Raw genomic sequence first — 576,716 nt, forward strand, 5'->3', positions numbered from 1 at the left:
TGAATGTAATCAAAGTAGAGAGAGAGAGAGTAATATGGAAATCATCTGCCCCACAGGTAGGGAGGGTTTGGGATGGGGGTATACTGGGGTTGTTGGGGGTGGAGAATGGGCACTGGTGAAGGTACGGGTGTTTCATTGTATGACTGAGACTTAGACCCGAAAGATTTTAACTGCTCCCACGGTGATTCAATAAATAAAATTATAAAAAAATGAGGTGGATTTAGTGCACAATTTAATCAGCTAATCAGTGGCTGAATAAATAGCTGTACTCCTACATTAAAAAATAAATAAAATAAAAACTATCACTAAAGAACTGCAAATCAAGCCACCAAAAGAGAGAAAGATGTATGGATAGTATGTGTATCTGTCACATACATTTGAAGAAAATCGACTTGGCAATTCAGTCAAACAAAATTGAAATATTTATAGAAGAGTCATAATATGTTTATCACTATCACTATCACCACGTTGTTCTTCAAGTTGCTCGAGCAGGCCCAGTAACATCTCCATTTGTCCCTGTCATGTACAAGTGTAGCCCGATGACATATTGTGGGCTCCTTCAGGGTCAGGGGAATTAGGACCATTCATTGTTAATGTTTTTCACATATCGAGTTGCCACAGGTAGCTTGTCAGGCTCTGCCATGCAGGCGGGATACTCTTGGTAGCTTGCCGAGCTCTCTGAGATGGATGGAGGCTTTTGGGGCAGCCTCTAATCATCTTTACAGATGTTTCTTGTCAGGCATATGGGTGGGTATGATACTCTCAGTAGCTTGCCGGGTTCTCTAAGAGTGAGAACTAGAGAATAAGAGGTCGCGCGGCTGCAAATGCTTCTGGGAGCTTGGTTTTATAGTCTCTGGATGGCCGTTAATGGGTTACATGGAAGTTGGTGGGTGTAACTGTCTAGCTACTGGAAGGTGGGGGAGCTGGGTGGAGGAGGCCCAGTCCCAAACCGAGCAGGCTTGGATATCTCAGCCCTGGGTCCTGCATACCTGGGTTCCTCTGCCGGTTCCTCGTCCAAACGTGTGGAGAGTGGTCTCAGCATGACTTTGACTATTTCCCGGAGGTCTTCATCTATGGAGCTCTGCTTGGGGTAGAGAGGGAAACTCAACCCACCCTCCTCCAAGGGGCCCCAGTGATGACAGCCAGGCGTGAGGGCAGGAGACTCTACATAATATATATAAATATATAAAGTTATATATATATAATTATATCACTGTCACTGTCCTCCCATTGTTCATCGATTTTCTTGAGCAGGCCCAGAAACGTCTCCAGTGTGAGACTTTGTTGTTACTGTGTTTGGCATATCAAATACATCATGGGTAGCTTGCTAGGCTTTGCCGTGTGGGCGAGATACTCTCAGTAGCTTGCCGGGCTCTCCAAGAGGGGTGGAGGAATCGAACTCGGGTCGGCTATGTTGGCTGCATGCAAGGCAATGCTAATATGACCAATTTCAAGCTGGGACATTGGTGGTGGGAAATGTACACTGGTGAAGGGACTGGTGTTGGAACATTATCTGACTGAAACCCAATCATGAACAACCTTGTAACTGCATCTCACTGTGATTCAATAAAAAAAAATTTTAATAAACCAAAAAAAAAACATTTTCAGAACCACTTTATTAAGTTGCTGCTTGGATGCCAGTTGCAAAGATCCTCTGATCCCTACCCATCACAGAGACAGCAGAGTGAGGAAACAGAACTGTCCGTCTGTCCTTTTCCCATTTTTGATCTCCAGTAGTACCCCCAGGATTTACCAAACTAGTTGGTTAATGGAGAAATGTCTGTAATGCCCAGATCCATCATCACAAATGGAACAAGATACATGCCAAGTGATTTATTTTTATTTATAAAGATAATAAATGGCACAAATCCAAAACTAAAGTGATAGGAAAGGCAGGATAGACCCCAAAATATTAGATGCTAGCAGAGACACATACACCACCACCCTTCTGACCCAAGCTTGCTTGCCCCCACCACTCAAGCATGAGTAGAACCTTTCATGAGACAGAGACCAGAGTCATCATCACTACTTGTGACCATACTTTTCAAATCAAGGCCAGAGTAGAGGCTGTGGGTTAGAAGGAAGTCATCTACTTCAGTTCCATTTAAAAATAATTGGGAACACATCTTGAGTCATTCCCTCTCTCACATCTCCTTCAGCAATTAGCCTGACCAAGGACTCATATGTCTAGTACCTTTGGGAACACACATTAACAGGTTCATCTCCTTAGGAAGAAAGCAGAGGAACTCTAATTATAGCATTTGCAAAAATCCATGCATGGAATAATGAGTTCCAAAAGGAGCATAGACAAAACCAACAAATATTCTTCATAAAGGCATCAAATATATAATCTTATGTACTTTTGTTTGGGTCATTATCTAGGACAACCTGAACAAAGCACAGAAACAGAAGTCTGCATATATATGGAGTTCTGCTCTACTCCAAACAACTTGTTTGTTGTGTTGTATTTCTGCATCTGTTTCAGTCCTTACTGAAACAGATGACAATGAGATTCATAGTGGTCACAATCATGGATCACAGTATGAGTCATAATTCTTGCTAAGCTTCACTGCTAGAAGTGCTTAAATGCAGATGGAAATGATTTTTAATATATCTATAATAAATTATATTAGTATATTAATATCTGTAATAGTAGATATTAAATTAAAACTCCTTTACAGGTAACCAATAATGATTATGGCCAAGGTGGTATTTTGTTTTGCTTCTGTTTTATAGTGAAGAAAAATCTTTTTATTGAAGCTTAGAAAGATATGAAGGGAAGAAAAAAGTAAGTACATGTTCAAGAGAAAAAATGAGATTTCCAGAATGGATAAAACAAGGAGAGAGCGACAAGCAAGTGAGGTATGTGTTCAAGGGGAATAAAGGGCTTGAAAAGCCAGTCTGTCAAAAGTTATTTTATGATGGAGAGTAATACTTCCATGTTACTTTTTTAAATGTTAAATTAGATAGATTCTAACATGACAAAAATGTTGATAATCAATGTTATTAAGCAGTTTAGATGTCGGTTACAAATTTGATGGGATTTTCTTACATAACATAATTTATGCATGGCTGGAGTGATAACACAGCAGGAAGGGATGTTGCCTTGCATGCGGCAGACCTGGGGTTAGATTCTTCCATCCCTATTGGAGAGCCTGGCAAGCTACCAAGAGTATCCCGCCCGCACAGCAGAGCCTGGCAAGCTCCCCGTGGCGTATTCGATATGCCAAAAACAGTAACAATGAGCCTCACAATGGAGACGTTACTGGTGGCCACTTGAGCAAATTGATGATCAACAGGAGGAAAGTGCTACAGTGAGTGCTTCCTTCACAGCATTCAACATAAGCCATAATAAATTTAGAGTGGTTAATTTCTTTGTACATAGAGAACATCCGAAATAGAGTACAAAAAGTGCAAAGGGTACATCAGGTAGTGTGCTTGCTTTGCATGCAGCCAATCCCAGATTGATCCCAGATTGATCCCTGGCATCCCATATGGTCTCCCAAGCCCACCAGGAGTGATTCCATAATGCAGAGTCAAGAGTAACCCTTGAGAACTGCCAGTTGTGCCCCCCCCAAAAAAACCACACACACACAAAAAACAAAAACATCTGAAACAACAGAGAATATAAGAATAAAATCATTGCAACTTTATAATTTAATGTAAAAACTTATCACTTAATCACTTAATCCCCGTTATTCATCGATTTATTCGAGCAGGTGCCAGTAACGTCTCCATTCATCCCGGTTGCGTGCTAGCATAGCCCAATGGTATCTGTTCGTTTTAGGAACATGCAGAGCCTCAAACTGATCATTTAGGGTCTTGACGAAGAAGTCTGACCATCTTGTAGGTGGGCGTCCACGTGATCTTTTGATGTCCCATGGAATCCAATCAGTAATGGCTCTAGTCCAGCGGTTGTCTGTAAACCTCATTACATGTCCAGCCCATCTAATTTTTGATGTCTTGGCAAATGAGTCAGAGTCCCTGATTCTTGAGCATTGACGAAGATCAGAACTCCGGATTCTATCTCTCATTTGAGTGAATTGTGATATTCCAAGCATAGTTCTTTCGATTCCTCTTTGAGATACCCGAATAGCGTTCTCATCCCATTTTCGTAGGGTCCAGGTCTCTGAGGCATATGTTAATGCAGGAAGAACAATGCAATCAAAGAGATGTGTTCGTAGCTGGAGGTTCTTTGTCCTTTTAGTTATTTCTTCAATGCTCTTGAAGGCATTCCAAGCCACTCTCTTCCTCCTGCGCAACTCAGGTGCCAGGTCATTCATCATGTTGATTTCTCGACCTAGGTATATACAACTGTTGCATTCGGAGATGGTGGTTCCCTTGAGAGTGAATGGAGCGTCAGGAACAAGGCTGTTTCTCATAAACATTGTCTTCGTAAGATTAAGCTGTAGTCCGACCTTTCCACATTCATGGTCAAAGTCGTTCAGCATTTCTGCCGCTTGGCTGATGTTTGGTGTTATTAGAATGATGTCATCAGCAAAGCGGAGGTGGTGTAGTTGCCGACCATCTATCTTTACTCCCATGCTTTCCCATTCCAGTAGTCGCATGATGTTCTCGAGGGTGGCACTGAAGAGTTTTGGTGAAATGGTATCACCCTGCCGAACCCCTCTCTTGATATGGATGATTACTTCTTTGTAGAATGGTGAGATCTTGGTAGTGAATCCGCAATAGAGCTCATGAAGGATCCTGATGTATTGAGTTTGTATGCCCTGATTGGCTAGGGCTTCCATGACCACTTCTGTCTCAAAAGAATCAAAGGCCCTCTTTAAATCAATGAACATTAGAGAGAGCGGCATCTTGAACTCCCGAGAAACCTCAATGAGCTTAGTAATCGTGTGGATATGGTCGATGGTACTGAATCCTTTTCGGAATCCAGCTTGTTCACATGGTTGTCCTTCATCTAGTGTTCTGCTAATCCTATTCAGGATGACTCAAGTGAATAGTTTGTAGATGACAGACAATAGGCAGATTGGGCGATAGTTGCCAATGTCGTGGATGTCTCCTTTCTTGTATAGTAGTACAGTCCTGCTGGTTTTCCATTGGGATGGAACCTTGCATTCAGACAGGTAGCGTGTGAAGAGCCGAGCCAATGTATTGATGAGAACTGATGGTAAGTTCTTCAGGTGTTCAGGTCTGATCTTGTCTGGGCCAGGTGCTCTTTGTTTCTTTACCGACGAGATGGCATGTTGGATTTCGGAAGAGAGAACATTGGGAACGACATATCCATCATGTGGTATGTGGTATGTGGGCAAGTGGACATGGCTATTAAAGAGATCTGAGTAGAAGTCATGAATAATCTTCTCCATTGCCCTTCTAGAAAATGTGATAGATCCATCATGATGTCGGAGGGCAGTCATCTTGGTTTTGTAGTTGGTGAAGGACAGGCGGGCATTACGAATGCTTTTCCCAGCTTCTGCCTCATCTATCAGTACTGCTGCTCTCCTGTTTTTGAGGTCATCCTTGATGGTTTCTCTGCACTGTTTTGCCAGTTCGGATGTTCGCTTGTGGTTGCCTGAGGCACGTGCCAAGCCACGTTGGCGAATAAGTTCAAGAGTGTTCGAAGAAAGGCGGTTTTTTGTGGTTATCTCTCTCTTGGCATTCCTTGCACAATCATGGAGGTGCTGAATCATTTGATCGTATTCCTCATCAATGTTGTCAATGACGGCATCTTCCCATGTTGCCGCAACAGAGCCAAAGAGCTCCCAGTTGGTGGTTGTTCTGGGAGTCCTCCTCTTAAACATTGCATTCTTTTCTCCTCGTTCTGTGAAGTAGAATTTTGCACGAAGAAGACGGTGGTCTGATCCACCGTAATGTAAAAACTAGCTTTCACAATAAAAATAACAAAGATGCTATGAAAAAAAATATGATGCATACCAGAAAGGAAAGGGGGAGTGGACTGACTGAGGTGTTCATTCTGATAGTGTGATAACATGAGAATTCTAGTGGAGATATCATAAGACGGAGGTGAGGAACTATACATAATGGGGTAAAGCTATATACCCCAAATTTTAGAGCACTATCGCCGTCACTATCACCCTGTTCATTGATTTGCTCGAGCAGGCCCAGTAACAATGTGAGACTTGTTACTGTATTTGGCATACCGAATACATCACAGGTAGCTTGCCAGGCTTTGCCGTGTGGGCGAGATACTCTCGGTAGCTTGCTGGACTCTCTCTCTTGCTGGCGGAAGAATCGAACTTAGGTCAGCCATGTTGGCTACGTGCAAGGCAAATGCCCTACTCGCTGTGCTATCGCTCCAGCCCTTTAGAGCACTATAAACAGTAAACCAATAAAATTTGCTTCATGATAGTTACAAAAAGTTAAAATGTTTATTATTTCCTTTATTTTTATAAACTTCTAGCTCTATTTTTGCACAGTGGGTAAGGCGTTTGCCTTGCACGTGGCTGACATGGCCAACCCAGGTTCGATTCCTCCACTCCTCTCAGAGAACCCGGCAAGCTACCAAGAGTATCTCGCCTGCACAGCAAAGCCTGGCAAACTACCCATAATGTATTCAATACATCAAAAAAGAGTAACAACACATCTCACAGTTTGTTGTGAGACATTACTGGTGCCCGCTTGAGCAAATCAATGAACAACAGGACGACAGTGCTGTTTTTATCTTACCAGATAAAAAGGAAAATTGAGTTGCACACAAATCAAGCTGCAGAATTGAGCTCTTAGCTAATCTAGTTTGGGACCTTGGATGCAACTTAAGATCATAGTGATTCAAACAAATAACAATGATATGTTATTTGCATGTCACACATACTGAATTTCAATTTTTGAGATAAATTCTTTTCTAAAACTTACATAATTTTAAACTTGTGGATGTCCTGATCCTTGATCTTTCATCCTATCAATAAGCTATGTGGTTCCAGTCTTGGATTTATTAAAAAATAATCTTAATAATAAGGTATTATTATTTAATAAGCAAACTTTTCATTTCAATTAATGGAAAAAACTTGCGGGGTTTAATTTGAAGAATATCTCAACACTTTAGGAAATTAGGCTAATTAATTTTGCTAAAACGATATTTCAAATCTTTTATCCTCTTAACCAACAGATATAATTAATCTTTGTAACCAATTTGTAGATTATTTTATATGAAGGGATAGGGATGTTAAGGCCAGAATGGCAATGTAAGACTCCTTGCTGTGCTCCGAACAACTAAGAATTAACATTAATCATGTCTATGTCTCAATGTAAGCCAAAGGTACCATTACACCTTAGAGATCAACGAAAACAATGAAAAGGACACACAAAAAGTTTTACAGTTTTTTGACTAGAAGGTAGGTGGGGACTGTGGTCCTGGGTAGGAAAAACTGATGGTGGCACCATCCTGGCCAGATTGACCAGCAGAAGAGAAACCAACAGTTGTAGTAGTACATTCCCTTCACTACGGCAAAGCCAATAGAGAGATGTAGAAAACTGCATATAACACTTGACCCCAGGAAGCAGTAAAAGCAGCCACACTATCTTCCAGCTCTCCAAAACCTCAGAAAGAACTCTGAGAACAATGTCTTCTAGACCTGGGATACAAAGAGAAGAAAAAGGGACAGCACTACTATCAAAACCTGCCTCTGTAAACAGTCCATTCTCAGTGAGGCTGGACTCCTACTATGCATTCCCTCCACCCCCCCCCCATCCCTGACTCATTCTGTTCACATAGTAATTGCAAAAACAGAAAACATCCAATATAAGGGAGCAAGCACAACTCAACAAGACCAAGTATAGTGCCACCTGCTGGAAATATAAGAATAGTTCAACTCTAACATGTAGGAATGAAAGAATGATACAAGGGAAAACAAAACTGAAAGCAGCAAAACAGGCAGATCAAAATATGCCATATATGACAGCCTGAGAAGGAAAAGGTGTTAGGACACGGATCGTGATCTCCCTTTAATGACAAAGAGACTCCAGAGACTGCAAACAGCAAGCAAGGTTTATTGTAGGACTGGCTAGCCAGGGTCAAGCCTCCTACACAGACAGGCAGGTCAGATAGGTGAGACAAGACCCCGAACTTCTTCAAAGGGGATCTTATATAGGCCTTCACTGGCCTTTACAGCAAATCCCGCACATTTAATAGCCAATAGATTAGTAACAACATGTACTTTCTTAACCAATCCATTTAAAAGTACATCACTCCTTAGCCTATAGATTCAAAGATCAGCATTTGCGTACATAGGCATTGTGGCTAGTGGGCATCTGGTAACTGGTACATTTGGTTATCACCTGGCTCCCTTTGATTCAGTGGAAGCTGATAAGGGAAAAGTTCCTAACAGAGGTAACAGATCAGGAAGGGCCAACAAATGGTTTCCAAATTTACATCCCAGCAGGGAAGAGTCAACAAATGGTTTCAGAATTTACATCCCAATAAGGAAGGGCTTCACAGCTAAGGCTCTACTAGGGAGGGGGCAGGAAAGGGAAAGTTACTAACTAGTAGAGTTTTAACTCTGGAATCTCCCTCAGGGTCCCTAGGGACCTTACAAAGGAACATGAGATCACAAGGTGAGAATAACTCTCCAGAATTAGACCTCAAAATCTTGAAGGACCCTGCATCCTTATCAGAGTCAGAATTTTCTATAATAAACTCAGAGATAAAAGAAAACTCAGAAAGGCAGGTCAAAGTGATATAAAAGGACTTAAAGCTAATCAATTCACTCAGAAATAAGGTCCACAGCAGAAGATAAAAAACTGAAACTTAAATAACAGTGCAGACACCCAGGCTGTGAATAGCTTAATATGCCAGATAAAAAGCACTAGATGTAGGGGCTGAAGCAACAGGACAATGCTCTTGTCTTGCACACAGCCAACCAGAGTTTGATCACCAGAAACCAATGCCGTCTGTGAGCACTTCCAGGAGTGATCCCTGAGTAAAGAGTCATAAATAAGCCCAGCATACTACCAGAAAACAATAAAAAAATATATGAAAAGCACTAGAGAAAACTGTGGAAGTAGTATAGACTGGAAAGAGGACAAAATCAATGAGCTCAAAGATAGCAAAGGAAGATTGAGTCTACTGGAAGAAGAAATTTTTTTCTCAAGTGGTAGAGTACATGGAGGGCATGTGTAAGATGCTGAGTTCAGGAATTGTACAGCATGATCCCCAAAGTGTAACCCTGATAGTCCCCAAGTACCACTTGGCCTACCTGGGCACTGAATTGTGTGGCCTGTAGTGCTAGGCTGAGTATCACTGTAAGTGGCCCTGCATTCCCCCACCCTGCATCCCCACACTGTCAGGCATAGTCCCTATGAAAGAAAGAATTATTAGTATCACAGAAAGAGGAAGAGGAGGAAGCAAAGTGTATTCAAAATCATAATAAGAAAATTTCTAAACTTGAAGGAAATGAATTTACAAGCCCATGAACTTAATATTACATTTTACCATTTAACTAGAAAGAACTACATGGACACATGTAACACTGAAATTATCAAGAATCCAAGTTAGGGACATGGGAAGGTGTGTCATAGGGCGGAAGCACTTGCTTTGCAATCAGTGCCCAAGGTTCAATCCCTAGTACTACAGGCTGCCCCAGGCACCACTGAGAGTGATTGCCCAAGGATAAAGCTGGCAGTGGGCAAAAAAAAGAGAATAAAGATAAACAATTCAAGTCAAGGAAAGAACATTGAAGGAAACAAGAGAAAAATAGTTAATATAAATCAGACTTTACCATGTAAGTCCAATTATCCCTGAGAGAAAGAGATGACATATTCAAAATACTGAAAGACAAAATCTGTCACTTAAGATTACTATATTCTGCAAAACTCTGTTTTATGTTTTATACATAAAGGAAAATAAATAAAGACTTCCAAAGATAAAGCAAATTATATTTATCAACACAAGAAATGTTGGAATGAGCTCTTCTAAATAAGAAACGCACACACAATTGCACAATAACCAAAAGACAAGTAGAACCAGAATGCTAAAGACATAGAGGCTGTATTAGCTTAGCATATGTTTATCACCCTTAATATAAACGGACTCAACTCAGCAGTCAGATACAGAGGATACTGATGGACTAAAATATGCAATAAGCTTCTAAGAAACTCATTTAATCTATATATACAGACATACTTACAGAAATGGAAACATCCAAACAAATGAAAAACATAAAAAGGTAAAAACCACTTCTATCAGGAAAAAATGGCTTCTAGATGATAAAAAAAACACAAAAACAAAATGGACATTAGGTAATAAAGGGATTAATATAATATGGCTACATGCACTGTAGCACTGTAGCATTGTCCTCCCATTGTTCACCGATTTGCTCGAGCAGGCACCAGTAATGTCTCCACTGTGAGACTTGTTGTTATTATTTTTGGCATATAAAATATGTTACATGTAGCTTGCCAGGCTTTGCCGTGCAGGCAGAACACTCTCAGTAGCTTGTTGAACCCCTCTCCAAGAGGGGTGGAGGAATTGAACCTGGGACAGTCATGAGCAAGTCAAACGCCCTACCCGCTATGCTATCAATCCAGCCCAAGGAACCTGTAGTTGAATTTTATCCTCTGCAAGTTTTAAGCCCCAAGATTCTGGTTCTTGAATCACATCTTTAAAGATTGTTTGCAAATCATTCTGTGGTGGAGCAATAATATATCATCCAAACTGAAGCACACCGCGTGGAAACAAAGCTGAACCACTCCGGGCATTCTCTCCTGATACAAACAGGTACCCACCCGGCGCCCGGTGCCAGGGACACTTGTGGAGCCGTGGCTGCTAAAGTGGCCACTAGTTATTCTCCCACTACATATCCCATAGGAACCATAAGTTACCCTCTTAGATGGAGAATTCTCTAGATTAGTTCAACCACTAGAAGCACATTAGCCAATAATTCATTAAACCCAACTCAATTCATTCTGCATCTCGAGCAGAAGAGTAACAGTGAATGTGAAGGTCTAAACCACACTGGTCACAAAGGTAAAGCAATGCAAAAGCCCACCAAACTTTCTTATTGAAGAGGCTAGCCCAGAAGACACCAACAGTACTGTAGTGTTAGACAACCTCTCTGACAAGGAATTTAGAAGGGAGCTATTGAGGATGCTTAGGGAGCTAAAAGAAACATGGAAAGCAATGCCAATAAAAGAAAAGAGGATTTAAAGACAGAAATTAGGAAAATGCAAACGGAAATGTCAGACCTGAAAAACCTGGTAGGCGAATTGAAAAACTCAGTGGAAGGCCTCAGCAGCAGAGTAACAGCTGCTGGGAACAGAATCAGTGAGCTCAAAGATGAAGTCCAGAGATTCTCCAGAAAAGAGGAGGAAATGGAAAAGAGACTCACAATTCGGGAACAGATGGCAAGAGAAGATCGTGACGAAGCCAAGAGGGGTAACATAAGAATTATTGGAGTCCCAGAGGGACAGGAAGAAAACCCTGATGAAGAAGAAACTGTCAAAAACATCATTACTACAAAGTTTCCAGAGCTGACGAAAACATGTGACCACATTCATGAGGCCCGATGGGTACCAGCTAGAAGAAATCCGAATGAAAATAACCCAAGACACATCATGATCAAAAGAACCAAAACCTTAGAGACAAAATTCTGAAAGCAGCAAGATCAAAGAAAGAAATTTTCTACAAAGGAGCATCCTTAAGATTCACAGCTGATTTGTCTGATGAAACCCTCATGGCCCAAAAACAGTGGAGGGACATAGTGAAAAAACTCAGTGAAATAAATGCCTCATCAAAAATACTTTACCCAGCGAGACTCTCATTAATAACAGAGGGAAAAACACAGTTTTAGAGACTTGTGAAGCTTACGAAACAGCTCAGGAACTTCATAGACTCAAAACCATGGTTATAAGAACAACAAAATGGACTAGTTTAAGACAAGACAGGCCACTCAAATACACAAAATTTCAACAGAAAAAATGGGACACAACCCCATAACAATAACCTCTCTCAATGTCAATGGACTAAATGCATCAATTAGAAGACATAGAGTGGCAGGATGGATTAGAAAATTGAACCCAACATTCTGCTGTCTGCAAGAAACACATCTCAATAGTCAAAGCAAACACAGGCTCAGAGTCAAAGACTGGAAAACAATCCTACAGGCAAACAGCTCCCATAAAAAAGCTGGAGTAGCCATCTAGTACCAGACAACATCGATTTCAGAGTGAAGAAGGTCATAATGACATTGAAGGCCATTTCTTATTGATCAAAGGATCTGTACAACAGGAAGAACTTACAACACTAAATGTATAAACACCTAATGAGGGAGCAGCAAAGTACTTAAAACAACTACTCATAGACTTGGAGAATACATCAATAGCAACACAAAACTAGCAGGAGACATCAACACCGCTTTATCACCTCTTGATAGATCAACCAGACTCAAACCTAGCAAGAACACCCTTCATCTGTGGGAAGCAATGGAAGAAAGGGACTTAGTAGATATAGACAGGACACTTCAGCCTCAAAAAGCTGAATACACATTTTTCTCAAGCGTGCATGGAACATTCTCCAAGATAGACCACATGCTGAGCCACAAAACATAGCTCCATAAAATTAAGAAGATAGAGATTGTATCAACAATCTTCTCAGACCACAATGCGATGAAATTAAAAGTAAATCACACACACAAACAGAAAACTAAATCAAACACCAGGAAATTAAACAGTGCGCTATTGAACAACAAGTGGCATAGAAAGGAAATCAAATAGAAAATCAAAAGATTCCTAGAAACGAATGAAAATGAGGACAAAAGTTACCAAAACTTATGGGACATAGCAAAAGCTGTGTTAACAGGAAAGTTTATAATTCTACAAGCATTCCTCAGGAAGGAGAAGCGAGCCTACATAAATAACCTAACCTCACAGCTTAAGAGCTTCAAGAAGGATCAACAAAAGAAGCACAACACAAACAGGAGGAAGGAAATAATAAAAGTCAGAGCAGAGATTAACAAGATGGAAACCCAAAAAACAATTCGAAAGATCAATGAAACCAAGAGCTGGTTCTTCGAGAAAATTAACAAGAACGATAAGCCTCTAGCAAAACTCACAAACAAAGGTAGAGAGAAAACCCTAATAAACCGAAACAGAAATGAAAAGGGAGTCATTACAACAGAATCTACAGAAAGTCGAAGGATCCTGAGGGAGTAATTTGAGAAACTTTATGCCACAGAACATGAAAACCTCGAGGAAATGGATAAATTCCTAGATTCCTACAGATTCCTAAGGCTGAACCAAGAAGACCTGGAAAACCTGAACAGACCTATCACCATCAAGGAAATTGAAATGGTAATAAAATCTCCGCAAGCACAAAAGACCCGGCTCAGATGGACTTACTAGTGAATTCTTCCAAACCTTTAAAGAGGACTTACTCCCAATCCTCTTTAAGCTTTGCCGTGAACGTGAAATATCAAAAACACTTCCAAAGAGTTTCTACAAAGGAAATATCACCCTGATACCAAAAGGAGACAGAGATACCACAAAGAAAGATAATTCCAGGCCGATATCCCTGATGAACACAGATGCAAAGATCCTCAACAAATTATTATCAAATAGAATCCAACAACTCATCAAAAAGATCATACACCATGACCAAGTAGGATTCATCCCAGGGATGCAAGGATGGTAACATGATCCATCATATCAACAAAAGAAAAGATAAATATCATATGATCATATCAATAGATGCAGAGAAAGCATTGGACAATATCTTGCACGCATTTATAATAAAAAAGCATTGCCAAAATGTGTATAGAGGGGACTTTCCTCAATATACTGAAAGCCATCTACCACAAGCCTACAGCAAGCATCACCCTCAATGGGGAAAAAATGAGAGCCTTCCCTCTAAGATCAGGGATGAGAGAAGGATGCCCATTCTCTCCACTACTATTCAATATAGTACTGGAAGTACTTGCAATAGCGGTTAGGCAAGAAAAAGATAATAAGGGCATTCAGGTAGGAAAGGAAGAAATCAAGCTCTCACTATTGGCAGAAAATATAATACTATACTTAGAGAACCCTATAACCTCCACCAAGAAACTCCTAGAAGCAATAGACTTGTATAGTAAAGTTTCAGGCTATAAAATCAATACCCAAAAGTTCATGACTTTCCTATATGGAAACAGTGAGAGAGAAGAAATTGACATGAAAATAACAATCCTGTTCACAATTCTTCCCTATAAAATCAAGTACCTAGGAATCAACTTAACTAAGGAAGTAAAGGACCTTTACAAAGAAAACTACAAAATGCTACCTCAGGAAATAAAAGAGGACAGGAGGAAATAGAAAGATATCCCCTCTCATGGGCTGGGAGAATTAACATTGTCTAAATGGCAATACTTCCCAAAGCATTGTACAAATTCAATGTGATCCCTATAAGGATACCCATGACATTCTTCCAAAAATGGAGCAAACACTCCTGAAATTCATACGGAACAATAAGCCCCAACGAATAGCTAAAGCAATTCTTGGGAAAAGGAAAATGGGAGGAATCAACTTCCCTAACTTCAAACTCTACTGCAAATCAGTAATAATTAAAACAGCATGGTACTGGAACAAAAGATGAGCTGCAGACCAATGGAACAGGGTTGAATATACTGACATCTCCCCTCAATCATATGATCATCTAATCTTTGATAAAGGAGCAAGAAATGTGAGTTGGAGTAAGGAAAGCCTCTTTTACAAATTGTGCTGGCAAAGTTCTTCAGCTACATGCAAAAAATGGGCTCAGATCTCTGCTTAACACCATGTACAAAAGTAAGTTCAAAATGGATTAAAGACCTCAACATCAGACCGGTAACTATAAGGTACATTGAAGACAAAGTTGGCAAAACCCTCCATGACATTGAAACTAATGATATCTTGACATTGAAACTAATGGTATCTTCAAAGATGTCACGCCACTGGCAGAGCAAGTGAAAACAGAGATAGATAAATGGGACTATCTTAAACTAAGAAGCTTCTGCACCTCAAAAGAAACAAAGACCAAAATACAAAGACAGTCTACAGAATATTAAAGGATATTCGCCAAATACACATCTGACAAGTGGTTTATATCAAGGATATATAAAGTACTGTTTGAACTCCACAAGAAGAAAACATTCAACCCCATAAAAATGTGGCAACAAAATGAACAGAAACTTTCTCAAAGAAGAAATCCTAATGGCAAAAAGGCACATGAGAATATGCTCTATGTCATTAATCATCAGGGAGATGCAGATGAAAACCACAATTAGATACCATCACACACCTCAGAAACTGGCCCACATCCAAAAGAACAAAAGCAACCGGGGCTGGCATGGATGTGGCGGGAAAGGGACCCTCCTTCACTGCTCGTTGGAATGCCGAATGGTTCAGCCCTTTTGGAATATAGTATGGATGATTCTCCAAAAATTAAAAATTGACCTTTCATTTGACCCAGCATTACCATTCCTGGGAATATATCCCAGAGAGGCAAAAATGTATAGTCAAAGTTACATCTGCACTTGTTTGTTCATTGCAACTCTCTTTACAATAGCCAGAATCTGGAAAAACCTCAGTGCCCACGAACAGATGACTGGTTAAAGAAACTTTGGTACATCTACAGAATGGAGTACTATGTAAGCTGTTAGAAAAGATGAAGTCATGAAATATACATACAAGTGGTACTACATGGAAAGTATCTTGCTAATTGAAATGAGTCAGAAAGAGAGGGACAGACATAAAAAGATTGCATTCATCTGGGGAATATAAATTAACAAAATAGGAGATTAATACCCAAGAGTAGCCGAGATCAGTACAAGGAGGATTACTCCATGACTTAGAGGCCAGCCGCATATGCTAGGGTAAAAGGCAGCTCAGATAGAGAAGGGAGCACCAAATAAGTGTGTTTGGAGGATCCTCCCAGGATGGGAGATTCATGTTGAAAGTAGATTATAGACCAAACATGATTGCCACTCAATGCCTCTTTTTCACACCACAACACACAAAAGGAGATAGAGAACAAAAGGGAATGCCCTGCCACAGAGGCATGCTGGAATGGGGGAGATGGGGGTGGGAGGGATACCGGGATCCATGGTGATGGAAAATGGGCACTGATGGAGGGATGGGTATTTGATTATTTTATAATCGAAACCCAAGCACAAAAATTTGTAAGTCTACAACTGTACCTTATGGTGTTTCACTAATAAAAATTTAAAAAAATATCATCCTTGTAGTGGATTATCTTAACATTAGCATATCTTTGCCTCATTAAATCTAAAAGTTGACTAACAAATTATTGACACATGATTGGACTACTCATCATTCCTGGGGTAAGACTTCCCATTCATATCTTTTAGTGCACAATTCATTATGTAGGGAAGGTACAGTGAAAGCAAATTTTTGCCTCTATGCCTTAAGAGGATAGTATAAAAGTTCTTTTAAGTCCATGATAATGACATTCCCCTCTTTGTTTATGAGGAATAAATTTGGCAACACAGGCTGTAAAGGTTTCATAGGCTCCATGCATTCATTAACTTTTCTTAAATTCGTCAGTATTCTCCATTTTCCTGTCTTTTTCTTTTTCTTTCTTTTATTCTGTCTTTTTCTTGATAACAAACACCGTGAACTCCAAGGGCTGGAACTGGGGACAGTGTGTCCTAAATCCAATTGTTCTCTAACTAATTTCTGTAAAGCTTCAAGTTTTTATTTCAAGGGCCACTGCTCAACCCAGACAGGTTCAAGCTGTTTCCACAATACTGAGAAAGCTCTATAGCTTTCAGCTTCACAAGCACAGGCCCCAACTAAAAATGGAATTCCTGTTCATCCTTTTTAACCTCAGTCATCTTCATCCTCAACTTCTTTTGCATATCCCAGCCCCATAATGTGACTGCAATAGGGGCCATGTAAGGTTGGATGGTCACAGGGTCTCCATCTGGGGCAGTACATTTCAGAGCCCTTGCACTCTGCTGTACTTTAGTGATGACACTCAAACCTGAAAAGGTCGCCTCTACAGACCCCTTTCTCCAATTTACAGGCCAATGATGAGAAACTTAACAGTCACATCTGCTCCTGAGTCCAGCACGCTCTTTAATTTTGTCCTGTACTGAAAAGTTGCAATCATGGTAGGTTTTTTTCTGTAATCACTTGTTGCCCAAATTCCTGGGCATTGGTACTCCCAAGTCACCTCCTCTCTTTTTGTTAGTGCTTACCCTGAATACAGGGGAGAAAGCGCAACTGAGAAGTCTGTTACCCTTGAGAAATCTTCATTTCGGTTTGAACAGTGACTACAAGCATGATCTGTAAATGGCCCTCACTGTAACACGAAAGCCTCGGCACATCATGCAGCAACTTACCCAGAACAGCCCCACAGTGCCTCTTGGAAGTAGGCCATAAACATTGGTTGGAATTTTATGTATATTGTGAAGCATTAAAAACAAATCCTGCACTGCCAGAGGATCAGCAGCTGCACTCCCCTCAGCTGCCCACACCAGGTCAGTATAGGACAATTTTTGACCTAAATTTCCTAATTTCTTAATTAAGATCACCAAGGGCGAGGGAGGACATCCCAATGTTTTTGTTGGATCAGTGTTTAATTTCCCATATTGTTGGTGGGGCCCCGGGTCGGGCCCCTATCCCTATTTCCCGACTTTTCCAGGGGATTCCCAAATTTGTCCCATTTTGAATGGCACTCATTAGTCCAATGTCTTCCTTTCCCACACCTCCCATGAGCCAGGCGCTCTTTCCTGTCTCTCCCCCTGAACTTCGTACAGTCATGTCTGAAGCAGCCAATAGCCCCACAACAATAGCACCTCTTTTGAGTGGCCCGTTTTAAATCAACTGCCAGTACCTGAGCCTTGTGTAGAAGCCCCCACTTCCCTACACACTCAGATAAAATCATCCAGGGAATCCTTGCCTTTTAACTTAGAAACTCGAATAGTCTCTTGGCATGTCGCATTCATATTTTCTACTGCCAATGTTGACATGAGCACTTCCCTAAGACTCTCATCAGCCACAGCTTCCTCTAGGAAGTCCAGGAGCCTAGCAAGAAAGTCAGCATAAGGCTCATTAGCCTCTTGAAGAACTTCAGTGAAGGGCATAGGCCTAGGCCGTTTTGCCAGTCTCTAAATATTGCCACACCTTCAGACAAATCATCGTAACTGCCTCCAAGGTTTCATCCAATAAACAAATCTGTTCAGGCGCATTGGCCTAATTGCCAGTACCTGTAACCCTGTTCACAGTGGTCTGAATTGCTGAGGGGATTCTCTTTCTAGCAAAATCTTCAGCCTGCTCTTTCCACCAGAATTTAAATTGTATATATTGTGGGTTTTCTAAAACCACCTTTGGATGGTCTGCCAATCTGCCGGGAGCAGAGTATTGGCCTCAGCAAAATTTTCTGAAAGGGCCAGTACATAATTGAAAGTGAAACCATAGGTGGCCACAGCCATGCTTAAGCACCGAGAGAAATTTAAAACTGATGGCTTCATACTCTCCCTCAAATGTAGCAGTTTTAGCATCAAAGCCACAGATAGCTGAGAATGGCATAAACTGACAGGCTGTCCCGCAGGGCTCCCTCTCCTTGAGGGAGGCTCCACCTCGCACATCATGAAGTGTAACTCCGGGATAATTATAAATGGGCAGGAAGCAAAGTTTGCCCCTTTATTTTGGTAAGAGGGGGTAGACAGAGTTGCAGGAGGGTCAGGATCGTTCATAACAGGTATCACCACCTTCTTAGAAGAGTGAAGCACTGTGCGCTGTAAATGTTTGATGACTCTATCTAATTTTCTATGTGTTAAATCCATATCCTCCCAAGTTTTCTGTAATTCCTTAGAATGGAGTCATCAGCGACTGACTCATCAAAACTGTCCTCATCTGACTGAGCTCCCTCTGCATCATTCTTATAGAAAATCAGGGGTGGGAGGGGCACTGCTGAGCCAGCAGGCACTAGAGCCCGGGACCCAAACTGAGCAGAAGGTCCCTCTACACTACCCCCCCCCCTTGACTGCAGGAGCAGATGGCTCTGTTGCAGAAGCGGGAGAATTGGAAGAGAGAAGAATAGAATGACCCTCTTCCTACTCAGCTTCGGACGGAAAAAGCACCAGGGTGGTGGTAACTGTGCCGTACACACCCCACTCATCTTCAGGGATCAAGTACCCTTTCTGATGCGCATGACCCAACTCTTTTCCTACCTTTTTCCATAACGTTAGATCAAACTGATCTCTGCTCCTGGGCTCAAACCAGTAACAATTCTTGTGGATCCTCTTCAGGAGGTGCCACATGACCGGCTCCTTCAATGGCAGACCAGCTGCCCGTGTCAGAGAATTTAGGACATGAATATATGTGTCCTCCTGCGATTCAGAATTGCCCATAGTGGTTAGATGACAGCTCTGGCTTTCGGGAAAATATGCAGGCCCGGTGCAACATTAGCTTTCCCAGTTCCCCTACCCTTCGGTTGCCAGATGCTGCTTTAATGATCGATCAGCCGGTCTGGGGCGCTGAGGCCAGTCAATCGAGAGAAGCGCAAACACACGAGGAACACAGCTCCCTAGACGAGGAGCTAAGGGCAGCTTTTGCAGTCTCTGTGCTTTCCAGCAAGGCCCGGGCACTGATGTTGATTTTGGTCCAAGGTCTCCAGCTTGGACTATGTAGCTGTTAATATATACTAACTCAACATACCACAAAAATATATAAAGTATTAACAAATCTAAGAAGTGGCATTGACAGCAAGAATAGTGGGGTTCTTTAATATCCCACTCATAACAATAGACAGATCTTTCAGACATAAAAACGAGCCAACATTATTTAAATGACAATTTAGGAAAAGTGAATTGATTAGATATCTGCAGAGATTTTCATACAATACAGTAGAACACGCACATATTTTTAAGATGTCTACAAAACATTCTCAAGGGTAAGCTTAGATTGGGACACAAAATCTCTATCAAGCACTTTCTCAAGACACAATGGTATGAAACTAGAAATTTACTAAAAGGGGGGAAATAAATTTATAAAATACAAGCGTGCTGACCTACTATTAACAATGAAAATTAATTTTAAACTAAAAAGAATATCTATGTCAATAAAAATGAAGATATGTTCTACTTGAACCTATGGTATAAAGAAAAGTTAGTATCAAGGAGGAAACTTAGAGCAACTCAGGCCTGCCTTAGGGAAATAAATAAAAATATCAGCTCACAAGTAAAGGAATTTCCACCTAAAAAAAAGGTCAACAAAGAGAAGGAAATAATAGAGATCAAAAGCACAATCAAGAAGAACAAAAGTAGAGACTGTATAGTAGAGTGTTAAGGCAATGATCTTCAGCCACCAGTCCACACGTCGGTGCTTGTACCCAAATACAGAAAGGTTTTAATGCCATGGGTCTACCACCATGATTCCAACTGCCAGTCTAAGACATTCAGCACAGGTGCCAGCCTGCAAGTAAAGAAAGGTTAAAAATATTGGGCCAGTATGCATGCCTTGCATATGGATGGCCCAGGTTCAATACTCTGTACCACAAATTCTTCTGAACATTGCTGGATACAATCTTGGAGACCCCCAAATGCCACTGGGGTGGCCAGGGTCATCACCAGTGCTGCACTGATCCACCATCACAGTTGAGCATCCTAAGGAAAGACCCTCCAGGTCTCCTGGGCACTGCTTGGAGAGGACCTTTTAACATCCCCCCCCAAAGAAACCACCCCCAAAGCTGGGGTTTTTCATAAGGAATAATCCACAAAATAATGACAGATACAAACCTTAAATAGAATTGACAACAAATATTACAAAAATATAAAGGAGCATAAGAGTATTGTGAGCATTTATATGGTAGCAAATCAGATAGCCTAGAGGAAATTCTTAGCAACATAAAACATTAAAAATCTAAAAATTAGGAATAGAACACTTGAGCAGACACATCAGGAGTAATATGTTTAAAAGAGTAATCAAAAGTCTCCCATCAGAGAAAACTCAGGGCCAAGAGCTTAAATACAGAATTCTACCTAACATAAAAACACTTTTCTTCTTCCCAAAGCAAATAGCAGACGATTTCACTCATCTGTAGTATAGAAACTAAACACGCAAATGTACTGAACATAGTACTGAACATTGGCGAACCCTTAATCTTGGATTACAAAATGCAGACTATCAAGTTCTTGAGGGACCTAGAGGTGACAGAGAGACAGTGATGGAAGGTCTTCATTATTTGGTGGTGGTGAGATGTGGTAGCATTAATACTATTGTAACTGTTATCTAAACCAGTATTCTACAAATGTTCTGTGTACTGGTGCCAGCCTGCTAGTGTGAAAAAAAATTGAAAATAACTCATCAATTACCAGAGTTAAAAGACTGGTCCATGGATAAGAATGCAGGACTGGTACAGATAAGCACAGTATAAAAGTTTGAAGTGGGTCTAGAAGGATATTACATTGTGTAGGGTACCTGTTTTGTACATGGTTGACCTGGGTTCAATCCCCAGCAACCTCTATGGTCCCCCAAGCCCTGTCAGGAGCGACCCTGAGTACAGAGCCAGGAGTAAACCCTGAACACCACTGGGTATGCCCAGCAAACACACACACACACATGCACATACACACATAATCAATTTAAAAGATTGAAGAATGCTGACCTAAACAATAAGAAAATAAATTAGAAATGAAATAGCCCCAAATACCTACAAATACTTATGCTTCTCAAATTCTTTCCTAAAATTACAAAGGCAAATTCTAAACAAATTCTTCTAAACAAATAGTATACTGCATCCAAAATCAGATAAGCAAGTCACAAAGATATGATGATGACCTAAACTATAAGAAAATAAATTAGAAATGAAATAGCCCCAAATACCTAGAAATATTTATGCTTCTCAAATTCTTTCCTAAAATTACAAAGGCAAATTCTTCTAAACAAATTCTAAGAAACCATTAGTATACTGCATTCAAAATCAGATAAGCAAGTCACAAAGATATGAAAAATGCAAACCACTATCTGTAATGAATATAAAATGCAAAAATATGAAATACTAGCAATATAATTCAGCAATAAATAAATCATAATCATGATCAAATATTTACACCGAGGATTAAAAGTCAATACATACAAATCAGCTGTGACATAAAAATCAACAATGGTAAAAGCAAAAATATGTCAAGAGATGAAGAAAAAATATTTGACAATAATCAACATTGTTTTATGCTTCTATACTGTAATAAAATGAATAGAAAGGAAAGTACCTGACTATAAAACATAACCATCGATGCCTCTTTTGTTGCATGTTTTGAGGAACAGTTCTTTTCCAGTGTCGAAAACAGCGTGATATGATTGATGCCTTCTCAGTCAGACAAATGATGGCGTACTTGATCTTTCGCTCTTGTACCATCAGATCCTCAATGGATGCATCTGATGCCAGGATATGGCATTGAAAGTACAGACAGTCATTTTTGTCTTTCTTCGTTTTGGCACCTTAGTTCAGCCAAGAACTGTTCCTCGGAACATGTGACAAAAGAGGCGTCGGTGGTGTCGGTGTCCTTGTCAACATGAACTTGGCCATGAGCATTGATTAATTCGAATGTTTAACAACCTGAATCAGACGATTACACTTGAGTAGATGTGGCTCACTGCCAGCAGTTTTGATCTTTGTTGTCTATGCACCAACATCCAATTATGATGAAGGAGAAATTGAGAAGTTCTACATGGAGCAGGAGAAGTTCTATAAAGAAGACCACACTTTCTACAAGAGCATCCTCGGTGATTTTAATGCTGAGATAGGACCGAGAAAATCAGCCGAAGAACTCCACATCGGGACCCATGGCCTACAAAGGAATGAACAGGTGAGAGACTGTCTGAATTCATCATGTCGATCAAAACCAACCATGGTAACTCACAGTTCCAGAAGGCCGAATCTAAACGTTGGACCTGGGAATCTCCCAGTGGATGGTTCCACAACAAAATTGACCACATCATATTCAATCGACGGTTTTGCCTGACCATGTCACTGTTGTCCCCAAATTCCAAATGGTATCGGACCACCATCTCCGTCGTGCAAAATTCTACATCACAGAGCAGGGAGAAAAGGCTGAAAAGTTTAAGAAGAGAACTCCCAGAACGAAGACCAACTGGGAGTCCTTTGACACTATTGCGGTGACATGGGAAGATACCGTCATTGACAACATTGACGAGGAATACTATTGACTGGTTCAGCACCTCCATGATTGTGCGAGGAACACCAATAGAGAGATAGCCACAAAAAAACACCTGCCTTCGAAAACTCTTGAGCTTATTTGCCAACAAGGCTTGTTGAATGCATCAGGCAACCACAAGCAAATGTCTGAACTCGCAAAACAGTGCAGAGAAGTGATAAAGAAGACCTCAAAGAGAGAAGAGCAGCAGTGCTGGTAGATGCATCAGAAGCTGTCCACCTGTCCTTCACCAACTACAAGACCAAGATGCCGGCCCTCCAATATTCTGATGGATCTATCACATCTTCAGGAAGGGCAATGGAGATTATCTATGACTTCTATTTGGATCTCTTTGATAACCATGTCCACCTGCCCACATACCAAATTCCACAGGATGGAATTGTTGTTCCCAATGTTCTCCTTTCTGAAATCCGACATGCCATTTCTTTGGTAAAGAAATGAAGAGCACCTGGCCCAGACAAGGTCAGACCTGAACACCTGAAGAAGCTGCCATCAGAACTCATCAATACACTGGCTCGGTTCTTTACACGCTACCTGTCTGAATACAGGTTCCGTCCCAGTGGAAAACCAGCAGGACTGTACTACTGTACAAGAAGGGAGATACAGCCAAAGAGAAGGGCCACATGGAGGGCAGGGATCCACAGCTCCCGAAGGAAAAAAAAACAGGTTCCAAAAAGAGCCGAGATCATCGGGAAGTCCCAGATGGGGTAGGTGCCGCATCCCGCCTCCCCCAGATGGAACCCCGGTGACCAGAAGCCTCTACAAGCACAGCTCGAGTATGCGGGAACTAGGACTTTTCCTCCAAACAGCGCGGCCGCATACGCATCTCTCTGTTATAAAAAGTGTTCCATGGGAAGTAAACCACCCAACGTTTCTCCCTGAAAATCAGAGTTAAGTTTGGAGCACGGCCACAGCCCCAGAAACACAAGGACTTAATGCATAACCCAGCAGCTTGGAGCAGAAAAGTGAACGGACTATGCGTTAATTCAGGCTATCATGTCTGTCCGGAGGGGAAAGGGTGTTGCCCCAGTCGCCCTCTCCTCTCTGGAAAGAAAGATGGTGGCTGCATGGGAGCCTCGTGGACAGCAGGTATGAGCCAGGGGTGTGGGGGCGACTAAAACCTCATGGGAAGGGGGGCGTTTCGGTCCGCCCTTCACGCCCTACCAAGGCCACCAGTTGCCCCCCACGAGCCGCTCTCCAGCACGGCCACGACTCCAGAGCACAGAAACCAATTTCTTAACTATCTGAATTTCAGTAGAAATACTTCCAGGGTCAATAAGTAAAATAGCAGAAATCCAAAACCAACATTTAATTCTTGAACCCAGCTGAAGAAAGCAAATCACTTCACAATGCTTTTTCAGCATGTCTGATTTGGGGGGGGGTAAACTCTAAATAATAGTGGTGAATCTCTTATTGAAACAATGAATCTAATCAAAGCAGATAGAGTGTTAACTAGAATTCATCTGCCCCACAGGGACTGGGAGGGGTGGGGGGTGGGGTTTTATTGGGGTTCTTCATGGTAAAAAATAAGTATTGGTAAAGGGAAATGTGTTTGATATTTGCATGACTGAGACCCAAACCTGAAAGCTTTGTAACCTTTCCCACAGTGATTCAATAAATAAATAAATAAATAAATAAATAATTTTTTTAAAAAAGAAGGGACACATCCATGACATTTGCAACTATCACCCAATCTGCCTATTGTCTTTCATCTACAAGCTGTTCACTCTAGTGAGGATTGGTAGAACACTAGATAAAGGACAACTGTGCAAGCAATGATTCCTCAAAGGATTCAGCACGATCGACCATATCCACATGATAACCAAGCTCATTGAGGTTTCTCGGGAATTCAAGATGTTGCTTTGTCTAACGTTCATTGATATAAAGAAGGCCTTTGATTATGTTGAGACGGAAGTGGTCATCAAAGCTCTACCAACCAGGGCATTGAAACTCAATACATCAGGATCCTCTGTGAGCTGTATTAGGGATTCACTACGAGGATCTCACCATTCTACAAAGAAGTGATCATCCATGTCAAGAGAGGGGTTCGGGCCCACATTCCCAGTGGGGGACAGCTGCCGCAGCTCCGTGGAACAGTCCATCACCTAACTGACCCCCCTCCAGGTGTGTAGGGGGTGCCCAAGCCGGGAGCCACTCCTCCCTCCCAGCCACGCACCTTTTCCCACAGAACCCCACATTCCAGGCGGGGGACAGCTGCCGCAGCTCTGTGATACTGTCCATCGCCCCTCTTCCTTTCCAGGATCCTGGGTGGGAGTGACCCTGGGATGGGCCTGGGTATGGCCACTACGAAGGGGGCGCAGCCTCCCAGAAGTGGGCGTGCCTTCTCCTAGGCAGGCCACCGCTAACACGGCCACAGTTATATTTCCCAATCCCAGTACTCAGGACTTTCATCCCACAACTTGTCCCCTAATCCCGACCAAAAATTTCTGACCGCCTCTACTATAATACAACAACATCCCACTCGTCTACTCCATTTCTAACAAAAGACCTGTATGAAATGAGCTGTACAAGCTCAATACTAAAAACTGCCTCCTCCAAAGTTTCACTCAATGTCGGTTATAAAACAAAGAATAACACCTGCTTGAGAAGAAGGTCGGACTCTATAAAAGGAGAAGGGTGGCTACCATCTACCAGCCTTATCGAAAATCCTTTCCCACGATAAGAGGGAACAGTACCTATGATTTCAGGGTTCTACCTCTAGGCAACCAAAACAACATGAAGAAACAGCGCAAATCTCCAATACAAGGAGAATACGAAGAAAAGAATCCCGAATCCTCAAGGGAGGTTGTCCACAATTATGCTCTCTTCGATAAAGAATTCCAGGATCAAATGCAGAGGGTGTTAAAGAACCTACTCAAAGAATCAATGGAAGAGATACCCAGAAAACTAAAAGAAGAAATGAAAGAAACAATAGAACAGATAGTCAAGAAAATACAGGAAGAAATGGGAGCAGAAATTTAAAAGCTACAAAAAGAAGTGTCACAAATAAAGGATTCAGTAGATGAAATTAAAAAGACAGTAAGTGCCCGTAGCAATAGGATAAGTGCAGCTGAAGAGAGGATAAGCGAGCTTGAAGATCAGCATCAGAAATCCCAATCCCATAGGGAACAACAAGCAATAGGAAACGACCTCAAAATGGCTCTAAGAAGAATCAGAGACCTAGGGAAGGACGCCAAGAGGAACAATATTAGAATCATTGGAGTACCAGAAGGACAGGGAGACAACCCCAATGAAAAAGATACAGTCAAAGAAATCATTGCTGAAAAGTTCCTAGAGTTAAGGAAGGCAGACATCCAGATCCAAGGAGCCAGAAGGGTACCAGCTAAAAGAGACCCCAGAAAAAACACCCCAAGGCATATCATAGTCAGAACCATGGATGCTGTGGACAGAGACACAATGTTACAAGCAGCAAGGTAAAAGAAGGAAATTACATACAAAGGAGCACCCCTTAGACTCCAGCAGACCTATTAGAGGAAACCCTCCAAGCCAGAAGGCAATGGTGGGATATAGTGAAAAAACTCAATGAAATGAACGCCTCACCAAGAATACTCTATCCAGGTAAACTCTCACTCAGATTCCATGGAACGATACACCACTTTATAGATAAACAAAAGCTCAGGAACTTCATAGACTCTAAACCAAATCTAAAAGAAGGACTAAAGGGGCTCCTGTAAGATAAGAAGGAAAACACGTATAAACACAACCAGCTCCTACAGAAAGGTGGCACAAAACCCCATGACAATAATCTCCCTTAATGTCAATGGTCTAAATGCACCTATCAAAAAACACAGAGTGGCAAAATGGATCCAGAAACTGAAACCTACATTTTGCTGTCTACAAGAAACTCATCAACTCATCTGAACAATCAGAGCAAACACAGACTCAAAGTTAAAGGATGGAAAACAGTCCTGCAAGCAAACAGCTCCCTCAAAAAAGCGGGGGTGGCCAAACTACTATCCGACAACATTAATTTCAGGCTGAAAAAGATTAGAAGGGAAAGCGAAGGCCATTTTCTCTTCATCAAGGGATACGTACAACAGGAAGAAATCACACACTTAAATGTATATGCACGTAATGAAGAAACAGCTAGATACTTAAAACAACTGCTAACAGATTTTAAGAAGGACATTGCTAGCAACACAATAGTACTTGAAGAATTCAACATCGCCTTATCACCTCTGGATAGATGAACAAGAATAAAACTAAGCAAGGAAACATTGGCTTTGAATGAAGAAATAGAAGAGAAAGGACTTATAGACCTATACAGGGTTTTACACCCCCAAAAGAAAGAATATACATTCTTCTCCAGTGCGCACGGAACATTTTCCAAAATAGACCATGTGCTAGGCCACAAAACATACCTCAATAGAATCAGGAAGATAGAAATAGTATCAACAATCTTTTCAGACCACGAAACACTGAGGATAGAAGTGAATCACACACAGACACGGAGAACCAAATCAAACACCTGGAAACTAAACAACTCCCTGCTGAACAAAGAGTGGGTCAGGAAGGAAGTCAAGGACAAAATCAAAAGGTATCTGGAAACAAATGAGAATGGAGACACGAGCTACCAGAATTTATGGGATGCAGCTAAAGCCATATTAAGGGGAAAAATTATAGCTCTGCAAGCATAACTCAAGGTGGTAGAAAGGATGCACATAAACAACTTGACTTCACTGCTCACCTTCCTAGAAAAGGATCAACAGAAGGAGACCAAAGTTCGCAGAAGGAAAGAGATCATAAAACTTAGAGCAGAAATCAACGACATGGAAACCAAAGAAACAATCCGAAAGATCAATGAAACTAAGAGTTGGTTCTTCGAGAAAATAAAGAAGATAGATAAACCACTAGCAACACTCACAAAGAAACACAGAGAGAGAACCCTAATACACCGAATAAGAAATGAGAATGGGGATATCACAATAGAAACCAAAGAAATTCAAAAGATCATCAGAGGCTACTTTGAAAATCTGTATGCCACGAAACAAGAGAATCTAGAAGAAATGTATAAATTCCTACATTCCTATCATCTCCCAAAGCTGAGTCAAGAAGAAATGGAATACCTGAATAGACCTATTCACATCAAGGAAATTGAAACTGTAATCAAAAGTCATCGCAAAAACAAAAGCCCAGGTCCAGATGGATTCACTAGTGAATTTTTCCAAACATTTAAAGAGGACCTACTACCAGTGCTTCTCAAGCATTTCCAGGAAATTGAAAAAGCAGAAACTCTCCCAAACAATTTCTATGAAGCCCATATCTCTCTAATACCAAAAGGAAACAAAGATACCACAAAAAACGAAAACTATAGGCCGATATTCCTGATCAACACAGATGTGAAGATTCTCAACAAAATACTAGCAAATAGAATTCAACAACTCATCAAAAAGATCATACACCATGACCAACTGGGATTCATCCCGGGGATGCAAGTATGGTTTAACATTTGGAAATCAATCAACATAATCCATCATATCAACAAAAGAAAAGATAAAAATCTTTTGATCATATCAATAGATGTAGAGAAAGCATTTGACAAGATCCAGCACCCGTTAATGATGAAAACCTTCGCCAAAATGGGGATAGAGGGGACTTTCCTCGATACAGTTAAAGCCATCTACCACAAGCCTACAGCAAGCAACATCCTCAATGGGAAAAAACTGAGAGCCTTCCCCCTAAGATCAGTGAAGAGACAAGGATGCCCACTCTCTCCACTACTGTCCAACATAGTGCTGGAAATACTAGCAATAGCGATTAGGCAAGAAAAATAGATTAAGGGCATCCAAATAGGAAAGGAAGAAATCAAGTTCTCACTATTCACAGATGATATGATACTATACTTAGAGAACCCTAAAATCACTACCAAGAAACTCTTAGAAATGATAGACTTGTAAAGTTGTAGGCTATAAAATCAATACCCAAAAGTCCATGGCTTTCCTATACGCAAATAGTGAGAGAAAAGAAAATGATATGAAGAAAACAATCCCATTCACAATTATACATCAGAAAATCAACTACCTAGGAATTAGTTTAACTAAGGAAGTAAAGGACCTGTACAAAGAAAACTACAAAACGCTCCTTCTTGAAATAAAAGAGGACGCGAGGAAATGGAAAAATATGTCCTGTTCATGGATCGGGAGAATTAATATTGTCAAAATGGCAATACTTCCCAAAGACTGTACAAATTCAATGAGATCCCTATTAAGATACACATGACATTCTTCAAAGAAATGGAGCAAACACTGCTGAAATTTATATGGAAAATAAACCCCCTCGAACAGCTAAAGCAGTTCTTGGGAAAAAGAAAATGGGAGGAATTAACCTCCCGAACCTCAAACTCTACTACAAAGCAGTAATAAACAAAACAGCATGGTACTGTAACAAAGGCAGAACTGCAGACCTATGGAACAGGGTTGAATATACTGACATTTCCCCTCAAACATGTGATCATCTAATCTTTGATAAAGGGGCAAGAAATGCAAAGTGGAGTAAGGAAAGCCTTTTTTAACAAATGGTGCTAGAAAAACTGGACGACTACATGCAAAAAACTGGGCTTAGATCTCTGCCTAACACCATGTACAAAAGTAAGATCAAAATGGATTAAAGACCTCAACATCAGACCGGAATCCATAAGGTACATTGAAGTCAAAGTTGGCAAAACACTCCATGACATTGAAGCTAATGGTATCTTCAAATATGTCATGCCACTGGCCAAGCAAGTGAAAACAGAGATAGACAAATGGGACTATCTTAAACTAAGAAGCTTCTGCATCTCAAAAGAAACAGTGACCAAAATAAAAAGACAATCTACAGAATGGGAAAGGATATTTTCCAAATACACATCTGACAAGGGGTTGATATCAAGGATATACAAAGTACTGGTAGAACTCCACAAGAGGAAATCATCCAACCCCATCAAAAAGTGGGGCAACAAAATGAACAGTCTTTCTCAAAGAAGAAATCCGAATGGCAAAAAGGCAGGAGAAAATGCTCTACATCATTAATCATCAGGGAGATGCAGATCAAAACAACAATGAGATATCATTTCACACCACAGAGACTGGCTCACATTCAAAAGAACAAAAGCAACCTGTGTTGGCACGGAATTGGCGAGAAAGGAACCCTCCTTCACTGCTGGTGGGAATGCCGACTGGTTAAACCCTTTTGGAAAACAGTATGGTCAACTCTCAAAAAATTAGAAATTGAGCTCCCATTTGACCCAGCAATACTACTCCTGGGAATATACCCCGGAGAGGCTAAAAAGTATAGTCGAAGTGACATCTGCACTTGTTTGTTCATTGTAGCACTGTTTACAATAGCTAGAATCTGGAAAAAACCTGAGTGCCCGAGAAGAGATAACTGGTTAAAGAAACTTTGGTACATCTACACAATGGAGTACTATGTAGCAGTTATAAAAAATGAAGTCATGAAATTTACATACAAGTGGTAGTACATGGAAAATATTATGCTAAGCGAAATGAGTCAGAGAGGGACAGACATAGAAAGATTGCATTCATCTGGGTAACATAAAGTAACAAAATAAGAGACTAACACCCAAGAACAGTTGTGATAAATACCAGGCTGTTCACTCCATGGCTTAGAGGCCATCTGCACACTCTAGGGGTAAAAGCAGCTCAGATAGAGAAGGGAACACCAAATAAAGGGTGCTGGGAAGATCTCCCCAGGATGGGAGAGGCCTGCTGAAAGTAATCCATGGACCGAACATGTTTGCCACCCAATGTCCCTTCTGCAGACCACAGCACCAATGTACCTTATGGATTCCGGTCTGATGACTAAGGAGAGATAGAACAAAAGGGAGTGCCCTGCCATAGAGTCAGGGTGGTATGGGGGATCGAGGGTAGGAGGGATACTGGGATTCGTGGGGGTGGAGAATGGGCACTGGAGTTGGGATGGGTACTCGATCATTGTATAACTGAAACCCAAGCACAACTACTTGTAAGCCTACAACTGTACCTCATGGTGTTTCACTAATAAAAAAATAAATAAATAAATAAAGGTTATAGCAATAAAAAAAGAGAGTGCAGTTCGGCAGGGTGATACCATTTCACCAAAGCTCTTCAGTGCCACCCTAGAGAATGTCATGTGACGACTGGAAGGGTAAGGAATGGGAGTGAAGTTAGACAGTCGGCAACTACACCACCTCCACTTTGCTGATGACTCTGTTTTAATAAAAGCAAACATTAGCCAAGCTGTGCAAATGCTGGCCGATTTCAACTGTGAGTGTGGAAAAGTCAGACTACAGCTCAATCTCACGAAGACAATGTTTATGAGAAACAGTCTCATTTCTGTTGTTTCATTCACACTCAATGGAACTAACATCTCCGAATGCAACCGTTATGTCTACCTAGGTTGAGAACTCAACATGACGAATGACCTGGCACCTGAGTTGTATAGGTAGAAGAGAGCTGCTTGGAATGTATTCAAGAGCATCGAAGAAATAGCATCAAATAAGATGAAGAATCTATGGCACTGTGCACATCTCTTCGATTCCACTGTTCTTCCTGCATTAACATATGCCTCAGAGACCTGGTCCCTATGAAAACAGGATGAGAATGATATTCGGGTCTCCCCCAAAGAGGAATTGAAAGAGCTAAGCTTGGAGTATCTCTTCACTCAAATGAGAGAAAGAATCCAAAGTTCCGACCTCCGTTGACAGTCAAGAATCAGGGATGCTGTCTCATTTGCCAAGGCATCAAAAATCAGATGAGTTGGACACATAATGAGATTTGGACATGACCACTGGACTAGAGCCATTAGTGGCTGGATTCCACGGGACGTTAAAAGACCACGTGGCTGCCCACGTGGTCAGACTTCTTCCTCGAGACCCTGAAGGATTGGTTTGAGGCTCTTCCTGTTCCTAAAGTGAGCAGATGCTATTGGGCTATGCTAGCATGCAACAGGGATGAATGGAGTCATTACTAGCACCTGCTCAAGCAAATCGATGAGTAACAGGATGCCAAGTGATCAAGTGATAAAAGCGTACATGTAGTACAGATCCAGCGTAAGTATGTCCAATGGTGAAAAATCTTCTATTTTAAGATCAGGAAGAAATAAAGATATCTGCTATTACCACTACTATTCCGCTTTATATTGAAAGTGATAGCAAAAACAATTAGACAAAACGAATATAAAACTATTTATTGATTCCTAATTTGAATAAAACAAAATCAAATTAGAAATGAAGTATTTAAACTAATGTTTTTAGAAATGATACAAAAATGTGTCCAGGTACAAAATTAATGTAGAAAAAATCTGTTGCATATTTCTATGTAATAAAAAAAATTGAAATTAGAACAGCAGCCCCAATTGTTCTGGATTGGAGATGTGTGCTGAAAGCGGACAAATGACCAAACAAGATAACCTCTCAGGATCTTTATTGCAAATGAAAATGGCCAAAAGGAGAGGGGGGGGAGGAGAGAGAGAGAGAGAGAGAGAGAGAGAGAGAGAGAGAGTGTTTTGTTTTCCTGAAATTAAAAATCTAATAAAGACTTGCTTCTATTAATTTGAGAAAAATAAAGAACTCATAAATCTCAGTAATTAAATAGTACTTATAGTACTCTTGCCAGGCTCTCCGAGAGGGGCAGAGGAATAGAACCTTGGTCTGCTGTGTGCAAGGCAAACGCCCTACCCACTGTGCTATCGCTCCAGTCCGGAGCGATAGCACACCGGGCAGGGCGTTTGCCTTACAAGTGACCAACATGGCCAACCCGAGTTCGATTCCTCCACCCCTCTCGGAGAGCCCGGCAAGCTACCGAGAGTATCTCGCCTGCACGGCAGAGCCTGGCAAGCTACACGAGACATATTCAATATGCCAAACACAGTAACAACAAGTCTCATGATGGAGACGTTACTGGGCCCGCTCGAGCAAATCGATAAACAATGGGAGGACTGTGACTGACTGATAGTACTCTTAAATAGCCAGAGGGTTTCCAAAAAAGACGTGCAGATGACTATCAGGCTTTTTTAAAAAGTTTTTTTTTATTGAATCACTTATATAGACTCTTACAAAGCTGTTCATGATTAGGTTTCAGTCATACAGTGTTCTAACACCCATCCCTCCACTAGTGTACATTTCCCAGTACCAGTGTCCCTAGTTTCCTTCCCATCACCCCCCAATACCCCAGCCTGTACTATGGCAGGCGCTTTCTCTCTCTCTCGTTCCCTCTCATCCCCTTTCTCTCTTTCTCCCTCTCTCTGTCCCTCCATCTCTCTCTTTCTGTTAGGTTTGCAATATAGATACTGAAAGGTTATCTGGTATATCCCTTTAACTACATTTAACACTCAGTTCTTGTCTTGTCCGCTAATAAAAGTTTTAGAAAATATGTTGATCATGTTTTATTAGGGATGTGTCAGTCAATGCGACAGGGAGAGAGGGAGTGAGAGGGAGAGGGAGAGGGAGAGGGAGAGGGAGAGGGAGAGGGAGAGGGAGAGGGAGAGGGAGAGGGAGAAGGAGAGAGGGAAACAGAGAAAGCTACTACAGAAAGTCAAGAAACAGCAATTGTTGGAGATTATGTGAAGAGAAGGAAATTCTTTATTTTGTCCTTTTTTAGTCACAGCCAGTGGTATTCAAGGCCTGGTTCTGGTTCTGTGTTCAGGAAAAACTCCTGGTAAGGCTCAGGGGACCATATGCAAGGCTCAGATAGAAGTCAAGTTGGGCATATGCAAGGCAAGCACCTTACCTGCTGTACTATCTCTCTGGCTATAGGAAAGGAAATTCTTATACAATATTGATAAATAGGTGTAGACATTATGGTAATCAGTTTAGAGAATACTTTAAAAATTAAAGCCAGAAATTCTGTATGACCCAATTAACCCACCTTTAGAGTATGTGCTTCTTCCCCCAAAATATATAGTAACTCAAATATACACATGCCCATGTACTCTGCAGCATTGTATAGTAGGCAATAACCAGAAGCAACCTATGTATCCACAAATAGATATATTGTATGTGTCCTAGTCAGCTATTTTTTAAATCAAGTGCTGGGCTCTAGTACATGTCCTTGCATGCAGCTGACCCAGGTTCCATCCAGGCAATAGATATGATCCTTTGAACTCTGCTAAGAGTGATTCTCAGAGCAGATCCAGGAGTACGCCCTGAGCACAGCCAGGTGTGTGCCCCACCCCACCCATTCAACCCAATCAAATTCTACTATTTGCAACAACATGGGTGAACTAGAGAGTATCCTATTTTATGAAACAAGGGGCAGAAAGATAAACATATAATCCCATTCCTATCTGATACACGGAAAAAAAACAGATAAACTAAAACAAAAATGAATTTTAGGTATATAAAAACAGTTACTAGAGATAATTAGTAACTGTTTAGAACTGCAGACAATTAGACAACAGTTACTAGTTACCAAAAAGTGTCTTCTTGGCCAAGATGCTCTCTGAACACCTGGCCAAAGGGAACACCCCATAAGTCTTAGGAGTGTGTCATAAGTGAACTGCAAGCACCCTGCAGGCACCAAAGCCATCCCTTCCCCCACAGGCATGGTGGGCATTGCCCATGGCCACACTTATTTTTCCCTTTCCCAGCACTCTGAACTCACATCTCATCCTCCATTACCTAATTCTGAAGAGGACAGCCTGTTTATCCCAAACACATTAGGCCAATAGTCCACTAGCCTATTCCAATCAAAATACACCCCAAACGCACCAAAATAATGGTGAACACAAGAATCTGAACAAGCCTAATGTAAAAGAACACATCCCCTGAAACTGTACTAGTGGCCTCACATAAGGCACAGAGGAACACCAAAGATTTAGTATTTTTTACAGTGGTCCTTAGTTTTACTGCCTCCTTCTAAATAAGCACTTTACTAACAAGTTGCCAGGGAATTCATATCTCCTACTTTTTTATTAGTGAAACACCATGAGATGCAGTTGTAGACTTACAAACTTTCGTGCTTGGGTTTCAGTTATACAATGATCGAGTACTCATACCCCCACCAGTGCCCATTCTCCACCACCAATGATCCTAGTAGCCATCCCACCCCACACTCCATCCCCTCATGCCGCCCTACCTCTATGGCAGGAGATTCCCTTTTGCTCACTCGTTCCTTCAGGGTGTTGTATTTTGTAATAGAGGTATTTAAATGCCATCGTGTTCAGTCCATAGTTTACTTCAGCAGGCACCCCGTACCCTGAGCAAGTTCTTCAAACATCCTTTACTTGATGTTCCCTTCTCTACCTCAGCTGCCTTTTCCCCTAGCATGTTCTGCCAGCTTCCAAGCCATAGAGCAGACCTCCTGGTACTTATCTCAACTATTATTGGGTGTTCAACTCCCATTCTGTTACTTTATATTCCCCAGATAAGTGCAGTCTTCTATGTCTTTCTCTTTCTGGCTCATTTCACTAGCATGATACTTTCCATGTAGCACCACTTGTATGTAAATTTTATAACTTCATCTTTTTAACAGCTTCATAGTATCCCATTGTGTACGAGTATCAAAGTTTCTTTAACCAGTTATCTGTTCTCAGACACTCAGGTTTTTCCAAATTTTGGTTATTGTGAATAGTGCAGCAATGAACATACAAGAGCAATGTCATGTTGACTATGCTTTTTGCCTCTCCGGGATATATTCCCAGGAGTGGTATTGCTGGGTCAAATGCGAGCTCATTTTGTAATTTTTTGAGAATCATCCATACTGTTTTCTAAAAGGGCTGAACCAGTCGGGCATTTCCACCAGAAGTGAAGAAGGGTCCCTTTCTTGCCACATCTGCACGAACACCAGTAACTTTTGTTCTTTTGGATGTGGGCCAGTCTCTGTGGTGTGAGATGTTATCTCATTGTTGTTTTGATCTATATCTTCCTGATGATTAGTGATGTACAGCCTTTTTGCCATTCGGATTTCTCCTTTGAGAGACTTTCTGTTCATTTACTCACCCCATTTTTTATGAGGTTGGATATTTTCTTCTTGTTGGGTTATACTAGTGCATTGTATGTCCTTGATATCAACCCCCTGTTGGATGGGTACCCTGCTCGTGGATCGGAGAATTAATATTGCTTTCTCATTCTGTAGACTTTCTTTGTATTTTGGTCACAATTTCCTTTGAGGTCTAGAAGCTCCTTAGTTTAATATAGTTCCATTTGTCTATCTCCGTTTTCACTTTCTTAGTCAGTGGCGTGTCATCTTTGAAGTAACTGTTAGCATCAATTTGTGGAGGGTTTTGCCAACTTTGTCTTCAATGTACCTTATGGATTCCGGTCTGATGTTGATGTCTATAATCCAGTTTGATCTTACTTTTGTACCTGGTGTTAGGTAGAGATCTGAGCCCACGTTTTGCATGTCGCAAGCACAATTTGTTAAAGAGGCTTTCCTTGCTCCAGTTCACATTTCTTGTTCCCTTATCAAACATTAGATGATCATATGTTTCGGGGGAGATATCAGCATATTCAACCCTATTCCATTGGTCTTTGGCTCTTCCTTTGTTCCAGTACCATGCTGTTTTAATTATTACTGCTTTGTACTAGAGTTTGAGGTTGGGGCGGTTGATTCCTCCCATTTTCTTGTTCCCAAGAATTGCTTTAGCTATTCGTGTGGGCCTATTGTTCCATATGAATTTCAGTAGTGTTTGCTCCATTTCTTTGAAGAATGTCAAGGATCACATTGAATTTGTACAATGCTTTGGGAAGTATTGCCATTTTGACAATGTTAATTCTCCGATCCATGAGCAGGGTATATCTTTCCATTTTCTCCTGTCCTCTTTTATTTTCTGAATTAGCATTTTGTAGTTTTCTTTGTACAGGTCTTTTACTTCCTTAGTTAATCTGATTCCCAGGTACTTGATTTTCTGGTGGACAATTGTGAATGGGATTGATTTTTTCATGTCACCTTCTTCTATTTGCAATAGGAAACCCATGGAATATTGGGTATTGATTTTATAGAATGCAACTTTACAAGGCTATTGTTTCAGTTTCTTGGTAGAGGTTTTAGGGTTCGCTAAGTATATATCATATATCTGTGAATAGTGAGAGCTTGATTTCTTCCTTTCCAACCTGAATGTCCTTAACAACTTTTTCTTGCTAACCGCTATTGCAATTACTTCCAGTACTATACTGAACAGCATTGGAGAGATTGGGCATAGTTGTCTTGTCCCTGATCTTAGGGGGAAGACTCTCAGTTTTTCCCCATTGAGGATGATGCTTGCTGTAGGCTTGTGATAGATGGCTTTAACTGTATTGAGGAAAGTCCCCTCTATCCCCATTTTGGCAAGGGTTTTCATCATAATCGGGTACTGGATCTTGTCAAATGCTTTCTCTGCATCTACCGATATGATCATATGGTTTTTATCATTTTTGTTGTTGATATGATGTATTATTTTGATTGATTTCCAAATGTTAAACCATCCTTGCATCCCCTGAATGAATCCCACTTGGTCATGGTGTATGATCTTTTTGATGAGTTGTTGAATTTTATTTGCTAGTATTTTGTTGAGAATCTTTGCATCTGTGTTGATCAGGAATATCGGCCTGTAGTTTTATTTTCTTATGGTATCTTTGTTTCCTTTTGATATTAGATAGATATGGGCTTCATAGAAATTGTTTGGGAGAGGTTCTGTTTCTTCAATTTCCTGGAAAAGCTTGAGAAGAACTGGCAGTAGCTCCTCTTTAAATGTTTGGAAAAATTCGCTAGTGAATCCATCTGGACCTGGGCTTTTTTGGGGGGAAGACTTTTGATTACAGTATCAATTTCCTTGATATTAATAGAACTATTCAGATTTTCTAGATCTTTTTCTTTCAGCCCCGGGAGATTAAAGGAATCGAGGAATTTATCCATTTCTTCAGGTCCTCTTGTTTCGTGGCATACAGACTTTCACAGTAGTCGCTAATGATCTTTTGAATTTCTTTTGTTTCTGTTATAATATCCCCCTTCTCATTTCTGATTTGGTTTATTAGGGTTCTCTCTCTTTCTTTGTGAGTGTTGCTAGTGGTTTATCTATCTTATGTATTTTCTCCAAGAACCAGCTCTTGGTTTCATTGATCTTTCGGATTGTTTTTGTGAGTTTCCATCTCGTTCATTACTGATCTAAGTTTTATTGTCTCTTTCCTTCTGCCTGGTTTGGGCTCCTTTTGTTGATCCTTTTCTAAGATCTTGAGCTGTGGATTCAAGTTGTTTATTTGGGCCCTTTCTTCGTTCCTAAAAATGCTTGCAGAGCTATAAATTTTCCGTTTAACATGGCTTTAGCTGCATCCCATAGGTTCTGGTAGCTTGTGCCTTCATTCTCATTTGTTTCCAGGTAACTTTTGATTTCTTCCTTGATTTCTTTCCAGACCCAGTCATTATTCAACTTTGAGTTGTTTAATTTCCAGGTATTTGATTTGGTTTTCTGCATTTGTACATGGTTAACTTCTATCTTCAGTTCATCGTGGTCTGATAAGATAGTTGATACTATGTTTATCTTCTGATTCTGTTGAGGTATGCTTTGTGGCCCAACGCATGGTCTGTACTGGAAAATGTTCCATGTGCACTGCAAAAGGCCCTCCCGTTGATCGTCGATTTGCTCGAGCGGGCCCAGTAACGTCTCCATTGGAGAATTTGTTGTTACTGTGTCTGGCATATCGAATACTCTCGGTAGCTTGCCGGGCTCTCCGAGAGGGGCGGAGGAATCGAACTCGGGTCGGCCATGTTGGCCGCTTGTAAGGCGAACGCCCTACCCGCTGTGCTATCGCTCCAGCCTTTTGCACTGCAAAAGAATTTGTAATTTTTGGGGTGGTGTATGAAGTCCTTTATAGTTATATTAGTCCTCTGTACTCTGTTTCTTTCTTCGGAGCCATTATTTCCTTGCTGAGTTTTAATTTTCTTGAACTATCTAGGGGTGATAAGGCAGTGATGAAGTCTCCAACTACTATTGTGTTGCTTGTCATGTCCTTCCTTAAGGTCTGCTAGCAGTTTTTGTAGGTATTTAGCTGGTCCCTCATTGAGTTCATATATATTTAGGAGTGTGATTTCTTCCTGCTGTACATATCCCTTGATTAATAAAAAATAGCCTTCATTGTTCCTTGTAATCTTTTCAACCTGAAATCTATGTTGTCTGATACTAGTAAGGCCATTCCAGTTTTTTGAGGGGGTTGTTTGCTTGCTGGGTTGTTTTCCATCCTTTGACTTTGAGTCTGTGTTTGTTCTGATTTTTCAGATGCGTTTCTTGTAGGCAGCAGAATGTTGGGTTCTGTCTCTGTATCCATTTTGCCACTCTTTGTCTCTTAATTGGTGAATTTAGATCATTGTCATTGAGAGAGATTATTGTTACGGGGTTTTGTGTCATCTTTCTGTAAGGGTTTGTTGTGTTTGTAGGGGGTTTTCTTGTTTTACCGTAGCCCCTTTAGCCCTTCTTTTAGGTTTGGTTTTGTGTCTTCATGTTCCTGACCTGTTTATCCAGAAAATAGTGTATACCGTTTCTTCGAGATTGAGTGAGAGTTTAGCCGGATAAAGTATTCTTGGTGAAGCGTTCATTTCAGTGATCTTTTTCACTATATCCCACCATTGCTCCCCTTTCCTTGCTGAAGTGTTTTCTTTGTATTTTTACCCTTGATTTTAAGCGGGTGAGGGTCCAGACAGAGGGTACTGCAGCTAACATGAGTTTCTGATTTCATCCCTACCACTAACTTCATGATTCTGAACCTAGATCCAAGTGTTACCTCTGAGCACTGGTCGTTGTATATGTGTGCTTTCAGTGCAAAACCAAGCTAGAGTAAAATGTATTTTTTTCTTTTAATTTTATTAAAAGTTTTTCCCCCTGTACTTCAGTATTTCAGTTTATGTCTCATGTTTCTGTGTGAGTGCTAGTGCAGATTTTGTAGATCCCACTTTCTCTACATTCCCATTGTTTTGAATTTACTCACTTTTGAGCATTGATGCTATGAATAGCATATACAGCTCTTTGCCCACTGTTTGATTCTGCCCAATGTGGAGATCTTGAGACTTGTAGTGAAATGATTTGAGGTATAGTATTTGTTTATATTTCCTTAAGCAGCATTGGCATATTTTATTTGCTTTTGCCTTGCATGCAGCTGGTGGACTGACCCACATTTGATTCCTCAGGCACTCTCGGAGAGCTGGGCAAGCTATCGAGAGTATTCCACCCGCACGGCAAAGCCTGGCAAGCTACATGTGATGTATTCAATATGCAAAACACAGTAACAACAAGTCTCATAATGGATATGTTACTGGGCCTGCTCCAGCAAATCGATGAACAATGGGAGGACAGTGCTACAGTGCAGTGCTATTTTATTATATTTATATTTATTTTTAAAGTTTTTAGATATATTTATGTTTTATTTATTCATTTGTTGCTTTCAAACTCCCTATATGTGGCTAAACCTTTTGGAAAATAAGGAACACAAGGAATCACATCATATTTCTTTAAAATTTTTAGTTTATATAATAACCAATGTTATCAGCCTACTCATACGCCAAAGCTTCTGTTTATCACCATAGCATTAACCTTGCTGAGGGCTAATTTACAAATGTTATATTCTGCATGAGATTCTATTTGCACACCTTTTTTTGATACAAAATTTTAACAGAACAGATTCATGGTTGCCAGGGGCTAAAGAGGAAACAGATACAAGAAGAAACTGGTGTGACTATGAAAGGGCAATTCAAGAAATCTGTATGAGGGAAAATGTGTATTCTTGACTGCATTAAAGTCAGCATCCTAATTTAAGCTCTATGCTGTTTTACATGATTATACTATTGTCTGACAGGATTCTATCATTGGAAGAAACGGAGTGAAATGTGTATCGTCTTTATTTTTACAAATGCATCACTGTCACTGTCATCCTGTTGTTCATCAATTGCCTCGAGCAGGCCCCAGTAACATCTCCTTCATCCTTGCCCTGAGAATTTAAAAAGTGCCACATTCGAGGCTCTTTCGTGTTCAGGAGAATGAGACACATCATTGTTACTGGTTTTTGGCATATTGAATATGCCATGGGGAGTTTGTCAGACTCTACCATGTGGGCAGGATGCTTTTGGTAGCCTGCCCGGTTCTCCAGAGTAAGAACTAGATAATAAGACTCTCCTGCCTCCGCACCTGGTTGTCCTCACCAGGGCCCCTTGGAGGAGGGTGGGTTGAGTTTCCCTCTCCACCCCAAGCAGAGCCACACTAGCTGAAGACCTCTGGTTCCAGCCACAGCCATGCTTAAGACCACTCTCCACATGTTTCAACAAGCCTCACGCATGAAGGAAACGGCCGAGGAATCCAGGTGTGCGGGACCTGGGGCATAGATCTCCAAACCTGCTCGGATTGGGACTGGGGACTCCTCCACCCAGATCCACCATCTTCCAGTATGTAGGCATTACACCCATGAACTGGCCCCGGTGCCGTGAAATACCATCAACAGCCAAGACCCAGAGACTATAAAACCCTGCTCCCGGAGGAGAACAGCGCAGAGTCTCCTGCTTCCGCACCTGGCTGTCCTCACCAGAGCCCTTGGAGGAGGGTGGGTGGAGTTTCCCTCCCCAACCCAAGCAGAGCCCCAGCAGCTGAAGACCTCCGGCTCCAGCCACAGCCATCCTTAAGACCACTCTCCACACATTTGGATGAGCCTCACGCATGAAGGAACCGGCCGAGAAACCCAGGTGTGTGGGACCTGGGGCATAGATCTCCAAGCCTGCTCGGATTGGGACTGGGGCCTCCTCCACCCAGATCCTTTATCTTCCAGTATATAGGCGTTACACCCACCAACTGCCCCTGATGCTGTATAATCCCATCAACGGCCAAGACCCAGAGACTATAAAACCCTGCTCCCAGTTTTATGATTCCACAAACATCTCAAACTGTAATTTAAAAGCAAAATGAAACACAGAAAGTCTTGAGCAAAAAAAATTTAGAGCTTGAGCTGAAAGGTGATTTAAAGTGGAAGATGGCAGATGATATTGGACCGGGTAGAGCCATTTGCAATGAGTGATGAAGAAATGAAGCCAATATGTCAGGTAAGTAAAGGCAACTGAAATTTTAAAAAGCCATCTGAAATGAGAGCTCCTTTGATTGTCTTGAAGATGGCCCACATCCTTGGAAGGCACAGTGGCTGCTTTATCTTTGAGGTCTGCGATTCAGGTCTCCCCTGTCCCTCTAATTATCTTCAGTTTAAAACAATGCAAATGGAATCTATTTCCTGCTGCCTAACCATTCTTAGGGCATCCATGTTCACTTTATTACCTCGTTTAAAGAACAAAATGATTTTAAAGAAACTATATAATTCATCACAGCTTAATTTTCTTTTGGTTTTCCTTGGGCATTATTTAAAGCTAACAGAACCCAGTGTAGCAAATTTATGGAGATATTTTGCTATTACAAGTATTGATTACAATTGTAAACACGCACGTGTTTTGATTTAGTAACTTACATGTAGGTATGTAATGAGATGGATATGTCTCATTTCACTGGGTAAATCTCACAAATTGTTCTAGTTGTTGAATAAGCTGTTCTTAGTGAATTTTTCTCCTTAAGTTAGATTGCTTTCAATTATTAAAAAAAAAAAAAAAGCAAAATGTGGGGCCGGAGCGATAGTACAGCAGGTAGGGTGTTTGCCTTGCAAACGGCCGACCGAGGTTCAATTCCCGGCATCCCATATGGTCCCCCAAGCACCGCCAGGAGTAACTCCTGAGTGTAGAGCCAGGAGTACCCCTGAGCATCGCTGGATGTGACCCAAAAAACCGCAAAAAAAGCAAAATATTTTTTTTTAAATATGGTTGCTTGGAGACCCTCTTTTACTTCAAGCTGTAATCCATAAATATTAATTAATTTATATTACAAAGCTGTGTGGACCATAGAGAAAACATGATTCTTAAAAGTCTTATGTTTATGATCATTCTTATGCTTTCAGTGGGGATTCATAATTCAATGCAAAAGAGGTGCTCTTATGCTTTCATTTTTATAAAGCAGAACAATGATCCTATTTAAAAAAATAATCCCCCTACTTCTGGTAGCCCTGGCAGTTATGTCCACACCCCAAAGCTGCTACGCAATTAAAAAAGTTACTCCTGCTCTACGTTTCCATTAAAAATATTGAACTTCCTGAACAAACCCGATGACCTCTTAATACCTGTATTGAAAACCATAATGTAGAAAAGGAGAGAGAGAAAGAGGAAAAGTACCTGCCATGGAAGCAGACCTGGAAGCAGACCTGGAGGGGGACGGGGGGCAGAGTGTTGAGGGATGGTGGGAGGGAAATCAGGGACATTGTTGCTGAGAAGTGTGCACTGGTGGAGGAACAGATATTGGATATTGTATGACTGAAACCCAATCATGAACAGTTTTGTCATAGTTTATCTCATAGTGATTCAATAAAAAATCAAAAAAACAAATACTCAAAGAAGAATTTATATGAGTTTTGTTCAGAAAATCAGTTATTACTTCATCTCATAAAATTCAGATTTAAGCTCCCGGAACCGCACGGCCGCATTCGCAGCCACGCGACATCTTATTATCTCATTTCTACTTTGGACAAACTGGCAGGCTACCGAATGTAGCCTGCCCACACAGCAGAGTCTGGCAAACTCCCCATGGCGTACCCAATATGCCAAATACCAGTAACAATGATGGGTCTCATTCTCCTAAAGAGCCTTGAATATAATCTCAGGGCTAAGATGAAAGAGACGTTACTGGGGCCTGCTCGAGGCAATCGACGAATAACAGGATGATTTTGTGATTTGTGATTTTGTGGTCTCAACTTCAGGGAACATTAAATATAGTGAGACACACTAGAGTACATTTATCCATTTATTTATCTATTCAACATAGTTATGATGCATTGTACCAAATCAGTAAAAAATATAATCTTTCACAGACAATAAAATAACCCTTATTTTTAGTGAGTTTGAGAATTGCATGTTATGTCCTGATTATAAAAGATTAGTATCTGGGATGGGTAAAGGAAATAAACTGTCGGGGTCCTGGCCAGTCGTCTCCGGCACTCTGGAGTACAATCCCCCATGGTCGCCGGACTTTCTCCCTACAGGAGAGGGAGTGGCAAGGGGAGAAGCCTCTGCCCTGGCCCTCCGCACACTACAGACTACTGCGCCACCGAGAGAGAACCACGTGGAGGAGGCAAAGCTGGTGATCAAGCAACAATCCGTTTATTAGCTCTCACACAGGGGTTTTTATACATCCATTTCAGGGGGCAATCCACATGTATCACATTTACCTTGTCAAGCTCAATATAGATGTTAGTTAATGGTTTACATCTCCTCCTTTCAGGGCCAGGTGTATTAGCTCAGGCAGATGGTAACTATTACATCCCTCATTCTCAACCAGAGTGCCTACGTGTGTGGAGTGCTGGAGCAAGCTCCTGGGCCCCTGTAAAGAGGGCAGGCTCTTTCTTTCAGGGGCAGGGGTTTTGATCAAAGTCTCAGGCTGGCTACTGAGACCCCAACAATAAACAAATTTGTGCATTCAGATAAAACTAAGATGTCTGTACATGTGATTTGGTGTATAAACTAATTAATATGAAATTGAACATGGTTCCTCAGCAAACACATCTCAGACTGTTGTGTAACAAAGGTAAGCTGGAACCAGTAGCAAAGTTTCAGAAACTAGTTCTTTGATAAAGGAAATGTCAAAGCCAACATGCCACAAAATATTTCAGAAATTAGAGTTGTACTTTAACACTAAAAAGTGGTTTTGAATACAAAGTAAAATGTACTATACCCACATGAGCTATGAATATAAGGATGGAGCTTTGCTATTTCTCTGACAGGAAGATTTATAGACCCTAGTAAATTTACCTTCAGGAAGTTTGGCATATTTTTAACTCAGCAAATTACAAAAACACCATCCTTGGCATTTTCAGTGAATGGAACAACTGTCAACTTGCTTCTGCTGAAGTTAAAATAGATTTACAATAGAATAGACAGTTTAATAAATTGAGCAATGCTGTTCGGTTGTTTCATACAAAGCAACTTTCTTGTTAATGTGTTTTGTTAAGAAAACATAAATAACTATCAATATTATAATCCAGGTCCCAAGAGACAGTACAAGAGTTAAGGGAGTTGCCGTGCATGCTGCTTACCCTGGTTCAAACCCTGGCATCTCATGGGGTCCTTGACTACTGCCAGGAATGAACCCTGAACACAGAGCTAGGAGTAATCTCTGAGCACAGCTGTGGATGGTCCAAAAATAAAAAAATATGTAATCCTAATTGTTGCTTTGGCATTTCTATTACATGCCAGTTACCATACATGGCACCCTAGAAAGGTAGTCACATTTAACTGTCAATCATTGGAAGAATCATTACTACCCCATGTCACAGAAGATCTGAAACTCAGAATGATGGGCATAGCAGAAGGTCACAAATCACAGTCATGCTGCTAGCAACATGAATCAAATACTCAGGCATCCTTAGAGTAATAGAGGAGAGACATGGGGGTTGCTTTTGGAAACTGGCCCTGAGAGTGCAAACAGGCAGAACATTTATTTTTATTTAATGAGTTTACTGATTGTTTTCTTACTTAACAAGTATAATCGATTGCTTTGATAAAATGATTGCATCCCTTGTTCTGATAGAATGCATCACCTTTGAGTCATGAACACATGTACTGAGTAAATACCATAAGTTTATGTATCTAATATTGTATTTATAAATTATGAGATCATATAATTATATTAACTAAATTATAGAAATATTTTCTCTTCTGGAAAATATAAAGATATATAGAGAATATGTAACATGTTCAATAATGTAAGTCTCAATGATCTGCAATTTCTGCTACATGAGTTTCTATAAATTTTTTTCATTTTTCAAATTAAGAAAATTTGGTTGTATATTAAATAAGCTAAATATAAATCTCTAAGGTAGAATTTAGAAATTTATATTTTGAAATACCACCACGAATATAAGGTAAAGAATCGATGTCTCAATTACTACTAAAACTATTCTTGAAAATAACTCAGCATATCCTCTTTTAGGCATAGTATAAACACAAAATTAAACATTTGCCATAAGACTACTGGATTAATAACAATGCACATTGCAATCGCCTAAAACCACAAGTTGGTCAAAGGCCTAGGCCTACAAGATTGAATAAATTGTTCACAAAATGAAATGCTATCAAACAATTGATGATGACATGTGACAGTGAGGATGAATCTCACAAGTAAAATGTTGAATAAAAGTAAGAAGACACAAAATAGTACATAGTATAGAAACTTTTAATTCCAGTAGTAAAAATTTAAAAACTGATAAAATTAATTTTGGATACTAGAAGTCTGGGTACTGTTACCTTTGGGAACTGCAGGTTAAGACTTAAATGGCCAGGGAACGGGGGCGGGGGGGAGGTGGTTGGCGGGGTAAGACCAAGAGACTAGGAAGACTCCCTGCATGTTGATGCTTCTTGGTCCTTGATCTACATGATAGCCACATGGGCTTGTTTGATCTAAGAAACTAATCAAACTGGACACTTACAACCTATTTTCCTATAATATACAGCATTGCAATGAACACTGAAATAAATGCAAGATGTCAATGATCAGTAGCAGACCTTAATTTTGAAATTTAGTAACAGCACTTAGTTTAAAATTTAACAATCAAGTAAAATTTAGAACTTAAAAACAGAGTAGAAGAATTGTGCTGCAGGAGAGAAAATTAGAGGTTGCGATTCGGACACCAGCACTGGTATATTGGATTAATCTCAAATATATCTCTAGCTTTCTTTGAGGGGCATCTATCCTCGAATCTTATTTCACTTGTCTTGTAGACTTGTTGCCAGGATTGTTCAACATAATATTTGGCACAGGATTCAGCAAGCAGTCCTGGCTCTCCTTTCCTTGGCCCTAAATGCATGATATAAATACAATTAACATATAAATGCAGCTGCTGTGTTTAGGGACCACTACTGACTCTGTGCTCAGAGATCATTCCTGGCAGTGCTCAGGACATATATGGTACTTGGAATTCATACTGGGCACAGCTGCATGCAGAGTAAGTCCCTTACCTACTGTATTACCTTTCTGGCCCTTTAAAATATATTCTTAAATGTGGTAAGTTATGTAATCAATGTCTAGCTGATTATAAATGTGAGCAGAGTGTTTATAACAGTACAGAATTGGGTCATTTCAAAGGATGTTTAGTAACTGCCAATTTTTCAGTATTTTCCAAGATTGGAAAACAAATATGCAACGACTAAGCTACAAGATACACATTCTCTAGAAATCATATACCTGAGGTATATAAATGCAGTATCTGGAGGAAAAATAACTCACTTTTGGAAGGAAACCCGTTTTCCCTGTGCAGTTTCCCTTTGCCAAATGTTCCATCTCTTCCATCTCTGACCAAATACACATTTTATCCGCAGACCCTGTCTCAGTCTTCCCTGAATTTCCCAGGACCATAAATCTCTGACCTGGAGCCAGGCTGACAAGGAGACTAAGGTCAAGGAGAGATTAGACTAATTAGACAATCCTGTAACATCCCAGCATCTTCTGTCAAATGGTAAGAAATGCAAGAGCCTTTAAGAAGGCCTACACAACACTTCCTTTTAACGTAATCCTATATTAAGTTCCTCCTTACCTGGAGAGTTCCTTTTCCTTTCTCTTCCACTATCAAATAAACTCTTCTAATTTTTAGCTCTGAATCTTAGCATATTTATTACTCAATATTTTCATTTGTGAAAATACTGAAGAACCTGTGAACTGTGGATGAACACAGAGACCAGCCATCACCACTCCAACATCTCTGTGTAACTTTTCTTAGCAGTCTAAAGCTGTGATCCCTACTTTTAGCAAAAGGAGTGTCCTCTTACAAGGAAGTTATGCTCAAATTCTAGCAGCCCAATTTAAGTGCAGAAGAAAAAAGCAGATCTGCATATTAAAGGATGCTGAGCTGCAGAGCAGATCTTTATCAGATGTGGTGAGGGCTGGTTCATTGCTAGTTACAGCACATCTGAAACATTTATCATGCACAGAGCTTTGACCTCTCTGCCCAGTTCTCAGCTGGGCTCCACAGCAGATAGGATTGGGAGAAGGTTGAAATGAGCTGAGACTGAAAACAAAGAAACAAGTTAAAACTAGAGAACATAACTCAAACACCTTATAATTCAACAACAACCTTTAACTCTGTTTGAATCAGGATTTAAAGGTAATGGAACAATTCTACTAGTGTCTTGTATATCCTGGATCACTTGATCACTTGACATCCCTTTACACATCAATTTGCTCAAGTGGGCGCCAGTAATGTCTCCATTCATCCCTGTCACATGCTAGTGTAGCCCAATGGGATCTGCTCGTTCTAGGAACATGAAGAGGCTCAAACCAATCATTCAGGGTCTTGACGAAGGAGTCTGAACATCTCATAGGTGGGTGGCCATGTAGTCTTTTGACGTCCCGTAGAATCCAGTCAGTAATGGCTCAAGGCCAGCGGTCATCTCCAAATCTCATTATGTGTCCAACCCATCTGATTTTTTAAGCCTTGGCAAAAGAGACTGTGTCCCTGATTCTTGACCATAGATGGAGGTCGAAACTCCAGATTCTTTCTCTCACTTGAGTGAAGCATGATATTCCAAGCATAGCTCTTTCGATTCCTCTTTGGGAGACTCAAATAGCATTCTCATCCTGTTTTCATAGGGCCCAGGTCTCTGAGGCGTATGCTAATGCAGGAAGAACAGTGGGATCGAATAAATGTGTCCAGAGTCAGAGGTTCTTCATCCTCTTAGCTATTTCTTCGACACTCTTGAAGGTGTTCCAAGCCCTATCTTCCTCCTGCACCAACTCAGGTGCCAGGTCATTCGTCATGTTGAGTTCTCGATATAGCTGGACATAACTGTTGCATTCAGAGATGTCCATTCTGTTGAGAACGAACGGAAAGTCAGGAATGAGACCTTTTCTCATAAACATTGTCTTCATGAGATTTAGTTGGAGTCTGAACTTTCCACACCCAAGGTCGAAGTCGGACAGCATTTGTGCCGCTTGGCTGATGTTTGGTGTTATTAGAACAATGTCATCAGCGAAGCAGAGGTGGTGTAGTTGCTGACCGTCTATCTTCACTCCCATTCCTTCCCATTCCAGTCGTCACATGACTTTCTCAAGGGTGGCACTGAATAGTTTCGGTGAAATGGCATCACTCTGCCGAACCCCTCTCTTGACGTTAATAATCACCTCCCTGTAGAATGATGAGATCTTGGTAGTGAATCCGCTATACAGCTCATGTAGGATCCCAATGTATTGAGTTTGAACACCCTGATTGGCTAGGGCTTCAATGACTGTTTCAGTCTCAACAGAATCAAAGGCCTTTTTTAAATGAAAGAAGATTAGACATAGCGGCGTCTTGAACTCCCGAGAAACCTCAATGAGCTTGGTTATCGTGTGGATATGGTCGATCATGCTGAATCCTTTGAGGAATCCTTGCTCGCACGGTTGTCCTTCATCTAGTGTTCTGCCAATCCTCACTCAAGTGAACAGCTTCTAGATGACAGACAATAGGCAGATTGGGCGATAGTTGCAAAGTCTTGGATGTTTCCCTTCTTGTACAGTAGTATAGTCCTGCTGGTTTTCCACTGGGACAGAACCTTGCATTCAGACAGGTAGCATGTGAATAGCCAAGCCAGTATAATTATGAGTACTGGCGGCAGGTTCTTCAGGTGTTCAGGTCTGACCTTGTCTGGGCCAGGTGCTGTTCGTTTCTTTACCGAAGAAATGTCATGTCTGATTTCAGAAGGGAGAATATTGGGAACGACATATCCATCCTGCGGAATTTGGTATGTGTGCAGGTGGACGTGGTTATCGAAGAGTTCTGAGTAGAAGTCATGCATAATCTTCTCGATTGCCATACTGGAAGACGTGATAGATCCATCAGGATGTTGGAGGGCAGTCATCTTGTTGTTGAGAAAGGATAGGCAGATGTTGAGAATGTTTTTCCCAGCTTCTGCTGCATCTACCACATTGCTGCCCTTCTCTCTTTGAGATCTTCCTTTATCGCTTCTCTGCACTCCACTACCTCCATTACCCAGTTGCCGCCACACTCCAGGACGCTTTCAGGACTCTCGGGCCGAAACTCATGCACAAGTGAAGCCCCACAAAACCAGGGAAGCTGAACTCTGAGACCTTGGCATCCAGGCTCAATGGACCCAGGAACAGAAATCCTCTGCCTCCTCCCACCAACCACAGCTGACCAAGGGATTAAAACAAGGATCCCCACCCTCCCCTGCACTGTCTGCTTCCACCAACTGCCGGCGACCCAGGGATTACACACAGAAGATGCATCCTACGGGTACCAGATAAATACCTCACCAGAAGACCTCCATTACTTCCATGACCCAGCCACCACCATGCTTCAAGATGCTTTCAGGACTGCACGGCCTCAAAACAGCTGCGTGAGACATAAGACACTTAATACCCATCTTCCAGGATTGTCGCACCATATTTGATAGTGTTCAAATATGGTTTGAACCATGGGGACTCCTGCAAGGGAAATAAGAGGCCATCCTAAAAGGCTCTATCCCTCTTGGAGAGCCTTGCAAGCTACCGAGAGTACCGTGCCTGCACAGCAGAAACTGGCAAGATATCCGTGGCGTATTCGATATGCCAAAACCAGTAAATATAATTGGTCTCATATCCTGGATATTAATCCCTTAACAGATGGGTATTGGGTAAATATTCTTTCCCACTCTGTGGGTTCTTTCTGTATTTTGGTCACTGTTTCTTTTGAAGTGCAGAAGCATCTTAGTTTGGTGTAGTCCCATTTGTTTATGTTTGCTTCCACTTTCATGGTCAGTGCTGATTCATCCTTAAAGATGCTTTAGCTTCAATGTCATGGAGCGTTCTGCCTACATTTTCCTCTATGTACCTTATAGATTCATGTCTGATATTGAGGTCGTTAATCCACTTTGATCTGACTTTTGTGCCTGGCATTAGAGAATGGTCAGAGTTTTTTTTTTAATTCTTATTAGTGAAACACCATGAGGTACACATGTAGACTTACAAATTTTTGGCCTGGGTTTCAAATATACAATGATGAAATACCCATCCCTCCAAAAGTGCCCATTTTCCACCGCCACAGATCCCAGTATCCCTCCTGCCCCATCCCACCCTGATTCTGTAGCAGGGCATTCCCTTTTGTTCTCTCTCTACTTTTGGGTGTTGTGGTTTGCAAAAGAGGCATTGAGTGGCAATCATGTTCGGTCAATAGTCTACTTTCACCATGCTTCTCCCATCCTGGGAGGATCCATCCAATACCCTTTATTTGGTGCTCCCTTCTCTATCTGAGCTGCCTTTTACTCTAACATGTGTGGCTGGCCTGCAAGCCATGGAGCAAACCTCCTGGTACTAATCTCAGCCACTCTTGGGTGTTAGTCTCCTGTTTTGTTGCTTTTGTTCCCCAGATGAATGCAAACTTTCTATGTCTATCCCTCTCTTTCTGACTCATTTTGCTTAAGATGATACTTTCCATGTAGTACACTTGTATGTAAATTTCATGACTTCATCTTTTCTAACAGTTACATAGTACTCCATTGTGTATATGTACCAAAGTTTCTTTAACCAGTTATCTGTTCTCGGGCACTTAGATTTTTCCAGATTCTGGCTATTTTAAAGAGTGCTGCAATGAACAAACAAGTGCAGATGTCACTTGGACTATACTTTTTGCCTCTCTGGGATATATTTACAGTATAGCTGGGTCAAACAGGAGCTCAATTTCTAATTTTTTTTTCCAAAAGGGCTGAACCAATCGGCATTCCCATTAGCAGTGAAGGAGAGTCCCTATCTCGCCACATCCACACCAACACCAGTTGCTTTTGTTCGTTTGGATGTGGGCCAGTCTCTGTGGGGTGAGATGATATCTCATTGTTGTTTTGATCTGCATCTCCCTGATGATTAATGATGGAGAGCATTTTCTCATGTGCTTTTTGGCCATTCGGATTTCTTCTTTGAGAAAGTTTCTGTTCATTTCTTTGCCCCATTTTTTGATGGGGTGGATGTTTTCTTCTTGTGGAGTTCAACCAGTACTTTGTATATCCTTGATATCAACCCCTTGTTAGATGTTTGTTCGGTGAATATCCTTTCCCATTCTGTAGACTGTCTTTGTATTTTGGTCACTGTTTCTTTTGAGGTGCAGAAGCTTCTTAGTTTAAGATAGTCCCATTTGTCTATCTCTGTTTTCACTAGCTTGGCCAGTGGCATGACATCTTTGAAGATACCATTAGGTTCAGTATCATGGAGGGTTTTGCCAAATTTGTCTTCAATGTACCTTATGGATTCCGATCTGATGTTAAGGTCTTTACTCCATTTTGATCTTACTTTTGTACATGGCGTTAGGCAGAGATCTGAGCCCATGTTTTTGCATGTAACTGTCCAGTTTTGCCAGCACAATTTGTTAAAGAGGCTTTCCTTGCTCCACTTCACTTTTCTTGCCCCCTTATCAAAGATTAGATGATCATATGCTTGGGGGGAGATGTCAGTATATTCAATCCTGTTTCATTGGTCTACAGCTCTGCCTTTGTTCTAGTACCATGCTGTTTTAATTATTACTGCTTTGTAGAATAGTTTGAAGTGAAGGAGGTTGATTCCTCCCATTTTCTTTTTCCCAAGAATTCTTTAGCTATTTGTGGGGGCTTATTGTTCCATGTAAATTTCAGGAGTGATTGCTCCATTTCTTTGAAGAATGTCATGGGTATCATAATAGGGATCACATTGAATTTGTACAGTGCTTTGGGAATTATTGCCATTTTGACAATGTTAATTCTCCTGATCCATGAACAGGGGATATTTTTCCATTTCTTCGTGTCCTCTTTTATTTCCTCAAGTAGCATTTTGTAGTTTTCTTTGTACAGTTCTTTTACTTCCTTAGTTAAGTTGATTCCTAGTACTTGATTATCTGGGGCACAGTTGTGAATGGGATTTTTTTTCTTCATATCACTTTCTTCTCTTTCACTATTTGCCTATAGGAAAGCCATGTACTTTTGGGTATTCATTTTATAACCTGCCACTTTACTATACAAGTCTATTGTTTCTAGGAGTTTCTTGGTAGAGGTTTTAGGGTTCTCTAAGTATAGTATCATATCATCTGCAAATAGTGAGAGCTTGATTTGTTTCTTTTGTAACAGAATGCCCTTAATATCTTTTACTTGCCTAATCGCTATTGCAAGTACTTCCAGTTAGAGTTCATCTTTTTTTTTGGCAGGTAGCTACCCAGTTTTCTCAGGTCCACTTGAAGAGGCTTTTCTTGTTCCACTTCACATTTCTTGCTCCTTTGTCAAAGATTAATATTCATATATTTGGGGATATGTGACAGAATATTCAGCTCTGTTCCATTGGTCTGCAGGTCTGTTTGTAGCCCAGTTCCATGCTGTCTTAAGTACTTACTATTGCTTTGCAGTACAGTTTCAAATTGGGGAAGGTGATGCCACCCATTTTCTTTTTCCAAGGATTGCTTTAGCTCTTCGTGGGGTTTATTATTCCATATGAATTTCAGGAGTGTTTTGTCTATCGGTCAGGATGGGAGATGTGTGCAGAAAGTAGATAAATGACCAAACATTATAACCTCTCAGTGTCTGTATAGCAAACTATAATGCCCAAAATTCGAGATATATTATGGGGAATATTGTCTACCATGAAGGCAGGGGGAAGTTTGTAAAGAAGGGTATACCAGGGATATTGGTGGTGGAAAATGTGCACTGGTGGATTGATGGGTGTTTTATTATTGTGTGATTGCAACCCAAACATGACAGCTTGTAACTATCTCACAGTGATTCAATAAAATTTCACAAACAAATCACAAATCATCCTGTTATTCGTCGATTGCCTCGAGCAGGCCCCAGTAATGTCTCCTTCATCCTAGCCCTGAGATTATATTCAAGGCTCTTTAGGAGAATGAGACCCATCATTGTTACTGGTATTTGGCATATTGGGTACGCCACGGGGAGTTTGCCAGACTCTGCCATGTGGGCAGGCTACATTCTGTAGCCTGCCAGTTTGTCCAAAGTAGGAATGAGATAATAAGATGTCATAATAAGATGTCAGAGCCCTGGTCGGGGCAGGGAGGAAAGCTCAACCCGCTCCCCTCCAAGGGGCCCCAGCGAGGACAGCCAGGTGCGGGGGCAGGAGACTGCACTGTTCTCTTCTGGGAGCTGTTTTTTATAGTCTCTGAGTCTTGGCCGTTGATGGGATTACACGGCGCCAGGGGGCCAGTTGGTGGGTGTGACCCCCGCCTACTGGAATTTGGAGAATCTGGGTGGAGGATGCTCAGCCCCAATCCGAGTAGGCTTGGAGATCTCGGCCCCAAACCCACGTGACTTTGTCCCTCTGCCAGTACCTTCATGTGTGCGGAGAGTGGTCTCAGCATGGTGGTGGCTGGTCCTGGAGGTCTTTCGCTGCTGGAGCCCTGGTTGGGGCAGGGAGAAAAGCTCAACTCGCTCCCCTCCAAGGGGTCCTGGCGAGGACAGCCAGGCACGGGGACAGGAGACTGCACTGTTCTCTTCCGGGAGCTGGTTTTTATAGTTTTTATATTTTATTTTAATAAAATTTAAAAAATAATTAAAGGTGATGGAACAGAAGTGCATTTAAAAAAAAAATCTAACCAAGTGATAGACTTAATGTGTTGCTAGTGACTCATTTCTTGGTTTCACTCATGATTTCCCAGGCAAAATAATGCCCCTTTCACTGTATTTTCAGAGGAATGTGTGCATTCAGGAATACTTACTGTTTACTTCTGATCCCAGCAAAATGTGTACCTGGAGATGAAAGCAAAATTAAAGGAAAAATAGAATGTAAGAGGTCTGGTTGCATCAAGTTAATTTATATTTCCGCATATTCTTTTATATTCTAGGTCACAATGATCAAATGAAAATGGCTCTAGCTATCACGGACCATGACCACTTCACACAATAGGTCTTGAAAACACTGAGGAGTTACACAGCCATAAAAATTGAGTATATATATGACACATTTCTCATGTCTCACAAAGAACAGCTAAGACAACAGTAAAAATACTGGAACTTTGTTCTTAATCTTTAAATCTTAAAAATTCAATTTTCCACTTACAAAAGTGAGATCAAAACTGTGGCTACAAAATAGAAGTTCTGCTTATATACCAAACTTTCATGTGCTATCATGTGGGGGGTTCAGAAATTGCAAATGGTAGTTTATGGGGTGAACATAATTAAAAAATCTGTCATTGGAGATTGATGTGGTAGAGAATTTGTTCTGAAGCAGCAGTCAGCAAATCTCCAGCTAAGCGGGTCCTAACAGGTTTTAACGAAGTAGTGACATTCAAACCAATGTGACTGCCATTCACACAATAGTGAAGAACAGTAACATTTGTGCCCATAGAACTCAGAAGTTTTATTTTTACTGGTATTTAAGTAAATCAAAATACTTTATTTTTTAAAAATTTGAATCAGTGAAACACCATGAGGTACAGTTGTAGACTTACACATTTTTGTGCTTGGGTTTCAGTAATACAATGATCGAGTACCCATCCGAGTACCAATGCCCAATCTGCACCACCAATGATCCCAGCATCCCTCCCACCCACCCCATCCACCCCATACAACCCTGCCTCTGTGGCAGGACATTCCCATTTTGTTCTCTATCTCCTTTTGTGTGCTATGATTTTCAAAAGAGGCATAGAGTGGCAATCATGTTCGGAATATCGTATACTCTCAGCATGTATCTCTCATCCTGGAATGATCCTCAAAACACCCTTTATTTGGTGCTCCCTTCTCTATCTGAACTGCCTTTTTCCCTAGCATGTCAGACTGGCCTCTAAGCCATGGAGTAATCCTACTGGTACTTATCTAGGCTATTCTTGGTGGTTAGTCTCTTATTTTGTTACTTTATGTTCCCCAGATGAATGCAATGTTTCCATGTCTATCCCTCTCTTTCTGACTCATTTCACTTGGCATGATACTATCCATGCAGTACGACTTGTATGTAAATTTCAAGACTTTATGTTTTCTAACACCTGCATAATACTCCATTGTGCAGATGTGCAAAAGTTTTTTTAACCAGACATCTGTTCTCGGGCACTCAGGTTTTGTCCAGATTCTGGCTATTGTAAACAGTACTGCAATGAACAAACAAGAGCAGATGTCACTTCAACTATACTTTTTTGCCTCTCTGGGATATATTCCCAGAAGTGGTATTGCTAGGTAAAATGAGAGCTCAATTTCTAATTTCTGGAGATTCGTCCATACTGTTTTCCATAAGGGCTGAATCAATTGGCATTCCCACCAGCAATGAAGAAGGGTGCCGTTCTCGCCACATCCGTGCCAACACCAGTTGCTTTTGTTCTTTTGGCTGCAGGCCAGTCTATGTGGTGTGAGATGACATCTCATTGTTGTTTTGATCTTCATCTGCCAGATGATTAATGATGTAGAGCATTTTCTCATGTGCTTTTTTGCCATTCAATTTCTTCTTTGAGGAAGTTTCTGTTCATTCTGTTGCCCCATTTTTTTGATGGGGTGGATGTTTTCTTCTTGGGAAGTTCAACCAGTACTTTGTATATTCTTGATATCAACCACTTGTCAGATGAGTATTGGCGAATATCCTTTCCCATTCTATAGACTGTCTTTGTATTTTGGTCACTGTTTCTTTTGATGTGCAGAAGCTTGTTAGTTTAAAATAGTCCCATTTGTCTATCTCTGTTTTCACTTGCTTGACCAGTGGCGTGACATCTTTGAAGATGCCGTTAGCTTCAATATCGTGGAGAGTTTTGCCAAGCTTGTCTTCAATGTACCTTATGGATTCCGATCCGATGTTTAGTTCTTTAATCCATTTTGAGCTAACTTTTGTACATGGTGTCAGGCAGAGATCTGAGCCCATTTTTTGCATGTAGCTGTCCAGCTTTGCCAGCACAAATTGTTAGAGAAGCTTTTCTTGCTCCCCTTCACATTTCTCGCTCCCTCATCAAAGATTAGACTATCATATGTTTGGGGGGAGATGTCAGTATTTACAACCCTGTTCCATTGGTCTGCAACTCTGCATTTGTTCCAGTACCTTGCTGTTTTAATTATTACTGCTTTGTAGTAGAGTTTGAAGTTAGGGAGTTCGATTCCTCCCATTTTCTTTTTCCCAAGAATTATTTTGGTATTCATGGGGACTTTTTGTTCCATATGAATTTCAGGAGTGTTTGCTCCATTTCCTTTAAGAATGTCATGGGTATCGTTATAGGGCTCGCGATGAATTTGTACAATGCTTTGGGGTGTATTGCCATTTTGACAATGATAATTCTCCAATTCATGAGTGGGGGATATCTTTCCATTTTCTCCTCTCCTCTTTTATTTCCTGAATTAGCATTTTGTAGTTTTCTTTGTACAGGTCTTTTAATTCCTTAGTTAAGCTGATTCCCAGGTACTTGATTTTCTGGGGCACAATTGTGAACGGAATTGTTTTTTTTCATGTCACCTTCTTCTCTATTTTCAAATAGGAAACCCATGGAATTTGGAGTATTGGTTTTATAGCCTACAACTTTACTATTCAAAGCTATTGTTTCTATGAGTTTCTTCGTAGAGGTTATATGGTTCTCTAAGTATAGTATCATATCATCTGCAAATAGTGAGAGCTTGATTTCTTCCTGATTTCTTCCTTTCCCACCTGAATGCCCTTAGTACCGTTTTCTTGCTAACCGCTATTGCAAGTACTTCCAGTACTATATTGAACAGCATTGGAGAGAGTGGGCATCCTTGTCTCATCCCTGATCTTAGCAGGAAGGTGCTCAGTTTTTCCCCATTCAGTATGATGGTGGACTGGTGCGATAGCACAGTGGTAGGGCATTTGCCTTGCACACAGCCAACATGGCCGACCGGAGTTTGATTCCTCCGTCCCTCTTGGAGAGTCTGGCAAGCTACCAAGAGTATCTCGCCTGCACGGCAGAGCCTGGCAAGCTACCCGTGATGTATTCAATATGCCAAAGACAGTAACAGCAAAGTCTCCAATGGAGACGTTACTGGGCCCGCTCGAGCAAATCGATGAAAAACGGGAGGACAGTGACAGTGACAGAGTATTATGGTTGCTGTAGGCTTGTGGAAGATGGCTTTAACTATATTGAGTAAAGTCCCCTCTATCCCCATTTTGGTGAAGGTTTTCATCATAAACGGGTGCTGGATCTTGTCAAATGCTTTCTCTACATCTACTGATCACTTGATCAATTGATCCCCCGTTATGCATTGATTTACTCGAGCTGGTGCCAGTAACATCTCCATTCATCCCTGTTGCGTGCTAGTGTAGCCCAATGGCATCTGTTCGTTCTAGGAACATGCAGAGCCTCAAACCAATCATTCAGGGTCTTGACGAAGAAGTCTGACCATCTTGTAGGTGGGCGTCCACGCAATCTTTTGATGTCCCATGGAATCCAGTCAGTAATGGCTCTAGTCCAGTGGTTGTCTGTAAACCTCATTACGTGTCCAGCCCGTCTGATTTTTAATGCCTTGGCAAATGAGACAGCGTCCCTGATTCTTGAGCATTGACGGAGATCAGAACTCCGGATTCTATCTCTCATTTTGAGTGAAGTGGGATATTCCAAGCATAGCTCTTTCAATTCCTCTTTGAGAGACCCGAATAGCATTCTCATCCTGTTTTCGTAGGGCCCAGGTCTCTGAGGCATATGTTAATGCAGGAAGAACAGTGGAATTGAAGAGAAGTGCTCGTAGCTGGAGGTTCTTTGTCCTCTTAGTTATTTCTTCAACGCTCTTGAAGGCAATCCAAGCCGCTCTCTTCCTCCTGCGTAACTCAGGTGCCAGGTCATTCATCATGTTGATTTCTCGACCTAGGTATATATAACTGTTGCATTCGGAGAAGGTGGTTCCGTTGAGAGCGAATGGAGCATCAGGAATGAGGCTGTTTCTCATAAACACTGTCTTCGTAAGATTCAGCTGTAGTCCGACCTTTCCACACTCACGGTCAAAGTCCGCCAGCATTTGAGCTGCTTGGCTGATGTTTGGTGTTATTAGAACGATGTCATCAGCAAAGCGGAGGTGGTGTAGTTGCCGACCATCTATCTTCACTCCCATTTCTTCCCATTCCAGTCGTCGCATGATGTTCTCGAGGGTGGCACTGAAGAGTTTTGGTGAAATGGAATCACCCTGCCAAACCCCTCTCTTGACATGAATTATTACTTCTTTGTAGAATGGTGAGATCCTGGTAGTGAATCCGTAATAGAGCTCATGGAGGTTTTTGATGTATTGAGTCTGTACGACCTGATTGGCTAGGGCTTTTATGACCGCTTCCGTCTCAACAGAATCTTTAAATCTTTAAAATTGATTTAAATCTTTAAATCAATGAACGTTAGACAGAGTGGCATCTTGAACTCCTAAGAAACCTCAATGAGCTTAGTAATCGTGTGGATATGGTCTATGGTACTGAATCCTTTTCGGAACCTGGCTTGTTCACATGATTGTCCTTCATCCAATGTTCTGCTAATCCTATTCAGGATGACTCGAGTGAACAGTTTGTAGATGACAGACAATAGGCAGATCGGGCGATAGTTGCCAATGTCATGGATGTCTCCCTTCTTGTATAGTAGTACAGTCCTGATGGTTTTCCATTGGGATGGAACTTTGCATTCAGACAGGTAGCGTGTGAATAGCCGAGCCAATGTATTGATGAGTACTGATGGTAAGTTCTTCAGGTGTTCAGGTCTGATCTTGTCTGGGCCAGGTGCTCTTTGTTTCTTTACTGACGAGATGGCTTGTTGAATTTCAGAAGGGATTACTTCATCTACTGATTAATTAATTAATTAATCACTGCATCTACTGATATGATATTATTTTTATCTTTTCTTTTGTTGATATGATGGATGGATGTTGATTGATTTCAGAATGTTAACCCATTCTTTCATCCCTGAGATGAATCCCACTTGGTCATGGTGTATGATCTTTTTGATGAGTTGTGGAATTCTATTTGCTAGTATTTTTATTGAGAATCTTCGAATCCATGTTCATCAGGGATATTGGTCTGTAGTTTTCTTGTGCTGTCTTTGTTTCCTTTCGGTATGCGAGAGATATGGGCTTCATACAAACCATTTGAGAGAGTTTGTGTCTTCAATTTCCTGGAAAAGTTTGAGAAGAACTGGCAATAGTTCCTCTTTAAATGTTTGGAAAAATTTAGTAGTAAATCCATCTGGATCTGGGATTTAGTTTTGGGGGAGATTTTGATTACAGTTTCAATTTCCTTGATGTTAATATGTCTATTCAGGTACTCTAGATATTCTTGATTCAGCCTTAGGAGATTATACAAATCCAGGAATTTATCGATTTCTTCCAGTTTCTCTTGTTCCGTGGCATACAAACTTTGAAAGTAGTCTCTGATGATCTTTTGAATTTTTCTGGTTTCTGTTGTGATATCCCCCTTCTCATTTATGATTTGGTTTATTAGGATTCTCTTTCTTTGTGAGTCTTACTAGTGGTTAATCTATCTTATTTATTTTCTTCAAAAACCAGCTCTTGGTTTCATTGATCTTTTGGATTGTTTGTTGGGTTTCCAGTTTGTTGATATCTGCTCTAAGTTTTATGATCTCTTTTATTCTGCCTGTTGTTTGTTCCTTTTTAAATCCTTTTTTAATATATTGTGTTGTTAAGTCAAGTTGTTTATGTGGGCCCTTTCTTCTTCCCTCATAAATGCTTTCAGAGCTATAAATTTTCCCTTTAACACGGCTTTATCTGCATCCCATAAACTCTGGTAGCTCATGTCTTCATTCTCGTTTGTTTCCAGGTATCGTTTGATTTCGTCCATGAATTCCTTTCTTAACCCTCGTGGTTCAACAATGAGTTGTTTAATTTCCAGGTGTTTGATTTGGTTCTCCGTGTCTGTGTGTGATTCACTTCTATCCTCAGTGCATCGTGGTCTGAAAAGATGGTTGATACTATTTCTATCTTCCTGATTCTGTAGAGGTATGTTTTGTGACCTAGGACATGGTCTATTTTAGAAAATGTTCCATGCACACTGGAGAAGAATGTGTATTCTTTCTTTTGGGTGTGTAGAGCCCTGTATAGGTCTATAATTCCTCTCTCTTCTATTTCTTCCATCAAAGCCAATGTTTCCTTGATGAGTTTTGTTCCTGTTGATCTATCCAGAGGTGATAAGGCAATGTTTAAGTCTCTGGCTACTATTGTGTTACTAGCAATGTCCTCCTTCAAATCTGTTAGCAGTTGTTTTAAATATTTAGCAGTTCCCTCATTAGGTGCATATACATTTAAGCGTGTGATTTCTTTCTGTTCTATGTATCCCTTGATGAATAGAAAATGGCCTTTGCTGCACCTTCTAATATTTTTCAACCTGAAATTTATGTTGTTGGATACTAGTATGGCCACCTCAGCTTTTTTGAGGAAGCTGTTTCCTTGCAGGACTGTTTTTCATCCTTTAACTTTGAGTCTGTGTTCACTCTGACTGTTGAGATGAGTTTCTTGTAGGCAGCAGAATATTGGGTTCTGTCACTGAATCCATTTTGCCACTCTGTGTCTCTTAATTGGTGAATTTAGACCCTTGCCATTGAGAGAGATTATTGTTTTGGGGTTTTATGTCATCTTTCTGTAAGGGTCTGTTGTGCTTGTAGGGTTTGTCTTGTCTTATAATAGCCCCTTTAGTCCTTATTTTAGGTTTGGTTTTGAGTCTATGAAGTTCCTGAGCTGTTGTTTATCTAGAAAATAGTATACTGTTCCTTTGAGTTTGAATTAGAGTTTAGCCGGATAGAGTATTCTTGGTGAAGCGTTCATTTCGGTGAGTTTTTTCACTATATCCCACCATTGCCTTCGGTCTTGCAGGGTTTCCTCTGATTGGCCTGCTGTGAATATAGGGGGTACTCCTTTGTATGTGATTTCCTTCATTGACCTTGCTGCTTGCAGTATTGTGTCTTTATCCGTGGCATCCATCATTCTATCTATGATATGTCTTGGAGTGTTTTTGTTAGGGTCTCTTTTAGCTGGCACCCTGGGGCTCTTTGAATCTGAATGGCCACATTGTCCAGCTCTGGGAATTTTTCAGCAATGATTTGTTTGACCAAGACTTTTTCATTGGGATTGTTTCCGTGATCTTCTGACACTCCAGTGATTCTAGTCTTGTTCCTCTTGGAATCATCTCCTAGGACTCTGGTTCATTCTATAACTATTTTGAGGCTTCTTGCCATTCTTGTTGTCTGTTGGCTTGGTACAGCTGATCTTTCAGTTCACTGATTCTGTCTTCAGCTCTGGCCATTCTACTTTTGAGGGCACAGACTGAGTTTTTTATTTCATTTAGAGAATCTTTTATTCGTGACATTTCTGTGCATAGCTTTCCAATTTCTGCTCTCATTTCTTCCTGGATTTTCTTGATTGTCTGATCCATTGTTTCTTTCATGTTCTTCAATTTACTGGATATCTGTTTAAGTGTTTTATTGAGTTCTTTGAACATCTTCATAACTTCATATCTGAATTCTTTCTCAGAGAGTTCTCTTAGGTGAGTAGCACCTACTGGGCATTCTAGACTCTTTTCATCATCCTCCCCACATAGTGGGGTTTTGCGTTGTTTCTTCTTGTTGGTGTGGAGGCATGGAGGCTGAGATGTTACTTGAGATTGCTTGGTATGAGCGGCTGCCAGCCCAAAATCAGGCCATGCCCACTTATAAAGCAGCCACACGCACTTCTGAAGAGGCCACACCCCCTACGGGTACCTGGTGTGTGTGTGGCGGGGGGTGCAATCTGGGGGAGGAAGAGAACAGGCACAGCATTGGGGATGAACAGGAAGATGCTCAGGGATGGTGGTGTCTCAGGGTCCTAGAAGATGCCTGGTGAGCGTACGCAGAGAAAGCCAAGTTCTGGGTTAGAATACTGATGGATTAACTGACCTGGGGGAGGAAGAGGACCAGCTAAGCATTGAGGACAAACAGGAAGAGTCTTAGGGATACTGGGCATCTCAGAGTCCTAGAGGACTCCTAGGGTGCGTCCTTGAAGAAATCCAAGTCCTGGGTTCAAATACTGATGGATTAACTGACCTGAGGGAGGATGAGAACCAGCACAGTGTTGGGGACAAACAGGAAGAGGCTCAGGGTTGGGAAATCAAAATACTTTAGTATTGGACAAAATCATGTCACAATTTTACAATTCTACCACCTAAGCATGAAAGAAGGCAAGATTAAAATTTTGACTAATCTTATTGACATAAGTTTCAAGGCCTATTTCCTATATAAAAACTTAATATTGCATAAGAGTTAGAATCGCTGCCTTAACTCAGATGAACAGGGACATCAGGAGGTACAGCAGGAGATGCTCATAGGGAAAGAAAATCACAAAATGTAAACCACATTTACAAAAATAGATACTGTCAAGAAGCAGTGAGAGACAACAGAGACTGAATTGAGAAAAATCACAATCACGATCACGATTATCCTGTTGTTCGTCGATTGCCTCGAGCAGGCACCAGTAACATCTCCTTCTTCCTAGCCCTGAGATTTTAAAAGAACCATATTCAATGCTCTTTCAGGGCTAGGAGAATGAGACCTGTCATTGTTACTGGTATTTGGCATATTGAGTATGACACGGGAAGTTTGCCAGACTCTGCCGTGTGGACAGGATACTTTCGGTAGCCTGCTGGGTTCTCCAAAGTAAAAAACAAGATAATAAGATGTTGCAAAGCCGCAAATGTGGCCGAGCGCTTCCGGGAGCTGAGTTTTATAGTCTCTGGATCTTGGCCATTGATAGGACCAGCCGGTGCTGGCAGCAGCTGGTGGCTGTAACGCTCACACACAGGAAGATGGGGGATCTGGGTGAAGAAGGCTCAGTCCCGATCCGAACAGGCCTGGAGATCTCAGCCCCTGGACCCGCATGCCTGGGTTCCTCCGCCGGCTCCTCCATGCACGAGGCCCATCCGGACTTGTGGAGAGTGATCTCAGCATGGCTGCGGCTGGTTCTGGAGGTCTTTGGCTGCCGGGGCTCTGCTTGGGGTGGGGAGGGAAACTCAACCCTCCCCCCTTCAAGGGCCCCGGTGAGGACAGCCAGGCGTGGGGGCAGGAGACTTTTTTATTGAGAAAAATAAAACACAATTAAGCAGTACAGATAACATATCTAAAAAGGAGTATTATAGGTTGCTAACACTGATGTAAATATCGTTTATAATTTCTATTATCCATACCACACACGATGCACAAAAGCTAGTGAATTAAAGTCCAACCCACATAATATATTAAGGAAAATATGGGTGTCAAGGTTGTCTTCAAAGATTTTACTCTGTTGGTTGAGAAAACAAAAACACATACATGGGACTACATTAAGAAGTTTCTTCATTGTGAAAGAAACTTTGAAATATCAAGACATACTACTCAATATGAAAAATATTTCACAGTACAACGTCAGACATAAGATTCATATCCAAGATATAAAACTCTCACAAAATTCAACAAGAACAATATCTAATACCAATAATCTCACCACACAAAAAAGCAAGAAGAGATAAACAGACACTTCTGTGAAGAGAACATTATCAGGTAAATGTAAATAAAAATGACTAATTAATCCTCTAATACCAGTGGGAATTACATGAGTTTTTTTTGGGAGGGTGGGAAACAGTAATACCCAGCAGTACTTGGGGTTTACTCATCACTCTGTACTCAGGAATCACTCCCGGTAATGTGGGCTGTCCTTTCTTTAAATGCATTGCTTCAACCCCCTACAAAAAATTTTGAGTGACTCAATCTCCACATGGTACCATTTGTGGTGCCTGTTGTACTACTTTCTTGCACCTGGAAGCTGCATATACTGTATGCTGCATATACAAAAATAATCAGTATTGGTGGATATGTGGTTTGTTAAATGAACCAACTTTCACTGTTGTTGGGAATGTAGTTTGGTTCACCTATGTGAAAAAAAGTATGTCAACTTCTGAAAAAAAGAAAAATAGAACTTCCACATGCACATTTGCTCGAGCCCTGGTTTAGTTTATTCCTGCAGTTCAGATTTTCTTGAGTCAAGTTTTCAAACTAGGGTATCAGTTTTCAGCCTGCCCCCTTCTGGGAAAGGTGTGAGCCTTCACAGGGCCTTCTCTGCTCCACCCATGGCAGGCCATGCTACTTAGCTTTCAAGTTGGCCTCTGCTTCTTGAGTCACAGAGTAGAATCTTCCAGAAACAGTGATTGGGTTCTGCAGTGAATATTTTCAGGGAAGTTCCAGGCAAAAATTCTGGATATGATTCTGTTTTGGATGCAGTGCTTGTTATGGCATCCCCAAAGTGCTTTCAAATTGCTCCCTATTCTACCCTTAGACCTGTGTCATCTGTTCCTGGAATCTGCTTTCCTCCCAGCTGCTTTTCCTCCAGGCTAATCATGAATCTGATTTCCCTTTTACAGCAGATAACTTCATTTTTTGAGCTAGAAAATATTTATGTTGCAGTTTTGATTTTACATAACCACAACTTGTAAAACAGGAGTTAACTCTGTGATCACCATTTATGACTTGACATGAAAGCTCTGGTTGGACCCTGGATGATTTCATGTACAGCCCTGAATCAGATAAGAAAATTCTGGATAAGAAAATGGCATACTAGATTCACAAGTCTGGGTCCTGCCCAGCTCTTTTGGGAGAGATCAGAGCAAGGTGATTGATTGACTGCTTCATTGCGATTATATGGCATAAACTTCTTTCCCAAATCAATACTTGCGAGACAAATAAAATGAGAACTGTGCATTTGTAGAAGGTAGTGCTTGGATTTTTTTTTTGAGTCTTTATTCAGTTAAATTAGTCCTGCTGTGTGAGTCATGCTTAGGTGCTTCAAGAGTCATTGCATTTATTTCAGGTCATGAGGAGAATGTTCAGTACAGTCTTGGAAGGAAAATAGTTCTGCAGTCAGTCAATGTCTTAAAAGTACATATTTCCTGAGCTATCTAATTAACTACCAGGCATGACCAAGATTTGGGAGAAATTCATGTTATCCCTTAGATTCTCATTATAGGACAAGAAAACTTCTTATAAAGATGGTGCCAAACTGTTTGAGGTAAAATATTTTTGCTGTCACAATGAATTATCCTCATAAAATTTTGCAGATGCCTGTTGGTTAAATCTCCAAGGAAGATATTTGGATAGCATCCCAAATTTTGTTCTGGCACCAACTATGGGCACAGCCACCCTGTAAGTTGTCTGTGGTATACATTGAAGGAATATTCCAGGCAAATCGTCATTTTATAAAAGGACATCTAATGAAACAGACTGGAACACATGATTATGTGGGTTCTGTCAGTCTGGTCAGAACCAAGTCTGACAACCATGTCCTAACCCAACTCTGGTTCCTAGAATGCTGTGTGGGTAGTGAGGAATGGGAGACTGATATTCAGTGTATTTTCCTAGGGAGAAAATACATTATGGCAATGTTAGCTAGCTAGCACTTTGAGAAAGCAGATCAAGGGAGAAAATATGTCTGAAAAAAGAAACTGATGAGAACTCAGTGCTCAGAGGATTGGATTTTTAACCTCCAGATTCCTTTCACTGAAAGTTGTATCTTTTTGTATTAAGACCTACTGTTTCTCTTGGTCTTGATCCAGATTGATCTCTCTTTCTTTCATATTGAATGACGGCATGGGGGAAAAGTGAATTTTGGTTAAGATGAGATGAGTAGACCATACCCCAGGCTCTGATACATTTCAGTGGGTTTAATAGCTGTAGATAGGTCAGTGTGAATATGAAATGTAGACTTCCACAGTAGTATTTTAGTACATACAAAAAAATTACGTCTTTTGTTTTCATGTGGCTGCTTAAAAAATGAAATTATTTCTTGTTCTGTCCATTTGATACTGATAATTCAGTCATTTAACCCCTCATCTCAGAGTTTCTATAAATGTCTCAGATGGAGCCTCAGAAACTACTGAAATGGATGAGAACATTTCTCCATTTAATTTCTCCAAGGCCACACTATGAAAGTAGGTAAAATTACTTTCTGCTTAATTTTCCATGCCCAACTCTATTGCTCAGGATAAGATCCCACATTATGTGCCAATATCCCCAATTAAGATTTCTGCAATTTGGAATAAAAAATGACTACATATTAGTAAAAATTAATCTTGTGATTTCCTATCTGCTTTTAATATAGGAAACCCACTGTCTCATTCTGAAGTTTATTATAATGCCCTTATATCTTCAAATTCACAAAGGACTTCAGCATCTTACACTAAAATGGCCAGTCTTGCTTCAAATTTCATTTGGAGACAATGGAAGTTTATTAGTTCAGTGCTTTATTAGTCATTGCTTCTTGCTGTCTTGTAGTGTTTTACAGACTTCTGCCCAATAAAGTAAAGGAGCTACTGTCATGAAAGTACCCTCGCCCTGTAGAGTTCTGTGGTAATACTTAGTTATTCATTCAGATTTCATAGCCCTGTAGTGGTCACTATCTCTGAATTCATTCCCATTTTAGGTGACTTAATTATGGGATCTTCATGCTATCACTACAGACATGTGACTGTCTAACCCCCTGTATTTGCTCTGGCCTGAAAATGTTTGTTTTTGTTTGGTTTTGTTACCTTGCTTTGCTGTACAGCCCACATATATCTATCTACATATAAGGGAGATTATTCCCTTATATGTAGGGATATATATGTTCCTCTGATTTTATTCATCTTTGTTCCTCTGACTTAATCTTGCTTAGCAGCAACTCCTTTCATGCTATTGTAAAAGGCAAGAATTCACTTGTATCACTTATTGTTCATCAATTTGCTTGAGTGGGTTCCAGTAACGTCTTCATCCCTGTTGCATGATAGTATAGCCCAATGGTGTACTGGGGACTCTTTAAGGGTCAGGGGAATGAGACCCGTTATTGTTACTATTTTTGGCATATTGAACATGTCATGGGTAGCTTTCCAGGCTCTGCTGTGCCGGCGGGAAAGTCTCAGTAGCTTGCCGGGCTCTCCGTGAGGGAGAAACTACATCTTTCTCTTCCAGAAGCTTTGTTTTATAGTTTCTGGATCTTGGCTGTTGATAGGATTACATGGCACAGGGAGTGGGGGACAGTTTGTGGGTGTGACTGCCAAGCTACAGAAATGGGGGATCTGGGTGGAGGAGACCCAGTCCTGATTCGAGCAGGCTTGGAGATCTCAGGCACGGGTCCCGCATAGCTAGGTTCCTCTGCCGGTTCCTTCATGCATGAGGCTCCTCTGAGCATGTGGAGAGTGGCCTTGAGCATGGCTGTGGCTGGGTTCTGGAGGTTTTCGGCTGCTGCGGTTCTGCTTGGAGTGGGGAGGGAAGTTTCCCTCAAGGGGCCCCAGTGAAAACAGCCTGGCACGGGAGCAGGAGATTCTTAATTGCTAAGTAATATTCTATTGGGTAAATGTACTGCATCTTTATTGACTCCACTGTTATTGGGTACTTAGATTTACATATATCAGATGTTGTAAATAGCATGAACATAGGTATATATGCAACTCCTCAAATTTAGAAAGATGAAAGATGTGGGTAGCTAGAATATATGGTAAATCTATTAATATTTTGGGATATCCAAACTGGTGTCTATAGAGACTAAACCAATTTACATTCCCACCCACAGTGTATGATGAGGCCTTTCTTTCCTAATCTCCCTCCTCCAACACTTGTTATTACTAGACTTTTTCATTAAAACCATTCTCAGAGCTATGATTGCTCATTGTTCTGAATGAATTTTTTTTCTCTGTGTAGGAACTTAAGAAGTTTTTGCTTCATCCCACAGATTTTGGTGTTTTTTTTTTTTAATTTTTGTCAATCTCACGATTTGGGGCAGGGAAAGGTTCTAAACATCTCTTGCTGATCCTGGTGCCCCAACCAGTAACTCCTGGTCAACCAGGCTGGCAATTCAGTGCAAGGGCCTGAGGATGCAGTTCTATGCAGAGCTATGGGATTACCTGAGTCAACCCAAGTGTACTCAGGGGTCTCCAAGGCTGTACCCAGTGAAGCTTGGGGGGACCATGTGATGCATGAGATCAAACCCGGGTCTAGCATATGCCGGGCAAGTTCTATCTCTTGTCTCCCTCAAGATATTTTAAAAGATCTCTCATTATTTTCTTCCTTAAGAAGCTGTTCAGGAGAATTATTTTCAAAGAATTTATAATTTTTCCACATTTACCTATTTTTATTGTTTGTTAGTTTTATATCATTGGGTCAGAGAAGAAACATGGCATCGTTACAATCTTCTTGCATTTGCTAAGACGTGTGTGGCCTCACAATGATCTTAGAAATAACTTCATTTGTGGTTGAGAAAAATATGTATTATGTTGTTGGATAGAATGCTCAGTATATATCTTTAATCTGTGAGGTATCCACAATTTTCTCATTTTATTTTGTTGATAGTAAGGTATTAAATCCACCAACTATCATGATGTTACTTTTTATTCTCTTAGCTCTTATTTTTCATTAGATGATCTGATGTTGGATACATAATTGGTTTTCTTCGTCTCCTTCCCCTCCCCTTCCCCCTTTCTCCTTCTCCCTCCGCCTCCCTCCTCCTTTCACTGTGAGTTACAAAGATATTTATTCCAACACCAATCCCTTCACCAGTGCCCACTGCCCTCCACGAATGTCATTCTCTATAATAATTATCTATTTTCATTGTGTTTATGTTTTCCTGCCTATTTCTTTTTTTTACCATTTTGCTTAAATCTAGTATAAATTAAGCCACCCCTGCTTATTTTTTTTCAAAATTCCATTTGCCTAAAATGTCTTTCCTTTCTCTTTGTGTTGTAGGGCCAAATTGGTTCTCTTGGGTAGTATATTCTATTGGGCGATATATTTTCTTGTTAAAGTTTAAGTGCACTTACCTATTTTGTATGTTTAGATTGGAACATATAACTCATTTTTGTTATATGGTTACATTAATTATTCCTAGGGGAGGATGTATTGCCGCTTTATTTGATGGTTTTCACTGTTTTGTATATCTGTAGCTTATTGGTTCATTCTTTGATATCTTTTTTTGTGTGTTTTCACATTTTGGTATCAGAATGCTTTGACAACTTTATTACACTCTTTCATATTTAATGAATACAAGATTTCCCTTGTGACTATAACACTTAAAATCTTAAAATTATAACACTTTCTGAAAACTCTGTTAACAATTTAACTTAAATAAAATTTATAAACTTCACATTTATACTACTCACCCCTCACATTTTAGATTATTGACATCGCAGTTTATATGTTTTTATACTGTGAACTAATAACTGTTACAGTCATGGTTGCTTTTATTGTGTTTGATTTTTTCATTGTTAAACTATAGCACAGCAGGTAGGGCGTTCGCCTTACAAGCGGCCAACATGGCCGACCCGAGTTCGATTCCTCCGCCCCTCTCGGAGAGCCCGGCAAGCTACCGAGAGTATTCGATATGCCAGACACAGTAACAACAAAGTCTCCAATGGAGACGTTACTGGGCCCGCTCGAGCGAGCAAACTAATTTTAAATGAACTATGCATCATCACACTGTCAAATAATGTAAATATGACTAAATATTTGTTATCAGTGAATTTTATGCTACCTTATACTTATGTTTTAATTAGCATCCTTTTACTTCAGCTTGGAGAACTCCTGTTAGTATTTTTGTAAGGAATGTTTAGTGGCAATGAACTCTATTAGCTTTTGACTAAGGAATATCTTATTTCTTATATCTAGAAGAGAGAGTTACAAGGGATACATTTTTTTGTTTTATTTCTTGCTCCCTATCCTTCTCCAACATGTTGACTATATCATTCCAGTATTTCGTGGCTGCAAAATTTGCTAGAAAGATCTAAGGTACAGGCCCTCCCGTTGTTCATCGATTTGCTCGAGCGAGCCCAGTAACGTCTCCATCAGAGACTTTGTTGTTACTGTGTTTGGCATATCGAATACAGTACGGGGAGCTTGCCAGGCTCTGCCCTGCGGGCGAGATACTCTCAGTAGCTTGCCGGGCTCTCCGAGAGGGGCAGAGGAATTGAACTCCGGTCGGCCATGTTGGCTGCATGCAAGGCAAACGCTCTATCCGCTGTGCTATCACTCAAGCCCAAAATAATTAGATAAACGATCTAATCTTATGAATCTTCTCTTATAGGTAACTTTTTTCTCTATTTTCAATGTTCCTTTCTATTTGAATTTTAATAATTTTGTCTCAGTATACTCCTATTCAGGGTCAATCTATTTTGAAGTCCTTTGGGTCTTCTGGATTTAGATGATAATTTTCTTTCTGGAATTGGATGCTACATCCTTTGTCACTTGAAATACTTTCTGCTCTTTCCAGAAAATTTCGTTATGTATATACTCTTTTATTTTATTTTAAAATATTATAGGGGGCACATCCAGCAACACTCTGGAGATCAGGACAACTCCCAGCTATGTGTGGCTCAGTTGCACAGCTCAGGATAGCAGATGCTCAGGCCCAGTTCTACTTATGTCACATGGATTACATCTGGTGTTCTGGGAGCCATACAGCATCAGGGGATGAATTCAGAGCCTCACAAATGGCTGGTCATGTGCCCTAACACTTTTAGGCACATTCTCAGACTCTGATTTATTTTATTTTTGTTTTGGGCCACATCTTGATATGTTCAAGGACTTACTCCTGGACGGCAGCACTCAGGGAGCACTCCTGATGGGGCTCAGAGGACCATGGTGCTGGGGATTGAACCCAGGTTGGTCATATACAAGGCAAGCACCCTACTCACTGTACTGTCTCTCTGGATCGGATCATTTTTAGTTTACTTTTTTGCCCCCAAAATACTATACATTTTCTCGTTTTTTTAACTTCCCTCTCATTTAGCTGGATAATTTCAAATTATCTTCTATGTTATTTTTTATGGTTAAGTTTGTTTTTGGCACTCTCTGTTGTATTCAGATTAGTCATTGCAATGTTCTTTATGTGCATTAAAAGATGTTCTTAAATGTCTCAGACTGTCTATAAGTTACTTGTATTTTTAATTTTTTGTTTGCCTTGGGGCCACCCCAGGTGGTGCTCAGTCATAACTCCTGGTTCTGCACTCAGAATCATTCCTGGCCATGCTTGGGGGATCACATGGGGTAGGGGAATTGAATCTATGTCAGTTGCATGCAAGGCAAGTCCTTATTTGCTGTACTGTCTCACCAGCCCTGTATTTTTAATTTCTCTAATGCAATTATAAGTATGTCATATTGCCTTTAATTCTCTTCATAACTCAAAATGACATATTTTTGAAATATTCTTTATTTCTATATTTTGTACTTCAGGCAATATGGCTACAATAGAGTTAACTTCTACAGTGTTGGTGTATAATGTTTCTGCATATTTACCATAACCAAAGTTTCAAAGCTCTTCCATCACTGTCCTTATGTTAACTGCTAAACCACCTCTATTTTTAGCCCACTGCTAGACAATCTGTTTTGTGAACAAAAACCAAGGGTATTTTATCATTTTGTCATCAATTACATTGTTTTGTTTATATAATACAGATAATGAGATCAATATTATTCTTATTCCACTTTACTTGATGTCCTCCATTCTACATAACTTGCAGCAAACCCTGAGATTTCATCTTTTATTAGAGCTGTGTAGTATTCCTCTGTGTATGTGTACACTACAACTTTATTTGTGTGGGGGGTGCGGGTTGTTTTTTGTGTGTTTTGGCCACACCCAGTTATATTCAGAGCCTACTCCTATCTCTCTGCTCAGCAATCACACCTGGTGATGCACAGGGACCAGTTGGAGCTGGGGATGAACTCCAGGTTGGCTGCATGCAAGGCAAATGCCATTCCTGCAATATTGTTTATCCAGTCCCCATCTTTCTTTGGACATTTAGGTTGTCTTTATTGTCATAGTATTCCCATGATAATAGCTGTATATAATGTCATTTTTAATTCATGATTTTGTGTTAGATACTCCAAAATGGAATTTAATGTGCAAGTAAGGTAAGGTAAGGTAAAGGCCCTCCCGTTGATCATCGATTTGCTCGAGCGGGCCCAGTAACGTCTCCATTGGAGACTTTGTTGTTACTGTGTCTGGCATATCGAATACGTCATGGGGAGCTTGCCAGGCTCTGCCGTGCGGGCGAGATACTCTCGGTAGCTTGCCGGGCTCTCCGAGGGGGCGGAGGAATCGAACTTGGGTCAGCCATGTTGGCTGCGTGCAAGGCAAATGCCCTACCGCTGTGCTATCGCTCCAGCCCTGCAATGAACAAACAAGTGCAGATGTCACTTCGACTATACATTTTTGCCTCTCTGGGATGCAGCACTCTTTACAATAGCAAGAATCTGGAAAAATCTGAGTGCCCGAGAACAGATGACTGGTAAAAGAAACTTTGGTACATCTGCAAAATGGAGTACTATGTAGCTGTTAGAAAAGAGGAAGTCATGAAATTTACATACAAGTCGTACTACATGGAAAGTATCATGTTAAGCGAAATGAGTCAGAAAGAGAGGGATAGACATAGAAAGATTGCATTCATCTGGGGAACATAAAGTAACAAAATAGGTGACTAACACTCAAGAATAGCCAAGATATGTACCAGGAGGTTTACTCCATTGCTTGCAGGCCAGCCACACATGCTAGAGTAAAAGGCAGCTCAGATAGAGAAGGAAGCACCAAATAAAGGGTATTGGGAGGATCCTCACAGGATGGGAGAAGCATGCTGAAAGTGGACTATAGACCGAACATGATTGCCACTCAATGCCTCTTTTGCAAATCACAGCACCCAAAAGGAGAGAGATAACAGAAGGGAATGCCCTGCCACAGAGGCAGGGGGGGTGGGGGGGATAGGGGGTGGGAGGGATACTGGGATCCATGGTGGTGGAAAATGGGCACTGGTGGAGGGATGGGTACTTAATCATTTTATAATTAAAACCCAAGCACAAAAATTTGTAAGTCTACATGTGTACCTCTTGGTTTGTCACTAATAAAAAAAAAAGATTGGTCAAGCTTTGGGTCAGACCACAAATCACTCCCTATATTGCCATAAGCTTGGCATTATAGCTACCACAGGCAGCCAATAAGCAAAAATACCCTGGTAGATGCCTCACCCTTGTCTTGTTACCGTTGCTGCTGGGAAATCCTGACTCAGCTCCCAATTGCTGCCCAAGCCTGTAGGACCTGGACACCACAGCAACATCAGTCACCAGAAACTGCAGACTCTGGGACACACTGGTTTGTTAAGTTTTAAATATAAAACTGATGTAGTGAGACTGTGACTATAAATGCCCAGCAGTGACTGAGAGTTACACAAACTCAGAGCCAAAGTCTCTGGCTGCAAAGAACTGGCATGAACCCCAAAGCGCCTCTCTGGCCTACCAAAAATACACCCCTCGCACCACACTAGGCACAAGGAAGTGGAAAAATCATGCATTAATGGATGAAAACAAAAGAGAAGAGAGTTGCAGAAAAATAGTTTGGAAAGTAAGGTACTTGTCTGCTAGTGAAAGATCTGAGTTTGATCCAGTAAGGTACTTGTCTGCTAGTGACAGATCTGGGTACATATGGTACCCCCAATCCTGCCAGCAGTTATTACTGTTGACAGGAATAAGAGTAAGCCCTAAGCACAGCCAGGTGTGGCCCAAACCACACCCCCCACACTCTGCCCCTTACAACCACACACACCAAAAGAACTTATGTCCAGACTAGTCCTCTAGTTGAAAGTGTGAGTTCTTTTAAATCTCCAAAGACATACATCATATATTCCTTAAGCTCTCCTGGAAGGGTGAAGAGAAACTGTTTACAAGAATTCCTAAAACCAATATCACATTAATGTCATAAGCAGACAGAGACATTTAAATAGAAAATTCCAGGCCATTATCCCTGATGAACACTGATGGAAAGATCCACAACAAAATCTTAGTGAAAAGGGTCTCATATCATCATCAGAGGGATTTAGCCAAGTATCACTGGGAGTGGCCACTTGGTCTCCTACATACTGTGTGTGTGTGGGTGACCACCCTCTCCCACCAAAATTAATCCCATATGATTGTATTAATAAATGCAGAGAAGCTTATTCAGTAATATTCATACACTAAGTATGACTTTAAAAACTCAAAATATGGATAGAAGTAATTAGCCTCAATATAATAAAGCTGCATATCATAAAGCTACAAATAATATCTACTTACGGGGGAAAAGTCTGTATATTAAGCTGATACATAAAAAGGTTGTCTGTTCTCATCACTATTATTAAATACAATATTGAAATTCGTATACTAAGCAAAAAAGAGACTGACTCAAATGACAAAAGATGGCAAATGACCATTATTTGTAGGTGACAAATAGAGAAAACCCTGAAGAAGCCACCCAAAGAATCTCCCAGAAACAATGAACCTGTACAATGAGATGACAGGCTATAAAAAATCAATGTACAATTGAAGACAAGGTTAGCAAAATCCTCCACAATATTGAGGCTAACGGTATCTTCAAAGAAAACACTCCACTGACCAACCAAGTGGAAACAGAGATAAACAAATGGGACTATCTTAAATTAAGAAGCTTCTGCTCCTCAAAAGAAACTTGACCAAAATACAAAGACAGCGTACAGAATGGGAAAGGATATTCACCCAATACACATCTGACAAGGTGTTGATATCATGGATATACAAAGTACTGGTTGAACTCCACAAGAAGAAAATATCCAACCCCATCAGAAAATGGGGTGACAAAATGAACAGAAATTTTGTCAAAAAATCCGAATGGATAAAAGACACATGAGAAAATGCTCTCCATCACTAATCATCAGGGAGATGCAGATCAAAACAATAATGAGATATCATCTCACACCACAGAGACTGACCCACATCCAAAGGAACAAAAGCAACTGGTGTTGGCGTGGATGTGGCGAGAAAGAGACCCTCCTTCACTGCTGATGGGAATGCCTACAGGTTCAGCTCTTTTGGAAAACAATATGGACGGTTCTCAAAAAATAAGAAATTGAGTGCTCGCTTCGGCAGCACATATACTATAATTGGAATGATACAGAGAGGATTAGCATGGCCCCTGCACAAGGATGACATGCAAATTCATGAAGCGTTCCATATTTTTAAAATAAAAATTTTAAAAAATTTTTTAAAAAATTAGAAATTCAGCTCCCATTTGACCCAGCAATACCACTTCTGGGAATATATCCCAGAGAGGCAAAAAAAGTATAGTCGAAGTGACATCTGCTCTTGTTTGTTCATTGCAGCACTCTTTACAATAGCCAGAATCTGGACAAAAACTGAGTGCCCGAGAACAGATGACTGGTTAAAGAAACTTTTGCACATCTGCACAATGGAGTACTATGCAGCTGTTAGAAAAGATGAAGTCATGAAATTTAAATACATGTGGTACTACATGGAAAGTATCATGCTAAGCGAAATGAGTCAGAAAGAGAGGGATAGACATAGAAATATTGCATTCATCTGGGGAACATAAAGTAACAAAATAGCAGACTAACACCGAAGGATAGCAGAGATAAGTACCAGTAGGTTCACTCCATGACTTGGAGGCCAGGCGCACATGCTAGAGGAAAAGGCAGCTCATATAAAGAAGGGAGCACAAAATAATGGGTGTTGGGAGGATCCTTCCAGGAAAAGACATGCATGCTGAAAGTGGACTATGCACCGATTATGATTGCCAATAAATGCCTCTTTTGCAAACCACATCACCCAAAGGGAAAGAGAGAACAAAAGGGAATGCCCTGCCACAGGGGTGGGGTGGGATGGAGGGTTGGGGAGGTGGGAGGGTTTCTGGGAGCATTGGAGGTGGGGAATGGGCACTGGTGGAGGGATGGGTACTCAATCATTGTATAACTGAAACCCAAAGCACAAAAATCTTTATTTCTACAACTTTACCTCATGGTGTTTCACTAATAAAAATTTCAAAAAAAATCAATGTACAGAAATATGCTGCAATTATATATAAAATATAAAAGAGAAATAAATTCAAACAATTCCAGCTATGTGTCAAAATGATAAAGTTCCTAAGAATCAACTTAAATGAGTTGAAAGTCTATTAAAACCTATGAATCATTAAGACAAACAGAAATTTAAAGAAAATGAAATAACATTTCATGGTTTAGGAGAAAAGTTAAAATGACCATCCAACCCAAAGTGCTATATAGATTCAATATAATCCTTATCAAAATTGCAACGGCATTCGAGAACAGAGAATACTGCTAAAATATGTATGAAATAAAAGCTCCTAAAATAGAAAAAATAATCCTGAGAAAAAAAAAATGAGGTCCTTTACTTTCCCTTAAACAGTTTTCCTCAACTCTTTGGCTCTTATGGACCTCTCCAAGATATTCCAAAGGACCACAGATGAATAGGTAAGGAAATTGTGGTGTAATATCATACAATCGGATATTGATCATTTGATCACTTGACATCCTGTTACTAATCGATTTGTTCGAGCAGGCACTAGTAACGTCTCCATTTGGCCCTGTTGCATGCTAGTGTAGCCAATGGCATCTGATCATTCTAGGAATATGAACAGCCTCAAACCGATCATTCAGGGTCTTGACAAAGAAGTCTGATCATCTCATAGGTGGTCAGCCACGCATTCTTTTGATATTCCGTGGAATCCAGTCAATAACGGCTCTAATTCAGCAGTCATCTCCAAATCTCATGACGTGTCCAGCCCATGTGATTTTTGATACCTTTGCAAATGAGAAAGTGTCCCTGATACTTGTCCATCAATGGAGGTCGGAACTCCAGATTCTTTCTCTCATTTCAGTGAAGTGTGATATTCCAATCATAGCTCTTTTGATTCCTCTTTGGGAGACCTGAATAGCATTCTCATCCTGTTTTCATAGGGTCCAGGCCTCTGAGGCATATGTAAATGCAGGAAGAACAGTGGATTCGAAGAGATGTGCCCAGAGGCTGAGGTTCTTTATCCTCTTAGCTATTTCTTCGACACTCTTGAAGGCTTTCCAAGCCTCTCTTCCTCCTGCACAGCTCGGGTGCCAGGTCATTTGTCATATTGACTTCTCAACCTAGGTACACATAGCTGTTGCATTCAGAGACGGTCGTTCCATTGAGAGTTAATGGAATGTCAGGAATGAGACTGTTTCTCATAAACATTGTCTTCATGAGATTCAGCTGTAGTCCGACCTTTCCACACTCACGGTCGAAGTCGGCCAGCATTTGTGCCGCTTGGCTGATGTTTGGTGTTATTAGAACAATGTCATCAGCAAAGCGGAGGTGGTATAGTTGCTGACTGTATATCTTCACTCCTATTACAGTCTTCACATGACGTTTTTTAGGGTGACACTGAAGAGTTTCAGTGAAATGATATCACCCTGCCAAACCCCACTCTTGACGTCAATGATCACCTCCCTGTGAATCCTGGTACTGAATCTGCAATAAAGCTCATGGAAGATCCTGATTTACTGACTTTGAACGCCCTGTTTGGCTAGGGCTTTGATGACTGTTACAGTCTCTACAGAATCAAAGGCCTTCTTTAAATCAATGAACGTTAGACAGAGTGGCATCTTGAACTCCCAAGAAAACTCAGTGAACTTTGCTATCGTGTGGATATTGTTGTTTGTGCTGAATCCTTTTCAGACACAGGCTTGCTTGCATGATTGACTTTCATCTAGTGTTCTTCCAGTCCTGTTCAGGATGACTAGAGTTAACAGCTTGTAGATGACAGACAATAGGCAGATATGGCGATAGTTGCCAATGTCGTGAATGTCTCTCTTCTTGTACAGTAGTATAGTCCTGCTGGTTTTCCATTAGGATGGAAACTTGCATTCAGACAGGTTGCGTGTGAAGAGCCGAGCCAGTGTATTGATGAGTACTGGTGGCAGTTTCTTCAGGTGTTCAGATCTGACCTTGTCAGGGTCGGGTGCTGTTCGCTTCTTTACCAATGAAATGGCGTGTTGGATTTCAGAAGGGAGAACATTGGGAACGACATATCCATCCTACAGAATTTGGTATGTGGGCCGGTGGACATGGTTATTGAAGAGATCCAAGTAGAAGTCATGAATAATCTTCTGCATTGCCCTTCTGGAAGATGTAACAGATTCATGAGGATGTCGGAGGGCTGTCATCTTGGTCTTGTAGTTAGCGAAGGACAGGCAGGCATTGCGAATGCTTTTCCCAGATTCTGCCACATCTGCCAGCACTGCTGCTCTTCTCTCTTTGATGTCTTCCTTTATCACTTCTCTGCACTGCTTTGCGAGCTCGGACATTCGCTTGTGGTTGCCTGAGGCTTGCACCAAGCCATGTTCGTGAATGAGCTCTAGAGTTTTCTAAGACAGGCATCTTTTTGTGGCTATCTCTCTCTCGGCATTCTTTGCTCAATCATGGAGGTTCTTAAAGTCTATCATATTCCTCGTCAATGTTGTCAATGATAGTGTCAAAGAGCTCCCAGTTGGTGCTCATTCTGGGAGTTCTTTTCTTAAACTTTGCCGCCCCTTCTCTGCTCTGTGAAGCAGAATTTTGCATGAAGGAGATGGTGGTCTGATCCCGTTTGGAATATTGGGACAACAGCGACATTGGTCAGGCAAGACTGTCGATTGAATATGATGTGGTCAATTTCATTGTAGTCCTTTGGGAGACTCCCATGTCCAACGTTTAGATGCAGTCTTCTGGATTTGTGAGTTACCATGGATGGTCTTGGTCGACATGATGAACACAGACAGTCTCTCATCCTGTTTGTTCCATTCTAGGCCATGAGTCCCGATGTGGCATTCTTTGGGTGACCTGCTCGGTCCTAACATGGCATTAAATTCACTGACAATGATCTTGTAGAAGGTCTGTTCTTCTTTATAGAACTTCTCCAGCTCCATGTAGAACTTCTCAATTTCTCCTTCATCATAATTGGATGTTGGTGCGCATACAACAAAGACAGAAACTGCTGGCAGTGAGACACAACTATTCAAGTGTAATTGTCTGATTCAGGTTGTTAGGCTTTTGAATGAATCAATGTTTATTGCCAAGTTTGTGTTGACAAGGACACTGACACCACCGACACCTCTTTTGTTGCATGTTCTGAGGAACAGTTCTTCTCCAGTATCAAAAAAGGCATGATGTAATTGATGCTTTCTCACTTGGTCAGACCAATGATGTCATACTTGACCTTTCATGCTTGCACCATCAGGTCCTCGATGGATGTATCTGATGCCAGTGTACATGCATTCAAAGTACAGACAGTCATTTTTGTCCTTCGTTTTGGCAGCCTAGTTTGGCCCTGAGATTTTTTCCGCCTCTCCTTCCTCATCCTTCTTAACACTGCCATATTGGTGGCTCTTTCAGGGTCAGGGGAATGAGACCCATTGTATTTACTGGTTTTGGCATATCGAATATGCCATGTATAGCTTGCCAGGCTTTGCCGTGTGGGCAGGATACTCTCGTTAGCTTGCCAGGCTCTCTGAGAGGGACAGAGGCTTTTAGGGCGGCCTCTAATCACCCTTGCAGGTGTTCCCATGGTTCAAACCATATTTGAGCCCCATCAAATATGGTGTGGTAATCATGTATTAAGTGTTTTCAGCCACATGGTCTGGAAGTATCCTGGTGCATGGCAGCAGCTGGCTAGTGGTGGTAGTGTAGGTAATGGAGGTCTGCCAGGATGTTGGGAGCAGGCAGAGGATCTCTGTTACTGGGTCCGTTGAACCTGGAGTCCAAGGTCACAGATTTCCACTTCCCTGGTTCTGTGGGGCTTCACTCATGTGTGAGTCTTGGTTGATGGAAGCCATTGAAAGACAGGTTAAGGGTAAGGAAACCCAAGAGCTTTCATCCAAAAAATTGGCTTTAGAAAATGCTAACGAGGGTTGCCAGGCAATCTGCGCCCCCTTAAGGAGAAGGAGGACATAATGGGGTACTTGAAGGCATGTCAGAATGTTGGTTCTATCAAACATCATGCACGTATTAATGCTGTTGAGGCCTATGCCACACAGAGGCAAATTCAGGCCAAATGTTCTAATTGTGGGAAATCAGGCCACCTCCGTAAGGACTGCAGGGCACCTCCCAAATGTGCTACTACTGTGAGACCACCACCGGGACCTTGTCCACAATGCCATAATGGAAACCATTGGGCCAGAGATTGCCCCTTCAATCTTGGTGTAGCTGGTGACCCCATTTCAGGAAACGTACAGTGGGGCCAGACCCAGGCCCCGCAAAATCAGGGGACATTCCCACCTACAGAGCTATGCTTGGAATATCACGTTTCACTCAAATGAGAGAAAGAATCCGGAGTTCCGACCTCCGTCGACGATCAAGAATCAGGGTCGTTGTCTCATTTGCCAAGGTGTCAAAAATCAGATGGGCTGGTTACATAATGAGATTTAAAGATAACCGCTGGACTAGAGTTGTTACCGACTGGATTCCATGGGATGTCAAAAGACTGCGTGGCCACTCACCTACCAGATGCTCAGACTTCTTAATCAAGATCATGAACGATCGGTTTGAGGCTCTTCGTGTTCCTAGGGTGAACAGACGCCACTGGGCTACACTAGCACGCTACAGGGACAAATGGAGACATTACTGGCGCCCGCTTGAGCAAATCGTTGATTAACTGGAAGTCATGTGATCAAGTGATCAGTTAAATTATTCACATCCAAGTCTCCAAAAAACTAAGGTTGCCAAATCTTGTGTCTTTAATCATAATACAGTATTAGTAAAATTAAAAGTAATCAGTATTAGTATAATTCTCAGCTTCTTTCTTGAAACCCTTCTTGGGTGTGAAAAACCTAATTGGCTTCAATGCTATCAAACTCCATTGGTTGTTTTACCACTTCCAATGGAGATGTTTTGTCACCATTTCATCACATTCAGGCTCCTAAAATTTAACTGAAAATGCCAAATGTTTGCCCCAGCCACTCTGTTCTCTATTGTTATTCTTTGATTTTTTTAAGTACCTTGATGTTGTACAATACTGGCCATCAAAGATTCACACTTAAATTTCCCTTATCTGTCAGTGGTAATAATGACTTTACATATGTGATAACTCAATATAGACTCTTTTATAACCCAATGTATCAAGTAAACCAGTATCAGGTAAACCAGATATAATCAATCACAAGAATTCTTAAAAGTATAAAATATTTCCAACTACAAAGAGCTAAAGACATGAATCAAGATGACTCAGTGTATAGTTTATGACTTTGAATATGGTAGAATCCAGATGACAAGTAATGCTGATGTCCTCTGGAAGTTGGAAGAAAATTAGATATAAACTCTAAAAGACCCTCCAACAGGAATGCAGTCTGATGATTTAAGCTTTTCCAGAAGTGATTCCAAACTTCTACCATACAATAATTTACAAATCATCTTAGCACCCAACTCTCTCTAGCTGTGTTCCCACATAATACTTCTGCTGTAAATTGTCCCCCTCCAGTCATCTCACCTGTATATGTTATCATCATAGAAGATATTCCCAGAACATGCCAGGAAAAAAAATAAAACCTGTCCCCTAAATTGAGCCAAGTCACAATATCTCCCTGGACAACTTTCTTCATATAACTTAAATGATATGTAAAAATATTTTCTTTGGTGCCAGAGAGCTAGTACAGAAGTTTGTTTGCCATGTATGCTTCTAAACTGGGTTCAATCCCCAGAACTTCATATGGCTGTCAGAACCTTGCCATGAGTGACCCCAAGAACAGAATCAGGAGCACTGATAGAGCACTCTGAGTACTGCCAGGTATGTTCCATAAAACAAATATCTTCCTTCTCTCCAAACTTCACATTAGTTACAATGTAACAATTTCAGATGTACACTATGATTTCATGGAGAATTGAAAACTCCATGATAATCTGACATCCACCAACATATCTACTTACCACTTGCCTGCATATAAACCTATACACTGTCCTCTTTTTTAAAATGGAGGAATTCCTCTACTAGTGTAGGGATTAAAGGGTAAAAAAGAAGATTAAATCAGGGACCTAAGTCCAACACTTGTCATCTGTGTCTAGTACACCATTAATTTATCCCTTATTCTAATAGGTCATTCCCATCTTTAAAATAACCATTACCTCATTAACTTTAAATTCCACTACATTACTGTTTTCCAATGACAAATACTTAAAACATTTGTCTATATTTACATTCTTTCTATCCTCAATTTTTATTGAACCTAATAAGATAAGCATATTCTTAACCTTTTCATTTTGACAGAGTTGACACTTGTCTTTCAGTTTTATTAAATTTAAATTGTGAGGAACGTTTTACCAATTTGAAGATGTTCTTTCCTTAACAGTGTTTCTCTCCATCATTTCTAAAATAAATGATTTTTACTTCTTTCTCATTAGAAACTCCTTATTGGTCCACTTGACAATCTAGAATCATATGCCTGACCTTGATATACTAGAATAAATCCATAGTTCAGAACTCTGTCTCTTACTCTATCTTCACTCATTTTCTAGATTACTTTACCAAGTATCACACTTTAAATGGTGGTCACTTATGTACCATTTGAGCACCAATTTTATTTCTTCTCTAAACTCGATATTTATAATTGTTACTGACCAATATTTAGGTTAGTGAACCAAGTTGTCCATCTCTAGCACCTAGAACAGTGCTTTACACAACACCCAATAATATCTGAACAAAATATCACTGAGAAAAATGGAAAGATATATATGACTGTCATTAGCTAGTTTCAGGTAGATTTCTCTTTTAAGTCAATAGTATACAGAAGGCAATTCAAAGACAATATTTTTGGCATGAGTTGGTCAGGATGTCTGTCTTATTTCAAATGTGAGAACTGAAGCATCCAAAGGAAGTGATGGATTACACATTATTCAAGAAATCTTCTGATTTTTTGCCCTCTTTTTAGGCATTAGTAATATTTCAATAGCAAACAGGTACGTATTCTTAAAGAACAAAAGTTTTAAAAATTCAGTGCTCCCAATTCAAGACAAAATCATATGATTATCTATTGCCAGTTGATGATTAAAGTTGCCACTATTTTTTTTAAAAGTTAAGAAATCTGAAAAGGACAGAGAACATTAAAATCAAATCTGTGTTCTCTTTGATGAGGGAGAAAAATTGGGGGTAAGAGTTCTATGTACTGCAATGTAGGAATATCATCTAGTTGGTGGTAGAGTTGTGTCATAACATTATACCCTTCAAACAATTATTTACACTCCTATACTTATGTTGCCTTGACATATTAAAATACATTTTTAAAAAGTAACTGATTTCCTCAAATATCTAAAGTACTTAACAGTTTTTCATACTACTGCCACAATAAAATTACAAAGTTTATTCACAGTAACATTAATCTTTCTTTTAAATAAATGTCTGTGAGAAGTCAGATGTAAAGTCAAAATATACCAAATGTTCCATTAAGTTAAAGGTCAAACCAAGCATGAGGAAACTTTCAGAAATTATAGGAGTGAATATACGGATTTGAGTGATTACACAAGAGTATTGGTTTATGAAAATCACAGTGTACATTTGAAATGGTTACATTTTAACTAATGTAAACTGCAACTCAATCTAATGAAAGTGTATCCCAAGATTGTGGAGGGGGTAGCAGGAAAAAATATACATCAATTTTCTCACTACTGATTCTCTCATTTTATAATATGCTAATTTGTACCTCAGTAGTCTAAAGGATACAGTGTGTTCTAGATTCAACTGCTCGAGAAACTCCCCCTCCTCAAATTTAACAACATCCATGAGGCACTGACAGTTCAGAAACCAAGTTTTTCCTGGAAAAAATATCACTTAATCACTTAATCACTTAATCCCCGTTATTCATCGATTTATTCGAGCGGGTGCCAGTAACGTCTCCATTTATCCCGGTTGCGTGCTAGTGTAGCCCAATGGTATCTGTTCGTTTTAGGAACATGTAGAGCCTCAAACCGATCATTTAGGGTCTTGACGAAGAAGTCTGACCATCTTATAGGTGGGCGTCCACGCGATCTTTTGATGTCTCGTGGAATCCAATCAGTAATGGCTCTAGTCCAGCGGTTGTCTGTAAACCTCATTACGTGTCCAGCCCATCTCATTTTTGGTGTCTTGGCAAATGAGACAGCGTCCCTGATTCTTGAGCGTTGACGAAGATCAGAACTCCGGATTCTATCTTTCATTTGAGTGAATCGTGATATTCCAAGCATAGTTCTTTTGATTCCTCTTTGAGAGACCCGAATAGCATTCTCATCCTGTTTTCGTAGGGTCCAGGTCTCTGAGGCATATGTTAATGCAGGAAGAATAGTGGAATCAAAGAGATGTGCTCGTAGCTGGAGGTTCTTTGTCCTTTTAGTTATTTCTTCAATGCTCTTGAAGGCATTCCAAGCCGCTCTCTTCCTCCTGCGCAACTCAGGTGCCAGGTCATTCATCATGTTGATTTCTCGACCTAGGTATATATAACTGTTGCATTCGGAGATGGTGGTTCCGTTGAGAGCGAATGGAGCGTCAGGAACAAGGCTGTTTCTCATAAACATTGTCTTCGTAAGATTCAGCTGTAGTCCGACCTTTCCACACTCACGGTCAAAGTCCGCCAGCATTTGTGCCGCTTGGCTGATGTTTGGTGTTATTAGAACGATGTCATCAGCAAAGCGGAGGTGGTGTAGTTGCCGACCATCTATCTTCACTCCCATGTTTTCCCATTCTAGTCGTCGCATGATGTTCTTGAGGGTGGCACTGAAGAGTTTTGGTGAAATGGTATCACCCTGCCGAACCCCTCTCTTGATATGGATGATTACTTCTTTGTAGAATGGTGAGATCTTGGTAGTGAATCCGCAATAGAGCTCACGAAGGATCCTGATGTATTGAGTTTGTACGCCCTGATTGGCTAGGGCTTCCATGACTGCTTCCGTCTCGACAGAATCAAAGGCCTTCTTTAAATCAATGAATGTTAGACAAATATATATATATATTAGACAAATATATATATAGACAAATATAAAGACTATAATAGCCATTCAGAAAATAAAAACATAAACGTCTAATTTTGAGGAATAATTTGCTGGTGAACCAAGATAAACTAGCTCCAAAATGCCCCTATGGGAAGTCCAATTAAGTAATGGAACAATTCTGACAAAAAATAATACATTCCATTTTGAAGTTGTTGAATTTAATTTCCTCTGGCAGGGATTAGACAGCAAAGCCAGCTGTCTAAAAATTGGTCACCAAATTTATGCCATAAAAGCAGTCATTATATATAGATATAAAGGCAACACAACACGGTGGTGTTGGTGTCCTTGTCAACACAAACTTGGCCATGAGCATTGATTCATCCAAATGCCTAACAACCCAAATTGGACGAATACACTTGAATAGATGTGGCTCACTGCTGTGGAAGTTTCTATCTTTGTTGTTTATGCAACAACATAGAATTATGATGAAGGAGAAATTGAGAAGTTCTACATGGAGCTGGAGAAGTTCTATAAAAAAGAACACACCTTCTACAAGATCATTGTCAGTGATTTGTAATGCCAAGATCGGACTGAGAAGATCAGCCGAAGAACTCCACATAGGGACCCAGGGTCTAGAATGGAATGAACAGGGTGAGAGACTGAGTTCATCATGTCGACCAAGACCATCCATGGTAACTCACAGTTCCAGAAGGCCGAATCTAAACATTGGACATGGGAGTCTCCTGGTGGACGGTTCTACAATGAAATTGACCACATCATATTCAATCAACAGTCTTGACTGACCAACGTCGCTGTTGTCCCAATATTCCAAACGGGATCAGACCACCATCTCCTTCATGCAAAATTCTGCTTCACAGAGCAGAGAAAGGGCAGCAAAGTTTAAGAAGAGAACTCCCAGAACAACCACCAACTGGGAGATCTTTGGCACCATTGCAGCAACATGGGAAGATATCACCATTGACAAAACTGACGAGAAATATGATTGACTGGTTCAGCACCTCCATGATTGTGCAATGAACACCAATAGAAAGACGCAAAAATGCCTGTCTTCGAAAACTGTTGAGCTTATTCGCCAATGTGACTTGGCACAAACCTCAGGAAGCCACAAGTGAACGTCCGAGCTCACAAAGCAGTGCAGAGAAGCAATAAAGGAAGACCTCAAAGAGAGAAGAGCAGCAGTGCTGGAAGATGCGGCAGAGCTGGGAAAAGCATTCGCAATGCCCACCTGTCCTTCACCAACTACAAAACCAAGATGACTGCCCTCCGATGTCCTGATGGATCTATCACATCTTCCAGAAGGATAATGGAGAATAATATCCATGACTTCTACTCTGACCTGTTTCATAGCCACATCCACCTGCCCACATACAAAATTCAGCAGGATGGATATGTCATTCCCAATTTTCTCACTTCCAAAATCTGACACGCCATTTCATGGGTAAAGAAGCGAACAGAACCGGGCCCAGACAAGGTCAGACCCGAACACCTGAAGAACCTGCCAGCAGTACTCATCAATATGCTGGCTTGGCTCTTCACATGCTACCTGTCTGAATGCAAGGTTCTGTCCCAATGGAAAACCAGAGGGACTATACAACAGTACAAGAAGGGAGACATCCACAACATTGGCAACTATCGCCCGATCTGCCTGTTGTCTGTAATCTACAAGATGTTCACTCAAGTCATCCTGAATAGTATTGGCAGAATACTCAATGAAGGACAACCATGCGAGCAAGCCAGTTTCCGAAAATCATTCAGTGCAATCGATCATATCCATACAATAACCAAGCTCATTGAGGGTTTCTCGGAAGTTCAAGATGCCGCTCTGTCTAACGTTCATTGATTTAAAGAAGGCCTTTGATTCTGTTGAGACTGAAGCAGTCATCAAAGCTCTAGCCAAACTCACAATACATCAGCGTTCTCCTTGAGCTGTATTACGGATCCACTACCAGTATCTCACCATTCTACAAAGAAGTGGTCATCCATGTCAAGAGAGGGGTTTGGCAAGGTGATACCATTTCACTGAAACTCTTCAGTGACACCCTTGGGAACATCATGAGATGACTGAAATGGAAAGGAATGGGAGTCAAGATAGACGGTCAGCAACTACACCACCTCTGCATTGCTGATGACATCCTTCTAAAATCAACCAGCATTTGCCAAGCAGCACATATGCTGGCTGACTTCGACCATGAGTGTAGAAAAGTCAAATAACAGCTAAATCTCATGAAGACAATGTTTATGAGAAACGGTCTCATTCCTGACATTCCATTTACTCTCAATGGGACAAACATCTATGAATGCAACAGTTATGTGTACCTAGGTTTAGAAGTCAACGTGATGAATGACCTGGCACGTGAGTTATGCAGGAGGAAGAGAGCAGCTTGGAATGCCTTCAAAAGCGTCAAAGAAATAGCTAAGAGGATGAAGAACCTCTGGCTCCGGGCACATTACTTCCATCCCACTGTTCTTCCTGCATTACCATATGCCTCAGAGACCTGGGCCCTACAAAAACAGATTTAGAATGCTATTTGGGTCTCCCAAATAGGAATCAAAAGAGCTATGCTTGGAATATCATGCTTCCCTCAAACAAGAGAAAGAATCCAGAGTTCTGACCTCCATTGATGGTCAAGAATCAGGACCACTGTCTAGTTTGCTAAGGCATCAAAAATCAGATGGGCTGGACATGTCATGAGATTTGTAGACAACCACTGGACTAGAGCCGTTAACGACTTGATTCCACGGGACGTCAAAAGATTGTGTGACCACCCACCTACGAGATGGTAAGACTTCTTTGTCAAGACCCTGAATGATAGGCTTGAGGCTTCTCATGTTCCTAAAATGAGCAGACGCCATTGGGTTACACTAGCACATGACAGGGATGAATGGAGATGTTACATGGCCCTACTCGAGCAAATCTATGAGTAAAGGGCTGTCAAGTGATCAAGGATATAGTAACACTGGTTTTTCTGTTCTCTGTACGATGTGTAATTGTCCAGAGATGACATGAAGACCTTAAAACAAGTTAAAAAATATATCTTGGGTTCAGCTCTCCAGGAAGCCAGCTCTGATGCAGCCTGATGTGTAGGAAACTGGGGTGCTCTAGATCATTCCCTGTAATAGGGGAGCCAAGGACTAAGCAGAAGTTGAACAGTGACATAGAATATAAACCTCAATATATCAAAAAAGTAGCCTTAGAACCAAGTTGACTTTGAAGAATTTTTTAATTGTGTTCACAACAGACTCAGATATTTCAGTTGTCCTAGGAAAGAGGCATTACTATGGGAATGAGGCCTCAGTGACTGACAGGGCCATCTTTGAACCACTTCACCACATGCTAGCAGCAGAGCAAATGAGTACATCCAACCCAATCAGAGAACTGAACAACTTGCCATTGTGCCTGCTACTGCAGCCTCCCAACTTAAAAGGTATGTCTGGCCTTGCAAGAAAAAAAATGCCAACTCCAGTTTTCAAGCTATTAACAGACAAGCTGTGTTTAAATATCTGGAGACAAAGGCCTATATTTTGCCCATACTTTTTGTCTATGGCACGTATTTGTTAAACCGTGCATAATATTGGCTATTAAGACAATTATTTAAAGATATAAGCAAGTAACAACAAATTCATTGACTAGTTATGGCATGGCTATATATTCTTCATGAAGTACAAGCTTAGAATGTCAGATTATCTCCAAGGAAAGCTCTAACACAATCCATAACACAATCTGATGTATCTTTTAGAAATACTTCAAATAACTTTCAGACTGGAGTGTTGTTTTTTGAAATCACATTTCCTTTTACCCCTACCCTTTAATAAAATTAAATTACTACCTCATTGGTTAAAAAAAGTCAAAAATGTTAGAAGTCCTGCATTTCTTCCTGATACTGTGTTGTTAATACTGACCTTTTATTCCTTCAAAATACATCTACTGAGGATGTCACAGTAATAAATACCATAGTTGGGGCATAGAGATAGTACTTATGTCTTATATATTAACTAGCCTGTTTAGAATCTCTGATATAGCATCTAATCCCCTGAGATCTGCCAGGGGTCACTCCTAAGTCCAGAGCTATGAATAGCCCCTGGGCACAGTCAGGCATGGCTTCCCTGCACACACAATAAAATACCATGCTTGGTTTTACAAAAATGGAGATTAACAAGAAACTCACCATCTAATAGACAGGTCTGTTAATGGATTATAAAAACAATACATTCATTCATTCAACAAACAGATCTAAACACCAACTACATTCCAGACCACAAACAAGGTAAATAGTCTATGCCCTTATGGAGCTTAGCACCAATATAAAGGGTTCAAATAAAAGACTAGTAAATACTATGGTCCTTGGTTACATGAAGAAAGGAGATTCATGGATAGCTTAGTTACCTGGAAGTTGGATATTAGTAACTAATCCACAAAATGCTGAAATTTTTCTAGATATGTACAAACAACTTTAATTAATCCCATAAAGTAACTATCATTATGGGTTTCCCAGTTTGTGGGTGAAGAACTTAAAGCACAGAGAGATTGAGCTATAACATTAAGGTCACACAAGAGAGTGGGCTTCACCAAGAACATACTTTGGAACCAAGCTTTGAAAACAGCAAAGGAATTACCAGATGGACACAAGAGATGGTGAGAGCATTCCAGACACAGTGAATTCTAAGTATAGCAAATCCTAAGTAAAAAATCTTTACAATCTTCAAAAACCTGTAAGTTCATGGAATAGTGATGAGAGTCCAGGTTTGAAGAGTGGTGGTGGTAGGGGCAAGGCAAAGATGGGGTTCAAGTGCCACACAAGGACATAATGAAGGAGTGTAGACATTAACAGTCTGTCAGGAGTGACATGAACCCCAACATTTCTTCATAGTGCTGTGCAAATAATAGCACAAGCAAAAGTGATTTAACATTCACCACCCCATTAGCTTCCAAGCTGGGTGTGAGATGTTTATACAAATCATCTAATTTTAGCATCATTACAACCTAATGAGGGAAATCCTACTATTATCCTATTTATATGTGAGAACACTAAGACTTAGAGTGGAGAAGCTTGTTTGTTCAGATTTCTACTTTTAGAATTATAAAACAAGGATTTAAAACAATGCAGCTACAGCCTCTAAGCTTATACCCCCAGCTGCCAGTTGGAGGTGTGTGGTGATCACCATGCTGCTCTTTGGGGCAGGGGTGCAGTAGAGGATGAGAATGGCAAAAATGGGCAGTGAAAGAGACTCTCTTGCACCAGCCTCAAAAATGCACAATGCACCTCTGATAAAAACCAGCTAAGACCTGTGGGCTGGAGAAGAGAGCTTAGAAACCCTCATGCAACAGGGCGCTGAGGGCCAAGGAAAAGTCTGGCAGTAGCATGAAGCAGAGTCAGAGACAGCCACCAGTTAACTCAACAGAAGGTGAGTCCAAGGGGATTGGTGGAGAAAGTGGACTGGGAGGTGAGCAGGGAAATGGGAGAAAGAGGTGCTAAGGCGTCCATCTCCGAGGCTACAGAAAGAAGTGTGAGAAGCTGGAAACCTAGCAGGAAGCTAGATAGTTAGGTGGGCTACTGAGGAAAATAGCTTTGAAGGTCCATATTTGACCAATAATAATGTTGTCTGAGAGCAGTTAAATATGCCTCTGGAGAATGCAAAGAAAAATGGATGGAAACACAGAAAAATGAGAGAGAGAGGAGAGTGGAAGAAGGATAGAGGAGAAGGGGAGAGAGAGGGAATATGTGTGCAGCACCATAGACCCACCTATTCACATACACATAGATATAGATCTGGCTAGTCCTTCTGGAGATTTGTTCAAGGCAGCCAAGCTGCAAGGGTTACCTTCAAAAAAATCCAATTATGTTCTCCCACATGGAAGGTTTTGAGTTAGGTTCAGCTGGCCTATGTCTGCTAAAGAACAACAGCGTTGAATGGTATACTTAACAGACAGGATACCAACACTTTATCAGACTGATTGCCAAAGAGCTGCGTGGCCACGCCAGCCTGGGCTGTAATTGCACAGTAGGCAGCCAGGCTCTGGGCTGAAGTGCCTCCTGCTCACAGGGTCACAGTTTTTTTTTTCACTTTTTTTTGTGTTGTCCCTTCAGCCTACATTCTAAAACTCAAATCACAGTGGGACTTACCTGCCTTAGTAATCTGTACAAATGATGATTTCTCCAGTTTCTCTTTTTTAAAAACCAAGGAAAACTTTCCAATGTTAACCAGAAAAAAAAGGAGGACGAAAGGGGAGGGGGACCCAAACGACTGTTTTATTCACTCTGCCTGGTTGTTGCTACCCTGCAGTTTATGATAGAGAGAGGGAAGACTGATGAGGGAGCAGGCAGCCAGTCCATCTCCCTGGAAACCACAAGTTCCTCCCTTGGTGAAGGCACAGGCAGCTCTTCCTACTTCACTGATTTGTTTCTTTTGTTCGACTTTGGACTTTGAGAGGGGCTTGTGAATGGTTTCTCAATGTGCATCCCTCTCCCCGAGGCAGGATGCACATGCAGCGGGAGTCGCCCAGCTGAGTGGGCACGGAGAAAACCAAACAGGACCCTGCAGCGCTGGAACTGGCTTGACACTTGCATGCAGTGTTTGGAGTCCGCAAAAACAGAAATCAAATTATGATCCTTTTCTGCCCTGGAAAGCTTTGGAGAAGGAACTCTCCATCCACTTCATTACTTTGAGACATGCACCAAGTTCCCAAAGAACAAAGTGAATCTAACGTGTGGATGCTGAAGACGCATATAAGTTCTCATGTCTGCTGTGCTGTGGTAATTCACTGCTATACAATTTTCTTGCTGCCTGAAATCATACTTGGCCAAGGTGTAACCATTTCCATGAGAAATTCTAGTGAGGAAAGCTGGCTGCTAATCTTTTAAAACTCATTTTCTTTTATTAACTGAATGACATAAGCTGAAATTCCTGGCAGCTGCTGTGGCAATCCAGCCTAAGACTGTCTGAGAACTATAACCCAGAGTACATTTAATTACTATAGGATTAACATTGAATGCATTTTTAATTGACTTTCTAAATTGAGAATGCCATTCAGCTCTACTGTTTTAGAGAGCATGTGAGTTTCTTGCTGCTGTGGCTAAACTAGTATGACCAGCTGAGCTGACAGAATGAGCTAACAGAGTACCCAGTAGTTACAAAACTTTTATTTCTAGCAGGGCTGGAGCGATAGCACAGTGGTAGGGCATTCGCCTTACAAGCGGCCAACATGGTCGAACCGAGTTTGATTCCTCCGCCCCTCTCAGAGAGCCCGGCAAGCTACCAAGAGTATTCGATATGCCAAACACAGTAACAACAAAGTCTCCAATGGAGACGTTACTGGGCCCGCTCGAGTAAATCGACGATCAACGGGAGGGCCTTTACCTTTTACCTACCTTAGCCTGGATCACATTTTTCTCACTGAATGCTCAAGATTCTGCAACCTCTATGTTAAAAAATTCACTTTGCTTTTCTGACTTGACTTCAGAGAGGGAGAAAAGAAAAAGAGAAAGAAAAAAAACCCTGACTACTAAAATCGCCAAGAAAGGAAATAGAGATGTTGCCCTTCTCTAGCTCCTACTGTCACAATGGGAGAAACACGGCCCCCTAAAGGACCCATGCAGGATACCAGCATCAGTGTGGCAGCTGCGGAGACAAAGATGGACGGTGAGCAGAGCATGCAACTTACAAGTTCAACATTTCCTCTCCCTGCAAGTTCCAGCCTAGCCATGGATATTCTCTGCAAAGAAAATGCTTCTTTGAGCTCATCTATGAACTCCTTAATGCAATTAAATGATGACCCAAGGCTCTACAATAATGACTTTAACTCGGGTGAAGTGAACACTTTGGATGCATTAAACTGGACAGTGGACTCAGAAAACTGCACCAACCTTTCCTGTGAGGGCTGTCACTCACCACCCTGCTTCTCCTTATTTCATCTTCAGGAAAAAACATTGGTCTGCTCTGTTGGCAGCTGTAGTGATCATTCTAACCATTGCTGGAAACATACTCGTCATCATGGCAGTGTCTCTAGAGAAAAAGCTGCAGAATGCCACCAACTATTTTCTGATGTCACTTGCTATAGCTGATATGCTGCTGGGTTTCCTTGTCATGACCCTGTCCATTCTAACCATCCTCGATGGTGAGTGGTGTTCATTCCCCAGCTGTGCCCACAAGGAACGGGGAATATGTGCGTGTCCTTAGCAATTGACCACAGAGGGGTTGTAAGGATGACCCCAAGAGAGGGAGGTTGGGGGCAGACACCTTCACCGGGAGCGGTGAGCTGCGATGACCTCCCTCTAGGGGTGCAAGTGCGCCCCCTGATGGTGGCCGCTCCTTGTACAGAGAGTTTAGCCAGGAGAGTTTAGCCAAAAGAGTTTAGCCAGCTTCCCTGAGGTGGGTCCCAGATGGGCTGAACCAGGAAGGTCCAACACCCTACCCCCACCCCTGTCCAAACCCCTTATGTACGTCACAGAAACTAGGACTCCAGTCAACCCCATCCTCCCTGCAGGTAAAATTTAATGAACCAACATCCTTTCCGACCAGGTTGAACATTATTTCCCCCCCACACACAACCCCCATTACACACACCCTCCCTCCACCCCCTCAGGCCCTATTAAAGAAAAAGTCTCTAATTTAAACTTAAGCTCTTTGCAAATAACCGAAGTGAAAGATGATAAATTATGTGTGCCTCGGGACCCTTTTCTGCCCAGAACATCCTTGCTGGCACGTTAAGAATACCTTTTGGCCTACAGATAGTTTATCTTTGTGGGTGTAAAATATTAGGAGGAAAGGTGTGATTTATCATTTTGCTGACTTGCACAAAGTTCTACTGTTGTTGCCTGTTACTGTGGCCAAGACTAAATTGTTTCTAGGACTGTTTGATGTTTTTCTCACTCTAAAACCAGACAGGACACTTGGTTGGTGGTTGGTAGGTTTTAAGTTCCCAGACAACAGGTAAACTCCTGTAGTGCTCTTAATATGACAGGCAACAAACATTTGGGAGCCAACAAACACTGATGCTGGGGGTGTCCACCACTGCCAGTCCAGGCATCAGTGTCCAGAGCAAAACTTCCCAGCAATATTAAGTGGGCAGTCAACAGGTAAGCACCTTGCCTAAACGAGATTTCCAAAGTATGGGTCAGGGACCATTACTACTTGGAAAGTAGTTGGAAATAGCAATTTCACCACCCTACTGCAGACTGACAGAAGCTCCAGAGGTTGTGGGTGACCAGCAGCTCCCTGCTATAAAGTAACCAGACCTGATGCTGAGGTTTGGGATTACCACCCTGGAGTAGTTCTCTGGGCAATAATGTTCATTTCTTCATCATTTCACCATTGTTTTCATTCCCTACTCCTCACCAGCATGTTCCCCTCCCCCCAGATCCCAGATCTAAGCTGATACCAAATAACACTGTTTCTTGTGTTTATAAAAATTGCATTTCATTCTTGATTTTGAATCCTTGATTCATTCATACTAATAGCATGTAGGGAGATTCCTAAATGCCATCTCAATGGGAGACAAAGCAGATAGAATAATGACTAACATATGGGCCTAACCTCAAGGACACACAGACTGAAAGACAAGCAAAGGATGAATAATGGGAGAAAAATAACTGAATGGTGAGTGGTACTTGCAGAGAACCCAACAAACATTCTAACTCTGACCTAAGTCATTTTTTCGGGGTGGGGGGAGCACCAAAAAACAGACAAGGAGAAAAGAAGCCATTTACCAGAATACACTGACATAATATTCAGCCAAAGAAATTTTCACACCCTTGTGTTCACTTGCTCCTGTGATCTTATTCTTAACTACCATACCTACTAGTTCTTCTCTGAAATGTTAAACATATCTTGTGTGATGCTGCCTATGCTTTCCCTCAGGTTGGAGACAGATGTCACCTAAGCCCTTCCATGCCTTGAAAGGCTGGGCAGAGTCCAGATACCGACAACCATAAGGCTGCTTACTCATGTCAGTTGTCTGCACCCTAGGTTACCGCTGGCCCCTGCCCAGCAAGCTGTCTGCTGTCTGGATCTACCTGGACGTGGTCTTCTCCACGGCCTCCATCATGCACCTCTGTGCCATTTCCCTAGATCGCTATGTGGTCATCCATAATCCCATCCACCTCAGTTGATTCAACTCCAGAACTAAGGCTTTCCTCAAAATTATTGCTGTGTGGACCATCTCAGTGGGTAAGTGGGGACTCTCTCTCAGGGTCTCATTGTAAATGAGCAGTCATATCTTCCAAGGGGACTTGTTCTCAATGAAACCAGACAGCTCAATCTACTGATTTGTTAGGAGACAAATTATAATGAAAGTGTCTTATTTGCTGTAGGAAAGAAAAATCTGTCTGTGCCACTGGTCCACAACAAATTTTTCTTGTTTGAATGTATATACCAATAGTGCCAACATTACGAATAACTGCCAAAGCCAGCATTACAAATGTTTGCCCAGTCTCATGCTGTCAAATTCACTACTCTAAGTCCCAAGTTTCTCAAGGAAGTAGACATTTATCATAACAGGAATTAAGGTCAATATAAAGTTACAGATTTACCTGCACGCCCATAGTAGATAATAAAGAGCTTCTGGCATAGAAAAAGTCTACCAGCTGCTCTGCTGGAGAGATAATACAGGGATTAAGGTGCATGCCTTACATGCGGTGAACCCATTCAGTCCCCAGCACCAAAATTTAATCCTCCAACCACCACCAAGAGGGACTCTTGAGCACAGAGCCAGGTGTGACTCAAGCACTGCCAGGTGTTACCCCAAAACAAAACACAGGCAAAGATAATCTACTGGGTGCCATTAGTAAGAGAAGGTGAGAACGCAGGGAGGTGGCAAGGATTCTTATTGGAAAAAGCATTTCAAGTACATCCAGTGTCTGTCACACTTCCCATTAGGACAATTCACCAGGTCATTTCAACATAACTCAGGTTGATTATATACTTATTTTTTCAATATTGACATCCCTATCAATGAGTAAAGGTCCAGGAAAGAGACACTAAAGGAACAACTCCAGGCAGCTCAGTCAGTTGTCTGCCCCCTCAGCAGTGTTTTTAAAATAAATCTCAGTGACTACTTGGTTCCAAAGTTGTTTTTCAAGTAGAAATATTTTCTCTACTTATAGTCATATGGGTGCCACTATCTACTAACACACTATGATATTTAATGATTACTTGAAATCAAAGGCAATTCTCTCCACAGCTTTGCAATGAAACTGAGGGAAACAGAAAATAAATTATTCTTGGTTTTTCTCACTGCTTACTTCAGTGACTTTTGACATTGCAACATCAATACATTAGAACCGGTGTGCACAGCTAATTGCACATGATCTGTTAATCACCACTCCAGTAGACCAGTGTGGCTTTCAGCCACTTTATGCCTGTGTAGCAATTAAAAGCTACTGGTGAATGCATCGTCCATAAAATACGTAGCTTCAATTTATGAGTAAACAGGTTCAAAAACTGAGCTGATTGGTGCAAGGTCCACAGTTGCATAGCACAGCAAAGACTTGTCATGATTATGATAGGAACACTAAACAACAACAACCACTTTTCTAGGATTTTCAAATTTTGGAACATTTGGCTATTTTTTCACTGAAAACTTAACGTTCCAGTTTGAGATACAAAATATCCTAGTGTTTTTATTTGATTAGTTAGGAAAAAAGAGGACTGAAATGTTCTATGGCTTGCTGGCCATAGAACATTTCCATCTAGTAGTAGAATTGCTTCTCTAAATTTCTAGCACCGATCCCTGCTCACACTGCTGCATTTACTATCTCCCTTGAGAATTAGAGCTTGGTTCAAAAGAAAAAAAATATATATATATATATGTGTGTGTGTGTGTGTGTGTGTGTGTGTGTGTATGTATATGTGTGTATATATGTATACGTATGTGTGGTCCAGCAATTAAAAGCTACTGGTGAATGCATCATCCACAAATAGGTAGGTCTAATTTATGAGTAAACCTGCCACATATATGTGAATGTATGTATACACACAGGAGAAGTACCGAGACCTCACGCCAAACCACAACCCATGGACTAGGCACGGACGGGATTCGAACCCACGATCTTCAGTTTATGAGACCAACGCCTTACCACTTGGCCACCGCGCCTGACTAAAGCTAGTACTTTGCATTTCCCTGTTTCACCTGCAGAGGGCAGAAGGATCCGTTTGAATAAAGGAAAACATTTGTGAAGTCATTTAAGTGAGGCCTTTTTGTTTGTTTGTTTGTTTGTTTTGTTTTGGGCCACACTTGACTGTGCTCGGAGCTTACCCCCAGCTCTGTGCTCAGGAATCCCTTTTGGAAGGGCTCAGGGGGCTCTTAGGGGTTGAGGAGCAAACCCTGTGTGGCTTTGTGCAAGACAAACCCTGTACTGTCGATCCAGCCCCAAGGATATTCTTTTTGCCTTTTTTCATCTTTTCTGTTATTTTTTGTTTGTGTGTGTTTGTTTTGGGTCATGCCCCATGATGCTCAGGGATTGTTACTCATGGCTTTGCACTGAAGAATTGCGGGGGGCACAGCCAAACCGCTCTCCGGCCCGTGGAGGTGGCCCTAGGATCCGTAGGTGCAAGGAGGGACCAACTGAATGAACACAAGACACAAGAGACAGAATGCAGTTTAGAAACAGAGAGAAAAAGGGACATACTTTATTGGGGGCAATCAGGGTGTATATCCATTAGTAAAGGTAAAGGTAAAGGTAAAGGCCCTCCCGTTGTTCATCGATTTGCTCGAGTGGGCCCAGTAACGTCTCCATTGGAGACTTTGTTGTTACTGTGTTTGGCATATCGAATACATCACAGGGAGCTTGCCAGGCTCTGCCGTGCAGGCGAGATACTCTTGGTAGCTTGCCGGGCTTTCCAAGAGGGGCGGAGGAATCAAACTCGGGTCGGCCATGTTGGCTGCGTGCAAGGCAAACGTCCTACCACTGTGCTATCGCTCCAGCCAGCCCATTAGTAAGGCAGCTATATATCCATTAGTAAGAACAGCACGGAGTCTTCTGCCCCCGCGCCTGGCTGTCCTCACTGGGGCCCCTTGGAGGGGAGCGGGTTGAGTTTTCCTCCTCACCCCGACCAGTGCTCTGGCAGCCAAAGACCTCCAGAACCAGCCACCACCATGCTGATACCACTCTCCACACACGTGAAGGTACTGGCAAAGGAACAAAGGCATGCGGGTCCCGGGGCTGGGATCTCTAAGCCTACTCGGATTGGGGCTGAGCATCCTCCACCCAGATCCTCCAGATTCCAGTAGGCAGGGGTCACACCCACCAACTGGCCCCCTGGTGCCGTGTAATCCCATCAATGGTCAAGATTCAGAGACTATAAAACCCACCTCCCGAAAGCGGGCAGCTGCATTTGCGGCCGCGCAACATCTTATTGTCTCATTCCTACTTTGGACAAACTGGCAGGCCTCCGAATGTAACCTGCCCACACGGCAGAGTCTGGCAAACTCCCCGTGGTGTACCCAATATGCCAAATACCAGTAACAATGATGGGTCTCACTCTCCTAAAGAGCCTTGAATATGGCACTTTCTTAAAAATCTTAGGGCTAGGATGAAAGAGACATTACTGGGGCCTGCTCGAGGCAATCAACGAATAACAGGATGCTCGTGGTCGTGATGTATACACACATATATGTGTATACACGTATGCACTTATGGTTTCTGAGCTATGCAATATTGGGCCATCCTACTAGAAACAAGAGAACAAAGATCAAGTGATTCTCTAGCTCAGCTATACACAAAAATCCATGGGTACATTCTGATTCAGGTGGTCTGTGGTAGGGCCAAATGAATCTAAGTTACAATCAGTAGTGAGGAACACCAAGAATGTCAACATTGAAGATGCAATTAGAAGAGGAACAAGAAGGTGCAGATGAGGAAAAACTACTGTCAAATTCTCTAGTTTTACCCAAGTATACCATCCCATTTGTGAGAAAGATGCTGGGAGGTCACCCATTTTTTATTCTCATAGCTATTATTTAATTCCCCTATCTCAGTCAAGATTAACAGCACTAGTTGTCAGGGTTGTTTCTAGTCAGTGATTACAGCCCAATATTGTCTTAAGTAACCTGATAGAAAACAGTCTAAGGAGAAGCATATAGCACAGGATGGCATAGCCCATAAACAGGAGTTATCTGGGGTCAGTGACTCAAAACCTCATGCCCTTTTACTGCCCAGGAAGTATCATAGCTTCTCTCTAGAAGGACGGGAGGTTGGACAGTTTCTCAGGGAAAGAATGTAATTTAAGCAAAGTATATATTTTGTTTTATTTTGTGGCCACACCTGGTGTTCAGGACTTGCACCTGACTCTGCACTCAGGGATCACTCCTGGCAGGCTCAGGGAAATATCTGAAGTGCGTAGAATCAAACCCAGGTCAGCCGCATGCAAGGCAAATGCTCTACAAACTGTACCATTGTTCTAACCCCAGACAACTATTTATTGTGTAGCTACTACAGGCTTGGCGGGATGCAGGAAGATGAGTAAGCATTTAGAGATTGCTCACAATGACAGGAGGAAGGGTAAGGAAACACTGGAAAAGCAAAGATAACATACACACTATACCACAAGTCTGTAGTCAAAGAAGGGACAGTTGAGGGGGAAGATTAAATTCTAATAGGACCTTCAAAGACTTAGAAATGAAAACTCTAGGGGAAATTTCAGGAGGATACATAGTCTGTATTTTGTTTGATACTTTATATTTAGATCCTCATGGCTGAAGTTTATTTTTGAATGTGCTCTAACCTGCGTTCTGCTACCAATGTTTATAAGGTCTTATGAGCTTCTAGCTCTATGACCAATTTCCCCTTTCAATTTATGGATACATTTTGTTTTCTTGATAGATTTCCAAAAATTTAAGTGCCCTTGAAGTATGATTAAAATTAAATTGTCAGTCCCAAACTAATGGGTAGGGTGTTAGCCTTACACATGTTAGACCTCAGTTTGATCCCTGGTACCTTATATGATTCTCTGAGCCCCACCAGAAGTGATCCCTGAGTACAGAGTCAGAAGTAAGTCCTGAGCCCCAGGGGGTGGTAGGGGCAGTGATGCCTACCCTACCCCCAAGCAAAAATAAAGCAAAAAATTAGATTTGCATGATTTTGATAAATTACAAAGGTTTTTCTAACTTTCTCAAATTAGAAATTTTATCATGACCTCCCCTTACCAAGCTTCCCAGCTACAGTACTGCAGAGGGTGTGACGTCTGCGACTGGGAGGGTTGGGGCAGGGGGATCATTTATGATGCTGAGGTCAGTCATATGAAAGGCAAGTGCCTTAAGCCTGTACTATCTCCCTAGCCTGTGTCCCATTTAATTGCCCACTAAAAGCCTACCCCTGCTGGTTCCCTTCTAAGAACACCACCCATTCATGCCTCAAAGAACCATCCAGCTTTAACCTTGATCCTTTTTACTGTCCTCAGAGTCAGAAACCCTTCTTGATTGTCAATATGTCCAAAAGATTATTTTTAATTAATTCATTCAATTTATGAATACATTTTCTTTTTTTTCCCAGAGTACTGAACTTTTTTTAAATTTATTTATTGAATCACCGTGGGAAAGGTTACAAAGCTTTCAGGTTTAGGTCTCAGTCATGCAAATATCAAACACATTTCCCTTTACCAAAACTTATTTTATACCATGAAGAACCCTAATAAAACCCCACCCCCCACCCCTCCCAGTCCCTGTGAGGCAGATGAATTCTAGTTAACACTCTATCTGCTTTGATTAGATTCATTGTTTCAATAAAAGATTCACCACTATTATTTAGAGTTTACCCCCCCCCCCCCCAAATCAGACATGCTGAAAAAGCATTGTGAAGTGATTTGCTTTCTACAGCTGCGTTCAAGAATTATATGTTGGTTTTGGATTTCTGCTATTTTACTTATTGACCCTGGAAGTATTTCTACTGAAAGTCAGATAGTTAAGAAATTGGTTTCTGTGCTCTGGAGACGTGGCCATGCTGGAGAGCCGCTAGTGGGGGGCAACTGGTGGCCTCGGTAGGGCGTGAAGGGCGGACCGAAATGACCCCCTTCCCATGAGGTTTTAGTTGCCCCCAGTCCCCCGGCTCATACCTGCTGTCCACAAGGCTCCCATGCGGCCGCCATCTTTCTTTCCAGAGGGAGGAGGGCGGAAGGGACCAACACCCTTTCCCCTCCGGGCAGACATGATGGCCTGGATTAACGCATAGTCCATTCACTTTTCTGCTCCAAGCTGCTGGGTTCTGCATTAAGTCCTTGTGCTTCTGGGGCCCTGGCCATGCTGGAGAGCCGCTCGCGGGGGGCAACTGGTGACCTCGGTAGGACATGAAGGACAGACCGGAACGCCCCCCTTCCCATGAGGTTTTAGTCGCCCCCACACCCCCGGCTCATACCTGCTGTCCACAAGGCTCCCATGCAGCCGCCATCCTTCTTTCCAGAGAAGAGAGGGCGAATGGGGCAACACCCTTTCCCCTTCGGCAGACTTGATGGCCTGGATTAACGCATAGTCCGTTCACTTTTCTGCTCCAAGTTGCCGGGTTCTGCATTAAGTCCTTGTGCTTCTGGGGCCGTGGCCATGCTGGAGAACCGCTCGTGGGGGGCAACTGGTGACCTCGGTAGGGCGTGAAGGACGGACCGGAACACCCCCCTTCCCATGAGGTTTTAGTCGCCCCCACTCCCCCGGCTCATGCCTGCTGTCCACAAGGCTCCCATGTGGCCGCCATCTTTTTTTCCAGAGAGGAGAGGGCGAATGGGGCAACACCCTTTCCCTCCAGACAGTCATGATGGCCTGGATTAACGCATAGCCCGTTCACTTTTCTGCTCCAAGCTGCTGGGTTCTGCATTAAGTCCTTGTGCTTCTGGGGCTGTGGCCGTGCTGGAGAGCCGCTCGCGGGGGGCAACTGGTGACCTCGGTAGGGTGTGAAGGACGGACCGGAACGCCCCCCTTCCCATGAGGTTTTAGTCGCCCCCACTCCCCCGGCTCATGCCTGCTGTCCACAAGGCTCCCATGTGGCCGCCATCTTTTTTTCCAGAGAGGAGAGGGCGAATGGGGCAACACCCTTTCCCCTCCAGACAGTCATGATGGCCTGGATTAACGCATAGCCCATTCACTTTTCTGCTCCAAGCTGCTGGGTTACGCTTTAAGTCCTTGTGTTTCTGGGGCTGTGGCCGTGCTCCAAACTTAACTATGATTTTCATAGAGAAACGTTGGGTGGTTTACTTTGTATATATGGATCACTTTGTATATAGAGAGATGTCGCGAGGCTGCGTAAGCGGCCACGCGGTTTTGAGGAAAAGTCCTAGTTCCCGCATACTCGAGCTGTGGTTGTAGAGGCTTCTGGTCACCGGGGTTCCATCTGGGGGAGGCGGGATTTATGAATACATTTTCAATGTAAAAGTCAAAGAGCTGAGACTACTGAGAATAGAAAAAAAAAACCCTTTGTACCTCAAGATCTCTTCTATCACCCATGAATGCTATGCTAACCTCCAGTCTCACTGCTACACTTCAGAGAAGTAGAGGGGGTCTCAGGTAACAGCAAGCAAAACAGGTCTGAAACTTTAGAGCACTCTTCTCTCAGAACCCCTCAGAGGGATTCCCTACAGAACTTCTGATTTCCTGTTTGTTGCTGAGGATTGAACGGGGGAGAAGTTTGCATTTCAAGCAGTTCCCTTTAGCCCTGTTGACCTGCACTTTTTTTGGCTACAGATGTGTTTAAGTCAGATGCCTCTTTACTGTCCTATATCTCTCCCTTTTCTTATCAGTAACTCAAGAGCAATCATACTATTGGAGCTCTAATTCTTCAAATAGTGGGGAATCAAGTGCTAACTCATTATACTGTCGTTTTATCACCATCAGTTGTACCTTATTTAACTTATTCTTGACAAAAGCTACCAACTTCTTCAGGATGCAGGGACCCACGGTCAAGAGAAAAAGCAGTAGCACTAGGAGTCCCATTCCCTTTTACTCTCTCTCTTTTTGGGTGTTATGGTTTGCAATACAGGTAGTAAGTAGCCATCATGTTTGGTTTATAGTCTACTTTAAAAATGCATCTCCCATCCCAAGTGAGCCCTCCAAGCATCATTCACTTAGTGGTCTCTTATCTATCCCATCTGCCTTTTCCCCCAGCATGTGAGGCCAACTTCCAACCCATTTCTCCTTACACTTCCTTTTTCAAAGCTAAGTTGGAGTGGTGGCAGACGACCCAAGATAATTTCAAAAGGGAGCAGAGTTCCTTCATAAAGGGGGTTCGCAATCACAACAATGCAATCAGAAAGGGTTTTCAAGTGTGGGGAGAGGGGCTTCCTTAATCTATCTACATCATATTCCCATAGAGATTTCAGCACCTTAAATCTTTAAAGGGAAAATGGCTGAAGTTCCATCTTCTGTAGCTACTTCCTGCTGACACAGGGTGCTGACTCTGCCCGCACAAGGGGTGAAATCTTAAGCTACTTTACTTCCTTCTTACTGCCCTGTTCAATCCTTTCAATAATATTTTACTGCATTAGTCCAGGGGTCAGCAATTTTCAACTTCCCTTTGGAAACCTCTCTCCAATGCCCATTCTTCCTCTTGGAAAAATCTCCCCCTGTGTTCTGGGTTTTTGTTTCATTAGGGGTTTTATTAACAGACACTGTTTCAACTAAAGTTGTTGATAGAATATTCTAGTGCTTAAAGATATATATTCCTGAATCAGAAAGATAGTATGGCCATTAAGGCACCTGCTTTGCAAAGTCAACTCTAGTTCTAATCCCAGTACTACATATGGTGCCCCAAGTACTGACAGGAGTGATCCCTAAGCATAGTCACAAGTTAGCCCTGAGTGTGACTGAATGACTGAATGTGTCCCCAAACAAAACCTTACTAAAGTTGGTTTTAATCTACTTTGATATTTATTTTTCTCTTTTAGTGCATTAAAATGAGTCATTAATTAGGATTGTTGATTGTTAAAGGGCATGTGGAAGTGGAGAAAACTGCTTACTAAATTCCTATTACATATATGAGAATGTGTGCTGTTATTTTAATTTTTAAAACATCTTCAGAAGTGTGAAGTTGTGCCCTACATTTATCCATTTTCTATATAATTGTGATTCTTTTTTTATACTCTTAACAAGTCCCAAATGAACTATTAGATGTATGTGAATAACCAACTGTACAGGTTATACTTATACATACTTAAATATATATCCTTAAATATGTTCCAGTAAGAACTATTTTAATTATATATTTCCACATCCCGGCCACCTTCTTGGACCCAGACCGTCCCAGCACCACCACCCCCGCCCCCCACTGCCGACTCGGTGGGCAGCGCGCAGATCCCCAGTACGACCACCATTTTTTCCCGCCCAGGTGTTTGTGAACCTTCCCGACCTGATATTCCCATGTCCCAGCCACCTTCTCTGACCTGACCTTCCCAGCCCCACTCCCCCCACACACAAACAGTTGCTCTGTTGGGTGGCACTGCTACCTAGCACCTCCGCCCGTTTGATCCAAGCCCAGGTGTATGTGAGTCTTCCTGACCCGCCATTCCCGCTCCCAGCCACCTCCCCCCCCCCAGGACTGCACCCTAGTGGACAGCTTGCTGATCCCCAGAATTCTGGGGTTTGGTTCCCTGCCTAGGTTGTGATTCCCCCCTTTACCCAGTTCCCCAGTTACAGTGCTGCAGAGGGCATGTTCTGGAGCAAGGTAAACCTCTTTAACAAATGGTGCTAGCATAACTGGGCAACCACATGCAAAAGAATGGGTTTAGACCTCGACTTAACACCATGCACAAAAGTCATAGCAAAATGGATTAAAGACCTCAACATCAGACCAGAATCCATAAGGTACATTGAAGGCAAGTTTGGCAAAACCCTCCACGATATTGAAGCTAATGGTATCTTCAAAGATGACATGCCCCTGGGCCCCTGGCCAAGCAAGTGAAAACAGAAATAAACAAATGGGACTATCTTAAACTAAGAAGGTACTGCACCTCAAAAGAAACAGTGACCAAAATACAAAAGACAGTCTACAGATTGGGAAAGGATATTCCCCCAGTATTCATCGGATAAGGGGTTGATATCAAGGATATACAAGGCACTGGTTGAACTCTACAAGAAGAAGTCATCCAACACCATCAAAATATATGGTGATGAACAGAAACTTTCTCAAAGAAGAAATCCGAATGACTAAAAGGCATATGAGAAAATTCTCTACATCACTAATAATTAGGGAGATGCAGAGGAAAACAACAATAAGATATCATCACACACCAGAGAGACTGGCCCACATCCAAAAGAACAAAAGCAAACCGTGTTGGCACGGATGTGGGGAGAAAGTGACTCTCCTTCACTGCTGGTGGGAATGCCGACTGGTTCAGCCCTTTTGGAAAACAAAATGGACCATTCTCAAAAAATCAGAAATTGAGCTCCCATTTGACCCAGCAATACTACTCCTGGGAATATATCCCAAAGAGGCAAAAAAGTATAGTCGAAGTGACATCTGCACTTGTATGTTCATTGCTGCACTGTTCACAATAGCCAAAATCTGAAAGAAAAAAACACCGAGTGCCTGAGAACAGATGACTGGTTAAAGAAACTTTGGTACATCTACACAATGAAATACTATGCAGCTGTTAGAAATGATGAAGTCATGAAATGTGCATACAAGTGTTTCTACATGGAAAGTATCATGTTAAGTTAAATGAGTCAGAAAGAGAGGGACAGACATAGAAAGACTGCACTTATCTGGAGAATATAAAGTAACAGAATGGGAGACTAACACCCAAGAATATTTGAGATAAGTACCAGGAGGTCTGCTCCATGGTTTGGAAGCCTGTAGCACATGCTGGGGGAAAAGGAAGCTCAGATAGAGAAGGGAACACAAAGTAAATGGTGTTTGGAGGACTTGCTTGGAATGCAAGATGCGTGCTGAAATTTAGAATATAGACCAAACACGATGGACACTCAATACCTCTATTGCAAACCACAACCCCCTAAAGGAAAGAGAGCAAAATGGAATGCTCTTCCACAGAGGTGCAGGGGGATGAGGTGGGGGGGGATGGCTACTGGGATCATTGGTGGTGGATAATGGGCACTGATGGAGGGATCAGTACTTGATCATTGTATAACTGAAACCCAATCATGAAATTTTATAAGTCTATATCTGTACCTCATGGTGTTTCACTATAAAAAAATAAAATATAAATGTGTTGCTTAATAGTTTATGTCTACTATCTAACTGTAAGTGGGCATCTGAAGAGATTGTACTAGGTAGTTTTTCATGATTAGCTAGAGGTAAGGATCAATATATTATTTTCCTGTTTTTATTGTTACTTAACTTATAATGTTCCTCTGCAAACAGACATATTTTCTTGTCCTATTTCCTTCAGACTGTCATTCAAATATTTATTTCTTAGTGAAACCTACCATGATCCTTCGAGAGAAATTCTCCTTATTCCTTCTTATCTACTTCACATCTATTTACCCAGCTTTATTTTTCCCCTAGCTTATTTACCACCTAAGTAGTATGCTTACATGTTTTGCTTTCTGCTTTCCCACTGGAATTCAAAGTTTCCCTGGAGATACGGTTTGACTGTATAATTAAATGTTTTTTTTTTAACATTGTGGCCTACTGTGGGATCCCAGGATATTAAATTAGGGATGTGGGGGAGCAACCCATGGATGAAAAAAATCAAATGGGGCACCATAATAAAAAGTCAAAGAAGCCAAATGGCAGAACAGAGGTGTCACAAGTAGGAAACAAATTTAACGCAGTGAAGAACACAGTGAAGAAACATCAGACTCTAGTTTACTGTTTGATCTCTAAGGATTTTGATTTTGATAAGGATTTTGCATATCCCATCACATGCTATAATGAAATCTTTTATGATACAAAGTCAACTGCTGTAACCATCTTCTCATGCCACCATCCCGCTCAGGCATCAACACTACATTAAGACTCTATACTGGCAAAAAGACCAGGATTTTCTGAAGGCTCAGAAGATGGTTAGCATTTTTAGAAAAATATTTTTTTAAAAATAATGTACATTGTTTCTAAAATGGTACTCACACTTGAGAGACAAGGAAAGCAAAAATATCAGTCATACTGAGAACCACTAAAAAGTATTCAGGGAGAAGGAAGACTCAAAGAGGCTAAGAACCTAGTCAAGGTTCCATAAACAAGGTAAAAATGGGACTGAAATGTGGGTCTTCAGACCTTAAACTTTTGCCATTTTCATGAGGCACCACCTTCCTCTGCCTCTGGGACTGCTGGGACTCAGGACAGAGACCCCAGGGGATAAAGGGAAGCAGAGTAGAGAGGAAACCAGCCTGAAATTTAAGGACAAGCCAGCCTTTCCAGTGAGCTTATGAGGAAGCCAATCACGTACGCGAACTATCTGTGAGCGCCAGCCTCCAGGGTTAATAACACAGATGCATTTCTCTGAACCCTGAAAATGTGAACTGTTAGAAGTCTAATCTCTTCAAGTCAGAACTGTCAAACACTGTCCTCCCGTTGTTCATTGATTTGCTCGAGCGGGCCCAGTAATGTCTCCATTTTGAGACTTGTTGTTACTGTGTTTGGCATGTCGAATAAATCACGGGGAGCTTGCCAGGCTTTGCCATGCGGGCGAGATACTCTCAGTAGCTTGCCAAGCTCTCTGAGAGGGGCGGAGGAATCAAACCTGGCTCGGCTGGGCTGGCTGCGAGCAAGGCAAACGCCCTACATCTGTGCTCATAACTGCCTGTAGTAAATACTTCATACGGAATTGTAATCTACAAAGCAATTTATAAAACTGTCACAAATGAATCCTCTTAGGATGGCAAGATAAAGATAGCACAACTTGAAAATAATGAAGAATGTGAACCAACAAGAGCAATCAAAAGAGGCACAGGAGATGGCTTGACAGAGTCCAGAAGTTCTTACCGCATTCTAGGCACTCAGGGTCCCCAAGCATTGCTACTACAAGGGTCACTTTAATCCCATTGGCTACATTTACTCCCATCAGTGCCTAATGCTGACCAGCATCCCCCACAAAACATATAAACATTACCCCATTAGCACATGTATTAAATATACACATAAATATACACAGAGAGGTACCTTTTTAAAAATAATATCGTTTGCCTAGCACGCAGCCAACATGGCTGACCCGAGTTCGATTCCTCTACCCCTCTGAGAGAGCCTGGCAAGCTACCGAGAGTATCTCGCCCGCACGACAGAGCCTGGCAAGCTCCCCGTGATGTATTCTATATGCCAAACACAGTAACAACAAAGTCTCCAATGGAGACGTTACTGGGCCCGCTCGAGCAAATCGATGAACAACGGGAGGGCCTTTACCTTTACCTTTTTATAGCTGTATAAAGAAGCCAAGAGGTGTGTTCTTTAAATTTGACTCTATATTGATAAAACAAAATTTAAAATTTGGGGCCAGAATGATCACTCAGTGCATGCAGGAGAAGCATGAGCTCGATTTTCCCAGCCACACAGGATCTCTGGGCATGACCAGGAATGATCCTTGAGCAGAGAGCTCAATGCGGCCCCCAAGCATAAATTTAAAGACTGCATTTCCGATCAAAACCACAATGAGATATCATTTCACACCACAGAGACTGGCCCACATCCAAAAGAACAAAATCAACTGGTGTTGGTGTGGGTGTGGCAAGAAAAGGACTCTCCTTCACTGCTGGTGGGAATGCCGACTGGTTCAGCCCTTTTGGAAAACAATATGGACCATTCTCAAAAAATTAGAAATTGAGCTCACATTTGACCTAGCATACAACTTCTGGGAATATATCCCAGAGAGGCAAAAAAGTACAGTCGAAATGACATCTGTACTTCTATGTTCATTGCTGCACTATTCACAATAGCCAAAATCTGGGAAAAAAAAACAAGTGCCCGAGAACAGATTAAACAGCTTAAAGAAACTTTGGTACATCTACACAATGGAGTAATATGCAGCTGTTAGAAAAGATGAAGTCATGAAATTTGCATACAAGTGGTAGTGCATGGAAAGTATAATGCTAAGAAAAATGAGTCAGAAAGAGAGGGACAGACATACAAAGATTGTATTCATCTGGGGAATATAAAGTAACAAATTGGGAGACTAACATCCAAGAACAGCAGAGATAAGTACCAGGAGGTTCAATCCATAACTTGGAGGCCAGCCGCACATGCTAGGGGAAAATTCAGCTCAGATAAAGAGGAGAGAACCAAGTAAAGGGTGTTGGGACGAACCTCCCAGGATGAGAGCAGCATGCTTAAAATAGACTATAGACCAAACATGACAGCCACTCAATGCATCTTTTGCAAACCACAGCACCCAAAAGGAAAGAAAGAACAAAAGGGAATGCCCTGCCACAGGGGTGGGGTGGGATGAGGGGGTGGGAGGGATGCTGGGAGCATTGGAGGTGGGGAATGGGCACCGCTGGAGGGATGGGTATTCTATCATTGTATAACTGAAACCCAACCACAAACATTTGTAAGTCTACAACTGTACCTCATGGTGTTTCACTAATCACGATCACAATCACGACCATCCTGTTGTTCATCAATTGCCTCGAGCAAGCCCCAGTAACGTCTCCTTCGTCCTAGCCCTGAGATAATTTTTTTAAAAGTGCCATATTCAAGGCTCTTTCAGGGTTAGGAGAATGAGACCCATCATTGTTACTGGTATCTGACATATTGGGTATACCACGGGGAGTTTGCCAAACTCTGCCGAGTGGGCAGGTTACATTCGATAGCCTGCCAGTTTGTCCAAAGTAGGAATGAGATGATAAGATGTCATTCGCGGCCGCGCACTTCCGGGAGCTGAGTGTGATAATCTCTGGATCCTGGCCGTTGTTGGGATTACACGGCAGTTGTTGGGTGTAACTGTCTAGCTACTGGCAGGTCCAGACCCAAACTGTGCAGGCTTGGAGATCTCAGCCCCGGGTCCCACACACCTGGGTTCCTCTGCCAGTTCTTTTATGCGTGAGGCTCATCCAAGTGTGTGGAGAGTGGTCCCAGCGTGGCCTTGGCTGGGGCCTGGAGGTCTTCAGCTGTTGGGCCCTGGTGCAGACAGTCAGGCACAGGGTAGGAGACTCTGCCTTGTTCTCTCCCGGTAGCTGAGTATGACAATCTCTGGATCCTAATAAAAATTTTTAAAAAATAAAAAAAGACTGCATTTCCTCCAATTTCCACATTTCTAGCATTTATTTGATGTGTTGCTGCTACCACATTGAACAGGCAGGTAACAAAAAACTTCAACACGACAGAAGTTCTATTGGTCTACACCACTCTACATGTAGACTGGCTTTAGCCTGTACTTAGCCTGGTGGACTCAGAACTGCTTTGTATGGTGAGTTCTTTGGAATCCCTGTGCTAAAATCTCTTACACATTTTTCAGTAGACTTCAAGTCACTGCTTTGTCTTATCCAAGTCTTTTATATCCACGGCATGTTTTATTTTGTGTGATGCTGCACACAATCCTTGAGTCACAGGCTCCTACCCCATCCCCACTTGTATCCTCTTTCTCAGTTGTCAGTTACATGCAACTTAGGACAACCCACATGGCTTACATCACTCTGAATGTTCCTAAAGCGAATCCTCTATATCCAAGTTAAATTAGAGCATCATTAAGCTCTAATTCTGGAAGACTAGTGGGAATACATTCCAGTGGAAGTTGCCCAGCTTCGGAGGCAAGAGACCTAGGATTCAACAGTGTTTTTGCTTATCTAACTTACTTGAGGGACTCCTTTGTCACCATTTGTAAATCTAAGTATAATATCTGATAGAGATTTAGGTAAATATTTTAAGAGCTTCTACAATACCCTCATGAATTCAACAACAGGTAATACTGGGAAAATCTGATTAAAAATGAATTCTCTACCTAGAAAGACTCTCCACAAAGCCAGTAGAAAAGCTTTATTAATAATGCACTAAACTGTAAGACACATTTCATACAATCCACTAAGATTGTGAAGACAGAGCGAAACCTAACACTTTATATAGCCAAGCAAATACAACTCATTACCTCCCAAGTTCAAGATAGACAATAACTACTCCTGAAGTCACAACTTGAATATCCCACACTTATTTTCTTAGAGAATAAAGTGTAAGGACACTCAGTATTTCCATCACTACATTCGAAGGGCTGATTTCTTATCTCAGAGAAAGCTATTTCTAGTTTAAAGACTGGCAAGAAACTGTAAAAAAATCTAGATCTAGAACAAATAATTCACAATTTCACAAAAGAAAAAAGATACCCTTTATATTTAGGGAGACTTAAGCTTTTTATTTGTTATTCGTCTTATAGTCCACATAAGCAATACATTGATTGAAAGTTGTAGAACTATTTATGTGACCTTATTTGAGTAACTACTGGGTAAATAAATTTGGAAGAAACAGAAATAATCTAAGATAAAGATCACTGTCACTGTCAATATGCTTGAGTGAGCCCAGTAACATCTTCACTGGAGACTCTGTTGTTACTGTGTTTGGCATATCGAATACATCACCGGTAGCTCGCCAGACTCTGCCATGCGGGCGAGATACTCTCAGTAGCTTGACGGGCACTCCGAGAGGGGTGGAGGAATCAAACTCAGGTCGGCCATGTTGGCTGCGTGTAAGGCAAATGCCCTACCGCTGTGCTATTGCTCCAGCCCAAGATAAAGATATTTCTTTTTATTTAACTTTAATTTTATTATTGATGCACTTATTTACAAAGTATATTTATAGTGATATGGTTTCAGACATATGACATTACAACAATTCCATAACCAGTGTCACCAGTGTCAAGCTTCCCTCCACCAGTGTTCCCAGGTTTTCTCCAATACCCCATCCTGCTTTCTTAATGGGTGCTTTGTTAAATTTGCTGTAGTCTGAGTCTTAAACTTGCAGTATTGTAGGCTCTGTGATTTAGATATACACACACACTATACCTCTACTCCATTGATGTCCCAGGTCCTCTGAAGCCCACCCCTGTTGCCTCCCGTTCTCCTCTTTTATTTCCCTCCATTCTTTTATTTCCTTTCTGGTCCTCATTCTATAATCTAGTATCTAGGGTAATCTATGTGTCTTCCATTTGATAGTTGCATTCCCTTATCCTATTACTCTAGATACCACAGGAGAGAGCATCCTGTATTTGTCCTCTAACAACACCCAGTTCCATTCCAAGTTACAGAATTTATAGATGAAATTTTCACTCTCAATGTATATAGTAATGGAAGGAGACTGCCACTATAGGGAAGGGGCTTAGCATTTCTTTGAGGATTAAAATGTTTTTATGGTTAGTAATTTAAGTAATTTACACCACAATGACTGACAAATAACTATATGCAGTGTAAAGTTCAGTAGTTTCCTTGTTAACAGTAATCCAGCTGTATTCATTTTAAAGATCTTTTTAGTTATAGTCAAAAAAGTGATGAATTGTACAGCATATTATATAGCAAATAGAAGGGTGCTGCATAAAGTTGTACAAAATTTAAGAATTTTTATAAGCAAAAGAAGACAAAGGAAGAAAAATCAGGCTTAGGAAACCTACACAGGAGGAAGTGGGAAAAGGGTTTCAGGCATACAATGTTACATTGGTTCTTGGAACCATTACTTTCTTTTCATAAAGGAATGGAAAAGATTCTTTCCTGGGAAAATCAAAACTATGGAGATAAGGGGGAGACTGAGACAGTAATTGTGTATCAAATCTTGATAAGCTTATCCCAAGTGCCTCCATTATGGGCTTGTCATTCTCCTTTGAATAACCTATTAGTTTATCTTACTCTAGTTATCTTTTCAATTTATTCTTAGTGTCAAAGTTTCATATGAACCAAGCAAAAAATTTATTTTTTCTTGGATATATTGGCTTACAGTAGGTCTTTGTGCCACTTCTTATATCAAATGTTGCTTGTAAAACATATGCTCTCACAAACATCTGTTTATAAATGAGAAAGCCAAAAACTTCTATAATATGTAATAAATATCTTAATACTTAATAATCTCTCACTCAAGAAAACTAATTCATATCATTTATGTCAACCCAGTTCCAACCCACATACTTGGTATGCATTTTGTTCTTATTGCCTTAATGAGAATAAGGTGTTCCTGTCAATTCCAAGATTCAAATACTTATTAGATGCATTTTGTACTTACATATCCCCACTTGTTCTTTGTCTCCTTTAAGGCCTGCCTCAAATCTGACAGTTACCAGATTCCCCAAGCTTCAGACTTAGATATCATTTCTACTCCATCCACCATTTACTTCCTATGCTTCCTTTGGAGCTTGACCACAACAATGTATTACTAGACCAATTAACAAGTATCCTCTTATTGGTGGGCTGGAGCGATAGCACAGCGAGTAGGGCATTTGCCTTGCATGCAGCCGACCTGGGTTCAATTCTTCCGCCACTCTCAGAGAGCCCGGTAATCTATGGAGAGTATCTCGCCCGCAGGGCAAAGCCTGGCAAGCTAACCGTGACATATTACATATGCCAAAAACAGTTAACAAGTCTCACAATTTGTTGTGAGTCATTACAGTTGCCCTCTCAAGCAAATTAATGAACAATGGGAGGACAGTGCTACTGTGCCTCTTATTGGAATTTGCCCAGTGTAAGTTAAAATCGTCTCAGAAAGAGTTCATTTAAGAGAAGCCACTAAAGTTTTCACAAAGGAGAGTAACCAGCCAATTTCCTTTTTACTTTCTTATTTCTCATTTCAAATTATGAGATTTCTCAGTAGGGTACTTTTTTTTCCCTGAAGATCTCCTTGCCCTTACGCCAAAGTAAATCAAATACTGATTTCTCAACTACTTTTTTTCTTGGATTGTTTATATTAAGCTTTGTAGTAAAATGAAGTTTCACTTTTTCTCTTTCCTAACATTAATTTTCATGAAATAAGTTCATATACTATTCAGCTTAACTCTGTAGTATTGAATTATGGTTAAAAACTCCATAAAATTACTCCTTATTTTTGTCTTACTTTTTAAAGGGAAACTTGCTGTTTCTCTTTAATGTATCCTATTCTTAAACTTATTCAAAGCTGCATATGCACTGCCTTTATACTCTGCACTGAATGTTAAGAATATCTACAGAAGGAACATTAATTTGTTCATTACGATAGAAATATGAGAAGAAACCCAACACCTGATTCCCCACTTTCATGCTTGAACAGAGCTCATTTCAAAGGCGCATGTAATTTTTATGTAAAGAATGGGAGAATTCTAGTGCAGTGGCCCAGAAACAAAATTAAAGGGCAGGAAATAGCAAGACAATCTGCTTCTGTCTTGTGGAGAAGGAGATTGGTTTGTCCCCAGGTACGTGCAACAGTCTTATCTTAGGTTCTTCTGCATTATGGAAAGGCATTAGAAAACTAAAATTGACTTTCAGTTGGGGAATTAGTGGTCTAAGAGGTTTTGTCAATAAATGTCCATTAAACCTGTGCCACCTCTTCAGAACTCTTATGAATGCTGTTTTTCCCTCTTTCAAATGCTAATTGTTCCAAGAGAATCTATTCCACCAGCTTCCATCCCAGCAGGACATAATTTGGATCCGGTTTTAGTTGAGCTAATGGGTTCCAGGTTATTAATTTTTCTGAGAATATGTACATTTTAAACAGTAGCCAGAAAGATACAAGTGCTTGCTTCAAAGAAATGAATCCGTAATGGGAAAACTTCAGGAAGATAGGAGAGAGAAATGATAACAGACTTTACCAATCTCTAACTATCACAGGGGCACATTCACTCTTGTCCACAGCTGATTCTGTCCAGTGGGTAGACTAAAGGATCTATGTGAGTATTTTAAAGTTGCTGATTATATGCCTAGAGTTCTGGAAATATCGTGATTTGAGGGATAGGAAAACTTTTACAATCCCTAAGTATGACAGTGAGAATAAAACTGCTTAAATGGGGGCGAGGGGGGCTAGAATTCATAACTTTTGTACATCAGGTTCAAGTTGCCAAATTTAAGAAATGTAATACTCAATAGGATTTTATCTTGTTTCTATTCTTGAATTTTTTAAAAAAAATTGAATTTTTATTAGTAAGACAGCATAAGGTAGTTTTAGACTTACAATTTTTTTTGTGCTTGGGTTTAAATTATACGATGATCAAATACCCATCCCTCCACCAGTGCTCATTTCCCACCACCACGGATCCCAGTAGCCCTCCCGCCCCCAATCCCACCCTGCCTCTGTGGCAGGGCATTCCCTTTTGTTATCTCTCTCCATCTGCACCTGTATTTTCATTGCAGCACTGTTCACAACAGGCATAATCTGGAAACAACCCGAGTGCCAGAAAATAGACAACTGGTTAGAGAAACTCTGGCACATCTACATAATATGCAGCTGCTAGGAAGATGAAGTCAGAAAATTTGTTTATAAGTGGATGATCATGGAGAGTATAATGCTAAGTGAAATGAGTCAGAAAGAGAGGGACAGACGTAGAGTGACTGCACTCATATGTGAAATATAAAATAACATGAGCCTGACACAAGGTACAGTAGACCCAAGGTCCAGAAATATTGCTCCATAGTTAAAAGCCTTCCTCATGTTCTGGGGGAGAAGGCAGCTGGAATAGAGAAGAGACCACTAAGTTAATGATGGTTGGAGGGATCGATTGGGATGGGAGATGTGTGCTGAAAGTAGATAAAGGTCCAAACATGATAGCCTCTCAGTATGTATATTGCAAACCATAATGCACAAAAGTAGGTAAGAGTATGGGGAAAATTTTCTGCCATGGAGCTAGTGGGAGGGTTGGAAAGGGGGGTATTCTGGGGACATTGGTGGTGGAGAAATGTGCACTGGTGGAGGGATGGGTGTTGGATCATTGTATGACTGAAACTCAAACATGAAAGCTTTGTAACTATCTCATGGTGATTCAATAAAAAAGAACAATATGTAAAAAATATATTTGAAACTGACAAAGCGGTATTACTGAACAGCACAGTACTATGATAGCAATTATCAATTACAGAAATTAGCGACACTGTTCAATGAAAGCTTTTCTGAACATTTATTTTAGCTACAAACTTAAAGTATGAGAAATCAGCCATAAAATAGCATCTTTAAACTATTAAAACTTCAGTTTTAGGGATCTGCTCCCTTTAGATAGTAGATCTTATCTAGCCCTTTTTTCTGATATATTTAACCCCTTTTTAATGCCTGCAATTTTTATGGCATTTTGTTATATTATTTTGCTTTTTGGGTCACAACCAGAAATGCTCATGAGTTACTCCTGGCTCTGCACTCAGGAATTACTCCCCGAAGTGCTTGGGATGCCAGGAATTGAACCTGGGTTGGCCACATGCTAGGAAAATGCCATACCTACTGTACCATTGCTCCGGCCCCAGCATTTTGTTCTTTCTTCAAAATGCTATCTTTTTCTAGCCCTCCTTCATCACTTGAACACTATCACTCAAGATCCAGCTCAATTTTCAATTCCTCCCAGGCATCTTAAGGGCTCATCCTGGAGAATACCTAGTACTTTCCTTCTCCAAAGTCAGGTATCTGTTTACCAAAAAGCTTCACATGTGACCAAAATGCAAAGACAATCTATAGAATGGGAAAGGATATTCGCCAAATACACATCCGACCCTAAAAATTATATATTTGACAATGTTTATTATGGAAATAGTTGAAGTCAGATAGTGCAGAATCTTAAATAGTAATAACAAACTTGAAGTGACCGGTTAAAGTCTTGAAATGAAAAAATCATTCAGCTGCTTCAGCCTCATTCCAGCCCCCAAAATGAACTACTTCATATGAGCTGTGTTTGTGCCTCTTGTAACATAAAGGTAAAGGTAAAGGTAAAGGCCCTCCCGTTGATCGTCGATTTGCTCGAGCGGGCCCAGTAACGTCTCCATTGGAGACTTTGTTGTTACTGTGTCTGGCATATCAAATACTCTCGGTAGCTTGCCGGGCTCTCCAACAACATAACTCTCTTGTAACATAACAAATCTAAAAGATTCAAATCTAACGATATCTAGTGAGCTATGCTCCCTGCCACCGCTGAGCACCCAGCCCTTGGATTTCACAGCAAGACCTGCTGGACGGGCCTTTTTGTTCTCCTCTAACTGATCCTCTCACACTGGAACACTCTGTCCCTCTCACCCAAAGAGCTCAACTCGGGTAACTGGGTGCTTTCCATTTTATCTCATTGAATAACATAACTACCCAGAGATAAGCGTGTTTTGTTGCAAATACCAGACTTGACTTTGCAATCCAGTGTCTCCCTCTGCCACTCCCCACGATGCGGCAGAGCACCCAAGTCAAATACCCCTGGTGCTGATGACAAGAGCTCACTGGTTTCATCACTGGGGTGTCCCCACCCACTCCATGTGCAGGCTGCAACATAAAAGAGAGGCTTCTGGGATTTGGGCATGTCTCTTCACCAAACCCAAGAAGGCTATTTCAGTCTGAGAACTAGTGTGAAAACTAGAACAAACCGTAGGAAACCAGGAATCAGCCGGTCCTCCCAGGGGAAACTCGGCCCTGGGAGGCACAGTGCGCAGAGCCATACACAGGTAACACACTGGTTCTATTACAAGCCTCACTGTCCTGGGCAGGGGCTACCCTTGGCCTAAGGGTTCTCTCCAGCAGGGGGAAACTTCAGCACTGAGATCTTGGCCCTAGCAGCACAGAGAAACAGATACAGATCACGTTGGTCTCATCAGCACCAGTGTGTTCAGTGTCCCCAGGTGATTCCAGTGTACTCACAGGGGAATTACCACTAAATCAGAGTACCTGGTGAGGGAAGGGAACACTGATAGTCTCCCAGCTTCCCGCCTCTTACTCCCCCAAACCAAGAATAAAGGGTGTTGGGATAGGGCAGGGATTCCCAAACTCCCCTTCTTACTAAAATCAATTAGAGGGCTTTAACAATGCCCAGTGATTAGAGGTCGCCCCAAAAGCCTCTATCCCTCTCGGAAAGACTGGCAAGCTACCGAGAGTATTCCGCCCGCACGGAAGAGCCTGGCAAGCTATCCGTTGTGTATTCGATATGCCAAAACCAGTAACTACAACTGGTCTCATTCACCTGACCCTGAAGGCTTCACCGACATGGCAGCACTGAGAAGGATGAGAAAGGAGAGGCCGACAAAATCTCAAGGCAGACCTAGGCTGCCACAACGAAGGAAGACAAAAATGATCGTCTGTACTTCCAATGCATGTATGCTAGCATCAGATGCATCCATCGAGGATCTGATGGTACAAGCGCGAATGATCAAGTACGACATCATTGGTCTGACCGAGACAAGAAGGCACGAATCTCACCATGCCGTTTTCGACACTGGAGAAGAATTGTTCCTCGGAACATGCGATAAAAGAGGTGCTGGAGGTGTCGGTGTCCTTGTCAACACAAACTTGGCCAAGAGCATTGATTCATTCGAATGCCTAACAACCCGAATCGGACGTTTACATTTGAATAGATGTGGCTCACTGCCTGCACTTTCTATCTTCGTTGTCTACGCACCAACATCTCGTTATGATGAAAGAGAAATCGAGAAGTTCTACATGGAGCTAGAGAAGTTCTATAAAGAAGACCACACCTTCTACAAGATCATTGTGGGTGATTTTAATTCCAAGATAGGACTGAGAAGATCAGCTGAAGAACTTCACATCGGGACCCATGGCCTAGAATGGAACGAACAGGGTGAGAGACTGTCTGAGTTCATCATGTCGACCAAGACCATTCATGGTAACTCACAGTTCCAGAAGGCAGAATCTAAACGTTGGACATGGGAGTCTCCCGGTGGACGATTCCACAACGAAATAGACCACATCATATTCAATCGATGGTTTTGCCTGACTGATGTCGCTATTGTCCCAAAATTTCGAACGGGATCGGACTACCGTCTCCTTCGTGCAAAATTCTACTTCACAGAGCGGGGAGAAAGGGCTGCAAAGTTCAAAAAGAGAACTCCCAGAATGACCACCAACTGGGAACTCTTTGGTACTATTGCGGCAACATGGGAAGATGCCATTGTTGACAACATTGACGAGGTATACGATCGACTGGTTCAGCACCTCCATGAATGTGCGAGGAACGCCAAGAGAGAGATAGCCACAAAAAAATCACCTATCTTCGAAAACTCTTGAGCTAATTCGCCAGCGTGGTTTGGCGCATGCCTCAGGCAACTGCAAGCTAACGTCCAAGCTCGCAAAGCAGTGCAGAGATGCGATCAAGGAAGACCTCAAAGAGAGAAGAGCAGAAGTACTGGTAGATGCGGCAGAAGCCGGGAAAAGTATTCGTAACGCCCACCTGTACTTCGCCAACTACAAGACCAAGATGACTGCCCTCCGATGTCTTGATGGATCCATCACATCCTCCAGAACGGCAATGGAGAAGATTATCCATGACTTCTACTCAAATCTCTTCGATAGCCATGTCCACTTGCCGACATACCAAATTCCACAGGATGGATATGTCGTTCCCAACGTTCTACCTTCCGAAATCCAACACGTCATTTCGTCGGTAAAGAAACAAACAGCACCCGGCCCAGACAAGGTCAGACCTGAACACCTGAAGAACCTGCCGTCAGTACTCATCAATACATTGGCTCGGCTCTTCACTCGCTACCTGTCTGAATGCAAGGTTCCGTCCCAATGGAAAACCAGCAGGACCGTACTACTGTTCAAGAAGGGAGACATCCATGACATTGGCAACTATCGCCCGATCTGCCTATTGTCTGTCATCTACAAGTTGTTCACTCGAGTCATCCTAAATAGGATTGGCAGAACACTAGATGAAGGACAACCATGCGAGCAAGCAGGGTTCCGCAAAGGATTCAGCACCATCGACCATATCCACACGATAACCAAGCTCATTGAGGTTTCTTGGGAGTTCAAGATGCCGCTCTGTTTAACGTTCATTGATTTAAAGAAGGCCTTTGATTCTGCTGAGACCGAAGCGGTCATTGAAGCCCTAGCCAATCAGGGAATTCAAGCCCAATACATCAATCAGGATCCTCCGTGAGCTGTATTGCGGATTCACTACCAGTATCTCACCATTTTACAAAGAAGTGATCGTTGATGTCAAGAGAGGGGTGCGGCAGGGTGATACCATTTCACTGAAACTCTTCAGTGCCACCCTCGAAAACATCATGCGACAACTGGAATGGGAAGGAATGGGAGTGAAGTTAGATGGTTGGCAACTACACCACCTCTGCTTTGCTGATGACATTGTTTTAATAACACCAAACATCAGCCAAGTGGCACAAATGCTGACCGACTTTGACCGTGAGTGTGGAAAGGTAGGAATACAGCTGAATCTTACGAAGACAATGTTTATGAGAAACAGCCTCGTTCCTGACGCCCCATTCACTCTCAACGGAACGACCATCTCTGAATGCAACAGCTATGTGTACCTAGGTCGAGAGGTCAACATGACAAATGACCTGGCACTTGAGCTGCGCAGGAGGAAGAGATTGGCTTGGAACGCCTTCAAGAACGTCGAAGAAATAGCTAAGAGGACGAAGAATCTCCGGCTCCGGGCACATCTCTTTGATTCCACTGTTCTTCCTGAATTAACATATGCCTCAGAGACCTGGGCCCTACGCAAACAAGATGAGAACGCTATTCAGGTCTCCCAAAGAAGAATAGAAAGAGCTATGCTTGGAATATCACGTTTCACTCAAGTGAGAGAAAGAATCCGGAGTTCTGACATGCATCGATGATCAAGAATCAGGGACCTGTCTCATTTGCCAAGGTGTCGAATATCAGATGGGCTGGTCACGTAATGAGATTTAAAGACTGCTGCTGGACTAGAGCTGTTACCGACTGGATTCCACGGGATTTCAAAAGACCGCGTGGCCGCCCACCTACCAGATTGTCAGACTTCTTCGTCAAGATCATGAACGATCGGTTTGAGGCCCTTCATGTTCCCGGAGAGAACAGATGCCATTGGGCTACACTAGCACGCGACAGGGACAAATGGAGACGTTACTGGCGCCCGCTCGAGCAAATCGACGACTAACGGGAAGTTAAGTGATTAAGTGATTAAGTGAGCAATGCCAACTGTCTTTTTAATAACAGGGTTGAGGGCCAGATCACACCATGACAATCACATGGGCTCGTCTGATGGGGCCACTGGGCTTTAGTTACGACTTTTTTTAAGTGAAGCAAAATACTTTTATTAAAATGAACTTAGAGGGGCTGGAGTGATAGCGCGCGGGTAGGGCGTTTGCCTTGCACATGGCCCGCCCCGGGTTCGATTCCCAGCATTGCATATGATTCCCCGAGCATGGCCAGGAGTAATTCCTGAGTGCATGAACCAGGACTAACCCCTGTGAATTGCTGGGTTTGATGCAAAAAGCAAAAAAAAAAAAATAGTGTTGAGTTCGCTAATCATCAGCGAGATGCAAATCAAAACAACAATGAGGTATCATCTTATACCACAGAAACTGGCACACATTAGTAAGAACAACCAGTGCTGGTGTGGATGCAGGGAGAAATGGACTCTCATTTATTGTTAGTTGGCAATGCTGACTGGTCCAGGTTTTTTGGGAAAACAATATGGGACATTCCTCCAAAAACTAGAAATTGAGCTTCCATACTACCCAGCAATACCACTCCTTGGAATATATCCTGGAGATGAAAAAGTCTTAGTAGAAATGACATCTGTACTTGCATGTTTATTGCAGCACTGTTTATAATAGCCCAAATCTGGGAAAAACCCGAGTGCCCAAGAACAGATGACTGGTTAAACTTTGGTACATCTACATAATGGAATACTATGAAGCTGTTAGATGAAATCATGAAATTTACATATAAGTGGATGGATATGGTGAGTATCATGCTAAGTGAAATTAGTCAGAAAGAGAGGGACAGACATAGAATGATGGCACTCATTTGTGGAATATAAAGTAGCATAATGAGATTAACACCTATGGACAGAGAGATAAGGGCCAGGAGGATCACACCATGGTTTGGAAGCTTGCCCCATGTTCTGGGGGAAAAGGTAGTTGGGATGGAGAAGGAACCACTATGTAAATGATGATTGGAGGGATCTCGTGGGATGGAAGATGTGTGCTGAAACTAGAGCAAGGACCAAACATGATGGCCTCTTAGTATCTGTATTGCAAATCATAATGCCCCAAATTATAGAGAAAGAAGGATTGTACCTGCCACAGAGGCAGGTAGTGGGATGGGACGTGGGTGGCGAGTGGGACACTGGGAACAATGGTGGTAGAAAATGTGCACTGGTGGAGGGATGGGTGCTTGAGCACTGTATGACTAAAAAGTAATTGTGAAAGTTTGTAACTGTATCTCATGGTGATCCAATTAAACATATTAAAATAAATAAATGAACGAAATGAATCTGGAGAGATGTGAGTGGAGAGATATGTGTCCAAGTGAGAACTCGGGCTTCTTTGGTGTGAGAAGAGTTGAGCTTCAATCAGTAATATTAGTTGGCTCAAGTGATTTCAGTGTTTCTTAGAGCTGCTGAACTAGAGCACTGGCTCAGGAATGAGCTCAGTGTCCAGATAGGCAGCGGAGAATAGGGAATCTTACTGGCAGAGCTCATTTGCCTTAAGGACCACCCTGTCTTCACCCTGAGGGTTATGGGCAAGGGAGGAAGCCACCATCCCCCTCCTGTTGTAATGAAAATTTCCTGGGTGTCTTTACCCAGAGGAATTTAAACTCAGGACAAAGGCCTCTGTATGGTGGGAGCACATTGTACAAAAGACACCAAGAAGACTCAAATCACCATAAGTCAGGCACCATACAAGGAAACAGCGCCAATCAGCTTTAGACCGCCCTACTAGATGTAAAGAGAGAGTGAGAATTCCCAAAACCCTCACAGAATAAAACTGGGCACAGACGATGAGCTCATTACTACAAAGATGGGTTCACTCACAGTGGGGTAACTTACATAGTGAACACAGAATATAATTCATTTCTCCCAACATTAATCAACCATTTCCATAATTTCAGAATATAGAAAAGACTTCTTGAGGAATTTGACAGGGATCCTATAAAATTTTTATGAAAATGAGAAAGTTCATTACAGCTTTCAAAGAACCAGAAGGCCCAAGGAGAGAAACCAGAGCTTCCATCTCCCAGTCTCAACCGACTTGATGAGAGCTTTGGACTGCAAGTAATGAGCACAAAATCTGTGATGTAGAACCAGCATCTTGCTCAGAGAAAGACTGGAAATTTTGAGTCAGAAAGGTATCACTGCATCAGCTTTCTCCCTCTGAAATACCGGCCCAGACTCACTGGTACCCAAACAACATCCTCCAACACGGATGGCAAGGAGTGCTCGCCCTCGGGGAAACTTGTACTTAGGGTTCTGATGATGAGTCCAAAAGGGTCTGGCCTGGCCGCATTCATGATGTCAGCATGTCTGTGCTCTCTCTCTTGCTTCTAGGGGAGAGCTGCCTGATCCTGTTCAGCTCCGGAGGCAGCTTCCTACACCTTCCAGAACTGGAGTGTTCCAGCGAATCTGGGGCCTCCTTCCCACTTCCGCCCAGTGATTACATTCAGTTCACCTGGATTCGAATGGCGAGGCAGGCTCCGACACGTGTTTTAACTCAACTTATTAGCAACCTTCGTTCTCTATATGCAACCTTAACTCCACTTTGTTCTGTAATAAAACAAATTAAGATTTCAGAAGGCAGATGAGTCCAGCTCAATTGAAGCATGATTCTGCCCACTACCAAAAGCACTGGGTTCCAATATTTGCTGGACTGGAGTTGGTTAAACAGCTCCTGTTGCTGTCCCAAATTAGTAGAGGGGCAAGTGCATCACTGGGAAGACCTTAGCTTGTTTAGCCAAATCAACAGCTTTTCCCACATCTCCAGAATATTATTAAATGCTAAATTTCTCCCCAGTTACTTCAATTCTATCCTGCTCTTGTAAAGGGTTTGCAGAATTGAGCAATTTCCCAGAAGTTCCTCTTTACATTTCATAGACATTCTCTCAGAAAATATTATCTATCCCAATAAGTTAACTTCTCCCCAGGCAATTAAACTTAATGGACCTTGTGGACAGCGTGTGTGTGTGTGTGTGTGTGTGTGTGTGTGTGTGTTTTAACTTGACTACACAAATCATCAAGTGGTTGGCTTATTCTTTATCATTTTCCTGCATTCCCTTCAAACTGGTTCATAGATTTTTGACTGTGACCAAGAAGCTAGAGCAAGTGGTAGATCACTTATCTGACCCTGACTTCAATTCCTAGCACAATGTGGCTCTAAATGTTCTGGGTGTAGCCCTAGTGAGCCCCAAGCACCACTGCTCTAAACATCATCATGAATGAATGACCCCAGGACCCTGTCAAACTCCACTGGGGAACTCATATAAAAAACAGAATATATAAATTTATTATATTATTCCCAGGAAAGTTCTATGTAGGAGAAGCATAATTATTAGACAAATACACTAACACACACACACATGCGCTCACGCCTTGTGTTTAGTGAGATGGTATATAGAAAGAAAATTAACCAACTAAATTTTTTAAAAAAATATAACAAAAACTAGAGGCTGTAGAGATAATGCTAAGTAGGGCATTAGTCTTTCTAATGAGTGAACCTGGTTTGATCCCAGAAGCTATTGTTCCCTGCGTTTTGCCAGGAGTGACACTTGACATGTAAAAAAGAAGAAAAACAACTGTGAATAAATAAGAGATTTCTTCACTACTTTAGTTATTGGGGCATGGGTAAGAATTTGCCCCAAAGTAGAATTTAATATTTTAACTAATTAGGGTTTTATAGGAGATGACCGTTAAGCTATTAAATTGGAAAGTTTTTCTGGAGACTTTTTCCTTCCCCTAAAACCTTGCAGTTGGCAAATCCTTTATCTTCATTACCTGAACCTGTCTTCAGGGCTCTATGGAGTGGGAGTAGTAATGAAGCTAATGAGCAAGGTTGAAGGGAGAATTCTGTGCTCAGAACAGTCACTCAGGAACCTGTCCTGGTCTCCCAAAGTTATTTTGAAACAAGGTGTAAAAATCTTCAGATCTGGGGAATTCTCTCACAAATGTATATAGGGACCCGTTGGGGGGGTTAGAGGTGAGGGGGTGTTGAGGGAGGTTAGGCCATACTTGGCTCTACTCTTGTAGAGTTGAGAATAATCCTAGATCTATGCTCAAGCAAAAGAGAAAATAAGAATAGAAAATCCTAGCATTGACATCCTTGGAAGAGTTTTCTCCCAGCTCAGATAAAATCAAACAGCTATAAATCTTACCATCGGTCAAGGGAAATGGGGGCCTGCCATATATACGCATAGCTACCTTTTTCTACTGTCTTTCTCTACTGCAGGAAATTTCCAAGAGGCAGAACTGAAATTCCCAGCCTTCCTGTAGCCAGAACACTGAGCCCTAGCCTAGAAGCCACCAAATAACTGTGCTCTAGCACAACTAGGACCTGGGAAAGAGAAATGTGTACAAACAAGGCATGCAAGCCACTGCATTTTCAGCAAGCATGTTGGTGGCTGAGGCTTCCAGTACCGTATAATTGAGTCCTTCATCAGAAATGACCCCAAGGAAGCAGCGCTTCTGTTGTACTTTCTAGTGCTCAGTAGGCAAGAAAGGGGTGTAGCAGAAGTTTCCCCATCAGAACAGAGCTGCAATATAATTTTACTGTGAGAGCTTGAGCCTGTAGCCAAATCCTCTGATGGATTTCTTCGAATCACTCAATATCATTTTATTAAACAAATTTTCTGCTAAATCGTCCACAGTTGGGCACTCAAAGAACCTTGAGTGAAATAACAAGTGATGGCAGGCATTTTTTTCAGAAATATTTCATTGGGAATGCCTGGGGAGAAAGCCTTTGCACAGGAAACCCAACACTTGGGAAAAGAGCCCCAAATTTTATCAGACCATCCTTGAACCCACGGAGCATATGGACACTAGAAGTCTGTTTTATTCTTGCTTTGTGTATCCTAATGTGTACCTTTTAATTGCACACACATTACTCAGTGCCTAGCAATTGTTACTATCAATTATTACAGAAAAGGTTCTTAAATGTTATCATTTGCTACTTGATTAGTTAGGGATAGCACAGGTGTTGAGAGGCCCATTATCTGCTGTTCTACGAGATAGTCTTGTTTTTCAGGGCCCCTGAGTTGAGTAAATAAATGGTTCCCTATTAACACGGGAAGGGACGTTACACAAAGAAGATAAGAAAGGCACAGATACTCAAACTAAGACCTAATCCTTTTGGAAACTGATTTTTATCTCTGTTAGAACTAAGCAAGGGGAATAGATTTCAACTACAACAGTGGTTTTTAGGACCATTGAAGAACTCTGCCATTAAGGGAGGCAGTGGGACATTTTTCTCATTGAGTTCTGGTCTGCTATTACAACTCATTAATACTGTATTTACTACCTGTGGTATTGCAATTTTTGTCTACATTTCTCATGATTATCCCTTAAAGGTGATATTGTTTTAAAAATATCCAAATTTTTGAGAAGATAAAAGGTTCTGTAAGTGACTTGCTAAAGGGAAGGAAGATAAGACATATAAAGGCTGAACCCACAAACCCAGTTCAAATCTCCAGCACCATATATAGTTCCAGAGCCCTACTTGGGAAAATCTCTAAGCATGGAACCAGAAGTAAGCCCAGAGTACCACTCGGTATGGTCCTAAAACAAACAAGGTTCCAGGGGTTCCAAATTTAGGTTTTCTGATTCCAGTCTGATGACATTTCTTCTACATCAATGATGTTTAAAGTGTATTATATGGATCTCTAGTGGTATATGGTACATGTAACTCCTGGAAATCAACATTATTAATAAAATTACACTAGCCAAAGAAAATAGAATAACTATTCAAGAAGATATCTGCAATCCCATTTTCATTGCAGCATTACAGTAGCCTAATATGAACACAAAATGTCTATTGATAAAACGTTTAAATAAAATATGTATTTATCCAGAATAATAATACTCAATCTTTTAAAAAGCCCGTAACATTTGTGATTGCACTCATGAATCCTGAGAACATTATGCATAAATTTACCCATAGAATAAATACAGAGAATTTAAAAACATCAAACTCATAGAAATAGTAGAATGGTTATTATCAGGATCTAGGATTAGAGGAAATACGCATATTTTGGACAAAAGTTACAAACTTTCAGTTATAAGATAAATTCCAGGGAGCTAAAGGTAACAGAATTTAGTTGTGCTGTTTGTACACTTGAAAATCTAGTAAGTGAACCATTCCGGGTACTCTCTGCGCATCTCACCCACGTACCCGCCCAGCAACAGGGCTCCTTCCCGGAACCAAGGTCGCAATAGTGGCTGTGAGTTATTCTTCCCCTACATATCCCATAGGAACCATAACTTAATTCTTAGATGGAACTATCACTAAGTTAACTTAACCATCAGAAATACATTAGCCAATAATTCATTAAGCCCACCTCAATTAATTCTGCATCATAAGCAGAATAGTAACAGTGAGCGTGAAGGTCTAAACCACACAGGTCACAATGGTAAAGCAACACAGAAGCCCAACAAGCTTACTTATTGAAAAGGCTAGCCCAGAAAACCCCAACAGTAATGAAGTGCTAGACAAACTCTCTTACAAGGAATTTAGAAGGCAGCTAATGAGGATGCTTAGGGAGCTAAAAAGAAACAATGGAAAGCAATGCCAATAAAAGACAAGAGGACTGGAAGGTAGAAATGAGGAAAATGCAAACAAAACTACAAACGGAAATGTCGGACCTAAAAAACCTGGTAGGCGAATTGAAAAACTCAGTGAAAGGACTCAGCAGCAGAGTAACAGCTGCTGGGAACAGAATCAGTGAGCGCGAAGATGAAGTTCAGAGATTCTCCAGGAAAGAGCAGAAAATGGAAAAGACACTCACAATCCTGGAACAGATGGCAAGAGAAGATCGTGATGAAGCCAAGAGGAGTAACATAAGGATTATTGGAGTCCCAGAGGGACAGAAAGTAAACCCTGATGAAGAAGAAACTGTCAAAAACATCATTGCTACAACGTTTCCAGAGCTGAAGAAAACATGCGACCACATTCAAGAGGCCCGAAGACTACCAGTTATAAGGAATCCGAGTAAAAATACTCCAAGACACACCAGATCAAAATGACCAAACCTTAGATAGAGACAAAATTCTGAAAGCAGCAAGATCAAAGAAAGAAATTGCCTGTAAAAGACCATCCTTAAGATTCACAGCCAATTTGTCTGATGAAACCCGCATGGCCGGAAACAGTGGTGGGATATAGTGAAAAAACTCAATGAAATAAATGCCTCTCCAAAAATACTTTACCCAGCGAGACTCTCATTCATAACAGAAGGAACAACACACAGTTTCACAGACAAACAAGAGCTCAGGAACATCATAGACTCAAATCCATGGTTACAAGAGTAACTAAATGGGCTACTTTAAGACAGAATGGCCCCTAAAATACACCAAATTTCAACAGAAAAAATGGGACAAATCTCATAACAATAATCTCTCTCGACGTCAATGGGAAAAAACGCACCAATTAAAAGATGCAGAATGGCAGGATGGATTAGAAAATTGAACCCAACATTCTGCTGCCTGCAAGAAACACATCTCAATAGTCAGAGCAAACACAGTCTCAGAATCAAAGGCTGGAAAACAATCCTACAGGCAAAAAACTCCCATAAAAAATCTGGGGTAGCCATCGTAGTACCTGACCGCATTGATTTCAGACTGAAGAAAGTCACAAGAGAGAGTGAAGGCCATTTCTTATTGATCAAGGGATCTGTACAACAGGAAGAACTTACAATACTAAATGTATATGCACCTAATGAGGGACCAGTGAAGTACTTAAAACAACTACTTATGGACTTGGAGAAAGACATCGATATCAACACAATACTAGTGGGAGACTTCAACACAGCGTAATCACCTCTTGATAGATCAACCAGACTCAAGCTTAGCAAGGACATACTTTATCTGAGGAAAACAATGGAAGAAAAGAACTTAGTATATATATGTATATATATATGTATATATACATATGTATGTATATATACATATATATGGCACTTTATCCTCAAAAACCTGAATACACATTCTTCTCAAGTGTGCATGGAACAGTATCCAAGATAGACCACATGCAGAGCCACAAAACATACCTCCATAAAATTAAGAAGATAGAGATTGTATCAACAATATTCTCAGACCACAATGCACTGGAATTAGAAGTAAATCACACAAAGACAGAAAACTAAATCAAACACCTGGAAATTAAACAGTTCACTGTTGGAGAACGAGTGGCTTAGAAAGGAAATCAAAGAGGAAATCAAAAGATTCTTGGAAACGAACGAAAATGAGGACACTAGTTACCAAAACTTATAGGAACTTATAGCTCTACAAGCATTCTTCTGGAATGAGGAGCGAGCCCACATAACAATCCTAACCTCACAGCTTAAGAATTTGGAGAATGATCAACAAAAGGAGCCCAATCCAAACAGGAGGAAGGAAATAATAAAACTCAGAGCAGAGACTAATGAGATGGAACCCTAAAAAACTATCCGAAAGATCAATGAAACCAAGAGCTGGTTCTTCGAGAAAATAAACAAGATCGATAAGCCTTTATCAAAACTCACAAAGAAAGAGAGAGAGAAAACCCTAATAAACCGAATCAGAAATGTAAAGGGGGTCATTACAACAGAAACTACAGAAATTCAAAGGATCCTCAGGGAGTACTTTGAGAAGATTTATGCCACGAAACAAAAAATCCTTGAGGAAATGTAGAAATTCCTAGATTCCTATAGCCTCCCAAGGCTGAACCAAGAAGACCCGGAATACCTGAACAGACATATTACCATCAAGGAAATTGAAACGGTAATAAAGGTCTCCCAAAGCACAAAAGTCCTGGCCTAGATGAATTCACTAGTGAATTCTTCCAAATCTTTAAATAGGACTTATTCCCAATCCTCTTTAAGCTTTTCCACGAATTTGAAATATCAAAAACACTTCTGAACAGTCTCTATGAAGCAAGTATCACCTGATACCAAAATCAGACAGCGATACCACAAGGAAAGAGAATTACAGGCCGATATCTCTGATGATCACAAACGCAATGATCCTCAATGAACTACTAGCAAATAGAATCCAACGACTCATCAAAAAGATCATACACCATGACCAAGTGGGATTCATCCAGGGATGCAAGGATGGATTAACATTTGGAAATCAATCAACATAATCCATCATATCAAGAAAAGAAAAAATAAAAACCATACGATCATATTAATAGATACAGAGAAAGCATTTGACAAGATCCAGCACCCCTTTATGATGAAAACCCTTGCAAAATGGGTATAGAGGGGACTTTCCTCAATATAGTTAAAGCCATCTACCACAAGCCTACAGCATGCATCATCTTCAATGGGGAAAAACTGAGAGCCGTCCCTCTAAGATAAGGGACGAGACAAGGATGTCCACTCTCTCCACTGCTGTTCAATATAGTACTGGAAGTCATTGCAATAGCGGTTCATCGATTTGCTCAAGCGGGCCCAGTAACGTCTCCATTGGAGACTTCGTTGTTACTGTGTTTGGCATAATAGCGGTTAGGCAATAAAAAGATATTAAGGGCATTCAGGGAGGAAAGGAAGAAAGCAAGCTCTCAGTACTCGAAGATATAATACTATACTTAGGAAACCCTAAAACCTCTACCAAGAAACTCCTAGAAACAATAGACTCGTGCAGTAAAGTCGCAGGCTATAAAATCAATACACAAAGGTTCATGGCTTTCCTATACGCAAATAGTGAGAGAGAAGAAAGTGACATAAATAAAACAATCCCGTTAACAATTGTACCCCAGAAAATTAAGTACCTAGGAATCAGCTTAACTAAGGAAGTAAAGGACCTGTACATAGAAAACTACAAAACGCTACTTCAGGAAATAAAAGAGGACACGAGAAAATGAAAAGGTATGCCCTTCTCATGGATGGGAGAATTAACATTGATAAAATGGCAACACTCCTCAAAGCGTTGCACAAATTCAATGCGATTCCTATAATGATACCCATGACATTCTTTAAAGAAATGGAGCAAACACTCCTGAAATTCATTTGGAATATTATGCCCCCACGAATGGCTAAAGCAATTCTTTGGAAATAGGAAATGGGAAGAATCAACCTCCCTAACTTCAAACTCTGCCACAAAGCATTAATAATTAAAACAGCATGGTACTGGAACAAAGACAGAGCTGTAGACCAACAGAAAAGGGTTGAATATACTTAAATCTCCCCCCCTCCAAATATATGATCATGTAATCTTTGAGAAGGGAGCAAGAAATGTAAAGTGTAGCAAGGAAAGCCTCTTTAACAGATTGTCCTGGCAAAACTGGACAGCTACATGCAAAAAACGGGCTGAGATCTCTCCCTAACACCATGTACAAAAGTAAGATCAAAATGGATTAAAGACCTCAACATCAGACCGGCATCCATAAGGTACATTAAAGACAGTTGGCAAAACCCTCCATGACATTGAAGCTAATGGTATCTTCAAAGATGTCACACCACTGCCCCAAAAATTGAAGACAGAGATAGACAAATCGGACTGTCTTAAACTAAGAAGCTTCTGCACCTGCAAAGAAACAGTGACCAAAATACAAAGACAGTCTACAGAATGGGAAAGGATATTCGCCGAATACATATCCGACAAGGGGTTGATATCATGGATATACAAAGTACTGGTTGAACTCCACAAGAAGAAAACACAACCCCATAAAAAATGGGGCGAGGAAAGAACAGAAACTTTCTCAAAGAAGACATCCGAAGTGCAAAAAGGCACATGAGAAAATGCTCCACATCATTTATCATTAGGGAGATGCAGATCAAAACAACAATGAGATATCATCTCACACCACTGAGACTGAACCACATCCAAAAGAACAAAAGCAACCGGGGTTGGCATGGATGTCGCGAGGAAGGGACTCTCCTTCACTGCTGGTGGGAATGCCGACTAGTTCAGCCCTTTTTTGAAATCAGTATGGACGATTCTCCATAAATTAGAAATTGAGCTCCCATTTGACCCAGCATTACCACTCCTGGGACTATATCCCAGAGAGGCAAACAAGTATAGTCGAAGTGACATCTGCACTTGTTTGTTCATTGCAGCTCTCTTTACAATAGCCAAAATCTGGGGAAAAACTTGATTTTCTGAGAACAGCTGACTGGTTCAAGAAACTTTGATACATCTACACAATGGAGTACTATGTAGCTGTTAGTAAAGGTAAGTCATGAAATTTACAAACAAGTGGTTCTACATGGAAAGTATCATGCTAAGCGAAATGATCAGAAAGAGAGGATCAGAAAAAGAATGATTGCATTCATCTGGGGAAGATAAAGTAACAAAATAGGAGACAAACACCGATGAATAGCTGAGATAAGTACCAGGAGGTTCATTCCATGGCTTAGGGGCCAGCCACACATGCTATGCTAGGGTAAAAGGCAGCTCAGATAAATAAGGTAGCACCAAATAAATGTTTGGGAGTTTCCTCCCAGGATCGGAGATGTACGCTGAAAGTAGATTATAGACCGAACATTACTGTCACTGAATTCAAACCACAGCACCCAAAAGGAGAGAGAGAATAAATGGAAATTCCCTGCCACAGAGGCAGGGTGGAATGGGGGAGGGATGGAGGGTGGGAGGGATACTGTGATCAGTGGTTGGTGGAAAATGGGCACTGATGGAGGGATGGGTACTCAATCATTGTATAATTGAAACCTAAGAACAAAAATTGTTAGTCTACAACTGTACCTCATGGTTTTTCACTAATAAAAATTAAAAATAGTCCATGGCTTTTTTATTTACAAATAGCAAAAGAGAAGAAAGAGACATTAAAAAAACAATCCCGTTCAAAATAGTTCCTCAGAAAATCAAGTACCTCGGAATCAGCTTAACCAAAGAGGTGAAGGACCTATACAAGGAAAATTACAAAACACTACTTCAAGAAATAAAAGAGGACATAGAAAATGGACACACATCCACTGCTCATGGATAAGGAGGATAAACATTATCAAAATGACAATACTTCCCAAAGCACTCTGCAAATTTAGTGTTTTCCCTATCAGGATGCCCATGACATTTTTCAAATAAATAGAAAAAACACTCCTGAAATTCATATGGAACAATCAACCTTCAGAAAATAGCTAAAACGATCCTTGGGAAAAAAAAGATGGGTAGCATCACCCTCCCCAACTTCAAACTGTACTACAAAGCAGGAGTAATTAAGACAGCATGGTACTGGGCTAGAAACAGATCTTCAACCAATGGAATAGAGTTGAATTGGTCTGTCACAGACCAATTGAATATTCTGTCACAGGTGAATATACTGTCAGAAACCCCCAAATATATGACCACTTAATCTTTTACAAAGGAGCAAGAAATGTGAAGTGGAACAAGGAAAGCCTTTTCAACAAGTGGTGCTGGGAAAACTGGATAGCTACCTGCAAAAAAAATGAACTCTGACCTCTCTATAATGCCAGGCACAAAAGTCAGATCAAAGTGGATTAAAGACCTCGATATCAGACATGAATCCATAAGGTACATAGAGGAAAATGTAGGTAGAACTCTATGCCACATTGAAGCTAAAAGCATCTTTAAGGATGAAATAGCACTGACCATGCAAGTGGAAGCAAACATAAACTCATGGGACTACATCAAACTTAGAAGCTTCTGCACTTCAAAAGAAACAGTGACCAAAATACAGAAAAAGCCCACAGATGGGAAAGAATATTTACCCAATACCCATCTGATAAGGGATTAATATCCAGGATATACAAAACACTAGTAGAATTGTACACGAAAATAACCTCCAACCCCATCAAAAAATGGGAAGAAGGAATGAACAGAAGTTTCCTCAAAAAAGAAATGCAAATGGCCAAAGGGCACATGAAAAATGCTCCACATCGCTATCCATCAGGGAGATGCAAATCAAAACAACAATTAAATATCATCTCACACCACAGAGACTGGCACACATTCATAAGAACCAAAGCAAGCAGTGCTGGCATGGATGTGGGGAAAAAGGGACACTCTTTCACTGTTGGTGGAAATGCCCACTAGTCCAGCCTTTCTGGAAAATAGTATGGACAGTCCTTCAAAAACTAGAAATTGAGCTTCCATATGACCCCGCAATATCACTTCTCAGAATATATCCCGAGGATGCAAAAAAACACAGTAGAAATAGAAATGACATCTGTAACTATATGTTAATTTCAGCCCCTTTCACAATAGCCAAAATCTGGAAGCAACCCAAGTGCCCTAGAACAGACAACCAGTTAAAGAAACGTTGGCACATCTACACAATGAAATACTATGCACCTGTCATGAGAGATGAAGTCATGAACGTTGCTTATAAAACGATAGACATGGAGAGTATCATGCTAAGTGAAATGAGGCAGAAAGAGAGGAACAGATATAGAAGGACTGCACTATTTTGTGCAGTATAAAACAACATAAATGAGGCTGACACCTAAGGATAGTAGATACACGGGTAGATTGCTCCATAGCTGGATGTCTACCTCATAATCAAAGGGGAGAAGCCAGCTGGAATAGAATAGGGATCACTAAGAAAATGATGGCTGGAGGAATCGGTCGGGATGGGAGACGTGTGCAGAAAGTAGATAAAGGACCAAACACGATAACCTCTCAGTGTCTGTATTGCAAACCATATTGCCCAAAAGTAGAGAGAGATTATGGGGAATATTGTCTGCCATGGAGGCAGGGTAAGGTTGGGAAAGGGGGTTATACCGGGGATATTGGTGGTGGATAATGTGCACTGGTGGAGGGATGGGTGTTTGATCATTGTGTGATTGTAACCCAAACATGAAAACTTGTAACTATCTCACGGTGATTCAATAAAATTTTTAAAAAAGTAACTGTAGTGAGTATAGAACTTGAACATTTTCACTGTAACAACAATGAACTGCTAATTATGTGAGGTAAATGATGTTATCTATCCTTTCTGTGGCAGGTATATCACACTATTTACTTGCATCATTTATTAATTATTATTATTATTACTACTTGCTTTTTGGGTTACACCCGGCAATGCACAGTGGTTACTCTTGGCTCTGCACTCAGGAATCCCTCCTGGCTGTGCTCAAGGCACCATATGGTATGCTGGGAATTGAACCTGGGTTGGCCGCGTGCAAGGGAAATGCCCTACCCACTGTGCTATCTCTCCAGCCCCTACTTGCATCATTTAATCACACGATGAACTTTAAACTTGACCCACGTGGGGCTGGAGAGATAATGTAATTGTTAGGACACTTGTCTTAAATACAGCAAACCCAGGTTCATTGTCTGGTACCACATATGGTCCCAAACCCTGTCAGGAGTGATCCGTGAGCACAAAGTCAGAAATAAACCTGAACACTGCCAGGTTTTGTTCCCAAACCAAAAATATAAATAAATAAATTTACATAATGTTGTATGTACCGCGCACTAACTGATTGCGCCACTATAGAAACAAGCAACAACCAAAGCTTGTAGTGCTAATTTTAGGATTTACAAATGAGAGAAGTGATAATTGGCAAAGATTTAGTGGCGTATGATGTAGGTGTATAGACACAAACTAATTGTGCTGAATTGACAAGCCTTATAAATAGCTTGGGCTAGAGCAATAGCACAGCAGGTGGGGTGTTTGCCTTGCACACGACCGACCTGGGTTTGATTCCTCCGCCCCTCTCAGAAGGCCTGGCAAGCTACCCGTGACATATTCGATATGCCAAAAACAGTAACAGCAAGTCTCACAATTTGTCGTGAGACATTACTGGTGTCCGCTCAGGCAAATCGATGAATAACGGGAGGACAGTGCATGTTATAAGTAAATTATATCTCATTAAAGGGGAAATTAGTTTCTGTTGTTCCGTTTCCTTCCATCCTTTTTATTGAGATGGGCCTTTTCCTTATATATTGGATTTTTCTGAAGGAATCATAGTGTGTGCCATAACCACAGACTGAAGCAGAAGCACATATGATAACCCAGCTGCCTTCTCTTAGGCCTAATCTGGAAAAGATGCCCCAAACTGTAAAACACTGCCATTCTTCTCACCATTTATTTGTTCTGGAAAAATTATTTTTCATTTAAATATTATTTCTCTGTCACTGTAACTGTCCTACCATTGTTCATCAATTTGCTCGAGCGGGCCCAGTAACATTGTGAGACTTGTTACTGTGTTTGGCATGTCCAGTATGTCACATGTAGCTTGCCAGCTTTGCTGTGTGGGTGAGATACTCTCGGTAGATTGCCAGGCTCTCCGAGAGGGGTGGAGGAATCGAACTCGTGTTGACAGGGTCGGCCGTGTGCAAGGCAAATGCCCTACTCACTGTGCTATCGCTCCAGCCCAAATATTATTTATGTTTATATATAATGTGTTCTTAATTTTAATGTAAACACATTAATAAATTCTCATTTAAGTATATTCACATACATTTATACATTTTCATATTACTAGATGCACTGTCCTCCCATTGTTCATCAATTTTGCTCTAGCGGACACCAGTAATGTCTCCATTATGAGACTTGTTGTTGCTGTTTTTGGCATATGGAATACACCATGGGGAGCTTGCCAGGCTCTGCCATGCAGGCGTGATACTCTCGGTAGCTTGCTAGGTTCTCTGAGAGGGACAGAGGAATCGAACCCAGGGTTGGATCTCATGCAAGGCAAAACCCTACCCACTGTTCTAGCTCTCCAGTCCATATATATTACTGATACTTATAAATATTTACAGCAATATCCCACATAAACAAAAGGTTTTTGGAATCTTCAATAATTTTATGTGTGAAGGAAACACAAAACCAATCTATTTTAGGGTGGCTGCTCTGCACTTAGAGCTTTAAAATAAAATCCCGGATGAGACCTTAGTGATGGTAGAGCACATAAGGCAATTAATTGCCACATGACCATCTTGGGTTCAATCCCTCGCACTCCATATGGTACCCCAAGCCCCATTAGAAGTGATCTCTGAGCACTGCCAGTGTATCCCACTCCCTGAAAACAAAAATCTAAATAACTGAACACACACACAAAACCCAAAATTTAGGGTAAATTCAGATTTACCTTGATTACAATCAATTTATGACTTGATGCCAACGCTTAACATATTTCTTCTGCTTAAATCTTTTCATGTTAGCCTTGTTTTTGATTGCTGAGTTAACCAAAGACAGTGATATCTCTTAGTCTATAAAGCAGAGATCACAAATTAGAAACCTTCGCTTGAGTTCCTAAAGTGCCTATTCACCACATGCTCCGTATTTGATTGTTGGGCTTATGGCTATACTGATGCCTCTGACAAGCAGTTCATGTGTCTGCTGCTGACCACAGACACATACCAGATACAGCCAAATCCAACCCTGGCACAGGCAGATACAGCCATCATGGGCCTGTCTGCTTGTCTCTGTGCTCACCCTTCCAGACTCAAGTCCCCCTCACCCTTCCAGACTCAAGCCCCCCACAAGACCCAGCCAGGAGACTGTCTCCTTCACGACCCGTCCAGACCTTAGCCCACACTCAGCATCACACTTTGACACCACATAAAGAGTATCGTCCCCCTCACCTCTTCAGGTCCTCTGTGTGGCACTGTCATCTTGCTGCTTTATTTCACAGTAATGTCCCTGACAACATCCAGGGCTTCAGGAGATTCTTGGAGGTTTTTTATGGCCCTTGATTGTAATCACTGCTGAGAGTTAAAGAAATGGCTCACACCCCTCTACACTGCTTTCTTAAGAGCCCTATATGTAAATTAGGAATGACCTCTTCTTTTCTCAGCTTTACTCATGGGGAGCTTTAAAATGGGACAGACTGGGGGAAGAAGAGGAGAGGTTATACAGATGTTAAGGCATTTGCTTTATAGTTGATGACCCCAGTTTGACCTCTGTTCTGAGAACCACTCTTTTTTTTGTTCTTTTTTGTTTTTTGTTTTTGTTTTTTTCCCCTTTTTATTAGTGAAACACCATGAAGTACAGTTGTAGATTTACAATTTTTTGTGCTTGGGTTTCGATTATACAATGATCAAATACCCATACCTCCATCAGTGCACACTTTCCACCACCATGGATAATATCCCTCCCACCCCCACCCCACCCCATCCCACCCGGCCTCTGTGGCAGGGCATTCCCTTTTGTTCTCTCTCTCCTTTTGGGTGTTGTGGTCTGCAAAAGAGGCATTGAGTGGCAAACATGTTCAGTCCATAGTCTACTTTCAACATGCATCTCCCCTCCTGGGAGGATCCTCCAAACACCCTTTGTTTGGTGCTCCCTTCTCTATCTGAGCTGCCCTTTCCCCTAGAATACCCAGCTGGCCTCTAAACTATGGAGTAATCCTCCTGGTGCTGATCTCATCTATTCTTGGGTATTAATCTCACATTTTGTTACTTTATATCCCCCAGATGAATGCAATCTTTCTATGTCTATCCCTCTCTTTCTGACTCATTTCGCTTAGCATGATACTTTCCATGTTGTACCACTTGTATGTAAATTTTATAACTTCATCTTTTCTAACAGCTACATAGTACTCCATTGTGTAGATGTACCAAAGTTTCTTTAACCAGTCATCTATTCTTGGGCATTCAGGTTTCTTCCAGTTTCTGGCTATTGTAAAGAGTGCTGCAATGAACAAACAAGTGCAGATGTCACTTCGACTATACCTTTTTGCCTCTCTGGGATATATTCCCAGGAGTGCTATTGCTGAGTCAAATGAGAGCTCAATTTCTAATTTTTTTGAGAATCGTCCATACTGTTTTTCAGAAGGGCTGAACCAGTCGACATTCCCACCAACAGTGAAGGAGTGTCCCTTTCTCGCCACATCCACGCCAGCATTGGTTGCTTTTGTTCTTTTGAATGTGGGCCAGTCTCTGAGGTGTGAGATGGTATCTCATTGTGGTTTTGATTTGCATCTCCCTGATGATTAATGGTGTAGAGCATTTTCTCATGTGCTTTTTGGCCATTCGGATTTCTTCTTTGAGAAAGTTTCTGTTCATTTCATTGCCCCATTTTTGGATGGGTTTGGATGTTTTCTTCTTGTGGAGTTTAACCAGTACTTTGTATATCCTTGATATCAACCCCTTGTCAGATGTGTATTCGGCCAATATCCTTTCCCATTCTGTAGACTGTCTTTGTATTTTGGTCACTGTTTCTTTTGAGGTGCAGAAGCTTCTTAGTTTAAGATAGTCCCATTTATCTGCTGAGAACCACTCTTATCCTGAGCACAGAGCTAGGAATAGCTTCTGAGCACAATCAGGAAAAATTAATTGATTAATCAATTAATGAACCTGAGTAGCCTAAGGTGATCCGGGGAGTAATCATGAGTCAGGACCCTAGCCCATGCCCTGTCCCATCACATTCTGTGCTTTCCTCACTCCCTCATGCCCTAGTTTCCCAAAACATACTTGTTTAACTTACCCCCCAAAAGAACTTTGAGAAACACAAAAGACCTCATTTTGGGTTATGAGTCAGAATAGACAGGAATAAACCCAGGGCTCCAAATTCCCATACAAGCTCCGATCTTGCCCCTTATGACTTTAGCTGTCATGATGGTCAGCTTGTGTGCTGGTCAATAAAAAGTCGACACATTCAGTAATGAATGAATGTCCTTCTTCCCTCTTTCCGTTCTCTCTATCTAATGACAGTCTTATTTACCGTGCTTTCCCAGTAGATAGGAAAGGAAACATTGTGAAATAACTCAAGCTATATCTATAAATTCAAGCTATGTCTCTCCTTTTTTTCCTCCCTTTCATTTATTTCCTTACCAGTATCATGAGCATTTACCATGTCCCTGGTACATGCACAGCGACAGGCAAAACTGAAATGATTTCCAATAAATACAAGAATATTGTCCCTACTGTGAGTGAGGATCAGTCTGTGACTGAAATGACATTTCTAAAGGAAATTCTAATGTATTGGAAATGTGATCAAGCACAGTGTGAATTACTTATATAGGTGATGGAGAAATGTAATTTTAATGATAAAACAGCTTCCTACAGCAGGTATTTTGAAAGAAATATGTTACGAAAATAAGTCTTGAAAGAAATACAGATATTTATGTAGAAACAGAAATTAATGTTTATGATCTTGAAGAAGGAGAAATTGAGAAGTTCTACATGGAGCTGGAGAAGTTCTATAGAGAAGACAACACATTCTTCAAGATCATTGTTGGTGATTTTAAGGCCAAGATAGGACGAAGAAGATAAGCCGAAGAACTCCACATCGGAACCCATGGCACAGAATGGAAAGAAAAGGGTGAGAGACTGTCTGAGTTCATCATGTCTACCAAGACCATCCATGGTAACTCACAATTCCAGAAGGCTGAATCTAAACGTTGGACATGGGAGTCTCCCAGTGGACGGTTCCACAACGAAATTGACCACATCATATCCAACGGACGGTTTTGCCTGACCGATGTTGCTGTTGTCCGAAAATCCCAAAGGGGATCAGAGCACAGTCACCTTCGTGCAAAATTCTACTTCACAGAGCGGGGATAAAGGGCTGCAAAGTTTAAGAAGAGAACTCCCAGAACGAAGACCAACTGGGAGCTCTTTGGTTCTATTGGGGAAACATGGGAAGATGCCGTCATTGATAACATTGACGAGGAATACGATCGACTAGTTTAGCACCTCCATGATTGTGCAAAGAACGACGAGAGAGATAACCATAAAATAATATCTGTCTCTGAAAACTCTCGAGATCATTCGCCAACATGGCTTGGTGCAAGCCTCAGGCAACTGCAAGCAAATGACCAAGCTCACAAAGATGTAGAAAGAAGCGAAAAAGGAATCCCTCAAAGAGAGAAGAGCAGCACTGCTGGCAGATGCGGCAGAAGCGGGCAAAAGAATTCGCAACACCCGCCTGTTCTTGACAACTTCAAGACCAAGATGACTGCCCTCCGACGTCCTGATGGATCTATGACATCTTTCAGAAGGGCAAAGGAGAAGAATTTCCATGACTTCTACTCGAATCTCTTTTATAGCCATGCCCACCTGCCCACATACCAAATTCCACAGGATGGATATGTTACTCCCAACGTTCTCCTTTCCAAAATCGGACACGCCATTTCATTAGTAAAGAAGCGAACAGCACCTGGCCCAGACAAGGTCAGACCTGAACATCTGAAGAACCTGCCGTCAGTACTCATCAATACAGTGGATCGGCTCTTCACACACTACCTGTCACAATGCAAGGTTCCATCCCAGTGGAACACCAGCAGGACTGTAATACTGTACAAGAAGGGAGACATAAATTACATTGGCAACTATCACCCGATCTGCCTGTTGTCTGTCGTCTACAAGCTGTTCACTCGAGTCATCCTGAATAGTATTGGCAGAACACTAGATGAAGGACAACTATGCGAGCAAGCCGGTTTCCAAAAAGCATTTAGCACAATCAATCATATCCACACAATGACCAAGCTCATTGAAGTTTCTCGGAAGTTGAAGATGCCGCTCTGTCAAACGTTCATTGATTTAAAGAAGGCCTTTGATTCTGTTGAGACTGAAGCAGTTATCGAAGCCCTAGACAAACAGGGCATTCAAACTCAATACATCAGGATCCTCCGTGAGCTGTATTGTGGATTCAGTACCAGGATCTCACCATTCTACAAAGAAGTGATCGTTGATGTCAAGAGAGGGGTTCAGCAAGGTGATACCATTTCACCGAACCTCTTCAGTGCCACCCTTGAGAACGTAATGTGATGACTGGAATGAGAAGGAATGGGAGTGAAGATAGATGGTCGGCAACTACACCAACTCCGCTTCGCTGGTGACATCATTCTAATAACACCAAACATCAGCCAAGTGGCACAAATGCGGCTGACTTCGATCATGAGTTTGGAAAGTTCGGACTACAGCTAAATCTCACGAAAACAATATGTATGAGAAACAGTTTCAGTACTGACGTTCCATTCACTCTCAATGGGACAAACATCTCTGAATGCAACAGTTATGTGTACCTAGGTCGAAACATCAACATGATAAATGACCTGGCACCTGAGTTGCGCAGGATGAAGAAGAGCTGCTTGGAAAGCCTTCAAGAGTGTCAAAGAAATAGCTAAGAGGATGAAGAACCTCCGGCTCCGGCCACATATCTTTGATTCCACTGTTCTTCCTGCATTAACATACGCCTCAGTGACCTGGACCCTATGAAAACAGGATGAGAACGCTATTCAGCTCTCCAAAAGAGGAATCAAAAGAACTATGATTGGAGTATCACACTTCACTCAAATGAGCGAAAGACCCGGAGTTCCGATCTCCGTCGATGATCAAGAATCAGGGAGGCTGTCTCATTTGCCAAGGTGTCGAAAACCAGGTGGGTGGCCTGGACACGTAATGAGATTTGGATATGACTGCTGGACTAGATCCATTACTGACTGGATTCAACAGGATGTCAATAGATTGCGAGGCTGCCCACCTATGAGATGGCCAGTCTTCTTTGTCAAGACCCTGAACGATCGGTTTAAGGCTCTTTGTGTTCCTAGAATGAACAGATGCCATTGGGCTACACTAGCACGCGACAGGGACGAATGGAGACGTTACTGGAGCCCGCCTGAGCAAATCAATGAGTAACGGGATGTCAAGTGATCAAGTGATCAAAGATATTGCTGTACACATTTATGGTTGGGGAACATAATATCCACTGCAATCTCCAAAACGCCCCCAAACAAGCTTGCAAACACCCACTTTTCCATACCCAAACAGCTGACACTCCTGCTACATGGAAATTTTAGAGCCTCCATTAATTAGTAGTGTATTTCAGGGAAAGATATGGTGTCAGAACTCTTCAGCAAAGACACAGGAGCCCCTCTAGCCCCCTGTGACTATTTCCAGTGCACCTTCCCCACGGTGCTTGTCACTCTTGGGAACAACCCAGCATTCTACATCCCTCTCCCTTCTGCACTACTGAGCTACTCTTTGCCTTCTCTCCTCAGATGTTTTTCCTTCCCAAGGCCCGTGCCCTCTGGAATCTTCACTGCTGTGCATATTTGTGTCTCTGAGCTGGTGATTGGATTAGTAGTTTGGTTTTTACTTTGATTTGTTTTTTCAGGTAAATAATTAGCATTTTACATATTTTTATTATAGTTTAGGTACCGTGTTGATTATAGTTTAGGTACCAAGCATTACAAATACTTATGATCTTTTTTTTACTTTTGCTTTTTGGGTCACACCCGGCGATGTTACTCCTGGCTCATGTAATCAGGAATTACTCCTGGCAGTGCTCGGGGGACCATATGGGATGCTGGGAATCGAACCCGGGTTTGCTGCATGCAAATCAAATGTCCTACCTGCTGTGCTATTGCTCCAGCCCCAAGTACTTATGATATTGATGTACATTTATCACACTACCATCGATGTTAACAGTTAACCCTCCAATTTGCACTGAGACAAAAACTGGGACAAAACCTGCTCGCCTGCATACTGGGAGATAGTGATGTGTTCAGAAAACCAACTGGAGAAGACCCAGAGGAAGCAGGCAGGACATGTTAACTTCTCGGATCTTACCATGTGATTAGTTGAAAAATTGAGATTTGTATAACATCTTTCTGATAGTGAAAGACATAAGTAACAGAAAACAGAACACTAAAACCTATTCCAAATGAGATCTCAAAACCTGAGAATGTTAAATAATCATGTTAATACCAGGTCACATGGTTATAGGGTGCTCTGAGTAGTTTGATGGCATAAGCCATTGAAATATTGTAATTCTTCATCATGTAGCTTGATAAATGTTGTCCTGTGAGAAGTAAGAAGCAGAGAGTTGGAAGGGGAATGGACGTGACACCTGGGGGTGAAAGCAAACTTTCCCCACTTAACTCCTCACACATCCTCCAACTCTGCTCTAAAATGAGATGTTACATATAAGAATCATTCTCTTTTCTCTCAGATAGATTCTCCTGAGTTCCCTTTACAACAAATGAAGAAAGGACCTGAGACTTTAAAGAAGTTGGTATTGCAGGGTAGATACGCTGCTTTTTCTAAACAAATCTTTGTCCATACACATTTTGCTAATTAGGCAGTATAAAACAAAAAAAGCCAGAAAATACATATCTGAGGGTGATTAAGGTAATGTTCATTTATTACTTAAAAAAAAAGTTAGGGGCTCATAGAACAGCTGGTTTTTTCCCCTGATCTGCGCGGGATGGGAACCGAGCCCCACCTCTAGGCAACAAAGCTGAACGTCTCCGGGTACCCTCTCCTCATTCCAACCAGGTACAGCCCTCCCCCCAGGGTCTGGGACTCTCTCTGGGCATGCGCAGCTAGCTCGATCTCATAGAACAGCCGGTTTTTCCCCCTGATCTGCGCGGGACCAGTGCAGGGAGCCTTTCCGGAGCAGCGGCCACGAATGCGGCCGCGAAATATTCTCCCAATACATATGCCCTAGGAACCATAAGCTACCTTCTTAGATGGAATCTTCTCTATTTTAGCTCAGTCACTAGAAATACAGTAGCCAATAATTCATAAGCCTATCTCAACTCACAATGCATATCAAGCAGAATAGTAACAGTGAACGTGAAGGACTAAACCACACTTGTCACAATGGTAAAGCAACGCAAAAGCCCACCAAACTTTCTTATTGAAGAGGCTAGCCCAGAAGACACCAACAGTATTGTAGTGTTAGACAACCTCTCTGACAAGGAATTCAGAAAGGAAGCTAATTAGGATGCTTAGGGAACTAAAAGAAACAATGGAAAGCAATGCCAATAAAAGACAAGAGGATTTGAAGGCAGAAATGAGGAAAATGCAAACGGAAATGTCAGACCTGAAAAACCTGGTAGGCGAATTGAAAAACTCAGTGGAAGGCCTCATCAGCAGAGTAACAGTTGCTAAGAAAAGAATCAGTGAGCTCGAAGATGAAGTTCAGAGACTGTCCAGGAAAGAGCAGAAAATGGAAAAGAGACTCACAATTCGGGAACAGATGACAAGAGAACATCGTGACGAAGCCAAGAGGGGTAACATAAGAATTATTGGAGTCCCAGAGAGACAGGAAGAAAACCTTGATGAAGAAGAAACTGTCAAAGACATCATTGCTACAATGTTTCCAGAGCTGAAGAAAACTTGTGACCACATTCAGGAGGCGGAAGGGTACCAGCTAGAAGAAATCCGAATAAAAATACCCCAAGACACATTCTGATCAAAATGACCAAAACCTTAGACAGAGACAAAATTCTGAAAGCAGCAAGATCGAAGAAAGAAATCTCATACAAAGGAACATCCTTAAAATTCACAGATGACTTTTCTGATGAAACCCTCATGGCCCGAAAACAGTGGTGGGATATAGTGAAAAAACTCAATGAAATAAATGCCTCTCCAAAAATACTTTACCCAGCGAGACTCTCATTCATAATAGAAGGAACAACACACAGTTTCACAGACAAACAACAGCTCAGCAATTTCATAGACTCAAAACCATGGTTACAAGAACAACTAAATGGGCTACTGTAAGGCAAGAAAGGCCCCTCAACTGCACCAAATTTCAACAGAACAATGGGACAAAATCCCATAACAATAATCTCTCTCAATGCCAATGGGCTAAATGCACCAATTAAAAGACATAGAGTGGCAGGATGGATTAGAAAATTGAACCCAACATTCTGCTGCCTGCAAGAAACACATCTCAGTAGTCAAAGCAAACACAGACTCAGAGTGAAATGCTGGAAAACAATCCTACAGGCAAACAGCTCCCATAATAAAGCTGGGGTAGCCATCCTAATATCAGACCACATCGATTTCAGAGTGAAAAAGGTCATAAGAGACAGTGAAGGCCATTTCTTATTGATCAAAGGATCTATACAACAGGAGGAACTTAAGATAATAAATGTATATACACCTAATGAGAGACCAGCAAAGTACTTAAAACAACTACTCATAGATTTGGAAAAAGACATCAATAGCAACACAATACTAGTGGGAGACTTCAACACCGCTCTGTCACCTCTTGATAGATCAACCAGACTCAAACTTAGCAAGGACATACTTCATCTGAGGGAAACAATGGAAGATAGGGACTTAGTAGATATATACAGGACACTTTATCCACAAAAAGTTGAATACACATTTTCCTCAAGCGTGCATGGAACATTCTCCAAGATAGACCACATGCTGAGCCACAATACATGCCTCCATAAAATTAAGAAGATAGAAATTGTATCAACAATCTTCTCAGACCATAATGGGCTGAAATTAGAAGTAAATCACACACAAAACCAGAAAACTAAATGAAAAACCTGGAAATTAAACAGTGCGCTACTGAACAACGAGTAGCTTAGACAGGAAATCAAAGAGGAAATCAAAAGATTCCTAGAAATGAATGAAAATGAGAACACGAGTTACCAAAACTTATGGGACACAGCAAAAGCTGTGCTAAGAGGAAAGTTTATAGCTCTACAAGCATTCCTCAGGAAGGAGGAGCGAGCACACATAAGTAACCTAACCTCACAGCTTAAGAACTTGGAGAAGGACCAAAAAAAGGAGCACAACGCAAACAGGATAAAGGAAATAATAAAACTCAGAGCAGAGATTAACGAGATGGAAACCCAAAAAACAATCTGAAAAATCAATGAAACCAACAGCTGGTTCTTCGAGAAAATTAACAAGATCGATAAGCCTCTAGGAAAACTCACAAAGAAAGGGAGAGAGAAAAAACCCTAATAAACCAAATCAGAAATGAAAAGGGGGTCATTACAACAGAAACTACAGAAATTCAAAGGATCCTCAGGGAGTACTTTGGGAAGCTTTATGCCACGGAACATCAAAACCTCGAGGAAATGGATAATTTCCTAGACTCCTACAGACTCTCAAGGCTGAACCAAAAAGACCTGAAATACCTGAACAGACCTATCACCATCAAGGAAATTGAAATGGTAATAAAAATTCTCCCCAAGCACAAAAGTCCTGGCCTGGATGGATTCACTAGTGAATTCTTCCAAATCTTTAAAGAGGACTTACTCCCAATCCTCTTTAAGATTTTCCACGAAATTGAAATATCAAAAACACTTCCGAACAGTTTCTATGAAGCAAATTTCACACTGATACCAAAAGCAGACAAAGATACCACAAAGAAAGAGAATTACAGACCGATATCTCTGATGAACACAGATGCAAAGATCCTCAACAAACTACTGGCAAATAGAATCCAACTCTCATCAAAAAGATCATACACCATGACCAAGTAGGATTCATCCCAGGGATGCAAGGATGGTTTAACATTCGGAAATCAATCAACATAATCCATCATATCAGCAAAAGTAAAGATAAAAAGCATATGATCCTATCTATAGATGCAGAGAAAGCATTTGGCAAGATCCAGCACCCCTTTATGATGAAAACCCTAGCCAAAATGGGTATAGAGGGGACTTTCCTCAACATAGTTAAAGCCATCTACCACAAGCCTACTTCAAGCATCATCCTCAATGGGGAAAAACTGAGAGCCTTCCCTCTAAGATCAGGGATGAGACAAGGATGCCCACTATCTCCACTGCGGTTCAATTTAGTACTGGAAGTACTTACAATAGCGATTAGGCAAGAAAATGATATTAAGGGCATTCAGGTAGGCAAGGAAGAAATCAAGCTCTCACTATTCGCAGATGATATGATACTATACTTAGAGAACCCAATAACCTCCACCAAGAAACTCCTAGAAACAATAGACTTGTATAGTAAAGTTGCAGGCTATAAAATCAATACACAAAAGTCCATGGATTTCCTATATGCAAACAGAGAGAGAGAGAGAGGAAAGCTACATGAAAAAACAATCCCATTCACAATTGTGCCCCAGAAAATGAAGTACCTAGGAATCAGCTTAAGTAAGGAAGTAAAGGACCTGTACAAAGAAAACTACAAAACGCAACTTCAGGAAATAAAAGAGGACATGAGGAAATGGAAAGATATCCCCTGCTCATGGGTCAGTAGACTTAACATTGTCAAAATGGCAATACTACCGAAAGCATTGTATAAGTTCAATGCAATCCCTATAAGTATACCCATGACATTCTTCAAAGAAATGGAGCAAACACTCCTGAAATTTATATGGAACAATAAGCCCCCACGAATAGCTAAAGCAATTCTTGGGAAAAAGAAAATGGGAAGAATCAAACTCCCTAACTTCAAACTGTACTACAAACCAGTAATAATTAAAACAGCATGGTACTGGTACAAAGGCAGAACTGCAGACCAATGGAACAGGGTTGAATACACTGACATCTCCCCTCAATCATATGATCATCTAATCTTTGATAAAGGTGCAAGTAATGTGAAGTGGAGTATGGAAAGCCTCTTTAACAAATTGTGCTGGCATCACTGGACGGCTACATGCAAAAAAGTGGGCTCAGAACTCTGCCTAACACCATGTACAAAAGTAAGATCAAAACGGATTAAAGACCTCAACATCAGACCAGAAACCATAAGGTACATTGAAGACAAAGTTGGCAAAACCCTCCATGACATTGAATCTAATGGTATCTTCAAAGATGCCATGCCAACTGGCCGAGCAAGTGAAAACAGATAGATAAATGGGACTATCTTAAACTAAGAAGCTTCTGCACCTCAAAAGAAACAGTGGCCAAAATACAAAGACAGTATACAAAATGGGAAAGGATATTCACTGAATACACATCTGACAAGGGGTTGATATCCAGTATATACAAAATACTGGTTAAACTCCACAAGAAGAAAACATCCAATCCCATCCAAAAATGGGGTAATGAAATGAACAGAAACTTTCTCAAAGAAGAAATCCGAATGGCCAAAAAGCACATGAGAAAATGCTCTACATCATTAATCATCAGGGAGATGCAGATCAAAACCACAATGAGATACCATCTCACACCTCAGAGACTGGCCCACATTCAAAAGAACAAAAATAACCAATGCTGGCGTGGATGTGGCGAGAAAGGGACACTCCTTCACTGTTGGTGGGAATGTCGACTGGTTCAGCCCTTCTGGAAAACAGTATGGACGATTCTCAAAAAAATTAGAAATTGAGCTCTCATTTGACCCAGCAATAGCACTCCTGGGAATATATCCCAGAGAGGCAAAAAGGTATAGTCGAAGTGACATCTGCACTTGTTTGTTCATTGCAGCACTCTTTACAATAGCCAGAAACTGGAAGAAACCTGAATGCCCAAGAACAGATGACTGGTTAAAGAAACTTTGGTACGTCTACACAATGGAGTACTATGTAGCTGTTAGAAAAGATGAAGTTATAAAATTTACATACAATTGATTCAACATGGAAAGTATCATGCTAAATGAAATAAGTCAGAAAGTGAGGGATAGACATAGAAAGATTGCATTCATCTGGGGAATATAAAGTAACAATATGTGATATTAATACCCAAGAATACCTGAGATCAGCACTAGGAGGATTACTCCATAGCTTAGAGGCCAGCCGGGCATTCTAGGGGAAAGGGCAGCTCAGATAGAGAAGGGAGCACCAAACAAAGGGTGTTTGGAGGATCCTCCCAGGTGGGGAGATGTATGTTGAAAGTCGACTATGGACTGAACATGTTTGCCACTCAATGCCTCTTTTGCAGACCACAACACCCAAAAGGAGAGAGAGAACACAAGGGATTTCCCTGCCACAGAGCCAGGGTGGGATGGGAGGGATGAGGGTGTGGGGGGATATTATCCATGGTGGTGGAAAGTGAGCACTGGTGTAGGGATGGGTATTTGATCATTGTATAATCAAAACCCAAGCACAAAAAATTGTAAATCTACAACTGTACCTCATGGTGTTTCACTAATAATAATAAAATTTTTTTTTAAATTTAGGGTGAAGTTTGACTAGAAGAATGTAACTTTGTTCTCTTGTGATTCCAGCTACAAAACAAGGCTCTGAAATGGTTTCAAATTCCACCACTGCCTGGTTCAGATTCAGTGTGGGTTTTGTGACTATTGTCAGGGGCAGAGGGATCAATCTGCCCCAGAAGGAAGTTATGGGCATCTTTAGGTGCCACAGTGTAGCTGACAATCCACATCTACATGTCAGAAGTCACACTATCCTAGTGTCAGAGAATGGTGGTGAAAGCGTGACCTCTGGCTATTAAACAGAAAAGGGAGAAGAGTGAGGGGAGGAGAGCAGAGATTGTCTTTCTAGAGAGCAGGGTCAGGGACCACTTAGACTGTTCAAACCCCTTCAAGAGACTTGCAGGAGATGCGGTATCAGACATTCACTAGGATAGAGACAGAGTTAAAATCTTTCTGGAGACTTCGGCACAACAGTCAGAGAACTGAAGCAAGGATTTGTGACTTAACAGTGTGACGCCAACTCTACACATTATTTTTTCAGATAACACGGTCAAACTGGAGATTTACTAGAAGGAAAGTTCTTTTCCTCTCCATCAGCCCTCTGCTCTGCTGTGCTTTTGGAAAGTTAGCCTGAGTCGATGGGGAACCTGATAGATTTAATTAGTACAAGCAAAGAGTGAATCTGTAAAACCTCATTTCATGTTGTTTTCATGAAGCTTTTAACACCATGCATTGTGGATTCTCAACTTGAGTTTAATAGTATATTTAATAGTATATTAGCTTTACCCAGGTGCTCTTTTGTTTTAATAAAAGTACATATAAGGGGTGGGCCGGGACGATAGCATAGCGGGTAGGACTTTTGTCTTGCATGTGGCAACCTGGGTTCGACTCCTCCTCCCCTCTCTGCCCCTCTTGGAGAGCCTGGCAAGCTACCGAGAGTATTCCCCCAGCACGGCAAAGCCTTGCAAGTTACCCGTGATGTATTCAATACGCCAAAAACAGTAACAAGTCTCATAATGGAGACATACTGGTACCCTCTCAAACAAATCGATGAACAATGGGAGGACAGTGCTACAGTGCTACATATAAGGGTCTGCTGATGGGGACTGAGCAATAGTACAGTGTATAGGGCAATTGCCTGGCACACAGCCAACCTGGGTTTTATCCCCAGCATCCCATACGGTCCCCCGAGCACAGCCAAGAGTAATTTCTGAGTTCAAAGCCAGAAATAAACCCTGAGAATCACCGGGTTTGACCCAAAAAGCCAAAAAAAGGAGGGGTAGTCTGCTGAGCATTAGTATCTTTTACAGTATTAATATCAGAACCTCTCAGAAAGAAGCACAGAAAATATAATTTTAGAAAATTTCTTCAGGTGATTCTATTATGTTGCCAAAATGGAGAATTCCTGCAGCATTAATAGAATGTAGGTTTTGAGTGTGAGGATTTATAGTTTTTAAAACCTATCTGGATTCAAATGTCTGACTAGAGGATATGTTGATGTTGAGATTAAAAGATGAAGAAAACAAAAAGCTGGAGAGATATGACACAGGTTAAGGTGTTTACCTTGCATGCAGATGACCAAGTTCAGTTCCCAAAGCTCCACAGGAAGTGATCCCTGAGCACTGAGCATGAATAAGCCACTAACACAGCTAGATGGGATGGGGCCCAAATCCAAACCCTCTCCCATAGAAGAAAAGGAATGAAAAACACTAGAAAACTAGCATCAAGGTATTAAGCAATATTTCCTTTTGAGCTTGTTTCCTTCTGATGGTCCCTTGGTCTACCTGTTGGGCTTCTTTTAGTGGTCTCCCTGCCCTACTTAGTCTCATGCAGTGTTACCCATTTACATGAATTTCACCTGAGACCCCATTAGAATATCCAGGGGTCCTACAGTGGACTGTATGACTCCAGCTGAGAAATGCTAGCCATGGATCTGTAGGGGTGTGTGTGTGTGTGTGTGTGTGTGTGTGTGTGTGTGTGTGTATGTGTGTGTGGACTTTTCTACAAGTAAATCAGGGCCAAAGACACATGGAGTAAGGCACTTATTTGCCCTGGCTGAGTAGTTTGGCCCCTCAAGCACCACAAGGATAAGCCCTGAGCACTGCCAGGTATGGCACTAAAACAAATAAAAAAAAGGAAAAATATTATAAGTAAATCATTGCGAAAATTCACTGATTATTACCTACATTGGTAGAAGATACTTTGCTAATACTCTGATAAAAGCTCTATCTTTCCCTCAAAATGCACATAAATACAAATTTTGAAGATTTTAAGAATATCAATCTTCCTAAAATAAATGTTAAGGACTTTTAATAAAACCACACACTTTTTATGACTACCACTAACAGAACAAATGAGTAGGTAAAAAATAAAAAAAACAACTATAAGAATTTATCAAGCCAGGTCTGAGTCTTGACTTTGTCCCTAAAGTAAGTATGATTATCAATCACTTGTATCACTTTTCATCAAGTTGATCATCGATTAGATCAAGCGGGTGCCAGTAATGTCTCCATTCATCCCTTCGCATGCTAGTGCAGCCCAATGGCACCTGCTCATTCCAGGAACATGAAGAGCCTCAAACCGTTTGTTCAGGATTTTGACGACGAAGTCAGACAATCTCATAGGTGGGTGGCCACACGTCCTTTTGTCATACTGTGGAATCCAGTTGGTAACAGCTCTAGTCCAGTGGTCATCTCTAAATCGCATTACATGTCCAGCCCATATGATTTTCGATGCCTTGGCAAATGAGACAGCATCCCTGATTCTCGATCGTTAATGGAGGTCGGAACTCCAGATTCCTTCTCTCATTTGAGTGAAGCATGATACTCCAAGCATAGTTCTTTCGATTCCTCTTTGGAATACCTGAATAGCGTTCTCGTCCTGTTTTCATAGGCCCCAGGCCTCTGAGACATATGTTAGTGCAGGAAGAACGGTGGAGTCAAAAAGATGTGCCCAGAGCCAGAGGTACTTCATCCTCTTAACAACTTCTTTGACACTTTTAAAGGCGTTTCACATGGCTCTCTTCATTCTGCGAAGTTCTGGCACCAAGTCATTCCTCATGTTGAATTCTCGACACAAGTACACATAGCTGCTGCATTCAGAGATGTTCGTTCCATTGAGACCAAATGGAGTGTCAGGGACTAGTTAATTTTTCATGACTATAGTTTTGGTGAAATTTAGCTGCAGTCCAACCTTTCCACACTCACACTCAAAGTCGGCTAGCATTTGTGCCGCTTGGCTAATGATTGGTGTTACTAGAACGATGTCATCACCAAAGTGGAGGTGGTGTACTTGTTGACTGTCTATCTTCACTCCCATTTATTCCCATCCCAGTTGTCATATGATGTTCTTGAGGGTGGCATGAAGAATTTTGGTGAAACGGTATCACCCTGCTGAACTCCTCTCTTGATGTCAATGATAACTTCCATGTAGAATGGTGAGATCCTGGTAGTGAATCCGTAATTTAGCTCACAGAAAATCCTGATGTACTGAGTTTGAACGCCCTGTTTGGCTAGGGCTTTGATGACCGCTTCAGTAGCAACAGAATCAATGGCCTTCTTTAAATTGATGAACGTTAGAAAGAGCAGCATCTTGAAATCTAGCAAAACCTCAATGAATTTGGTCACCGGGTGGATACGGTTGATTGTGCTGAATGCTTTTCGGAACCCGGCTCGCTCATATGGTTGTCCTTCGTCTAGTGTTCTTCCTATTCTATTCAGGATAACTTGAGTGAATAACATGTACACAACAGACAACAGGCAGATTGGGCGATAGTTGCAGATGTTGTGGATGTCTCCCTTCTTGTACAACAGAAAGGTCCTGCTAATTTTCATTTGGGACGGAACCTTGCATTCATACAGGTAGCATGTCCAGAGCAGAGCCAGTTTATTTTAAAGTACTGGTGGCATGTTCTTCAGGTGTTCAAGTCTGACCTTGTCTGGGCCAGGTGTTGTATGCTTCTTTACCGACAAAATTTCGTGTCAGATTTCCAAATGGAGAAAGTTGGGAACGACATATCCATCCTGTGGAATTTGGTATCTGTGCAGGTGGACGTGGCTATCAAAGAGATCCAAGTAGAAATCATGATCATCTTCTCAATTGCCCTTCTGGAAGATGTGATAGATCCATCAGGAGGTCAGAGGGCAGTCATCTTGGTCTTATAGTTGGCGAAGGACATGCGGGCATTGCGAATACTTTTCCCGGCTTCTGCTGCATCGGCCAACACTGCTGCTCTTCTCTCTTTGATGTCTTCCTTTAACGCTTCTCTGCACAGCTTTGCAAGCTCGAACGTTAGCTTGTGATTGCCTGAAGCTTGTGCTGAACCATGTTGGTTAATGAGCTCGAGAGTTTCTGAAGACAGGCATCTGTTTGTGGCTTTCCCACTCTCAGCATTCTTTGCGCAGTCATGGAAGTGCTGAAACAGTTGATCAAATTCCTCCTCGATGTTGTCAAACTGCATCTTTCTATATTGCCACAATAGTGCAAAGAGCTCCCAGTTGGTGGTTATTCTTGGAATTCTCTCCTTAAACTTTGCAGCCCTTATTCCCCACTCTATGAAGTAGAATTTTGCATGAAGGAGACTGTGGTCTGATCTCATTTGGAATTTTGGGACAACAGCAACATCAGTCAGGCAAAACCGTCAATTGAATATAATGTGGTCAATTTCATTGTGGAACTGTCCACCAGGAGATTCCCACGTCAAATGATTAGATTTGGCCTTCTGGAACTGTGGGTTACCATGAACGGTCTTGGTCAACATGATGAACTGAGACAGTCTCTCACCCTGTTAGTTCCATTCTAGGCCATGAGTCTTGATGTGGAGTTATTCAGGTGACCTGCTCGATCCTATATTTGCATTAAAATCACCGACAATGATCTTGTAGAAGGTGTGTTATTCTTTATAGAACTTCTCTAGCTACATGTAGAACTTCTTAATTTCTTCTTCATCAGTTGGATGTTGGTGCGTAGACGACGAAGATAGAAACTGCTGTAGTAAACCACATCTATTCAAGCGTAAGCATCCAATTTGGTTTGTTAGACATTCAAGTTAATCAATGCCTGTGGCCAAGTTCATGTTGACAAGGACACTGACACCACTGATGCCTCTATTGTTGCACGTTCCGAGGAACAGTTCTTCTCCAGTGTCAGAAATGGCATGATGTAATCAATGCCCTCTCATCTCAGTCAGTGCAATGATATCGTACTTGATATTCTGCCTTGCCCCATCAGGTCCTCTAAGGATGCTTCCGATGCCAGGGTATGTTATTGAAAGGACAGACAGTCATTTTGGTCCTTCGTTTTGTAGGCCTAGTTCGGCCCTGAGATTTTATCAGCCTCTTCTTGCTCATCCTTTTTAACACTTGTGTATTGGGGCCTCTTTCAGGGTCAGGGTAATGAGACTCATTGTTTTTACTGTTTTTGGCATACTGAATACGCCACGGGTAGCTTGCCAGGCTCTGCCATGTGAGCGGGATACTCTCAGTAGATTGCCAGGCTCTCCGATAGGGACAGAGGCTTTTAGGGTGCCTCTAATCGCCCTTACAGTTGTTCCCATGGTTCACACCATACTTGAACCCCATCAAATTATGGTGCAGTAATTATGGAAAATGGGTAAGATGTGGCTTATGATGTGTCCAATGGACGCTTCATGGCTGCATGTTCTGGAAAGTGGCATGGAGCATGGGTGGCAGTTGGGTAGTGGAGGTTGACCGATGAGGAATTTATCTAGCACCAGCAGGGTGAGTCTTATGGGTGTGACCCCTGGGTCTCCGGAGATTGGGGCAAGTAGGCAGAGGATCTCTGTTTCTGGGTACTCCATTGAGCCTGGAGCCCAACGTCACAAAGTTCCATCTTAAATGGTTCTGTGGGACTTCACTCATGCCTGAGGTGGAACTTTGTGACCTTGGACTCCAGGCCCAACAGGACCCAGAAACAGAGATCCTCTGGCTGTTTTCCCCCAATCTCTGGAGACCCAGGGGTCACACCCATAAGACCCATCCTGCTGGTGCCAGGTAAATTCCTCATCAGCCGACCTCCACTATCCAACTGCCACCCATACTCCAGGACACTTTATAGACACTCGGGCTGAGCCTCACGCATGAGTGAAGTCCCACAGAACCAGATAATGTGAAACTTTGTGACCTTGGAATCAACACATTACACCATATAAATAAAAGAGGAGATTAAAAACCGCATGATCATATCAATTGATCCAGAAAAAAACATTTTACAACATGCAGCGCCCATTTATAATAAAAGCTCTCAACAAAATTGGAGTTGAAGGAATTTTTCTCAATATCGTCAAAGCCATCTACCACAAGCCTACTGTAGCATTATTCTCAAGGGGGAAAACTTACCTCTAAGATTGGAGGCAAGACAATGTTGACCGCTTTCACCACTTTTATTCAATATAGTACTGTAAGTTCTTGCCATAGCAATTAGGCAAGAAAAATATATCAAGGGAAAGCCGATAGAAAAGGAAGGAGTCAAGCTCTCACTATTTACAGATTAGATAATACTATACTTAAAAAATCCTCAAGACTCTACAGAAAAGCTCCTACAAACAATAGGTTTGTATAGTAAAGTGGCAAGTTAGAAAATTAATACCCAACTCTCTATGGCTTTCTATATACAAATAATGAAAGTGAAGAGTGAGATATTTTTTAAAATACCGTTCAAAATTGTACCTCAGGAAATCAATGATCCTGAAATCACCTTAATAAAGAGGTGCAGTCCTGTCTAAAGAAAATTGCAAAACACTACTTCAAGAAATAAAAGAGGACATGACAAAATAGAGACACATGCCCAGCATCCCACTCACCCCAGAGTCCCCATTTCTCACATATGAAATAGGAAGTATTAATATCATCAAAATGGAAATACTCCCCAAAGCATGAACAGATACAATACTTTCCTTATAAGAATAGCCATGATCTTTTTCAAAGAAATAGACAAAACACTCCCTACAAATAGCTAAAGCAATCATTGGGAACAAAGAAGATTGGAGGAATCACCTTCCTCAACTTCAAACTGTAGTAAGAGTGGTAGCAATTAAAATAACATGGCATTGCCCTCCATGAACTAAATCACATCTTTAAAGATACCTTTACAGCTAAGATAGAGAAGGGAGCACCAAATAAAGGTTGTTGGGAGGATCCTTCCAGGATGGGAGATGCATGCTGAAAGTAGAATACAGACTGAACATGATTGCCACTCAATGCCTCTTTTGCAAACCACTGCACCCAAAAGGAGAGAGAGAACAAAAGGGAATGCCCTACCACAGAAGCGGGGTGGGATTGGGGTTATGGGGTGGTGGGAGGGATACTAGGATCAGTGGTGGTGGAAAATGCACACTGGTGGAGGGATGGGTACTTTATCATTGTATAACTGAAATCCAAGCACAAAAATTTGTAAGTCTATAACTGTATCTCATGGTGTTTCACTAATAAAAAATACAAAAATAAAGATGCCCTTAGCAGAAGCAAGCACAGGCAAAGATAAACAAATGCGACTACATTAAGCTCAGAAATTTCTAAACCTCAAAAGAAATTGTGTTCAATATCCAGAGACAGCCCACGGAATGGGAAAATTACTTACCCAATATACTTCATGTAAAGGGTTAATATCCAAGATACACAAGACACTGATAGAACTTTTCAAGAAAAAAAATCCTCCAACCCTATCAAAAAGTAAGGAGTAGAAATTAACAGAAACTTTCTCAAAGGAGAAATAAAAATGGCCAAAAGGCTCTTGATAAAATGCTGTATATTGCTAAACACCAGGAAGTTACGAAGCAAAGCAGCAATGAGATATCACCTTACACCACAGAGACTAGCACATATCAAAAAGAATATGAACAACCAGTTTTGGCCTGGATGCGAGGATAAAGGGGCTCTCATTCATTATTGGTGGGAATTCAGACTGGTCCAGCCTTTCTGGAAAACAATATGGGCATTCCTCAAAAAAAATAGAAGTTGAGCTTCCATATGACTTCTGGGAATATAACCCTGGGGTGCAAAAACACACAGCAGAAATGACATATGCACTTTTATGGTCATTGTAGCATTGTTCACAGTAGCCAGAATCTGAAAAAAATCTGAGTGCCTGAGAACAGACAACTGATTAAACAAGCAGTGGCATATCTACATACATAAATACTATATAGCTATCAGAAAAAATGAAGTCATTATATTTGCCAGTCATTATATGGGCCGAGATCTCCCAGCCTACTCGGATTGGAGTTGAGCATCCTCCACCCAGATCCTCCAAATTCCAGTAGGCGGGGGTCACACCCACCACCTGGCCTCCTGGCGCCGTGTAATCCCATCAACGGCCAAGACTCAGAGACTATAAAATCCAGCTCCCGAACAAAAACAGTGCAGTCTTCTGCCCCCGCGCCTGGCTGTTCCTCGCTGGAGCTCCCTTGGAGGGGAGCGGGTTGAGCTTTCCTCCCCGTCCTGACCAGGGCTACGGCAGCCGAAGACCTCCAGGACCAGACACCACCATGCTGAGACCACTCTCCACACACCTGAAGGTACTGGCAGAGGGACAAATCCACGCGGGTTCTGGGGCTGAGATCTCCCAGCCTACTTGGATTGGAGTCGAGCATCCTCCACCCAGATCCTCCAAATTCCAGTAGGTGGGGGTCACACCCACCACCTGGCCCCCTGGCGCCGTGTAATCCCATCAATGGCCAAGACTCAGAGACTATAAAATCCAGCTCCCGGAACCGCGCGGCCGCACGACATCTTATCAGGACATCTTTTTATGACATCTTATTATCTCATTCCTACTTTGGACAAACTTGCAGGCTATCCAATGTAGCCTGCCCACAGGGCAGAGTCTGGCAAACTCCCCGTGGTGTACCAAATATGCCAAATACCAGTAACAATGATGGGTCTCATTCTCCTACAGAGCCTTGAATATAATCTCAGGGCTAGGATGAAAGAGACGTTACTGGGGCCTGCTCGAGGCAATCGACGAATAACAGGATGATGAAATGAAAATAAAAAAATGGACAGACATGTCGAATATAATGCTGAGTGAAATAAGTCAAAAGGAGGACATAGAATGACTGCACTCATTTGTGGGATATATAAAAAATGACATACTATTAGACTAACACTAAAGGACTATAGAAACAAGGCCAGGACAAATGGTACGCAGTTAGAAAACTGCCTCAAGAGCTAGGGGAGAGGGCAGTTGCGATAGAGAAGGGACCATTATGACAATGATGGCTGGAAGGGATCGCCCTGTATGGGAGATGTTTGCTGAAAGTTGGTAAAGGCTCAATCATGATGGTCTACCGGTACTGTATGCAAACCATAATGCCCAAAGGGAGGGGGGAGATAGAGATAGATAGAGGGGTTGGGGGAGAGAGGAGAGATAAACAAAGAAAAATGCCTGCTATAGAGACAGGCTGTTCGTGGGGTTTGGGGCAGGAGGGATACTGGAGATACTGGTTGTGAGAAATGTACTCTAACTGAGGGATGGGTGTTTGAATATTGTATGACTGAGACCAGATCACGAAAGCTTTGTAATTTAATTTTTTTAAAAAATGAAAAAAGAGAAAGTAACTGCTTTGTTTTATATTCACAATTAAATAATATGTAGATGTAAGGAATAATGAAAATTTGCAATTTGCTTCAACAACGAAGGTATTATGTTAAATGAAGTAAGTGACAAGGACAAAAACAAAATGATCTTACATTGATATTCAGAGTAAATGAATGATGGATTACAATGTTTTAAAGTTTGAATTCGTAGATTATCCCTGACCTAGAGTATAGGGAGAAGAAGGAAAAAGAATAAAAAATATCAAGGGGGACAAGGGGACAGAAATGGACGGAAAGGATTTAGGGACAGGGATTAAGGGAGTCAAATACATCAGTGGTGCAAAGGTGTACGACTAAATATCTTAATCACAGAGTCAACAACACTGAAGACATTAGATCCAAACTTTAATAGCCAGATTTATTAACTATCAACATGGGAGGCAGTGAGAGCAAGCAAGGGATTGTGAGGTTGTGAGGGAACTTGGGAGCACTGATGGTTACACTGATGGTTGACACTGGTGGTTAGATTGGGGTGCTGGAACACTGTGTATCTAAAACTAAACTATATATAACTTAATACATAGTGGTGCCTTAGCAAAATAAAATAAAATATTTTTTAAAATAAGGTACCCGTTCACAGTTTCTGGAGTCTTGCTTATGATGTGTGTGTTCCATTTATTGATAAAAATGTCTCTATTTTATGTTCTTATCGCCTTTGTCACAAATAAAGCCCCAGTTTATGTGACGAATTTTCTCTGGCATCTCTATTATATTTCATTGTTCTAACTACTTACTTTTATTCTGCTATGAGTTTTTTGGTTACTATACTTTTAGATATAATTTAAAGTTGGGGAATGTGATACCTCCCATTTTCTTTTCCCATAGAATTGATTTGGGATGGAACCTTGCATTCAGACAGGTAGCGTGTGAAGAGCAGAGCCAGTGTATTGATGAGTACTGACGGCAGGTTCTTCAGGTGTTCAGGTCTGACCTTGTCTGGGTGGGGTACTGTTCGTTTCTTTACTGACGAAATGGCGTGTCAGATTTCAGAAGGGAGAACATTGGGAACGACATATCCATCCTGTGGAATTTGGTAGGTTGGCAAGTGTACATGGCCGTCGAAGAGATTTGAGTAGAAGTCATGGATAATCTTCTCCATTGCCGTTCTGGAGGATGTGATAGATCCATCAGGATGGCGGAGGGCAGTCATCTTGGTCTTGTAGTTGGCGAAGGACAGGTGGGCGTTATGAATACTTTTCCTGGCTTCTGCCGCATCTACCAGCATTTCTGCTCTTTTCTCTTTGAGGTCTTCCTTGATCGCATCTCTGCACTTCTTTGCGAGCTCGGACGTTTGCTTGCGGTTGCCTGAGGCATGTGCAAAACCACGTTGGCGAATAAGCTCAAGAGTTTTTGAAGACAGGCGTTTTTTTGTGGCTATCTCTCTCTTGGCGTTCCGTGCACAATCATGGAGGTGCTGAACCAGTCGATTGTATTCCTTGCCAATGTTGTCAACAATGGCATCTTCCCATGTTGCTGCAATAGGGCCAAAGAGCTCCCAGTTGGTGGTTGTTCTGGGAGTTCTCTTTTTAAACTTTGCAGCCCTTTCTCCCCGCTCTGTGAAGTAGAATTTTGCACGAAGGAGACGGTGGTCCGATCCCGTTTGGAATTTTGAGACAACAGCAACATCGGTCAGGCAAAACTGTTGATTGAATATGATGTGGTCTATTTCGTTGTGGAACCATCCACCGGGAGACTCCCATGTCCAACGTTTAGATTCGGCCTTCTGGAATTGTGAGTTACTATGGATGGTCTTGGTTGACATTCCATTCTAGGCCATGGGTTCCGATGTGAAGTTCTTCGGCTGATCTTCTCGGTCCTATTTTGGCATTAAAATCACCCACAATGATCTTGTGGAAGGTGTGGTCTTCTTTATAGAACTTCTCCAGCTCCATGTAGAACTTCTCAATTTCTCCTTCATAATAATTAGTTGCTGGTGCGTAGACAACGAAGATATAAACTGCCGGCAGTGAGCCACATATATTCAAATGTAAACGTCTGATTCGGGTTGTTAGGCTTTTGAATGAATCAATGCTCATGGCCAAGTTTGTGTTGAAAAGGACACCGATGCCTCCGACACCTCTTTTATCACATGTTCTGAAGAACAATTCTTCTCCAGTGTCAAAAATGGCATGATGAGATTGGTGCCTTCTTGTCTCGGTCAAACCAATGATGTCGTACTTGATCTTTTGCACTTGTACCATCAGGTTCTCGATGGATGCATCTGATGCTAGCATATGTGCATTGAAAGTACAGACAATCATTTTTGTCTTCCTTCATTGTGGCCGACTAGTTCAGCCTTGAGATTTTATCGGCCCCTCCTTTCTCATCCTTCTCAATGCTGCCATGTTGGTGAAGTCTTCAGGGTCAGATGAATGAGATCCATTGTAATTACTGGTTTTGGCATATCGAATACACAACGAATAGCTTGCCAGGCTCTGCTGTGCGGGCGGAATACTCTCAGTAGCTTGCCAGGCTTTCTGAGAGGGATAGAGGCTTTTGGGGCTACCTCTAATCGCCCTCGTAGGTGTTACCATATTTGAACCCGATCAAATATGGTACAGCAATTCCAGAAAATGGGTATTTAGTGTCTTATAATGTCTGGAAAGTGTCCTGGAGTATGGCGGCGGCTGGGTAGTGGAGGTAGTGCTGATTTGAAAAACCAGCGGACTGTACTACTGTTCAAGAAGGGAGACATCCATGACATTGACAACCATCGCCCAATCTGCCTATTGTCTGTCATCTACAAGTTGTTCACTCGAGTCATCCTAACTAGGATTGGCAGAACACTAGATGAAGGACAACCATGCGAGCAAGCCGGGTTCCGCAAAGGATTCAGCACCATCGACCATATCCACACGATAACGAAGCTCATTGAGGTTTCTCAGGAGTTCAAGATGCCGCTCTGTCTAACGTTCATTGATTTAAAGAAGGCCTTTGATTCTGTTGAGACGGAAGCGCTCATTGAAGCCCTAGCCAATCAGGGCATTCAAGCTCAATACATCAAGATCCTCTGTGAGCTGTATTACAGATTCACTACCAGGATCTCACCATTCTACAAAGAAGGAATCATTGATGTCAAGAGAGGGGTTCGGCAGGGTGATGCCATTTCACCGAAACTCTTCAGTGCCACCCTCGAGAACATCATGGGACAACTGGAATGGGAAGGAATGGGAGTGAAGATAGATGGTCGGCAACTACACCACTTCCGCTTTGCTGATGACATTGTTTTAATAACACCAAACATCAGCCAAGTGGCACAAATGCTGGCCGATTTCGACCGTGAGTGTGGAAAGGTGGGACTACAGCTGAATCTTACGAAGACAATGTTTATGAGAAACAGCCTCGTTTCTGATGCCCCATTCACTCTCAACTGAACGACCATCTCTGAATGCAACAGCTATGTGTACCTAGGTGGAGAAGTCAACATGACAAATGACCTGACACTGAGCTGCGCAGGAGGAAGAGAGCGGCTTGGAACGCCTTCAAGAGAGTCGAAGAAATAGCTAAGAGGATGAAGAACCTCGGCTCCAGGCACATCTCTTTGATTCCACTGTTCTTCCTGCATTAACATACGCCTCAGAGACCTGGGCCCTACACAAACAGGATGAGAATGCTATTCGGGTCTCCCAAAGAGGAATTGAAAGAGCTATGCTTGGAATATCACGTTTCACTCAAATGAGAGAAAGAATCCGGAGTTCCGACATCTGTCAACGATCAAGAATCAGGGACACTGTCTCGTTTGCCAAGGTGTCAAAAATCAGATGGGCTGGTCACATAGTGAGATTTAAAGATGACCGCTGGACTAGAGCTGTTACTGACTGGATTCCAAGGGATGTCAAAAGACTGCGTGGCCGCCCACCTACCAGATGGTCAGACTTCTTCACCAAGATCATGAACGATCGGTTTGAGGCTCTTCATGTTCCTAGAGTGAACAGATGCCATTGGGCTTCATTAGCATGTGACAGGAACAAATGGAGATGTTACTGGCGCCTGTTCGAGCGAATCAATGATTAATGGGAAGTCAAGTGATCAAGTGTTAGAATTGATTTACATGTTTGGAGCATTTCATAGTTACATCATTTTTGTATTATATATACAACATATTTTGTAATATTAATATATATTAAAATGTCTCAGCTTTCTCTTTGGAAGTGAGTATTTCTTTAAGAATGAGGAAATTCAAATGAAAAAATCAGATGTGGTTTAATCAGAATATGATTATTATCTTCTTATGATAGCATTTAAAGTATTTCAAGTTTGAATTATCTTAACATCTATGGAACACCATCCTTATCAAATTTATAAAATTTAAAAAATAAAATATCCTACATCACATATTTATCACACAAAATCACAAATCATCTTGTTATTCGTCGATTGCCTCAAGCAGGCCCCAGTAACGTCTCCTTCATCCTAGCCCTGATATTATATACAAGGCTCTTTAGGAGAATGAGATCCATCATTGTTACTGGTATTTGGCATATTGGGTACGCCACGGGGAGTTTGCCAGACTCTGCCGTGTGGGCAGGCTACATTTGGTAGCCTGCCAAATGTAGCCTGCCAGTTTGTCCAAAGTAGGAATGAGATAATAAGATGTCATAATAAGATGTCAGCCCCGGAACCCGCGTGACTTTGTCCCTCTGCCAGTACCTTCATGTGTGCGGAGAATGGTCTCAGCATGGTGGTGGCTCTTCATTATTACCTCTTCATTTTCTTGTGAAATTGATTTTTGATTCTTATTTATTTATCTATTTATTTTTGGTCACACCCTTCTGCCTTCAGGGCTTATTTCTGATTCTGCTCAGAAATCAGTCCCGGTGCTGGATGGAGATCAAATTCAGGTTTGCCAACTCTAACTCAAGCACTTTAATATGCTGTACTATATTTCTGACTCCTGAAACTGATTTTTATCATTCTAAAATTAATAATTATTATTTAGTTCTGTTTGTCACACATTACTATTATATTTTATGTTGAGTTCTTAACATTTGAAATCCTAGTATCCATACTATTCATATTTTACCCCTTCCCAAATTATTTACTTATAGTTTTTGTAAAATGGCCCTAATTGTCATATTATTAATACCACAGACACAGACATATATTAATGTGACTATAAAAACTTTTATTTATGAATAATTATTACAATAACCTGAATCACAAAGTTTATAATTTTCTATATCCAGTAATTCAACAAGTTAAAATGAGTCATTACTACATGCCAAACACTATTCTTTATATGGTGATATAATGGCAAATATGTGGTAAAATCTGTACTCACTCTAAGAAAAGCAAAATTAACATGTAAAAACGCATGTTATTTTTCACATCAATAAGAAGAGAAAGAAAGTAGAACCAGAGGATAGAATACATAGTGATTGAAGTGCTACTTTAAGTTTATAAGTCCACAAAGATCTTAGGAAATAAAATTTTGCTGGCACCTGAGTAACAATGTGTGTTATGTAAAAACAGTAGGAGAACTTTTCTCATAAGACATTGCAAGTGAAATATCCATAAAAAGGCAAGAAATTTTCAGTAAAAACTGAGGAAAAATAAGGAACAAAAATGACAGTGTAATGTGGGACTCCTGTTGTGTTGTGCACTAGTGACTTATTTTTGCATGGGAAAGGATGGGAAATAGATGTATTTATTGACTTGGAGGATTCCTTTTCTTAAGAAATTATTTTCCTTTTAATTTTGTAGTTTAGTTACCATGAAATACACAAAGTTTTTCATGAGTAGTTTTCAGTCATACAATGTTCCAATACCCATTTCTTTACTAGTGTGTTTCCCACCTCAGTGTCCCCAGTTCCCCTCCTGCCCCCCATCCCCCCATCATCCTGCCTCTATAGCAGATGCTTTTTTCTCTCTATCTCTCCCTCACACACTCACACTCTTTCATTCCTTTTAACAACTGTGGCTTTCAATAATGTTACCAAAAGGTTATCATATCACTTGATGAACATAAAGTTTCTCAAAGAATAATGTAAATTGCCAAAAGGTGCATGAATAATATTATACATCACTAATCATGATAAAAGTGAAAATCAAAACAATGAGATATGATCTCATGCCACAAAGAAAGGCACATTTAAAAGAACAAGAACAACCAGTGCTGGCATGGATGAAGGGAGAAAGGGACTCTCATTCACTTACTGGTTGAATGTCAACTGCTCCAGCCTTTCTGCAAAACAATATGGTATTCCCCAAAATATTAGAAATTGACCCTCCATACAATCTAGAAATACTATTCCTGGTATATACGCTAGGTCCCCCAAATCACAATGTACAAAATTTATCCGCACTCATATTTTCATTGCAGCACTTTTCACAATTACCAAAATTTGTAAACAACTCAAGTGCCGAGAATAGATGGCCTGATTAAAAAACTGTGGTATAATGACACAGTGGAATACTATGCATCCATTAGGCAAAACAGAGTCATTAAATTTGCTTATAAATGGAGGGACATGGAGAGTTTCACGCTGAGTGAAATTATCCAGAGGGATATAGACAGACATAAAATGATCAAACTCACTTGTGGGATATTAAAAGAATAGTAAGAAAATAATATCCAAATACAGTAGAAATGAGGAACAGGAAGACTAGTCCATACTCAGAAGCTTGACACAAGTTTTGGGGGACTGCTGTTAGGACACAGAAGGGTCCACTATGGCAAGGATTATTGGAAATAGTCATTCTGGAAAAGAATTGAGTGCTGAAAGGAGTAAATTGATATACATGACAAATTTTGTCTTTGCCTCTTTACCTAACAAATTTTGACAAGATACCTGTTATACCGGTAATAATAAAATATTAAGAAGCTATGACATAGTGAGCTAGGGAAGAAACAAGTGTTGGGAAATTATAAATAAGAAGATTTAGGACATTAAAATTAATGTAATGATAAATGGTTATATAGTCTTTTCGCTTCTGTTAGGATAAAGTATTAGAGAAGGACAACAAGAAATCATATAAAATGCTTTTGCAGTAGTTAAAGATATAAGTGATAGTGACTTTAACTGGTACGATAGTAAAGATTGCTTAGATTTGGCACATATTATGAAATTACAAGCTATATCTATGAGTAGGAAGATAAATTTATTTATTCCTTTTTATACTCTGGTTTCATATATGTTGTCTTTTATTTTTGGACATAAATTATACTTCACTATGGTTGTCTTTCCCTGTATTACTTCAGGTGAATTAATTTGAAATCTCATCATAGACTGGTATAAATAGAGGAAAGTTTTCCCTTATCATTTCTTCTTTTAAATATTTCTAATTGAGTCCTCACCCTTTCCCGAGATCTGAGTCATCAGTGACCTTTCATGGGTTCCTGGAGAGAGAAAGCCCCTCTCACAGTACTGACACTTGCCTCTTTAGGATAACAGAATGAAGCAATTCAATGTTTTAAAGAAGGGGTGCCCTAACCAACCCTTTTTTCAGTGTTCTATTAAAATATTTATTTTGCATAATATGTGCTTCCACTTAAAATATCATGTAGTTGGAGATAGGATTCCAAGGTAACAGTATTAAACTTGTTTTGCATTGACCTAACCAACCTTGGGTCAAGATTATAGTGAGAAGGAAATAGAGTGGAGCGCAAGGGGAGAAGAGACATATGAGAAGCAACAGGGGTCAGGAAAGGGATCCAGGTGAAAGGTGGTATTAAGGATTAATATAACCAAATATACAAACAACTGAGTCAACAACAATGAAATAAAGAGACCCAAACTTTAACTATCAAACTTCGAAGGTGCCCGTCAAGAGGGGAGACTAGGGTGGGGGGAGGGTGACAGGAGTGAACCTGGGAACATTGGTGGAGGGAATTTGACCCTGGTGGTTGGATCAGTGCTACAACACTCTAAATCTAAATTTCGACTGTAAATAACGTTACAAATCACAGTGCTTTAATAAAACAAGGTGGAAAGAAAAGTATATATTACATTTTGGCAATAATGTTCCTGTTTGGCCATCAATATATTATGTTTATTGACATGCATATTTGACATTTTCTAGAATTTTAAGAGAAGTTATATGCTTTTTTAGATTCTTTTTAATTTTTGAGTTATTTAGATTATTTTGATATTAATTCTTTTATAATATATGCTTTAAAAATACTTCTCCCTCTCAGTCAGCCACTTTCCCACTTTAATTTTTCACTGTATGCAAACTTTTAAGAATGATATAGTCCATTTTTGGTTTATCCTCTATTTGTTTCTATTGCTGCTGTAGATGAGTTCACAATGACTCACTTATGCCACCTCAAAGAGTTTATCACCTATGCTTTATATATTGCTCTCTCTATATAGTATGGTTTGAGATCTCATATTCAAATATCTAATCCATATGAATTCAAACAGAATTAATTGTAGTATATGATACAAGGGGCTGGAATGAAAGCACAGAGGGTAGGGCGTTTGCCCTGCATGCGGCTGACCCGGGTTCAATTCCTCCGTCCCTCTTGGAGAGCCCAGCAAGCTACTTAGAGTATTCCGTCCGCACGGCAGAGCCTGGCAAGCTCCCCGTGGCATATTCAATATGCCAAAAACAGTAACAACAAGTCTCACAATGGAGACATTACTGGTGCCTGCTCGAGAAAATCGGTGAACAACAGGAGGATAGTGCTACAGTGCTACAGTGCATATGAAGCAAGAGGGTTGTCTAGTTTAGTTCCATTCTTTTGTGGCTGTCTAGTGTTCACAGATATATTTGTTGAAACTTTTCTTTATTGTACATTTTTACTCTTTTTTAAAGAAACTTATTGTGCAAGAGCCTCAATAAATTATTTAAGGAAAATCAATTGTCCTCTTTTATATATACTTGTTTCTTGGCTTTTGATTATGTTCCATTTATGTGCATAACTTTTCTCCCACTACCATGTTGCTTTGTTTGCAATGGTTTTATAATACAGCTTGAAGTCATGGAGCATGGTGCTGCCATTTTAATTAATTAATTTATTTTTGGTTAAGGTGTTTTATTTCGTTTTACTTTTAATTTATTATTGAATCTTAATTTAATAAAGTCCCCATCTGTTTATCTTTGTTTCCCCTTTTCACTTGCTTGGCTAATGGTGCTGCATCCTTAAATATGCATCCATTTTCAACAACTTGGAGAGTTCTCCTATGTTTTACTCTATGTTGCTTATGAATTAACATCTGATATTAGGGTTTTTAATCCATTTTTATTTGACTTTTGTATATGGCATTAGAAAGGGGTCTGAGTTAATTTTATCCATGTGACTAACCACTTTTTGAAGAGGCTTTCCTTGCTCCACTTCATATTTTTCCTCTATAACAAAGATTAATTGAACACATACTTGATGATATGCTGTGAGTTCAAACTGTGGGTGTGCGACTCATGAGTTCAGGTCTGAATCACCATTCCTCGATCACAGACAGCTGATGGTGATGGATGAACGACAGAGGCAATGGGGCGGCCAGGCTGGTTGGTTATCAGTCACAGATAATTCAGGTCTCATAGTGTTAGTTATAGAGATATCACGAAGGGTTAGGGGTAGCAATTACACATAGGTTTGGTTGAGCATTACTCAAACAATGAACAGATATTAAGTACTTCCTTCAGGGGAAGTTCTAGGAGATACTCAAGGACAAAAATCTCATCCTGCTAGGAGATCTCCCAAGGGCAGAATTCCATGTAAGGATGTATTAATTTCCCCTTTCCTAAACCAGTATTCATTTAAATAGTCATCTTAAATTCATTTCTTAATAATATTTCTAGTCATTTTGTATGGACAGAATTAGAAATATATTAAGTTTGTAGGGTGACTTTTGCTAAGGACATCTCACTATATATCCCAGACTACAGTCCTCTGGTCTGGTTAGTCTTTCTTAAGGGTCCAGCAGGGTCCTTAAGGTCCTTATTCTGTTTCTTCTTTGGGGGTCATGACAGTTTGTTTCATGACTGTGCTCTTTTTTTTTTCTTTTTGGGTCACACCTGGCAATGCACAGGAGTTGCTCCTGGCTCTGCACTCAGGAATTACCCCTGACAGTGCTCAGGGGACCATATGGGATGCTGAAAATCGAACCCGGGTTGGCCAAGTGCAAGGCAAATGCCCTATTTTTCCAGTCCCCGTGATCGTGGTCTTAACTAATTATATGTTGTATGGCACTTAACCTGCATCTTTCCGATGCCAGTGTAACTTGTGCCTTGCCTTGCGTCCATCCAAGTCCCTCACCAGGATCCTCCCTTTGGGGGTGTTAGGAAGTAAGGGCAATTGAGACTTACGTCAAGTAAATATGATGATGTCCAGGAGTAAATACTATTCAGAGTCAATGAACTCTCATGTTACTAAAGCATAGCATTGTGTATTCCTGTGTCTATACAAAAAGAACATTGCACTAAAAAAACTATGCAAAGGACATAAAGGAAGACAAAACCAGTATTTTACTTACATACACAAAATCCAGAGTCTTCAGAAGAATTTGACTTTACAAGTCACAGGGTCTTATTTGGGGATAAAACTGATTAACATATAGAGAAAGTAGAGCACAAAGGAGAGGTCAAATACAGAGGATTAAGAGTGTCTGATGAAATTGGGTGTGCCTCGGGAGCACTGTAGTGAGTGGGAGCAGTCAATAAACCTAAGCTCCTTGTGGGGGGAAAGGACAAACCAATGGTAAACCTAAAATGTTTATAACTATAATCCAACAATCTGTCTTTGGATTTTCGTCTCTACTCCAGTGATCTGAGGGTCTGTCTTTATTCCAGTACCATGCTGTTTTAGTAACTACCATTTTGTAGTACAGTCTGAAACTGGGGAAAATAATGCCTTCCATCTTCTTTTTCCTGAGGATTCATCTGGCTATTTGAGGGTATATTATTCCATGAGATTTTCAGGACTGTTTAATCTATTTTTTTTAAATGTCATGGGTGTCCTTACTGAGACTGCATTAAATCTGTATAATGCTTTGGGGAGTATTGCCATACTGATGATGTTAAACATCCCAATTCATGACCAGAGGATGTGTTTCAATTTTCTTCTGTTCTCTTATTAGAATGGTGTTTAGTGGTTCTCTTTTACTTCATTTGTTAAGCTGAATCCTAGGTACTTGATTTTCTGGGGCACAATTGTGAATGGACTATTTTTCTAATTTCTCTCTATTTTATTCATTATTTACATATGGAAAAGTCATGAAGTTTTGCACGCTAACTTTTATCCCGTTACTTTAATAACAAGTCTTTTAATTCTAGGAGTATTTTTGTAGTGTTTTTAGAGTTTTTAAGCGACCTATTTTTTGTTGCATTTTTTCAGGGTTATTTTGGAATTTGAGATATTCTGCAATTCAGGTCAAATTTTAGGATCTTTTTAGGACTTTATTATATTTCTACATAAAATGTCAATGGCACCTTAATAAAAATTACACTGAATCTGCATATTGCTTTAGTAGAAATTGGTTCTGTGAGCAAAAACTTTCTTCTTTTTGTTGTTTCTTTAATTTCTTTCAATATCGTTTCATAGTTTTTACAGTACAATTATTTCTGTTAAAGACTTATTACTTTATATCATTTCACTAATCCTCAACATATGCTCTTTTTTGACAAACTTATTTTTCTGTTTTTGTTTTGAGCCACAACTGACTATGTTCAGGGCTTACTTCTGACTATGTGCTCGGGTGGGGCTAATGGATGAAACGTGGGTTGGCAGCATGAAAAGCAAGCCTCCTCCCTACCTACTGTACTATTGCTCCAGCCTTGTCAAGCTTATTTTAACATGGCCTTCTAACACCTTATGTAAGAATACCTTCCCATTTCTTCCCCTTTGAGGAAATTTTTAATCTACTGATCAACAGCTGTCCCAAGTTTTAACTGCCGCATAGGACATTTTAGCCAGCATTCTCACCTCACCTATGTCTCCAGTTCCAAAAGGATGCAGTTTAGGATTTCATGGCTGATCACAGGATCACATACTTTTTTTTGTTTCTGACTGTAAGTTGTCAGTGTGGTAATCTTCTTGTCTGAATAATTTCGTTATTTCTATTATAGCAGAGAACCAATTAATTTGGTATCTATCATCTTTTGGAAGGTGCATCAATGAGTGTTAACTGATATATAACTTAAGGCGTTTTTTTCATGTAATGCTATAATTGTGATCATTCAAATAACTTCTTTCAAAAATGTATAAGTTAAGATGAACAGAACCCATTATTTTAATTTCTTTCTTTAGTCACTAGAGTTATCGGGTCACATATAACAACAGGACACTGGGTCTTACTGACAAATTCTAAAGGCTCTACAGACACAATCTTGGTTTGAGTTAACATTGATTTTTTTTCTCATTGTAACAATGATCACAAAAGACTATCTGTATTTGATAATTCGATTCCAGCAGTAGGAAATCTCAGATTGGACGACTAAGCAGCACCTGTTCAATGTCTGACATATAACTGGTATAGTCACAAGGATGCTGGGCATTCACAGTTATTTAGGAAGAGTTACAAGAAAGGCAAGGCCTTGACTGCAGCTGATTAAAAAAGGGAAGAGGCTGTACTATTCAGGCGACTATCTCTCCTCTTCCCCACACCCGCCTGCCACTTTTGGGTTCTGTGCTGAGGGCAGGGACTGTCCTGAGCTGATCTCAGGCTCCCATTGGCCGTTGTCTTTCGTGACGTCACGATCATGATGAGAATTGATGATCGGACACGCTGATTTCATTGTTTGAGAAGGCAGTGAAGAGCCAGGAAAAATCTCAGTGGATCTGCCTGCCCCAGAACTGGCCTGATTTGGGATTCTGTGTTGCCTCCAGTGACAGCACCACGCCCGAGGTAAGTACCCAACGTGGATGGGAGTGAAGCGGTGGCGTGGGGGGGGGGGTCGAGTAAGGGACGGAGCTAATGTACTCTGGAGCCCTAGGTTCAGAGGCCTTAAAAGACTGCTAATAAACTGTTGCGGCTTTTGAAGAAACAACTGCCCCTACCTTCGGAATGAAGGCTGACTGCACCGTGAGCCTACAGAGGAGCTGAGACTAGAGGTACAGTGGGTACTGTCAGCGAGCAAGAGATAATTGTTCTAAGAGAAAGCAACATTTCAGACTCACTTCTGGCCGGAGTAAGAGGAAGTGCCGCCTCTGCCTCCACCAACACTCGCGCCCACCCCCTCCCGCCCCCCGCGCCAAAAAAAGAGGAGGAGGGGGTGAATTCTACCGCTTCTCGATTTCACTGGACAGTAGATTTCTCACAATCCTATTCAAACACACAGAGTGCTGCGCCTGCGCATAAAGGACCGGGGGGTGGGAGTGGGCGGGGTGGGGGGGGAGGGCGGCGGTGAAGGCTGTGGGGTGGGGAGAAAGATCTTTGCAAGGAGAATGGGCTCAGAGTATGCGCAGGCGCTTTCCCCCTTTTCTCCGCATGGGGTGGAGCTAAATTCTAACTAGGCTGAAGGGAAGGGTTTGGGAGTTGACCCTGTGATGTTTCAAGAGCCACTTCATGCGGCGGAATCTGCTAATTATTTGCATATTCTGGCCACAAATAAGACTCGATGAATTTAAGGCTAATAAGTACTACAAAATCTAGGATTTAGAATGATGGGGAAAGCTCTTTATGGACAGTTTTTGTGTTAGGAATTGCTGAAATGAGTATCTGGAGGGAAAAAACTCCATTATTCAAGTAAATTCAAACCCTTCCCCCGCCGCCGCCAAAAAATTTGGAGTACACTGAATGATTTCGAAATTTAAATCCTTAGGTAGACTAAGGATTTGCATTGTAGAAACTTAATGTTAGAAAAATTTCTTTTCTGATTTTTTTTCCTTTAAGATGTCTCTTATGCCTTGATCTCTATTTCGCGTTTGATGCGAATTCCTTCCTTTGTTTTCTCTGTCTCTGATAGAATAAACATAGTTAAATTTTACTTCGAGAGACCCTCCAACTCTACCTCTTAGGAGGCTGGCACTGGAGGAGCGCGTATATATTACTCAGCAACGGTAAGGAATGAACCGCCTGTCTTTGGTGGAGCAATTGCACCGAAGTGTTATTAATTCTGATCAACTATCTGACCAAGAAAACCCACTATTTCATAGAGAATTCTGTACTTTTCCTAGTTGTTGCAATTAAGGGATTATCAACAGCTGACTTCTATTTTGAACATTATTATTCCTTTCTTTCAGTCTAAATTCTCTTCACCACCAGTTCAACCATTCTCGAAACGTTTTAGCAAGCTCTCTCTACTTTAAATCTCTAATTCAACCTGTCAGACTAATCGTTTTATTTTTCTTCCCAAATGTTCTTAATTTCATATATTTTTTATTGTTTTAAGCCTATTTCCACTGGTATTTCCTGGTATTCTTGTTTCTATACTAAAACCGGGTTTGTTTTATTCTTCAATGTGTTGTTCTTCTTTATGTCCCTTGCATTCTTTTCTCCATGAAACGCTACCTCCAGAACTCTGCTAGTGGCACCTCTACCACACTTCACATTAGAATTCCCTTTCTTTTCAGGTATTGGAAGTTCACTCAGGCAATATCTCTCCATGATTGCCCTATTTTCGTTAAGCTCACCTTCCATAGAATTCCAACATTTATTTTTATGTTTATCATTTTTGCATAGGCTACTTTCTATTGTTTTTCTCTTGTGTATGTGTGTTTTAGAGCTGCACCTGGTAGTGCTAAGGGGTTAATCCTGGCTCTGCATTCAGGAATCACTCCTGGCAGTTGAGGGTAACAATATGAGATGCTGAGGATAAAACTCAAATTGGATATGTTCAAGGCAAGCTCCTTACCTACTGTACAATTTCTCTGATACCTCTATATGTGTTTATGTACTACACTGTCACTGTCACTGTCCTCCTGTTGTTCATGGATTTGGCTCAAGCAGGCACAGTAACGTCTCCATTGTGACAATTGTTACTGTGTTTGGCATATCGAATACATCATGGGTAGCTTGCCAGGCTTTGCCGTGCGGGTGAGATACTCTCGGTAGCTTGCCAGGCCCTCTGAGAGGGGAGGAGGAATCGAACTCAGGTCAGCCAAGTTGGCCGCTTGCAAAGCGAACGCCCTACCCGCTGTGCTATCGCTCCAGCCCATGTACTACACTAGACTCAACTTTTAAGGAATTGTACTATTTATTTATTATTTTCTGCCCACAGTACCTAGATAACTATTTTAAATTTGTATGACCATTTATGGTCAGAAAGCAATATCCTGATAAATGAAATCATACTGTTATATAGAGACCATGTAGCAATGCACTGTAGCACTGTCCTCCCGTTGTTCATTGATTTGCTCTAGCGGGACCAGTAACATCTCCATTGTGAGACTTGTTACTGTGTTTGGCATATCGAATACATCACTGGTAGCTTGCCAGGCTTTGCCGTACAGGTGAGATACTCTCGGTAGCTTGCCGGGCTCTCTGAGAGGGGTGGAGGAATCGAACTCGGGTCGGCCTGGTCAGCCGTGTGCAAGACAAACGCCCTACACACTGTGCTATCGCTCCAGCCCAGAGACCGTGTATATATGAAAAGTTATTTCTCATTTGTCAGGTAAGGAATTTTTGTACATATTCATGAATATAAATCAGAAAACATGAAAAAAAAAACATTTGTGTACAATGGGTCACCTCCAAATATATTTTTGTTCTTTATAAGCAATATCAAAGGAACATTATTTCAGAAATGGGGCTATGTAATTTTCTCACTTTGAAAAATACTGAGATTTTTAAATTTTTATGTATTTTTGATGACACATGTAACTTCTCTTTAAAATCTGTTATTCACTTTTATTTAATTATCTATTGCTATTTTGATGCTTTACATTGACTATCGCTGATAGTTTTAATTCATATTCCTCTTTAATAAGGGCTAATCATTGCAGTCACTTGATGAGAACTAATGTTATAATAAATCAATTGTCATATTCCCACCTTCTGGGCTTCAAACTACATTATTCCTTGAAACTATTTTTTACTTGAAAGATAGTGTCATCATCGTTTCAGATAGAAAATTTACACAGATTTTATTTTTATGCTCTATGTTGAGGCATCATCCCAATATGACATCAAAGCTTGTAATTTATGAACATTGATAAAAAACAGTCCATACTATAAAATTAAAAATTAGCAATCACTGAAACAAAAATAAAACCTGTTCAGTACTATAATCTATAAATTTGAAAGTATTTGACATACATTGTTATACATGAATCATAAATGTTACTTACTGTAAAGAAAAATCTTTTCACTTTGAAATTATCTCTTATCTACATAATGAGTATTTCTCAAAGTTCTTAGTAATTTTGCATAGTAAATAATAAGACATCTGAAAATTTACATGTGTCAATATCATTAGCACCTCAGAAACTAGATATAATGCAAATCTGCTTATTTTGAAAATCTTTAAATATTTTTAAATGTGGTATTGTTGTTTTATGGTTTCTTAATGCCTGTCTAGATGAGAGGGTGATATTGGACTTTCTTATCTAAATTATAAGTTTGTTCCTTAGATAATTTTTTTATATTTTAATTGAAATAAAGTTGGTTGATAAGACAAATGATTTAGGTATACAGTTATGCAGTTATTTACAACATATGTTACCACTTATGCCTATCACTAAAGGAATTACTAATGTTCTTCTAATTCTGTCATTTGCATCTTTCCCTCCGATAGATACCTCAGTTTTGTGGCCTGGATTAATTTTTTTCTTTTTGGGTTACTCCCGGCGATACTTAGGGGTTACTCCTATCTCTACACTCAGGAATTACTCCTGGCAGTGCTTGGTGGATGCTTGGGATTGAATCCAGTTCAGCTGCATGCAAGGCAAATGCCCTACCCACTGTACTATCACTCTGGCCCCCGCCTGGGTTAGTTTTTATGTTTTTCTGCTACTTGCTTTGTTTTGCTATAGAACACATATGAAAGTGATTGTATATTTTCTCTTTGTCACTTATCTTGCTTAGCTTGACTCCATCAATTTACATTCATGTTTTAGCAAAAGTCAGAATTTTATCTTTCTTAATGGCTGAGTAGTATTCCATGGTACATATACAACACCCATCTCTTAGTGGTCACTTACTTGAAATATTTCCAGATGTGGCTATCCTACATAACACCACAATAAATAGAAGTGTGCAAGTAGTTTTTACAAATTAGCGCATTGGGACTCTCGGTATAGATACCAAAGGGTAAAGTTAGCAGATCACACTGTATTTATACTTTTAATTTTTAAATAAATCTTCATATCATTTCCCATAGAGGTTAAATCAATTTATATTCTACCAACAGTGAGTGAGGATTACTTTTTCTTCACATTTGTTGTTTCTGGCTTTTTTTTATATAGGCCATTCTCACAGGTTGGAGGGAAAACATCTTACCATTTGAATTTGCATTTCCTTGATAACAAGTAGAAAATTAGCATTTTTATACAACTCTTGGTAATTTATTTGCTTTCCTTGGTGGAATGTCTATTCAGATCTTCTCATTTTGTGTGTGTGTGTGTGTGTGTGTGTGTGTACATTGTCAGGGGTCAGGGAAAAGGTTGCTCCCAAGTGCTGCTCGGAAATTTCCAGAGATCCTACAGGCAATTCTCAGTCAACCTTGCTAGAAATTCAGTACAAAGGCCCACAAGTTTAATGCTGCACAGTTCTTCATGACATTGCACAATGTATTCCATGAGCATCATCCTGTTGGTGCTGGAAGCTTCCAGGACTGCACATGGTGATGCGTGGGATGCATTGAATTGCTAGAAATTAAAACTGGTTCAGTGCATATGAGCATGAACTGTATTATCTACTGGTCTCAGTTCTCATTTTATATGGAATTTATACAATTTAAAAAATATATTGTTGTTATTGTTTGGTTGGAGCAATAGCCCAGCGGGTAGGGTGTTTGCCCTGCATGCAGCCAAACTGGCTGACCCGGGTTCGATTCCTCTGCCCCTCTGGGAGAGCCCGGCAAGCTACCGAGAGTATTCCTCCCACACAGCAAAGCCTGGCAAGCTACCTGTGACGTATTCGATATGCCAAACACAGTAACAAATGTCACAATGGAGACGTTACAGTGCCTGCTGGAGCAAATTGATGAACAATGGGAGGGCACTGACAGTGACAATGATTGTTTGGCTACATCCAGCTTTCTTCTTCTGGCTCTGTACTCAGGGATCCCTCCTGGTAGGGCTCAATTTTCTTCTGGCTCTATACTCAGGGATCCCTTCGGGCAGAGCTTAGGTGGTCCTATATGGTGCTGGGGGTGAGGACGGTGAACCAGAACCCATTGAATGAGAAAGAAGTGCCTTACCAATTGTACTATATCTCCAACCCCTTTTTGGATATTTTTTTCTTGTAGAGATTTTAGTTCCTTATTTATATTTACTATATATGCATATATACTTACTATATATACTTACTATATATGCATATATATTTATCAGATGTATGATGTGTGAATATTTTCTTCTATCTAATAGATATCTTCTCATTTTAATAGTAGCACTGCACTGTAGCACTGTCCTCCCGTTGTTCATCAATTTGCTCGGGCTGTCACCAGTAACGTCTCCATTCTGAGACTTGTTGTTACTGTTTTTGGCATATCATATACATCACTTGCCAGGCTTTGCCATGTGGTCGGGATACTCTCTGTAGCTTGCCAGGCTCTCCAAGAGGGGCAAAGAAATCAAACCCGGGTTGGCCGCGTGCAAAGTAAATATCCTACCAGCTGTGCTATCACTCCAGCCCATTTTAATAGTAAGCTCTTTTTTTACAGAGGTTTTTCAGTTTGAAAAAATTACATTTGTTTATTATTGTTGAACTCCTGTTAGTCAAATGCCAAATACACCATTAAAGTCAAAATCATTGAGTGTTTGGCTATATTTTATTCAATGTATTTAAATGGTTCAGTTTTAACATCCAAGTCCTTAATTCAGTTTGAGTTGATTTTTCATTGCATGGCGTGGGATACTGATCCCTTCGTAAACATGTGGATTTCCAGTTTTTCCAAAATCATTTATTGAAGGGAGTTGTTTGCTGTATTTGGGCCACACGTGGCTGTGCTTAGGGCTTTCCCCTGAGTTTGCTTTCGGGGATCTCTTCTGGTGGGGCTCAGAGGACTGTGCAGGGGATCAATCCTGGGTTTCCTATGTATCCTACCTGAAGTACTGGTAGTACTGTATGGCCTCTGGAAGGAATTCCCTACAAGTCACCTTCCCAATTTACATATGATGAAGGCGAAAGAAATGAAGTACCTTACAAACATTAGTTTATGTTAAAATTCTAAGCACTTAATGGCAGACGCTGTGCTAACAAATTTAGATATATTATAACATCTAAACTTCGCAAAATTAGACTAAGTTAGTGTCTAGAATTATTTTCCATTTGGCAAGTATCACTGTATCACTGTCATCTCGTTGTTCATAGATTTACTCCAGCAGGCTCCAGTAACGTCTCTATTTCTCCCAGCCCTGAGATTTTAGCAGCCTCTCCTTACTCGTCTTTCCCAAGGATTGGAGAGAGGTTGTTTGTAATGTTTGTATGGTACTTCATTTGGCAAATAAGTGACTCAAAATAGTTGACCTTTCCAGAATCAAAAGCTGCAAAATATTAGTCAGGATGCAAACAAAAGTTTATTAGACTCTTAATCACAAAACTATACATATTCAAGGTAATATGCAATAAATGCTTAGCAGAGCTTTAATGTGTATTTAAATCTCTGTAATCCCATGCGAGTGATCTCTGTGTGTGCACAAATATGTATATGCATGCACTTGTTTGGCTGTCCATTTGTGGGTGATATGACACAATGTGTTCCATGAACATCATCTTCCTTCTACAAAATTAGTGATTGCATAAAGATAGTGGGGGAACCTAATGGATATTTTGATGGTGGTAGTGTGCAGTAACTTTATATGTCAATACTATAAACCTAGATACTGCTTCAATCTGTATTACCTAAACATATAGGCATATAATCATGTTGCCTATATATACTCTAAACTATAATAAAATTCAAATTCAAAACCAAAATACAAACATAAGCAAAACAAAGCCTAACCAAAATGTCTCTAATTTCTCAGATTTCTTAGTCCAAATAGTTTATACTTTGATTTATTTTTGTTTTATTAAAATACAATTTAGGTTGCAGGGGCAGAGTGATAGTGCAGTGGGTTAGGCACTTGTCTTGTACACAGCTGGCATGGATTTGATCCCCAGTGTCCCATATGGTCCCTCAGCCCAACAGGAGTGATTCCTGACTGCAGAGCCAGGAGTGAGCCTTAAGCATTGCTGAATGTAACCCAAAGACTTAAAAATTTTTTGGTTGGTAAAGGTAGTGTATTTAAACACATTATTTAAATATATTTAAGTTTACTTTTTTAACTTACATTTTCAAGGAGAACTAATTTTTGTTTAGTGTAATATTCAACAGAATAAATTATTTGAATTACTTTTAAATTTATAGTAGAATCACTTAATCTAATGTGAAATTAGTGCTGTCTTAATATAATTACATTGAGTATACCATAAGCAGATTGACATGGAAGCAAACATTGAAAATTCTAGCAAAATATATTCTGTATAGGTAGGGAAATAACAAATGAAACATAAAAGGGCTTCAAAGGACTAGAGTAAATGCATGCAAAAACTTTGGGTTCTATTCCGGTCACTATTTAGTCCCTGCAGCACCACTGGAAGTGGTCCCCTGAACAATGAGTTAGGAGTGCATCCTGGTCAATGTTAGGTGAAACCCCAAAACACAACAAACAGAAAAAAATAATTGGAGAGGTTAATACATTCCTATGCTATCATTGACACTGTGGAAACTTTGTAGTATAAATAAAATTTCAAGACAATAGAATAAAATCTCAAGCAAATAAGCCATCCTAACTAATATCAAAATTTCCAAGAGTAGTGAATGACTTAGAAGAAACTACTAGATAAATGATATATTATGTGAATTGAGTGCTGTATTTTACATCTGTCATTTATAAAGAAATCTACAAAAGAAACTCTCCTGCCATTCTGGTCTCTTATTTGCTGTAGAATCATTAAACATATTATTGTCAGCATGGCAAAACTCCCAGAAAACATTTATATTTTCTTCCCTTTGAGTTGAAGGTGGTTTATTTGATTTATTTTAATAGTCTTATCATAGCAACGTATATATGTGACTTACATACCTCATACAGGCACTTTAATTCCTGTAGACAAGCATTTATACAAAATGTCTGCCAAAGGTCTCAAAGGCTAAGAGCTAGGACTTCAACCATTATTATCTGTAGGCTGTACTCATAGTTACCAAAATATAGTTTGGAGACGATGGAATCTGTATTTTTTTAATGTGTGTGTGATTTCTTCTCTCTGAGCATCTGAAGTTTATGGCACTTTTTTCTGAGTGGAGAAAAATGGTTTTAAAAGGCTGTGTTTTTAGAGTATTGGATCCTTGTGTTGACCTCTACTAACTTCAGTGACAAAAAAAGATGTAGTATTCAGCTATGCTGCTACAAGGAACAGTGAGATCATGTAACTTGCTGCAAACTGATTGGAAACTGGAATATATGTTGAGGGAAGTAAACCAGAGAAAGATAATCTCACAGAATGATCTCAGATATCTTTGGTATATAGAATAACTGGATGAGGAAATATATTGTAAAGGGGGCATACCTAGATCATCCTTGACCCAAGAGTTTAGAGAGTAGGACAGAGGAAGAAAGAAACCAAGTGGGGAAAAAAGAAAAGAAAAGGAAATAATGGCTGAAAAAGGATTAGGGTATAAGTTATATTGGTGATGTGAAAGAATACTATAGCTATATGGCAAAGCACAGACTCAATATCTCTGAAAACATATGATGGGGTGTGGGATGAGGGACTGTTGGTGGAAGGGGGAGGGAACAGAATATGAGAACACTCGTGGAGGGAAGTTGAAGCTGGTGGTGGGATTGGCATTGTAATATTATATGCCCCAAACTCAACCATCAATAACTTTGTAAATAATGGTTCTTTAATTAAACTTAATGAAAAGAAATTTTAAACTGCATTTAGTGGCAGTAGACATGTAGAGCATGAAGAATACAGCATTACTTGAAAAATACCAAAGAACAGTGAGAAAATATTTAGTGTGTTTTGTGAAAAGATACCTTATAGTTTTTAATTCCACTAATATATTATTTTACATATTTCTTGATAATTTATTATGTTTTCATATATATGTTTGTTCTATTGACAAAATACCTGTAATACTTACGAAAGTAATTAACATAACTATTTTCTAAATAGTCTTAAACTTTCTTTTCCCTAATTTGTTTTAAATGTATTGTTCGCTGAGTTAATATTAGTTAACAAGAGTGCAGATGTTTATAGGTCCTAAGAGTAAATGTTATAACACTGAGAAATCTATGTCAACATTCCTACATCCTTCCACCACAGCCCATTACCAACTCCACGTGGAAAACTCAGTTCTTGGTCAGAATGTGAATATTTTCACAGAACATTGTTTTCTTGCTTCATTTCTCTATATGCAAGATGTGAATGACATAATCTTGTTTTTATCTTTCTCTTTATTACTTCATTTGCTTAGTATGACACCTTTTAGTTATATCCATGTCGCAGACAAAGTCATGATTTCATCTTATCTAACTGCGGAGTACTATGCCAAGATCCCACCTTCCCCTATTTATCTCTAGGTAATATATATATACATATATATGGATATGCATATACATATATATCACTCGGTTATATATTACTCAGATATTATATATGCATACATATATGTACATCACTCAGTCATGACACTCAGTGATGTGTGGTTGGGCACATGAGTTCTTTCAAGATTGCAGCTATTCTGAATAGAATTGCAGTTAACTTAGGTGTGCATGTATCATTATGTGTTTTTAAATTACTTTTTAAATTTTTTTATTTTAATTTAATTTTTTATAATTGTAAATATTTATTACCATAAAATATTTATAAAATACCATAAAATACCATAAAATTATTTACTACCATAAAACCTATGAGAGTTTTTTCCAGATTAATGCACATTCAGGAATATCCAGAAAGCTTCGCAATGTCAAATTTAGAAGTTATACATAAAACAGATAACAATAATACTTATGCTCTAGGGCACTGACAATGCTGGACATATTAAATTTGACTTTTTGTGTTTTATATTTTTATTAGTATGCAAATACTTTTATTAGTATGCACATACTATTATTTACTATTATTATTTTTTAAATTTTTATTAGTGAAACACCATGAGGTACAGTTGTAGATTTACAAATTTTTGTGCTTGGGTTTCAGTTATACAATGATCAAGTACCCATCCCTTCACCAGTGCCCATTTTCCACAACCATGGTTCTCAGTATCCCTCCCACCCTCCATCCCCCACATCCCACCCTGCCTCTGTGGCAGGGCATTCCCTTAATCTCTTTTTCTTGCCTAATCGCTATTACAAGTTCTTCTAGTACTGTATTGAACAGTAATGTAGAATGGGCATTTTTCTCTCAACCCTGATCGTAGGGGGAAGACTCTCAGTTTTTCCCCATTGAGGATGATGCTTGCTGTAGGCTTGTGGTAGATGACTTTAACTCTATTGAGGAAGGACCCTCTATTCCCATTTTGACGAGGGTTTTCATCATAAACGGGTGCCGGATCTTGTCAAATGCTTTCTCTTTAATCATTGATATGATCATATGAATTTTGTTTTCCTGATATGATGGATTGTGTTGATTGATTTCTGAATGTTAAACCATCCTTGCATCCCTGGGATGAATCCCACTTGGTAATGGTGTCTGATCTTTGTGATGAGTTGTTTAATTCTATTTTCTATTATTTTGTTGAGAATCTTCGCATCCGTGTTCATCAGGGATGTCGGCTTGTAGTTTTCTTGTGTTATCTTTGTTTCTTTTTGGTATTAGAGAGCTATGGGCTTCATAGAAACTCTTTGGGAGAGTTTCTGTTTTTTCAATATCCTGGAAAAATTTGAGAAAAACTGGCAATAGGCTTTCTTTAAATCTTTGGAAAAATTTCCTAGGTAATCCATCTGGAATTGGGCTTTTGTTTTTGGGAAGACTTTTGATTTCGGTTTCAATTTCCTTGATGTTAATAGGTCTATGCAGGTACTCTATATCTTCTTGATTCAGCTTTGGGAGATTATAGGAATCCAGGAATTTATCCATTTCTTCTAGGTTCTCTTGTTTCGTGGCATACAGACTTTCAAAGTAGTCTCTGATGATCTTTTGAATTTCTTTGGTTTCTTTTGTGATATCTCCATTCTTATTTCTGAGTCGATTTACTAGGATTCTCTCTCTCTGTTTCTTTGTGAGTGTTGCTAGTGGTTTATCTATCTTATTAATTTTCTCAAAGAACCATTTCTTGTTTTCATTAATTTTTAGAATTGTTTCTTTGGTTTCCATGTCATTGATTTCTGCTCTAAGTTTTATGATCTCTTTCCTTCTGCCTGCTTTGGGCTCCTTCTGTTGATCCTTTTCTAAGATCTTGAACTGTGAAGTCAAGTTGTTTATGTCATCTTTTCCCTGTCCTGAGATATGCTTGCAGAGCTATAAATTTTCCCCTTAATACAACTTTCGCTGCATCCCATAAGATCTGGTAGCTTGTGTCTTAGTTCTCATTTGTTTCCAAGTATGTTTTTATTTCGTCCTTGACTTCCTTTCTAACCCACTCGTTTTTCAGCATTGAGTTGTTTAATTTCCAGGTGTTTGATTTGGTTCTCCGTATCTGTGTGTGATTCACTTCTATTTTCAGTGCATCATGGTCTGGAAAGATTGTTGATACTATTTCTATCTTCCTGATTCTATTGAGGTATGTTTTGTGGCCTAGGACATGGTCTATTTTGGAAAATGTTCCGTGTGCAATGGAGAAGAATGTGTGTTCTTTTCTTTTTGGTTGTATAGCCCTGTGTAATTCTATAAACCCTTTCTTTTCTGTTTCTTCTTTCAAAGCCAATATTTTCTTGCTGAGTTATGTTCTTGTTGATCTATCCAGAGGTGATAAGGCGATGTTGAAATCTCTAGCTACTATTGTGTTGCTAGCAATGTCCTCCTTAAAATCTGTTAGCAGTTGTTTTAAATATGTAGCTGTTCCCCTCATTAGGTGCGTAAATATTTAAGAGTGTGATTTCTTCCTGTTGTGCATATCCCTTGATGAAGAGAAAATAGCCTTCGCTGTACCTTCTAATCTTTTTGAACCTAAAGTTAATGTTGTCGGATACTGGTATGGCCACCCCAGTGTTTTTGAGGGAGCTGTTTTCTTGCAGGATTGTTTTCCATCCTTTCACTTTGAGTCTGTGTTTGCTCTGACTGTTGAGATGAGTTTCTTGTAGGCAGCAGAATGTTGGTTTCTGTCTCTGAATTCATTTTGCCACTCTGTGTCTCTTAAGTGGTGAATTTAGACCGTTGACGTTGAGAGAGATTATTGTTATGAGGTTTTGTGTCATCTTTCTGCAAGGGTCTGTTTTGCTTGTAGGTTCTGTCTTGTCTTACAGTAGCCCCTTTAACCCTTGTTTTAGGTTTGGTTTTGAGTCTATGAAGTTCCTGAGCTGCTGTTTACTTAGAAAATAGTGTACTGTTACTTTGATTTTGAGTGAGAGTTTAGCTGGATAGAGTATTCTTGGTGAAGCATTCATTTCAGTGAGTTTTTTTTTTTACTGTATCCTGCCATTGACTTCGGGCTTGGAGGGTTTCCTCTGAAACCCTTAAATCAATGCCTTGAATCAATGGGGTCCTCCTTTGTATGTGATTTCCTTCTTTGCCCTTGCTGCTTGCAGTAATGTGTCTCTATCGGCAGCATCGATCATTCTAACTATGATATGTCTTGGAGTGTTTTTGTTAGGGTCTCTTTTAGCTGGCACCCTTTGGGCTCTTTGAACCTGAATGGCTGCATTGTCGAGGTCTGGGAATTTTTCAGCAATAATTTGTTTAACCGTGTTTTTTTCATTGGGATTGTTTCCCTGAGCTTCTGGTAGTCCAATGATTCTAATGTTGTTCCTCTTGGAGTCAACTTCTAGAACTCTGATTCTCTCTAGAGTTATTTCGAGGTCCCTTACGATTGCTTGTTGTTGCCTGTTGGCTTGGTGCAGCTGATCTTCCAGCTCACTAATTCTCTCTTCAGCTGCGGTCATTCTATTTTTTGAGGGAACAGACTGAGTTTTTCATTTCATCTACAGAATCTTTTATTCGTGACATCTCTGCTCTCATTTCTTCCCGCAATTTATTGACTTTTTTTCTGTCATGTTACTGGAAATCTGTCTGGCTGTTTCATTGAGTTGATTGAACATCTTTATGATTTTGTATCTGAATTCTTTATCAGAAAGGTCCCTTAAGTGAGCAGTATTGACAGAGCCTTCTGGATTCTTTTCGTTGTCCTCCCCATGTGGTGGGAATTTGCGTTGTTTCTTCATGTTGGTGTGTAGGTTTGGGGACTAGGATCCTTGGTATGATTAAGCTACCTTCGGCTGAGTGAGTGTTAGCCCACGAAAAATAGGTCACGCCTACTTCTGAAAAGGGCACGCCTACACGGGTACCTGGCGTGTGTGGGGGGGAGTAAAGACTGGGTGGGGAGAAGACCAGCACAGTTTGTTCGAGAGGCAGGGGAGAAGACCAGCACAACTTGTCTGGGAGGACACGTGGAGGTCTTGCAGGGAGAAATCCAATCCCGGGTTCAAGTACGAGTGGATGAACTGATGTGGGTTTGGGAGATGATCAGTAGAGCTTGGGGGTGAAGAGGAAAAGGCAGATGCTCACGGTTGCTTTTCTCCTTAATTTAAATTTATAATAATTTTTAAAATTTTTCTAATTACTGTGTTTTTTGTTCTTGGAATAGATATCTAGAAGTGGAATTGGTGGATAACATGGTATTTTACTTTTATTTTTTGGGAATATCCAGATTGTTTTTCATGGAGTCCAGTCCAATATACATTCCCAACAATAGTGTATGAGTATTTCTTCCAACAATTTTTGTTTATGTCCTTTTAGACATAGGTCATCTCACTTGTTTCTTATCATTTTTATGTGCATTTCCCTGACAATAGGGCTGGAGCGATAGCACAGCAGTAGGGCATTTGCCTTGCACGCAGCCAACATGGCCGACCCGAGTTCGATTCCTCCTCCCCTCTCGGAGAGCCCGGCAAGCTACCAAGAGTATCTCACCCGCACGGCAGAGCCTGGCAAGCTCCCTGTGATGTATTCGATATGCCAAACACAGTAACAACAAAGTCTCCAATGGAGACGTTACTGGGCCCGCTCAAGTAAATCAACGAACAACGGGAGGGCCTTTACCTTTACCTTTACCTTCCCTGACAATCAATAATCATGAGTATTTTTTCTGTGGCTGTTGGCTATTTGTATGTCTTCCTCAGTAAAGTATCTGCTTATTTCTTTGCATTTTATGTTTCTTTTTTTAATTTTGGGTCACACCTAGGTGACACCTATGTTCATGGATTACTCATGGCTATGTGTTCAGGAATCACTCCAGTTAGTACTCAAGGGATCATATGTGGTGAAAGACCCAGATCCCATGAGGGCAAAGCAAGTACTTTCCCTGCTGTGCCAGCTCTCTGGCACTCTTCTAAATATTTCTGATGGGTAGCTTGTTTTCTTGAGTTTTATGAGTTCTTTACATATTTTGGATATCATAATTTTCTCAGATATATAGTGTGCAAATATTTTCTTTCATTCAGTAGGATGATGTTCTTTTGTTTTAATGGTCTCCTTTCAAAATAAAGAAGGCTTTTAATTTAAATGTAGTACCATTTATTCATATCTATTCCATTTCCCCTTGTCCAATGGAGTTAAAACACTGAAGACAACACATAAGTCAATATTATGTAATATTTTGTCTGTGTTTTCTTCTATGTATTTTATTGATTTGGACCTAGCAAATAACTCAATCTATTTTGAGTTCATATTTATAATGGTATGAAATAGTACTCCAATTTTATACATTAGCCTATTACAATCCATTTTCCTAATATAGTCTATGGAAGATATTTCTATATCCTCACTTTATGATCTTGGCTCATTAATCATTTATAAATTATTTATATATCTGAGGGTTTATTTCTGCTCTGACATTTCTATTTTATTAGTTTGGGTATATGCTTTTAGATTTATTTTGCCCTATTTTAATTTAACTTTGTAATTTAAAGCTGAAAAATGTGATGCTTTATATCCACTTTTCTTAGATTTCTTTGTATATTTGTGAAGTTTCATGGTTTCACATGTACTTTAGTAATATTCATTATTCAATATTCTTTGAATTGTAGAAGGATTAAATTGAATCCCCATAATGCTTTAGGTAGGCTGGTCATTTTAACAACTATAATTTTTCATTTTAATTAACATGGGATAACTTTTATTTCTATATTCCTTATATTTCTTTTAATATCAATACAGAATTTTAGATATTAATCTGACTAAATTGATTTCTTGGTTCTTGATTGATATTGATGCAATAATAAACGGGACTGTTTTTTTTATTTCTTTTTGTAACTTGGTGTTTTCATACAGAAATACAACAGAATTCCTTTATACTAATGTGTTATCTGCCATTTTATTATAATGGTATACTGTTTATAACAGGTTTTGTTAGAGTCTTTAGGGTTGTCTATGTAAGTTATCACATCATATGCAACAAATGATAACTACACTTCTTTGCCAATTCCAATCCCAAAAGTACGATTTTGCTTGTCTAATTGTTGTGACGATGTCTCCTAATACAATATTAAATAAATATGATGAGAGAGAGTTTTGTTGAGAGAGGGTTTTCATGTATTTTTTCCTAATTTATTAAAGGAAAAGCAATCACTCTTTCACCATTGGCTATAATCTTAACTATGAGTTTTGCAAAAGGTCTTTACTGTACTGAAACATGTTCCTTCTACCCTCATATTTTAAGCCTTTTGTCATAAATACATAATGAACATTACCAAAGACTTTCTATGACTCTATTGTGGCAAATATATGTTTATCTTTCCTTTTATTGATGTGGAATTTCCCAAAATGTTATTTTATTAAAGCATAGTGAATTACAAAGTTACTCTGAGTGGATTTTTGACATAAGATATTCTATCACCAACTCCAACTCCAATGCTAATTTCTCTCCACCAGTGTTTCCACGTTCCCTTTCCTACCTGCCTCTCACCCTCACCTTGTTCTAGCCTCAACCAGCCATCTTGATGGGCATATTTTTAAATTTTTATTTTATTTTTATAAGATTGTTCACATAATTTTTGCATTCATGAATTCAACGCCAATCCCATAACCACTACACCACCATTATTTTAAATTTTCCCAACTACCGTCCAAGACACCCCAAATAGCAGGCCCTAAGTAATTTATTTTGTATTGCTTGCTATGAATACTTCTTTGAACGTGATCAGAAAATAAGTAAGTGTGTGAAGACTGTTTTATCTAATCCTGGGTCCATTGATCCCTTGTATAATAGTTTACTAAGATGTTGTTACAGGCTGAGACTTATGTGCTGTTACTTTTTAAATTGAGATTGGTTGCCTTCTACCTTACATCCTATCCAATGTGTGCCATTCTTGTTTTATCCTGTATAGAGTATGAGATATCGCATGGCCATAAATGCAGTGGTGAGCTCTAGGAATTCTAAAATTTTAAATAAGGTGATACAGTTGGAGTTAAATTCTTAACTGGTTTTTCACTGGGGTCGGAGGCATCTCTGCAGCATGTTGATCTCTTTCAATATTTTTTGTGAGTATCTGGATTAATGAGCTTATATGGCTCCAGAGGCAGTTCATGGGCATGAATGCCAGGCTATTGGAAGAACAGAGGGATGGGAGAAGATCACCCATCTCCGACTCCGTGACAGCCTGGAGATTTTGGCCACAAAACCTGGATACCTGAGTTTTTCAATAGATTCATTCATGGATAGGTCATGTAGAGATTGTCTGTGAGCATGGGGGAGTTTGGGTTCTTGAGGTGGCTGCCAGGACTCTGTTTGGGTGGGTGGTGGGACTTATGATGGATTTCTTTTAAGTTTGATTGTTAAAGTTTGGGTCCCATGATTTTAATGTTGTTGACTCTGTGGTTTGGATATTTAACCCTATCATTCCTTAACACCACCTATGTAACTGAATCTGCTTTGGCCCTGCCCACGTTGCTTCTCATCTATCTTGTCCTCCCTTCCCTTTCACTGTATTTCTTTTCTTTTCTTCCTTATACTCTGAGTGCCAGGGTAAATGGGCAATCTCTCTTTAAACAATTGCCTTTTCCTCATCCAGTTACTATAAATACCACAAAAAACGTGATATAAACCTGTGTTTTAAATTCTTCTTCTGGCTTAATTAATTTGTCATCATATCTTCCATTTGCATCTATGGTAAAACAAATTTCATGATTTTATCATTCCTTACAGTACCATCATTCCTTAAATCATAGTATTCCATTGTGTATATATGTCACATCTTCATGATCCACTCATTTATTGTTGGAATCTAGACTGACTTCTAATATAGCTATTGCACTGACGTGGAATTTTTAATAAAAAATTTTTGGTTAATTTTCATGTATTGAAACATATTTGCAATAAATTCCATTGTAATACTTGCATAAAGTTTTGTTCACTTTTAAACCAGCCAGTTTATGATTTTCTATTAAGATATATAACTAGTACTCCTGCTTCTGTGCTCTGGGGGTCACTCCTGCAGGGCTTTGGGGATAAAATGTGATGCCGTGCATTGAACCCAGGCCAGCTGCATGCAAGGTAAGTTCCGTACCACCTCGGCTATCTCTGTGGCCACAAAATATATAGCTATAACCATGCAGACTAAAGCATCTATACCTGGATACATTTTATTCTAGGACTCAGTTATATGCAAACGAGGTAATTATACAGTTAATTAACAAGTGTGGAAACTCAACAAGAGGAACTAATCTTAAGACCTATGGCTCATCCATGATACTAGACCACATTCTCACCATAACGAAGCCCAACTACCAGAGAATTGATAGGCTCTTCTTTCGCCAGTTTGTTCAGGCTGAACATTCTCTATTGTCATCTAGCATAGCCCTTTTACAATCAGCCAGACTGGCCTAGGATTTATATTTCTACTCAATTACTTTTTTTAAAACTTATTTTGTTTCTTTGGGATATACCAAGTCGTTCTCAGCAATATGTGGTCCTGTGGATTAAACACAGGCTCATTGCATGCAAAGAATGAGATCATTGTGCTATCTCTCTGGCTCTCTCTGGTATTTATCTTACCTCTGCTGTTAGAGTTTATGTTTTGAAAGGACCACATTCATTGTTTTCATGGAAAAAATACAAAATATAATAACAATGTTAGTATGTTTTTCCAATTCCATTTTTGACAGTTTACCAGATAATATACATTGTAAAGATTCTTCCCATCTCGATTAGCACATGTATAGGTTACATACAAACTCATTTGAGAAATGAAATCCTATTACTTACTTATTCAGGTGTTTGGTTATTATGTTTCTACTCTCATTTTGATACTTGATTCCTCACTATATAGGAATTAATAGAAGGATTCTCTGTCACTTTTGTTGTCAAGACAGGAACGTCCAGTGATATGTGCTTTGCAAATTAAATTAATATTACTTTGCTTTCTTAGATATGCAGTTCTCAACAGTTTACGCAGCATTTGTAGTTTCCATCAACATCAAAATATTTTGAACAATAGAAAAATATGTGTCTAAATAAAACAAAACATGTTTTACAATTAATAATGACTAAACAACAGAGCTCCAAATATTCAATCAGAACCATGGCATTCACATCATTCCAGAATTTTTACTACAATAAAACAGTGAATTTTATACTGCAAGGAGATAAATTTAATTTATTTTTCAAACCAATGAAAGAAGATGAATGAGTTTGTGGTAAACAGACATATATAAACCATTCATTGCCAACCCTCTATAGGGCTGAAGGGTAACAGAGAAGGATTGTTGACTTGTATACTCACATAAGTAGATTTTTTTCATGAGAAGACATTTCTATTTTTTCTTTATATTTTTATAACACTGTGAGATAGAATTACAGACTTACACATTGCTGTGCTTACGTTTCAGTCATAAAATGGTCGAGTACCCGTCTCTCCACCCATTCTCAACCTCTAATATTCCCAGTATCCTTCCACCACCAACACCCCATCCTCCCCCTGCCTCTGGCAGGCACATTACCTTTTATTCCCTCTCTCCTTTTGTGTGTTATGGTCTACAAAACAGGTAGTAAGTGTCCATCAAGTTCGTTTTATAGTCTACTTTCAGCACTCATCTCCGATCCCGAGTGAGCTCTCCAAGCATCATTTGCTTTGCAGTCCCTTCACTATCTCAGCTGCCCTTTACCCCAGCATACGAAGCCGGCTTCAGAGTCATGGAGGAATTCTCCTGGCCCTTATCCCTATTATCCTTGGGTGTTAGTCTACCATTTATGTTACTTTATATTGCACAAATGAGTGCAGTCCTTCTATGTCTGTCCCTCTCTTTCTGACTCATTTCACTTAACATGATACTCTCCATGTTGATCCACTTATATGTAAATTTCATGAATTAATCTTTTCTAAAATCTGCATAGTATTCCATTGTGTAGATGTACCAAAGTTTCTTTAACTAGTCATCTATTATCGAGCACTTGGGATTTTTCCATATTCTGGCTATTGTAAATTTTGCTGCAATAAACATACAAGTGCAGATATCATTTCTACTGTACTTTTTTGCATCTCCGGGATATATTCCCAGAAGTGGTATTGCTAGGTCAAATGGAAGCTCAGTTTCTAACTTTTTGAGAAACATCCATATTGTTTTCCAAAAGGGCTGAACCAGTCGGCATTACCACCAGCAGTGAAGGAGAGTCACCTTCTCCCCACATCCATGCTAACATAGGTTGCTTTTGTTCTTTTGCATGTGTGCCAGTCTCTGTGGTGTGAGATGATATCTCGTTGCTTTTATCTGCATCTCCCTGATGGTTAGTAATGAAGAGCATTTTTTGATGTGTCTTTTGGCCATTCGGATATCTTCTTTGAGAAAGTTTCTGTTCATTACTTCGCCCCATTTTCTGAAGGGGTTGGATGTTTTCTTCTGATAGAGTTCAATTAGTGCCTATATATTCTTGATATCAACCCGTTATCATATGGGTATTGGATGAATATTCTTCCCATTCCATAGCCTGTCTTTGTATTTTGGTCACTGTTTCTTTTGAGGTTCAGAAGCTTCTTAGTTTAAGATTGACCCATTTGTTTATCTCTGTTTCCACTTGCTTGGTCAGTGGTGTGTCATCTTTGAAGATACCTTTAGCTTCAATGTCGTGCAGGGTTTTTCTAACCTTGTCTTCAATGTACCTTGTGGATTCTGGTCTGATGTTGAGGTCTTTAATTTATTTTGATCTGACTTTTGTACATGGTGTTAGGTAGAGATCTGAGCCTATTTTTTGCATGTAGCTATCCAGTTTTGTCAGCACAATTTGTTAAAGAGGCTTTTCTCACTCAACTTCATATTTCTTGCTCCCTTATAAAAGATTACATTATCATATACTTGAGGGTGTGTGTCAGGATAGTCAACCCTGTTCCATTGGTCTGTAGCTCTGCTTTATTTCCAGGACCATGCTGTTTTAATTATTACCACTTTTTAGTAGAGTTTGAGGTTGGGGAAGGTGATGTGTATTTGATTTTGGGGGGATAGAAGGCCTGTAAACATCTATTATCCCCTCTCTTCTATTTCTTCCTTCAATCCCTTATTTCCTTGCTGAGTTTTAATCTTGCTTATCTATCTAGAGGTGACAAGGCAGTGTTGAAGTCTCCAACTTCTATTGTGTTGCTAACAATGTTTTCCTTGAAGTCTATTAGCAGTTGTTTCAAGTATTTAGCTGGTACCTCATTTGGTGTGTATATGTTTAGGAGTGTGACTTCTTCCTGCTGTACATATCCCTTGATTATTAAAAAATGGCCCTCCCTGTCCATTCTAATCTTTTTCAGCCTGAAATCTATGTTGTCAGATACTAGTAAGGCTACTCCAGCTTTTTTGAGTGAGTTGTTTGCTTGAAGAATTGTTTTCCATCCTTTGACTTGAGTCTGTGTTTGCTCTGATTGTTCAGATGTGTTTCTTGTAGGCACCCGAATATTGGGTTCAATTTCTTAATCCATTTTGCCACTGTGTGTCTCTTAATTAGTACATTTAGACCATTGACATTGAGAGAGATTATTCTCATGGGGTTTTGTGCAATGTTTCTGCAGAGGTTTGTTGTGCTTGTAGTTTTTATTTTATCTTACTGTATCTCCTTAGTCCCTCTTTTAAGGTTAATTTTGAGTCTATGATGTTCCTGAGTTATTATTTATCCATGAAATAGTGTATCTGTCCTTCGAGTTTGAATGAGAGTTTAGCCATAAAAGTGTTCTTCTTTGAGAAAGTTTCTGTTCATTTCATTGCCCCATTTTTGGATGGGGTTGGATGTTTTCTTCTTGTGGAGTTTAACCAGTATTTTGTATATCCTGGATATCAACCCCTTGTCAGATGTGTATTCGGTGAATATCCTTTCCCATTCTGTAGACTGTCTTTGTATTTTGGTCACTGTTTCTTTGGAGGTGCAGAAGCTTCTTAGTTTAAGATAGTCCCATTTATCTATCTCTGTTTTCACTTGCTCGGCCAGTGGCATGGCATCTTTGAAGATACCATTAGCTTCAATGTCATGGAGGGTTTTGCCAACTTTATCTTCAATGTACCTTATGGTTTCTGGTCTGATGTTGAGGTCTTTAATCCATTTTGATCTTACTTTTGTACATGGTGTTAGGCAGAGTTCTGAGCCTATTTTTTTTGCATGTAGCCGTCCAGTGATGCCAACACAATTTATTAAAGAGGCTTTCCTTACTCCACTTCACATTACTTTCACCTTTATCAAAGATTAGATGAGCATATGATTGAGGAGAGATGTCAGTGTATTCAACCCTGTTCCATTGGTCTGCAGTTCTGCCTTTGTTCCAGTACCATGCTGTTTTAATTATTACTGCAGCTCTTTACAGGGTTTTTTTTGGGAAGTCTCATTTTCTAATTTACTAAATTATTTTAGTAAAGACTACCAAGAAGACGGAGATGCCTCAGCCTCCATTCAGTAGTATGCTATTCAGACCCTAAATTATTGTTTTCCCCCAGAATTCATTACTGCTTATGTCTTATTTTATAGCAGGGGTAGAAAAACTTTTTCTGCCAATAGCATTTACATGTTTATTACATGATTAGTGGGCCATAAGATAAGGGAAAATGGGCTAGAGAATCCTATAGGAGGAATATTTGTTTTTCCATTATGTATTAGAGCCAGCGTTTGATTTTTCAGGCATTCAAAAATAAGATTTTTCAGGCCTTATATGGTCTGTCAGATACTCCCCACCACTCTTCTGTAGGTAACATTGCTATTTTACAATTTCTTGACTCTTTTGGCACTTGTGTCCCCAAATATGCACTGTCCTGAAGCATGTTCTGTGTGTCCTAAGTAAGAAGATGTATTGGACTTTAGATTTCGGGGACTCCTATAAATACAAACTAAGCACAATTAATACAATTCATTATTTAAAGTAATGTTCTTGTTGATTGTTTTTGTCTTCTTGATACGTCCAACGGTTAGAGTGGGATAGTAAAGTTTTACAATATTATTGTATTGCTGTCAGTGTATCTCTTCAGGCCCATAGTTTTTACTTATATTTTCATCCTTTTTTGGTTCAAAGATATTAAGGAGAGTTAAGTCTTCTTTATGTATTGTTTACTTAATCATAATAAGATTCTTTTTCCTATTTCTTATTAACTTTTTTAAAAAAAGTTTTATTAGTGAAACAACAAAAGGTACAGTTGTAGACTTAAAAATATTTGTCCTTGAAGGGGGGCTTTGTGGGCCGTCCCCCACGCCCCACCGGGGTCGCCAGCTGCCCCCCACGAGCGGCTCTCCGGCACGGCCACGGCCCCGGAGGCACAAGGACTTAGCACAGAGAACCAGCCGCTTGGAGCAGAAAAGCAAATGGACTTGTGTTGATCCATGCCACCAAGCCTGCCGGGAGGGGGAAGGGCGTTGACCGGCCCGCCCGCTCCTCTCTGGAAAGAAAGATGGCGGCCGCACGGGAGCCTTGTGGAAAGCGGGTTTGAGCCGGGCTCGGGGAAGCGGCGGGGACCTCATGGGAAGGGGGGCTTTGTGGGCCGTCCCCCACGCCCCACCGAGGTCGCCAGCTGCCCCCCACGAGCGGCTCTCCGGCACGGCCACGACTCCAGGGCACAGAAATCAATCTCTTAACTAGCTAACTTTTAATAGAAATTCTTCCAGGGTCAATAAGTAAAATAGCAGAAATTCAAAACCGCGCGGCCGCTATCGCGGCCGCGCGACATCATTTTATTCTTAAACCAAGTTGTAGAAAGCAAATCATTTCACAACGCTGTTTCAGCATGTCTGATTGGGGGGGGGGGGGGGGGGGTCGTAAACTCTAAACAATAATTGTGCATCTTCTATCGAAATAATCTATCTAGTCAAAGTAGATAGAGTATTAACTAGAACTCATCTGCCTCATAAGAATTGGGAGGGGTGGGAGGTGGGGGTCTATTGGGGTTCGGGGTTAAAAATGAGTATTGGTAAAGGGAAATGTGTTCGGTATCTACATGACTGAGACCTAAACCCGAAAGCTCTGTAACTTTTCCCACAGTGATTCAATAAATAAATAAATTATAAAAAAAAAAAAAATATTTGTCCTTGGGGTTAAGTTATACAATGATCGAGTACGCATCCCTTCACAACTGTCCATTCTCCAACACCTAATCCCAGTATCCTTCCCATACCCCATCCCCCCATCCCATCCTGCCTCTGTGGCAGGGCACTCCATTTTGTTCTCTCTCTCCTTTTGGGTGCTGTGCTTTGCAAAAGAGGAATTGAGTGGCAATCATATTTGGTCTATAGTCGACTTTCAGCATGCATCTGCCATCCTGGACTGATCTTCCCAACACCCTTTATTTGGTCCCCCCTTCTCTATCTGAGCTGCCTTTACCCCTAGATTGTGCCGCTACAACCAAGACATGCAGTAAACCTCCTGGTATTTATCTCAGCTATACTTGGGTGTTAGTCTCCTATTTTGTTACTTTATGTTCCCCAGATGAATGAAATCTTTCTATGTCTGCCCCTCTATTTCTGACTCATTTTACTTTAGCATGATACTTTCTATGCAGTAACACTTGTATGTAAATTTCATGACTTCATCTTTTCTAACAACTAAATAGTTCTCCATTGAATAGATGTACCAAAGTTTCTTTAACCAGTCATCTGTTCTCGGGCACTCAGGTTTTTTTTCAGATTCTAGCTATTGTAAAGAGTGTTGCAATGAACAAACAAGTGCAGATGTCATTTTGACTATACTTTTTTGCTTCTCTGGGGTATATTCCCAGGAGTGGTAATACTGGGTCAAACGGGACCTCAATTTCTAATTTTTTGAGAATGGTCCGTACTGTTTTCCAAAAGGGCTGAACCAGTCACCATTCCCACCAGCAGTGAAGGAGGGTCCCTTTCTCGCCACATCCATGCCAACACTGGTTGCTCTTGTTCTTTTGTATGTGGGCCTGTTTCAGTGGTGTGAAATGATATCTCATTGTTGTTTTGATCTGCATCTCCTCGATGATTAATGATGTAGAGCATTTTCCATGTGCCTTTTTGCCATTCGGATTTCTTCTTTGAGAAAGTGTCTGTTCATTTAATTGCCTCATTTTTTGATGGGGTAGGATGTTTTCTTCTTGTGGAGTTCAACCTGTACTTTGTATATCCTTGATATCAACCCCTTGTCGGATGTGTATTGGGCGAATATCCTTTCCCATTCTGTACACTGTCTTTGTATTTTGGTCAAGTTTCTTTTGAGGTGCAGAAGCTTCTTAGTTTAAGACAGTCCCATTTGTCTATCTCTATTTTCACGCCAGTGGCGTGACATCTTTGAAGATATCATTAGCTTCAATATCATGGAGGGTTTTGCCAACTTTGTCTTCAATGTACCTTATGGTTTCCGGTCTGATGTTGAGGTCTTTACTCCACTTTGATCTTACTTTTGTGCAATCACCCTTAAAATCAAGTATATTCCTTCAGATATCTTACTTTACTAACACAACTCAAAACCACAGAGGAGCTAACCTGCTAAGGGAGAGAGCCGTCTCATTTTGCCAACACCATTTGTTAAAGAGGATTTTCTTGCTCCACTACACTTTCCTTGCCCCCTTATCTAAGATTAGATGATAATATGCTTGGGCGGAGATGTTCAACACTGTTCCATTGGTCTACAGCTGTGCCTTTTTTCCAGTACAATGTTGTTTTAATTATTACTGCTTTGTAGTAGAGTTTGAAGATATGGAGGTTGATTCCTCCCATTGTCTTTTTCCAAAAAACTACTTTAGCTATTTGTGGGGGTTTACCGGTGACGTATTCAATATGCCAAACACAGTAACAACAAAGTCTCCAATGGAGACGTTACTGGGCCCGCTCGAGCAAATCGATGAACAACGGGAGGACAGTGACAGTGACATTGTTCCATAAAAATTTCAGGAGTGTTTCCTCCATTTCTTTGAAGAATGTCACGGGTATTGTAATAGGGATCGCATTGAATTTGTACAGTTTTTGGGGAATATTGCCATTTTACAATGTTAATTCTCCTGAACCATGCACAGGGGATATTTTTCCATTTCCTGATGTCCTCCTTTATTTCCTGAAGTAGCGTTTTGTAGTTTTCTTTGTACAGGTCCTTTAATTCCTTGGTTAAGCTAATTCCTAGGTAGTTGATTTTCTGGGGCACAATTGTGAACGGGATTTTTTTTATGTCACTTTCTTCTCTCTCACTACTTGCGTATAGGAAAGCCATGGACTTTTGGGTATTGATTTTATAGCCTGCCACTTTACTGTACAAGGCTATTGTTTCTAGGAGTTTCTTGGTAGAGGTTTTAGGGTTCTCTAGGTATAGTATCAGATCTTCTGCGAATAGTGAGAGTTGATTTCTTCCTTTCCTATCTGGATGTCCTTAATATCTTTTTCTTGCCTAATCGCTATTGCAAGTACTTCCAGTACTATATTGAATAGTAGTGGAGAGAGTGGGCATCCTTGTCTCGTCTCTGATCTTAGGGGTAGGTTCTCAGTCTTTCCCCATTGAGGATGATGTTTGCTGTAGGCTTGTGGTAGATGGCTTTAACTATATTTAGGAACGACCCTCTATCCCCATTTTGGCGAGGGTTTTCATCATAAACGGGTGCTGGATCTTGTCAAATGCTTTCTCTGCATCCATTGATATGATCATATGATTTTTATCTTTTCTTTTCTTGGTATGATGCATTATGTTAATTGATTTCCGAATGTTAAACCATCCTTGCATCCGCCAGATGAATCCCAGTTGGTCATGATGTATGATCTATTTGATGAGTGGTTAAATTCTATTTGCTAGTATTTTGTTGAGAATCTTTGCATCCGTGTTCATCAGGGATATTGCCTGTAGTTTTCTTTTCTTGTGCTGTCTTTGTTTCCTTTTGGTAAGAGAGAGATATGGACTTGGTATAAACTGTTTGGAGAGTTTCTGTTTTTTCAATTTCCTGGAAAAGCTTGAGAAGAACTGGCAATAGGTCCTCTTTAAATGTTTGGAAAAATTTATGAGTGAATCCATCTAGATTGTGCTTTTTTGTGGGGGAAGGCTTTTGATTACAGTTTCAATTTCCTTGATGTTAATAGGTCTATTCAGGTACTCTATGTCTTCTTGATTCAGCTTTGGGAAATTATAGGAATCCAGGAATTTATCCATTTCTTCTAGGTTCTCTTGTTTTGTGTTCTACAGTCTTTCAAAGTAGTCTCTGATGATATTTTGAATTTCTTTGTTTTCTGTTGTGATATCCCCATTCTTATTTCTGATTAGGTTTATTAGGGTTCTCTCTCTTTCTTTGTGAGTGTTGCTAGTGGCTTATCTATTTTATCTATTTTCTCGAAGAACCAGCTCTTGGTTTCATTGATCTTTCGGATAGTTTCTTTGGTTTCCATGTCGTTGATTTCTGCTCTAAGTTTTATGATCTCTTTCCTTCTGCCTGATTTGGGCTCCTTCTGTTGATCCTTTTCTAAGATCTTGAAATGTGAAGTCAAGTTGTTTATGTGGATCCTTTCTTTTGTCCTAAGAAATGCTTGCAGAGCTATAAATTTTCCCCTTAATATGGCTTTAGCTGCATCCCATAAGTTCTGGTTACTTGTGTCTTCATTCTCATTTTTTTCCAGGTATCTTTTGATTTCATCCTTGACTTCCTTCCTGATTCAGTCGTTGTTCAGCATTGAGTTGTTTAATTTCCAGCTGTTTGATTTGTTTCTCCGTGTCTGTGTGTGATTGACGTCTATTCTCATTGCATCATGGTCTGAAAAGATTGTTGAAACTATTTCTATCTTCCTGATTCTATGTAGGTATGTTTTTTCGCCTAGGACATGGTCTATTTTGGAAAGTGTTCCGTGCACACTGGAAAAGAATGTGTATTCTTTCTTTTTGGGGTGTAAAGCCCTGTATAGATCTATAAGCTCTTTCTGTTCTATTTTTTCTTTCAAAGACAATGTTTCCTTGTCTTATTAACTTTTTATGTTAAAATATTTCCCGTTAAAGTATGACCATTTCTACTGTTTTTAGTATCTTCTTTGCTTATATGCCTATCTTCTTTGCTTCTTTTGCAACTTGTTAGTTTGTGATTCCTTTTATAATTGAAGTTCTTGTGTGCCTGTTTTAAATAGTAGAAGGCTGGATTTCCTCCCCTCCCATATCATCAGGGTACTATGTGCTTTACATTGTAATTCGGGCTAGTGAAATTATTGGTACAAAATAATTTATTGAGGTTATCATGAAATTTTTATCAAGTGTTAAGTCTAAACCTTATTTTTAAATTTAAAGCAAGCAAATTTTGAGTTAATTCTGAGGCTGCAATATTCTTCTTCTTCCCATTATTTTATAGTATTTCTTGTGTCTTACTCTTCTTAATTAGTTTTCTTTTACTTTAAAAATGATCCCTTAGTATTTTTCATAACATTTTAAAAAAAAGGATAAAGGCCCTCCCGTTGTTCATTGATTTGCTCGAGCGGGCCCAGTAACGTCATAGAATTTTAGTGTCAGTTAATTCTTTATTTATTGGGATTAGACAGATATCTTTACTCCAACACTGAGTGATAAATTAGATGGGTAAATTACTGTTTGTTAGATATCTTTCATTCAGCACTTTGGATCTGTAGAGTTTTGTACTTTTGTGCATGTACAATTTCATTTTAAAAACCATCTGTGGGATTTATGGGTTTAATAATGTGTTATCTTTACTTTTATTTTTGTGGTTTTTAGATTTATCTCTATCTTTGACTTTCACCACTTCAATTGCAATTTACTTTGTTGTTTACCTAAGATTAGTTTGTTTTGTTTTCTGGTTACAATAATGGTGTTCAGGACTTACTCCTGCCTCTGCATTCAGGGATTTTTCTTGTGGTGTCAGTGATCAAACCTGGGTCAACCACAGGCAAGGCAAACACCCCACTCACTGTACTATTTTTTCCAACCCTTCTTTTGTATTTTGTTTTTAATAATTTCAGTGTTATTGATATGAGTACTCATGTTCTTTCTCAATTAGAGGAGTTATATGCTTCAATTTTTAATATTTTTTCTTTCCTAGACTCTCTTTCATATCCCTATATAAACTGTATTATGATGATGTTTTTCTTTCTCGTTGTGTTCCATCAACGCCTTCTGTTATCTTCATATAAAATTAATTTTTTCAATTTTATATGTTTTTTTAAAATTTCCCTCAGTCTTACTCTGAACCTCACTGATTTGAGTAAAGGTAAAGGTAAAGGCCCTCCCGTTGATCGTCGATTTGCTCGAGCGGGCCCAGTAACGTCTCCATTGGAGACTTTGTTGTTACTGTGTCTGGCATATCCAATACTCTCGGTAGCTTGCCGGGCTCTCCGAGAGGGGCGGAGGAATCGAACTCGGGTCGGCCATGTTGGCCGCTTGTAAGGCGAATGCCCTACCCGCTGTGCTATCGCTCCAGACCCGATTTGAGTATAAGATTCTTTTTGAAGTTGATTCCCTTTAATATGTCTTGTTTACAGCTCAGTTACTGTAGTCTTAGTTTAATTTCTGTTTGGAGTGAAATTCTCTTTCACTCATTTCCTCATTTCAATGTACATTCCTAAGTTATTAATTTGAAGTTTTCACCAGGAAGTTTAAAGTGCTTTAATGTACTAAGTATTCTTCCCTGACTTTTGTCTTCATACATAATTACAGGTGAGTTAATTTTTTTCATTGTGCTTTATGATAATTCAGGGATATGCTAGAGGTTTTATGTAACATCAGTTATGTAGCAGTCATTAGGGGCTCCTGCTTCCAAGCAGTGACTGTGTCTCTTGCTTCTGTGTGCCTGGACAAGCTCCATAGATTTTTGTGAATTTGAACTGCTATAGCTTCAGTAAAGCAGTCCTGCTGTTCTGTACAATGACCCAGTGATCATGGTTACTAAAACCTAGCAATAGCTATGCTGTATAAGTTAGTTGCGGGAGTCAGAGCACAGTGGGTACGGCATTTGTTCTGCATGCAGCTGACCAGGGTTCAGTTCCCTGAATTACATGTGGTACCCAGAGTCCTGCCAGAAATTATCCCTGAGTGGTGTGTCAGGAGTAAGCCCTGAGTACCACAGGATGTGGCCTTTAAACCAAGAACAACATAAAAAGAAAACTCAAGTGCAAAGTTACTGAGGAGCAACTAGATTTCACAGCCATGAGGTGTTTACTGCAGCTACCACTCTAAGTTTATCTGCATAGCTACCTGGGAAATTGCATTGGCCAGAAATGTGTGAGAACTCTAGTGCTAATGTCTTGACATGGGGCCATCAAAAGGTAGCAGATTGAAATTCAAGATTAAGCTGTGATGATCTAAATTTCAGTGTAGATTTTGCACTGATTGCAGGAAGATACGAGACACAAGTTCTCCATATTTGATCCTCTTGGTTCTACATGTTGCCCTTTTGTAAGGTGAAAGTCAGGAAATACCTTGCAGTGCTAAGGAGTTCCTCCTGGTTCTATGATAATGTATCATGCTCAAGCCTGGAAAGGCTTGAGGAATTATATGTGATACTGAGGACTCCAGCCAGTGTTCACTGAATACAAGGCAAGAATCTTACCTTCTACACTACCTTTCAGATATCTTTTGTCAATCATATATTAACTTTAAATTTCCAAAATGGGACAACAATTTAAAGAAATCTGTAGGACTGCAAAAAATGCAAGAATAAGTATATTCTGCATCAATGTGAACATTTGGTATAAAACACTCAATTTTGACTCATTCCCACCATTATAAGACAGCACAAAGTTATTCTGAAAAATCTGTATTAGATATTAAAATAGTAAGACATTTTTATTTAAAAAATGTATAAGCTCGGGGTTGGAGTGATAGCACAGTGGGTAGGGCATTTGCCTCTCATGCAGCCCACCCGGGTTCTATTCCCAACATCCCATATGTTCCCCTGAGCACTGCCAGAAGTGATTCCTGAGTGCAGAACCTGAAGTGACCCCTGAGCATCGCCAGGTGTGACCCGAAAAACAAAAACGAATAAACAAATAAATAAAAATGTATAAGCTAAGTTTTATCACCAAAAAGTGGTAAAAAGTGCTATAGTTTGGTTTGAACTGTTTTTTCTTTTCTTAACTATTAGTACTTAATGTCAACAAAGACATTCAGGATCTCAGTATGAACTGTGATGTGGATCCCATTTGCTTTTCTGGTATAGTTTAGTGCATCCATTATTTATTAAATCCTTAATGCACAAAGTGTGTTTTTTGAAGTTGAAGCATAGCCATCACTTGGAAACTTCTCAGAAATCGAGATCTGTGCCACTAATCAAGGAATACTGAAATAGAGTTTAAATTTTAACAAGATTTATAGTCATAGAAAAAAATCCCTGAATTCTGTTCATTTTTACATAGGAAAAGAAACATGTGATCAAAGTATTCTCTAATACACACCAGCTTTTCTCTATTTTGGAGTTTACATTTTTTCATTGAAAGTGTGGTTATAATAGCACAGCGGTAGGGTGTTCGCCTTACAAGCGGCCAACATGGCCGACCCGAGTTCGATTCCTCCGCCCCTCTCGGAGAGCCCGGCAAGCTACCGAGAGTATTCGATATGCCAGACACAGTAACAACAAAAGTCTCCAATGGAGACTGTTACTGGGCCCGCTCGAGCAAATTGACGATCAACGGGAGGGCCTTTACTTTTACTTTACTTTACTAAAATTGTTAAAGATAGAGCAAGTTTATTTATTTTGGTGAGAATAATGTTACCATTTAAATACTTACCCTCACTACTTCATTTCTCAACAAATTATTACAGAAGAGTATTGAAGTATTTGGGTAACTTTTACTACCATCTGCAACAGAAACTTCATTAGTTTTCTATTTGCTGAAATAACAAAGTTGGTGTCATTAAACAATACATTTACCATCTTTTACTTTTGGTGGTTAAATTTTAAACTAGATATCACTGGGTTAAATACAAGGCTTAGCAAAACTTTATTTTCTGATGACTCTATAATTGAATAAAAGAATCTGTTTCTTTAGCCTTCTAAACTGCTAGAGGCGAATCAGATTCCTTAGGTTATGGCCTACTAGTATCATCAAAATTAACAGTGGCTGATCAAGTCCTTCTCAAATTGCATCACCAGACATGTACTCTCCTGCCTATATCTGTCACATTTATGAATTCTTGTGACCAAATCTGGTAGGCCCACTCAGAAAACCTACAATAATATCTTTATTTCATGGTCAATTTATCCTGACATTGAAATAGAGATACTATTCTGGATTCTTTTTATTCTTCTATAACAGTGTTGAAATGTCAATTGCTTTTGCAACTTTTCTTTTGCTGTGGAACTTCACGTGTTCACATATTTCCATTTTTAAGATGGAGACATCTCTGGCAGAGATGAAGGTTCAGGAATGTACAGCCTTTTTAGATAATAAAAATTCAGCATCTAATATGGTTTTTGGAATAAACAACTGATCAACAGTATAGCTGAGTTGTCCCCAACACTGCCATCTCCGTACATACACACAAAGACATGTGTTGAAGTTCTAATATCTAATATCATGGAGTGTGATCTTATTTGAAAGCTGGCAATTGCCTATGTAGTGAGTTAAACTAAGATGAGGTTATAATAGTGTACAATGATTCTCTAATCCAGTATGACCGGTGACTTTGTAAATGCCCACTATGTGCAAGGAGAAAATTTGGATACCAGCATATATACAGGAATAACTGCACTGCACTACACTGTCCTCCCATTGTTCATAGATTTGCTCGAGTGGGCCCAGTAATGTCTCCATTGTGAGACATTATTGTTATTGTGTTTGGCATATCGAATGCATCACGAGTAGCTTGCCAGGCTTTGCCATGCGGTCAAGATACTCTCAGTAGCTTGGTGGGCTCTCGGAGAGGGGTGGAGGAATCAAACCCGGGTCGACTGGGTCGGCCTCATGCAAGGCAAACACCCTACCCGCTGTGCTATTGCTCCAGCCCACAGGAAGAACATAATATGGATATGAAGTTGATCATTTACAAATCAAGGAGAGAGAGATATGGTGATGACTTATTTTTCAGTCTTCAAAAGGAACCAAACATACCAAATATACCAACATCTTTATTTCAGACATGTGGCTTATAGAGCTACAAGACAATAAATATCTGCCTAAGCCATTCAGTTTTGGGTACTCTATGATAACATCCTAATTAAGCTACTTGAGATTGTCCTTTTAATTAATATGTAAGTATTGCTATCCTCAAAAGCATTTATTCATTAATTTTATTATATAATAGTCTAGGTATTCAACAAAATGAATTAATGTATTTATAGAAATTATGATATATATTAAGTATTTTTCATAAAGGAAAATTTGTCTCAAGCTGCTCATCTTCGACCCTCTGCTTATTCAACTGTGAGATGAGATGATAATGTTCATTATATCTAAAGTATTTTAGGCTATGGATGCTGTCATTAATTTGGACATTTTAATAATTATTGAAATAGTGAAATTAAATTAAACACATTTCAAGATTCAGTTATAAAAATTCTATTAATATTTTACTATTCTGTTAATATTTATAATAATAATCCTAATATTAATAATTCTATTAATATTTTATTCTTTAAAAAAGAATCAAATCCGTATATTCAAACATGTGTAGGCAAAGATCTCAAAGTCATGTTAACCTTTATTCAGGAAGTGACATCTTAGTATCTGCTGCAGTTTATTGCCCAATAATTTTTTTGTTATAAGCTTTCATGTTTAGGTTACAATCACAAAATGATCAAACACCCATCCCTCCACCAGTGCGCATTCCCCACCACCAATATCCCCGGTAAAACCCCCCTTTCCCACCCTCCCTCTGCCTCCATGGCAGATATGATTCCCCATAATCTCTCTCTACTTTTGGTCATTATGGTTTGCAATATAGACCCTGAGAGGTTATCATTGTTTGGTCCTTTATCTACTTTCTGCACACATCTCCCATCCCAACCGATTCTTCCAGCCATCTTTTTCTTAGTGATCCCTTCTCTGTTCCAGCTGCCTACTCCCTTTTGCTCATGAGGCAGGCTTGGAGTAATCTATCTGTCCATTGTATCTACTGTTCTTAGGTGTCAGCCTCATGTTATGTTGTTTTATACTCCACAATGAGTGCAGTCCTTCTATGTTTGTCCCTCTCTTTCTGACTCATTTCACTTAGCATGATACTCTTCATGTCTATTGCCCAATAAATTTTAACTTTAACCTTTGTAGTAACAAATACACTATTGTTCTTTTGACTCTTGAAATTGGCTTAAGGCATATTCAGGGAACAGTAAATTAGTATATGATATATGCTTAATATATTTAAAAAACTAATGAATTATCAGAATACATTGCTGATAAATTTATTAGTAACGTTTAAGAGCAATGACTTGGAGATGATTATTGTGCAAAAAGTTTTGCTCTATTGTTTTTATTACTCGAAGCATATTGGAGCAATGTATGTTTTTCTAATTCCTATTGTTTCTAAGAAGTATTTGGAGCTACTTTGCATATGATTTTCAGGTTAGTTAAATTATATGTTAGTAGTAAAACAGCAATTACTGATTATTGTCACAATCAAAGCTGAAATAGTATGTTCTGAGTATATGACCTGATTACCACCAATGGTATATATTATATTATAGTCAGAAGATACTGGTTGCATAACATTCTTTCTCTTTGTGCATTATTCCTAGATGAGAATTGTTACTATGCAGGAAAAATGTAATGAAGAAAAAAAATACTTAATATCATTCTTCAAATATGTATATGTCTGTGATTTGGCAATAACATAGATCTTCTAACTTAATATCACAAATATAATGTAATGCCACTCAGATTGAGGTATGAAAATCTATACCTAGGTGTCTAAGGACATAGAATAAGAGGTCTACAAATTTTAGGGCAATTTTTCTCTTGTTTTGATTTAATTTACTTATTTTTATTTTACTAGTAACTGGAGGGAAGTTGATATTGGCGATGGAATTGGTGTTGAATTTTGTATGCCTAAAACCCAACTATCAATAACTCTGTAAATCTTGGTTCTTTAATTAAAATTTTAAACAGAAGAGAAAAATCCACAATAGGCTCACACAGTCTCCCCAACATATATTAAAATGAATATTCTCTTTTCTAATCATAAATCATAGTTGAAAATTTGTTGAATTGAGGAGAATTATTTAGAGCTCTAAGTATAAATTTTAACAGTATAGGAGAGATTAACTTCTGCTTCATTTTTTTTAACGAAAAGGAAAGAAGGACTTTATGCCTATAAGAATTGGCTTTTACTCCATTAATATTTAAGTTATTAAGCAGTTTGGTTTTTTACATATATTTTATGTAAAATGTTTTAAAAGGGATACAGCGTGTGCACTATTTGATTGGTTAAATATATTTTATATTGGTTCATAATTATTTATTTGTGTATCTTTATGTATTGTATCACCTTATTACAAGGTGATCTCTTTTGAGGAATTTTTCTATAACATAAAGAACTGACTAGTGAAATATATGAATGATTTATTTATTTATTTGTGCACTTTTCTTGGTGCTAGAAATATAAACCAAAATACAATTTGTTCAATAGATATGTGTCGATCAAGTTACTGTTTTGTTTATCAGAAAGTGTGACAGTTGTCAAATATTCTATATAAATGCATGCATATTGAATTGTATGAAAGCATTACTAAAGACAACAGGAAATCAATTGTCCAACTGAGATCTTGTTTGTCTTCCAACATCAAACTGTTTGAAACTGATCTTTTGATTTTTTAAACTCAATTATCTGAGTTACCGTATATTTATTGTTTAAAGAGATTTTGTTAGTTTAGCCCTTTGATGATAAAACCAAGTATCGTTAATTGATAAAGCAATGTGATCTAGGATATCTACTTGATATTGTAGGAGTATAAACAAATATTAATTCTTCTTGAATTTAGAAATAAAAAGTGTTGTAGATATATTTCTCTATACAAGTATATCTGTTCATATATTTATATGTAGGATACATAAAACTGTCTTACAGTTTGTGCCTTTTTCATTATGAATATATATTTAATTTTAATACAGAAGATACATATAATTGTTAATTTAAAAGATTCTGAAACTTACTAATGTTTAGTGTGTTCTTGCTTTTAATGTAGGAGCAATACTAAAAGATGCTGGAGGCATTGTGTGGTGGTACTGATTGGCCTAGACTCTCATTTTTACAGGAATTTTGGTATATATAGTGTTAAAGTAATAAAAATATTTTAAAATGAAAACTTTTATTGCAGTATCATAATTTGAAATAATATTGATATTAATGTTTTAGACCTGTATACATACTATTGCAGCACAGATACCACTAGAGTGATAATATCCCTCCCTCCACGACTGTTTCTAGATCTTTTTTGTATCAATCTCCTAACACACTGGCAGGCTCAGTTATATGGGCATACTATCGGATGTTTCTATTAGTCTTAGACTATTCCCTTATATTCCCCCTTGGCAAGCATACTACAAATTTATTTAATATTTTTTGCTACAACAAAACGTAAAGAAATGACAAATGAAATGATCAGAAGATAATTATGAGAAGATAAATCAAGATTTGTAGTGATTAATTGCTACAAGATTTTAACCAATGTAAATTAGACAATTAAATAATAGAATACAATATAGTATACCGCCTATTCTCATTTTCATAATGTTCTTTTTTACTACAACCACACCAGCATTCATTGTTCCAAGACTTTATGTGATTAATAAAGCTGTTCATAATAGGATTGCTTCAGAATACAATGTCACAACATCAGTCCCACCAATAATGTTCCCAAATTCCCTGCCATCCCCTAGCCTGCACCCTTTCTTAATCGAATAGAGTACATCTATATACACCAATTAAAGAGTGCCATATTCAATACCACATAATGGGAAATTTCTCTTGTGCTTTAAAGGAGCTCTTTTAAAGCTTCTTGCAAAACTAGCTTCAAGGCGATGAAATCCCGGAGCTGCTGCCTATCCATGAAGCTCTGTATAGTCCCTCAAAATATGAATGATAATCTAGTTGAATAGAGTATTTTGGTGATATATTTAGTTCATTTACTTTTTGTAATAGATATTTCCATATTCTTCTGGCTTTTATTCTCATTTGATAGATCTGCTGTACATCTTATGGGCTTTCCTTTGTATGTAGGTTTCTGTTTTCATCGTGTTCCTTTCGATATTCTGTATCTATCTTTAGATTATGTCATTTTGAGTATAACATGTCTTGAAGTTTTCCTAATTAGGTGTATTTTTACTGGAACCCTTTGGCCCTCATTGATTTTAGTGCCTATAATTCTAAACTCTGTGAAATTCTTTTTCACATCTGCCTTCTTGTTTTCTAGAGGCGTCAATGATTCTGGAACCCATGTCATATTTCTTTGGTGTATGAATATTTATTTTCAGACTTTTTCCACTTTTTTTTCCTAGCAGTTTTCTCCTCATCCTGGAGTTCCTCAAACTTTTGCTCAGTTCCTGTTGCTCAGCTGCTGTTCAGAGCTCCTACATACTTTAAAAAAATTACCTACCATGTTCTTTTCTGTCATTTATGATGTAATAGCTTTCTAATGTCAACTTTCATACTTTCTTGTTCTTTGGTGATTACTTGTACTGTCATTTCTTTGAACTCACTGAACATTTTCTTAATAGTGCTATTAAAGACACTGAGCATTTACTGTTTCACGTGATAATTGGTTTTGCTCATTGAACTTGATAGGTTTCTGTGTGTTTTCCCCATTGGTTTTCTAGTGTTCTTGTGGTGAATTTTTATAGTTAAGCTCTGAGAAAAATGGTTAGGGATTATCTAGAAGTTGCTTTGCTTGTCCTAACAGAATGATGGGAGAATAACTTTGAGTAGCATGCAATTTGTTGAGTAGATCTACAAAGCTGTATATCTCTGGAGTTGTTTTGCGACCATTAATATGACACAGGCAGGGTGTGGAGCCTGTGGGACCCACTCGGGAGGGAGTGGGTCTTCCTGTTGCCAGAGCTTTGCCTCTTGCTCAGAACAGGCCTAGTGGTATCAGCCAGAGGCGAGACTCACCTTGTATAGTGGAGCTGCAAGCAGGACAAGAGGCAAATTATATTGTTAAAAAGTTTTAAGAGATAGTTGTGATGCTTTTGAGTAATTATTGCCCAACTGAAAAGTATTTAATGAACTATTAGAAGAAATTATATTACTCAACTTGTGCATAGAATGTGGAGAAATATATTTTTTCCAATGTCTTCAAATTCTGGTAAGCTATTCATAAAATAAGTAATGAGAACTACTTGTGAAGACTACTAGCATTACTGATTAAAACAAATAACTCTAACATAGATTTATAAATTTAATTATTTTACACATGTTAAAATGTCATTTCACTGAGAGAGTTTGTAATTACTGTATTTTATAGACTTTGTTTAATCACAGTTTTCAGTAGAAAAGTTCAACTAGTTTAATATAATATTCCTTTATTTTAAATATTAAGTGTTCACTCAGTATTTTTCAGCAATATTCACATTTTTAGACACTTTTTCCATTGATGTTGTGGTTAATTTTTCCATCAAACATTTTAAAAGTTTAAATTCTCATCACATAGAAGGTAGCATAGAATCATTCTTATTTTGCCATAATAATGTAATAGTATATAACTCCTTCTCTTGATATTTTGTAACAATTGGTTTGTAAATGGATTGGTGTATGTCTAAATATTTCTAGTAAGAATGAGTAGCTTGTCATATAAATGTTAATGGTTCTTAAAAGGGGATAAAGCAACAGTACAGTTGGTAAGGCACCTGCATGTGGCCAACTCAGGTTCAATCCCTGGCATTTCATATGGTGTCCCAAGCACAATCAGGAATAATTCCTGAGTGCAGAACTGAATGTGACACAAAAAATAAAAATAGATTTTATGGGCTAGCTCTCTAGATAGCACAGTGAGTAAGATGCATGTAGACCTTATTTGTTTATGACTCTAGTTAAATTCCCCACTGTACACAGTCCACTAAGTATCTGTGGATGCAGATCTGGAGGCCCCTGAGTACCCAACACCAGGTTGACTCAGATTATCTCATATACTTCAGGGTCCAATCACTTTAAACCAGTTCTTGGTCTCTCACTTTAAACCAGTGGTTCAGTAAGTGTGGGAGTGGCTTACTACCTCCCCCTAAGAACCACTTTAATTAACACCATAATAGCTTTCATATAGAATATTACAGTCAATCAAGTATTTTAATGATTATAGCTCATCATGTGAAAAAGTGCTGCATGGCATTGTTTCCCCATTTTCCATATTAAGTGACTGAAAGCCAACAGACAAATTATCTCTGCTAAGTTAGTAAAATTATAAAAATTATAAATAAATGTTTTTATTACCAATATAACTTCATTATTTTAAAAAGCCAGCTGAATTTTGTTTACAGCCAAAGGAAAATTAAAAGGAATAAGATTAACACTCATTATGTTTGTTTTTGGTACATACCCAGCTCTTGTGGAGAACTTTTCTTGTCTCATTTTGACATTTACGTGTGAAAATAATAAGCTAGAAGAAAAAGAAATTGAAAAGGCAATCCTTTTCACAATATCATCCCAAAGCATCAAATACCTAAAAATCAATATCACAATGGAGGTGAAAGACATATATGGATATATCTATAAGGCACTACTAAAAGAAATAGAAGAGGGCAACGAGAAATGAAAAATTGTTTTACGCTCATTAAAAAACTCTTAAAAGTTGGCCATAGGGATGATCCAAAGGATAGAGTGCTTACCTTGAATGAAGCTGACCCAGGCTAGATCTCCAGCATCCCATATGCTCCCCTGTGCACCACCAGTAGTAATTACTGAGTGGCAGTCAAAGTAACCCTTGAACATTTCTCTGTGTGGCCCCAAAACAAAGTAAAAAAATTCCTAAAAGCAACCAAAATGGTAAAAGGAGACTTCTTATATATAGGATCAAACATTCCACTAAAAAGAGGTGTATTACTGAAAGCAAATGCCCCAAAAGAAATACAGTGGTATCCTTTAAGTACTTTCAGTACTGAAAGTGAAAAAAAAACTGCACATTTAATTCTATAATCAATAACTAATTAAAGGCATTTCTGATCATGTGTAATAAAAGAGACATGTTGTCAGCGTATGTACATTACCAAAATGTTGACAGGACCAAAAGACATACAAAAATGCCGTTCAAGCAGAAAATAATACCTAATTCACGTTCAGACACAAAAGAGTGAAATGAACAATCATAATATTAAACAGGTTAATATAAATTACCTTTAATAATTTTAAGTTATTTGGAGTTGTATTGCATATGTGAAGGCAAAATGTTTAACAATAAATCAGAGGCCATTAGAAGATAAAAGGAAGTATAATATTGCAAGAATGTTTTTACATATGAGTTATATATAATGTCACGGTAACTTAATTTAGTAATAAAATGAACCTGTATCTTATGACAATTAAAGCTATCATGAAAACATTACTCAACCACAGATAAAGTGCAAGGATTTAGGTGATGTCTTGCATGTTTCCCTTAACACTGCCCTAAGTTATCCCTGAGCACAGAGCCATTGTAAAGCCTGAGTACTGCCAGGTTTGGCTCAACACACTTTCTTTCAACTGAAAATAACATGATAGCAAACATGGGAATAGTGTGACCCTTTTGCACTCTTTAGTGGTAGTATAGCACTTTAGCACTGTCCTCTGGTTGTTCATTGTGAGACTTGTTACTGTTTTTGGCATATCTAATATTCCACAGGGAGCTTTCCAGGCTCTGTCATGCAGGCGGGATACTCTCGGTAGCTTGCCAGGCTCTCTGAGGGGGACAGAGCAATTGAACCTGGGTTGGCCAAGTGCAAGGCAAATGCCTTACCTGCTGTGCTACAGCTCCAGTTCTAGTGGTAGTATAAATAAATTGATGAAACTATTTTAGATATCAGTATAGACTTAATCAAGAAGCTATAAACAGTTATCACAATATCCAATGATACCACTAATGGGTTTCAAGCAGAAAAAATGAAAATATTAACCTACCTAAAGTCTACCCTAATAGTTATTGCAGTGTTATTAAAGGTAAGGTAAAGGTAAAGGCCCTCCCGTTGATCGTCGATTTGCTCGAGCGGGCCCAGTAACGTCTCCATTGGAGACTTTGTTGTTACTGTGTCTGGCATATCGAATACTCTCGGTAGCTTGCCGGGCTCTCCGAGAGGGGCGGAGGAATCGAACTCGGGTCGGCCATGTTGGCCGCGTGTAAGGCGAACGCCCTACCCACTGTGCTATCGCTCCAACCCAGTGTTATTAATAATAGCTAAATTATGGAAATAACTGAGGTGTCTGTCACAAATTATTTGAAAAAGAAGATGTGGAACACATGGAAAAAGCGCATTATCACCTATTATCAGGTAAATGCAAATAAAAGAAATAATGATACATTACTTTATACCCATGAGAATGACTTGTATAAAAGGATGAGAATTAATAAAAACTCATGAGTATTTAAAGAAAAAAGTATGTACATATTAAAAAGTATGCACATATTGCTATCTTCACTACCCAGCCACCGCCAGGCTCCAGGATGCTTTCCAGACCACGCAGCCACAAAGCGGCCACGCAACACATCATACGACACTTAATACCCATCCTCCAGAATTACTGCACCATATTTGATAGGGTTCAAATGTGGTTTGAATCATGGGAACACCTACAAGGACCATTAGAGGCGCTCCAAAAGCCTCTATCACTCTCGGAGAGCCTGGCAAGCCACCAAGAGTATTCTGCCCGCATGGAAGAGCCTGGAAGGATATTCCTTGTGTATTCAATATGCCAAAACCAGTAATTACAATGGGTCTCATTCCCCTGACCTTGAAGGAGTTACCAATATGACAGCATTGAGAAGGATAAGGAAAGAGAGGCTGATAAAATCTCAAGGCCGAACTAGACTGCCAAAATGAAGAAAGACGAAAATGATTGTACTTTCAATGCACGTACGCTGGCATCAGATGCATCCATCGAGAACCTGATGTTACAAGCACAAAAGATCAAGTACAAAATCATTGGTCTGACTGAGACAAGAAGGCATCAATCACATCATGCCATTTTCGACACTGGAGAGGAACTGTTCCTCGGAATATGGAACAAAAGAGAAGTCGAGACGTCGGTGTCCTTGTCAACACAAACTTGGCAATGAGCATTGTTTCATTCAAATGCCTAACAACCTGAATTGGACGATTACACTTGAATAGATGTGGCACACTGCCAGCAGTTTCTATCTTCGTTGTCTATGCACCAACATCCAATTATGATGAAGGAAAAATTGATAAGTTCTACATGGAGCTGGAGAAGTTCTATAAAGAAGAACACACCTTCTACAAGATCATTGTTGGTGATTTTAATGCCAAGATAGGACCGAGAAGGTCAGTCGAAGAACACCACATCAGGACCCATGGCCTAGAATGAAATGAACAGGTGAGAGACTGAGTTCATCATTTCAACCAAGACCGTCCATGGTAACTCACAGTTCCAGAAGCCCAAATCTAATGTTGGACAAGGGAGTCACCCGGTGGACGTTTCGACAACGAAATCGACCACATCATATTCAATTGATGGTTTTGCCTGACCATGTTGCTGTTGTCCCAAAATTCCAAACGGGATCGGACCACGGTCTCCTTCGCACAAAATTATAATTCAGAGTCGGGAGAAAAGGCTGCAAAGTTTAAGAAGAAAACTCCCAAAACAACCACCAACTGGAAGCTCTTTGGCACTATTGCTGCAACATGGGAAGATGCTGTTATTGACAAAATTGACGAGGAATACGATCGACTGGTTAAGCACCTCCGTGTTTGTGTGAAGGAACGCCAAGAGAGATAGCCACAAAAAACTCCTGTCTTCGAAAACTCTTGAGCTTATTCGCCAACGTGGTTTGCGCATGCCTCAGGCAACCACAAGTGAACATCCAAGCTTGCAAAGTAGTGCAGAGATGCGATAAAGGAATACCTCAAAGAGAGAAGAGCAGCAGTGATGGTAGATGTGGCAGAATCCAGGAAAAGCATTCATAACTCCCACCTGTCCTTTGCCAATTACAAGACCAAGATGACTGCCCTCCAAAGTCCTGATTGATCTATCACATCTTCCAAAAGGGCAATGGAGAAGATTGTCCATGAGTTCTACTCAGATATCTTTGATAGCCACGTCCACCTGCCCACATACCAAATTCCGCAGGATGGATATGCCATTACCAATGTACTCCCTTCCGAAATCAAACACACCATTTTGTCAGTAAAGAAACAAAAAGCACCTGGTTCAGATAAGGTCAGACCTGAACACCTGAAGAACCTGCCATCAGTACTCATCGGTACACTGTCTCGGCTCTTCACATGCTACCTTTCTGAATGCAAGGTCCTGTCCCAGTGGAAAACCAGTAGGAATGTACTACTGTAAAAGAAGGAAGACATCCACGATATTGGCAACTATTGCCCAATCTGCTTATTGTCTGTCATCTACAAGCTGTTCACTCGAGTCGTCCTGAATTGGATTGGCAGAACACTAGATGAAATACAACCATGGGAGCAAGCCAGATTCTGCAAAGGATTCAGCACGATCGACCATATCCACATGATAACCAACCTCACTGAGGTTTCTTTGGAGTTCAAGATGCCACTCTGTCTAACGTTTATTGATTTAAATAAGGCCTTTGATTTGTTGAGACGGAAGCAGTCATTGAAGTCCTAGCCAATCAGGGAATTCATACTCAATACATCAGGATCCTCTGTGAGCTGTATTACGGATTCACTACCAGTATCTCACCATTCTACAGGGAGTTGATCATTGAAGTCAAGAGAGGGGTTCAGCAGGCTGATATCATTTCACCGAAACTCTTCAGTGCAACCCTTGAGAACGCCATGCGACGACTGGAATGGGAAGGAATGGGAGTGAAGATAGACGGTCAGCAACTACACCACCTCCACTTTGCTGATGACATCTTTCTAATAACACCAAACATCAGCCAAGTGACACAAATGTTGGCCGACTTCGGCCGTGAGTGTGGAAAGTCAGACTCCAGCTGAATCTCATGAAGACAATGTTTATGAGAATCAGTCTTGTTCCTGATGTTCCTTTTGCTCTCAACGGAATGACCATCTCTGAATGCAACAAATATGTGTACCTAGGTCTAGAATTCAACATGACGAATTACCTGGCACTTTGCGCAGAAGGAAGAGAGCGGCTTGGAATGCCTTCAAGAGTGTCAAAGAAATAGCTAAAAGGATGAAGAACCTCTGGCTCCGGGCACATCTCTTCTATTCCACTATTCTTCTTCCATTAACATATGCCTCAAAGACCTGGGCCCTACCAAAAAAGGAGGAGAAAACTATTCGGGTCTCCCAAAGAGGAATCAAAAGAGCTCTGCTTGGATTATTACGTTTCACTCAAAAGAGAGAAAGAATCCAGAGTTCCGACCTCCGTTGACAGTCAAGAATCAGGGACGCTGTCTCATTTGCCAAGGTGTCAAAAATCAGATGGGCTGGACACATAATGAGATTTGGAGACAACAGCTGGACTACAGCCATTGCCGACCGTATCCCACGGGATGTAAAAAGACTGCATGGCCGCCCACCTACAAGATGGTCAGATTTCTTCGTCAAGACTCTGAACTATCGGTTTGAGGCTTTTCGTGTTTCTAGAGCGAACAGACGCCACTGGGCTACACTAGCACGTGACAGCAACGAATGGAGATGTTACTGGCGCCTGTTCGAGCAAGTCATTATTAACAGGAAGTCAAGTGATCACGTGACATATTAATTATAGTAATGTAAATTGATTCAATTTCTATAAAAAACACTGTAGATTTCTCAGAAAAAAATAAAAATAGGTGTGAGAGAAACAGCTCACTTGGCTGGATTGTAAGCATTGTGTATTGGAAGTCTAGGTTCAACCTGTCACCACATGGTCCACCAAATACCATTAGGAACAGGAACTCCAAGCATGGATCCAGGGGTAAGACCTTAAGCTTTTCTGGGTATGCACACCCATCAAAGTAAAAAAATAAATATATCATATGATCCAAAATTTCCAGTTTTACAGCTATATTCAGTAAGCACGCATTTTACATACATATATGCATATAGGTGCATATACATGTATTTGCATATATAATATGCATATGTACACCTGCAACCACTGCAGGATTATATACAATGAATAAGCTTTGGTAATAATCAATTTCCAGGGACAGTTGAGTACAGTATATAATATGGCATATTGTTTCCTATGAGAGAATACAAAATGATGCTTTTTACTACAATACAAAACTTAAGAGGGTGATAAAACTTGATAGAAGATGATAAACGGAGGAGGTCCATGCTAAGAGAAGCAAGCCTGAATGGGTAATATAGAAATACTGGTTAATCTTACTCATAAATGAGATATCACTTGATCACTTGACATCCGGTTACACATCGATTTGCTCAAGTGAGTGCCAGTAACATGTCCATTTCTCCCTGTCATGTGCTGGTGAAGCCCAATGGTGTCTGCTCGCTCCAGGAACATGAAGAGTCTCAAACTGATCATTCAGAGTCTTGACGAAGAAGTCTGACCATCTCGTAGGTGAACAGCCACACAATCTTTTGACGTCCTGTGGAATCCAGTCTGTAATGGCTCTCGACCAGCAGTCATCTCCAAATCACAGTGTGTGTCCAGCCCATATGATTTCCGACGCCTTGGCAAATGAAAAAGAGATCCTCTGCTTGCTCCCACCAATCTCTGGACACCCAGATATCAAACTCAGAAGCCCCACCCTGCCTGCCCAGCCTGCTTCCACCAATCTCCAGCGACTCAAGAATCACGCCCAGAAGCCCCACCCTGTCTGTACCAGATAAGTACCTCATCAGCCGACCTCCACTACCTCCACTACTTCTGCTACCCAGCCACCACCACACTCCAGGCTGCTTTTCGGACAGCACGACCACTTTTTGGACCATGCAGCTGCTTTGAGGCTGCGTGTAAAAACATAAGACACTTAAAACCCATCTTCCAAAAATAGCACACCACATTTGATGGGGATCAAATATGGTTTGAACCACGGGCATACCTGCAAGGATGATTAGACGATGCCCTAAAAGTCTCTATCCGTCTCAGATAGCCTGGCAAGCTACCAAGAATATCCCACCCGCATGGCAGAGTCTGGCAAGCTACCCATGGAGTATTCAATATGCCAAAAACAGTAAATACAATGAGTCTCATTCCCCTGACCCTGAAAGAGCCACCAATATGGCAGCATTAAGAAGGATGAGGAATTAGAGGCTGATAAAATCTCAAGGCCGAACTAGCATGCCAAAACGAAGAAGGACTAAAATGACTGTACTTTCAATACACGTATGCTGGCATCAGATGTATCTATCAAGGACCTAATGGTGCAAGTGCAAAAGAGCAAGTCCAACATCATTGGTCTTACCGAGATGAGAAGGCATCAACCACATCACGCCATTTTTGACACTAGAGAAGAATTGTTCTTGGAACATGCGAGAAAAGAGGTGTCGGTGGTGTTAGTGTCCTTGTCAACACTATCTTGGCCATGAGCATTTATTTATTCAAATGTCTAACATCCCAAATCAGATGATTACACTTAAATATATGTGGCTCAATGCGGGCAGTTTCGATCTTCGCTGGCTACGCACCAACATCTAATTACGATGAAGGAGAAATTGCGAAGTTCTACATGGAGCTGGAGAAGTTCTATAAAGAAGACCACACCTTCTATAAGATCATTGCCGGTGATTTTAGTGCCATGATAGGACCGAGAAGATCAGCAGAAGAACTCCAAATCGGGACCCATGGCCTAGAATGGAACGAACAGAGTAAGAGACGTCTGAGTTCATCATGTTGAACAAGACCATCCATGGTAATTCACAATTCCAGAAGGCCGAATCTAAACGTTGGACATGGGAATCTCCCGATGGACAGTTCCACAAAGAAATTGACCACATCACATTCAATCAATGGTTTTGCCTGACCGATGTTGCTTTTGTCCCAAAATTCCAAACAGGATTGGACCACCATCTCCTTCGTGCAAAATTCTACTTCAGGGAGCAGGGAGAAGGCTGCAAAGTTTAAGAAGAAAAGGTGGCTTGGTGTGAGCCTCAGGCAACTGCGAGAGAATGTCCGAGCTCACAGGCAGTGCAGAAAAGCGATAAAGAAATACCTCAAAGAGAGAAGAGCAAATGTGATGAAGTATGTGCAGAAGACAGACGGGAAAAGCATTCACAACGCCTGCTTGTTCTTTGCCAACTTCAAGGCCAAGATGACTGCTCTCCGACATCCTGATGGATCTATCACATCTTCCAGAAGGGCAATTGAGAAGATTTTCTGTAACTTCTACTCGGATCTCTTGGATAGCCACGTCCACCTGCCCACATACCAAATTCCGCAGGATGGATATGTTGTTCCCAACGTTCTCCCTTCCTGAAATTCGACACGCCATATAGTCGGTAAAGAAGCGAACAGCACCCGGCCCAGACAAGTTAAGACCCAAACACCTAAAGAACCTGCCCCCAGTACTCGTCAGTACACTGACTCGGCTCTTCACATGCTACCATCTGAATGCAAGGTTCCATCCCAATGGAAAAATGGGATATAAAGAAATAAAACAAGGAATAAGAAAGTGTTTAATGAAAACAAACTCATGGACTGACCACAAAATTGAGGTTACCAAAAGTGGGAGTAAGATGAAAGTTTCTAATGACTTGTGGTAGAGTAATATAGGTACTTTGATGATGGACATTATTTGGTAACATTGTGCACGTAAAGAAAATAAACAATTACACTTCTATAAAATAAGTTAAAACAAAAATAAATTAAAGTGATACATACACACAATGGAATGTTACTGAGATATACAAAGAAATTCAGAGACTATACAAATTTTCATTATATTATGAAAAAATGTTACCAAATTCAAGTACACAAAAGTAACAGATAAATTCTTGGAGTTCGTAAAGTTTTGAACACCTAATCTATTAATACTGAATCAGGAGGAAACGGGGCATCTGAACAATCCAGTTACTAGCACTGTAGCACTTTCCTCTCCTTGTTCATCGATTTGCTCAAGCGGACACCAGTAACGTCTCCATTGTGATACTTGTTATTACTATTTTTGGCATATCGAATACGCCACAGGGAGCTTGCCAGGCTCTGCCATGCGGGCGGCATACTTTCGGTAGCTTGCCGGGCTCTCTGAGAGGGATGGAGGAATCAAACCCGGGTTGGCTGCATACGAGGCAAATACCCTACCCACTGTGCTATTGCTCCAGCACAATTACCAGAAGAAATCAAAATTGTAATCAAGAATCTTTCCCAAAACAAAGTCCAAGTTCAGGTGTGTTTATTAGTGAGTTTTTCCCAGTATAATTTAAAATAATATGCAGATTTAAGAACACCAAGGCTTTTTGAAACAAGACAATCTCATAGAAATCTCATTACTAATCATATCGTGATTAAATTAATGAAAACTGGAGATAAAGAAATGTTTAAAGATGCCATTATATATAGAAAATCTTAAAGATACCACAAAACTATGAAAATAATAAACTAAACAAAGATAGAAATGTGGTGGGCTATGAAATCAGTACATAAAAATTAGTTTCATTAACTTTTTGCTGTTTTTTGGTTTTGAGGACACACACATTGGTTCCCAGGGCTTTCTCCAGGATCTGCATTCAGGGATCACTCCTTGTGAGTTCAGGATCCATATATGTTGTCAGAAATTGAACTGGGATAAGCTGCTTGCAAAGCAAGTACCTTACCTGCTTTACTATCTTTCTGGATCACTTATTAGTTATATTTCTAAATACAACATATAAATGAGAAAGAAAGAAAACAATGTCATTTATATTTGAAAAAACCCAAACAAGTATCTAGAAATAAACTTAATAAAGGTTGTGATTTGTTCACAGAAAATTTTGTCACTGTTAAAAGAAATAGAGGACATAATGATATGTAAAAGATATTCCATTAATTGGAAAAGTTAACATTGAAAAAGTAACTATCACATCATAACATTATATAGATTGAATACAATTGCTATCAAAATGTCCAATGTTATTTTGCATTGATATAAATCAAACATTACAGATATTTGGACCAACCATGAAAAACCTGAATATCTAATGCATTTCAGAGAAAGAAACAGGACAAAGGTGTTTTTTGCCACTGAATTCAAAATACTCTACATGATATAGTAATGAGATTAATATGAAATTTGAATGAAAATCTATCGGATACAGACCAAATCCTCACATATATGAAGTCAATTCATGAATAACAAGCAGAGCATAGGTAGAGAAAGGAAATTCTCTTCAATAAATGGTGTTGGGGAAATTCTTTAGCCATGTGAAAAGGAAGGAAAGTAGATGATTATCTCACTGAATGCTTAAAAATTAAATCAAAATGGATTAAATATTTAGATGTTAGATCCAAAACCATCAAAATGCAGTGAATAAAACACAAGCAAAACACACTATGATGTTTCTTCTGTGACAGATTGGAAGAGTCATCCCAAGAGCTAGGATAACAAAAGAAAAATAAACAAATAGGTAGCACCATATTGAAAAATTTCTTCACCTCAAAAAGTGATGATCATTCGAATAAGCTGACATGCTCAAATTTGAAGAATGGATTAAAATATTCACACACCATACATCTGAAAATTGGTTAATTCTAGATCTACGGGAAACTCACAAACTCAACACAAAAACAATCTCATAAACATGGGAAGGGGTGCTGCTCAGATACGTTACCAAATAAGATTATTTGAAATTTATAGAACTCAACAAGATTAATATAGTTGTGTTTAAAATGGGGGAAATTGATGATGCTCAGACATTTTGCCACAAAAATTTACTTGTGCCAAATAGGCACATAAAAATCTCGTTATCACCTCTCTACAGTGAAACGCAAATCATAAAAACCTTGAAATGTCATTTCACATCTGTTAGAATGAGATTTGCACACATCATAAAGAATGAAAACAACCATTGTGAATGTTGGGGAAAGAAACCTTCATCCATTGCTGATGTGTATGTGGGCTGGCTAAAGCTTTTTGGAAAACAATACAGACATCTCAAAAAACTAAGAATTGAGCTTCCAAATGACCCAGATACTCTACTTCTTAACATCTACCCCAAGGTCTCAAAACCTCCAATCAGGAAAAAACCATCTCTATCTCTATGATTATTGCAGCATTGTTCACAATAGCTAAAATCTGAAAACAATCCAACCGTCCAAGAACAGATGACTGAATAAAAAGCCTATATATAGATAGATATAGATATCACTGTGTCACTGTCATCCTGTTGTTCATCCATTGTCTGGAGCAGGCCTCAGTAACGTCTCCTTCGTCCTAGCCCAAAGATTTTAAAAAGTGCCACATTCAAGGCTCTTTCAGGGTCAGAGAATGAGACCCATCATTGTTACTGGTTTTTGGCATATTGAATACACCACCGGGAGTTTGCCAGACTCTGCCGTAAGACTAGGATACTTTTGGTAGCCTGCCAGGTTCTCCAGAGTAAGAACTAGATAATAAAATGTTGCTTCGGGGAGCAGGGTTTTATAGTCTCTGGGTCTTAGCTGTTGATGGGATTACATGGCGATGGGAGCAGTTGGTGGGTGTAACATCTACATTATGAAAGATGGGGGATCTGGATGGAGAAGGCCCCAGTCCCAATTCGAGCAGGCTTGGAGATCTACACCCCGAGTCCCGCACACCTGGGTTCCTCTGCTGGTTCCTTCATGCGTGAGGCTCGTCTGAACGTGTGGAGAGTGGTCTTAAGCATGGCTGTGGTATAGTATAGATATAGATGTAGTTATAGATATATAATGGAATATTACTTAGCTATAAAAATTACTAAATCATGTTATTTGCCACTATGTGGATTAAAATGCAAGGTATTATGTTGATTAAAATCAATCAGAAAAATAATGCAGATTGATATCTCATGTGTAATATATGAAGAATAGCAAAGGAACAACAAATGAACCAAAAGCAATGGTATCTGAGACAAAGTCTACAGAACTGAGCTTATCATCATGGGGTTGGGGTAGAGGTAAGGATTTGAGGGGGGAACCTTGAAATAATGGTGGAGAGAAACAACTGTCCCATGGCGTGTGGAGTATTGGAACATTTTACACAAAAACACCTATTAACGGTATTGTAAATCATGGTGAATAATAAATTTTAAGAGGCCAGAAATGATTGGAGGATAATAAGTAAAAGGAATCATCAGACACTGATGGTGGATATATAGATATAGATATATATAGATATAGATATATGTATATATATTTGGTTAAGTCTCTATGGAAAACAATGGAGATAAATTTAAAAAATTGAAAATATGGTTACTATATGGTCTCCATCCTAAGGACACAGAGACATTAATCTGAAAATGTACATGCACACCCTTGTTTGATAAAACCGTATTTGCAATGGCAAGATATAAACACAGCCCAAATACCTAATGACAGGTGACAGGTGAGTGTCTATATATATATATATATATATATATATATATATATATAACGTGTTATGTAACAAGGGCTGGAGCGATAGCATAGAAGTAGGCCATTTGTCTTGTATGTGGCTTGCTAGCAGAGTCGGGTTCAATTCCTCCGCCCCTCTCGGAGAGCCTGGCCAGCTACTGAGAGTATATTGCCTCATGGCAAGGCCTGGCAAGTTGCCCGCAACATATTCGATATGCCAAACACAGTAACAAGTCTCACAATGGAGACGTTACTGGGCCCGCTCGAGCAAATCGATGAACAATGTGAGGAGACTGCAGTGCAGAGAGTCCAGTTATGTAACAACACGTAAGAATAATAAAAGATGAAATAATGTTTTTGCAACAATATGGATGAAAGTGCTGGAGGTAATGTTAACTGAAAGAACTCAGAAAGATAAAGATGTTTATCAGATTAATTTACTTTGATCAGCAGTGTGGTATGGTAGCACTGTAGCACTGTCCTCCCATTCTTCATCAATTTGCTCAAGAAGGTCTAGTAACGTCTCCATTGTGAGACTTGTTGTTACTGTGTTTGGCATATTGAATACGTCACGAGTAGTTTGCCATTGCCAGGCTTTGCCAAGCAGGTGAGATACTCTCAGTAGCTTGCCTGGCTCTCGAGAGGGGCGGAGGAATCGAACTCGCTTCAGTCAGGGCCACGTGCAAGGCAAACGGCCCTACCAGCTGTGCTATTGCTCCAGTCCAACGTGGTATGATAACACTATTTTATTTTTTAATTAATTAATCTTACATAGCACAGCAGTAGGGTGTTTCCCTTGCACGCAATCAGCCTGGCCAAGCTGGGTTCGATTCCTCTGCCCCTCTTGGAGAGCCCAGCAAGCTAGCGAGAGTATCTCGCCCGCACGGCAAAGCCTGGCAAGCTACCCGTGACGTATTCAATATGTCAAACACAGTAACAACAAGTCTCAAAATGGAGACGTTACTGGGCCCGCTCAAGCAAATTGATGAACAATAGGTGGACAGTGTTTGTTTGTTATTATATTTAAAGCATCAGGATTGCAATATAGTTCAAATTTCTAGTGTTTCCAAAGTGAATAGCTCTGCCATCGAATAGACATTTCACTCTATCTCTGAGTCACCTATAGTTCAACATTTCTTCTCCTGAACCATCTCCCCATCATCTGTTGATTACCAATTATGCTTTTATTACATATTGGGGTAAGATAGTTTTTAATAGGTTTTAAATTATTTTCCTAAAAAATATATAGCCATGTACACGACTATAATTTTTTAAGTTTTTTTTCACTTAATCACTTAATGACTTAACTTCCCGTTAGTCGGCGATTTGCTCGAGCAGGCGCCAGTAACGTCTCCATTTGTCCCTGTCGCGTGCTAGTGTAGCCCAATGGCATCTGTTCGCTCCAGGAACATGAAGAGCCTCAAACCGATCATTCATGATCTTGACGAAGAAGTCTGACCATCTGGTAAGTGGGCGGCCACGCGGTCTTTTGACATCCAGTGTAATCCAGTCGGTAACAGCTCTAGTCCAGCGGTCGTCTTTAAATCTCATTACGTGACCAGCCCATCTGATTTTCGACACCTTGGCAAATGAGACAGCATCCCTGATTCTTGATCGTCGACGGATGTCAGAACTCCGTTTTCTTTCTCTCATTTGAGTGAAACGTGATATTCCAAACATAGCTCTTTCTATTCTTCTTTGGGAGACCTGAATAGTGTTCTCATCTTGTTTGCGTAGGGCCCAGGTCTCTGAGGCATATGTTAATGCAGGAAGGACAGTGGAATCAAAGAGATGTGCCCAGAGCCGGAGGTTCTTCATCCTCTTAGCTATTTCTTCGACGTTCTTGAAGGCATTCCAAGCTGCTCTCTTCCTCCTGCGTAGCTCGGGTGCCAGGTCATTTGTCATGTTGACTTCTCGACCTAGGTACACATAGCTGTTGCATTCGGAGATGGTCGTTCCGTTTAGAGCGAATGGGGCGTCAGGAACGAGGCTGTTTCTCATAAACATTGTCTTCATAAGATTCAGCTGTAGTCCTACCTTTCCACACTCATGGTCAAAGTCGGCCAGCATTTGTGCCGCTTGGCTGATGTTTGGTGTTATTAAAACAATGTCATCAGCAAAGCGGAGGTGGTGTAGTTGCCGACCATCTATCTTCACTCCCATTCCTTCCCATTCCAGTCGTCCCATGATGTTCTCGAGGGTGGCACTGAAGAGGTTCGGTGAAATGGTATCACCCTGCCGCACCCCTCTCTTGATATCAACGATCACTTCTTTGTAGAATGGTGAAATCCTGGTAGTGAATCCACAATACAGCTCACGGAGGATCCTGATGTATTGGGCTTGAATGCCCTGATTGGCTAGGGCTTCAATGACCGCTTCCGTCTCAACAGAATCAAAGGCCTTCTTTAAATCAATGAACGTTAAACAGAGCGGCATCTTGAATTCCCCAGAAACCTCAATGAGCTTGGTTATCATGTGGATATGGTCGATGGTGCTGAATCCTTTGCGGAACCCGGCTTGCTCGCATGGTTGTCCTTCGTCTAGTGTTCTGCCAATCCTATTTAGGATGACTCGAGGATGACAGACAATAGGCAGATCGGGCGATAGTTGCCAATGTCATGGATGTCTCCTTCTTGAACAGTAGTACGGTCCTGCTGGTTTTCCATTGGGATGGAACCTTGCATTCAGACAGGTAGCGAGTGAAGAGCCGAGCCAGTGTATTGGTGAGTACTGACGGAAGGTTCTTCAGGTGTTCAGCTCTGACCTTGTCTGGGCCGGGTGCTGTTTGTTTCTTTACCGATGAAATGGCTTGTCGGATTTCGGAAGGGAGAATGTTGGGAACGACATATCTATCCTGTGGAATTTGGTATGTCGGCAAGTGGACATGGCTATCGAAGAGATTTGAGTAGAAGTCATGGATAATCTTCTCCATTGCCGTTCTGGAGGATGTGATGGATCCATCAGGACGTCGGAGGGCAGTCATCTTGGTCTTGTAGTTGGCGAAGGACAGGCGGGCGTTACGAATACTTTTCCTGGCTTCTGCCGCATCTACCAGTACTTCTGCTCTTCTCTTAATTTTTTTTAATTTGAAAAATCTGACTGTGACAAACAAAAAGACATAATTTACTGAAAAATATTTTCTGACTATAGAAGGTTTAACAGATAATTTTATTTTAAAACTCATTGTATCAGCCAAAAACTATTGTGTCCGGGATGCTGAGGGCCTCCTGCTGGATGATCTCAGCTCCAAGATAAGGGACTCTCATTTTTTCCCCATTGAGGATGATGCTTGCTGTAGGCTTGTGGTAGATGGCTTTAACTATATTGAGGAAAGTCCCCTCTATCCCTATTTTGGTGAGGGTTTTCATCATACACGGGTGCTGGATCGTGTCAAATGCTTTCTCTGAATATATTGATATGATCTTATTATTTTTATCTTTTCTTTTGTTGATATGATGGATTATGTTTATTGATTTTCAAGTGTTAAACCATCCTTGCATCCTCGGGATGAATCCCACTTGGTCATGCTGAATTTGACTATAGACCAAACATGATTGCCACTCAATGCCTCTTTTTCAAACCACAATACCCAAACGGAGAGAGAGAACAGAGGGGAATGCCCTGCCACAGAGGCAGGGTGGGATGGGGGTGGGTGGGAGGGATACTCTGATCCATGGTTGTGGGAAATGGGCACTAGTGGAGGGATAGGAATTTGATCATTGTATAATTGAAACCTAAGCACAAAATTTGTAAGTCTACAACTGTACCTCATGGTGTCTCACTAATAAAAATTTAAAAAAAAAGATAAGGGAGTCTCACTATTCTACTTCAACTCTAATTCTTCAAACCCAAAACTGCCTAGTCATGAGCATATCATGTGAGCCTATTACTGCATGCACACATCATATTGAAGCCTTTGGGAATGCAAAAATCATACTTTACTGACATTATGCAGTCATAAATTTCAGTTAACTAAACAGATGACTAGTTGAAGATCCCCCTTGTCATACTCAAATAGCACTACATGGTTAGATAAATAATCTGAACAGCAGAGGGATTATCAGTAGCTGTCTAGTATGAATAATTGAACAGGTAAATTTAAGTAACAGGAGTGTAAACCTCCATCATTAACCTATATATATCCAACTTAAAAAACAATGAAAAATATAAGGAACCCAATGGCTATATCAAACAATAATTAATCCTGTTATAATGGTTTATAAGGACCTTAAATAAACTTACTACATTGGAAATAGAAATTATATAAGCACTGGCCAATGAAATTAAGAAACATTAAATGAGAACTTCAACCAACTCAAAGAATAACTGATTCAGATGATGAGAGATTTCATACAAAATGAACAGAAAGAACTAAAAATTACAACAGCAAGTCATACTTGCAGAATTACAAAGAAAGAAAACAGTATAGACAAATTTGAAGATAAAATACAAGCTAGCATTGATAAGAATCTGGCAAAAATTTACTGTCACTCCTGTTGTTCATCTATTTGCTCTAGTGGGCCCAGTAACGTCTCCATTGTGACACTTGTTACTGTGTGTGGCATATTGAATACGTCACAGGTAGCTTGCCACGCTTTGCCGTACAGGCGAGATACTCTCAGTACCTTGCCGTGCTCTCCGAGAGGGGCGGAGGAAGCAAACCTGGGTCAGCCAGGTCAGCCAAGTGCAAGGCAAATGCCCTACCTGCTGTGCTATCGCTCCAGCCCTGGCAAAAATAAAATAGAAATATTAGAATAGAAGAAAATGTAAGATAATTAAAGAGTAACAGCAAGAAGAGTAAGTATTCTTTGAATTATAAGCATACCAGAAGGAGAGGAAAACAGGAAACGGGAAGAAAAAGTGGTGAGAGAGATGATGGTTGAGAACCTTCCACACCCATTCAAGAGTCCTTAAAAGTACCACGTAAAATAGACCAAACATAACAACAAGACAGAGTAATCAAAATGGCAAAATCCGAAGAGAAATACAGACTTTTAAAAGCTTCAAGAGAGAAGAGAAACCGTTAATTTAAGAGAAGCAACATAAGAATTACAAATGATCTCTCATATGAAATGCTTGGTACAAGAAAGAAAGGAGCAAAATTACATATTAAAATTACTAACTGAAAAAATATTTCAACATGAGCCCAGTATGCTGAAAAGCTCTCATTTAGACAGAAAGAAAGGATAGAAACATTCTCAGACCAACAAGAGTTGAAAGCATTTCCTGTAACTAAGTGACCCAGAATGAAATACTGAAAGACAATTTACATATACAATCACTATCACTATCACTATCACCCCATTGTTCATTGATTTGCTCGAGCGGGTGCCAGTAACATCTCCATTCATTCCTGTCACGTGCTAGTGTAGCCCGATGGCATATTGGGGGCTCTTTCAGGGTCAGGGGAATGAGAACCATCATTGTTACTGTGTTTGGCATATTAAGTATTCCACGGGTAGCTTGCCAGGCTCTGCCATGCGGGCAGGATACTTTCAGTAGCTTGCCGGGCTCCCCGAGAGGGATGGAGGCTTTTGGGGCAACCTCTAATTACCTTTACAGTTGTTCCCAGTCAGGCATGTATGCGGGCAGGATACTCTGAGTAGCCTACCGGGTTCTCTGAGAGCGAGAACTAGAGAATAAGAGGTATATTCTTATATACATATACAAAATAGTCAATTGTAGAAACAACAACCCAGTCTTTAAAATGGCAATATAGCCTTTTATATCAATAATTTCTCTGGATGTCAATGGAGTGAGCTTCCCATACAAAGATACAGAATGGCCACAATAGAATTCCACTAAACTGTCTGAAATAATGATATCATGCAATTTGCTACAAAATTTATGGAACTAGAACATAATATATTAAATAAGTCAGAAGAATAAATGCAGGGTGATATCACATATGCGGTAGAGTAACTGGATAAGGAAATGTAATGTTTTAAAGGGGGAAAAGGGGTGCCTAGATCATCTTTGGTCTCAAAGTATAGGGAGGAGTTTGAAAAACAATAAGTTGAAGTGGAGTAGATGAAGCAGATGAGTAGCAAATGGGGTCAAATGTCAAGGTACATCCGTGGTATTAAGGAATGGTACAGTTAAATATACACATCGCAGAGAAAACAACACTGAAATCATGATACCCAAACTTAAATAGACATTAAAATGTCTGTCAAGTTGGCTGGCTGGGGTGGGGGATAGGAGAGGGAACCTGGGAACGCTGGTAGAGGGAAGTTGATATTGGTGGTGGGATTGGTGATGAGACATTATATGTCTAAAACCCAACGATGAATAACTTTTTAAATCAGTTCTTTCATAAAATAAAATTTTGGAAAAATGTATTGTTTAATTTACTGCATAGTGAATTTATTTAAATTTATTGTCGATTAGTTTTATTTATTCTTATTTAGTAGAATTTTACATGACACACACAAATGTTATAGTTAAGTAAAATTAAAAGCAAAATGGTAGACGCCTGAGCACAGTGTGGGAGCTCAAAAATAACAATGTAAAGGTATAAAACAAAATAAAATAGCATTCAATTTAAAAATACTCTATGATCCCTCAAGCCCACTTCCGTGTATATAAGTCTCAAAATAATATCTGCATCCCTATGTTTATTGCAGCATCATTCACACTTGATGAGATCTGAAAGCAAGTGAATGTTCATTTACAAATAAATCTGTAAGTAGTATGTGCAAAATTAGAGTTATTACTTATCCTTAAAATTTGAGGGACTAATTCCCAAATTTAAATTATACCATAAAGTCATATTGTGGTAGTGGAATAGTATTAGATTCTAATACAAACAAAACTGCGATCCTAGAAATAAAATCTCTGATATACTAATAGTTAAGCTATGATAAGAGCTGGCCACATTAAATGGAGTAAGGAAAGCCTATTTAACAAATTGTGTTGAACAAACTGGATAGCCACGTACAAAAAAGAAATAACAAAAAGGAAAGACAAAAGAAAAGAAAGTGGACTTTTTGTCTCAGACCATATGCGAATTTTTTCAAAGTGAATTATATACATTGAGATTAAATCAGGATCTATAACATATATTAAGAGAAAATTAGGATAGGTAGAAATTTCCAGGGTATAGACCTCAGACTTTTCTTTTGTGATTTGATTCTACTGGCAACAACAACAACTGTAAAAAAACTAAGCTTGCTCCTATTTTGTTACTTTATGTTCTCCAGATGAATGCAAGGTTTCTATGTCTGTCCTTCTCTTTCTGACTCATTTCAATTAGCATGATACTTTCCATGTAGTACCACTTGTATGTAAATTTCATGACATCATCTTTTCTAACAGCTATATAGTACTGCATTGTGTAGATGTACCAAAGTTTCTTTAACCAGTCATCTGTTCTCGGGCACTCGGGTATTTTCCAGATTTTGGGATAGGAAATGCATGCTGAAAGTAGACTATAGACCGAATATGATTGCCACTCAATGCCTGTTTTGCAAACCACAGCACCCAAAAGGAGAGAGAGAACAAAAGGGAATGCCCTGCCACAGAGGCAGGGTGGGATGGGGGGATGGGGGTGAGAGGGATACTGGGATCAGTGGTGGTGGAAAATGGGCACTGGTGGAGGGATGGGTACTCGATCATTGTATAACTGAAATCCAAGCACAAAAGTTTGTAAGTCTACAACTGTACCTCATGGTGTTTTACTAATAAAAATTGAAAAAAAAAGAAAATGAAAAAGAAAACTACGCACGCTTAAGGTTGTGTGTTTGCGGGCTCTCTGGATGGCTCTACATCACCGCCCGCGTTTGGTGCTCTAAAGCCGCTGTGTGTGACCTGGATTGGGACGGCTGTTGGCCAAGGGCAGGCAAAGGAAGAAACAAGAGCCAGGCTGGTTGGTCTTAGTTGCAGTTTATTCCAATCCTCTCTCCATTCACTCCTGTCTCTCCTCTGCCTCCTTCTCTCCTGGGCCCCAATCTGGAACCCCTATTTCCTGGCTCTGGCTCTGGATCTTTATCCCCTAGCCTACTCTTACAGTCTAGTTAAATCCCAAAATGATGAGGGGCTGGGCTTACACATAGGTGTGGTCATGATAGGGTTAACGTTCTTTCCCTCAGGGGATACTTCTTCTAGGACAGATTCTCTTTCAGCAGAATGACCCACCCAAGGGCAGAATCCCATGGTTGTGTTTCTCCTCTCCCTGTCAACAAACATATAAGCATTCATAATAATTATTCATAATATTAATCATTGATGACATTGTTTTAATAACACCAAACATCAGCCAAGCGGCACAAATGCTGGCCGACTTTGACTGTGAGTGTGGAAAGGTAGGACTACAGCTGAATCTTATGAAGACAATGTTTATGAGAAACAGCCTCGTTCCTGATGCCCCATTCGCTCTCAACGGAAAGACCATCTCCGAATGTAACAGCTATGTGTACCTAGGTCGAGAAGTCAACATGACAAATGACCTGGCACCCGAGCTGCGCAAAAGGAAGAGAGCGGCTTGGAACGCCTTCAAGAACGTCGAAGAAATAGCTAAGATGACGAGGAACCTCTGGCTCCGGGCACATCTCTTTGATTCCACTGTTCTTCCTGCATTAACATATGCCTCAGAGACCTGGGCCCTACGCAAACAAGATGAGAACGCTATTCAGGTCTCCCAAAGAAGAATAGAAAGAGCTATGCTTGGAATATCACGTTTCACTCAAATGAGAGAAAGAATCCGGAGTTCTGACATCCATCCACGATCAAGAATCAGGGACGCTGTCTCATTTGCCAAGGTGTCGAAAATTAGATGGGCTGGTCACGTAATGAGATTTAAAGATGACCGCTGGACTAGAGCTGTTACCGACTGGATTACACTGGATGTCAAAAGACTGCGTGGCCGCCCACCTACCAGATGGTCAGACTTCTTCATCAAGATCATGAACGATCGGTTTGAGGCTCTTCATGTTCCTGGAGCGAACAGATGCCATTGGGCTACACTAGCACGCGACAGGGACAAATGGAGACGTTACTGGCGCCCGCTCGAGCAAATCGACGACTAACGGGAAGTTAAGTGATTCACTTAAGTGATTAAGTGAATATTAATCATTTTGTATGGACACAGTAAGAGATGCATTAAGCTTATAGAATTGGTCTCCTGGAATCATCTAAATTTCAGACTACAGTGCTCAGGCCAAATTAGTCTTTCCTATCCCTAGGAGGGTCCTAGTCTCATCGTTACTTTTGGATCATGAGAGCATTTGTCATGGTCAAGCTCTTAACTTATAGTTAAGGATTGTGGCGCTTTGGCCAGGCCCATCTCGATTCCAGGGTAGCTTACTGCTTTTCCTGATTCCATCCAGTCTCTCATCGGGACCCTGCTTTTGGGTCTCTAGGAAGTTAGGGCAACTGAGACTTAAGTTGAGAAAGCAGATGCCCAGGAATGAACAATCTTCAAAGCCAATTAAATCCCAAATTTACAAAAGCATAATTTTTATCTTCTTGTGTCTATGCAAAAGGACATTGCTTTAAAGTAAACTATTCAAGAGACATAGGGGGAGGAGAAAGGCAGTATTAACTTAAGATACAAGTTCAGTGTCCTAAAAAGAACTGACCTTACAAATTAACAGAAACTGATTAGGGGAATAAGCTGATTAACTGTTTGGAGAAGAAAGCATAGAGAAGTGGTTACAGATAAAAGAATGAGAGTGACTTGGGAGCAATTTGATGGGTGTGTCCTAATAAACCTAAGCTCTTTGTGGCAAGGGAGAAAGGACAAAGCAATGTTACCCTACATACAACAACAACAAAACAATAAGAAAATGGGACTCTATCAAACTAAAAACTTTTGCAAGGCAAAAAAAAATCCAACAAACTTGCACTAAAATAAAGATGCCATAATGAATGGTTGAAAAAATTTTGCATTTCATACATCAGGTAAAAGCCTACTTATTTTTTTGATGGGGTTCAAATATGGTGTGAACCTGGTAAGAGCAAATAAAGGCCGCACTAAAAGCCTCCATCCCTCTCGGAGAGCTCAGTAGACTACCGAGAATATCCTGCCCGCATGGCAGAGCCTGGCAAGCAACCCGTGGAGTAATCGATATGTCAAAAATAGTAAAAACAATAGACCTCATTCCCCTGACCCTGAAAGTATCCCCTCTATGGCAGTGTTAAGAAGGATGAGCAAGGAGAGGCTGATGAAATCTCAGGGCCAAACTAGGCTGCCAAAACGAAGAAGGACTAAAATGGCTGTCTGTACTTTCAACGGACATAGCTGGCATCAGAAACATCCATCAAGGACCTGATAGTGCAAGCGCAGAAGATGAAGTACAATATTGATGGTCTGACCGAGAAGAGAAGGCATCGGTCACGTCACGCCGTTTTTGACACTGGAGAAGAACTGTTCCTTGGAACATGCAACAATAGAGGCATCGGTGGTGTCGGTGTCCTTGTCAACACAATCTTGGCCATAAGCATTGATTTGTTCGAATACATAATAACTCGATTCAGACAATTATGCTTGAATAGATGTGGCTCACTGCCAGCAGTTTCGATCTTTGTAGTCTATGCACGCACATCCAACTACGATGAAGAAGAAATTGAGAAGTTCTACATGGAGCTGAAGAAGTTTTATAAAGAAGACCACACCTTCTACAAGATCATTGTTGTTGATTTTAAAGCCAAGATAGGACCAAGAAGTTCACCTGAAGAACTTCACATCGGGACCCATGGCCTACAATGGAACGAACAGGGTGAAAGACTGAGTTCATCATGTCAATGAAGACCATTCATGGTCACTCAGAGTTCCAAAAGGCCGAATCTAAACGTTGGACATGGGAGTCCGAGCTCGCAAAGCTCTGCAGAGTAGCGATAAAGGAAGACCTCAAAGAGAGAAGAGCAGCAGTGCTGGCAGACGCAGAAGAAGCTGGGAAAAGTATTTGCAACGCTCGCCTGTCCTTCGCCAACTACAAGACCAAAATGACTGCCCTCCGACGTCCTGATGGATCTATCACATCATCCAGAAGGGCAATGTATAAGATTATATGTGACTTCTACTCAGATCTCTTTGAAATCCATGTCCACCTGGCCACATATCAAATTCTTCAGGATGAATATGTTGTTTCCAACATTCTCCCTTCCGAAATCCAACACGCCATTTTGTCAGTAAAGAAGCGTAAAGGACCCGGTCCAGACAAGGTCAGATCTGAACACCTGTGGAATCTGCTGCCAGTAGTCGTAAATACACTGGCTCAGCACTTCACAAACTACTTATATGAATGAAAGGTTCTGCCCCAATAGAAAACCAACAGGACCATTCTGTTGTACAAGAAGAGAGACATTCATGATATCAGCAACTATCACCCAATCTGCCTGCTGTCTATAAGTTGTTCACTCGAGTCATCCTGAATAGAATAGGCAGAACACTAGATGAAGGAAAATCATGTTACCAGGCTGGGTTCCAAAAAGCATTTAGCACAATCAACCATATCCACATGGTGACCAAGCTTATTTAGGTTTCACGAGAGTTCAAGATACTGCTCTGTCTAACATTCATCGATTTAAAGAAGGCTTTGATTCTGTTGAGACTGAAGCAGTCATCGAAGCCCTAACAAACAGGGCGTTCAAATTCAGTACATCAGTATCCTCCGTGAGCTGGAATATAGATACACCACCAGGATCTTACCATTCTACAAGGAATTGATTATCATGTAAAGAGAGGGTTTCGGTAGGGTGATACCATTTCACCCAAACTCTTCAGTGCCACTCTAGAGAATGTCATGTGACAACTGGATCGGGAAGAAATGGGAGTGAAGATAGATGTTCAGCAACTACACCACCTCCGCTTCACTTATGACATTGTTCTAATAACATCAAACATTAACCAAGCGGCACAAATGCTGACCCACTTCCACCATGAGTGTGGAAAGGTCAGACTGCAGCTGAATCTCACCAAAACAATGTTCATGAAGAACTACCTAGTCCCTGACATTCTATTTGCTCTCAATGGAACAAACATCTCAAAATGCAGCAGCTATATGTACCTGGGTTGAGGACTCAACATGATGAACGACTTGGTGCCAGAACTGCCCATGAGGAAGAGAGTGACATGGAATACCTTCAAGAGCATCAAAGAAGTTGTTAAGAGGATGAAGAACCTCTGACTCCGGGCACATCTTTTTGACTCCACCGTTCTTCCTACACTAACATACGCCTCAGAGACCTGGGGTCTACAAAAACAGAACCAGAATGCTATTCGGGTATTCCAAAGAGGAATTGAAAGAGCTATGCTTGGAATATCACATTTCACTCAAGTGAGTGTAGGAATCCAGAGTTCCAACCTCTGTCGAAGATCGAGAATCAGGGACGCTGTCTCGTTTGCCAAGGCATCGAAAATCAGATGGGTTGGACATGTAATGAGATTTAGAGATGACTCCTGGACTAAAGCTGCTACTGACTGGATTCCATGGGACGTCAAAAGGATGTGTTGCTGCCCACCTATGTGATCGTCAGACTTCTTCGTCAAAACCCTGAACAAACGGTTTGAGTCTCTTCATGTTCCTGGAGCGAGCAGATGTCATTGGGCTACACTGGCACGGGACAGGGACAAATGGAGACATTACTGGTGCCTGCTCGAGCAAGTCGAAGATTTATATGATGACAAATGACAAGAAATGACATAAAGGCATTTGTTTCAGGGTCACGGGAACTTTAGTGGTGGTTATGGTGCAGTAAATACATCAAAACCCATAAAATTAAAGGCTACTATACTATATTACTTAAACTACAATTTAAAGAATCCAGAAGGAATCCTGTCATCTGCAACAATGTTGATGAATAGCCATAACATTGTTCTAAGTGAAGTAATTTAGATACAGGATAAAAATTTCAAAATTCCATTTAAATAAAGTAACTGGCAGAATCTCCTGCTCCCGCACCAGGCTGTCTTCACCGGCCCACAGGCGGATTGAGTTTCCCTCCCTGCCCCAAGCAGAATCCCGGCAGCCGAAATCCTTCAGAACCCAACTACAGCTATGCTGAAGCTACTCTTTACACTCTCGAAGGAGCCTCACACATGAAGGAACAGGCAGTTGAGCAACCCAGGTATGCATGACCCATGTCTGAGAGCTCCAAGTCTGCTCAGATCGGGACTGGGCCCCTTCCACCCAGATCCCCCGTTTTCCAGTAGCTTGGCAGTCACATGCACAAACTGTCCTTAGTGCCATGTAATCTCATCAGTGTCCAGGATCCAGAGACTATAAAACAAATCTCCCGGAAGAGAGTGATGCAGTTTCTCGCTCTTGGAGGGCCTGGCAAGCTACCGAGAGTATCCCATCCGAACGGCAGGGCCTGGAAAACTACCCATGATATATTTGATATGCCCAATAACGAGTCTCATTCCCCTGACCCTGAAATAACCCCCAGTACGCCATTGGGCTATGCTAGCACACGACAGGGACGAATGAAGACCTTACTGGTGCCCGTTGGAGCAAATGGATGAACAACCATAGGACAAGTGATACAAGTGATGCAAGTGATACAAAGTAACTATTGTCAAACTCACAGAATTAGGTAACAAATATTCCTACATAATTATACAGCACCCAAGGTATTTTGTAGTAGGTATAGTCATGCAGAGAAGTAGTAGTCATTGCTTTTAATCTATTAATGAATTAAAATTTACCACTATGCTTTAATTATCATTCCAAAATACTGTTCTAAACCCATAACAAATGAGATATTTCAGGTATTTGATCCCCAATCTCTGACTCATCTCTTAACTCTAACTGAAGTTTTACCAATAGGATGTAGTAAAAGTAAATAAAAGTAAGTCAGGATTAAGTAAAAGTAAATTAAAACATAAGTTTGATATAGAAAATAAGTATCTTAAGTAAAAGTAATATATACAGATATGTGGTTCTTGCCTTCTGATCCAAACGTCCTTGAAAAATCAGTGTAGTCAAAGATAGAAGCTTGACCGATCTCCTTCAGTATATTAGTGAGTATCTAATCTTTCCTGAGCCCTCTTCCACGTCTGATATTCTCTAATCACATTTCTTAATACTAGATAGTAAGAGGTTTGTTTAATTGTCAAGAAAGAGAGTTGTCAATGGATAACTGTTGTGAATAATTTTCTTGTTAGAGCTCTTTATTGTCCATAATATATGTAGCGGGAGGGAAATTATACTTTATTTCCATGTTAAAGTGCTAGCATGCTTGAATTTCTGTTTGATTTGGCTTATTATGTTTTTGGTTGCAGTTTCCAAGTTTTAAATAGGCATTTCCTTTGAGGCAGATTTTATTTTAAAATTCTGTTAATTTTTTTTTTCTGAATAGCAATTTTATTCTGATATGTTTTGTTTAGAACCTAGTTGCATTAATTTATTCCATGACTTATTTATAAAATTCAATATGATAATTATGCTGTTTCTTTTTAAAAATATCTTGAGGCCAGAGTCCGTAGTGGTAAGGAGCTTTCAGGCTTTCAACCTTCTTATGTTTCCTAGCACTGTATATGGTCCCCTGATCATGACCCCTGAGGATCAGGAGTTGGTACACATGCCTCCCACACTTCAAAAAAAAATGAGCTTCATCTTTCTTTTATCTGTGACAGATTTAGAGTTATTTTCCCATAAGAGTAAAATTTTTGCTCATTAGTATGAAGAGTGATCTTGAAAAAAATATTTCATGTTTTTCTGTGATGTCAATTAAATTAAAATCCTCATTAATTTAATTAAAAAGTGCAAAGTTCCATTAAAATGTGTTTTAGTAACATAAATTAATTGTAATTTTAATAAATATTTAGTTATTAAGAAAATTATGTGGAATATTTTTAAAAATAAATTTTCATAATGACTACACCTTCCTATTTATTTTTAAACTTTAAGGAGAGGTTCTGTTTTGATGTATAAAATGAACTCCATTCTCCCAGAAAGGAAAAATAAATGTACCCTTGTGTTCCGTGTTCCAGAGCATAGCTTCTGCTGACATATGCAAGCTGTTTTGTATGACAAAGAACAGTGAGTATCCCTGTTGATAATTTACCATGTATGGTTACCACCCTCTCAGACTTTACTAGACATAAATATTTATTTTGTTGGAACTTCACCCGCATGATGACATAAAACAAAGACTTTCTCTTTAAACAAATTGTTTTTCGAGTTGGCATTTTTTTCTGAACAAAATTAATGTTTGCATTATAAGCTATGGCTTTCAATGAGAATCTGTCTCCCTTTTTGTAGACACATTATTAGCCATTACTGGGATTCGTTTACTTTAGGAAAATTTTGTGAAAAATTAAAAAAAATTGAAAACATACAGATTCTACACAATCTCAATTTTTACTTAAAATTTCAGGGTATCTTCTTTTATTTTTAGATGAATCTCCGTTCTGTATTTACTGTAGAACAACAAAGGATTTTACAGCGTTATTATGAAAATGGAATGACAAATCAAAGTAAAAACTGCTTTCAGCTCATTTTACAGTGCGCACAAGAGACTAAACTGGACTTCAGTGTAGTTAGGGTAAGTATTGAGGTTTTACACTCCTTCTAATATGTAGGTTTTTATTTCAAGTATTAATTGCCTAATACAAGAAAACCTATCAGAATATTAAGTAACTATCTTTATAAATACTTTTATTTCCTTGATATAAACACTAGATTTTAATAACTAGAAATAAAAATTTAATATATATTTGTTTATGTGATTGCCTTGCAAACACATATGAATACCTTTAAGATATGCCTAAAGGCATCTTATGCTTTCATTTTATGATATCTTTAAACCCAGAATTAATCTAGATATAATGTGCACCAAGGGAGCATTGTTTTCTTTCATTATATTCTTGCTGTACATTATTTTTTCATAGGGCATCTATGAATTTATTTTTGTTCTTAATCTTAGAAGTAAAAAAGAATAAAATGATTTGACATTTTTTAAGTAAAGTTGCTATTTTATAAATAAACACCCCCCACCCAATAGCATAAGATCTTAATCAAACTGCTGAGAAGTGATGATTGAGCATTTTTTAATTTTCAGGAAAATCTGTTTTGTTTTTTGTTTTTTGTTTTTTAATGATTGCCTATCCCTCATCCTGAGTAAAAAGTGTATGCATTTTAATGGTTTAGCAAGCAAGTGTGCAGACAAGAATCTCAAAGAAAGATTTTTTTCACTGACATAGTTCTTCAGTTGTAAAAATCAGAGTTCTTACAAGTTTATGAGCATTATAAGAAGATGACAGAGAAGAGTCAAGAGATAAATCTAAGTGAGTCAGTAATATATTTTGACTCTGAAAGTTCTTTTATGTTGCCTGAAAATTCTCTAAATAATTTTGCATGTAACCTTAGCTATTCAAGGTTAGAAGCATTTTCATTCCTGTCATTATTTAGGCTAATTTGGGAACAAGAAAGACATCTGTTTTCAAGTTCATTTTTCCATTCAAGTAACCTTCAGAGACTATAAAGATAAATATATCTTAGTAAGCAGAATTCTTGGAAAATATGTTTTTTGAAGTATAAAATAGATATTTGCTTTCAAATATAGAATTATTCTTCTAATGCTTGGCGGAGAGTACTGAAACCCAAGCACAAAAATTTATAAGTCTATAACTGTACCTCATGGTGTTTCACTAATAAAAAAAAAGAAAAGTTGTTTCTTGTTTGCTGAAACCAACGATCATATTCAAGATTATATAAAAACTTAAATTATTTATATTAATAGAACTAGTTAATACCCCCTTTCAAGAAACTTTAATTAAACTCAAAGAAAAATGCTTAATATTATTAGAAAAATATAATATATAATGTGCAATATTTAAATTTGGTAAAAGTTTATTAGTTTGCACTCATGCTATTTTTTCCTGTAGTGATTTTACTTTCTATGTTATTATGCCATCTTTCAGTTCATTTTTAACAGAGAACTGCCTTATTATTTAATTTAAAATAAATTCAGACATGTCAATACAAAAGGAAAATAGCATGATATTTATGCATGGTCTTGAACAGAACAAAAGTCCCAATCCACAAAATATTCCTGTGGTACATAAAGGCTACTGGAACTTCAACTTCAGGCAATCATATATATTTATATATACATATATATGTATATATATACAACATACACAAACACATGTATTTATTTGAATATATATCACATATAAAGTCTGAGAAAGTTATAGGGCAAAAACATGATCTATTATATGATGATGATTTCTTCAAAAAAAGTGGAAAGTCTTCTCATGAAGCTGTACTTTGTAATGTGGTCTTTCATTTTTCCACTGTGTTAGTTCAGTCTTACCTTAGTATTTCAACTTGCTTATATTGAATAGAACATTGAATATGAAAGTGATATCTGAGTCCCAATTGGTATAACTTAGTTTAAAGTTATGTCAATATTAAGAAATTTTATTGGATTAAGAAATAGATCCATTCTCTCCGATCTAGGAGCATATAGATTGTATAGAAACTCAGTCTTCATTATTTAATTGCAATTTTGTTGGCTTTTTTAGTCCTGTGTGAAGGAGCTTGTTTATAGACTCATTAATCTAGAACCTCAGTCAACCATTATGTTTTGGTAATTCTATAATTTCTACTTTAAAAAACATTATTATTTATTTTAGTAGACTATTTATTACTATAATATTTTCCTCCACCTAACGTAAATCACACTGTAATAATTTGTTCCCAATATAGAAGGAACTTAAAATATTAAAATGGAACCAGAAATTTGGTTCACATGCTAGAACATATACCTTCCACGTGCAAAGTCATGGGTTTGATCTCTAATACATAATGGTACTCTAAGAACCACCAGAAATGACCCTGAGTCCCAAAGTACCACTGGGAGTTGCTTTTCCAACAAAAACTTTTATAACGCATACAAAGAACAAGTCTAATGGAGTAAATAAACAAAAAGAAAAATGACGAGGTATAAAATGTAAAGAGATTATTAAAGGCAATGAAAATAGAAGAGAAATGTATGTGCATCAAATGGTGATGAACCAAACGTCTTTTCTTCTAAGTAGTACCATTTTTTTCACAAATCACAAATCCTTTTATATGTAAATATAAAATATATTTTCATTTCTCCCTCTTTTTTCAGTTCTTACCTCTGTTGTGTAGCAAAACTAAATCAGAGTAAGTCTAGAATTACCACTTTTCATATGAAGCAACGTGTCCATCTCAGTCTCTGGGCCATGTTTTCTTTGGTGTGGGCCACATCTGACTGTTCTCAGAGCTTTCTTTGGGCTCTGCACTCAGGCATCAATTGTGGCAGGGATCGGGGATTGAATCTGTGTCAGTCACCATGCAAGGCAATCACAATACACACTATAATATCATTCCAGCCCTATGAAACACTAGTTATAAAATAGACAATAATAATGACAATTCCAGGAGTGTATTAAGAAAGTTGAAAAACAATATATTTGCGGTAGAATTAATTTTAGATTCTTTCTCTGCAATTTTCTGGCTCGATATACTTTCAAAGACTAACTTTTCTGAACTCCACTTTCTTCATTTATCCAATTAGAAATGAGACTAATCAAATGAGCTAATATCTATTAAAATCACATAATATGAATTAATTTGGTTATCTTTTATTTATATCATTACAATAAGTTTAGTGTTATATGTTCTATAAGCAGTTAAGTTTGACTAAATCAATATAGCACTTCAGAAATATACCACATGGCACCTAAACAAAAACTGTCAATTAACAACAAACAATGGGTGTAGGTGATAATAGAAGGAAGATTGGACGAGAAGTCACAAAAGGAGAGGGGTGGTGGGTCATAGGCACTTTAGTGGCATTGGTGGCAGTAACTGTGCACATCAATACTATAAATTTAAACATTACTGTAACTATGTCTAAATTAGAATACAATACCATATAAGAGTATGCCAACTACATCCCATGCACCACGTTTGTGTAACATTTCTTAATAAAACCTTTTCAAAAAATGTTATTATTTTTAGTTTTTTAATTGAATCAACATTGGTTTGTACAACTATATTTTTAAGACTATAATTTCACATTTCTTAAAAATAAATTACTATATCACACCACAAAATTACCAATATTCCTCTGCCACAATTCATTGGACCCAAACTTTATACAGTAGGCATTTTGGAAAATAATTTGTCTTAATACATAATTTAAATGGAAAAATGATTCAGCAAAACAACATAAAGATAATAATAAGTTACTCATAATAATACACATATTTACCATAAAGTTTTAGTAGTAGATTAAAGTATATAGTGGAAATAAACTATCATAAATTAATGGATTTGAAAAATATTTGCAACTTGTGACAAAATATTATCTCTAATAGAAAATTTTTCCTTTGGTGTCCAAGAGACAACTTAATGGCTTAAAATGCACCTAAGGCAAACATGGAAACATGAACTTTTTTCTTGTTGCTATGACATACACTGAGGCAATCCTGACAGCCCCTGAACTAGGATGCCTAGCAAAGGGGTTGAAAACTATTCATATAAATCAATTAAAAAAACAAATTCCCCAATATATGAGTAAAAAAATGTATGGCTTGAGATATTAGTAAAAATTAATCTAGGATTAATTGTTAACAGAGAATTTCAAGTCTAAACAGCAGTTTACATATCTTTTATTAACTCCTGGACTACTAAAATATCATTAAAAAGATAGTGCAAAGTGTTGTGCGTGGAAATCAAAACTCTCATATATTAGAGGTTCTTTGAAAATATAAAAAACTACATACAAAAAGTATTTAACAAAAGACATTCAAACAAACAGCAAGAAAGATGTTTGTATACTAATGCACATTGAAGTATGGTTTATAATAGCAAATATTTCTAAATGTAATCTAAATGCCAGATAATATGAAATTAAGAAAAGTTGTCATACATTCATGTATTTGTTCAACTTAAAGATTGCAATTGCATATTTTAAATATATGAGCATTTTCCAATATTATAAAATATTTTGCCTTGACTATGATTTCAATTTTTACTATTATAAATAAATATATGATAAACATTATTACATAGAAATTCTGTTTATCTGTCACTAGTTTGTAAGGTAACTTCCCAGAGGTAATTTCTTAGGCTAAGAAATACAAACAATTTTAGAGTTCTTGATTCCTAGTAATATACTGGTTTTGAAGAGGAGAGGAGAAATATGATTCTATTATCAGAGCTCCTTAGATATTTGTTAAGTACAAGTTCCTGATATATTTGACCTTATATTTAACTTAAACTTCTTAATTCTAATATCATTTTTTCTTTTAAATTTGTATAGACCTTCAATCTATGACAAATGAGAATAGTTTTTCACATGAAAAGGAAATTTTCCTGGCTCTTGTTAAGAACATTTCCGTAATACCATTTTTTATCCTTCCAGACGTGGGTTGGCAATAAGAGAAGAAAAATGAGTAGTAAGAATTCTGAATCAGGAACAGCAACAACAGGAACTGTTTCCGGTCCCTCTTTGGGAACTCCAGACATTACAGTCAGAAATGTAGTTAATATTGCTCGATCCTCAAGTCAACAATCTTCATGGACATCTTCCAATAATGATGTCATTGTAACTGGTATATACAGCCCAGCCAGTTCATCAAATAGGCAAGGAACAACCAAACATACAAATACACAAATCACAGAAGCACATAAAATCCCTAATCAGAAAACAGCCAGTAAAAATGACACTGAGTTTCAGTTGCACATTCCCGTTCAAAGGCAAGTGGCACACTGTAAAAATGCCTCTCTGCTCTTAGGTGAAAAAACTATTATTTTGTCAAGACAGACAAGTGTGTTAAATTCTGGAAACTCAGTATATAATCACACAAAGAAAAACTATGGAAACTCTTCAATGCAAACTTCTGAAATAACAGTACCTCAAAAGCCATCAGTGTGTAACCGACCTTGTAAAATTGAGCCAGTTGGAATGCAAAGGTTATATAAGCCTGAACACATGGGTTCACGTAACTTATGTGGGCAAAAGCCACCAATTAGAGACCCTTACTGCAGAACGCGGAACTTGGAAATCCGTGAAGTATTTTCACTGGCTGTTAGTGATTACCCACAGAGAATTCTGGGAGGAAGTGGCACGCAGAAGTCCAATTCAGCAGAAGGAAATTGTTTGTCTATTGCAATGGAAACTGGGGATGCTGATGATGAGTATGCCAGAGAGGAAGAGTTGGCATTGATGGGAGCACAGATACCAAGCTACTCAAGATTTTATGAAAGTGGCAGTTCCCTTAGAGCTGAGAACCAAAGTACAACTTTGTCTGGGCCAGGAAGAAATATGCCAAATTCACAAATGGTTAACATTAGAGACCTTTCAGATAATGTGTTGTATCAAAACAGAGACTGTCACTTGACACCACGGACCTCATTTCACACAGCATCTACTACAATGTACAGTAATACAAATTCATCACGGAGTAATTTTTCTCCACATTTTTCATCACCAAACCAACTGAGGTTTTCACAAAACCAAAACAATTACCAGGTAATGCGTAAGTTTATTTCATAAAGCTTATTTTTGTATGTGAAAAGCTATATTGGTATTCAGCTACATGTCAAAGGTGCATTTCTTTAGCAATATATTGAAGTGATTTAAAATATTTTTTAAAAGTGATAGATTGTTGTCAACTCTGAAGAACCTTACTCCTTCTGTAATATTTTAAAATGTTGAGTGTTTACATGGAATCAAATTATTTGTATCTTATGGTAACTTCCTCCTGCATTTTTAATGATTTTTCTTCTGATTCCTCATCACTGAAATAGAATGAATCAGTTATACTCATACTTCAAACATAGGTTATTCTTGTAATCATGGTTGTTTGCAGTTTGTGATGATGCCACCAGATTAGTGGTGCTTCCTGCATATATAGACAGGTAAGTCAGTGATTTCTCTTAGGTAATTAGTGGTTCTTTCCTGCATACATAGACATATAAGTCAATTATTTCCCTATGTAATAATAACAGAGAGTCAGGCACTGCAGTAGTTCAGTCAACTAACCTATTTTGGGCTGGAACAATAGCACAGCGGGTAAGGCATTTGCCTTGCAAGCGTCCAACATGGCCAACCTGAGTTCGATTCTTCTGCCCCTCTCGGAGAGCCTGGCAAGCTACCTAGAGTATCTCGCCCGCATGACAAAGCCTGGCAAGCTCCCGGTGACGTATTTGATATGACACACACAGTAACAATCGTCACAATGGAGATGTTGCTGGGCCCGCTTGAGCAAATCGATGAACAATGGGAGGACAGTGACAGTGACAGTGAACCTATTTTAAAGGAAGTTGATTTTTTAAAAATTTAATGGACCATTAATCAAATAATCATAGTAAAATGTTGATTTGTTCAGGTACATTGCAAAACTATCAAAAGTGAAATATAAGCCTACATGTCTTGAAGCCATCATTCTTCTCTCTGAAAAATCTGCTTTAGATTAAAACTTTCTAATAGAAGGACACCATGGTTTGACATTTTTCCTTGCTAATGGCTATATCTTTAATCTGAACAGTCTGGATCTAAGATACTTCTAGGCTATTCATATATATATATATATATATGAGTACTGCTATTTATACAGCCACTGATTAGGCTGATTGAATTGGGCATGAACTCCACCTTACTTTTTTTTCATTTTTTATAATTTTATTTATTGAATCACCGTGAGAGCAGTTACAAAGCTTTTGGGTTTAAGTCTCGGCCATACAATGAAACACCCGTACCTTCACCAGTGCCCATTCTCCACCACCAACAACCCCTGTATACCCCCATCCCACACCCTCCCCCTATCTGTGGGGCAGATGATTTCCACATTACTCTCTCTCTACTTTGATCACATTCAATATTTTGACACCAGACCCACCATTATTATTTGGGATTTTACCCCACCCCTCAGATCTGCCGAAATGGCAAAAGTAGACAATTTGTTTTCTACTGCTGCTTATGAATAACATATGATGTCATGCAGCTGTAGTAGTGGCCGCATGATTTTGAAATTCTGAAATATTAACAATTAAATCTGGAGGGATTTCTGCCAAAACCTACTGGGTTCCAAGATTTGTTCCTGAGTCTCTGGGATCATGGCTGTTAAGCAGCTTGATCAGGAGCCAGTGGGGCCGTTTGTGGGCAGCGATTCGGGGTCTTATTGGGACTGGGAGGAAAGGGTCAGCTTCATTCCCATCCCATGAAGTCCTACATGTCTTGTCACTGAGGGCCCAAAACTGACTGTCCAACGGCCGCTGGAGAATGGCAGGCACCGAACTTCCAAGGGGGAGCAGGCAGAGGGACAGAACCCTTTCCCCCATGGGGTGGCCTGGCGACAGTATCCTACTGTGGGGTCCAGACGCATTTCTGCCAAAAACCCCTGGGTTCTCAGATTTGTTTCCGAGTCTCTGGGATCATGGCCATTAAGCAGCTTGATCAGGAGCCTGAGAGGCCATTCGTGGCCGGTGACTAGAGTTCTATTGGGACAGGGAGGAAAGGGCCAGCTCCACCCCCATCCCGTGAGGCCCCACATATCTCGTCACTGCGGGCCCAAATCTGACTGTCCAATGGCCTCTGGAGGATGGCGGTCACTGGGCCGCCAGGGGGAACACACCAAGGTGCGAAACCTATTCCCTCCTGGGATGGCCAAGCACTGGTAACCTACTGCAGGGACTCGGCGCATTTATGCCAAAATCCGCTGGGTTCTGAGATTTTTTTCTGAGTCTCTGGGATCATGGCCATTAAGCGGCTTGATCAGGAGCCAGAGAGGCTGTTTGTGGGTGGCAACTCGGGGTCTTGCTGGGGTGGAGAGGAAAGGGCCGGCTCTGCCCCTATCCCTTGAGACCCTGTGTGTCTCGTCACTGCGGGCCCAAACCTGACTGCCCAATGACCTCTGGAAGATGGCGGCCACTGAGCCACCTATGGGTAGCAGGTGGAGGGACAGTGCCCTTTCCCCCATGGGGTGGCCCAACGACAATAACCCACTGCGGGTTCTGGATGCATTTCTGCCAAAAGCTGCTTGGTTTCTAGATTTGTTTCTGAGTATTTGGGATCATGGCCGTTCAGCAGCATGATCAGTAGCCAGAGAAGCCGTTCGTGGGTGGCGACTCAGGGTCTCATTGGGACAGGGAGGAAAGGGCCGGTTCCACCCCTATCCCATTAGCCCCATGTCTCTCATCACTTTGGGCCCAAACCTGACTGTCCAGTGGCCTCTGGAGGATGACGGCCACCTGGCCGCCAGGGGGAACAGGCCAAGGCACGAAACCTATTCCCATCTGGGTATACCTGGTGCTGGTAACCTACTGCACGGACTGGATGCATTTCTGCCAAAAGCCATTGGGTTTTGAGATTTGTTTCTGAGTGCTGGGATCATGGCCGTTAAGCAGTCTGATCAGGAACCAGAGAGGCTATGCCTCTAATTACATAGCTGAGCCAGAGGTGGTTTGTGGGTGTGTCTCCCACATACCTACCTTTTGGCTGTTTGCTTTCTTGGTAAACTTTGCCCCAAGTTTTTGGGGTCTGGCCAAAGGCACAGCAGCAATTTTGGGGTATCTGGAAATCTGAAGGCGCTATCAGGCTGCTGATGCACTCGCCTCACAAGTACAGATTGACCTGCTGGCAGCACCATACCCTCTGGTATATTCTTAACCAATATGAAGATCTGACTTCTCTTAGCTCCAATTATAGCTACCTCATCACAAAGAAAATCAGATGGACTGGAGGTAACATTAAGGAATTGGTGGAGGGTCCTGGTCACTTTGGGGACAGGAGAGGTAAGGTTACTCAGTACAGCAAAACTATAAGCTTTTACACAGTTATAAACATATGACTAAAATATAATTAAATTTAGAGTTTGCGAAAATAATGGCATGGGAGGGGTTGAGAGAGGACCGTGAGACATTGGTGGAGAGACACTAATGTATGTGTGGGACTGAAATATGTATGCATAAAACTCTGATAGTCAAGATAGCTTCTATATTCAATTTCAAGCAAAATATTGTCTATTTCACGTTAATCTAAAGTAGTTGGGAAAGAAACAGCTTTTGTATAATAGAATAATTGAGATCTTTTATCAGTCTCACTATAATTTGTCCATTACAAGCTCATATATTCCCCTCTTATCAAACCATACCTAGTCCAACCTGACCTTGACTAGATAGTATTATTTATAATACTCTTGGATTATTATTTTGGTATATGTTTATTTTAATTTAGATCAGATAAAATTGAGACTGAATAATTGAGACCGTTGCCTAAAGAAGTATAGTCATCCATTTGGGCTGCTATAGCAAAAGTAACTTAGGTTTGGTGATTTAAAAATTCGTCAAACATTTTATTCTTATTGTCATGGAGTTTGAGCTGTCCAAAATCAAGGGGCTCGCAAATCCAGTGTATAGTGAAAGTCTGCTACTTAATGCATGGACAATAGTCTCACTGTGCCCTCATTTATTAGAAGGAACCAAGGACTCTGTAAGTGCACTAATCACATTAACGAGGAACCAACTACTTCACAGTGGCCCTACATCCACATACCATCATTCTGAGGATCGGGGTTCAGTATATATTCTTCTGAAAAGCACCCAATTAGTCTAAGGTTGTGGTAGCTATCATTCTTGATATTTTTAGATTTGGGGCCACACCTATCCATGCTTGGACTTACTACTCAATACTCACAGCACTTGTGGGACCATAAGTGGTGCCAGTAATTGAACCTGACTTGGCTGCAGGCAAGACAAATGCCTTACCTCTTATACTATTTCTCTTGTCCTATCCTCCCAGATTTGATGAAGTTATATTACCAGGCTATATTACTATTGTATGAGAAGGTAAAAAATTGGATCTGTGAATATCTTGTCAAGTTTTAACAATGAGAGTGTAAGCAAGCAATTGTCTTTAGTTTTCTGGCACGGGGACTCTATCATAGGGATATCTGAAATATCCCTCTCCTCTCTGTTACAACATATATCTTCAGCTGAGTGCTTATTTCTGGAAGATAGTCTATTTTAAATCTCAGTGATTAATAATTGAGGAAATTCTAAATGATACTAATAATTAAAAATCAGGTCTGTTTTGTAGACACTGGAAAATACCATGTTTTTTTTAAACCACATTGATAGATGTAGAATATATCACAATTATTTTGATTATCATTTCCATAAATACCTAATAAATTTAACCATTTTATGCATCTTCTTGTATATTTAAATTTGTGAGACTTTTAACCTCTACTCAGATTTGGAGACCACTCCAAGTAATTCTCAGTTAATGTTGTCAGAACTTCAACCCAGCCTGAGGATGCAGTACTGCTCTGGCCCTATGGTGGTGGGAAACTGCATGAGCTATCGTGGTGGTGCTATCCTTCAGGGTTACATCCAGACATGTTCAGGGGGACCATATGTTGTCAGGGATCAAACATGTTTGGCTAAATACAAGGTATGAGTTTTAATCCTTGTGTTATTTTCCTTCGCCCAATTTGAACATCTTATTTGGAGAAAGACAATTCAGATAAGGACTCTCTCTGTCTCTATCTCTGTCTCTGTCTTTCTCAGTAAAATAGTTTCATTTAGGGAATGAGAAAGATGAAGGGAGCAACATACTCAAGATAGTATGCAGGGGTGTGGTGTGGCACAGCCAGAGCACAGCTGATGGGGCATTTGACTTTGACTCGGCAGACCCAAGTTTGATCCCTGCTACTCCATATAGTTCACCTCACTGCCAGGAATGAGTTCTAAGTACAGAGCCAGGTGTTACTCCTGAGCATCATAGTGTGCACCTCCCAAAATTTATAGTATTCAGGTTTCTACAGAAGGGAGATTGCCATGTGTATGCCATAAAAGAAAAGAATTAAAGACTCCAAGTTGAGATGTGGGAAACCCCTGAATAAGAATACACCTACTAATTTATCCACTTTAGGGTGTAATAGGCCATACTTCTGACTATACTCAGGGTCATTCTTGGTAGTGTTGGGAGACCATAGGCAATACTGGTAATGAACGTATCCATTTTAAAAACTGTGTTCGCCTTGCATGCAGCCAACATGGCCGACCTGAGTTCGATTCCTCCGTCCCTCTTAGAGAGCCCTGCAAGCTACTGAGAGTATCTCACCCGCACAGAAAAGCCTGGCAAGCTACCTGTGATGTATTTGATATGCCAAACACAGTAACAACATAGTCTCACAATGGAGACGTTACTTGGCCCGCTCGAGAAAATCAATGAACAACGGGAGGACAGTGACAGTGACAGTGACAGAGTCATTAAAAGATTAAAAGTTTTAAGACTTGCAAATATTTTCTCCAGCTTCAAACATTACATATTCATTGTCAGAAGGATATGATTTATGAAAACTTTTTGTATTTTAATAAACTAATTAAGTTTATTAGTTTTTTATAAAACATTTTTGTTTATGAAACACTATTTTTAAAGTTTTTTTTAATTTTTATTAGTGAAACAACATGAGGTACAGATGTAGACTTACAAATTTTTGTACTTGGGTTTCAGTTATACAATGATTGAGTACCAATCCCTCCATCAGTGCCCATTCTCAAACACCAATGATCCAAGTATCCCTCCCACCCTCCCCCATCCCCATCATCCCACCCCGCCTCTGTGGCAGGGCATTCCCTTTTGTTCTCTCTCTCATTTTGGGTGTTGTGGTTTGCAATAGAAGTATTTAGTGGTGATAGCACAGCGGGTAGGGCATTCGCCTTACAAGCGGCCAACATGGCCAACCCTAGTTCAATTCCTCCGCCCCTCTCGGAAAGCCCGGCAAGCTACCGAGAGTATTCGATATGCCAGACACAGTAACAACAAAGTCTCCAATGAAGACGTTACTGGGCCCGCTCGAGCAAATTGACGATCAATGGGAGGGCCTTTACCTTATATTCATTCTATAGTATACTTTCATCATGCATCTCCTGTCCTGGGCGAATCCTCCAAACACTTGTTACTTGGTAGTCCCTTCTCTATCTGAGCTGCCTTTTCCCTCAGCATGTGTGGCTGGCCTCCAAGCCATGGAGGGAACCTCCTGGTACTTATCTCAACTATTCTTGGGTGTTAGTTTCCTATTCTGTTACTTTATGTTCCACAGATGGATGCAATCTTTCTGTCCCTCTCTTTCTGACTCATTTAGCTTAGAATGATACTTTCCATGTAGAACCACTTGTATGTAAATTCCATGACTTCATCTTTTCTAACAACTGCATAGTATTCCAATTGTGTAGCTGTACCAAAGTTTCTTTAACCAGTCATCTGTTCTCAGTCACTCGGGATTTTTCCAGATTCTAGCTATTGTAAACAGCTCTGCAATGAAAAAACAAAGTGCAGATGTCACTTCGACTATACTTTTTTGAATCTCTGGGATATATTCCCAGAAATGGAATTGCTGAGTCAGATGGGAGCTCAATTTCTAATTTTTAGAGAAGCATCCATACTGTTTTCCAGAAGGGCTGAACCAGTCTGCATTCCCACCAGCAGTGTAGGAAGGTCCCTTTCTCTCCACATCCACACCAACAATGGTTGCTTTTCTTCTTTTGCATGTGTACCAGTCTCTGTGGTGTGAGGTGTTATCTCATTGTTGTTTTGATCTGCATCTCCCTGATGATTAGTGATGAAGAGCATTTTTTCATGTGCCTTTTGACCATTCTTAAGTCTTCCTTGAGAAAGTTTCTATTTATTTGATCACCCCATTTTCTGATGGGGTTGGATGTTTTCTTCTTACAGATTTCACCTAGTGCCTTATATAATTTTGATATCAACCCCTTGTCTGATGGGTATTGGGTGAATATTCTTTCCCATTCTGCAGCTTGTCTTTGTATTTTGTTCACTGTATCTTTTGCGGTGCAGAAGCTTCTTAGTTTATGATAGTCCCATTTGTTTATCTCTGTTTCCACTTGGTTGGTCAGTGGAGTATCATTTCTGAAGTAACTGTTAGCCTCAATATCATGGAGGGTTTTGCCAACCTTGTGTTCATTGTACCTTATGGATTCTGGACTGATGTTGAGATCTTTAATCCATTTTTATCTGACTTTTGTGCGTGGTGTTAGGTTGAGGTCTAAGCCCATTGATTTGCATGTGGTTGTCCAGTTATGCCAGCACCATTTGTTAAAAAGGCTTTCCTTGCTCAACTTCACATTTCTTGCTCTCTTATCAAAGATTGGATGTTCATACATTAGTGGTTGTGTGTAAGGATATTCTGCCCCATTCAATTGGTTTGCGGCTCTGCCTTTCTTCCAGTACTACTACTGTTTTATTTATTACCGCTTTGTAGTAGAGTTTGAGGTTGGGGAGGGTAATGCCTCCCAACTTCCTTTTTCCCAAGAATTGTCCTAGCTATTCGTGAGCATTTGTCATTCCATATGAATTTCAGGAGTGCTTGATACATTTCTTTGAAGAATTTCATGGGTATCCTTATAGGGGTCACATTGAATCTGTATAATGCTTTCAGGAGTATTGCCATTTTGACAATGTTGATTGTTCCTATCCATGAGCAGGGGATATGTTTACATTTCCTCCTGTCTTATTTTATTTCATGTAGTAGCGTTTTGTAGGTTTCGTTGTATAGGTCCTTTACCACTTCGGGTGATTCCGAGGTACTCAATTTTCTGGGGCACGATTGTGAACAAGATTTTTTTTTATGTCAATTTCCTTTGTCTCATTAACTGCATATAGGAAGGCCATGGATTTTTCAGAATTGATTTTATAGCCTGAAACTTTGCTGTACAAGTCTATTGTTTCTAGGAGTTTCTTGGTAGAGGATTTAGGATTCTCTAGATATAGTATCATATCACATGCGAATAGTGAGAGCTTGATTTCTTCCTTTACTATCCGGATGCCCTTAATATCTTTTTCTTGACTAACTGCTCTTGCAATTATTTCCAGTACTATATTGAACAGAAATAGAGAGAGTGGGCATCCTTGTCTTTTCTCTGACTTAGAGGGAAGGCCCTTAGTTTTCCCCATTGAGGATAATGCTTGCCATAGGTTTGTCATAGATGGCTTTGACTATCTTGAGGAAAGTTCCTTCTAAGCCCATTTTGGTGAGAGTTTTCATCATAAACAGGTGTTGGATGTTGTCAAATGCTTTCTCTGCATCTATTGATATGATCATATGGTTTTAATTTTTACTTTTTTTATATGATGTATTATGTTGATTGATTTCCAAATGTTAAACCACCCTTGCATCCCCAGGATGAATCCCACTTGGTCGTGATGTATGATCTTTTTCACGAGTTGTTTGGATTCCATTTGCTAATATTTTATTGTGGATTTTTGCAACCATGTTCATCAGAGATATTGGCCTGTAGTTTTCTTTGTTTGTGTTTTCCTTGTTTGCTTTTGGTATTAGGGAGATATATGTCTCATAGAAGCTGTTTGGGAGAGTTCCTGTTTTTTAATTACCTGAACAAGCTTGAGCAGAAATGGCAACAGGTCTTCTTTAAATGTTTGGAAGAATTCGATAGTGAGTCCATCTGGATCTGGGCTTTTGTTTTTGGGAAGCCTTTTGATTACAGTTTCAATTTCCTTAATATGAATGGGTCTATTCATGTATTCCAAGTCTTCTTGGTTCAATCTCGAGAGATGATAGAAATCTAGGAATTTATCCATTTCTTCTAAGTTTTCTTGTTTTGTGGCATACTCTCAAAGTAGTCTCTTACGATCTTTTGAATTTCATTGGTTTCTGTTGTGATGTCCCATTTTTTACTTCTCATTTGGTTTATTAGGGTTCTCTCTCCCTTTCTTTGTAAGTCTTCTAGTGGTTTATCAATCTTGCTTATTTTCTCAAAGAAGTAGCTCTTGGTTTCATTGACCTTGTGTATTGTTTTTGGGGTTTCCATGTCGTTAATTTTGCTTTAAATTTTATTATTTCTTTCCTTAGGCTGGATTTGGGTTCCTCTTGTTTGTCTTTTTCTAAGATCTTAAGCTGTAAATTTAGTTTATCCATGTAGGCCCTTCCTTCCTTCCTTAGGTATGCTTGCAAAGCTATAAATTTTCCTTAACACGGCTTTATCTGCATCCCATGAGTTCTGGTAGCTCGTGTCTTCATTCTCATTTGTTTCCAGGTATCTTTTGATTTCGTCCTTGACTTCCTTCCTGACCCATTCGCTGTTCAACACTGAGTTGTTTAATTTTCAGGTGTTTGATTTGCTTCTCCCTGTCCGTGTGTGATTAACTTCTATCTTCAGCGCATTGTAGTCTGAAACGACTGTTGATACTATTTCTATCTTCCTGATTCTATTGAGGTATGTTTTCTGACCTAGCAGGTGGCCTATTTTGGAAAATGTTTTGTGTGCAATGGAAAAGTATGTGTATTCTTTCTTTTGGGTGTTAAAGACCTATATAGGTCTATTAGCCCTCTCTCTTCTATTACTTCCTTCAAAGTCAATGTTTCCTTGCTGAGTATTGTTCTTGTTGATATATCCAGAGGTGATAAGGCTGTGTTGAAGTCTCTGACTACTATTGTATTGCTAGCAATGCCCTCCTTAAAGTCTGTTAGCAGTTGTTTTAAGTATTTAGCTGGTCCCTCATTAGCGGTATATACATTTAAGAGTGTGATTTCTTCCTGTTGTACTTATCCCTTGATAAATAGAAAATGGCCTTCGCTGTCCCTTCTAATCTTTTTCAACCTGAAATCTATGTTATTGGATACTTGTATGACTACCACAGCTATTTTGAGGGAGCTGTTTGCTTGCAGGTTTGTTTTCCGTACTTTAACTTGAGTCTGTTTATGCTCTGACTGTTCATATGTGTTTCTTGTAGGCAGCAGAATGTTGGTTTCAATGTTTGGTTGCATTTTACCACTTTGTGTCTCACGATTGTTGCATTTAGACCATTGACATTGACAGAAATTATTGTCATGGGGTTTTGTGCAATCTTTCTGTAGTGGTTGGTTGTTCTTATAGGTGTTTTCCTTCTTGTTTTACATGAGCCCCTTTATTCCTTCTTTCAGGTTTTGTTTTCAGTCTATGAAGTTCCTAAGCTGTTGTTTATCTATAAGATGGTGTATCGTTTCATTGAGTTTGTGGGAGTCTTTAGTTGGACAAAGTATTCTTGGTTCATTTCGTTGAGTATTTTTTTACTATATTTCACCATTGTCTTTGGACTTGGAGGGTTTCCTCTGATAGGTCTTATGTAAATCTAAGGGGTCCTCCTTTATATGGGATTTCCTTCTTTGACCTTGCTGCTTGCAATACTGTGTCTATCCACAGCATCCATCATTCTGATTGTGATATGCCTTAGAGTGTTTTTATTAGGATCTCATTTAGTTGGCACTCTTTAGGCTCCTTGGATCTGGAGGCCTACATACTTTAACTTTGGGAACTTTTCAGCAATGATTTCTTTAACTGTGGCTTTTTCATTGGGGTTGCCTCCCTGTCCTTCTGGTACTCAGATGGTTTTAACGTTGTTCCTCTTGGTGTCTTCCCCCAGGTCTCTGATTCACTTTAGAGCTATTTTGAGATCTTTTCCCATTGTTTGCTGTTGCCTATGTAATTTCTGCTGCTCCTCTTCAAGCTCACTGATCCTGTCTTCGGCTGTAGTCATTCTACTGTTGAGTGCACCCACTGACTGTTTTATTTCATCTTCAGAATCCTTTTTTTGTGACACTTCTTTTTGTAGCTTTTTTATTTCTGCTCTCATTTCTTCCTGTATTTCCTCAACTGTCCAATCTACTGTTTCTCTCATTACTTCTTTAATTTTCTGCATGTCTGCTCCATTGATTCTTTGAGTTGCTTGAGCATCCTCAATATTTCATCTCGGAATTCTTTATTGGAGAGATCGCATTTGTGGGTAACCCCTGTTGAGGATTCAGTCTCTTTTCTTTGTCCTCTCCTCTAGTGGAGATTTGCGCTGTTTCTTCATGTTTTTGTGTTTTTATAGAGGTATAACCTTCAAGTTCACTAGCACTGTTCTCTCTTATTTTGGAAAAGGGTTCTGAATGAACTCGGCCAATGGTGTTCAACCTTTTTCTCTTTGAGAATGCGCCCTTCCTCTCAAACATTATTCTGTGACTTATGATAGGCATCTACTGAACCATTGGAGAATGTGCTCTTTTATATAGGGCTGTACACTTTTAGCGTACACTGATCTTTTAGTGGAGTTGGCATAGCCTAGTGGATTTTTGTCATATTGTGCTTTAGGCAGCTGGGACGTTTTGCACAGAATTAGGTGATATAGTTTGGGATATGAGTTGAAAGTGCTAGGAATGGAGAAAATAACTGTGGCCACACAGAAAGCCACACCCACTTTTGTGGAGGCCATGCCCTCTACAGAGGAGACTACACCCCCAGCCTGTCCGATTCTGGTACCCGGGACCAAGGGCTTGTGCAAAAGAAAGACAGGGGCTAGGTGGGCTACTGCGCATGGCAGAAATACAGCAGATGCCCTCAGTGATCTGTCCGGGTGGCAGGCGATCAGGGTCGTGGGGCAGGGCAGGAAGGGGGAGGGAGTGGGTGCACAGATCATCCCACCTGTGCAGAAGAAAGGCGGGGGCTCTAATTAACCAGTTTTTCTGTTGTCACTTCTGCATTCCATGTTGTGTCTGAGAAACTGTGCCTAAGCCAAAGTAACAAATATGACTCTTATGTTTCTCGTTCTAATAATTGTATGCATGCGTTTCTTACATACCAGGTTCATCTGTGTCTTAGTTTTTGACAGTGTTCTGTAGTAGGGGTTCACTTAATTATTTGGATTATTGAAATCTAATTATTCGAAAGCATTTCTGATGAGATTACAAATTCACTATTGAATGGTCTCATCATTCTTCTCGAAATAAGTGGACCACATATAAACACTTATTTCTGGGTTCTGAATAACATTTCTTTTTTTATTAGTGAAATACCATGAGGTATAGTTGTAGATTTACAAATTTTTGTGCTTGGGTTTCAATTATACAATGATCAAGTACCCATTCCTCCACCAGTGCCCATTTTCCACTACCATGGATCCCAATATGCCTCCCACACCCATCCCTCCCCCATCCCACCCTGCCTCTGTGGCAGGGCATTCCCTTTTGTTCTCTCTCTCCTTTTTGGTGTTGTTGTCTGCAAGAGAGACATTGAGTGGCAATCATGTTCAGTCCATAGTCTACTTTCAACATGTATCTCCCCTCCTAGGATGATCTACCAAACACCCTTTATTTGGTGCTCCCTTCTCTATCTGAGCTGCCCTTTCCCCTAGAATGCCCGGCTGGCCTCTAAGCCATGGAGTAATCCTCCTGGTACTGATCTCGGCTATTCTTGGGATTAATCTCCTATTTTTTTACTTTATGTCCCCCAGATGAATGCAATTTTTTTATGTCTATCTCTCTCTTTCTGACTCATTTCGCTTAGCATGGTACTTTCCATGTGGTATCACTTCTATGTAAAATTTAAGTCTTCATCTTTTCTAACGGCTACATAGTACTCCACTGTGTAGATGTACCAAAGTTTATTTAACCAGTCATCTGTTCTTGGGCACTCAGGTTTCTTCCAGTTTCTGGCTATTGTAAAGAGTGCTGCAATGAACAAACAAGTGCAGATGTCACTTCGACTATACTTTTTTGCCTTTCTGGGATATATTCCCAGGAGTGGTATTGCTGGGTCAAATGGGAGCTCAATTTCTAATTTTTTGAGAATCGTCCATACTGTTTTTCAAAAGGGTTGGACCAGTCGGCATTCCCACCAGCAGATAAGGAGGGTCCCTTTCTCGCCACATCTGCGTCAGCATAGGTTGCTTTTGTTCTTTTGGATGTGGGCCAGACGCTGAGGTGTGAGGTGATATGTCACTGTGGTTTTGATCTGCATCTCCCTGATGATTAATGATGTAGAGCATTTTCTCATGTGCTTTTTTGCCTTTCGAATTTCTTCTTTGAGAAATTTTCTGTTCATTTCATTGCCCCATTTTTATGGCGTTGGATGTTTTCTTCTTGTGGAGTTCAGCCAGTACTTTATATATCCTTGATATCAACCCCTTGTCAGATGTGTATTCGGCGAATATCCTTGCCCATTCTGTAGACTGTCTTTGTATTTTGGTCACTGTTTCTTTTGAGGTGCAGAAGCTTCTTAGTTTAAGATAGTCTTATTTATCTATCTCTGTTTTCAATTGCTCGGCCAGTGGCGTGACATCTTTGAAGATACCATTAGCTTCAACATCATAGAGGGTTTTGCCAACTTTGTCTTCAATGTACCTTATGGTTTCCCGTCTAATGTTGAGGTCTTTAATGCATTTTGATCTTACTTTTGTTCATGGTGTTAGGCAGAGTTCTGGGCCCATTTTTTTCATGTAGCCATCCAGTTTTGCCAGCACCATTTGTTAAAGAGACTTTCCTTACTCCACTTCACATTTCTTGCACCATTATCAAAGATTAGATGATCATGTGATTTAGGGGAGGTGTCAGTGTTTTCAACCCTGTTCCATTGGTCTGCAACACTGCCTTTGTTCCAGTACCATACTGTATTAATTATTACTGCTTTCTAGTAGAGTTTGAAGTTAGGGAGATTGATTCCTCCAATTTTCTTTTTCCCAATAATTGCTTTAGCTATTCGCGGGGGCTTATTGTTCCATATTAATTTCAGGAGTGTTTGCTCCATTTCTTTGAAGACTGTCATGGGTATCCTTATAGGGATTGCATTGAATTTGTACAATGCTTTGGGAAGTATTGCCATTATGACAATGTTAACTCTCCCCACCCATGAGCAGGGGATATCTTTCCATTTTCTCATGTCCTCTTTTATTTCCTGAAGTAGTGTTTTGTACTTTGTACAGGTCCTTTACTTCCTTAGTTAAGCAGATTCCTAGGTTCTTGATTTTCTGGGGCACAATTGTGAACGGGATTTTTTTATGTCACTTTCTTCTCTCTCACTATTTGCATATAGGAAAGCCATGGACTTTTGGGTATTGATTTTATAACCAGCATCTTTACTATACAAGTTTATTGTTTCTAGGAGTATCTTGGTGCAGGTTATAGGGTTCTCTAAATATAGTATCATATCATCTGGTAATAGTGAGAGCTTGATTTCTTCCTTTCCTACCTGAATGCCCTTAATATATTTTTCTTGCCTAATTGCTATTGCAAGTACTTCTAGTATTATATTGAACAGTAGTGGAGGGAGTGCGCATCCTTGTCTTATCCCTGATCTTAGAGGGAAGGCTCTCTGTTTTTCCCCATTGAGGATGATGCTTGCTGTAGGCTTGTGGTAGATGTCTTTAACTATGTTGAGAAAATTCCCCTCTATACCCATTTTGGCTAGGGTTTTCATCATAAAGAGGTGCTGGGTCTTTTCAAATGCTTTCTCTGCAGCTATTGATAAGATCATATGGTTTCTATCTTTTCTTTTGCTGATATGATTAATTATGTTGATTGATTTCCGAACGTTAAACCATCTTTGCATCCCTGGGATGAATCCTACTTGGTCATGGTGTATGATCTTTTTGACGAGTAGTTGGACTCTATTTGCTAGTAGTTTGTTGAGGATCTTTGCATCTGTGTTCATCAGGGATATCGACCTGTAATTCTCTTTCTTTGTGGTATCTCTGTCTGCTTTTGGTATTAGGGTAATATTTGCTTCATAGAAACTCTTCGGAAGTGTTTTTGATATTTCAATTTTGTGGAAAAGCTTAAAGAGGATTGGGAGTAAGTCCTCTTTAAAGATTTGGAAGAATTCACTAGTGAATCCATCCGGGCCTTGACTTTTGTGCTTGGGGAGACTTTTTATTACCATTTCAATTTCCTTGATGGTGATAGGTCTGTTCAGGTATTCCAGGTCTTCTTGGTTCAGCCTTGGGAGTCTGTAGGAGTCTAGAAATTTATCCATTTCCTCGAGGTTTTAATGTTCCTTGGCATAAAGCTTCTCAAAGTACTCCCTGAGGATCCTTTGAAATTCTGTTGTTTCTATTGTAATGACCCCCTTTTCATTTCTGATTCCGTTTACTAGGGTTTTCTCTCTCCCTTTCTTTGTGAGTTTTGCTAGAGGCTTATCAATCTTGTTAATTTTCTCTAAGAACCAGCTCTTGGTTTTATTGATCTTTCGGATTGTTTTTTGGGTTTCCATCTCGTTAATCTCTGCTCTGAGTTTTATTATTTCCTTCTTCCTGTTCGTGTTGTGCTCCTTTTGTTGGTCCTTCTTCAAGCTATTAACATGGGAGGTTAGGTTATTTTTGTGAGCTCTCTCCTCTTTTCTGAGGAATGCTTGTAGAGCTATAAACTTTCCTCTTAACACAGCTTTCGCTGTGCCCATAAGTTTTCGTAACTCGTGTCCTCATTTTCATTCGTTTCTATGAATCTTTTGATTTCCTCTCAAAGGCACTCATTTTTCAATAGTGCACTCTTTAATTTCCATGTGTTTACTTTAGTTTTATGTTTTTGTATGTGATTTACTTCTAATTTCAGCGCATTATGGTCTGAGAATTTTGTTGATACAATCTCTATCTTCTTAATTTTATGGAAGTATGTTTTGTGGCTCAGCATGTGTTCTTTCTTTGAAAATGTTCCATGTATGCTTGAGAAGAATGTGTATTCAGCCTGAATAACATTTTTTACATATACATATATGTCTAACTCTGTGCTGATATTGCAATTTGATTGTTGAAGCTTTTGGTATCACTGTATCACTGTCATCATGTTGTTCATTGATTTCCTCAAGCAGGCACCTGTATCGTCTCCTTTGTCCTACCCCAGAGATTTTAGTAAGTGCCACATTAGAGGCTCTTTCAGGGTCAGGAGAGTGAGATCCACCATTGCTACTGTTTTTTGGCATATTGAATATGCCATGGGGAGTTTGCCAGACGATGCCGTGTGGGCAGGATACTTTTGGCAGCCTGCCAGGTTCTCCAGAGTAAGAACTAGATAAGATGCCGTGTAATCTCATGAACGGCAAAGACCCAGAGACAATAAAACCCAGTTCCCGGAAGAGAACAGCGCAGAGTCTCCTGCCTCTGCACCTGGCTGTCCTCAACGGGGCCCCTTGGAGGAGGGTGGGTTGAGTTTACCTCCCCACCCCGAGCTGGGCCTCATCAGCTGAAGACCTCCGGTTCCAGCCACAGCCATGCTTAAGTCCACTCCCTACACGTTCAGATGAGCCTCACGCCTGAAGGAACCGGCAGAGGAACCCAGGTGTGCAGAACCTGGGGCATAGATCTCCAAGCCTACTCGAATCGGGACTGGGCCTCCTTCACCCAGATCCCTCATCTTCCAGTATGTAGTCGTTACACCCACCAACTGCCCCCAGCACCGTATAATCCCATCAATGGCCAAGACCCAGAGACTATAAAACCCAGCTCCCGGAAGAGAACATTGCAGAGTCTCCTGCCTCCGCAACTGGCTGTCCTCGACGGGGCCCCTTGGAGGAGGGTGGGTTGAGTTTCCCTCCCCACGCCGAGCAGACCCCCGGCAGCTGAAGACCTTCGGTTCCAGCCACAGCCATGTTTAAGCTTTGCGGTAACCTCTGTAACTGAGAAGTGTGAGTTCTCCAATATTGTTCTAATTTTTCTAAATTACTTTGGGTGTTTTGTGTGTCCTGAATTGAATACTTGTTTTTGATTAGTATATTAATTTCTACAAAAAATATCCACTAGAAATTTTGATTAGATTGTATTCAATCTTTAGACTTGTTTTTAAAGTATTGTTGTATTAGTAATATTGTTTCCCTATGAACATAATATGCATTTATACTTATTATATCAACTTAATTTTTTCCCAGTAATGTTTTATTTTTAATAGATATTCATTTCAGTAGTATTGCTAATTTATTTAAATTGGAGTTTCATAAGTTCATTATTATGAGTATTTACTGATTTTTTAGTTTTATATTTTGCTTGATTTATGTTCATGAAAATGTGTCTACATAGAAAAATGTTCTGCTCCTGGATTCAATATTCCAGGGCCTTACATATGGATGTATATATGCTTCACCACTTGAGGAACATTTATGGCTTTAAGTATTTACATTTTTTATCATTACTAAATGAAAGACTCAATACACAATCTACCTAACTTCAATAAAAGTTGTATAAAAACATGCTGTTTTTTATAAACTGGGTACCATGTACATTGGAGAAAAAATTGTATTTGACTTTTGGGTGCCGAGGAGAGTGATGCAGGAGAAGAGTACATCAAATATCTGTTAATCTCAACTCTAAATAATTCATTTAATTTTGTTTTTAAAAGAAATAATTTTGCTTTCTACTTACTCTGGTAATTTGTGAGAGTACAATGGTTTTACTACTATTGTGTTTTTGTTGATATCTCTATACAGGGTTACAGTAGTATATTTATGTCCTTGGATGCAACATCATTTGGTGTATAAATATTAAAAAGTGTGAAGCATTCTTGATCCTTTAATCTTACATAATACTTGTCTATCTCTCCTATTACCTTTGTTCAATATCTATATTTCTGATACAAATTAGATCATCACTACACTTTTTCATTGAATCACTGTGAGATACGCAGTTACAAAGTGTTCATGAATGGATTTTCAGTCATACAAAGTTTTAACACCTGTTCCTTCACCAGTGTATACTTACCACCACCAATCACCGTAGTTTTCTCCCACCACCCGCATAGTCTGCATCTATGGCATGACAGGCATTTTCTTCTGTCTGTCTCTCTCTCTCTTTGTCATTCCCTCACATACACTCTATCACTTTCCTTTGAGCATTATCATAATTATCATAATTTGCAATTGCAATAAACAAAAGTTTATCATGCACATCCCTTAATCTATTGTCAGCACTCAGTTCTCCTCCAGAGTGACCATTTACAACTATCATTATCAGAGAGATCCCTTTTCTATCCTAACTGCCCTGTCCCCCACTGTAGGATAACATTGCTTTGTCCTTTCACCCTTGCCACAATGAGCATAGGTTTATCAGGTCACACCCATCCCAGTGCTTCCCAGTCTCTCCCATTCTTTTTTTATTTGTAACTACTTCTGTATGCTCTCTACTCCAAATAGTTAATCAGCTTATTCCCCTAAACAGTTTCTGTTAATTTGTAAGGTCAGATCTTTCTAGGACACTGAACTTGTATTGTAAGTTAATATTGCCTTTCTCCTCTCCTTATGTCTCTTGAATAGTTTACTTTAAAGCAATGTCCTTTTGCATAGACACAAAAGATAATTAATATTATTCTTTTGAAACTTGGGATTTAATTGGCTTCGGATATTATTCATTCCCGGTCATCTGCTTTCTCAACTTAAGTCTCAGTTGCCCTCACTTCCTAGAGCCCCCCAAAGCAGGGTCCTGACGAGGGACTAGATGGAATCAGGAAAAGCGGTAAGCTATGTGTTACCCTGGCATCGAGATGGGCCTAGCCAAAGAGCCACAATCCTTAACTATAAATTAAGTGCTTGACCATGACCAATGCTCTCATGATCCAAAAGTAACGATGAGACTAGGACCCTGCTAGGAATAGGAAAGACTAATCTGGCCTGAGCACTGTAGTCTAAGATTGAGATGATCCAAGGAGAGCAATTCTATAAGCTTAATGCTTCTCTACTGTGCCCATACAAAATGATTAATATTATGAATACTTATATGTTTACTGACAGGGAGAGGAGAAACACCCATGGGATTCCTCCCTTGGGTGGGTCATCCTGCTGAAAGAGAATCTGTCCTAGAGGCAGCATTCACCTGAGGGAAAGAAGTTTACCAGTATTGATTGTGACCACACGTATGTGTAAGCCCAGACCCTCATGGTTTGGGGATTTAACTAGACTGTAATTGTGGGCTGGAGGGAGAAGATCAAGCGCGGGAGAAGATCCAGAGCCAGAGGCAGGAAAGAGGTGTTTCAGATTGGGGCCCAGGAGTTGGAGATAGAGGAGAGAGTACAGGGTGGCAAGATCGACCGCAGAGAGACTAGAAAGGGGGGGAGAGAGAGAAGAATGTAGAACAAGAATACAGGAGCAAGCACGTGAAAAGAGAGAGAGCCCAGGCTGTGAGATGGAGTGCGGGGAGATGAGCAGAAGAGACATGAGAAGGGAATGAGGGGAGTGTGAGACTAGCATGGGAGGCTCAGAGAGACTGGGGCAGGCACATGGGGAGAATGGAATAAACAGCATCTGATCAATCCACAGGCTTGGCCCTCACTTTCTCTGCTGTCTGCCCCAAGGCCCAGACCGTCCCGGCTGGGGGAATGGCCTGGGCCACCCAGAACCTGGGTGGCCAGGTGAAGAGCCATCAGGTTCACCCCCTGGCTGTCCTCGGAGTTTTATACACCCCACCACACCCACAAACACAAAATTGTGGTGAACTTCCAACTGTTAAACCTTTCTGGCCAGTTTTTCTAGCTCTTGTTTCTACTATCCTTCAGAATTAGTCCGATAGAATGTTTTTTATATCCTGTGTATCTGTATAAGGAAAAGTTATCTCTTTCAGACCTCTTTTCTCAAGTATGCAATAATTCTATGCCTGTCTCTCCTTCTGACTCATTTCAGTCAGCATGATACACTCCATGTTCATCCATGTATAAGAAATTATCATGACTTCATTTTTCTTAATTGCTGCATAGAATTCCATTGTGTAGACATACTGTAGTGTCTTTATCTAGTTGTCTGCTATTGGACACTCTTGTTGTTTCCAGATTCTCGATACTGTGAATAGTGTGGCAATGAACATAAGAGTGCAGAAGGCTTTCTGCAGTATTTTGGGGACGCTAGTGTTTATTCCTAGAATCCTGGGTCTTATGGACACTCAATGTCTAGCTTTTTGAGGAATGCCCATATTTTTTTTTCCAAAAAGGCTGGACCATTCGGCATTCCCACCACCAATAAATGAGAGCCCATTTTTACCCATATCCTGGACCAGAATTGGTTGTTTCTGTTCTTTTGGATATGTGTCAGGCTTTGTGTATGAGACTATATCTCATTGTTTTTATTTTGCATCTTCTTAATGATTAGTGATGTAGAGCATTTTGGCATTTATCTTTTGGCCATATGAACTTCCTTTTGAGAAGGTTTCTGTTTATTCTACCATTTTTGATGGGTTTGGATGGATTTTTTTCTACAGTGTCTTATATATCTTTGATATTAACCCCTTATCAGATAGTTATTGGGCAAGTAATTTTTCCCATTCTATGGGCTATCTTTGCATCTTCATCACCATTTCTTTTGAGATGCAGAAGTTTTCTATTTAATGCAGCACCATTTGTTTCTCTTTGCTTCCACTTGCTTGGACAGTGATGTTTTATCTTTTCATTTTAATGAATAAAAACTAACTGAAATTTTAGTTCATAGATTGGTTCACTAACAAATCCATTTCAGTTTTTTTTTGTTTTCTTCCATTTTAGTTTTTAAGTACTACTTTATAGAAACAAACTTTATAGTGTAATTGGCATAGAACACTCCGAAGTTTTCTGTTTTCTTCTTTTTTCAGGGTTGGGCATTGAAGCCCGGGCTACACATTCAAGGCAAAGGCTCTATCTACTTCTGTTTTATATCATTGACACCTTTGTATTAAGAAAGGTATTTCCTATATATTTAGTTGTGGTATATTTTATTTAAAAATTATGTTAAGACATTGTATGCACAAACATGCAAACAAGTGTGTGTTATAAACAAATACAACAAACTTTAGAAACTATGACATCAATTCTCATTCTTAAAATTTACAATTAATTGCTAAAAATTCCTCCAAATTTGGGTATACTGATTCTCTAAATTGATGTAGTTGATTATTAGGATTTAAACCTAAGGAATTGGAAGGTTTTTCAAAGTATAGTCCAAAGGGCTATGAAGATAAAGTAATCTAGTTCAGAACTTTAGTGTGTATCATGTTAGGAGTAAGGGTTGCCTATTTCACACTTCTTTACTCAAGTCTGCAGCTCATAAAATCTTCAGATTCTATTTTAGAGTTTTCATGATTTTATCATTGCCAGCCTCTGGATGTTAACTTATTGCAAATGGCAGGATACCCGAGAGGATTATTTCTTCATTTTAGGTCTTTTCTCTGCTGTTTATATTTTAAAATACAGAGTTAATGTAATAATTCATATAATGTTAGTCCAGCAGGCTGTCAGAATTTTTGAATTGCTTAGATACTTTTTCAACAAGGGGTCATATAAAAAGAAAAAAATAGCTAATTGTGGTTTATGATAAGACACTTGTTCTTTCCAGCAAGAACATGATAGGAACTATACATATTTGACTAGTGTTCAAGAAACTGATCGTTGCCTGATCATTTAATAAATGCGTTGTATTTCAGTTGCAAGATTATATTTATAACTTAAAGTTATCGTTTGACAAATTGTTTTCCCTTATTTTGAGAACAGAAGCCACTTTTTATTTGTAGTATTTGATGTATTTCTTAAAGATATGCTTAACTGGAAATTCTTTATTAATTTTTAAACATAGTTTGCAGGCTGTTTTATAAAGAACAAAGTAACAGTGTGTGAGCATTTCTTTTTACCACATCCCTACCATCACTTCTTCCAGAGTTTTATATAGACTATTTTTTGGTGTAAGGCTATTGCTATTTTAGTTTGAATTTCTGAGAATTAGTGACAATGGATATATTTTTCTCCTCCTTAGTATGCTTATTTTAGTCAATTTTTTCGCCACGAAAATGTTTTAATTTGATGTATTCCCATTTATTTATTTCTGTTTTTTAAGTATTTATTAATGCAAGCAAATAATTGAAATCTCTTCTGGTGTACATATGTTGGAGAATTCTACCTATGTTTTCATCAGTGTATTTTATAGATTCTAATCTAATTTCAAGGTGTTTGAATTAACTTTGTGAAATAAGGGTCCAGTTTCAGTTTTGCAACCTTTAGTTTTGCCAGCACCAATTGTAAAAGTTGCTTTCCTTGCTCCATTTTTTTCACACAGCTACTTTGTCATAGAAAAAAGATAAATCCAAGGGTTTGTCTATGGACTCTCAATTCTACTGGTCTCAATTCTACTTACTGGTCTCAATTCTACCTTTTCCCATTACAATACAGTTTTTATTTCTGTAACTTTACAGAAAAATTAAAAATCAAGAACAGGAAATCCTCCCATCTTATTTTTTCTAGAATAGAATTGTTTCTTAAGCAGTTTATACATGTTAAACAACATATATTCTAAGTCCTTGAATAATGTGATCGGAATTTATGGGAAATGCATTAAATATGTATTTGGACAATATAGTCATTTTGACAGTGTTAATTCTTCTAATTAATGAACACAGAATATTTTTCTACTTTCTGGTGTCATCTTTATTTAAAAAAGAATGATTTAAAGGTTTTGAAAGGTTTTGACATATAAGTCTTTCACATACTTTGTTAGGGCAATTCAAATATTTGATATTTGGGACACTGTTTTACATGGGACAATTTTTTAAAAATTTATTTCACAGTTACATCACTAACACTATCCTCCCGTTGTTCATCGATTTGGTCGAGTGGGCCCAGTAACATTGTGACACTTGTTACTGTGTTTGGCATATAGAATACATCACGGGTAGTGTGCCAGGCTTTGCCGTGTGGGCAAGATACTCTCGGTAGCTTGCCGGGCTCTCTGAGAGGGGCGGAGGAATCAAACTCGGGTCGGCCATGTTGGCTGCATGCAAGGCAAACGCCCTACCAGCTGTGCTGTCTCACCAGCCCACAGTTACATAACTTTATTTATTTATTAATGTATCACCATTAGGTACAGTTACAGACTTATAAACTTTCATGCTTACATTTTAGTCATACAATGATCGAGTACCCATCCCTCCAACAGTGCCCATTCTCCACCACCAATGTTCCCAGTATCCACCCCCCCCAATCCTCCCTAATCCCCTGAGTCCCTGACTCTGACTCTGTGGCAGGAACATTCCCTTTTGTGCTCTCTCTCTCTCTCTCTCTCTCTCTCTCTCTCTCTCTCTCTCTCTCTCTCTCTCTCCTTTTGGGTGTTGTGGTTTGTAATACAGGTATTAAGTGGTCATCGCTCTATAGTCTACTTTCAACACACATTTCCCATCTTAAGCGGGCTTTCCAAGCATCCTTTACTTGGTAATCCTTTCTCTAACTGAACTGCCTTTCCCCTCAGTGAGGTAGGCTTCCAAGCCGTGGGGCAATCCTCCTGGTCCTTAGCACTGTAGCAGTGTCCTCCAATTGTTCATCTATTTGCTGGAGAGGGCACCAGTAATGTCTCCATTGTGAGACATGCTACTGTTTTTGGCATATAGAATACGCCACGAAGAGCTTTTCAGGCTTTGTCATGTGGGTGGGATACTCTCGGTAGCTTGCAGGGCCCTCCGAGAGGGATGGAGGATTCAAACCCGGGTTGACAGCATGCAAGGCAAACACACTACCTGCTATGCTATCAATCCAGCTACCTACTGGTACTTATCTCTACTATCCTTGGGTGTTAGTCTCCCCTTCTGTAACTTTGTATTCCTCAAATGAGTGCAATCCTTCTATGTCTATCCCTCTCTTTCTGACTCATTTCACTTAGCTTTCCATGTTTATCCACTTATATGCAAATTTCATGACTTCATCTTTTCTAACAGCCTCGTAGTATTCCATTGTGTAGATATACCATATTTATTAACCAGTCATCTGTTCTCAAGCACTCGTTTGTTTTTTTTTGTTTTTTGTTTTTTGTTTTTTTTTTCAGATTCTGGCTATTGTAAACAGTGCTGCAATGAACATACAACTGCAGATGCCATTTCTACTATACTTTTTTGCATCTCCGGGATATATTCCCAGAAGTGGTGTTGCTGGGTCAAATAGGAGCTCAATTTCTAATTTTTTGAGAAACAGCCATACTATTTTCCAAAAGGGCTGAATCAATCAACATTCCCACCAGCACTGAAGGAGAGTCCCTTTCTCCCCACATCCACGCCAACATCGGTTGCTTTTGTTATTTTGGATGTGAGCCAGGCTCTGTGGATTGCGATGATATCTCATTGTTGTTTTCATCTGCATCTCCCTAATGATTAGTGATGAAGAGCATTTTTTCATGGACCTTTTAGCCATTCAGATTTCTTCTTCATTTCATGGCTCCATTTTCTGATGGGGTTGGATGTTTTCCAGATACTTAACTTTATGCATATAAAAATGCAGCTGACTTTTGTGAATTTATTTTGTATCCTGTTACAAAACTGTTCATGATTGGGTTTCAGTCATATATAATCCAAGAGGTTTTTATTGTAATTTTTAGTGCGTTCTGTGTATATTATCTTGTCAGCTGCAAACAATGATAGAGTAATGTATTATTTTCCATATGAATCCCTTTTACTTGCCTGCTTGCTGTGGTGTGGATTTACAAGTCCACTATATTGAAAATAATGAAAAAATGTGCATCCTTTCCTTATGCCTGAAATGTGAGGAAATGCTTTGAGTTTTTCTTCATTGAGTTTGATGTTGTATGTTCCTTGGGGGAAAATCCTTTATTATCTTGAGGTATGTTTTATTTATTCATATTTTGTTATGTATTTTGTCACGACTATATGTTGAATCCAGTAGAAAGCTTTCTCTGCTTTGATCACTATGATAACACAATTTTCATCTTTCCTTTTGCAGGTATAGCATATTACATTAAACATTTTGCATTCTTAAACTAAAATTGAATCCCTGGGATTATTCCCACTAGATTATGGTATATAATTTCTTTCCCATATTGTTGGATTCAATTTGTTAAGATTTGTTAGGGATATTTGAACTCATATTTATTCAGCTTAGCAGTCTGTAATTTTCTAGTTTATTGCTATCTCTACCTGCTTTTGAAAGTAAGGTAGTGTTGATTCTTCAAAGCTATTAAGAAGGACTTCTGAATCTGATATTTTAGAAGAGCTTGAGGAGTATAGATGACAAATCTTCTCTGAAGATTTTGTAGAACTCTCTATTGAACCTATTTAGATCTGAGCTTTTGTTCTTGAGTAGATTTTTAATTATGATTTCAATTAACATACAAGTGATATATTGGTCATTTCAGGTTTCTCCTTCATTCTGATACAACTTTAAAATATAATTCTGAGAGTTCATCTATTTTTCTTAATTGTCTAGTCACTGGTATAGTTTTTTAATAATACTCTATTATGAAATATATTTTTGAAGTTTATATTATAATTCATTCACTTTTTAATTTTTTCTGAGTCTACATAAAGGATTCTTTATATTGTTTATTCTTTTGAAAACCCAACTCTGTTTTAATTGACATTTTGTTTTGTTTTCTTGATTTATTTTTTAAAATCATTTAATCATTATACATGACATTTAAATTGTTTGCGTTTATTGTTTTTTTTTTCGTTTTTGGGGGAGTCACACCAAGCAATGCTCAAGGGTATCTACTAGATTCTCACTAAGGAGTTACTTCTGGCGGTTCTGAGGACCATATGGAATGTCAGGGAAAAAATCCGGTTAGTCGCTTGCAAGGCAAACGCCCTCCCTGCTGTACTATTAGTCTAGTCCCCGTGTTAGTAATAGAGTTGTTTCAGAATTGCATCCCAAAAGCAATCCCACAATCAATGTCCCCTTCCCTCCACTAATGTTCCCAGGTTCACTGCAATAACTCAGCCTGCATCCTTGGCAGGCATATAAATATTTTATTTCGTACTACTTGCTTCAAGAAAACATAAAGGAACAGTAAAAGGAATTATCATAATACAATAAGAGTCGATTTGTGATGATATATTGCATATGATTTTATTCCATGTAGCTAAAGAAATTTAAATTATTTAATACAATATGGGCTGGAGCGATAGCACAGCGGTAGGGCGTTTGCCTTGCATGCAGCCAACATGGCCGACCCGAGTTCGATTCCTCAGCCCCTCTCAGAGAGCCTGGCAAGCTACCGAGAGTATCTCGCCCGCACAGCAGAGCCTGGCAAGCTCCCCGTGACGTATTTGATATGCCAGACACAGTAACAACAAAGTCTCCAATGGAGACGTTACTGGGCCCACTAGAGCAAATCGATGAACAACGGGAGGGCCTTTACCTTTACCTTTAATACAATATAATATACAGCCCATTCTCATTTGCCATAACCAAGTTTTCAATTGTTACATCTAAAATAGTACTGTGATAGCACTATCCTCCTGTTGTTCATCGATTTGCTCTAACGGGCACCACTAACGTCTCCATTGTGAGACTTGTTACTCTTTTTAGCATATTGAATATACCACGGGGAGCTTGTCAGGCTCTACTGTTTGGGTGGTATACTCTTGGTAGCTTGCCGGGCTCTCCAAGAGGGACGGAGGAATTGAACCTGGGTCAGCCGCGTGCAAGGCAAATGTCCTACCCCCTGTGCTATCGCTCCAGCCCATCTAAAATACATTTCATTAAATTTTGCTTCATACCTATATCTTGGGCTGGAGTAATAGCACAGAGGGTAGGGCGCTTGCCTTGAATATAGCTGACCTGGCCGAACCAATTCGATTCCTCCACCCCTCTCAGAGAGCCCCGCAAGCTATTGAGAGTATCTTGCCTGCATGGCAAAGCTTGGCAAGCTACCCATGACGTATTCTATATGCCAAACACAGAACAACAAGTCTCACAATGTTACTGGGCCGTCTAGAGCAAATTGATGAACAACGGGAGGAAAGGACAGTGCTACAGTGCTACATATATATTATTGTGGTTATTATCATGTATAATATGATAATATTAAATAAAGCTTTTCTCATATAAAGCTTTTTAAAATTCTATGCTAATATACTTTAGAGTTCTCATAAAGTAGGAAAAATGTAAAAATTTTAAGTTAGCTAACACTGAAGAAAATTAAGAATATTTATGTGGAAAATAATGAGTATATCTATAAAAGCACAGAGTATTTAATACTATAAAGGGAATAGTGGTTTTATAGCAGAAAATATTATAATATACAACAGCCTAAGTATGTCCCTTAAAAAATAAAATATTTTAATAAAAATATCTTTTTTAAAATTTTTATTAGTGAAACACCATGAGGTACAGTTGTAGACTTACAAATTTTTGTGCTTGGGTTTCAGTTATACAATGATCTAGTACCCATCCTTCCACCAGTTCCCATTCTCCACCACCTATGATCCCAGTATCCTTCCCACCCCGAACATCCCTACCATACCACCCCACCTCTGTGGCAGGGCATTCCCTTTTGTTCTCGCCTTGCCAGCATGGGTTGCTTTTGTTTTTTTGGATGTGGACCATCTCTCTGGTGTGAGATTATATCTCATTGTTGTTTTGATCTGCATCTCCCTGATGATTAGTGATGTAGAGCATTTTCATATGTTCCTTTTAGCCATTCGGATTTCTTCTTGGGGAAATTTTCTGTTCATTTCATCACCCTATTTTTTGATGGGATTAGATGCTTTCTTCTTGTAGAGTTCAACCAGTACTTTGTATATCCTTGATATTAACCCTTTATCTGATTGATATTGGGTAATATCCTTTCCTATTCTGTAGATTGTCTTTGTATTCTGGTCACTGTATCTTTTGAGGTGCAGAAGCTTCTTAATTTAAAATAGTCCCAATTATTTATCTTTGTTTCCACTTGGTTGGTCAGTGGTGTGTCGTCTTTGAAGATACTAGTAGTCTCAATATTGGAAAGGGCTTTGCCAACCTTGGGTTCAATATACCTTATGGATTTTGACCTAATGTTGAGTCTTTATCTATTTTGATCTGATTTTTGTGCATAGTGTTAGGTTGAGTTCTAATCCCATTTTTTTGCATGTGGTTCCCCAGTTATGCCAGCACCATTTGCTGAAGAGGCTTTTTTAGTTCCACTTCACATTTCTTGCTCCCTTATCAAAGATTAGATGTTAATACATTTGGGGTTGTGTGTATGGATATTCTACCCTTTTCCATTTTTCTGTGGCCCTGCCTTTGTTACAGTACATGCTATTTTAATTATTACTGCTTTGAGGTTGAGGAGGCTAATGCCTCCCAATGTCTTTTTCCCAAAAATTGCTTTAGCTATTCGTGGGCGTTTGTTGTTCCATATGAATTTCAGGAGTGCTTGATCTATTTCTTTGAAGAATTTCATGGGTATCCTTATAGGGATCGTGTTGAATCTGAATAATGCATTCGGGAGAATTACATTTTGACAATGTTATTCTTCCTATCCATGAGCAGGGGATATGTTTCCATTTCCTCGTGTCCTCTTTTATTTCATGGAGTATCGTTTTGTAGTTTTCATTGTAGAGGTCTTTTACTTCTTTATTTAGGCTGATTCCGAGGTATTTCATTTTCTGGGGCACAATTGTGGACGCGATTTTTTTTCATGTCACTTTTCTCTCTCTCATTATTTGCGTATAGGAAAGCTATAGATTTTTGGGTATTGATTTTATAGCCTGAAACTTTACTGTACAAGTCTATTATTTCTAGGAGGGTTTTTTTTGGTAGAGGATTTAGTATTCTCGAGATATAGTATCAAAACATCTGCGAATAATGAAAGCTTGATTTCTTCCTGTCCTATCCGGATGCCTTTAATGTCTTTCCCTTCCCTAACGCTAATCCAAGTACTTCCAGTACTATGTCAAACAGAAATGGTGATAGTGGGGAATACTTGTGTTGTCCCTGCTCTTAGAAGAAAGGCCCTTAGTTTTTCCTCATTGAGGGTAATGCTTGCCAAGAGTTTGTCATAGATGGCTTTGACTGTCTTGAGGCAAATTCCTTCAAAATCCATTTTTGTGAGAGTTTTCATCATAAATCATTGCTGGATCTTGTCAAAAGCTTTCTCTGCGTCTATTGATGTGATCATATGGTTTTTATCTTTACTTTTGTTGATATGATGGATTATGTTGATAGTTTTTTGAATGTTAAACTATCCTTGCATCCCCAGGATGAATCCCACTTGGTCGTGGTATATGATGTTTTTGATTAGTTGTTGGATTCTATTTGCTAATATTTTATTGAGGATCTTCGCATCCGTGTACATCAGAGACATTGACCTATAGTTTTCTTTGTTTGCTTTTGGTATTAAGGAGATATATGCCTCATAGAAGCTGTTTAGGAGGGTTCCTGTTTTTTCAATATCCTGGTAAATCTTAAGGAGAACTGTCAACAGGTCTTCTTTAAATGTTTGGAAGAATTCACTGGGCCTGACCTTTTGTTTTTGGAAAGACTTGATTATAATTTCAATTTCCTTGATATGAATGGGTCTATTCAGGCATTCAGAGTCTTCTTGGTTCAATCTTGGGATATGATAGGAATCCAGGGATTTATCCATTTCTTCTAGTTTCTCTTGTTTCGTGGCATACAGACTCTCAAAGTAGTCTCTTATTATCTTTTGAATTTCATTGGTTTCTATTGTGATGTCCCCTTTTTTCATTTCCGATTCGGCTTATTAGGGTTCTCTCTCTCTCGTTTTTTGAGAGTCTTGCTAGTGGTTTATCAATCTTGTTTATTTTCTCAAAGAGCCAGCTCTTGGTTTCATTGACTTTTTGGATTGTTTTTTGGGTTTCCATGTTGCTAATTTCTGCTCTAAGTTTTATTATTTCTTTTCTTCAACCATTTTTTGGTTCCTTTTGTTGGTCTTTTCTAAGATCTTGGTCTGTGAGGTCTGGTTATCTATGTAGGTCCTTTCTTCCTTTTTTAGGAATGCTTTAAAAGGTATAAATTTTCCTCTTAACACAGCTTTAGCTGCGTCCCATAGGTTCTGGTAGCTAGTTTCTTTATTCTCATTTGTTTCTAGGTATCTTTTGATTTCGTCCCTGACGTCCTTCCTTTCACACTTGTTGTTCAACATTGAGTTGTTTGATTTCCAGGTGTTTAATGTGTTTCTCGGTGTCTTTGTGTGATTTGCTTCTATCTTCAGTGCATCATGGTCTAAAAAGATTGTTGATACTACTTCTATCTTCCTGATTCTATTGGGTTATGTTTTGTGGCCTAGCATGTGGTCTATTTTGGAAAATGTTCTGTGTGTATTGGGAAAGACGTGCATTCTTTCTTTTGGGGATGTAAAGCCCTGTATAAGTCTATTAGCCCTTTCATTTCTATTACTTCTTGCAAAGCCAATGTTTCCTTGCTGAGTTTTGTTCTTGTTGATCTATACAGAATTGATAAGGTGATATTGATGTCTCCGACCACTATTCTGTTGCTAGCAAAGTCCTCCTTAAAATCTGTTAGCAGTTATTTAGCTGGTCCCTCACTAGGTGCGTATACTTTTAAGAGTGTGATTTCTTCCTGTTGTTTATATCCCTTGATAAATAGAAAATGGCCTTCACTGTCCATTCTGATCTTTTTCAACCTAAAGTCTATGTTGTCAGATACTAATTTAATATGGCTACCCCAGCCTTTTGAAGTGAGCTGTTTGCTATCAGGATTGTTTTCCATCCTTTAACTTTGAGTTTGTGTTTGTCTGACTGTTTTGATGAGTTTTTTGAGGAAAGCAGAATGTTGGTTTCAGTTTCTGGATCTATTTTGCCTCTCTGTGTCTCTTGATTGGTGCACTTAGAACGTTGACATTGAGAGAGATCATTGTCATGGGGTTTGTGCTATCTTTCTGTAGGTGTTGGTTGTGCTTATAAGTGTTTTCTTTCTAATCTTACAGGAGCCCCTTGAATCCTTCTTTTAGGTTTGGGTTTGAGTCTATGAACTTCCTGAGCTGTTGTTTATCTATTAAATGGTGAATCCTTCCGTCGAGTTTGAATGAGAGTTTAGCGGGATAAAGTATTCTTGGTGAGGCATTCATTTCATTGAGTTTTTTCACTATATCCCACCATTGTCTTCAGGCTTGGAGGGTTTCCTCTCATAGATCATCTGTAAATCTAAGGGGTGCTCCTTTGTATGCGATTTCCTTCTTTGACCTTGCTGCTTGAAGTATTGTATTTCTATCCGTGGCATCTATCATTCAGACTATTATATGCCTTGAAGTGTTTTTATTAGGGTCTCTTTTTGCTGGCACCCTTCTGGTTCCTTGGATCTGGATGTCTGCATTCTTTAACTCTGGGAACTTTTCAGCAATGATTTCTTTCACTGTGGTTTTTTCATTGGGGTTCCCTTCTTGTCCTTCTGGTACTTCGATGATTCTAATGTTGTTCCTCTTGGTGTCATCCCCTAGATCTCTGATTCACCTTAGAGATATTTTGAGGTCTTTTCCATTGTTTGTTGTCCCCTATACGATTTCTGTTGCTTATCTTCAAGCTCACTGATCCGGTATTCGGCTGTAGTCATTCTACTGCTGATGGTACCCAGTGAGTTTTTTAATTTCATATACCTAATCCTCTATTTGTGACATTTCTTTTTTTTTATCTTTCTTATTTCTGCTCTCATTTCTTCCTGTATTTTCTCGTTTATCCATTCCACTGTTTTTTTCATTTCTTCATTTAATTTTATGGATGTCTCCTTCATTGATTCTTTGAATTCCTTGAACATCCTCAGCATTTCATCATGGAATTCTTTATTGGGGAGCTCATATTTGTGGGTAGCCCCTGTTGAGGATCCGGGACTCTTTCTCTTGTCCTCTCCTTGTAGTGGAGATTTGGGCTGTTTCTTCATGCTGTTGTGGTTGTATAGAGGTAAAACCTTGAAGTTCCCTAGCACTGTTCCCTCTTTTTGTCGGAAAGGATTCTGAATAAGGTCAGTTGATGGTGGTCACCCTTTTCCCCTTTCTAGAATACGTCCTTCCTCTCAGACATAATTTTGTGGTTTAAGGTAGGCAATGGGTGAAGATTTGGAGGAGGTGCTCTTTTATATTGGGTTTGTACAGCTTCTGGTGTACACTGGTATTTTGTTGGAAAGGGAGTAGTCCAGTGGATTATTGTCCTATTGTGTTTGATGCAGCCAGGACGTTTCCACACAATTAGTTGATGAAGGTTGGGATATTAGTAGAAGGTGCTAGGAGTGGGAAGTATGACTGCGGCCAGACAGTAGGCCATGCCCACTTTGAGGATGCCACGCCCCATACAGTGGTGGCCATGCCCCCAGCCAGTACAGATGCTAGTCCACTGACCTGTTGGAGCAGGGGCAGCGACTATTTGGTCTGGCGCTCGCTGAGGAAATGAAGGCAGGTGCCCCAGGCCGGGGTCCTGGTGGTGGCTGGCATTCAGGGTCGCGAGTTTTGGTGGGGAGGGGGCGCCAAGTGGGAGCAGACCTATGGAAGTTGGCGGCAACTAGTTGGGCTGGTGCTTGCTGCAGAAGTGCAGGCACATGCCCTAGGCAGGGGTCCTGCTGGTTGCTGGTTTTCAGGGTCGTGAGGTTAGTGTGGGGGGGGAGGGGAGGACACCAAGCAGTTACAGACCTCCGCAGAGCTGCAGAAAATTGTAAAAAATATCTTGATATAAAGACTGGACATAGAAAAACCTATGTAAATGAGACATTTATTATTGAAAATATAATTTCTTTGAAAGCAAGGAATACACATACCTATCTTATTCTAGTATTGGACAACCATACACATCATTAATGAGTGCCATATTCAGTGCTGCATTTTGGGAAATTTGTCCTGTGCTTTTATTTATTTATTTATTTATTTAATGTAAGAGCATTGCTATTTATTCAGCCATTAATTAGGCTGATTGAATTGGGCATGAACTCCACCTTACTTTTTTCCCATTTTTATAATTTTATATATTGAATCACCATGAGAGCAGTTACAAAGCTTTCAGGTCTAAGTCTCGGTCATGCATGAAACACCCATCCCTTCACCAGTGCCCATTTTCCACCATCAAAAACCCCAGTATACCCCCTATCCCACACCCTCCCACTACCTATGGTGCAGATGTTTTCCACATTACTCTCTCTGTACTTTGATTACATTCAATATTTCAATACCAGACCCACCATTCTTTTTTGTGATTTTCCCCCAATTCTCATATCTGACAAAAAGGCAACTGTAGACAATCTGTTTTCTATTGCTTGTTATGAATAGCATATGATGTCCCGCAGTTGCAATAGTGGCCTCACGACTTTGGAACTCTGAAATTTTAACAATCAAATCTGGAGGGATTTCTACCCAAACCTGCTGGGTTCCGAGATTTGTTCCTGAATCTCTTGGATCATGGACATTAAGGAGCTTGATCAGGAGCCAGAGAGGCCTTTTGTGGGTGACAACTCGGGGTCTCCTTGGGGTGGGGAGAAAAGGGCCGGCTGCACCTCCATCCTGTTAGGCGCCACGTATCTCATCACTGCAGGCCCAAAACTGACCATCCAATTTCTTCTGGAGGACGGTGGCCACCGAGCCACCTGGGGAACTGGCCAAGGCACGAAACCTATTACCTCCTGGGGTGACCCTGCACCAGTAGCCTACTGCAGGGACTGGACGCATTTCTGCCAAAAGCTGCTGGGTTCCCAGATTTGTTTATAAGTCTCTGGGACCATGGCTGTTAAGCAGCTTGATCAGGAGCCAGAGAGGCTGTTTATGGGCGGCGACTCAGGGTTCTCGTTAGGGTGAGGAGGAAAGGGCCAGATCCACCCCCATCCCATGAGGCCCCACGTTTCTCGTCACTGCGGGCCCCAACCTGACTGTCCAATGACCTCTGGAGGATGGCGGCCACCAAGCCTCCAAGGGGGGGTAGGCAGAGGGACAACACCCTTTCCCCCCTTAGGTGTTCTGGTGCCAATAACCTATTGTGGGGACTGGACGCATTTCTGCCAAAAGACGTTGGGTTTTGAGATTTGTTTCTGAGTCTCTGGGATCATGGCCGTTAAGCAGTTCAATCAGGAACCAGAATGGCCTTGCCTCCAATTACATAGCTAGGCCGCAGGTGGTTTGTGGGTGTGTCTCCCACATACCTAACTTTTGGCTATTTACTTTCTTGGTAAACTTTGCCCCAAGTTTTTGGGGTCTGGCCAAAGGCACAGCAGCTATTTTGGAGTAGCTGGAAGTCTGAAGGCACAGTCAGGCTGCTGATGCACTCGCCTCACAGGTACAGATTGACCTGCTGTATGCAATACAAGTGCCTTACACGCTGTACTATCTCTCTGATCCCATTGCCTTCCTTTGTATGTATCATTTGCCAGTTCAGTTTTTCAGGCAAATATTTGAGTTTGTGCTTATTATCACACTTTAAGTGTATCTATTGAAACAGCAGCAGGTGTAATTCAGTTTTCTTGTCTAGTGGCTAGAGCTTTTGATTGGTGAATTCATGTCATTGACATTAAACAAAGATATTTAAATAAAGATTTATTTAATGTCATTTTATGCCAAATTGTTTAATGTCATCTTTTATATGGGTTTCTGATGTTTTTGTACTCTGTTTTCTTTTTAAAATCCTTTTTACAACTTGATCATTTAGTGCATCATCCGGCATCAGCTTGGTGAACTTTTATTCATTTTTTATAATTTTATTTATTGAATCACCGTGAGAGCAGTTACAAAGCTTTCGGATCTAAGTCTCGGTCATACAATGAAACACCCGTACCTTCACCAGTGCCCATTCTTCACCACCAAAAACCCCAGTATACCCCCATCCCTCACCCTCCCCCTACGTGTGGGGCAGATGATTTCCACATTACTCTCTCTCTCTACTTTGATCACATTCGATATTTTGACACCAGACCCACCATTATTATTTGATATCTTACCCCAACACTCAGATCTGCTGAAAAGGCAACAGTAGACAATTTGTGTTCTATTGCTGGTTATGAATAACATATGATGTTGCGTGGCTGCAGTAGGGGTATGTGATTTTGAAATTCTGAAATTTTAACACTTATATCTGGAGGGATTTCTGCCAAAAGCCACTGGGTTTCGAGATTAGCTCCTGAGTCTCTGAGATCATGGCTGTTGAGCAGCTTGATCAGGAGCCAGAGAGGCCATTTGTGGGCGATGACTTGGAGTCTCATTGGGATGGGGAGACCAGGACCGGCTCCACCCCATCCTGTGAGGCCCAACAAGTTTCGTCACTGCGGGCCCAAACCTGACTGTCCAATGGCCTCTGGAGGATGACTGCCACCGAGCCACCAAAGCGGAGCAGGTGGAGGGACAACACCCTTTCCCCCCTGGGGTGGCCCAGCGACAGTATCCTACTGCGGGGTCCTGAATCAAACCTGGGTTCAGCAGCGTGCAAGCAAACACCCTACCCACTGTGCTATTGCTCCAACTCCTGAAGAATGTTTTATGTGCACTAGAGAGTCATATTTATTCATACTTTGCTTCTTGTTATTGTTTTTTAGTTATTGAGTCCTGGCCTAACATTTTATAGATAGATTTGTGACTCTTTGAAGGTTTCCTTATATGTTATCTTTATGTTTTATGTGTGTCAATTTTCCTTGGCTTTCTTTGGACTTCCTAGATCTGATTATACTTCTCCTTCCTCAGCTTAGAGAAAATATTAGTTATAATTTCTTCAACCATTAACTCATCTCTTTTTTCCTCCTCTAGCTCATATTTTGTTAATGTTATTTCTCTTGATGCTACACCATAAAATCTCTTTTCTTTCCTTCATTTAAATTTTTTTATTTCTTATGATGTGTCTTTTGATAATGTCCTTTATCTTACCTTTGAGCTCGCTGTTGCTTTTTAACGTCTTCACTTCTACTGTTAAGGCCTACTAGTGTATTTTAAGTTCAACTACTGCATTTTTTATTCCAATAAATTTTGATGAAAATTTCTCAAATTTTCTCTCTTCTTACTACATTTCTCAACCATTGATACCCTCCTATTAGTGAGGAAGTATTAGAATAGTTCATTCACTGTCATTGGGGAATATGGAAAACAATTATGAGCTTGAATTAAATTTTAATTTTTGTAATCATCTATTAATGCAGGTTAATTCCTTCTTCCTTCATAATATCTGGTAGTATGTGAGGTACAGTGTTCATTCTAATCTCAGCACTGATTCGGTGTCCATGATTGCAAATTCTTGAGTCATTGTGGCTCTGAGTGTATGTGTGAATCTGCATGACTTAAGGGAATTTGTGTTCTTTAGCACTATGTATAATGTTCAGCAGGCCTGTACAGTAACTCAGTCTTTAAAGCTGACCTGTGTTTGCCATTTATTATATCAAAATCCAAAAATCGTGGAGCATGAGTAGAGGTCATATTCATAGGCACATAATGGCAGCTCTAGCACTGACTAACCTGAGTACATACTGGGGGATTTGAGTTTACTACTGCCCAACAGTAGTTGTAGTGCTAGTGTCAAATACACAAGGCTATAGTAATGTGGCACAGCACTATGTTATAAAGGGCTGTATCTCCAAAGTATATGGATGGCCAGTCTGTATCTCTATGTTCAAAAAGATGAATTACTCAGAATACATATTAATTATGGTTGGGCAGTACTAAAGAGTGAAGAATGTGACATAGAGAGTTTTTTAGTGACAGGATTTAGCCCAATTCAAATTGTTCTGTATAGTGCAACACACATAATCAGCACCTGAACTCCATGTGATCAACATGTGAAGCCCACGTGGTCAGCAAGTAAAAAAGAACAAAAAGAAAAAAAGAAGAAAAATAAAAAGTGACCTCAGGAAGATTTTGTGTCTTTGAGGCATCTTAGCACCAAGGTCCAAGGATCTCCAACACAGTTGTTCAGAAGTCTGTGCTTGTGTGTACTTAAGGGCAGCTATGTTCCAATTTCATACAACCCTGGGGAGTAATCTGCTCTTTTCAGGTTCTTTGAAGCTTCTGAGTATGCACATTGAGAAGTCTTGAGTAGGTATGATGTTTCAAATTTCCAGAGCCTGGCTGTCCACCGGTAGCCCTGTTTGTGATCATACACACCACATACCATGTTTGTGTGAGAGTGAAATGTAAACTAGGATTTCAATAATAAAGCAGTTCTCTCTGGAGTAAAGCAAAACATGCAAGGGATTTACTCTTGCAAACTGGGTATGCTTTGGGAGGAGTGATCTACATACTACATGTCTATGAGGAGCTGGATCTATTTGACAAGGCTAAACAAGTGTTTTTGCTGATAGTCTGTGATGCTTAGAACTTATATTATGAATTAAACCTTAGAATTTGGCTCAAAGAAGAGGGAAGGGAAATGGTTTTACCCATTTAAGTGCCTGAGTGTTTATTCTATTTCATGCAATTTGTGGCAACATGGATGAAACTGGAGGACTTCACACTAAATGAAGTAAACCAGAAGAAGAATAAACATAGGAGGATTTCATTTTATATAGTATTTAGAATAACTGGATGAGGGAATTCAGTGTTTTAGTCAGGGGATGCCCTGATAAACTTTGGCCTTACAGCATAATCAGAAGAAAAGAAACAGTGGATGGGAGAGACATATAGGACAGGTGACAAGCAAGGGGGACCAGATCAGGGCAGACAGATATAAAAATGTTATTAAGGAATAATATAGTCAAATATCCAAACCATAGATTCAACAAAACTAAAGTCAAGAAACCCAAATTTTAACAATAAAACATAGAAAGATGTCAAGGGCAAGCTGGAGCGGAATAGCATATGGGAAGGAACCTGAAAACATTTGGGAGTCAAAATTGACACTGGTAACTGCAATATTGTATGTCTAAAATTCAGCTATGTATAACTTTGCACATCACAGTACTTTATTTTTTTTTATTTTTTAGATTTTTTTAAAATTTATATTGTGAAACACCATGAAGTACAGTTGTAGATTTACAAATTTTTGTTCTTGGGTTTCAATTATACAATGATCAAACACCCATGCAAATCATAGTACTTTAATAAAAATCTGGGAAAAAATAAAAGAAGTAAAACAACTATTATCAGATGACAATAATATTCATAGAAAATTGAATACACAATTAAAACAGTATTTTATTTATTTATTTGTTTATTGCTTTTTTGGGGGGTCACACCCGGCAATACACAGGGGTTACTCCTGGCTCATACACTCAGGAATTACTCGTGGCAGTGCTCGGGGGACCATATGGGATGCTGGGAATCAAACCCGGGTTGGCCGCTTGCAAGGCAAACGCCCTACCCGCTGTGCTATCTCTCCAGCCCCTAAAACAGTATTTTAAACAAAAAATGTTGCATTAAAGTGACATGCTATAAAACAAAACAAAAAAGTGTCTCATGTCTAATGCAAATCATATTGGCTTCTTATGCCTTCTTTCATTAGGGGCCAGTCACAGAGAATGAGACAAAAACAGGAGACCAGCATACATGGACTATCTGAAATTTAGGGTTGTTTGTGCAGTCATCAATCAATGTTATCACATCTGGGCCATTTATTCAATACATATCATTCCCCACAAGGGCTCTCTAAAATTAAACAGATACATTAAGAACAGTTAATAAGTACAGTAGGTACATGGAAAGCAGTAACTGGGATATTTCACGTAACTAGTCAGCAGGCATTTAAAAGAACTGAAACTATTCTGTTCTTTACCAGGAACTTCTTTGCCCTCTTATTTATTCTATTCTTCCCTGGGTGCAAACCCTTTGTATTCTAAGACCTACACTATTTTGCCCAGGGGAATAGCCTGCCCTTACAGTTTTTTACTAGAAAACAATTTCCCACACCTTAAAACATTGAAATTTTATGCACAGATCATTCTGACTCCTGTATATATCTTATAATCTTTTCCTCATTTCAGTGTTCAAAAATAAAATTGTAACATTGAGATACTGGGAGTTTGCTAGATCTTTGTTTCCCAGTGCAGTTTTAGGTACCTTAGAAATTTCTTATGACAAGTTATTATTTCTAATGTTTTCTTAAATTAATATGGTCTCTAGTAGATCCACCTTGTAGTTCTTCCAAAGTCATTGTTTAATTAAGCTAAGCTATATGGCCATAGTGATAATGCTGGGGGTATGGATCTTGAGTTTCCAGAAATTTCTCAATTTATACAGTTATCATACATTGTTTACATTAGTTATAATAATAACTCATTTATAATTTGAAGCGTTTGTATGCAAAATTTTATTTAGTTATGGGTATGTCATTTTCTATTTTTGCTATTTATCTGGATTAACATATTTTCCCTAACAATTTTGTATTGTCAGTTTTGTATTATCCTCATTAATATGTGGGGTCTATGAACTTATCATTCAAACAGATTGGGTATCTGTTTTTTAAAGAATATATTATGTGATGATTTTAACATATTTACAACCTTTGTTGATGCTAGAAATTAATTTACTTTATAAGAACTATAGTATATGGCAAGTATTGGTAAAAAGACTCTTTTCTATAGAAAGTCATTATTATTCTCAGTTCACAATATCGCTTTTTATTTTGGGGTCAAACCCAGCGCTTCTCAGGGTTTACTCCTGGCTCTATGCTCAGCGATCACTCTTGGCAGTGTTCTGGGTGTCCATGTGAGGTGCTAGGATCCAGCCCAGGTTATCTATATCCAAGGCAAGCACACTTCTCTATTCAGTACTCAGCTCACAATTTTGAAAGATCAGTTACACATTTTCATGGCTATTATACAATCTAATCAATTACTAGTTTACTTCAGTGGGGTTTTACATTAAGAATTAGAGTATTTCTTAAACATCCTTTAAATTACTATATTATTTATACAGGTGAATGATGGTTTTATATCATTTTAGCTTATTTCTTGTGATTGGTATATTTTGAAGCCAAAGTAAAATAGATGGCCTATAGACTAAGGACTGTAGTAATTTGCCTGACATTTGAATAATTTAAGATAATTGCTTTACTATTTACATTTACTGATCTCTCATCTGTAGGTATGGTACCATTCATAAATGACCACTGAATATCGTTTATCAAAAACAACAAATATTTGAATGATAATTTCTCATAAACAGCACTTAGGGAAACATTCTGCCAGTCTTTCAAAATGAATATAATTTTTAGGCAAATGCTGAATTTGAATTATTTATTTATCCTTTTGTATGCTATGGTTAGGTCAAGGCTTATCTGAGTGGCAGCTCCAGGGCCAACTTGATCTCTCCCCAGAATTCTAATGAAGTAATACATTTTTCTTTGTGTATTGATGCTACATAAAGAAACAGGGTTTCCTGCAACAGGGTTCTGCTATTTGACTTAATAGAGTCTATGTTAAAATAGATTTGCAGTCATGCAAGATAATTAAACCTAGGCAAAGAATATACAGTACTATATATACTTAATAATTTATACACATAATTCATTTATTCCACAAAATACTGTATTTCTATTTTAATAATTTTAAGGTAAATAGTACCTCAACAATATTTTGAGATCCCAGAAATACACTATAAATTTTCTTAAATTAATGGATCCTTGCACAACTTAAAATTTTTCTAATGAAGGTCCTTTATTGAAGGTCCTTTAAATCTGTTGTAAACATTAAGGAAGCTACATTATCTATGTGAGGGATATGTTTTAAATGCATAACAATCTTAACATCTTGTATGAATTATCTGGTACTGATCAACATTCCAAGTAGCATTAATGCATACCTCACTAAGATTCCATTTGTTGTTTCCACAGATTTCAGGAAACCTTACTGTGCCTTGGATTACAGGGTGTTCTAGAAAAAGAGCAGTAAGTAATCTTTCATTTAAAGCAGCAAATGGGTATTCCCATGTATTTTTAGCAGAGATTGCATTGAGAAATTTTGAAGTTGGCATATAGAATCTCAGTAAGATTTGTTATCTTAAAGGTCATATTCAGTATAAAAATAATTTATACATAGATAACCTTAAATAAAATGTAGTAATTATATAAAATATTACTCCAGTTTTAAAGAACATTAAAAGATAATTTATTTTTAAAAAGTTTTACTGCTTTTAATCACCCCATATTATTCATCATATGATTTAAGCATTATCTTAGAATTAAATACCATTGTTAATGAATTTATTATTAAAAGTAAGAAAAAAATTAATATTTTAATTATCTTATTCTGTTTTATTGACTTTCTACAACAATTACTATGATTTCTGGAATGTTGATAATACAAAACTTCATAATTTGTCTTTTCTCAAACAAATTATCCAGTTTTTCTTCTTTGAACTGATTTTAATGAGAACCCTTGTAAATTTTGATGTAACTGTTTCATAGATGGAAACCATTAAAGGATTTTAGTAATAAAGGTTTTTAGTGCTTGCCTTGCATGCATGAGATAAAGAGTTTAATACCTGGTACCTCATGACCTATGGGCACTGCCATGTGTATTCTTCAATACCCTTGAGCACTGAGGGTTTACCCCTGGTGGACCATTGCACTGCTAGGTCTTAGCAAAATCATATCACTGGACCACAAAATTGTACCATATTAACCAAATCAATTGACTATCTTTGGAGGTGGGCCCTGAAAAATTAAGAATTACCAAAATAAAAACAATATGGACAGCCCTTCAAAAATTAGAAATTGAGCTTCCCTATGACCCTGCAATACTGCTTCTTAGAACATATCCCAAGAATGCAAAAAAGCACAGTAGAAATGACATCTGTACCTATATGTACATTGCAGCACTGTTCACAATAGCCAAAATCTGTAAACGACCCAAGTGCCTTAGAACAGATGACTGGTTAAAGAAACTTTGATACATCTACACAATGGAATACTATGCAACTGTAAGCAGAGATGAAGTCATGAACTTTGCTTATAAATAGATAGTCATGGAGACTATCATGCTAATTGAATGCTAATTGAAATGAGTCAGAAAGAGAGAGACAGACACAGAAGGACTGCACTCATTTGTGGAGTATAAAAAAAAACATAACATGAGGCTGACACCTAAGGATAAGGCAGGGGGAGGGTGGGGAAGGGGGTTATACCGGGGATATCGGTGGTGGGGAATGTGCACTGGTGTAGGGATGGGTGTTTGATCATTGTGTGATTGTAACCCAAATATGAAAGCTTGTTACTATCTCACGGAGGTTCAATAAAATTAAAAAAAAGATTTACCAAAATAAAAAAGACATAAACATACTTTTAAAATGACTCAAGGGGACACAGAGATAGTACAGAGAATAAAGTAAACCTTATATATGTCTGACCTTGTATATGTCAAATCCCTGGTCATGTAGATTCTCCCTCAAGTAACACCAGGAATAATCTATGAGCACACAGCCAGAAATCAGCTCTGAGACTAGCTCAGTGTGATTCCCCAGATGCCCCTTCTAATAACTCATTTTTATGGTAGATAGACTTGAGAATAATAACACTGAAGCTGGGACCAGAGTGACAAAACAGTGGGTAGAGTATTGGTCTTACACTTGGCAAACCCAGAATCAATCCTCAGTGTTCCATATGGTTCCCAGAGCACCACTAGGAGTAGTTCCTGAATGAAAAGCTCGGTGGAACCCCTAGCTATAGCTTGGTGTGGCCCAAAACAAACAAACAAAATAATTAATTCATAAACCTAAATCTAGAGCATTGGGCTGGAGTGATAGCAGAGCGGGTAAGGTGTTTTCCTTGCATGTGGCTGACCCAGGTTCAATTCCTCCACCTCTCTCAGAGATCCCGGCAAGCTACTAAGAGTATCCTGCCCACATGGCAAAGCCTGGCAAGCTCCCGGTGACGTATTTGATATGCCAAACACAGTAACAACAAGTCTCGCAATGGAGACATTACTGTGCCCACTTGAGCAAATCGATGAACAACGGGAGGACAATACTACAGTGCTAGAGCATTAGTTCTGGACAAGATTATGTAGACTTCTTTGTTGCATTCTCTGCCCCATCCCCCACAAAGCAAAACTATAAACATGGAAGTCATATGGAAGGCTACCAAAGAAGATCTCTAAAAGCTAAAATAAAGGTTAATTGGTTGGAGACTCCATAATTTGGAGGTACAACAGAGTTTAACCTATTTTCAGAATGCAGTTCTAATGCAGAGTGATTATTTCCAATTGTCTTTGTCAGGTGGTCCCTTCTCTGTCCCAACAGCCTTCTCTCCCCAGCACTTTAGGCAGACTTCAACCATGAACCAATCTACCTGAACTTTGTTTCTACTGTCTTTGGGTATCAATGTCATATTATGTTCTTTTTTATACCACTCCAGTCAAATCATTCTATGTCTATCTCTCTCCTGCTTATTCATTTCACTCAGCATTATACTCTCCATGTCCATCCATTTATATGGGAATTTCATAATTTTACTTTTCTTATTAGCTTCTCAGCATTCCATTGTGTAGATGTACCATAGTTTCTTTAACCAGTCATCTGTTCTTGGGCTTCTGGGTTGTTTCCAGATTCTGGCTATTTTGAATAGTGCTGCAATGAACATAAATTGAAGATAGCATTTCTGCTGTGTGTTTTTGTCCTCCCAGGGTTTATTCCCAAAAGTATTATTGCTGAGTCATATGGAAGCTCAATTTCTAGCTTTTTGAGAATGTCGACATTGTTTTCCAAAAATGCTGGACCAGTTAGCATTTTCACCAACAATGAAGATTTCCTTTCTCCCCCAAACTGGAGCAGGACTGGTTGTTCTTGTTCTTTTGGATGTGCGCCAGTCTCACATTGGCGTGAGATGATATCTCATTGTTTTGATTTGCATCATCTTGAATATTAGCCATGTAGAGCATTTTTATATGACTTTAACAGTTGTATTTCTACCTTGACAAAATTTCAGTTCATTTATCTTCCTGATGGAGTAGGGTAATTTTTTCTTAACGCAAGAGTTGTTCCTTCCAAGTTTGGGGAGGAAAAGAAACTGGGCACAAGTTGCAAACAATTTTGATTATTTTTGAGAGTAACTAAGATATGATGAACACCTAGCTTAGGAATTACCCTAAAATATGAAATACATAATGTCTTTTTTCCCTCGGATTGATCAGGTGCACTCATATGGATAATCTACCCCTCAATAATTACCTGGGCTGTAGAAAGGATTTCTATTGTCTCAGGTGTAATTATTAGAGAGAAGTGAATTCCAAGTGGTACAGGAAAAAAAGATCAACCATACAAAATAACATGAGAATCTCACAGAATTTCTGAAAATTAATATCATAGGAAGAAAAGCTATTAAAATTAGACATGACCTCTTTCATAATCATATTAACAAATAAACAGTACCATTAAAAATAGGAGAGAGGAACAGATATTTATTTAGAGAAAACATGCAGAGGACAAAAGGGGTATAAAAACTGTTTTTCAATAAAAACAACATGAAAATCAAAACAACAATGAACTATCACCTCACACAAGTCAGATTGGCATACATGGAAAAAGAATAAAAAGAAAATCAGCACTAATGTAGATGTGGGAAGAAAGGAACCAACTGATTCAAATTCTTTGGAAAACAATATGGACATTTCTCAAAAAATAAAAATTTAACTTTCATATCATTTCATTATTATACTTCCTGAAATTTCCCCTAAATACAAAAAATAGGATTTCCAAAAGACATTTGTGACCCTATGTTCATTTCAGCATATTTCACAATAGCCGAGAACTGAAAGCAATCCAACTGCCCAAGAATATATGATGTGGTAAACATACTGTAGTATATATGTATACCAAATGTAATACTATTTGATTTAAAAAGATATCATTCATTTTTGCTGTATGAGAAACTAGAGGGTATAATATTAGTGAAGTTAGAAGGAGAGGTACAGATACAGAATGATATCTCTCATGTGTGGTAATATAAAGTAACATAATAGATCAGAAGGTCTGGAGCAGTAACACAGTGAGTAGGGCGTTTGCCTTGCACACGGCCCACCCAGGTTTGATTCCCAGCATCCCATTTGGTCCCCTGAGCACCGCCAAAAGTAATTCTTGAGTGCATGGACTAGAAGTTACCCATGAGCATTGCCGCGTGTGACCCAAAACCTAAAGAAAAAAAAAGAAACATAATAAAGGAGAGACAAAAGGCCAAAGGCAACGGAGCTAGAAAATTGGTGTACAAAATTAAGCTTACTACAAAGGTAGAGACGGGAGGAGTCCGTGAGACATTATTGGAAGAAAGTAGACACTCTGGTGAAAGTGATGCTGGAATGATGTATGCATGAAACTATCATTAACGTTATTAAAAATATGGTAGTACTCTAGCACTGTCCTCCGGTTGTTCATTAATTTTCTAGAGCTGGCACCAGTAATGCCTCCTTTGTGAGACTTGTTACTGTTTTTGGCATATCAAATACACCACGGGGAGCTTGCCAGTCTGTGTCAAGGGGGACGGATACTCTCCGTAGCTTGCCGGGCTCTCTGAGAGGGGCAGAGGAATAGAACCCACGTCGACCGCGTGCAAGGCAAATGCCCTACCTGATGTGCTATTGCTCCAGCCCATAAATATGGTATCTCTATAAAATAGGAAATACAATTAAATATTCTTTATCTTGTTAGGTAATAAAATATTAAAATATCTGTACAATTGCACCACTTTAAAATAAGCAAACAAAACGGTACTGAAGGATTTCAAAGTCTAATGGCTGAAATCATCCCAAAGTTGGAAAAATATTAATCTGAAAATTCAATAACTGATCAATTTTCAAACATTAGTTTAAAGACATTCATACCCAGTATGTCACCTTGAAACAGCTAAAGAAAAAATGCATTAACTATATGATAACATCAAAAAAGTTCAAGTTTATTTTTCATAAACTTGAATTCCTGAAAATAATGACATTTTCATATTTAACAAAACAGTTTTTGGTAATGAAAGGAAAAAATAAAAACAAACAAATGAAAAATATATATTTATTGATAGCTGACCTACTCTAAAAGATTGTTAAATGAATGATTCTATTTTTGAAGTTGAAACAGGCTTTATTTGAAAGTATTGAGGAAGAGGAGAGAGTGAGAAATAGAGAGTGAGAGAGAATATTACCCTCAAGAACAATGGATTCTTACCTAGGTAATGGATATTAATAACACAGAAAGAAGGTGATAGATGGAATTTTTTGGAGCCTGGAAGCAACAACTTCAACAGAAACAGTGGAAATATGCCTGATTCCTTTCAAGTGTTTTGAATCATATTTGATAATGAAAACATAAATTGTAGCATCATTTGCTACTCAATATAATATTACCCTAAACTGGTAAATATATAAGAAACTAAGCACAAATGTTTCCACATCACTAGAAATAGTGAAATACTTACATCACTACAATATTATTCATATTGTGTACATAAAGAAACAATACCAAATTGTAAAAAATGGCAATGATACACCAAACCACAAATCAAGATTAAATTCTAAAGATTTTCAGGCAACATACATAATAGAAAAAAACAAAAGAATGAATGGAAAAGAGGTAAATTAGAAAAAAAATGTAAAGTTACAGATATAAACCCTAACATATGACTTGATTTTGTTTGTTTCTATCTGGAATAGAAACATACTTGGTTTGTTTTCCAGATAGAAAGAAACCAAGTATAAGATAGATTTTGGCAGAATGTATAAAACTATGCCTCATATTAGCTGTTTAAACACTTCACGTTTATTAACATAGATAAATTGAAAGTGAAGTGTTAGGTAAGCATGTCACACAAACATTGGTGTTTAAAGTCAGGAAATACTGTTTATGTTACTTTCAAATATAACAGATTGTATTTAAGAGGTTTACTAGAGACAAAGAAGGAGTTCCATGATATTAAAGGACAAATCCGCAGAGATACAAAATAATCCTATCTGTTATGTTCAAAAAGTGTTAACTAATGTTGCAAAAAAACCACAACTTCAAGAACAGTTAAAAAATGAACATTATCATTGTATAACTGAAACCCAAACACAAAAATTTGTAAGTCTATAACTGTACCTCATGGTGTTTCACTGATAAAAAAAATTTTAAAAAAAAGGAACATTAAATTACAGTTTCAGATTTCATTTTATAGAAGCTCATAAAACTATTTGACAGAAAAGTATTAAGTAGAAATTCAATTAATACATATTGTCAACGATCTCTGATTAAAATATATAGACAGGGGCTGGAGCAATAGCACAGCGGGTAGGGCATTTGCCTTGCAGGTGGCCAACCCAACTTCGATTCCCAGAGTTCCATATGGTCGCCCAAGCACTGCCAGAGGTGATTCCTGAGTGCAGGGCCAGGAGTAACCCCTGTGCATAGCCGGGTGTGACCCAAAAGCAAAAAATATATAAATAAAAACAAAATATATAGACCGCGCTCACTGGGACCCCTTGGGAGGGGGGCGATTGAGTTTCCCTCCCCGCCCCGAGCAGATCCCTGGCAATTGAAGACCTCCGGAAACAGCCTCAGCCATGCTAAAGACCACTCTCCACATGCTCAGGCGAGCCTCATGCATGAAGGAACTGGCAGAGGAAACCAGGTGTGCTGGACCCGGGCCTGATATCTTCAAACCTGCTCAGATCAAGACTGGGCACCATACCCTCGATCTCTAAAATTTCTTTTGATAGTCTAATTGCTGTGACGATCATTCACCATTAATGATATTACTTTGAGCAACGATGGTGAGAGTGAACATCTTTGCGTTATGCTTGATATTAGAAGAAAATATTTTGCCATTGATTGGGTACATATAACTAGTGCATTCGGAGATGTTCATTCCATTGAGAGTCAATGGAACATCAGGAATGAGTCCATTTCTTATAAACACTGTCTTCATGAAATTCAGCAGTAGTCCAACTTTTCCACACTCACGGTCTAAGGCAGCCAGCATTAGTGCCGCTTGGCTAATGTTTGGTGTTATTAGAATAATGTCATCAGCGAAGTGGAGATGGTGTAGTTGCCAACCGTCTATCTTCACTCCCATTTCTTCCCATTCAGTCGCCTCATGACGTTCTCAAGGGTGGCACTGAAGAGATTCGGTGAAATGGTGTCACCCTGCTGAACCCCTCTCTTTACATGGATGATCACTTCCTTGTACAATGGTGAGATCCTGGTAATGAATCTGTAATACAGCTCAGGAAGGATCCTGATGTATTGAGTTTGAACGCCCTGTTTGGCTAGGGCTTCGATGACCACTTCCATCTCAACAGAATCAAAGCCCTTCTTTAAATCAATGAATGTTAGACAGAGCGGCCTCTTGAACTCCCGAAAAACCTCAATGAGCTTGGTTACCATGTAGATATGGTCGATTGTGCTGAATCCTTTTCAGAATCTGCTTGTTCGCATGGTTGTCCTTCATCTAGTGTTCTGCCAATCCTATTCAGGATGACTTGAGTGAAACACTTGTAGACGATGGACAACAGCCATATCAGGCGATATTTGCCAATGTCGTGGATGAACCTTGCATTCAGACAGGTAGTGTGTGAAGAGCAGAGCCAGTGTATTGATGAGTACAGATGGCAGATTCTTCAGGTGTTCGTGTCTGACCTCTGGGCCAGGTGCTGTTTATTTCTTTACTGACGAAATGGCATGCAGGATTTCAGAAGGGCGAATGTTGGGAATGACATATCCATCCTGCGGAGTTTGGTATGTGGGCAGGTGGACGTGGTTATCAAAGAGATCCGAGTAGAAGTCATGTATAATATTCTCTATTGCCCTTCTGGAAGATGTGATAGATCCATCAGGACGTCGGAGGGCAGTTATCTTGGTCTTGTAGTTGGCAAAGGACAGGCAGGCGTTTTGAATGCGATTACCTCATCGACCAACCTCCACTACCTCCACTAACCAGCTGCTGCAATGATCCAGGTCATTGTTAGCTGCCGCCACGCTCCAGGTCATTTTCAGGCTGAAACCCACAAATGAGTGAAATCCCACAGAACCAGTAAAGCAGAACTTTGTGACCTTGGACTCCAGACTCAAAAGGACCTGGAAATAAAGATCCTCTGCCTGCTTCTACCAATCTCCAGCGACTGAGGAATCACACCCAGAAGACCCACCCTGCTGAGACAGGTAAATACCTCATAGGCTGACCTCCACTCCCTCCACTACCCAGTCGCCACCACACTCTAGGCCGCTTTTCAGAATGAGTGGCCGCAAGCCGGCTGCACGACACATCATAAGTCACTTACTACCCATTTTTCATAATTACTTCCCCATATTTGATGGGTTTCAAATATAGTTTGAACCATGAGAACACGTGCAAGGGCAATTAGAGGCCGCCAAAAAAGCCTCTATTTCTCTCGGAGAGCCCAGCAAGCTCCTGACAGTATCCTGCCCACATGGCAGAGCCTGAGAAGCTATCCATGGTGTGTTCGATATGCCAACAACAGTAAATAAAATGGGCCTCTTTCCCCTGAGCCTGAAAGAGCCCCCAGTACAGCAGTGTAAAGAAGGATGAGCAAGGAGAGGGTGAAAAAATATCAGGGCCAAACTAGGCTTTCAAAACGAAGGATTAAAATGACTTCTGTACTTTCAATGCAAGTATGCTGGCATTGGAAGCATCCATCCAGAAACTGATAGTGCAAGCGCAAAAGATCAAGTACGACACCGTGGTCTGACCGAGACGAGAAGGTATCGACCACATCACGACATTTTTGACACTGCAGAAGAATTGTTCCTCGGAACATGCAACAAAAGAGATGTAGGTGGTGTTGGTGTCCTTTGTCGTTGTCAACATGAATTTGGTCATGAGCATTGATTTATTCAAATGCCTTAGAACCCGTATCAGACAATTACACTTGAACATATGTGGCTCACTGCCGACAATTTCTATCTTCGTTGTCTATGCACCAACACCCAATTATGATGAAGAAAAATTGTAAAGTTCTACATGGAGCAGAAGTTCTATAAAGAAGACCACACCTTCTACAAAATCATTGTCTGTGATTTTAATGCGAAGATATGATGGAAGTTCTGCTGAAGAACTCCACATCAGGATCCATGGCCTAGAATGGAACAAACCATCTCCGTCGTGCAAAATTCTACTTCATGGAGCAGGGAGAAAGGGCTGAAAAGTTTAAGAAGATAACTCCCAGAACAACCACCAACTGGGGACTCTTTGGCACTATTGAGGTGACATGGGAAGATGCTGTCGTTGACAACATTGAGGAAGAATATGATCGACTTTTTCAGCACTTCCATGATTGTGAGAGATACACCGAGAGAGAGAAAGCCACAAAAAGCTGCCTGTCTTCAAAAACTTTCAAGCTCATTTTCCAACGTGGCTGGGTTCGAGCCTCAGACCACCACAAGCCAATGTCCGAGCTGGCAGAACAGTGTAGAGAAGCGATACAGGAAGACTTTAAAGAGAAGAGCAGTGGTGCTGGCCGATGTGGCAGAAGCCAGGAAAAATAAAGGTACAGTGATATAGACCATATATATATAAAGCATTCCACAATGTAGAAATAGATATTTTAAAGATTTATTGAAGCACAGTTATGCTACTACAAAGCAAAAAAGTTCTAATTACATGTTAAATTTTGAATTATTAGAAAATTATGCACACCATAAAAGTTGAATTTGATTGCAATATCAAAAGACATAATTACATTCATTACAGAGAAATTAGGCAACCAACATTGTCCTAAACAATATTTGATTCTAAGTAAATCTCAAAGGAAATAAATGAACAGATCTTAATGAAAATGAAGATACAATGGACAAAGAATATACAAAAGAACAGTCAAGTGCTTACAGTAAACCTATTTACTAAATGGCCTGAAGATAAATATTTTTTTCCTTTTTGGGTTATACTCAGCGATGCTCAGGGGTTACTCCTGGCTCTGCAGTCAGAAATTACTCCTTGTGGTGCTTGGGGGACAATATCGGATGCCGGGGATTGAACTGGGGTCTGTAAGGTGCAAGGCAAATGCCCTACCTGTTGTACTATCGTTCCGGCCCCGTGAAGGTAAATATGTGTGTGTAGAATCACCACAATAAAACCAGTCAAATGAGTACCTACAACTCTGTACAGTATAGTCATTTGCAGAGAATGAGATAAACACAGTGGCTTTCTAGGTAGCAAGCCAACCTTAATAGACCTGCATAAAGGGCTCTATGACCTTTTATTAGGTTCAACCATGATACTCCCCCTCCTCTATATCACATAGACCAATTGCTAGGAGTTGATATATAGAACAAAGGATAGACTGTTAATACAACTATGAACGTGGAGGCATAATTGTTCTCTTGATCACTTGACATCCCGTTACTCATCAATTTGCTCGACCGGGCGCCAGTAATGTCTCCATTCATACCTGTCGCATGCCAGTGTAGTCCAATGACGTCTGCTCATTCTTGGAACACGAAATGCCTCAAAGCAATTGTTCAGGGTCTTGACAAAGAAGTCTGACCATCTCGTAGGTGAACGGCTACGCGATCTTTTGACATCCCGTTGAATCCAACCATTTCTCTAGTCCAGCAGTCATCTCCAAATCTCATTACGTGTCCAGCCCATCTGATTTTCGACTCCTTGGCAAATGAGACAGCATCCCTGAGTCTTGATAGTCGATGGAGGTTGTAACTCTGGATTCATTCTCTCATTTGAGCGAAGCGTGATACTCCAAGAATAGCTCTTTCGAGTTCTCATTGGGAGACCCATATACCGTTCTCATCCTGTTTTCTTAGGGCCCAGGTCTCTGAGGCATATGTTAATGCAGGGAGAACAGTGGAATCGAAGAGATGTGTCCAGATTCAGAAGTTGTTCATCCTGTTAGCTATTTCTTCAAGGATCTTGAAGGCATTCAAAGTTGCTCTCTTCCTCCTGCTCAAATCAGGTGCCAGGTTATTCATCATGTTGAATTCTCAACCTAGGTACACGTAACTGTTGCATTCGAAGATGTTCATTCTGTTAAGAGCGAATGGAATGTCAGAAACGATACCATTTCCCATAAACATTGTCTTCGTGAGATTCAGCTGTAGTCAGACCTTTCCACTCTCATGGTTGAAGTCAGCCACCATTTGTGCCGCTTGGCTAATGTTTGGTGTTATTAGAACAATGTCATCAGCGAAGTGGAGATGGTTTATTTGCCGACCGTCTATCTTCACTCCCTTTCTTCCCATTCAGTCACCTCATGACATTTTCGAAGGTGGCACTGAAGAGTTTTGGTGAAATGATATCATCCTGCCGGACCCCTCTCTTGACATGGATGATCACTTCCTTGTACAATGGTGAGATGCTGGTAGTGAATCCGTAATACAGCTCATGAAGGATCCTGATGTACTGAGTTTGAATGCCCTGTTTGGCTACGGCTTCGATGATGGCTTCCATCACAACAGAATCAAAGTCTTTCTTTAAATCAATGAACATTAGTCAGAGCAGCATCTTGTACTCCTGAGAAATCTCAATGAGCTTGGTTGTTGTGTGGATATGGTCGATCTGCTGAATCCTTTTCAGAACCCGGCTTGCTCGCATGGTTCTCCTTCATCTAGTACTCTGTCAATCCTATTTAGGATGACTCGAGTGAAATGCTTGTAGACGACAGACAACAGTCAGATTGGGCAATAGCTGCCAATGTCGTGGATGTCTCCCTTCTTGTACAGTAGTACAGTCCTGTCTGTTTTCCATTGGGACTGAACCTTGCATTCAGACTGTTAGTGTGTGACAAGCCTAACCAGTGTATTGATGAGAACTGGCGGCAGGTTCTCCAGGTGTTCATGTCTGACCTTGTCTGGGCTGGGTGCTGTTTGCTTCTTTACCAATGAAATGGTGTTTCAGATTTCAGAAGGGAGAATGTTGGGAATGACATATGCATTCTGCAGAATTTGGTATGTGGGTAGGTGGACGTAGCTATCAAAGATATCCGAGTAGAAGACATGGATAATCTTCCCCATTGCCCTTCTGGAAGACGTGATGCATACATCAGGAGGTCGGAGGGCAGTCATCTTGGTCTTGTAGTTGGTGAAGGACAGGCAGACGTTGCGAATGCTGCATCTGCCAGCACTGCTGCTCTTCTCAGTTTGTGGTCTTCCTTTATCGCTTCTCTGCCCTGCTTTGCGAGCTCGAACGTTTGCTTGTGGTTGCCTGAGGCTTGCTCCAAGCCACGTTGGCGAACGAGCTCGAGAGTTTTCGAACACAGGCATGATTTTGTGGCTAGTTCTCTTTCGGCATTCCTTGCACAATCATGGAGGTGCTGAACCAGTCGATCATATTCCTTGTCAATGTTGTCAATGACGCCATCTTCCCATGTTGCCGCAATAGTGCCAAAGAGCTCCCAGTTGATGGTCGTTCTGGGAGTTCTCTTCTTAAAAACTTTGCAGCCCTTTCTGCCCGCTCCATGAAGTAGAATTTTGCAAGACAGATGCTGTTCTGATTCCATTTGGAATTTTGGGACATCAGCGAAATTCCAAAACCATCGATTGAATATGATGTGGTCAATTTCGTTGTGGAACCGTCCACTGGGAGACTGCCACGTCCAACGTTTAGATTTGGCCTTCTGGAACTGTGAGTGATCATGGATAATCTTGGTCGACATGATGAAGTCAGTCTCACACCCTGTTCATTCCATTCTTGGCCATTGGTCCCGATATGGAATTCTTCAACTGATCTTCTCGGTCCTAAATTGGCATTAAATTCACGGACAGTGATCTTGTAGAAGGTGTGTTCTTCTTTATAGAACTTCTCCAGCTCCATGTATAACTTCTCAATTTCTCCTTCATCATAATTGGATGTTGGTGCGTAGACAGCGAAGGTAGAAATTGCCGGCAGTGAGCCACATCTGTTCAAGTGTAATCGTACGATTCGGGTTGTTGGGCATTCGAATGAGTCAGTGCTCAAGGCCAAGTTCATGTTGACAAGGACACCGACACCACCGATGCCTATTTTTTCACATGTTCCGAGATACAGTTATTCTCCAGTGTTGAAAACAGCGTGATGTGATTGATGCCTTCTCGTCTCGGTCAGACTAATGATGTCGTACTTGATCTTTTGCGCTTGTACCATCAGGTCTTCGATGGATGCATCCGATGCCAGTGTATGTGCATTGAAAGTACAGACAGTCATTTTTGTCCTTCTTTGTTTTGGCAGCCTCTTTTGTCCTTGAGGTTCTATCAGCCTTTCATTCTTCATCCTTCCTAACACTGCCATATTGGTGGCTCTTTCTGGGTCAGGTGAATGAGACCCATTGTATTTACTGGTTTTGGCATATCGAATATGCCATGGTTAGCTTGTCAGGCTCTGCCGTACAGGCGGGATATTCTCGGTAGCTTGCCAGGCTCTCCGAGAGTGATAGAGGCTTTTTGGGCGACATCTAATCACCCTTGCAGGTGTTCTCATGGTTCAAACCATATTTGAACCGTATCAAATATGGTTCATTAATAACAATAGGACATAGGGCAAACAATCAATAGCTTTGATTTGACACAAGGGGACTATTCTACTCTTTCCGGCAGGTTCTTCCCCCAACAGACTGTTTGCATTGTAAACTTCATAAGTATGTTTAAGTTTCCTCTTTCTAACAAAATGATCCCAGTATACTGTATCTGTCTATGTCTAAGCTATAAGTCAAGTAATTTGTGTTTCAGCAGTAATGGAACATGGAATTGAGATGAAATACGTTCCTGTCAGCTCTGAGGCAGTGCCATAATGTCTAGATCTAAAACAGCTTCTAAATTCTGTATTAATCAATAGTGAGGTTAATATTCCAATTATTAACATCCATTTTATGGTATGCAAATGTATTACCTTCGGTTAATTGATGTCACTTCACCAATTCTTAGAAGCAATCTATTATTTCTCCAATTCACTATGTATTTTAATTATTTTTTCAGGTAGCATTATGTCAAAATTTTTATTGGTGCAAATGGATTTTGGCAGAATACTATGCTTAAATGTCTTTCTACCACACTTCATGGCATATATTAATTATAGAAAGGGGAGTTAGGTATTTTTGTGTTAAAGTAGGGCACAGGAAGTCTATATTTTTGAGAGGTTTTTGTAGATGGTTGTGGTTTTTGACAACTAATTTGAGTTTTTCTAGTTGATCTATGATTTGTTTATCAAGAGAAGTTTGAAAAAACAGTTCTTCAGCAATTTTTTCCATTTAATATGTGTTCAGTATGAATAGAGTGGTGCAAACTGATGATTGCAATGGAGGTAGCAGCACCCAAGATGCCAAATGCTGCAATGATGTCTAGGATCAATAGTTCCCTTTTTTTGGAGTGGGTTCTTTGTTTCTTTATCAGCTCTTTTAATAGGCTGAGTCATGATTGTTGAACAACTCCAGGATTGCATTCACTGGCACCCACGCATCAGGGTTTTGACTAGTGATTAAAAAGATATGGAACTTAACTATGAATAACACTATAAATTTGTAATTTGGGAAAATTTAATAAAAATTTAAATATCATGGATATGTATTTATTTTATTAAATCGCCATTAATTACAAAGTTATTCATGATTGAGTTTTAGGCATACAATTTTCCAACACCAATCCTTTTGCCAGTGTCCACATCCTTCCACCAATATCCACAATTTCCCTCCTGCTCCCTAGCCTGCCTTGATTCCAGGAACTTTTTTTTTACTTTTTCCCCTTTTAATCACTGTCTTTTATATTACTGTTATTGATAGGGTATCATGCATATAACTTTACCTTCTTTCAGCACCCAGTCTATACCCACAGTCATCTCTTCCCTATATAATTGCCATAGTGGTCCCTTCCCTGACCTGTCACCACATTTCCCACAGTACCAAACTTTCTGTTAAAGAGCAGTTCCCCTACTCTTCATTTCTATTGTGTTTGGGCATTAGTTATTCCACTATTATGGTTTTTTAATAACCTTCACTTGACTGAGATCACTCAGGGTCCATACCTTTCCCTTTGACTCATTTCACTTAGCATGATACTTTCCAGATCCATCCATGTAGCAATAAATTGCAGAGAGACAGAAAGATAAAGAGAGAGAGAGAGAGAGAGAGAAAATGAAATGTCTACATAGAGGTAGTCTGTGGAACAGGGTTATAGGGAAGGCAGGTAGGAGGAAGCCTGCTGACATTGGTGGCAGGAAAGGTGCACTGGTGAAGGAATGGGTGTTTAAATATTGTATGATTAAAACTCAATCATGAAAATCTATGGGAATCTATATTTATGGTAATTCAATTAAAATGAATAAAATTCATAGAGTATATAAGTGATATTAAAGACAAAATACTAGCCATCACCAATAATGAAGTGAAAAATAGAAGAGTAAACAAGTGGTAGAGAATGTAAGATTTTTCATTACAGCATGAGAAACATCCTATTATGACATCTTATTATCTCATTCCTACTTTGGACAAACTGGCAGGCTACCGAATGTAGCCTGCCCACACGGCAGAGTCTGGCAAACTCCCCGTGGCGTACCCAATATGCCAAATACCAGTAACAATCATGGGTCTCATTCCCCTAAAGAGCCTTGAATATAATCTCAGGGTAGGATGAAGGAGACATTACTGGGGCCTGCTCGAGGCAATCGACGATTAACAGGATGATTTGTGATTTGTGATTGTGATGAGAAATTATCTTTAATCATAGGCATATCAGGAGAATAGGAAAATGTATGGAGGAGAAGAGCTGGTCAAAGAAATAATAACTTAGGACATTCCTGATATATTGAGAGAGACTCCTGCACAAATTCAAGAGGCCTCAAAATTTTCAAACAAGAGGCTGGAGCGATAATACAGCAGGTAGGGCGTTTGCCTTGCACACGGCCCACCCAAATTCGTTTCCCAGCATTCCACATAGTCCCCTGAGAACTGCCAGGAGTAATTTCTTAGTGCAAAGCTAGGAGTAACCTCTGAGCATTGCCAGGTGTGACTCAAAAAGCAAAATAGATAAATAAATAAAAATTTCCAAACAAATAGTCTCAAACAAAAGAATGACAAGATACATAGTAATCAAAGTGGTAAAATTAAAAGACACAAAGACTTCTTAAATTAGGAAAAGAGAAGAAAATCCTCAAACATAAACTAAACAACATACTAATGTCAAAAGACTTTCCATATGACATCTTCCAAACCAGGAAATAGTGGAATGACATATTGACTGAAAAACAAAAAACTTCCAGCCTAGAGTACACTTCCGTACAAAGCTATCATTTAGACTCAAGGAAAGGATAAGAACCTTTTCAGACAAAAAAGTCTGGCAGAATTTGCAACAACTAAAATAACCCTACAAGGTTGACTGAAATACCACTTACAAAAAATAGTCTCTTGCAAAAACAACTGGGAAAAACATACAAACACACAAATGTAAGGTGGGGAATGTGCACTGCTGAAGGGATGAGTGTTTGATCATTGTGTGATTGTAATCCAAACATGAAAGCTTGTAACTATCTCATGGTGATCCAATAACATTAAAGAAAACAAATGTAAGTCAGCCCTTTATATAAATAATATCTGAATGTCAATAGACTACACTCCCGTTTGTAAAGGCATAGAGTAGCTGAATGAATAGGAAAGAAAATCTGTCCTTTCCTGAAAGGATAGAAAACGTTCATACAAACCAATGGAAATTAAAAATAAATGCTGACACAGCCCTACTTATATCAGACAAAATGGCATTTAACATAAAGAAAGTAATTAGCAACAAATGGACACTAGTAATTGGACAATAAAACAATAAATCTAATAGATATTACTGTCTAGTAGATAATAATGTCATCAGCATCTATGCACCAAATGAAGGCCCATCAAAGTTCATAAAGAGTCTGCTCACAAAACTAAAGAAACACATTGATGGAAACACAATAGTAGTGGGAGACTTCAACACACCACATTCCCCACTAGATGTATCAACTAGACAGAATATCAGTAAAAAAATAAGAGCCCTAAATGAGGACCTAAAAGAAATGGTACTGTTGAGCATATACAGGGCTCCATTTTCTAAAACAAAAGTAGAAATTCTTCTCTAATGCACAAGGATCATTCTCCAGAATAGATCACATATTAGTGTTGGAACTCAGACATACATAAATTTAAAAATATGGAAATTGTATAAACTAAATTCTCAGACAACAATGACATGAAAGTAATAATTAACCACTGAAAGAAGATGGGAGGAAACTTCCAACATTTCGAAGCTGAAAAAAATATTGATAAAAATTGAATCAGTGAGGAAATCATGGAAGAAATGAAAAGATTCCTTGAAACTATTGAGAATGCAGACAGAAGCTACCAGTATCTATCGCTTACAGTAAAAACTGTACTAAAAGGGAGGTTAATAGCAATTCAAGCCTACATTAAGAAAGAAAAAAATCCCAAGTCAATAAATTAAACACACATCTCAAAAAATCTGAAGAAAAAAGAACAAGCAAACACAAAATATAACCTGAGGGAAATAAAACTATATAAGAAATCAATATAGAAACAAAGAAAATAATTCAAAGAATCAATAAAATCAAGAGTTAAAGAACTGTGATTTATAAATTTGTTTATCAATAAGTTTTAGGCATTTAATATTTCAACACACCCAAAGAACAGAATTCCCAGTTCAGATGGGTTCACTGGTGAGTTCTATCAAAGCTTCAAAGAAGATTTACTGCTAACACTCCATAAGCTTTTCCAAAATATCAAAGATGCAGTAATCCTCCCTAAACCTTGAATAAAGCTAATATTGCACTACCACCCAAAGAAGACAGAGACACATCCAAAAAGAATAGAAATGAAAATTTCATACCAATCTCTGTGATAAATATCGATGCAAAAAATTCTTTTAAAAATCAGGGGCTGGAGCGATAGCACAGCGAGTAGGGCGTTTGCCTTGCACATGCCGACCCTGGTTAGATTCCCACCATCCCATATGGTCCTCTGAGCACCGCCAGGAGTAATTCCTGAGTGAAGAGCTAGGAGTAACCCCTGTGCATAGCCTGGTGTGACTCAAAAATTTTAAAAAAATTCAGCAGTATATCAAAATAATCATACATCCCAATCAAGTTTGATTACCTGAGGGATGGAAATACAGTTCAATATATGCAAATAAATTAACATAATACACCACATTTATTACATGAACAATAAAATTTTTATGATCATATCTATTCTTGCAGAGAAAGCATTTGAAAAGATGCATCATCCATTCTTGCTATAAATAAGCTTCAACAACATAGGGGAGAAAGAAACCATGATAATTATGGCCATCTATAGCAAGCCCACGAAGAGTGTCATCCTTAATGATGAAAAATTGAAAGAAATCTCTCTGAAATCCGGTAAAATGCAAGGATGTACACTCACTCCACTTCTACTCAACATAGTATTAGAATTCCTGGCTACATCAATTAGACAATAAAACGAATCAAAAGGATCCAAATTGTAAAAGAATTCAATTTTTTTCTATTCGCAGATGACTTGATTATGTATATAGCAGACCTTAGAGTCCACAAAAAAGCTCCTAAAAACAATAAGCCAATACAACATAGAGACCAAGTACAAACTCAATACAGAAAAATCAGTCATATTTTTAAAAATTCAATCACCTGAGATAGAGCATTACAACGTTGCTCATGATTGGATTTTAGTCATACGATGTTCCAACACTCATATCCCCAGCAGTGTAATTTCCCAGCGCCATTGTCCCCAGTTTCCCTACCACACATCCAAGACACCCCACACCCCCACCTACCTCTATAGCAGGCACCTCTATTCTCTCTCTCTTTCTCTCTTTCTCTCTCCACTTCCATCTTTCTCCTTCTATCCCCCACCTCTCTCTTTCATTTTAGATATTATGGTTTGCAATACAGATGCTGAGTGGTTATCATGTTAATGTATAAGTCGCATTCTTTTATACAAATAATGAACCAGAGGACAAAGCGATGGATGAGTCTACCAAATTTAAAATCATATTCAAAAATATCAAGTCTCGAGGAGTCAGCTTAACAAAAGATGTGGGAAATCTATACCGCAATAACTTTCAATCACTTAATAAAGAGCTAGAATACCTTAGGAAATAAAAAAATACCCCATACTCATTGATTAGAAGAATCACTGTTATGAAAATACCAATTGTAGCTATATCTCTATATATATTCAATGAATTCCCCATCCAAATAAGACCTCGTACTTCCATGATCTAGAAAAGTCAATAATAAAGTTTGTATGGAATCAGAGAAGACCATGAATATCCAAAGATATACTGTAAATCAATAAATCGGAAGGTATTTCATTACCTAATTTAAAACTATAGTAATCAAAACTACATGATGCTGACATAAAGACAAAACCTCTGATCAATGGGAAACAATCAAATACCCTATGACAAAACCCCTTGTGTATGGGCAGTTAGTTTTTTATAATGAAGTTGAGAACATGAAATGTAGTAAAGATAGACTTTTCAACAAATAGTAGTGGAAAAATTGTATAACTACGTGTAAGAAATTAAACCTGGATTCATATCTTGTTCATAACACAAAAGTGGATCAATGACCTTGAGATCCAACCAGAAAATATAAAGGAAACAGGAAAATATGGACAGAACTCTTCAAGAATTGACCCACAAAATTGTCTTCTATTATCTGATGCAACTCATAAAGTCAACACAATAAAAATAAACAAATAGGACTATATAAAATTGAAGAGTTTCTGCATGGCAAAAGTAACATAGGACTAAAACTAAAATAAAGCTAACTGAATGGGGAAAGTATTTACATTCAACACAGCAGATAAACGTTTGATATCCAGAATATATAAAGTATTGACAGAAATTAACAAAATGAAAATTCAAAAAACCCTATAAAATGAGGTGTCGATAGCACAGCGGTAGGGCGTTCGCCTTACAAGCGGCCAACATGGCCGACCCGAGTTCGATTCCTCCACCCCTCTCGGAGAGCCCGGCAAGCTACCGAGAGTATTCGATATGCCAGACACAGTAACAACAAAGTCTCCAATGGAGACGTTACTGGGCCCGCTCGAGCAAATCGACGATCAACGGGAGGGCCTTTACCTTTTACCTTTACTAAATAGATATTTCTCAGATGAAGACAAGTAGATGGCAAGAAGGCACATTGAAAACTGCTCATCATCACTTACCCTCAGAGAAATCCAAATAAATATGACAGTGATGTATCATGACACACCAGTGAGAATGACATATCACAGTGGTAGGAACAATCTGTGTTGGTGGGGATGTGGTGAAAAGGAACTCTTTCATTGCTGGTAGGAATGTCGTCTGGTACAACACCTGCAAAAAACAGTCTGGATAGTTGTCAGTAAACTTAGTATGAAACTGCTATATGACCCATCATTTCCACTTTTGGGCATCTATACCAAGGACGTAAAAACACTCTCTCAAAAGAACACATTCACACCAATGTTCATTGCTACACACAGTCCAATAAACAGGAAATGAAATCAACTTAGGTGCACTAGTACAAAATATAGGAACTTGAATCAATGACAGATTAATGGATTATGAAAATATGGCACATAATACACAATGGAATACTATGCAGATGCAAGCAATGATGAAATCATGCAATTTGCTGCAACCTGGTTGGTAAAGGGAAGATAAGTTTAATGAAGTAAGCCAAAAGAAGAAAGAGAAACAGAATTACCTCACTTGTTTTTGGTATATAGAATACTAGATGGGGAAAAGTACTATGGTCAAAGGAGTTCATCTAGAATACCAAATCCCCAGTGTTAAGAGAAAAGGACAGAGAAGAAGAAAAATCAATGGTGGAAGAGAACATAATTGGAAGTAATAGGTAAACAACATCAGAACTTTAGTTACATGCATGATATGGATGAGTGGGATGGTCCCATACCCATAACACAGACTGAACAAAACTGAAAACATGAGATCTAAGTTACAACCAGTGAAACTTTATACTGTACCTGTCGAGTTGAAAGTAGGGGATTGGGTGGGGTTGCTATGGCAGGAAATATAGGAACACTGGTGAGGGAAGTTGACACTATTAATGTTGAAATATGAAATACCTAAAACCAATCTATAAATAACTTCGTTAATCACACTTCTTTAATTAAAAATATCCAAAGTTTGCTATTAAAATTTAATTAAAATTAAAATAAGATCCTCTTTCATAGCAAAAAAACAATAACCTTACATGTAAATAAAATAAGGTAATATTTTGGGGAAAAGGAATCTGAACTAAGTTAATGGAATCTAGCATCTGACTGCTTTGTTTTTGAGTTTATTATTTATTAACCCTGAAAATTTATGTTATCTCCTTATGACCTGGTTTCTACATTAAAAAGTACAGTTAATAATTCTGCTCACTTCATACATGGTAATTATAGCTAGTGAATGAATTAACACATCAGGCATATGGAAAGAATTCAGGAAGAGAAAAATTAACAAGTCTTTGAAAAAATAATTTATAGTTCAATAAATGAACATGCAGGAATGTTTAAAAGGACCTGCATATAGCTAAACAAATTATTAAGGAGGAATTGGCAATATATTTAAACACATGGTCACATTTATCTCTAAATTAAAAGTGAGCCTTTTTTCTATATCAAGGTATTTCTTTGTCTGATTCCATTCAAATTATGTTTTTCCTTTTTTGCCAAATTTTATTTTGCTAAAGAACCATGATCAATAAAGTTACATATAAGTTGATTTTTAGACCTATAACTTTTTTTTATTTTTTATTAGTGAAAAACCATAAGGTACAGTTGTAGACCTACAAATTTTTGCACTTGGGTTTCAGTTATACAATAATTGAGTAACCATCCCTCCACCGGTGCCCATTCCGAACCTCCAATGCTCCCAGCATCCCTTCTACCCCCACCCCCACATCCAACCCCACCACTGTGGCAGGGCATTCCCCCGTTCTCTCTCTCCTCCTGGGTGCTGCGGCTTGCAAAAGAGGCCTCGAAAGGCTATCATGCTCGGTCCATAGCCTATTTTCAAGTTGCATCTCTCATCCTAGGAGGGTTCTTCCAACACTATTTACATGGTGCTCCCTTCTCTATCTGAGCTGCCTTCTCCCTCAGCATGTGCGGCTGACCTCCAAGCCATGGACTGAACCTCCTGGTACTTATCTCAGCTATTCTTGGGTGTTAGTCTCCCAATTTGTTACTTTATATTCCCCAGATGAATGCAATCTTCTATGTCTGTCCCTCTCTGACTCATTTCACATAGCATGATACTTTCCATGTAGTACCATTTGAATGTAAATTTCATGACTTCATCTTTTCTAACAGCTACATAGTACTCCATTGTGTAGATGTACCAAAGTTTCTTTAACGAGTCATCTGTTCTCTGGCACTCGGGTATTTTCCACATTTTGGTTATTGTGAATAGTGCAGCAATGAACATAGAAGTGCAGATGTCATTTCAACTGTACTTTTTTGCCTCGCCGGGATATATTCCCAGTAGTGGTATTGCTGGGTCAAATGGGAGCTCAATTTCTAATTTTTTGAGAATTGTTCATACTGTTTTCCAAAAGGGCTGAACCAGTCGGCATTCCCACTAGCAGTGAATGAAGAGTCCCTTTCTTGCCACATCCAGGCCAACACTGATTGCTTTTGTTCTTTTAGAATTGGGCCAGTCTCTGTGGTGTGAGATAATATCTCACTGTCGTTTTGATCTGCATCTCCCTGATGATTAGTGATGTAGAGCATTTTCTCATGTGCCTTTTAGCCATTCGGATTTCTTCTTTGGGAAAGTTTCTGTTCATTTCATCACCCCATTTTTGGATGGGGTTAGATGCTTTCTTCTTGTGGAGTTCAACCAGTGCTTTGTATGTCCTTAATATCAACCCTTTATCAGATGGGTATTGGGTAAATATCGTTTCCCATTCTGTAGATTATCTTTGTATTCTGGTTATTGTATATTTTGAGGTGCAGAATCTTCTTAATTTAAGATAGTCCCATTTGTTTACCTCTGTTTCCACTTGCTTGGTCAGTGGAGTGTCGTCTTTGAAGATACCATTAGTCTCAATATCATGAAGGGTTTTGCCGACCTTGTCTTCAATGTTTCTTATGGATTTGGGATTATGTTGAGATATTTATAAACTTTGATCTGACTTTTGTGCATGGTCTAAGCCCATTTTTGCATGTTGTTGTCCATTTATGCCGAGCACCATTTGTTAAAGAGGCTTTCCTTGTTCCACCTCACATTTCTTGCTCCCTTATCAAAGATTAGATGTTCATACATTTTGGGTTGTGTGTACGGATATTCCAACCTGTCCCATTGGTCTGCGTTTCTGGCTTTGTTCCAGTACCATGCTGTTTTAATTATTACCGCTTTGTAGTAGAGTTTGAGGTTGGGGAGGGTAATGCCTCACCATGTCTTTTTCCCAAGAATTGCTTTAGCTATTAGTGGGTGTTTGATGTTCCATATAAATTTCAGGAGTGCTTGATCTATTTCTTTGAAGAATTTTATGGGTATACTTATAGAGATCGCGTTGAATCTGTATAATGCTTTCGGGAATATTGCCATTTTGACAATGTTGATTCTTCTATCCATGAGCAGGGGATGTGTTTCCATTTCCTCATGTCCTCTTTTATTTCATGGAGTAGCGTTTTGTAGTTTTCATTGTAGAGATCCTTTACCTCTTTAGTTAGGCTGATCCCGAGGTATTTGATTTTCTTAGGCAGAATTGTGAACGGGATTATTTTTTTCATGTCACTTTCCTCTCTCTCATTATTTGCATATAGAAATGCCATGGATTTTTGGGCGTTGATTTTATAGCCTGAAAGTTTACTGTGCAAGGCTATTGTTTCTTGGACTTTCTTGGTAGAGGATTTAGGATTCTCTAGATATTGTATCATATCATCTGGGAATAGTGAGAGCTTGATTTCCTCCTGTTCTATCTGAATACCTTTAATGTCTTTTTTTTTTGCCTAATCGGTATTGCAAGTACTTCCAGTACTATGTTAAACAGAAGTGTTGGTAGTGAGCATCCTTGTCTTGTCCCTGATCTTAGAGAAACCATATGACCATATCAATAGACGCAGAGAAAGCTTTTGACAAGATCCAGCACCCGTTTATGATGAAAACTCTCACCAAAATGGGTTTTGAAGGAACTTTCCTCAAGATAGTCAAAGCCATCTACAACAAACCCATGGCAAGCATTATCCTCAATGGGGAAAGACCTATAATGTTCTATTACCAATACCTCCAACAGTCTCAACTTACCTCCATCAGTGCCAAGGTTCTCTGTCCTACTCCAAGCATGCCAAAGTCACACATTTTAAAGTTAGTTATTAAACTTTATTTCTCATGATTTCAATGTTGTTAAAGCTGTGGTTTTCATATTTACTTCTATTATTACTAAGACTACTGAGGTACCTTGACCCTTGCATCTATTGCTTCTCATCTCTCACTTCTCTCCGATCCCCCTCCACTTTCTGTCTTTCCTTCTCTTCCCTACATTTTGGGATCAATGGGGATCTAGGCAGCCCTTTTTAAACCATTACATTTATTTATGCAGTTACTCTAAATTCTACATAAAAGTGATATCCTGTGTTTATCCTGCTAGCTTACTTCATTAAAGATGATATCTTCCAGTTACATCTGTGTTGCAACAAACTGTATAACTTCATCATTACTTACAGATGCTTAGAATTCTATTGTGTATATATTCCACAGCTTCATGATATTCCTATCTGTTGCTGGACATCTAAACAGATTCAAAATCTAAGTTGTCGTACTGACTGCTGCAATGAATCATGGCGTGCATATGTCCTTTTGAATAAATGTTTTCATATACTGGGTGTAGATCCCAAAATGGAATTGCTGGATTGTATGGCAGCTCAATTTTAAGTTTTCTGAGAAACCACCATAAATTTTTCTAGACAACATTCCCACCAGCAGTAAATGCGAATTCTTTTTTACCACATACATGCCAGTACAGATTATTCCCATTATTTTTGTTATGTACTATTCTCACTGGTGTGAGGTGGTATCTCGTTGTTGTAGTTACTAATTTCCCTAAAATTAAGTTAAAATACGTTTAAATTTTTTAAATTTTTTTAGTAAATCACCATGAGGTACAGTTACAGGCTTACAAACAAAAAAGTGCTTATAGTCATATAGTCATTGAGTACCCATCCCACCACCAGTGCCCATTTTCTACCACCAATGTTCCAAGTATCACTCCCACCACCCCCATTCAATCCCCCACCCCACCCCTGCCTCTGTGGCAGGCGCATTCCCTTTTGCTCTCTCTCTCCTTTTGGGTGTTGTGATTTGCAATACAGGTATTAAGTGACTATCATTCTCCGTCTTTAGTCATCTACTTTCAGCACACATCTCCCATCCCCCGAGCGGGCCCTCCAAGCATCCTTTACTTGGTGGTCCCTTCTCTATCTGAGCTGCCTTCCCCCCCCAGCATAACATTTTTCACGTGTCTGTTTGCCATCTATTTGTCTTCCTCAGAGAAGTCCCTGTTCATTTCCTCTCCCCATTTTTATGAGGTTTTAGGACTTTTTGTTTATCTTTGTGAATGTTTGTACGTTATACACCCTACACACAAATCCTATATTTACCACAAATATGTTACCCGATTCAATTATCTTTTAGTTTTATCCCACCTTTCTTTCGCCATGCAGAAGCTCTTTAATTTCGTGTAGTCCCATTTGGTGATTTTTGATTCTATTGTCTTTGCCAGTGGCATTGTGTCATTAAAGATATCTTTGAGGTCCAGATCTTGGAGCGTTCTACCTATATTTTCCTCAGTATGTTTTATAGAGTATGGTCTGATACCAATGTCTGATATGCTTTGAATTGATTTTTTGTGTAAGGTGTGAGATATGGGTCCAGTTTTAATTTTTTGCATGTTATCTAATGTGGGCAGCACCTTTTGTTGAAGAGGCTGTCTTTATTGCATTTTATGCTGTCAACTCCTTAATGAAGAATTATTATCAAATGGATTCCTTATCTATCTGACCAACCCCTAGATGAATAATTTTTAAAAAAATATATGTTCATATATGTGGGTGGTTGTACTTAGAAAATATATTATGACACATTAGTCTTAGATTCTATCCTCATTCCAATAGCATGCTGTATTGATGTCCATGGAATTATAGCATAGTTTCATGTTAGATAAAGAGATAACCTAGTTCTTATTTTTCAGTATAGCTTTGGCTATACGGGACTTTTAAGACTCCATACAAACTTTGTAATGGAATATTATAAGTCCTTGAAAAGTGTCATCTGAACTTGTATAAGATATTCATTGAATCAGCAAAATAATATAAGTAGGATAGCCATTTTGTCAATATTAATTCTATCAATCCATGAGTATGGAACATTTTCCAGTTATTCAAGTCTTCTATTTCATTTCAAAATGATTTTTTGAAGTTCTTATTCTGTAGATATCCCATCTCCTTTGTTAAGTTGATTGCTAGAAACTTACTCTTTGCGTACACTATTTTGAATAGCATGATTTTTCCTCCTCTTCCTGCAGCATTCTTCTTCTTTTTTAATATTTTATTATTTTAATGAATCAACATGATATACAGTTACAGACTCAGAAACTTTCGTGACTGTGTTTCAGTCATACAATGATCGAGTACTTATCTTTCCACCAGTGCCCATTCTCCACCACCAATGTTCCCAGTGTCTCTCCCACCACCGCCAACCCATCTCCACTGCCTCTGTGGCAGGCACATTCCCTTTTACTCTCTCTATCCTTATGGGTCTTATGGTTTGCAATACAGCTAGTAAGCGGTCATCATATTTGGTCCCTAGTCTACTTTTAGCACGCATCCCCCATCCCAAGTGATCCCTCCATACATCATTTACTTAGTGGTCCCTTCTCCACCTCAACTGCCTTTTTCCCCAGCGCAGGAGGCAGCCTTCCAAACCATGGAGGAATCCTCCTGGCCATTATCTCTACTGTTCTTAGATGTTAGTCCATATTAGGTAATTAGGCAGAGTCTGGCAAACTCCCCGTGGTATACCCAATATGCCAAATACCAGTAACAATGATGGGTCTCATTCTCCTAACCCTGAAAGAGCCTTGAATATGGCACTTTTAAAAAAAATCTCAGGGCTAGGATGAAGGAGACATTACTGGGGCCTGCTCGAGGCAATCGACGAACAACAGGTAATTTTATATTCCACAAATGAGTGCAGTCACTGTATGTCTGTCCCTCTCTTTCTGACTCATTTCACTTAGCATGATACTCTCCATGTCTATCTACTTATATGAAAATTTCATGACTTCATTTTTTCTAACAAATGCATAGTATTCTACTGTATAGATGTACCAGAATTTCTTTAACCAGTCATCTGTTCTCAGGTACTCAGGTTTTTTTACAGATTCTGAATATTGTAAACAGAGCTGCAATAAACATACAAGTGCATGTGTCATTTCTAACGGTACTTTTTTGCATCTCAGGGATATATTCCCAGAAATGGTATTGCTGAGTCAAATGGGAGCTCAATTTCTAATTTTTTGAGAAATGTCCATGTTATTTTCCAAAAGGGCTGAACCAGTTGACATTCCCACCAGCAGTGAAGGAGAGACCCCTTCTCCCCACATCTACGGCAACACTGGTTGCTGTTGTTCTTTTGGTTGTGGGCCAGTCTGTGTTGTGAGATGATATCTCATTGTTGTTTTGATCTGCATCTCCCTGATGATTAGTGATGAAGAGCATTTTTTCATGGACCTTTTGGCCATTCAGATTTCTTCTTTGAGAAAGTTTCTGTTCATTTCATCACCCCATTTTCTGATGGGGTTAGATTTTTTTTTCTTGTAGAGTTCAGCCATTGCCTTGTATGTCCTTGATACGAACCCTTTGTTGAATGGGTAGCACTGTAGCACTGTCCTCCTGTTGTTCATCAATTTGCTCAAGCGGGTCCAGTAACATCTCCATTGTGAGACTTGTTGTTACTGTGTTTGGCATATCGAATATGTCATGGGTAGCTTGCCATGCTTTGTCGTGCAGGCGAGATACTCTTGGTAGCTTGCAGGCTCTCCGAGAGGGATGGAGGAATAGAACCCGGGTCCGCTGAGTCAGCCGCGTGCAATGCAAATGCGCTACCCGCTGTGCTATCGCTCCAGCATTGGGTGACTATCCTTTCTCATTCCGTAGACTGTCTTTAGATTCTAGTCACTGTTTCTTTTGAGGTACAAAAGCTTCCTAGTTGAAGAATGAACCATTTGTTTATCTCTGTTTCCACTTGCTTGGTCAGTGGTGTTTTATCTTTGAAGATACGTTTAGCTTCAATGTCGTGGAGGGTTTTGCCGAAATTTTCTTCCTTGTACTTTATGGAATCTGGTCTTATGTTGAGGTCTTTGATCCATTTTGATCTGAATTTTGTGCATGGTGTTAAGCAGGTGTCAGAGCCCATTTTTATTCATGTAGCTGTCCAGTTATGCCAGCACCACTTGTTAAAGTAGCTTTCCTTGCTCAACTTTATATTTCTTGCTCCTTTATCAAAGATTAGGTGATAATATATTTCAGCATGTGTTTAAGGATATTCAACCCTATTCCGTTAGCCTGCAGATCTGTCTTTGTTCGAATACCATGTTATTTTAATTATTACTGCTTTGGAGTACAGTTTGAGGTTGGGGAAGGTGATGCCTTCCAACATCCCCCACCCCCCGCCAAGAATTTCTTTAGCTATTCATAGGGGCTTGTTATTCCATATGAATTTCAGTTTTGTTTGATCAATTCTTTTGAGTAACTTCATGAGTACCCTTATAGGGATCCCATTGAATCTGCATAATGCTTTGGGGAGCATTGCCATTTTGGCTCTGTTAATTCTTCCAATCAATGTGGAGGGGATGGGTTTCTATGTCCTTGTGTCCTCCTATATTTATTGAAGTAGCGTCTTGTAGTTTTCATTGTATAGGTCCTTTACCTCCTTAGTTAAGCTGATTCTGAGGTACTTGATTTTCTGAGACATGATTGTGAACGTGATTGTTTTTCTCATGTCATTTTCTTCTCTCTCATTATCTGCGTATAAGAGAGCCATGGATTTTTGGGTATTGTTTTTCTAGCCTGCATCATTACTAGACAAGTCTATTGTTTCTAGGAGCTTCTTGTAGACTTTTTAGGGTCCTCTAAATATAGTATAATGTCATCTGCAAATAGAGCTTGATTTCTTTCTTTCCTATCTGGATACCCTTAACGTATTTTTCTTGCTAACTGCTATGGCAAGTACTTCCAGTATTATATTGACTAGAATGATGAGAGTGGGCATCATTGTCTTGTCCCTGATATTAGAGCAAAGGCTATTAGTTTCTCCCCATTGAGGATAATGCTTGCCATTGACTTGTGGTAAATGGCTTTGACTATATTAAGGAAAGTTCCTCAAATGCCTATTCTGGTGAGAGTTTTTATCATGAATGGTTGCTGGATCTTGTCAAATGCTTTCTCTGTATATATTGATACGCTCATATGATGGATTATGTTGATTGACTTGCAAATGTTAAACCTACCTTGTATCCCCTGGAAAAGTCCCACATGGTTGTGGTGTATGGTATTTTTTATGAGTTTTTGTATTCTATTTGCTAATATTTTGTTGAGGATCTTAGTATCCGTATTCATCAGGGAAATCAGCCTGTAATTTTTTTTGTGTGTGTGTTGTGTCTCTGTTTTCTTTTTCTATTTGGGAGATATGTGCCTCATAAAAACTGTTTGGAAGTTTTCTGTTTATTCGATTTTCTGAAAAAGCTTGAAAAGTCCTGGCTTTAGGTCCTCTTTAGATGTTTGGAAGAATTCATTAGTGAATCGAACAGGACCTGGGCTCTTGATTTTAGGCAGAATTTTGATTACTGTTTCAATTTCATTGATAGTAATAGATCTATTCAGGTATTCCAGATCTTCTTGGCTCTTCCTTGGGAGGTTTTTGGAATTCAGGAATTTATACATTTCTTCTAGGTTCTCCTGTTTCATTTTACACAGACTCTCAAAGTAATCTCTGCTGATCTTTTGAATTTCTTCGGTTTCTATTGTGATGTCCCAGTTTTTATTTCCGATTAGGTTTATTAGTGTTCTCCCTCTCACTTTCTTTGTGAGTTTTGCTCGTAGTTTATAAATCTTGTTTATTTTCTCAAAGAATCAGCTCTTGGTTTCATTGATATTTTCGATTGTTTTTGGGTTTCCATGTCATTAATTTCTGCTCTTAGTTTTATTATTTCTTACCTCCTGCCTGTTTTATGCTCCTTTTGTTATTCATTTTCTAAGATCTGGAGCTGTGAAGTCAAGTTATTTATGTGGGCCCTCTCTTCCTTCCTGAGAAGTGCTTGCAAAGCTATGTATTTCCTCATTAACACATTTTTAACTGTGTCCCACAGTTCTGTTAGCTCGTGTTTTTATTCTCATTCGTTTCCAGGTATCTTTTGACATCTTCCTTGATTTCCTTCTTGACCCACTCTTTGTACAACATTGAGTTGTTTAATTTCCAGGTGTTTTATTTGATTCTCTGTTTCTGTGTAACTTCTATCTTCAGTGTATCATGATCTGACAAGATAGTTAACGCAATTTCTATCTTCCTGATTCTGTTGAGGTATGTTTTGTGGCCCAGCATGTGGTCTATCTTGGAAAATGTTCCATGTGCACTGGAAAAAAAATGTGTATTCAGATTTTGGGGGACAGAAAGCCCTATATACATCTATTAGCCCACAGTCTTCCATTTCTTTCTTCAAAGCCTTTTTCTTTCTTCCATTTCTTTCTTCCTTGCTGAGTTTTATTCTTGTTGATCTCTCCAGAGGTGGTAAAGCATAGTTGAAGTCTCCAACTACTAGTGTGTTGTTACCAATATCCTCCTTGAAGTCTATTAGCAGTTGTTTTTTATTAAATAATAAATGTTTTTTATTGTATTTAGAATATTTTTCTCAGAAAGTTTTCAACATCACTGTCACTGTCCTCCCATTGTTTATTGATTTTCTCAAGCAGGCCCAGTAACATCTTCATCATGAGACTTGTTGTTACTGTGTTTGGCATAGTGAGTCCACCACGGGTAGCTTGCCAGGCTTTGCCGTGCGAACGAGATACTCTCGGTAGCTTGCCAGGCTCTCCGAGAGGGGCGGAGGAATAGAACCCAGCTTGGCCGAGCCGACTGCGCACAAGGCAAACTCCCCACCACTGTGCTATCGCTCTATCCCATAAATTCACATACCTTACTCAATGTGGTTAATAAGCATGTAACAAGTAGCAAACAGACAATGACTATGAGTCAAGGTTCCCAAACTTTTTGGTCTACCATGCCCTTCTCTGAAAAGATTTATTCAGTGTCTCAGTCCCTCACACCCAAATCTACCTTTGCCTGGTTGCTTTGTTTTGTTTTGCAGTACCAGGGATCAAATCCAGGTCTCATGCATGCAAGACAAGAGTTTTGCCATAAAGCATCCTCTATAAGCAAACAGAAAGCACCCCAATTGCACCTGAGATTGCTGCAGCCCTGCCATGGGTCACTCCAGCAGCCTGAGAGTGGAGGAGGGAAGAGTGCGTATCACCCATTCCTAGACAAACAGACTGTAGCTTCAAGGCCTGAAAAATGCCATGTAAAAATGTCTTACAAGAAATCAAAAAATTTCAATATAACTTGCTTTACTAAGATTCCATCAGAGGATTCTCTATGACAGATATATCTTTATAAAATATATTTCTTCAATAGTATTTGAAGTAGATTTTATTTCTTGATATGTGTACTTCATATTGGATGTTACATTCGTTTACATGAAAATAACATAAATCACCTTGTAAGTCTCCATCAGAGTTCTTGAGCAATCAAATATACTGTCAATGACAGTGATATTTTCTTTTTTATTTTATTGAATAACCATGAGATAGTTACAAGCTTTCATGTTTGGGTACAATCACACAATGATCAAACACCCATCCCTCTACGAATGCACATTCCCCACCACCAATATCCCCGGAATACCCCTCCTTTCACCCTACCCCTGTCTCCATGGCAGACATTATTCCCCATAATCTCTTTCTACTTTTGGGCATTATGGTTTATTAGCAGTTGTTTTAAGAATTTTGATGGTCCCTCATTGGGTGTGTATATGTTTAGGAGTGTGATTTCTTCCTGCTGTACATATCCTTTGATTATTAAAAAATGGCCTTTGCTCTCCCTTCTAATCTTTTTCAGCCTGAAATCCACGTTGTTGGATACTAGTATGGCCACACTGGCTTTTTGCAGAAAGCTGTTTGACTGCAGGATTGTTTTCTATCCTTTGAGTTTGAGTCTGTATTTGCTCTGACTATTCAGATATGTTTTTGTAAGCAGCAGAATGTTGCGTTCAGTTTTTTAATCCATATTGTCACTCTGTGTCTATCAGTTGGTGCATTTTGACCATTGACATTGAGAGAAATTATTGTCATGAGGTTTGTTGTGCTTGCAGGGTTTTCTGTTGTCTTACAGTAGTGCCTTTAGTCCTTCTTGTAAGGTTGGTTTTGTGTCTATGAAGTTCCTGAGCTTTTGTTTATCCATGACGTTGTTTGTTGTTACTTTGAGTTTGAGTGAGAGTTTAAGTATTCTTGGTGAGGCATTCACTTTACTGAGTTTTTTCACTATATTCCACCATGGTCTTCAGGCTCAGATGATTCTCTCTGATAACTCTGCTGTAAATCTAAGGGATGCAGGGCTGGAGCGATAGATAGCACAGCGGTAGGGCATTTGCCTTGCACGTGGCCAATCCGGGTTCAATTCTTGTCATCCCATATGGTCCCCTGAGAACCACCAAGAGTAATTCCTCAGTGTATGTGCCAGGGGTATCCCCTGTGCAACGCTGGGTGTGACCCAAAAAGCAAAAAAACTAAAGTCTAAGGGATACTCCTTTGTATATAATTTCCTTCTTTGACCTTGCTGCTTGCATTATTGTGTCTCTATATGTTGTTTTTGTCATTCTGGTTATGATGTCTCTATATGTTGTTTTTGTCATTCTGGTTATGATATGTTTTGGAGTCTTTTTATTAGGGTCTCTTTTAGCTGGTAACCTTAAGGGATCCTTGGACCAGGATGCCTGCATTCTCCAGTTCTGGGAACTTTTCAGCAATGATATCTTGAACTATTGCTACTTCATTGGGGTTGCCTCACAAGAAGACTTCTAGTATTCCAATGATTTTCAAGTTGTTCCTCTTGAGTTCATTCTCTAGGTTCTAATTCACCCTAGAGCTATTATGAGGTCTTTTCCAGTTGTATGTTGTGGCCTTGTGCTTTCTGCAGATCATCTTCAAGCTCACTGATTCTGTCTTTGGCTGTAGTCGTTCTACTGTTGAGGGCACTCACTGAGTTTTTTATTTCATCTACTGAATCCTTCATTCATGACAGTTTTGTTTGTAGGTTTCTTATTTCTGCTTTCATTTCTTCCTGTATTTTCTTGGCTGTCTGTTTCACTGTTTCTTTTATGTCCTCCTTTAATTTACTCGATGCCTTTTCCACCGTTTCTTTGAGTTCATTGAACATCCTTAACCTTTCATCTCTGAATTATTTATTGGAGAGTTTATATTTGTGAGTATTCTCTTTTGAGGCTTTTGGGCTCTTCTCTTCATCCACTCCTCGTGGTGGGGATTTCTGCTGTTTCTTCATGTTGTTGTGGTAGTGTGGAGTTGGGATCCTCCAGTTCAGTATTAGTGACACCCTCTCTCTGTGAGAATGTATTCTGGATAAGCTCAGTCCATGGTGGTCACGTTTTCCATTTCTAGAATACTGACTTTGTTGCTCCTCTGTGACTTATGTGAGGCCTCTAGTGCAGGTAGTTGTGTTCTTTATACTATGCCTATTCAGTTTCTTGTGTTCACCATTGTTTTGGTGAGATCGGAATAAGCTAGTGGACTATTAGACTAATGTGTTGGGATAGCAAGGATATCCTCCACAGAATTAGGTAATGGAGATAAAGATATGAGTCCAAAGCACTGGGAAGGGGTAAAATAACTGTGGCAGGCTGTATGAGAGGCTACTGTGTGAGAGTCAAAGCCAACCCCCACCACGCCTCAGCTGTACCTGTGTGGGACTCACCTGCTTGTGTGCCTGAGCAGGTTTAAAGTCCCACTTATGATGCAGTCCTAAAACTTGCCAGAGATTCCCTCTTGCCTGGGTGCTCGGAGAGGGGGGCACCTTGGCCAAGAGCAGGGAGGTCTTGCAGTTATCTGGGTCGATTTTCTGGGCACGCTGCCCTGGAGACCACGCCCCCCATCGTCCCCCCCTCCCCGCCTCCATGTACCTATTGGGGAGTTCGGCCACTTTGGTGCCTGAGCAGGATTAAAGTTCCACTTCTGATGTAGTTCTAAAACTTGCCAGTGATCCTCTTTGGCATGGGTGCTCGGTAGACTCCTTTGCCGGTTGGGAAGGGGGTCTTGCAATTCCCTGGGTCCTAGCATATATGTTTTGAAATCTTTCTCCTCTGAATCATTATTAGTGTATAAGAACACAACTGATTGTTGTGTATTATCATTGTAGCCATCCTTTGATCTATTAGATTTTTGATTTTAGAAAATTTTTTGCACTCTTTCGGGTCTTTTATATGTATTATCATGTTATTTGCAAATAGAGATCATTGGACTTCTTCTTTTTCATCTAGGACCTCTTTAATTTCCTTTTCATGCTTGATTGTGGTTGCTAGGACATCTGTTATAATGTTGAACAAGAGTTAGTGGAGATAGCAACATCCTTGCCTTTTACCTAATTTCAATGGGAATGCTTTCAATTTTTACCATTATGTATATTTGCTGTGTGCTTGTAATAAATAGCATTTGCTATCTTAAAAAATTTCTTCCACTACTATATTGTTGAGAGCTTTTCTCATAAATAAGTATTGAATCATTTCAAAGCATTCTCTGAATCAATTATATAATCGTATGATTTTTATCTTCTTTTTACTGTTGTATTATGTATAATGTTGTATTATGTATTGTGTTAATTGATGTGTATATATTGAACCATTCTTGCATCCTTGGGATAATCCCACTAGGTTGTGATAATTTTTTTGCTATGCTGTTAGATCCTGATTGCTGAGATTTTGTTGAGGATTTTTTCATTGATATTTTTCAAAGAAATTGTTCTGAGATTTTCTTTTTAAGAAATGTCTGTCAATTTTTGTGTATCAGTGTAATATTAGCATCAGGATGTTGTAGGAAGGATTCCTGTTTCTTTGATATTTTGGAAGATCTTAACAATTAGTGGCAGCAATTCTTTCCTGAAGGTTTGGTAAAATCTACCAGTAAACCCATCTGGACCAACAATTTTGGCTTTGGGGAGATTCTTAATTATTGTTTCAATTTACTTGCTTATAATATGGTCTTCCCTGGCTTTTCATTTCCTCTGACTTCAGTTTTAGGAGGTTACATGACTCAATATGTCCACTTCTAGATTTTCAAACTTAACAGAGTAGAGTTTTTCATAGTAAGTTCTCCTTATACCTTCGATTTTCCTGAAGGCTCCATTGTAATTTCCCCTCCTTTGTTTCTGATTCATGAGGAAAAAAGAAACTAGCCAAAGGTTTGTCCATCTTATTTTTTTTTTTTGAAGAACCGGCTTCTGGTTACATTGATTTTTTGTATTGCTTCCTTGGTTCTTAGGGTTGGAGGGATAGCACAGCGGTAGGACATTTGCCTTGTGCGCAACCAGCCAGGCCGAGCTGGGTTCGATTCCTCCGCCCCTCTCGGAGAGCACGGCAAGCTACCGAGAGTATCTTGCCCGCATGGAAAAGCCTGGCAAGCTACCCGTGACATATTCAATATGCCAAACACAGTAACAACAAGTTTCAAAATGGAGATGTTCGTGGGCCCACTCCTTGGTTTTTATATAGTTGATTTCTGCTCTGGTTTTTATTATTTCTTTCTTTCTGCTAGGTTTTGAATCCATTAGTTGTTGGTTCTCCAGATGTTTGAGGTTTCAGTTTAATTTGTTTATTTTATCTTTTTCTTCTTTCCTAATGTAGGTGTGTATTGCTAGGAATTTCCCTTTAAGTATGGATTTTACTGTGTCCCATATTTTGATAGCTTATTTCTTCATTATCATTAGTATCAAGGAATTTTTCTCTCTTCCTTAATTTTCTCATTGATTCAGCTATTATGTAGAAGCATGTTGTTTCGTCTACAGGTGTTGGAATTTGTCCTCGTCTTTTTTTATGATTAATTTCTATCTCTGTAGCGCTATGGTGTGATAGGATAATTGTTATGATTTTTATGCTTGTGAATTTATGTAGGCTTGCTTTAAGCCTTGATATATGACATATATCAGAATATTGCATGTGCACTTGAGGATATTGTGTCTTTCGCTTTTATCAGGATATATGGCCCTGTATATATCCACAATTCCCAGGTCTTCTAGTTCTTCCCATAGTGCTCTTGTTTCTTTACTGGCATTGTATCTAATAAATTTGCCCAGTGGTGACAATTGAACTGTAGAAGTCCCCAAATACTACTCTGTTTCCACCCATATGTTTCTTTTTTAAATTTTTTATTAGTGAAACACCATGAGGTACAGTTATACACTTACAAATTTTTGTGCTTGGGTTTCAGTTATACAAAGATCAAGTACTCATCCCTCCACCAGCGCCCATTCTCCACCACCACGGGTCCCAGCATTCCTCCCACCCCCTATTCCCGCATCCCACCCTGCCTCAGTGGCACGGCATTCCCTTTTGTTCTCTCTCCTTTTGGGTCCTGTGGTTTGCTAGAGAGGCATTGAGAGGCAATCATGTTTGGTGTATAGTCTACATTCAGCATGCTTCTCCCACCCGGGGAGGATCCTCCCAACACCCTTTATTTGGTGGTCTCTTTTCTCTCTGAGCTTCCTTTTCCCCTAGCAGGTGTGGCTGTCCTCCAAGTCATGGAGGAAAATTCCTGGTACTGATCTCGGTCACTCCTGGGTGTTAGTCTCCCACTTTGTTGCTTTATGTTTCCCAGATGAATGCAATATTTCTGTGTCTATCTCGCTCTTTCTGACTCATTTCGCTTAACATGATACTTTCCAGATAGTACCACTTGTATATGAATTTCATGACTTCATCTTTTCTAACAGCTACATAGTACCCCATTGTGTAAATGTACCAAAGTTTCTTTAACCAGTCATCTGTTCTCGGGCACTCAGGTTTTTTCAAGATTCTGGCTATTGTAAAGAGTGCTGAAGTGAACAAAAAAAATGCAGATGTCATTTCGACTATACTTTTTTGCCTCTCTGGGATATATTCCCAGGAGTGGTATTGCTGGGTCAAATGGGAGATCAAATTCTAATTTTTTGAGAATCGTCCATACTGTTTTCCAAAAGGGTTGGACCAGTCGGCATTCCCACCAGCAGTTAAGGAGGGTCCTTTTCTCGCCACATCCGCGCCAGCACCAGTTGCTTTTGTACTTTTGGATGTGGGCCAGTCTCTGTGTTGTGAGATGATATCTCATTGTTGTTTTGAACTGAATCTCCCTGATGATTAGTGATGTAGAGCATTTTCTCATGTGCCTTTTAGCCATTCGTATTTCTTCTTTGAGAAAGACTCTGTTCATTTCCTCACCCCATATTTTGATGGAATTGGGTGTTTTCTTCTTGTGGAGTTCAACCAGTAGCTTGTATATCCTTGATATCAACCCCTTGTCGGATGTGTATTTGGCGAATATTCTTTCACATTCTCTAGACTGTCTTTGTATTTTTGTCACTGTTTCTTTTGAGGTGCAGAAGCTTCTCAGTTAAAGATAGTCCCATTTGTCTATCTCTGTTGTCACTTGCTTGACCAGTAGCGTGACATCTTTGAAGATACCATTAGCTTCAATGTCATGGAGGGTTTTGCCAACTTTTTCTTCAATGAACTTTATAGATTCCGGTCTGATGTTGAGGTCATAAATCCATTTTGATCTTACTTTTGTGCATGGCGTTAGGAAGAGATCTGAGCCCACTTTTTTGCACGTAGCTGTCCAGTTTTGCCAGCACAATTTTTTGAAGAGACTTTCCTTCCTCCACTTCACTTTTCTTGCCCCCTTATCGAAGATTAGGTGGTCGTATGCTTAGGGGTAGATGTCAGTATATTCAACCCTGTTCCATTGTTCTACAGCTCTGCCTTTGTTCCAGTACCATGCTGTTTTAATTATTACTGTAGTAGAGCTTGATGTTGGGGAGTTTGATTCCTCCCATTTTCTTTTTCCCAAGAATTGTTTTAGCTATTCGTGGGGGTTTATTATTCTATATAAATTTCAGGAGTGTTTGCTCCATTTCTTTGAAGAATGTCATGGGTATCATAATAGGGATCGCATTGAATTTGTGCAATGCTTTGGGAAGTATTGCCATTTTGACAATGTTAATTCTCCCCATCCATGAGCAAGGAATATTTTTCCATTTCCTCGTGTCCTCTTTTATTTCCTGAAGTAGCGTTTTGTAGTTTTAATGTACAGTTCCTTTACGTCCTTAGTTAAGCTGATTCCCAGGTACTAGATTTTCTGGGGCACAATTGTTAACGGGATTGTTTTCTTCATGTAACTTTCTTCTCTTTCACTGTTTGCGTATAGGAAAGCCATGGACTTTTGGGTATTGATTTTATAGCCTGCAACTTTACTATACAAGTCTATTGTTTCTATGAGTTTCTTGGTAGAGGTTATAGGGTTCTCTAAGTATAGTATCATATCATCTGCGAATAGTGAGAGCTTGATTTCTTCCTTCCCTACCTTGATGTCCTTAGTATCTTTTTCTTGCCTGATCGCTATTGCAACAACTTCCAGTACTATATTGAACAGTAGTGGAGAAAGTGGGCATCCTTGCCTTGTACCTTATCTTAGGGGGAAGGCTCACAATTTTTCCCCATTGAGCATAATGCTTGCTGTAGGCTTATGATAGATGGCTTTAACTATATTGAGGAAAGTCCCCTCTATCCCCATTTTGGTGGGGTTTTCATGGTAAATGGGTGCTGGATCTTGTCAAATGCTCTCTCTACATCTATTGATATGATCATATGATTTTTATCTTTTATTGATATGATGGATTATGTTGATTTATTTCCGAATGTTCAACCATCCTTGCATCCCCTGGATGTATCCCACTTGGTCATGGTGTTATGATCTTTTTGATGAGTTGTTTAATTCTATTTGCTAGTATTTTGTTGAGAATCTTTGCATCTGTGTTCATCAGGGATATGGGCCTGTAGTTTTTTTTTTTCTTGTGGTGTCTTTGTTTCATTTCGCTATTAGAGACATAACAGTTTTTATAGAAACTCTTTGGGAGAGTTTCTGTTTTTTCAATTTCCTGGAAAATCTTGAGAAGAACTGGCAATACATCCTCTTTAAATGTTTGCAAAAATTCGCTAGTGAATCCATCTGGACCTGGGGTTTTGTTTTTGGGAAGACTTTTGATTACAGTTTCAATTTCCTTGATGTGAATACGTCTATTCAGGTACTCTATATCTTCTTGAATCAGCTTTGGGAGATGATAGGAATTCAGGAACTGATCCATTTATTCTAGGTTCTCTTGTTTCGTGGCATATACACTTTCGAAGTAGTCTCTGATGATCTTATGAATTTCTTTGGTTTCAGTTGTGATATCCCCATTCTTATATCTGATTCGATTTATTAGGTTTCTCTCTCTCTGTTTCTTTGTGAGTGTTGCTAGTGGTTTATCTATCTTATTTATTTTCTCGAAGAACCAGCTCTTGGTTTCACTGATCTTTCGGATTGTTTCTTTGGTTTCCATGTTGTTAACTTCTGCTCTAAGTTTTATGATCTCTTTCCTTCTGCCCAATTTGGGCTCTTTCTGTTGATCCTCTTCTAAGATCCTGAGCTGTGAAGTCAAGTTCTTTATGTGCATCCTTTCTTCTGTCCTGAGATATGCTTGCAGAGCTATAAATTTTCCCCTTAAAATGGCTTTCACTGCATCCCATAAGTTCTGGTAGCTGGTGTCTTCATTCTCATTTGTTTCTAAGTATCTTTTGATTTCGTCCTTGACTTCCTTCCTGATCCACTCGTTGTTAGGCATTGAGTTCTGTAATTTCCAGGTGTTTGATTTGGTTTTCTGTGTCTGTGTGTGATTCATTTCTATTTTCCGTGCATCATGGTCTGAAAAGTTTTTTGATACTATTTCTATCTTCCTGATTCTATTTAGGTATGTTTTGTGGCCTGGGACATGGTCTATTTTGGAAGATGTTTGGTGCACACTGGAGAAGAACTTGTATTTTTTCTTTTTGGGTTGTAAAGCCCTGTATAGGTCTATAAGCCCTTTCTCTTCTATTTCTTCTTTCAAAGTCAATGTTTCCTTGCTGAGTTTTGTTCTTGTTGATCTATCCAGAGGTGATAAGGCGATATTGAAATCTCCAGCTACTATTGTGTTGCTAGTAATGTCCTCCTTAAAATCTGTTAGCAGTTGTTTTTAACATTTAGCTGTTCCCTCATTAGGTGCGTATATATTTAAGATTGTGATTACTTCCTGTTGTACGTATCCCTTGATGAAGAGAAAATAGCCTTCGCTGTCCCTTCGAATCTTTTTCAATGCGAAATTAATGCTGTCGGATACCAGTATGGCCACCCCAGCTTTTTTGAGGGAGCTGTTTGCTTGCAGGATTGTTTTCCATCCTTTGACTTTGAGACTGTGTTTTTTCTGGCTGTTGAGATGAGTTTCTTGTAGGCAGCAGAATGTTGGGTTCTGTCTCTGAATCCATTTTGCTATTCTGTGTCTCTTAATTGGTGAATTTAGACCGTTGACATTGAGAGAGATTATTGTTATGGGATTTTGTGTCATATTTCTGTAAGGGTCTGTTGTTGTTGTACGTTTTGTCTTGTCTTATAGTAGCCCCTTTAGCCCTTGTTTTATGTTTGGTTTTGAGTCTATGAAGTTCCTGAGCTGCTGTTTGTCTAGAAAATAGTGTACCTTTCCTTCAATATTGAGTAAGAGTTTAGCCGGATAGAGTACTCTTGGTGAAGCATTCATTTCAGTGAGTTTTTTCACTATATTTCGCCACTGACTTCGGCCTTAGAGGGTTTCCTCTGATAGATCTGCTGTGAATCTAAATAAATCATTGTAATTGATTTCCTTCTTTGACCTTGCTGTTTGCATTATTGTATCTCTTTCGGCAGCATCAATCATTCTAACTATGATATTCTAACTATGATATGTCTTGGAGTGTTTTTGTTGGGGTCTCTTTTAGCTGGTACCCTTCGGGCTCCTTTAACCTCGAACTCCATTGTGGAACTCTGGGAATTTTTCAGCAATGATTTGATTCATCGTATTTTTTCCTTGGGATTATTTCCCTGAGCTTCTGGTAGTTCAATGATTCTAATGTTGTTCCTCTTGGAATCATCTGCTAGCACTCTGATAATCTTTAGAGCAATTTTGAGGTCCGTTGTCACTGTTTGTTGTTGCCTGTTGGCTTGGTGCAGCTGATCTTCCAGCTGACTGATTCTGTCTTCAGCTGCGGTCATTCTATTGTTTTGAGAAGAGACTGAGTTTTTCATTTCATCTATGGAATCTTTTAATCGTGACATTTCTACTCTCTTCAAGTAATTTGTCGATATTTTCTGTCATGTAACTGGATGTCTGTCTGTTTAATTGAGTTGATTGAACATCTTCACGACTTTTTATCTGAATTCTATGTCAGAGAGGTTCCTTAGGTGAGCAGCAACGACAGAGTCTTCTGGATTATTTTCGTTGTCCTCCCCTTGCGGTGGGGATTTGCATTCTTCATATTGCTATTAAGGTTGGGGACTAGGTTAAGTGGAGACTAGGTTCCTTGGTATGGCTAAACTACCCACTGAAAACAGGAAACGCTCACTTCTACAGAAGCCACGCCCACTTGTGAAGAGGCCACGCCCCCACGGAAAACTGGGTTTGGGAGGAGATTAGCACAGCATGCCGAGTGAAGAGGGGAAGGCAGACACTCAGAACTGCTTTTCTCCAGGCGTCTGTGAGGACGCCTGGGGTCTTGCAGGGAGAGATCCAAGTCCCGGGTTCAAGTGCCAGAGGATGGACTGACCTGGTTTTGGGATGAGATCAGCGCAGCATAAGGAGTGAAGAAGGGCCCATATGTTTCTTTATGTTTGTGACCTTATATATTTGGTTGATCCTAAATTTAGTGAATGTTTGTTAATTAAAGTTAGTCTTTATTGATCTTTTATTCCCACAACCATTAAGTAGTGTCCATCCCTATCTCTAATTACATTGCTTAGTTTGAATGCTGTTCGGTCTGATGTAAGTATGGCTACCCCAACTTTTATCTATTTACCGTTGGCTTGTATGATTGTTTTCTATCCTTTCATTGAGTTCAAGTCCATCCTGTGATTTTATTTTATTTTTTTCCCCAAGAGAAGTAACTATTTCAAGATCATGTCAGCTGGTATATACAATCCAGAATTATTTCAGGACAAGAGGTGTCAATGCCCCATTCAATGCGGCAAGCAAAAACTCTGTGATGGTTCCACTCCAAGCAGAAAGGAAGAAGGCCAGTGGTGAAGGGAGAACCTTTAGAATTCAACTCATTCTAAACTAAAACACAGAGTTGCTAGAAGATTCTCAAAGAAGAAATATAAAGAGGGAAAAGCAAGAGAGTATGATATAACTACTTTCAGTTTTGATTTCTCAGTATGCTTTAAAGCTGTATAATTTTGAAAAAGTTAAACTTGAATCTCTACTATACTAATCTATAGCATATATATACTCCTAATGAACTTTGCCACAAATTATTTGATCACTAAAATAGCAAGAACAATACCTGCCATGCAGTCAATATTACACAAATATTCCACAAAAATATTAATTATTTCTTATGAATATTACTTTGATTATAAATCTTGACTATTACTTAGAATAACATAGAGGTCAACACATCTAGAGCCTTAGGTTCAAATCATACCAATGTAGCTTAGCAACTGTGTGGCCTTAGTAAAGGTGTTTAACTTCTTACAGACCTCATAATTTTCATCTGTTAAATGAAGATAATTATGTCTATGTCATGAGATTGTTCTAAAGATTAAATGAGATCATACATTTGAAATGTTTGGTACAGGCTTACCACATAGTGTTGCATAATGTTTTTTTTAATTTTTTTTTTTAGTGAAACACCATGAGGTTCAGTTATAGACTTACAAATTCCTGTGCTTGGGCCTCAGCTATACAACGATCAAGTACCCATCCCTCCACCAGCACCCATCCTTCACCACCACGGGTCCCAGCATCCCTCCCACCCCCATCCCCCCATCCCACCCTGCCTCTGTGGCAGGGTACTCCCTCCTGTCCTCTCTCTCTCCTTTTAGATGTTTATCTATAATCATTAAATGGATGGATTTTGCTTACTGATCCATTCCAGGACTCTGTGTCTTTTGATAAGAGAGTTCAGTCCATTGACATCCAGAGAAATTATTTATATAAAAGTATGTGTAGTCATTTTACTGTTTGGGGTTGTTGTTTTTATAAATGGCTGTTTTATTTACATGAATTATCTTTTAGTATTTCATTTCAGGCCATAAATTTCTTCATATCTAATTAAAAGCTTTGCAGGTAATGGTTGAAAGTATTTTTCAGTTAGTAATTTTCACGTTATATCACTCCTTTATATCCTCTACCATTTAATATAGTTTGATTCATGTGATTTGTATCTTATTTCCATTATATTTAAGGTTTCTCTTCTCTCTTGAAGATTTCAAGAGTCTGTCTCTTTGGATTTTGATCACTACATGTCTTGATGTTGTTCTGTTTTGTCTATTACTTAGTACTTTGGGGACCTCTTGAATGAGTGGGGAATCCAATTGCTCTGCCAGAGATAGAAATAGAGTCAAATTCTCAAACCAATTAAAAATCTCCAGCATAGCTGATTAGGACCTAAAATCAAGATTTACTTTATTTGATATAAAAATTAGCAAGCATTGGTCAGGAAAACTAAGAACTTACTAGAGGAGAAATTCGAACAACTGAAATAACAGAAATATAGGATGACATATTCCATAGAAAATTATTTAAAAGAACTAAATAGCATAAATAGCAACCCATAGTTGCTGAATTTCATGAGTAGAGAACCATATGGTTAGACTTGAAGAGAAATACAAGCCAGCATTGATAAGAAACTGGCAAAAGAAAAGGGAAGCACTAGAATGAAAGAGAATACAGGGTACTTAACGGATAACAGCAAGAGGAAGTGTGAGAAGGCAGCCCTCAGCTTTTCTGGTCCAAGGCTTTCCATACAGAGCCCAGCCATAACAAGGGAGAGCAGGTTGGCAGAATCCTGCTGTCCTGGAATACACACCTATTTTCGGAGTATTAAAGCTGATGTCAGATGAGTCAATTCCATAATCTAGGTGCTGGAGTTGCCGAGAAATGAACTCTCAGGTTCTTAGGTCCAAGGCAGGAACCTGCCAATGGTAGGAGGGAGGGAGTGGACACACTTCCCAAGAAATTATTTTTCATAAGCAACTTTATGTTCAAGCGGTCTATGATCTTAAACCACAGGATGTAATAGTTGAACCAAAAAAAGAGTGGAACTTCACAAAGGAGCTATACAGATAATCACTGATATTCAGATTAAGCAGATTTAAAAGATCTTCATATTTTTCAGTCATCTCCATATTGAAGTTTAGGGCCAATTAAGGCTTCCTGAAATTTAAATCAGCAGTAGATTTCAATGATTCACCATGAAAGATTCTATCCTTGATGTCTTAGGTTTTCTAATTAACTAAGCACAGATAAAAATTTATAAGAAAGGTGACCTTCTTTGTCATTTTGTGCTCAATTTTAAGCAGGAGGTAAGTGAACAAATGAGATGCATGAATAATTTGTTCTATCATAAGAAGTAGGAAAGTAAGAACTTTTTATAGTTTTGTTGTTAGATCACCTGTCTAATAAGTTACTATATTGATTTTGTGGAATCATTCAGTAGAGTAAATATTTTATTTTGCTCTATTCATTTTCTCTTCTCTATCATCTTATCTTTAGAAAGGAGAAACATGTGTGCCCACCTCCATGAATATAAATTGTAAAGTTTTTTTATTACGAAGAACATAAAGCATCTCTGCTATTTTTTCTTCTCCCTGATTCCATTCTTTTATATTTATAAAACTCCTGTTCCCCTAGGCAGTCAAAAATGCTTTACTCTTTCTACCAAGAAAAGATCTGTTAGAAAATTCAGCTTTAGCTGTTAATGATTAATTGCACAACTCATATGATATAAGTATACTTTTGTGAATTCTTTATACAGCTTGAATATTAATAGCTCATTTTCAGATACTCTGAAGACCCATTCTCTCATTTAGTAGTATTTGTAGCGATAATCTTATTTAAAATTAAGTTACTTTCCATTTAAAACATTTACTATAGTTGGTTTTTTTTTGTTTGCATGCAACAAGTCTTATTCACTGCACTATCTCTGCAGCCCAAGAAACTTTTTTCCTTTGATATAATACCATTTTTAAATTTTGCTGTATCTTTCTATGTTGGGGAACAGTTATCCCCAACACCCCCTGACATGTTGCACACTGGGTCCGGGCAGGAGCCTGGCTGTGGAGTGAAGGAGGATGAGCATGTGGAGAAGTCCCTCTGGGACAAGTTAACCACTGCTCATTTTATTGCCAAATATGCACATTTTTATAGAGGGTCTTGGTTTCAGAAGGTCCAATCACCTAGAGCTTAACACTGTTGAACTTTACCTCATCTTTACCTCTCTGCTTTGCTCCAGATCCAATCCTTTTAATGGCTATATGGTGTGGTTAGGATGACTTGCTTAAGGCATAATTGGTGGTTCCTGTGCGTTAGGCGTATGTGACTAGGGGGTTGAGTGAGGCTCAAGGCCAGACACATGATGCAGGCACCGTGTTTTGCTATCTCTGCCCAGTTACTCCCTCTTTGTGAGGTTTCACTTCAGGGCCACTTTGAAAGGTCAAATTTTCCCTGATCCAGTGCCCTGCTCCACATCTTCCAATTTTTTAAAAAATCAAAACTTACAGTGTTAACAAGAGATAAATCATGAAGGATTGGAGATAACAATTACATATAGGTGTGATTGAACATTATCATAAGCTGTAAACAGATTCAAAGCCCTTCTTCCTGGGAAAGCCTTTTAGGAGATCCACCCAGGAGCAGAATTCCATCTAAGGGCACATTGCCTTCTTCTTTCCTTTCCTAGTAATCTACTGAAGCAATCACATTAAATTTACTTCTAGTCATTTTGTATGAATACAGCAAGAGATATAGTATGCATAAAGGGTAGATCTTCCTGGGTACATCTCACTATACATCCTAGATTTCAGTCTTCAGGCCAGGTTAGTTTTCCCCAACCTAAGCAGGGTCCTTATTCATTTACTTTTTTTGGATCATTACAGAGTTTGTTCCATTATAAGTATATATTATAATATATACTTATATTATAAGAATTATAATATAATTCTTATATTATATTCTATAATATAATATAAGAATTATATTTCTTATTATGCTTAGCCTGTCCCTTTTAAAAGCCAGAGTAGTTTACGACTTGCTCTGGGTCTATCCACGTCCCTCGGTGGGGGTGTAAATAACTCAGGGAAACTGAGGTTTACATCAAGTAAATATGACAAATGTCCAGGAGTAAATATTATTCGGAGTTAATTAACTCCCATGTTACAAAAACATGACAATGACTATCTTCCTTTGCCCATAAAAAGAGGACATTGCTCTAAAATAAACTATGGAAAAGACATAAAAGAAAGAGAAAATTGGGTTGGAGCAATAGCACAGCGGGTAGGGTGTTGACCTTGCACATGGCTAACCCAGGTTTGAATTCCAGCATCCCATATGGTCCCCTGAGCACCACCAGAAGTAATTCCTGAGTGCAGAGCCAGGAGTAACCCCTTTGCATTGCTGGGTGTGACCGCCAAAAATAAGTATAAAAAAGAAAGAAAAGCAATATTTCACGTACATACACAAATTCCACAGCCCTCAGAAGATTTAACATTACAAGTAACAGTGTATGATTTGGGGATACTTGTTATCAACAAATAAGGGAGGAAGAGCACAAAGGAGAGGTTAAAGATAAACACGGAGGATTGTGAATGTCCTGATGGAAATGGCTGTGCCTCAGAGAACTGTGGTGGATATATTATAGCTGGGAATTGTCACATGTTGGATAAGTGGTCATCAGGGGCTCATATTACTGAACTGTAAATTGATGGACTATTCAAGTCATTTCGTGAAGATGTGTTTGAGCAAATCTAAGCAAGCAAGGGGCTATCGCTAATAAATAGAAAACCACAATAAAAGTGGTGAGTAAAGCAAGTATTCAGGGCTAGACCAGGGGAAGAGCAGGTGGTCATTGAAGTGTTCCCTAAGATTATCACAAATTTTAACCATTTTCTTGATATTATCCTCAATTATCCCAGACTCATTGATAAAATAACAACATAGTTCATCAAGAAATACACACACTCCCCTCCTTTTTTCTGCTGTCACCAAGTCCAATACTCTTCGATTCTGAAAAATGATCTCAGTCAGGGGAATTAACCTGATACTGCAGTGTTGCCAGGGATGTTGTAGTAGAGTCAATCACTCCCTGCCGCTGGATGGCAAAGTCTCAGGCCACCAGAAGCGTTTTGGCCAGGGAGCTAGAGGACTGTCCAACTGAGGCAGCTAGTCCAGAGGCAGTTAAGAAGGACAGTAAAAAATGCATGCTTCTATCAGGTTTTAGACAGGATCCAGGCAAGTTCATCTGAAATGAGGTAACTGGGGAACAATTGCAGTTAAAAAGCAAGTTTTTTACCAAGGAAGATGGAACAATGTCACACAATGAGGAGTAACACCAGTAAGAGACCTTCTGGGGTAGAGGGGGCTTTCACCTATGGTTGCCAGAAGCAAATATGTCACATTTCTCCACAGTGTTCCTCTCTGCATCAGGCCATGGTTCTTATTCTGGGTTGGGGCGATATCAGGCCTTGTTGGCAGAATAGCCACAGACCAACTTAAAGACAGTGCTACAAGCCGTGGCCGTGAGTGGGAAGCACATAAAGAAACAGTGTCTGCATCTGTAGAATTTATGTTCTTCAGGAGATTAAGAGCATATTGTAGATACTGGGGCCATAAGGTAGCTAGGCGGCCAGTTCTGATGACCTCTTTCAGGGAATGTTCGGATTCTTGGTCCTGGAACATTCATCCTGGAGACCCACAGCCTGATATGGTGGTTTAAACACCCAGCCAGAGGTGTATAGTAATACATCAGTTCTTGTCTGACAGGCTTGGTGCCAGGGTCCCAGTATCTGTAACCAGTTTTTCCTGTTTATATAAGGTATATACTCTATTAGAGAGAAAAAAAATTCTATCTGGAACTTTTTAAAAGTTTTGTTTTTAATGAATCACCATGAGGTACAGTTACAGACTTACAAACTTTTGTGCTTACGTTTCAGTCATACAATGATCAAGTATCCATTCCTCCACCAGTGTTCATTCTTCACCACCAAAGTTCCCAGTATCCCTCCCACCACCCTCTCTCCATCCCCCCACCACCTCTGTGGTAGGCAAATTTCCTTTTACTTTCTCAATTTCTGGGTCTTATGCTTTGCAATACAGGTATTAAGTGGCCATCATGTTCGATCTATAGCCTACTCTGAGCATGAATATCCCATCCTGAGTGAGTACTCCAAGAATCCATTACTTGGTGGTCCCTTCTCTATCTCAGCTGCCTTTCCCCCCAGCATGTGATGCTAGATTCAAAGCCATGAAGCAATCTTCCTGGTCCTTATCTCTACTATCCGTGGGTGTTATAGTCTCCCATTCTCTTTATATTCCACAAATGAGTCCAGTCCTTCTAAATCTGGAAGTCCTCTCTTTCTGACTCATTTCACGTACCATGATACTCTCCATGTTGATCCACTTATATAAAAATGTCATAACTTCATCTTTTCTAACAGCTTCATAATATTCCTTTGTGTATATATACCAGAGTTTCTTTAACCAATCATCTGTTCTCAGGCATTCGGATTTAGGCAAAACAACATAGTGTCATAAAGCATAAAAAAGAGAAAAGCAGATACTTCACTTTACTCACAATGAGATGCAATATACCCATTTTTAAGGGTCATAATCAAAAGAAGCATTAACTTTTGTAAAGATAGAATGTCAATTAAACAACATTGTGTCTATCTCATTTAGTTCCATGTTGAAAACCTTGATTTCCAATTATCTAAGAGCAAATTAATAGGAGTCTGGAAAATAAAACAATTCTGCATATATAATTTAAGGAATTTCACACAATGATAAGTTTGATAATAGTTTCTTTCTTTAAAACGCAACCTCAAACCTTCACATTTCTTTACATTCTCAAGCCTTCTACAAATTCTTTTATGTTCATTCTGTCCTGCAAACTTTCTTCATTCCATTTCAAAACCATTCCATTTAACAGGATTCCTTTCCTTTTTCCCATTAATGATATCTCCATCCAATATCTTTTTTACTTAAAATACACATCTATATTCCTTCCTTATAGTCATATGTCACAGGTTTTAACCTCTTTATTTTACTTAATACAGTTTGTTCTACCAATCACTGTATCACTGTCATCCTGTTGTTCATTGATTTCCTCGAGCAGGCACCAGTAACATCTCCTTCGTCCTAGCCCTGAGATTTTAAAAAGTGCCACATTCGAGGCTCTTTCAGGGTCAGGAGAATGAGACCCATCATTGTTGCTGGTTTTTGGCATATTAAATATGCCACGGGGAGCTTGCCACACTCTGCCATGTGGGTAAGATACTTTTGGTAGCCTGCCAGGTTCTCCATAGTAAGAACTAGATAATATGTCGCTTTTGCAAACCACAACACCCAAAAGGAGAAAGAGAACAAAAGGGAATACTCTGCCACAGAGGCAGGGTGAGATGTGTGGATGGGGGGTGGGAAGGATACTGGGACGCGTGGTGGTGGAAATGGGCACTGGTGGAGGGATGGGTCTTTGATCATTGTACAGTTGAAACCCAAGCACAAAAATTTGTAAATCTACAACTGTACTTCATGGTGTTTCACTAACAAAATTTTTTTAAAAACTGTAAATGATGGAAGGATGGATACTGGATCATTGTATAACTGAAACCCAGGCACAAAAATTTGTAAGTGTACAACTGTACCTCATGGTGTTTCACTAATAAAAATTTAAATAATAAGAATAATAAATTAAAAAAATGAGATGTCCCATGGCCGTGAATGCAGCTCTGCGGTTCCAGGAGCTGAATTTTATAGTCTCTGGGTCTTGGCCGTTGATGGGATTACACGGTGCTGGGGGCAGTTGGTGGGTATAACGCCTACATACTGGAAGATGGGGGATCTGGGTGGAAGAGGTCCAGTCCCAATCCGAGCAGGCTTGGAGATCTACACCCCAGGTCCCGTACACCTGGGTTCCTCTGCCGGTTCCTTCATGCATGAGGCTCGTCCGAACATGTGGAGAGTGGTTTTAAGCATGGCTGTGGCAGGAACCGGAGGTCTTCAGCTGCCAGAGCTCTGCTAAGGGTAAGGAGGGAAACTCAACCCACCCTCCACCTCCCCTGTGGAGGAAACACGTTGCTAATCAAAATCTCATTTAGCATGACTAAGATGTACTCTAACTCTTTACATTGTTGGCTTGCATATCACTCTGACCTCTCGTGATGATGCAGCTTGTCCAGGTCTAAATATTACATTCAGAAGCATTACATCAGTTCTATAGTTATTCAATGGTTTCCAATGTTCACAATGAAAGATCTTATAACATGGAATTTCAAATTTTCAGGAAATATGGATTTAAAAAGTTAAAACACTTTCAAGATTCATACATTTCATTTACCTGTGTTTTCCTTTCATCTTTACCTACTCAATCTCTTCCAGTGGACTGCAGTTTGTATTTTTAAAATGACTTTAACCTCAATTTTTAATTTTCTCTCCAGTATGGGCTGGAGCAATAGCACAGCACGTAGGGCATTTGACTTGCACGTGGCCTACCCGGGTTCAATTCCTCCACCCCTCTCAGAGAGCCTGGCAAGCTACCTCGAGTATCTCACCCACACGGTTGGCAAGCTATCCATGACGTATTCGATATTCGATCCAAGCCTCCAAGCCAAAAACAGTAACAGCAAGTCTCACAATTTGTTGTGAGACGTTACTGGTGCCTGCTCGAGCAAATCGATGAACAAATGGAGGACAGTGCTGCTCTCCAGTACACAACTCAAATAGTCACTTTCCTCAGTGGAGAAGGAGTGGGGGAGAGTGAGGGGAGGAAGCTGACTCTGTTCAGCTGCAAGGTCACTGATGCCGAAAGCCAAAGGGGCTGTATTAAGTTTATAGTAAAATAAAGAGGTTAAAACCGGTGAGATATGACTATAAGGAAGGAATATAGATGTGTATTTTAAGTAAAAATGATAATGGATGGAGATATCACTATTTGGGTAAAGGAAAGGAATCCTGTTAAATGGAATGGTTTTGAAATGGAATGAAGAAAGGTTGCAGGACAGAATGAACATAAAAGAACGTATAGAAGGCTTGAGAATGTAAATAAATGTGAAGGTTTGAGGTTGTGTTTTAAAGAAAGAAACTGTGATCAATCTATATCGTTGTACGAAATTCTTTGAATTATATTCTTAGCCAATTGAATGTAAAGTGGGTCACCTTTTTCACTTAGTAAAAAGACCTAAGGCTGGTCTTAAATTTCAGCAAAAGAGCCTGATGTCTTTAAACTCTGATCAGGTAAAAACTTTGCAACCAATTTTATAACTCTAGAAAGCAGAGTACTCTTTCATTAAAATTGGCTAAGGCTTGTAAGATAAAGCCTTGTATTCTCTGTGCTCTTATTTCACTTTAGTTTCAGGCTCTATTTCCACAACTCTTTCTAGATAATACAGATTCTGAAGCTCAAAAAAATTTCAAGTGTCAATAACCATTTAATGTTTATCCAATAAGAAATTTAGATTAACTATTTCAATTTCTCTGTAGACGCAACATTCTGATGAGAAACTTTTGTTTAAACCTGGTCTAACAAACATTGATTTAGCTACTAGATTAGCTTAACGGTTCGACACAAATTTTATAAGAGCTGTTTCAAGTTGTCAAAAAATTTAATAGAGTTTTTATAGGTATTACATTGTATCTGTATTGTACTTTGGGTAGGTTAGTCATTTTTAAAATGTTGATTCTTCTGATCCATGAACAGGAAATGTCTTTGCATTTCATAGTTTCTTCTACTATTTCTCTTAGCAGTGATTTGTGGTTTTCACTGTATAAGTCTTTCACCTCCCTTGTTAATTACTAGTTTTTTGAAGTTTTGGAGCACTGTTTTAACAAAGATGATCTTTTTAATTTATTTTGGTTCTATTTCATTTTTTGTTTTCAGAAATATCTCAGAAATTTGTATATTGATTTTTAAGCTTTTACTTTATTTTGTTTTATTTCTAAGAGTATTTTCACTGTAAGTGGTGATAGTATGACTTCTTTTCTAGATGTCACATTATCACTATTAACATACCTTTGACATATATTTCTTTACTGATTGATGTGGCAATAATTCCAAAACGACATTGAATAAGAGTGGTGACAGTGTACAACTTTGTCTTTTACTTGTTCTCAGGAAAAAACTTTCAGTTTTCACCATTGGGGTTGTAGTTGATGGACATTTCTATATTGAGGATTGTTCCTTCTATCTCAGATTTTTTGAGGTGTGATATAATGAATATTGTCAAAAACCTTTCCTGTGTTAATTTATATGACAAGATGGTTTTAATCTTTCTTTTTGTTGATATTATGTATTATATTAATTGATTTCCATATTTTGAACCATCCGTGCATACCTACGATGAACCCCACTTCATCATGGTGTATAATTAATTCTTTTGATGTTTTGCTAGATTAGGCGCATTTGGATTTTGTTGTGGATTTCTGCACAGGTATTTATCAAGGATATTGGTATATAATGTTCTTTTTTAGTTTTGTCTATTTTAGATAGCAGTGTGATATTAACCTCATAGATACTGTTAGAGAGGATTCCTGTTTCTTCAGTATTTTGAAAGAGCTTAGGGACATGGGCACTTAAGTCTTTGAAGTTTTGATATAACTCATTTGTGAATCCATATGGATCTGGGATTCTATTTTTAGGGACATATTTTATTACTGTTTCAATTTGATTATTCAATATTTATCTATTTAGGTTTTCTGTTTCCTGTTCATTCAATCTTAGGAATTCATATGGTTCTAAAAATTCATCCATTTATTTTAGGTTCTCAAGCTTTGTGGAATAAAATTGTGTATAGTAACCTCGTAACATTGTGTTTTGGGCTAATGCTAAAATTAATAGAATATATTATAATAGATAAGTGTATTCCTTATAGTTTAATGTTCTGGATTCTTCAAAGATGAATAGTTCAAAATTGAACTTCTAGAGATGAAAATTGCTAATTTGGAAGTGGGAAAAGAACTCATTCTAAGAGATCCGTGAACTATTGTATGTTGCAAATGAAAATATTGATGAATTTAAATGTTTAAGAATAAAAATATGCTATGGCATTTGGATGACATTAGAGGAAATAAGTCCATGAATTTGCTCCACAGCATCACAATATTAATATAATTATTTTTAACAAAATAGTAACACTAGAATGTGGATTTTATGATATAAATAAGTAGAATATGTTCCAACAACAGAATAAATGCTGGGAGAGCATGAAATGTTTATTGCTATATGATTTTTAATTTGTACACAAAGTAGTTTATCACATTAAGACAAACTATGTAAGTTGAAGATATATACTGTAAACTCCAAAGCAATAGTTGGCATCTTGAGACTATTCAACCACCCAGAAAACAATTATTCTTGCAACAACTTGGAGAGATGCTACTGACATCAACTGTCAGACTCTACATAAGTGTTTTCCAAAGTTTCTTGTCTTTTACTGGAATGATCCAGAGATCCTTGGGAGCATTGACTCAGCCTACCCCAAAATGTCATATTTATATATCGATAAATTCTGCTCTAAAGGAACAGTATAATATCAACACAAAAGTTATAGGTAATAAGAAAACAAATAATACAATATGGTGGTAAAATACCTATGCATCCATTTTTTAATTTATAAAGATATGTTTATTTAAAATGCCAGATAGAAAGGAGAAAATAAGTAATATGTTGAATATACATACATACCCAAGTCAGTAATAATGTTAAATGCAAATTATTCAAATACACCAATTAAACTTCATAGATACTGATTGGATTTAAATGTATAAACACTACCTACAAGAAAACATTTTATGTACACAGAAAAAGTTAAATGTCCATGTTTTTCAGGGCAAAGATTAACAGGTATAAAATATTCCATTTCTTATTAATGAAAAAGTTAATGTGTTAAGAGACACCAAAAAATTTGAAATCACTCGTTTATCTAGTGGCAGAGTTTTAAACTATGTGTAATCAAACTTGTAAATCTACATAGAAAAATAGAAGTGCAGAAGTATACTCAGAGTTTAGTCCTCTTCTCTCAAATTCTGGTAGCAATAGCAAACAAAAATCAGATGACATGAATGGAAGCATTGAATAATTTGACCTATTTGTTAATTATAGATCTCTGTGGCCTACAGCAAAAAATAAAATAAAAATAGTTTCTATGCTACACATACTAAATTTCCAGCATTGTTTAGATATCTAAGCCTGAAAAAGTATTATGAAAAAAGAAAATGAAATATTGTATTAATAGAGACAAAACATCCTCCAAAGAGTTTAATATAAAGAGACATTTATTAAATATAAATATAAAGTTTTGGTTTAACGTTAAAAATTAAGGCAACTGGGGCTGGAGAGATAATACAGCATGTAGGAAACAATCAGTGTTGTTGAGGGTATGCAAAAAGGAAACTCATTCATTGCTGATGGAAACACTGTGTTATGCAGCATATTTTCATTCAGGATAGCTATTTCAACCACCTCTATTTAAATTTTAATAAAATAATAAATAGTCTCATATCAACATTTTTTACTGAGAAATATCACTTAAAGAACAAGTTATAAAATGTGTGCATCTTTATTTTAGGTGTTGGTGAGGGAGGCCTCTCAAGCAGTGTCAGTAGGCCCAGTAGCCCCTCCCAGTGATACTTGGCCAATCTGTCTGGGGTTTAGTACTTGGGACAGAGGATGCAGAGATATACTTTGGGCACCATAGTGTCATGTCATCCCAGGGAATGAATCAGGGTTGGTTGTAAGCAAAGCATGTGTCTTCCTACACTATGACGCTAGCATTCACATCTTAAATATGTTTAACAATTAGTTACTTAAATAGAATCATGTTCATAAGATTTAAATCTAATATATTTATAAATGTTATTGATAAGGCAGATAAATATAGTATTTGAGAACTTCCTTAAAGTACATTTTATTTAAAAACCAAATATTTTGTGTAATCTATAACATAGGGATATTGGTAGAGGATTTTAGGCACTTTGGTGGTGGTGAGGTGAGGTAACTATGTACACTAATACCATAAATATCAACACTACTAAAAATACATAACCTAAAATGTAAAACACTAAATAAAAATTATAAACCAATGAAACTATTTTACTTTATAACAACAAAAAACTCCTCTGTATTTAACATCATTCTTAATTATAAACAACTGAATGCTTCTATGGTTACAAGACACTGATGGTCACTCTTTCACTTACCTTCAATATTCTCTCTAAGGTTCTAGACAGAGCAGTAAGGCAAGGTAACCAATTTGGTTTTGGAGAGGAGGGTTACACTCAGCTATGCTCAGGGCTTATTCCCGACTCTTTATCCAGAAATCTCTCCTAATGGGTGGGGTTCCAGGGACCAAAGACAAATCCGGGCTTTGTCTAGGCAGGCAACATGCATGGCAAGTACCTTACTCACTGTACTATCTCTACAAACCTAATAGTCATCTATTTCTGATTTGCAATAGAAGTGAAGGTAGTTTTACTCCTGGATGATATGATAATTTCTGCAGAAAATTTATGAAACTACAATCTGTGGGGAAAAGACTAAAACCTGAACTGAGTAGTGCTCAGCACTGAATATGACATAGCGGCAGTGGTGGAGGATAGCACTTTGATGTAGTGGTAGTAACTGTCATTCAATACCATAAACTTTAACACTGTTGTAACCATGTTACCTAAACCATGCTTAGTTTATTAAAACTGCAAAACTGAGAATTTAATTTGCTAACTATAATAATTAAGCTTCACAAGATTATAGAATACAAGGTGTGGCTAAAACAAACACACACAAAAACATTCTGCTTGAGAATAGACAGCACAATGTCGCCTTGTATATAGCTGGCCCTACTTTGAAAATATAGCCAATCTAAATTAAATATAATTTACTAAATATTTGTCCAAGAGAAATGATAATCTAAGTCTATGCAAAATTTTTGTATGGAATGTTTTTTTCTGCTTTCTGAAAGATTGTAATTTTATTTGGATCACAATCATTTGTTGTGTTACAGTCACTTTAGACCTTCTTTGTTTTGACAGCCTAGTTTGGCCCTGAGATTTTAGCAGCCTCTCCTTGCTCATCCCTTTCAATGCTGCCGTATTAAGGGCTCTTCCACAGTGAGGGGAATGAGCCTCATTTTTGTTACTGTTTTTGGCATATCAAACACGTCCCAGGTGGTCTTGCTAGGCTCTGCCATTTAGGTGGCAGGTTGGTTCACTCTTCGCTGGTAGGCACCATTGCCACCCCCTCACCATGATTAGGTTGTGAACTGTCTGAATTTTAATGCATGTCCGCTGGCATCAGAAACATCCATTAAGGATTTGATGATGCAAGCACAGAAGATCAAGTATGACGTCATTGGATTGACCAAGATGAGAAGGCATCAATCTCATCACTCCGTTTTCAACACTGGAGAAGAATTGTTCCTCGGAACATGTGACAGTAGAGGTGTTTGTGGTGTCAGAGTCCTCATCAACATGAACTTGGCCATGAGCACTGATTTGTTTGAATGCATGACAACCTGAATCAGATGCTTATACTTGAATAGATGTGACTCATTGCCGGCAGTTTCTATCTTCGTCACCTAGGCACCAACTTCCAACTACAAAGAAGAAATTGAGAAGTTCTACATGGAGTTGGAGAAGTTCTATAAAGAAGACCACACCTTCTACAAGGCCATTGTCAGTGATTTTAATGCCAAGATTGAATCAAGAAGGTCACCTGAGTAACTCCACATCAGGACCCATGGCCTAGAATGTAATGAACAGGGTGAAAGACTGTCTGATTTCAACATGTCGATCAAGAACATCCATGGTAACTCGCAGTTCTAGAAGACCGAAACAAAACGTTGGTCATAGGAGTCCCCCAGTGGACAGTTCCACAACGAAATTGACCACATCATATTCAATTGACAGTTTTCCCTGACCAACGTTGCTGTTGTCCCAAAATTTCAAACGGGATCAGACCACTTTCTCCTTCACGTGAAGTTCTACTTCACAGAGCGGGGAGAAAGGGCTGCAAGGTTTAAGAAGAGAACTCCCATTACAACCACCAACTGGGAGCTCATTGGCACTATTTCGGCAATATGGGAAGATACCATTGTTTATGACATCAACGAGGAATATGATTGACTGGTTCAGCATCTCCATGGTTGTGTGAGGAACGCCAAGAGAAAGCCACAGAAAGGTGACTTTCTTCAGAAACTCTCGAGCTTATTCACCAATGTGGTTTGGTGTGAGCCTCAGGTAATCATAAGCTAATGTCTGATCTCACAAAGCAGTGCAGAGAAGCGATAAAGGAAGACCTCAAAGAGAGAAGAGCAGCAGTGTTGGTCGATTCAGCAGAAGCCGGAAAAAATATTTGCAGTGCCTGCCTGTCCTTTGCCAACTATAAGACCAAGATGACTGCCCTCAGACATCCTGATGGATCTATTACATCTTCCAGAAGGGCAATGGAAAAGGTTATCCATGACTTCTACTTGTATCTCTTTGATAACCACACCTACCTGCCCATATACCAAATTATGTGGATAAATATGTTGTTTCCCAGCATTCTTCCTTCAAAAATCTGACATGCCATTTCATCGGTAAAGAAGCCTACGGCACCAGGTCCAGACAAGTCAGACGTGAACATCTGAAGAATCTGTCTCCAGTACTCATTAATATACTGGCTCGACTCTTCACATGCTACCTCTCTGAATGCAAGGTTCTGTCTGAATGGAAAACCAGCAGGACCGTTCTATTGTAGAAGAAGGGAGACATTGGCAACTATAGCCTGATCTGCCTGTTTTCGGTCATCTACAAGTTATTCACTCGAGTCATCCTGAATAGAATAGGCAGAACACTATACGAAGGACAACCATGCGAGCAAGCCAGGTTCTGAAAAGGATTCAGCATGATCGACCATATCCACATGGTGATCAAGCTCATTGAAGTTTCACGAGAGTTCAAGAATCCGCTCTGTCTGACATTCATTGATTTAAAGGCCTTTGATTATACTGAGACTGAAGCGGTCATTGAAGCCCTAGTCAAATAGGGCATTCAAACTAAGTACATCAGGATCCTACATGAGCTGTATTATGGATTCACCACCAGGATCTCACCATTCTACAAGGAATTGATCATCGATGTAAAGAGATGGGTTGGGCAGGGTGATACCATTTCACCAAAACTCTTCAATACCACCCTCAAGAATGTCAAGCAGTGACTTGAATAGTAAGGAATGGGAATGAAGATAGACAGTAGGCAACTACAATACCTCTGCTTCGCTGATGACATCATTCTAATAACACCAAACATTAGCCAAGCAACATGAATGCTGGCCGACATCTACCATAAATGTGGAAAGTCATACTGCAGCTGAATATTACAAAGACAATGTTCATGAGAAACGGACTAGCCCATGATGTTGCATTCACTCTCAACAGAACGAACATCTCCGAATTCAGCAGTTATGTGTACCTAGGTTGAAAACTCAACATGACAAAGAACTTGGCACCTGAGCTGCACAGAAGGAAGAGAGCTGTGTGGAATGCCTTCAGGAGAATCAAAGAAGTTGTTAAGAGGACAAAGAGCCTCCAGTTCCAGGCACATCTTTTCGACTCCACTGTTCTTCCTGCATTAACATTTGCCTCAGAGACCTGGGCCCTATGAAAACAGGATAAGAGTGCTATTTGGTCATGGTGTTTCACTAATAAAAAAATTTAAAAAGAGGGCTATTCAGGTCTTGCAAAGAATAAAAAGAGCTATGTTCTGAATACCATCTCTCATCCAAGTGAGAGAAGGAATTCAGAGTTCCGACCTCTGTCAGTGCTCAAGAATCAGGGACAATTTCTTGTTTGTCAAGTTGTCGAAAATCAGATAGGCTGAACACGTAATGCATTTCAGAGATGACCACTGGACTAGAGCTGTTACCGACTGGATTCCACAAGATGTCAAAAGAATGCCTGGCTGCCCAACTATGAGATGGTCAGACTTCTTCATCAAGACACTGAATGAACAGTTTGCGGTTCTTCGTGTTTCTGGAGCAAGCAGATGCCATTGGGCTAATCTAGCTTGCAACAGGGATGATGGAGACATTACTGGCACCTGCTCGAGCAGATTGATGAGCAATGGGATAACAAGTGATACAAGTTATTTGGATCACGATGTTTTACGATACCATTAATGATGGTGTTTCCCTAAGGATAGTAGATACACTGGACAGGTAGATTGTTCCATAGCTGGAAGCCTGCCTCATGAGCAAAGGGGAGAAGGCAGCTGGAATAGAGAAGGGATCACTAAGAAAATGATGGCTGGAGGAATCGGTTGGGATGGGAGATGTGTGCAGAAAGTAGATAAAGGAAAAAACATGATAACCTCTCAGTGTCTGTATTGCAAACCATAATGCCCACAACTAGAGAGAGATTATAGCAAATATTTTCTGCCATGGAGGCAGGGGGAGGGTGATAAAGGGGGGTTATACCAGGGATATTGGTGGTGGGGAATGTGCACTGGTAGAGGGATGGTTGTTTGATCATTGTGTGATTGCTAACCCAAATATATAAAGCTTGTAACTACCTCATGGTGATTCAATAAAATTTTAAAAAATGTTGGTGTTTCATGTACACATTGTTCTAATAGTATGGCCATCAGCAGAGTGCCTGCTTCCACACAGATTTTTCCATGAATGTTGACATACAGTTTTATTTTAATAGCCAAATTGGAAACAAATATAACGTTCATTAACATGTGAATTAAAAATGTTTTGCGCATAATGTGGATTACTACACAAAGATGAAAATAAATTGTTCACAGTAGATGAGAAAATCTCAAAATAAATAGGCTAAGAGTTTAAAAGGTAATTGACCAGTTTTAAAATTGTTATATGCTACATGCTTTTATTTATTAGCAACTTACGAAAATGCAAGCTAGTGACATTTATGGGATGAAGCAGAACTAAAGTTAGAAAAATGTAGTGGGAAACTTGACAATCTGCTTCCTGCTTCTTCTTTGAAGGATTGGAGGAACTTGTTAGTAAATCAATCTGGTCACAAGAATTGTCTGTTTCTTTTTTATTTTTATTGAGGTATCATGATTTATAGTACTGTTAAATGATATTTTCATTCATGAGTCTTTTCCACACCACATCCACCAACAGATTTTCTTTTTTTCTCCACAAAAGTCTGAAGGAACACTCCTGTCTCATATCCCATCCAAGGTAATCTCAGTTTAGTACAAGTCTTCACTTCTGTTGTCTTTGACCATCTGCTATTTTGTTCCTATGGTTTTTATGAGGCAAATGCTACCCAATGCCAAAAGCAGAACCATAGTAAAATAAAATAAAACCATACACCAATATCCACAATGAAAATAGATGCAAATATTCTCAACTAAATAATAGTAAACACAATCCATCAATACATTATAAGGATCACATACCATGATCAAGTAGGATTTATCTCAAGGATGCAAAATGTTTTAATATGTTTTAGTCAATCAATGAAATATACCATACCATCACAGGGCAACTTAAAATTATATGATAATACCAATAGATACACAGACAGAACTTGACAATTACCAACACCCATTCATGACTGAAACTTTCAATAAAATGCTAATGGAAGTAACTTTCCTCAATATAGTTAAAGACATTTATCACAATACTTCTGATAAAGGGTTGATGTCCAAGATCCATAAAGCACTAACTAAACTTACCAACAAAATATCCAATGACCTCAACCATAAATGTTGTAATGAGATAAACAGACACTTCTTCAAAGAAAACATACAAATGGCCAACTAGCATATGAAAAACTGGTCATCATCACTCAGAATTAGATAGATGAAAATCAAAACAACAATGAGAGTCAGTCTCATGCCTGTGAGAATAGTACATGTAAAAGTGCCTGGAAATAGCCAGGGTTGGTGGAGGTGTGGTGAGAAAAGAACACATACATTGTTAGTGGGAATTTCATCTGGTTCAACTTCTAATAAAAACAATATGGTCGTTTCTCATAAAAATATGAGTAGAACTCCCATATAATCCAGCAATATCACTCCTTGGCATCTATCCCCAAAATAAAAAAACATTAATTTGAAAGTATATATGCATAAATACATTCATTGCTACACTTAATGTAATAACCAATTTATGGAAACAGCCCAAATGATCAACTACAGATGAATGGATCAAGGTTTTTTAAATATATACACAATGGAGTACTATGCAGATGTAATAAAGAAAAATAATCATGTAATTTGCAGCAACATGGATGGATGTAGAGTATTCTGAGTGAAGTCATTCATAATGAAAGGACCAAACAGAGTGATCTCTCTCTTATGTGGGACTTAAAGATACCAAATGAGGGAGCAACAAAGATCTAAAGGAAACAGAATGAAGGGATTGACCTACACAATTGAATTGGAGAGGGTAAGAAGCTGGAGGCTTGGTTCCATGGCAGAAGGGATGAGTATACTTTGTGATGAGTGTGGTGTTAGAATTATGTCCCGGGAAGCCATTATTAATACTATTGTAAATAAAAATTCAAAAATGATAAATATAATTTAAAATAAATTTAAAACTCATTCATCTTAAATCCACAGCAAGTATCATGCTAAATGGGGAAATCTGAAAGTCTTCTCTCTATGATCAGACACAAGGTTTTCCACTTTTGCCCTTATTATTTAATTATAAGTAGTTCTTGACAATAAATTAAATAAGAAAGAGATATTAAGGAAATCCAAATCCATATTGTAAATGAAATCATACTATTACTCTTTGCAGTTGATATAATACTATATCTAGAAAACACTAAAGACACTCAAAAAAAACCTTTTACAAATAATAAATTCAGAAAGGAAAGTAGCATGTTAGAACACTAAAAGCAAAATTCCATGGCACATCTAAATGTAAAATATGTAATAGAAAAGCAAAATACTTTTCATGAAAACATTCATAGTTGTGCCTCAAAAACCAAGTATCTGTTAATCACCATAACAAAAATTTGAAAGACCTATAAGGAAGTCTGTAAGCCACTATTAAAAGAAATAGAAGACAAAGGATAATGAAAGCACATTCCATATACATGGACTGAAAGGATTGTGTCAAAATGACCACCATACCCAAAGCACTATACAGATTTGAAGAAGTCCCTCTAAAAACTTGTGTGACATTTTTCCAGCGATGTGAACCAAAAGCTGTAAAAATTTATATAAAGAAAATTATCTTAATAGCCAAAAAAATATAAAGGGGGAAATGATGGAACAATTTTCTGCACCCAGTGTTAAATTATACTGTAAATCAGTAGTGATTAAACCTGCATAATAAAAAAGATAAATAAAAACAGATTATCAGACTAATGGAATATATTTGAGAGCCCTGAGTCAGACTATATTAGGTATATGGACAGCTAATCGTCAACATCAGATTTAGAACTAAAAGTGTATCAAGAAAATGCTCTTCTACAAGAGTTTTGGGTAAACTGGATAGCCATTTTCAAAATAAAGAAAATTACTTCAGACTCCTATTTTACATCTTATACAAAAATCAGTTCAATATGAAATAAAAATGAAAGATTATACAGCAGGTAGGGTGTTTGCCTTGCATATAGTCAACCCAGGTTCAATCCTGGCACTTCATATCATTAGGAGTGATACCTGAGGTCAGAACCAGGAGATAGTCCTGAGAACCCCTGCTTGTTGTTGCTCAAAGCCCACAGAAGACAAAGTAAATTAAAGACTTTGACATCAGATAGAAATACATAAACTATATTAAGCAAAACAGGCAGAACTCTTCATGATATTGAATCTACTGGCATCTTCAATGACTCAATGCCTTGACAAAGCAAACAGAAGCAAAAATTAAAAAAATAGGATCCGATCAAATTAAGTATATTGCACTTTAAAATAAATAATGACAAAGGGTCTGAGAAAGAGTACAACTGTAAGGTTATTGCCTTGGACATTGCTGACCCAGGCTTGATCCTAAGCTTGTATATAGATCACCAAGCTCCACTAGGTGGATCCCCAAGTGCAAAGACAGGAGTGAGCTCTGAACACTGCAGGGTGCACATCCTCAAATAAGAAAAATAACTAGACTTAAAATATTCTCTAAAGTCAGGGAGAAAAACTGTTATTCATTCACCTGACATTTGTAAAACCTAAAACAACCCATCCAGAGATGAGCTAAAAGGACTAACAGACACTTCTTCAAAGAAGGACATATAGATGGCCAATATGTATATCAAAAGGTGATATTAATATCTTAACATCAGCAAGTGGAAAATCAAATAATAATGAAATATCACTTCACACCATGGCATACATCAAAATTAGGAACAACAGATACTGGTGTAACAGAAATACTGAGTGCTAGTGAAAAATCAGGAAACACTGAAAGTTGGGATAACCCAGGGCTACTTACTATCACTAGCTCACTCTCAAAAGGCTAAGCCCCAAACAAAGACAATAATTGTTTTATAGAATATCTGATGCGGAGTGTGCAGGCATCTGGCAGGAGAATACATAAGCAGAAATTCTCAGCAGTGTCATCTGCAAAGAAAAAGCAAGACACTATCTCAATGGCATGAACACATGAGGATATTTGGAGTACATTCCCAGGTTACCAGGTTACAATACTAGACTGTGACCATCTCAAAAACAACCCAAATGCATTCTGTCGTAACATCATGTCACCCTTGGTAGCTCCTGCTCCCTAATGTTAGCCTATTTGAAGTTAGTTCATTAGAAATGTAGATGGACATCTACTTTCCTCTTCAGTTGCATATGTGAGGATAAAGAGTTCTTCATTCACTTTTGGTGAGGGTGTTGAATGGTTCAGCCTCTACAGAAAACAATGTGGGAACTTATAAAATATTAAGAATTGGGCTTCCATGGGGCCCAGCATTTTTTTTCTTTTTTTTTAATTTTTATTTATTTATTTTTTTACAGTTGTAGATTTACAATTTTTTTTGTGCTTGGGTTTCAATTATACAATGATCAGATACCCATCCCTCCACCAGTGCCCGTTTTTCACCACCATGGATAATATCCCTCCCACCCCCATCCCCCCATCCCCCCCCTGCCTCTGTGGCAGGACAATCCCCTGTGTTCTCTCTCTCCGTTTGGGTGTTGTGGTCTGCAAAAGAGGCATTGAGTGGCAAACATGTTCAGTCCATAGTCTACTTTCGACATGCATCTCCCCTCCTGGGAGGATCCTCCAAACATCCTTTATTTGGTGCTCCCTTCTCTATCTGAACTGCCCTTTCCTCTAGGATACCCGGCTGGCCTCTAAGTTATGGAGTAATCCTCCTGGTGCTGATCTCATCTATTCTTGGGTATTAATCTCATACTTTGTTACTTTATATCCCCCAGATGAATGCAATCTTTCTATGTCTATCCCTCTCTTTCTGACTCATTTCGCTTAGCATGATACTTTCCATATTGTACCACTTGTATGTAAATTTCATGACTTCATCTTTTCTAACAGCTACATAGTACTCCATTGTGTAGATGTACCAAAGTTTCCTTAACCAGTCATCTGTTCTTGGGCATTCAGGTTTCTTCCAGTTTCTGGCTATTGTAAAGAGTGCTGCAATGAACAAACAAGTGCAGATGTCACTTCGACTATACATTTTTGCTTCTCTGGGATATATTCCCAGGAGTGGTATTGCTGGGTCAAATGGGAGCTCAATTTCTAATTTTTTGAGAATCGTCCATACTGTTTTCCAGAAGGGCTGAACCAGTGGACATTCCCACCAACAGTGAAGGAGTGTCCCTTTCTCGCCACATCCACGCCAGCATTGGTTGCTTTTGTTCTTTTGAATGTGGGCCAGTCTCTGAGGTGTGAGATGGTATCTCATTGTGGTTTTGATCTGCATCTCTCTGATGATTAATGATGTAGAGCATTTTCTCATGTGCTTTTTTGCCATTCGGATTTCTTCTTTGAGAAAGTTTCTGTTCATTTCATTGCCCCATTTTTGGATGGGATTGGATGTTTTCTTCTTGTGGAGTTTAACCAGTATTTTGTATATCCTGGATATCAACCCCTTGTCAGATGTGTATTCGGCGAATATCCTTTCCCATTCTGTAGACTGTCTTTGTATTTTGGTCACTGTTTCTTTGGAGGTGCAGAAGCTTCTTAGTTTAAGATAGTCCCATTTATCTATCTCTGTTTTCATTTGCTTGGCCAGTGGCGTGGCATCTTTGAAGATACCATTAGCTTCAATATCATGGAGGGTTTTGCCAACTTTATTTTCAATGTACCTTATGGTTTCTGGTCTGATGTTGAGGTCTTTAATCCATTTTGATCTTACTTTTGTACATGGTGTTAGGCAGAGTTCTGAGCCTATTTTTTTGCATGTAGCCGTCCAATGATGCTAACATAATTTATTAAAGAGGCTTTCCTTACTCCACTTCACATTACTTGCACCTTTATCAAAGATTAGATGATCATATGATTGAGGGGAGATGTCAGTGTATTCAACCCTGTTCCATTGGTCTGCAGTTCTGCCTTTGTTCCAGTACCATGCTGTTTTAATTATTACTGCTTTGTAGTACAGTTTGAAGTTCGGGAGGTTGATTCCCCCCATTTTCTTTTTCCCAAGAATTGCTTTAGCTATTCGTGGGGGCTTATTGTTCCATATAAATTTCAGGAGTGTTTGCTCCATTTCTTTGAAGAATGTCATGGGTATCCTTATAGGGATTGCATTGAATTTATACAATGCTTTCGGTAGTATTGCCATTTTGACAATGTTAAGTCTCCCGACCCATGAGCAGGGGATATCTTTCCATTTCCTCATGTCCTCTTTTATTTCCTGAAGTAGCGTTTTGTAGTTTTCTTTGTACAGGTCCTTTACTTCCTTAGTTAAGCTGATTCCTAGGTACTTGATTTTCTGGGGCACAATTGTGAACGGGATTGTTTTTTTCATGTTGCTTTCTTCTCTCTCACTGTTTGCGTATAGGAAAGCCATGGACTTTTGGGTATTGATTTTATAACCTGCAACTTTACTATACGAGTCTATTGTTTCTAGGAGTTTTTTGGGCCCAGCATTTTTGATTTTGGCACCTACCCCAGTGTCCAAGAAACCAATTTTGAAAAGACATTTTCACTCTTGTATTCATTACAAGACTATTCACAATAGTCAGGAACTAGAAAAACAGTGCATACAAATAGATGAAATGATAGATGGGAATTTCATCTTGAAGGGATATGGTTTTTGTTAGGATACTTCAGGAAGGGCTAATTTCTTCTTAAATTTCATAATTTTCCAAAGGCTCATTACTAAGGCTCTATGAGTTATCGGCTTGCAACATATCCCCTCTAGAGATTTCATCCCCTCAAATCATTAAAGGATACGAGGGTGAAGGACTGTCTTATGTCATACTAATGAAGGTACACAGCCCTTGCTTATGAATGGGTGTGAAATATGCTATCAGTATTAATGGGACACAATGGCTTTTTGGGTTTCAGAGTTGTCAGTCTGAAAGAGAAATCAGGTAAGCTAGAAAAGATTTTTTTAAAATATAAGGTCCTGCATAAGAAAAACTTTCCCCATGCCAAGTCACTGTCACTGTCACCGTCCTCCTGTTGTTCATTGATTTGCTTGAGCGGGCCCAGTAACGTCTCCACCATGAGACTTTGTTACTGTGTTTGGCATATCGAATACGTCACGGGGAGCTTGCCAGGATTTGCCGTTTGGGCGAGATACTCTCGGTAGCTTGCTGTGCTCTCCGAGAGGGGCAGAGGAATCAAACTCGGATCGTCCATGTTGGCCGCTTTCAAGGCAAACGCCCTACCAGCTATGCTATCACTCCAGCCCCTCCATGCCAAGTAGTGAAGAATATTTAAGGAAACAAGAAAATAGTGTCCATAGCACAAACTTTTGTTTCTTTCTTGTGCATTCTGAAGAGTCTGCTGCAGAAGAAAATTTTAAATTTCTGTTTTTACTGATCACTTGTAAAGAGATGTTGAAGGTCACAGACACGTAACTTAGCTTTTAGTGTTGGGTTTTCTTATAGAAAATTTTCAAGACCTTGATGGATTCACAACAATAGTTTGATTCCCTCTCCATCATAATTTTATCCTGCAGTTGGAGATGATTTTATCTTGGAGATATGAACCCAATTAGAAATTTGATCAAGTTTTACAGTACTCAGAGTGCTTAATATAACTTGATAAGGACCCTCTCATTTATGCATTTGCTGTTGGGAAGGGTATCTAGTTTTTCAGGTGCTTTGTAAGATGCTGAAACCAGAGAATTAATAGAGAATTAACCCCAGCTAAATTTTGTGGGATGTTAATTATCTATTTGAATAAGGTAAAATAGCATTTCCATATTTTTGAATTACCTGCTGTATGTCCTAAATTAGTAATATCTTACTTAATTTTAAACTCTCTGAGCCCCAAAAAAACCTTTGTTATAAAGAGGTAGTAATTAAGGGATCATTAAGTGAAATAGTCAAGCTTATGTCATAGCTAGGAAGACTTCCTTAATTCTCATAGAACTATTGGACTTATGCCTCATCCAGAGAAAATTTCACTAAGCCAAAACTTTCTGAAGAAGAGTAACAATGGACATTGCAAAAAATTTTTCAAAATAAAACCAATAGAGGACTTATTAAACAAGGAAAACTCTTAATTTCTGACCAGATGCAGTAGAAAATTGGTAAAGAGTAAAATGAGGCTTCCTAGTTAGGAAGAGATATTCCAATAACATTAGTAAAAACTACCTTTATGGGAAGGATCTAAACGAGCAAGTTATGAAATTAACTCAAAATTGTACTTTGTGTGCTATTAATGCACAGAGTGGGAATTCTAGAATTCCTGCACCAGCAGGAATCAAGAAAACTATCCAGATCAGCATCGGTTCAGCATCAAGGAAACTATCCAGAAAAGAACTGACAGCTTGAATTGACACAAATGTCAAATTCTCAGGGCTCAAATATATTTATTTTTATTATTTTCATCTTCACCATACTAAAAAAAGCCAGATAAGTGTTCCACTTTAGTGCAATTTTAAGAAAATAATTCCTAAATTGGCTTACCCATGTCTGTACAGAGTGACAATGGTACTTTTTTAACCGGTAAAGTCATCAAAAATTTAGTCTCTGTTTAAAAAATTATCAGCTCCACACCACCTGGAATCCTAGTAGCCTGGAAAAGTGGAGAAATTTAATCACACCCTAAAAAGATATTAGGGAAATTATGTCAAGAAACTTGAGTCTTGGCTTCCTTGTCTAAAGCCTTGCTCAGGTACAGAATAGCTAAGGCAAAACTTCAGTCTAGTCCCTTTTAGATGTTGTATGGTAGACTCATTTTTAACAACAAAATTTTGGTTTGTTATTTTTTACATGTACTCATCTCACTAGTGGGATATGTCAGGTTTTTTTTTTGTCATTTCTCTGATGATAAGTAATGAAGAACACTTTTTATATACCTGTATGCTATCTATGCGCGACTATTTATTTAATTTTCTCTAAATTTTCAGGGTACCTTAAATATCCTTAAATATCCAACCTGCACGGCAGAGCCTGGCAAGCTATCCGTGATCTATGCCAAATAGACCAAATTGATATGCCAAATCCAGTAATAAATGGATCTCATTTCCCTAACCCTGAATATGCACAGTCGAGAAGGATATGGAAGGAGAGGCTGATAAAACACCAAGGCACACATAGTCTGCCAAAACGCAGAAAAACAAAAATGATTGTCTGTACTTTTAATGCTCGTACGCTGGCATCCGCTGCATCCATTGAAGACCTTATGGTACAAGCACGAAAGATCAAGTACGACATCATTGGTCTGACCGAAACGAGAAGACATCAATCCCATCATGCTGTTTTCGACACTGGAGAAGAACTGTTCCTTGGAACATGTGATAAAAGAGGCGTCGGTGGTGTCGGTATCCTTGTCAACACAAACTTAGTCACGAGCATTGATTCATTTGAATGCCTAAAACCCGAATGGGACTATTACACTTGAATAAATGTGGCTCACTACCGGCAGTTTCTATCTTTGTTGTCTATGCACCAACATCCAGTTATGGTGAAAGAGAAACTGAGAAATTCTACATGGAGCTGGAGAAATTCTATAAAGAAGATCACACCTTCTACAAGATCATTGTCGGTGATTTTAATGCCAAGATAGGACCAAGAAGATCAGTCGATGAACTCCACATCGGAACCCATGGCCTGGAATGGAGCGAACAGGGTGACAGACTGTCTGAGTTCATCATGTCAACCAAAACCTTCCATGGTAACTCACAATTCCAAAAGGCTGAATCTAAACGTTGGACATGGGAGTCTCCCGATGGACGGTTCCACAAGAAATAGACCACATCATATTCAATCGGCGTTTTTGCCTAACCGATGTTGCTGTTGTCCCAAAATTCCAAACAGGATCAGACCACCGTCTTCTTTGTGCAAAATTCTACCTCACAGAACGAGGAGAAAAGAATGCAAGGTTTAAGAAGAGGACTCCCAGAACAACCACCAACTGGGAACTCTTTGGCTCTGTTGCGGCAACATGGGAAGATGCCGTCATTGACAACATTGATGAGGAATACGATCGAATGATTCAGCACCTCCATGATTGTGCAAGGAATGCCAAGAGAGAGATAACCACAAAAATCCGTCTTTCTTCGAACACTCTTGAACTTATTCGCCAACGTGGCTTGGCACGTGCCTCAGGCAACCACAAGCAAACGTCCGAACTGGCAAAACAGTGCAGAGAAGCCATCAAGGATGACCTCAAAAACAGGAGAGCAGCAGTACTGGTAGATGCAGCAGAAGCTGGGAAAAACATTCGTAATGCCCGCCTGTCCTTCACCAACTACAAAACCAAGATGACTGCCCTCCGACATCATGATGGATCTATCACATCTTCCAGAAGGGCAATGGAGAAGATTATTCATGACTTCTACTCAGATCTCTTTAATAGCCACATCCATTTGCTCACATACCACATACCACATGATGGATATGTCGTTCCCAATGTTCTCCCTTCCGAAATCCAACATGCCATCTCGTCGGTAAAGAAACAAAGAGCACCTGGCCCAGACAAGATCAGACCTGAACACCTGAAGAACTTACCGTCAGTACTCATCAATACATTGGCTCGACTCTTCACACACTACCTGTCTGAATGCAAGGTTCCATCCCAATGGAAAACCAGCAAGACTGTACTACTATACAAGAAAGGAGACATCCACGACATTGGCAACTATCGCCCAATCTGCCTATTGTCTGTCATCTACAAACTATTCACTCGAGTCATCCTGAATAGGATTAGCACAACAATAGATGAAGGACAACCATGTGAACAAGCTGGATTCTGAAAAGGATTCAGTACCATCGACCATATCCACACAATAACCAAGCTCATTGAGGTATCTCGGGAGTTCAAGATGCCACTCTGTCTAACGTTCATTGATTTAAAGAAGGCCTTTGATTCTGTTGAGACGGAAGCGATCATGGAAGCCCTAGCCAATCAGGGCGTACAAACTCAATACATCAGGATCCTTCGTGAGCTCTATTGCGGATTCACTACCAAGATCTCACCATTCTACAAAGAAGTAATCATCCATATCAAGAGAGAGGTTTGGCAGGGTGATACCATTTCACCAAAACTCTTCAGTGCCACCCTCGAGAACATCATGCGACGACTGGAATGGGAAAACATGGGAGTGAAGATAGATGGTTGGCAACTACACCACCTCCGCTTTGCTGATGACATCGTTCTAATAACACCAAACATCAACCAAGCGGCACAAATGCTGAACGACTTTGACCGTGAATGTGGAAAGGTCGGACTACAGCTGAATCTTACGAAGACAATGTTTATGAGAAACAGCCTTGTTCCTGACGCTCCATTCGCTCTCAACGGAACCACCATCTCCGAATGCAACAGTTATATATACCTAGGTCGAGAAATCAACATGATGAATGACCTGGCACCTGAGTTGCGCAGGAGGAAGAGAGCGGCTTGGAATGCCTTCAAGAGCATTGAAGAAATAACTAAAAGGACAAAGAACCTCCAGCTACGAGCACACCTCATTGATTCCACTATTCTTCCTGCATTAACATATGCCTCAGAGACCTGGACCCTACGAAAACAGGATGAGAACACTATTTGGGTCTCTCAAAGAGGAATCAAAAGAACTATGCTTGGAATATCACGATTCACTCAAATGAGAGATAGAATCCGGAGTTCTGATCTTCGTCAACGCTCAAGAATCAGGGACGCTGTCTCATTTGCCAAGACATCAAAAATCAGATGGGCTGGACACGTAATGAGGTTTACAGACAACCGCTGGACTAGAGCCATTACTGATTGGATTCCACGAGACATCAAAAGATCACGTGGACGCCCACCTATAAGATGGTCAGACTTCTTCGTCAAGACCCTAAATGATCGGTTTGAGGCTCTACATGTTCCTAAAACAAACAGATACCATTGGGCTACACTAGCACGCAACCGGGATGAATGGAGACGTTACTGGCACCTGCTCGAATAAATCGATGAATAACGGGGATTAAGTGATTAAGTGATTAAGTGTATGCTATCTAAAGGAAGGATACATCCATTCATCTTTTCTCTCCATTTTGATATTTTTATATTTTGATTGGATATTAATTCTCTGTCAGATGAGTGGTCGACAAATATTTTCACCTAGTCTGCTGTGTGGCTTTTAATGGTACAGAAGCTTTTTAATTTAATGTTTTGCTGTTGTTAAATTTTTCAAGTGTTTTATATGGATTTGGATATTAATTCTGTGTCAAGTGACTGGTCAACAAATACTTTAACCTAGTCTGCAGTGTCTCTTTTAATGATACAGAAACTTCTTAACTTAATGTAGAAGTATTTATTTGTCTTTGCTTGTATCTGCTTGGCTAATGACATTGAGTCACTAGAGATGTTTCTAGATTCAATGTCACTGAATCTTCTGCCTATGTATTCCTCAATATAATTAAAAGAAACAGGTGTTATATAGAGGTATTAATTGTGGATGTTTTAAAGGTATTGTACACCTTTTCAAAATGGATGCTAGTTTACCACACCCACCATCAATTTACCAAGGTCCCTTTATTATAATCTACTGAAACACTCTACCCGTTCAACCCACTCTCTCTCCCCACATTGTTTGCTTATATCCTACATATTACTTATATCCTACATATCCCTTATATCCTACATATTACTGATGTCTGGTATTTTTATCCTTCTGATTTATTTTCTTTCGCATGAAATCTTCAATTTTGTTCAATTTATAGAAAAAATGCAAGGTTTCCTCCTTTATATCATAATGTTATATATATACACCACCATTTATGTTTTAGAGAAAAAAGAAGCAGCCTTCTAAGTTCCATTACATGCTGTATTAAAATACATGGTAGTTAAGCTACAGTAACAACTTTATAGGTCACCTTTATGAATTCATCGTAGTTAAGCTACAGTAACAACTTTATAGGTCACCTTTATGAATTCATCAGAGCTTTCTTCATTTATAACTTTTTTTTTCTTTAACACTCTTTGCTATTTTCTTTATTATTAGCTATCTTTTTCATATTCTTCATGAATCTGACTTTTCCCCATCAACAACATTTCTTCGATGATAAAAACTTCTTGAGCTCAGCATTTTCTGGCTCGTTGGTTAGTATCATTTGGTATATATATGTCAAATGATACAATACATGTCAAATGAAACTAATACATGCATATATTAGTATATATCTAATTTAAAGAAATAATAGGGATGATAATCTTGACCCTTTTGTCCAGAATTCTGCCAATAACTACGGTTACATGTGTATTCCTATTAAAGTCCTTGTCTTAGTCACTATCATCATCATCATGAATACCATAACCTTCATCATCTATAGATTTATCATCAGTTTCTTGAGCCAATTTTTCATTATTTTTCTCCTTTTTCTTTGTCCATTTCACTTTTGTACTTTCTTTTAAGAAGGAAGTTGTCCCTGTGTTTTGGTGCCTTTACAGCATCCAGTTTTGATAATTATTTCTCATTCATTGCCTTTAGAAGATGGATCCCCAGGGCCCAAATCTGGATGGGGTGAAGAAATTCATAGATTCAGGCTTGTGGGATTGAGGAATTTGGGGTGAAGAAAGAGTAAGACTGTTGGCAGGACTGAAAAGTATGTCTTTTATTCTTTGTTTTAGATTTTTGGGCCACAGCGTATGGTGCTCTACATTCAGGGATCAACAAAGCTTGTGCTCAGGGAGTCATATGAGGTGCTGAGGATTGAACCTGGGTGGGCTGCTGTACTATCTCTCTGGCCCTTGCCATTACTACTTTTTAGCCACACCCAGTGGTACTCAGGGCTTATTCCTGGCTCTGCACTCAGGGAGTAACTCCTGGTCTGTTAAACCTGGGTCAGCCTCAGGCAAGACAAGTGTCTTATCTGCTGTAAAATCTCTGTAGTTTCTTCTTGTTTTTCTTGTTCTTCTTGTTCTTGTTGTTGTTGTTGTTGTTGTTGTTGTTCTTCTTCTTCTTCTTCTTCTTCTTCTTCTTCTTCTTCTTCTTCTTCTTCTTCTTCTTCTTCAACTTCTTCTTCTACTTCTCCTTCTTCTTCTCCTCCTCCTCTTCTACTTCTTCCTCTTCTTTTCTTCTTTCTTCTTTTCTCCTCCTTCTCCTTCTTCCTCCTCCTCCTCCTTTTCCTCCTTCTTCTTCCTCCTCTTCTTCTTGTTCTTCTCCCTCTTCCTGTTCCTCCTCCTTCTCCTCTTCTCCTCCTCCTCCTCCTCCTCCTTCTTCAACTACTACTTCTTCTCCTTCCTCCTGCTCCTCTTCTACTTCTCCTTTTCCTCTGTCTCCTCCTCTTCCTCCTCGCTATCCTCCTTCTTCTCCTCCTTTTATTTACTGAAACACCATGAGATACAGTTACGAAGTTGTTTGTTATTAGCTTTTGTCACACAATGTTCCATCACCCATCTCTCCACCAGTGTACATTTCCCACCACCATTGTCACCAGTATCCTTGCCACTACCCCCGACATCAGCCTCCCTCTAGCTCAGTGGTAGAGCATTTTTCTGCATAGTATTAGTTCTTGATCCACACATCTGTAATGTGACACTTTGATTGTTAGATCATGGGTATTTTTAAAAGTATTTTAATTTTATTTTCATAAAATGGTTCAGAATGATTGACTACTTTCAATATTTCAACACAAATCCCACCACCATTACACCTTTCCACCACCATTACTTCAAATTTTCCCAACAACATCCAAGTCTGTCCCACAGGCAGATGCTACAATAATTTATTTTGTATTGCTTTTTATAAATCATATGAGATGCTGCATGACCACACAAGCAGCTGCATGCTCCTAGAATTTTAAAATTTTAAATATTTGGGTCCAGAGGCATCTCTGCAGTGCCCTGCTCTCTTCTGAGATTCATTTGTGAGTCTCAGGATCATGGCTGTTTATGCATTTAAATGACTTCCAGAGACAGTTTGTGAGCATGAGTGCTAGGAAGCTGGAAGGGCCAGGAGATGGGAGGAAGAGCCCATTCTCTACTCTGTGAAACCTGGAGATTTCAGTCACAAGTCTCGCCTACCTGAGCTTTTCAGAGGATTCATTCTTATACATGTGGGGCTCTGCACAAGATTGTGAAGTTCAGTCATGAGCCTGGAAGTGATTGAGTTCTGGAGTTTTGCAGCTTCCAGGGTTCAATTTGGATGGGCAGAGGACACACCTGCCCCTTTCTGAGGTGCCCAGATATAATCATATCATGGATACTTTTAATGATGCAGTGAACATAGGTATGTGATGTTTTAGATAGGTGTTTTTGGGTTCTGGGCATAGAGAGTTGGAAGTGAAATTTCTGAATAACTGGTTTAATTTATTTTTTTTATAAATCTACATACTGTTGCTCTATAGGCTGAATCAATTCAAATCCTATTAAATAAGGGTGAGGGCATTCACTGTTTCTGCTTTTTTTCAGACAAAGCTAACCTCACAGATATAAAGTGATATTGTAATCATTTTTATTTTCCTATATAATCAGTGGTACCAATAATTTTTTAACTGTCTTTTGACGTTTTGCATGTCATCTTCTGTGAAGTGTCAATTCACTCATACGTGTCTTCTTTGGTGAACTGTCAGTTCATTTCTTCTCCCCATTTTTTGTTGATACTGTCATTTACTTTCTTGTGTGCATTCCTTAAATATTTTGATAATTTGTCCTGTCAGATTAGGGTATACAAATATTTTCTCCAGTTCAGTAAGCTCTGTTTTATTTGTTTTAATAATAGATTCTTTTGCTGTTCAGAAGATTTTAGTTAAATTTAATTTCATTATTTTTTCCATAATGTGTAGCAAAAATTGTATTTTAAATAAAAATTATTGATTTTACCACTTATTTAAAAACTACCATTTTTGAATAATCCAAAAAGTTCTAGTCAAATCATCATTCTAATTCAATGTTCTTATTCCCTATTCTTTCCCTTTGGTGGTTACCTTCTCTTTGGTAACCTTCAATCTTTTTCATAGAATTTGAGATAGTTATTATATTTTGATTTTAGTTTACCGTTATTACTTTATATTCCACCACTCAAGTTAAAAAAATTGTCAATGGTCTTTTACATCCTGAATTATTTCGCTTATCAATGGAACTTCACATATCAAAGAAATTTGATCACCACAAATGGCACATATATGAAGAATATATAGCACTGTAGCACTGTCCTCCTGTTGTTCATAAATTTGTTCGAGCAGTTATCAGTAATGTCTCCATTGTGAGACTTTTGTTACTGTTTTTGGCATATCGAATACGCCACGGGGAGCTTGCCAGGCTCTGCCATATGTGCCGGATACTTTCAGTAGCTTGCCGGGATTTCCGAGAGGGATGGAGAAATCGAATGTGGGTCGGCCACATGCAAGGCTATGCTATGCCTTGCTACCAGCTGTGCTACCAGCTGTGCTATTGCTCCAACCCATGAAGAATATATGTATATGAAGAATATATATAATACAGCGGTAGGGCATTTGCCTTGAACGCAGCCAACATGGCCAACCCGAGTCCAATTCCTCCGCACCTCTCGGAGAGCCCGACAAACTACCGAGAGTATCTCGCCCGCACAGCAGAGCCTGGCAAGCTCCCCATGACGTATTCGATATGCCAAACACAGTAACAACAAAGTCTCCAATGGAGACGTTACTGGGCCCGCTCGAGCAAATCGATGATCAACGGGACGGCCTTTACCTTTACCTTGCCTTACCTAGAATATGTATATGAAGAATATATATGAAGAATATATATATAGAATATATATATAAAGGTAAAGGTAAAGGCCCTCCCGTTGATCGTCGATTTGCTCGAGCGGGCCCAGTAACGTCTCCATTGGAGACTTTGTTGTTACTGTGTCTGGCATATCAAATACGTCACGGGGAGCTTGCCAGGCTCTGCCGCGCGGGCGAGATACTCTCGGTAGCTTGCCGGGCTCTCCGAGAGGGGCGGAGGAATCGAACTGGGGTCGGCCATGTTGGCCGCTTGTAAGGCGAACGCCCTACCGCTGTGCTATCGCTCATATATGTGTGTATATATATACATATATATCACTATGTTTTCATTTCTTCAACACTTCACTCGATCACTTGACATCTTGTTACTCATTGACTTGCTTGAGCGGGTGCCAGTAACGTCTCCATTCATCCCTGTCATGTGTTAATGTAGCCCAATGGCGTCTGCTCATTCTAGGAACACGAAGAGCCTCAAACCAATCATTCAGGGTCTTGACGAAGAAGTCTCATAGGTGGGCGGCCACGGATCTTTTGATGTCCCATGGTATCCAGTCATTAAAGGCTCTAGTCCAGCGGTCCTCTCCAATTCCCATTACGTGTCTAGCCCACACATAATTTTTGACGCTTTGGCAAACGAGACAGCGTCCCTGATTCTTGACCGTTGACAGAGGTCAGAACTCCAGATTCTTTCACTCATTTGAGTGAAGTGTGATACTCCAAGAATTGGTCTTTCAATTCCTCTTTGGGAGACCCAAAGTCATGTTGACTTCTCGACCTAGGTACATATAACTGTTGCATTCGGAGATGTTCGTCCCATTGAAAGTGAATGGAATGTCAGAAACGAGACCTTTTCTCATAAACATTGTCTTTGTGAGATTCAGCTATAGTCCCAACCTTTCCACACTCAAGGTTGAAGTCGGCCAGCATTTGTACCGCTTGGCTGATGTTTGGTGTTATAAGAATTATGACATCAACAATTGTTGGTTATTAGGATTTATATGTGTTAATAATGGTATTATGAACATAGGTGTACGTATATTCATGCATATCTGTATTTACTTAGAAATAGTGTTCTATTTATTGATTTTGTTTCAAGGTCACACCCTATGGTATTCAGTGCTTACTTATGCCTCTGCAATGATTACTCCTGATGGGATCAAGGGATCATATATGGCACTTGGTACAAAACCTCGGTCAGAGGCATATAATCCAAGTGGTCTAGCTGCTATGCTATCTCTGTGCCTTCTTGAATGAGTGTTTTAATATTTTGTAAGTAACCACCTATGAACAATAAATCTGGATTGTCAGTTTCTTTTAGTAACAGTTCTATATCCTTGCAAAATGTCATTGGAAATTTGAAAGGAAATACAGTTAATCTGTATAACACTTTAGATAGGATGGTCAGTTTTTATAATGTTAATTTTTTTAAAGAAGCCAATTTATTTTATTTATCATTTTTTCTTTTTTGGGTCACACCCAGCAATGCTTAGAGGTTATCCCTGGATTTTCACTCAGGAATTATTCCTGGCGGTGCTTGGGGGACCATATGGGATGCCAAGGATCAAACCCTGGTCAGCCGAGTGCAAGGCAAACGCCCTACCCGCTGTGCTATTGCTCCGGCCCCTGTAATGTTAATTTTTAACTCATGACATAAATATTTATTTATTCACCTTCCATTCTCCTTTTTATCATTGTTGTTATAACTAAAGTCACAGACACTTGGTTGTGGTGCTCACATACTTTGGTGCTGTGGTTACACTTGTCGTTTTGGTGTGTGCACACTTTAGTTATTGTCAGAAGCTGCACATTTTTGTTGCAGTGTTTGCATATACATACCTGTTTGACACGTACCAGAAATTACAGACTTTGTTCTCATGTCAGGGATTCTAGTGGTAGGTCCACTGTAATCACACTTTCTTCACCGTGGTGTGGGAAATTAAACTCAGAATAAACACAGAATTAAATTAAACACAGAATTGCAAGGCTTTGAAACAGAGATTTTAAAAAAAGCCTGGGACCAGAGTGATAATACAGTGGGTAGGGCATTTGCCTTGCACGCAGAGACCTGAGTTCAGTCCCCAGCATACCACATGGTCCCCCAAGCACCACAGGAGTAATTTCTGAGTGCAGAGCCAGGAGTAAACCTTGAGTATCGCTGGGTGTAACACAAAAAGAAAAAAAAAGAAAAAAGAAACCGAGATAAGCCTGGACCACTAAATCTAGGGTTTTGGTTGTTTTGACTGTGCCAGAGATCAAATCCATGATCTCACACATTAGAGGTATGTGCCCCAAATGTATTATATAGAAATTTACCCCCTTTATTCTTTTAGTGAAGCCATTCAAAGTGATCCAACCCAGCTGCATCTGATGCTAGCGTACATGCATTGAAAGTACAGACGATCATTTTTGTCTTCCTTCGTTGTGGCAGCCTAGTTCGGCCTTGAGATTTTATCAACCTCTCCTTTCTCATCCTTCTCAATGCTGCCATATTGGTGACACCTTCAGGGTCAGGGGAATGAGACCCATTGTAATTATTGGTTTTGGCATATCAAATACACAACGGATAGCTTGAGAGGCTCTGCCGTGCAGGCAGAATACTCTCGGTAGCTTGAGAGGCTTGCGAGAAGGATAAAGGCTTTTGGGGCGACCTCTAATCACCCTTGTAGGTGTTACCATATTTGAACCCTATCAAATATGGTACGGCAATTCTAGAAGATGGGTATTTAGTGTCTTATAATGTGTCGTATGGCCGCTTTGCGGCGGCGCGGGTCTGGAAATCGTCCTGGAGTGTGGCAGCGGCTGGGTAGTGGAGGTTATGGAGGTAGTGGAGGTATGCCAGTGAGGTATTTATCTGGCACCGGTAGGGATAGGATGGGTCTTCTGTGTGCAATCCAATTCCTGGGTCTCTGGTGGTTGGTGGAAGCAGACAGGACAGGGTAGGGTGGGGCTCCTGATTTTAATCCCTTTGTGACCTGTGGTTGGTGGGGGCAAGCAGAGAATCTCTGTCCCTGGGTCCATTGAGCCTGGAGTCCAAGGTCTCAGAGTTCCGCTTATCTTGTTCTGTGGGGCTTCAGTCGTGCATGAGTCTCAGCTGGAGTGGCCACGTGGGTCTGGAAATTGTCCTGGAGTGTGGCAGCGGCTGGGTAGTCGAGGTAGTGGAGGTCGATGGTAGTCGCCGTGCCTACCATGGTGACCAAGGGTGACGGGGAATCGCAGATCGCACGCCCCCATGGCGGCGGCGACCCATTCGAATGTCTGCACCACCTTTATTAACTTTATTCCTAGGAAACAAATTATTTTCATGTGACAATAAATGGGATTGTTTTCTTGGTCTCCTTCTTAGTTTATCCTTTATATGTAGAAATTGAGCCGGGTTTTAGTATTTGTTTTATAACACTGCTACCTTTCTATGTTTTATTGTGACTAATAGCTTTTAATGGGGTCAGCACCTTGCATGTAGCCTGCCATGTTCAATCCCCAGCATCCCATATGCTCCCTTGAACATCGCCACTAACATGGAGTACCTCCGAACTATCATCATATGTGGCCCCACAATCCAAAATCACTTGATCACTTGATACCACGTTACTCATTGAATTACTTGAGCGGCTGCCAGTAACGTCTCCATTCATGCCTGTTGCGTGCTAGCATAACCCAATGGCATCTGCTCATTCTAGGAACATGCAGAGCTTCAAACTGATCATTCAGGGTCTTGAATAAGAAGTCTGACCATTTTGTAGTTGGGCATCCATGCAAGGTTTTGATGTACCGTGGAATCCAGTCAGTAATGGCTCTAGTCCAGCGGTCGTCTCTAAACCTCATTACGTGTCCAGCCCATCTGATTTTTGATGCCTTGGGAAATGAGACAGCGTCCCTGATTCTTGAGCGTTAACGGAGATCGGAACTCCGGATTCTATCTCTCATTTGAGTGAAGCGTGATACTCCAAGCATAGCTCTTCGATTTCTCTTTGAGAGACCCAAATAGTGTTCTTCTCCTGTTTTCGTAGGGCACAGGTCTCTGAGGCATATGTTAATGCAGGAAGAACAGTGGAATCGAAGAGATGTGCTTGGAACTGGAGGTTCTTTGTCCTCATAGTTATTTCTTCAACTCTCTTGAAGGCATTCCAAGCCGCTCTCTTCCTCCTGCATAATTCAGGTGCCAGGTCATTCATCACGTTGATTTCTTGACCTAGGTATATATAACTGTTGCATTCAGAGATGGTGGTTCCGTCGAGAGTGAATGGAACATCAGGAACAAGACTGTTTCTCATGAACATTGTCTTTGTGAGATTCAGTTGTAATCCTACCTTTCCACACTCACGGTCAAAGTCGGCCAGCATTTGTGCTGCTTGGCTAATGTTTGCTGTTATTAAAACAATGTCATCAGCAAAGCGGAGGTGGTGTAGTTGCCGACCATCTATCTTCACTCCCATTCCTTCCCATTCCAGTTGTCGCATGATGTTCTTGAGGGTGGCACTGAAGAGTTTTGGTGAAATGGTATCAACCTGCCCAACCACTCTCTTGACAAGGATGATTACTTCTTTGTATAATGGTGAGATCCTGACAGTGAATCTGTAATAGAGCTCACAGAGGATACTGATATATTGAGTTTATATGCCCTGATTGGCTAGGGCTTAGAAGACCGCTTCTATCTCAACAGAATCAAAGGCCTTCTTTAAATCACTGAACGTTAGACAGAGTGGCATCTTGAACTCCTGAGAAACCTCAATGAGCTTGGTTATCATGTGGATATGGTCGATGGTGCTGAATCGTTTTCGGAACCCAGCTTGTTCGCATGGTTGTCCTTTATCGAGTGTCCTGCCAATCCTATCCAGGATGACTCGAGTGAACAGTTTGTAGATGACAGACAATAGGCAGATTGGGCCATAGTTGCCAATGTCGTGGATGTCCCCCTTCTTGTATAGTAGTACAGTCCTGCTGGTTTTCTATTGGGATGGAACCTTGCATTCAAACAGCTAGCATATGAAGAGCCGAGCCAGCGTATTGATTAATACTGACGGTAAGTTCTTCAGGTATTCAGGTCTGACCTTGTCTGGGCCAGGTGCTCTTTGTTTCTTTAATGACAAGATGGCTTGTTGGATTTCAGAAGGGAGAACATTGGGAACGACATATCGATCCTGCGGAATTTGGTATGTGGGCAAGTGGACGTGTCTAATAAAGAGATCTGAGTAGAAGTCATGAATAATCTTCTCCATTGCCCTTCTGGAAAATGTGATAGATCCATCAGATGTCGGAGGGCAGTCATCTTGGTCTTGTAGTTGGTGAAGGACAGGCGGGTATTACGAATGCTTTTCCCGGCTTCTGCCGCATCTACCAGTACTGGTGCTCTCCTGTCTTTGAGGTCATCCTTGATCGCCTTTCTGCACTGTTTTGCCAGCTCAGACGTTCGATTGCGGTTGAGTAAGGCATGTGCCAAGCCACGTTGGCGAATAAGCTCAAGAGTTTTCGAAGACAGGCATTTTTTGTGGTTATCTCTCTCTTGTCATTCCTTGCACAATCATGTAGGTGCTGAATCATTCAATTGTATTCCTCATCAATGTTGTCAATGACGGCATCTTCCCATGTTGCTGCAACAGAGCCAAAGAGCTCCCAGTTGGTGGTCGTTCTGAGAATTCTCTTATTAAACTTTGCATTCTTTTTTCTCCCCGTTATATGGTAGAATTTTGCATGAAGGAAACGGTGGTCCGATCCCGTTTGGAATTTTTGGACAACAGCAACATCGGTTAGGCAAAACTGTCGATTGAATATGATGTGGTCTATTTCGTTGTGGAACCGTCCACTGGGAGACTCCCATGTCCAACGGTTAGATTCAGCCTTTTGGAACTGTGAGTTACCATGGAAGGTCTTGGTTGACATGATGAACTCAGACAGTCTGTCACCCTGTTCATTCCATTCTAGGCTATGGGTCCCAACGTGTAGTTCATCGGCTGATCTTGGTCCTATCTTGGCATTAAAATCACCGACAATGATCTTGTAGAAGGTGTGGTCTTCTTTATAGAACTTCTCCAGCTCCATGTAGAACGTCTCTATTTCTCCTTCACCATAATTTGATGTTGGTGCATAGACAACAAAAATAGAAACTGCATCTATTCAAGTGTAATCATCCGATTCTGGTTATTAGGCATTCGAATGTGTCAATGCTCATGGCTAAGTTTGTGTTGACAAGGCAACACCACCAACACCTCTTTTGTCACATGTTCCAAGGAACAGTTCTTCTCCAGTGTTGAAAACTGCGTGATGTGATTGATGTCTTCTCGTTTCGGTCAGACCAATGATGTAGTACTTGATCTTTCGCGCTTGTACCATCAGGTCCTCAATGGATGCATCAGATGCCAGCATACGTGCATTGAAAGTACAGACAATCATGTTTGTCTTTCTTCGTTTTGGCAGCCTAGTTCGTCCTTGAGATTTTATCAGTTTCTCGTTCCACGTCCTTCTCGACTCTGCTGTATTCAGGGTCAGGGGAATAAGATCCATTTTTTTTACTGGATTTGGCATATTGAATATACCACAGATAGTTTTCCAAGCTTTGACGTGTGGGTGGGATATTCAAGGTAACCTGAAAAATAAATAAACATAAATAAAAAGTCACATGGCCACATTTGCAGCTGCGTGCTCCTGGGAGCTTGGTGTGGTAATCTCTGGATCCTGGTCGTTGTTGGGGTTACACGGCAGTTGGTGGGTGTAACTGTCTAGCTACTGGAAGGTCCAGTCCCAAACCGTGCAGGCTTGGAGATCTCAGCCCCGGGTCCCACACACCTGGGTTCTTCTGTCAGTTCCTTTATGCGTGAGACTCATCCAAGCGTGTGGAGTGTGGTCTCAGCATGACTTTTTCTGGGTCCCGGAGGTCTTCAGCTGTTGGGCCCTGGTGAGGACAGTCAGACACGGGGTAGGAGACTCTGCCTTGTTCTCTCCCGGGAGCTTGGTGTGATAATCTCCAAAATACAATCCAAAATACAAGTCTTTAAATTATATGCAGATTGCCATTGTTTTATTTACTTTTCAGCTTGAATCTGTTTCTTTTCTTTTTCATGCCTAATTTCTCTGTCTAGAAGCTCAAAACCTATGTTAAATAACAGTGCTGATAATTTGACTCTATTTTAATTTTATTAGTGAAACACCATGAGGTACAGTTGTAGACCTACAAATTTCTGTGCTTGGGTTTCAGTTATGCAATACAATGATAGTTTTGGCTTGTGCCTGATCTCTGAGAAAAAAATTTTGATTTAACCATTAAATGTGATGCAAGCTGTGGATTTTGTCATATATAGCTTTGAATTCATTATTTTATAATCATTTTATTCTCATTGTTGATATTTTTAAAATCATAAATGGATGTTGGATTTCTCGGAATACTTCTACACATTTATTTATATGATATGATTTTCATTTTCTTGTTTAGTAGCATTGTAGCACTGTAGCACTGTCTTCCCATTGTTCATCAATTTGCTCGAGTGGGCCCAGTAACATTGTGAGACTTGTTGCTGTGTTTAGCATATCGAATTGTGAGACTTGTTGTTACTGTGTTTGGCATATTGAATACGTCACAGGTAGCTTGCTAGGCTTTGCCGTGCAGGCGAGATACTCTCAGTAGCTTGCCGGGCTCTCTGAGAGGGGCAGAGGAATCGAACTTGGATCAGTCAGGGTTGGCCGCGTGCAAGGCAAACGCCCTACCTGCTGTGTTATCGCTGATTTTCGTTTTCTTGTTTACTAATACACTAAATTTCTTTGTATATGTTTAAGATTGTTGAATCCTGGTATGAGTCCCACTTAGATTTAGTATATACCTCTAGTCTCTCTGAGGAGACAAAAAGAACCCTGTGAAATTTGAGGGCACGGACTGTGACCTGGAGCATCTGGGCAAAGTTCTTCAGGAAAGTTTATGTAATTACCCGTACTTGTAGCACAGGTAGCATACATTACTTTAAATATCATTTCTTAAGAAGTTTAAACTTGGAGATAAATAGGTTTGTTATGAAGAAGTATTTGCTATGATACTGTGCTGACATTTTGTAAGATGCTCCATTGAGAGAAAGTGGTCAATCTAATCAGATATTGGAACTCTCTGTTACCTTTTTCAAAGTTATAACTTTATTTTATTTTCCCAAATTTTATTTTACGAAAGCACTGTGATTTACAAAGTTATTCATAGGTAGGTTTTAGACATGGAATGTTCCTTCACCAACCAGTTTCATATTCCCTCCACCAGGTTCTCCTTTACCCTCACCCCTTTCATCTTGACAGGCACCTTTTTAAGTTTTTGAAATTAAGATTGGATCTCAAGATTCAGTGTTGTTGACTCTGTGGTCTGGATATTTAGCTCTATCATTCCTCAACACCAACAATGTACCTTGACCCTTGCCCCATAATCTTTTCCTTCTCTTGCATCCTCTACTCTTTGTCTTTTCTTCTCTTCCCTACACTTTGGAACCAATGGTGATCTAGGCATCTGCTTTTTAAACCATTTTATTTCCTAATACAGTTACTCTATGTACCAAATATAAGTGATCTCATTCTATGTTTATACATATTCATTTGAAATGACACTTTCCAGTTTCATCCATGTTGCAGCATATTGCATGATTTCATCATTCCTTACTAATTCCATTGTGTATACATACCACATTTTCATGATCCAACTGATATTCTAGGATGATATTTCTTCTAGATCATGTTATGACATTGTCGTCAACAACATGATGATGTTGGACATCTAGATTAATTCCAAATCTTAACTACAATAAATAAGGTGTACATGCATCCTTTTGTACTAAAGTCTTTCAGTCCTGGGGGAAATGACCAAAAGTGAAATTGATGAGTCCTGTGGCTCCTCATTTTTTTCTATTTTTGTTTATTTTTTAATTGAGTCCCAGTGGCATAAACATTTGCAAACTTGTTTATGATTACATTTCAGTCATATAATATTCAACACCAGTCCCTTCACCAGTGTACTTTTCCCACCATCACTCCTGCCAATTTCCCTCCCTTCCCCCTCTTCCCATCCCACTGCCTGCCACTATGGCAAGCACTTTTCTTCTCCTTCTCTCTCTCTCTCTCACTCTCACGCTCTCGCTCTCTCTCTTCTCTCTCTCTATCTCCTTCTCTCTATGTCTTGCTCTTTACTTTTTGGCCCTATGGTTTGCAATACTGATAATGAAATGTTATCAGGCATATTACTTTACTTGTGCCCTTCACCTCTCACACACCCCTGTAGCAAGCTTCCAACCACCGACCAGTCTTCCTGGTCCCTGTTTACCCTCATCGTGGATATTAGTCCCATACATATATCCCACAAATGAATGAAGCCATTCTATACCTCTCTCTCTCTGCTTCTTGCTCATTTCACTAAACAAGATAGTCCCCATGTCAATCCATTTATAAACAAATTTCATGACATCATCTTTTCTAACAGCTTCATAGTATTCCATTGTGTAGATGTACCATAGATTCTTTATCCATTCATCTGTTCTTGGACACTCAGGTTGTTTACAGATTCTGGCTATTGTGAATAGTGCTTCAGTGAACACTGAAGTGCATATGATGTTTTGACTGTGTGTTTTGGGCCTCCAGGATATATTCCCAGGAGTGATATTGCTGAGTCATATGAAAGCGCTCAATATCTAGCTTTTTGAGGAATGCCCATATTATTTTTCGAAAACGCTTGCACCAGTCAACATTTCCAACAACAATAAATAAGAGTCCCTTTCTCCCTGCATCTGTGCCAGCCTGGTTGCTTTCTTTCTTTTGTATGTGCTCCAGTGTCTGTGGCGTAAGATGATATCTCATTGTTGTGATTGCATCTCCCTGATTATTAGTGATGTAAAGAATTTTTATGTGTCTTTTAGCCATTTGAATTTCATCTTTGAGGAAGTTTATATTCAATTCCTTCCCCATTTTTGGTGGGATTGGATTTTTTTCTACCATTGTCCTACATAACTTTGATATTAACCCTTTATCAATATTGGGTAAATAATTTTTTTCCGTTCCAGGGAGTGTCTTTGTATCTTAAACACTGTTTCTTTGAGATGCAGAAACTTCTTAGTTTCATGTAGTACAATTTATCTTTGCTTCCACTTGCTTTGGTCAGTGGTGTTTCATCTTTGAAAATGCCTTTAGCCTTTAGCTCCAATGTTGTAGAGGGTTTTGCTTACATTTTCTTCCATGGAACTTATGAATTCTGGTTTGATATTAAAATCTTTAATCCATACAGTTTTCCATAGGAGTTGAACCAGACAGGATTCCCATCAGCAGTGCATAGGGTTCCTTTTTCATCACATCCCTGCCAACACAGATTGTTTTTAGATATGTGCCATTCACACAGATGGTATCTTATTGTTGTCTTGATTTACATTTCCTTGATAATAAGTAAAGATAAGCACTTTTTTCATGTGCTTGTTGGCCAGTCATTGGTCTTTCTCAGAAAAGTCTCTGTTCATTTTTTTGTTGTTGATCTTTGTGAGTACTTTATATATCCTTAATATTAACCCCCTATCTGATATGTTGACTACAAATATTTTCTCACATTCAGTTATCTGTCTTTTAGTTTTAGCCCATGTTTCTTTTACCATGCAGAAACTCTTGATACAGTCCTATTTGTTTATTTTTTATTTGTTGCCTTTGACAGTGACATTATTACATTAAAAACACCCTTGAGATCCAGGTTTTGGTTCATTATGTCTATATTTTCCTCAAAGTATATTATTTCTTAAAAAATTATGCAAAGTTAAAATCATCCCAAAATTTGAAACAAAATTGAATATAAAACCATATTTATCATATAAAATATTGAATTATTTCCCAAATATCATTAGGTTTTGATTTATTGCACAGATTTCCTTATACAAAGGATCTGTTTTCACTTTTATCAATTCATTTCAAATATTTTGAGTCTACATTGTTCTATTACCAAATCAATAATTCCTTAATTTTCTGAGTCAGTAATAGTAGTTAGAGAAACTCTGTCACTTGTACACTTGTATAATTTGCAATTATATCAGACTATCTATCATTATAGACGGCCATGCAGACTGACATATAAGTGAACTCCAGTGGTAAAGAGGTAGCAGTAGAAACAGTTGCAGTGGAAATAAGTGGTGCCCTAATACTCCTTTTCTAATTTAGATAGCAAAACAAGAGGTTTGTCAATCTTATTTAGTTTTGCAAAGAGCCAGAAATGGTTTTATTGATTTGTATTGCTATGATATATATCTGTGCATTTAAATTCATTGAATGTGACATTGTTTAATAACATCATTAAATATTTTTATCCAGTTTTATCTAACACACTTCATGTTATAGAAATAAATACAAGGTGCAAGAAAATGTCCATTTGAAAACTGAGGAAAACAGAGTAAGACTTTGTTTTGAGGGTTTTGGTTTTCTTCGCTGGGGCAGGGGGTTCACATCAATGCTCAGGGGCTATTTCTGCCTCTATTCTCAGGAGTTTTTCCTTGCAGTGCGTAGGAAACTATGTAGTTCTGGGATTAACAAATTACAGTCAAAGAGAAGGAATTATAAAATATAATTTAGCTTCTATTATATGTTCAAAGTAGCCTATCACATATCATCTAATGATCCTCTCTATATAGTATCTTTTTATTTTATTATTGCTATTTTTATATATGTTTTTCAGCTACAAGACCGCACTCAGTTCAGTGATCGAGACTTAGCTACCCTTAAGAAGTACTGGGATAATGGCATGACAAGCCTTGGCTCTGTCTGTAGAGAGAAAATTGAAGCAGTTGCAACTGAATTAAATGTTGACTGTGAAATAGTTCGGGTAAGACATTTAAAAAATTTTATGCTGTGGTTGATGACTTTCATAAATGAAAAAACGGTTAAATATTTATGAGTTGTTCATAAACCATGCCATCACTAAAGTGAAAAGCCACAGATGGGGAATAAAATATTTAATGTATATATCTGAAAAAATTTTATCCAAAACATGTAAAGAAAATTGGCACTTCAATCATAGAAAGAAAATAATGCAACTTAAAAATAGACAAAAAGCACCATAATGCCCAAAAGGAGAGAGAGATTGAAAGAGAGAGGGGAAGAGAGAGAGAGAGAGAGAGAGAGAAAGAGAGAAAAGAAAATTTCCTACTACAAAGGCAGGTGGAGGGAGGATTTGGGGACATTGTTGGTGGCAAATGCACACTGATGAAGGGATGAGTGTTGGAACATTATATAACTGAAACCCAATTATGAATAACCTTGTAACTGTGTATCTCACTGTGATTCATTAAAAATTAAAAATTGGCAAAATATTTTAATAAACATTTATCCAAACAAATTATACAAGTTCCCCATATACCCTATAAATATGTTAACATAATTTACTATTTTGAAAATAAACCCCCAACTTTGTGACTCCTTGATATCATACCTAGTGACTATAAAATATAAAATAACACAGAGGGTAACAAGTATGGTATCAAGTTCACTCTAGGAGTGTAATAAAAATTATACTTAGATTTTCATAAGAGCACTGTTCATAGTAGACTAAAGTCTATGTAGTACCTGACAAAGCAAATCAAATTTCATCAAGTAAATTGATAAGCAAAATACAATACATAAAATGTGATACTTTAAAACCATATAAAGTAATGAGATACTTAACTATATTATAGAATAGTTTAATCTTGAAACCAAATATTATGTAATTGCATTTATAGGAAATGTCCAGAATAGACACATCTATAGAGATAGTAAAGTAAAGCTTTACTTTACCTTATAGTAAATCTTTTGCCATAATCTTATGTATTACATGAAATACAATGTACTAAATGAAAGCATTTTGGCATGATTAAAATATCTTGGAGTTGGTGGTGATTGTTGCACATTTCTGTAACTATATTAAAATATTATTTTACACATTGAAAATGCAAATTGAGTAATTCAGTAGCAGTTTAAATTTATCTGAGCTAGCTGGAAATACTTCACACATACTGTATGATAAATAATACATTTAAATTTTATATGAAAACAATACATATAAATAGTAGAGTACATGGCTGGTGTATACAAGGTCCTGAATTTTATTCTTAGACCACATGTACCTACAAACACCATCAATATATCCCTGGTTGACCTAGGATTTACTTGGGCCCATACCACCAGATTGAGTTCTGTCAGTAGTATTTCTTCCAACACTGCTAAATGTGACTTCTCTTAAAAGAATAAAGTGACTAAAATTTATATTGATCAAAGACCACTATACTAACGTATTAAGATATCTTTACTAATAGAATTGTCTTTTGGGATTTTCAGATGGTTGCATGAAAATTATATTCCTGACCCTATTAATTTTCATTGGACTTAAATAAAAGGTTTAAACATCAAAAAATATATATATCTGCTTGTGAAACAGTAGTTTCTATTACATATAAAATTGTTTATATGTGGGGCTGGAGCAATAGCACAGCGGGTAGGGTGTTTGCCTTGCACGTGGCCAACCCAGGTTCGATTCCCAGCATCCCGTATGGTCCCCCGAGCACCACTGGGAGTAATTCCTGAGTGCAGAGCCAGGACTAACCTCTGTGCAACGCTGGGTGTGACCTCCCCCCCAAAAAGCAAAAAAAAATTGTTTATATGTATAATTTCCTCATAACTATTATAACACAAGACACTTAGCTGAAAAAACTTTTAAAGTTTTCTACTCTTGAAAAGCCAGAATATTCTGTTGATTAGAAGAGTCTATAAATGTCAGTTAGGTCAAGTTGGTTGATAGTGCTATTCATGACTGCTCTATTATTATTTTTATGTTAACTGAATGTAAGTTACAATATCTGTTTATAATTGTTCATTTGTCTATTTCTTCCTGAAGTTTTATTGCTACTTTATATAATTTATATATGTCATTAAGAATTTGATATTGTTATGTCCTTGTGACTAAATGGCTTCTATATTCCTGATTTTAAAAAAACAGAATATTAAACTAGTTAACCAAGAATTATTACCTGATCAGTACTAATTAGGTAATCTTTCTAGCATTCTCATAAGGCAAAATAATTGTACGATCCAATCTACTTTGTTCTCTAGTAAAGTTTTCTTCTGCCTTTGAATCATTCTCTGTAGTTTTTAATCTGTTAGATTGCATTCCACCCAATTTGAATTGATTTTTTTAAATAAACTCTTAAAAAGACAAGGAGAAGATATTCGTAAAGATGTGGCCAAAAAGTACTTTTTTTTCACTACTTTTGAGAACGTAAATTAGTAAATCTATTTTGGCCAAAAGCATGTAGATCCATCAAAAATGAGATTATAAATACTGTATTATATAGTGGTTATCTCCTATATGTTTATCCACATAATTATATTAAAATTATAATCTTAAGATATGAATGCACCCATGTTATTGCATTATTATTCAGAGTAGCTAATCATGGGAAATACCTCTTCTTCCATTGAGGAGACATAATTAAAGAAAGTGATATGCATATGTTAGTAGAATAATCTTCATGTTAGTGGCATCTTGCTATGGATATAGGAATAAACATCTGACTGAGCTAAACTTTGAACATTGTTTTATTTCTCCAAAATAAGGTGTTTCTACAAACCCGGACTGTTGCTCTGGAAACACGGAGAGTTCTTAAAGATGGTGCCTCTACTCCATGTTTATATAACTTCTAGCTAAGAACATGTCCAGCAATGACATAGGACTTTGCAGTGTTGCAATTTTCTGACTGATTGTATATTCATTTCATGGTTTACGACTGCAATAGATTGCTTGATGGGTGGCAGTAATTTAAAGGGACACTAATTATTTGCTTAAGGCTAAAACAATTAGTCTGGGGTGTTAAGAAACATTTGAGAATTGATGTACTCTCCCAGAATAAAGAATATTAACATATATAAGCAATTGTAATATAAATAGGATAAAAAACTGATAAAACCAAAATATGTACACAATGGATAAAATTTAGCTATACAAGGTGAAATTTTGTCAATTGCATCAACATGGGTGGATTTAGAAATAAAAGTATAACTAAGTGAAAAGATTGTATCTATTAGGTGTGATAAAGAAAATTATAATTTCCCTCATATGTGTAAGTAAATACAACAAAGAATGAACAAATCACACTGATAAGTGAAACGGGGGTAAGAAGTTAAGGGAAATTATCCATGGAGTGGGTAAATGAAATTAATGGGATTAATTGTATGGTGATGAATGAAAGTTAAATTTTTAGGGATGAGCATAGTATAACACTTAGGATGGTTATTATATAAATATGTGTACCTTATAAATAAATGTTCCTTTAATTTCAGAAAAGGATTTAGATAGTATAGGAGGTTTATATTCTGATAAATCTTTGACATTCCTCTACATTTAAAAAATAAAAGCATTCTTATGGCACTTTACCACAATAAAGCTGATTGGATTAGCACCTTTGACTTTCATCCAGTGAGTTAGTTCCAGCAGGGTCAGTCTAGTAGGAGTTTATTAGAAAAAACTGAGACAAACACACAAATATTGCCCAACATTTAGGGTTCCCTGAGTGATCTCACAGGCTGGCCATTTATTCAATATATCTTTACCCTACTCTAGTCCCCAACATATGAGTCATTGCTTATTTTAACAGAGACATTAAGCACAGTTAGTAAGCACATCAAAATTTAGTGGGTGCCTTCAGTGTAGAGGTTGGGATATTTCACATAGCCAATAAGCAGACACCCTGAAAATATAGAGTCCTGGCAATATCTTATTCTACTTTTGCCCATGTTGCCCTCTATATTTGAAAGGCACTAAATTGTTTTATTTCATCCTTTCCTAGGCACATGGGCATTCCCTTATTTTACTTTAAAATGGCCTACACTGTTTTACTCAGAGGACTAACCTGACATTGGGTTTTTTGTTAGACAGATAACTTCCTACAATTTCAAACACTAGTTGATTTATGTAGTGTAAAAACTCCTAGCATGACTGATTTCATGGCTTATTCAATGTAAACTTCTGAAGAAATGCTAAATATTCATTTTAGCAAGTATGAATAGAGTTCAGCGAAAAATGGGGACTCATACTAAATCAAGAGGAAAAGTGCAAATGACAAATAAAAGAATTTTTTTTTGATTTTCATGTATTTATTTGATATCTGCATTTTCTCTTCCATGAATTATCTAGCCCTGACTTTTTTTTTATTTTTATTTATTTATTGAATCACCGTGGGAAAGGTTACAAAGCTTTCAGGTTTAGGTCTCAGTCATGCAAATATCAAACACATTTCCCTTTACCAAAACTTACTTTTTACCATGAAGAACCCCAATAAAACCCCACCCCCCACCCCTCCCAGTCCCTGTGGGGCAGATGAATTCTAGTTAACACTCTATCTGCTTTGATTAGATTCATTGTTTCAATAAAAGATTCACCACTATTATTTAGAGTTTACCCCCCCCCCAAAATCAGACATGCTGAAAAAGCATTGTGAAGTGATTTGCTTTCTACAGCTGGGTTCAAGAATTAAATGTTGGTTTTGGATTTCTGCTATTTTACTTATTGACCCTGGAAGTATTTCTACTGAAAGTCAGATAGTTAAGAAATTGGTTTCTGTGCTCTGGAGACGTGGCCGTGCTGGAGAGCCGCTAGTGGGGGGCAACTGGTGGCCTCGGTAGGGTGTGAAGGGCGGACCGAAACGCCCCCCTTCCCATGAGGTTTTAGTCGGCCCCAGTCCCCCGGTTCATACCTGCTGTCCACAAGGCTCCCATGCGGCCATCATCTTTCTTTCCAGAGAGGAGAAGGCGACTGGGGCAACACCCTTTCCCCTCCGGGCAGACCTGATGGCCTGGATTAACGCATAGTCCGTTCACTTTTCTGCTCCAAGCTGCCGGGTTCTGCATTAAGTCCTTGTGCTTCTGGGGCTGTGGCCGTGCTGGAGAGCCGCTCACAGGGGGCAACTGGTGACCTCGGTAGGGCGTGAAGGACGGACCGGAACGCCCCCCTTCCCATGAGGTTTTAGTCGCCCCCACACCCCCAGCTCATACCTGCTGTCCACAAGGCTCCCATGTGGCCGCCATCTTTCTTTCCAGAGGGAGGAGGGCGGAAGGGACCAACACCCTTTCCCCTCCGGGCAGACATGATGGCCTGGATTAACGCATAGTCCTTTCACTTTTCTGCTCCAAGCTGCTGGGTTCTGCATTAAGTCCTTGTGCTTCTGGGGCCGTGGCCGTGCTGGAGAACCGTTCATGGGGGGCAACTGGTGACCTCGGTAGGGCGTGAAGGGCGGACCGAAACGCCCCCCTTCCCATGAGGTTTTAGTCGCCCCCACTCCCCCGGCTCATACCTGCTGTCCACAAGGCTCCCATGTAGCCGCCATCTTTCTTTCCAGAGAGGAGAAGGCGACTGGGGCAACACCCTTTCCCCTCCGGACAGACGTGATGGCCTGGATTAACGCATAGTCCTTTCACTTTTCTGCTCCAAGCTGCCGGGTTCTGCATTAAGTCCTTGTGTTTCTGGGGCTGTGGCCGTGCTCCAAACTTAACTATGATTTTCAGAGAGAAACGTTGGGTGGTTTACTTCCCATGGATCACTTTGTATATAGAGAGATGTCGCACGGCCACGTAAGCGGCCGCACGGTTTTGAGGAAAAGTCCTAGTTCCTGCAAACTCGAGCTGTGGTTGTAGAGGCTTCTGGTCACCAGGGTTCCATCTGGGGGAGGTGGGATGCGGTACCTACCCCATCTGGGGCTTCCCGATGATCTCGGCTCTTTTTGGAACCTGTGTTTTTTTTTTCCTTCCGGATCTGTGGATCCCGCCCTCCATGTTGTTTTTCTCTTCGGCTGAATGCTCTAAATATGGCACTGGGCGGCGGGCTGTGGGTGTGACTTCTGGAGTCTGAGGTTACCTGGGAGTTGTAGTCCCGGCAGATTTGAGGAAAAGTCCAAGTTCCCGCAAACTCGGGCTGTGGTTGTAGAGGCTTCTGGTCACCGGGGTTCCATCTGGGGGAGGCAGGATGCGGTACCTACCCCATCTGGGGCTTCCCGATGATCTCGGCTCTTTTTGGAACCTGTGTTTTTTTTTTCCTTCGGGATCTGTGGATCCTGCCCTCCATGTTGTTCTTCTCTTCGGCTGAATGCTCTAAATATGGCGCTGGGGGGCAGGCTGTGGGCGTGACTTCCGGAGTCTGAGGTTACCTGGGAGTTGTAGTCCCGGCAGATTTGAGGAAAAGTCCAAGTTCCCGCATACTCGAGCTGTGGTTGTAGAGGCTTCTGGTCACCGGGGTTCCATCTGGGGGAGGCGGGATGCGATACCTACCCCATCTGGGGCTTCCCGATGATCTCGGCTCTTTTTGGAACCTGTGTTTTTTTTTTTCCTTCGGGATCTGTGGATCCCGCCCTCCATGTTGTTCTTCTCTTCGGCTGAATGCTCTAAAAGAAATATTTTTGTGTAAGAAATGATTTTTTATACTTACATGAAGAAAAAAGTATAGAGAATATATATATATAAAACAGATTTCACACAGTACTGTTCTTGTCAAAATAAAAGAAGTCCTGTTTAGAGACTTAAAAATTGCTTTTTATATCCATATATGAAATATATCCTTTATTTACTGAACATATGGTTACAAATTATATTTATATATTACAGTATTATAAATGCATTGGACACATTTGTATTCTAAGTAATTTGTTGTTTAGTAAGAGGATAACACAAGAATACAAATGACTTAACTTGAATTGGAGTGGGGCCATAGAATAAGGATCGTTAGCAGAAGCTAAGAACAGGGTATATGATACTATTTTCATTATTTTTATTGTTTTGGACCAAACCTCTTGGTTTTCAGGGCTTACTCCTGGCTCTATGCTCAGAGGTCATGCTTTGTGGTGCTCAGGGCAATATATTCAATGCTGGGAAATGGACTAGCGTCAGCAGAAAGTCCTTTAACTCTGAACTTTCTCTCCAGCACTGGTTCCTTTTCTAAATTTATTATGTTTAAAATATATTTATTGTTATAGGATCACCAAGAATTATACAGTTCTAAAAAATATGCATGAATAATTTTTAGGCATACAATATTCCAATACAAATCCCTTCACAGTGTTCACTATCCTCAAAAAATGTTCCCAGTTTCTTTCCCACCCAAATTATCTGTTCCATGTTATTTCTCTAACTTCAAATTGTTCACTGACTAGACACAGACCCAGATGTGACACAGCAATAGAGCATTTGCCCTGCATGCATGAGAGCCCGGTGGATTCCAACAAAGGCAGAGAGAGAGAGAGAGAGAGAGAGAGAGAGAGAGAGAGAGAGGAGATGAGATTGCTGGTTTACATTTACTTATAATTAGTTTATTTCCATTTGTGACTGCAAGAAAATCTAATGTAACAGACCAAATGTGATTAAACATCACTGGTATTATTTTCACACAATATTTATTTACAGTTACTGAACCCTACCACAAAAAGCATGTATGGACCTCCACCACAGGTTCATTATGAACTTCCTCATGTCACCTTGCATCCTGTCATCATGCTCCCCCCTCACCACTGCAAAAAAAACCCTTCCCAGTTTTCAGTAATAGTTTTAGAATCCAAGGTCAATCATTTGTCATTGTTAAATACTGTCTATTATCTTCTTTGATGTTTCTATATTCCAGATATGTATATGATAATTCATTATTTGTCTATCCTCTGACATACTTTATTTAACATGATAACCTCCAGTTCCATTCATGTACAGGAGTTCACAAATGCATACAACACTATCAAAAATGGAAAGAAAGTTAAACAGACACTACATAAAAGAGGATATACAGTTGACTGCACAGATATAAAATTGTCGTTAACTCTACTGACTGGAAGAAAAATTTTCAAATATATGATGTAGGACTAATATTAAAGGAGTGTAAAGCACTCATAAAACTTAATAATAATAATAAAACCATATTAAAATACTGGGAAGAAAGTTGAACTGACACTGTAAAAAAAGAAGTATATGGGCTGTAGAGATGTCATTGAATGGAACACGTGATTTATATGCAGTAAACTCAGGTATAATCCATGGTACCACATGGTTACTAAGCACTAAGCACCTTTGATATGCCCCAAAACAAGCAAAAATAAGGAATACATATGGTCAGCAAGTTCATGAAAATATTATAGCATCACTTCTTATCAAGAAAATGCAAACAAAAAGGTAGCAACAAGATTGAACCAGTGAGAAAGACCTATATCCAAAAGATCAAAACCAAGAAATACTATTAGGTATATAGAGAAAATAAATGCTCATACATTGTTGATAGAAATATAAGCTGGTTTTAGCCTTTAGGAGAAATAGTAAGGATTTTAAACAAATTGAAAAGATAACTGCCACTTAAGTATTATGGTGGTCACAGTAAATAATTGGTACATTTTTATACCTATGTACTAGCAGTGACACTCTGAGTTATAGTAAGTATCTATCTTAATAACACAAAATAACTAACAAAATCTATCCATCTATGTAAACCTATGTTCATAACAGCACTATTTCAAAAATTGATTATTCATAATCAGTTTTTGTTCGATGATGGATAAATAAATCATAGTATATATACAGTTGAATGGACTGGAGCAATAGCACAATAGGTAGGGCATTTGCCTTGAATGCGGCCCACACGGCCGACCCGAATTCATTTCCTCTACCCCTCTCTAAGAGCCTGGCATGCTACCAAGAGTATCTTGTCCGCATGGCAATGCATGGCAAGCTACCCGTAACATATTCAATATGCCAAAAACAGTAACAACAAGTCTCATGATGGAGACTTTACTGGGCCCGCTCGAGCAAATCATTGAAAAATGGGAGGACAGGACAAGACAATTGAATGCTATACTGACTCAATACTAATACTATACCTCCAAAAGAAAACATTCCTTTTTATGATGTAGATAGAATTAGAAGTTATCATGTGAAGGGAAATAAGTGAGAATGAGTATGACTCAAGATAATCTCTCATATTTAATATATAAGAGAATAACTATCACTATATCACTATCACCCCATTGTTCATCAATTTGCTCGAATGGGCACCAGTAACATCTCCATTCGTCCCTGTCACATGCTAGTGTAGCCCGATGGCATATTGTGGGCCCTTTCAGGGTCAGGGGAATGAGGACCAAAACGTTGTTACTGTTTTTGGCATATCGAGTACTCCACGGGTAGCTTGCCAGGCTCAGCCATGTGGCGGGATACTCCTGGTAGCTTGCTGGGCTCTCCGAGAGGGATGGAGACAAAAAAGAGAAAAAAGCAAGATAATAATATTCAGTACAAAAATCTCTTAGATTCTGGATACAGAGCTGATGTTATATGAAGGGAAGAGTAGACAAAAACTGTCTTACAGATTGTGGTTAAGAGACATTTACACAGGTAGTAGGCATGCTGTATTAACATTGCTTCCTTAAGATATACCAACATTTACACTCTTCCAAATCAATGCCACTTGAATTGAAATATTCATTATCCAATCACCTGTCATAGGATCTTTAGATTGGGGTTTAGATGGCATTATATGGCATTGGATGGGGGTCAGGAATCTCAATTTGTTCTATTAATCTGAAATCTTTATACCAATACCAAGCAGTTTTGATTATCATAGTTTAGTAGGTCAAAATTAGGAAATGTGGTGTTTCCCATATTTTTCCCACCCAGGGAACTTTATGACTACAAATAAATTTGAGTAGTTTTCTCTATGTCTTTAGAAAAAGTCAATGGAATTTTAATAGATATTACACTGAATCTGTTTAGTATTTTGTGTTGAACAATTATTTTTAAAATGTTGATTTCTTCCTTTCCATGAACAGGAAATGCCTTCCAGTTCCTGATATCTTCTTCTATTTATTTTGTAATGATTTATGGTTTTCACTGTATATCTTTCACTATCATGCTTAGTTTAATTCTATGTATTTAATATTTGGGCACTTTTTTAAAAAGGGATAGTCTTTTTTTCTTCTAGTTCATGATTTGTGTTCATAAATTTCAAAGATATTTGTTTATTAATTTTGTAACTTTAATTTTGTAGTCTTGTCACTGTATTGGTTTATTGTCTTAAAAGATTCTTGACGGAGTCTTTATAGTGTACTGTGTAATGTCATTTACTCTACAAAAAGTGATAATTAATTTCTTTATTTCCAATTTGGATCATTTTAGTGTTGTTTAATTGTCCGGTTGCTGTAGCAAGGACTTCCAAAACTATGTTAATTAAGAATTTATTTATTGATATCCTTACCCTGTTTCTGATGTCAGGAAAAAGACTTTTGAGTTTTCAAAATTGGGTAAAAAATTTGCTATGTGTGTGTAGTAGTTGGTTATTATTATCTTTATTTTGTTTAGAGTTTATTTTATTTTTAATATTTTTATTTAATTAAAGTACTGTGATTTACTAAGTTATAGATAAATGCCTTTTAGACATAAACCATTTCAACACCAATGCCAGAAACAATATCACCTTCACTCTACCAGTGTTTCCACATTCCTTCCCCACCCCAACCCAAATCCCATCCCTATCTGGCAACTTGACAGTCACATTACAAAGTTTCAGTGGTTATAACTTTGATCTTGACAGCCACATTACAAAGTTTCAGTGGTTATAGCTTTGATCTCATGTTTTCAGTTTGGTTGAGTCTGTGTTTTAGATATGTGACTATCCACTGACCCATATCACTGGTATAACTGAATTCCTGATGTCTTTTCTCCCATTAGTTTGCATTCTCTTCTTACCCCACCCTTGATTTCTTTCCTTCTCTGTCCTCCCTAAACACTGGGTCAAGGGTGATCTAGACCCTTTCACTCTAATACTTTTCCTCATCCAGTATTCTATATACTAAAGATATGTGAGACCATTCTGTGTTTGTCTTCTTGCTTCATGCAACATGATATCTTCCAGTTCCAACCATGTTGCTCCAAATTGCATGATTTTATCATTCCATATAGCTGCATAATATTTCATTGTATATATATATGTATATATATTATATGTATATATATCACGTCTTCATAATCTATTCATCTGTCATTGGACATGTGGGTTGATTCCATATCTTAGCTATTGTACTGTGTAGCAATGAATAATGGTGTGCGTATATCCTTTAGTGAGAGTGTTTTTATGTCCTGAGGGTAGATACCCCAAAGTGGAATTGCTGGGTCACATGGCAGTTCAATTTCTAAGTTTTCTAAGAATTTTACAGACTATTTTCCACAGGGTTTGTACCAGATAACATTTACACGACCAGTGGATGAGAGTTCCGTTCTCACCAATCCCCACCAACACAGATTGTTCCAACTATTTTTGATATGTGCTAGTCTCACTGGTGTGAGATCATAACTCATTATCATTTTTATTTGGATTTCTCTGATGATAAGTGATGCTGTATATTTTTCATGTGTCAACTGGCCATCCACCTGTCTTCCTCTGTGAAGTGTCTATTCATTTCCTTTCCCCATTTTATAGGGTTTTTGAATTTGCTTATGTTGATCTTTGTGAGTACTTCATATATTCTGGATATCAGACATGTATTTGTTGTGTTGTATACAAACATTTTTCCCATTCAGTTATCAGTCTTTTAGTTTTATGCCGTATTTCTTTGACTATTACTGTCTTTAAATATGTTCCTTCTATTTCATTTTTGGTTGGTTTCATCAATAAATTCTGTCATTAAAGTCTTCATCAATTTATATGGCTATATGGTTTATATCTTACATTTTGTCAGTTATTTATTTGTAAATGCTGAGTCATCTTTGCATCCCTAGAATGAACCTCATTTGAACATCAGTTATAATAATTTTGATATATTGACAGATTTGGTATTCCAGAATTTCTTTGAGTATATATGCATTGATGTTCATCGGGGATATTGGTCTATAATATTTTAGTTAGTTTCTCTTTTAGGTATTAGTGTGATATTGGTTTTATAGAAACTCTTAGGGAGAGTTCAAAGTTCTTTGATATTTGGTAAATCTTGAAGAGAATGGGCACTAAGTCTTCTTTCTAGCTTTGATAGAACTCAAAGTGTGTTAATCTCAACCTGGCCTTTTGTTCTTGAGAGATTTTTAATTACTGTTTTAATTCATTTTATGTCTGTTTGGGGTCACACCCTGCAGAGCTTGATCCTGGTTATGCACTCAGGGTTCACTCATGGCTGGGCAGAGAAGGCCATACAAGGTACTAATATTTGAACTTGGGTCAGTCTTGCAAGAAAAGCACCCTACCTATTTAGCTATCTCTTGACCCTCATCCCTTATCTAATTTCTCAAGATTGGTTTGTTCAGAGTTTTAATATCTCTTGGTTCAATCTTGGGAGTTGAATTATTCTAAGAATTTGTCCATTTCGTATAGGTTTGTAGAGCTTTGTGGCATTAGTCACCAATGCTTTTTAATTTTTTGAATTATGATGCATCTTATTGCTTCCTACTACACCTGTCTTCTCCTTCACTTTCTTTGAGATGCCATGTTCCATTCTTGTACCTTCATATTTCTTTGTCACAGATGTTAAGGTTTTTTCCTTCAGTTAACCCCAGGAACTTCAAGATTTCTATAAGCTTTAGGTCACAATTTTAGCAGCTATTACATTATACTAAAATATATAGTTCTTGTTGAATTTCTGTAGTACTATTCTATAAGTTTATAAGCATCTAGGAGGGATGGTATTTATCTGAGGTGCTAAATGACTCTAAAAGCAATTCTCCCATTTTGCAATTCTACAAATAGAGCATCTGAGGGCCATTGCAATAAAAATTAATTGGCGACTGGTTATATGATTACTTGATCACTTGACATCCCGTTACTCATCGATTTGCTCAAGTGGGTGCCAGTAACGTCACCATTCAGACCTGTTGCGTATTAGTGTAGCCCAACGTGTCTGCTCACTCTAGGAAAAGAAGGAGCCTAAATCAATCGTTCAGGGTTTTGACCAAGAAGTCTGACCATCTCGTAGGTGGGCGGCCGCATGATATTTTAACATCCTGTGGTGTAGGATAACACTCATTTGTCCTTCCTCGGGTAGCTTAGGTTTGTCACATCACACCCATCTAAGAACACTGAACTTGTATTGTAAGCAATGTCCTTTCTGTGTGGACACAGGAAGACAGTTAATATTATGCTTTGTAACTTGGGAGTTGATTCACTCCGAATAATATTTACTCCTGGGCATCTGATTTCTTGACTCAGTTGCCCTTAGTTCCCAGCACCCCAAAAGCAGGGTCCCGACGAGGGACTGAATGGACCCAGGACAAGCAGTGAGCTACCCTGGCATCGAAATGGGCCAGGCCAAAGAGCCACGATACTCAACTATAAGTTGAGGGCATGATCATGGACAAATGCTGTCATGATCCAAAAGTAAGTAACGACTAGACTAGGACCCTGCTGGAGCTAGGAAGATTAACCTGGCCTGAGGACTGTGAAATGTATAGTGAGATGTTCTCAGGAAGAACCAAACTAAATTTATATCTCTTACTGTGCTCATACAGAATGACATTGCTAGAAATATTAGAAGTAGATTTATTACAACTATTTAAGTAGATTACTAACTGAGGGAAGAACACACCCTTTTTGGGATCCTACCCTTGAGTGGATCTCCTAGTAATCTGAAGTAATCTCTGTAGATGAGATTTTATTCTTGAGTTAATCTCCTGGAGGAGTGGTCTTACCTCTCTTTGTTGATTTGTCAGTATTCAACCCACCTTTATGTCACCACCTTATGTGACTGCTATATAAACTAAGACGTAAGCTCGGAAAGGGAGTCAGAAGTGAGAGAGCTAGGGCTCCAGAGATCCAGAGTCAGAGCCAGAAGGAGAGAGGTTCCAAGAGTGGGGCCCAGGAGAGAAGGAGGCAGAGAAAGACAGGAGTGAAGAGGATTGGAATAAACTACTATTGATATAGACCAGCCTGGGCCCCGTTTCTTCTTCCGTCTGCCCTTGGCCAACAGCCGTTCCGATCCAGTCCACACACAGCGGCTCAAGAGCACAGAACGCAGGCGGTGAGACAGTGCCGTCCAGTGAGACCGTGAACACACAACCTTCGGCATGATAAGATTTTACACCGTGGAATCCAGTCGGTAATGGTTCTAGTCCAGCGGTCGGATCCAAATTGCATTATGAGTCCAGCCCATCTGATTTTCGATGCCTTGGCAAATGAGACAGCATCCCTGATTCTCAATCGTCGATGGAGGTGGGAACTCTGTATTCTTTCTCTCACTTGAGTGAAGCATGATACTCCAAGCATAGCTCTTTTGATTCCTCCTTGGGAGACCCGAATAGTGTTCTCATTCTGTTTTCGTAGGGCACAGGTCTCTGAGGATTATGTTAATGCAGGAAGGACAGTGGAAACGAAGAGATGAGCCCGGAGCCTGAGGTTCAACATTGTCTTAGCTATTTCTTCAAGGATCTTGAAGACATTCCAAGCCGCTATCTTACTCCTGCGCAATTCAGGTGCCAGGTCATTCTTCATGTTGACTACTCGACTTAGGTACACATAACTCACATAACTGTTGCTTTTGGAGATGTTCATTCCAAGGAAAGCGAAAAGAACGTCAGGAAGGAGACCCTTTATCATAAACATTGTCTTCGTGAGATTCAGCTGTAATCAGACCTTTCCACACACATGGTCGAAGTTGGCCAGCATTTGTGCCGCTTGCCTAATGTTTGGTGTTATTAGAACGATTTCATCAGCAAAGCGTAGGTGGTGTAGTTGCCTACTGTCTATATTCACTCCCATTCCTTCCCATTCCAGTCATCAGTTGATATTCTCGAGGGTGGCACTGAAGAGTTTTGGTGAAATGGTATCACCCTGCCAAATTCCTCTCTTAACATTGATGATAACTTCCGTATAGAATGGAGAGATCCTGGTAGTGAATCCGTAATACAGCTCACAGAGGATACTGATGTATTGAGTTAGAACGCACTGTTTGGCTAGGGCTTTGATGACCGCTTCAGTCTCAACAAAATAAAAGGCCTTCTTTAAATCAATGAACGTTATATAGAGCGGCATCATGAACTCCTGAGAAACCTCAATGAGCTTGGTTATCATGTGGATATGGTCGATAGTGCTGAGTCCTTTTCAAAACCTAGCTTCCATGCTTGGTTATCCTTCATCTAGTGTTCTGCCAAACCTATTCAGGGTGGCTTGAGTGAACAGCTTGTAGACGACAGACAACAGGCAGATTGGCCAATAGTTGCCACTGTCATGGATGTCTCTGAAGGGCCGAGTCAGTGTATTGATGAGTACTGGCGGCAGGTTCTTCAGGTGTTTGGGTCTGACCTTGTCAGTGCTGGGTTCTATTTGCTTCCTTACCAACGAAATGGCATGTCCAATTTTAGAAGGGAGAACGTTGGGAACGACATATCCATCCTGCGGAATTTGATATGTGGGTAGGTAGACACGGCTATTGAAGAGATCTGAGAAGAAGTCGTGGATAATCTTCTCCATTTCCCTTCTGGAAGATGTGATAGATCCATCAGGACATCAGAGGGCAGTCCTCTTTGTCTTTTTGTTGGTGAAGGACAGGCGGGCATTGCGAATGCTTTCCCCCACTTCTGCCTCATCAGCCAGCACTGCTGCTCTTCTTTGAGGTATTCCTTTATCTCTTCTCTGCAATTCTTTGTGAGCTCAGATGTTCGCTTGAGGTCTCCTGATGCTTTCCTCAAGCCACGTTGGCAAATGAGCTCGAGAGTTTTCGAAGACAGGCGTCTTTTTGTGGCTATCTTTCTCTCCGTGTTCCTAGCAGAATCATGGAGGTGTTGAACCAGTAGACCATATTCTTCGTTAATGTTATCAACGACGGCATCTTCCTCCACTACCTCCACTACCCAGCCACCACCATGCTCCAGGCTGCTCTCCTGCTTTGTGCGACACATCATAAGACACTTAATACCCATCTTCCAAGATTACTGCACCATATTTGATGGAGTTCAAATACGGTTTTTACCATGGGAACACCTGAAAGGGTGATTAGCGCCCAGCAGAGCCTGGCAAGCTATCTTTGGTGTATTCAATATGTCAAAAACAGTAAATGCAATGGGTCTCATTCCCCTGACCCTGAAAGAGCCACCAATACAGCAGCGTTAAGAAGGATGAGGAAGGAGAGGCTGATAAAATCTGATAGCCAAACTAGGCTGCCAAAACAAAGAATAACTAAAGTGACTGTCTGTACTTTCAATGCACGTACACTGGCATCAGATGCATCCATCAAGGACCTGATGGTGCAAGCGCGAAAGACCAAGTACGACATCATTGGTCTGACTGAGACGAGAAGGCATCAGCCACATTACGCCATTTTCGGCACTGGAGAAGAACTGTTCCTCTTAATATGTGACAAAAGAGGTGTCAGTGGTGTCAGTGTCCTTGTCAACACGAGCTTGGCAATGAGCCTTGATTCATTCGAATGCCTAACAACCCGAATCGGATGATTACACTTGAATAAAAGTGGCTCATTGCTGGCAGTTTCTATCTTAGTCTTCTACACACCAACATCCATCTACGATGAAGAATAAATTGAGATAGTCTACATGGAGCTGGAGAAGTTCTATAAAGAAGACCATACCATCCATAGGATCACTGTCAGTGATTTTAATGCCAAGATAGGACCGAGAAGATCATCTGGACCCGGGTCCCATGACCTAGAATGGAACTAACTGGGTGAGAGACTATCTGAGTTCATTATGTTGACCAAGACCATCCATGGTAACTCACAGTTCCAGAAAGCCAAATCTAAACGTTGGTCATGGGAGTCTCCTGGTGGACAGTTCCACAATGAAATTGACCACATCATATTCAATTGACTGTTTTATCTGTCTGATGTCGCTGTTGTCTCCCAAGCACAAAAATTTGTAAGCCTACAACTGTACCTCATGGTGTCTCACTAATAAAAATTTAAAAAAAAATCCAAATGGGATCAGACCACTGTCTCCTTCATGCAAAAGTCTACTTCATAGAGCGGGGAGAAAGGGCTGCAAAGTTTAAGAAGAGAACTCCCAGAACAACCACCAACTGGAAGCTCTTTGGCACTATTGAGGCAACATGGGGAGAGATCGTAGAATATGATTATATGATATCGTTGAAATTTTTCACATTTAAGCGGAATGAGCAATAGTACAGGAGAGGGGGGCAAAGGCCTTGCACACTTGCCCAAACTAGGTCCTATTGCCAGAGCACCGCCAGGAGCAATTTCTGAGTGCAGTGCCAGGAGCATCACTTTATCACTGTCATCCTGTTGTTCATCGATTTCCTCGAGCAGGACTCAGTAACGTCTCCATTTGTCCTAGCCCTGAGATTTTATCAAGTGCCACCTTGGAGTCTCCATCAGGGTCAGGGGAATGAGACCCATCATTGTTACTGGGTTTTGTCATATTGAATACGTCACGGGGAGCTTGCCAGACTCTGCTGTGCAGGCAGGATACACTTGGTAGCCTGTCGGGTTCTCCAAGAGTGAGGACTAGACAATAAGAGGTCACGTAGCTACAAATGTGGCTGCGCACTACCGGGAGTTCGGTTTTATAGTCCCTGGGTCTTGGCCATTGATGGGATAACACGGCATCATGGGAAGTTGGTGGGTATAACGCCTAGCTACTGGAAAATGAGGAATCTGGGTGGAGGAGGTCCAGTCCTGATACGAGCAGGCTTGGAGATCTCAGCCCCGGCTCCCACATACCTGGGTTCCTCTGCTAGTTCCTTCATGTGTGAGGCTCGTCCAAACATGTGGAGAGTGGTCTTAAGCATGGCTGTGACTGGTTCCGGAGGTCTTCAGCTTCCAGGGCTCTGCTCGGGGTGGGAAGGGAAACTCAACCGCCCCCTCCAAGGTGCCCAGGTGAGGACAGCCAAGCGTGGGGGCAGGAGACTCTGCACTGTTCTCTTCTGGGAGCTGGGTTTTACAGTCCATTGGGTCTTGACCTTGATGGGATAACACAGCCCTGGGGCAGTTGGTGGGTGTAACTCAAATTACATATTCCTAAAGTATTCATGAAAATGCAAGATGATCAGTTACCTCTTTTGTTGGAGAAGGAACTTTTACACTACATATAATTCTAGAAAACTTGGTATCTTCTTAGTACTTTTTATTGAAGTAATACTGTGTTATAATATTATATAAATTCCAGGTGTGTAGAATTGAAAAGTAACATGTGCATATACATTAAATTCTCCAATGAAAGTACAATTATATACTTCACCATGTATATGTTATTTTTGTCCCAATTTACCTTTCTCCTCTTCCTTCTGGTAAAGGCACTTATTTATTTAGTTATTATGTTTTATCTTTTCCCCTTCCTTTCTTCCTACACTCTTTCTTTCCTACTTGTTTTCCTTACTACTTTCTTTCCTTCCTACCTTCCTTCCTACTTTCCTACCTTCCTTCCTTCCTTTCTTCCTTCCTCCCTTTCTTCCTGCTTTCCTTTCTTCCTGCCTTTCTTCCTTCCTTCCTTATATTATAGCCACAACTAGTTGTTCTCAGAGTTTACTACTGGCTCTACTTAAAATTAATCCTGAGGATTAAATTTGGGTCAACTGTATGCAAGGTAAACATTGAACTCACAATACTATCTTTCTAGCCCCTTATGTCTGCCCCAATCACTTTTAAACCATAAATTAGTGGAATTGAGCTATGTAAGACCTTCTACACCTGTTTTCTTTCATTATGCATGATAACCTCTAAGTTCACACATGTTGCAGATGATAGAATTTTGTCATTTTTGTAGATGGATAGAATTCTAGAATATTTAATAATCACACATTTTTATACACTTCTTTTTTCCATTTTTTGACTTGTAAATACTATTGCAATAAAGATAGGGTCACACATGTCTGACTGAATTATGTTTTTTATTTTGGGGGTAAGTACTCTAAAGTGAGATAGCTAAAAACATAATTTTTAAAAAATATATGATAAATCTCTATAATACATTAGCAATAAATATTTCCACCAAAAGTACTTCCCTTCTAATATGTTGTATAAGATATATTTCTGAGAATGTATTATTGCCATTCTTACAGATGCGAGGTGGTGTCTCTATGACTTTTATTTCCATAATAAAATGGTGATTAACGTTGCATGTGCTTATTTACTGTTTGTATTTTTGGAGAAATGTCTGTTCAGATCCTCTGATATTGGTAGTTATTCTTATCAGTGAATTAGAGAGTTACACTATAAATTTTCGAGCATGTATCATTGTATTTGAAGTTTATTATTAATGTCTGCTCTTATTTTTGTGCCTATGTCAGCTTCTGTAGGAATTTAAACTTTATATACACAACTGCTCTTTACCACGACAAGGGGAGTTGTGAAAGTCTCAAACCTCTACTTATTATGGGCTGGAGTGTTAGCAATAATTTTTGTTTCTGATTTAGCAAATATCCTGTTTTCCTGGGAAATTGGGCCTGAGTTTTTAAGCCTATCTTCTATCAGTGCATTTAATCCTGAAAGATATGAGAGTTCAATCAGGAGCATTTTTCATTGTTTTCCTCTTTACTTGGATCAGCCCTGTCTGGAATATCCCAGCTCCTAAGCATGGATTTCACTAGACCTGGGGAGTGTGCCTCCAAATTGTTTTGTTCTTCTTTTCCTAAAATACCTCAGTGAGATGACTGCCTTCCCATCTTTGTCTCCCCAGACCTAAGCATCCACATATCTTGTTTCACAATCTTCTTTCCAATCGAGTGTGAATCTCCTCTGTATTCTATTACTCCAGACTGTATTGGTTCTGTGTTCCAAGAGTCTTTCAGTCTCACTCTGAGTTATGGGAATATCTTATAGACTGAGATTTACAGTCAATTAAGCACAGCCATTTAAATAAATGATTCTGGGACAACTTGGAAAATGCATGCATCATTGTACCTAATATCTATTATAGACATAAAATTTATATCCTTTCCAAAACTTAATTCAGAATGTGACATTGATCTAGATATAATATTTAAAAAGATACTTTTAAATGTCAAAGTCTCCAATGGAGACGTTACTGGGCCTGCTCGAGCAAAATGTTAGATAGATGAGAAAATATTGGGGATGCTATTTTTGGTGATAGCTTTTTAAATATCACACCAAAAGCACAACCCATAGAAAAATGGTTACATTGAACTTAAAGTTACATTGTACTTATAATCTGAAAATGTTACTTTTTTAGTTTTGGGGTCACACCTGGAAATACACAGGAGTTAATCCTGGCTCTGTACTAAAGAATTACTCCTAGAGGTATTTGGGGGATCATACAAGATGCTGGGGATAGAACCCGTGTTGGCTGTGTTCAAGGCAACACAACATAACCTCTGAACTACTGCTCCAACCTTGACAAAAGTCATTTTTAAAAACTAAAATTATGAGAAGCAAGCTGTAAAAAATCCTTTCAAAATGCACATCAGATAAATACAATTCAACATGTAAAAAGAACTTTACAAATAAACAATAAGAGAAAATTATAAAATTAAATGGATAACAATATGAATATGCATATTACTACAAAACATTTAGAGATGACCAATGAGTTATTAAATTTGTTCAATTTCATATGTAATTAGCAAATTTCAAACTGGGCTGGAGTGATAGCACAACGGGTAGGGCGTTTGCCTTACACACAGCCAACGTGGCTGACCCGAGTTTGATTCCTCCGCCCCTCTCGGAAAGCCCGGCAAGCTACCGAGAGTATCTCGCCCGCATGGTAAAGCCTGGCAAGCTACCCGTGAGGTATTCGATATGCCAAACACAGTAACAAGTCCACAATGTTGCTGGGCCGGCTCAAGCAAATTGATGAACAATGGGAGGACCGTGACTGACCGTGACCGTGAAATTTCAAACCAAAGCAACGATGAAATGCTACTACTAAATCATTAGAAAAATTATAACCCAAAACACTGACAATATATCACCATTGCATGGAGGAATAAAAACTCTTATTCATTATCAAAGAGGTAGAAATACTTTGGAACGTAGTTATTAGGAAAATAATACATAATATGACATAGTATTGAGCACTTCTGTTCACCTAATGAGCTGAAAACTTGTGTTCACACAAAATCCAGAACACCATTACTATCTATGCCAAAGTTTTCATAATTCAAGAAAACCAAATCTATATAGATGAATGTCAATGTATGTCAGTGTATAGGAACTGTGGTGCTGTAGACAATGGGTAAGAGTAAAAATAAATGAACTATCAGTTCATAAAAAAGATATGAAACAATCTTAAAAGCATGGTGGAAAAAGTGTCATTTGTAAAGGTTTCAGATAGTATGATTACAAATGAATATGAATCAGGAAAAGTGAAAAACAAGAGCGACTATAAAAAGGAACAATGATTTCTAAGAATAAAAGGTTAGAGAGCAGAAGGAATTTGTAGGCCTCTGAAACTACTATTCTCTATGGTATTGTCACTTGATCACTTGACATCTCTTTACTCATCGATTTGCTCGAGCAGGTGCCAGTAGCGTTTCTATCCGTCCCTGTCACGTGCTAGTGTAGCCCAATGGCATCTGCTCACTCCAGGAATATGAAAAGCCTCAAACCGATCATTTAAGGTCTTGACAAAAAAAGTCTGACCATCTCATACGTGGGTGGCCATGTGATCATTTGACGTCTCGTGGAATCCAGTCAGTAATGGCTCTAATCGAGCAGTCGTCTCCAAATCGCATGTCCAACCCATCTGATTTTCGACACCTTGGCAAACGAGACAGCGTCCCTGATTCTCGATCATCGACGGAGGTGGGAACTCCGTATTCTTTCTCTCACTTGAGTGAAGCATGACACTCCAAGCATAGCTCTTTTGATTCCTCTTTGAGAGACCCGAATAGCATTCTCATCCTGTTTTCATAGGGCCCCGGTCTCTGAGGCATATGTTAATGCAGGAAGAACAAAGGAATTAAAGAGATGTGCCCGGAGCCGGAGGTTCTTCGTTCTCTTAGCTGTTTCTTTGACGCTCTTGAAGGCGTTCCAAGCTGCTCTCTTCCTCCTGCGTAACTCAGGTGCCAGGTCATTTGTCATGTTGACTTCTCGACCTAGGTACACATAACTGTTGCATTCGGAGATGGTTATTCCATTGTGAGTGAGTGGAAGGGCAGGAACTAGACTGTTTCTCAAAACATTGTCTTTGTGAGATTCAGCTGTAGTCCAACCTTTCCACACTCACAGTCGAAGTTGGCCAGCATTTGTACCGAGTGGTTAATGTTTGGTGTTGTTAGAATGATGTCACCAGCGAAGGGGAGGTGATGTAGTTGACGACCACCTATCTTCACTCTCATTCCTTCCCAATCCAGTTGTTGCTTGATGTTCTCGAGGGTGGCACTGAAGAGTTTTGGTGAAATGGTATCACCCTTCCAAAGCCCTCTCTTGACATGGATGATCACTTCCTTGTAGAATGGTGAGATCCAGGTAGTGAATCCGTAATACAGCTCACAGAGGATACTGATGTATTGAGTTAGAACGCCCTGTTTCGCTAGGGATTCAATGACCCCTTCAGTCTCAACAGAATGAAAGGTTTTATTTAAATCAATGAACGTTAGACAGAGCGGCATCTTGAACTCCTGAGAAACCGCAATGTACTTGATTATCATGTGGATATGGTCGATAGTGCTGAGTCCTTTTCGGAACCTGGCTTGCTCGCATGGTTGTCCTTCATTTAATGTTCTGCCAAGCCTATTCAGGGTGACTTGAGTGAACAGCTTGTAGATGACAGACAACAGGCAGATTGGCCAATAGTTGCCACTGTCATGGATGTCTCCCTTCTTGTACAGTAGAACAGTCCTGCTGATTTTCCATTGGGACGGAACCTTGCATTCAGACAGTTAGCATGTGAAGGGCCGAGCCAGTGTATTGATGAGTACTGGCGGCAGGTTCTTCAGGTGTTTGGGTCTGACCTTGTCTGGGTTGGGTGTTGTTCGCTTCTTTACCGATGAAATTGCAAGTTGGATTTTGGAAGGGAGAACGTTGGGAATGACATATCCATCCTGCGGAGTTTGGTGTGTGGGAAGGTGGACATAGCTATCGAAAAGATCCAAGTAGAGGTCATGGATAATCATCTCCTGGTGGGCACTTAAAATCTCAAGGCCAAAGTAGACTGCCAAAACAAAGAATATAAAAATGACTGTCTGTACTTTCAATGCACACATACTGGCATCGAATGCATCCATCGAGGACCTGATGGTGCAAGCGCAAAAGAGCAAGTACAACATCATTGGTCTGACAGAGATGAGAAGGCATCAAGCACATCGCGCCATTTTCGGCACTGGAGAAGAACACTTCCTCTGAACATCCAACAAAAGAGGCGCCGGTGATGTTGGTGTACTTTTCAACACAAACTTGACCATGAGCATTGATTCATTCAAATGCCTAACATCCCATATCGGACGATTACAATTGAATAGATGTGGCTTACTGTCGGCAGTTTCTATCTTCGTTGTCTATGTACCAACATCCAATTAGGATGAAGAAGAAATTGAGAAATTCTACATAGAACTGGAGATGTTCTATAAAGTGTACCACACCTTCTACAGGATCATTGTCGGTGATTTTAATGCCAAGATAGGACCGCGAAGATCAGCCGAGGAACTTAGCATCGGGAGCCATGGCCTAGAATGGAATGAACAGGGTGAGAAAAGTATGAGTTTTTCATGTTTACGAAGACCATCCGTGGTAACTCACTGTTCCAGACGGCTGAATCTAAATGTTGGACATGGAAGTCTCCTGGTGGATGGTTCCACAACAAAAATATGATATTATAAGTGGAATATATGTATTAAATATTTTCCATATCTAAAGAATGTATATATAACACAAGAGTTAGCATATATACATATATACATATATGTATATACACACACATATATATTAACTCTAAGTCTGGTATATTTGGGCTAGAGAGTAGTATAGTGGGTAAAGTGCTTGTCTGGTATGTAGCCAATGCAGATTCAATCCCTTGCACTGCATATGGTCCTCTGACACCCACCTGTAGTGATCTCCTGAGCAAAAAAACAGGAGTAAATGAGTCATTTGAATGAAATTTACAAACATTTAAAAAGAGTAGTCAAAGAGAGAGAAGATTCAGATTAGTAGTGTCAGAAATAAATTTGAGATTGCATTACATATTCTGTAAACACATAAATAATAATATACTACAAACATCTCTAAGTACACAAATTTATGATGATACAGGTGATCACTTAATCACTTAAACACTTAATCCCCGTTATTCATCGATTTATTCGAGCAGGTGCCAGTAACGTCTCCATTCATCCTGGTTGCGTGCTAGTGTAGCCCAATGGTATCTGTTCGTTGTAGGAACATGCAGAGCCTCAAACCGATCATTTAGGGTCTTGACGAAGAAGTCTGACCATCTTATAGGTGGGCGTCCACGTGATCTTTTGATGTCTCGTGGAATTCAATCAGTAATGGCTCTAGTCCAGCGGTTGTCTGTAAACCTCATTGCATGTCCAGCCCATCTGATTTTTGATGTCTTGGCAAATGAGACAGCGTCCCTGATTCTTGAGCGTTGACGAAGATCAGAACTCCGGATTCTATCTCTCATTTGAGTCAATCGTGATATTCCAAGCATAGTTCTTTCGATTCCTCTTTGAGAGACCCGAATAGTGTTCTCATCCTGTTTTCGTAGGGTCCAGGTCTCTGAGGCATATGTTAATGCAGGAAGAATAGTGGAATCAAAGAGATGTGCTCGTAGCTGGAGGTTCTTTGTCCTTTTAGTTATTTCTTCAATGCTCTTGAAGGCATTCCAAGCCGCTCTCTTCCTCCTGCACAACTCAGGTACCAGGTCATTCATCATGTTGATTTCTCGACCTAGATATATATAACTGTTGCATTCGGAGATGGTGGTTCCGTTGAGGGCGAATGGAGCGTCAGGAACAAGGCTGTTTCTCATAAACATTGTCTTCGTAAGATTCAGCTGTAGTCCGACCTTTCCACATTCACGGTCAAAGTCGTTCAGCATTTGTGCCGCTTGGCTGATGTTTGGTGTTATTAGAACAATGTCATCAGCAAAGCGGAGGTGGTGAAGTTGCCAACCATCTATCTTCACTCCCATGTTTTCCCATTCCAGTCGTGGCATGATGTTCTCGAGGGTGGCACTGAAGAGTTTTGGTGAAATGGTATCACCCTGCCAAACCCCTCTCTTGATATGGATGATTACTTCTTTGTAGAATGGTGAGATCTTGGTAGTGAATCCGCAATAGAGCTCACGAAGGATCCTGATGTATTGAGTTTGTATGCCCTGATTGGCTAGGGCTTCTATGACTGCTTCCATCTCAACAGAATCAAAGGCCTTCTTTAAATCAATGAACGTTAGACAGAGCGGCATCTTGAACTCCCGAGATACCTCAATGAGCTTGGTTATTGTGTGGATATGATCGATGGTACTGAATCCTTTTCAGAATCCAGCTTGTTCACATGGTTGTCCTTCATCTAGTGTTCTGCTAATCCTATTCAGGATGACTCGAGTGAAAAGTTTGTAGATGACAGACAATAGGCAGATTGGGCGATAGTTGCCAATGTCGTGGATGTCTCCTTTCTTGTATAGCAGTACAGTCCTGCTGGTTTTCCATTGGGATGGAACCTTGCATTCAGACAGGTAGCGTGTGAAGTGTCAAGCCAATGTATTTATGAGTACTGATGGTAAGTTCTTCAGGTGTTCAGGTCTGATCTTGTCTGGGCCAGGTGCTCTTTGTTTCTTTATCGACGAGATGTCATGTTGGATTTCGGAAGGGAGAACATTGGGAACGACATATCCATCATGTGGTATGTGGTATGTGGGCAAGTGGATGTGGCTATTAAAGAGATCTGAGTAGAAGTCATGAATAATCTTCTCCATTGCCCTTCTGGAAGATGTGATAGATCCATCATGATGTCGGAGGGCAGTCATCTTGGTTTTGTAGTTGGTGAAGGACAGGCGGGCATTACGAATGTTTTTCCCAGCTTCTGCTGCATCTACCAGTACTGCTGCTCTCCTGTTTTTGAGGTCATCCTTGATGGCTTCTCTGCACTGTTTTGCCAGTTCGGATGTTCGCTTGTGGTTGCCTGAGGCATGTGCCAAGCCACGTTGGCGAATAAGTTCAAGAGTGTTCGAAGAAAGACGTATTTTTGTGGTTATCTCTCTCTTGGCATTCCTTGCACAATCATGGAGGTGCTGAATCATTCGATCATATTCCTCATCAATGTTGTCAATGACGGCATCTTCCCATGTTGCCGCAACAGAGCCAAAGAGCTCCCAGTTGGTGGCTGTTCTGGGAGTCCTCTTCTTAAACCTTGCATTCTTTTCTCCTCGTTCTGTGAGGTAGAATTTTGCACGAAGAAGACGGTGGTCTGATCCCGTTTGGAATTTTGGGACAACAGCAACATCGGTTAGGCAAAACCGCCGATTGAATATGATGTGGTCTATTTCTTGTGGAACAGTCCATCGGGAGACTCCCATGTCCAACGTTTAGATTCAGCCTTTTGGAATTGTGAGTTACCATGGAAGGTTTTGGTTGACATGATGAACTCAGACAGTCTGTCACCCTGTTCGTTCCATTCCAGGCCATGGGTTCCGATGTGGAGTTCATCGACTGATCTTCTTGGTCCTATCTTGGCATTAAAATCACCGACAATGATCTTGTAGAAGGTGTGATCTTCTTTATAGAATTTCTCCAGCTCCATGTAGAATTTCTCAGTTTCTCTTTCACCATAACTGGATGTTGGTGCATAGACAACAAAGATAGAAACTGCCGGTAGTGAGCCACATTTATTCAAGTGTAATAGTCCCATTCGGGTTTTAGGCATTCAAATGAATCAATGCTCGTGACTAAGTTTGTGTTGACAAGGATACCGACACCACCGACGCCTCTTTTATCACATGTTCCAAGGAACAGTTCTTCTCCAGTGTCGAAAACAGCATGATGGGATTGATGTCTTCTCGTTTCGGTCAGACCAATGATGTCGTACTTGATCTTTCGTGCTTGTACCATAAGGTCTTCAATGGATGCAGCGGATGCCAGCGTACGAGCATTAAAAGTACAGACAATCATTTTTGTTTTTCTGCGTTTTGGCAGACTATGTCTGCCTTGGTGTTTTATCAGCCTCTCCTTCCATATCCTTCTCGACTGTGCATATTCAGGGTTAGGGAAATGAGATCCATTTATTACTGGATTTGGCATATCAATTTGGTCTATTTGGCATAGATCACGGATAGCTTGCCAGGCTCTGCCTTGCGGGTTGGATATTTAAGTTACCCTGAAAAATTAGAGAAAAGTAAATAAATACTCGCGCGGCTGCTAATGCTTGTTGTGATAATCTCTGGATCCTGGCCGTTGTTGGGGTTACACGGCAGTTGGAGGGTGTAACTGTCTAGCTACTGACAGGTCCAGTCCCAAACCGTGCAGGCTTGGAGATCTCAGCCCCGGGTCCCACACACCTGGGTTCCTCTGCCAGTTCTGTTATGTCTGAGGCTTATCCAAGTGTGTGGAGAGTGTCCCCAGTAAGGCCTTGGTTGGGGCCTGGAGGTCTTCAGCTGTTGGGCCCTGGCGAGGATAGTCAGACACAGGGTAGGAGACTCTGCCTTGTGCTCTCCCGGGAGCTTGTTGTGATAATCTCTGGATCCTGGCCATTGTTGGGGTTACACGGCAGTTGGAGGGTGTAACTGTGTAGCTACTGACAGGTCCAGTCCCAAACCGTGTAGGCTTGGAGATCGCAGCCCCGGGTCCCACACACCTGGGTTCCTTTGCCAGTTCTGTTATGTCTGAGGCTTATCCAAGTGTGTGGAGAGTGGCCCCAGTAAGGCCTTGGTTGGGGTGATACAATACAGGTGATATTGATCAATTATTCAGAAATCTAACTACCACAGCTATGAAATAAATTACTGATTACACATTGTTATTCAATAAATTTAATTCATTATTTTAAAATACCCCCCAAAATATACAAACAAATAAAACCCATGCAACCAACAGCATAATTAATAATAAAAATATAACAATATTGCACAGTCTCTCAAGAACACAAACAAAACAATAAATGACCTTTTTCATATTTAGTGGACCATATGCAGTGCTGGGGATTAAACCAGGGTCAGTAGTTGGCAAGACAAGTACCCTATCCTCTGGACTATACCCTAACCCCTCTAATCTTAACATGATTGTGTGTATTCTATGTTGTACAATAATTCATGAAAAAGAAATAAATGATGCATACTACTGATTGTACAGAAAATCCTATGGAAACAATAAAAACACTTATACAGTGTATCAAGTCAGCAAGGTCTCTTGAAACAGCACCAACACACAAAAGTCAATTGTGTGTATATATGTAGGATGACATTGCTTTGTCCTTCCTCCACAAGGAGCTTAGGTTTAATCTGGTTACACCCATCACAGTGCTCCTGAGGCACTTCCATTCCATTGTGTTTATCTGTAAACAGTCTTCCCTATGCTCTCCTCCCCACCCAGTTAATCAGCTTTCCCCCTAATAAGACTCTGTTAATTTGTAAGGTCAGATTCCTCAGAAATCTATGATTTTATATGTATGAGTGAAATATTGCCTTTCTCCTCTCCTTATGTCTTCTGAACAGTTTAATTTAAAGCAATGTTCTTTTTGTATAGATACAGGAAGACCGTTAACATTATGCTTTGTAACTTAGGATTTAATTGGCTTTGAATATTATTCACTCCAGGGCATCTGCTTTCTCCACTTAAGCCTCAGTTGCCCTTAGTTCCTAACACCCCAAAAGCAGGGTCCCGACGAGGGATTGAATGGACCCAGGGCAAGCGGTGAGCTACCCTGGCATCGAAATGGGCCAGACCAAAGTGCCACGATTCTTAACTATAAGTTAAGAGTTTGTTCATAGACAAATGCTGTCATGATCCAAAAGTAACAACGAGACTAGGATCCTGCTAGGGGTGGGAAAGACTATCTGGCCTGAGCACTATAGTCTGAGATCAATCGAGATGGCCCTAGGAGAACAATTCTATAAGTTTAAGATATTTCTTACTGTATCCATACAAAATGATTTTTATTATATATTCTTATATGCTTGTCGGACAAGGAGAGGAGAGACACACCCATGGGATTCCGCTCTAAGGTGGGTCGTCCTGCTGAGACAGGATATGTCCTAGGAGCAGCTTTCCCTGAGGCTAAGAATTCTACCCCTATTGATTGTGACCACACCTATGTGTAATTATTAGCCCAACCCCTCATGCTTTGGGATTTAACTAGACTGTAAGAGTGGGCTGGGGGATCAGAAGGAAGAGAAAGAGGATGAAGGGGAATGGAGAAGGAGAATGAAGTAGCATGAGGGAGGAAGAAGTGGAGGCAGAGTCAGAGAAGAGAGACTGGTTTGATTGGAATAAACTGCGACTAAGACCAACCAGTCTGGCCCTCGTTCCTTCCTTTGCCTGCCCATCGCCGTCGGCCTCCCCAGGGTGGGGGAAGAAGGGTGAGACTACTCAACGCGGGTGGCGGGAGAGATAGAGCCACTGCCGCTGTGTGCTGTGCCCTTTCTTGAGTTTACACATATATAAAGGTAAAAGGTAAAGGCCCTCCCGTTGATCGTCGATTTGCTCGAGCGGGCCCAGTAACGTCTCCATTGGAAACTTTGTTGTTACTGTGTTTGGCATATCGAATACTCTCGGTAGCTTGCCAGGCTCTCCAAGAGGGGAGGAGGAATCAAACTCGGGTCGGCCATGTTGGCCGCGTGTAAGGCGAACGCCCTACCGCTGTGCTATCGCGATGGGCTGGAGCGATAGCACAGCGGTAGGGCGTTTGCCTTGCACGCAGCCAACATGGCCGACCCGAGTTCGATTCCTCCGCCCCTCTCGGAGAGCCCGGCAAGCTACCGAGAGTATCTTGCCCACACAGCAGAGCCTGGCAAGCTCCCCGTGACGTATTCGATATGCCAGACACAGTAACAACAAAGTCTCCAATGGAGACGTTACTGGGCCCGCTCGAGCAAATCGATGATCAACGGGAGGGCCTTTACTTTACTTTACACATATATATATATATATATATATATATTAAAAATTTACGTTTTAAGAGGCTCTTCTCGCTCCACTTCACATTTCTTCTATTTCCTCTCTCAAACAAAATATATCCGTGTTGATTTTTAGTCTAGTTGTTCTATCAAGTGGTGAAAAAGTGTGTTGAAATCTTGAACTGTTATTATGTTGGTATCGCCTCTTTTCCAGTCTATTAGCAGTTATTTTGCTGATCCATGATTTGGTGCATGTACTTTTAAAAGTGTGAATTCTTCCTAATTTACAAATCCCCTCGTCATTAAAATATGATTTGCACTGTCTCTTATAAACTTTTTAGCCAAAAGTCTAAGTCTTTTGAAACTAGTATGTCAACACCAATGTTGTTGAGGGAGTGTTTGCTTTAAGAATTATCTTCCAACCTTTGAATTTGAGTCTGTGTTTGGTCTGACTGTTTAGATATGCTTTTTTCGGGCAGCAGAGTGTTGAGTTCAATTCTCTAATCCCTCTTGCTATTCTGTGTCTGTTAATTAGTGCATTTAGCACATTTATATTGAGAAAGATTATTGTTATAGAGTTTAGTTTTGTGCCATCTTTATGCAGTTGTTTGTTGTGATTATGACCATTGTCTTCTCTTAAAGTAGAATATTTCTTTCTTCTTGTAAAGAGGATTTTGAATCTATGAAGTTCCCCAGTTGTTGTTTCTCTGTGAAGCTGTGTAATATTTCATCAAATATGAATGAGAGTCTGTTTGTGTAATATATTCTTGGTGAGGTGTTCATTTCATTAAGGTATTTCATTATATCCCTTCACTGTATTCATGCCTGAAGAGTTTTGTCTGATAAATCTGCTATAAGGATGCTCCTTTGTATATAATATTATTTGATCTTGCTGCTTTCTGCATTCTATCTCTATAATTTCCATCATTCTAATTAAGATGTTTTTGGAGTATTTTTATTTGCATTTCTTTTAGATGGTACTCTTCCGATCTCCTGGATCTGGGTGGATATACTCTTAAGCTCAAATACTTCTCACTAATGATGGTTTTGTCAGCTGCTTCTTCATCACAGTTGTGTTGCTGCCCCTCTGTGACTCTGATTATTATTATGTTGTCCCAATTTAATTCATCCCAAAGTTCTGTTGTCACCAGCTGATTTATTTTGAGACATTTTTCCATATTCTGCTGTTGTCTGGAGACTTTTCCACCACATCTTAGAGCTCACTGATTCTTTCCTCATCGTCTGAGAAAAGCTTTCCTCAGAGCCGCTGCTGAGACCTTCCAGTGAGTTTTTCATTTCATCTACCAGCTTTTTCAGATCTGTTATTTCTTTTTGTATTTTCCTGTTTCTGCCCTCATCTCCTCTTATATTTTATTGGTGTATGTTCCATTGATAGTTTGAGTTCTTATGATTTCTCAATAATTCCTTTCTAAATTCCTTATCAAATAGGTTATATAGTTTATTATTATGCTTGAGTATTCTTGGCTCGCATCTTCACTCAGTAAGTCTGGTGGGTTTCTGTGCTCCTTTACCGTTGTGACCTTTGTAGTTTTGAATTATTTCTTGTGTGTTGTTGTATGGTTAGTCACCTACAGTTTGTATTTCTTTGTATGTTTTCAGTTAGTTATGGAGAAGTGAAGAAATGTGATGCCACAGAGCAATCCTGTATAAAATGCAGAGGCCATGATGCCTGGACTTCCTCAGTATCCATGGACTGGGGTTTGGTGGAGCCAAGCCAGGGTGGCTAAACAGCCTTTCCCTTCCTTATCCACATTTTGGGCCAGAGCAAATCCTGATGTTGGGGGCAAAATGGCGATCCTTATTAAAGAACAGGACCTCCAACGACTTGGCTTCCACACTTTCAGGGTTCAGGCATCAGTGCTATTCTTAATGGTGAAAAACTGAAAACATTTGTGTCAAGATCAGGCACAAGTCAAGGATGGTCACTGTACCCACTCTTAATTCAACATTGTATTAGAAATTGCAGCAATAGCAGTCAGGTTAAAAAAAGTAAATCAAAACAATCCAAATTGGAAAGGAGGATGTCTAATTATCCTTATTTGTAGATGATATAATGTACATTGAAGACTTTAAAGAGTTCACACAAAACTCCTAGAAAAACAAAGAGAAAAATGGATGGCTATAAAATCATTACACAAAAAATCAGTTGCATTCCTCATGCAATTAATGAATCAGAGGTGAAAGAAATCCAAGAGTCTATTCCATTTAAAATAGTACCCCAAAATATCCAGTACCTTGGAATCAAGTTAACAAAAGAAGTGAGAGACCTATACAGTGAAAGCTTCAAAACACTCAAGAAAGAAATTGAAGATCTTAGAAAATGATGAAATAATTTTTAAATAAATGACACACAATGTTCTAATGGAATGAAATACTCAATATGATAAAAATGTTAAATCTTCTAAACTTTATATAAAAGATTAACATGAGAGATATAAAATTTCAGCAATAATTTCTGTTGATTTAGTCATTTTTACAGCTCATATGTAAACAAAATATATCAGTGTATTTAAAAGGGTCTGAATGTATGGTGTGGGGACAAGATGATGAAAAGAGCACTAAAGTGAATGTTCCCTCGTTCTCTTTACCAAAATCACAGGAAAAAATAAAGACAGGGCCATGGAATACCACTAGAGGGTAAAACAAAAATTATTGACCTTTCATGACTTTCTTCATCATGGAACATGGAGGAACAACCACCAAAATCACAAATATGTATTCCCGTGGGATCGAGGTATAAAGAGACTACTAAAGCCATCTCATTTCTAAAATTAAGCATGGTACAAACAAATGTGTGATACAAAACTGAGTCTAGGAAATGCATTTGCAGTTGGTGGCTCCACACAAGGTGGCAAAGAGCTTTGAGTCTTCCCTGGCTGAGCAACCATGTCTCACAGAAAAAATTCCTTGAGTTTAATAATCAATATCTGATTCCTAGGAAAAATGAAGCTACATTCACATCTGACTGCCAAACATATATTGAATTAGCAGGTGATTGCTGAACATTTGGTCCAAGAACTTGGACCAAGTCAAACTCAGGAACTCAAAACTTATATCTTTATAAGCTTGAACCTTACATAAAGGAAGGTGTTGGAAAATGTAGGTACTTGATGGAAAACAAAGCTGTTTTATGGTCTAAGACTTTGGGATATTCGAGTGCCAAACTATATTTGTTGCCAAAACATAGAGTTTTTTCTCACCACAGTCACTGTCAGAAGCCAGTAACTGTGAAATCTGGGTAGCAGTACTTGCCAGTGCATTCTCAGTATTATGATAGAACTTGTAATGATGTGACAACAAATATCTATCCAGGCTACAGAGTAAGGTAAACCAGTGCTAGACTCTGCATAAAATGTAAAAAGGAACATTACACTAATATCCAAGTCTGCACAAACCCAGATCTCTACTTCTAGCATAGATATTTCACAAGTCACAATGAAGATGCAGAAGAATTCACATGCATTGATAATTGAAAACAACTCTCTGGAAGGACTCCATGAACATGAGAGCTCCCAACTGAATAATTCAAAGTGACAATAGTGAGCATGTTCTCTGAATGAAGAAAAACCATAGAAGAGAACTTCAATATGGAAAAAAATGTATATTAAAAAACTCCAATCCAGTATACACGGAGTGGAACAAAGACCTTGATATCAGGCCAGAATCTATAAAATATATTGAGAAAAATGTAGACAGAACACACAAAGATCTTAACTTCAAAGGTGTCTTTAATGATATAATGTCACTGGCAAAAGCAGGAGAATAAAAATAAACAAATTGGGCTATATCAAATTAAACAGTTTCTGCATGGCAAAAAACCTCTGGGGTAAAACTCAAAGATAGCTAATTGAATCAGATAAAATATTTGCGGTCAACACATCAGACAAAGTGTTGATATCCAGGATATACAAAATACTCAAAAAACATCCAAACCCCCCTATCAAAAGAGAGGAAAGGAAATTAATAGGGACTTCTCTAAGAAAGACCAACAGACAGACAACAGGCACATGAAAAAATGCTCCAAATATCACTTATATTCATCATCACCAAATGAAGACAATAATAAAATACCATTTCACATCAGTGCAAATGGCACATAACAAAATTACTGGGAACAATCTGTGTTCATAGGGATATGGTAAAATATGAACTTTTTTCCTGAAATTGTTGTCTAGTCCAACCCCTATGGAAAACTGTATGTAGAGATCTCAATAAATTTAAAATTGAGCTGCCATAGAGGTAGGTGGGGTGGGGTGGGGGCTTCTTGGAAGAGTGGGAGGGAAACTCGGGACACTGGTGCTGGGAAATTACACTGGTGGAGGGATTGGTGTTGGAACATTGTATGGATGAAACCCAATCATGAACACCTTTCTAATGCTCTATCTCATGGTGATTAAATTTTAGAAAATGAGCTACCATATGACCCAGCAATTCCACTTTTGTGTATCTAACACCAGGACAGAAAAGTGTTCATTTAAATAATGGTATGTACACCATTATTTATTGCAGCAGTCAATACAATGTCTAAAATTTGAAATCAACCTATATGTCCAACAATAGACAAGTTAATCATGAAGGTGTGGTATATATGCACAATGGAACACTGCACAATTACAAGCAATGATGAAACCATGCACTTTGCTCAACATTGGTGGAACTGTAAAATGCTGTGTTAAATGTAACAAGCTAGAAAAAGAATTCATTCATTCATTCATTCATCATCCTGTTATTCGTCGATTGCCTCAAGCAGGCCCCAGTAACGTCTCTTTCATCCTAGCCCTGAGATTATATTCAAGGCTCTTTAGGAGAATGAGACCCATCATTGTTACTGGTATTTGGCATATTTGGTACGCCACGGGGAGTTTGCCAGACTCTGCCCTGTGGGCAGGCTACATTCGATAGCCTGCAAGTTTGTCCAAAGTAGGAATGAGATAATAAAATGTCATAAAAAGATGTCCTGATAAGATGTTGCGTGGCCACGAATGCGGCTGCGCGGTTCCGGGAGCTGGATTTTATAGTCTCTGAGTCTTGGCCATTGATGGGATTACACTGCGCCAGGGGTTCAGGTGGTGGGTGTGACCCCCCGCCTACTGGAATTTGGAGGATCTGGGTGGAGGATGCTCAACTCCAATCCGAGTAGGCTTGGAGATATCGGCCCCGGAACCCGCATGGCTTTGTCCCTCTGCCAGTACCTTCATGTGTGCGGAGAGTGGTCTCAGCATGGTCTCAGCAGCAGAAAAAGAATAAAAAGAAGGAAATCACTTGTACGTGGTATTTAGAATAACTGGTTGTAGAAATAGAATGGTTTGCGAAGGAGATACCTAGATCATCCTTGGCCCCAGAGTATAGGAGAGAGATAAAGAGAAATTGGGTGCCGAGGGTATAGGGAAGAAGAGCTAGGGGTATATGGTGAAAGGGATTTGGGTGCATCTGGTTGTTAGGGAATGATAGAGCTAAATATTCAATCAACAGAGTCAACAATATTAAAACAAAAGACCCAAATTTTAATAGCCAAAATTAAAATGGTGCCTGTCAGTATGGCAATATGGGAGAGGAAAGTTGGGAGAGAGAGCCTAGGAACACTGGTGGAGGGAAGTTGACACTGGTGATGGGAGCAATTCTGGAATATTGAATTTCTAAAATCTAACTATGAGTAACTTTGTAAATCATGGTATTGTAATAAAATAACTTTTAAAAAGAAATTCACACTGAGAACTCCTGACCAAAAGTTAGAATTCAGTAGCAGTTTCTATAGTGGCAGCAGATAATATCCCTCCCTCCACAAACCTTCCCCAGAGACCTTCCTGACAGTGAGGGGGTGGAGAATTTGTGGGGAAACAAAAAGAGTGAAGTGGAAAAGAAGCACCTTCAGACATCAGAAGGAACTATGGTAAAGTGGTGTAGTACCAAACTTTGTGTACTTTGTGTTGTGGTTGAAGAATGTATTCATGAAGACTTATTCAGTAATATCCATCTGCATAATCTCTATAAAAAGAATTTCAGAGTTGAAATTCTTAGGATGTTTAACAAGTTCAAAGAACTAATAGAATGGACAGCAAATAAAACACAGGAGGATAGGATAGCAGAAATGAAAAGAACTACAAACAAAAATGACAGAACTAAAAATTCTGGTAGGAGAAATGAAAAATTCACTGGAAGGTCCCACCAGTAGAGTAATGGCTGGTAAGGATAGAATAAGTGACCTCCAAGATAAAGTGCAGAAAATTCCAAACACCAACAGAAGATGGGAAAAAGACCACAAAATAAAAGAACCAACAAGAGAAATTTGATATGAACTCAAGAGGAATAACATAGGAATCATCAGGGTCCCAGAGGGTCAGGCAGACAACCTCAATGAAGAAGGAACAGTCAAACACATCATCCCTGAGAATTTACCAAAACTGGAGAGTACATGCACCCAGATCCAAGATGCCCTAGCTAAGAAAAGTCTAAACAAATATTTTTCAAGACACATCTAATCAGAATGGCAAAAACCATAGAAATAGAAAACTGAAAGCAGCAAGATCAAGTGAGGAAAGTATATATATACAGGAACATCCTTGAAAAATGGAAAGCCCATATCAACTGTATTATAAACAACTTTGTAAATACACAGTGCTTTAATAAAATATTAATAGAGGATAATTCTTAATATTTATTTATTTATTTATTAAGGATGACCCTTGTACGACCCTCTGTACTCTATAAAATAATGACTTAATCACTTAATCCCCGTTATTCATCGATTTACTTGAGCGGGTGCCAGTAACGTCTCCATTCATCCCGGTTGCGCACTAGAGTAGCCCAATGGCATCTGTTCGTTCTAGGAACATGTAGATCCTCAAACCGATCATTCAGGGTCTTGAAGAAAGAAGTCTGACCATCTTGTAGGTGGGCGTCCAAGCGGTCTTTTGATGTCCCGTGGAATCCAATCAGTAATGGCTCTAGTCCAGCGGTTATCTGTAAACCTCATTGCATGTCCAGCCCATCTGATTTTTGATGCCTTGGCAAATGAGACATCGACCCTGATTCTTGAGCGTTGACGAAGATCAGAACTCCGGATTCTATCTCACATTTGAGTGAATCATGATATTCCAAGCATAGCTCTTTTGATTCCTCTTTGAGAGACCTGAATAGCGTTCTCATCCTGTTTTCATAGGGCCCAGGTCTCTGAGGCATATGTTAATGCAGGAAGAACAGTGGAATCGAAGAGATGTGTTCGTAGCTGGAGGTTCTTTGTCCTCTTAGTTATTTCTTCAACGCTCTTGAAGGCATTCCAAGCTGTTCTCTTCCTCCTGTGCAACTCAGGTGCCAGGTCATTCATCATGTTGATTTCTCGACCTAGGTATATATAACTGTTGCATTCCGAGATGGTGGTTCCGTTAAGAGCGAATGGAGCATCAGGAACGAGGCTGTTTCTCATAAACATTGTCTTCGTAAGATTCAGCTGTAGTCCAACCTTTCCACATTCACAGTCGAAATCTGTCATCATTTGTGCCACTTGGCTGATGTTTGGTGTTATTAGAACAATGTCATCAGCAAAGCGGAGGTGGTATAGTTGCCAACCATCTATCTTCACTCCCATGCTTTCCCATTCCAGTCGTCTCATGATGTTCTCGAGGGTGGCACTGAAGAGTTTTGGTGAAATGGTATCACCCTGCCGAACCCCTCTCTTGACATGGATGATTATTTCTTTGTAGAATGGTGAGATCCTGGTAGTGAATCCATAATAGAGCTCACGAAGGATCCTGATGTATTGAGTTTGTACACCCTGATTGGCTAGGGCTTCTATGACTGCTTCTGTCTCAACAGAATCAAAGGCCTTCTTTAAATCACTGAACGTTAGACAGAGCGGCATCTTGAACTCCTGAGAAACCTCAATGAGCTTAATAATCGTGTGGATATGGTTGATGGTACTGAATCCTTTTCAGAAACCAGCTTGTTCACATGGTTGTCCTTCATCTAGTGTTCTGCTAATCCTATTCAGGATGACTCTAGTGAATAGTTTGTAGATGACAGACAATAGCAGATTGGGCGATAGTTGCCAATGTCGTCGATGTCTCCCTTCTTGTATAGTAGTACAGTCCTGCTGGTTTTCCATTGGGATGGAACCTTGCATTCAGACAGGTAGCGTGTGAAGAGTCGAGCCAATGTATTGATGAGTACTGATGGTAAGTTCTTCAGGTGTTCAGGTTTGATCTTGTCTGGGCCAGGTGCTCTTTGTTTCTTTACTGACGAGATGGCATGTTGGATTTCAGAAGGGAGAACATTGGGAACGACATATCCATCATGTGGAATGTGGTATGTGGGCAAGTGGACGTGGCTATTTAAGAGATCTGAGTAGAAGTCATGAATAATCTTCTCCATTGCCCTTCTGGAAGATGTCATATATTGAATTGAACTCTATATTGAGATAAAATATATAAAACTCAATTAAATTAACACTTCACCAAGAATAGTTTTCAGCCACACTCTCCTTCAGGTGTGAAGGAATGATACACAACTTCATAGATAAACAGCTCAGGAATTCCATAGACTCCAGAGTTTGTGGGCTGCTGGATTACTGCAAGTGAGATTAGAAAAAGAGAAGTGTCTCAGGACCATGTTAAACACAGGGCTTCTGGAAACCCAAGAGGTAATTCTGTTGTTTTGCTGGGCCACGTCAGAGGAGAGGAAGGATGAGGTGATCTGATGGGTGAGGAATTGCTGCTCACCTGAAGAAACTATTTCTTGCAAGTGTTTGTGACTCTGCTGGCCAGGTCACAGGAGAGGTGGGGTGAGGTCAAGCATGTTTTTTTCTCAAGAATACTATACAACATGGCAGGTAAAATAGGACAGTAGGCAGGGTGCTTGCCTTGTATGACTTCGGTTTTATCTCTGCACAATATATGGTCCTTTGTTCCCTCAAAGAGTGATCCCTGACTGCAGAAAAAAGAATAAGTTCTGAGCAGCAAAATGTGTGCCGTCTTCCCCCAAAAATGAATACCATGCATTTTACCTCTGAAGAACTAAGTTTTTATCTTTTTATAATTTGAAAGTGCATAAATCTCAGGTCTATTATATTATATCATGCTAATATGCTCACCCTTTCTCTCATTTTCAGTTTTAGGTATCTTACTACTTCCATGTAGTTTTTTTTTTATAGAAGATCATTTAGTTCATTTTGCAGAGCTGGGTTAGAGATGATGAGTTTCTGTATCACAACTTCAAATATGAATGGCAACCTGCATAGAGTATTGTTGTTTGGATGCCATTTTTTTAAATGTGTTAGATTTTTCATTCCATCCCTTTTTGCCTGTCCGGTTGGATTTGATAGCTCAGCTTAGAGGCTTATGGAATTTTTTAATTTTATTTTTTATTTACTCTTTCTACTTACAAGATTATCTTTATTTATTTATTTTTTTATATTTTCAATTTTGACATTAAATTACAAAGTAACTTTGTGTGTTTCTTTGTTTCAATTTGTTTGAAATCTTTTGAGCTTCTTAGATCTGTGTATACAATTCAATAATTAGAAGGAAAGCTCTTGCCTATGATTTCTTCTGTCAATATTTTACCCCTTTTTCTCTTTCCTGTTCTTTCAGAAGTTCTTTTATACAGATACTGTTTACTGTTGGACTGGAGCGATAGCACAGTGGGTAGGGCATTTGCTTTGCATGCGGCCGACCCGGTTTGATTCCTCCGTCCCTCTCGGAAAGCCCGGCAAGCTACTGAGAGTATCCCCCCCGCACGGCAGAGCCTGGCAAGCTCCCCGTGGTGTATTCGGTATGCCAAAAACAGTAACACCAAGTCTCACAATGGAGACGTTACTGGTGCCTGCTCAAGCAAATCGATGTACATGGGAGGACAGTGCTACAGTGCTACTGTTTGTAAAGATAAAGGACAAAGAACAAATCCATGTGTTTTAGTACACTGATACATGGTATGTTACCTTAAATAATAAAGTTTTATTATTGTAGGTATGCATTATAAATTTATTTATTGGTTTTGAGGTCACACCTGTCTATGCTAGGGCCTTATTCTCAGGGACCATGGCTAGTGGTGCTCCAGGGTCTATATGTAGTGTTAAAGATCAAGTGCTATCCAATGTACTGTTTCTCCAAGCCACATTTATTACCTTAAATCATGTGTAACACAACATTCCTTATTTTAATGGACAGAACTGCTAAATTTTCTACGTTAAAAAATTCCTCTTGTATTTCTCTTATAAAGACATGGATTGGGAATCGAAGAAGGAAATATCGTTTAATGGGTATTGAGGTTCCACCTCCAAGAGGAGGTCCTGCTGATTTTTCTGAGCAGCCTGAGTCTGGTTCTTTGTCGGCACTCACACATAGAGAAGAAGCCGGTCCTGAAGGAGAAGATAATGACAGAAATGATGAAGTATCCATCTGTTTGTCTGAAGGAAGCTCTCAAGGTATTTCACGTGCTGTACCTTCTAATAATAGTTTCTATAAATCTGATTTTTTTTGCTTTAAGCTTACTATACTTAAAATCTAAAGTTTTGAAAACACTTGGTTAAACATTTAAATATATGTAATTTTATTTTATTATTTTAATAATAATTACATATAAAATATGCATGATGATATGCATAGAAAAATTATTATTATAGTGAAACTAATTAACATACCTATCTCCTCATGTACATGTTAACCATGTGTTGTAAAATTTCCTAAAGTGTACTCTCAATAAATTTCAAGTATACAAGACAGTATAATTTACTATAACCATCATGCTGCTCATTAGATCTCTAGATTTATTCTTCTTGTATAACTCTAACTCTAAACCTGTTTAACACTATTTCTTCTTTTGCTGCTCCCAGTCACTCAAGAAACTACACTTCTACTTTCAGTTTTTATGTGTGTTTTGTTTTTTGTTTTTAGATTCCTCACAAATGTGATCATATGGTATTTGTCTTATGTCTTATTTCATTTAGCAGCATATCCCCTACATCCATCTATATCACTGTGTATTGCAATATCTTTGCAAAGACTATGTAACATTTCTTTATAAGTATTCTCTATTCATCTGTTGATAGATCCCTGTTTCTTTACCCTGCTGAAGGATTGATGGGAACATATGCTATTTCTATTTTTAGTGTTTTGAAAAGCTTCTATATAACCGTTAATAAGAGTTATACCAATTTGTATGCCCCTCAATGGTACGAATTCACATTCTAAACCATCCTTGAGTTTTATCTTTTTTTATTTTTAATGTCTCCCACATCAAGCCATCAGTGAAAACCTCTATCATAATAATCCCTTACATTTAGATATATTTATTACTAGTTTTCATGTTAGAATTAATAGATAATATATATTTATTGGAATTCTGATAAGTTGAAACAATTAGAAATGCATTGTAATGAACAAGAATGTTACCTAATATGACAAAATTAGGATAGCAATTAGGTAATCTGGACATAAATCTTAGATCCTCCACTAGTTTTATTATGACATCATAAGCAAAGTAAATCATATATTTTAGTTTTATTATCTGAAAATAAAACAGTTAGGCTAGATCATCTTTATAACACTTTTCAGGGTTTTCATAATGAAAATATAAACAATAAAATAAAATAAAGTTGTTTACTATGATAGAGTGTTCATTTGACTTCAATTGTAGAAAGATATCTGATACCTACTTAAAATGAGCAATTTTATTGTGGTTTAACTTATACATCATGAAATTTACCCACTGAAAAATTATAATACTTTTATGCTTACTAAAGTTTTATCATCATCAACAAAATACAATTTTAGAATATTTTAAACAGTACATAAATATCCTTGAATAATACAAAGATTAAGGTGTATGTGGTCAGCCTGGTTGGTCCCTTGCACTGCCTATACTTTTTTTGAGCAAAGAGACAGGAATAAATAAGGTCTGAGCACCATCATGAGTGGCCCAAAATTTAAAAAAATATTCCTTTATCCTATTTGTAGACAATCCACACTTCCACCTCTAAATTCAGGCAATCACTAACCTGTTCCTTAAAGTATAAATTTCTCTTTTCTTGGAATTTTATAAATAAAATATAAATTTTATTTATTTTATAAAATAAAATTTTATACAAATTTTATAAAATTTATTTATGGCACATAGTCTAGAATGCATGTTAGAACTACCATTATTATGTTGATTAATCCAGTATTTCCAGTTAAGTTTAACATTTTATAAACTACATTTTATATACTATATATAATAATACAGGCACACATATGCACAGTAAAATTCTAGATAGCTTTTTATATTATATTATCTGATTAAAACTATGCCCTTATTATATGTTATATATTATTAGTTTATAAAGATTTATAAGGTTCTCATTCATCTTAGTTCTTACAGCACACTGATTAATCTACACAACTTAGGAATTGCAGTTATATCTTTTATCAGCTCCCCTAAAATCTACATAATATTTTATTGACTCTGCATTAAATATAAAATGTGACAAGATAAGGTAAGAGTTACCTGTGTTGAGTTTTGGATGATATATGGATATTTATGGATCATTCAAGGAGAATGAAAGGAGAGTTATTAGAGAGAAATGAATATAAAAGTCACAAACATCAGGGCCAAAATAAAGTCTAGCCAAAGAAAAGAGGCAAAAGGGAGATGAACAGTCTCATAGTGTTAAGAAGTAGCCAGATTTGGTGGCTGGTGGGGAATAGATATAGATAGATAGATAGATAGATAGATAGATAGATAGATAGATAGATAAGATTCAAATCTATTAGAATGCAGGATGATATATAGTTGATAAAGGAAAGTTAATAAAGATGACAGAAGTAAGTTATTAACTCAGTGGATTCTTAGAATTTGTTAATAATGTCCTCTCATATAAGGGATCTAAAATAGTGAAAGTTTTATAAGTGGACAATAGAACAGTGGTTACCAAGAAATGGGAGTGGAAGAGTATGAGGAGTTATTGTTCAATGGATATAGTGACAGCTATACAAGAGAGTTAAGTTCCAAAGAAATGACTACTGAATTGAATTTACCACTGAATTCTCTGAGTATCATAGTTCTTACATTTGACAGTAAAGGATTGTATATGGAAAAACACATTCTGACAGGAACAAGACATAGGGAAACTTTTGGACTAAAGTGTTTATTACATTAGTATTGTATGATTAGGATTGTAGTAGCACAAAATGTGTGTTAACATATATCTCAACTCACCAAGCTACACACCTTAATAAGATGCAATTTCATTATAGTATTTAAACCTCAACAAAGTAGGAAAACAATACTTAAAACGAAGTAATTGAAATGGTGTTTAAAGTGTTCATCTCTGAACGATGAGAACAGTACAAGAGCAATAATTTGATTAATGTTAAGAGATAAGGATTGTTAATATTGAAATGGCCATGTATTTTAAGATCAAGTATTTGAAAAGTTATGCCTATTCAAATCTCTCTTTCAAACTTTTCTCTTCCTTCTCTCTCTTCTCTTCTTGTTTCTTCTGCATTCTGTCTTATTTTGCTATCATTCTCTCCCACTGTCATTTAATAAGACAATAAAAGAGAATTTTTGTACAAGAAAAATCCATGTCAGCTTGAAAAAATCACCAGGGAGGAGGCCAAAGAGATAGTACAACAGTTAAGTATTTGCCTTACACCTGTACAAAAAAATTCAATCCTCAGCACAGTAAAATTCCCCTGAGTACCACCAGGAGTGATCTCTGAACCAGAAGTGACCTGTAGAACAGCTGGGTGTGCCCCCCAAACAAAACAAAGCAAAAAAAAATCAGATAAAAAGTGAGACTATTGCATCATTTCAGTAAGTTAGTTTGTTCATTAAACCATTTTGCCCCCAATTAGTCATTCTTATACATTCCTGGGGGTATTTCAGTATGTTCAGTGATTTATTATTGAATTTTGAGAAACTGATGACTGTTAAGTACTTGCAAGTTTGTGGACAAGTATGTATTTGTGTGTTTTTATAAATGGTGAACTATGAGGAATATAATGATGAATAAATGTATATAATACTTTATTTGGAGTTTTATATCTTCACTCAAATTTCTTTCCTCGTCTAAGTGAATTTTCAAAACTTTAACAGGAAAATATGTGCTAACTTAAAGATTGGTAACTTCCCACTATTCCAAAGTTATCACCCATTATCATTCACTAGTGTTTTTTCAAAACAGCTGGCATTGTAACCTAGACTCACTTAAAAAAAAGAAATAACCAACATATGAAAAAAAATGGTTACTAACAAATAAGATTGCCTAGACTTTTTCTTAGTGGCCTTTTTTTCCCAGCTGAATGATAACCTTTTCATTTTTATTAGAAAAAACAACAGAAAATCCCCAAAACTTCAAATATTGAAAAAGAGATTCTTTGTATAGCTTTCTGCAATTTTGTCCTCCTTTCCTTCCTCATTTTGCTGATAGAAAATATTAATATACTAATTTGACTGTATGATCCTTTTGTGATTATGAAGTGAGTTTTTGGCGTAATAATATCATATGTGCCTTCAAAATATGCTAATGACAAGGGCCAGAAAGATACTACAATGTTTGGCTTGCATGCTGCCTTCCTGGGTTTGAATGCCAGTACTCCATATAGTCTCCTGAACCCTGCAGGAATGATTCCTGAGCTCAGAGACAGGAGTAATCCCTGAGCACCATCAAATGTGCCCCCCAAAATATGCCAACTATAGGCTTTGGTATAAGAATATATTTAGATATGCTTACATTGACAGCACCATTAATTTTAAAAAGTTAGAATTAAAAAATTAACAAATAAAAACCTAGCATCTTTTATTATATATGTATATGCATATATATTTATGAATATTCAACAGGGTTTGACTCTCCTAAGTCAAAGAAGAAAATAATGGGTTTTTTTCCTGTGCAAATAGGAAAATGATATTGCAAGCCTCCTTTTATTTTCTTTGTTTTATTATTTAAAGATCTTGGTTTGCGAAGTTTTTCATATTATCACTTTTATGGGCTTTTGATGTTCCAAAACAAATCCTACCGCCAGAGTGACCTTCCACCCCTGATTATCCCCATTTTTCCAAGCACCCCCTCAAACCTTCCCCCTTAGCAGGCACACAATAATTGACTTTCTATTGTTTGTTACAACCAAATGGCTAAATAATCAAAAATACTTTGGTAAAAGGAAATTTGTGAAAATTGTTGTTCTCATTACATGGCTGTTAAGTCTTTGATGATTCACTAAGCTGTTCATGACTAGTTGAGTCGCTTTATGTTGTTTTTATTGTTGTTTAATTTATTGAACTTAGAATTATTTTCTCATTTAAGGTTTTGTGTTCTTACTGGAATTTTGGTAGGGTGGAATTCTGAGGTGTTTATCAGTTCAACTTAAATTCTACATACTAAAACCTGACTAAAATTTTCCATTAAAATTATCTATTAAAAAGTTCAAGCATAAAAGGGGTTACTCAAAGTATGAGATTAATACCCAAGAATAGCTGAGATCAGCACCAGGAGGATTACTCCATAACTTAGAGGCCAGCCGGGTATCCTAGAGGAAAGGGCTATTCAGATAGAGAAGGGAGCACCAAATAAAGGATGTTTGGAGGATCCTCCCAGGAGGGGAGATGCATGTCGAAAGTAGACTATGGACTGAACATGTTTGCCACTCAATGCCTCTTTTGCAGACCACAACACCCAAAAGGAGAGAGAGAACACAGGGGATTGCCCTGCCACAGAGACGGGGGGATGGGGGGATGGGGGTGGGAGGGATATTATCCATGGTGGTGGAAAATGGGCACTGGTGGAGGGATGGGTATCTGATCATTGTATAATTGAAACCAAAGCACAAAAAATTGTAAATCTACAACTTTAAAAAAAATAAAATAAAATAAAGGGGAAAAAAAAAAAAGAAAAAGGTAAAAAAAAAAAAATAAAAAAAAATAAAAGGGGTTACTTTAAAAAAAAGAAGACAGCCGAAGTTACCAAAGATTCTTGTTGATCTTTCAGCAGTTTTATTTCCTTTTCTTTTTGTCTTCTGAAAAACTCAGGTACTTCACTTATATAAAGCTTCTCATTTACCTCCAACTTCCACCGTTGCTTCTCCAGTTTCTTTTCCATTTTCCTATATGAGAGTAAAGAGAAAAAAAGGTTTGGTTGAGTTTGGTAAGGAAAAATCTACCTGGATTCACACCTACTCAAACTCTAGCAAAGCTAATTTAGTTAACTCACTGATTTAATCTCAAGGGCTACCAAAATATGATTATAATTGAGCAATTTTTATTGAATCACTATGAACTACAAAGTTATAAAGTCATTTATGCTGGAGTTTCAGGCATACAATGTTCCAAAACCAATCCCGTCACCAGTATCTACTTTGTTCCACCAATATCCCTAGTTTCCTTCCAGACTCCCCAGCCTGCCTCTATGATAGGCTCTTTTTCCTGCTTTTGTTCTTTCCTTTAGGGACTATGATTTATAGTACTGTTTGCTGATACCACACTTACAACTTCATTGCCTTTCAGCACTATGTTCTCCTCCAGAGTGACCGTTTCCCTTCACCACTGTCATATTGTTATACTTTTCCATTCCCTAACTATACACCCACTCACCCAATCCTACAGTGGCAAGCTTCTTACTGAATATCAGTTTTTCATGTTCTTTATTTCTATTGCCTTTTGAGCATTTGTTAGTCACCAACTATGTTTATTTATATCCAGCAAATAAGAGAGATCATCCTGTGCCTGTCGCTCCCTCTGGAATTTCAGTCAATATGATACTCTTCAGATCCATCCACATACAATACTTTCCAGATCCACCCACTCTCCAAATCCATCCACAAATAACATGACCTCATCTTTCACACTGCCGAGTAGTATTCCACTGTGTATATGTACTTTAGTTTCTTTATGTGGTCACCTGTTCCTCTCTAGGTGGATTGTTTCCAGATTAGGGTTATTGTGATTAGAACTGCAATAAATATAGGAGTACAGATGGATTTTCTGGAGGTTGGAAAAGAAAGAGGACTGCGCAGCAGCTGAGGGCTTCTCTTCCTCTTAGTGTTCTCACTAGGACTGGTGGTTCTGGGGGTGCTTAATCCTTCGAAGTCATGTTGACCATGTGATCCACCACCCTATTGCTGTAGCCAAACTCATTGTCATCTGAGGAAATGAGCTTGAGAAAGTGGTCACTGGAAGCAATCAAAGGTGGAGGAGTTGGTGTGGCTGTTAAAATCAGAGGAAACAACCTAGTCTTAAGTGTAGACCAAGATGCCCTTGAGGGGCCCCTGTGAGGCTTGTTTCAGAACAATTTTTGATATAATCATATCTGGTGGTTTCCTCCATGTGACAAGTCAAATCCCAGACAGTCATGTCGGGAATGGGGCATGGAAGTCCATGACAGTCAGCTTCCAATTCCAGGCCCACATCCTGGGTAGTACATGTGGCAGCTGGGGTGATTTTCCGAGTTGCCCCTCAGACATCATGCCATAGCATCCAGAGAGGCCGTCCAGTCTTCTGTGTGGAAGTGATGGCATAAAATGTGAACATGAATCCCTCCACGATGCCAAAGTTATCATTGATGACCTTGGCCAGGGCGAGGCAGGTAGTTGGTAGTGCAGGGGTTGTTCTTGAGAATCATGAGGAAGTTGTCAATTATTTCCCATCTTTTATACCCATTACAAATGTGTGGCCATCGGCAGAAGGAGCAGAGATTTTGGCACCTTCCTTCCTGTGACCCCCCTGTGAGCCCTGTGACCCCCCACCTTATCGAGGCTACAGAAGACCCCAGTGGACTCTACAACACACTCAGCACCAGAGTCACCATTTGATCTGGGTGAGATCTCAGATCTGGAAGATATAAATGGGCTTTCTGCTGATAACAACCTTTCTATTCTCGGCCTTCACTGTGCCATTGAACTTGCCATGGGTAGAATCATACTGGAACATGTAGACCCTGTACTTAAGGTTAGAAAAGATGGAGACATCTGGTTTACACCAAAGACCATGTTGTTTCCTCAGACATTAGCAGTGACACCAAGTTCTCCTCCTGGCTACAGTTTTCACTTTGCCAAAGTTAAACCAATACAGACAAAAATGTTCATTCTGACATTCACATTGTATCTCTGGGATGTGGCTGCACTTCACAGGAAGAGGCAGCTTCTATCAAACTTAGAGGAGCAGATAGCTTATTCCTACATTTTATAATACAATTGCCTCTACCTTTATAAGGTAAAGGTAAAGGCCCTCCCGTTGTTCATCGGTTTGCTCGAGCGGGCCCAGTAACATCTCCATTGGAGATTTTGTTGTTACTGTGTTTGGCATATCGAATACATCACGGGTGGCTTGCCAGGCTCTGCCGTGCGGGCGAGATACTCTCGGTAGCTTGCCAGGCTCTCCGAGAGGGATGGAGGAATCGAACTCGGGTCAGCCATGTTGGCTGCGTGCAAGGCAAACGCCTTACCTCTGTGCTATCGCTCTAGCCCTTTATATCTTGAGGAATTATCAATAACTTAGATGGTTTAGCTTTCAAACGTTCACTAATGTGGAAGCCCTCTGTAAGTAAAAGAAAACATGACTTTTCAGTTGTATAATTTCATAACTTTTTAAAAAAACTTTTTATTAGTGAAACACCATGAGGTATAGTTGTAGATTTACAAATTTTTGTGCTTGGGTTTCAGTTATACAATGACCAAGTAGCCATCCCTTCACCAGTGCCCATTTTCCACCACCACGGGTACCAGTATTCCTCCCATCCCCCATCCCCCCATCCCACCTGCCTCTTTGTCTGGGCATTTCCTTTTGTTCTCTCTCTCCTTTTGGGTGAAGTCATGAAATTTACATACATGTGGTACTGCATGGAAAGTATCATGTTAAGCGAAATGAGTCAGAAAGAGAGGAATAGACATAGAAAGATTACATTCATCTAGGGAACATAAAGTAACAAAATAGGAGACTAACACCCAAGAGTGACCAAGATTAGTACCAGGAATTTTGCTCAATGGCTTGGAGGCCAGCCACACATGCTAGGGGAAAGGGAGCTCAGATAGAGAAGGGAGCACCAAATAAAGGGTGTGGGAGGACCCTCCCAGGATGGGAGAAGCATGCTGAAAGTAGACTATAGACCAAACATGATTGCCACTCGATGCCTCATTTCATAACTTTTAATACTATAAATTCTCAAGAGTTTTTACCTGCATATTAAATAAACATTGAATAAACATGTGGCCTTTTAAAGCAGTTTTTTCTTTAATGATTTATTTATTCATTTTGATACAATACTTCTGATAATGTTTTCTCATGTACATAATTCTTACACCACACCCATTGTCAGTTTACTTGTCTCCTTCCCACAAGAAACCTAGCCATCTGCCCTTAAACCTCCCCAACTAATTTGTGTGGGTCAGTTCTTCCATTATGTCACCTTTGGATCTTTGTTTGTTCCTCAATCACTGTGTATCTTTAAGTCCTATTTATGAGACAAAGACAGATTCTGCATCTGCTCCTTTCATTCTGACTGACTTTCCTCAACATAATATGCTCTATTTCCATCCATGTTGCTGCAAATTGCATGCTTTTGTTCTTAGAACTTAATTGTACTCCATTGTGTATATATACAAACATTTCTTGTTCCATTTATCTGTAGTTAGGTATTTGGGTTGTTTTCATATCTTGGCTATTTTACTAACTCCTGAAATGGTGCAACGAACATAGGCATGAGTGTGTCTTTGTGTGTGTCTGTGTGGGTTTGTGTATCCATTCGAAGTGAAGTTTTTGTATTTTAGGAATAAATGCCAAAAAATTGTTTCTTACTGGATTATATGGAAGGTACATTACTATTTTTTGAGAAATCTCCTTACTGCTTTCTGAAGAGGTTGAACCAGTTGATATTTCCAGCACATTGAATTGCTTTTCATCACAATCCACCAAAAACTGGATGTTTCCTCATTTTTCATATGTGACTTTCCCAATGCTGTGAGATGTTATCTCATTGTTGTTTTGAAATTCATTTTTCTAATTATCAGTGATTATGAGTGGATTTTCATATTCCTGTTGACTGTATTTCTTCTTTGGGAAAGTATCCGTTCATCTCCTCACCCCATTTATGGATGTGGTCATTGGATTTATTGTTGGTAAGTTTAGTGAGTGCTTTACAGATCTTGGATATCAGCACTTTATCAGGAGTATTGTGTGTAAATATATTTTCTCCCATTCAATAGGGTGTCTTTCAATTAGAGCTTCAGTTTCCTTTGCTGTAAAGAAGCTTTGAATTTGATGTAATCCCATTTGTTTATTTTTGGTTTTGTTCTCTGCCTAAATTCATATGACCTTATGGATTATGTATATTTTATTGATATTCCATATTATATTCATTGATCTACATATGTTGAACTATCCTTGCATACCTGGGATGAACCCCACTTGATCATGCATGGTGTATAAATATTTTGAATTTTTGCTAGATTAGATTTACTTGAATTTTTTGAGGATTTTTGCATAGATTTTAATCAAGAATATTGGTCAATAATTTTCTTTTTTAGTAGTTTCTGTTTAGGTATCAGTGTGATATTGGCTTCATAGAAGATATTAGGGAGGTTTCCTGTTTCCTCAATATTTTAAAAGAGTTTCAGTAGTATGGGCACTAAGTCTTTGAAATTTTGATAGAACTCACTACTAAATCCATATGGAACTGGGATTTTGTTCTTTGGGATATTTTAATTACTGTTTCAATTTATTTACCTGAGATTTGTCTATTCAGATTTTCTTTTTCCTTATGGTCCAATCTTGGGAATTTATATTATTCTGAAAATTCTTCCATTTCTTTTACATTCTTAATCTTTGTGGCGTAAAGCTGTTCATGATAACCTTTTGCATTATTTTGTACTTCTGTAGTGTCTGGTGTGATTACTCCCCTGTCATCTCTGATTCTTCTTGTTTTTTTCTCTTATTTTTGTAGTGAGTCTAGTTGAGTTTGTAGATATTGTTTACTCTTTTAAATACAGCTCCAGTTTTCATTGACATTTTGTACTGTTTTCTTATTGTCTATGTCACTGATTTCCACTGCTTTTATTATTCCCTGACTTTGATTTGCATTGGAATTCATTTGCTTTTCTCTTTGCAGTTTCTCTAGTTGATAGATTAACTCGTCAATTTGAACCTTCTGTTTCTGTGTTCTGATTGAAATAGCTATAAATTTACCCCTTACTACTGCCTTTGCTATGTCTCATAGATTCTTGTTTGTGTTTTCATTCTCATTTTTTTCCAACAATTTCTAATTTCCTCTCTTATCCAAATATAATGAATGCTGTCATTTGTTTTTCAGGATTTGGTCTTATGCCACTTTCTTTTTATGCTCATAATCATATGGCTTTGTGATCAGTGAAGACACTTGTTATAATTTCTATTTTTGTCATTTTATAAATGGTTGTTTTGTGTCCAGCATGTGATCTATTCTAGAGAATGTCCCATGTGCTATGGAGGAGAATGTATACTAAGTTTTAGGGTGGGGGTTATGCATCCTAAATTTGTCTATTAGAATCCAGCTCTTCCAGTTTTGACTGGTTGATCAGTCCAATGATGAAGTGAAGTTTTGAAGTCTCCCTCCACTATTTTTCTGTAAAACATAATTGTGTGCAATTATAAAAATTGAAACAGGAATATAAGGCAACCTATATGAATTATATTAGTAAACATATTTTTGATAAACAATATAACACCTATTCTGTGGAAGCGTGTACTAATAGCAGATATGGATTTAATCCTAACTACAATTTTCCTTCTCTTCAGTTTGTAAGGTTCATGACTATATATGAGGTGAAATGCTTATGATTTGGAATTCTACTAAATCTCTATTAAGGAACCACTCTAATAAATTTCTCTAAAAAGGAACCACTCATTAAAAATTAATTGACTTTATAATGGAACTTTGATAAAATTTCATGAATCTTAAAATCTAGTTCACTATGCAATTATATGTGAGCTTCTGATTCATTCATCTTTTTCTCTTGATTATACCCCATGGTCACTCAGATAAGTCAACCAAAATTTTCTTTCCATGAGAAGACATGGACTTGGAAAATCTTTAGGACACCTAACAAGTAGTTTTTGTTGCTGTTTGGGGGCCACAACTGGTGTTATTTAGGTCTTATTCCTGGATCTGCATTCAAGGATCACTTCTGGCAATTCTCAGGGGACCATAAGTGGTGCCAGAGATTAAATCTGGTTTGACATCATGCAAGTCATGCACTTTACAAGCTGGAATTATTTCTCTAGTCCCTTGTTCTTTCTAGAGAGAAATAAAATGTCAATTCTCAATGGGCTGAAAAATATCAAGAGTATGTATGTAAGAGAAAAAGAGAAAAACAGGACTGAATAGCTCACTCCAGTGTACACTTACATGAAGGAGGGCAGGTTTTGATGCTCAGCTTTGCACAGTCCCCAAGACTGCTTAGAATGACACCTGAAAACAGAGACATAAGTAGACCCTGAGCACAGCTGGGTGAAACAAAAGAACTAAAAAAGAAGAAAAATCATAAGAAAAAATTAAAAGTATTACTTTACTATTTTTCTAAAGAGTAAAAGTGGGTATAACTTATAATAGGCAATTTTCTTGTAGATAATGTGTACTGTAAAATAATCACTTACCCCAGTCCATCACAGAGACAACTTTAGTGAACTGACTTCTCTGAATTGAATTCTTTTTAATTTTTCCATTGTCACTTTTTAAAATATTAAACTATGATCATAAAAGCAATATGTTCATTACAGTAAATATTAAAAATACAATAAAAACAGAAATAATACTATCATTCAATGATAAACATTCTTTAAATGGGGAAGGTGGTATAAATTTGCCAGTATGTTCTCTTTACATATTCACATACATGTGTCTTCTTAGGCAATTTGAAATACACCACATTTTTATTTTCTAGCATATTTAAGTGATTTGCTTCTCTTTTTCTATGATCACCGTTAGATACAGAATTATAATGTGATCACGAACCATTTACCTCCTACGACCTCCCCTCATCCTCTATTACAGGCACTTCTCTCTCTCTCTCTCTCTCTCTCTCTCTCTCTCTCTCTCTCTCTCTCTCTCTCTCTCTCCACCTTTGGGTCATTATGGTTTGCAATACAGCTACTGAGACATTGTCATATTTGGTCCTTAACCTATTTTCAGCACAGTTGTATCCAGAGTGATCATTGCCAAATATCACTGTCACGGTAGTCCCTTCTCTCCCTTCTCTATGCCAACTGCCATCTTCTCCAGCGTTTGAGATAGGCTTCCAACCATGGACCAATACTTCTGGGGCTTGTTTAAGTTGTCTTTGTGTATTGGTCTTATATGACCTATGAATGTATATATATATATAACCTATATATATATGTGTATATATATATATATTATCCATTATCCTCCTATCTTTCCCTCCTCTGCTTGGTAAAATGAGGTTTTTAATGCAAGCCTAACAATTTATCATCATGAAGTGTGCTCTATTTCCTTGTTTTGTCTTTCTCTATACCACAGATAAGTGAGATCGTTTGTTAGTTCACCTTCTGAATTATTTCACTTAATAAGATACCTTCCAGTTCTTTCCTTATTGCAGCAACTGCAAAATTTCATCATTTTATAGATGAATATATATGTTTATGTGTTTTATATATAAATATACAGTACTCATATATAAGTTATTTTATCCATTAATCTGTCACTTTTCACTGTACATTTGGATTATTTCCATATTCTTATGATTATACTAAGACCTGTAATAATTTCACATATATCTTTTTTAATTAATGCATTTGTGTCAAGAATTTATCTCTAAGAAAGAATTTTTAAATCGTTAACAAATTAAATAATTGTTTTTTTTCTATATAGAAGAGTCCAATGACGTGGTTCCAAATGAAGAACGGTCTCAAGAGGAGGGACACCATGCATTATCCACAGAAAATGTGGTATGTACATTCAATGTGGTATGTACATTCTGAAATTCTTTCCCTCTTAGATGTTGTAGAACAAGGATATGTTTCTAATTGGTGACAACACCATTATTATGTAGTTTGGGGAACATGGTTACAATAGTGTTTAAGTTTATAGTATTGATGTGCAAAGTTACTGCACCAACACCAACACCAACACCAACACCAACACCACCAGAGTGTCCATTACCCTCTATTCCTGAACAATAATCTGATCTTCCTTCACCCCAACTTTACTCTCCACTGTTTGTTGATTGCCAGTTACGGTATCAGCACATACTGTTACCTAACTTATCGCCACCAGTGTGCCCTAAACCCTCCACCTATGCCCATGTGTTAATTTCAGTTGTCCAACTACTTCTACCAAAGCCTGATATACTTAGATCTAGATCTGGTGTAAATCCAGGTGTAATTGATATTGTTTATACATTTTATTTTTGTCTCTATATGCCACAGATGAGTGCTATCATTCAATGGTTTTCCTTCTGCTTCTGGATTATTTCAGTAATTTCAGAATGAAGTCTTCCTCACAAACAAAAGCGGGTGTATTTGATAGAATTATATACATTTGATGGACTGAAAAATAAAATTTGCATATCTATGATTCATACTTCATGCTTTATTTGAAAATTTTATAAATCTAAGAACCAAGTATTTACTACAATTAAAACATTTACATAACCAGCTATTATTCTTTCAATACCATTACTAAAATGTAACAGATTTCTTCTTTGGCCAACGGAAGAAATAAAACAGGTACTAGGCTAAAATTATGAAGGAAGTCTTTGTTAATTCTAAGACTTGTATACAAAGACTCCTGACTCAATCTCTCTCTTCAGACCATATTTATCTATACAATATTTGAAAATTTTTCTTCCTTATGTTGAACTTTATTATTCATATTAAAATGATACTTTTCAAAGCAGCTCTTTTACAACATTATTTATATATTGGATCTATCAAGAAAGCTAGAAAAGATCCTAAAAATTTAGAAATAAAGTTAAATGTCACTTTGCTTTTTTGTTTAGCTATAAGCACAGCGGTAGGGCGTTTGGAAACGCCCTTTGGCTGGGTAGGAAATGCCCAGTCAAAGAGGCAGGTGGGATGGGGGGATGGGGGATGGGAGGAATACTGGTACCCGTGGTGGTGGAAAATGGGCACTGGTGAAGGGATGGCTACTTGGTCATTATATAACTGAAACCCAAGCACAAAAATTTGTAAATCTACAACTGTACCTCATGGTGTTTCACTAATAAAAAGTTTTTTAAAAAAGTTATGAAATTATACAACTGAAAAGTCATGCTTTCTTTTACTTACAGAGGGCTTCCACATTAGTGAACGTTTAAAAGCTAAACCATCTAAGTTATTGATAATTCCTCAAGATATAAAGGGCTAGAGCGATAGCACAGCGGTAAGGCGTTTGCCTTGCACGCAGCCAACATGGCCGACCCGAGTTCGATTCCTCCATCCCTCTCGGAGAGCCTGGCAAGCTACCGAGAGTATCTCGCCCGCACGGCAGAGCCTGGCAAGCTCCCCGTGACGTATTCGATATGCTAAACACAGTAACAACAAAGTCTCCAATGGAGACGTTACTGGGCCCGCTCGAGCAAATCGAATGAAAAACGGGAGGACAGTGACAGTGACAGTGAAAAACAATATAGTTTAGAATTACATCTTTTCCATTTCGCTTTTTTGAGCCTTGAATATTAAATTCAACAGGGTTATAAGAAGAGAAGTTTTTTCTATGTAAATCATAGAAAAATAGCTAATAATCATACTTTTAAAAATTAATATATTTATATAAAATTATATCTCTAATAATCTCTTAGAATTTAATGTTGAGTTATACGACATAACTTACATATAATTATTTCTAAATTAGAACTTGATAATGACTTATTTTAGCCCAAATTTCTCTGCATTATGTCTCCTTTATAGGAAACATTTGAAGATATGACACATTAACTAGTTGATTTTATTCAAGAACAGTTGGTTTTCGACAAAATTCTAAACCAATAAAGTTTGGATTTCTCTGCATTTAATTTTTAATTTCCCTATTATAATGAGAGATAATAAGGGCTTGTAAGATCTATTTACATATACAAATCTATACAGTGGTCATCAGTGCTTTCCTCAGCACATTTTTTAGTTATTTTTATCAAGAACTAATACAAATATGAAGAGAATTCAAAAGCAACATCAAATAAAGTAGAATTCTGAGGTTTTGTAAGCGCTAAAATACATTAGACTTATCTTCAGGCAGCAGTAGAAGGCAATTTCATTGTAGTTATCTTCCTGATTCCAAAGCCTGCAGCAGGTCAAAAGTCTTATTATGGTATTGTAACATGTTATATGAAATAAATTTAACTAACACTACCTTATACAAGGTACTGTAAAACTTGCAGTACCTCCATTTGTAAAACTAAGAGAACTTTAATTTCTCTAACACTCAATCTCAAATTGCTTTGTTTTCATTATTATGTTATCAATCTCTGCTTTTGTTTCTACAGCCAGTTAACTATAAGTAAAGTGAATTTTTAAAAAATGTATTTAATTTGTAGGCGTTTCTTATTTTTATAAAACTTATTCTGAAGATGCAAGGAGGTTTATTGGGACTTCAACTGAAAAGAGCCCTTTATGCAAGTTAATTAAGAAGTAATCAATTGAAGGATGGGGGGAATGCTTTTAGACACACATTTACTGTAACATTGAAGAGCCTGTGAGATATCAAAATTTATTCCAGATAATTTAGATAGATAACCCATAATTCAAAGTGAACATTAAATGCAACATGGTGTTCTGTATATTTCAGAATATGATAATAATGACCAAGCAGACATATTTATGGCAACTTCTCTATTTGTGTTATAGAAAATAGAAATACTAGATGATGAGGAAAGTGACATGATAAGCAATTCTGAAGTTGAACAAGTAAATTCTCTCTTGGAATATAAGGTAAATGTAACATTAAATTCCACATGTATAAAGAGTTGTTGAATGAGGTAATTTTAAAGTATCTCTATAATGGTTTTACTTCAACACTATTTGACAAGTTAAATAACTGGGTTATTGCACTGCTTTGCTCAGGCCACTTGATTATCAGTTAGGGTATTACACAATGCAATGCTGACTCTTTAGTGGTAGTCTTTTATGTTTTGTGTATGTGTGTATTATTTTTTGTTTTGTGGGCCACATCCAGGTATCTTCAGGCTCTGTGTTCAGGGATCATTTCTGGAGCAAATTGAGAACAGTGTTAAAGATGGAAACTGGGTTAGCTGTGTGCAAGGAGAGTTCCCAGGCCACAGTACTATCTCTATAGGCACAACTTATAAGTTTTAAGTGATAATAAAAATGTACAATTGGGGGCTGGATATATAGCACAGCAGGTAGGGCATTTGCCTTGCATGCGGCCGACCCAGGTTCGATTCCCAGCATCCCATGTGGTCCCCCGAGCACCGCCAGGAGTAACTCCTGAGTGCAGAACCAGGAGTAACCCCTGTGTATCGCCGGGTGTGAACCAAAAAGCAAAAAAAAAGTAAAATTGCCTATTTTATCTTGAATTTTAATTTCTTAAGATTATTTTAAAAGATATAAGAATATGTCTCTAGGTTAAGTATAAACAATCCCAAAAAGCAGTCTCTAAACAAATATAAATAAAGATGAGCTTTCCCTTTATTTTCCCTATGGTACACAAGATGGAAACTCTAGGACTCACACATGCAAAATTATTTGCTCTGCCACTGAGGTATAGCCATGGCTCAAGCAGAACTTTGATAATTTTGATATATTCTGAAATTTCGATCACACAAATATTTTCCACATAAAAATTTTTGATGGAGTATCACAAAATAAAATTTAATCAGGAAAGCAACAGCTGTTATTTTCTCAGTCTGAAAAGTTTTGTTATAATATAAACATGTCATTAAATAGAGCATAATTTCAAATTTTTAAAATATGCAAATTATGATACTGAACATTGTAAACGGAAGGAAATTATTTTAAAATATATTTTCAAACTAAAATTCACATTAAAATCTATATTTAAAATGTGTATACTGGGGCTGGAATGATAGCACAGCAGGTAGGGCGTTTACCTTGCACTCGGCCAACCCAGGTTCGATTCCCAGCATCCCATATGGTCTCCTGAGCACCGCCAGGAGTAATTCCTGAGTGAAGAGCCAGGAGTAACCCCTTCGCATTGCCGGGTGTGAACCAAAAAGCAAAAATATAAAATAAAATAAAATGTGTATACAACTAGCATGATTATAAAATTCTTGATTCTGAAACACAAAGGTTGTTTGAGGGTTCATTGCATATTCATATTGTTAACGTAACTGAATGCCCAAGTTATATTTAACATAAGTGTGAAAGCCACCACTTGATACAGGTAACAACTTATTGAGACAAGAGAACTGGATTACACAATTCTGAACTATTCCAAGCAGGATAGGGTTAAGCCCTGAGCTCAGAGAAATCTTTCCAGGACCTTTCTCATCTAAGGTGCTGCTGATTTGAAAGGTTTAGGGTTAAAGTCTGGGGCAGGGTGGAGTTTGAGAAATGTTTATAAACATTTTTAGTGAACTCTAAAAGATATTGAATGGTCTTTACTTTCTCCTTGTGGAAAAAAATGGCTTAAGGTAAGATCATTCTCTGTCTCATTAGGTATCTTTTATAAAACATCATCATCCACCATAGAGTTTTTAACTTTCAAATAGCAGTACCCTTTAGAGGAAACATCATTTTTGTTGTCATTATTAAAGTTATTCATTTCATTCAACCAATGAATTGTGTTACCTTATTTCTATAGTAGGTGGGAAGTGGAAATTTATAAATCAGTTTTTAGTGATCATTTTTAATCATCATTTTAGACAAGTTTATCAGTTACAAAATGTAATCTCTTCTGAGATTATTACTGTACTTTATTTGCATATATGTGCTCATGTTCCATTCTGGAGATCAAAATAACTCGGTTGGGCCAGAGAGATAGCACAGAATGTAGGACACTTGCTTTGAACATAGTCAAACAGGGTTCAATCCCTGGTACCCAATACATTATCCTGAACACCACTAGGCTAAATCCTTGAGCACAGAGCCATGAGTAAGCCCTGCTTAACCACCACATGAGGTCCCAAAACAAAAAAATTAGAAATCAAAATTATTTGGTTGATTTTTGTAATTATATTCATCAGCAAAAATTAACCTTATTCATTTATTTATTACCTGGTATAGTATCCAGCTCATAGGTGACCAGAATTACTGTTAAATTGAGTAAAAGAGATCAATAAATTTTTCGTTGGAAATATTTAATACGCTTATTCAATTAGTTTTTTATTTAAAATCAAATTTAAAAAGGTAGATTGGTCTACTATGTTTCAATCAATAAAAATTCCTAAACATTCTTGGTATTCTTTGTTGCACACATAAATACTCATTTTTGGCTTCTGATTGATACATGGGAATCGTTTCAAGGCTGTTTTCACTCAGGGCACCCCAGAGGGGGGCGGGTGAGAGCCCTTCCCGACCCAAGGGACCCAGCCCCAGCAGCAGACCTTCACTACCCAACCACCACCGCGCTCCAGGTTGCTTTCCACACACTCGGGCTGAGCCTCACATATGAGTGAACATATTCCTGACACATTATAAGACACTTCCTATCCATTATCCATTTTCCATAAATACCACACCATATTTGATGGGGTTCAGACAGTGGACAACAAATCGAAGAGAGATAGATAGATAGATAGATAGATAGATAGATAGATAGATAGATACCCCTCTGAGAGCCCGGCAAGCTACCGAGAGTATCCTGCCCACACGGCAGAGCCTGGCAAGCTACCTGTGGAGTATTCGATATGCCAAAAACAGTAACAATAATGCGTCTCATTCCCCTGACCCTGAAAGAGCCTCCAATATGGCAGCGTTGGGAAAGACAAATAAGGAGAAGCTGCTAAAATCTCAGGGCCAGAACAAATGGAGACGTTACTGGCACCTCCTTGAGTCAATCAATGAACTACGGGATGACAGTGACAGTGATACAGTGATACAGTGATTGATACATATTGCTAGAAATTTATATTATGAGACTTCTAATAACTTAAAATGTTTACTAAATACGTTATTGAACTAAGTATCTGATGCATAAGGATCTTTATCATAAAATCACACCACATATTGGATATCATTAATTGTCTGCTCAGAATTCATAGTGTCAGTCTACATGAAGCCTTCATATGCCTTACAATGATTTGGAGTAGAGTTACCAAAGCTTAAGTTGGAACGTAGGGAGATTTTATCAAGAAAATGAAATAGGTGCTGTTTAGTGAAATTCAGTATCTAATGTTAATTTATTAAATTCTCTCACATGCATTTCATGTACTTTTTAAAATGTATCAAAATCATACATAAATTACTGTCTGTAATAGAGGATGTGCACAATAAACTTGAAAAAATAAACTCTACAAATAAGATAGATGCAATGTTGGATTATTACAACACTTTTTTAAAGACGTTTAAATACTAAGGAGGAAGAAAATATACATGACAAATAAGATATACGGATACTGAGAGTTGCTCTCTGACTTTCAAATACGAATTGACTTTCTTCTTCTTCTTCTTCTTCTTCTTCTTCTTCTTCTTCTTCTTCTTCTTCTTCTTCTTCTTCTTCTTCTTCTTCTCTTCCTCCTCCTCCTCCTCCTCCTCCTTCTCCTTCTCCTTCTCCTCCTCTTCTTCCTCCTTCTCCTCCTCTTCCTCCACCTCCTCCTCCTTCTCCTTCTCCTTCTCCTTCTCCTTCTCCTTCTCCTTCTCCTTCTTCTTCTCCTTCTTCTTCTTGCAACACAAGAAACTTATCTGCTTTAATATCTCTCCAGCACTTGGAATAATGTTTTCAGAATGTTTCCTATGAACTATGAGCATAAATCAAAAGGAATGTGTGAATTCAAATGAACTGTAATAATTGTGATAAATATTACCTGTACTAGAAAGATCTTCCCAATCAGCACTTTTAATACACCAATGAGTAATTAAAAAGCAGAACTTTAAAGATAAATATGTTATAGAAAAATAAATGTTCATTTATTTTTAAATTTAGGCACCATTTTATACTAAAGAGGGTCTTATTTCTGACACAATCCATAATCATAACATCCTCCAGAGTATCCATTTCCCTAATCCATTGTCTTAGTGGCCTCCACATCCTAGTCAGCCCTGTTCCATATCCTATTAGAAATCAATTCACTGTTTCTGCTGCCACTGAATATTTGTTATACCTACTACATTTCTTAAATCCCATATAAGAGAGAAATAATTCTATATTTGTTCATCTCCATCTGACTAACTTTAATCAGCATGATATTATTCAGATACATCTAGTAGAAAACAACAGATCTATGAACTTGTCTTTCCATAATGCCTAGTAGTACTCCATTTTATATATAACAAAGTTTTGTTATCTAATTGTCTGTTCTTGGACACTTGATTTGTATACAGAGATTGTGTACTGTGAAAACTATTACAGAAAATAGTAATGAAAAGTTCTTTTTTAAATACATTCTTCAGCCTCTTGGGTAGAAGTAAAATTGTTTGGTCATGAATACATAAGGTACATAGCAGAAAAGTAGGAAAATCCCTCCAGGATATTGAAGCCAAAGACATCTTCAAAAATGAAACACCACTGACCAAGTAAGTGGAAGCAAAGATTAACAAATGAGACTACATTAAACAAAGAAGCTTCTGCACCTCAAAAGAAACAGTGATCAAGTAACAATGATAGCCTACGGAATGGAAAAACTATTCACCCAAAACCTATCTGATAAGGGGTTAATATCAAAGATATACAAGACAGTGGTAGAATTTTACAAGAAAAACCTTCCTAACTCTATAAAACATAGGTAGAAGAAATGAACAGAATTTTTTTTCAAAGAAATTCAAATTGTTAAAAGGGACATGAAAAAAATGTCCTATGTCACTAATCATCAGGGAGATGCAAATCAAAACAGCAGTGAGATATTATCTCACATCACAGAGATGGCATACATAAAAAATGAAGAAGAACAACCAGTGCTGCGCAGATGTGGGAAGAAAGGGACTCCCATTTATTTCTCGTGGGAATGTTGACTGGTCCAGCCTATTTGAAAAACTATATGGACATTCCTCAAGAAAACTAGAAATTGGACTCTTGTTTGACCCAGCAGTACTACTTCTGGGAATATATCCTGGGGATCCAAAAGCACAGCGTGGAAACAAAATCGGCACCTCTATGTTCATTGCAGCACTATTCACAATATCCAGAAACTGGAAACAATCTGAATGCCCGAAAACAGAAGAATGGATAAAGAAACTATGGAATATCTACACAATGGAATACTCTACAGCTGTTAAGAAAAAATTAGATCATGAAATTCACCTATAAATGGATGAATATGGAGTGTATAGTGCTCAGTGAAATGAGTAAGAGGGATAGGGACAGATATAGAATGACTGCATGCATTTGTGTGATATAAAAAATTGCATGAGACTATTATCCAAGGCCAGAGAAAAGAGAGGAAGAGGATCCAGGAGGACTGGTCAATGATTAGAAATTACCACAAGTGTTTTGCGGATGCTCCGAGGGTAAACAAGAAAAATTAGGATACAGTATGACAACAATAGTTAGAAAAAATCACTCCAAGGGCTGGAGCGATTGCACAGCGGGTAGGTTGTTTGCCTTGGTTCGATTTCCAGCATCCCACATAGTCCCCAGAACAACCCCAGGAGTAATTCCTGAGGGTATGAGCCAGGAGTAACCCCTGTGCATCGCTGTGTGTGACCCAAAAAAGAAAAAAAGAAATAATCCCTCTAAACTGAGTGCTGAAAGTAGGTAAAAGGATATACCTTTCAGCATCTGTATTGTAAACCATAATGCCTAAAATGAGAGAGAGAGAGAGATAAAGAGAGAGAGTTGAGAGTTGCCTACCATAGAGGCAGCCTGGGGTGGGGGATTTGGGAGGGTGGGAGGGGACATTGGTGCTGGGAAATTACACTGGTAGAGGGATGTATGTTGGAACATTGTATGACTGAAACCCAATCATGGACAGCTTTGTAATGCTCTATCTTAAGATGATTCACATGCTTTGATAAAGGGACAAGAAATGCCAAGTGGAGTAAGGAAAACCTTTTTAACAAACGGTGCTGGCAAAACTGGACGACTACATGCAAAAAACTGGGCCTAACACCTATCTCTGCCTAACACCATGTACAAAAGTAAGATAAAAGTGGATTAAAGACCTCAACATCAGACCGGAATCCATAAGGTACACTGAAGACAAAGTTGGCAAAACCCTCCATGACATTGAAGCTAATGGTATCTTCAAAGATGTCACGCCACTGGCCAAGCAAGTGAAAAAAGAGATAGACAAATGGGACTATCTTAAACTAAGAAGCTTCTGCACCTCAAAAGAAACAGTGAACAAAATTCAAAGACAATCTACAGAATGGGAAAGGATATTCACCAAATACACATCCGACAAGGGGTTGATATCAAGGATATGCAAAATACTGGTTGAAATCCACAAGAAGAAATCATCCAACCCCATCAAAAAGTGGGGCAATGAAATGAACAGAGTCTTTCTCAAAGAAGAAATCTGAATGGCTAAAAGGCTCATGAGAAAATGCTCTACATCATTAATCATCAGGGAGATGCAGATCAAAACAACAATGAGATATCATTTCACACCACAGAGACTGGCCCACATTCAAAAAAACAAAAGCAACCTGTGTTGGTGCGGATGCGGCGAGAAAGGGACCCTTCTTCACTGCTGGTGGGAATGCCGACTGGTTCAACCCTTTTGGAAAACAGTGTGGACAACTCTCAAAAAATTAGAAATTGAGCTCCCATTTGACCCAGCAATACCACTCCTGGTAATATACCCCGGAGAGGCTAAAAAGTATAGTTGAAGAGACATCTGCACTTGTTTGTTCATTGCAGCACTCTTTACAATAGCTAGAATATGGAAAACACCTGAGTGCCCGAGAACAGATGACTGGTTAAAGAAACTTTGGTACATCTACACAATGGAGTACTATGTAGCAGTTAGCAAAAAATGAAGTCATGAAATTTACATACAAGTGGTACTACATGGAAAATATTATGCTTAAGAAAAATGAGTCAGAAAGAGAGGGACAGACATAGAAAGATGGCATTCATCTGGGTAACATAAAGTAACAAAATAAGAGACTAACGCCCAAGAACATCTGTGATAAATACCAGGTTTCACTCCATGGCTTAGAGGCCAGCTGCACACTCTTGGGGTAAAGGCAGCTCAGATAGAGAAGGGAGCACCAAATAAAGGGTGCTGGGAAGATCTGCCCAGGATGGGAGATGCCTGCTGAGAGTAGTCTATGGACCGAACATGATTGCCACCCAATGTCTTTCTGCAGACCACAGCAACCAAAACCAGAGATAGAACAAAAGGGAATGCCCTGCCACAGAGGCATGGTGGGATAGGGGATGGGGTGGTGGGAGGGATACTGGTAATGGTGGGGGTGGAGAATGGACACTAGTGATGGGATGGGTACTCGATCATTGTATAACTGAAACCCAAGCACAACAACTTGTAAGCCTACAACTGTACCTCACGGTGTTTCACTAATTAAAGAAAAAAGATGATTCACATGAAAAAATAAAGAGAATAATTGCTGGGTCATATGGTAGATTGATTCCTAGTGTTTTGAGGAGAGCCCATATTGTTATTGATAAAGGCTGGACCAGTAAATATTACCACAAGCAGTTAATGAGCATCCCTTTTCTCCAATCAACACTAGTTGATTTTGTGCTTTGTGATGTGTGCCAATCTCACTGGTGTGAGATAACACCTCATTGGTTTGATTTTCATATCCCTGATGTAAGGCTGATGTATAGTATAGTGTTTTGCATGTAACTTTTTGCCATTTGTGTGACTTCATTGAGGGAGGTTCTGTTCATCTCCCTTCTATTTTTAATGGGGTTCTTTTATTTCTTGTAAAGTTCTTAGTGCAGATATATAATCTTTTATATTAACTCTTTATATAATGAGTGCTAAGAAAATGTTCTCTTCCAGTCTGTTAGATGTATTTTTTTCTGGTCATAGTTTCATTATAGTTCAGAAACTTCTTGTTTTATTTAGTCTCATTCGTTTATCTTAATTTCAGTTTTCTTGGCAATTACATGAATCACTGAAAAAGATACCTCTTGTGTTAGTGTCATGGAGAGTTCTACCTATGTTTTCCTTGATATAATTTATGGATTCCAGTCTGATATCAAGAATTTTAATCCATTTTGATTTCGTTCTTGTGCATTGTTTTAGAAAGGAGTCTGCATAAATTTATTTGGCTTGTGACTGATAAGTTCTCCCAACACCATTTGTTGAAGATTTCCTTGCTTCACTTCATAATTTTTGCTCTTTTTATCAAATATTAATTGTCCATTTGCTTGAGGACTAGTATCTAGACTCTCATTGGTCTGATAATTTGTCCTGATTGTATCACCACAACCGTCTTGATTGCTACTCCTTATTATGGTATAATTTGAAGTTGGGAGAAGAAGAGCCTCCATCTAGGATTTCTTGGGCTGTTCAGGAGGGAGGTGTATAATTTTTTTAAAGTATGTCATTTTGACAAAGTTGATCCTTCCAATTCATGAACATCGAATATGTTTTCATTTCCTTGTGCCACAAACCACCTCCAGCTCAGCTGTACAAGCTCATTATTGGCCTTATTTCAGAGACCCATAAATCTCTAAAGAGATCAAAAGCCCCAATTAGGGCCCATGGTGAAGCATGTGGGCAAGTGGGTGCGCCCGGCAGGGCGGGCATATGCCAATAGTTTATCTCTCTGGAAAAGATGGAAACAAGGGCCATGACCTAGAGACACACAAAAGAATCTCCAAACCTAGCAGCTCGCTCGCTGAAGAGATGCCTCTGGACTTTAAGTCAGGCCGACTTCACCAGGTGCCTTAGATCAGGGTAGGCATCTCCCAGCATCTGCATCCTAATATCCCCTGCTGCCGCCAACTCTTCCAAAACCCAATAAGAAGTGCAGTGATGGTAAACTCCAGGCCTTAAAGGATAGGGGATGGGCCTGTCCCTCTCATCCCCTGTCCCCATAGACCCTGGAGGTCACACCCACAAACTGCCTCTGGCTGCTACTTAAGCTTCTTGAGGGACATGATCCAGAGACACACAAAAGAATCTCAGAACCGGCACTGCAGAGATGCCTCCAGACTTTCAGCCAGGCCAACTTCACCAGGGTGCCTCAGACGGGAGCAGGTTTTATCCGTCCACCTGTCCCTGAAAAACCCTGGCAGCCGCCAACTTCCAGAACCCAATGAGAAATGCAGGTATGCGGTTTCAGTGATGGCAAACTCCAGGCCTCAAGGGATAGCAGATGGACCAGTCCTCATCCCCCAACCCCATGGAGTTCACGCCCACAAATTGCCTCTGGCTGCTACTTAAGCTCTTAATGGCCATGATCCAGAGACCTATAAATGAATCTCCAAGTCAGCAGCTCACTGCAGACATTTTTTCCAGAACCTAATTATCTAAAATTTTAGAATTCCAGGAACACACATCCACAAGAGCTGTTGCACATCATCTTATGCTATTGATAGCACGTAATACAAAAGAGAGTTTGGGGGATATTGTCTTACACAGAGGCCGGGGGAAGGGTCGGATGGGGGGACCTTGTTGGTAGAAGATGGGCACTGGTGGAGGGTTGAGTGATCATTGAATGACTGAAACTCAAACAGGAAAGCTTTGTCACTGTATCTCATGGTGATTAAAAATATAATAAAATAGAATTAACATTCTGAATTTAAAAAAAGTAACATGAAGTTCACACCCAATTGAATCAGCTTAATAAATGTCTGAATAAACAGCGGTACTCCTACATTTAAAAAAATAAAGATTAATCCGAGGACCTTATTGATTTAGAACCTGCCACTTTACTGCACAAATCTGTTGTCTCTAGGAGATTTATTTTGAGTCTTTTTGATTTTCTAAGTATAGTACCATATCATCTGTGAATAGTGAGAGCTTGACACCTTCCTTTGCTATATGAATGCATTTGATTAATTTTTCTTGACTAAGTGCTGTGGCAATTACTTCCAGTACCATATTGAATAGAAGTGGTGAGAATGAACAAATTTTTCATGTCCCCAATATTAGAAGGATGGCATTTATTTCTTCTCAATTTTGAATAATGGTTGCTATGGGCTTGTGGTAGATAGCTTTAACTATCCTGAGGAAAGGTCATTCAACTCCCACTTTTTTGACAGTTTTTATCATGATGTGCTGGATCTTTTCAAATACTTTCTCTGCACCTATTAACACTATTATATTGTTTATTATTTTCACTTTTATTGATATGGTGTGTTATTTTGATTGACTTGTGAGTGTTAACATCCTTGCGTCCCTGGGAAAAATCCTACTTGATTATTTTGTATGAACATTTTGATGAGTGGTTGGAAGCTATTTGTTAGGATTTTGTTGAGAATCTTTGCATCTATGTTCATGAGGGATATAGGCCTGTAATTCTATTTTTTGTGGTGTCTCTCTCTATTTTTAGTATCAGGGTGATATTTGCCTCATAGAATCTACTGGAAGTGTTTCTTTTTCTTGAAGTTTTTAAATTTTTTAAAACCTTTTAAAACTTTTTTATTAAAGTTTCCCTCGGAAACTTTAAAAGAATTAGAGTTCAACCTCCAAAAGGTTTGGAAAAATTCACTAGTGAATCCATCTGGGTCAAAGCTTTTGTTTTTGATTAGCATTTCAATTTCCTCAATAGTGATATATCAGTTCAGGTATTCCAAATCTTCTTGGAGTATCCGGAGTATATAGAAATCCAGGGATTTATCCATTTCTTTGAGGTTCTCTTGTTTCATGGAATAAAGATACTGAAAAAAACTCTGATGATTATTTGAATATCTATAATTTATATTATGATGCCCCATTTTCATTTCTGATTCTGTTTATTGGGTTCTCTCACTCTCTATCTTTATGAGACTTGTTAGAATTTATCGATTTTATTTATTTTCTTTTTTTTTACCTCCTTTCCCACCCTCCCCGTGCCTCCATGGAAGACATGATTTCCCATAATCTCTATCTACTTTTGGGCATTATGGTTTTCAATACATACACTGAGAGGTTATCACGTTTGGTCCTTTATCCACTTTTTGCACACATCTCCCATCCCGACTGATTCCTCCAGCCATCTTTTTTTTAAGTGATCCCTTCTCTATTCCAGCTGCCTTCTCCCCTTTGCTCATGAAGCAGGCTTCCAGCTATGGAGCAGAAAGGAGACGTTACTGGTGCCTGATCGAGGAAATCGATGAACAGCAGGATGACAGTGACAGTGACAGTAAAGTATCACTTTGATACTCAAAGCAGACATAGACACCTCAATAAAGAAAATTACAGACCTTCATCCCTTATGAGGGCTGGAGCTATAGCACAGCGGGGAGGGCCTTTGCCTTGCATGCAGCCAACATGGCCGACCCCAGTTCGATTCCTCCGCCCCTCTTGGAGAGCCTACCGAGAGTATCTTGCCCTCACAGCAAAGCCTGGCAAGCTCCCCTTGATGTATTCGATATGCCAAACACAGTAACAACAAAGTCTCACAAAGAAGATGTTACTGGGCCTGCTCAAGCAAATTGATGAACAACGGGAGGACAGTGACAGTGACATCCCTTATGAACACAGATGCAAAAATCTTCAACAAAATGCTAGCAAATATAATCCAATGTCCCTGGCTCTCCTATATATAAGTAAAGAGGAGAGAGAGATGTTAGAAAAAACATTACAATTCACAATCATGCCTCTGAAAATCAAGGAACTCCGAATAAGTTTAACTAAAGAGGTGGATGACCTATACAAAGAAAAGTTCTAAGTACAACTTCAAGGAATAAAACAGGAAATGAGAAAATGTAAACACATTCTTGCTCATGGATTGGGATGATTAAAATTGTCAAAATGGCAGTACTGCCCAAATCATTATATAGATTAAATGAAGTCCCTATAAGAATACCCATGACATTTTTCAAAGAAATAGATCAAATACTCCTGAAATTAATGTGGAACAAAAAACCACCATGAATAGATAAAGCAATCATTGGCAAAAAGAAGATAGGAGGCATCAGCTTCTTCAAATTCAAACTGTACTACACAGCAGTAGTAATTAAAACAGCACGGTACTGGAATTAAGAGAGCCACAGGTCAATGAACAGAGTCAAATATCCTAACATAGACCCTCCTAGATGTTATCACCTAATATTTTATAAAGGAACAAGAAATATGAAGTGAGCAAGGAAAGCCTCTTCAACAAATGGTTCTGGGAAAACAGTGCAGCTTCATGCAAAAAAATGAACTCAGACATTTTATTAACCCAGGCACAAATGTCAGATCAAAATGAACTAAAGACCTCAATATTAGGCTTGAGTCCATAAGATACACGGAGGAAAATGTGGGCATAACCCTCGTCGATATTGAAACAAAAAGCATTTTCAAAGATGAAATACCACTGACCAAATAAGTGGAAGCAAAGATTAACATATAGGACTACATTAAACTATAAGGGTTCTGCACTTCAAAAGAAACAATGACCAAGATACAAAGACAGCCTACAGAATGGGAAAACTATTTTCTAACTACCCATCAGATAAGTTGGTAATATCCAAGATATGTAAGACACTGGTAGAAATTTTCTAGTAAAAATCCTCAAATTCCATCAGAAAATGGGAAGAAAAAAATGGGCAGAAACTTCCTCAAAGAAAAAACTTGAATGGCCAAAGGCACATAAAAATGTTCTTCATCACTAATCACCAGGAGATGAAAATCAAAACAACAATGTGATATCATCTCACACCATAGATACTGCAACACATTCAAGAGAACAATAACAACCAGTTATAGCACGGATGCAAGGTGAAAGGGATTCTCCTTCGCTTTTAGTGGGAATGCTGACTGGTTCAACCTTTTTGGAAAACAATATGATCATTCATCAAAAAGTTAGAAATTGAGCTTCCAGATGACCCACCAATAGTACTTCTATGAATATACCCTGGGTCCCAAAAACACACAGTAGAAATTCTATCCTCTCTTCTATGTTCATTGCAGCACTATTCACAATAGTCAGAATCTGGAAACAACCCAAGTGCCCCAGAACAGAAGACTTGTTAATGGTACATCTTCACAATGGAATTCTATGCAGTTGTTATAAAATTTCCTTATAAATGGATGGGCATGGATAATATCATGCCAAGAGAAATAAGTCAGAAGGAAAGGGATAGACATAGAATGATTGAACTCATTTGTGTAATATGTATATATAAAACAAAATGAGGCCAATACGCAAAGACAGTAGAAACCAGGTACATGAGGATTGGTCCACGGTTGGAAACCTACCTCAAATGCTAGGGAAGAAGGCAGTTGTCACACAGAAGTTACCAAAGAGAGAGTGATAGTTGAAAATGAACACTCTGAATAAGAACCCTTGTGCCGAATAAAGGTAAAGGAACAAACATGATTATGTCTCGGTACCTCTATTGCAAACCATAATTCCCCAAAAGGGAGAGACAGAGACAGAAACACACTCACACATACACACATAGAGTGAGAGAGAGAGAAGAATTGGTGGTAGAAAATGTACAATGGTGAAAGGATGGGTGATAAACATTGTACAACTGAAACCTGACCATGATCGGCTATGTAACTCTATCTCACAATGACTCAATAAAAACTTCAAAACTATTAATTTATTTTTAAAAAACACGGTTTTTGTTGTGTCCCACAAGTTCTGTTAGCTCGTGTCATAATTCTCTTTTGTTTTTATTAATCTTTAGATTTCCTCTTTAACTTCCTCTCTAAGTCACTGGTTGTTGAGTAGTGAATTGTTTAATTTTCAGGTATTTGATTTGATTCTCCATTACTTGGTCTGTTCACTTCTGTTTTCAGTTCATCATAGTCTGCAAAGATAGTTGATACAATTTCTATCCTCTTAATTTTATGGAGGTATTTTTTGTGACATAACATGCTCTCTATCTTGGAGAATGTCCCATGTGCAATGGAGAAGAATGTGTATGCTGCTTATGTGGGATGAAATTTCCTATATTTATCTTCTAACCCCTTCATTTATTCCCTCGAATAAAGTATATCATTTCTAAGTTTTAGTCTGGTTGATCTATCAAGAGGTGACAAAGCAGTTTTGAAATACCCACCTATTATTGCGTTCCTATCAATGTCTTTCTTCAAGTCTATTAGCAGTTTTTTTTTTATTGAATCATCATGAGATACAGCTACAAAGCTTTCATTACTGAGTTTCAGTAATGCAATCATTGAACACCAATTTGTCAACCGGTGTGCATTTTCCACCACCAATGTCCCCAGTATCCCTCCCAACATGCCATCCCATTTCACCCCCTGCCTTTATGGTAGGCACCGTCCTTCTTAATTTCTCTCTACATTGGACCTCATGGTTTGCAATACAGACACGTAGAGGCCATCATTGATTTCGTGGTCACCTCAACTGCCTTCTCCCACAGCACGAGTCAGGCTTCTAAACCTGATCCTCCTGGCCCTTGACTCTACTGTCATTGCGAATGAATTTTATATTGTGCTATTTTATATTTCACAAATGAATATATTCATTCTATTTCTGTCCCTCTCTTTCTGACTAATTTCACTTCACATAAAACTCTCCATCTCCATCCACTTATAAGCAAATTTCATGACTTCATCTTTTCTAACAGCTGCATAGTAGTCCCCATTATGTAGATATGCCATAATTTCTATAACCAGTCATCTGTTCTTGGCACTCGAGTTTTTTTTTTTCAGATTCTGTCTATTGTGAACAGTGCTGCAGCAAACACACAAGTGCAGATGTCATTTCTACAGTGTTTTTTGCACCCCCAGGAGATATTCCCAGAAGTGGTATTGCTGGGTCATATGGCAGCTCAATTTCTAGTTTTGAAGGAATGTCCATATTGTTTTCCAAAAAAGCTGGACCAGTCCGTATGCCCACCAACAAAGAATGAAAGTCCCTTTCTCCCTGTATCCATGCCAGCACTGGTTGTTCTTGTTCTTTTTGATGTGTTCCAGTTTCTGTGGTATAAGATGATATCTCATTGTTGTTTTGATTTGCATCTCCCTTATGATCAGTAATGTAAAGCATTTTTCATGTACTTTTGGCCAACTGTACCTTTTATTTATTTTTTGTGGTAGTTTCTGTTCATTTCTTCTCCCCATTTTTTGATGGGGTTAGAGGTTTTTTCTTATAAAGTTCTACCAGTGTCTTGTATATCCTAGATATTAACCCCTTATCTGATGGCTATTGGTAATTTTTCCCATTCCATGGGCTCTCTTTGTATTTTGTTCAGTTTCTTTTGAGGTGCAGGGATTTTGAGTTTAATGTAGTGCCATTTTTTATCTTTTTTTCCCACTTGCTTGGTCAGTGGTCTTTAATCCTTATAGGTGCTTTTAGCTTCAATATTATGGAGAGTTCTGCCTACATTTTGCTCCATGTACCTTATGGATTCAGGTCAGATATTGAAGTCTTTAATACATTTTGATCTGATATTTTGTTCTGGGCGTTAGACAGAGGCCAAGCAGTTGTTTCGAGTATTTTCTAGTCCCTTATTAGGTGTATATACATTTAGGAGTGTAAGTTCATCCTTATGTACAGATCCCCTGATCATTAAGAAATTTTCTTCACTTTATTTGGTGCTCTCTTCTCTATCTGAGCTGCCTTTTCCCCTAGCATGTGTGGCTGGCCTCCAAGTCATGGAGCTAACCTCCTGGTACTTATCACAACTATTCTTGGGTGTTAGTCTCCTATTTTGTTACTTTATATTCCCCAGATTAATGCAATCTGAGGTGTAGAATGGGCACTGGTGGAGGAATGGGTACTCAATATTGTATAACTGAAACCCAAGGACAAAAAATTGTAAGTCTACAGCTATACCTCATGGTGTTTCACTAATAAAAATAATAAAATTTTAAAAAAGAAATTGCCTTCACTGTTTCTTATAACCTTCTTTCATCTGAAGTCTATGTGGTCTGATACTAGTATGGCCACTCTGGCTTTTTTGAAGGTGTTGTTTGTAGAATTGTTTTCCAGTCTTTAACTTTAAGTCTGTGTGCTCTGACTGTTCATGTGTGTTTCTTAATGGTAATTGAATGTTGGGCTAAATTTTCTGATTAATTATACCACTTTGTGTCTCTTAATTGGTTCATTAAGCACATTGACATTCAGAGATTATTGTTATGGGGTTTTGTCCCATCTTTCTGCCGGAGTTTGGTGGTTTGAGGGTCTTTTCTTGTCTTGTCTTAAAGTAGCTCATTTAGTTTTTCTCGTAACCATGATCTATGAAGTTCCTGAGTTGTTGTTGGTCTATGTTGTTCGTCCAGTTATTCTTGGTGAGGCAGTCATTTTATTGATTTTTTTCACTATATCCCACCACTGTCTTCAGGTCCAGAGTGTTTCATCAGATAAGTCTGCTGTTAATCTTAAGATTGCTCCTTTGTAAGCAATTTCCTTCTCTGATCTTGCTACTTTCAGTATTCTGTCTCTATCTATGGTTTTTATCATTCTGATTAGGATGTGTCTGGGAGTGTTTTTATTTGGATTTCTTTTATCTGGTACCCTTTGAGCTTCCTTGGACTCTTGTGTATGCACTCTTCAATTCTGGCAAATTTTCAACGATGATGGGTTTGACATTTCCTTCTTCATCAGGGTTTTCTTCATGACCTGAGACTCAATTATTCTTATATTTTTCTTCTTGAATTCATCCAAATGTTCTCTTATAATCTGTTGATTTAATTTGACCCTCTTTTCTATTCTGCTGTTGTCTGAAGATTCCCTGCACCTCATGCTGGAGCTCACTGATTCTGTCCTCAGCAGTTGATACTCTACTGCTAACGAATTCCAGTTAGTTTTTCATTTCAACTACTGGTTTTTCAGATCTGTTATTTCTGTGTTTTTGTAATTTTCTCATTTCAGCTCTCATATCCACTTGTATTTTATCAGCGGTGGGTTCCTTTGTTTATTTGAGCTTCTTATGCATCCTTTACATCTATCTCTATTATAAATTCTTTATCAGAGAAGTTATATAGCTCACTATTATTGACTTTTCATCTGGGTTAGTGACTTCACTCATTAAGCTTGGTTAGTTTTTGCATTGCTTTACTATTGTAATCTAACTGGCCACACCAGCAACCCAAGTATGGGAATCCACTCCCACCTTTCCTCTGCCAAGTAATTTGAGGTATTAGTCTTTGTAGCCTGTGGCCCTAGTTGTGAGATGCTTCCAGGCTGGGACCCTCCATTCCACACAGCTAATTTTTTTTCGGTCCTGACCCAGCCTGCACACAGTTACCACTCTACTTCTCTTATTTTTTTTTTATTTCTTTTTTTTTTAAATTTATTTATTGAATCACTGTGGGAAAGGTTACAAAGCTTTCAGGTTTATGTCTCAGTCATGCAAATATCAAACACATTTCCCTTTACCAATACTTATTTTTTCCCATGAAGAACCCCAATAAAACCCCACCCCCCACCCCTCCCCGTCCCTGTGAGGCAGATGAATTCTAGTTAACACTCTATCCGCTTTGATTAGATTGTTTCAATAAAAGATTCACCACTATTATTTAGAGTTTACCCCCCCCCCAAATCAGACATGCTGAAAAAGCATTGTGAAGTGATTTGCTTTCTCCAGCTGGGTTCAAGAATTAAATGTTGGTTTTGGATTTCTGCTATTTTACTTATTGACCCTGGAAGTATTTCTACTGAAAGTCAGATAGTTAAGAAATTGGTTTCTGTGTTCTGGAGTCGTGGCCGTGCTGGAGAGCCGCTCGTGGGGGGCAACTGGTGGCCTCGGTAGGGCGTGAAGGGCGGAGCGAAACGCCCCCCTTCCCATGAGGTTTTAGTCGCCCCCACACTCCCGGCTCATACCTGCTGTCCACAAGGCTCCCATGTGGCCGCCATCTTTCTTTCCAGAGAGGAGAGGGCGAATGGGGCAACACCCTTTCCCCTCCGGCAGACTTGATGGGCTGGATCAATGCATAGTCCATTCACTTTTCTGCTCCAAGCTGCTGGGTTCTGCATTAAGTCCTTGTGCTTCTGGGGCCATGGCCGTGCTGGAGAGCCGCTCGTGGGGGGCAACTGGTGACCTCGGTAGGGCGTGAAGGATGGACCGGAACGCCCCCCGACCCATGAGGTTTTAGTCGCCCCCACACCCCCGGCTCATACCTGCTGTCCACAAGGCTCCCATGCAGCCGCCATCCTTCTTTCCAGAGAAGAGAGGGCGAATGGGGCAACACCCTTTCCCCTCTGGCAGACTTGATGGCCTGGATTAACGCATAGTCCTTTCACTTTTCTGCTCTAAGCTGCTGGGTTCTGCATTAAGTCCTTGTGTTTCTGGGGCTGTGGCCGTGCTCCAAACTTAACTCTGACTTTCAGGGAGAAAGATTGGGTGGTTTACTTCTCATTGATCACTTTGTATATAGAGAGATGTCGCGCGGCCGCGTAAGCGGCCGCGCGGTTTTGAGAAAAAGTCCTCGTTCCCGCAAACTCGAGCTGTGTTTGTAGAGGCTTCTGGTCACCGGGGTTCCATCTGGGGGAGGCGAGATGCGGCGCCTACTCCATCTGGAACTTGCGGGTGAACTTGGCTCTTTTTGGAACCTGTTTTTTCTTTTTTTTTTTCCTCCGGGATCCCGCACCCTCCATGTGTTCTTTCTCTTTACTTCTCTTATTTTAATGATAATTTCCTGGAAAGGGTATAGTCTATAAATTTATTTTTAAATGTTTAATTTTTGCTCGAGCGAGCCCAGTAACGTCTCCATTGGAGACTTTGTTGTTACTGTGTTTGGCATATCGAATATGTCACGGGGAGCTTGCCAGGCTCTGCCTTGCGGGTGAGATACTCTCGTTAGCTTGCGGGGCTCTCCGAGAGGTGCGGAGGAATCGAACTCAGGTCGGCCATGTTGGCTGTGTGCAAGGCAAGTGCCCTACAGCTGTGCTGATTTTTTTTCTTTTATATGGCTAGATCAATCAATATTTACCAATGAACACAGTTAATCAAATATAGCAATTTGTTTATTTATTGTTGACAAAATACATGCATGCATTTTTTACTTTAGAGCCTTTAAATAAAGATGCTATGAGGATTCGTTAATGGATTTATGGGTTATTTTCTCCTTGGATAAGAAAGTAGTAGTACTTCTGATTTAATAAGTCTTTGCCAAAACGTTTTCTGAATTGGCTGCACTGATTTACACTGCTATCAGCACTATCAGAAACTTCTAATTACTTCAAATTCTGACCAGTAATTGCTATTGTCAATATCTTTAATATTAAGCATTAGTTACCTGGCAGAGGAGCCCAGGTGTGTGGGACCCGGGGCTGAGATCTCCAAGCATGCACGGTTTGGTACTGGACCTGCCAGTAGCTAGACAGTTACAACCACCAACTGCTGTGTAACCCCAACAACGGCCAGGATCCAGAGATTATCACACCAAGTTCCTGGGAGTGCGCGGCCACATTCGTGGCCGCATGACTTTTTAAATTTACATTCATTTAATTTTTCAGGGTACCTTAAATATCCGACCGACACGGCAGAGCCTGGCAAGCTATCTGTGGTCTATTCTATATGCCAAATCCAGTAAAAAAAATGGATCGCATTCCCCTGATTCTGAATATAGCAGAGTCGAGAAGGACGTGGAAGGAGAGGCTGAAAAAATCCCAAGGCAGAAATATGCTGCCAAAACGAAGAAAGACAAAAATGATTGTCTGTACTTTCAATGCACGTACGCTGGCATCTGATGCATCAATCGAGGACCTGATGGTACAAGTGTGAAAGATCAAGTACTACATCATTGGTCTGACCGAAACGAGAAGACATCAATCACATCACGCAGTTTTCGACACTGGAGAAGAACTGTTCCTTGGAACATGTGACAAAAGAGGTGTCGGTGGTGTCGGTATCCTTGTCAACACGAACTTAGCCATGAGAATTGATTCATTCGAATGCCTAACAACCTGAATCGAACGATTACACATGAATAGATGTGGCTCACTGTCGGCAGTTTCTATCTTTGTTGTCTATGCACCAACATCCAATTATGGTGAAAGAGAAATTGAGAAGTTCTACATGGAGCTGGAGAAGTCCTATAAAGAAGATTACACCTTCTACAAGATCATTGTCGGTGATTTTAATGCCAAGATAGGACCAAGAAGATCAGCCGATGAACTCCACATCGGGACCCATGGCCTAGAATGGAACGAACAGGGTGACAGACTGTCTGAGTTCATCATGTCAACTAAGACCTTCCATGGTAACTCACTGTTCCAAAAGGCTGAATCTAAACGTTGGACATGGGAGTCTCCTAGTGGACGGTTCCACAATGAAATAGACCACATCATATTCAATCAGCGGTTTTGCCTAACCGGTGTTGCTGTTGTCCCAAAATTCCAAACGGGATTGAACCACAGTCTCCTTCGTGCAAAATTCTACCTCACAGAACGGGGAGAAAAGAATGCAAAGTTTAAGAAGAGAACTCCCAGAACGACCACCAACTGGGAGCTCTTTAGCTCTGTTGCGGCAACATGGGAAGATGCCGTCATTGACAACATTGATGAGGAATACGTTCGAATGATTCAGCACCTCCATGATTGTGCGAGGAATGCCATGAGAGAGATAACCACAAAAAAAAACGCCTTTCTTCGAACACTCTTGAACTTATTCGCCAACGTGGCTTGGCAAATGCCTCAGGAAACCGCAAGCGAATGTCAGAGCTGGCAAAACAATGCAGAGAAGCCATCAAGGATGACCTCAAAGACAGGAGAGCAGCAGTGCTGGTAGATGCGGCAGAAGCCGGGAAAAGCATTTGTAATACCCGCCTGTCCTTCACCAACTACAAGACCAAGATGACTGCCCTCTGACAGCCTGATGGATCTATCACATCTTCCAGAAGGGCAATGGAGAAGATTATTCATGACTACTACTCAGATCTCTTTAATAGCCACATCCACTTGCCCAAATACCAAGTTACGCAGGATGGATATGTCATTCCCAATGTTCTCCCTTCCCAAATTCAACATGTCATCTCGTCGGTAAAGAAACAAAGAGCACCTGGCCCAGACAAGATCAGACCTGAACACCTGAAGAACTTACCATCAGTACTCATAAATACACTGGCTCGGCTCTTCACACAGTACCTGTTTGAATGCAAGGTTCCCTCCCAATGGAAAACCAGCAAGACTGTGCTACTATACAAGAAGGGAGACATCAACGACATTGGCAACTATCTCCCAATCTGCCTATTGTCTGTCATCTACAAACTTTTCACTCGAGTCATCCTGAATAGGATTATCAGAACACTAGATGAAGGACAACCATGTGAACAAGCCATGTTCTGAAAAGGATTCACTACCATCAACCATATCCACACGATTACTAAGCTCATTGAGGTTTCTCAGGAGTTCAAGATGCCGCTCTCACTAACGTTCATTGATTTAATGAAGGCCTTTGATTCTGTTGAGATGGAAGCAGTCACAGAAGCCCTAGCCAATCAGGGCGTAGAAACTCAATACATCAGGATCCTTCATGAGCTCTAATACGGATTCACTACTAGGATCTCACCATTCTACAAAGAAGTAATCATCCATGTCAAGAGAGGGGTTCGGCAGGTTGATACCATTTCACCAAAACTCTTCAGTGCCACCCTCGAAAACATCGTGCGACGACTTGGAATGGGAAGAAATAGGAGTGAAGATAGATGGTCGGCAACTTCACCACCTCCGCTTTGCTGATGACATTGTTCTAGTAATACCAAACATCAGCCAAGCGGCACAAATGCTGACAGACTTCGACCATGAGTGTGGAAAGGTCGGTCTACAACTGAATCTTACAAAGACAATGTTTATGAGAAACAGCCTCATTCCTCACGCTCCATTCGCTCTCAATGGAACCACCATCTCCGAATGCAACAGTTATATATACCTAGGTTGAGAAATCAACATGATGAATGACCTGGCACCTTAGTTATGCAGGAGGAAGAGAGCGGCTTGGAATGCCTTCAAGAGCATCGAAGAAATAACTAAGAGGACAAAGAACCTCCAGCTACGAGCACATCTCTTCAATTCCACTGTTCTTCCTGCATTAACATATGCCTCAGAGACCTGGGCCCTACGAAAACAGGATGAGAACGCTATTCGGGTCTCTCAAAGAGAAATTGAAAAAGCTATGCTTAGAATATCACGTTTCACTCAAATGAGAGATAGAATCTGGAGTTCTGATCTCCGTCAACGCTCAAGAATCAGGGACGCTGTCTCATTTGCCAAGGCATCAAAAATCAGATGGGCTGGACACGTAATGAGGTTTACAGACAACCACTGGACTAGAGCCATTACTGACTGGATTCCACGGGGCGCCAAAAGATCACGTGGATGCCCACCTACAAGATGGTCAGACTTCTTTGTCAAGATGCAGAATGATCGGCTTGAGGCTCTGCATGTTCCTAGAACGAACAGATACAATTGGGCTACGCTAGCACGCAACAGGGATGAATGGAGACGTTACTGGCACCCGCTCGAGTAAATCGATGAATAACGGGGGATCAAGTGATCACGTGAAGTTACCATTGATATTTCATTGTGGATTCAATTTACACTTTTTATGAAAAATGATATTAAATATTTTTATTGTTTATTTATATGTTTTTGAATGCTTTGTGAAAATATTTTGTCTTTTTAATTCTACCTCTGGATCTATAATTGCAACACTTACTAACATTTCCTGAATCAGATATTTAACTTACATCTGTTCTCTACTAAATAGCTTGTGTTTTTCTGGGTTTTGTTGTTGTTGTTTTGGGTGCCACACCTGGATGTTTTTAGTGCTTACTCCTGACACAGTTTTCCAGTATGTCTCCTGGCAATGTTCAGGGTAATATATCAGGTGCCAGAGATGGAACTTAGGTCAGCTGAGTGCAAGGCAATCTCCCTACTATCACAACTGTCTCAAGTCTAAGAGCAAATATGTTTTTTTAAATAACTTTCCTTCTCCACGATAGAAAACATACATGTGCAACATCACAGAACTAGAGGACATGTACCATCCCAACAACAACCCACACTATAAAGGAAATTATTAATACAAGTGTACTTTTTGCTGTAGTGAATGTTGTAACAACCAATATAAACTAGTTATGCCTAATAGGGTGGCAGGCTTAGGGCTAGGTTGTCAACTGGGGACATCAGTGTGGGGAAGGTCATACTGCTAAAATGATTGGTGTTGGAACATATAGTGCCTGAAACAACAGCATTATAAAAAACTTTGAAAGTCATGATGTCCCAATGAAGTTTAAAAAATTGCATGTTTTAAAAATTAATTTTGAAGTCTTTTAAGTTTAATGCTTTGTGTTTTAAACAAAAGTTTTATTAATGAGAGAATACAAATATTTTCTCTTGTATCTACCTCTGGAAGTTTTACAATCCCTCGTTGCATTCTTATGGCTGTGATCTATTTCTTATTCATTTTTGTAGGGTTGTTTATGGTATCAAAATTCAAAATATTTTCTCTTTCTAAAAAGCTATAAGTTTAGAAAAGCTTAACCACTGCAATTTGAAAATTATCCTTTGTCTGTAAAATATCCTAAACCTCAGAATTTTTGCAAAAATGTGGTTTTGTGTTATTATTATTATTATTATACACTTCCTTAGTGTATATAGGGGTTCACACCTTTTAGTCCTCAGAGTCAGCTGTCTAGATAGATCTGGACTGTTATTTATTTGTATTCCAACCTCTTTGTTAATAACACATTGTCTTGACTACTGTAACTTGAATAGAAAAAAATAGTGCATTTTCATAGTTGTTTCGTTTAAGCCTTCTAATTCTTAAAGCTAGAACTGTCAAATATTACTAGTATTTCGTTTTAATGATAAGTAGAGTCAGAAAAGTGAATTGGCTTAGCTAAGTATACACAATTATACACGGGAACTATATTATCCCCAAACCCTAATCTATAGTGTTTTTCCTATACAACTAAGCAAAAAATAGTGAAGGTTGCCTGGGTCAAAAATCAGTTTTTAAATTTAAATTTTTCCTTAAAAGAAGACTATATAAAGGTGGTGTTAGGACTCAGCAAACTTATTTTGAAAGTCTTAATGAAAATTTCAATCCCTGCCTGATACAAAGAATAACCTCTCTGGTTATTGTCATTTGGTTCTGTGAATCAACATTCAATACAATAAATCTCTGTCACTATCTAAGGTAAATTTTCTATATTATTAATTTTGATCTAAATGTATATTTAACTAATAAGAGGAGTTTTTTTGAGAATAGAGGTGTCTCTATTTTTCTCAAACTAGAAACTATTTCATTGAATTTTTTTTCTGTTGCTCATTTGCTTAAAAGTTAACATTTGAAGAACAGGATAATTTCCTTCTCTATATAATATTCTTTTATGCTAAAGTTATCTAAAATTTTATAATTATTAACCATCTAGAATGCATTTTATACTTTTGCATAAGATATTTGCCATCCTTCGGAAAGGATATTCGCCGAATACACATCTGACAAGGGGTTGATAACAAGGATATACAAAGTACTGGTTGAACTCCACAAGAAGAAAACATCCAACCCCATCCAAAAATGGGGCAATGAAATGAACAGAAACTTTCTCAAAGAAGAAATCCGAATGGCAAAAAAGCAAATGAGAAAATGCTCTACATCATTAATCATCAGGGAGATGCAGATCAAAACCACAATGAGATATCATCTCACACCTCAGAGACTGGCCACATTCAAAAGAACAAAAGCAACCGATGCTGGCGGAGATGTGGCGAGAAAGGGACACTCCTTCACTGTTGGTGGGAATGCCGACTGGTTCAGCCCTTTTGGAAAACAGTATGGACGATTCTCAAAAAATTAGAAATTGAGCTGCCATTTGATCCAGCAATACCACTGCTGGGAATATATCCCAGAGAGGCAAAAAAGTATAGTCGAAGTGACATCTGTACTTGTTTGTTCATTGCAGCACTCTTTACAATAGCCAGAAACTGGAAGAAATCTGAGTTCCAAAGAGCAGATGACTGCTTAAAGAAACTTTGGTACATCTACACAATGGAGTACTATGTAGCTGTTAGAAAAGATGAAGTCATGAAATTTACATACAAGTGGTACAACATGGAAAGTATCATGCTAAGCGAAATGAGTCAGAAAGAGAGGGATAGACATAGAAAGATTGCATTCATCTGGGGGATATAAAGTAACAAAATATGAGATTAATACCCAAGAATAGCTGAGATCAGCACCAGGAGGATTGCTCCATAGCTTAGAGGCCGGCCGGACATTCTAGGGGAAAGGGCAGCTCAGATAGAGAAGGGAGCACCAAATAAAGAGTGTTTGGAGGATCCTCCAAGGAGGGGAGATGCATGTTGAAAGTAGACTATGGACTGAACATGTTTGCCACTCAATGCCTCTTTTGCAGACCACAACACCCAAAAGGAGAGAGAGAACAAAAGGGAATTCCCTGCCACAGAGGCAGGGTGGGATGGGGGGAATGGGTGTGGGAGGGATATTATCCATGGTGGTGGAGAATGGGCACTGGTGGAGGGATGGGTATTTGATCATTGTATAATGAAAACCAAGCACAAAAATTTGTAAATCTACAACTGTACCTCATGGTGTTTCACTAATAAAAATTTTTTAAAAAAGATATTTGCCATTCTAGGTTTATATAGGTTAATTTCTTTTTCAATGTTTTCTCCTTCAGAATGAAGAAGTCAGATTTATTGAAAATGAACTAGAAATTCAGAAGCAAAAATACTTTAAACTCCAAACATTTGTTAGAAGCTTAATACTAGCTATGAAAGCTGACAATAAGGAACAACAGCAGGTATGTACCACAGAAGACCAGTAAACTTTAGTGTATTATGTTGAAAACTGACATGTGTATCTTTTCGGTTCTTCCTGTTTTTTTAATTTTTATATTTAAAAATGAGTTGTCACAAAGAAAGTATGCATTTTGTGACATTCATTAGCAGTTATTTTAAAGATATATTTATCTTTATATGCTTACTTAGTGGAAAATCAAAATTATTGATCAACATAGTTGTTATTTAAAAGAAAAGTTCAAGTTAAAAAAATAAAATTAAGAAACAAAGAGAAACCAGGCCCTTTAATGCATCTGGATTTCTTTGGGTCCTAGCAAAAGAGAGATATATAAAATTAGGAATGCAGGGCTGGAGCAATAGTACAGAAGGTAGGGCACTTGCCTTACTTGTAGCCAACCCGTGTTGAATCCCCAGCATCCCACATGATCCCCTGAGCCCACCAAGAGCCAGGAGTAATCTCTGAATACTAGTAGGTATGGCCCATAAACAAACAAACAAAATTTAGTAGTGTACAACTAAAGCTTTAAGCAAAAGAAAAGCAAATTACTGGAAATAGGTGCAATAACATTAATATTGTAGTAAGTTATAATATTTAAATAAAATGGATCTTTTAAAGTTCAATAAAAAAGAAAAGTTCAAGTAAGGAAAAATATGTGAACCAGCTTTATATAAAGAGCTCTAAATGTGAGAACTGGAAAAGTACACATTGTAAGGGGGGCTTTTTGTGAATGCAAGGGGTAAGATATTTACCCCTTTTCTAAAATAGTTACCTTCCAGCCCCCATTAGAGTTCACATATATTTAGCTACCTTTTTTCATAATATGTTGCTATTCAATACTATCAAAATATCAAACACATTTGTTAAACTTTTTGTGATTACAGTGCATCATTTCTATTTACCAGTATAACAAATGTATGTTCGTTGTACACCAAAGAGGTAACATAATATCTCTTGTCATTGTTTGTCATTGTGGATTTTATTACAATTTATTGCTAAATAACATTTTCAGTTTTCTGTTTTAATGTAAAATTTGTGTGATAATTTTAAGTCTGTCAAGTGGAATTTTAGAATTATATTAAGTATCTTGGGCTGGAATGATAGCAGAGCAGTAGGGCATTTGCCTTACAAGCAGCCAACATGGCTGACCTGAGTTCGATTCCTCCGCCCCTCTCAGAGAGCCCGGCAAGCTACTGAGAGTATCTCGCCCGCACGGCAGAGCCTGGCAAGCTACCTGTGATTTATTCGATATGCCAAACACAGTAACAACAAGTCTCACGATGGAGATGTTACTGGGCCCGCTCAAGCAAATCGATGAACAATGGGAGGACCCTGACCGATTAAGTGTCTTATTCAAATCTAAATGGTATCAAATTTGTCTCTTAGATACATCCTTATAATTCATTGAGATATAAAATTCAGTATGAAAATCAATTCATACTTGCCATACAGGTAAATATTAATTAGGAAGACGTCAAAGACATTGTTATTCAGCAATAGGCCTCAAGAGCACAAAAATGTATTCCTTATATCTAGATAAAATGACACATATGTGGTCTATTCCGGATACAAAAGGTACAATAGTATTCTTAGCACCTAATGATAGCACTGTAGCACTGTCCTCGCATTGTTCATTGATTTGCTCGAGTGGGAACCAGTAACGTCTCCATTTTGAGACTTGTTGTCTTTTTTTTTTGGCATATCGAATATGCCACGGGGAGTTTGCCAGGCTCTGCCGTGAGGGCAGGATACTCTCAGTAGCTTGCCAGCCTCTCTGAGAGGGACAGAGGAATCGAACCCAGGTAGGCCACATGCAAGGTAAAAGCCTAATGATACTGTCATTTTTTCAAAGCAAAAACGTCCCTATTACATGGAGAGTATGATAAGTGAAATGAATCAGAAAGAGAGGGATAGACATAGAAGGACTGAACTCATTTGTGGAGTATAAAACAACATAACATGAGATTGACACCTAAGGATAGTAAACACACAGGACAGGAACATTGCTCCATAGCTGGAAGCCTGCCTCATGGGCAAAAGGGGAGAAGTCAGTGAGAATAGAAAAAAGATCACTAAGAAAATGATGGCTTGAGAAACTGATCGGGATGGGAGATGTGTGCAGAAAGTAGATAAAGGACCAAACATGATAACCTCTCAGTGTCTGTATTGCAAACCATAATGCCCAAAAGTAGAGAGATTGGGGAATATGGTCTGCCATGGAGGCAGGGAAGGGTGAGAATGGGAGGTATACCAGGGATACTGGTGGTGGAGAATGTACACTTGTGGAGGGATGGGTGTTTGATCACAGTGTTATTCTAACCCAAACATGAAAGCTTGTATTTATCTCACAGTGACTCAATAAAATTTTTTAATTCCCTACTTCACCCAGTATTGAACCACAAAAGTTAAACTAAAATAATTTATACATGAAGTTCAGACCAGTATGTACATTATTTGTCTTTTGTCATGATTTTTTCTTCCTATCTGGACAAATACCCAGATATTCCAAGACAGTAGTCTTTAATTTCTTTCCCAGTTTTAGTTACAACATGTTTCATTATGTGAGTTATACATATTATATGTCATATTGAAAATATTTTTCTTTCTTGAGTGTTTACAGATTTTAAAATAGAGTCTTGGATACGATTATAAGAAAAATCACTGTATCACTCTATCACTGTCATCTTGTTGATCGTCTAATTACTCAAGCGGGAGCCAGCAACGTCTCTATACTTCTCAGCCCTGAGATGTTAGCAGCCTCTTCTTTTCCCAAAGATTGGAGACACTTTCAGGGTCAGGGGACTGAGACCTGTTGTCGTTACTGTATTTGGCATATCAAATATGCCATGTGGAGCTTGCCAGGCTCTGCCCGTGAGAGCAGGATACTCTCGATAGCTTGCCAGGCTCTCTGAGAGGCATATAGTTATATATTTTTCTCGATGATTTGTTGCCTACTGTCTGAACCCCATCAGACACAGTGTCGTAATAGTCAAAAATGGGTAAAAAGTGTCTTATAATGTGTCCGGAAAGCGGCCTGGAGCATGGTGGTAGTTGGGTAGTGGAGTTTGGCTGCAGGGACTGGGTCTCTTAGGGTGGGGAGGGCTTACACGTGGCGTGGATTTATAAGAAAAATCAACTTTTAAATAATAGTGTAAAAAGGCATAATCTGTTATAATCATAGATATAACATGATATATATTCTTGGCCCTTAGAGTTAGAGTGCTTTTGAACTTAAAAAACTGCATTGTCAATGAATTAGTGGTTGTTTATATTTCTTGACATCTAGGAATAGCACACAGACTTTAATTTTATTGAATCACCGTGAGACAGTCACAAGCTTTCATGTTTGGGTTACAATCACACAATGATCAAACACCCATTCCTCCACCAGTGCACCTTCCCCACCACCAATATCCCCGGTATATCCCCACTTTCCCATCCTCCCCCTGTTTGCATGGCAGAGAATATTCCACATACTCTCCCTCTACTTTGGGGCATTATGGTTTGCAATGCAGGTACTGAGAGGTTATCATGCTTGCTTCTTTATCTGCTTTCAGCACACATCACCCATCCCAACCAGTTTCTCCAGCCATCATTTTCTTAGTGATCCCTTCTCTATTCCAGCTCCCTTACCCGCTTTGCTCATAAGGCAAGCTTCCAGCTATAGAGCGATCTATCTGTCCCGTGTATCTGCTGTCTTTGGAGTCAGCCTCATGTTATGTTGTTTTATACTCCACAAATGAGTGCAGTTCTTACATGTCTGCCCCTCTCTTACTGACTCATTTTACTTAGCATAATACTCTCCATGTCTATCTATTAATAAGCAAAGTTCATGACTTCTTCTCTCCTGACATCTGCATACTATTCCATTGTGTAGATGTACAAAAGTTTCTTGAACCAGTCATCTGTTCTAGGGCACTTAGGGTGTTTCCAGATTTCGACTATTGTGAACAGTGCTGCGATGAACATATAGGTACAGATGTCATTTCTACTGTGCTTTTTTTGTATCCTCAGGATAGATCCCCAGAAGTGGTATTGCGGAGTCATATGAAAGCTCAATTTCTAGTTTTTGAAGGACTGTCCATATTGTTTTCCAGAAAGGCTGGACTAGTGGGCATTCCCACCAACAGTGATAGAGTGTCACTTTTTCCCCACATCCACGCCAGCACTGGTTGCTTTAGACCTTTTGAATGTGTGCCAGTCTCTGTGGTGTGAGATGATATCTCATTGTTGTTTTGATTTGTATCTCCCTGATGGCTAGCAATGTGGAGCATTTTTTCATGTGCCTTTTGCCATTTGTATTTCTTTTATGAGGAAACTTCTGTTCATTTCTTGTCCCCATTTTTAATGAGGTCGGAGGTGTTTTATGTACAATTTACTAGTGTCTTGTATATCCTGGATATTAATCCCTTATCAGATGGGTATTGGGTAAATATTCTTTCCCATTCTGTGGGCTCTTTCTGTATTTTGGTGTCTGTTTCTTTTGAAGTGCAGAAGCATCTTAGTTTGGTGTAGTCCCATTTGCTTATGTTTGCTTCTACTTGCATGGTCAGTGCTGTTTCATCCTTACAAATACTTTTAGCTTCAATGTCGTGGAGAATTCTGTCTACATTTTCCTCTATGTATCTTATGGATTCGTGCCTGATATCGAAGTCTTTAACCCACTTTGATCTGACTTTTGTGCCTGGCATTAGACAGAGGTTAGCATTCATTTTTTTGCAGGTAGCTATCCAGTTTTCCCAGCTCCCTTTGTTGAAGAGGCTTTCCTTGTTCCACTTCACATTTCTTGCGCCTTTGTTAAAGATTAAGTGGTCATGTATTTTGGAGTCTGTGTCAGAATATTCAACTCTGTTCCATTGGCCTGCAGGTCTGTTTCTAGCCCAGTACCATGCTGTCTTAATTACTACTGCTTTGTAGTATAGCTTGAAGTTGGGGAAGGAGATGCCACCCATCTTCTTTTTCCCAAGGATTGCATTAGCTATTCATGGGGGTTTATTGTTCCATATGAATATCAGGATTCTTTTTTCTATTTATTTGAAAAATGTCATACGTATTCTGATAGAGACCGCGTTGAATTTGTTTAGTGCTTTGGGCAGTATTGCCGTTTTGATAATGTTAATCCTCCCTAGCCATGAGCAGGGTACGTGGCTCCTTTTCCTAGTGTCCTCTTCTATTTCTTTAAGTAGTGTTTTGTAATTTTCCTTGTATAGGTCCTTCACCTCTTTGGTTAAGCTAATTCCAAGGTACTTGATTTTCTGAGTTACTATTGTGAGTGAATGGAATTGTTATTTTAATGTCTTTTTCTTCTCTTTCGTTATTTTATGTAAGAAAGCCATGGACCTTTGGGTGTTGATTTTGTAGCCTGCCACTTTACTAAATCGACCTATTGTTTCTAGGAATGTTTATGTAGAGTCTTTAGGGTTTTCTATGTATAGTATCATATCGTCTGCAAGTAGTGATAGTTTGACCTCTCCCTCTCCTATATGTATTCCCTTGATACCTTTCTCTTCCTAACTGCAATGGCCAGGACTTCTAGTACCATATTGAATAGGAATGGCGAAAGTGGGCAACCTTGTCTTGTGTCCAATCTTAGAAGGAAGGCTATTAGTTTTTTGCCATTGATAATGATACTTGCCGTGGGCTTGTGGTAGATGGCTTTGACTATATTGAGGAAAGTTCCTTCTATGCCTATTTTGCTGAGAGTTTTCATCATAAACGGGTGCTGGATCTTGTCAAAAGCTTTCTATGTGTCTATTGATATGATCATGTGGTTTTTATCTTTTGTTGATATGATGGATTATGTTGATCAATTTCCAAATGCTAAACCATCCTTGCATCTCTGAGATGAATCCTACTTAGTCATTGTGTATGATCTTTTTGAAGAGTCGTTGGATTCTATTTGCTAATAGTTTGTTAAGGACTGTTGCGTCTGTGTTTATCAGGAATAAAGGCCCTCCCATTGATCATAGATTTGCTCGAGCGGACCCAGTAACGTCTCCATTGGAGACTTGGTTGTTACTGTGTTTGGCATATCGAATACATCACGGGGAGCTTGCCAGGCTCTGCCGTGCAGGCGAGATACTCTTGGTAACTTGCCGGGCTCTCCGAGAGGTGCGGAGGAATTGAACTCGGGTCGGCCATGTTGGCTGCGTGCAAGGCAAAAGCCCTACCGCTGTGCTATTGCTCAAGCCCACACACACATGCACTCCCACATCCGCACACACTTCCCCCCAGACCTTTCCCTGGGTAGTCTTGTCTCCTTCAGCCTTGCCATGTGCTGTTTATCAGGAATATTGGCCTGTAATTCTCTTTCTTTATGGTATTTCTGTCTGCTTTTGGTATCAGGGTGATATTTGCTTCATAGAAACTGTTCGGAAGTGTTTTTGATGCTTCAATTTCGTGGAAAAGCTTAAAGAGGATTGGGAGTAAATCCTCTTTAAAGATTTGAAAGAATTCACTAGTGAATCCATCTGGGCCAGGACTTTTGTGCTTGGGGAGACTTTTTATTACAGTTTCAATTTACTTGATGGTGATAGGTCCTTTCAAGTATTCCAGTTCTTCTTGGTTCAGCCTTGGGAGGCTATAGGAATCTAGGAATTTATCAATTTCCTCGAGCTGTTCTTGTTCCGTAGCATAAAGCTTCTCGAAGTACTCCAAGTACTCCTTGAGGATCCTTTGAATTTCTGTAGTTGCTATTGTAATGACCTCCTTTTTATTTCTGATTCGGATTATTAGGGTTTTCTGTCCCCTTCTTTGTGAGTTTTGCTAGAGGCTTATCTATCTTGTTTATTTTCTTTTCCATTTTCTGCTCTTTTCTGGAGAATCTCTAGACTTCATCTTCGAGCTCACTGATTCTGTCCTCAGCAGCTGTTACTTTGCTGCTGAAGGCTTCCACTGAGTTTTTCAATTTGCCTATCAGGTTTTTCAGGTCCAACATTTCCGTTTTTTATTTTATTTGCATTTTCCTCATTTCTGTCTTCAAATCCTCTTGTATTTTTATTGGCATTGTTTTACATTGTATTCTTTTAGCTCCCTAAGAAACCTCAGTAGCTCCCTTCTAAATTCCTTGTCAGAGAGTTTGTCTAGCACTTCATTACTGTGAATTTTGTTTTTCTCCCATTTTACTTTATTAAAAGATGGATTAAGATAAGTGAAAAACACTGAAAGGAAAGAAAAGTTATTATAAAAACTATGATCAAAGTCAGAATTTACGTAAGCAGAACTAAAATAGAACCACTTTTTTTCATAGGTGATCAAGTATACTGGAACTAAAATATTTTCTGTAAACATACCGAAAGCAGTTCACAAGTGTAACTCAGGAGCTTTCTCCAATAACTGACCATTGCATTATGAAATATTTCAAGGTTTATACAGAATCAATATTTATTCTACATATCAGAACAGTAAACTTCTGTCATTGGTTTCTATTTTTTAAATACTGTCTTCTATTAATCTTTATTTGAATAAATTAAATAAGGTGATTAGTCTACAGAATATATTCCCTCAATAAAGCAGTCTAGACATTAAAAATACATGATAGTGTCTAATTGAAATATTAGATTACCCAAATGTTATATTTCATCAATAATTTCAAAATATAAATTGTATTGTCACAATTATACTAAGTCATTTGATTTGGTCTTTCCTCGCCTAATAATTCATTATGCGGCCTTTGTGAGGTCAGTTATTTTATTGGTTTTTAATTTCTCTGCTTTGCAAATAGATATGAATAATTATCATTAAGAAACTTGGCATTCTCATTCTAGAGCCTAGAATAAGTCTTTTCTTATTGTTTATTTTTATTTTTTTTAGTGAAACACCATGAGGTACAGTTGTAGACTTACAAACTTTCGTGCTTGGGTTTCAGTTATACAATGATGGAGTACCCATCCCTCCACCAGTGCCCATTCTCCACTACCAATGATCCCAGTAGCCCTCCCCCATAACCCATCCTCCCACCCCACCCCGCCTCTGTGGCAGGACATTCCCTTTTGCTCACTCTTTCCTTTAGGGTGTTGTAGTTTGCAATAGAGTTATTGAGTGGCCATCATGTTCAGTTTATAGTCTACTTTCAGCATGCATCTCGCATCCTGAGCAAATCCTCCAAACATCCTTTACTTTGTATTCCCTTCTCTATCTGAGCTGCCTTTTCCCCCAGCTTGTGCTGCCGAGCCTAGAATAAGTCTTACAGACAGATTGAGGATATATTTTAGAGGTTTTTATTTTATTTTGTTTTGTTTTGAAGCCACAACTAGTGGTGCTCTTGGTTCTGCGCTCAAGAATCACCCCTGGCAGGATTCAGGGGACCATATGTGGTGCGAGGGACCAAACCCAGTTTGGCTGTGTACAAGGCAAACATTCAACTCACTGTACTATCTTTCCAGGCCCTGCAATTGTTTTTAATCTCTTGGGAAGTGTGACACAAGTATGGCGATAAAGTAATAGAAAAAACCTGTAGTAAAAAGTTAATTATAATTCCTTTGGTTTCAATGAGAAAGGTGTTTATAGTAAATGAAAAAATCCAAAGATTTGATTAGTGTAACAACGGTACAAATCAGTAGGATACTGAAAAAATATATCATAAATTACCTTCAAGCACCAGTAGTGTTTAGATCAGATATTAAAGTTTTTCTATTTAGTGTTAAAATCATTTTAGTCATTCAAATGCATGTAACGCTAAGATAAATACATAGATAATAGTTCCTTTCTGATTCAAAGATTTCTTCATTAGAATCTATAATTTCATAGATTATTATTTACTTCATTTTCCAAGACTCTAAGCACATTTTTAGTCTCTGTTAATTGGAGAACTTTGGCTTTTTTTTAAATTTTATTTTATTTTATTTTTAGTGAAACACCATGAAGTACAGTTGTAGACTTACAAACTTTCGTGCTTGGGTTTCAGTTATACAATGATGGAGTACCCATCCCTCCACCAGTGCCTATTCTGCACCACCAATGATTCCAGTAGCCCTACCACCCACCCACCACATCCACCGCACCCTCCCTCTGTGGCAGGGCATTCCCTTGTGCTCTCTCTTTCCTTTAGGGTGTTGTGATTTGCAATAGAGGTATTGAATGTCCGTAGTGTTTGGTCTATAGTGTACTTTCAGCACGCATCTCACATCCCAAGTGAATCCTCCAGACACCCTTTACTTGGTGTGCCCTTCTCTATCTGAGCTGAAACATTGGGTTTTTAATTTGTCTTCTTCGAATTGCAAACTGAACTATATCTAGTGATTTATTTATTATAGACTATTATTGTCAATGCCAGCAATTACTTTGTTTCACTTAGATTTATCAGTAATCCACAGCCAAGAAGAAACTGTCTACTTATTAATGCAATCTAGAACCTTAGAAATTATGTAAGGCCTTTAGGTAACTTACAAATAGTCTCAGTTACAGCAAAAGTAAATAGTGCAATATTTATATATTTATAGATTTCACATTTGAGAGATAGGATAATACTTTCATTTTAAGACCTTATTTTATATGTTGTCCAATCACCCTATCTTTCTGTTTCTTTATTGGGTGATGGCTGACTTAATTTGTTAATTTTCCTTTGACTATTGTTTACCCCTGCACCCTAAGTAAATGTTACAAATGATTCTAAATTTGCCCAAAAATTATATTAGTTTTAATATTATAGTAATACATTAGTACTTTAATTATTTCTTGTGGTCAACTTGGCATCGATCCACATAAATTTTAATTAATCAAGGTTGTTAATCTATTTTGATTCAACTTTTGTTAATGGCTTTAGAAAAAGGTCTGAGTTTATTTTTTGCATATAAGTGACAAGTTTTTCTAAACTCACTTGTTGAATAGGCTTTACTTGCTCCGCTTCATAGTTTTTGTTTTTTTATTAAAGATCAATTGATCTAAAACTGATTAATCATTTACATCTCCTGTATAGACAAATATTCTGCAACTACTAATGAAAGTATTACAACATAACAAAGCTTAGTTCATGGACCATAGCTTATCTTAATTAATATAAATGAACATCCTTTTAGATACATGATTACATAACTAGATTAAACTGGTTAAACTCCTCTGGCAGATCTTAGGCATCTCTATATATGGATATAACTTACGTAAAAATAGTTTGCCTTTTAAAGTTGTTAAGGTAAAATAGGTGAAATACTTTCCTAATAAAATAATTTTAGATTGTCTTTCTCCAAAGGAGAGCATAAACATACAGGACAATTTTAATAGATAATTTAATCTTAAAGCACTTATCAATGTTTATCAATGATTATTGCATCCTCAAAATTAGTATGAAAATTATTTGCATTGAACACTAAAAACATTTATTTAAAATAATGATTTATTTCACTTCTAACTATCCTGTACAATTTATATATCAACATCTAGTAACCAATTACATAATAGCGTATGAAGAATATTTCTTTAAGGTAAGATACTGTTTGATATCCTAATAGAGAATTTTTATTTAATTTATAAGAAGAAACCAATATGAAATTTTCATGACTATTAACATAAAATTAAATAAATCTTAGTATAATAATCCAAAAATGATTTTTTTTTCTGACTCAGGCACTGCTATCAGATTTACCTCCTGAATTAGAAGAGTTGGATTTCGATCATGCTTCACTGGAGCCTGATGATACCTCATTCACTGTGTCTTCTTTATCAGAGAAAAATGCCTCAGGCAGCTTGTGACTTGAGGGGTGAGGGTGATATGTGTAAAGTCTATTGCTTGCCTAACAGACATGCATCTCAAGATAACTGAATTCTGTTGCCCTAAAATTCTCCAGTTGAAAAACAAATGTATTGTCAAAACAAGAAATGTGTAAATGATGGACAAGATATAATGGCTACAGAGCAAAAAAAATGTATTTGAGATATATAAAATCTTTGTTTGAGAGTTTTGCTAAGCTGATGTAACACTGTCAAAATGAACTTAATTTTGAGCCATTTATCTATGAAATGCATGTCTAATTTCTAAAGATTTTTGTTTTGGTTTTATATAAGAATCTTAGTTTTAGCAAAAATTTTGACCAGCAACACAAAAATAAAAATATTTCAACATTGTTTAATAAGTTATTGATCTTGATTGTTTTGGTAGCCATTACATCTTCTTTCCTCCTCTCTCCTTTTCATATTATCAACATATACTCAGGAAAGTTAACTTAAAATTCAAAACAAAACTTTAAAAAATGACAACCTAGATGATCTAGAGGCTATTTTTCAAATTATATGAAACTAAAAAAATTATTTAACTTGGTTACTGAAACTTGAAATGATTATTACACTGTAATTGTAATTTTTATTGTCTTCTTTATCTTATCCAAATATTTGGAGTGAGAAGAAAACACAATGAAAAAAGTAATTCACAGACATGAAATAAAAACCTGAAATGTACAACAACAAAATGTAAAAGATTAGTCTAATGGAAAGTCTTCATTGCTGCAAATGACATTTACTGATAGTAAATTTATATGAGTAAATTAGATAAATAATCAAATATCATGAGTTTATCTCTATCTTCATAATATTTTTCAATTCCTATTTAAGAAACAACAAGTCAAGGCAAACCACTGAGATCTTTTAATTTAGTCATTCTAATTTACCCCCAAAATTTGCCTCATTTTCATGTGAGACTTATAGAAAACTACCAACCTTGGGTAATATATTTAAAATTTTTTCAATTTCAATTCAAAGATTTTATACAATCCTTTGAGTACATTCTTAAAATAAGCATATCCCTCAGTTTTTCTATTACTGTACCAGATACAGTGCACTGTAAAAATTTCCTTATAGACCTTCTCTTCCAGGGCACATGTCATTACCTGGACTCATACATAGAAAGGAAAGTTCCAATTACTTCCTGAGTTCACATTGTCATACATTGTGACTTAGCAATGTGAAATTGTTTAAGAAGTTTAAGTTACTATCAATACCTGAAAAATTAATGAAGCAAATGATGATGTTTTTGCCCATCTAGTTTCTATGTCAGATATTTTTGTTGTTGGTAAGTAAAAACAATTTTCATCTTGAAAGTCACAGATATCAACTTTTGAATGCAAAAAATTCACAATTTTAATATCTCTCCTCTTATAATACTAGATATGATTAATTAATGTGTCAGTTATTCAATTTGATATTGCTGACATACTACTGTTATGGTTCTTTTGTTAGTAGAAATATTTAAGCGTTTAAGTATGCTTTCTTCTAGCTGAGAATCATATGGTTCTTTTCAAATGATGTTTAATACTCCTTACTGACAAGTCAAATTCCATTCAGAGAAAATAGTGCCGAGTAATGAACCTTGGATATTAGGTATAATTTTTCAGAGCTATCATCTCCCCAAAAACACAAACTGTCTATGCTATATACAACAAACACAGAATTTTTTTCTTAAAATTACATACATGATAAGCCTTCAAGTCTCCTATGTTGTTGAAACTATGTATTCAAATTTTATTGGCTTCTGTCTTAATTTAAATCTTTTATTTGTTTCTAGTAGGGATACATTTGGTCCACACTCAGATGTACTCAGGGTTCACTCCTGGGGGACCTGTGGTGCCGGGTATCAAAATTGAAATTTTGTTTCTTTTATGAATAAATGATTCTCTCCTATATCTTTCAACTCCATTAATTGTATATCCCCCCAATATTTACTCCACAAATATGCTGTTGCTATAAGGCTATAGACTTTCTACTCATTAGCAAGCCATAAACTTCATGACAAGCTATTTTTTTCAATGTCCAATGTTTTACTTAGATGATTTATGTAGAAAATTTTACCAGATTTAAGGAGTCGGCTAGGTGTGATTCCCAGAATGAATATTAGTCTCTGATAGACACTAAAAGTGAAAATAATATAATTAATCACTTTGTCTAGGTATTTTGTGTTTTAGTACTGGAAGTATCTCTTTTGGTATCATTGGATTTAATACACTTACAAAATGAAATGTGGTTGTTCTGTAGCAGGAACCAAAGAAAATAACTATATCCTGAAAAAAATAACTGGCAAAATTAAATCACATACTTCATATTTCTAAAAGTATTCCAAAGTCATGTATTAAAAGTTTATAATGAAGGAAGTATTTTTTCACATATGGATTGGAACTGGCCTTAGGGCATTTTATTGTAGGAAAATTTCTACCAGTACTTACTGTTTTTATGAGCATCTTCATGACTCGAGAGAGAAAAACAGGTAGTTTTATTTGAAGATTTTACACACAATATTGAAAAAACTCTTCTATCTGAAGCATCTCTCACAAAGACAGACAGAAATATTTAAAAAAAAACCTTTATTTTCTTTTTAACTGTGTTTTTATGCCTGATTTCAGGTTTTTGCTTGCTGTTCACAGTTTCTAAAGTATTTAAGAGCCCCTACCTTCCAAAAATGCTTTAAAAAAAGCAGAGTTGTCATATTGCCAAAATAATGTTTGTCACAAGAGAATGTGAACTGCAGTTACACTGCGGAACAGAAATGTCTGTAAATGCAAAGCAAATTTTCAAAGATAACTGGCCTCTTTGGAACCTGGGGATATTTTGTTATAGTGTTATAAACAGCATTCTTTTGTACTGCTATTTCAATCATGTCATATAAATGTTGTTTTTGGAGAAGAAAAATCTGCATCTCTACATAGCCTGTAAACTGTATATTAACAAGACCTCAAAAGATGTCCAAGTAATTAACTGTACAATGACGGCTACATCAATTTTAAGTCACATTTATAGTTAGCAGTCTGTAACTTTGTAAGAGAAAACAGAAGTGATACTAAGAAGTATCCTAGACTCCATGATTTATTTATTTTTGAGGCATAGGAGAAAACTTCAACCCATTTCCAAGAAAGTTTCCTCATCTTAGGCTCACAACTTGTGATCACCTTAAAGAGAAATTCTGAAAATTTAGTCCTGTATTTTCTAAAAAATGCTGTAATTGTATACTAGAAATATTGTGTGAATGAGATTTTTATTCAAATTTTTAAATGGAAAATTCTCACAATTATCATTTTAAGGGAGTTATCAGTACCACTGTGTCTAACAAATGAATAAATGTGTTTGTTTTTAAAATTGGTATTATCCTAAGCAGACAGCACTATATAGTGCTATATAGCAGCAATCTTAGCCAGAAATTTTCTATAATGTTATAAGGGAGGGTATACTAACTTGTGAACATACAGTAAGCACCATTTCTCAAATACATCTTTATTAAATTTGTTAAGGGAAAAAAGAGAACAGTGTTATTTTTCATGAAAATATACTTATTATTTCCATTAAATGTACACTGACTATATGTTGCTGCACACTGAAATTTTATTTTGCATTAATTTATTGAATTATTCCTCTTAGCAATTTTGTATCCCATTTTACTGGTACTACCTCTGAAACATGCTATCATCCTAAAACCACATCAGACTGTAATGTGTACTTTTATAGGGTTTTTATTTAAGCTTTTATAGAGACAATAAATTATTTCCAATTAATAGACATCTATTCCTTAATTTTAATGTTTGTTTTTCTAAGTCTTTGTGCTGTTAGCATTGGTCCCCTTCTAAGTGTTTTCCTCTCTTAAATAAGGCCATGATAAAAAAGACGAAATAATGTATAGGATAATATTATATAAGATATGATAGAAGCAAGAACATTTCTACTCAAGTGGAAATTTTATTTTTATGCAAGGTAAAAATAACTTTAATTGATTATTTTAATACTCTAACAATGAAATTCAGTGACTATTCTGAAATGGACAATATATTTTTCAACAATAGCATAATTAAATGATAAACCCATAAGTAAATTATCATGGTATAAATAAGTATAAACAAAAAATGTTATTTTATTTAGTTATGTAAGTCACTCTGTAAATACTGTCAAAAACACTTTGACGGGGCTGGAGCAATAGCACAGTGGGTTGGGCGTTTGCCTTGCACGCGGCCAACCCGGGTTCAATTCCCAGCATCTCATATGGTCCCCTGAGCATCGCCAGGAGTAATTCCTGAGTGTAGAGCCAGGAGCAAGCCCTGTGCACAGCCAGGTGTGACCCCCCCAAAAAAAAAGAAAAAAACACTTTGACAATACTATCCATGTAGAGTTATTTGCACACAAAATTCCGGCAGTGCACCCCCAACAGGATCTTTCCCTCAAGCATTGTTCCTGGACCCTCCCCATTCAGATTCCCCTTCCATCTTCACACCCTCTTCTCTACCCTTCAGGTCCCAACAACATGGTAATCTCCATTTCATAGATCACTTCTTAGGTTCTGTCGTTTTGGGTGACTTCTTATTCCCTTACTGCACTTTATATCCCTCATAGGAGACAGATCATTTCGTATCTATTTAAGTCCTATTTTTTGGCTTACAATACTATAAATAAAGGTTTTTCATAGACATTGTTCCGACACCACATCCACTACCAGAGTACCTCTCCTCTCCCTCCCTCTCACCTGTCCTCCAATTCAATTGTGTATGTCAGTTCTGCCTTTACGTTGCCCTTTAATCTTTTTTGCTGCCTCACTGTGTATCTTTAAGTACCATGTATGTCTCTCTCTCATTGCTGACTTTACTCAGTATTAAACCCTCCACTTTCATACACATAATAGCAAATTGCATGCTGTTGGCTTCTGTTATGGCCAAGTAGCATTCCGGTGTGTATAGATACCAGCTTCTTTATCCAATCATCTGTTCTCAGACAATTGGGTTGTTTGCAGTTTGCATAAGTTGCAATAAACAGAGGAGTAAAACTGTCTTTTCTAAATAGAGTTCTTGGGCCCTTGGAACAGATGCCCCAAAATGAGCAACCTGGTCATATGTAAGTATAATTTTTAGCTTTTTGAGAAGTGTCCAAATTATTTTACAAAATGTTTGAAACAGTCAACATTCCCACCAGCAGTGTAGAAGGTTTTCTTTTATCCCCAATCCATGACAGTACTGCTTGTTTCCATTCTTTTTTAATCATTCCATTCTCAGTGATGTGAGGTGATATCTCATAGTTTTGTTTTGTTTTTGTCTTTTTGAGTTTGGGCCACAGCCAGTGTTGCTAAGGGATTGCTCCTGACTATCTGTGCAGGGATCACTCCTGGCAAGTCTTGAAGACCATAAGGGTTGCTGGGAATTGAATCTGGGTGGGTCACATGCAAGACAAGCTCCTATACATTATACTATCTTTCTGATCCCCTTTTTCTCATAGTTTTCTAACTTATATTTTAAGATGATTAGTGAAATAGTGTTTTTCTTACCATTGTGTGACTTATTTGACTTATTTGAGGAAGTTTCTCTTCATCTCTTCTCTCCACTTTTTGATAGGTTTGGTTGGTTTTGTTAAATTTCACCAGTGCTTTATATAGGTTAACTATTAACCGTTTGTCAAATGCTGATGGAAAAATATTTTCTACCATTTTTATCTGTATGTTGTCATTTTACTCTTGAAGAATGGCATTTTTCCCACAGCTTTTTAAGTGACCATTTTATCATCTAGCTTCTATTTTTGAGTCACAGTGGAAGTGCTCAGTGGCTGTTCCACGCTTTGTGCTTAGGAGTTACTCAAAATGGTTCTCAGGGTATCATACAATGCAGAAAATTGAATCATGCCCTTTTGAATGAAAAATTATGCACTCCACTTACTGAGCTAGCTCTCAATAGGAACTGCTAAGTTCTCTTTCTTCTTTTCTTTCTTTTTCTTTCTTTCTTTCTTTCTTTCTTTCTTTCTTTCTTTCTTTCTTTCTTTCTCTTCCTCCTCCTCCTCCTCTTCCTCCTCCTCCTCCTCCTCCTCCTCCTCCTCCTCCTCCTCCTCCTCCTCCTCCTCCTCCTCCTCCTTCTTCTTCTTCTTCTTCTTCTTCTTCTTCTTCTTCTTCTTCTTCTTCTTCTTCTTCTTCTTCTTCTTCTTCTTCTTCTTCTCCTTCCCTCTCTCTCCATCTCCTTCCTTTTAAGCATCAGTACTATTCTTATTGGATAAAATGTCAAACCATTCCAACTGTTATTAGGTAAAGGAGGTGAATGTCCAACTATCCCCACTTTTACTAAATAATATATCACAAGTCCTAGAAATAGCAATTAGAAAAGAAACAGAAACCACTGGAATACAAATTGGAAAAGAAGTAAAATTATCGCTATTTGCAAATGCCATGGTAATATATATAGAAGACCCTGAAGGGTTCACAGTATAGTTCCTAGAAACAATAAATAAATATATATCAAAGTGGTCAGCTACAAAGTTAATACACAAAAATAAGTTGCTGAGGAGAGCAATATTACAGAGGGTAGGATGCTTACCTTGCACATGTCCAACCTAGACTCAATCCCTATCACGCCATACGGTCCCCTGAGCACCACCAGAAGTGATACCTGAGTACAGATCCATGTTAGACCCTAAGCATCACTTGGTGTGACCCAAAAACAAAACAAAAAAGTAAAATTACTTGCATTCTTATGTACAAATGATGACTCAGAGAAAAAGGAGGTCAAGAGTCTATCCTATTCAAATAATGACCAAAGCCATCAAGTATCTAGAATCAATTTAACAAAAGAGGTGGGAACTCTACACTATGCTATACTATGAAGACTTTAAATATCTTAAGAGATGAAGACCCTAAGAAATGGAAAAATATCCAATGCTCATCATTGGAATAATAAATATCAAGAGAAGTTTCTTATGCAACATTTGTCTCTAAATTATTTTACATTTGGACCTGTAAAAATATCCCACACTCTCATGGGCTGTGTAATCACCAACTACAGGGATTTGTAAGCCCCTCACATGTGCAGGGATTACACATGGAAGGATGTTCATGGACTCTCTGGGTGGCTCTCTCTTGCTGCCTGCCTTCGGTGCTCTCAAGCCGCTTCTCCACCTGGGAAGGCTGTTTCCTTGGACGGACGGTTGAAGAATGAGGGCCAAGCTGGTTGCTGATTCCTTGCCTCTTATTCAATGTCTCATATCTCCCAGCTGTCTCCAACTCTCTCTCTGTCTCTGTGTCGATCTCTCTCTAACCACACAATTCTTTCTTCCTGCTGCATCTGTCTCCTCTATTTCTCTCTCGCTCTGCTCAATAACCTCTCCTTCATTCCATCCATCCATCCAATCATTAATTCAACAATCAATCCATCAAACCATTCAAAATCCAACAATCAATCCCTTCTACCGCAACCACTCTTTTTATCCTCTGACCACGCCTTTCCAACCATGCCTCCCCACTGGAAGAGTGATCATAAAGTTTTTCCAGACTTCCTGAACACCTGCAGCCCATGAGGGCGAAACAGCCCTTAAGATGTTTTTCTCCTCTCCTTAGAGCTGCAACTTAATTAGCATCTTTAATTCTTTTACCTAATATTTACCATTCTCTATGGACATACGAATGGGCACTTGTAGACTTGTAGGGTGACTTTCCTGGGGACATCTTAGCACAGACTCAGACTACAGTGCTCAGGCTGGATCAATCATTCCTAAGCCCATCAGGGTCCAAAACTAGTTATTAATTTTGGATCATGACAGAATCTGTCCATGACCACGCTCTTAACTTATAGTTAAGCATTAGGGCACTTTGGCCAGGCCCATTTCGATACCTGGGTAGTTCATAGCTCACTGGTTGCTCTGGGTCCATCCAGCCCCTCATCGGAACTCTGCTTTTGGATATGTAGGAAATAAGGGCAACTGAGGCTTAAGTCAAGAGAGCAGGTGTCCAGCAGGTAATATCATCTGGAGTCAATCAACCCCAACTCCCAAGCCACGGGCTTATTTTATTAACTGCCTTCCTGTATCCATACAAAAAGCAATTGCTCTGAAATAACTAACCACACAAAGGACATTAAGCTGAAGAGAAAGACAATATTTACAAGTCAGATTCTGATCAGGAGACAAAGGTAATTGACAGGTTGGTGGGGGGGGGGGGGACAATTGCTCTTGGCAGCCAGGGAGGAAAGGCAAACCAATGTTATCTTACATTTACCTAATGGGGATTTTTAATTTATATTAGGTATAAATCTCTATTGATAAAAATTAACTTATCATAGAGAATTATCAAGCAACTACTTCAAAACAGTTGCAAAACATATTACTCAAGAGTTTAAAACAAATATTTATTTACCTTTACAATATTAAATCTCTGCTCAGGCTGCAAGTTATAAGCTACTTCTCCTTAACAGTTAACTCTTAAACCTATAATAGTAAATTTATAAAACCTAAAATTATTTGGTGGTTGAAAGGTCTCATATTGGGTATATCATGTGAACTGATAGTAATAATTTTCTGGAGAACATTTATAGGAATAGAGCTATATTTTTCCTAAATTAATAAGGGACTTTCTTTAGAAACCAATACTCATATACTCACTTTATGATGCTGTACTCATATATTTCAAGCCTATTATAATCAAGTGTATTCTTTCTAATCTAGGCCATATTAAAAGATGATTATTCCCAGTACTTTTTTTTCTTTTGAGTCAAACTCGGTGGTGCTTAGGGCTAACTTCTGGCTCTGGATTCAAGGATCAACTCCTAGTTGTACTCAGGGAACAATACGAGGTGGCAGGAATTGAACGTAGGTCACCCATGTGCAAGACAAATGCTTGCCCTATCTCTCAGAGCCCGATTCCCAGTATTGTTTTCCAAGTTTGAGAGGACCTGTGTAGTGACCATTGGTTCAAGCCCATGAGTGTTCAGCAGCCACCAACTTAAAACTGTTATACACACCTAGTGATGCCTAGAGATACTGTATTACAATGAGTTTACTTTTTTTATTTGTCATAGAATTTTTGTTCATTGTTATTTACTTAATTTAAAAAAGCAGTGCTTAAGGATTCTGCCTTCTACCAGTATTCAGGGGACAATATGTGGTACCATGAATTGAAGACAGGTTGAGCACTTGCAAGGCAACTACTTTACCATCGTTATGATCTCTCTAACCACAGGATTCTTTTGTTTTTAGTTTTATTTACTTATTTATTTTTATTTTTGAGTAATCATAAGATATGGACTTACAAATCCTATTATGGTTGAGTTTCAGCCATATGGTGTTCCAAGACCCATCCCTCTATCTGTATGCTGAAAATAGGTAATGGAACAAACATGATAACTTTTCAGTAACTGTATTACAAACTGTATTTCCCCAAAGGAGAGAGACAAAGACAGAAAGGTGAAATGGATACAGAGACAGAGAGAAAGAAGGAAAGTGCCTGCCATACAGACAGGCTGGGAGGAGGGTGGCAGGAGGGGAACTGCGGACTACAATGAGATTAAAAGTAGAGTGGGAAGCAGGAGCAGGTACAGCAGGTAGGGCATTTGCCTTGCATACAGCCAAACCATATGGCATCCCATATGGTCCCCCAAACTTCAGCAGTAGTGATTCCTGAACACAGGTCCAGAGTAAGTCCTGAACAGAATTGGGTGTGCCAATCCAAAAAAGGAATGGGCCTTCAGTCCCACTTGTTAATATACTGCAGTCCTGGACTTAGAGGTACTATATTTGATATGATTCTAGAATGACAAGGAAATATATAATGCACTAGTAACCCATGGTTATTCACTGGAAGCAGAGAGGATCCATTCTGCATCATGTGGTGCAATGTTCTACAAGAAAGATTTGGACTGACAGAGGCCATTCTTTTTGTCTGCTGACAAATCACACTTTATAATAGTTTCCTAGACTATTTGCTATCAGTTATTTGCTGTATGTGAAGGAATATTTTCTCATGTATTTACTGTTAGCATCTAATACTATAGTAGTGAGATACAATGTAGAATTCTCCAGCATGCCTTCCACAAGTTTTAGAGATTCTCAAAAGCCAGGGAGAAAACTCAAGGTCAAGGACACATGAATTTCATGTATAATGATTTGACTTGGATTGTTCCACCCAGAACTACTGGAGTGGTCCTGGTACTGGTATCCCCTAGAATCTGAGCAGCACTGTATCATCAAGTCTTTGCATTTTACGTTCCATCCAGTTAATTGATTATCAGAGTGAGTGGGCCCCAGTTTCCCTCACTACTTCTTGATGCCTAAAACAATTAACATACTTTAATAAGAGAAAGGCTGACCCCTGTTTATACCAAATAAACTCTTGCTTCACATCACAGTGTTGTAAATTCTGGATTATAGGGTTGGGATGTCAAGTTTTCAGCAGTATGTCTCAATTGCTTTTTTGTTTGTTTGTTTGTTCGTTGTTGTTTTTTTCTTCTTTTTTTCTTTTTGGGTCACACCCAGAGATGCACAGGGGTTACTCCTGGTTCACGCACTCAGGAATTACTCCTGGCCATGCTCGGGGTACCTTATGGAATACCGGGAATCGAATCCGGGTCTGGCCGCGTGCAAGGCAAATGCCCTACCCGCTGTGCTATCACTCCAGTCCTTCAACTGATTTTTAAAATAAATTTCTGTGCCTTAAGAAATTCTTCCCAATTCCAACTTGTTTAATCTACTTTTCTCTTTTAATTTGAATCTCCCTGTCTCAAATATGTTTGGATGCTATCGTTTTGTGATTTAGTATATAATTTCTGTTGATCAAGAGTTTATATTGTGTTTGTGTATATTAATTCCTACTTTGGTATGTATTTTCTTTGATAACAGGAGGAGATCATTTCATTGATTGCTCGAGCGGGCCCAGTAACGTCTCCATTGGAGACTTTGTTGTTACTGTGTCTGGCATATCGAATACTCTCGGTAGCTTGCCGGGCTCTCTGAGAGGGGCGGAGGAATCGAACTCGGGTCGGCCATGTTGGCTGCGTGCAAGGCAAACGCCCTACCCGCTGTGCTATCGCATTGATTAGCCATCTTTAAAAGCCTAAAACACTCACACTCTCCCTTGAAATTTTAGTTATCTCATCATAGACTAGAATAGACTACCCTTACTACTGTTGCAGGTGATTTATGTTTAGTAGGTAGACAGGATTGGCAGCCCCAAAAGGAGGTATTTTTTGCTTCCTACTCTACACACCTTTGTCATCTAAGCAATTGTCTGAGAAATTTTGAATTGATTAAAATCTTCTTGGATAAATCCATGGTACAGACCTTATGCCAGCCTTATGTGGCTGTCTTCAAATGTATGTGTGTCATACCTGTGTTCTACCTTGCAGGAAGAGTAATCCCTTCCACTTGATTTGTTGGAGTGTCATTGAACTCAGGCTGAAGTGAGGAATTGTTCTCTAAAGGAACCAAAAATAAATCCCAATGTCTACCCATTTTTTTCTAGGAACATCATCTTCCCTAACATAAAACATTTTCAGCATGATATTTATAATAAAGTATAGTCATTTGATTTAGAGTCTATAAAGAAGCAAAAAAATAATAAAGGGAATGTCGGCCTCTCCAAGGGGGAGAGAATCCTGAATGGCTTTTGAGATTGCATTATATGTGTATACTCTTCAAATTGTCTCCATCTGTAGTTTTCTTATATATAATAGCTAACCAATGTAGGGATCAAGAGATTAAAAAACAGTGAGTGGTGTGGTTCCTTGCACACAGCTAAACTGGGTTAAAACCCTGGTATCAAAATCTGACACTCTGTATTGTCCCATAAAGCATCCCAGGAGTTATTCCTGAGCACAGAACAAGGAATAATCTCTGAAAAACCACTTGGTGTGGCCCTCAAACAGGGTATTTTCATAGAGTAAGAGCTATGTAATCTTGATAGTCTTCTTACATGTTCTCATCATAACCTTTTTTCAGTGCTGAAATCGCCTTTCTCCTGTGGGTCCAAAATCATCCAGGGCAAATGCTGGTGCCAATTGGATTATTATGGGTATAAGAGTCTGTGTACATAAATTGATTTAGACCATGTGCATTTGGGATCCTTTAGTTTAGTGAGAAAGTAATTTCATTAAATCACATCTTGTTTTCATTACTTCATGGGAACCCATTGCCACCCTACTCCCAAACCTATCTACCTATTCACTACAACTGAATTTTCTCAGACAAAGTTGGTTTTTTTATGAATCAATAATTGGGTTTTCAGAAATTTATTTAAAATGCTATGGTCGGTATTGAAATGATAGCATAGAGGTTAGGGCACTTGCCTTGCACACGGCCAACCCGGGTTCGATTCCCAGCATCCTATTTAGTCCCCCAAGCACCACCAGGAGTAATTCCTGAGCACAGAGCCAGAAGTAATCCCAGTGTATTGCCGGGTGTGACCCAAAAAGCAAAAAAATATAAAAAATCCCAATACCTAGTGTTTAGTATAGATAATATAAGCAAATTTTAATTACTTCAAACTTTAAGAAGGACTCATTGCATTTCTATCTAAAGTAATACACAGTCTCTTCCCATCCTCTTTAACACAGACAAAATATAAACGATGATGTAGCTAGTAATGACACCAACCAATTTGTAAGTGTTCACTATGGGGCAGTATTTAGCTGGCTTTCTATTACTATGTATAGAAATATTCTTTGATATTTTAGCATCTTAATTTCATTAACTTAGATGCAACACAATTTTTGGTACACTAATACCTGCTTGCTTTTCCCCAAAGATATATCTTCAGTTTGTTGTAGCCAGTGAAAGACTGATATGACAGTTTTTAACTTGGAAAAAGATGTCTGTTCATTATAAAGATTAATTATGTTATCCAAAAGTTTGTCATAATAGCATAGCTATGTTTTTACAGTAATTAGTAAAAGTTACTTTACTTTCTTGCTAACCATCCTCCTTGATGTGATTTATCATTGTGTGATTTCTCAAGAAGGTAAATGATATTGTCCAACATTCAATTGGTATTATTGAGTTTGAAAATTCATAACATGATACTCCAGACTATAAGAATAACTAAGAAATATTTAAAACTAGATATTGTTTAATTACCTTTTTGTTATGAAAAAATTAATCGGTCCAGGTATAAAATTTAGAAAATTATAAGGATCTACTAGAAAGACAATGAATGTCGTATTCACTATTCTATACTTATTGCAATAAATATTTAAATATTACACAGTCATTTTAGATGAACACATTACATAGTACCAGATTATTTTCATTTCCCAAATAAAATATTTTTGCAAAACACATTAAGTAGAAAGAAAACATACAATATAAATGCGGCCAGAAGACATATTGATTATAAAAACACTTTCTTTTTATTTTTTTAATTAGTAAATCACAGTGAAGTACAGTTTCAGGCTTCAAAACCTTCATGCTTGTGTTTAAGTCATACAATGATCGAGTACCTATCATTCCACCAGTGCCCATTTTTCACCATCAATGGTCCCAGTATCCCTCCCTCCACCCACACCCCGTCCCCTCCACCCCGCCCTGACTCTGTGGCAGGGCATACCTTTTTGGTCTCTCTGTCCTTTTGGCTGTAGTGGTTTGCAATAGAGGTATTGAACGGCCATCATCTTGGGTCTATAGTCTACTTTTGGCACGCATCTTTCAACCCAGATGGGTTCTCCCAACATCCATTACTTGGTGTTCCTTTCTCTATCTGCCTTTTCCTAAAGCATGTGACGCCGGTTTCCAAGCAATGGAGACCTCCTGCTCCTTATCTCTACTACTCCGGGTGTTAGTCCCCCATACTGCTACTTTATATTCCACAGATGAGTGCAATCTTTCAATGCCTGTCCCTCTCTTTCTGACACATTTCACTTAAATGATACTTTCCATGTTGATCCACTTACATGCAAATCTCATATTTGACAGATTTTTTGTCATATAAAACAGCTGTTTTCTGACAGCTGCATAGTATTCCATAGCATAGATGTACCCAACTTTCTTTAACCAGTTATCTGTTATTGGGCACTCAGGGTTTTTTTTCAGATTTTGATTATTGTAAACAGTGCAGCAATGAACATACAAGTGAAGATGCCATTTCAACTATACTTTTTTCCCTCACTGGGATATATTCCCAGGAGTGGTATTACTGGGTCAAATGGGCGCTCAATTGCTAATTTTTTAAGAATCGTCCATACTGTTTTCCAAAAGGGCTGAACTAGTCGGCATTACCACCAGCAGTGAAGGAGAGTCCCTTTCTCCCCACATCCCTGCCAACACTGGTTGCTTTGGTTCTTTTGGGTATGGGCCAGTCTCTGTGGTGTGAGATGATATCCCATTGTTGGTTTGATCTGCATCTCCCTGATGATTAGTGATACAGAGCATTTTCTCATGTGCCTATTAGCCATTCGGATTTCTTCTTTGAGAAAGTTTCTCTTCATTTCACCACCCGCATTTTTTGATGGGATTGGATGTTTTCTTCTTGTGGAGTTCAAACAGTGCCTTGATATCAACCCATTATCGGATGGGTATTGGGTAAATATACTTTCCCATTCTGTAGACTGTCCTTGTATTTTGGTCACTGTTTCTTTTGAGGTGCAGAAGCTTCTTAGTTTAAGATAATCCCATTTGTTTATCTCTGTTTTCACTTGCTTGGCCAGGCGCATGTCATCTTTGAAGATACTGTTAACTTCAATGTCGTGGAGTGTTTTGCCAAACTTGTCTTCAATGTACCTTATGGATTCTGGTCTCATGTTGAGGTCTTTAATCCGTTTTGGTCTGACTTTTGTACATGGTGTTAGGTAGAGGTCCGAGCCCATTTTTTGCATGTAGCTGTACAGTTTTGCCACCACCATTTTTTTTTTATTAGTGAAACACCATGAGGTACAGTTGTGGACTTACAAATTTTTGTGCTTGGGTTTCGATTATACAATGATCAAATACCCATCCCTCCACCAGTGCCCATTTTCCACCACCATGGATCCCAGGTCCTCCCCATTCGACCCTGACTCTGTGGCAGGGCATTCCCTTTTGTTCTCTCTCTCCTTTTGGGTGTTGTGGTTGGCAAAAGAGGCATTGAGTGGCAAACATGTTCAGTCCATAGTCTACTTTCAACATGCATCTCCCCTCCTGGGAGGATCCTCCGAACATCCTTTATTTGGTACTCCCTTCTCTATCTGAGCTGCCCTTTCCCCTAGAATGTCCGGCTGGCCTCTAAGCTATGGAGCAATCCTCCTGGTGCTGATCTCAGCTATTCTTGGGTATTATTCTCATATTTTGTTCCTTTATATCCCCTAGATAAATGCAATCTTTCTCTGTCTATCCCTCTCTTTCTGACTCATTTCGCTTAACATGATACTTTCCATGTTGTACCACTTTTATGTAAATTTCATGACTTCATCTTTTCTAATAGCTACATAGTACTCCATTGTGTAGATGTACCAAAGTTTCTTTAACCAGTCATCTGTTCTTGGGCACTCAGGTTTCTTCCAATTTCTGGCTATTGTAAAGAGTGCTGCAATGGACAAACAAGTGCAGACTATACATTTTTGCCTCTCTGGGATGTATTCCCAGGAGTGATATTGCTGGCTCAAATGGGAGCTCAATTTCTAATTTTTTGAGAATTGTCCATACTGTTTTCCAAAAGGGCTGAACCAGTCGGCATTCCCACCAACAGTGAAGGAGTGTACCTTTCTCTCCACATCCACGCCAGCATCGGTTGCCAGCACCATTTTTTAAAGAGGCTATCCTTGCTCCACTTCACCTTTCTGCTCCTTTATCAAAGATTAGATGATCATATATTTGAGGGTGTGTGTAAGGATATTCAACCCTGTTCCATTGGTCTACTGCTCTGTCTTTTTTGCAGTACCATGCTGTTTAATTATTACTGCTTTGTAGTAGAGTTTGGGCTGGAGCAATAGCACAGAAGTAGGGTCTTTGTCTTGCATTCAGCCAGCCTGGCCGAGCCGGGTTCGATTCTTCTGCCCCTCTCGGAGAGCCTGGCAAGCTACCGAGAGTATCTGGCCCGCATGGCTCTGGAAGCTACCGGTGACATATTCAATATGCCAAACACAGTAACAACAAGTCTCAAAAAATGGAGACATTACTGGGCCCACTAGAGCAAATTGGTGACCAACGGGAGGACAGTATTTGTTTGTTTGTTTGTTTGTTTATTTGTAGTAGAGTTTGAGGTTGGGGAAGGTAATGACCCCATCTTCCTTTCCCCCAGAATTGCTTTAGATATTTGTGGGTGTTTGTTGCTCCTTATGAATATCAGGAGTGTTTGATCTGCTTCTTTGAAGAATATCATGGGTATTCTTATAGGGATCTCATTTAATGTGTATAATGCTTTGGGAGTATTGTCATTTTGAAATTGTCAGTTCTCCCAATCCATGAGCAGGATATATGTTTCCATTTCCTCCTGTCCTCTTTCGTTTCGTGAAGTAATGTTTTGTAGTTTTCAGGTCCTTTACCTCCTTAATTAAGTTGATTCCATGGTACTTAATTTTCTGAGGCATGATTGTGAACAGGATTGCTTTTTTCTTATCACTTTCTTCTCTCATTATTTGCATATAGGAAAGCCATGGACTTTTGGTTATTGATTTCATAACCTGCTACTTCACTATATAAAAAGTCTATTGTTTCTAGGAGTTTCTTGGTAGAGGCTTTGGGGTTCTCTAGATATAGTATCTCTCTCTCTCTCTCTCTCTCTATATATATATATATATATATATATCTGCAAATAGTGAGAGCTTGATTTCTTCCTTTCCTACCTGAATGCGCTTAATATCTTTTTCTTGCCTAAGCACTATGGCATGTACTTCTAGTACTGTAGTTAACATAAGTGGTGATGGTGGGCATTTTTGTCTTGTCCCTGATCTTAAAGGGAAGGGCCTTAGTTTTTCCCCATTGAGGGTAATACTTGCAATAGGCTTGTGATAGATGGCTTTGACTATATTGAGGACTATCACCTCTATACCCATTTTGGTTAGAGTTTTCACCATGAAGTGTGCTGGATCTTGTCAAATGCCTTTTCTGCATCTATTGATATGATCGTATGGTTTTTATTTTTACTTTTGTTGATATATTGAACTATGTTGATTGACTTCCGAATGTTGCACCATCCTTGCATCCCCGGGATGAATCCCACTTGGTCGTGGTGTATGATCTTTTTGATGAGTTGTTGGTTTCTATTTGCTAATAATTTGTTGAATGTCTTCGCATCTTTGTTCATCAGAGATATAGGCCTGTAATTTTCGTTTTTTGTGGTGTCTCTGTTTGCTTTTGGTATTACAGTGATATGAACCTCACAGTAACTGTTTCGGAGTGTTTCTGTTTCCTCAATTTCCTGGAAAAGCTTGAAAAGAACTGGCAATAGGACCTCTTTGAATGTTTGGAAGAATTCACTGGTGAATCCATCTGGACCTGGACTTTTGTTTCTGGGAAGACTTTTGATTACAGTTTCAATTTTCTTGATAGTAATAGATCTATTCAGGTATTCCAAATCACGTTGGTTCAGCCTTGGGAGTTTATAGGAAGGAATCCAGGAATTTTTCTATTTCTTCTAGATTCTCTTATTTCGTGGCATACAGACCTTCAAAGTAGTCTCTGATGATCTTTTGAATTTCCTGTTTCTCTTGTGATGTCCCCCTTTTCATATGTGGTTAGGTTTATTAGGATTCTCTCTCTTTGTGAGTTTTTCTAGTGCTTTATTGATCTTATTTATTTTCTCAAAGAACCAGCTCTTGGTTTCATTGATCGTTTGGATTGTTTTTTGAGTTTCCATGTCATTGACTTCTGCTCTAACTTTTATTATTTCTTTCCTTCTGCCTGATTGGGGCTCATTTTGTTGTTTCTTTTCTTAGGTCTTGAGCTATGAGGTCAACTTATTTATGTGGACCCTTTCTTCCTTCCTGAGGTATGCTTGCAGAGCTATAAAGTTTTCCCTTAACACAGCTTTAGCTACATCCCACAGGTTCTGGTTGCATCATCATTCTGATTTGTTTCCAGGTACCTTTTGATTTCTTCCTTTATTTCCTCCCTGACCCAGTCATTGTTCAGTATTGAGTTGTTTAATTCCCAAGTGTTTCAGTTGGTTCTCTGCACCTGTGCATGATTAACTTCTATCTTCCGTGCATCATGATCTGAAAAGATAGTTGACACAACTTCTATATTCCTGATTCTATTGAGGTATGCTTTGTGGCCCAGAACGTGTTCTATTTTGGAAAATGTTCCGTGTGCACTGGAGAAGAATGTGTTTTCTTTTCATGGGGATTTAAAGCCCTGTATAGATATATTAGTCCTCTTTCTTCTATTTCTTCCTTCACAGTCAGTGTTTCCTTGTTGAGTTTTAATCTTGTTGATCTATCTAAGGTGATAAGGCAGTGTTGAAATCTCCAACTACTATGTGTTGCTAGCAACGTCTTCCTTAAAATCTGTTAGCAGTTGTTTTAAGTATTTAGCTGGTCCCTCATTGGGTGCATATAAATTTAGGAGAGTGATTTCTTCCTGCTTTACATATCCCTTGATTAGTAAAAAATGGCCTTCACTGTCCCTTCTAAACTTTTTTAACCTGAAATTTATGTTGTTGGATACTAGTAAGGCCACCTGGGCTTTTTGGAGGGAGTTGTTTGCTTATAGAATTGTTTTCCATCCTTTGACTTTGAGTCTGTGTGTGCTCTGACTGTTCAGATGTGTTTCTTGTAGGCAGCAGAATGTTGGATTTAGTTTCTGAATCCATTTTGCCGCTCTGCGTTTCTTAATTGGTGCATTTAGATCATTGACATTGAGAGAAATTATTGTTATGGGGTTTTGTGCCATCTTTCTGTAGGGGGTTGTTGTGCTTGAAGGGGTTTTTCTTGCCTCACAGTAGCCCCTTTAGTCCTTCTTTTAAGTTTGGTCTTGAGGCTATGAAGTTCCTGAACTGTTGTTTATCCATGAAACAGTGCATCATTCCTTTGAGTTTGAGTGAGAGTTTTGCTGGATAAAGTATTCTTGGTGAAGTGTTCATTTCATTGAGTTTTTTTCACTATATCCCACCATTGTCTTCAGGCTTGAAGGGTTTCCTCTGAGAGGTCTGCTATAACTCTAAGGGGTGATCCTTTGTATGTGATTTCCTTTTTTGCCCTTGTTGCTTGCAGTATTGTGTCCCTATCCGTGACATCCATCATTTTGACTATGATATGTCTTGTAGTCTTTCTATTAGGGTCTCTTCTAGCTGGCTCCCTTCAAGCTACTAGGATCTGGACGTCTGTATTCTTCAGCTCTGGGAACTTTTCAGCAATGATTTCTTTTACTGCAGCTTTTTCATTGGGGTTGCCTCCCTGTCCTTCCGGGACTCCAATGATTCTTATGTTATACCTCTTGAAGTCATCCCCTCTCTCTCTGATTCGTGCTAGCGCTATTTTGAGATCTTTTTTCATTGTTTGTTGTTTCCTGAGAGCTTTGTTCAGCTCATCTTCAAGCTCACTGATTCTGTCTTCAGCTGTAACCATTCTACTGTTACGGGCACCCATTGTGTTTTTTATTTTATCTACCGAATCTTTTATTCGTGACATTTCTGAATGTAACTTTTTTATTTCTGCTCTCATTTCTTCCTGTATATTCTTCGGTAACTGCTCCACTGTTTCTTTAAGTTTGTTGAACATTCTCAACATTTCATCTCTGAATTCTTTATCGGAGAGATTGTGTTTGTGGGTAACACCTGTTGAGGCTTCTGGGTTCTTTTCTTAATCCTGTCCTCGTGTTGGGGATTTGCGCTGTTTCTTCATGTTTTTGTGGTTGTATAGAATTGGGACCTTCCAGAACCCTAGAGCTGTTCCCTCTTACTGCGAGAAAGGGTTTTGGATGAGCTTTGTAGATGGTGATCGGCTTTTTCCCCTTATAGAGTATGTCCTGCCTCTCAGATATTTCTCTGTGACTTATGTGAGGCCTCTAATGAAGGTTTGGAGGATAGATTCTTTTATATTGGGTTAGTACAGATTCTTGTGTTCATAGATATTTTGGTAACATTGAGATAGGCGTGTGTTCACTGTTGTTTTTGTGTAATTGGAATAGGCTACTGGCCTATTGGCCTACTATTTTTTGAGATAATCAGGGAATTCTCCAGAGTTAAGTAACTGGGATTGAGATGTGTGTCCCATGTGCTAGGAGAGGGAAAAATTACTCCGTCCGAGTGAGCAGCAGCTCCTGGAGACCATGCCCCCTGCTGCAGAGGCCACGCCCACTATCACGGAATCCATGTTCCCTTTTGGCCCACAAGATACTGGGAACAGATTGGGGCAGTGGCCCAAAGGGCACACAGGCCCAGAAATGGGACACTTGTTTAGAGTCGTGGGCGCACAAGTGAAGAAGGGGGAAGCACTGGGGGTCGCGGGTGGTGGCTAGGGTGACATTAGGGCCCGTGGACAAGGAGCTAAAAAACACCTTCACATAATCTAAAAGGATCAAGACCTTTAGACTTTCTCTCACAATATCTAAGCAAATTTTGTGGTGAGTACATTCAGCATTCTATATAAACTACTCAAATTGTTGTGATGGAAATATTACAGTGGAGAGGGCAGGGGTGTAGATTAATCATATTAGTCTAGTTAATTTAGTCATTTTAAATATTGCCAAATTGAGGTGTAACCATTCAGGTATATAATAGTGGCCTCTGTTATTAGTGTTCCCATCTTGTGCTTCAAATTAGGGAAGTTGTCTCCAATTGTCTCTTCTTTTTTTAATATTTTATTTATTGAATCACCATGAGAACAGTTACAAAGCCTCTCAGTTGGTAATACAATGATAAAACACACATCCCTTTACCAGTGCACATTTCCCACCATCAAGAACCCCGGTATATATCCCCCAACCTTCCCCCAGCCTCTGTGGCAAATTTCCACTTTACTCTTTATATTGATCACACTCAATATTACGAAAAAACACCCACCATTATTATTTGGAATTTTTCCCAACAATCAGACCTGCCAAAAAGACATCATTAGATAATTTGTTTTCTATTGCTGATTGTGAAGAGCATATGATGTCACGCAGATGCTATTGGGGCCATGCGATTTTGGATTTCTGGTATTTTAGTAATAAGTCTGGAGGGATTACTGCCAAAAGCCGCTGGGTTCTGAGATTGGTTTGTGTGCCTCTGGGATCATGGTCATTCAAGAGCCAGAGGAGACGTTTGTAGGTGGCAACTCGGGGCCTTCTTAGGGCAGGGAGAAGGGCCGGTTCCACCTCCTATCCCATGAGGCCCCGCGTGCCACGTCACTGCAGTCCCATACCTGGTTGTTTATTAGGCTCTTAAAGATGGTGGCCACCATGCTGCCGCCACCAGGGGGAAATGGCAAACACCCTTCCCCTCCCAGGGTGGCATGACACCGTAGTTTAATGCACAGTCCAGATGCATTTCTGCCAAAAGCTGGTGGTATCCTAAATTGGTTTGTGTGTTTCTGGAATCATGACCATTCAGGAGCCAGAGGTGGCGTTTGTGGGCAGCGACTCGGGGCCTCATCGGGGTGGGGTGAAGGGTCGGTTCCACCCCCATCCCATGAGGTCCCGCATGCCTCTTCACTGCAGTCTCATACCTGGCTGTCCATTAGGCTCTAAAAGATGGCGGCCACCATGTCACCACCAGGGGGAAAAGGCAGAGGGACAAACACCTTTCCCCTCCTTGGGCGGCATGGCACCATAGTTTAATGCACAGTCCAGATGCATTTTTTGTGGGCATTATGTTTTGCTTGAATTTTCCCACCACCATTCAGCCTACCTTCCAGGGACAGACGCTAGATCATTTACTTTCCATTGCTCACTTTGCATTTCAGGAAAGGTCAAGAGGCCGCTTGCGCAGCTGCATGGTTTGGAAGAATAGTCCTGGTGCCCACATACCGGAACCATGCTTTTAGAAGCTCATGGTCACCGGGATTTCATCTGGAGAAGGCGGGGAGACTGCACCTGCCCAATATCGGACCTCCCAGCGATATCAGCTTGGTATGGGGCGTGGAGAATTCTCCGGGTGTTGTGGTGCCTGCTGACCAGGTTTCTTCACTCTCCAACTGTCTCTTCTGCTAGTCTTATTTCTCCTTTTTTCTTTTTCTTCTCCTTCTAGGACTCCTATGATTCTGAAACTGTTCCTCTTGGCATTATCCATAATTTTTCTTACATTCTCTTTATTTTCTTTTGATTTCTTTTCTATTTGCTTTCCTTTCTTGGTGTATTTGTTTACAAAATATGCAAGTGTTCCTATTGATTTTTGGCTCTATTCATAACACTTCTAAAGCTTCCAATAGAATTTTTAAGTTCTGCTACTTCTATTTGGGTGAAACATTTCATTTTTCCAACAAAATAACTATTCAAGTGTATTGATTCCATGTCCCAATGCAGTTTTTAAATCATGAAGTATTGTTATGATTGTTTTCTGAAGGAGTATTTAGGCAAACTCCAACGATTCTATGGCACTTGTGATCTCCCTTAGTTTTGTTGCCTTCTGTTCTCAGTTTCTTATATTTTCCCATTTTCTTAGATAAGAAGTTTAAGATTCAGCTGTAGTCCTACCTTTCCACACTCACAGTCAAAGTCGGCCAGCATTTGTGCCGCTTGGCTGATGTTTGGTGTTATTAAAACAATGTCATCAGCAAAGCGGAGGTGGTGTAGTTGCCGACCATCTATCTTCACTCCCATTCCTTCCCATTCCAGTCGTCGCATGATGTTCTCGAGGGTGGCACTGAAGAGTTTCGGTGAAATGGTATCACCCTGCCGAATCCCTCTCTTGACATCAACGATCACTTCTTTGTAGAATGGTGAGATCCTGGTAGTGAATCCACAATACAGCTCACGGAGGATCTTGATGTATTGGGCTTGAATGCCCTGATTGACTAGGGCTTCAATGACCGCTTCCATCTCAACAGAATCAAAGGTTACAGCTGAATCTTACGAAGACAATGTTTATGAGAAACAGCCTCGTTCCTGATGCCCCATTCGCTCTCAATGGAACGACCATCTCTGAATGCAACAGCTATGTGTACCTAGGTCGAGAAGTCAACATGACAAATGACCTGGCACCCGAGCTGCGCAGGAGGAAGAGAGCGGCTTGGAACGCCTTCAAGAACGTCGAAGAAATAGCTAAGAGGATGAAGATCCTCCGGCTCCGGGCACATCTCTTTGATTCTACTGTTCTTCCTGCATTATCATATGCCTCAGAGACCTGGGCCCTACGCAAACAAGATGAGAACGCTATTCAGGTCTCCCAAAGAATAATAGAAAGAGCTATGCTTGGAATATCACGTTTCACTCAAATGAGAGAAAGAATCCGGAGTTCCGACATCTATCGACGATCAAGAATCAGGGACGCTGTCTCATTTGCCAAGGTGTCAAAAATCAGATGGGCTCGTCACGTAATGAGATTTAAAGACGACCGCTGGACTAGAGCTGTTACCGACTGGATTCCACAGGATGTCAAAAGACCGCGTGGCCGCCCACCTACCAGATGGTCAGACTTCTTCATCAAGATCATGAACGATTGGTTTGAGGCTCTTCATGTTCCCAGAGTGAACAGATGCCATTGGGCTACACTAGCACACGACAGGGACAAATGGAGATTTTACTGGTGCCCGCTCGAGCAAATCGACGACTAACAGGAAGTTAAGTGATAAGTGATTAAGTGATGAAGTTTAAGCTTGAGAAGGTTAAATTGTATTGCTACTTAATGGTTTCATTTATATTCACAGGTTTTTTTAGACTGAAGCTGAGAATATGTGGATACTTAACACTTGTAGCAGGTATACATAGGTCTTTTTTAAAAAAAACCTGTTATTTACAATAGAGTAGGTCCAATGTTTTGGTGGAACACCAAAGCCTCTTTCTGAGCTGGCCTTGAAATCTAGCAAGGTGAACTGAGAGGGTGACATATGTGTTGTTTACCACCTGGGTGTACCTGGAAAACGGGTCCAAAAGTTTTTTTCATCCTACTGCCTGCTGAAACAACCAACCATCTTTCTGAGATAGGCACAGAGAAACTGATAAGGTCTCTGAAAGTTTTTTTAAATTTTATTTTACTAACGTATCAGAATTCAGAAAGTTGTTCACAGTTCAGTTTTAGACATACAGTGTTCCAGCACCAATCACACCACCAATGTATACTTCCCTCCATCAGTGCTCCCAAATTCCCTAGCTAACCCATATTTCATCTTGCCATACGTGCCAGGCACCCATGTAAAATTCAGTTATTAAAATTTGAGTCTCGTGATTTCAGTGTTGTTGATTCTGAGATTTGGATGTTTAATGCTATCATTTCTTAACACCACAGATATACCCGAATCCTCTTAACACTTTTGCATAAGTGCTTCTCATCTGTTTCTTCTCCTCCTCCACTCCACTCTATTTATTTCCTTGTGCTCATATACTGTTTCCAAGGAAAATCTAGGCATTATCTCACTAAATCATTTTATTCACTCATTAAGTAATTCCAAATACCATATACAAATGACTTTCTGCATTTATTTATCCTTCTTCCATCTGCTTCATTTAACATGGACTCTTTCAGTTCCATTTATGCTGCAGCGAATTGCATGATTTCATCATTTTTACAACTGTATAGTAATCTATTGTGTACATACACCACATCTTCATAATACACTTACCTGTCCTTGAATATCTAGGCTGATTCCCAATCTTAACTATTATACTGAGTGTTGCAGTGGATAGTAAATGTGCATTCTTTTTTAATGGATTTTTTATGTTCTGGGGATACGTACCCCAAAGTGGAATCGCTGGGTCATACGGGAGGTGAATTCTGAGTTTACTGGGAAACCACCATATGTTTTTACACTGTGATTGAACTAATGCCATTCTCACCAGCAGTGGTTGAAAGTTCCTTTTTCACCATAAATCCACCAACAAAAATTATTAGCAGCATTTCTGATAAGTGGCATTCTAAATGGTGTGAACTTATCTCAGTATCATCTTGATTTGGATTTCCCAAATAATAAGGTATAATGAGCATATTTTCAAGTCTGTATTGACCATGTGGTAGGCTTTCTCAGAGAAATACCTGTTCATTTGTTCTCCCCATTTTCGTATGGAGTTTTTAGATCTTTTGGTTGATGTTTTTGAGTACTTTATGTATCCTGGACATAAACCCTTTATCTGTTGTGTTGAGTGCAAATACTGTTTCCCATTCAGCTAGCTGTATTTTATACTTAGCCCATGCTTATTTTGACATGTAAACCCTTTTTAATTTGTTGTATTCCTATTGGTTTTGATTCTGTGTCTTTACCAACAACATAATATCATTGAAACTCCTTTGAGGTCTAGGTCTTAATATAGGCATTCTGCCTATATTTTCCTCAATATACTTTATAGATTCTTGTCTGATCTCAAGGTCTTTGATCCACTTTGATTTGGCTTTTCTGTAACATGAAAAATGTAGTCTACAACTGTACCTCATGGTGTCTCACTAATAAAAATTTTTTAAAATGTAGATCCAGCTTTAATTACTTCCATGTGGTTATCTAATATTTGTTGAATGTGTGATTTTTATTCCATTTAATCATATCAAAGCCTTTATAAAAAGTACCTGGTCATATATATGGGGGGTTGTCCTTGGGTATTCTTTTCTGACCCATTGGTCAGTGAATCTGTTATTCCAATACCATGCTGTTTAGATAACTAGGACTTGATAGGTATCAAGTTAGGCAATAAGATGTCTCCTTGTTTTTATGGATCAGTGTGGTTTATCTATTCAAGGTCTTTTATGATTGCACATGTAATTTGTTATTGACTTACGGAGTCCTAGAAGAATGTCTGAATTTGTATAGGGATTGAATTAAATCTATATAGTAATTTATATAGGATGATCATTTCGACACAATTAATTTTTCCAATTAGTTTTTCCAACATTAAATTTTTCCAATTCTTAAAGTTTCCTTCAATTTCTTTCTTAAGTGTTTTAAGGTGTTCATGGTATAGATCTCTCACCTCTTTATAGAAGTTGATTCCTAAGAACTTGATTTTTAAAACAATATATTAAATGGGATTGACTCGTTCCCCTCTGATTCATTTTCGTTATTTGTATATAGAAATGGAACCTATTTTTGTGACTGAATGTAGCAGGCCACTTTGCTATATGGGTTTTTTGTTTTTAGAATTTTTCTTGTGGACTCTTTAGTGTCTTTATATTCTCATGTCATCTGCAAATAGAGAAAATTTGGCTTCATCTTTGCAATTTGGATCTATTTTATTTCCTTTACTTGTCTGATTACTATTGCTAGAACCCCTAATATAATATTAAATAATACTAGAGACAGTGGGCATCTTTGCCTTGTGCCTGATCTCAGCAAGAATGCTTTAATATATTCCACTATTGAGAATAATATTGGTGCCCATTCCCAGGAAACCGTGGGAACACAGCAGAGATGGGCGCCCTGCTTTTAACTCACTATTGCCGTGTTCTCCCCTAGCCAGGATTCCCTTCACTCTCCTGGCTTCGTTAGTGAAGATGCCAATATGGAAGACTCAACCAGAAATAATGAACCATATTAATTATCAGATATGTAATTTTGAGAGCTATTGTTGAGGGTATATTAGGAGCACAAAGAACTGATGGAATGGACTGCAAATAGAACATGAAAGCAGAAATAAGGAAACTGAAAATAGAAATGACAGGTCTGATAAACCTGGTAGGTGGAATGAATGAAAAACTAACTGGAAGTCATCAACAGCAAAAATAATAGTTGCTCAATACAAAATCAGTGAACTCCAAGATGAAGTACACACAATCTCCACAGCAGCAGAAGATAGAAAAAACATCAAATAAATGAACATTGACAAGTGAACTATGGGATAAATTCAAGAGAAACAACATAAGAATCACTGGATTCCAGAGGTATAATAAAGACATCCAGATGACAAAGTAACAGTCAAGGATATCAATGCTAAAATGTTTCCTGAGCTGAAGAGTCTATGAAGCCAGATCCAGGAGGCCTGAAGGGGACAAGTTAAATAATTTCAAGTAAGAATACTTCAAAACATATAATAATCAGACAGTAAAAACATAGATATATAATACCAAAAAAGCAGCAAGAGGTGGGAAGGAAATTAAATACAAATGAACTTCCTTAAGATTTAGAGCAGATTTATAACATGAAACCATACACTCCTGAAGATCATGGTGGGATTTAGTGAAAAAAAAACTAATGAGAAGAATGCTTCACCATGAATACTTTACCCAGCCAGATTATCATTTATATTTGAAGGGACAATGCACAACTTCAAACAAACCCCTAAAAAAGATGCAGGTGGCCATAATATTATCAGAGAACATGGACTTCAGGCTGAAAAGTTTTATAAGAGATATGACCAATACCATGATGATTCATCTCAGAGATGCAAGGATAATTTCACATATGCAAATCAAGCAACTTAATACACCATATCAATAAAAGAATGAAATCATATGATCATATCAATAGACGCAGAGAAAATATTTGACAAGATCCTGCACACATTCATGATAAAAAAATCAACAAAATTGGAATTGAAGGGAATTTCCTCAACAAACTCAAACCCATTTACCACAACCCCACAACAAACATCATATTCAATGGAGAAAAATTAAAAGCCTTTCCTTTATGATTAGGCACAATAGAAGTTTGTCCATTTTCGACACTTCTATTTAAAATATTACTGGAAGTACTTGCCAAGGCAATTTGTCAAGAAAAAAAGATATCAATGGCAACTATATTGTAAAGGAAGAATTCAAGCTCTCACTATTTGTAGATGACAGGATACTATTTTTAGAAAATCCTACAGCCTCTACAGAAAAAGTTCCTAGAAACAATAGATTTATGGCATAAAGTGTCAGGCTACAAAATTAATATGAAAAAGTTTCTGGTCTTAATATATACAAATAATGTAATATAAGAAAGAGATATTAAAAAACAATTCCATTCACAATTGTACCTCAATAATAGAGTACCTTTGAATCTGCTTAACTAAAGATATGAAAGGCCTATACAAAGAAAACTACAAAACATTACTTCAAGAAATAGAAGAAAATATGAGAAATTGGAAACAAGAGAGAGATGGAGAGAGAGGGAGAAAGAGAGAGAAAGAAGAAAAGCTTCTGCCATAGAAGCAAGCTGCTGAGGCAGGGTGGTGGGCAGGTGGGAATCTGAGGACATTGCTGATGAGAACTGTACACTGGTGAAGGGATGGGTGTTGAAAAATTGTACAACAGAAATTTAATCATTAACAACTCTGTACCTTTGTATCTCATAATGATTCAAATTTTTAAAAAGGCTTAAAAATAATAATATTTGCTAAGGACATTTTATGATTATTTTAATTGATTTTTTTATTGAATCACTATGTCACGATGAGATACAGTTACAAAGCTTTCATGATTTTCAGTCATAAGATATCCCAACACCCATCCCTCCACCAGTGTACATTTCCACAGATATCCCTAGTATTTCTTCTGCCTCCCCCATCCTGCTTCTAGGGCAGGTGCTTTTCTTCTCTTTTCTTCTCTCTCTCTCTCTTTCTCTCTCTCTCTCTCTCACTCTCTCACTCTCTCTCTTTCCCCCTTTTTTCTCCCCTTTTGGGAAATATCATTTACAACACAGTGAAAGGCCATCATATTTGGTCATTTGCCCACTCTCAGCACACATCTCCAATCCAGAGCAATCACTTCCAATAGTTATTGTCATAATGTTCCCTTCTCTGTCCAACTACCCTCTCCCCCAGCCTTTGAGGCAGGCTTCCAACCATGGACAATTTGTCCTAACTCTTGTTCCCACTGTCCTTGGGTGTCTGTTTCTTACTATGTTTTTTTTAAATATCTCATAAATCAGTGCAGTCATTCTATGTCTGTCCTTCTCCTTCTGATTTATTTCATTTAGCTAAGGACATTCATAGATAGTTGTTCCTATCTTGAGGAAAGTTCCTTCTCCCCTATTTTATTTAGGGTTTTGTCATATATGGGTTTTGTTAAGTTGCCAGAATATATCTCTGCATCAATTGATATTCTCATGTGATTTTTATCTTCCCACTTACTGCTGTGGTATTAATTAATCATATTAATTGATTAGTACATATTGAACCATATTTTCATCCCTGGAATGAATCCCACTTGATCATACTGAATTTTTTGATGTGCTACTGTATTTGTTTACTAAGATTTTATTGTTAGCATATATTGAACCGACTTACCTTCCAGAAATAAATCACACTCGATGATACTGAATTTTTGATGCTGCTGTGTTCAGCTTGCTAAGATTTTGTTGAGTATTTTTGCATCAATTTTCATCAAGGAGACTGGTATAAAATTCACTTTTTATAATTTATCTGCCAACCTTTGGTATCAGGGTAATACTAGCTTCATAGAATTCCTGTTTCTTCAATATTTTGGAAGAGCTTAGGGATCAATGGCAGTAAATTTAGATAAGTTCGATAAAATTCATTGTAACCCCATCTTGGCCAGAACTTTTATTTTTCAGGAGATTCTTAATTGCTGTTGTTTCCTTGTTTGTGATTGGCTTGTTCAGGCTTTCTACTTTTTCTTCATTCAGTTTTCAGAGATCATATGTTTTTAAGAATCTGTAAATTTCTTTTAGGTTCTCCAGCTTAACAGAATAGAGTTGTTTATAATTAGCTCTCATGATGTCTTAGATTTCTGAGGATTCTGTTGCACTTTCTCCACTTTAGTTTCTGATCCTATTTATTTGAGCAGTTTCTCTCTTTTTTCACTCATAAGTCTGGTCACTGTTTATCTGTCTTGTTTGTTCTTTCAAAGAACCAGTTCCTCGTTTCATTGATTCTTTGCATTTTTGGGGGGGTTTCTATATTGTTGCTTTCTTCTTTAATTTTTATTATTTTTCTTCTACTAGTCTTTGGATTCATTTGTTGTTGGTTCTCCAGATATTTAAGATCTGCATTTAGGCTCTTGATTTTATCTTTTTCTTCTTTCATTATGTATGTCTGTATTCTTTGAGTTTACCCCTAAGTACTGTTTTGCTGTATCCCACAAATTTTGCTAATTTGTTTCTTCATTATCATCAGTTTCCCTCCTGTCAAATCTGCTTGTAAGTCTGCCTCTATGGCAGGCACTTTTCTTCTTTCTCTCCTATCCTATTGGGCAGTACAATTTGCAATACAGGTACTGAGAGATTATTGGCCACTGCCAGATCATTTTATGCTCCCTTCCAGGAGAAGCATTCATGGGATCTGGCAGTGGCCAATAACGAGATTATCTACCCCAGTCAGGAGATAGTTTATGGAGATAATCCGCGGGGTCACCAGAGACTGGGGGAAGTGGGCAGAGGATATCCACTCCTGGTCCCGTTGAGCCCAGGTAAATTGCTTTAAATATATTAAGGGAAGTTTCTTCACTCCTCATTGAGAGATTTTTAATCTGGAATTAACATTAAATCTTGTTAGAATATTTCTCTACATCCATTCATGTTATCATAATGCTTTTTTTAATTGATATGGTGCATTACACTTCCAACCTTCCAATAGAATCTTTTAGATTATAGTGTATGCTCCTTTTAGTGTATTGTTAGATTCACTTTGCTAGCACTTTGTTTCAGATCTTTGCATATATGCTTATCAGTAAAATTTGCCTATAATTTTATTTTTATGTTTTTAGAATCATGGAAATATTTCTCTCACAGTAAATGTTTTGGATGATTGCCATTTCTTTATGAAAGAGCTTTAGGATTGGAGCTAGGTCTTTTTTAAATATTTGAAAGAATTTGGTAGTAAATCTATCTAGGACTAGACGTTTGTTTTGCAGATATTTTAGTAAAATTTTTGCTATCTATGTTCTGAGCTTCATGATAAGTGATCCCAGAGCACAGAGCCAGGAGCAGCCCTTTTCACAGGAGATTGTGGCCAAAAAACCATAAAAAGAAGATCTTATATTTGCTTGCTAGTAATTGGTCTTTGTGGGTGTTCTGTTTCCTTCTGATTTAGTTTGAGAAGCTTTTAAGAGTCTAAGAAGTTACTCGAGATTCTCTAGTTTTATGTCATAAAGCTTTCCATAGTAAAAATCTGAAGTGCTTTGAATGTCTCTGTTGTAATATCTCCCCTTACATTTCTGATTTGGTTTAGTAGAGTCTTTTCCTTTTCTTCCTTCATGAGTCTAACTAATGGTTTGTTGTTCTTGCTTGATCTTAGAAAATTTTTGTTTCTGTTTTGTTGATTTTAGGTTTAAATTTTACTGTTTCCCTCTGTCTTTTGAGTTCCATTTTTGGGTCTTTTTCTAGTACCTTAATAGGTACCTTTAGGTAATTGTGTGAGGCCCTTTCCTTTTTACTGCTGTTAGCATGAAAGCTAATTTTCCTATACTGGTGGGTTCTTAAGAACTGTATGAAAGATTGGCATACAAAACTCAGAAGATTAAAAGTTAGAACTTCATTCACCGTATCTTCCATGATATTTTAAAATTCATTGTAAATAGGATAATTCTGTGCATTGAAGTTCCCTACATTATAAAACATTATGTAAGCAACCTTAACTTAATTATTTTAGCAGTTGAATTTAATACTTATTCTTTGGATGTTTTGTAATTTTCAGTATGTAGTTCAAATCACTGATGTATTTTGAACTACATTTTAAATGTCTTTGCTTGTGCAAATGTTGCATAATTTAATTAATGTATTTTAGTTTTATTCATTGATCAGATATTTGACTCAAAAAGCTCTTTGATGATAAATGTTAGAAGTTATTATACAGATAAAGTAGATGGGACCCAATCCCTCCCCAGATGTACAGGCCTCACTTTTTCCTGCCAATTATGTCACGGTTACAGTCCCTGGTGCTGCCACATCCCATGCATGACCACTTATCACATCCCATGCAGTCTACTCTAGTTCTATAAACAATGACCAGGTCCTCTCCCTCCATCGCTTTCTATCCTATGTATTGGCTTTCCTGGTCTCCAGCCACAGCCACATGCATGTGGATGAGACTCCTATGTTCAGCAACACCTGGGTGTCTGAGACCTGCCTGTATCTAAGCTTTTTTGGTGTCCAAACCGTGCCTGAATCTTAACTTCCCTGGGCATCTGACCCTTGCATGTATTCAGTCTCTGTCTAGGCCTAAGTAGCCTGTCTGTATTAGGTCATCTGTCTGGGCATGCAGCCCTACCTGATCTTGGAGGTCCAGCAAAATAGAGAGAGAGAGAGAGAGAGAGAGATCTGAGAGAGCCCTAAACAATCCAGCAAGAAAGGGCTGGAGGCTAACTTTTATTTGTTGCCATATCCCATCCCCAGCTATCCCATTATCTCTTCTGATTGGCTACCTATTATTCCATGGGTGAATTTTAAACTGACTGACTAAATTACCTGGCACTCCACCTTTCTGGTCCTACTGTACACCTGTACTTCTATGAATCTTCCACTGAACACGTATTTTTGCTATACTCATCATATTTTAGAAGTTCTGTCTTCATTCTCATTTATTTTCAGAAAAAAATATGTCTTTTGCTTATCTTTTATATCTTGATTTATAGAACCCTTGATCATTCTTGATTTTTTATTTAGCCCACTGTTTGTTTATTAAATAAGTTGCTTAGATCCCAAGTATTTAGTTTTTCCCCATTTTCTGTTTGTGGTTCAATTCTACTTCCAAAGCATCAGAGTCTGAAAGATAATAGATATGATTTTTATGCAATTTGTATTTTCTGAATTTTACGGAGATAAATATTCTGTCCCAGCATGTTATCTCTTTTGGAGAACATTCCATGTAAAGCTTGTATTCTCAGCTTTGGAGGAAAAAGGATTCTATAAATTGTGGAAAAGAAAAGTACAGTAGTTAGGGCTCTTGTCTTGCACTCAGCCAATCCAGATTCGATTTCTGGCATCCCAGATGGTCCCCTGAGTATCATCAAGACAGATACCTGAGCACAGACTCAGGAGTAAGTCCTGAGCACCTCAAGTTGCACCACGAAAAAAGATTTTAAAAAAAAAGGAAAACACTAATTCTGGGATTACAGCAGTAATATGCAAGTAAGGCACTTGTTTTGCACTTGTTCAACACAGGTTAAATCCCCGGCACCCAATATTATCCCCTGAGTCTCTCCAGGAGTGACCACTAAGCATAGAGCCAGGAGTATGACCTGAGAACCACCGGGTGTGGCTCAAAAACAAAAACAAAAAGTTCTTCACAAATGTTTGCTATGACTATCTTTTCCACTTCTTTGTTTAAAACCACTATTTTTTTTCTTATTGAGTTTTTGCCTAATTGGTTTATCCAGCAATTAGAAAAAAGTATTAAATCTCTTACTACTCTTGTTTCTTTTTTTGACAATATCTTTCTTCAGATCTGTTAACAGCAGCTTTAAATACCTTGATTGTCATAGTTAGGTGCAGACAGATTTATTTTTTTTAATTTTTAATTATTTATTTATTTTTTTACTTTTTGGGTCACACCCAATAATGCTCAAGGGCTATTCCTAGCTCTGAACTCGGGAATTACTCCTAACAGTGCTGGGGAGACCATATGTAATGCCGCGGTTCGAACTCGGGTTGGCCGCGTGCAAGGCAAACGCTCTACCTGCTGTACTATCACTCCGGCCCCGTGCAAACAGATTTGGTAGTTTAAGTTTTTCTTGATGTATAGAACCTTTGATCATTAAGTAATGAATATTCATGTTATTTATATCATGTTTTAAAATTTGAAATCTGTGTTGTCTGATACATAGTGTATTCCATTAACAAAGAAAGGAACATAATAAAAGAGCAACAAATGATCAAAGGCAAAAGAACTGAAGAGTCAATCTACAAAACTGAGCTTACCTGGGAAAGGGGGGGTCCATAGGGACATTGGTAGATGAAAGTAGGTACTCTGATGGTGGGTTTCTGATATATATATATATATATATATATATATATATGACCAAAGTATCCTTTTTGAGTCATTGTTTGCCTGTAATTTTGTTTTCCAGACTTTGACTTTGGGCCTGTGTTTTGTTTTCCAGACTTTGACTTTGGGCCTGCGTTTACCATGACTGTTAAGTTTTTTCAGAATTTTTCCCATTTTCTGTTGTTCTCTGGAGATTTCCTCACTATATTATAGAGGTCACTGATGAATTCCTTAGTTGCTTCCTGAGTCTCCCACTTCAAAATCTTTCTATTGGGTCTTCTTATTTCACCAATCATGTTCTTCAGTTCTTCCTTTTATTATTGAAATCTTCTCATATCCCCTCAGACATACCCTTCTGATTTACTGAATTCCTATATCATTGTCTCTGTGAGACTTTATAGCCAGTTGGTGCTGCTAAAGCATTCTGGATTGTTCTGTGCAGTCACTGAGTTTGGAGGTTTCTATGCTGCCACCCTATTATAAATACTGTGTTCAGAAGACAATGACTGAGGCACTGATTTTGTATTTTCCAGTGCCTCACTTTTGTTGGGTTTGGCTTACCAGAGTCCAGAGACCTCCTCCCATCCCAAGGGAGATTAGATCTGTGTCAGAATCATGCAAAGAAAGCACCATTCTTGCTGTACTAACTCTCTGACACCCTTTTCCTCTTTTTATGGATGGAAGTGATTGGTGAATTTGCCAATTTCTCTCTTTCTTGGTCTTGAATTTGTCAGTTTTATGTATGCCTACTATACAGATAGAATTAAACTTTAAAACTATTTTTCTTTTAAACTAATTGTCTGTATTTTGTTATGGTTTTCATCTAGAATTTGGTCATGATCGGTAATCAGGGGCTTTTTTTCCCAAATTTCGTCATCATAAAAATGACTGGGTTGCAATACCACTCCTGGGAATATATCCCAGAGAGGCAAAAATGTATAGTCGAAGTGACATCTGCACTTGTTTGTTCATTGCAGCACTCTTTACAATAGCCAGAAACTGGAAGAAACCTGAATGCCCAAGAACAGATGACTGGTTAAAGAAACTTTGGTACATCTACACAGTGGAGTACTATGTAGCTCTTAGAAAAGATGAAGTCATGAAATTTACATACAAGTGGTACAATATGGAAAGTATCATGCTAAGCGAAATGAGTCAGAAAGAGAGGGATAGACATAGAAAGATTGCATTCATCTGGGGGATATAAAGTAACAAAGTATGAGATTAATACCCAAGAATAGCTGAGATCAGCACCAGGAGGATTACTCCATAACTTAGAGGCCAGCCGGGTATCCTAGAGGAAAGGGCAGTTCAGATAGAGAAGGGAGCACCAAGTAAAGGATGTTTGGAGGATCCTCCCAGGAGGGGAGATGCATGTCGAAAGTAGACTATGGACTGAACATGTTTGCCACTCAATGCCTCTTTTGCAGACCACAACACCCAAAAGGAGAGAGAGAACACAGGGGATTGCCCTGCCACAGAGACAGGGGGGATGGGGGGATGGGGGTGGGAGGGATATTATCCATGGTGGTGGAAAATGGGCACTGGTGGAGGGATGGGTATCTGATCATTGTATAATTGAAACCAAAGCACAAAAAATTGTAAATCTACAACTGTAAAAAAAAATAAAATACAATAAAGGGAGAAAAAAAATAAAAAAATAAAATAAAATAAAATAAAATAAAGGGAAAAAAATGACTGGGTTTCAGGCATACAATGTTTCAATGTTTCAACTCTGATTCCTTCACCAGTGTCTACTTCCTTTCAGCAATGCCGCCTCACACCCCAACCAGTCTACATCTAAGAGAGGTTCTAGAGACGTTTAGATATTTTCTTGAGTTTAAAGCTTGGGGAGTGTACTGTTTTTTGTAGTTGTCTTCTGCCACCTAGTGTCAGAAATCTCAACTTCTGGTGCTTTCCAAATTGTTTCCAGTAGCAGGAACCTACGGCTAATGCTGTTGCGCTGAAAGCCATTGGGAGTAGATATGAACACGCTTGGGAGTGACTGAGACATGTAGTTACACCATGTCTTTTGTTTTCTGGTTTTTTTTTTAGTTTTTTTAGCCATACAGGAGTGCTCAGCGCTTACTCTTGACTGCATTCAGGGATCACTCCTGACTCGCTGTGCTATCTCTTCCACCCCTACACCATCCTTTCTTAAACACCGTTGTGGATTTCAGCCATCAGACAGAGAGGCAGGTTCCAAGATTCTTTTCAACTCCTTCACCCGTCCAGAGGCACAGTAAAATGAGATTGTTAACTCAACAGCTATTGTTCTAAAGCAGAAATTCTCTGGGGCCCTTTCATTCTTGCACTTACAAAACTGAAAGCTGTTTGCGTCCTGTTCCTTTGTTTTGAGGACCCTTCCTCCCCTATCTCCATTAACCCTCCAAGGGCTAATTCTTTAAATATATTTGGAATTAAAAAATAAATTGTACCAATTAATTTTATTGTTCTGACCAGTAGAATAGTGGAGAAAGAAATGAGTAGTCACTACTACATGTGTGACTTATTTTCATTATGTTCTTTCTTTACTGTTATAGTAACAATAGAAATAGCACCACCTTTGGCCTCAGATTTTAATTTTACTCAGTGCTATGTCGTTAATTTGTTGTGGACACTTGATCTCTTGCAGTTAATTAGTTGTGGGATCTTAACTGCTCACAGTTTAGACTTTAGTTTTCTTATCTGCAAATGGATATATCACTGCTTCATAGAATTCTGAGAATTTAATGAAGCAAGGTATAAGGCAACTATTTCATTACTTACCTTAGATGTTTTTCCTTCCTTTTGCATTTTATTATTTAAAATTAATTACTCTTGTCTATAAAAGCAGAAATGTCATTGTTTTCAATTATATCAACTATAGTTATTATTGTAAACTATCAATTCAGTCCAAAATCACAACATCATAAATTTCTAGGTCATGAATTTAATATATATTTAAGAGTCATAAAATTGAGTCTAACAACTAATGTGAAGAAATATTTTTGTTGTATAATCATATTTTAATCTGAAAATTTGATGAATGTTTTCAATTTTTAAATATCTTTTTTATTGATTCACACTGAGATATATCATTACAAAGCTGTTCATGATTGGGTTTTTGCCATACAATGTCCCAACACCCATGCCTTCACTTGTGTAATTTCCCAGCACCAATTGTCCCCACTTTCATTCCCACCCCCTCAAACCATCCCACCACACACCCCAGCCTGCCTCTAAGTCAGGCGCATCTCTTCTCTCTCTTGAACAAATATTTTTAAAGGTTAATTTAAATAATGAGAAGAATGGAATATATAAGTTATAATATTTTCAGAATCTATTTTTCAATTGGGCTGGAGTGATAGCACAGTGGGTAGGGCATTTGCCTTGCATGCAGTTGACTCTGCCGACCCAGGTTCAGTTCCTCCACTCCTCTCAGAGAGTACGGAAAGCTACGGAGAGTATCTCGCCAGCACGAGCTACCCATGACGTACTCGATATGCGAAACACAGTAACAAGTGTCACAATGGAGAAGTTACTGGACCCGCTGGAGCAAATTGATGAACAACGGGAGGACAGGGACAGTGACAGTGAGAGTGATTTTTCTATTATATTATAACTTTTTTAGAACTCTAATTTTTCAGAATATATTTTCTATTATATTGCATTTTTAGAAAGAAAAAAGTTTGGAGAGTGGACACACTTGTTTGATGAAGAACTGTGCTGTCAATTGTTAACTAATTAAAATAAAGATCTGTATTTTCAGATAGAAATGCTCCTTGTCACTGATTATAAGGGAAAGAAATATTTTAGAAAACAATAAGACATAACCTCATAACTTTGAGACGCCATAAAAATGAGTGCTTTGTGAATGCAGATAAAAAGATTAATATAAAGATTCTGGAAATAACTCAAGGGCTCAATAAAATATGAGTAGCTAAAAATGTGGTATACACAATGGAGCATTAATTGGTTATTAACATGATATCTGTTCTGGCTGCTCAACATGATATCTAGTATTTTGCTACAGGTTTGGAGCTGATGGGTGTCATGCTAAGAGAAATAAGACAAAAAGGAAAAGTCAAGCAGGCAATGATCTCTCTCCTTTAATGATATATGACAAAGCAAGAGAATAGAAATTATCCAAAAGCTCAATAAATGAAGTGCTTAAAATGAAAATATATTTATTTATATTTGTACCAGGGGAATTGAAGCATTTAGTATCTTTTTCCCAAAAAATTTATTAAAATGCCATGAATTACAAAGTTATTCACAGCTGACATACAATGTTCCATCACCAATCCAGCCACCAGCATCAACTTCTCTTCACAGGTGTTCCCAGGTTCACTCTCCTACCCTACCCTTCCACTAGCCCCAGCCTACCATCTAAGAGAGGGACATTTAAAATGTGTTTATAAAAGTTTGGGTCTCATGATTTCAGTGTTGTTGAATCTGTGATTTGGATATTTAGCTCGGTCATTCTTTTTTATTAGGAAGGAAATTTTATTATACTATTAAAAACCTCAGTAATATGAGAGAACAAATAGACAAAGTTAATGAGTGTAGGGAGGTAATTGGTTAATAAATACATAAAAATTAATGTAGTTCAGTACAAATATACAATTGAAAAAGATCTCATTTGCAATAGCAGTGGTACCATTGCTAATTTATTTATTTTTTGTATTCCTTTTGTTTTGTTTTGTTATTTTTTTATTTTAATGAATCACCATGAGATACAGTTACAGATTTACAAACTTGCATGATTACATTTCGGTCATACAATGTTCGGGTACCCATCCTTCCACCCATGCCCATTCTCCACCACCAATGTTCCAAGTATCCCTCCCGCCACCCCCACCCCTTCCCCCAATCGCCTCGTGGCAGGCATATTCCCTCTTACTCTCTCTCTCCTTCTGGGTGTTATGGTTTGCAATACAGGTACTAGGTGGCCATCATGTTTGGTCCATAGTCTACTTTCAGTATACATCTACCATCCCAAGCAAGCCCTCCAACCATCATTTACTTAGTGGTCCCTTCTCTGTCCCAGCTGTCTTTTCCCCCAGCACATGAGATTGGCTCCCAAACCATGGAGCGATCCTCCTGGTCCTTATCTCTACAATCCTTAAGTGTTAGTCTCCTATTATGTTACTTTATATTCCACAAATGAGTGCAGTCATTCTATGTCTATCATTCTTTAACATCACCTGTGTACATGAATCCTATTGATCCCTTGCCCCTGTTTCTTCTTATTTCTCTCTTCCCATCACCCTATTCCTTTACTTCTCCCTACACTCTGGAGCTAAGCGTGATCTAGGTAACCACTCCTCTTTACATCATTGTATTTCCTCCACTGGTGACTCTAAATGCCACATAAAAGTGATATCCTGTATTTGTCCTTCTTTGTCTTAGTTCATTTAACATGTTTCGGTCATACAATGTGTTGACTTCAATACATCCGATGTGTTGACTTCTATTTCCGTCCATTTTATAGCAAATTTCATTACTTAATAATTAAGATGCATAGCATTCCATTGTGTATGTGTACCGCATCTTCATGATCCAGTGACAAATTATTGAGCATATAGATAAATTCCAAATATTAGCTGTTGTACTGAGTCCTGCAATGAACAATGATATGCGTACATCCCTTTAAATGAATGTTTTTCTGTCCTGAAGGTAGATATACAAAAGTGGAATTTCTAGGCCATAGTGTAGCTCAATTTTAAGTTTAACTGAGAACTCTCCATACTGTTTTCATAGGGGTGAAGCCAGACACCATATTTACCAGCAGTGGATGAGAGTTCCTTTTTAAACAAATCCGTGCAAATACAGATTGTTCTCATTGTTTTTTATATTAGTCATTCTCACTGGTGTGAGAAGGCATCTCACTGTCTTCTTGATTTGTATTTCCCTAATATTAAGTGATGGTGAGCACTTTTTCATGTGCCTGTTTGCCATCTGTTAGTATTCCTCCAAAAACTAACCCTCTTCATTCCCTTTCTCTATTCTTTTTATGGGGTTTTTGAATATTTTTTGTTGCTTATCTCGGTGAGTACTTTAATATCCTGGAAATAAACCATTTATCCGATGTGTTGACTGCTAATATTTTATCTAATTCAATTAGCTATTTTTAAGTTTCTTTTGCCATGAAGAAATTCTTCAGTTTAAAATTTTTTTTACTTTTTATTCAGTTGCCTTTGCCAGTCGCATTGTATCACTGAAGACCTCTTTGAGGCACAGATCTTGGAGCATTTTACCTATATTTTCCTCAATGTATTTTATAGATTCTGGTCTGATCTCAAGGTCTTTGATTGCATTTGAATTTACTTTTGTGTAAGGTGAAATACATATCCAGGTTTATTTTTTTTGCACCTGTTTATCCATTTTGGCAGTATGATTTGTTGAAGAGGATGCCTTTACTTCATTTCATGTTCTTACAGCTTTGCCAAAAATTACCTGACTCTTTCTCTCTCTCTCTCTTGAGAGAGAGAGAGAGAGAGAGATAGGGTTGCTCTTAGGAATTCTCTTCTGACCTAATATTCAGAGAGTCTTTTCTTATTCCAGTATCATACTATTTTGATCCCTACTGGTTTATAGTATAGTTTCTAGCTAAGTAATGAAATAGCTCCCCATTTTCTTATTTTTCAGCATGGTTTGGGATACTCTAGGACTTTTATGACTCCATACTAACTTTATTATGGATTGTTCTATATTCAGTAGGAAAATAACTTAATCTCCAAGACCCTTACAAATTTGAAAAATAAATTATAAATGTCACCAAAAAGCTGATTTAATATGTATTGAAGTTTACTGGCATAGCAGAAGCTTTCAGTGGAATTTACTGCCAATGTTAATTATTCATGTTGTTATTTGTAGCATCTAAATTATGTATAATTAGAGACAAGTACTGCTAGGAGGGACATGGTCAATGGCAAGGAATGGAAGTAAGAGTGTCTATACATAAGGAACAGCCAGAAATAAAGATATCAATGGTATGGAATATTATTAATTTATTTAAGAAATAATATATACAAATATAAAAAAGAAATAAGAGGAAAAGGGGGAAAAGACTATTTTCTATTTCCCTGACTAAGGTATTTGTAAAGTTTAGACTTTTTAGGGAAGAGTATATCATTCAGCATTTTCAGTATTCTCTTTTCTAATAAAAAATCATGGCCTAAAATTTTGCATTATCTTTAAAAACTATTATTTAAATCAATATAAAACTTCCCCTGTTCCTCTAAAGAAGAAGAGTTAAGGAACTGTTTCCTATCTCCTACTTCATCCCCAACCCTCCTAATATTATATTGCCTTTTTTCCAGCTCTGCTACTGTTCCATCCTGAGTCAGATGTTTGTTTATTTGTTTGTTTCCCAGCTATACATTTGCAAACAGGAGCCACAGTGGGTGAAAATGAGTCAGGACAGGACACAATATATTTCAATGAATTATGACTAACTACAAATTCAGCATGTACTGTTGATTCCATTCATTGATCAACAGTGTCCAGTCAGGAAATTTCATCAACAAACAAGACTTTGGATTTATTTCGCAGTACTAAGGAGCAGTGGAGTAAAACATGTTGAATACTTTTGTGTTATAACTGGTGGTATATCAAGCATATGCATTATATTACAGATTTTAACTAAAGAACTATTTTTATTTTTTAGTATTAAATTTTATGTAGTTTTCTTTTATTATTAATAACTTTAAGTCATTAGTTTAGTTACAGACATTTAACATTCCATCCACAATTCCACCATCGTTGCACCTTCCTACCACCATTATTTACAATTTTTCCTATCACCCCTTGAGGTTGCCCCAATAGCAGGCCCTTAATAATTAATTTTACACTGATTATTATAAATAATTTTCTTAAAGGATGATTAAAATTGTTTCCTTAGAAGAAAATAAAGACTATTTTATCTCACCATGGAATCCTTAAGCCCTTGTATACGAGATCACTAAGATGTTGTTACAGGTTAAGCCTACTGTGTTTATATTTTATTAATCAAGATTGGTTGACTTCTACATTACATCCATCCAATATGGTGAACTACTCCTGGTTTATCAGTGTCATAGAGTTTGCATTTGAATTTGAGATGTTAAACAGCCAAAATTGTGGATCTGCACTCAGGGTATCCACACTTTCCAATGGGGTAATACAGCTGGTGTTAAATTCTTAAATAACTAGTGGCTTTGGGGCAAGTGCATGACTTCTGGGCTTCTGGAAGTACAGGGAGATTGATGGTAGGTAGTCCATTGCTGGAGATTTCAGTCACAAAACCCATATATCTGAATTTCTCACCAAATTAATTTTTGGACGAGGATTATCCAAGCAATGAGGTCTGTCTGGGAACATGGTGGAAATAGAAGAGTGTGAAGGTTTTCGGTGCTGTGGCTCTGTTTGGACTAGTGGGGGGCTCACACATCACCCTCCCTAACCCCTTGAAAGCTGAAAATTTCGGTCACAAAACCTGAATACCTGAGGGTTTCAGCAAATCAGTTTCTGGATGAGGCTTGTCTGAACAGTGGGGTCAGGCCCGGGCCATGTGATGATTGTCTATCCAATGAACTCTTATAGGTACAGATAGATGCTGAAAATTGTGGTAGTGGATAAGTTTGGAATAAAATTAACCCTTATAAACTAAAATTGGAAAAAAAAGTAAGAAATCAAATTCTGGAATTAGTACAAGGTTCTATATTTGTTATAGATAACTATAAATTAAGTATCCTGAGACTGTGGGAGTAAGAAACTTGTGTCATAAAATGTTATATTGATCAAAATGCTGAGAATTGTCTCAAATATAAAATTATTCATATATCAATAGCATGAATTTGATGACATAATTTTCTTATTATATTCTGAAAAAGCTAGGGATTTTTTATCATGTCCTAAATGTGTAATAATATATTGTTTCAGTAACTATAGCTTGAGATATGAATATGTAAAGAATAGAGATGAACCAGCTATAATGGTCGCTTTGGAAAAAAATTAGTATTGTCCCTGTAAAAGAAACCAAGGTGAATTATGTATTTAATCAAATGTCTTGAAATATGTGAAAGTTATTTGAGGAGTTAAGTTGATGGATTAGTATATTCAACAATGTACTTGTCAGTACAAAGCAGACAAACTTTAATAATAATGGGGCAAATCATAATTTTGTTTGTGTGCAAACATTTTTCTTACTCACTAATACTAAAATAGAGGAATTGTTTAAATTTTAAAAAGATTACCTTTTTGATGCGGAGGGCACTGTAGTGCAAGGTTTTTGTTATGGGGCACTATGGTATAAGCTCCCAGAGATGTTCAGAGCTTCCTCCTGGCACTGTGTTGGTGGACGCAGAGAGGCCACATGTGATGCTGAGGATTGAACATGGGACGGCCATATGCAAGGCTATCACACAACTCACTCTATACAGTATGTATACAAAAATATTGAATTTTAACATTGATACATATATGAATAGGAGAAGTAGCTACGTTTATGAAATGTCTTTATCACAGAATGAACATTATGACAAAATATATCTATTCGTAGATTTTGTCATAGACTGTTAAATAAGGTTTGTGAAATAAGTTACCCAAACTATTTTATCTCATTTTAAAGTTTTGGAGCCACATCAGGCTGTGCTCAGGGTTTACTGTCTCAGTGCTCAGGGAGTACTCCTGGGAACCTCAGGGGACCATGTGTGTTGCCAAGGATAGAGTCAAGGTCAACCCAGATGCAAAATGCCAACCCGTTCTACTATTGCTTTGCTCCACCGCGGTTCAAGTATTCAATTGATCACTTGATTTCCAGTTACTCATCAATTTGTTCGAGCGAGCGAGAGTAACATCTCCATTCATCCCTGGTGGTGCTAGTGTAGCCCAATAACGCCTGTTAGTTCTAGGAACATGAAGAGCCTCAAACCGATCGTTCAGGGTCTTGACGAAGAAGTCTGACCATCTGGTAGGTGGGCAGCCACGCGTTCTTTTGACTTCCCATGGAATCCAGTCGGTAACAGCTCTAGTCCAGCCTTCGTCTCCGAATATCATTACATGACCAGCCCATCTGATTTTCGACGCCTTGGCAAAAGAGACAGCATCCCTGATTCTTGACCATAGACAAAGGTTGGAACTCCGGATTCGTTCTCTCACTTGAGTGAAATGTGACACTGCAAGCATAGCTCTTTTGATTCCTCTTTGGGAGACCCAAATAGAGTTCTCATCCTGTTTTTGTAGGGCCCAGGTCTCTGAGGCGTATATTAATGCAGGAAGAACAGTGAAATCAAAGACATGTGCCCAGAGCTGGAGGTTCTTCGTCCTCTTAGCTATTTCTTTGACGCATTTGAAGGCGTTCCAAGCCGCTCTCTTCCTCCTGTGCAACTCAGGTGCCAGGGCAATCGTCATGTTGACTTCTCGACCTAGGTACACATAATTGTATCATTCAGAGATGGTCGTTCCGTTGAGAGCAAATGGAACGAGACTGTTTTTCATAAACATTGTCTTCGTGAGATTCAGCCGGAGTCCGACAGTTTCCACACTCATGGTCGAAGTAGGCCAGCATTTGTGCCGCTTGGCTGATGTTTGGTGTTATTAGAACAATGTCATCAGCAAAGTGGAGGTGGTGTAGTTGCCGACCATCTATCTTCACTCCCATTCCTTCCCATTCCAGTCATTACATCACATTCTCGAGGGTGGCACTGAAGAGTTTTGGTGATATGGTATCACCCTGCGAAACCTCTCCTTTGACATTGATGATCACTTCTTTGTAATCTATAAAATTAAAGTGTATAATTTAGCTGGAATACTCACATAGATATTCGTGCAAACATATTACATTCTGAAAAACAAAGACAGAATATTTACCTGGAATACGAATCACTTAAATTAAGGACAAAGTATAAAATAATGTATTTTAATGTTTTGAGGAGCCAAATGAAATCATTGAAGAAATTTGATATGGAGAATTAGCCAGTATTTGGATTTTATTTCTAGAGTTCACCTGCTCAATAACCAAAAGCAGGTGTTTTGCCTCATTTTCTCCCATACAAACACTGGAATAATATATCTTTTTTTTTCAATCGTTTGTATGTCTTTTCTGTTATTAGTGAAACACCATGAGGTACAGTTGTAGACTTACAAATTTTTGGGCTTGGGTTTCGATTATGCAATGATCAAATACACATCCCTCCACCAGTGCCCATTTTCGAACACCATGGATCCCAGTTACCCTCCCAACCCCCACCCCCGGATCCCACCCTGCCTCTGTGGCAGGGCATTCCCTTTTGTTCTCTCTCTCCTTTTGGGTGCTGTGGTCTGCAAAAGAGACATTTAGTGGCAATTATGTTCTGTACATAGTCTACTTTCAACATGCATCTCCCATCCTGGGAGGATCCTCCCAACAACCTTTATTGGTGCTCCCTTCACTATCTGAGCTGCCCTGTCCCCTAGCATGCCCAGCTGGTCTTTAAGCAATGAAGTAATACTCAAGGTACTGATCTAGGCTATTCTTGGGTATAAATCTCCTATTTTGTTACTTTATGTTCCCCAGATGAATGCAATCTTTTTATGTCTATCCCTCTCTTTCTGACTCATTTTGCTTAGCATGATACTTTCCATGTAGTACCACTTGTATGCAAATTTCATGACTTCATCTTGTCTAACAGCTACATAGTACTCCATTCTGTAGATGTACCAAAATTTCTTTAACTAGTTATCTGTTCTTGGGCACTCAGGCTTTTTCCAGATTCTAGATATTGTAAAGAGTGCTAGAATGAACAAACAAGTGCGGATGTCACTTTGACTATACATTTTTGCCTTTCTGGGATATATTCCCAGGAGTAGTATTGCTGGGTCAAATGAGAGCTCACTTTCTAATTTTTTGAGAATCGTCCATACTGTTTTCCAAAAGGGCTGAACCGGTCGGCAATCCCACCAGCAGTGAAGGAGGGTCCCTTTCTCACCACATCCACACCAGCATCGGTTGCTTTTGTTCTTTTGGATGTGGGCCTGTCTCTGAGGTATGAAATGGTATCTCATTGCGGTTTTGATCCGCATCTCCCTGATGATTAAGGATGTAGAGCATTTTATTATGTGCCTTTTAACCATTCCGATTTCTTCTTTGAGAAAGTTTCTGTTCATTTCATTGTCCCATTTTTTGATGGGGTTGGATGTTTTCTTCTTCTGGAATTCACCAGTACTGTATATATCCTTGATATCAATCCCTAGTCAGGTATGTATTCAGTGAATATCTTTTCCCATTCTGTAGACTGTCTTTGTATTTTGGTCACTGTTTCTTTGAGGTGTAGAAGTGTCTTAGTTTAAGATAGTCCCATTTATCTATCTCTGTTTTCACTTGCTCGGCCAGTGGTGTGACATCTTTGAAGATATCGTTAGCTTCAATGTCATGGAGGGTTTTGCCAACTTTGTCTTCAATATACCTTATGGTTTCCGGTCTGATGTTGAGGTCTTTAATCTATTTTGATCTTACTTTTGTACATGGTGGTAGGCAGAGATCTGAGCCCATTTTTTTGCATGTAGCCATCCAGTTTTGCCAGCACAATTAGTTAATGAGGCTTTCCTTATGCCACTTCTCATTTCTTGCTCCTTTATCAAAGATTAGATGATCATATGATTGAAGGGAGATGTCAGTATATTCAACTCTGTTCAATTGGTCTGCAGCTCTACCTTTGTTCCAGTACCATGCTGTTTTAATTATTACTGCTTTGTAGTAGAGTTTGAAGTTAGAGAGGTTGATTCCTCCCATTTACTTTTTCCCAAGAATTGCTTTAGCTATTCGTGGGGGCTTATTCTTCCATATGAGTTTCAGGAGTGTTTGCTCCATTTCTTTGAAGAATGTCATGGGTATCCTTATAGGGTTTGCGTTGAATTTGTACAATGCTTTGGGATGTATTGCCATTTTGACAATGTTAATTCATCCTACGCATGAGCAAGGGATATCTTTCCATTTTCTCATCTTCTCTTTTATTTCCTGAAGTAGGGTTTTGTAGTTTTCTTTGTACAGGTCCTTTACTTTCTTAGTTAAACTGATTCCTAGGTACTTGATTTTCTGGGGCAAAATTGTGAATGGGATTATTTTTTCTTGTTGCTTTCCTCTCTGTCACTGTTTGCGTATAGGAAAGCCATGGACATTTGGGTATTGATTTTATATCCTGCAAGTTTACTATACAAGTCTATTGTTTCTAGGAGTTTCTTGGTAGAGGTTATAGGGTTCACTAAGTATGGTATCATATCATCTGCGAATAGTGAGAGCTTGATTTCTTCCTTTCCTACCTGGATGCCCTTAATATATTTTTCTTTCCTAATTGCTATTGCAAGTACTTCCAGTACTATATTGAACAGCAGTGGAGAGTGTGGGCATCCTTTTCTCATCCCTGATCTTAGAGGGAAGGCTCTCACTTTTTCCCCATTGAGGATGATTCTTGCTGTAGGCTTCTGGTTGATGACTTTAACTATGTTGAGGAAAGTCCCCTCTATACCCATTTTGGCTAGGGATTTCATCATAAAGGGGTGCTTGATCTTGTCAAATGCTTTCTCTATATCTATTATTATGATAATATGCTTTTTATCTTTTCTTTTGTTGATATGATGGATTATGTTGATTGATTTCCGAACGTTAAACCATCCTAGCATCCCTGGGATGAATCCTACTTGGTCATGGTGTATGAACTTTTTGATGAGTCGTTGGATTCTATTTGCTAGTAGTTTGTTGAGGATCTTTGCATCTGTGTTCATCAGGGATACCGGCCTGTAATTCTCTTTCTTTGTGGAATCTCTATCTGATTTTGGTATGAGGCTGATATTTGCTTGGTAGAAACTGTTCCGAAGTGTTTTTGATATTTCAATTTCGTGAAAAAGCTTAAAGAGGATTGGGAGTAAGTCCTCTCTAAAGATTTGGAAGAATTCACTAGTGAATCTATCTGGGCCCGGACTTTTGTGCTTGGGGAGACTTTTTATTACCATTTCTATTTCCTTGATGGTGATAAGTCTGTTCAGGTATTCCATGTCTTCTTGTTTCAGCCTTGGGAGGCTATAGGAATCTAGGTATTTATCCATTTCCTCAAGGTTCTCATGTTCCATGGCATAAAGCTTCTCAAAGTACTCCCTGAGGATCCTATGAATTTCTGTAGTTTCTCTTGTAGTGACCCCCTTTTCATTTCTGGTTCGGTTTATTAAAGTTTTCTCTCTTCATTTCTTTGTGAGTTTTGCTAGAGGCTTATAGATCTTGTTAATTTTCTCGAAGAACCAGCTCTTGGTTTCATTGATCTTTCGGATTGTTTCTTGGGTTTCTATCTCGTTAATCTCTGCTCTGAGTTTTATTATTTCCTTCCTCCTATTCGGATTGTGCTCCTTTTGTTGGTCCTTCTCCAAGTTCTTAAGCTGTGAGGTTAGGTTATTTATATGGGCTCGCTCCTACTTCCTGAGGAATGCATATAGAGCTATAAACTTTCCTCTTAACACAGCTTTTGCTGTGTCTCATAATTTTTTGTAACTCGTGTCTTCATTTTTATTCGTTTCTAGGGATCTTTTGATTTCCTCTTTGATTTCCTTTCTAAGCCACTCATTGTTTAATAGCCCACTGTTTAATTTCCAGGTGTTTGATTTAGTTTTTCTGTTTATGTGTGTGATTTACTTCTAATTTCATCGCATTATGGTCTGAGAAGTTTGTTGATACAATCTTTATCTTCTTACTCTTATGGAGGTATGTTTTGTGGCTCAGCATGTGGTCTATCTTGGAGAATGTTCCATATACACTTCAGAAGAGTGTGTATTCAGCTTTTTGAGGATGAAGTGTCCTGTATATATCTACTAAGTCCCTTTCTTCCGTTGTTTCCCCTAGGTGAAGTATGTCCTTGCTAAGCTTGAGTTTGGTTGATTTATCAAGAGTTGATAAAGTGGTGTTGAAGTCTCCCACTAGTATTGTGTTGCTATTGATATCTTTCTCCAAGTCTATGAGTAGTTGTTTTAAGTACGTTTCTGGTCCCTCATCAGGTGCATATACATCTAGTATTGTAAGTTCTTCCTGTTGTACCGATCCTTTGATCAATAAGAAATGGCTTTCACTGTGCCTTGTGACCTTATTTACTCTGAAATCAATGTGGTCTGATATTAGGATGGCTACCCCAGATTTTTTATGGGAGCTGTTTGCCTGTAGGATTGTTTTTCAGCCTTTGACTCTGAGCCTTTGTTTGCTTTGACTATTGAGATGTGTTTCTTACAGGCAGCAGAATGTTGGGTTCAATTTTCTAATCCATCCTGCCACTCTGTGTCTTTTAATTTGTGCATTTAGCCCATTGACATTGAAAGAGATTATTGTTATGGGGTTTTGTCCCATTTTTCTTTTGAAATTTGGTGTATTTGAGGGGTCTGTCTTGTCTTAAAGTAGCCCATGTAGTTGTTCTTGTAACCATGGTTTTGAGTCTATGAAGTTCTTGAGCTGATGTTTGTCTGTGAAACCGTGTGTTATTCCTTCTGTTATGAATGAGAGTCTCCCTGGGTAAAGTATTTTTGGTGAGGCATTTATTTCATTGAGTTTTTTCACTATATCACACCACTGTTTTTGGGCCATGAGGGTTTCATCAGACAAATCAGCTGTGAATTTTAAGGATGACCCTTTGTAGGAGATTTCTTTCTTCTATGTTGCTGCTTTCAGAATTTTGTCTCTATCTAAGGTTTTGGTCATTTTGATCAGGATGTGTCTTGGGATATTTTTTATTTGGATTTCTTCTAGCTGGTACCCTTTGGGCCTCCTGAATGTGGTCACATGTTTTCTTCAGCTCAGGAAACATTGTAGTAATGATGTCTTTGACAGTTTCATCTTCATCGGGGTTTTCTTCCTGTCCCTCTGGGACTCCAATAATTCTTATGTTACTCCTCTTGGCTTCAACACGATCTTCTCTTGACAACTGTTCCCGAATTGTGAGTCTCCTTTCCATTTTCTGCTCTTTTCTGGAGAGTCTCTGAACTTCATCTTCGAGCTCACTGATTCTGTTCTCAGGAGCTGTTACTCTGCTGCTGAGGCCTTCCACTGAGTTTTTCAATTCGCCTACCAGGTTTTTCAGGTCTTACATTTCCGTTTGCATTTTCCTCATTTCTGCCTTCAAATCCTCTTGTCTTTTATTGGCATTACTTTCCATTGTATCTTTTATCTCCTTAAGCATCCTCATTAGCTCCCTTCTGAATTCCTTGTCAGAGAGGTTGTCTAACACTACAGTACTGTTGGTGTCTTCTGGGCTAGCCTCTTCAATAAGAAAGCTCTGTGGGCTTTTGAGTTGCTTTACCATTGTAATCAGTGTGGTTTAGTCCTTCACGTTCACTGTTATATTTTGCTTGATATGCAGAGTGAGTTGAGATAGGATTAATGAGTTATTAGCTAATGTGTTTCTAGTGGTTGAGCTAACCTAGGGAAGGTTCCATCTAAGAGGGTAACTTATGGTTCTGATGGGATATGTGGTGGGAGAATAATTTGTGGCCACTAATGTGGCCATGGCTCCAGAAAGGGTCCCTGTCGCTGGGCGCCAGGCGGTACCTGTTTGAATGAGGACAGAATGCCCGGAGCGGATCAGCTTTGTTTCCGCACGATGTGCCTCAGTTCCCATCCCGTGCAGATTCATTATATATCTTTCTATTACTAAAATAAGGTGATATATCTGAAAGCATCTACATCATACTTGGCACAAAACAATGCTCTGTTCTTTTTGTCATTGTAACTGTGTGCAAATGACATATCTTGTGCATTTCAATTTGTTTTTGTAACATAAATATTCTGTTTTTGTATTTTTGTGTATTTTAATCTAAGGCCCTCATTCCTGCATTGTGTTCTCAGGTACATGAGCAATCTCAGAGATAAGTCAGTGGCAGTTCTGTGTCTTCACAGCAGGAATACTTTTTATTGTTTGATCAGCAGGGAAGAAACTATTTGAAGTGGAGTGTACAACCTCATTTTTTTGCCAATTGTGAGGTGACTTTTCTGCTGTTATGTCGTCTAGAAACCCCTAAGCCTTCAATGTTTTCATGGTAGGGCTAGGTCTTCCCATCAGTGCCCCATGACTTGATTTCCTGTCTGACATTTCTGTTTGCATTTTCCTCATTTCTGCCTTCAAATCCTCTTGTCTTTTATTGGCATTGCTTTCCATTGTATCTTTTATCTCCTTAAGCATTCAACACGATTGGAATTCCAACAAGATTGGAATCTGGTCTGAACAGGAAAGGTGGTGCAGAGAGGTTAGGAGAAGCCGGGCTAGGCTAAAGGCACCAAGAGGAAGAGAATATCAGGTGAGATCTGTGTGTGAGACGGAGAATTCCTGTCCCAAACCTCTACCCCAAGGACACAGGACTCTTGACATCTCAGATCCCTCTTTCACTCGAGTAGGCTAGGCCTATCATGTACAACAGGGTCAATGTGTGCTTGCAAAAAAAAAAAAACCAAAAGTTTGAGTTCATAAGGATAGTATTCAGAGGATATCTCTGTATCCACTTTGAGATGCCCAGGTATGAATATGTAATAGGGACCAAATCCAGAACCTTTAACTCTTTGACTTCCTGATGTCTCCTTTTTGGGGCCCAGAGCCAGTGTCCTTCCCTGCGGTATCAGTGATTCACGTCATGGTAGCCAAAGGAGAAAAAGGAGGGGGCGTTCGTTTACGTGCTGCTATCCCTGAAAACCTCTACCTCACTGTCTTGAAACGGGGCAAATGCAATAGACGTTTATGGGTGATTTATGTCTGATCCTGGGTTCTTGTCTTCCCCACCTAGCAGCCTCTTTTAGTTATTGTATTTGTCTGGGCTTTGTAGAACTTATGAGTAGCTAATTTAGATTTCTTGGTGGCCTAGTTTGTGTAAACATAATGTGTTGATCTTTTCCACGTTATTTTGGGGGCTTATTGTTTACAAAACTTTTGTATAAGAAAAATATCCAAAGCATCTTTGACACAAGGTTCTGCACCAGGTAAAAAGATCTGTAGCAAGCTTGGTGACCCTTCTTGAAATGGGTGTCTTGTCTTGAACCACCCTTTCTATTATGTTCCCCTGCCCCTATTTCCTATTTTGAATTGAGTCTTCTGTCCCTCAAGCTTCTACTATCTCCTGAATTTTCTTACCATCTCCTTGATTACCCCTTATCCCCACGCTTCCCCCAAATCCCCCACCACCACCAATCCACACAACCTTACAATTTTGTGGTGTATCTGCACACGTCTTAAAGTGATTTTTACAAACGTCCTTTGAAGTTCATAACACTCTATTCATTGCACCTAGTCTTTGAAAAGAGGACTATCACTTGCTATATTTTATGTCAAACATGCCCTGCTGTATTACTTTAGTTTCGAATCTTAGGGTAGTGAAGCAATGAGGGGGCCTTCCATGTAAAATGGGATCAGGAAACCAAGGAAAGGGAAGATGAACGTATATCCAAGTCACTCAGGAACTTTGAGCAGGTGCAAGAAACTTAGGTCAAAGTGGCCAAAAAATTGTTTAATAGGAGACAGATGAATGTAACTCCATGTTTACTGATAGAAACTAAAGCTTTGGTGGGGAGGGAGGACAGGAGAGTAGGGAAGCATGTACCTGATCCCCTTTCCTCATCACAAGGGCTGTGACTGGAGCCCATGGGCTTTGGTGACTCCATCCTTGGGGACTGTTTATTTGATGATTGATTTTCTGTATGGGTTACCTCCTTTCCCTTTTGCAATCATTTTGCTACATACATGTTGATCCTTTTCCCAATTCCCTTTCTGTACCCTGGGGAAATACAATGAATAAATAAAAACTTATTGGTACTAAAAAAGAAAAGAATTATTATAAGAAGTAAATTTACTATGATTGGTTAAATGAATTACTAGTTGAGGAAAGGAGAAAGCAATACACTCTAGACGGAATCCCGCCATTGAGCGGATATCTAGTAACCCTCAGATGAGATTTTGTCCTTGAGTTAATCTCCTAGAACTTCCCCTGAAGGAGTGACTTTACCTCTGTTTGTTGTTATTACAATATTCAACTCCACTTATGTGTACCCTTACCCTTCACGATTTCTATATAAGTATGCTAAAAGGGAAACTATAAAGACAAGGACTAGGATGATGGAACTATGATGACTGGGACTACGACCAAAAATATGACCACAATCGTGCTATGAGAGATCGAACTACGTTGGGGAAGAGAGAGAAATAAACTGACTACCAACAAGCTTTGGGCCCTCTTTATCTGTTCCCCCTGGTCCTTCATCCGTCTGCCACCATGGGCCAGTCAGGGGAATGGTTCTCGGCCACTGAATGCCTGAGTCTCATGTGCCCACACTTTTCTTTGAAACTCACACATATGGATTTCTCCAGATTCTGTTGTGATGTTCGCCTTTGCATTTCTGATACAATTTATTAGGTTTCTCTCTCTCTGTTTCTTTGTGAGTCTTGCTAGTGATTTATCAATTTTGTTCATAACCTCAAAGAACCAGCTCTTGGTTTCGTTGATCCTTTGAACTGTTTTTTTTTGGGGGGGGGGAGGGGGATTCCAGCTCATTGATTTCTGCTTAATTTTTTATTATTTCCTTCCTCCTTCTTCGTTTGGGCTCCTTTTGTTGTTCATTTATCATGATCTTAAGCTGTGAGATTAAGGTATTTATGTGGACCCTTTCTTCCTTCCTGATGAATGCATGTAAAGCTATAAACTTTCCTCTTACCTCTGCTTTTGCTGTGTCCCACAAATTCTGGTCGCTCATTTCTTCATTCTCATTTGTTTGCAGGAACCTTTCAATTTCCACATTGATTTCCTCTCTTACCCACCAATAGATTGCCATTTCTGTGTGTGATTTATTTCTATTTTCAGTCCATCGTGGTGTGAAAAAATAGTTGATATAATTTCTATTCCCTTAATTTTATGGAAGTGTGTTATGTAGAACGGCATGTGGTATATCTTGAAGAATGTCCTATGTGATTGGAGATGAATGTGTATCCGGCATTTTGAGGATGAAAAGTTCTATAAATATATCTATTAATCCCATCTTTCCATTTCTTCCATCAAATAAATTATGTCCTTGATGAGCTTTAGTTTGGTTGATCTATTGAGAGGTGACAAAACAGTGTTGAAGTCTCCAACTACTATTGTGTTGCTATCAATATCTTCCTTCAAGTCTATTAGCAGTTGTTTCAAGTATTTTGCTGGTCCCTCAGTAGGTGCATACATTTAGGAGTGTGAATTCTTCCTGGTGAATGGATCCCTCGTGTAGGGTAACATTGGTTTGTCTTTCCTCCCTTGTCACAGGGAGCTTAGGTTTATCCGGTTACATCCATCACAGTGCTCCTGAGTCACTCCCATTCATTTGCTTATCTGTAACCTGTTCTGTTTCCCCAGCTGGTTTATCACCTGTATCCCCTAATCAGACTCTGTTAACTTGTAAGGTCAGATCCTTCTAAGGACACTGAACTTGTAAGTTAAATATTGCTTTTCTCCTCTCCTTGTCTTTTGCATAGTTACTTCAGAATAATGTCCTTTTTGTATAGATACAAGAAGACAGTTAGTATTATGCTTTTGTAACTTGGGAGTTAATTGACTCCAAATAATATTCACTCCTGGGTATCTGTTTTCTCAATTTAAGCCTTAGTTGCCCTTAGTTCCTAGGACCACAAAAGCAGGGTCCCAACGAGGGACTGGATGGACCAAGGACAAGCTGTGAGCTACCCTGGCATCGAAATGGGCCAAGCCAAAGAGCCACAATACAAAACTATAAGTTAAGAGCATAATCATGGACAAATTCTGTTATGATCCAAAAAGTAATGACTAGACTAGGACCCTGCAAGGGATAAGAAAGACTAATCTGTCCTGAGCACTGCAGTCTGCGATATATAGTGAGATGGAGAGCAATCCTATAAGCTTAATGTATCTCTTACTGTGTCCACACAAAATGACTAATATATGAATGTTTATATGATTGTTGGACTTAGGGAAGGAGAAACACACCCATAGATGGAATTTTGCTCTTGGATGGGCCACCTAACTGAATGAGAATTTGTCCTAGAAAAAGCTTACCCTGAGGGAAGAAATTTACCTCTTTTGATTGTACAACCACACTTACGTGTAATTATTTCCCCAACCCCTCGTGATTGGGGAGTTAACTAAAGCTGGAAGAGTGGGCTGGGGGAGGCAAAAGCAGGAAGGAGAAGTATGAAGGAGCAGGATCCAAGTGGAGGATGAGGGGTAATGGGGAGGCAGAAGCAGAGGGAGAACGAGAGTAGAATGGAGATGAGATTGGAATAAACTACAATTGATACCAAACAACCTGGCCCTCGTTCCCTCCTTCATCCGTCCATTGCCATCAGCCTCCTCGGGGTGGGGGAAGTGGCGCGAGACCACCAAAAGCAGGTGGGAGAGATAGCTGCTGCGACTTTTTGTAATTCTTTTTTGAATACACACCCTTGATCATTACAAAATGACCTTCACTGTCTCTTATAACCTTCTGCAGCCTGAAGTCTATGCTGTATTTTTTGGGGGAGGTTGGTCAATGTCTGTTTGCTTCTTTTTATTCTTACTCAGATCTGAAATTCTTAGTAGTGTGACCACCTCGGCTTTTTTGAAGAGGATTGTTTGCTTGGAGAATTTTTCCCCAACCTTTGACGTTGAGCCTGTGTTTGCTTTGATTGTTCAGATGTGTTTCTTGTAGGCAGCAGAATGTTGGGTTTCATGTTCTATCTAATCCATCCTGCAGCTCTGTGCCTCTTGACTGGTGCATTTAGACTACTTATATTGAGAGGTATTTTTGTGTTGCGAATTTGTGTCATATTTATGTAGGAATTTGGTGTACTTGTGGGACTTACCTTACAGTAGCCCATTTTGTTATTCTTGTAACAATGGTTTTGTGTCTATGAAGTTCCTGTGACTTTTGATTGTGTTTTCCCTTCTCTTGTTCCTCCGGGTGTTAAGTTAGGTAGTTTGAGTCAATTCTTTACTGAACTGTGTTTCATTTTGTATGAATTTCTCTTTTAATAAAGCTCTTGCTGCATTCAAATATGACTGATAGTTTGTGTTTTATTTTTTGTTGTAATCCAGGTAATTTTCTGTTTGTCCTTTAGTTTTTCTCATTGACCCAAGATTAATCTTTTGTTTTAATTTTTTTTTATTAGTGGAACACCATGAGGTACAGTTGTAGACTTACAGTTGTTGTGCTTGGGTTTCAGTTATGTAATGATCGAGTACCCATCCCACCACTGGTGCCCATTCTCCACCCCCACCAATCCCAGTATCCCTCCCACCCCCCCATCCCCCATCCCACCCTACCTCTGTGTCAGGGCACTCCCTTTTGTTCTATCTCTCCTTTTGGGTGCTGTGGTCTGCAGAAGAGACATTGGGTGGCAATCATGTTCGGTCCATAGATTACTTTCAGCAGGCATCTCCCATCCTGGGCAGATCTTCCCAGCAGCCTTTATTTGGTGCTCCCTTTTCTATCTGAGCTGACTTTACCCCTGGAGTGTGCGGCTGGCCTCTAAGCCATGGAGTGTACAACCTGGTATTTATCACAGCTGTTCTCGGGTGTTAGTCTCTTATTTTGTTACTTTATGTTACCCAGATGAATGCCATCTGTCAATGTCTGTCCCTCTCTTTCTGACTCATTTCGCTTAGCATAATATTTTCCATGTAGTACCACTTGTATGTAAATTTCATGACTTCATTTTTTCTAACTGTTACATAGTACTCCATTGTGTAAATGTACCAAAGTTTCTTTAACCAGTCATCTGTTCTCGGGCACTCAGGTTTTTTCCATATTCTAGCTATTGTAAAGAGTGCTGCAATGAACAAACAAGTGCAGATGTCACTTCGACTATACTTTTTGCCTCTCTGGGGTATATTCCCAGGAGTGGTATTGCTGACCCAAGATTAATCTTAAGCATATTTCATAACATCCATGTTTTTTGGCTTTTCTTATTCTCTTTTTATTGTTAATTTTTCAGTCCCATGGAATTATATAATAAGATTTTGATATTCACATATTTATAGATTCCTTTGTGTCTTAACATGCAATCTGAGCTAGCTTCCACACACTTGAGAAAATGGGCATGCAATTCTTTTTAGAATGTATATATCTGTATGTATCTATAAATTCATCTAATTGATTACTTAATTTGATGACGTTATTGCTATATATTTCGGGGTCCAGAATGGCTGTGCTCAGGGCTTAGTGTTCATTCTGTGCTCAGGGCCAATATGCAGTGTCAGTGATAAAATCCAGTCCACTGTAAACAAGGCAAGAACCCTGTAAGCTTTCCTATCTCTCCATTGCCTCAAAATTTCTAAATTTGGATATTCTGTCCCTTTTTATGTGTTTTTGAGACAGCTTACTACGTATGTCCATTAATAAAAAGTAGTGATTTCCTATTGATAGTTTCTTTCATTATATACAAGATTTTTAGCTTTTGTTTATTCCATTTGTTTATATTATTTGTTTCATATGTCTTTTTATGTTATGAAATACCTAAAGACACCACTAAAGCAAGTATTGTGAAATATTTTTAATGTTTTATTCTTTATGTTTTGGGATTTTTGATTTTATATCCAAGCCTTTTATTAATTAGAGTTAAATTTTGTGTATGATATGAGATGAGCCCATCTCTTTCTTTTGCTCATGGCTATTCAGTTTTCTAAACACCATTTATTGAAGAGACTTCTCTCCCTTTATGCTCTTGGCTCAGTGGTCATATATTAACTGTCCATATGTGTGACAATTTACACTGGACTATAAATTCTTCTTCATTGTTCCTTATGTCTAGTTTAGTTCTAATTCACACTTTTAGATTACTATTGCTTTTCAATATAGTTAAAATCAGAGAATGTCAAAGAAATGAGGCAAACACTCCTGAAATTCATATGGAACAATAAGCCCCCAGGAATAGCTAAAGCAATTCTTGGGAAAAAGAAAATGGGAAGAATCAACCTCCCTAACTTCAAACTCTACAACAAGGCAGAATAATTAAAATAGCATGGAACTGGAACAAAGGCAGAACTGCAGACCAATGGAACAGGGTTGAATACACTGACATCTCCCCTCAATCATATGATCATCTAATCTTTGATAATGGTGGAAGAAATGTGAAGTGGAGTAAGGAAAGCGTCTTTAACAAATTGTGCTGGCAAAACTGGACGGTTACATGCAAAACTTGGGCTCAGAACTCTGCCTAACACCATATACAAAAGTAAGATCAAAATGAATTAAAGACCTCAATATCAGACCGGAAACCATAAGGTACATTGAAGACAAAGTTGGCAAAACTCTCCATGACATTGAAGCTAACAATATCTTCAAAGATGTCACGTGACTAGCTGAGCAAGTGAAAACAGAGATAGATAAATGGGACTATCTTAAACTAATCCCTTCAACTGCCAAGACTCAGAGACTATAAAAACCAGCTCCCGGAAGAGAACAGTGCAGTCTCCTCCCCCCCCCGCCCCGCGCCTGACTGTCCTCGCTCGCCGGGACCCCTTGGAGGGGAGCGGGTTGAGCTTTCCTCCCCACCCCGACCAGGGCTCCGGCAGCCAAAGACCTCTAGGACCAGCCACCACCATGCTGAGACCACTCTCCGCACACATGAAGGTACTGGCAGAGAGACAAAGTCACGCGGGTTCCGGGGCCGAGATCTCCCAGCCTACTCTGATTTGGGCCAAGCATCCTCCACCCAGATCCTCCAAATTCCAGTAGGCGGGGGTCACACCCACCGACTGGCCCCCTGGCGCCGTGTAATCCCATCAATGGCCAAGACTCAGAGACTATAAAAACCAGCTCCGGGAAGAGAACAATGCAGTCTCCTCCCCTCGCGCCTGACTGTCCTCGCTGGGGCCCCTTGGAGGGGAGCGGGTTGAGCTTTCCTCCCTACCCCGACCAGGGCACTGACATCTTATTATGACATCTTATAATCTCATTCCTACTTTGGATAAACTGGCAGGTTAGCGAATGTAGCCTGCCCACAGGGAAGAGTCTGGCAAACTCCCCGTGGCGTACCCAATATGCCAAATACCAGTAACAATGATGGGTCTCATTCTCCTAAAGAGCCTTGAATATAATCTCAGGGCTAGGATGAAGGAGACATTACTGGGGCCTGCTCAAGGCAATCGACGAATAACAGGATGATTTGTGATTTGTGATCTTAAACTAAGAAGCTTCTGCACCTCCAAAGAAACAGTGACCAAAATACAAAGACAGTTTACAGAATGGGAAAGGATATTCGACGAGCACACATCTGACAAGGGCTTGATATCAAGGATATATAAATTACTGGTTGAACTCCACAAGAAGAAAACATCCAACCCCATCAAAAAATGGGGCAATGAAATGAACAGAAACTTTCTAAAAGAAGAAATCCGAATGACAAAAAAGCACATGAGAAAATGCTCTACATCATTAGTCATCAGGGAGATGATCATCAACATGATCAAAACCACAATGAGATAACCATCTCACACCTCAGAGACTGGCCCACATCCAAAAGAACCAAAGCAACCGATACTGGCGCAGATGTGGCGAGAAAGGGACACTCCTTCACTGTTGGTTGGAATGCTAACTGGTTCAGCCCTTTTGGAAAACAGTACGGACGATTCTCAAAAATTAGAAATTGAGCTCCCATTTGACCCAGCAATACCAGTCTTGGGAATATATCCCAGAGAGGCAAAAATGTATAGTTGAAGTGACATCTGCACTTGTTTGTTCATTGCAGCACTCTTACAATAGCCAGAAACTGGAAGAAACCTGAGTGCCCAAGAACAGATGACTGGTTAAAGAAACTTTGGTACATCTACACAATGGAGTACTATGTAAAGGTAAAAGGTAAAGGCCCTCCCGTTGATCGTCGATTTGCTCGAGCGGGCCCAGTAACGTCTCCATTGGAGACTTTGTTGTTACTGTGTCTGGCATATCGAATACTCTCGGTAGCTTGCCAGGGCTCTCCGAGAGGGGCGGAGGAATCGAACTCGGGTCGGCCTGAGTGCTCTTTGTTTCTTTACGACGAGATGGCATGTCAGATTTCGGAAGGCAGAACATTGGGAATGACATATCCATCCTGTGGAATTTAGTATGTGGCCAAGTGGACGTAGGTATTAAAGAGATCTGAGTAGAAGTCATCAATAATCTTCTCCATTGCCCTTCTGGAAGATGTGATAGATCCATCAGGACGTCGGAGTGCAATCATCTTGGTCTTGTAGTTGTCAAAGGAAAGGCAGGCGTTGTGAACCATTTTCCCAGCTTCTGCCTCATCTGCCAGCACTGCTGCTCTTCTCTCCTTTAGGTCTTCCTTATCACTTCTCTGCATTGCTTTGTGAGCTCACATTTTCGCTTGTGGTTGCCTGAGGCTTGAGGCAAGCTACATTGGTGAATGAGCTTGAGAGTTTTCGAAGACATGCGTCTTTTTGTTGCTATCTCTGTCTGTGTACTTCGCACAATCATGGAGGTGATGAAACAGTCGTCCTTATTCCTCATCAATATTGTCAATGGCGGCATCTTCTCATTTTGCTGTAATATGCCAAAGAAGTCCCAGCTTGTAGTCGTTCTGGGAGGTCATTATATGAAATTTAGTAATTTTCTCTTGCCACCTTTTTGATTCTCTGTTCGTATATATTTTTAGATTTAAATGCTGTGTGTCCTGGTTTGCATATGCTTGGGTTTAGTTTGTTTGGAGTTCTTTAAAATTTCTCAATCTCGGTGGCCAACACTTTTCTTAGTGTAGGGGAGTTGTTATCTATAACTTTTTCAAATAAAAGAACTGCATGCTGAAAGTATGTAAAGGAACAACCATGATTAACTCTATTGCAAAGAACAATGCCCGAAGCATGTGTGTGTGTGTGTGAGAGAGAGAGAGAGATAGAGAGAGAGGGGGGGGAGAGAGAGACAGACAGAGAGAGCGACAGACAGAGACAGACAGATACAGTGACAGAGACAGAGACAGAAACAGAGAGAAGAAAAGTGCCTGCTGTAGAAGCAGGCTGAGGCAGGTAGTGGGTGGCAGGAGGGAATCTGGAGACACTGGTGGTGGGAAATGTACATTGGTGAAGTTGTTGGAACATTTTATGATGGAAATCCAATCAAGAACAACTTTGTAACTGTGTATCTCATGGTCATTCAATTAAAAAAATTAAAAAGATTTCTCTCCCATTCTCTCTCATTTTCTAGATTCAACCATGATATGTCTATTCCTTGCTGTAGAACCTTTTATTTTTTGTTAGAGAATAAGGTCAATTTCTTCATAGATTAAGTCATATTTTGGTGTAGATATGTAGTGGTCACAATTTGAGTTAATAAAATTTCGTATCTTGTGAAGTTTAAACTTATTTTGAAACAAAATTGCACTTCCATTGTGAAGATATTTCTTAGTATTGATGATACGGTGCATTTAATTTATATAACAATCACATATGTCTTAATTTATAAATGTTTACCTATCCCTTTTATGTTTCAAGCATTTTATGGTTTATATTTCAGGGAAGTAAATAAATATATGGCATATATTGATCGTGTTATGAAAATATATCGGGGTGAGTCCATATATTTATGGCAATGGGTTTAGAAAGTAAGATCATTAATGATATTTTGGGTGTAATTGAGAAGTTAACAAGTAGGACTGTGTTGATCACTAATGCCCCAGAGAAGACTAAATAAGGAGCAGGTTATTTAAGATCAAAGCATGAATCTGAGTTTTGTATAGTTATCTTTGCGATACCTATTATATATCTTAGTACAATGTTGATTATAGTTATATTTAAAATTTTGATTTTAATAAAGAATTTGTGAGTGGAAAGAAAATATGAAAATTTGAATCCTTCAGCATATAGCTGGGATTTAAAGCTATGAATCTGGAATTAACATGGTAATATTTAGGAATATTCAGAAATTGGAAAGAAGAAAAACTATAGAGATCACAATATTGAAGTAATGTATCCTAGTTGACTATATTATCAATTTAGTCCCAAAATACATTCTTAAATATTTTCAGTTTATATCCCCACAAACCTAATTAAAAAGATTTCATTTCTTAGAGTCCTATAAAGGTGCAGTTTGTGGGATTGAAGCCTGAGCCTCGCTAAGAATGCAATCTGGCACTGAGCTACATTCCTGTTATCTTAAAATCACAATGTTTCAAGTTTTACAGATAACCCTGGTGTTGCTCTGGTGCCCGGATCACTCTTGATGCTGGGATGTGTGTGTGTGTGTGTGTGTGTGTGTGTGTGTGTGTGTGTGGTTGGGGGACCAGGGCTATAATGACAATGTTCTAGCAATGCTCATGGCATGGCCATATGTTGCTGGGGATCTAACTCAAGGCCTTCCAATGTTAGGCATGTGTTCTACCACTTGAGCTATTTTTTCCACCATATATCCTTAAAACTCAATTTTCCCCCTGAGGTTGTACTCAGAGACAGTGGGAATGAACTAATCCTGGTCCATGTTTTGGGTCACACCCGGTGATGCACAGGGTTTACTCCTGGCTCTGCACTCAGGAATTACTCCTGCTGGTGCTGCAGGGACCATAAGGGATGCTGGGATGCAAATGCCCTAACCGCTGTGCTATCACTCCAGTCTCAGGATCAAGACTTTGTTAAGGTCTGTGGTTATCTCCTTTAGTTCATTCCCACTGAACTCCACATGGTGAAATAAATGAAATGCATACAAAGCTTATTGCTCTTCAGAAACACAACACAAAAGCCCTAAATGTAGCACTGGGTGTTCTGAGCATTTTTATGTAGTCTCCTAGAAACCAATTTAAGGTACTGAGTAAATTTAGCTGTTAGGGTTCAAGTAGACTTGTACATCTCTTTGACTTGTCGAGATTGCTATAATTATTTTGATTTATAAAGTATTCAGTTGAGCTGATTGTTCATAGTTCTTCCATGAGAATGTACTCTATATTTTTCATATCTTTAGAGTCCATATGTGTGGCCTTAAGTACAAAGCAGTAAAGGATTTATTTTTAAAGTTAAGAAAAATAAAATTACTTCATTTTGGGCCATAATCCTGAAAGCTGGGTGGAGGTCAGATTAGCAATGGACACTCGTTCTTCACAGCCACAAGTATAGCCCATTGTTCTGTGTGTGTGCCTTTGTGTGAACAGTGGAAGTAAGGCATGCTATCAGTGAAATGAGAGCAAATAGCAGAAGCATCTTGAAGACGGGGTTGGAGTGGATTTACGTATTTTGAAATTATGCTCATTTATTTTACTGGCATTTTCTTCCCATCACCATCTTCCAGGAGATTGATGTCTAAGGAACTAAGACCACAGGATGATAATCCGTACTATGAAAGGGTATAATCTGCGTGTAGGATACCTGCTTTATTGAGCTCTGCGGGCAGATACTCCTAGGATTCTCCCTATCAACGATGTCTCCACTGCTAAAGGAGGTACCCTTCTTCTCAGAATCCTAGGGATGGCGGGGCTGCTGAGCATGTGTGAACAGCACCGCGCATGCTCTTCGGACTGGGCCGCTTTCCCGAACCTCTAGCGGTGGCTCTAATTAAAATTCTCCCGCCTCCGGGGTCCGGCACATCCCTCCTCCTCCGCTCCCTCCGGCACGCCATCCCCCACGCACTCCGGGCCCTCGTTCTCCCCCGCATCCGCTTCCTCCGGACTGAGGGCTCGGCAGGGTTCGGTGAGGCTGCCGCGCCTCGCCCAGGGGTAGGGGAGGGGAGAGGCAGGTTTCCAGGTCCCGCACAGGTAACGCCGCTGCCGCCATATTGACGCGGAGCCGAGAGCGGCGGGAGGAAGCAGCTCACTGGAGTTGAGGAGTCGCCGCGGACGTACCCTCGCGGCGGCGCGGGCGGCATTGAGCACGCTCCCGGCGGCAGCCCTGGGAGAGACGCTCCGGAGTTGTGTCCTTCTCTCCGGGGAGCCGCGGGCTGCGCAGGCCGTCCTAGCCCTAAGGGACTCCGCGTCCGGGGCAGCGGTGACTCAACGCCGAACCGGGGAGCTCAGAAGCGGCGGAGGCGGCGGCGGCGGCCAAACTCCAAAGAGAGGATGCAAGGCCAAGCCGGCGCTTGGCAGCTCCTGCTCGAGTGCTCCTGAAGAGAAGATGCTACCCTTCGCCCCGCAGGACGAGCTCTGGGAGCAAGAAATGGAGATAACTTGTGGCGGCAGCCGCGAGGTTAGTGTGGCGGCCGAGGGGGGCTCGAGCTAGCCCTCTGCCCCTTTCTCCCAGGACCCTGGCGGGGTGTTGGGAGCAGCCTGTGCGCAGAGATGTGCCCAGGGAAGCCCCAGGAGGCGGCGGGGTGCTACGGGCGGGGCAGGTGGGGCGCCGCGCCTCTTGGGCTTTGGCTTGGGAGTGGGCTGGGACCCGAGGGCCTTTCTGGAGCGGGGAGTGCGGCCCTCTTGAGCTTGGCCTGACGCTGGGCCCCTCTGGAATGGTTGCAACTTAAGTTTTTTTCACTTCGAAATCTGAGTGAGTCTGGGGACCGCGTGTCACGCCGGCTCCGCTCGTCGTCCCCACTCTTCAGCTGCACCGGGTTGGCCAACTGGGAAAACCTTTAGGGGAAAGAGCTCTCTCTCTCTCTCTCTCTCTCTCTCTCTCTCTCTCTCTCTCTCTCTCTCTCTCTCTCTCTCTCTCGCTGTCTCTATTTCTCTCCACCCCTAGCGCTTCGGGAACTAAGCGCGACGGAAACACACCTTGGGGACAGGGAAACTGGAAACTTTAGGACAGAGAGATGGATGCCCCTTAGTCATGCAGCTTTCTCGTTTCCTTGTGCCTTGCAGTCGGTGCTTAGAAGCCAAGGAGAGCTTAACTGAGAGCCAGGTCTTTAATCTCCGTTCAGGTGGTGTTCCACTGCCTCCTCATCTCTCCTAACATCTTATTCCTCCCGCACTCTTCCCTCTCAGTACAGTCTCCGCCGGATTTGTTGGTTATAAACATAGACTCAAAATAAACCCGGGTTGTTATGAGGCGGATCATGGGTAAAACAGCGACATTTATTTAACCAAAATATTTTCTGTCGCCTCTTGTTGCTCTGACTACTTCTGAAAATGAGTTTTGGGCTGTTGGGTACTGAGACTTTACATGCGCACCAACACTTTGTTTTCATTGTTACTTCTGTGTTGTTGTTATTGTTGTTAAAAGCAGAAGCATTTAAAGCATAAACAAGCCACATCCTTTTCTGATAAGTTAATTATTTGATATTTTAATGCTGGAGTAGATGACATGCATCTAAAGATATTTTAATATTATCCTTGATTCACAGTAGGATATTTTGCGGTCAGACTACCCATATTCCACATTACAAGGGTCATTTTTTCAATTATTTCGCTTATCCTTGAAAACCTACTTTGCACTGTCTTGTTTAGCGTGTTCTATTTCAATTGTTCAAGTAAATACGGGTTAAATTAGTGATAGAATTACATTTAACAAGAAATGGGGTGGAAATAAATTTGTAAGTAACCTGAGATTGAACCCTTTCTACTTATATAGGATATTTTATTATTAAACTTGTCAATTATGAAATTTTAATATTCTACATCTCTTTTAAGCAAGATAATTGGAGAGCAGTTCATTTCTTTCTTGGAATGTAGGAATTTTTTCCTACGTGCACAAATTTTCTACTAAGATTATTCGAGGTGGAGGAAATTTTTAAATTCATATTTCCTATCTTTTAACCTATTACAAGCCATTCCTGACATATGGTTTATAAAAAGTTATTTAGATATAAGAATAGAATAACTGGTGAAGAACCCTTAACATGCCTACCATGAAATTATATTTTGTTCCTTTTCAATGGGCTGGAGCGATAGCACAGCAGTAGGGCGTTTGCCTTGCATGCAGCCAGCTGGGCCAAGCCAGTTAGATTCCTCCGACCCTCTTGGAGAGCCCGGCAAGCTACCAAGAGTATCTCGCCCACACGGCAAAGCCTGGCAAGCTACCTGTGAATTATATTTAATATACAAAACACAGTAACAAGTCTCAAAATGCAGACGTTACTGGGCCCGCTTGAGCAATTTGATGAACAACGGGAGGTTGAGCAATTCAATGAACAACGGGAGGACAGTGGATGGGGAGAAAACAACTTAGAAAAATCACCTGCAAGGTATTTAGAGCAAGCCGATGCGGGCCATCCCAATCTACTTTTCAATATATAACTTTATAAAATTGTAATTACCACATATTTTTATTGTTTGCAGTATGTTTTGATATTTTAGAGATTTAATTATGGGTATCTATGTTGGCAACTGGGATAATATTCAAGTGGTTATTGTTAATCCCCATGAAATAAAACTAAATGTACAGATAATGTGGAAAAGGTAGTATTTCTGCTATGTCAAAAAGCTATGAGTGGTTGATTTAAGGTTTGTCACTGTCACTGTCCTCCCTTGTTCATTGATTTGCTCGAGCAGGCACCAGTAATGTCTCCATTTGTCCCTGACACGTGTTGGTGTAGCCCGATAGCATATTGGGGCCTCTTTCAGGGTCAGGGGAATGAGGACCATCATTGTTACTGTTTTCGGCATATTAAGCATGCCGCGAGTAGCTTGCCAGACTCTGCAGTGTGGATGGGATACTCTCAGTAGCTTGCCGGGCTCTCTAAGAGGGATGGAGGCTTTTGGGGCAGCCTCTAATCACCTTTACAGGTGTTCCCAGACAGGCATATATGCGGGAAGGATACTTACGGTAGCCCGCCGGATTCTCTGAGAGCAAAAACTAGACAATAAAATTAGACTATAACTATCGGGAGCTTGGTTTTATAGTCTCTGGATCTTGGCTGTTGGTGGGATTACACGGCAGTTGGTGAGCGCAACTGTCTAGCTGCTGGAAGATGGGGGATCTTGGTGGTGGAGGGCCAGTCCCGATCCGAGCAGGCTTGGATATCTCAGCCCCAGGTCTTGCACACCTGGGTTCCTCTGCCAGTTCCTTTATGCATGAGGCTCATCTGAGCGTGTGGAGAGTGGTCTCAGCATGACTGTGGCTGGATTCCGGAGGTCTTCAGCTGCCGAGGCTGTGCTCTGGGCGGGGAGGTTTAATTAAGGTTTAGTTAAGGTTTGTAATTAAATAAAAATATAATAATTTTATGGGCTGGAGCGATAGCACAGCAGGTAGGGCGTTTGCCTTGCACGCAGCCAATATGGCCAATATGGCCGACCCGAGTTCGATTCCTCCGCCCCTCCAAAGAGCCTGGCAAGCTACCAAGAGTATCTCGCCTGCATGGCAAAGCCTGGCAAGCTACCCATGACGTATTCGATATGCCAAACACAGTAACAAGTGTCACAATGGAGATGTTACTGGGCCCGCTCGAGCAAATCGATGAACAACGGGAGGACAGTGACAGTTAATAATTTTATAACAATAAAAGTAATAAAAATCATAATTTTTTATAAAATATTACAGTATAAAATATTTTAGGTGAAAACGGGAAGCTTCAATGTTTCTGGTGGTTTTTTCTTTGATTTTTAAGGGGCGATGGTCCCAATCAGTGCTCTGAAACCTCCAGGCTCTCACCTGGAGATGCTCCAGGTCTCTAGGTCTGTACCAAACGATGCTTAGGGGATCACAGCTGTTCTTGGGATCAAAATGGGGTAGGCTCCACGCAGGGAATTTGCCTCAGTCCCTGTACAATCTTTCCATCCCCTGTTTTTTTTAAATATTCCATTAATTAAAAATTTATTTCCAGAATTTGTGTTATTTTAATCTTATGTTTATTAATGTTAATTTAAGGACTATTAACCTTTTTTTCTTTTTGGTTTTTGGGTCACACTTGGTGATGCACAGGGCTTACTCTTGGTTCTGCACTCAGGAATTACTCCTGGCAGTGCTCGGGGGACCATATGGGATACTGGGAACCGAATTCAGGTTGGCCGCGTGTAAGGTAAACACCCTACCCACTGTGCTATCACTCCAGCCCCAAAGGACTGTTAATCTTTTGTGTGTGTGTGTGTGTGTGTTACACCTGGCGATGCACAGGGGTCACTCCTGGCTCTGCACTCAGGAATCACTCCTGGCAATGCTCAGGGAAACACATGCTATGCTAGGGATCAAACCTGGGTCGGCCACATGCAAGGCCCTACCTGCTGTGCTATCTCTCTAGCCCCAGGACAGTTAATCTTTGAGCATCAATTTTGCAGCCTCTATGGTGATAGATTTTAGGATTAAGGGTGGTTTCAGTTTAAAATGATTTTATTTTGAAAATGTGTTAGAATTCTTCTTGTGTTTGTTTATTTTGGTTTATACCAGGCAGTGCGTAGGGCTTGCTTCTTGTTCTGCATCTAGCCATCAATCTTGGCAGGTTTGGGGTACCATATATGTTTTCGGGGATCAAACCCAGATCATCTTTCCTGCAAGGCAAGTATTATCTTACCCTCTGTACTATCTCTCAGGCCCTCAAAATGTGTTAGAATTCTTGAAAAAAAATGTCAGAAATACACTGCTAACTTTAATGTAAACAACAATTTACATCAAGTTCCGTGTTTGTATAATCCTGGGAAATTAAAGATCACAAACACTATCACATAATCTAGAGTGTTTTTCAACAGCTTTACTTGACTTGTTTCATATATAGCTGTTAAAAATTAGAAATTATCATTTCTGAGGCATTTTAATTGGTTGTTTGAGACTCTAAGCACTGTGTGAGATTTTTCATTTTCCCAAAGGGAAATGTCATAAGGGGTAGTTTCTTTTTTAGGCCATTGCTAGGTTTCATGAAGACAATACTAACTACTATTCATCAAAATTGCTCTATGGGGAAATGTGTTGGAAATTTTAGCAAGAATTAGTTTAGGGACCAGAGAGTACAGTGTGTATAGCATTTGCCTTGCACAGACTGATCTTGGTTTAATCCCCAGATCCCCCAGATTGTCCCTCAAGCATTGCCAGGTGTTGCCCCTGAGGGCATGGCCAGAAGTGAATCCTGAGCACAGCCTGGTATGGTCCTCAAACAAAAACAAACATTTAAAAAATATTAGCTTGACTATAAGGCTTGGAGAATGGGCTTCAAAAAAGAGAAACATGCTCTTTTGTCTCCTAGGAAGAGGGTTCTTGATTAAGGTTTTTGAGACCATTCCATAGGGAGGCCACTTATATTAGCTTTGTAACTCAGTGCGCATTAACTATTCTGAATCTGTTCTTCATCTATAGAATGTGAAAAAAATCTTCAGGATTTGTATGTAGAAGAAATGTAGTATTGATCTTCAACAGTGAGCAGGACTTTTTGCCTATATCTGTCTCCAATATATAACAATTCTGTTTTCCTACATTCATCATGTCCCTTTTTCTACCTTATGAACTAAAAATTATTGTTACCTATATTCAAACCTTGGGTTAAGATATTCATGGCCTCAGTCTTTTCTAATATAAGAAAGTTTTCTTATGACCTCCTTTGTAGATGGGATCATTCTTAGTATATAATCACCTCTGTAGTCATAGTGTGATTTGGGAATAAAAGTACAGGCACACTTAGAAATATTTTGTGGAATAAGAGAAAATTCATTTGCTGTACTGGCTAATGAGTTACTTCACTGGCATTTTATTTTTAATATTTTCCCTTCTGCAAACTCATCGTGGTAGGAATTGATTCATTTGACTAAGTATTTATTGGGTACAGGGCAGTGCGGTGCACTTTGTATGTAGTATTAAATGGCTGATAATATACTAGCCTGAGTCTTACCCTACCTCTATGATTTTATGTTCAGATTAAAAAATTAGACAAGTAGATGTTATCAAACAATGCACAATACTATCAACAGTGAGGCAGTGGTGGTTTAAGTATGGAGGCTTGTGGAGGAGGATTTTACATGTGCATTACAGAATGGTTATTATTTTCAGAAAGAGGAAAGCAACATATTTCTGTTGGGGCTGGAGCGAGAGCACGGCGGGTAGGGCATTTGCCTTGCACGCAGCAGCCTACCCGGGTTCAATTCCTCCGTCCCTCTCATAGAGCCTGGCAAGCTACCAAAAATATCCCACCTGCATGGCAGAGCCTGGCAAGCTCCCGGTGGCATATTTGATATGCCAAAAACAGTAGCAACAAGTCTCACAATGGAGATGTTACTGGTGGCCCGCTCAAGCATATTGATGAACAATGGGAGGACAGTGCTACAGTGCTACAATAGTCACTATAAACAAAGAGTAGAGGCATTTTTGGAGGAGAGAGGACCAATACTGCTAATGTATGTTTATGATGTGAGAGTGGGCATATATGATGTGAGAGTGGGGATATAGTGTGCAATGAGATGGAAAGTATTTTGAAGTTAGGCTAGGCACAGACTTTTTAGGGGTTTTAAAATAAGTTTATTAAGGATTCATTATTCCATAAATGAGAGGGGGAGGTTTTTGAAGTCCAGTATTAAAGTCAGATCTGTGCTTTGCAAAGTAAGTGCGTAGGATGAATTTTAGTGGGGAAGAGATGGAAAGGGAGCAAATAAGATGGGGAGGATTGTATTGTATTATAAGAAGTAGTAGTGAGATTTCTGGGGTAGCAGTGAGGGTAGTATTGATGAAATTGCTTGCAGTAGGGGGGTATTTTGCAGAAATCATATAGTAGTGTGCAAGTGAGTGGATATTTGGGAGTAAGAAGAAGTAATAGAAAGTTAGGAGCATTGTGTTGTAACTTGGTTCAGTTTCACATATTTTAATGAAGCATTGCCATTATGTGTCTATGTTAACCATAGTAAAAGTATACATAGACCTTTGCAACAAAGGGGGATTGAAAATGTAAGTGAACTCCCTCAGATTCAACTGAAAAATAGTGGACTATTGTAAAGAGTTCTGTTAGCTTAGGATGTGTAAGAGCTTTACTACTAAAGGAGATGCATGTACTACTAGCAAAGAAGCTTTTCATAATTCATTCATATTATGTTGCTTTCTCTACTTTTAAAATTGGCTCTTGGGCCTGTGTCTTGTTTTACCAATACTCTTATTATAAGTTACTGGATACAGAGGGCTGTTATGAGAATAGTGATTGGCCCTTCTTTCTGAATCTTTCTCTAAAGTGGAAAGATAATTAGAGGATTTTATTTCTTATAGTTTGCATTTGGCTTATTTAGAAGAGAAGAGGAGTCAACAAAGTTCCACCCCCTTTAAATTAATACATAAAAATAAGACATACATTCTAAAGGATTAGACACAAAAAATAACCTTTGTATTTTATTACTGATTAAATAAGGGGATAGTGACATCATTGTGTTTGACAAATATTCCATTAGAGAACAGAAATATCTTTATTTAATTTTTATAGAATTTTGTTGAATTACCATGAGATAATGCAGTTACAAAGTTGTTTTCTATGAAGTTTCAGTCATATAGTGTTCGAGCACCCATTCTTTCACCGGTGCACATTTCCTGTCACCAATGTCCCCAGTTTTTCTCCCATCTGCCCCCGTTCCCCCAAACCCTCTTAGCCTGCCTCTATGCAGGCAATTTTTATTTATTTATTTTTAAAGAACCATGATTTACAAAATTATTGATAGTTGAATTTTAAGCATATAACATTTCATCAGAAATCCCAACACCATTCTCAAATTTTCTCCACAAGTGTTCCCATATTCCCTCGTTATACCATTCCTCATTCTATCCCTGCCTGTCAGCTTGACAGGCACTAATGTATATTATAACTAATTATAGAGATTCAGTGGTTGCAGCTTAGATCTCATGTTTTCGTTTTTGTTGAGTCTGTGTTTTGGATAGATGGCTATACCACTCACTCTTATCACTGGTAAAACTGAAGCTCTAATGCCTTCTAACAGAAATTTCTAAAGTCATGGATTATTATCCTTTTGTAGGACCCATATGCCTCTTCTGTAACACTGTCATGAATAGACAATATGAGGAAAAGTATTAATTTAAAAGATGATTAATATTTTAAGTCAATAGCACCGTAGCACTGTCCTCCCATTGTTCATCGATTTACTCGAGCGGGCACCAGTGACATCTTACAACAGATTGTGAGACTTGCTGTTACTGTTTTTGGCATATAGAATATGTCACGGGTAGCTTGCCAGGCTTTGCTGTACGGGCGAGATATTCTTGGTAGCTTGCTGGGCTCTCCAAGAGGGGCAGAAGAATTGAACCCCAGTCGGCTGTGTGCAAGGCAAATAACCTACTGTGCTATTGCTCCATCCCTATTTTAACTCAATAATGACACAAATTAATTACATCTGAAGTGTTTATAAACCTCAAGGAGAAAGAGATATACTCACTTTGTGTTTTCTTTTCAATTCATTCACTCTTGGAAACAGCTTTGTGTAACAAGTGTATTTTTCAGAAATGATGTGAAGGACTTAGTAATTCTGAATCACTTTCAGTTCATATTTTTCCTTTATGTATTGCAGGTGGGGCTGGAGCGATAGCACAGCGGGTAGGGCATTTGTCTTGCACGCAGCCAACATGGCCAACCTGAATTCGATTCCTCTGCCCCTCTCTGAGAGCCCGGCAAGCTACTGAGAGTATCTCGCCCGCACAGCAAAGCCTGGCAAGCTACCTGTGACGTATTCGATATACCAAACTCAGTAACAACCAAGTCTCACAATGGAAATGTTACTGTGCCCGCTCGAGAAAATCTATGAACAATGGGAGGACGGTGACAGTGACAGTATTGCAGTTATCCCCACAATATCCCCTAGATGATTGATATATAGGAGAGGATATAGAAATTTGTTGGAAACAATATCAGATTAGTAAATAATATATAATACTTCAATGTCTACTTAAAATAAAAGTCAATAAAATACAAGATATGTAACTATGCACAAGGGCAACCAGAAATATGTACATTGTAAAGTTCACATATGAAAGTACAGTACCAAAATATCTAAAAGAATTTCAAAGGAAGATTAAAATTGAAGAACCACTTAATACTGCACACTAAGAGTTATCTTATTGCTGCAGTAAAGAAGACAGTGAGGGAATGGACAAAGATCCATAGCTCTGGGGTGAGAGATATAGTATATTTGGTTAGGCATTTGCTTTCCATGTGGCCCACCTGGGTTCCACCTTAAGCAGGCGATATCATCCTGGGAGACCTGCTAGGAATTAACTCCTGAGCACCACTTGGTGTGGCCTAAAATTTAAAAAAAGAAAAAATATCAATTGCACAGAATTGGGAAGCCAGAAGTAAATTCATACAAATATACTCAGTTAACTCAATTGATATGTCAAACAAAAACAAACAAACACTGTCCTCCCATTGTCATCGATTTGTTCGAGCGGGCCCAATAATGTCTCCATTTTGAGACTTTTTGTTACTGTGTTTGGCATATTGGCAGGCTTTTGCCATGCCGATACTCTCGGTAGCTTGCCAGGCTCTCCGAGAGGGGTGGAGGAATCAAACCTAGCTCAGCCGGGCTGCCTTCGCGCAAGGCAAATGCCCATAGCCCAGCGGTAGGGCGTTTGCCTTGTGTGCAGCCAATTGATACGTAAAAAGAAAAAATAATTGCCAGGACAAAAATAGAAGTTTGCTCTCTCTCTCTCTCTCTCTCTCTCTCTCTATATATATATATATATATATATATATATATGTGTGTGTATGTGTGTATATGAATTTCCATATATCTATATGGATATCTATCAGTGGGTTGGAGCGATAGCACAGCGGGCAGGGCGTTTGCCTTGCATGCAGGCCACCTGGCCGACCCAGGTTTGATTCCTCCACCCCTCTCGAAGTCTGGCAGTATCTTGCCCGCACGACAAAGCCAGGCAAGCTACTTGTGACATATTCGATATGCCAAACACAGTAGCAAATGTCACAATGGAGAAGTTACTGGGCCCTTTCGATCAAATCGATGAACAACAGGAGGACAGTGACAGTGACAGTGAGGGAAATTAGTGTGTTTCAGGGCTGGGGCGATAGCACAATGGGAAGGGCGTTTGCTTTGCATGCGGCCAGTCAGCCAACCTGAGTTCAATTCCTCCGCCCCTCTCGGAGAGCCCAGCAAGCTACTGAGAGTATCTCGCCCGCACGGCAAAGCCTGGCGAGCTACCCGTGACGTATTCGATATGCCAAACACAGTAACAACAAGTCTCACAATGGAGATGTTACTGGGCCTGCTCAAGCAAATTGATGAAAAACAGGACAGTGCTACAGTGCTACAGTGTGTTTCAGGTTATTTTTGAAAAGTAAATAAAACCAATTATGCTTTTGATGTTTGGAAATTTGGCAAGAATGGTAAAGTTATTGCTTTTTAACAAAATTACTCTAAAATTCAGATATCTTAGATAAAGTAGTTCGTTCACTTTATAGCCTGAAGTTTAACTTATTTATGTTTATATTGTTTTGGGACTGACATTGTTGTACTCAATTCTTATACCTGGCTCTGTGATCAAGGATCACCCCTGGAAGTGATTGGCAAACCACTTATGGTCCCAACATCCAACTGGGGTTTAAATTGGTTGCATACGAGACAACCCAAACCCTGGTCCAGGATGGTTAACTAAAACATTCATATTCCTAAAGGTGATTTATGAAGGGGGGATTTGGGCCACTCGCAGCCAGGCTCACAGGCTAGCTCTTCCTCTGTGCTCAGGAGTGACACTGGAGTTGCTCAGGGGTAAATATGTGTTGCCAGGATTTTTACTGCTGACAAATGCAAGATAAGGGCCATTTTTCCTATCTTATTTTTCCAGTTTATCAGATAAAATTTTGAGATTACATGGAACACATTTCTGAAGGCAGAGTAAAGTGAGAAAACTTACTGCAGAAGAGTTTTATGTGTGCACGTGCCATATATAGATGGGCATTATCTGTAACACAATAACATGACATGAATCTTAGAGAACTTTTTTTTAAAAAAATTATTGAATCACCTGTGAGAAAGTTACAAGATTTCATGTTTGGGTTATAGTCACACAATGATCAAACACCCATCCCTTCGCCAGTGCATATTCCCCACCAGTCTCCCCAGTATACCCCCCTTCCCCACCCTCCCCCTGCCTCCATGGCAGACAATATTCCTCATACTCTCTACTTTTGGGCATTATGGTTTGCAATACAGACACTGAGAGGTCATCTCTTTTGGTCCATTATCTACTTTCAGCACACATCTCCCATCCTGACTGATTCCTCCAGCCATCATTTTCATAGTGATCCCTTCTCTATTCCATCTGCCTTCTCCCCTCTGCTCATGAGGCAGGCTTCCAGGTATGGGGCAATCTTCCTGGCCCTTGTATCTACTGTCCTTGGGTGTCAGCCTCATGGTATGTTATTCTATACTCCACAAATGAGTGCAGTCCTTCTATGTCTGTCCCTCTCTTTCTGACTCATTTCACTTAGCACGATACCCTCCATATCTATCCACTTATAAGCAAAACCTCCAGCCCCATAAAAAAAATGGGGAGAAGAAATGAACAGAAATTTCCTCAAGAAAGAAATACAGCTGGCCAAAAGGGACATGAAAAAATGCTCCACATTGCTAGCCATCAAGGAGATGCAAATCAAAACAACAATGAGATATCATCTCACACCACAGAGACTGGCACACATTCAAAAGAACAAAAGCAACTAGTGCTGGTGTGGATGTGGGGAAAAAGGGACGCTCTTTCATTGTTAGTAGGAATGCCGATTAGAAAGATAACTTTCAATACATATACTTTTAATTTGTATGAGACAGGTAAGATTTCAAATTCATATGAGACAGGTAAGGTTTTAAAAACTTAGTGATGGGGGCTGGAGCGACAGTGCAGTGGATGGGGTGTTAGCCTTGCATGCGGCTGACCTGGGTTCATTCTGCGGCATCCCATATGGTTCCCCAGGCACCGCCAGAAGTAATTCCTGAGCGCAGATCCAGGAGTAACCCCTGTGCATTGCTGGATGTGACCTAAAAAGCAAAACAAAAAGAAAACAAGCAAAAAAAATTAGTGATAAAATATATTACTTAAGTGTTTGGCTCTGACTTCAGCTAAGCAGAGTAAACAAATTCATCCCTAAATAGCAACCAGAAAAGCAATTCTGCCTTTGAAATTTTGAATAAGTTCAAAAGTTTCACAAAACCTTCTAATATGTATATAATGTTGATTTTCCTTGTTCATCTCAGTAGTAACTTTTTAATACAGTATTAAGGCATAATATTTTATTGGTTTCAATTATTTTTAAATATTTCTGCATATTTTTATGAAGAGGCTCGAGTGGGCACCAGTAATGTCTTCATTGTGAGACTTGTTGTTACTGTTTTTGGCATATTGAATATGCCACGGGGTGCTTGCCAGACCCTGCTGTGTGGGCGGGACTCTTTTGGTAGCTTGACGGGTTCTCTGAAATGGATGGAGGAATCGAACCTGGGTCAGCTGCGTGCAAGGCAAATTCCCTATCTACTGTGCTATTGCTATAGCCCCAACTATATTAATTCAAACAAATTATTATAAATTGAATAAATTTATTTTTTGTTTTGGGGCCACACCTAGCAGTGTCCAGAGCTCTTTCCTTGCGTTGAACTCAGGAATCATTTCTGGTGGGGCCCTGGGGTCTATAAGGGGTACTAGGAATAGACTCCTCATCAGTTGCATGCAAAGCAAGTGCCTGATTTTTACTATGCTATCCTTAGGTCCCAAAATGGACAAATATTTATAATTTTATAACCTCCCAAGATCTAATCAGGAGGAAATATAAAATTAGAGACCAATAATACGAAAATAAAACGGTTATCAAATAGTTTGCTCAAACAGAAGCCCAAGATTGATTAGGTTCACTAGTGCATTACAAAAAACTTTAGAGATAATTCCTTTGATTACTATGTCAGTAAGAAAAATTCAAGATTTTTTTCTGAGTTACTTAGAAGCTAACATTACTCTAATATCAAGAACAGACACCACAAACAGATCATAGATCACAGATCACAGATCATCCTGTTATTCGTCGATTGCCTCGAGCAGGCCCCAGTAACGTCTCCTTCATCCTAGCCCTGAGATTATATTCAAGGCTCTTTAGGAGAATGAGACCCATCATTGTTACTGGTATTTGGCATATTGGGTACGCCACGGGGAGTTTGCCAGACTCTGCCGTGTGGGCAGGCTACATTCGCTAGCCTGCCAGTTTGTCAAAGTAGGAATGAGATGTCATAATAAGATATTGCGCGGCCACATTTGCGGCCGCGCGGTTCCGGGAACTGTTTTTATAGTCTCTGAGTCTTGGCCGCTGATGGGATTACACGGCGCCAGGGGGCCAGTTGGTGGGTGTGACCCCAGCCTACTGGAATTTTGAGGATCTGGGTGGAGGATGCTCGACTCCAATCCGAGTAGGCTTGGAGATCTCGGCCCCGGAACCCACGTGGCTTTGTCCCTCTGCCGGTACCTTCAGGTGTGCGGAGAGTGTTCTCAGCATGGGGTGGCTGGTCCTGGAGGTCTTCGGCTGCCGGGGCCCTGGTCAGGGCGGGGAGGAAAGCTCAACCCGCTCCCCTCCAATGGGCCCCGGCGAGGAATAGCCAGGCGCGGGGGCAGGAGACTGCACTGTTCTCCCTCCGGGAGCTGGTTTTTATAGTCTCTGAGTCTTGGCCGCTGATGGGATTACACGTGTGTGTGTGTGTATATATATATATGTATATATATATGTCTATATATACACATACACACACACATATCATGGCAGAGCCTGGTAAGCTCCCTGTGGCATAGTTGATATACCAAAAACAGTAACAAGTCTCACAATGGAGACGTTACTGGTGCCTGCTGGAGCAAATCGATGAACAATGGGAAGACAGTGTTACAGTATCATATATGTGTGTTTTTGGAAGGTCCGTTGGTGCTCTATCTCTCCCGCTGCCCGCATTCAGTAGTCTGGAGCCATTTCCCCCACCCCAGAGAGGTAGATGGCGATGGGCAGGTGAAGGGACGAATGAGGGCCTTTAATCATCTAAAGAGATTATTCCAGATTACTAGGAGATCTGCTCAAGGGTGGGATACCAACAAGGGTGTGTTCTTTCCTCAGATAGTAAGGTAAAGGCAAAGGCCCTCCCGTTGTTCATTGATTTGCTTGAGCGGGCCCAGTAACGTCTCCATTGGAGATTTTGTTGTTACTGTGTTTGGCATATCGAATACATCACGGGTGGCTTGCCAGGCTCTGCGGTGTGGGCGAGATACTCTTGGTAGCTTGCCAGGCTCTCCGAGAGGGGCAGTGGAATCGAACTCGGGTCGGCCATGTTGGCTGTGTGCAAGGCAAAGATAGTAATCTACTTAAATAATTTTAGTAAGTCTGCTTCCAATATTTCTAGCAATGTCATTCTGTATGAGCACAGTAAGAGATAAACTTACAGTTTGCTTCTTCCTGAGGACATCTCACTATATATTCCTCTCTCTCTCTCTCTCTCTCTCTCTATATATATATATATATATATATATATATATATATATATAAAACAGTCCTCAGGCCAGGTTAGTCTTCCTAGCCCCAGCAAAGCTCTAGTCTCGTCGTTATTTACTTTTGGATCATGACAGCATTTGTCCGTGATCGTGCCCTCAACTTATAGTTGAGTGTCGTGGCGCTTTGGCCTGACCCATTTGGATGTCAGGGTAGCTCACAACTTTTCCTGGGTCCATTGAGTCCCTCATCGGGACCCTGCTTTTGGGGTGCTAGGAAATAAGGGAAACTGAGTCAAGAAAGCAGATGACCAGGAGTAAATATTCGGGGTCAATCAACTCACAAGTTACAAAGCATAATATTAACTGTCTTCCTGTGTACATACAGAAAGGACATTGTATTAAGGTAAAGTATGCAAAGGACATAACTTAAAAGAAAAGTTCAGTGTCCTTAGAAGGATCTGATCTTACAAGCTAACATAATCTGATTAGGGAGAAAAAGTGATTAACTGGCTGGGGAGGAGAACACAGAGAAGAGTTTACAGATATACAGAGGAATGGGAGTGACTCGGGAGCACTGTGATGGTTGTAACCCAATAAACCTGAGCTCCCTGTGGAAATGTTATTCTACAATATATATGTGTGTGTATGTGTGTGTGTATGTATGTACATACATATTCTCAAAAAAGTCTTAATGTGGAAAATTGAAAGCCAGCCGCCACAGGCAGCCAGGACCCTGGCCTGGAGCATCTGCCTCCACTTCCGCAGTGAGCACCAGCCCAACAGGTCTGTGGAGTAGCATCTGGACTGGCCGAGGGCATGGTCACCACCTTGGGGGTGTGGCCACCACTCTAGGGGCGTGGTCTCCTAAAAGTGGGCGTGGCCTTCTCAAAAGTGGACCTGGCCTTCTCTGGGGCCTTCTCTGGGGCTAACGCAGTTATATTCCCCATTCCCAGCACTCTGGACTTTCATCCCAGCCTTTATCGCCTAAATCTGTGGAAAACATTCTGGACACCTCAACTACAATACAACAGTAATCCACTGGCCTACTCCAATTCTAACAAAAAACCAGTATACAAAGAATCCGTACAAGCCCAATATTAAAAGAGAACCTCCTCCAAAACTTCACTAGATGCCCGTCATAAGCCAAGGAAAAATGCCTGAGAGGGTGGTCAGACTCTAGAAAGGGAGAAGGGTGACCACCATCGACCGACCTTATCCAGAATCCTTTGCTACTATAAAAGGGAACAGTACTAGTGAATTTCAGAGTTTGACCACTAGACAACCAAAACAACAAGAAGAAACAGCGAAAATCTCCAATACAAGGAGAAGATGAAGAGTCCCGAATCCTCAACCGGAGTTATCCACAAATATGCTCTCTCCGAAAAAAAATTCCAAGACGAAATGCAGAAGATGTTCAAGGATCTACTCAAAGAATCAATGGAGGAGATATCCAGAAAACTAAAGGAAGAAATGAAAGAAACAATAGGTCTCCGTGACGTATTCGATATGCCAAACACAGTAACAACAAAGTCTCCAATGGAGACGTTACTGGGCCCGCTCGAGCAAATAGGACAGATAGTCAAGAAAATACAGGAAGAAATTAGAGCAGAAATAAAAAAGCTACAAAAATAAGTGTCACAAATAAAGGATTCGGTAGACGAAATTAAAAACTCAACAAGTGCCCGTAGCAGTAGGATGAATACAGCTGAAGACAGGATCAGTGAGCTTGAATATGAGCAACAGAAATCCCATAGGGAACAACAAGCATGGGAAAAGACCTCAGAATGGCTCTAAGGAGAATCAGAGACCTAGGGGATGACGCCAAGAGGAGCAACATTAGAATCATTGGAGTACCAGAAGGACAGGGATGCAACCCCAATGAAAAAGCCACAGTCAAAGAAATCAATGCTGAAAAGTTCCCAGAGTTAAAGAATGGAGACATCCAGATCCAAGGAGCGAGAACAGTGCCAGTTAAAGAGACCCTAATAAAAACACTCCAAGGCATATCAAGTCAGAAGGATGGATGCTGTGGACAGAGACACAATACTACAAGCAGCAAGGTCAAAGAAGGAAATCACATACAAAGGAGCACCCCTTAGATTCACAGCAGACCTATCAAAGGAAATCCTCCAATCCAGAAAACAATGATGGGATATAGTGAAAAAACTCAATGAAATGAATGCCTTACCAAGAATACTTTATCCAGCTAAACTCTCTCTCTCAAAGTTGATGGAATGATACACCATTTTGAAGATAAACAACAGCCCAGGAACTTCATAGATTCAAAACCAAATATTAAAGAAGGATTAAAGGGGCTCCTGTAAGATAAGAAGGAAAAACCTTATAAACACAACCAACCTCTACAGAAAGATGGCACAAAAGCCCATGACAATGATCTCTTCCAATGTCAATGGTCTAAATGCACCAAAAAGAGACACAGAGTGCCGAAATGGATCCAGAAACTGAAACTAACATTCTGCTGTCTAAAAGAAACTCATCTGAACAATCAGAACATAGACTCAAAGTTAAAGGATGGAAAACAATCCTGCAAGCAAACAGCTCCCTCAAAAAAGCTGGGTGGCCATACTAGTATCCGACAACATCAATTTCAGGTTGAAAAATGTTAAAAGGGACAGTCAAGGCCATTTTCTGTTTATCAAAGGATACATACAAAAGGAAGAAATCACAGTCTTCAATGTATATGCACCTAATGAGGGACCAGTTGAGTACTTAAAACAACTGCTAGAGATTTTAAGGAGGACATTGCTAGCAACACAATAGTATTTGAAGACTTCAACATCACCTTATCTCCTCTAGATAGATCAACAAGAACAAAACTCAACAAGGAAACATTGGCTTTGAAGGAAAAACTAGAAGAGAGAGGGCTTGTAGACCTATAGAGGCTTTACACCCCAAGAAGAAAGAACACACAATCTCCATTGCACATGGAACATTCTCCAAAATAGACTATGTTCTAGGTCACAAAACATACCTCAATAGAATCAGGAAGATAGAAGTAATATCAACAATCTTTTCATACCACGATGCACTCAAGATAGAAGTGAATCACACAAAGACATTGAAAAACAAATCAAATACCTGGAAATTAAACAACTCAATGTTGAACAATGAGTTGGTCAGGAAGGAAGTCAAAGACAAAGTCAGAAGATACCTGGAAACAAATGAGAGTGAAGACGTGAGCTACCAGAACCTATGGGATGCAGTAAAAAGGTGTGCTAAGAGAAAAATATATAGAGTTGCAAGTATTTGTAAGGAAAGAAGAAAGGGCCTACATAGATAATCTAACCACACAGCTCAAGATTTTTGAAAAAGAACAAGAAAATGAACCCAGAATTTGCCGAAGGAAAGAAACAATAAAACTTAGAGCAGAAATCAACGACATGGAAACCAAAAAAACAATCTGAAGGGTCAGTGAAACCAAGAGCTGGTTCTTTGAGAAAATATATAAGATTGATAAATCATTAGCAAGACTCACAAAGAAAGAAAGAGAGACAACCTTAATAAAGCGAATCAGAAATGAAAGAGGGGACATTTCAACAGAAACTAATGAAATCCAAAAGATCCTCAGAGACTACTTTGAGAGTCTATATGCCACGAAACAAGAGAACCTAGAAGAAATGGATAAATTCCTGGATTCCTATAATCTCCCAAGCCTGAACCAGGAAGACCTGGGATACATGAATAGACCCATTCATATCAAGGAAATTGAAGTGGTAATCAAAAGTCTTCCCAAAAACAAAAGCCCAGGCCCAGACGGGTTCACTAGTGAATTCTTCAAAAATTCAAAGAAGTTTTGCCAGTTCTCAAGCTTTTCAAGAAATTAAAAAAAAGAGGAACCCTCCGAAACAGCTTCTATGAGGCACATATCTCCCTGATACTCAAAGCAAACAAAGACACCACCAACAAACCAAACTATAGACCAATATCCCTGAAGAACATAGATGCGAAGATCCTCAACAAAATATTTGGAAATAAAATCCAGCAACTCATCAAAAAGATCATACACCACGTCCAAGTGGGATTCATCTCAGGGATGCAAGGATGGTTTAACATTTGGAAATCAGTCAACATAATTCATCATATCAACAGAAGTAAAGAAAACCATATGATCATAGCAATAGACACACAGAAAGCTTTTGGCAAGACACAGTGCCTGTGAATCATGAAAACTCTCTCCAGAATGGGTTTTGAAGGAAATTTCCTCAGGATAGTCAAAGCCATGTACAACAAACCCATGGCAAGCATTATCCTCAATGGGGAAAAACTAAGGGCCTTTCCTCTAAGATCAGGGAAAAGACAAGGATGCCCACTATCACCACTTCTGTTTAACATAGTGATGGAAGTACTTGGAATAGTGATTAGGCAAGAAAAAGACATTAAAGGTATCCAGATAGGAAAGGAAAAAAATCAAGTTCTCACTATTTGCATATGATATGATACTATATCTTGTCAATCCTAAATTCTCTACCAAGAAACTCCTAGAAACAATAACCTTGTACAGTAAACTTGCAGGCTGTAAAATCAATGCCCCCAAATCAATGGCCTTCCTATATGCAAATAATGAGAGAGAGGAAAGTGTCATGAAAAAAATCTTGTTCACTATTGCGCCACAGAAAATCAAATACCTCGTGATCACCCTAACTAAAGAGGTAAAGGATCTCTACAGTGCTACTCCATGAAATAAATAAAATAAAATAAAAATAAATAAAAAATAATAAAATAAAAGTAAAGGATCTCTACAAAATGCTACTCCATGAAATAAAAGAGGACATGAGGAAATGGAAACACAACCCCTGCTCATGGATAGGAATAATTGACAATACTCCTGAAAGCACTATGCAGATTCAACACGATCCCCATAAGGATACCCATGAAATTTTTCAAAGAAATAGAACAAGCACTCCTGAAATTCGTATGGAACAACAAACGACCATGAATAGCTAAAGCAATTCTTGGAAAAAAAGACATGGCGAGACATTAACCTTCCCAACCTCTAACTCTATTGCAAAGCAGTAATATTTAAAACCGCATGGTACTGGAATAAAGCCAGGGCTGCAGACAAATGGAATGGGTTGGTATATCTGTACATACAACCACAAATGTATGAACATCTAATCTTTGATAAGGGAGCAAGAAATGTTAAGTGGAACAAGGAAAGCCTCTTCAAGAAATGGTGCTGGCATAACTGGACAACCACGTGCAAAAAAAAAGTGCTTAGACCTTGACCTAACACCATGCACAAAAGTCAGATCAAAATGGATTAAAGATCTCAATATCAGGCCAAAATCTATAATATACATTGAAGACAAGGTCTGCAAAACCCTCCAGGATATTGACGCTAATGGTATCTTCAAAGATGACACTCCACTGACCAACCACGTGGAAAAAGAGATAAACAAATGGGTCTATCTTAATTTAAGAAGCTTCTGTACCTCAAAAGATATAATAACCAGAATACAAGGACAATCTACAGAATTGGAAAGTACATTTACCCAATACCCAACTGATAAAGGGTTGATATCAAGGGCATACAAAGAAGTGGTTGAACTCTACAAGATGAAAACATCTAACCCCACCAAAAAAATGGGGTGATGAAATGAACAGAAACTTTCCCAAAGAAGAAATCCGAATGGCTAAAAGGCATATGAGAAAATACTCTACATCACTAATCATCAGGGAGTTGCAGATCAAGACAACAATGAGATATCTCACACCACAGAGACTTTCCCACATCGAAAAGAACAAAAGCAACCGGTTTTGGCGTGGATGTGGCGAGAAAGGGACTCTCCTTCATTGCTGGTGGGAATACCGACTGGTTCAACCCTTTTGGAAAATAGTATGGACGTTTCTCAAAAAATTAGAAATTGAGCTCCCATTTGACCCAGCAATACCACTCCTGGGAATATATCCCAGTGAGGGAAAAAAGTACAGTCGAAATGACATCTGCATTTCTTTTTTTTTTTTTTTGATTTTTGTTTTTATTATTAGAGAAACACCATGAGGTACAGTTGTAGATTTACAATTTTTTTGTGCTTGAGTTTCGATTATACAATGATCAAATACCCATCCCTTCACCAGTGCCCATTTTCCACCACCATGGATAATATCCCCCCCACCTCCATCACCCAATCCCACCCTGCCTCTGTGTCAGGGCAATCGCTTGTGTTCTCTCTCTTCTTTTGGGTGTTATGGTCTGCAAAAGAGGCATTGAGTGGCAAACATGTTCAGTCCATAATCTAATTTTGACATGCATCTCCCCTCCTGGGAGGATCCTCCAAACACCCTTATTTGGTGCTCCCTTCTCTATCTGAGCTGCCCTTTCCACTAGAATGCCCGGCTGACCTCTAAGCTATGGAGTAATCCTTCTGGTGCTGATCTCAGCTATTCTTCGGTATTAATCTAATACTTTGTTACTTTATATCCCCCATGTCTATCCCTCTCTTTCTGACTCATTTCACTTAGCATGATACTTTCCATGTTGTACCACTTGTAGGTAAATTTCATGACTTCATCTTTTCTAACAGCTACATAGTACTCCATTGTGTAAATGTACCAAAGTTTCTTTAACCAGTCATCTATTCTTGGGCATTCAGGTTTCTTCCAGTTTCTGGCTATTGTAAAGAGTGCTGCAATGAACAAACAAGTGCAGATGTCACTTCGACTATACATTTTTGCCTCTCTGGGATATATTCCCAGGAGTGGTATTGCTGGGTCAAATGGGAGCTCAATTTCTAATTTTTTGAGAATCGTCCATACTGTTTTCCAGAAGGGCTGAACCAGTCGACATTCCCACCAACAGTGAAGGAGTGTCCCTTTCTAGCCACATCCGCACCAGCATCGGTTGCTTTTGTTCTTTTGAATGTGGGCCAGTCTCTGAGGTGTGAGATGGTATCTTGTGGTTTTGATCTGCATCACCCTGATGATTAATGATGTAGAGCATTTTCTCATGTACTTTTTTGCCATTCAGATTTCTTCTTTGAGAAAGTTTCTGTTCATTTCATTGCCCCATTTTGTGATGGGGTCGCATGTTTTCTTCTTGTGGAGTTCAACCAGTATGTTGTATATCCTTGATATCAACCCCTTGTCAGATGTGTATTTGGCGAATATCCTTTCCCATTCTGTATACTGTCTTTGTATTTTGGTCACTGTTTCTTTTGAGGTGCAGAAGCTTCTTAGTTTAAGATAGTCCCATTTATCTATCTCTGTTTTCTCTCGGCCAGTGGCGTGGCATCTTTGAAGATACCATTAGCTTCAATATCATTGAGGGTTTTGCCAACTTTGTCTTCATTGTACCTTATGGTTTCTGGTCTGATGTTAAGGTCTTTAATCCATTTTGATCTTACTTTTGTACATGGTGTTAGGCAGAGTTCTGAGCCCATTTTTTTGCATGTAATCGTCCAGTGATGCCAGCACAATTTGTTAAAGAGTCTTTCCTTAATCCACTTCACATTTCTTGCACCTTTATCAAAGATTAGATGATCGTACGATTGAGGGGAGATGTCAGTGTATTCAACCCTGTTCCATTGGTCTGCAGTTCTGCCTTTTTTCCAGTACCATGCTGTTTTAATTATTACTGCTTTGTAGTAGAGTTTGAAGTTAGGGAGGTTGATTCCTCCCATTTTCTTTTTCCCAAGAATTGCTTTAGCTATTCGTGGGGGCTTTTTGTTCCATATAAATTTCAGGAGTGTTTGCTACATTTCTTTGAAGGAAGTCATGAGTAGCCTTATAGGGATTGCATTGAATTTATACAATGCTTTCGGTAGTATTGGCATTTTGACAATGTTAAGTCTCCCGACCCATGAGGAGGGGATATCTTTCCATTTCCTCGTGTCCTCTTTTATTTCCTGAAGTAGCGTTTCGTAGTTTTTTTTTTTTGTACAGGTCCTTTACTTCCTTAGTTAAGCTGATTCCTAGGTACTTGATTTTCTGGGGCACAATTGTGAATGGGATTGTTTTATTTCATGTAGCTTTCTTCTCTCTCACTGTTTGCGTATAGGAAAGCCATGGACTTTGGGGTATTGATTTTATAGCCTGCAACTTTACTATATAAGTCTATTGTTTCTAGGAGTTTTTTGGTGGAGGTTATTGGGTTCTCTAAGAATAGTATCATATCATCTGCGAATAGTGAGAGCTTGATTTCTTCCTTTCCTACCTGAATGCCCTTAATATATTTTTCTTGCCTAATCACTATTGCAAGTACTTCCAGTACTATATTGAAAAGCAGTGGAGAGAGTGGGCATCCTTGTCTCGTCCCTGATCTTAGAGGGAAGGCTCTCAGATTTTCCCCATTGAGGATGATGCATGCTGTAGGCTTCTGGTTGATGACTTTAACTATGTTGAGGAAAGTCCCCTGTATACCCATTTTGCCTAGGGATTTCATCATAAAGGGGTGCTTGATCTTGTCAAATGCTTTCTCTTCATCTATTATTATGATAATATGCTTTTTATCTTTTCTTTTGTTGATATGATGGATTATGTTGATTGATTTCCCAACATTAAACCATCCTTGCATCCCTGGGATGAATTCTACTTGGTCATGGTGTATGATCTTTTTGATGAGTAGTTGGATTCTGTTTGCTAGTAGTTAGTTGAGGATCATTGCATCTGTGTTCATCAGGGATATCGGCCTGTAATTCTCTTTCTTTGCGGTATCTCTGTCTGCTTTTGGTATCAGTGTGATATTTGCTTCGTAGAAACTGTTCGGAAGTGTTTTTGATATTTCAATTTCGTGGAAAAGCTTAAAGTGAATTCGGAGTAAGTCCTCTTTAAAGATTTGGAAGAATTCACTAGTGAATCCATCCGGGCCAGGACTTTTGTGCTTGGGGAGACTTTTTATTACCATTTCAATTTCCTTGATGGTGATAGGTCTGTTCAGGTATTCCAGGTCTTCTTGCTTCAGCCTTGGGAGTCTGTTGGAGTCTAGGAATTTATCCATTTCCTCGAGGTTTTGATGTTCTGTGGCATAAAGTTTCTCAAAGTACTCCCTGAGGATCCTTTGAATTTCTGTAGTTTCTGTTGTAATGACCCCCTTTTCATTTCTGATTCGGTTTATTAGGGTTTTCTCTCTCCCTTTCTTTGTGAGTTTTTCTAGAGGCTTATCGATCTTGTTAATTTTCTCGAAGAACCAACTCTTGGTTTAATTGATCTTTTGGATTGTTTTCTGCGTTTCCATCTCATTAATCTCTGCTCTGAGTTTTAGTATTTTCTACCTCCTTTTCGGGTTGTGGTCCTTTTGTTGGTCCTTCTCCAAGCTCTTAAGCTGTGAGGTTAGGTTATTTATGTGGGCTCGCTACTCCTTCCTGAGGAATGCTTGTAGAGCTATAAACTTTCCTCTTAACACAGCTTTTGCTGTGTCCCATAAGTTTTGGTAACTCGTGTTCTCATTTTCATTCGTTTCTAGAATCTTTTGATTTCTTCTTTGATTTCCTTTCTAAGCCACTCGTTGTTCAATAGCGCACTGTTTAATTTCCAGGTGTTTGATTTAGTTTTCTGTTTTTTGTGTGTGATTTACTTCTAATTTCATCGTATTATGGTCTGAGCAGTTTGTTGATACAATCTATATCTTCTTAATTTTATGGAGGTATGTTTAGTGGCTCAGCATGTGGTTTATCTTGGAGAATGTTCAGTGCACACTTTAGAAGAATGTGTATTCAGCTTTTTGAGGATGAAGTGTCCTGTATATATCTACTAAGTCTCTTTCTTCCATTGTTTCCCTCAGATGAAGTATGTCCTTGCTAAGCTTGAGTCTGGTTGATCTATCAAGAGGTGACAAAGCGGTGTTGAAGTCTCCCACTAGTATTGTGTTGCTATTGATGTCTTTTTCCAAATCTATGAGTAGTTGTTTTAAGTACGTTGCTGGTCTCTCATTAGGTGCATGTATATTTATTATTGTAAGTTCTTCCTGTTGTACAGATCCTTTGATCACTAAGAAATGGCCTTCACTGTCTCTTACAACCTTCTTCACTCTGAAATCGATGTGGTCTGATATTAGGATGGCTACCCCAGCTTTTTTATGGGAGCTGTTTCCCTGTAGGATTGTTTTCCAGCCTTTGACTCTGAATCTGTGTTTGCTTTGACTATTGAGATGTGTTTCTTGCAGGCACCGGAATGTGGGGTTCACTTTTCTATTCCATCCTGCCACTCTATGTCTTTTAATTGGTACATTGAGAGAGATTACTGTTATGGGATTTTGTCCCGTTGTTCTGTTGAAATTCGGTGTATTTGAGGGGCCTTTCTTGCCTTAAAGTAGCCCATTTAGTTGTTCTTGTAACCATGGTTTTGAGTCTATGAAGTTCCTGAGCTGTTGTTTGTCTGTGAAAGTGTGTGTTATTCCTTCTGTTATATATGAGATTCTCGCTGGGTAAAGTATTTTTGGAGAGTCATTTATTTCATTTAGTTTTTTCACTATGTACCACCACTGTTTTCGGGCCATGAGGGTTTCATCAGAAAAATCAGCTGTGAATTTTAAGGTTGCTCCTTTGTATGAGCTTTCTTTCTTCGATCTTGCTGCTTTCAGAATTTCATCTCTGTCTAAGGTTTTGGTCCTTTTGATCAGGATGTGTCTCGGGGTATTTTTATTCGGCTTTCTTCTAGCTGGTATCCTTAGGGCCTCCTGAATGTGGTCACAAGTTTTCTTCAGCTCTGGAAACGTTGTAGCAATGATGTCTTTGACAGTTTCTTCTTCATCAAGGTTTTCTTCCTGTTCCTCTGGGACTCCAATAATTCTTATGTTACCCTTCTTGACTTCATCACGATCTTCTCTTGCCATCTGTTCCCGAATTGTGAGTCTCTTTTCCATTTTCTGCTCTTTTCTGGAGAGTCTCTGAACTTCATCTTCGAGCTCACTGATTCTGTTCTCAGGAGCTGTTACTCTGCTGCTGAGGCCTTCCACTGAGTTTTTCTATTCGCCTACCAGATTTTTCAGGTCTGATATTTCCGATTGCATTTTCCTCATTTCTGCCTTCAAATCCTCTTGTCTTCTATTGGCATTGTTTGCCATTGTTTCTTTTAGTTCCCTAAGCATCCTAAGTAGCTCCCTTCTGAAGTCCTTGTCAGAGAGGTTGTCTACCACTACAGTACTGTTGGTGTCATCTGGGTTAGCCTCTTCAATAAGAAAGTTTCATGGGCTTTTGCGTTGCTTTACCATTGTGACCAGTGTGGTTTAGTCCTTCATGTTCACTGTTACTATTCTGCTTGATATGCAGTGTGAGTTGAGGTAGGCTTATGAGTTATTGGCTACTGTGTTTCATGTGGCTGAGCTAAAATAGAGAAGATTCCATCTAAAAGGGTAGCTTATGGTTCCTATGGCATATGTAGCGGGAGAATGGCTCCGAAAAGGGTCCCTGGCACTGGGCGCCAGGCTGTACCTGGTTGGAATAGGAGACGTTCAGCTTTGTTGCAGAAAGGTGGGCCTCCGTTCCTGTCCCACGCAGATCAGGGGAGAAAACTGGCTTTCTAGGAGATCGAGCTAGCTGTGCATGCCCAGAGAGAGTCCCGGACCCTGGTGGCGAGCTGTACCTGGTTGGAATAGGAGACGTTCAGCTTTGTTGCCGAGAGGTGGGCCTCCGTTCCTGTCCCGCTCAGATCAGGGGAGAAAACCAGCTTTCTACGAGATCGAGGTAGCTGTGCATGCCCAGAGAGCGTCCCGGGCCCTGGGGGCGAGCTGTACCTGATTGGAATAGGAGACCTTCAGCTTTGTTGCCGAGAGGTGGGCCTCCGTTCCTGGTTGGAATAGGAGACCTTCAGCTTTGTTGCCGAGAGGTGGGCCTCCGTTCCTGTCCCGCGCAGATCGGGGGAAAAAAACAGCTTTCTAGGAGATCGAGCTAGCTGCGCATGCCCAGAGAGTGTCCCGGGCCCTGGGGGCGAGCTGTACCTGGTTGGAATAGGAGACCTTCAGCTTTGTTGCCAGGAGGTAGGCGTCCGTTCCTGTCCCACGCAGATCAGGGGAGAAAACCGGCTTTCTAGGAGTTCGAGCTAGCTGCGCATCGACATCTGCACTTCTATGTTCATTGGCACACTATTCACAATATTCAAAATCTGAAAAAAACCCAAGTGCCCGAAAACATATGACTGGTTAAAGAAACTTCAGTACATCTACACAATGGAGTATTATGTAGCTGTTAGAAAAGATGAAGTCATGAAATTCACATACAAGTGGTACTACATGGAAAGTATCATGCTAAGCGAAATGAGTCAGAAAGAGAGGGACAGACATAGAAAGATTGCGTTCATCTGGGGAATATAAAGTAACAAATTGGGATACTAACACCCAAGAATAGCTGAGATAAGTACCAGGAGGTTCATCCATGTATTGGAGGTCAGCTGCACATGCTGAGGGAGAATGCAGCTCAGATAGAATGAAAGCACCAATTAAAGGTGTTGGCAGGACACTCCCAGGATGAGAGATGCATGCTGTAAAAGACTATAGACTGAACATGATAGGCACTCAATGCCTCTTTTGCAAACCACAGCACCCGAAAGGAGAGAGAGAACAAAAGGGAATGCCCTGCCACAGGGGTGGGGTGGTGGGAGGGATGCTGAGAGCATTGGTTTTGGGAATGGGCACCGGATGGATATTCAATAATTGTGTAACTGAAACCCAAGCACAAAACTTTGTAAGTCTACAACTGTACCTCATGGCGTTTTACTAATAAAACTAAAAAAATAAGGCATATCAATTAAAAAAAGAATGACTATTAAAGTCTTAATGAGCAAAATTGAGCATTACATAACAGAACCATAGATTATGCTTAAGTTTAATATAATGCAGGTACACAAGTGTAGTTCTTTATATGCAAGTCTACTAATTAAATCAACAAACAAAATGAAAGATAAAAACTTCAGTAGATTCAGAGACATTCTTTGACCAAATTCAACAACACTGATTTGCTTTGACTTTGGGCCACACCAAGATTGATCAAGGCTTTTTGCTGTCTCTATGTTAAAGGATTGTTCTTGGCAGAGCTTATGAGATACCAGTGATTTAACCAGGCTCTGCAGAATTAAAGTCAAGTGCTTTAACCCTGTACTGTCACTCCCACCTCCAGTAGACATTTGTGATTAAAAACTCAACAAAATGGGAAAAGATGGAATGGTTCTCAAAGTATTTATGTTGTATATAAAACCCTTATAGTTCAGGGACCAGAGTGATAGCACAGCGGGTAGGGCATTTGCCTTGCACGTGGCCAACCTGGGTACAATCCCCGGTATCCCATATGGTCCCCCAAGCACCTCCAGGAATAATTCTTGAGTGCAGAGCCAGGATTAACCCCTGAGCATCGCCTTGCGTGACCCAAAAAGCAAAAAAAAAAAACCAAAACAACAACAACAACAAACCAAACAAAAAATACCCCTTATAGTTCAGTGATAGAAAACCCATATACAAAAAACCCATATCTCAGTGACATAGTTCCTACTCAGTGACTAAATGTGAAAGCATTTTTCTAAGATCAGGCACAAGTCAACTATATCCACTTTCACTGCTCTTAAAGTACATGGTATTGGATGTTCTAGATATGGAAATGAGGCATGAAAATGAAATAAAATATGTTGGAAATGAAATACTCATTTCTTTGTATATTACATAAATACACATAGTAACTTAAATACTAATAAATGTTATTGGAAGCAGGAAATTAAATAATAGAAGTACAGAATTGACAGAAATATGTTCCATTTTTACAGGTAAACAAACAAGAAAGGAGAGACAAAAACCCACATATTCACTTGCATCCAAAGATGTCAACTATCTAGAAGTGAGCAAAGACTAAAGATTTTAGAACATAAAAACTATTACACTATTAAAATAAATTTAATATTCAGAAATGGAAGCATTTTTCATGTTCATGGGTTAGAAGAGTTATCACTGTTTTGTAAACATCATAATAAAATTTAATGCCATACAGAGACAAAGTTTTTTATTGAATCAGCTTGAGATACTGTGATAGTTATGAAACTTTCATGTTTGAGTTTCAGTCATATAATGATCCAACATCCATCCCTCAACCAGTGCACATTCTCCACCACCTATGTCTCTAGTATATCCCTCCCCTTTCCCAGCCCTCCCTCTGCCTCTATGACAGACAATTTCCCCCATACTCACTTTCTACTTTTGGGCATTATGGTTTGCAATATAGATACTGAGACGCTATCACGTTTGGTCTTTTATTTACCTTCAGCACACATTTCTCATCCTGAATCATTCCTCCAACCATCATTGACTTAGTTATGCCCTCTCTGTTCCAGCAGCCTTCTCCCCCAGCTCATGAGACAATCTTCCAACTATAGAGCAATATTCATGGCCCTTGTATCTACTGTCCTTGGTTATCTCTCATATTATGTTACTCTATATTCCAAAAATGAGTACAGTCATTCTATATCTGTCCCTCTCTTTCTGACTCATTTAACTTAGCATGGTATTCTCCATGATGATCCATTCATAAGCAGATTTTGTGACTTCATCATTCCTAACAGCTACATAGTATTCCATTGTGTAGATGTACCAATGTTTCTTTAACCAGTCCTCTGTTCTCGGGCGTTCAGGGTGTTTTTATATTCTGGCTATTGTGAACAGTGCTAGTGCTTGAAAGAATATACTGGAGCAGATGTCATTTCTGCTGTGTTTTTTTTGCACCCTTGGGATATATTCCTAGAAGTGGTATTGTGGGGTCATATGGAAACTCAATTTCTAGTTTTTGAAGGGATGCCCATATTGTTTTGGCTGGACCAGTTGGCATGCCCACCAACAGTGAAAGGGTTTCCCTTTCTCCCCACATCCTCGCCAACACTGGTTGCTTTTGTTCTTTTGAATGTCTGCCAGTCTCTGTGGTGTGAGATGATATCTCATTGTTGTTTTGATTTGCATCTCCCTGATGATTAGCAATGTGGAGCATTTTTTGATGTACCTTTTGGCCATTTGTATTTTTTTAGAAATCCTGTGTTTATTTCTTCTCCCCATTTTTGATGGGGTTGAAGGTTTTTTCTTGTACAATTCTACTAGTGTCTTGTATATCCTGGATTTTAATTCCTTATCAGATGTGTATTGGGTAAATATTCTTGTCCATTCTGTTGGCTCTCTCTTTTTTTTTTTTTTTGCTTTTTGGGTCACACCCAGCAATGCTCAGGGTTTACTCCTGGCTTTGCACTCAGGAATTGCTCTGGGCGGTGCTTGGGGGACCATATAGGATGCCGGGGATTGAACCTGGGTCGGCTGCATAAACGCCATACCCACTGTGCTATCGCTCCGGCCCCTCTCTCTGTATTTTGGCCACTGCTGCATTTGAGGTACAGAAGCTTCTTAGTTTAATATAATTCCATTTGTTTATGTTTGTTTCCACTTTGTTGGTCAGTGGTGTTTCATCCTTAAAGATGCATTTATCTTCATTGTCATGGAGGGTTCTGCCTACATTTTCCTCCATGTACCTTATGGATTCAGGTCTGGTATTACAAAATCAAAGTTTAATGATAAATTTAAAGTATACAAAATATATACTACTTAGTTTGTATGGAACCATAGTATCACCTGGACTTTTAAAGCAGTCCCAAGGAAAAAAGATGGGTGCTATCATATTTCTTGATTATAAATTATGCTATAAAAGTATAACAATAAAGCAATTATACTATTTTTGTTGTTTCTTTTTGAAATTTGTTATTAAGTGAAGCACCATGAGGTACAGTTATAGACTTACAAACTTTCGTGCTGGGATTTCAGAAAAGCAGTTATAATATTTGAATAATAGCAAAAGTCTACTTGTATCAATGACATAAAATTGAGATCCCGGAAATAAATCCTCTTATGCTTTGTAACAAAGCAGCCAAGAGCATAGTAAAGTAAAGTAAAGTAAAGGCCCTCCCGTTGATCGTCGATTTGCTCGAGCGGGCCCAGTAACGTCTCCATTGGAGACTTTGTTGTTACTGTGTCTGGCATATCGAATACTCTCGGTAGCTTGCCAGGGCTCTCCGAGAGGGGCGGAGGAATCGAACTCAGGTCGGCCATGTTGGCCGCTTGTAAGGCGAACGCCCTACCTGCTGTGCTATCGCTCCAGCCCTAAGAGCATAAAGTAGGAAAATGAAAACCTCCCCAATAAATCATGTGAGAAAATTAACTACACGCCAAATGGTAAAAAAAGGAATTGAACATTCATCAGTCTGCATACTTAAGATTTATCTCAAAGTTCATTAAATATTTCTATTAGACCTGAATCTGTAATATGTTTGAAAGTAAGCCTGTATGATACTTAATGTTGGCTTGATAGCTCTCATTTTTTTTTTTTCATTTGCTTTTTGAGTCACACTCAGAGGCACTCAGGGTTTACTCCTGGGAGGGCTTATGGTCTATAAAGAGTGCCTGGTATCAAATTTGATTTGGCTGTGTGCAAAGACAGTGTCTTACCTGCTGGGCTAACTCTCTGTCTCCTTCCAGTAGTGTATCAAGTAATTAAAGCCCATCGCAAGAGAAGTGAAAGTAAAAAATTAAAAATAAACAATTGACATTTAAATTAAAATGCTTCTGCATGGATAAAGTAACTTTTCTCCTCATCCTACTCCCCACTTCACACCAGTTTGATAATTTCAGTTCTGCCTTCAAGAGTCCACACGTGATAGCCTCTCAGTATCTATGAGTAAACCATAATGCCCCAATGTAGAGAGAGAGTATGGGGGAAATTGCCATGGAGGCAGGGGGAGGGCTGGGATGTGGGGGCATATTGGAGACATTGGTGGTGGAAAATGTGCACTGGTGGAGGCCGTGGTTCAATCATTATATGACTAAAATCAAACATGAAAACTTTGTAACTGTATCTCCTGTGATTCAGTGGGGGGAGAAAAGAAAAATAAGAGTCCGATTTTTACCTGTGGATACTTTCCATTCCTCACTTCCATTCCGTTGTGCTTTGGTGAGATTATCTGATTTTCTTAGATCCTCTGACTCATTTTGCTTATTAAAATCTCACCCTCAGTTCCTTGCAAGTTTTATCAAAAGGCATATTTAATGTTTTCTATATTCTATTGGATATATAATCAGTATTAATTTTCATGTGTTGTTGGACATTTACATTGTTTCTAGATCTTGACTGCTATATTAATACATTGAAGATAGATGCGCACATATATTTTTGAATTCATGATTTTTGGGCTCGTGGCTTAGATACCAAGATATATAGTCATTAGTTTGAATGGTAGCTCAAGTTTTCCTATTAGGCAGACAACTCCATGGGGTTTTCCAGAGGATGAACCAGATGACAGTGAATGAGGGTTGGTGTACCCACTAACACTGTTTTTTTTCCTATCTTTTTTAAAAATCATTTTTATTGGATCACCGTGAGATACAATTACGAACTTTCATAATTACATTTCAGTCATAAACCCATCCCTCCACCAGTGCACATTTTTCACTACCATTGTTCCCAGTGCCCCTCCCACCACCCCCACCCCAACTCTCCCCCTGCTTCTGTGGAAAATACATTCCTTCTTATTCTCTAATTTTGGGCATTATGATTTATAATACAGATACTAGGAGGCCATCATGTTTGGTCCTTAGTCTACTTTCAGCATGTATCTCCCATCCCCAACGATTGCTCTAATTATCATTTACCTAAAAATCATTTAAAAAAAGTGGTCCCTTTTTTATTGAATCACCGTGAGACACAGTTACAAAACTTTCATGGTTGAATTTCCGTCATAGAGTGATCACTCATTCCTCCACAAGTGCACATTCTCCACCACCAATGTCCCCAGTATACCCCCTTTTACCACCCTGCCCTGCCTCTATGGCAGACAATTCCCCCCCCATAATCTCTCTCTACTTTTGGGCATTATGGTTTGCAATATAGATACTGAAAGTCTATCATGTTTGGTCCTTTATATACTTTCAGCAAACATCTCCCATCCTGAACTATCCCTCCAACCATCATTAACTTAGTGATCCTTTATTCCTGTCTTTAATGTATGTCATTTTCCCAGTGTGAGCTGACATCTCAGTATTACTTTGGTTTTCATTTTCCAGATAATCAGTGATTAGTATATTTCCATATACTTCGTGATCATCTGTATGTAAGGTAGTTTATATTTTTAGTGTTTTTAGGGCTGGAATATAACACAGTGGTAGGGTGTTTGTCTTGTGTGCGACCGATCCGACCGACCCGACCGACCCGGTTTCAATTCCTTCGCCCCTCTTGGAGAGCCAGACAAGCTACTGAGAGTATCTCACCCGCATGGCAAAGCCTGGCAAGCTACCCATGATGTTATTTGATATGCCAAACACAGTAATGACAAGTCTCACAATGGAGATGTTACTGGGCCTACTTGAGCAAATCGATGAACAGTGGGAAGACAGTGACAGTGACAGTGAATGTTTTACATGTCTTGGCTATTAGCCTTTTTCAGATGTGTAGGCAGCAAATACATTTTTCTACTTAGTCAGATATGTTTATTTTAGCCACAATTCCCTTTGTGTTGCAGAAACTTTAAATTCACTCTTCATATATTTACTTTTGTTTTCATTTTCTCTAACATTGGGGTTGAATCGTTGAAGATACTTCGAAGTTGATATCATGGAAATTTCTTTCTCTATTTTCTTCCTTGTATTCCTTGAAATTTTGTGTTTAGTCTAACATGTCAGTCTTACTAAATTTTGAATTAAGTTTTGTGTGTGGAGTGAAATATAGATTCAGTTTTAGTTTTTCTTTTTTTTAACCGTAGACTACCAGTTTTCCTAACACATTTTTTTAAAAAAAAATAAAAAACAGAAACAAAACCAAAAAACTATTCTTTCTCTCGATTGTATGCACCTGGCTCTTCTGTCATTATCTAACTGCCCATACTTCTGAGAATTTATTTCTGTGCTCTCTATTGTTTTACATTGGTCTAAGAGACTGCTTTTTTTGCAGAAATACACTTTTTCAGTTACTGTAGCATTATATTGCAGTTTCAAGTTAAGGAATTCAATGTCTCCTATCTTATTTTTCCTAGAATAAGATTCTCATTATCAAGAGAATTTTTGGTTCCTGATACAAATTTTAGTAGTGTTTCTTATATGCTATGGAATAATGGATTAAGAATTTGGTATAGGTTCAATTCAATCTCTTTAATGCTTTGTATAACATGGTTATTTTATTTTATTATTTTTATTTATTTATTGAATCACTGTGGGAAAACTTACAAAGATTTCAGGTTTAAGTCTCCGTCATGCAATCATCAAACACATTTCCCTTCACCAATACTTATTTTTCACCACCAAGAACCCCAATATACCCCTCTCCCAACCCTCCCAATGCCTGTGAGGCAGATGAATTCTAGTTAACACTCTATCTACTTTGATTAGATTCATTGTTTTGACAAAAGATGCACCATCATTATTTAGAGTTTACACCTCCAAATCAGACCTGCTGAAAAGGCATTGTGAAATAATTTGTTTTCTACAGCTGGTTACAAGAACCAAATGATGTTGCGTGGCCACAAAATCGGCTGCACAATTTTGGATTTCTGATATTTTACTTATTAAGCCAGGAAGTATTTCTGCCGATAGTCAGATAATTATGAGATTGGTTTCTGTGGCTCTGGAGCTATGGCCGTGCCAGAGAGCCGCTCGTGGGGGGGCAACTCATGACCTTGGTAGGGCGTGAAGAACGAGCCAGGAACACCCCCTCCCCCTTCCCATGAGGTTTCAGTTGCCCCGTCACGACTGGCTCATACTTGGCTTTCCAAAAAGCTCCGAGGCGGCTGCCATCTTGCTGTCCAGTGGGAAAAAGGCGGAAGGGAGCAACACCCTTTCCCTTCTCGGCAGGCATGGTGGCGTGGATTAATGCATAGTCCATTCACTTTTCTGTTGCAAGCTGCCGGGTTCTACATTAAGTCCTTGTGCTTCTGGAGCCATGGCCGTGCCAGAGAGCCGCTCATGGGGGGCAACTTGTGACCTTGGTAGGGTGTGAAGGACGAGCTGGGAATGCCCCCCCTTCCCATGAGGTTTCAGTTGCCCCGTCATGACTGGCTCATACCTGGCTTTCCAAAAGCTCCGGGGTGGCCACCATCTTGCTGTCCAGAAACATGGTTATTTTAACAATGTTAAATCTTTTAAAAATGAACTGTCACTGTCACTGTCCTCCCGTTGTTCATTGATTTGCTCGAGTGGGACCAGTAACGTCTCCATTTTTTGAGACTTGTTGTTACTGTGTTTGGCATATTGAATACGTCACGGGTAGCTTGCCAGGCTTTGCTGTGCGGGTGAGATACTCTCGGTAGCTTGCTGGGCTCTCCGAGAGGGGTGGAGGAGCTGAACCCGGCTCGGCTGGGCTGGCTGCGTGCAAGGCAAATGCCCTACCGCTATACTATCGCTCCAGCCCTAAAAATGAACATGACATAATTTTAAATTTCATTCTTTTTTCTATTTATTTTAATTGAGTTAAGTTTTGTTAAGTTTTTCCTAGGTACTTGATGGTTTTGATTATTTTAAGTGCTTTTAAAAAAAATTCTTAGAAATTTTCTCTGATATATATATATAATTTTTTAATTAAATCTCTGTGAGATAAACAGTTACAAAGTTGTCCATGATTGAATTTCATTCATACAATGTTCCAACACCCATTCCTTTTTCCAACACCCAGTGTACTTTTTCCAACACCAATATCCCCAGTTTCTCTCCTTCCATTCCCCTCTCCCAGTCTGTCTCTACAGCTGACACTTTTCTTCTCTCTCTCTTTCTTACTCTCAATCTCTCTCTTTTCTTTCAGTCATTATGGTTTTCGGTACAGGTACTGTAAGTTTATCAAGTATATCCCTTTTCATGGTTGATCACACCCACCAACTGCTCCCTGGTGCCGTGTAATCCCATCAGCGGCCAAGACACAGAAACTATAAAACCCAGCTCCCGGAAGAGAACAGCTCAGAGTCTCCTGCCCCCATGCCTGGCTGTCCTCGCTGGGGCCCCTTGGAGGGAAGCAGGTTGAGTTTCCCTCTCCGCCCTGAGCAGAGCCCTGGCAGCTGAAGACCTTCAGAACCAGCCACAACCATGCTGAGACCACTCTCCACACGCATGAAGGTTCCAGCAGAGGAACAAAGGCATGCGGGTCCTGGGGCTGAGATCTCCAAGCCTGCTCGGATTGGGGCTGAGCATCCTCCACCCAGATCCTCCATCTTCCAGTAGGCAGGGATCATACCCACCAATCCCCCCCCCCCCATGCCGTGTAATCCCACCAACGGCCAAGACCCAGAGACTATAAAACCCAGCTCCTGGAAGAGAACAGTGCAGTCTCCTGCCCCCGTGCCTGGCTGTCCTCGCCGGGGCCCCTTGGAGGGAGGCGGGTTGAGTTTCCCTCCCTGCCCCGAGTAGAGCCCCGGCAGCTGAAGATCTCCAGAACCAGCCACAACCATGCCGAGACCACTCTCCACACGCATGAAGGTACCGGCAGAGGAACAAAGGCATGCGGGTTCTAGGGCTGAGATCTTCAAGCCTGCTTGGATCTGGGCTCAGCATTCTCCACCCAGATCCTCCATCTTCCAGTAGGCAGGGCTCGCACCCACCACCTACCCCCCGGCGCTCTGTAATCCCATCAACGGCCAAGACCCGAGACTATAAAACCCAGCTCCCGGAGGCGTGTGGCTGCATTTGCAGCTGCGCGACATCTTATTATCTCATTCTTACTTTGGACAATCTGGCAGGCTACTGAGTGTTACTTGCCCACATGGCAGAGTCTGGCAAACTCCCTGTGGTGTACCCAATATGCCAAACACCAGTATCAATGATGGGTTTCAGTCTCCTAACCCTGAAAGAGCCTTGAATATGGCACTTTTTAAAATCTCAGGGCTAGGGCAAAAGAGACGTTACTGGTGCCTGCTTGAGGCAATAGACGAACAACAGGATGATCGTGATCGTGATCCCTTTACAGTTTTAAGTGTTTAAAATTTCTTTCTATTCTGATTTTGTTTTGCATATAGAAATGTTTGGAACTTAAAAAATATTAAAGCACTATGATTTACAAAGGTATTCATATTTAAACATACTGTGTTCTGGTGCCTATTCCCACCACCAGTGTCAACTTCCCTCCCCAGTTTTCCCAAATTCCCTCTCTCCATTCCCTCCCTGCCATCTTCATGGGTACCTTGTAAAGTTTGGTTGTTACAATCTGGATGATCTTTTTGTGTTTTTGACTCTGTGGTTTGGATATTTAGCTCTGCCACCCTTTACACCACTGATGTACCTGAGTGCCCTTGAGCCCTGTCCCTGGTTGCTTCCTGTCTATCTCCCTCCCCCTTGATTTCTGTGTGTTTATTTTATCATCTACTACATTGCTCTACTGGTTTATCATTTTTATGCATCTTGTCTGTTGGAGTCATTAGAATCTTCAAAGGATAATTTTCTTCTGTGTATCGTCATAACTTTTCCAGTGCAAATGCCTTTAATTTCTATTTTTGCCTAATTGCTATGAAAATGACACAGAATACTGTATTGCATAATAGTAGTGGAAGTGCTTCTAGAGCTCTGGTATGATTGTTAGCTCACCAAAGTTGGCTGGACATGATTAGTCAGTAGGAAAGGCAAATAAAATCAGTTTGCTGGGATCTTGTTTATCTGGGCATGATGATGGCTTGTCTCTTGGGCGGTCCCTTCTGAAGCAACAAAACACGGCCTTAGCTGATGACTATTACCAGTTGCACGTCACTTCTACACTCATTGGATCACACCCTAAAGCTGAGTTTCTAGGGCACTCTGGTCACCGTTCCTTCATCTTTTTTATTCTTACTGTAGTTGCCCACAACTGAGATTTGTTCTCAGTTTGTTAGAGGCCACTTAGAGTGCCACTCTTCATAGCAAAATATGTTCAGTTGAAGATGCCATTGCACTCTTCTATCCTGTCTCTCCATTGTTGTATTCATTGCCACTGTGGGATTTCATTTGCAGGTGGACACTCTGGTCCACTGCTCTACTGGGTCTTAGGTCAGGCTCTGCTCCAATTCCACTCTGTAGTCTCCTCTCTTGGAGAGTTTGGGATGAGCTCTCCTTCATTCAGCCATTTTGTCCCTTTCCCTGTGCTCTCTTTTGGTAAGAAGATAAAGTTGCATTTCCGAGATTTTCAGGAAGAGTCTAGTTACTTTCAATTCTGGAAGAACTTGAAAAGTATAGGTAATAGGTATTATATAGGTAATAGCTTTGGAAGAACTCAATTGTGAACCCATATGAATGATGTTTTTGTTAAGGAAAGTTTTTTGATTACACTGTTGTGTATGTGGGGTGTGTGTGTGTGTGTGTGTGTGTTTGTGTGAGTGAGTGTGAAGCCAGATAGCTTTTTTTGAAACTTATTTTTGAAGATGTGAGAGAAGAGAAAGAGAAGTATGTGTTCAAGAGAGGACACAGGCTTCTCCAGAATGGACAGAGGCAAAGATACATAAGGACAACAAGAGATATTTGTTAAAGGGAAAATATGGGTGTGAAGAGTAGGCAACATTTTCAGTTTTATGTTAGTAATTAGTCTTTCTAGGTTTTCTACTCTGGATTCAGTTCTAGGAGGATGTGGAGTTCTGAAAATCCATTCATGTCTTCTAAGTTCTTTAATTTAGTTGCATTAATTTGTTCACAGTAGTCTTTTGATTTTTTTGTTTCTTCAAGATCTGTTATAACTTTTCCCATTTCATTTCTTATCCAATTAATCAGTTTTCTTTTTCACTTTGTAATTCTACCTAAGTGTTTGCCACTTTTTAAATTACTCTCACTTTGTAATTCTAGCTAAGTGTTTGCCACTTTTTAAATTACTCTTATTCATCAAATCAGCTTTAGTTTTTATCGTTCATTTATATTACATTTGGATTTTTATATGCTATATTTTTACTCCATTTTTAATGGTTTCACATATTATTACTCAGTTTGGGTTTCCTTTGTTGTTCTCTCTCTAGTTTGTGGAGATGTGAGATTTTTAGGTTATTTATTTCATACTTTTCTTGCTTACTGATGAAGTCTATATTGTGATGAGCTATTTTCAGTATAGCTTTTACTGAATCCATATTCTCTGGTGTCATGTATTTTATCTTCATTAGTTTACAGGAAAGTATTTATTGCTTTATTTACTCCCCGACACACTAGTTGTTATGGTAATACACTGTTTAGCTTCTAGGTATTTTATTTTTCATAGCATTCTTTGTGTAATTCATTTCATCCTTCTATTTATGGTCTGAAACATACTTTATTTATTTATTTATTATTTATTTATTTTTCTTTTTGGGTCACACCTGGCAATGCTTAGGGATTATTCCTGGCACTGCCTTCAGGAATTACTCCTGGTGGTGCTTGGGGGACCATATGGAATGTTGGGAATCGAACCTGGGTTGGCCCCATGCAAGGCAAACGCCCTACCTGCTGTACTATCACCCAAGCAACAATTTTTTATTTTTTAACGAAACACTGTGAGAATTACAGACTTACACACTTGCGTGATTACATTTCCGTCATTCAATGGTCAAGTACCCATCCCTCCACCAGTGCGCATTCTCCACCACCAGTGTTCCTAGTATCCCTTCCGCCACCCCCCCACATCCTTCTCCCTGCCTCTGTGGCAGGCACATTCCCTTTTACTCACTCTCTCTTCCCCACCCCCCCTTTGGCTGTTATGGTTTGCAGTTCAGGAAAACATGGCCATTATGTTCGGTTCATGTCTACTTTCAGCACACATCTCCCATCCCGAACAAGGCCTCCAACTATCCTTTGCTTGGTGGTCCTTTCTCTGAAACATACTTTATATGATTTCTGTCTTGCATATTTTCTGGCAACCTGTTTTATGTCCCAGTACTTGGTCTCTTCTGGAAACTTAATAACATGCAGTGGATAATAATTATTATGTTCTTTAAGGATGGAGAGCCCAATTAGAATCAATTAATTCCATATCTTATATTTCTTCCTTTAGGGAAGTATTTCCATTATTAAAATCTATTCAACAGTGAGAATTTTCTACTAAAATCTCCTGTTGTGTTTGTGTAATTATCATCTTCAAGCCTCTGTGTGTGTCTGTGTGTGTGTTCATCGATGTTTCATGCTAGCAAGTCTGCAGAAGATGGTTCCTGGTCTTTTAAGTTTTTCTACTCACTGAAACACATGAATTATTCTGTGTTTAATTATGTCTTTTTTTCTGGAATTTTATGCATTCCAGTTGTATCCATGATGCAGCAAACAGAATGGATTAATCCTTTTTTAAGACACATAGTATTCCATTGTGTATATTTACCATAATTTCTTTATTCATTTGCTTTTTTCACATTTGGGTTATTTCATATACTCTTATGCTGGCTATTGTACTAAATGTTTCAAAAAAAGTGTTTTTTTTTTCTTTAAATGTATTAAGACACTATGACTTACAGTTTTTCATAATAGAGCATTTTGTGTTTCAACATTTATCCCATCACCATGTCACCTTCCCTCCACCAGTGTCAGGGGTTATTCTCTCCCCCTCCTGTCTACCCCTATGCATATAATTTTTTTTATTTTATATTCTTTGTCCTAACAAATCTTAAAGGACTGGCAAACGGAATTATCATAAAGTAAAATCAATAAAAGTCAATTTTTGATTTCTGTAACTTGCTGATTATTTCTTTTCAGATGATTTTCTACCTTCATTTGTTATCTAGTGATTTCTTCCATCTTCTCTTGGAGCTCTTGATCTTTTGATTAGGTGCTTTAATCTGCTCTCCAGAACTTCTCTTTGAGTTTTTTATATCACTTACCATACTCTTCATTTGTGCTTGTAGTTTTCTTGTTTCAGCACTCATATTGTGCTTTGATGGTTTTGCTGACTGCCTCTACCATTGTTAGTTTGAGCTCATGATTGTGTCACTAAAGTCATTGTCTGAGGATTTACTGAGCTAGTTGTTGTTTGTGCCTTCTGTGTTACTGTTTTAACTCATTGAACTTAGTAGGCTTATAAGTGTTTCTTATAAGAAAACCTATTGGTTTTGTGCCGGGGCCTTGCCAGTTCCCCCCAGCAGCCCGGTGGCCGCCATCCTCCACAGGAGAATGGATAGTAAGGTTTGAGCCCGCAGTAACGAGTCACGTGGGAACTCATGGGATGGGGTGGAGCTGGCCCTTTCCTCCCCATCCCAACGAGACCCCGAGTCACCACCCATGAACAGCCTCTCTGGCTCCTGATCAAGCCGTTTAATGGCCATGATCCCAGAGACTCAGAAACAAATCTCAAAATCCAGTGGCTTTTGGCAGAAATGCGTCTGGTCCCTACAGTAGGTTACTGGCACTGGGCCAACCAAGGTAGGAATAGATTTCATGCCTTGGTCTGTTCCTCCTGGTGTCCTGGTGGCCGCCATCCTCCAGAGGCCACTGGACAGTCAGGGCCCACAGTGACGAGACACATGGGCCCTCACGGGATGAAGATGGAGCTGGCCCTTTCCTTCCCACCCCAACGAGACCCCAAGGCACCACCCACAAACAGCCTTTCTGGCTCCTGATCAAGCTACTTAACGATCATGATCCCAGAGACTCAGAAATAAATCTTGAAATGCAGTGGCTTTTGGCAGAAATGCATCTGGACCCCACAGTAGGTTACTGTTGCCAGACCACCCCATGGGGGAAAGGGTGCTGTCCCTCCGCTTGCTCCCCCTTGGTGGCTTGGTGGCCGCCATCCACCAGAGGCCCTTGGACAGCCAGGTTTGGGCCCGCAGTGATGAGACATGTGGGGCCTCATGGGATGGGGGTGGAGCTGGCCCTTTTCTCCCCACCCCAACAAGACCCCGAGTCACGTCCCATGAATGGCCTTTCTGGCTCCTGATCAAGCTGCTTAATAGCCTTGATCTCAGAGACTCAGGAACAAATCTCAGAACCCAGCAGGTTTTGGCAGAAATCCCTCCAGATTTAATCGTTAAAATTTTGGAATTTCAAACTCGCACGGCCACTACTGCAGCCACGCGACATCATATGTTATTGTTAACCAGCAATAGAAAACAAATTGTCTACTGTTGTCTTTTCAGCAGATCTGAGTGTTGGGGTAAAATCCCATATAATAACGGTGGGTTTGGTGTCAAAATATTGAATGTGATCAAAGTAAAGAGAAAGTATTGTGGAAATTATCTGCCCCACAGGTAGGCGGTGGGCGTAGAATGAGGGTATACTGGGGTTTTTGGTGGTGGAGAATGGGCACTGGTAAACGTACGGGTGTTTCATTATATGACCGAGACTTAAACCCAAAAGCTTTGTAACTGCTCTTGTGGTGATTCAATAAATAAAATTAAAAAATGAAAAAAAAGTTAGGTGGAGTTCATGCCCAATTCAATCAGCTAATCAGTGGCAGAATAAACAGCAGTACTCCTACATTAAAAAAAAGAAAACCTATTGGTTTTCTTGTATTCTTGCTGTGCTGGTGATGAGTCTTTGTAATTAGATCTCCTGGAAGATGCTGAGTGATTAAGCTGGGGTTTTATCAGTTCTTTCTCTGCCTGTATTCACCCATTTGTAGAAATTGTAACTAAGCTGTATGTAATTTGCAGAGATCTATCATGTGGCTGTGGAGGTTGTGGTGTGGACCTTGTAATATGGTGAAGGTTGGGTGCTGTGCTGCTGGAACCTATTCAGAAGAGAGGGCCTTTGTCTCTCATTTGTAGTAGGGCCATTAATCTCAACTGAAGATTATACTCACCTGAAAGGGTGGAACTGCAAGCAGAATTTCAGGGTCTGTGCTGTGGCCTCATTTCTATAGTGATCCTTGGATTTCAGAAGCGAGGTATTTTTAATAAATATTTTAAAATTTGAGTACAGTAAAATTTACTCCTCTGTTTATTTCTGAATTTAGACAAATTCATATAACATACAACCACTAATAAATTGAAGATGCAGTCGTCCCCCCAAATTCCTAAAGCTACTTCTTTGAAGTTCATCTCTCCTTTTAGGCCTAGCTTTTGGAAACCAGTTAACTGAATTCTTTTTCCTGCAAGTTTGCACTCAGAATACAATGTGCATGTAGTCTTAAATATTTCCCTTTATTCCTGGATTTTTAGAGTTAGAAAAATACATTAAGTTATATCTATACTGTTACAAGTGCCAGTGGTTCTTTAGCCTCGTATATAGATGAAGATTTTGTATTGTTTATACTTGTACCAGTTAAAAAAATCTGGAATATTTGCAATTCTTTGTAATTTTTATCAAAGCTTATACATTTATGTGTAGTTTTTGTGATAACATTCATTTATCTCAAATCTTTCAATTTTTGGCATTTCCATGATTTCTCATAAATAATGTAGAGCCATATATCCCTTAAAATGGAAATATTTTCTGAGAAAATTTATCTGTAGGTGATACTGTCATTTTATAAATGTCAGAGTGCAATTATCCAACTGTACGTAGTATAGCATACTATATACCTAGCCTGTATTGCATAGCCTTTGAAACTGCCACTGGAGTAAAACATCATTATTCAATCTATAGCTTTCTTAATTTAAAGACTATATAGCACCAATGTATATTCGGCGAATATCCCATTTATCTATTTCTGTTTTCACTTGCTCGGCCAGTGGCGTGGCATCTTTGAAAATACCATTAGCTTCAATGTCATGGAGGGTTTTGCGAACTTTGTCTTCAATGTACCTTATGGTTTCTGGTCTGATGTTGAGGTCTTTAATCCATTTTGATCTTACTTTTGTACAAATGGGACTCTCTTAAACTAAGAAGCTTCTGCACCTCAAAAGAAACAGTGACCAAAATACAAAGACAGCCTACAGAATGGGAAAGGATATTCACCAAATTCACATCCAACAAGGGGTTGATATCAAGGATATACAAGGTACTGGTTGAACTCCACAAGAAGGAAACATCCAACCCCATCAAAAAATGGGGCGAGGAAATGAACAAAAAATTTCGCAAAGAAGAAATCCTAATGGCAATACGGTACATGAGAAAATGCTCTACATCACTAATCATCAGGGAGATTCAGTTCAAAACAACAATGAGATATCATCTCACAACACAGAGACTGGCCCACATCCACAAGAACCAAAGCATCCAGTGCTGGCGCTGATGTGGCGAGAAAGGGACTCTCATTCACTGCTGGTGGGAATGCCGGCTGGTCCAACCCTTTTGGAAAACAGTATGGACGATTCTCAAAAAATTAGAATTTGATCTCCCATTTGACCCAGCTATAGCACTCCTGGGAATATATCCCACAGAGGCAAAAAGGTATAGTCGAAGTGATATCTGCAATTGTTTGTTCATTGCAGCCCTCTTTACAATAGCCAGAATCTGGAAAAAACCTGATTGCCCGAGAACAGATGACTGGTTAAAGAAACTTTGGTACATTTACACAATGGAGTACTATGTAGCTGTTAGAAAAGATGAAGTTATGAAATTTACATACAAGTTGTACTACATGGAAAGTATCATGTTAAGCGAAATGAGTCAGAAAGAGCGGGGTAGACACAGAAAGATTGCATTCATCTGGGGAACATAAAGCAACAAAACGTGAGGCTAACACCCAGGTATGGCTGAGATTAGTATCAGGAATTTTGCTCCGTGACTTGAAGGCCAGCCACACGTGCTAGGTGAAAAGGAAGCTCAGATAGAGAAGAGAGCACGAAATAAAGGGTGTTGTGAGACCTTCCCAGGGTGGGAGAAGCATGCTAAAAGTGGTCTATCGACCAAACATGATTGCCACTCAAGGTCTCTCTTGCAAAACTCAGTACCCAAAAGAAGAGAGAGAGAACAAGGGGGAATGCCCTGCCACAGAGGCAGGGTGGGATGGGTGGGATGGGGGGTGGGAGGGATGCTATGACCTGTGGTGGTGGAGGATGGGCACTGGTGGAGGGATGGGTAGTTGATCATTGTATAACTGAGACCCAAGCACAAATGTTTATAAGTCTATCACTGTACCTCATGTTGTTTCACTAATAAAAAAAAAAAAAGAAACTGCCACTGGAGTAAAACATCATTGTTCAAACTATAGCTTTCTTAATTTAAAGACTATATAGCATGTCATTTTTCTGCCTTTTGAGACAGTAATAAGTTTCTCTTGTGTTTGAGTATTTTAATTTATATATATGTAAATATATATGGTATATATTTAATTGTATCCCTTGTGGGAATCACTGGGCTTAAAATTTGGAGTTCATACTGTCACAAAATTTGAAAAAAACAAGTTTCTAAACATAAACTTATTGTGATATAATACCTAAACAATACAATTCACCCGTTTAAAGTATGCAAATAGACATTTTTCAGCATGTTCACATATATCAGCCATCATACAGTTTTAGGATTCTTTTACCAAATAGAAAAGAACTTTTTTTTGTAGGATTACTGCTATTTATTCCGCCACTGATTAGCTGAT

At 39.3% G+C, this 576,716-nt stretch overlaps 1 protein-coding gene, 2 non-coding genes and 1 pseudogene across 3 annotated transcripts; 2 read left to right on the forward strand and 2 right to left on the reverse strand.

Annotated features, from left to right (window-relative positions):
* The first annotated feature begins 75,917 nt into the window (after positions 1 to 75,917).
* LOC130032687 (U6 spliceosomal RNA) lies at positions 75,918 to 76,024 on the forward strand. Its single transcript, XR_008793864.1, has one exon. It is a non-coding gene; the product is annotated as a U6 spliceosomal RNA (small nuclear RNA).
* Positions 76,025 to 97,813: 21,789 nt separating this feature from the next.
* TRNAM-CAU (transfer RNA methionine (anticodon CAU)) lies at positions 97,814 to 97,885 on the reverse strand. Its single transcript has one exon. It is a non-coding gene; the product is annotated as a tRNA-Met (tRNA).
* A 74,774-nt stretch (positions 97,886 to 172,659) lies between these two features.
* HDX (highly divergent homeobox) lies at positions 172,660 to 469,300 on the forward strand. Its single transcript, XM_056124159.1, has 10 exons — positions 172,660 to 172,774; positions 239,404 to 239,550; positions 244,411 to 245,520; positions 286,201 to 286,254; positions 374,578 to 374,724; positions 415,068 to 415,272; positions 428,683 to 428,759; positions 431,655 to 431,738; positions 457,559 to 457,681; positions 468,238 to 469,300. Exons 2-10 carry the CDS (start codon positions 239,404 to 239,406, stop codon positions 468,361 to 468,363), a joined length of 2,073 nt encoding a protein of 690 aa, XP_055980134.1. The 5' UTR covers positions 172,660 to 172,774; the 3' UTR covers positions 468,364 to 469,300.
* LOC130032572 (glyceraldehyde-3-phosphate dehydrogenase-like) lies at positions 421,900 to 424,359 on the reverse strand (annotated as a pseudogene).
* Positions 469,301 to 576,716: the final 107,416 nt, after the last annotated feature.

This window comes from Sorex fumeus, unplaced genomic scaffold (genome assembly GCF_029834395.1).
Source record: "Sorex fumeus unplaced genomic scaffold, SorFum_2.1 ptg000050l, whole genome shotgun sequence".
NCBI classification, from domain to species: Eukaryota; Metazoa; Chordata; class Mammalia; order Eulipotyphla; family Soricidae; genus Sorex; species Sorex fumeus.

Excerpts from the sequence above, each read along its gene's own strand:
- HDX (XM_056124159.1), top strand. The coding sequence starts at position 239,404 with ATGAATCTCCGTTCTGTATTTACTGTAGAACAACAAAGGATTTTACAG. Across the intron at positions 239,551-244,410 it reads TGGACTTCAGTGTAGTTAGG|ACGTGGGTTGGCAATAAGAG; the intron begins GTAAGTATTGAG and ends TTATCCTTCCAG. Across the intron at positions 245,521-286,200 it reads AAAACCAAAACAATTACCAG|ATTTCAGGAAACCTTACTGT; the intron begins GTAATGCGTAAG and ends TTGTTTCCACAG.